The 576,716-nt window shown below is 43.6% G+C and overlaps 8 protein-coding genes, 2 long non-coding RNA genes and 1 pseudogene across 35 annotated transcripts; 5 read left to right on the forward strand and 6 right to left on the reverse strand.

Annotated features, from left to right (window-relative positions):
• Nucleotides 1–66,295: 66,295 nt before the first annotated feature.
• LOC108178313 (uncharacterized) lies at nt 66,296–83,944 on the reverse strand. The gene is made up of 3 exons (XR_007910564.2): nt 83,504–83,944; nt 73,155–73,287; nt 66,296–66,643 (listed from the first exon to the last, which is right to left on the reverse strand). It is a non-coding gene; the product is annotated as an uncharacterized lncRNA (long non-coding RNA).
• A 47-nt stretch (nt 83,945–83,991) lies between these two features.
• GNPNAT1 (glucosamine-phosphate N-acetyltransferase 1) lies at nt 83,992–102,581 on the forward strand. 7 transcript variants are annotated; one of them, XM_070053655.1, is made up of 7 exons: nt 84,007–84,250; nt 85,828–85,953; nt 90,899–91,066; nt 92,005–92,067; nt 93,433–93,560; nt 94,267–94,328; nt 96,240–97,653. In XM_070053655.1, exons 3-7 carry the CDS (start codon nt 90,913–90,915, stop codon nt 96,385–96,387), a joined length of 555 nt encoding a protein of 184 aa, XP_069909756.1. In that variant the 5' UTR covers nt 84,007–84,250; nt 85,828–85,953; nt 90,899–90,912; the 3' UTR covers nt 96,388–97,653. The 7 variants fall into 7 exon arrangements, with proteins under 7 accessions (XP_069909761.1, XP_069909756.1, XP_069909759.1 ...); XM_070053656.1 differs by lacking the exon at nt 85,828–85,953 and adding an exon at nt 85,459–85,592 and having other exon boundaries at nt 84,048–84,250; XM_070053660.1 differs by lacking the exon at nt 85,828–85,953 and having other exon boundaries at nt 83,992–84,250.
• Nucleotides 86,048–126,024, reverse strand: STYX (serine/threonine/tyrosine interacting protein). 7 transcript variants are annotated; one of them, XM_070053654.1, is made up of 12 exons: nt 125,634–126,024; nt 121,960–121,992; nt 119,116–119,169; nt 116,664–116,761; nt 113,355–113,415; nt 112,959–112,995; nt 112,182–112,221; nt 112,035–112,085; nt 110,724–110,796; nt 104,763–104,856; nt 93,628–93,716; nt 92,650–92,688 (listed from the first exon to the last, which is right to left on the reverse strand). In XM_070053654.1, the coding sequence occupies exons 1-11, from the start codon at nt 125,688–125,690 to the stop codon at nt 93,661–93,663; spliced, it is 654 nt and encodes a 217-aa protein (XP_069909755.1). In that variant the 5' UTR covers nt 125,691–126,024; the 3' UTR covers nt 92,650–92,688; nt 93,628–93,660. The 7 variants fall into 7 exon arrangements, with proteins under 7 accessions (XP_051678823.2, XP_069909755.1, XP_051678827.1 ...); XM_051822867.2 differs by having other exon boundaries at nt 92,650–92,734; XM_051822865.2 differs by having other exon boundaries at nt 92,650–92,738.
• LOC103351252 (protein-L-isoaspartate(D-aspartate) O-methyltransferase pseudogene) lies at nt 105,924–106,869 on the forward strand (annotated as a pseudogene).
• Nucleotides 126,025–126,110: 86 nt separating the features above from the next.
• Nucleotides 126,111–140,076, forward strand: LOC127483834 (uncharacterized). Its single transcript, XR_007910562.2, has 4 exons — nt 126,111–126,340; nt 133,595–133,765; nt 139,012–139,086; nt 139,843–140,076. It is a non-coding gene; the product is annotated as an uncharacterized lncRNA (long non-coding RNA).
• On the reverse strand, nt 127,664–157,636 carry PSMC6 (proteasome 26S subunit, ATPase 6). The gene is made up of 15 exons (XM_017348302.3): nt 157,412–157,636; nt 154,882–155,255; nt 153,838–153,917; nt 153,693–153,732; nt 153,461–153,513; nt 150,391–150,458; nt 149,709–149,823; nt 146,235–146,322; nt 143,214–143,275; nt 143,008–143,131; nt 142,186–142,247; nt 139,493–139,613; nt 139,286–139,366; nt 132,531–132,602; nt 127,664–128,501 (listed from the first exon to the last, which is right to left on the reverse strand). Exons 2-15 carry the CDS (start codon nt 155,006–155,008, stop codon nt 128,383–128,385), a joined length of 1,212 nt encoding a protein of 403 aa, XP_017203791.1. The 5' UTR covers nt 155,009–155,255; nt 157,412–157,636; the 3' UTR covers nt 127,664–128,382.
• Nucleotides 157,637–167,566: 9,930 nt separating this feature from the next.
• Nucleotides 167,567–217,746, forward strand: ERO1A (endoplasmic reticulum oxidoreductase 1 alpha). 9 transcript variants are annotated; one of them, XM_051822854.2, is made up of 17 exons: nt 167,567–168,081; nt 180,416–180,535; nt 181,292–181,375; nt 186,445–186,483; nt 192,847–192,923; nt 193,027–193,100; nt 198,162–198,282; nt 200,489–200,535; nt 203,396–203,407; nt 206,894–206,920; nt 207,043–207,135; nt 207,948–208,194; nt 208,981–209,050; nt 210,553–210,606; nt 214,201–214,287; nt 214,376–214,509; nt 215,233–217,746. In XM_051822854.2, exons 1-17 carry the CDS (start codon nt 167,968–167,970, stop codon nt 215,291–215,293), a joined length of 1,461 nt encoding a protein of 486 aa, XP_051678814.1. In that variant the 5' UTR covers nt 167,567–167,967; the 3' UTR covers nt 215,294–217,746. The 9 variants fall into 9 exon arrangements, with proteins under 9 accessions (XP_051678814.1, XP_051678818.1, XP_051678819.1 ...); XM_017348299.3 differs by lacking the exon at nt 167,567–168,081 and adding an exon at nt 180,176–180,310; XM_051822858.2 differs by lacking the exon at nt 210,553–210,606.
• Nucleotides 217,747–218,271: 525 nt separating this feature from the next.
• GPR137C (G protein-coupled receptor 137C) lies at nt 218,272–288,671 on the reverse strand. The gene is made up of 7 exons (XM_002718247.5): nt 287,932–288,671; nt 267,589–267,632; nt 265,980–266,208; nt 224,626–224,775; nt 222,330–222,455; nt 222,031–222,149; nt 218,272–221,050 (listed from the first exon to the last, which is right to left on the reverse strand). The coding sequence occupies exons 1-7, from the start codon at nt 288,376–288,378 to the stop codon at nt 220,873–220,875; spliced, it is 1,293 nt and encodes a 430-aa protein (XP_002718293.1). The 5' UTR covers nt 288,379–288,671; the 3' UTR covers nt 218,272–220,872.
• A 211-nt stretch (nt 288,672–288,882) lies between these two features.
• TXNDC16 (thioredoxin domain containing 16) lies at nt 288,883–398,785 on the forward strand. Of its 6 annotated transcripts, none has more exons than XM_008269654.4 (20): nt 288,885–289,227; nt 298,892–299,170; nt 300,435–300,517; nt 307,689–307,762; nt 309,236–309,310; nt 324,307–324,428; nt 334,694–334,784; nt 338,163–338,313; nt 344,448–344,614; nt 344,994–345,054; nt 351,387–351,510; nt 356,355–356,498; nt 357,077–357,136; nt 360,759–360,927; nt 361,264–361,400; nt 378,343–378,427; nt 380,193–380,331; nt 384,624–384,784; nt 386,642–386,832; nt 388,658–398,785. In XM_008269654.4, exons 2-20 carry the CDS (start codon nt 299,008–299,010, stop codon nt 388,921–388,923), a joined length of 2,463 nt encoding a protein of 820 aa, XP_008267876.3. In that variant the 5' UTR covers nt 288,885–289,227; nt 298,892–299,007; the 3' UTR covers nt 388,924–398,785. The 6 variants fall into 6 exon arrangements, with proteins under 6 accessions (XP_069909762.1, XP_069909764.1, XP_008267876.3 ...); XM_008269655.4 differs by having other exon boundaries at nt 288,885–289,099; XM_051822847.2 differs by lacking the exon at nt 288,885–289,227 and adding an exon at nt 289,247–290,244.
• Nucleotides 398,786–485,310: 86,525 nt separating this feature from the next.
• Nucleotides 485,311–500,368, reverse strand: PTGER2 (prostaglandin E receptor 2). Its single transcript, NM_001082659.1, is given in 2 exon segments — nt 485,311–487,220; nt 499,363–500,368. Coding segments are annotated over 2 exon segments (1,086 nt in total). The 5' UTR covers nt 500,206–500,368; the 3' UTR covers nt 485,311–486,977.
• A 23,679-nt stretch (nt 500,369–524,047) lies between these two features.
• On the reverse strand, nt 524,048–532,772 carry PTGDR (prostaglandin D2 receptor). The gene is made up of 2 exons (XM_002718246.5): nt 531,822–532,772; nt 524,048–525,397 (listed from the first exon to the last, which is right to left on the reverse strand). Exons 1-2 carry the CDS (start codon nt 532,665–532,667, stop codon nt 525,167–525,169), a joined length of 1,077 nt encoding a protein of 358 aa, XP_002718292.3. The 5' UTR covers nt 532,668–532,772; the 3' UTR covers nt 524,048–525,166.
• Nucleotides 532,773–576,716: the final 43,944 nt, after the last annotated feature.

Raw genomic sequence — 576,716 nt, forward strand, 5'->3', positions numbered from 1 at the left:
CCATGTGGGTGCAGGGGACCAAGGACTAGGGCCATCCTCCACTGCTTTCCCAGGCCATAGCAGACAGCTGGATCAGAAGAGGAGTAGCCGGGACAGAACCAGCACCCATATGGGATGCAGGCGCTTCAGGCCAGGGCTTTAACCCACTGCGCCGCAGCAGCAGCCCCTCTCATGGATTCTGTTGAAAGCAACCAACGAAGAGCAAAGCCTTCCCGGTGCCCTGGCCCGGAAGCGCGGTGCCTCGCAGAGCACCGAGGCCTCGCTAGGAACCTGACCTCTCTCACGTGCCCAGAATTCCTCCCCAGACGATCTGGATCTCCAGAGAGGGAGCTGCACAGATGTTTTCTCTCGTCTTCACCAGGGAAGACACATCCGCGGAATGCGGAACTTCCAGCACTGTTTTCCTTTTTTTCTTTTTTAGGCCAACAGCCGATCCTCATGCTGTCTCCGCTGGTCCCAGGAGCTGCTTGAGGTCAGGGTCAGTAGACCTCCACGTAGAAGTTTTTTCTAAACCTAGACGATCTGAAGATAAACCTGGCTCTTGCTTTGTGTTCCGAGAAACTGAGCTAAGACACCATGTACCACACAAGCCTGGGCCCCAGTCTTTTGCAATCTGTTAGGCAATGTATTTTTTTAAGAAGTGGGGGATGTACCCTAACTAACCCTTTGGGCCTTAGTTCACTGGGCTCGGTCTCTAAGGCAGAGGTCAGTTCATTTTGCTCCAAGATATCCACAAGGGAACTGTGAAGTTGGTGGAAAAAAATGGAATTAAGAGATACGTTCATGTTGGTGTAAAACAATTCTGAAATCCATGCATAGGTGGGGTCCTCAAATATTTCATCAAAAACGCATATTATGCAAACCCTCTGCCTGGGCTTCAAAAGAGTTTTTATATAAAAATCAACTTCCTTTTCTAGCTGTCTTTCCACCAGCCTTTGGCCATGCCTTTGTCTGCCATCAGCCTGTAGCGACACCACACAGGGCACACAAGGGTGCTTTGGGGAAGGGAAGAAACTTTGCGGGGCGCTGAAGCCCAGAACAGGTGGGATGTGGAGAGCAGGAGGCTGCTACCTGGGAACCCGGTCTGGGGCTGCGAGGACCCTGTGGGCACGGAAGCCAAGGAGGCTGCCCACACTGCACTGCTGCTTGGGACTGACTGCCAGGCCCGCGCTGCGCGTGCTAAGGGCTCACAGTGGGACAAAACCACTGGAGGCCACAGCCTCCCAGGAAAATGGCCTGCCCCAGGGACCACCCGCAACCTGGTATGATGGGAGAAAAGCCCCAGGGGGCAGGCATGACGCTAGAGGGTAGGGCGCAAGCCCTGGAAGTGGGGAAACCCCCACCCCGCACGAGGAAGTGGTGGATCCTCGTGGACTATGTGTGGACACATGCCAAAAAAAAAAAAAAAACTTTTTAAACAAAATGAATTCTTTAAAAAATTCAGAAAAATCCTGTGGAGTATGTGCTACATGCCTGAGTTACTCAGATGAAGCTAAATTTAGCCAACTATTTCTGAAGCGCAGATGAGAAAACCCAAACGAGTGAAAAGACCAACCATGAAGGAGCATCCCGGGAAAACGTGGAAGTAACACATGTGTCGGAAGCCCTCTGTGAGGACCTCAGGTCAGAATGCCGCTAAAAAGCCACGGGGTAGGCCGGCGCCGTGGCTCAATAGGCTAATCCTCCACCTTGCGGCGCCGGCACACCGGGTTCTAGTCCCGGTTGGGGCGCCAGATTCTGTCCCGGTTGCCCCTCTTCCAGGCCAGCTCTCTGCTGTGGCCAGGGAGTGCAGTGGAGGATGGCCCAGGTGCTTGGGCCCTGCACCCCATGGGAGACCAGGAAAAGCACCTGGATCCTGGCTCCTGCCATCGGATCAGCGCGGTGCGCCGGCTGCAGCGGCGGCCATTGGAGGGTGAACCAACGGCAAAGGAAGACCTTTCTCTCTGTCTCTCTCTCTCACTGTCCACTCTGCCTGTCAAAAAAAAAAAAAAAAAAAAAAAAAAAAAAAAAAAAAAAGCCACGGGGTAGCAGAGAGGAGACAGCAACAAAAAGGAATTTAGAGAAGTAACAGGGAGGGTAACACATGGAAGCTTCCAGAAGCAAGGTGTCAGGGAGAAGATGCAGGGGGAGGCCAGCTTCCCTTTGAAACAGTGCTCCTTCAACGTGGATGGAGAGGGAGATGGAGGAGAAACAGACGCAGCCCCGTGAGTGCATCCTCAGAGGAGGGCCGGAGGACAAGCGAATCGCAGCTCTCCACCGAGCGTGGGAACGCTCCGCGACATGGGGAGGGGAGCTTGACCCCCAGCAGATGTGCCTCATTCTGTTTTGCTTTTTATGTATCTTTTTTTTTTTAAAGAGATCTTCAAAACATTCATGGGAAATACATACAAATGAAAAAATGATATACGGATTTCCATTTATGTTTTGCAGCAAAATAAGTTTATCTTTTTTAAAAAGTTAATTTATCTGACAGAGCTCCCAATCTTTTGGTTCATTCCCCAAACGCCCTCAATGGCTGGGGTTTGGCTAGACCCAAGTCTGGAGCCATGAACTCAATCTAGGTCTCCTATGTGGGGGTCAGGGATCCAAACATCTGTGCCACTGCTGCCTCCTAGGTCTGCATCAGCAGGAAGCTGGAGTCAGGAGCCAGATCCTGTTGGAACCCAGGTCCTCTGATACAGGATGTAGGTGTGTTAAGCTCTAGGCAAAACTCCTACCCATAAATTTTTCTCGAATTCCATTTTCTCACCAGTGTTTTGAAGTTCCTTTCTATTTAAATGTGCCAGGGGATTCCAATACAATCCCATCAAGGTGGCATGTACCAATGCCATCTCACTAGTCCAAGTGATCAATTTCAGTTCACAATTGATCACACTGATAGGTCTAAGAGTCAAAAGGATCACACAAACAAGACTAGTGTCTGCTAATACTCACTGATAGAATAGCACTCTGGCCTCAGAATCAGCTCTTAAGGCATTTGGATCTGGCTGAAGAGCCCATGAGAGTATTTTAGGCATGGAAAGCCAAGACACTCTGGCAAAAAAAAAAAAAAAAAAACAAAACAAAAAAAAAAAACACCTTAAATGAAAGATCTCTGCGAGTAAGATTCCAGTGGAAAGAATGGGGCCATCAACGAAGGAGGTACCTTTCTCTGAAGGGAGGAGAGAACTTCCACTTTGACTATGAGCCTGTCGGAATAAGATCGAAGTTGGAGAACTCAAAAGGCTTCCATAGCCTTGGCAACTCATGACTAGAGCCTGGGGAGATTACTGATGCCATAAACAAGAGTGCCAAATTGTTAAGTCAACAACAGGAGTCACTGTGTACTTCTCATGTGGGATCTGTCCTTAATGTGTTGTCCAATGTGAGGTAATGCTATAACTAGTACTGAAACAGTATTTTACACTTTGTGTTTCTGTGTGGGTGCAAACTGATGAAATCTTTACTTAACATATACTAAATCGATCTTCTGTATATAAAGAGAATTGGAAATGAATCTTGATATGAATGGAATGGGAGAGGGAACGGGAGATGGGAGGGGTGCGAGTGGGAGGGAAATTAGGGAGGGGGAAGCCATTGTAATCCATAAACTGTACTTTGGAAATTTATATTTACTAAATAAAAAAATAATTAAGTTTTTAATTATTAGAGAATGAGACACATGGACAGAGACATCTCCCACCTGCTGGTTCACCACCCGAACGCCAGCAACGTCCAGGGATGAGTCTGCTAGGAGCTCCATCTGGGTCTCCCAGGTGGGGGTCAGGGATCCAAGTACTTGAGCCCTCAGCTGCTGCTTCCCAGGCCTGCGTTGCCAGGAAGCTGGGATGGAGAGGGGAGCCAAGACTTGACCCCAGGCCCTCTGGTGTGGGATGCAGCCGTAAGTGGTGTCTTAACCACTGCACTCAATGCCCACCCCATGTTTGTAACTGATATATAAAACTACACATATTCATGGGGCAATGTGTGGTTTTCAATACAAATACACATTGTATAATGTTCAGATCAGGGTAAACATCTCAAACATTTATCATTTCTTCAGGACGTAAACATTCAATCCTTCCTTCCAGCCTTTTAAAAATCCATACAGTACATTCTTGTTGTCCATAGTCACTATGCAACAGAATGGAGAACTTCTCACACAACTACAACTTGGCAGCCTTTAATCAGCCTTTCCCTCAATCTGCTTTCCAAAAACAAAGCCTACTGTGGTGCTTGGAAAACTTTCCAAGACTATTATCATAAATAAGTTCTCAAAGCTAGCTCTTTCTAGTAAACTCTATGTAGGTCCTCTAAAGAAAAAAAAAAAGGACACCATTAGCAAGCACAAAAAAAAAAAAAAAAAAGGGCAGGAGCGAGGCCAGTGGAGCCCTTTGCACCTGTAAGGTCTGCACACACGACATCTTGGGGAGGCCTTCCTGACAACCCTGAGGCGTCCCTAGCAGCCACTGCCTTTTTTTTTTTTTTTTTAAAGATTTATTTGAAAGGCAGAGAGACAGAGGAAGAGACACACAGAGAGAAACAGACAACTTCCATCTGCTAGTTCACTCCCCAAAGGGCCACAAGCTAGGATCCAGGTCTCTACCATGGGTGCAGGGGCCCAAGCACTTGGGCCATCCTGCGCTGCTTTCCCAGGCGCATTAACGGGGAGCTGGATCTGAAGCAGAGCAGCCAGGACTGGAACTGGCATTCATATGGGATGCCAGCACCGTGAGTGGTGGCTTAACCCTTGGAGCCACAACCCCGACTCCCATTTCCTGCTTCCTCACTATTTCCCTGTCCAAGAACAAGGAGGGCTGTGCTCACCCCCAATCCTCAGTGCCTAACAGGGTCTGGTATGGAGAAGGAATCTATACAAACTCCCTGAAGAAAAGGGAAGAACTCCAGTGATAAAAGAAAAAGAGGGGGTGTTAGCATTTAACAATGTGAAAGCATGCTAGGGAGTGCTGCTAGTCAAAGAAACTCAGTGGGAACTGTATTCCAGGCCTGAGGTTGAATATGGTTATAGTCAGGTGATACAAGAAGTTCAAGTTGATGGAAAAATGCAAATACAAGATACGTTTACTTTGGTGCAAAAATTTTGGTGGCTCAATAGGCTAATCCTCTGCCTTGTGGCGCTGGCACACCGGGTTCTAGTCCCAGTTGGGGTGCCAGATTCGGTCCCGGTTGCCCCTCTTCCAGGCCAGCTCTCTGCTGTGGCCAGGGAGTGCAGTGGAGGATGGCCCAAGTGCTTGGGCCCTGCACCCACATGGGAGACCAGGAGAAGCACCTGGCTCCTGCCATCGGATCAGCGCGGTGCGCCGGCCGCGGCGGCCATTGGAGGGTGAACCAACGGCAAAGGAAGACCTTTCTCTCTGTCTCTCTCACTGTCCACTCTGCCTGTCAAAAAAAGAAAAATTTGCATTCCATGCATATGAGACATCTTTAAAAAGCCCCCTGAAGGGATGGACATTTGGCACAGCATGGGACACCCAAGTCCCGTATATCAGAGCGCCTGGCTTCAGTCCCAGGTCCTCCCCCTCAGATCCAGCTTCCTGCTCATGTGCCCTCTGGGAGGCATCGGACGATGGATCAAGTTGTTGGGTCCCTGCCCCCACAGAGGCTACTAGGTGGAGTTCTAAGCTCCTGGCTGCAGCCTGGATCATCCACCTTGGCTGTTGCATGTGTTTGTGGAGTCAACTAATGGATGGAAATCCCTCTCCATGAATTCAAAAATTGTGCCAAATCAAAACTATCTTTAAAAACATTTATTTGAAGGAGCAACATAGGGAGGGAGGGAGAGAAGGGGGGAGAGAGAGAGAGAATCTTATTTGCTGGTCCAGTCCCTCAATGACCCCAATGGCCAGGGCTGAGCCCAGCTGAAGCCAGGAGCTTGATCCTGGTCTCCCACGTGGGTGGCAGAGGCCCAGGCACTTGAGCCATGGTCTGCTGCCTTCCCACATGCATGAGCGGGAGCTGGATAGGAAACAGAGCACCTGAGACACAAGTCAGCACTCTGATAGGGAATGCTGGCTTTGCATATAAGGTGACTTAATCTGTTTCACTACACAGGCACCTAAAACTACCTTTTTTTTTTTTTTTTTTGACAGGCAGAGTGGACAGTGAGAGAGAGAGACAGAGAGAAAGGTCTTCCTTTTGCCGTTGGTTCACCCTCCAATGGCCACCACAGCCGGCGCGCTGCACTGATCCGAAGGCAGGAGCCAGGTGCTTCTCCTGGCCTCTCATGTGGGTGCAGGGCCCAAGCACTTGGGCCATCCTCCACTGCACTCCCGGGCCATAGCAGAGAGCTGGCCTGGAAGAGGGGCAACCAGGACAGAATCCGGCACCCCAACCGGGACTAGAACCCTGTGTGCAAGCACCGCAAGGCAGAGGATTAGCCTATTGAGCCACGGCGCCAGCCCCTAAAACTACCTTTTAATTCCAATTTTCCAGAAGCTTGTTGAAGTACTTTTGTATACTTATTTTTTAATAGCCAGTTGTTTTTCTGCTATTTTTAGATTCAAAAATCATAGCCTTCTCTCTTTACTATGAGCTGTTTAGACGTCAGGAAACAGAGCCAATTTAAATATTGTCCCAATCGGAACAAGCCAGAAACAGGTGTTCCCAAAGGAAAACTCAGTTCCAAGCTACAAACCAAACCAACAAGAAAAACCAGCATCAGGCTGGCCAGCATCATCCTTTTCCATGTTTCAAGTGTCCATTCCCAGGGTAAGCACAAACCGCATGACCCCCATGCAAAGTTTCTCTCAAACCTTCGGCAGCCACCTTGTCCCGCCAAGTCCCTGAGGGTCACACAGGTTGAAATTCAACAGAAAAGGGTTTCTCCAAAGTCAAGAAAGAATGTGTTGCTTTTGACTTCTTGAGCAAAGAGGGCCCTAAGTAAGGGGCCAAGGGAGACCCAGACCTGGGCAGCCACGCATGCACCAGGCCACCTGCACAGGGGCTGACGAAGCCAGGCGAGAGCCCGCAGCGCCTGGCTTTGGTGTAGTAAGAGACGCCGCATGGAAGAAGGCTGGAAGGAGAGAACTGCTCACGTCCCCACGCTCCCAGCCACATGCACCATGCAGCATGGGGGACCTCTGACCTCCCGCTTGGGGAAGGGAGAGGGAATGCAGTGTAGACCTCAGACTTGAAACCCAATACCCAGCCTGGAGGGACAAACCCAGCACTGCACAGGGCCCCTCAGCCTCTGCCCCCAGGCCGGGACCTGCAGATGGAGCCCTTGGACCCTCCTCAGCCATGTGGCCAAGGGACCACCCTTCTCCAGTCTCTGGTAGACAGTGGGGCAAGACTCCAGCCATTAAGAAATAAGGCAGGAAAGGAAAGCTTAGCACTTGGCCTTGAAGTTCAGAGACCGGCCTGCTCCCGTGAGACCCAGCAAAGCCCAGACAAAGCCCCTAGTCCTGCATCCCCAGGCACAACTCAGAGCCTGGGAGACATGGAAGAAGCTCCCGAGTCAGGCCGGACCCCGGGCCCCATGGAACAGACACTTCTCAGCCCGTATCACAAGCCAGCCTTGTGTGGGCTTGATGGGCAGCCCTGAGACCGAGTAAGGCCTAGGGCCTGGGTCCCAGGTGCCACTCAGCATCAGCCTGGGTGGACAAGGGACTGCCTTCTTCTCTCTGCCCCCCACCCCCGCCTTGGGCAGATGGCCACAAGTAAGACTTCAACCACCAGGGAGTAGGACAGAAGGTGAACACAGGACTGAGTCTTGGAACTTCACGTCAGACTGGGAAAATCTGACACCAGGCCTGTGGTCAAAGCCACTGAACCCACCCAAGTTCAAAGTGGAGACCATGGGGGTCGGCCCTGTGGCATAGCAGGTAAAACCACTGCCTGTAGTACCAGCATCCCATATGGGCATCAGTTTGGGTCCCAGCTGCTCCACTTCCCATCCAGCTCCCTGCTAATGTGCCTCGGAAAGCAGCAGAGGATGGCCCAAGTGCTGGGGCCCCTGTGCCCATCGGAAGAAGCTTCTGGCTTCGGATCAGTGCAGCTCTGGCCATTGAGGCCATCTGAGGAGTGAACCAGCAGATAGAAGACCTCTCTCTCTCTCTCTCTCTCTCTCTCTGCCTCTCTATAACTCTGCCTTTCAAATAAAATCAATCTTTGTTTTTGTTTTTAAAGTGGAGACGTGGCACAAGTTGATTGGACTCACACCCAGCCCAAGTCCCCCGACGCTGGTTACAGTAGTGTCAGGTCACAAGCCCACCTTAGCAGCAGGCAGCCCTTGCCATATGCCTGGGCTGCTCTGCTCAAGGCCGACTGTGGGCTGCAGGTGTGATCTGGGCATTGCTGACCACAGGACAGCTCACTCCCGTCCTCCCCAACCCCAGGCAGCAGAACATGGAGAGAAATCGTCCCCTTGGAGAAAAGGTGGGTGTAGAGACACTATGGAAAAACCTGCAGGAGGAGGGGGGAGCGGCCCTGTGGCATAATGGGTAAAGCCACTGCCTGCGGTGCCGGCATCCCATATTGGCGCCGGTTCGAGTCCCGGCTGCTCCACTTCTGATTCAGCTCTCTGCTATGGCCTGGGAAAGTAGCAGGAGATGGCCCAAGGCCTTAGGCCCTTGCACCCACGTGGGAGACCCCAAGAAGCTCCAGGCTCCTGGCTTCAGAACAGCCCAGCTCCAGCTGCTGCAGCCACTTGGGGAATGAAACAGCAGAGGGAAGACCTTTCTCTCTCTCTGCCTCTCAAATCTTAAAAAAAAAAAAAAAAAAAAAAAAAAAAACCTGCAGCTGGGGCCATGGGGGCCTGTGCACCCCTGCAGCCACCACAGGCAACCCCAGACCTACTCTGTGGCCAAGCCTGAGATTCACAAACCACTGCTGATACTGAGAGGAATGTCCTCACCCCATGCCTCTGCCATGGAGGATAGAAGACACATGGAGACTAATCCATAGCATCCAAATGCAATCTACCTAAAACGAGCCACCAATCCAACATATGAAGTCACAACCTCAGAACAAAGGCCACTGACACAAAAACCATGCTTTAAAAATGGCAGAGGGGCTGGTGCTGTAGCATCGCAGGCTGAGCCTCCACCTGTGGTGCCAGCATCCCATACAAGCTCCAATTCTGTCTTGGCAGCTCTTCCGATCCAGCTGTCGGTTATGGCCTGGGAAGACAGTAGAGGATGGCCCAAGTGCTTGCGCCCCTGCACCCGCGTGGGAGACCTGGAAGAAGCTCCCGGCTCCCAGCTTAAGATCAAACCAGCTCCGACCATTTGGGGAGTAAACCAGAGGATGGAAGACCTTTCTCTGTCTCTCCCTCTGTCTGTAACTTTACTTCTCAAATAAATAAATAAAATCTTTAAAAAGTTGTAGAGATGAGGGCGGCATTGTGGTACAGCAGATTAAGCCCCTGCCTGTGGCACCAGCATCCCTTACAGACACTGGTTCAAGTCCCAACTGCTCCACTTCCTATACAGCTCTCCAATGGCCTGGCAAAGCAGCAAACGATGGCCCATGTGCTAGGGTCCCTGTACCCATGTGGGAGACATGGAAGAAGCTCCTGGTTTCAGTTTGGCACAGCCCTGGTCATTGTGACCATTTGGAGAGTCAACCAGCAGATTAAATATCTCTCTGTGTGTCTTCCCCTCTATAACTCTTTCAAATAAATCTTTTTCAAAGAAAGTGATAGAGATAGAGGCTGGTGCTGTGGTGCAGCAGGTTAAGCCACCACCTACAGTGCCAGCACCACACACGGGCCCTTGCTATTCCACTTCTGATCCAGCTCCCTGCTAATGTGCTGGGAAAGCAGTGGAGGATGGCCCAAGTGCTTGGGCCTCTGCCACCAATGTTAGATACCTGGATAGAATTCCAGGCTTTGACTTACTCAGCCCTGGCCATTGTGGCCATTTGGGAGAGTCAACCAGAAGATAGATCTTCCCCCCTCTCCCACTTCCCCCACAACCCCAGTAACCCAGCCTTTAAAGTAAGTCTAAATCAAAAATACCATAAAATAAAAGTGGTAGAGATAGATGATTTGCCAGACACACATTGTGAGGACAGCAGAGGTAAGGAAAAGCAAGGCTCACAGATGCATGAGCACTACGGCAAGACTCCACCAGAAAGGAGGTGGGATGTCTGACAAAGAACTCTGAAGAATGATAAAGATGCTCAACCAGATTAAATTAAACCACTGATGTTCTCTTCAATTAGACAGATAGTGCCTAACAAGAATTAGAAATTCAGCAAAGAGATGAAGATCTTGGAAAAAAAAAAAAAGAAATCTTGGAAGTGAAGAAATCACTAAGTCAAATAAAAAATAAAGCTGAAAGCCTCAACAAAAACTAGGCCAAGCAAAAGAAAAAATAATCTGAACTTAAAAACATAGCTTTTTCTTAAGATTTATTTATTTGAAAGGCAGGGAGGGAGGGGGAGAGAGAGAAAGAGAGAGAAGGAGGGAGGGAGGGAGGGAGGGAGGCAGGGAGGGAAGAGTGTCTTCCATCTGCTGGTTCACTACTCAAATAGCCACAATGTCCAGGGCTGAGCCAGGCCAAAGCCAGGAGCCTGGAATTCTATCCAGGTCTCCAATGTGGGTAGCAGGGACCCAAGCACTTGGGCCATCTTAAGCAGCTTTCCCAGGTGCATGAGCAGGGAGCTTGACTGAAGTAGAGCAGCCAAGACCTGAACTGGTGCCCATAAGGGATGCCAGCATCAAACACAATGGCTTAAATGCTGGCTCCAAGACAGATCTTTTAGAATAGTTCAGACACACACACACACACACACACACACACACACACACAAAGACATAAAAAAGAATGCAGACAGCCCTGGAGTCATGTGAGATGTCATTAAACACTCAAAATTTGGGGAATTTCTAAGGGAGAAGAGAAAAGAGGGGATATAGAGTTTGTTAAAAGTAATACAAGCTGACAGTTTCCTGGTCTGGAGAAAGATATGGACATCTGAATACGGAAGGTCGACAGAACTCCCATATAGATGTGAGTTGAAAATAACCCCAGTGCAACACATTACAGTCAGATTCTCAAAAGGATAATACAAAGAATCCAAAAATCCACAGGAGGAAAGTGCCGAGTCACAATGAGGGAGCCCCCCCTAGACTATCAGCATGTTTTTCAGCAGAAATCTCACAGGTCTGGAAGGAATGGAATGCAGTAAAGCACTGCTGACCAGAGTACTATGTCCAGCGAAGCTGCTCTTCACACGGGAAGGAGAAATAAAGACTTCAAGATAAGCAAAGACTGAAGGAATTCATCACTACCAGGCTGACCTTACAAAGATGCTTATAGGAACCTTACAGAAGCAAAACCAAGATAATCAACATGAAAACACAAAAGCAGAACACTCACTAGAACAGCACTGAGAAATCCGAAAGAAATCAAATATTATCAACACAAACCATGAAGATAAAAAAAAAAAAGGAAGAATATCCAAAATAAACAAAAGACAAAATTTAGGTGTTTCCAAGATGGACAATAGTAGGAATACAGTAATAGGAAAATAGAAAAAAAAAAAAAAAGATGTGCTGATATTGTTCAGAGGAAGACAGCAGAAGACAAGCGGAAGAAGTGCATTCGCAGGGGAAAGTTGGAGAGAAGCTGGCAGTGGAAACCCTACAGAGAAGAGGGACGCCAGGGAGCAGCGTGGGAAGTGCAGATGAGCAGCAGTCAGCAAGCACCACCCATGATTCCCCAGGCTGGGGACTGCAGGTCACGCCAGCTTCCGAGAGGGAGGTGAGAGTAGACTGGTAGCCCGTGCCAACGGCAATGTTGCCTGAGGAAGAACCTTGTGGAAGGCACTGACTGGGGGTCCAGCCTAGAACACTAGCAAGGGGCAGGGTACCCACCTAATCCAGTGAGGGAAAAGCCCATTTCTTTCTCCCCATCCCCCAACAAGGGCACCTGGCAGCCAGCAGGGCGAAGATGCCATCTTGACACCAGGAGAGGCTGTGGAGGCTCTTGTGAGTGCACCACCAGGGGATTTTGCCACAGGAAAAAAATCCACATTCTCCACGGACTCTGAGCCTGATTTAGAGGGTTGGCAGGGGCTGGGCACCCACTTAGGACTGTGAGATACTCCATTCCTCTCAACCTATTATAGGCTCCAGGGCTCAAACTGCCAAGGCAGAGCACCAACAGGCGGCTGACTCTGGGAACACCTCTGCTCACTCCATGGACGGGACAGGCTTTCAGAGCTCTGTATCCCATGACCGTGGGAATTCTGGGACTGCACAATAGGGTGTGGGGTGCAGCTGGGTCTCTGGGCAATCACCCTGGCTGGTGTCAGAGGCTCAGAGCTCGCTGACTGCCTGGGGTGGGTCATTGTAGAAGGTACTGTGTTTGGCCGACGCCGTGGCTCACTAGGCTAATCCTCCACCGAGCGGCGCCAGCACACCGGGTTCTAGTCCTGGTCGGGGCTCCAGATTCTGTCCCCAGTTGCTCCTCTTCCAGGCCAGCTCTCTGCTGTGGCCTGGGAAGGCAGTGGAGGATGGCCCAAGTACTTGGGCCCTGCACCCCATGGGAGACCAGGATAAGTATCTGGCTCCTGCCATCGGATCAGCGTGGTGCGCTGTGGCCAGCCACAGCGGCCATTGGAGGGTGAACCAACGGCAAAAGGAAGACCTTTCTCTCTGTCTCTCTCTCTCACTGTCTACTCTGCCTGTCAAAAGAAAGAAAGAAAGAAAGAAAGAAAGAAAGAAAGAAAGAAAGAAAGAAAGAAAGAAAGAAAGCCAGCCAGCCAGCCAGCCAGCCAGCCAGCCTGCTCACACTGAGGACACAGATCATTTGTGCAGTTCATGTACCAGTGTGTGTGGAGGGGTTGTACCCATTATGGGCTAACCCCAGGCATTGATTATCTTGGAAGAGAGGAAGTGAGACTATGATTACACCAACAGGAATGATCGTGCCCTCTCCCGTGCTGACAATACAGGAGATCCACCATGCCCAACTTGGATTTCACCCTAGATTCTCAACCCATCCTTGAGCACTGACCAGAGGTCCCTGGACCCACTAGCACACACCTCTGAGTATTCACTGAAGGAGCAGACACTCCACTAAACCTCAGAGGCATAGTTCAAAGATAAAACCCATCAGAGGAGAAAACCAACAAGTGTTTCCACAAATCCAAAAGCAAACAATAGGAATATGTATGGAAAAAACAGGTAAATGGGGCCAGTACCATGGCTTATTTGGTTAACCCTCCACCTGTGGCACCAGCATCCCACATGAGTGCCTGTTCTAGTCCCGGTTGTTCCTCTTCCAGTCCAGCTCTCTGCTGTGGCCCGGGAGTGCAGTGGAAGATGGCCCAAGTGCTTGGGCCCTTGCACCTGCATGGGAGACCAGGAGAAGCACCTGGCTCCTGGCTTTGGATCGGTGCAATTCCAGCTGCAGCGGCCATTTGGTGAAGGAACCCATGGAAGGAAGACCTTTCTCTCTCACACTGTCTATAACTCTGTCTACAAATAAATTAAAAAAAAAAACTGGTAGTATCAAATCATTACTTATAAACAACCTTGAAGGTAAATGGCCTAAATTCTCCAATTAAAATATACATCCTGGATGAATGGACTAAAACCAAGACCCATCACAGTGCCTGTACTACACCCCTTATAAGCAGGAAGCAGCTAAAGAAGATGTGATGATTCTGTGTCCTTCTACATCCCTTAGGATTAAGGGAATGAAGTCTCTGAGGGGTGAATGATGTAGGCAGTATACAGGATAAAATTGATTAGGTTTGTGAGCTCAAAGACCATTCCTTCACCACACTCCTGTGTGATCTCATGCCCCTACCTGACCACACCTGTGTGTCCACCAGCCAATCAGGTTAATTAACCACTCCCCTTTGAAAGTGGATTAAAAGCCTGCAACACAGTGGGATCAGCCCTTTTGCTTCCTTTTGGCCTTTTGTCAATGTGGGCCAAGTGGACCTGCACCTCCAGGCACCTCCAGGGCTCCTGGTCTTTGGGCCACCTGCCCCATGCTTCCTGGCCTACATGCTCCTCCACGTGGCTGGCTCCTGATAATCAGTATGTACCCAGATTTCCCTCTCTGTTAGTTAGGGCCTTCACTCTCCTATGCATTTCTCTCATTGAATAAAAGCTTAAAAAGAAAAGAAATACCCATATTTTTGGGTGCTTATAAGAAGCCTACCTCAAAGACACAGATTAAAAGTGAAAGGAAGGACGGCGCCGTGGCTAATTAGGCTAATCCTCCGCCTTGCGGTGCCGGCACACCGGGTTCTAGTCCCGGTCGGGGTGCCAGATTCTGTCCTGGTTGCCCCTCTTCCAGGTCAGCTCTCTGCTGTGGCCAGGGGATGCAATGGAGGATGGCCCAAGTGCTTGGGCCCTGCACCCCATGGGAGACCAGGAGAAGCACCTGGCTCCTGCCTTCCAATCAGCACGATGCGCCGGCCGCGGCGGCCATTGGAGGGTGAACCAATGGCAAAGGAAGACCTTTCTCTCGGTCTCTCTTACTGTCCACTCTGCCTGTCAAAAAAAAAAAAAAAAAAAAGTGAAAGGATGGAAAACAATATTCCATGGTAACAGAAAACAATAATGAGCAGGTATAGCCATCCCAGTATAAGACAAAATACATTTTTTACACAAAAACTGTTAAAAAGAGACAGCAAAGGACATTATGTAATGATTGAGGAATTCAACAGGAAGATGTGACTATAATAAATTTCTATGCACCCAATTTCAGGGTGCCTGGCTGTTGTCTCTAAAGAGAGACACAGACTCCAATACTATAGTAATGGAGGGGACTTCAACAGCCTGCAGTTGATCTGTCCATTGACAGATCAACTAGACAGCACATCAACAAACAAACAACAGCATTGCCGGCACCGCGGCTCACTAGGCTAATCCTCTGCCTGCAGCGCTGGCACCCCAGGTTCTAGTCCCAGTCGGGGCGCCGGATTCTGTTCCAGTTGCCCCTCTTCCAGGCCAGCTCTCTGCTGTGCCCAGGGAGTGCAGTGGAGGATGGCCCAAGTGCTTGGGCCCTGCACCCCATGGGAGACCAGGAGAAGCACCTGGCTCCTGCCTTCGGATCAGCGCAGTGCGCTGGCCACAGCGCACCGGCCACAGCAGCCATTGGAGGGTGAACCAACAGCAAAGGAAGACCTTTCTCTCTGTCTCTCTCACTGTCCACTCTGCCTGTCAAAAAAAAAAAAAAAAAAAGAAAGAAAGAAAGAAAGAAAGAAAGAAAGAAAGAAAGAAAGAAAGAAAACACAAACAACAACAGCATTAACCTACACTACGGACCAAATGGACCTAACTCTTTTCTACAGAATATTTCATCCCACAACTGCAGAATACACATTCTCTCCATCAGCCATCAGTGCATAGACCTTTCTCTTGGATAGGCCATATGGTAGGCCATAAAGCAAGTCTCAGTGAATTCCAAAAAACTGAAATACCACCATGTATCTTTTCTGACCAAAATGCAATGAAGCTGGAAATTAACAATTCAAGAATCTCTTGAAATTATGCAAACACATGGAGACTGGACAACTTGCTCCTGAGTGAACAGTGGGTCATAGAATCAAAATGAATTTAAAAAGTTCCCAGAGAGCAGAAGGGAGTTCCAAGATGGCAGTAGGGAAGAGAGATTACTGCAATAGTGCAGAAGATAGTTTAAAAAAAGTGGAGAGAGTGCAGTCCCAGGGAAGAGTTAAGGAGAAAACAGCAGAGAAAACTATGCAAATTGGAGGGACACAGTGAATCTACATGGAGAGAGCGTGGAATTCCACAGCTCAGGACTCCAGCAGCAAGAACCTATACACCAGTGCTGGAAAGTGAGGTGAGGCCAGACCACAGCAGCTCAAGCTACTGATGATAGAGCTTTAGGAAGAGCCTAGAGGGAATCCAGTTTGGAGCACCACAGGGTGTAGTATACCTGCCAAACTAGAAAAAAGAAAAAAAAGGAGAGAACATTTTTTTCTCTCCCTTATCACTTTACAATGGCATCCTGTAACAAGCAGATAAAGCAGGCACCATTTTGGATGTATGTAACAGCTGCACCAGCTCATGTCCATGCCCAGCAACCTGCCAACTAAAGATTCCCGACTCTGGTAGGGAGAACTAACAAGGGGCTGGGAGCTCATGAATGTGGGAGTCTTCTGTGCTGGGACCATGGAAAAAAACAGGCTGTGTGGGAGGACTCACGGTGTGGCTGGAACTTTGGGCAGTCACAGTGGGAGACTCCACATGCTTAGGGCTTCATGATTGCCTGGTGAGAGACATTGCTGGGGAATCTGAACTTACAGTGAGGACTACACAGATCCTTTGTGTGGTCCTTGGTGCAGAGTGGATGAATATTATACCCCCTGGGGTTAGTGCTCAGGCACTGGTCTCCTTGAGGAGAGGAGCTCAGCTGAGCAGAATAAACTTCACTTCTGATTAAGAGATTTACCACACCCAGGTTGGTGTCACCTTAGGCACACCCTTCCCCCTGGAGAACTGAACAGAGCTCCCTGGCCACACCCATTGCAAGCCTCTAGATATTAACTAAAAGCAGACACTCCACTTACCTACAGAGGCATGGTACAAAGATAAAAGCAACCACAACAACAAAAGAGAAGAAACCAACAAGTATCTCCACAAATGCCAAACAACACGTGCACCAATTCAAGAAACAAGAATAAGGAAGACAACATAACACCCTCAAAAGAACACAACAATTCAATGCTAAATAGTGAAGATGATGAGCTGAGAGAAATGCAAGAAATGGAACTCAGAAAATTGATCATAAGGTTACATAGAAGTAAGTAGAAGCAAATGCATGAACTACAGAAATACATGCAGGACATGAAAGAAAATTCCTCCCATGAAATCGAGATCTTAAAGAGAAACCAAACTGAAAAGAAGAATTCAAAAGAATAAATAAAAAATGCAGTGGAAAGCCTTAACAGAATCAGTGAAGCAGAAGGAAGACTATAAGAGAAGACAAAGCACAGGAAATTATACAGCCAAACCCAAAACAAGAGGAAATTAGAAAACTAAAAAACACTGTTGGGAATCTACAGGATACTATCAAGTAACCCACCATTTAGGTTCTAGGAGTTCCTGGCATGGAAAGACAGAAAGGATTAGAAGGCCTTTTTAGTGACATAAGAACAGAAATCTTCCCTAATTTGGAGAAAGAAAGAGACATCTAAGTACAGGAAGCACAAAGAACTCCTAATAGATATGACCAGAAAAGAGCTTCACCATGACACATTGAAATCAAACTCACCACAGTAAAGCATAAACATCCTAAAATGTTTACAAGAAAAACTCCAGATTACTTTCAGAGGATCTCCACAGTGGACTTCGCATCAGAAACCCTTCAGGCTAGGAGAGAATGGCAAGACATATTCCAAGACTTAGGAGAAAAAAACTGTCAACCCAGAATACTATACCCTGCAAAGTTATCATTTATAAATGAAGGTGAAGTAAAGACCTTCCACAACAAACAGAAATGGAAAGAATTTGTCACCACCCATCCAGCCCTACAAAAGATGCTTAAGGATGTACTGCATACAGAAACACAGAAACATGGTCATCACTAGGAGAGAAGGTAAAGGAAGACAATCTCAGTAAAAGTTCAAAGGAAATTCAAAGTAAAAAAAAAAAAAACAGGAATATTTTTTGAAAGCAGTGGAGGATGGCCCAAGTCCTTGGGCATGGGCACCTGCATGGGAGACCCGGATGAAGCTCCTGGATCTGGCTTTGGATTGGCACATCTCCAGCCACTGCAGCCATCTGGGGAGTGAACCAGTAGATGTAAGACTTCTCCCTCTCTCCCTCTCTCTGCCTCTACCTCTCTGTAACTCTGCCTTTCAAATAAATAAATCTTTTTTTAAAAAAAGACAGAAACTGGTTGAATGGATTAAATAACAAATAAACAACACACACACACACACAAGACCCAAGGATATGCTGACACTAAGACACAGAATTAAAGAGGACAGAAAAAGGTATTCCATGTGAATAGAAACCAAAATTGAGCAGGAATAAATATGCTTATGTAAGACAATATAGACTTTCAAACAATATATAAAAAGGGACAGAACACCTCTATATAATGACCAAGGGATAAATTAAGATATAGTGATTATAAATGTATATACACCCAATATCAGTGCAACCAATTTTATAAAACATTATTAGGTTGAAAGGCAGATGTATGGCCAGTGCGCAGCTCAATAGGCTAATCCTCCACCTAGTGGTGCTGGCACGCTGGGTTCTAGTCCCTGTTGGGGCGCCGGATTCTGTCCCGGTTGCCCTTCTTCCAGGCCAGCTCTCTGCTGTGGCCTGGGAGTGCAGTGGAGGATGACCCAAGTGCTTGGGCCCTGCACCCCATGGGAGACCAGGAGAAGCACCTGGCTCCTGCCTTCGGATCAGCGCAGTGCGCCGGCCGCAGCGCACCAGCCATGGCAGCCATTGGAGGGTGAACCAACGGCAAAAAGGAAGACCCTTCTCTCTGTCTCTCTCTCTCACTGTCCACTCTGCCTGTCAAAAAAAAAAAAAAGGCAGATGTAAGCTCTAATACAGTAATTGTGGGGACTTCAGCACCCCACTTTCATCAATGGATAGATCATCCAGACAGAAAAGGCTACAAAGAATCATGAGAGGTAGAGTGCATTGCAGACCAACCAGACGCAACAGACACTTCCGGAAGCTTTCATCCAGCAGCGGCAGGATATGCATTCTTCTCATCATCACATGGAACACTCTAGAACAGACCTCACACCACAAAACAAGTCAAGAAACTAATTGAGAGCATAGGGGAAACCCATCAAGACATTGGAACAGGCGAAGAATTCCTAGAGAAGACCCCCAGAGGCACGGGTAATCAAAGATAACATAAACAAATGGGATTACCTCAAATTGAAAAGTTTCTGTACTGTAAAAGAAACAGTCAGGAAAGTGAAGAGGCAACCAACAGAATGGGAGACATTATTCACAAACTACACAACAGATAAAGGATTAACAACTAGAATCTATAAAATGATCAAGAAACACCACAGAAACAAAACAAACAACCCAATAAAAAGATGGGCCAAGGACCTCAACAGACATTTTTTTTTTGACAGGCAGAGTGGATAGTGAGAGAGAGAGAGAGAGAGAGAGAGAAAGGTCTTCCTTTGCCGTTGGTTCACCCTCCAATGGCCGCCGCGGCCGGCGCACCACGCTGATCCAAAGGCAGGAGCCAGGTGCTTCTCCTGGTCTCCCATGGGGTGCAGGGCCCAAGCACTTGGGCCATCCTCCACTGCACTCCCTGGCCACAGCAGAGAGCTGGCCTGGAAGAGGGGCAACCGGGACAGAATCCGGCGCCCCGACCGGGACTAGAACCTGGCGTGCCAGCGCCGCAAGGCGGAGGATTAGCCTAGTGAGCTGTGGCGCCGGCCAACAGACATTTTTCAAAAGAGTAAATCCAAATGGACCACAGACACATGAAAAAATGCTCAGGATCACTAGCCATCAGGGAAATGCAAATCAAAACCACAATGAGGTTTCACCTCACTCCGGTTAGAATGGCTTACATACAGAAATCAACCAACAACAAATGCTGGCAAGGATGTTGGGTAAAAGGGACACTAATCCACTGTTGGTGGGAATGCAAACTGGTAAAGCCACTATGGAAGACAGTCTGGAGAGTCCTCAGAAACCTGAATATAGCCCTACCACAGGACCCAGCCATCCCACTCCTTGGAATTTACCCAAATGGAATTAAAGGGGAAAAAAGGGAGCTATTTGCACCTCAATATTTGTTGCAGCTCAATTCACAATAGCTAGGACATGGAATCAACCTAAATGTCCATCAACAGATGACTGGATAAAGAAATTATGGGATATGTACTCTATGGAACACTATACAGCAGTAAAAAGTAAAAAATGAAATCTGGGCCGGCGCCATGGCTCAATAGGCTAATCCTCCACCTTGCGGCGCCGGCACACCGGGTTCTAGTCCCGGTTAGGGCGCCGGATTCTGTCCCGGTTGCCCCTCTTCCAGGCCAGCTCTCTGCTATGGCCAGGGAGTGCAGTGGAGGATGGCCCAGGTGCTTGGGCCCTGCACCCCATGGGAGACCAGGAAAAGCACCTGGATCCTGGCTCCTGCCATCAGATCAGCACGGTGCGCCGGCTGCAGCGGTGGCCATTGGAGGGTGATCCAACGGCAAAGGAAGACCTTTCTCTCTCTGTCTCTCTCTCTCACTGTCCACTCTGCCTGTCAAAAAAAAAAAAAAAAAAAAAAATTAAAAAAAAAAAAAAATGAAATCTGGTCATTTGCAACTAAATGGAGGAATCTGGAAAATATGCTGAGTGAAATAAGCCAGTCCCAAAGAGACAAATATCATGTTCTCCCTGATCGATGACAGCTAAACGAGCATCTAAAAGGAAACCCATTGAAGTGAAATGGACACTATCAGAGACAATGACATGATCAGCCCTTGTCCTGACTGTTGAGGAACAACTTACTATTTTATTCCTTTTAGTATTTTGTTGTTGTTGTTGCTCTGTTTGTTCTACTTAATACCATTGGTTGAACTCTGTAATTAATACACAATTACTCTTAGGCATTTAAAATTAACAGAAAAGTGATCTCTGTTAAACATAGGAGTGGGAATAAGAGAGGGAGGAGATATACAGGTTGGCACATGCTTACTCAGACTTACCTCCAATGGTAGAGCTAGAAATGTGCCAGGGGATTTCAACTCAATCTTACCAAGGAGGCATGTACCAATGCCAGCGCACTTGGTAAAGTGATAAGTATAAATACACAACCGATCAAAAAGATAGGGCAAGTGTTGAAGAGATTTCACAAATAAGACCAGTGTATGCAAATAATGAAGGATAGAATTAAAAGGGAGAGAATGATCCTACGGGGGAAGCAGGACACACAGTAGACTCATAGAATGGCAAACGCCCTCAACAGCACTCTGGCCTTAGAATCAACCCTTGGGGCATTTGGATCTGGCTAAAAGGCCCATGAGAGTCTCACAGGCATGGAAAGTCAAGACACAGTGGCAAAAACAACATAAATGAGAGATCTTGGTGAACAAGATCCCAGTGGAAGGAACGGGCCATCAGGGAGGGTGGTGCTTTTCTCTGAAGGGAGGAAGGAACCTCTACTGTGATATGGCCTTGACTAAACAAGTTCAGAGCTGGTGAACTCAAGGGGCTTCCATAGCCTCGACAGCTCATGGCAAGAGCCTCGGGTGATTGCTGACTTCATAAATAAGAGTGCCAATTGTTAAATCAACAACGGGAGTCACTGGGTACATGATCCCCACGTAGGATCTCTGTCCTTAATGTGTTTTACTATGAGAGTTAAAGATAACACTACTAGTCGAACAATACCCTATACCTTGTGCAGTTGTGTGAGTGAAATCTTTGCTCAGTATATACTAAGTTGATCTTCTGTATATGAAGGTAATTGAAAATGAAACTCGATGAAGGGTGGGACTGGAGAGGGAGTGGGAGAGGGGAGGGCCGCAGAAGGGAGGGAGGTTGGAGGGGGAAGCCACAATAATACAGAAGTTGCACTTTGTAAATTCACATTTATTAAATAAAATTTTAAAAAGAAACACAATGTAATAAATATTTTATGAGCACAATGGAATAAAACTAAAAATTCACAATGAAGCAAACTTCAAAGAGTTATACATATATATGGAGGCTCAATTATCGGCTTCTGAATGATCAGCTCACTGCAAAGAGCAAAACGGAAAATGTTTAATTCCTTGAAACAAATGAAAATGGAAATACAACATAACAAAAAACTTATGGAATAAAGCCAAAGCTCTCCCAAGAGAGTTTATTTCAACAGGCTCTTACATCAAAAAAGTAGGACGGCATATGAGCACCCTAAGAATGCATGTTAAGGACGTAGAGGCAAAAACAAAATAAACCCAAAATTAGCAGAAGGAAAGAAATAACAAAGACCAGAACAGGATAAATCAAACAGAAATTATGATACAAAAGATCAATGAAATGAAGAATTCATTTTTTGAAGAGATAAACAAAGTTGATAAATCTTTAGCTAGACTAACCAAGAGGGAAAAAGAAGATTCAAATAAAATCAAAGAAAAAGGAGACATTACAAAAGATACTACAAAAATGTGAAGGATCACTAAGGACTACTATGAAATTGGAAAATAGAAATAGTTCTACACACATATAACATACTAAAATTGAACCATGAAGACACAGAAAGCTAAAGAGAACAATAATGAATAATAAGGCTGAATCAGGAATCAAAAGTATTCCAACAGACAAAAACATGGTACTGGACCATTTCACTGTTGAATTCTATCCAATATTTAAAGAATTAACACCAAGGGGCCCACATCATTGTATAGCAGATTAGGCCAATGCCTGAGATGCCAGCATCTAGTATGGGTGCTGGTTCAGGTCCTAGTTGCTCTGCTTCTGATCCAGCTCCTTGCTAATGGCCTGGAAAAGTAGAAGATGGCTCAAGTACTTGGGCCCATGCATCCGCTTAGGATACCCAGATGAAGTTCCAGACTCCTGGCTTCTACCTAGCCCAGATCCTGCAGTTGTGGACAATAGTAAGTTATACCAGCAGATGGAAGATCTCTATCTCTCTCTCTCATAAATAATAAACAATTATTTTCCAACTATTTCTTCAAAAAATTGAAAGGGAGCAAAATCTTCCAAACTCATCTACAAGGTTAGCATCAACTTGATTTCAAAGCCAGACACGATACTAAAGAAAACTACAGACTAATATCCTTAAGAACACAGATATATAATGCCCACTGAAATACCAGCAAACCAAATCCAAATACCCATCAAAAGGATCACTCACCACAATCAAGTGGGATTTATTCCAGGGATACAGGGAAGATTCAACAAAGACAAGTCAATAAATATAATACATCACATTAACAGAATAAAGGGTAAAAATGACAGTCTTGGCAGGTATTTGCTCCAGCAGTTAAGCCAGCACTTTGGATACCCATACCAGAGTGCCTGGGTTCAAGTTCTGACTCCAGTCCTGATTCCAGCATCCTGCTAATGTGACTGTTCAGTAGCTGGGTCTCTGTCAAACATGTGGGAGAACAAGACTGAGTTCTAGACTCCTGGTTTGGCCTTGCCTATTGTAGACACTTCAGAAATGAACCAGGAGATGGGAGATCTCTGTATCTCTCTCTGCTTTTCAAATAAAATACATTTTCAAAAATCCCCATCCTCTCAACAGATAAACTCCAACATATATTAATAAAAATTATGATAATTGATAAAATTCAATATGTATTCATAATACAAATTGTGATAATTGATAAAATTCAACATGTATTCATAATAAAATCCTGGATAAATTAGGCATACAAGGACCAAACTGGCCGGCACCACGGCTCAATAGGCTAATCCTCTACCTAGCGGTGCCGGCACATCGGGTCTAGTCCCGGTTGGGGCGCCGGATTCTTTCCTGGTTGCTCCTCTTCCAGGCCAGCTCTCTGCTGTGGCCCGGGAAGGCAGTGGAGGATGGCCCAAGTGCTTGGGCCCTGCACCCCATGGGAGACCAGGAGAAGCACCTGACCCCTGCCTTCGGATCAGTGTGGTGCGCTGGCTGTAGCACACAGGCTGCGGCGGCCATTGGAGGGTGAACCAACGGCAAAAGGAAGACCTTTCTGTCTCTCTCTCTCACTATCCACTCTGCCTGTCAAAAAAAAAAAAAAAGACCAAACCACAGATCATAAATGTGATATGTGGAGTATCACCAGGGGGTGGAGCCCAAGATGGCAGTATAGCAACAGGATGATCTGAGTCACACAGGGCAAAACAGATAATTAAAAAGCAGATGATACACACCAAGATAGAGCCATGGGAAATTCGCTATGGGAAGCCCAGAAGTCCAACACAGACTGGACAAGTCCATGCCGAAGGAGCAAATAATAAAGGGAAGCAGTGGAGGTACAGAATGGGGAGGCCACACCAGCCCCCAGTGGACCAGGTCAGATGGGAAATCACAGGTCCATGGAGCTGCAGAGAGCAACGGGAGGGGGAGCTTGGCAAACTGCATTTGAATTTCCATAGGGGTGAAGAGAGAAGGTATAGAAGAACAAATAGAGAGGTTGAGCACATCCCCTGCCCATCTGTGTCCCCTTTACCCCAAGTGGTCCTGCAGCCATCTGGGAGAAGCCATATTGTTTGCTTACATTTTCAAATGGAAGCAGGGGCTTACCACCTTTGACTCATGGGCACACGTCCATCAATTGTGAGGGCCACCTCACCACACCACCCACCCAGGAATGAGGACCATAACACTTCAGAAAAATCTCTTCCCCACATGTAAGCTGTACAACAAGGAGAAGATCTGAATATGGAAAAACCAAGCCTGTTCCATCCACCATTGAGAAGCTAGCCAGGCCCCAGTAGGTGAGCACCAGAGCTCATACCCACCCCACCCCCATGAATGAGAAGTGAGCTGGGCTCCCGCAGGTGTGGCTGAGTGCTTCTACTTACAATGCACAGACACACAGCAGCTCATATCCTAGGGAAACCTCACCACAAGCACAGACACAAATTAAAAAGGAAAAAGGCAACCAGACAAAATAAGAAAAAATGCACAAAATGCCAAAAAACAAAGGAAAAACCCTAAATAAGAATAAGGAAGACCCTATGAGCCCCTCAAAGGAACACTACAATTCTTCAACAGAAGGTGAAGATGAAGAGATTGCAGATATGCCAGAAACAAAATTCAGAATATTAATTGTCAGATTACTTAGAAGCAAATTCATGATCTACATGAAATCACTCCCAAGAAATGGATATATTAAAGAGACATCAGAATGAAATAATAGAAATGAGGAATTCAATATATCAAATAAAAAACACAGTGGAAAGCTTTAACAACAGTTAGGTAAGACAGAAGAAAGAATATCAGAACTAGAAGACTTATTTCTGGAAATATTAGAACAAATAAAAGAAGAAATTAGAAAACTAAAAGATGTACAAGATTCTATCAAACACCTAAACATAAGGATCCTAGGAATTCAAGGAGGCATGGAAAGAAAGAAAGGATTAGAAGGCCTTCTTAATCAATAACAGAAAACTTCTCCAAACTGGAGAAAGACAGACATCCAGGTACAGGAAGTACACAGAACTCCCAAGAGACATGACCAGAAAAGATCTTCAACATGACACACTGTAGTAAAACTCCCCACAGTAAAACATAAAGAAAAGATCTTAAAATGTGCATGAGAGAAATGCCAAATCACATTCAGAGGAAATCCAATTAGAGTCACTGCAGACTTCTCATCAGAAACTCTACAGGCAAGAAGAGAATGGCAAGATATTAGATATATTCTAAGTCCTAAGAGAAAAATAAACCCTGTCAACCCAGAATACTGAATCCTCCAAAGCTCTCATTTATGAATGAAGGAGAAATAAGGGTTTTCCACAAACAGAAATTGAAAGAATTTCTAACTACTTGCCCAGCTCTACAAAAGATGCTCAATGATGTGCTACACACAGAAACACAGAAACAGAAACATCACTATGAAAGAAGATGAATGCAGAAAACGTGCAGCAAAAGTACAAAGGAAAACCAAAATACAAAAACAGAAATATTTACAGAAACATGTCAGGGCAAAGTCAGTACTTAACAATAGTCATCCTGCTGGCACTGTGGCTCACCAAGCTAATCCTCTGCCTGCTGCCCCAGTACTCCAGGTTCTAGTCCTGGCTGGGGCACCGGTTCTGTCCTGGTTGCTCCTCTTCCAGTCCAGCTCTCTGCTGTGGCCTGGGAAGGCAGTGGAGGATGGCCCAAGTACTTGGGCCCTGCACCCGCATGGGAGACCAGGAGAAGCACCTGGCTCCTGGCTTCGGATTGGCGCAGCGCACTGGCCATAGCAGCCATTTGGGGGGTGAACCAAAGGAAAAAGGAAGACCTTTCTCTGTCTCTCTAACTCTGCCTGTCCAAAAAAAAATAAATAAATAAATAAATAAAAGTCACCCTGAATGTAAATGGTCTCAACTCCCCAGTTAAAAGACAGACTGGCTGAACGGATTAAAAATGAAAACCCATCTATTTGCTGCCTACAAGAAAGACATCTTACAACAAAGATGCAGGCAGACTGAAAGTGAAAGGATGGAAAAAAGATAATCCATGCTAACAGAAAACAAAAAAGAGCTGGTGTGGCCATTGTATTATCAGACAAAATAGACTTTACCACAAAAACTATGAAAAGAGACAAAGAAACACACTATATAATGATTAAAGGATCAATTCAACAGGAAGATGTGACTATTATAAATATATATGCATGTAATTACAGGGTACCTGCCAATCTAAAAGAAATTTTAAAGGATTTAAAGGTATACATAGACTCCAATACAAGAGTAATAGGGGATAGCAATGGTCAGATCAATCAGACAGAAAAATCAACCAGGAAACAGAATTAATCAACACTATAGACCAAATAGACCTAGCAGATATTTACAGAGCCTTCCAACTTACAGCCACAGAATACACATTTTTCTCACCAGTGCATGGAATTTTCTCTAGGATTGATTACATGCTAGGTCATAAAGCAAGTCTCAGCAAAAAAAAGGATCAAAATCATACTATACATCATCTCAGGTCATAATATATTGAAGCTGGAAATCGGCAACTCAGGAATCTCCAGAAAATACACAAACAGATGGAGACGGAATAACATGCTCCTAAATGAACAATGGGTCATAGAAGAGATCAAAAGTGAAATAAAAATTTTTCTAGAAACAAATGAAGATGACAACACAACATACCAAAACTTATGGGATACAGGAAAAGCAGTGTTAAGAGCAAACTTTATTGCAATTGGTGCCTACATCAAGAAATTGGACAGGCATCAAGTAAATGAACTATCTATGCACCTCAAGGATCTAGAAAAATAGCAAACCAAACCCAAAACTAGTAGGAGAAAAGAAACAAAATTAGGGAAGAAATGAATAAAATTAAAACCAAAAAAATACAAAAAGATCAGCAAAATGAAGAGCTGCTTTTTTGAAAAAAAAAAAAATTGACACACCATTGGCCCAACTAACCAAAAAAAGGAGAGAGAAGATCAAAATCAGTAAAATTAGGGATGAAAAAGGAAATTTAACAGACCCCACAGAAATAAAAAGAATCATCAGGGCCGGCGCCGTGGCTCCCTAGGCTAATCCTCCACCTAGCGGCACCGGCATACCGGGTTCTAGTCCCGGTCGGGGCGCTGGATTCTGTCCCGGTTGCCCCTCTTCCAGGCCAGCTCTCTGCTGTGGTCAGGGAGTACAGTGGAGGATGGCCCAAGTGCTTGGGCCCTGCACCCCATGGGAGACCAGGAGGAGCACCTGGCTCCTGCCTTCGGATCAGCACAGTGCGCCGGCTGCAGTGCGCCAGCTGTGGCGGCCATTGGAGGGTGAACCGACGGCAAAAGGAAGACCTTTCTCTCTGTCTCTCTCTCTCACTATCCACTCTGCCTGTCAAAAAAAAAAAAAAAAAAAAAAAAAGAATCATCAGAAATTACTACAAAGAGTTGTATGCCAACAAAGTGGGAAACCTAGATGAAATGGATAGATTTCTGGACACATATAACCTACTTAAATTTAGCCATGAAGACAGAAAACCTGAACAGACCCATAACCAAAACAAAAATAGAATCAGTAATAAAGACCCTCCCAACAATGAAAAGTCCAGGGCCAGATGGCTTCACTGCTGAATTCTACCAAACATTTAAAGAAGAACTAACTCCAGTTTTTCTCAAGTTATTCCAATCAATTTCATCGCCTCAATTCCTAAACCCAGGAAAGACACAGAGAAAGAGAACTACAAATTTCCCTGATGAACACAGACGTAAAAATCCTTAACAAAATTCTGGACAATTGAATCCAGTAACACATCAGAAAGATCATTCCCCTGATCAAGTGGGATTTATACCTGGCGTGCAGAGATGATTCAACATTCGCAAATCAATCAACATGGTATATATTAACAAACTGCTGAACAAAAACCATATGATTATCTCAATAGATGCAGAGAAAGCATTTGATAAAATACATTATCCTTTCATGATGAAAACTAAGAAAATTGGATATCAGAGGAACATTCCTCAACACAATCAAGGCAATTTATGACAAGCCCACATCCAGCATCCTATTGAATGGGAGGAAAAGTCGGAAGCACTCCCACTAAGACCCGGAACCAGAAAAGGATGCCCACTCTCACCACTGCTATTCAATATAGACCTGGAAGTTTTAGCCAGAGCCATTAGGCAAGAAGAAGAAATTAAAGGGATTCAAATTGTGAAGGAGGAACTCAAACTATCCCTCTTTGCAGATGACATGATTCTATACATAGGGCATCCAAAAGATTCCACTAAGAGACTATTGGAGCTCATAGAAGAGTTTGGTAAGGTAGCAGGATGTAAAATCAACACAAAAATCAAAAGACTTTGTATACCCAGACTATGACACAGCTGAGAAAATTTCTAAGATCATTCCCATTCATAATAGCTACAAAAAAATCAAATACCTTGGAGTAAATTTAACCAATCATGTTAAAGTCTCTACGATAAGAATTATAAAACATTAAAAGAAATAAATAGAAGATGACACCAAAAAGAGGAAAAAACTTCCATGTTCATAGACTGGAAGAATCAATATCATCAAAAAGTCCATTCTTCTGAAAGTAATTTACAGATTCAATGTGAATCAAAATACCAACGATATTCTCAGATCTAGAAAAAATGATACTGGAATTCATTTGGAAACAGACAAGGCCTTGAATAGCTAAAGCAATCTTATACAACAAAAAGAAACCCAGAGGCATCATAATACGAGATTAAGACATACTACAAGGCAATTATAATCAAAACAGCCTGGTATTGGTACAAAAACAGATGGATAGACCAATGGGACAGAATAGAAACAGCAGGTATCAATTCACGCGTCTACAAACCAGCTCATTCAATCAAGGAGCAAAAACGAACCCCTGCAGCAAGGAGTCTTTTCAACAAATGGTGCTGGGAAAACTGGATTTCCACATGCAGAAGTATGAAACAGGACCCCTAACTTACACATTACACAAAAATCCATTCAAAATGCATTAAAGACCCAAATCTATGACCCAATACCATCAAACTACTAGAGAGCATTGGGGAAACCCTGCAAGACATTGGCACAGGCATAGAATTCCTGGAAGAGACCCCAGAGGCACAGGCAATAAAAAACAAAATTATCAAATGAGAAGCTTCTGTACTCTAAAACAATCAGGAAAGTGAAGAGGCAACCAACAGATTGGGAGAAATTATTTGCAAACCATGCAACCGATAAAGGATTAAAATTAGAATATAGAAAGAGCTCAAAAAACAACAGCAAAACAAAGAACCAGCCAAGAAATGGGAAAAGGACTTAGACATTTTTGAAAAAGAGGAAATCCAAATGGCCAACAGACATGAAAAAATGTTCAGGATCACTAGCTCTCAGGGAAATGTAAATCAAAACCACAGTGAGGTTTCACCTCACCCCAGTTAGAATGGATTTCATACAGAAATCAATAAACATCAAATGCTGACAAAGATGTGGGGGAAAAGGTACCTTAATCCACTTTTTGTGGGAATGCAAACTGGTAAACCATTACAGACGACAGTTTGGAGATACCTCAAAAATTGGAATATAGTCCTACCATATGACCCATTCATCCCACTCCTTGGAATTTACCCAAGATAAATGAAATCAGCAAATAAAAGAGTTATCTGCGCCCCATGTTTATTGAAGCTCAATTCACAATAGCTAAGATATGGAATCAAACTAAGTGCCCGTCAATGGAAGACTGGATAACGAAATTATATACTCTATGGAGTACATGTTTTTTTAACAGTGGTTAAAAAAAAGTCTGGTCATTTGCAATAAAATGGATGAATCTGGAAAACATCATGCTTAGTGAAATAAGACAGTCCCAAAAGCACATACACCATATGTTGTCCCTGATCTATGATAACAAGAGCATCTAAAAGGAAACCTGTAGAAGTGAAATTGACATTATGAGAAGCAATGACTTTAACAGCCCTTGACTGTTGAACAGTTCTTTTTTCCTTCTTATTTCCATTGGTTGAACTCTTTACTTCACATTAAATCAAATATGTGTATAAAAGTCAATTGAAAATAGATGCTAGTAAAAAAAATAAGAGTGGGAGGAGCTGTATAGTTCTGCATACATTCCTAGGGACTTACTTCTAAGGGTAAACTTGCCATAGGACTTCAAATCCCATTAAGCTGGGTAGTAATAAGGTCAGCTTAAGTGTTAAAGTGATCATATTAAGTGTTTAATTGATCATATAGATAGGATTAAGTGTTAAAGGGATCATATAAATAAGATCAAGTGTCTAGTAGTAACAATAGATGGAATTAAAAAGGAGAATGTTCCAACATGGGAAGCAGTCCACACAGCAGACTCAGAATGACAAATGCCCTCAATAGCACTCTAACCTCAGAATCAGCCCTTAAGGCATTCTGGTCTGGCTGAAAAGCCCATCGGAGTATTTCAGGCATTGAAAGCTAAGGTACTGTGGCAAGGGCCGGTGCCATGGCTCACTTGGATAGTTCTACGCCTGTGGCACCGGAATCCCATATGGGCGCCGGTTTCTACTCCCAGTTACTCGTCTTCCAGTCCAGCTCTCTGCTATGGCCCAGGAGGGCAGTGGAGGATGGCCCAAGTGCTTGGGCACCTGCGCCTGCATGGGAGACCAGGAGGAAGCACCTGGCTCCTGGCTTCAGATCGGTGCAGTGCCAGCCATAGCAGCCATTTTGGGGGGTGAACCAACGGAAGGAAGATCTTTCTCTCTCTTTCTCTCTCTCTCTCTCTCACTGTCTAACTCTACCTGTCAAATAAGTAAAATATATATACACACACACACACACACACACACACACACTGCGGCAAAAAAAAAAAATGTCCTACATGAAAGATCTCTGAGTCAGACCCCAGGAGAGAGAAGCAGCCATCAAAGAAGGATGTATTTTTCTCTGAAGGGAGGAGAGCACTTCCACTTTGCTTATGGCCTTGTCTAAATATTGATGGAAATTGTGGATTCAAAATGCTTCCATAGCCTTGGCAGTTCATGTCAACAGCCTCGGGCAATCCCTGATGTCCTATGTAAGATTGTTAATTGTTAAATTAACAGGAGTCACAGTGCATTTACTCCCCCACCCAGTACCTCTGTCCTTATGAGTTGTACTATGAGTATTAACTGTAAAATTTGCTCTCAGTTTTTTTTTTTTTCACAGGCAGAGTGGACAGTGAGAGAGAGAGACAGAGAGAAAGGTCTTCCCTTTGCCGTCGGTTCACCCTCCAATGGCCGCCACAGCTGGCGTGCTGCAGCCGGCGCACTGCGCTGATCCGATGGCAGGAGCCAGGTGCTTCTCCTGGTCTCCCATGCGGGTGCAGGGCCCAAGCACTTGGGCCATCCTCCACTGCACTCCTGGCCACAGCAGAGAGCTGGCCTGGAAGAGGGGCAACCGGGACAGAATCCGTTGCCCCGACTGGGACTAGAACCCGGTGTGCCGGCGCTGCAAGGCAGAGGATTAGCCTAGTGAGCCGTGGCACCGGCCTGTTCTCAGTTTTTTATATCTTGTGTATGTGGGTGCAAATTGTTGAAATCTTTACTTAGTAGAGAGTTGGTCTTCTGCGTATAAAGTTAATTTAAAATAAAAAATGTGATACATGACAAACCCACAGTCAACATGATATTGAATGGGGGGAATCTGAATGCATTCTCTGTAAGATCTAGAACCAGAAAAAGATGTACACTATTTTTCAATGCAGTATTTTAAGTTTAGCTCGAGCAGTTGGGAAAGAGAAAGAAACATAACAGGCTTACAAATAGGGAAGAAGAAAGTCAAGTTATCTTATTTGAAGATGACAAGTCTCTACATAGAGAGAAACTAAATAACTCCACCAAAAGACTACCAAAACTGATAAATGCATCCAGTAAAGTTACAGGATATAAACTGACAAAATAACTAGCATTTTTACATACCAATAATGAATTAACTCAGAAAAAAGAAAAAAAAAAAGCCGGCGCTGTGGCTTAATAGGCTAATCCTCTGCCTTGCGGTGCTGGCACACTGGGTTCTAGTCCCGGTCAGGGCACCAGATTCTGTCCTGGTTGCCCCTCTTCCAGGCCAGCTCTCTGCTGTGGCCAGGGAGTGCAGTGGAGGATGGCCCAAGTGCTTGGGCCCTGCACCCGCATGGGAGACCAGGAGAAGCACCTGGCTCCTGCCTTCGGATCAATGCGGTGCTCCGGCCACAGCGGCCATTGGAGGGTGAACCAACGGCAAAAGGAAGACCTTTCTGTCTCTCTCTCACTGTCCATTCTGCCTGTAAAAAAAAAAAAAAAAAAAAGAATGAATTAACTCAAAGTATAAGAATGATCATATTAACAATAGCTATAAAATATTAAAAACCTTGGAATAAAATTAGACAAGGATATGAAACACTTCTATAAGGAAAATCATGAAACTCTAATGAAAGAAATCGAAGAAAACAAAAATGTCAAGATCTTAAATGTTCATGAAGTTTAAGAATATTATTGAAACATCCTCACTACCCAAAGTGATCCAGAGATTAAACGCAATCCTCATGAAACTATCAACTCCATTCTTCACAGAGCAAGAACAAGCAATCCTAAAATTCAGATGGAAGCACCAAAGACCCTGAATAGCTGGACCATCTTGAAAGAAAAAGAGGCATCACAAAGTGTTATTTCAAGAAACACCTCAGAGGTATTATAGGCCAAAACAGAATGGTACACACTGGCATAATAGATCAGAATAGAGATCCCGGAAGTGAACTCATGCATTTACAGCCAACTTTTTTTTTTTTTTTCAGGCAGAGTGGACAGTGAGAGAGAGAGAGACAGAAAGGTCTTCCTTTTTCTGTTGGTTCACCCTCCAATGGCCGCTGCAGCCGGTGCACCGCGCTGATCCAAAGGCAGGAGCCAGGTACTTCTCCTGGTCTCCCATGGGGTGCAGGGCCCAAGCACTTGGGCCATCCCCCACTGCACTCCCGGGCCACAGCAGAGAGCTGGCCTGGAAGAGGGGCAACCAGGACAGAATCCGGCACCCTGACCGGAACTAGAACCCGGTGTGCCGGCGCTGCAGGTGGAGGATTAGCCTATTGAGCCGCAGCGCTAGCCTACAGCTAACTAATTCTCAACAGAGGTGCCAAAAACACACACTGGAAAATGGAGAGCACCGTCAATAATTGGTGCTAGAGAAAGGGGATACCCATATTCGAAAGACCGAAACCTGACACCCTCCGCCACCTCTCAGTGTATACAAAAATCAACTCCAGGGGATTGCCGCTGGGCACAGCAGGTCAAGCTGCCATCTGTAGTGCCAGCTTCCCATATTGGTGGCTGGTTTGAGTCCTGGCTGCTCAGCTACTGACCCAGCTCCCTGCTAATGTTCCTGGGAAGGCAGAAGATGGTCCACATCCTTAGGTCCCTGCACCCATGTGGAAGACCCAGAAGAAGCTCCTGTTTGGAAAATCAACTAAGAATGGATCAAAAACCTAATGTAAGATATGAAACTACCAGAAAAAGCATAGGTGAGGGGCCGGTGCTGTGGCGCAGCAGGTTAACGCCCTGGCCTGAAGCGCAGGCATCCCATATGGGCGTTGGTTCTAGTCCTGGCTGCTCCTCTTCCAATCCAGCTCTCTGCTGTGGCCTAGGATAGCAGTGGAAGATGGCCCAAGTCCTCAGGCCCCTGTACCCACGTGGGAGACCCGGAACAAGCTCCCGGCTCCTGGCTTCGGATAGGCACAGCTCCAGCCGTCACAGCCAATTGGGGAGTGAACCAGCGGATGGAAGACACCTCTCTCTCTCTCTCTCTCTCTCTGCTTCTCCTCTCTGTATAACTTTTTCAAATAAGTCTTAAACAGCATAGGTGAAACACTTTAAGATACTGGAATAGACAATGAATTTCTTGGGTAATACCCCAAAAGCACAGACAACAACAGAACAATAACTAGACTGGAAGGATTACACTGAACTAGGAAGCTCCCACACACCAAAGGCAACAATCAACCAACAGAATGGGAGAACTTTTTGCCAGCTTGTTGATCTGAAAAGGGTTACATATATCGAGAATATACACAGAATTCGGAAACATGGGATGCTGTCACTGCAGATGGCGGCCTTACCCGCTACATCACAGTGCCGGCCCCATGAAGTTTTATGGGGTATTCTGTCAAGTACTGAAAGAACAATGACTTCACCATTTTCAAAAAAAAAAAAAAAGAAATGGACAAAAGATCAAAATAGACATTTCTCAGAGGAAGAAGTAAAATAGCCAACAAATATAAAACCAAATATTTTGTTCCACCAGCCATCAGGGAAATGCAAATCAAACCTACCATGAAGTAGCATCTCATTCCCATGAGAGTTACTATTTTCAAAAATTAAAGAAACAGGGGGCTTCTGTTGTGCTACAGCAGATTAAGCTGCCGATTAGGATTCTGGCATCCCATCCTGGAGTGTCGATTCAAGTCCTAGCTGCTCTACCTGATCCAGCTCTCCCCTAAGGTGCTGGGGAAGGCAGTGGACAATGGCCCAAGTACTGGATTCCCCAACACCCTTGTGAGACCAGGATGGAGTGTCTGGCTCCTGGTTTCAGCCTGGCCCAGACCTGGCTGTTGTGGCCATTTGAAGAGTGAACAGCTGGTGAATGATTCGGTCTCTCTTCTCTGTATGTCACTGTTCCAAGTAAATCAATCTTTAAAATACTAAGTGAATAAATAAAATCTTCAACAAGTGACAGAGCTAATAAATGACTCCAATGCTCCTGACCCGGACTGCCATCTCTTAACTCCTAGTTTTTAGTTTTTTTGCAGTGTTCAGAGGTAGAACATCCATACACAAGCAAAAATTGCCTTTTCTGAACCACAGATTATGCTCGGGCTGCACAGACCGACGGAGATGTATGAGGGAGCCACACCCATGTCATGCTCAGAACATGTTCATCTCCCCCAGGAAGTGCCCCGTGTCCTCCCCAGCCAACCTGTGGGGTGTCTCTTTTCTACCCACTGACACAAATCAAGGCCCTGTAGTATTACGTGAGTATACTTATGTTAGTACACAGTGCATACTCCCGTGCCTGGCTTCTGCCACTCAGCAGGTGTTGAGATTTATCCAAGGTTGTTGAATGCACAGTGGTTAGCATGCCTTTCATGAGCCTAACTGGTTTATCCATATTTTTACCAATATACATTTGGGATGTTTCTAGTCCAGGGATGTTATAAAGTTACCATGAACAGTCTTATACAAGCCTCTTTTGTGAATGTTTTCATTTCTCTCAAGGGTGGAATTTATAAGCCAAAGGGCAGGTGCCTTTTTTTTTGTAAAATCACTGCACTGTTTTCCAGAGTGGATATACTAAATTTTTTTTAATGATTTCACTAGCAGTGTCTAAGAATCCTAGTTCCTCAGAGCTTCACCGACATTTCAGACTTCCATCATTCCAGTGGGTATGTTGTGCTATTTCACTGCGGTCTGCATTTCCCTGAGGACTACTTGATAATGGCAGCTTTTCAATTGCTTGCTGATCCCATAGGAGGGAACTTCTTGGGACAGAGGAATTCAGCATGTGCTTTGGGGGCAGGTATTCGGCTGCATTTCCTAGCAGCGTACCAGAGCCAGGTCCCAGTTCCACCCTGGATTTCAACTCCCCGACCATGTGCAACTCGGGAGCAGCAGGTGACGTGACGGCACGAGTATCTGGGGCCGGGGAACACCGAGTTCCCAGCTCCCAGTTTTGACCTGGCCCCGCCCTGGATGTTGCTCCAGCATGTAGCAGCTCACTTGCACACGCTGTCTCTAATAAACATTTTTAATGTTATGTAAAGGAAGGTTTAAAGAAGACGAAGTTCATCTGTGTAGTTTGTTCATATTTGGAATTCTTCCTGAACTTTTTGAAGATCCCCTCTTGCACATGAACTTTTTGAATTCCTCTTATATCTTCCTTGGTGAAGTATCTGTTGAAGATCTTTGCCTTTTTCTAATTAGAGAAGCATACAGACACACATACATTTCCACATCCAACTCCCAAATGCTTGCAATGGTTGAGGCCAAAGTCATGATCTGGGAACTCAATCCAACTCTCCCACAGAGGTGGCAGGTTCCCAACCACTTGAGCCATCACTTGCTACCTCCCAGTGTGGGAAGCTGGTGGGAAGCTGGAGTCAGGAGCCAGAGCCAGGAATCGGATCCATGCAGTCTGGTAGGGGGTGCAGATGTCTTAACCACCAGGCCAAACTCCCTCCCCTTGTCCATTTTTTAAAAGTTGCCTATTACTGAATCTGAATCATACAGTTCTTTATACAAATTCTGACTGTGATACCTTTTGGTAGATGTACATTTTGCCACTATCTTCTTCCAGGCTATGAACTGCTAGGTCTTTTTTCAGATTTCACTTATGTCAAAGGCAAAGGGACAGAGAAAATTTTAGATCTCCTGGTTCATTCTCCAAATGCCCGCAACAACCATGCTTGGCCAGGCTGAAACCAGGAGTCAAGAACTCCATCTGGATCTCTCCAGTTTGGTGCAGAGACGGAAACATTTCAGCCATCACTCACTGCCTCCCAGGGAGTTGGATTAGAAGCAGAGCAGCCGGGACTGGAACCAGCACTGTAATATGGGAATGCAGGTATCTTAAGTGGCAGTTTAACCTGGGGCACCACAATGTCCACCCTTTATTTTTCTTACTGGTGTTCCTGTTAATTGGATATATTTAATTTTAAAGAAGTCTACTTTATACATTTTCCTTTATGGTTATTGCTTTGAGTCCCATGGGAAAAACAGTGGGCTGCCCCAGTTCATAAATGTTTGCTCTTAGTTTCTCTTTCCAAACCTGTACAGCTTTAGCCACCATGATTTGGTCTAGAATCCAATTTACTTTTTAAAAGTGATGTGAAGTTCTGGTGGAAATACATACATTTTAACACGTGGTCTTCTGGTTAGTCCTGCACCATGCGGTGAAAACCCTGCTGTTTCCCCATCAACTTACTTTTCCCACTGATAGCAAAGAACTGAGGGAGGGAAGGGCTGTGTCTACAGCCTGTGCTGTCCTTAAACCACACAGTGCTCTGGTCTGCCAACGCCGCGCCGTCTGCCGATCCCGGCTTCACACTGGGAATCTGCAGTCTCAACACAGTCTTCCTGATTTTTCCTTCTTTTAGATATTTTGGCAGGTCTAGGACATTTGTATTTTTTAAAGATTTCTGGCTGGCGCCTCAGCTCACTTGGCTAATCCTCCGCCTGCGGCACCAGCACCCCAGGTTCTAGTCCCAGACAGGGTGCCAGATTCTGTCCTGGTTGCTCCTCTTCCAGTCCAGCTCTCTGCTGTGGCCCAGGAAGGCAGTGGAGGATGGCCCAAGTGCTAGGGCCCTGCACCCGCATGAGAGACCAGGAGGAAGCACCCAACTCCTGGCTTCGGATCGGCGCAGTGTGCCACTGTAGCGGCCATTTGGGGGTGAACCAATGGAAGGAAGACCTTTGTCTAACTCTGTCAAAAAAAAAAAGATTTCTTTATGTACTTATTTATTTGAAAGGTAGAATGTTAAAAGAGGAGAGGGGATAGGGAAGGCGGGAGGGAGAAAGGCAGAGAGGTAAGGAGAGAGGGGGAAGTGAAATGGAGGGAGAGTGAGGGAGTGAAAAAGAGGAGGAGGGGAGGGCAGAGGGAAGGAGAAAGAGAGAGACTGATCTTCAGTCTTTGGTTCACTTCCCAAATGCAGCAACAGTTGGGGCTGCGCCAGGAACTCCATCCTGATCCCCCACACGGGTGCAGGGACTCAAGCACTTGGGCCATCGTCCACTGCCTTTCCAGGAGCATTAACAGGGATCTGGATGGGATACAGAGTAGCTGGGACCTGAACTAGTGCTCGGATAGGAGAAACTGGCATTGAAATAGCAGCTTATCCCAAGGTGCCCAAACCTCACCCCCTGAATTTCAATAGACTTTACCATCACCTTGGCAGTTTCTAATTAGAAAGACAGTAGGGATGATGACAGAGATGGTAGGAATCTGTGGCTTACATTAGGGAGAACTGACCTTTGAACAATACAAAACCTTCCAGTGTCTGGCCTTGTATTTCTTCCCATTTACTGCAATCTTTAAGACACTGTTATTAGCAATGTCTCATTTCAAGGTTAAAAATCCTTTCTATTTTATTACAACCTATTCAAGGATTATCTTAATAATTCCAAGCTGGGAAAATTTCTCCCCTGAATATAAAGGAAATACATACGAGTTAATCTAGAAAGATGTCCACCACTTTGCTAAAATATATTTTTCATTGGTTTTGTGTATCAGCTTTCCTTTTTAAACAGCATGTTAAGGGATGGCCACAGTCTGAGTGAAGGGGAAATCACCCACAATTTGAAGCCCTGAAGCACTGGACGACATAGATTTAAACAGTAAATAAGAAGTAGATGCTGGATCAAAGATAACAGAAACTGACAACCACAGCCTTCCAATAACACTCAACAGCCTCCCTTCTCAAATTTTTCAAAATACTCTTGTGGCTTGTTAAGGAGGTAAAACATTGCCTGAGTGATTTGTGAGGTCTTCTACTCTAGCTCACAAGTCAACTCTTTAAACAATATAAAGACCAAGACAACAGATAAAATTCTGTAACAGAAAAAAGGAAAACCTTTAGCAGGTGACAATGAGAATATTGTGTTGGTGTCAGAAGAACTTTAAAAAATTTTATCTAAGAGGCATCTTAACCATCTTCTAGTTTAAGAACCACCTGCTAGTTCACTCCTCAAATGACCACAATAGCCAGAGCTCAGCCAGATTGATACCAAGGGGTGGCAGGGAACCAACTACTTGAACCATCTTGTGCCACCTCCCACGATTGCACATCGGCAAGAAGCTGGAATCAGAAACAGAGCCCAGACTCAAATCCAGACAATCTGATACGGCATGCAGATTCTTAACTGCAAGGCCAAGTGTCTGTCCCCAGTGAAACGTCTTTGGAGACTAAAATCTAGCAATGGTTAAGTGCACCTGGCCAGATAAATAAAATTAAGACATTCATAAGATAAAAATTTTTTAAAAATGCTTAATTTTAAAAATTGTATCTGAAAGACAGAGAGAAAGAGACCTCATCTGCTGGTTTACTCCCCCAATACCCACAACTACCAGGACTGGACTAGGCCTAATCCAGGAGCCAGAAACTTAATCCAGGTCTCCCACATGGGGAGCAGGGATCCAAGTATTTGAACTACCACCTACTGCCAGGAACCTGTGTTTGTAGAGCTGGGACCTGACCCCAATTCCAAGTGGTTCCTTTTGTGAATAAAAGGTACTTTCTAGTAAATAGCCAAAATTTAAAATTCCTTTTCTATACTGTGTACAAGAGATGATCTCTTCTGAATACAGGAGCTTAAAGGACAAATTGTAGAAATATAAACCATCGTAGGGGGCCAGCGCTGTGGTATAGCAGGTGAAGCTGTCACCTGAGATGCCAACATCCCATTTGGGCACTGGTTCATGCTCCACTTCTGATCCAGCTCCCTGCTGATGGCCTGAGAAGACAGCGGAAGATGGCCCAAGTGCTTGAGCCCCTGCCACCTACATGGGAGACCCGGATGAAGCTCCTGATTTCAGCCTGACTCATCCTTGGCCATTGTAGCCACTTGGGGAATGAACCAGAAGATGGACAATCTCTGTGTCTGTCATACTTTAACTCTTTCAAACAAATACATCAAAAAAAAAAAAAAAAAATGGGGGGCCGGCACCATGGCACAGCAGGTTAACACCCTGGCCTGAAGCGCCTGCATCTCATATGGGTACCAGCTCTAGTCCCAGCTGCTCCTCTTCTGATCCAGCTCTCTGCTATGGCCTGGGAAAGCAGTAGAAGATGGCCCAAGTCCTTGGGCCCCTGCACCCATGTGGGAGACCCTGAAGAAGCTCCTGGCTTCGGATCAGCGCAACTCCGGCCATTGGGGCCAATTAGGGAGTGAACCATCGGATGGAAGACCTCTCTCTGCCTTTATCTCTGTGTGACTCCAATTTTCAAATAAAATAAATCTTTAAAAAAGGAAGAATCTTTGCTGGCGCTGCAGCTCACTAGGCTAATCCTCCACCTGCGGCGCTGGCACTCCGGGTTCTAGTCCCGGTTGGGGCGCCAGATTCTGTCCCGGTTGCTCCTCTTCCAGTCCAGCTCTCTGCTGTGGCCCGGGAAAGCAGTGGAGGATGGCCCAAGTGCTTGAGCCTTGCACCCGCATGGGAGACCAGGAGGAAGCACCTGGCTCCTGGCTTCAGATTGGCGCAGCGCCGGCCATGGCGGCCATTTGGGGGGGGTGAACCAATGAAAGGAAGACCTTTTTGTCTCTAACTCTGTCAAAAAAAAAAAAAAAAAGGGAGAATCTTAATCTTTGAAGTGTATGTATGGATTATTAAAATATCCAGTACTCAGGGACAGCATTGTGACACAGTGGATTAAGTCACTGCTTGCAAAGCCAGTACCCCATATTGAAGCGCTGGTTTGAGTCCTGGCTGCTCTGCTTCCAATCCAGCTTCTTGCTAATGCACCAGGAAAGGCATCAGATGATCGCTCAAGTACTTGGGCTCTTGTCATTCATGTGGGAGACCCAGAAGGAGTTCCAGGCTCCCACCTTTGGCCCAACCACGGCTATTATAGCCACTTGGGGGATGAATGAGAAGATCAAAGCGCATGTGCTCTCTCTGCCTGTCCATCTTTCTCAATTCTCTGCTTTCCAAGTAAATAAACTAGTATTTAAAAATATATACAGAACTTAACAGAGGCATACCAGCTACATTTTTATTATCTTCCATTTAAATATGTATAATCAACTCCAATCAGACTTGTTGCAAAACCATGACCAACTCCAACAACAGGAAATTGTGTGTGCACATACTAGAGGTAGAGTAAGGGTTAGAGTAAGGGTCACAGCAGAAAAACCCTCTAGTGAGAGGGTTTTCAGCATCACAGTCTTCTTGTTTTCCCCCTCCAAGATGGGCTGGGAGGCCAGCCCTGGACAAGTGCGTCCTGCTGCCAGAGTAGCACTACAATGAACAGGCCGGGCCTGGGCACACAGATCCCTGGATTACTCACACGCATGTGAAAAGCTTCTCCGTGGTGCAGCCGTGAAACAGGCAAAGCTTATCTTTCGATTTTATCTTTGGATGTTCCTACTTCCCCTTGTGGGTCGTGGTCCTCTCTTCTGGGTGCTCAGTGCCTCTTGCCATCCTGGGAAACACCACCCGGGTCTGCCTTCCTTAGATGGCTTCTCCCTTTACTCCTTGTCAACCTTCCCTGAAGGCTAGTTAAAATTCCCTTCTCAACCCATCAACTGGAAGCAAAGTAATGTTTCATATGCAAAAACTATGCAGATTTTTCAATTGAATCAATATAAACTCACCTTTTAATTTCACTTTTCCATTAACTTTTTTGAAGTACTCTCATGTCAAAAAAGTGATTAACATATGAACAACTCCTACAGTTCAACAATAACAAAATAAAAGTATCAGACAACTCAGCTCAAAACTGGGCAAGGAAGTCGAGTAGAATTTCTGCAAAGAAAATATGCAAATGGCCAATAAGCACATTAAAAAATGCTCAAGTCACATTCCTTGCTGGTGGGAATGCACAATGGTGCAGTCACTTTGGAAGACAGTATGGTAGTTCCTCAAACATGGGCCCAGTGATCTAGAAATTCTACTTCTAGGTACACACCCAAAAGAACAGAAAGCAGGAACTGGAATCAGATTTGCACACCCACAGACACAGCAACAACCAAAAATTACAACAGCCCCAAGGTAGAAACTACCCAAGTGTCCACTGGTAGATGAATGGATAGACAATGTAGTGTGTACACACAGTGAAATGTTACTCAGCCTTTAAAAGAAGAAGTTCTTGGGGCTGACGCTATGGCATAGCAGGCAGAGCTGCCATCTGGCTCTTGGCTTCAGCCTCATCCAGCCCTGGCTGTTTCGGCCAACTGGGGAGTGAACCTGCATATGGAAGATCTGTCTCTCCTCTCTGTAGCTCTTTCAAACAAATATATAAATAAATATTTAAAAAAAAAAAAAGGAAATTCTAACATACACGGCTACAACATGCTTGAATCCTGATGCCATTTTGCTTAAGTAAAATAAGCCAGGAACAGAGGGAACAATATCCTAGGTTTCTACTTAGATGAGGTATCTGAAGCAGTCAAATTCTTAGAGATAGGAAGTAGAACGATGGGCGCCAGGGACTTGGGGGAGGGGAAAAGAGGGTAGAGCTATTAATGGATACAGAGTTTCAGTTTGGGATGATGGAACGTTCTGGAAGTGGATAGTGGACATGAATGTACTTTTTCTTAAACTTACATTTTAACTCCATTTTCCACAAATGTTAATTATTTTAAAGATTTATTTCATTTGAAAGGCAGTTACACACAGAGCCAGAGTGAAAGAGCGAGAGAGAGACACAGAGAGAGAGCGCGAGAGCGAGGGAGAATATCTTCCATCCACTAGTTCATCCTCCAAATGGCCACAATAGCCAGAGCTGAGCCAGACCAAAGCCAGAAGCGTATTCCAGGTCTCCCACATGGATGCAGGGGCCCAAGCACTTGGGCCATCTTCCACTGCTTTCCCAGGTACATTAGTAGGGAGCTGGACTGGGAGTGGAGCAGTCAGGCTACAACCTGGTGCCCATATAGTTTGAAGGTGTCACAGGTGGTGGCTTTACCTGCTACACCACAGTGCTGGACCCGACATGAATGTACTTAATACCATTGGATTGTACACATACAAAAAGGTGAAAATGGTGAGTTTTATGTTATTTTACCCCCACACACACACACATAACCTGGATGAGCTTTTGAGAGGATGCCTTACAAGATCAGCTCCATAATCTCAAGTCCATTGTCATTTTTTTTTCAAATAGGGAAGACCAGTAAAATGTGATTGAATTCTTCCATTCTGATTCCAAACATGAACACTGAAGACTGCCCGCCGCCCCTGGAACCACTGTCACAGCAAGTTGTTGGCCCGGGGGTATGTGGGAGGGAGAGGAGAGATCTCATGGGTGCAAGGCCTGAAGCTCTGAGGGACCTTGGGAGCCACAGGCCTGACCGCCTATTCTGCTGGCCTTAGCGGTGCTCATGGCTGCCCTGTGCAAGAGAAACCTGGGTGTGGCAGGGCCGCCCTGTGTGGGTCACCTCCCAAGCGTAGGTTTGAAAAAGGTTTTCCCCCTTTCAGAGTAACTGTACACCACGTGCCCTGCCATCTCTGCCATGGGCAGCCAGGTGCAGGGTGTGTGACGGCGACTTTCTGCTCGACCAGAATTCAGTTGGGCTCCTTGGAGCCCTCAGCTCAACTAGTCCTTGACCTTGCTTGAGCAAGAATCTTGCTAAGTCAGCTTACAGAAAATCCCCATGCTGGGTATCTGACCACCTTCAAAACCTGAGTTCAGTTCCTCCTCGCCAATGTTTGGTGTGTAAGTCCTTCACCTGCACTCAGCAAGAATCTCCCGAGTAGGTTTCTAAGCAAGAACGCCCATTGGCTGTAAATCCTCCATTTCCTAGTCACATGCATCCCCTCCCCCACTCTGCCCATTGGCTGTAAATCCTCAGTTAGCTGTGTTGGTTTTGGAATTGGGCTCAAGCTCTCTCCCCTGTTGCAAAATTCTTATTGCAATGTCCTGGGGGGAAATTTTTTAAAAAAAATGTATTTATTTGAAAGGCAGAGTGACAGGGACAGAGACAGAGACAATAGAGAGATTCCATTTGCTAGTTCATTCCCCAAATGCCTACCACAGTCTGAACTGGGTAGACTGAAGCCAGGAGCCAGGCACTCAGTGTGGGGCTCCCCACAAATGGCAGGGGCCTTGGGCCACCTTCAGCTGCCTTCCTGGGTACATTAGCAGGAAGCTAAATTGGAAGCACAGAGCAGGTAGGACTAGAACTAGTACTCCGATATGGGATGCAGGCATCCCAAGTGTCACAATGCCACCCCTTTTTATTATTGTAACAGTGATCAGATTATGTTTTTGACACCTATCAGCAGGAATCTTGAAAGGCTTTTTTTTTTTTTTTTTTTTTTGACAGGCAGAGTGGATAGTAAGAGATAGAGAGAAAGGTCTTCCTCTTGCCATTGGTTCACCCTCCAATGGCCGCCATGGCTGGCGCGCTGCGGCTGGCGCACCGCGCTGATCCGATGGCAGGAGCCAGGAGCCAGGTGCTTCTCCTGGTCTCCCATGGGGTGCAGGGCCCAAGCACTTGGGTCATCCTTCACTGCCTTCCAGGGCCACAGCAGAGAGCTGGACTGGAAGAGGGGCAACCGGGACAGAATCCGGCGCCCCGACCGGGACTAGAACCTGGTATGCTGGCGCCGCTAGGTGGAGGATTAGCCTAGTGAGCCGCAGCTCCGGCCAATCTTGGAAGTTTTAAAAAATCTAACATTTCGGCCAGTGCCACAGCTCACTAGGCTAATCCTCCACCTGCAGCGCCAGCACCCTGGGTTCTAGTCCTGGTCGGGGTGCCGGACTCTGTCCCAACTGCTCTTCTTCCAGTCCAGCTCTCTGCTGTGGTCGGGGAAGGCAGTGGAGGATGGCCCAAGTGCTTGGACACTGCACCCGCATGGGAGACAAAGAGGAAGCACCTGGCTCCTGGCTTCAGATCGGCGCAGCACGCCAGCTGTAGCGGCCATTTGGGGGGTGAACTAAAGGAAGGAAGACCTTTCTAACTCTGCTGTCAAAAAAAATCTAACATTTCAAAAGCAGTAGTTAATGGTGGGGCAGGGTGGGGGGGGATAATAGTTACTGCCATAGTAATCCATTATCTATCCAATCATTTAAGTGTGTTCTAGTGAATAAAATCCAACAGTATTTGCCAAATGAACCCATAGGTTCATAGCCTTCTAAAAGCCACAAATGTGAATGACCACATCCAGACCCTTCTGGGAGAACAGAAGAGCAACTATTTGGGATGATTTGAAGAGCAATGCCCGAGGCAGGCGTTCAGCCTAATGGTGAAGCTGTCACTTGGGAAGCCTGCATCCCTTCTCAGAGGGTCCACATTCCAGCTCTGCTCCCGACTCCAGCTTCCCACTAATGCACACCTGGGAGGCAGCAGCGGGGGCTCAGGGAGCCGAGTTCCTGCCACCCATACCCGAGTCCTCCATTAGTTCCCTGGTCAAGGCCTCAATTTGGACCTTTGTTGGCATTTATTTTGGGGGTGTGTCAGTGGATCAGAGCTCCGTCTATCCCTGTCTGTCTGCCTCTCAAAAGATAAAGCCAGTGTGGAGGGCTGGAAATAACTATTGCAGGCAACCCAAGCCCTGCACCCACTGGCTATTTTTGCCAGCCAGCCCCATCTGAGAGCCAACACACATTCGCAGTGCCGCACAGGAACGAATGAACACACACACACACACACACACTCACACACGCCTGCTGCCCTTGTCCAACAGCCAAGACCCAAGAGGCAGCAATCGCCCCATGTCCCTCCTACTCTGGGGATCCTCAGACACACGTCCCAGCTCCTCGGGGTGGGGCACCACGCAGCCTCTGCAGTCACCGGAGGGCCCTGCTGACTCCGCAGGGGACGTGGGCGGCTGCAGCCTCTGTGTCTCTGTGACTCACTGGAGGAGCTGTCGCTGGGAGGAAGCAGGGAGTTGCCTCTCTGAATCCTATTGAGGGTAAATTAAGGGCTGGAAAACCGCTTGCAGAAAGCAGGAAGGAAAAGGCCAACACGTATCCTGGGGCCTAGGGTCAGGGCGAAGGGAACAGCGCCTGCCCTCCCCGCGAGGAGAGAGGGGACAGCGCGTCTTTGTGCCCTGTCCAGGCTTCCCAGAGAGGCAGGGGCGGCTCCCCGCATGGAGTAACTCCCGCCCTTTCCTGGCATGGCATCTAAGCCCCTGCGTGGTCAGGGAGGGCAGCTGCTTCAGAAATGTCAGCTCAGGCTGGAGGCCTTCACCCCACCAAGCGCTCTGCCCTTCAGGGTCCCAGATCTCCCGCTGGCCCAGGGCCACGTGGGCTCCCAGGGTGAGGAGGCGTAGACTGGATTAGGGAACGGACCCATTTGGTCTCATCAACTTTATTACCGACTTCCTGACTTCCTTGACAAGCCTCACAATTAGTTTGTTTCCAGAAAGGAATGGAATTTAATTTCTTTAAAAATGGCAAATCGGTGTGTTCACCAAGTTCTCTAATACAAAGCTCCCCCCTCCCAAAAGCCAGCACCCACTACCTGTAGATGTTTTAAGTGGTGAGCAGCTAATTGTTACTCACTTCAACATGCCTCTTCCCGGCCAAATTCTAATTTAGTATTTTCATTGGTTAAAGAAATGCCCTTAAATAAACTCTCGATTTTTAAAAAAAATGCCTGATAATTCACAAGTCTCCTTAATTGGCCTCTTTCTGCTCTATTACTCAGACATTTTTACTGAAGTGTGGTAAGAACCATCTCTACTAATCCATCTGCCAACACAGTGAGTCAGCCAAAATGATGTTACATGATACACTATAGGACTTCCATTTTTGGACCAAAAACAGGGAAAAAAAAGTCACTGTTCCAAGACAGTGATTTTAACCAGACTAAATGACAGGGCATGGGGAGGCATTTCAAAATGAAGACTCCTTCCTTAGTTTCCTGTCTGACATCATATGAGCCTTTGTTCCCAATTAACTATTCGTTGCTATCTGTCTTCAGGCATCTAATGGGTTTTCCCCATTAGTAATATTCTCTGATGAATAGTAATTTAATCAACTGTTCCCCTCTTGTTAAAAAAAAAAAAGAAAAAAAAAGAAAAGCCAGATCTTGATATGGGCTAACTCTGGCTTAATTGTATTAAGCTTTATTTAATTTTTTTATTACAAAGACTAACATATTGTAGAAAAACCTGTTCCCAGTGAGTTTAATGTCTTATTATTTTTAACTCAAGCTCTCAGTTTTCTCTCATGTTATGAATTAATTAGCTCAAAGACAGAGCTGGTTCTAACTCCCAAGTCCAGCTCTAATACAGAATGAAATATTGGTCATGGGATCTCAGACGAGAAGTCCGCCTTATCCACCGGCTGTGCCTAAGGCAAAGAGGACGGGCCCCGGCAGGAGAGCTGACGAGAGAACGCTGGACGTCACGAGCGGGTATCTTCATATCCAGGATTCCCCGTGACCCTGAGGGAGCCCTGGCAGGACACCGACATCCTACACTGCTCTACCTCTGAGGCTAGTGAAAGCTGCTTTTAGCTGGACAATTTCCCTGAAAGTCTTGCTTCAAAATTGACGATACCTATGTCATCACAGACAAAGGCAGGCTACAGCAATGTTCCAGATCAGAAAGGCTTGACAACTCGATCCCTTGTTGAAGAAAAACCAAGTTCTAAAGGACGATATTAGACCAACAGATACAATTGGAATACAGATTACAGAAGAGTTACATCGAGGTTAAATGCACCTTCGTTGTGGACTGTCCTGGATTAGAAAGAGTGTAACTGGGGCCGGCGCTGTGGCGTAGCAGGTTAAAGCCCTGGCCTGAAGCGCAAACATCCCATATGGGTGCAGGTTCCAGTCCCAGCTGCTCTTCCATTCCAGCTCTCTGCTATGGCCTGGGAAAGCAGTAGAAGACGGCCCAAGTCCTTGGGCCCCTGCACCCACATGGGAGACCCGGAAGAGGCTTCCTAGCTTCAGATTGGCTCAGCTCCCGTCATTGTGGCCATCTGGGGAGTAAACCAGTGGATGGAAGACCTCTCTGTCTCTACCTCTCTCTGTAACTCTTTCAAATAAATAAATCTTTAAAAAAAAAAAAAAGTGTATTTTTTTTTTGACTGGCAGAGTGGACAGTGAGAGAGAGAGAAAGGTCTTCCGTTGGTTCACCCCCCAATGGCTGCTGCGGCCAGCACACTGTGCAGATCCGAAGCCAGGAGCCAGGTGCTTCTCCTGGTCTCCCATGCAGGTGCAGGGCCCAAGGACTTGGGCCATCCTCTACAGCAGAATTGGACTGGAAGAGGAGCAACCGGGACAGAATCCGGCGCCCCAACCAGGACTAGAACCAGGGGTGCAGGCGCCGCAGGCGGAGGATTAGCCTAGTGAGCCACGGCACTGGCCCTGTAACTCTATCCTTACAAAATAAACCCTGAAGCCTTCAGGGTCCAGTTACAGTGTAGGCAGCTGACCTTCAAACGGAGAGCAGGGAGAGAAAGCAGTGCGCGCACACAACCAGGTGAACCTGGGGTGTAGGGGTTTTCTCTGTACTATTCTGATTCCTGCACCTTTTCCACAAGCTTGAAATTATTTCCCAGTTAAAAAAAAAAAAAAAAAAAACGACATCTGAGTTTAGTCTGGTTTGGGGACAAGGACACGAGGCACGGACTTGTCTCTTTGACAAGTTACCAAGTAAACGGCAGCTTACTGGGGAGTTACAATAAAAACATGCACTCCAGCGGAAACTCCTGCAATCGCATCCACCCCTCCGTGTCGAGTTTTCCCTCTTACACTAGCCACGGTTCCCCAGAGACACAGACCAACAGGACACACGGAGAGACCAACTGCCACGAAGGAACTCACTCAGGTGATGGTGGGGCCTAGTACGTCTGAGATCGGAGGGGTAGACCAGGAGGCTGGAAACGCAGGGGCACGCTGGTGCTACAGTGTGCAGAATGGATCTCCAGTACTGAAAGGCTGGCGTCTCCCACAGGGCTACTGTGCTGCCCCCCTGAGCAGGACCCCTCCTGCTTCTGGGAACCTGAGGCCCACCTGGGGGAGTAATGAGCTTCACCTGACGGCTCCTGATTGCATTGTTAAATCCCAGGAGCACCTTGGCTTGTGTCGAGCCACAAGCCAGGCACAACCGACTAGGCAAGTTGACCCAGACACTGAACCACCACAGTGTCAGAAACAGGGTGCCCCGCGCAAAATGAGGCACCCCGTCTTCAAGAAAAGCAAACTTGAGAGACAAACCCATCCCGAGTACCCATGAGAGAATTAGCAAAACGATTTAAGGAGAGCTTCGAAGCCAGCTGAGCGAGCGCTGAGATTCAGAGCAGGTGGGAAGCCGGGGAAGGGTGGGGCCCAGAGTCCAAGGAGGGGCAGGTGCAGCTCGTGGATGAGGCCTCCTGCGGGCAGTGGGGCTCGAGGGTCTCCCAGATGAACTCCACGAACCCTTTTCTTTCTATTCTTTCTGTTTTGTGAGAACATTCAAACAAAGACATGCAGCAAACCCTTGGAAGTAGCATTAGCACACAGGGTTTTAGCCTGACTCCAAGAGCACGCTCGGTTAATAAATCCAGCAAGTTCACCACGGGGCTCTCATGACACAGGGGTCACAGAACTAAAGGCCTTGTTTACGGCTTGCTAATTTTCTTAATTACTTAGAAATGTGGGAAGCTTTTGTCTGCCTTGCATACAAATGCCACATCATTCAGTAGTTTTTACCCAATAAAAGTTTTCAGATCTTTGAAATGGTATTACAGACCTATTCTTTTATGACTTTGCTGTGGTTTTCTTAATTGAAAACTCAAGCATAATTTAAAAAAAAAAGATTTTAATCACTATATCTAATTACAAAACAAAGTTAAGTACGGACATTATTTAACTTAAATGTGACTTTTACAAATAATAACTCCCAGATGGACAGGAAGTGGCCATCACGACAGCTGGGTTGCAAGCAGCTGATGTCATTAAATAGCCCTTTCTAAAGTCCCAGCTTCTCCATGATAGCTTTCCAGATTGCATCTGTAAGCCCAGTCTTTTCAATACCACAAAAACTGTGGCCTCTTCAGCCTTTGAGTACCTTTTTTCCCCCCAACACTAATAACTCTTCCATAAGAGAAATAAAAGTTTGTATTTCTGCAGGAGACACGCTTCTCCCAGCAAAATCTGGAGCAACTGAATCCTTGTCAGCGGGCCCCACTGAGCGGTTGTGTGTGACTTACTCCTGTACAAGTACACACAGCCGTTTTCTCTCTGGCTTCCCTCTGCCCACCCGTCACCAGGGCAAGGACTTACCAGGCCTGCTTCGGACTTTCACCTGTTGCACGCACTTCCTAGGCCATCGCCGTCCGTGCCCTCTCCATCACCACGCTCTAGAACTGGCGGCTGACTCCCAGGTCCCCATCTGTGCCCGCCAGGCTGGAGGCTGGAGATGGGGTGGAGGGCTGGAGTCCTCCTCACACACCCCTTGCACATCTCCAAGGCATCTCCAGCACACCAAGCCCCAGGCAGAGCTCATCACCACCCTCCCACTTGCCCACCAGCTGCTCAGCCCCCTTGCCCCCTCTGTTACACCAGGACCGGTTCTGGAAGCCTCCCGGCCCCTGCCCTTACGCCCCCTTTTCTCTCACAGCCCAGCACCACAAACTCTGCAGGCAGCCACCAGGAGCCTGTTAAGCCCACCTCCTAGGTGTTTCCTGAACGTGCCTCACCCTGTCTAGCCCAGGCCCTCGCTGCTGTGGTCTGGATCCCTGCCATCACGTGGTGCTGTTCTTCCTAATTCCAGCTGTAGCCCCTTCCACGCAGGCCTCCACGCCAGCCCAAGGACTTGTTCTGGTTCCCCGTCCCTGGCAGGATGCAGTCCTAACAGGCCAATGTATTTGGGTGTGGGGGGTAGTGTGTCCGTGTGACTCCAGGGCTGGATCTCCAGACAGCCTGCCCCTATAGCCGCCTCCCACCCCCCACTTCTCAAGGCAGGAGACTATGGAGTTTACGTGCCCTGACTCCGGAGTTTGAATGCCTGGGTTCAGATTTCAGGTTAGGAATTTATGGGTTATGTGACCTTGGACAAGTGAACATGTTCATGCCTCGGTGTCTGCATTGGTTAACTAACGCCGCATAATAAATGACGTCCTAACTCTGTGGCTACAAGCAGCTAACACTTAGCTCCAAGGGTCTGGGGGTCAGGAATCTAAGAGCAGATCATGGCTGTGGCCCAGGGTCTCTCAGGAGGCAGCAGGCAAAGCTAGGGCTGCCATCACCGGGAGCTGGACAGGGCTACGAGATCATCTTCCCCTAATGGCTCTCTGATCCTGCACGTGCCAGGAGGCTTGGTTCCTGGATGGCTCTGGGCATGGCAGGGGCTTTATTTCTTACCATGTTGGCCTCTCAGCTGAGCTGCGTGGCTGTCCTCAGGAGACAGCACCAGCTTCCTGCAGTGTAACTCATCCAAGAGAGGCAGAGCAAGGAGATCAAAGACCTCTGTGAGCTGGCCTCAGGAGTCACGTGCTGTCACCCTGCAGCCTCACATTCAGTAGAAGCAAGTCACTGAGTCTAGCTCACACTCAAGGCGACAGGAACTGGGGACTCGGCATCAGAGAACTGGCAGGCAGATTTTAATGCCCCCACCGTGTTGTCCTCTGTAGGATGGAGAGAAGAATGGTCACTCCTTCACTGAGTCCAGTGAGGATCACAGGAGCTGATGCACAGCAAGTTCTAGAATGTTCCACAACACCAAGGCTGAACTCAACTCACTGCCCATTGCTTCTGAGTATCCCCGGCTTACCCAGCACTACCCACCCCTTCCCCAATCACTTCCCCAGCTCAGTTTGTTTCCCAGTCTTCCTGAGCCACTGCTGCTTCCAGAATGAGTTATGCAAACACCTTTGTACCTGGTCCACTGCTCGGCCTTCCTGGAAGGCTCCTTAGATGAAATTTTCCTCTACCCCTTGATGGATCCTTTTCTAAGCAGCTTCCATGGCGCTCTCGGTCTGGGCCAGGTACCCTCCAGACAGCACCCAGGGCTCCTGCCAGAGAGCTGCTGACCACACACACCTGCATTTGCCCCGTCTCCATTGTGAAGGCAGGTGGAACGCTCGGGCAGGTGTTCCTGCCCTGGGTGGGTCTTACCTGGCCTTCCCAGGCAGAACATGAGCTCTGCACCTTGTGAGCTGCTGGAACCTCGAGCGTGTTTGGGGATCATGGTGCTGTAACTGCCTCTGCCTCCCACTGACACTGACTTTCTTAGTGGCTTTATAACATCAAACACAAGCATAATTGTAGGATGCACAGGGAGTCTAACACATCAATTTTTTTTTTTTACAGATTTATGTATTTATTTGAAAGGCAGAGCTACAGAGAGACAGAGGCAGAGAGAGAGAGAGAGAGAGAGAGAGAGAGAGAGAGAGAATCTTCCATCCAATGGTCCATTCACCATATGGCCACAATAGCTGGAGATGTGCTGATCCAAAACCAGGAGCCAGGAGTTTCCTCCAGGTCTCCCACGTGGGTGCAGGGGCCCAAGGACTTAGGCCATCCTCCCCATCCTCCACTGCCTTCCCAGGCCATAGCAGAGAGCTGGATCGGAAGTGGAGTAACCAGGAAAGGATCAGGCGCTCATGTGAGATGTCGGCACTGCAGGCAGCGGCTTCACACGCTACACCACAGCGCCGGCCCCAACAACACATCAATTTTTGAACGAAGGGATAAGTGTATAAAACTTCAGAGAGTACTTTTTACATATTTTTTAAAAGATTTATTGATTTATTTGAAAGTCAGGGTTACAGAAGGCATAGGTAGGAGGTCTTCCATCTGCTGGTTCACTCTGCAGATGGCCACAATGGCCAGAGCTGGGCTGATCTGAAGCCAGAAGGCTAGAGCTTTTTCAGGGTTTCCCACGCAGGTGCAGGGGCCCAAAGGCTTGGGCCATGTTCCACTGCTTGCCAGGCACATTAGCAGGGAGCCAGATTGGAAGTGGAGCAGCTAAGACTCGAACCAGTGCCCCTGTGGGATGCCAGCACGGCAGGTGGTGGCTTTACCTGCTACACCACAGTGCCGGCCCCTTTTTACTTATTCTTAAAAATGCTTAGGAATCAGATAAACCAACAAAACACATCATGTAAGTTAGAATCCTTCCTAGGCTAGCTTGAGTGAAAAGAGATTACTTTGTAGTTTCTACCTGGGCTGTTGGAAGTCTGTTTTCTCAGAATGGACTTCTGTCTTCTCACTAATTAATACTTTCAAAAGCTATGTTTAAAATGACAAATCTATATCATAATCTTATAACATCATTATGTTTTTTAAAGATTATAATTTACTTATTTATTTGAAAAGCAGCACAACAGAGAGAGGATCAGAGAGAGAGAGATTCCATCTGCTGGTTCACTTCACAGAGGCTGCAATGACTGGGGCTGGGCCTAGCTGAAGGCAGGAGCCAGGAACTCTATCCGAGGCACCCCACATTGGGGGCGGGGAGCTGAAGCACTTGGACCATGGTGATTGCCTCTCTGGTGCATTAGCAGGAAACCAGATCAGAAGCGGAGGAGCCAGGACTCGAACCAGCGGTCTGATTATTGATGCGTGCATCACAAGCCTTTCTCACATTGCTATATTTATATTCTCTAAGTAGCTCTAAGAACTTTGAGAGAAAATAACGCCTGTTCACTATTTGCTGTCTACAAGGCCAAAGCATAGACCATTTCCCCCATATTTAGCATATTTTACAATCTCTTGTTTAAAAGTTGATTTCACTATTAATGCCTTTATTTGAAGTTATTCAAAGTATCCGGAGATAAATGTTAAGAAGTTTGCCTATAAACACACGGATGGCTAAAAATGGACTATGACTCAGACCAAAGAAATCACTTTAAAAACAGTCACAAAGCAAATCTGAACCTGAAATCTGTTTTTCAACAGCCACTCAAACATGCACGGGCAAACAAACCGAGCGACGCCTTTGTGACTTTATCGCCAGAGCACAGGACACTTGAAAACGCTGGCGTGAACAGAGAGACGCATGAAATGTGAGGATGTTCAAGTCTCGTTTGCGGTGTTCAAAAGTCATACCCTTGCAACTGTCAGAGGAAATACACACTGAAGGTGTTGTCTTTTGGACAGGTAATAAATTGTGTATTTTTGTGGGGTGCAGTGTGATGTTTTGGCACTTGGGTACACTGGATATTGATCAACTCATGCTATTTAGTCATGCTGTCAAGTCTTGTTATTTCTTTGTGTAGGGAACATTCAAAATCCTCTCTTCTGGCTGGTTTGAATGATGAGACATTGCTGGCAAAAATCCCCCTTCTGTGTAATAGGACACCAGAACCCACTCCTATTGTCAGGTGTGAGTTTGTACCTGTTAACCATTCTCTTCCTCTCTTCCTTCCTTCACCCTCCCCAGCCCCTGGTAACCAGTATTCTGCCCTCTGCATTTCTGAGCTCAGGTTTTTTTAAAGATTTATTTACTTATTAGAGAGAGACAGAGAGAGAGAGAGAGAGAGAGAGGCCTTCCATCCACTGGTTCACTCCCCAAATGACTGCAACAGCAACAGCTGGGGTAGGACCAGGCCGAAGCCGGGAGCCAGGAGCTTCTTCTGAGTCTCCAATGTGGGTGCAGGGGCCCAAGCATTTGAGCCATCCTCCATTGCTTTCCCAGGTGCATTAGCAGGGAGCTGGATTGGAAGTGGAGCAGCCGGGTCTTGAACTGGCGCCCATATGGGATGTTGGTATTGCAGGTAGATGCTTAACCTGTTGTGCTACAGCACCAGCCCTTGAGTTCAGATTTTGAAGAGTCCACATATGAGTGAAATCTTGCAATATTTATCTTTATCTGCCTGGGTTATTTCACTTAACATGATCTTCAGGTCTGCCCATGTTGCTGTAAATGACAGGATTCCATCCTTTCTTATGACTGCATGGTATTCTTCTGTGTGTGTGTGTGTGTGATATTTTCTTTATCCACTCATCTGTTGGTGAACACCTAGGTTGACTCCTTTTCTCAGCCACTGTGAATAGTGCAGCAATGAACAGGAGACTATAGATATCTCTTTGATATCTTCATGAAATCGATTTCTTTTTTTCCTAAAGTTTTCTCCATTTGAAAGTCAGAGAGAGAGAGAGAGAGAGAGAGAGAGAGAGAATCTTCCAACTTCTAGTTTGCTTCTCAAATTCCTGTCACAGCCAGGGCTGGGAGAGGCTAAAGCTATGCACTCCATCAGTTTCCCACATACCTGGCAGGAACCCTGGTAACTGGATCATCTTCTGCTGCCTCCCAGGGCGTTAGCAGGAAGCTGGAAGAGAGGCAGAGGCAAGGCTGCATCCCAGGCTCTCAGATGTGGGATGCAGGCGTCCCAAGGGGCAGTTTAACCTCCCACAACGCTGGTGAAATCTACTTCTTCCTGTCTTGTGGTAGCCTCAGTAAGGTTTTCATTTGGACTTGATGTGCTCCGCTCTGTTCCTTTTCCCCTCAGTTGGATTTCTTGCCACTTTTTGGAAAGATTTCTTTATAAAGAATTTGCGGTAGCTTTCAAGAGCCGAAGTCAAGCACATTCACACTGGACTAACAGGCAGTGAGGTGGCCACTTCCAGATGAAGCACCTGTCGGATGGCTCCTTGCAGGTCGCCAGCTGTGTATTCTGTCTACTTCAAGGCAGGCCCTGAGCAGAATGAGGAGAACTCAGGAATTTAGACGCTGGAGTTTCTGCTGACATTTCCTTGTGAAAATAAAGGGGCACTAAGGCACCCTTCCAGGCATGTTTATGGCTGTGGCTAAGACGGGACATGCTTTTAGGGGCTGGTAGCAGCTTCCATGCCCCCGGCTCTACTGCTTAAGCAGTGCTTAGTCTGAGTAATGGAGTGGCATTATCTGTTCGGGCAGCGACAACAAAAGCACCATAAACTGGGATGCCTATGAGTAACACAAGTTTATTTCTCACAGTTCTGGAGGCTGGAACATCTAAGATCAAAGTGCTGGCCGACAGATCGCGGAGGAGGGCCCACTCGGCTCATAGCTGGTGCCTCATTGTGTTCTCACATGGGGGAGGGGACAAGTGTGCTCTCTGGGTTCCTTCTGTAAGAGCACTAATGTCATTCACTAGGGTTCTTGCCCTCTTCATGCTATCACTTTAGGCATCAGGATGTCAAAATGTACATTTTTGGGGGAACACAAACATTTAGACCATCGCACTAAGAAAATGGAAGCAAATAATGACCTCTGGACTGCAGGATCTAGAAGCAAGCTTGGGAAGCAAGGGCCTAGAGCTCCCTCTGTAGACTGCTATAAAGGGACACTATGCAGAAGAGCATTTCCAAATCAGGAGAGATCTTAAAGGTATGGGAGCCATGTGACCCAGCTTTTCCAATGCCAACACAATTTCAAATACTGTGCCCCTCTCCTAGACCATGCATCGCAGGCCACCTGGGCTACCATCTTAATTTTATGGGCAAAAAAACAGGATAAATAATTTGCCATATATCACACACATAAATAGTGTGAGATGGAATGCTAAATGATCATTCTTAACTGTTTTTCTAACCAATCCCCAGGACAAAAACTGAAATCTAAATCTGGACCTTTCTCACTGCATACACTGAATCTGCTCTCTGTGAGCTGCACCAGTAAGATGATCTGAGGTAGGAAGGAAGTTTCACACGAGCTAACACCTCCTACAGGAATGCTGGCTCTGAGTATGACAGCCAGCAAGACTGTATTTCACTTAAACTAAGGATCATTCCAGTAACCAATTTTAGGATGAAGTAAGAAGCCACTAACAAGACATTTGGGTGTGTGAACTGTGTATTAGTTAGAAAACTTGATGCAAATTGCATTTTAACATTGAGTCAAATAATACACAGAAGGAAGAAAGGAAAACTTTGAAGGGGAAAATTGGACAATGTATATTCTGGGAGATTCATCAAAGTACAGTAATATTTTTAATATAACTCAAATACCACATTTACAAATTTTAGCCTCTTATATTGATTATTTCCTACACCATTTACAATTATCGGCAAGAAGTTTGTAAATGCCTGTAATATGTCATATCCTTAAGCTAATTTAAGTAATGATTGTCTTATTTACAAATAATATATGTCACTGTATCTTTGTAATATAAAGCATTATTCATATTTCTGCTTATTTCCTACACACAAGTGACTAGAAGCTCAACTAGTAGGTCAGGGTTTGGACAATTTAAGGTTCTCAATAGCATCTGTCAAATTAATTTTCAGAGTTCCACATCAGAGTATCTGGATTTGAGTCCCAATCTGGCTCCTGCCCATAGCATCCTGCCAGTGCACACCCTGGGAGGCAGCAGGTAATGGCTAATGTCCTTGGGTCCCTGCCACCAACGAGGGAGACCTGGACTACATTCTCTAGCTCCTGGCTTCAGCGCTGGCTCAGCCCCTGCCGTTGCAGGCACTTGGAGAGTGAACTAGCAGATGGGAGTTCTCTCTCTGTCTCCTTTCTTGTCAAATTTAAAAAAGAGGCATTAGTACTGGCCCTACCACAAACAAGAGTTTTTATCTTAAATAAAACAAAATTTCAACAAGTCTTAACTTGTTCATCTGTAAAATAAATTGGATAATCTTGAAGAACCTTTCCAATTTAAGAACTAGGCAACTTGTAGTTACAAAAAATAACACACAGCACCATCTAGAGGTAAAACGAAATACTTCTATACATTTTTCACTTAAGGATTCTTCAGTCTTACAACCAAAATAGCAAATCAATACATTTTATTGGGGAGGGAGATTTAATATATGTATTTTTATTCTTTAAATTTTTAATATTTTTGAATTTTAATTAGTTTTTAACAGTATCAATGTGTCTTGTAGATACAATTTTTTTAAAAAAAGAGTTATGTGAAAGACAAAGTTACAGTGAGAGGTAGAGACAGAGAGAGAGGTCTTCCATCCACTGGTTCACTCCTCAGAAACAGCTCCGCAACAGCCAGAGCTGGGCTGATCTGAGGCCAGGAGCCAGAAGCTTCTTCCTGGTCTTCCCATGTGGGTGCAGGGGCCCAAGGACTTGGGCCATCCTCCACTGCTTTCCCAGGCCATAGCAGAGAGCTGGATTGGAAGAGGAGCGGCCAGGACTAGAACCGGCACCCATATGGGATGCCAGCGCTTCAGGCCAGGGCATTAACCCACTGCGCCACAGCGCCAGACCCATAGATACAATTCTAAGAACATAATGATATTCCCTTCCTCCTTCTCCCCCTCCCTCCCTCCCATTCCCTTCTCTTCCTCCCACCCTTCTTCCCTCTTTCCCTCTTTCTGTCCCTTTTTTTAGTTTTTGAGATAACATATTTCAAACTTGCATTACAGTAAAAAGGCTTAATACTTCATTGAATAAGAAGTTTAACATGTAAAAGGCAAAACGATCCTAGTTTAGGGGAATATGGACAGCAGCTATAAACAATAATTGAATGGAAAATGAACATTTCACTTATATACAATAAATTTTAAAGTACTCACAGGTCATTAAAACCATACTAGTAGGGGCCAGCGCCTGGTGTAGTGGGTAAAGCCATGGCCTCTAGTGCCTGCATCCTATGGGTACCAGGTTGAGTCCCAGATGCTCCACTTCCAATCCAGCTTATATGGGCCCATATGGCTGCTTCCTTTCTGATCCAGCTCCCTGCTACTGTGCCTGGGAAAGCAGTGGAGGATGGCCCAAGTGCTTGGACCTCTATACTCACGGGAAACCTGGGGGAAGTTCCTGGCTCCCAGCTTCAATCTGGGCCAGCTCCAACCATTGCAGCCATTTGGGGAGTGAACTAATGGATGGAAGATTCTCTCTTTCTCTCTCTCTCTCTTTCTCTCTCTCTGGGTGTGTGTGTGTGTGTGTGTGTGTGTAACTTTGCCTTTCAAATAAAATAAATCTTTTTTAAAAATGGTGGTATATCAATATATTTTATATTTGAAAAAATTGGGGCCGGCGCTGTGGAGTAGCAGGTAAAGCCATTGCCTACAGTGTCAGTATCCCATATGGGTGGCGGCTTGAGTCCTGGATGCTCCATTTCCAATCCCGCTCTCTGCTGTGGCCTGGGAAAGCAGTAGAAGATGGCCCAAGTCTTTAGGCACCTGTACCTGTGTGGGAGACCTGGAAGAAGCTCCTGGTTCAAGGCTTTGGATCAGTGCAGCTCTGTGGGGAGCAACCCGGACTAGACTGTTACTGGAATTAAGACTTACTCTATGCATCTGCTCTCCCACAATATGGCGCTGGGAGAGAAGAAAACAGCTTCTGCACAGCTGCCTCCAGTTCAGCCAATAAACTGTAGGACTTGCTCCTGATTGGAGGAGAGCAGCGTACTCGGCGTGTGGGCAGCCGAGTTGGGATTGGCGGAGGAGGACTATAAAGGAGGAGAGAGACGGCATGCACCAGGAACATCTAAGGGGAACATCTAAGGGAACACCTGTGCAGCCCCCGAGAGAGCCGGCCGGCGGTGTGCCGCTCCCCTGCGGAAGTGGGGAATGTGGCCAGGGGGAACCGCCCTTCCACGGAGGTGGAAGGGACAGTAGCCAACCCGGGAAGAACCAGCAGCAAACCCGGGGAGGGCCGAGCAGACGAAAGAACAGCGCAGGGTCCTGTGTTGTTCCTCCACGAAGACGGGGAGCGACATAATGGTGCCGTGACTCGGATAGGAAGCCTAGGCAGGGCTTAGTGTCGTTCCTCCATGAAGAGGGGGAGCGACATAATGGTGCCGTGACTCGGATAGGAAACCTAGGACGGATAGGAAACTTAGGAGGGAAGAAACGGGAAGAAGTGGAAAATATCGGAGAAAGAGACTAGCAAACAGCCTAGGGAAAAGCCGGACGAAAAAGGTGCCGGAAGAAGCTATTGAAAGCCTAGGCATAGACTCGGATACGGACTACGGGGGGAAGCTGGGAGAAATCTCTAAGGTTGAAAGCGAAAGTGAAAGCTAGAACAAACAGACTCGGATGCGGACTGTGGGGAGAGGCCAGGAGAAATGAGGGAGGAGTATTGTTGGAGGAAAGTTTGGGGAAACATACCGGGTAGAGAAAAATGTTAGGGAAATTGAAGCCGCGGGGGGCAGGCCGAGGCGGAGACGAAAGCCACTTTGGGATTCTCAAGTTAGCCCGGGAATAGGGGGCGAAAAGTTGAAACCAGAAGCGGAAACGTAAGCCGGATTGGGATCCGTCTGATTAGCCCGGGGAGCAAAGGACGGGAAGCCAAATCGTGGGGCGGAGACGTGAGCTGGGTTGAATTCGCCAGGCTAGCCCGGGGAACTTGGATTGAATGCTAGTGGCGGAGACGTGAGCTACGCTGTGTGACTCGTGGAGGCTGCCGCGCGCAGACAGAGCGTGCGGGGCTCAAGTAGATAGGGAACGCGGGGCTAGTGAGAGACCGCGGAGTGTGCGCGCGAAGCCGAGCCGCGCAGAGCCGCGAAGCCGCGCAGATGAGAGAGGCGCGGGCTGAGGCGGCTCAGAGCCGGAAAGCCGCCGAGAAGCGGCCTCGGGGCGGGCGCCGGGAAGCCGCGGGGATAAGAGAAACAGAAGTTTAGAAGTAAAATGAGAGAAATAGGAATGCTGGAAGACAGAAGTAAAATGGGAGAAATAGGAATGCCCGGAGATAGAGAAATAGAGAAATAGAAAGGCCTCCCCTCAACATGGCAATAAGAAAGCTTGGATTCGGTCTGCCTGATTAGGGAGGCGGTGAGCACCTGCGGGCGGCTAGCAGCTTATGCGCCGCAGGTCACCGAAGACAGGCACGAATTAACATCAATAAGGCCTCCCCACAACACAGCAATGAGAGAGCTTGGATTCGGTCTGCCTGATTAGTAAGGCGGTAAGCACCAGCAGGCGGCTCGACCAGAGTATGAGCTGCAGGTCACCGAAGATAGGCACGAACCAACACTAATAAGTCTCCCCCACAATATGGCAATGAGAAAGCTTGGATTCGGTCTGCCTGATTAAGGCGGTAAGCACCAGCAGGCGGCTCGACCAGAGTATGAGCCGCAGGTCACCGAAGACAGGTACGCATCAGCGCCTAAAAACCTCCTCACAACATGGCGAAGAGAGGACCCGGATTCGGTTTGCCTGATTGATAGGACTTGTAAGAACCTGTGGCAACTCTAGCAAGTAGAGCAGAGTGTGTGCCGCGGGACACCGAAGACAGGCGCGTATCAACGCCAAAAAATAAAAAGAAAGGGGGATCTGTGGGGAGCAACCCGGACTAGACTGTTACTGGAATTAAGACTTATTCTATGCATCTGCTCTCCCACAATATGGCGCTGGGAGAGAAGAAAACAGCTTCTGCACAGCTGCCTCCAGTTCAGCCAATAAACTGTAGGACTTGCTCCTGATTGGAGGAGAGCAGCGTACTCGGCGTGTGGGCAGCCGAGTTGGGATTGGCGGAGGAGGACTATAAAGGAGGAGAGAGACGGCATGCACCAGGAACATCTAAGGGGAACATCTAAGGGAACACCTGTGCAGCCCCCGAGAGAGCCGGCCGGCGGTGTGCCGCTCCCCTGCGGAAGTGGGGAATGTGGCCAGGGGGAACCGCCCTTCCACGGAGGTGGAAGGGACAGTAGCCAACCCGGGAAGAACCAGCAGCAAACCCGGGGAGGGCCGAGCAGACGAAAGAACAGCGCAGGGTCCTGTGTTGTTCCTCCACGAAGACGGGGAGCGACACAGCTCTGGCTGTTGCAGCCATCTAGGGAGTGAACCAGCAGATGGAAGACCTTCTCTCTCTCTCTCTCTGCCTCTACAACTCAGCCTTTCAAATAAATAAAAAAATAAGTCTTTAAAGGAAAGACATAGTAACTTAAAGCAACAAGAAAAAAAAACCTTGAAAAAATAAAAATTTCAAAGAATTGCCACCATATGGGAAAAACTCTTTCAATAAGTCTGTCATAGTAGCTACAAAAATTCTTGATTCTTACATGAATCAACCATGACTTTTTAGGGGATCAACCAGTTTCTCTGGCATCTTTAAGAAAATAGATATCACCACCTTAGATCCGCCAGTGAGGAACCACAGGTGTCACACTTGCAGAAGACTGTGACGTGTGGACATTCCGCATTTATCGGGCATCTTCAATGCTCTCTTTACCCCTGGGGCTTTGTGCACCTGATGGAAGCAGTCACAGAAACAGTTCCTCCACACCTGGGGACCCACGGTTGCTCCCGGTCTTCAGCTTCAGGGAAACAAAGCCCTAACTGAAACGTGGTCAGCAACGGAAGATTCCAGCCGGGGCACCTGAATCAACTTGGACTTGAAGAAACACCCGACCTACGCGGTCTTCGCAGCAGCTTTGTTCATACACCTATGCTCCTGACAGCCTCCCTCTCCTTCTAACCCCTTCTAGAACTGTACTGTTTCAATCTGTAGTTTCTAGATTGTTCTGTGCTCCTCAGCTTCATCGTGTTTCGCTTTCTGATTAGACTGTAAACTCTCCAGGTGCAACTGCCTCTTGTGGTTGCCTTGGACCTGGCTCCCCACCCCCAGGTGTGCAGTGCTGTCAACATTTATGCAGGCCATCTGCGTGGTGGTGCCTTTCTGGGAACTAGGACGATCCACTTCCTCTGGCAAAGGGAACTGTGCCAGTAAAACGGAGCTCAGGCAAACAAGCACTCGATAATTGTGTGGCAAAGCTCACCAACAGTGTTGCCTCAGACCGGAGTTTACTCCTGAGTGATGCAACTTAGATTCAAAAGAAAAACAACACAATCTCTTCTGAAAATTTCTCATATTTGTGTGATCTCCAGCTTCTAATTCATATTTGGGAACAGATTCTCTTTGGGGAATTACATAATCATAACTTGTTTCTAACAGGGAAGGAAGAAATAACTACATTTTTTTCCTTTTTATTCGGAAATTTTTTCAAAACATCTAGAAAAGTTGAAAGAACAATGAGCGCCCTTAAACCTACAATCTGGCCAGCGCCGCGGCTCAATAGGCTAATCCTCCGCCTAGTGGCGCCAGCACACCGGGTTCTAGTCCCGGTCGGGGCGCTGGATTCTGTCCCAGTTGCCCCTCTTCCAGGCCAGATCTCTGCTGTGGCCAGGGAGTGCAGTGGAGGATGGCCCAAGTGCTTGGGCCCTGCACCCCATGGGAGACCAGGATAAGTACCTGGCTCCTGGCTTTGGATCAGCGCGGTGCGCTGGCCGCGGCGGCCATTGGAGGGTGAACCAACGGCTAAAGGAAGACCTTTCTCTCTGTCTCTCTCTCTCACTGTCCACTCTGCCTGTCAAAACAAAACAAAACAAAAAACAAAAACAAAACAAACCTACAATCTACATTTAACTATTATCAACATTCTTCTTTATTGTTCTTATTTTTTGTTCTCCTTTTTTCATTTCTGTACCGTTAAAAGTAAATGGCTGGCCGGCGCCGCGGCTCACTAGGCTAATCCTCCGCCTAGCGGCGCCGGCACACCGGGTTCTAGTCCCGGTTGGGGCGCCGGATTCTGTCCCGGTTGCCCCTCTTCCAGGCCAGCCCTCTGCTGTGGCCAGGGAGTGCAGTGGAGGATGGCCCAGGTGCTTGGGCCCTGCACCCCATGGGAGACCAGGAGAAGCACCTGGCTCCTGGCTCCTGCCATCGGATCAGCGCGGTGCGCCGGCCGCAGCGTGCCGGCCGTGGCGGCCATTGGAGGGTGAACCAACGGCAAAGGAAGACCTTTCTCTCTCTCTCTCTCTCTCTCTCACTGTCCACTCTGCCTGTCAAAAAAAAAAAAAAAAAGTAAATGGCTAATAACACATATAAGAATAATAAAGAAAACAACAGAAAAAAATTTAAAAAGAGAAAAGAAAAGTAAATGGTTGATGTCAGGACGCAGTCCCTAAAGACTTCCTTGAACAGCACTCACGGACAAAGATAGTCTCCCTTATTACAACAAAGCCATTGTGACGTGTAAAAAAAAAAAAAAAAACTTTTTTAATGCCCTAATTACTAGTATGCAGCCCCAATCCAAATTCTGTAATTCTCCCAAGGATGTCCTTCATAGCTGTGATGAAAAACAGCAACAACTCGGGACCTAATCAAAATGCACACATCACATAGGGTTGTGTTGTCTCTGAAGCTCTTGTTGGTTGGGCATTTAGTATTAGTCCCAAGTTACACAGGCCATGCTTATTGTCACAAGAAAGTATTTTTGAAGATTTATTTATTTATTTGAAAGTCAGAGTTACACAGAGAGAGGAGAGGCAGAGAGAGAAAGAGAGAGAGAGAGGTCTTCCATCTGATGGTTCACTCTCCAGATGGCTGCAACGGCCGGAACTGTGCCAATCCGAAGCCAGGAGCTTCCTCCCGGTCTCCCACGTGGGTGCAGGGGCCCAAGGACTCGGGCCATCTTCTACTGCTTTCCCAGGCCATAGCAGAGAGCTGGACAGGAAGTGGAGCAGCCAGGTCTCGAACCGGTGCCCATATGGGATGCCAGCGCTTCAGGCCAGGGCGTTAACCCACTTGGCCACAGCGCTGGCCCCACAAGAATGTATTTTTAAAAGTACTCGTTTTCATTTCATTTGAGAGGCAAAGAGAAAGATAAAGAGGGATTCTTCTATCCACAGGTTTTACTCCCCAAATGCCTACAAGAGCTAGGACTGGGCCAGGCTGAAACCAGAAGCTTGGGACTCAATCCCATCTCCCACGTGGGTGGCAGGGACTGAACGACTCGCATACACAATGAATGCACGCTCCCTCCCAGGATGTGCATGAGCAGGAAGTTGAATCAGAAGTGGAGGAGCCTGGTTCCGGCTAAGCTCTCCAATATGGGATATGGCTGTTCCAAGTGGAAACTTAACCTACCTTTACCCCCTGCCATGCCAAACGCTCTCCTCCACAGGAATATCTGAGGTAAGTTTTGGTTGCTGGGTGCAGTGGTGACAAAAGACTTCCCTCTGAACACATGGTGTTCACAGTCACAGAACAGGGCACGGAGCTGTGCTCTGCCATCTAGCGGGAACACCACAGCACAAACGCGATGCTGAAGAACCAGCTCGTGGTAGTCTACACCGCGGGAGCCACTCGTGCACACTGCCCTGCTTTTCTGGGCACTGCAGTGACAGTCTGCGGGGTCCAGCAGGAATCACCCCTGCGACACCTGCTAGGGAGAGCAGTGACAAGGCGTGCCCGCTTCTCACTGTCAGAGGACCGTCTCCCGTAGGAAAGACGTCTGAGGACAAGGATTTTTACCACGACTGCTGTGATTTTTGATGTGTAAGTGAAGAGTTTCAAGTGATCCAGTTTCCAGAGCTTGAGAGAGAGAGAGAGAGAGAGAGAGAGAGAGAGAGAGAGGTCTTCCATCCGCTGGTTTACTCACCAGATGGCCACAACGGCCGGAGCTATAACCATCCAAAGCCAGAAGCCAGGAGCTACTTCTGGGTCTCCCAAGTGGGTGCAGGGGCCCAAGGACTTGAGCCATCCTCTACTGCTTTTCCAGGCCATATCAGAGAGCTGGATGGGAAGTGGAACAGCTGGTACTTGAACCGACACCCATTTGGGATGCAGCACTGCTGGTGGCGGCCCCACTCACTACACCACAGTGTCAGCCCCAACTACAGCAATCTTTTTAAAGGTTTATCTTATTTTTATTTATTTGAAAGGCAGACTGACAGAGAGAGACATCTTCCATGTGCTGGTTTACTCCCCAAATGGCTGTAACAGTCAGGGCTGGGCCAAGTTGAAATCAGGAGCCAGGACCTCTGTTCCCCCACATTGGGGACAGGGGACAGTGCTTGCGCTGTCATCAGCTGCCTCCCAGGGTGTGCATTAGCAAGGAGCTAGATTGGAAGCAGAGGCAGGACTGAATTCCAGGTGCTTTGAAATGGGATGTGAGCATTCCAAGTTGCAGCTTAACCTTCTGCATCGTAAGACCCATTCCAAGAAAAACAGGGAAGAGTTCCCATCCAGGGGCCAGCATTGTGGCTTAGTGGGTAAAAGCTGCCACCTGCAACACCGGCAATCCATATGGGTGCTGGTTTGAGACCTGGATGCTCCATTTCCCAACAAACTCTCTGCTATGGCATGAGAAAGCAGCAGAAGATGGTCCAAGTCCTTGGGCCCCTACACCCAAGTGGAAGACCCAGAAGCAGCTCCTGGCTCCTGGCTTTGGCTTGGCCCAGCCCCTGCCATTGCAGCCATTTGGGGAGTGAACCAGTGAATGGAAGATCTCCCTCTGTATCTCCCTTTCTCTCTATGTAACTCTGCCTTTCAAAAAAATAAAATAATGTTAAATAAATAAAGAGTTCTCATCCACTGGTTCATCTCCCAAGTGTCTATAATGGCCAAAGCCAGAGCCAGGAGCCAAGGACACAATTCAGGTCTCCCACAAGAGTAGCTGAAACCCACTTATTGAGCCATCATCACTGCCTCCCAGTGTCTGCATTAGCAGGAAGCTGGCCAGGAGCCAGAGGAGGAGCTGAACCCAAGGTCTATGATGTGGGGCACGCGTGTCTTAACTGCTGGGCTGAACGCCTGACAGATGCAATGATCTTCTAGAGAAAAGAACAGTGCTGCCTTCCGGTTCACAGCTGAATCTCTAAATAAGCAATTGTCCAAGTCAACTTGCAGCCCCTACAGTGAGCAAGGAGTCACTCACCTTGCTCAGACTTACAACTTGTTGCATGACCCCTTTCTAATTCTTAAAAATTACACATTTTAGTCATATTTTAGATTTTAGCAAAGTGTTTTTTAAATTATTTATTTATTTATTTGAAAGGCAGTTACAGAGGGGTGGGGAGACAGAAAGAGAAAGAGATCTTCCAATCTGCTGGTTCACTTCCCAAATGGCCACTGGGCCAGGCTGAAACCAGGAACCAGGAGCTTCTTCCGGGTCTCCCACGAGGGTGGCAGGGGCCCAAGCACTTGGGTCATCTTCCTCTGCTTTCTCAGGCACATTAGTAGGGAGCTTGATCAGAAGTGGAGCAGCTGAGATTCAAATCGGTGCCCATATGGAATGCCAGCATCACAGGCAGCAGCTTTTCTCACTACACAACGCCGGCCCCATTTCTGATTCTTTATAAGGAAAAATAACGTAAGCCTGAATTTGAAGAAATTCCTGCCAATGCCTTCCCTAAGCCAGCACACAATTATCCACAAGAGCAATTTTCAGTCACTTTGTGTTACCAATTTTCATGAAGTTGCTAGTATTGATAAGATGGAAAGTTTAAGTTATTATTTTTTTAACCCTCTCACGTCATACACTGAATTCTAGAGGTCTGGGTTTCAGCAATCCTTCCAGATGAATCTGATGCTTGTTTGAGAACTGGGCAGTATTCACCGAGTGTTTAAGATGTCTGCAGCCCACATTGGAGTGCCTGGGTCTGAGTCCTGGCTCTGCTCCTGATTCCAGCTTCTTGCTGTTGCACGCACAGGGAGGCAGCAGGTAATGGCCCCAGTAGTTGAGTTCTTGCCACTTGTGTGGGAGATTCAGATTGAGTTTCTGGGTCCTGGCTTTGCTGTGGTCCTACCCTAGCTGTAGTGGGCATTTGGGGGAGTGAACCTGCTCTCTGTCTCTCTGCCTTCTCTCTCTGCCTTTCAAATAAGTAAATCAATAAATAGCTTTTTAAATGAATCATTATAAAGTTGAAGACCTACTGAACTAGGACGTGTTAGTATATCTATTAGTGGACATGAATATGATGGAGGCAGGACATCTCTAAGGAAATTTTGCAGGAAGATGGGCAAAGAAGATAAAACAACTTCAAATCAATAGAACACCTGGGGCACACAAAAATAGGCCACCTGAGCCTCAGATGTGACATGCACAGGCTGCTTCCACAGGTACATTTCACCCTTTTCTTTGTGCTATGACCACAGCAAAGAAGCACAAAGGACAGAAGAAAAGAAAAAGGAACACCTATCTTCTTTCCTTTAAAAAATGTTTAATAATTTATATAGCAAGTGGGTATTTGATGTTCACTCTTATCTTTGCATCTCTTCTTTCTCTGAGCTATAATTATGGATTGGGTATGAAGACAGAGGAAGAATCACCCCGGGAGCTTTTTCCATCTTCTCCTCAAAGACGTGTTGCTATGGAAATGTGGGTTGACCGGAACATATGAGGAAGCTTCAAAAAGTTCAGGAGAAATGGAATTGAAAGATAAGTTGATCTTGAAATCTATATAGTTCTTTTCGTAATACTCACTTTCCAGGAAGTTTGGAAGCTGAGAAAGCTTCCTCTGATTCCGTCTACATCTGTCCTCATCTTTCCACACTTCCCACCAATTATCTTTGCCTCCTGCCAATGCAGGAGGGATGAACAAGATCACCAGCTTAACCTTCTGCCCCTTGGGACTTACTCACATGCACCAACCACGGCTGAGCACCGTGCTGGAAGGTGCAGGCTCTGCCCATGGGATGTTACATAGTCATTTCCCACACACAAGAAGCAACAATGAGAAGCACTAGACTAAGTGCAACTGAGTGCTGTACCGCGTGATAGACTCTGGGGCTTGGAATCTGGAGAAGAACAAGGTTTGGTTTTTCCATCTGTTTTCACAACACTGTCTTCTCATTTTGGGGCCAGAAGGCCCAACCTGCCGATAGGACAAATAGGCACTCACATTCCACTCATGCAAATGAACAACTGGGAGGGAAGAGGATCATCAGGTGCTTCCCAAGACATCCCTGAGATTAGAGGTGAGCCAGGGCCACAGTAAGTCTAAACTCATGAGGGACCGCTGTTGGCCTTGTGGTTAGCTCACGTTTCTCCATCCCCTTCCTGTTGCCTGATTCTCACTGTGTTCTTTATTCTTTCAACCATGAATAAGTAGGGCAGTGGACAGGGCAAATAAATTTTAATGCAAGTTGTACTCTTTAGAAATAAAAGTTTTAATAATAAGAAAATATCAAAATGTTGGCCAAGCTGTATACAAGCATATGGTGATGAATTCTCCAAATATTGTTCACTAAAAAAAATTGTTCACTAAAAGATATATTGTTCACTAAAAAAAAAAAGCATGGTAAGAATAGTGTGTTTGTATATTTCTGTTGAAAGGGGAAAGTAATATTTATATTTAGCATAAACATTTTTGGAAAGATAAACAAGAAACTGGTAATTAGTTCACCCCGAAAAAAGCAATTGGGTGCCTAGTGGGTGGGGTAAACAGAGTATTCACTGGACACTCTTTTATGGTTTGAATTTTGAACCATGCATTTGTATGGCCTATTTAAGCAAATAAAAAATTTTAATTATTGTCTAAAAGAGATTTAGGAACCTCAATCCTTTTTCCTAAGAGGCATCAAGGCATGATAGAAAAAGCACTGTCTTTGGAGTAAAAAAAAAAAAAAAAGGGTGAAACCTGACCTGCTATTTACTAGGTCTGTGACCTTGGCCAAGTTTTTTTTGAAGTGAGCTGCATCTCAGTTTTGGCATAAATAAAATTGGTAGAACAAAAGCTCCTTTGTGAGGCTTAAACATTATATAAAACTGCCTTGTGTTTACTAAATGGTAGCTCTTATTCTGTGGATTTCAGTTATCCTTGCTATCCATTACCACCAATTATGAGTTGGAGTTTGATTAAAGGGAATCTGAGTTACGAATGAGGTCTGAGAGTCCTACATTACCGACATCAACCGCCTATAAGGGAAATCTAATCATTAAGAAATGTATTTAACCTTGCGGCGCCGGCATACCGGGTTCTAGTCCCGGTCGGGGCGCCGGATTCTGTCCCGGTTGCCCCTCTTCCAGGCCAGCTCTCTGCCATGGCCAGGGAGTGCAGTGGAGGATGGCCCAAGTGCTTGGGCCCTGCACCCCATGGGAGACCAGGAAAAGCACCTGGATCCTGGCTCCTGCCATCGGATCAGCGCGGTGCGCCGGCTGCAGCGGCGGCCATTGGAGGGTGAACCAACGGCAAAGGAAGACCTTTCTCTCTCTGTCTCTCTCTCTCACTGTCCACTCTGCCTATCAAAAATAAAAAAATAAATAAAAAAAAATAAATAAAAAAAGAAATGTATTTAGGTGCTGTTTTGAGTCTTCAGGTGCAAACATTATGGTTTTTGTTTTCTGTTGCTTTTTTTTTTTTTTTTTTTTTTTTTTTTTTGAGGTTACTTAAGTACTATCCTGAGAGATGGAGCACTCATTGGCATCTGTTCAGGGCCAATTCCATAATGCAGTTTCATATTAGTTCTCTCTTTTGCTTTTCCTTACTCCTGTTTCTTGGAACTGCCCTTCTTAATGAATAATGCATTAATCTTTTGCCTCAGGCTATGCTTTCTGGGGAAACTCAAGCTAGAAAACTGGGACTCACCTGAGTCTGGGACTGTGGAGCTGTATTATCAGTGCCTTCACCAAACACCTCTGGGCCTTAACTGGCTACCAACGTTTGCATCTCTTACTCTGCCAGTGGGCTTGCTCTGCCACCCTCAACCAACATTTGTAGACTGTCCTTTCATTTTCTCGATGGGGTACAGTGGTGTCCCCTTATTCACAGTTTTAAGAGAAAAACTCTTATTATTATTATTTACTTGAGGGAGATAGAAAGATACAGATAGATGAGAAAGAGTGAGGAAGAGAGAGGAAGAGAGGAAGGGAGGAAGGAAGGAAGATCCTATCTGCTGGTCCGCCCCTCAGATGCCCACAACGGCTGCCAGCTAGAGCTGAAGCCCAGAAACCAGAACTCAATCCAAGTCTCTCAGGTGAGTGGCAAGAACCCAGCTACTTGAGCCATCACCACTGCCTTCTAGATTTGCATTAGCAAGAAACTAAAATGAAGAACTGGAACCAGGAACTGAACCCAAGTAATGTGACATGAGACTTGGGCATCCTAATCTGCGGCTTAATCTAGGCCAAATACCTGCCTTCATAGTTTTGCTTTCTGTGGTTTCAGTTACCCATGGTCAGAAAATACTAAATGGAAACTTCTGGAAATAAACAATTTGCAAGTTTTAAATTGGGCACCATCTGGCTCCATACTTCACACGAGTCAGCTGCTGGCAATTTGAGTATGCCGAAGAGAAGCAGAAGTGTGCTTCCTCTGTCTTCTCACATCATCCCAAGAAAAAGAAGAGTGAGTAAAGCACAGTAAGGTGTTTTGAGAGAGATCTCACATTCACATAGCTTTTATTACAGGATAGCTGTTATTATTATTGTTCTCTTTTCTAAAATTTTTATTTATTTGAAGGTCAGGGTTAGATAGAGAAGGGGGAGAGAGAGAAGGAGAGAGCAGGAGAGAGAATCTTCAATCCATTGGTTCACTCCCCCAAATGGCCGCAATAACCAGGTCCGGGGCCAATTTGAGGCCAGGAGCTTTTTCCTGGTCCCCCAGATGGATGCAGGGATCCAAGGACTTGGCCCATCCTCTGCTGCTTTCCCAGGTGCTGGATTGGAAATAGAGCAGCCGGAACTCAAACCACTGATCATATGGGATGCTGGTAATGCAGGCGGTGGCTTAACCTGCTATGCCACAGTGCCAGCCCTAACTTATAAATTATAAATGTGCCTAATTTATAAATTAAACTTTATCATTGATATGTAGGTATAGGATATGTGTTCATTAATTTGCTAGAGTAGCTCAAAGAACTCGGAGAAACACTTGACTTATGTTTATCAATTTTTTATAAAGGATGTTACAAAGGCAAGAGATAAACAGCCAATGAGGAGGTACCAAGGGCAAAGTCTGTAAGGCTTCCAAGTGCAAGAGTTTCTGTCCCTGAGGAATTGGGAAGGCGCATCCTCCTAGCACGTGGATGTAGTCACCAACCCATGAGCTCATCAAATCTCATTGTTCAAGAATTTTATTCTTTCTTTTATTTGAGATGCAGAGAGACAAACACACACACACACACACACACACACACACACAATGGCCCAACAGCCAGGTCTAGGCCAGGCTGAAGCCAGGAGCACTATCCAGGTCTACCACTTGGATCCTATGGGCCCAAACACTAGGGTCACCATCTGCTGCCCTCCCAGGAGCATTAGCAGGGAGCTGGATTGGAAGCAGAGTATCTAGGATTTGAACTAACACTCCTATATAGGATGCAGATTAACCCACAGTACCACACTGTGCCCTAAATGAATTTTTTTTTTTTTGAAAGGCAGAGACGGAGACCAGAAAGAGATCTTACATCTGTTGGTTCATGCCTCAAATGTCCAAAACATCAGGGCTGGGCCAGGTTGAAGCCAGGCACCCAGAACTCAACTATATGAGCAGAGAACAAATTACTTGAACCATCATCTGCTGTCTTTCAGGTAGCGCATCAGCAGGAAGTTGGATCGGAAGCAGAGGAGCCAGGACTCAAACGAGGCACTGTGATATGGGGTGTGGGTGCATTTTCATCACTCTATCAAATGCCTACCCATCATTTTTAATATGCAATGGTTTTATCATCTTAATACTTTTTGAAAATACTTTTCAAATTTTCCTTATATTCTAATTGATTCATGAATGTGTTTCTTAATCTCCAAATATGAACATTTCATAATTATCTTTTCTGTAAGTATTTATTATTTAATCCCACTGTGGTCAAACAATGCAACAGGTATGGTACTTCTTTTAAATTTGTTTAGGGGCTGGTGGTGTACCTGGAAAAGCTGCCGCCTGCAGTGCCAGAATTCCATATTGGCACCAGTTCGAGACCTGGCTGCTCCACTTCTGATCCAGCTCTCTGTTATGGCCTGGGAAAGCAGTGGAAGATGGCCCAAGTCCTTGGGCCCCTGCACCCGTGTGGGAGACCTGGAAGAAGCTCCTGGGTCCTGGCTTTGGATCAATCCAGCTCCAGCCTTTGCAGCCATTTGAGGAGCAAACCAGTGGATGGATGGATCTCTCTCTCTCTCTGCCTCTGCCTCTCCATAACTCTTTCAAAAAAATAAATTAAAAAAAATTTGTTTATATTTACTTTATGGCCCAATATTGGCTAACAAACATTTTAACAAACATAATGTTTAAAAGAATGTATACTGGCGCTGGCATCGTGGCGTGTGGGTAAAGCTGCTACCTGCGATGCCAGCATCACAGATGAGTGCCAGCTTGTATCCCAGCTGCTCCACTTCTGATCCAGCTCCCTGTTGATGGTCTGGGAAAACCAGTGGAGGATGGCCCAAATGTTCAGGCCCCAGTTACCTACATGGGAGACCTGGAAGAAGCTCCTGGCTTCTAGCCACTGCAGCCATCTGGGAAGTAAATCAGTGCATGGAAGCTCGCTCTCTCTCCTCTCTCTCTCCTTCTCCTCTGTTTCTCCCTTTCTCTCTGTAACTCTTTCAAATAAATAATAAATTCTCTGCAGTTTTTAGGTGGTGTACTCTATTGAATCAAGTATACTGTTTTGTTCAAATTTTCTATATCCTTGATTTTAATTATTTTTAAAAATATTTATTTGGCTATTTATTTGAGAGATAGACAGGCAGACAGAGAACTCCTATCCTTTAGTTTATTCCCCAAATTTCCACAGCTGGGCTGAAACTGATAGCTGGGTGGAAACTTTTTTTCTTTAAAGATTTATTTATTCATTTGAAATGAAGAGTTACAGACAGGCAGAGGCAGAGGCAGAGAGAGAGAGGTCTTCCATCTGCTGGTTCACTCACCAATTAGCCACAACGGCCAGAGCTGGGACAATCTGAAGCCAGGAGCCGGGAGCTTCTTCCAGGTCTCCCACGCGGGTTCAGGGACCCAAAGACTTGGGCCATCTTCTACTGCTTTCCCAGGCCAAGCAGAGAGCTGGATTGAGAATGGAGCAGCAGAAACTTGAATCGGCACCCATATGGGATGCCAGCACTGCAGGTGATGGCTTCACCTACTACACCACCGTGCCGGTTCCTGGGTGGAAGCTTCAACCAGGTTTCCCGGTGGGTGACAGGGTCTCAGCTGCTTCAGCCATTGCAGCTGCTTCCAGGGTGCACAGGGGCAGGAAGCTGGGATTGGGAACAGAGCCGGGACTTAAACTCAGGCACTCTGACACGGGATGCAGGCACCTTAACTGCTCAGCCTGATTTTATCTTTTTATCTGCTCTACAGATCCCTGGGAAATAGATGTTAAAATCTCTCTTTGTATCTGTGGGATTTGTTTCTAATTTCTTGTTCCTGATAATTTGATCCTTTTATCGTATCCAGTGACCCTATTTTGGTAATGCTTTTTGCCTTAAAAATCTCATTTCTTTCTGATTTTAATAGATCTTTTATTTAGTATTTATCTGCTATCACACACTTAATAATTTTTAATTTAATTAGAGAGAGAGGGAGAGAGGGCTTACTCCCCATTCTATACAGAAGTTGGGACTCAGGCCAGGAACTGAATCACTTACGCCATCACCTGCTGTCTCCCAGAGGGCACCTTAGCAGGAAGCTGGAATAGACAGCAGAGCTGGGACCTGAGCTCAGGTACTCCCATATGGGACAAAGGCATCCTAGCCAGAGTCATCTCCAGGCCAAATGCCATCCCCGTCTTTCACACTTTCATTTTCATTTTTTCTATATTCTTGTTATAATGATATCTTTGATGAAGACTAAAGAATATTTACAGAATTAAGTTCAACCTTGTTTCATTACCATGAAACAGGTGGCCTCCAGAAATAACCCCAATATTAGCTGGCGATAGAATACTCTTCTTCCTTCTAAATGGCTTTCTCATTTTTTAAAAAGATTTATTTATTTTTATTTGAAAGAGCAACACAGAGAGAGGAGAGGCAGAGAGAGAGAGGTCTTCTATCCGATGCTTCACTCCCCAAATGGCTGCCATGGCCAGAGCTGTGCCGATTCGAAGCCAGGAGCCAGGAGCTTCTTCCAGGTCTCTCACGTGGGTGCAGGGGCCCAAGGACTCGGGCCATCTTCTACTGCTTTCCCAGGCCATAGCAGAGAGCTGGATCGGAAGTGGAGCGGCCAGGTCTCGAACCGGCGCCCATATGGGATGCTGGCGCTTCAGGCCAGGGCACTTCAGGCCAGGGCGTTAACCCACTGCACCACAGCGCCAGCCCCCGCTTTCTCATTTATATTTAGTTTTGGGAAGATGAGCAGCTGGCGGAAAGATAGTGACAGTATGGTAGAAAACAATGAAGAAAACTGAAAAATTTAAAAAGCAAAAGAAATGAACAAAGTTCAAGCTGTGGGAGTGATCTTCCAGATGCAATCAGATCTTAAGTGAGAGGCCTAAGGATAACAGAAAGCAAGGAGTTATGGTTTGGGAATCTACAGGCAAGAGGAGGCTTTGCACGGTGCCAGCACCACACCCAAAGTATGGTCTGGAGGATCTGCACTGCCCAAGAATAGGACTGTAGAGGACAGGAAATAAAGGTCATCCAAAATCTGAAACGCGAAGTTTTCAGGATCAGGTTGCTAAGTCTGGTGTATCTGTGAGAAAGTACACTTGCACGTCTACATGTGACTTTGTGCTGACTGGCTTCTGTGGATGCCATTCCCTAAGCAAGCTCGAGTCATGGTCTCCTTCCCAAACCAAGCATTCCTTACAAGCACAAGTCAGAAGTCTGGAAAGCCATCTCTGAGTCATTCGTCCTCCCCTCACCACCAAATCCTATTGTTTCCTTTTCTTATTTTCCTCTTCTCTGGCAATCCCTGAATCCATTTCCTTCAGCTGCCTCCTAAGTGGATTTGCCACATTACATAATGTGTGTGCCAGCATCTCCTCCGTTTGGCACATACAGTTGTCCCTAGGAACTCCACCCTCAGATACCCAAATCCACGGATGTTCAGTTCCCTTACGTAAAACATCATAATGTTTGTACATAACCTATGCCCATTCCCCTGTACGCTCCAAATCATCTCTGGGTTGCCTTGAATGCCTAATACCATGTACATGCAATGTAAGGGGTTGCTATCCTATATTGGTTAGGGAATAATGACAAAGGGAAAAAGTCTTCAGTAGAGCTGCATTTTTTTCCCATTTTCCATGTGGATAAGGAACCTATGGATATACAGGCTGGCTGTAGTAGCTAGAAGGTTCTTTTAACTGCCTGAACATATAAATCAAAAGCAAACACACACGATTTTCATGGCTTCGCACTCCCCTAGGAATAAAGGTGGAACTCTGTCTCCGTGCAACACAGCCAGGCTGCGTTCCCATGTGTACTTCACAGTCTATTTAGTGCTGTTCCCGCTGCCTACACCAAGTTCCTTTCCTAGTCAGCTGAAGGGGTCTTGTCCAACTCCTCCTCATTTCTCTCGTTTTACCTTTGGTATCACTAAAACCCTCTGACCCAGATATCAAAGTATATCACACCCACTGATAGCTCCCACAGCCTCTGGTACATTTCTCCATGCACTCAGTGCATTTGTAAACATGTCTATAATGTTGGTCTCCCTGCCTTATTCTAAGTTCTCTGGGGGCTGGAGCTGTCTGCCCTGTTCCTCTTTGTATTGCTAATCCCTAGCATGGTGCTTGGCACATGGTACTCACCTCACTGAAACAAAGACTGAATGTGTCTGGCTTTGTCTCTCTGTGCCTTTCAAATGAAAAAAAAAAAAAAAAGTGAGTGAATGAATGATGAGTGACTGGGGAACATGGGATATACCAAGTGCAGAGCAAAACTCCAGTCCCCAGGTAGAAACCTGAGAAAATTTCTCTTGGGAGGGGGACTTGAAATTAACATGGGAACACTCTGTTTAAGGACCCCATGGCGGTTTTTAAATTGTTCTTTATTTTCCCTTTCGGAATTTTGGTATACTGTACTCAAAACATATCAGTAAGATAGAGGAGGAAGAGACTTTGTGTCCATTTTTCAGAAGGGAAAACTGTGGTTGTGGTCTGCAGGTAGGTTGGGGACTTTTGCATGGTATCAGGCATCTGTTTCCTGGGTCTGACCCTGAGGGCCGACCGTTTGTTATTCCAAAGCTGGCTCTAGGACTGGATAAAGCCTATGCGAGGACAGTCTGACACCGAAAAGCTAATCATTCCAAATCCTAAAAACGTTTCCAACTGGATATGAGCAGGATGTGGTAAATTCTCCCTTCCTAAGGTAGCAATGTTGTCTTCAGAACACAGATTTTGCCTCATACGAAGTGCATTATAATTAGGGTGAATTAATTTGTGAAAATAAAACACAGAACTTTCCTGTACCCAATATCCAAGTTACCCAAGCCATGCAAGTGCAAATCTCTCTGTATCTGTAAGTTCCTCCTCTCTGGCCATAGCCCATCAAGCATAGCTTCCTGGCAATGGCATGCATTTTCCTCCAAATATCATGTTTTAGTTGTGACCAACACTGACAAATGTGTCTGTGACAAGCATTCTTGCTCACCGCTTGGCCAGCCTGTCACCACTTCCCTTCAGTACTGGGTGGTTCTGAGTTAGTAATCTTCCAAGACACTCCCAGTGGTATCTGGGAGTGACCTCACCATCAGCCAAACAGGATTTGGAGAGCCCAGCAAACTCACTGGGGTGAAGTAGGCTGAAGTCAGTTTTTGTTTCCATTGCAATCATCTAATTGTTGGGTCTCTTGCCCAGCTGAAGCAAAGAAAACAAAAAAGATGAACTTACTCAAAATGTTTATACACTGTAGTTTATTCCTAAGGCAACAGAAAGCAAATAACCAAAAAACACAGTTTTTCAAGTGGGAGAATCACAAGTACATGACTAAGGTTTCTATTCAAATTGTGCATTTGCCCAATTACTTGAAAAAGTAGCCAAGATATTGTGAAAAAACTTTTAATGCTCAACACTTTTAAACTGCTTGTGGATACAATATTTTACAGTTTAACTTTTTTTCCCTTATACATTTTTTCAAGATTTATTTATTTATTTGAAAGGCAGAGTTAAATAGAGAGAGAGAGAGAGAGAGAAAGGAAGGAAGGAAGGAAGGAAGGAAGGAAGGAAGGAAGGAAGGAAGGAAAGAAGGAAGGAAGGAAGGAAGGAAGGAAGGAAGGAAGGAAGGAAGGAAGATAGATCTTCCACTCTCTGGTTCACTCCCCAAATGGCCACAATGGTCAGAACCAGGCCACGCTGAGGCCAGGAGTCTAAAACTCCACCCCAGTCTCCCATATGGTATAGGGACCCAAGCAAATGGACCATCTTCTGCTGCTTTCCCAGGCACATTAGCAGGGAGCTAGATCAGAAGTGGAAAAGCCAAGACTTTAACAGGCACTCATATGGGATGCCAGTGTTTTAAGCATTTCCAAATACATACAACAATAAAATGCATCTTCATGCACTTCTAAGACATACTGATATACTTTCTTGGACTATTAAGAGGTAGTCACAAAGATCACCTTCTCACATTTTTCAAAATTTTTTAAAAATATTTATTTATTTGAAAGGCAGAGTTACAGAGAGAGAGAGAGAGAGAGAGAGAGAGAAAGAGAGAGAAGAGGTCAGTCTTTTATCTGCTGGTTAATTCCCCAAAAGGCTGCAATGGCTGGAGCTGGGCCAGGCTGAAGCCAGGGGCCAGGAGCTTCTTCTAGGTCTCCCACATAGGTGCAGGGGCCCAAGCACTTGGGCCATCTTCCACTGCTTTCCCAGGCACATTAGCAGGGAGCTGGATCAGAAGTGGAGCAGGAGCAGGCACTGTGGTGTAGCAGGTTAAGCCGCCCACTATTACGGCCATTTGGGGAGTAAACCAGCACATGGAAGATGTCTCTCTCTGTCAATCTGCCTTTCAAATAAATAAAAATAAAATAAACCTTTTAAAAATATTGCTGTAGTTGGGGCTGGCACTGTGGCGTAGCGGGTGGGGCCGCTGCCTGCAGTGCCACATCCCATATGGGCACTAGTTCAAATCCTGGCTACTCCACTCTCAATCCAGCTCTCTGCTATGGCCTGGGAAAACAGTAGATGACCCAAGGACCCCTGCACCTGAGTGGGAGACCTAGAGGAAGTTCCTGGCTCCTGGCTTCAGATTGGCCCAGCTCTGGCTGTTGCAGCCATTTGGGGAGTAAACCAGCAGATGGAAGACCTACCCCCCAGCCCCCGCCTGCCTCTGTGTAACTCTAGCTTTCAAATAAATAAATAAATAAATCTTAAAAAAAAATTCACTTCAACAACAACAAAAAAAAGTAGAGCAACTAGGACATGAACCTGCGTCCATATGGGATGCCCATGTCACAGGCGGTGGCTCTACTGGCTATGCTGCAATGCCAGCCCCATTTTTCAGAATTTAACTCGACGCCAATACTGTGGCGAAGCTGGTTAAACCACCGCCTGCAGTGCCGGCATTCCATACCGGTTCTAGTTCCAGCTGCTCCACTTCTGACCCAGCTCTCTGCTATGGCCTGGGAAAGCAGTAGAAGATGGCCTATTTGCTTGGGTCCCTGCACCCACGTGGGAGACCTGGAAGAAGCTCCTGGCTCCTGGCTTTGGATCGGTGCAGCTCCGGCCGTTGCAGCCATCTGGGGAGTGAACCAGTGGATGGAAGACCTCTCTCTCTGTCTCTACCTCTCTCTGTAATTCTTTCAAATAAATAAATAAATCTTTAAAAAAAAAAAGTCCATAGGAACACCTGTTATGAAAATCCATGCATGAATTTAAAAATTTTGTATCAAAATAAACTTTTTTTGATACTATAGTTTTTAAAATATTTTTTCTTAGAGTAGGGGTTTATGGCCCACATTAGACTACTTGGGTGCTGTCCCTGGCTCCAGCTCCTGATCCAACTTCCTGCTAACACAGACCCTGGGAGGCAGCAGGCGATGGCTCTAGCAGTTGGGTTTCTGCCACCCACATGTGGGACATAGATTGAGTTCCTGGTTCCTAGGCTTTTGCTTTGACCTAGCCTTGGACTTTACAGGCATTTAGGAAATGAGCTGGTGGACAGGAGCTTTTCCTCTCTGCCTCTCAAAAAGTAAAATTGTAAAAAGGAAATGGGGTTGTCCAGTCTACTGATTAAGACGCTGGCTAAGATGCTCACATCCCATACTGGAACAGCTGGGTTCAATACCCGCCTCTGGCTCCTGCCTCCAGCTTCCACCAATGAGGATCTGGGGAGACAGCAGTAAAACCACACGTCATTGAGTTCCTGCTACTCATCTGGGAGACCTGGATTGCAGTTCCAAGTCCTGGTTGCAGCCCAGCCTAGTCCCAGTCATTTCAGGCATGTGTGGAGTGAACCAGAGAATGGGGACTCAACTCTCTGATTTTTCTCTCCACCTCTCAAATAAAAAAAATTTTTTTTTGACAGGCAGAGTGGACAGTGAGAGAGAGAGAGACAGAGAGAAAGGTCTTCCTTTGCCGTTGGTTCACCCTCCAGTGGCCGCCGCGGCCAGGCGCTGCAGCCGGCGCGCCGCGCTGATCCGATGGCAGGAGCCAGGTACTTATCCTGGTCTCCCATGGGGTGCAGGGCCCAAGCACTTGGGCCATCCTCCACTGCACTCCCTGGCCACAGCAGAGAGCTGGCCTGGAAGAGGGGCAACCAGGACAGAATCCGGCGCCCCGGCCGGGACTAGAACCTGGTGTGCCGGCGCCGCTAGGTGGAGGATTAGCCTATTGAGCCGCGGCACCGACCTCAAATAAATTTTAAAATAAATATTTTAAAAATTTATTTCTGATCTGCTCATAATCTGATAAAATACATAAAAGCAAGGATTATCCCAGTACCTCGAACAATGCCTGACACAGAGAAAGGCTGAATAGTCAATTGATATGAGTCAACTGGCATGAGGAGGTGGCCAGGAAACACGAAGTTAGAAAAACAGAATTACAGCACAGTGCAGAGAGTACCATACCATGCCAGGGGAAAGTGGACTGGGAGAGAGGGGACTGCACTCACCTAATAGTGTGCCCTCCATATTTCTGTTTACTTAGAGTTGGGCAGGGACGTGGCTACAAATTAGGACCAATAAACTGTGAAGTGAGTATGTCAGTTACGAGATGAAGCAGTAAGAAGTCCATGTGTGATTTCCTAGCCTTTTCTCATTGCTGTGGTTACTAAAGATGTCATCTATTTGAGAGTTTAACTATAACAGGGTGTACCCTCCATTATCCTGGATCCCAGGGTGAGGCCGTGAAAAAGCTGCCCGGCCCATCTGCTAGCAAGGGATAAACTTCCGTTTTATTAAGCCAGGAAAATCTGGGGAGTTGTCGGTTATCAAACATGATCTAGCTTATGCTGACTACACACATCTACACAGATGATCATTTTTAAGTATGTGCCAGAGAATATACAGCACATGTTACCTGTTTAATTAAACCCTTACACAGCCCTGCAAACCAGCACTATCACACTGAGAAGAGGAAGCGGAGGCACTGTGAGGACAAATTATTTGTCTAAGACTGCCAGCTACAGGGGAAGGCTGGGAAGCAAAGCCAGGCTACCAAGCAGCTCACCGTGCTTACTCAGGAGTGCAGGATTATGGGGACAGACCACTCTTTGTTGCGTACTTTGGAAAGGCTTCAAAGTTTTTAAACAATCATGTATCACCTTTGCCGTAAGTAATAAACAAGCAAATAGATAATTAAATTATCTTTCAGACACTTAAAAGCTATGAATTCAGAGACAGAAGATGAGTGATCACTGGAACTTGTTGCGATCAAGGATTTCACTATTTAAAAAAAATTTTATTTGTTTTAAAGGCAAATACATACACACACACACACACACACAGACAAAGACAGAATCTACTGATTCACACCCCAGATACCCCCAACAGCTGGGTTAGGCTAAAGAAGCAACCAGGAACACAATCCAGGTCTGCCATGTGGTTGGCAGGAACTAAGTACCTGAACCACCACCTGCGACCTCCCCGGGTACACATTAGCAGGAAGCTGGAATTGGAAGCGGAGGTGGGACTCGAAGTCAGGCACTCCATTGTGGGATGCAGGCAATCCCAAGGGCAGCTTAACCATTGAGCCCAATGCCTGCCCCACGAATTTTTAAAAATGATATTCTACTCTATATAGGCATACTTGATTTTCTAGATAAATCCCAGCAAGTAAGTGAACTCTACTATATTTCACAATAAAATTGGAATCATTTCCTAGGGGGAAAATATTCCTTTTTTTTTTTTTTTTTTGACAAGGAAGTAGTTACATGGTCATGTCTACAGCAGAATAAATATTGCTGTTCTGGGAATGTTTTCCTTTTTTTCTTTTTAAAGATTTATTTATTTGAAAGGCAGAGTGACAGACAAAGAGGGAGAGATACAAAAAGGAGGATATCTTCCATCTGCTGGTTCAATCCCCCAAATGCCAGCAACGGCCATGACCAGGGCAGGCCCAGGACAGGAGCCAAGAACTTCATCCTGGTGGCAGGGGCCCAAGTGCCTGTGCCATCATCCACTGCCTCTCAGGTGCATTAGAAGGAAGCTGAATCGGAAATGTGGGATCACTGATTATGAGATGCCAGAGCCCCAAGTGGTGGCTTAACCTGTTGAGTCACAACTCCTGCCCCAGGGGGATGTTTTTGGATTTTCAATACTTACTATATCTCTTTAAAAGAAAACATTAAGAAGACAATTACTTATAGGTAAAAATAGCTTAACCAGATGTGCACTGTACATGTTCTATAAATCTAATCACATTAATAAAAATATTATGGTGTAATTCAGTATTTGAGTAGTTTTCTGGCTGCATGGGATCTGACTCCTCGGTCCAGCAATTCAATATTTTACAACTCTTGACAAAAGGAAACCAACTTGCTAAAATATTAGTTCACCCAGATCCTAGGCAGCTAGGTAGCATACCTGTCACCTGACTCAAAGCACCACCTCAGCCATAAGAAAAGGAAAATTATCTGAGTTTCATTTGCCTTAGAAAACAATAATTCCTACCGATATCCCAGCAGTTGTATGAGATCAAAATGAAATAATTTATGACCGTGTTTAGAGAATTAACACTTCAACCTAAGGTATATACCATATTGCATCAAATCTTAGACTCAGCTGTTGTACAGCACACCATCTGTTTCTATGTCACTAAGTGAGAAATAGTACGGCCAACTTAAAAACCAGATTATATACTTTCTAGTCACTTGGACATTTAATACTTAGTAGAAGAGTTCTTTTCGGGGCAGCGCAATGGTGTAGTGGGTAAAGCTGCTGCTTGCAGTGCCAGCATCCTGTATGGGAACCGGTATGAGTTCTGGCTGCTCCGCTTCTGATCCAGCTCCCTGCTAATGTGCCTGGGAAAGCAGTGGAAGATGACCCAAGTCCTTGGCCCCTGAACCCATGTGGGAGACAGGAGGAAGCTCCAGGCTCCTGTCTTCGGATCGGCCCAGCTCCGGCCACTGTGGCCATTTGGGGAGTGAACCAGTGGATGGAAGACCTCTCTCTCTCTGCCTCTGTGTAACTCTGCCTTTCAAATAAATAAAAAAACAAACACACAAAAGAGCTCTTTTATACTTAAGAGAGGGACTGTTGTATCTTAACTCTGTGTAAACCTAAGAGGACAGGATGGATGAAATCAACTGGTTGAAGAATTAACTTCTCTAATGTTCCTGAATCATTTCTCAACTCAACCACTGAAATTTATGATTTTCCATTAAAAACAGCATTATCTGTGCCACGAAGAATACTGGTGTGGCAGCACTTCTTACAAGAATCCCTAAGCAGGGGCAGGCACCGCACTGCTAATGAAGCTGTCGCTTGGGTCACTGCATTCCATAAGCGAGCCTCCAGGATTCCTATGCAGCTCCCTGCTAACGTGGCTGGGAGGGCAGCAGCAGGCCCAAGCACTTGGGTTTCTGCCAGAGAGACCCGGATGGAGTTCCTGGCTCCTGGCATCGGCCTAGCACTTGCCGGCAGTTTGGGGGCACGAACCAACGGAGGTAGGTCTGTCTCTGTCTTTCAAATAAAATAAAAATTACGAATGCCAATACTTGGCGATGTCAATAAACGTAACATTACGGTACCAGGCTGCTGGCCATTTGATTTTGTAAACTACTCACCAACTCTGAACCTCTGTTTCCTATCTGTACAATGGGCACAAACGCCACCCGGGTAGCGGGGCTCGGAGGAAAGTCACATCTGAGCACCATCTCTCAACCTCAGCACTACTGACCTCGAGGCCAGGCCAGGGACGCTGTCCGGGCGCGGCGGGTGCATAGCAGCCCTCAGGCCTCCCTCTGCAGCCCCCTGGGGCGCCCCTCCACGACTGAGCTCCAAAACGCTCAGGACACTGACCAACGCCTCCCGGGACAATCAGCGCCCGAACCCCAGGTCCGTCCAAACGGGACCCGAGGAGCGGAACGCAGCGGCCCCAACTCTGAGTCCCCGACCGCAGACACCGGGACTCGGACACCCGGCGAAGAGGAGCTCCGGGCGGCCGGCAGGAGGCCAAGTCCTACGCAACGGACAGCACCGTGAGGGAAGGGGCCCGCACCGGTCACCGCTTACGCGCTGCAGGGCCAGCTCGCAGCGGCCTGGTCATCGCAGCTGTCGGGAGCGAGCAAGAGACGCCCCGCGAGCGGAGGCTTCTGGGACCCGCGGCCCCGCCCCGGGCGCGGACGCCAGGCCAGGCCCCGCCCCCGGCCGCCCAAGCCCCGCCCCGCGCGCGCCTCGCCCTGGCGGGCGGGGCCTCGGCCTCCGCCTGCGGCCGCCTGCGCGCGGCGCTGCGTGAGGAGGCAGGGGCGGGGTGGAGGCGTTGGCGCTGCCACGTTTAGGCCGCGGGTGCCGGCCGTGGCGCTGGCTGTGGAGGGCGAGGAGGTGGGGCTGGCTCTGAAGCCGGATCCGGATCCGGTACGGTGTACTCCGGCGGGTGAGACTCCGCTGCGCCTGGAGAGGATCGCAGACTCCGGGGCCTCCACGGGTGAGGAGGGGCTGGGGCCGGCGTCCAGTGAGTGGGCCTGGCGCTCCGGGTCATCAAACAGGTGCCCGCTCCCCCGAGCGAGGCCGGCTAGGCCCCCGCCGAGTTCTGTCGGCGCAGCTGGGCGCTCATCTTCGCCACCTGGGTGCACATGGGCGCGGGGAGCGCGGCTCCGAGGAAGTTAAACGGGCGCGCGCGGGGGCAGAGGTTAGGGTGATGCGGGGTCCTGGCAGGGCAGGGGCAGGGGTCTGTCTGCGCGCCCAGGCTTGAGCCGGGTTGGAGGCGGAGGCTCGGCTCCGGATGGGCGCGAACGTCTCGGGCCGCCTTGCCCCTTCTTCCCGGGGCGCGCCCTCGGTGGTCGGGAGCCCCTGGGGACCCCTCGTGCGTCAGCTCTGAGGATCACCTCTGGCACTGCGGACAGAGGGACAGCCTTTGTCTCTCCCTGGGGCTTCTGCCCCTACAAGCACCCACTCGTGATTTCTGTTACAGCAGCTGATGTTTATGTAAGCGGAATAAAGAAATTGAATGGGCCGTTATGGGAATCGGTTCGTCAGGGTAGTCGCTCATGAGCGAATCCTACAATGGATCTCAAGGAATTATTGAGATTTATTTAGGCAGGGCTCGCTTGTAGGGGAGACGGAGCTACCTATCAGGTGAAAACTGTTTGATGATGCAAACATTGGTTAGGCATCTGTCAGCACCGGTGTCGTAGAGGAAAACGGGGATTCTGGTCCTAATCCATTCATTTCCTGTTACCTTGCCTGGAGGTAACACAGGAAATGTGTTACCAACTTCCTCGTGGGGGGACTGGGAACAGTGAATGCTTGGGTTGTAGGGATTAAATAAGCCGTGAAAAAATACCTCAAAATTCGTGCAGTTGCACTATTTAGTGAATGTGGCAAGGCGTGTTAAAATCAGTGGAACAAAATGTTTAGGTTCAGAATGTGGTCAAGTTGTTACAAAATGTATATAGACCAGCCACAAGGTACCCATCCGACTGAGTCCCTTTCACCCTCCATCACCATGTGTTGCTCTAAGGTGTCCCAGGACCTACTGAGCTATAAACAATACGGCAATTTAAACTTGACTTTAGACTGTGTCTTGTGATTTTGTATATGGGCTTTAAAAACTCTCCAAGTATATTACTTGTTGCTTCCAGTAGGTATTTTTTTCTAGCAAAGATTCTCTCCATTTGTATTTCAATCTGATAGAGATTCCTGGAAACCAAATTGCTGGAACTGTATTTAAAAAAATAACTCAGTTGAGTGAAAACCTTTATCAGAGATTACTTGGGCCAGTTTGGGATTCTTATTTCTTCTGGGTTTTCTGAAATGTTGACTTCCAGGTAAGTCAAATCATTAATCAGTCATTCACTAGGCTTTTATTGGCTTAGGGTTAGGCATTTATGGGTCTTGTAAAGTGCACGCCAATTTCAGTTAAACTGAAAAGGCTCTTGAATATTTAAGAAGGGCTGAGTTTTACTTTTTGAAGTTACTCTAAAAACTTTTAAATAAGAACATAATGATAACAAGATGCTGCTCTAAACTATGCTAATTTTTTTAAGTTTCCTACTTTTGCAGGACCGGGATGCACCTAAGAGGCTAAAATATCTCTTCTGTGAGCCACCTGTTTGGTTCTTTTCTAAAATCCCTTGGAAACTGGCATCAAATCACATCCTGTTTTCCTCTGCCTGACATATTATTCAGGCACCAGCTGGATTTTACTGTTTGAGGACGCAGTGACAAAGTCAGCCTTAAGTATGGCTGTTTTGTAAAATAGCTCATAAAAACATTGCTTATATTAATTCTCCACTACCTTATCAATGGATCTTTATTTTTATCCATAATGTTTTGTTTAATGTATTTTGACTAGTCTGAAATTCCCACTTTCCAAATACAAGTTGCAAATGTGGCTTTTGGTGAAATGTGGAACCCTGGCACGACACAGCAAGGCATTCATCTACAGGAGTGCATCTCCAGTGTGTGGTAGTCAGGAACGCAGACTTTGAGGTCGCACGGCCCAGCAGGACTGGCTGTGTAATGTGGGGTAACTCCTGCAAAATCACAAGGCAGGTCTCTATGGTAAGAAATTCATGAGAATTTCAAAACAGTGGCAGCAGCGGATTAAACCAAGTGAGGGACCTGTACACAGGTCTAGCACTGATAAGCTAACCTCATTGTGTTTTGAACTTTGACTCTGTTCCTTGTTGGTACTGTAACCTGGTACAAGTTACTGCCCCTGTGTCCTTGGCTGTGAAGTCCGGATAATAATGGTACATACAACTTTGAGTGTAGTTTTAAGAGTTAACAGATGTAAAATACTCAATAAATATTAGCCAGCGTTATTTATTTTTTAGGATCATTCATGGACTAGGACCATCTGATTATGGAAAGCACAGGAAAAGTATTAGTACTCACTATAGTTAAAAAACCTTAAAGGCTTCATAGCCCTAGCTCCTGTGTGCCTCTCGCCTCTCTTATAAAAATGACTAACCCTGTTTTGTCTGTTTTCCAGGCTGTGTCTTACTGTAACCTTAAGCAACTACATAGGAAAAAAAAAAATCTACTGAACTTTAAATTTTGCTAGTATTCCTCTAAATACTATTTTAAGCTTTCTTGAAACTTCACCCCTAAAGTTATGTTATATACTTAAGTTTTTAATAGGTTTTGGCTTCTGTATTTAATGTACATTTTATCCTCTTGACAGATACTTACCTTGAGTACATGAAAAGCAACGTTGCTACCCATCTTCCACTTTGAAATTATGCACAAAAGCCTCAGGGGTCCAATTATCAGGGACACACACTGAAATCAGCCTATTAAAAACCCATTTCAAATTTGTTAAATTTGATGTGAATGATTGTTTTAATCAGAATTTATAGCCTTTCCTTACTATTTTTAGAACTAAGTATAGGCTGGCGCCGCGGCTCACTAGGCTAATCCTCCGCCTTGTGGCACCGGCACACCGGGTTCTAGTCCCGGTTGCCCCTCTTCCAGGCCAGCTCTCTGCTGTGGCCAGGGAGTGCAGTGGAGCATGGCCCAAGTGCTTGGGCCCTGCACCCCATGGGAGACCAGGATAAGTACCTGGCTCCTGCCATTGGATCAGCACAGTGCGCCGGCCGCAGCGTGCCGGCCACGGCGGCCATTGGAGGGTGAACCAACGGCAAAGGAAGACCTCTCTGTCTGTCCACTCTGCCTGTCAAAAAAAAAAAAAAAAAAAAAAAACTAAGTATATATAATGCATGTCCGGTAACTTGATCTGATTTCTTTTTGGGGAAAAATTCTCTCAGTACTCCACATAATAAACTACTTTTTTATTCTTTACTTTCTAAGAAAGCTAACTTTTGGTATAACCTAAACATAATAGATAGTCTCATTCTTTTTGTAGTCCCTGCATCTAGCACAGTGCCTGGATCATGAATTAATTTAAGGGTGAAAAAAAGTTAAGAATTTATAAACTTTTAAATATGTTCCTATGAGAATGTTTCTTGTTGAGGGCTTGCATTGCGCCAGGCACCCACTCAGTGCCTGTGGCATCTAGTGGCGCGGTTCACTCTTGCAGTAATCTCAGCTCCTCTTCACAATAAGGAAGCAGGAGTCTAGGAGCTGCGTTGCCTTAGCTCATTTCATCAAGCTGATACTTAAACAGCCAGACTCCAAAGCTCAGGCTTTTTCCTGGCCTAGGTTTAAATCCTGGCTTTGCTAATTCTGTGACCTTGGGCAAGTTACTTAAGGTTTCCAGTGCTTCAGGGAAAGTGGAGATAACAATCACACCTGCACTGTAGCTCTCTGAAGTAAATGAATTAGCGATGTGCCACCTTCTCTGAACAGTGCTGGCACACAGTATGTGCAGAACAAGCGTCCACTTCTGTTATCGCAACACACTGCCTCCCCTAAGCCTGTACTGTACTGCAGCATTCCCTGTATAGTCCCATGGGCAGAAATGGAGTCCACCGGAAAGTTGAGAATGTTTACCTTAAAGCATATTGTGGCTTATGAATTAGAGAACATTTGGGAGTTAAGTCATTAGGAAAATTATCACTAAACTATAAGTTTCTCTATGTGGGTGTAGATAGAAATGAAAGTTGGAGTCTCTTTAGTCTCCTAATTATTAGGAGCACCATTTCTTCCAGCAGCTCTGAGCGCACGGAAGTGCTGCCCTCCCATTTTATGCTTCATAAAATCTGTTTTTCATTCCTCCTGTCATATGTTCATCTCACTTTATTAGACCACTAGTGAACACACCCATTTTTGAGTATTCAGACAGAAGGGGAAAGCAGGTGTTTGGCCTAGCCATGAAGATTGCACAGTAGAGACCTGGGTTTGAGCATTGGCTTCATCTCCTTACTCCAGCTTCCTGCTACTGCAGGCCCTGCGAGGCAGAGGAGACAGCTCAAATAACTGGGTTCCTGTCACTCATGTGAGAGACCAGGATTGAGCTCATAGTTTCATTTCCAGACAGTAGGGTGAGGACTTGGGGGAGGGGTGGACATTTGGGGAGTAAACCATTGGCTGGGAGCTCACTTTATCACATCACATAACTAGATAGTTTTAAAGATGGAGAGGAATACCATAATTGAACATTTTGTAACAGCATAAAAGACACTGACTATTCTTTTTATTTGAAAAGCAGAGAGATAGGAAAGAGAAACAGATCTTCCATCTGCTTCAGTGCCCAAATACCACAACAGTCAAGGCTAGTCCAGGCTGAAGCCAGGAGTCTAGAACTCAATGCTGGTCTCCCATGTAGAAGGCAGGACCCCAGGCACTTGAGCCATTACCTCATGCCTCCCAGGGTGCACACCAGCATTAAATTGGAATGAGATATGAGACTTGGGTGTGAACCCAGGCATGTCAAAATGCAATGGGGTACCTCAAGTGGCACCGTAATTTGGACCAAATGCTTGCCCCCACACTGGCTATTATTTTTTAAAAACAAGTAGAATTATTATTTCTTAAGATTTATTTATTTGAAAGGTAGGGTTACAGAGACAGACATCTTCCATCTGCTGGTTTACTCCCCAAATGGCTGTAACAGCCATGGCTGGACCAAGCACTTGAGCCATCCTCTGCTGCTTTTCCCAAGCCATTAGCAGGGAGCTGGATTGGAAGTGGTGGAGCCAGGATACAAACTGGTGCATATATGGGATGCCAGCATTGACGGCAGCAGCTTAACCCCTATGCTATGATGGCCTGTATGCTGGTTGTTCTTAAACTGCTTATGTGCAGCTGAGAAATTTGTATTATAAAAACAATATCTAGAGACTCTTGATTTATCTATCATAGCTAATGTCAGATATTGCTGGGAATGCAGAGTAATTTGAGCGAGTTCATCAATTATTTCTCCTCATGGTTCAGGTAAAAAAAGAAACTGTATAACCACTAAGTCTTTGTCAAGACTAATAAATGATTCCTTAGTCCAATTAAAAAATCCAAGAATACAATATAAAACATTTGAACTGTTGAGGAGTCAGCTGTTTAGTACATGAGTGGCACCAACTCATAGTTTAAAGTATTTTGGCCGGCGCCGCGGCTCACTAGGCTAATCCTCCGCCTTGCGGCGCTGGCACACCGGGTTCTAGTCCCGGTCGGGGCGCCGGATTCTGTCCCGGTTGCCCCTCTTCCAGGCCAGCCCTCTGCTGTGGCCAGGGAGTGCAGTGGAGGATGGCCCAGGTGCTTGGGCCCTGCACCCCATGGGAGACCAGGAAAAGCACCTGGCTCCTGGCTCCTGCCATCGGATCAGCGCAGTGCGCCAGCCGCAGCGCGCCGGCCACGGCGGCCATTGGAGGGTGAACCAACAGCAAAGGAAGACCTTTCTCTCTGTCTCTCTCTCTCACTGTCCACTCTGCCTGTCAAAAAAAAAAAAAAAAAGTATTTTAAAAGACCTGTTAATGCGGCCAGTGTTTTGGTGCAGCAGGTTAAGCTGCTGCCTGTGGTGCTGGCATCCCATATGGGCACCAGTTCGAGTCCCAGCAGCTCCACATGGGATTCAGTTCCCTTGCTAATGGCCTGGGAAAGCAGGAGAAGATGGCCCAAGTGCTTGGGCCTCTGCACCCATGTGGGAAACCTGGATGAAGCTCCTGGCTTTGGTCTGCACCAACCCTGGCCGTTGCAGCTGTTTGGGGAGTGAACCAACGAATGGAAGACCTCTCTTTGCCTCTTACTCTCCCTCTCTGTAACTCTGACTTTCATATAAAATAAATAAACCTTAAAAACACAGGAAAAATCCTTCCAATGGCATTTATATTAAGAAATAACCTGGCCGGCGCCGCGGCTCACTAGGCTAATCCTCCACCTAGCGGCGCCAGCACACCGGGTTCTAGTCCCGGTTGGGGCTCCGGATTCTGTCCCGGTTGCCCCTCTTCCAGGCCAGCTCTCTGCTATGGCCCAGGAGTGCAGTGGAGGATGGCCCAGGTGCTTGGGCACCTGCACCCGCATGGGAGACCAGGAGAAGCACCTGGCTCCTGGCCTCGGATCAGCGCAGTGCGCCAGCTGTGGCGGCCATTGGAGGGTGAACCAACGGCAAAAAGGAAGACCTTTCTGTCTCTCTCTCTCACTGTCCACTCTGCCTGTCAAAAAAAAAAGAGAAAGAAATAACCTGACCATAGTTTCCCTTGTATGAAATGTCTTAACATTTGAAATTTTATTGTAGATCTAACTGGAAAGATGAAACCTGATGAAACACCAATGTTTGACCCTAGTCTTCTCAAAGAAGTGGACTGGAGTCAGAATACAGCTACATTTTCTCCAGCCATTTCTCCAACACATCCTGGAGAAGGTTTGGTTTTGAGGCCTCTTTGTACTGCTGACTTAAACAGAGGTATGAAGGCACCTAGTTTACAAGTCCTAATTATCAGGATTATAATTAGCCTTGTTTTCTCCATAAGCATGATGCTGCTACCTTTATAAAGTATTCTTTACTTTTGGACTGTTGTTTTTAAAATATCAGGGCCACCCAATTCCACTGTTTTGGTGTCATGGCTAAGTCCAAATATTGTGAAATAACTTAAATACAACATTGCTACTTCCTAATTAAGCCAAAAGATTTCTCAAATAGGTGAAATTATCATGCATGATGACACATAAGGAAGAACCTTCCAAAAGATGCCAGATGGGAAGTGAGGGCAGGTATCAGTTTTCCTGGATAAGTTAAAAGGGTTTTGTGTGTAGGTGTGTGTGTATATACACACATATATATATTTCTATATTATATATATTTGAAACATGTAAACTCTCCCAAATAATGTCCTTAAACTTTGGTAATTAAAAGTCAAGATTTTACTTTTTACTTTTTATAGTTTTCTCTTTAGTATGAAATCTGAAGAAGATAATTTTGCTTTGATCATTGAATATGCAAAAAATAAGACTAAAAAACTATTTATACTTTGGTTACCGATACCGTATTTGCTCATAGTAAGACTTTTGCACTTCTAAGTAAAACTGAACTGTATGTTTGGGAAAACTTGTCGGCACTGCATTGAACTTCAATTGCACTGAGAAAGCTTTGTGCTGGATCTGTGCATGCTGGATATGACGGTGCAGCACTATTTCAGAAACTTCAGGCCTGTAAGGCAGCTCATGAGATCTGTTTTTATTATATGTAGTGAGCACAGAAAGAATTATAAAATAATTAAAAGATGAATCATTATGGAAGGCTTTCAAAAAACAATTGCCTATTATCTACTTAAAACTACTTCTTTTAATATCGTATCTTGTTTTTGCTCTTCTCATGACTTAAAATCTGTTTTTCAAAACTAGGCTTTTTTAAGGTCCTGGGTCAGCTGACAGAGACTGGAGCCATCAACCCTGAACAATTTATGAGTAAGTATGGTGCACCTTTCCCCAAAGGAAAGAGAGGGAAATGATGTCTTGTGGAGAACCCTGTTTGGTGCCTACTTGTGTTTCTATTCAAGTAGCTCAAAGTTACTCAAATAACAACTTAGGTATTTTGTTATTTAAATATTTAATATGATCAAGTTGTTCTAGAAGTAGCAATCACTTTGTTTTGCAAAATACCTAATCTTCAGTAATTACTATAGCATAAGACCTAGGTGGAGCTTTAGAGATTTTTTGATTGTAGTATTTCCTGTCATGTGTTTAGGTTATTCACAGAAGTTTCATCACCAATTCAAAAATATACCAGCATATATTCTAACTTTATATGTGAAGGTTAGCAGGAATTTCAAAATTAGTCCAACCCCACCATCTCTCCAGAGAGATTACCCAGGACTTTCCCACCTTCACAGGCAGTTCTTCCTAAGGAAAGCACTCCAGTGTTACTCTGCCTGGTACTTAACTGCCTTTCTGTGTTTCTGTAATTCTTCATTTCTCTGCAGATGGTGATTTTATTTTGTTCTCTGGATGACCTTCTTGAGAAGGAAGAACTTCATTCTTTGATTTTCACTGTTTCCTTTCAATGAATTTATTTCTTCTAGAGTAAGACTGTACAATGACTTAGACTGTTAGGGCCAATTTTGACTCCCAGATTCTTTCTTGCATGCATTATCAGAGAAAAAACTATGTCATTTCAACAACATAAGTACTTAAAAAAAAAAATCAGTGTTGACTATAGTGTGTCTTTGTTATGTTAACTCTAGAAAAATTACTTAAAAATGGAAGCATATTTTTCACCTTCCTGCAAGTTACTTTCATATAAGATAAAAACAATGAAATCTTTCTAAGGGAAAGTAACATAATCACAAAACTCCAGAGATCACAAAAAGAAAGTTGAAAACTACTTTTGTGAAAATATTTTAAAACCAAGACTAAGAATTATAGCATAGAGCCATGTAAGCCCGTTGAAATTTGCAATTTTGTTCTATTTAAATATTGGTTGAGTATAAAGGTTAAAGAAATCTAAGTAAAGTTACTACATAATGAAGATACTGAAGTTTTAATTCATTAGCGACATAAAATAGCAATAAATTACAGTGTATCTTCATTATAAGTGCTGTTCAATCTAATGGACACTGATTGCTTGTATTCCAGCTACTTGGTCACTTTTAATACAGTTCTTTAGAAATAGAGAGTAAATTACTAGTAAAATAGCCTGAAATATTCAATAATTAAGTCAACTAATACTATTATTAAATAGTCAATAATTAAGTCAACCAATACTAGTACGTTTCTGAGAACTTATAAAGCTGATTACTTGCTATATAACACTTTGTTTTCCATTTTCCACAGAATCTTTTGAACATATGAAGAAATCTGGGGATTATTACGTTACAGTTGTAGAAGATGTGACTCTAGGACAGATTGTTGCTACAGCAACTCTGATAATAGAACATAAATTCATCCATTCCTGTGCTAAGGTATGTGCTCAAATTAATGTTGATGAGTAAAATAGGTCTTTTTTTTTTTTTTGCTCAGAAAACTGACCTTGAGTTTCTGCTAGACAAACATGTTTTCTCCTTATTTTCCATTGCTTCTTAGAAATCTCTTAGTAATAGGGATTTTCCCAGTGAGAGCTATACAAAAGAAAACATCAGCAGTATGAAGTGTTTATTAAAATTATTCTATAAGGTGTTAGTTTTGGTATAAATTCTTCAGAAATACTTTAGCTATTTCTATCAGTTTACAAGTGGCAAAAGGTTCAGAATACCATATTCTGTTCTATTTGTAATACTTCTAATGCCTGTAGCACTGTGAGTCACTTCTATGGATTAATTTTGGTGTGAAATTTATTTGGATCTCCAAAATAAACTGCTGTAAGGAGGGCAGTGAATGATGGATGCACTATGTTCACAAAAAGATGACTTCTTGGTAATGTATATTCAGAGATTTGGTTAGAATGACGGTGTTTGGAGGTTGGGGAACCAGGCAAAACAAGATGAGACCACAGATTGATTCATAATACTATTTGCTGTGTGATGATAATAAACTATTGTTTGCATTTTTTTTTGTGAAGTCCACGTTTACAAAACATGCTTCTTTTTATCAACACATTCTGTTTATTTGTTGGGTTAGCTAAAATAAAAATAGGTGCCCTAGGCCTTTAATTACTTTAAATATTTCCAGAGAGGAAGAGTAGAAGATGTTGTCGTTAGTGATGAATGCAGAGGAAAGCAGCTCGGCAAATTGTAAGTAAGCAGGATTAGTAAATACTTTTAGTCTCTTGCCAAGATACTTGTTAAAACTAAACCCATTCTCTATAGCTAAGATTGAATTTAGTGGAAAAGTATTGTACAACTTTTACCTCAATAATCATATACTATAGAAGTATACTCCGGGGCCGGCGCCGTGGCTCAATAGGCTAATCCTCCACCTTGCGGCGCCGGCACACCGGGTTCTAGTCCCGGTTGGGGCGCCGGATTCTGTCCCGGTTGCCCCTCTTCCAGGCCAGCTCTCTGCTATGGCCAGGGAGTGCAGTGGAGGATGGCCCGGGTGCTTGGGCCCTGCACCCCATGGGAGACCAGGAAAAGCACCTGGCTCCTGGCTCCTGCCAGGATCAGCGCGGTGCGCCGGCTGCAGCGGCGGCCATTGGAGGGTGAACCAACGGCAAAGGAAGACCTTTCTCTCTCTGTCTCTCTCTCTCTCACTGTCCACTCTGCCTGTCAAAAAAAAAAAAAAAAAAAAAAAAAAAAAGAAGTATACTCCTTTATCAACATAACATCTTTTAGTTTTTTAACTTCTAACAGCATTCTCATGCTACTAGGAAATAACTTTTGGGTCAAGTGATTTGCCTGTTAATCTTTTTTTCCTAAATATTTATTTATTTTATTTAGTCAGAATTTCATAGAGGAAAGGCCAGACAATGACAAAGAGCTGTCTGCTCCCCAAATGGCTGTTAACAGCTGGGGCTTGGCCAGCTGATGCCAGAATCTTCTAGGTCTTCTACATAGGTGCAGGGGCCCAAGTCCATTGCTTTCCCAGGCAGTGAACTGGATCAGAACTGGAGCACTCAGGACTGGAACCAGTGCCCATATGGATTGCCCGTGCAGCTGATGGCGGCAGCCTGACCCACTGCACTACAGCACCAGCCCCCCATTTATCACATTAACAGACAAAGGAAATGTTCAACTATTAGAGAATATTCTGTGACCTTGTTCTCATTAAGTGTAGAAATATATACTCAAACAGCTTGTGCTGTACAAAGGGGCTTCAAAAAGTTCGTGCAAAAATCTGATCAGCAGGCCAGGCATTTAGTAGAATGGTTAAGACACTGCTGGGGAAGCCCACAATCCTATTCTCAGGGTACCTGGTTTGAGTCCTTGCTCCACTTTCTGTTCCTGCTAATGTGCACCCTAGGAAGCAGCAGTGATGGCTCAAATTTGTGGGTCCCTGCCACCCGCATGGGAAACGGAGTCTCAGCTTCTGGCTTTGGCTGTGGCTATTGTAGGCATTTTGGGAGTGAAGCAGCAGATGGAAAGAATGTGTTTCTCTGCCTTTCAAGTAAAATGAAAATAAATAAATGGAATTAAAAGATGTGACTTTTCCATTAATTTTGCACTATTTGAAGGATTTGTAAAGATGTATGCATTTTTGCTGATTTCACATGTTAATTTAGACCTATCTTGAATTAGTGATACATACTTTCATAAATACTGACATGACTTTAAAAATGAGAACCTATTAAGTGACCATTTCATATGGGAATATTGACTATTTACTCCTAAGTGGTTTGAATACTTAGAATAAAGATCTTTTGCAGAATAATCTTGGCAGTATTTTTAAAAAGATCGATAGTATTTAGTATTAACATGAATTAACCTATTTTTGAAGAGGGTTTAGCATGAGTACTAACTATCCTGTTAATGGGCTGCAGATTACTGTATTAAGTATATCTGAAACCAAATAAAAACATTCTGGTGATTTAAATGCTTACCAACTTTCAGTATGAATATGTAAATGAATACAACAGTAAAAGATGTGATCTAAAAACTATTTGTAATAAAAATAAAAACTAAAGCTTTATAACATTATCCATGTTAATAAAATCTTTTTATTAATAAGTGCTCTTTCCCCACTCTCACCCCCCTTTTAAATTTCAGGTTATTATCAACCCTTACTTTGCTAAGCAAAAAACTAAACTGCTATAAGATTACCCTTGAATGTCTACCACAAAATGTTGGTTTCTATAAAAAGTTTGGATATACAGTATCTGAAGAAAACTACATGTGTCGGAGATTTCTGAAGTAAAAAAGTCTCTTAAGAAAAGAATACTACTACAAGGCTGTACTCTTCAGAGAGAAAATATTGTTGCTGCAACCCAGTGACCTCCATAAATACTGGACTGAAAAAAAATCCCAATAGAAGTATAATGACATTTAGAAGATTACTTTGGGCTGGTGGGGCATACTGAGTTTAGCTTACAAATGAATATTATAAAGGGGATGATTTTTAACCAAAGGAATATATTTTTAACTTGAATCTTTTCTTGCATTGTATTTTTCTAAAGTTTGGCTTTGTTTCTTGGTAGTCAATAAGGTAGTAAGGTGTTAAATGTCTGCTATCTATACTGCTCTTTTTTTAAAAAGCATACACCAGGGCTGGCCGGCCTTGTTGACTGGGTTAAGCCACTGCTCATGATGCCAGCATCCCATTTGGAGCACTAATCTGAATGTCCTGGATGCTCTACTTCCAATCCAGTTTCCCGCTGATGTGCCTAGAAAGATGTCTTAAGTACCTGGGCCCCTGCCACACATGTGGGAGAGCAGGATGGAGAGCCTGACTCCTGACTTTGGCCTGGCCCAGCTCCTGCTGTTGAGGCCATTTGGGGAGTGAGGCAGTGAATAGAAGAAATCTCTCCCTCTCTCTGCCTGTCAAATCTTTAAAAAGTTCAGACTGCAATTAAAAACAAATTTATATGTATATAAAGCATACACTGAATAAGGATGTTTCTTATTAGAGTCATAATTTTTTTTGTTTCAAAGAAACATCTTAGTTATATCATTTCCCACATATTAATTACCTGAAGTTGGATAAATTAATTATAACTATAGTATATCTAACATTTGTTGATCCTAATACAAACAACCTGGTCAGCCTTTTAAAATAGAAAAATTTAAATGTAAAGATTCTGTATAGACAAAGTACCATCTCTTCTCTGTGAAATATAATTATTAAAGATAATTCATAATATAGTGGGATATCTAAGGTACAGTGACTTAGCAAAGCTTGGAGTATTTCTAACCTGATTATCTTGTCATGAGTAATCTGAAGCCTCTCTTCCAAGTACTACTTTTATGAAAAATATTACAAAATTGAGTGGAATACTTAAATGTATAGCACTGCATTTGTCACATCCTTAAATTGCTGGTGGATCTTTTTCCATTTAATGCGATTATAATGGTACTGTTATTCTCACTATCCTGTTTTATTTATTTTAATTATTTCTTGAATTTGATACTTTATTAATGGTTCTTATCTTTTGCATTCCATGTCACATTAAATTGGTTCATACGATGGTCTTTTGTGAGAATCCCATCTGTGCTTTTTGAGTATTCTATTCAGCTATTAAAGCCTTCAAATTTTAGTTTTGTAACCTCCTTGTTAGATGAACTTGGAAAGTAAAGACCACCTTTTTCTCATCTGAGACCTCAACTGGATTTTAGCTCTCCCTCCAGTCAGTTTCCTGAAACCAAAGGAATCCTTGGCCAGTAGAGGGTGCACTAATCTACTCTTGGCCTATCCACATGACCTGACCTGTTCTGTCTGTTCCCAAGTCCTACAATATTAGCATGACAATAAGTAAATTCTGGTAATTAAACTCATGTTTAAAAAAAAGCCTTGGGATGGCATTGTGGTGCTACAGGTTAAGTTGCCCCTAGTAATCCCAGCATCCCAGGTGGCAGGGCCAGGTTTGAGTCCCACCTATTCTGCTTCTGATCTAGCTTCCTGCTGACGTATCCTAGAAGGTAGTAGAAGATGGCCCAAATGACTGGGCACTACCACCTTCATGGGAGACCTGGGTTGTGTTCTTTGATCCAGGCTTTGGCCCCTCTGCAGCCCTGGCCATTGCAATCATTTGGGGAGTGAATCAGCGAATATATGGGAGTTCACTCTCTGACTCTCAAAGCAAAATAATCTTGGTAAAAGGCAAGATTCAGTACTTTATTACATTTCTTAATATTGACCCATTTGAGATAAAAACATCAACAAGGTTGGTAATTCAGTAAACAACTTTCTGTGGTGTTAATGTCTTAAGAGTAAGCCCTCCTATAAACTTCCTAGATAAGGTAACATATATAAAATGGTGTCATCAAGGAGGAAAATGCTAATTTGATTTTAGCTTTGGTTAACAAAACCAGAGTTAGGACTTCCTTTATAAAGCCCTACTGAGTAAACTTGAATATGAAAAGAAGCTGATCAGACATTGAATATATCAACTATTTAACCATAGTTTTGGCAGTTTACTTAAGAAAAGGTTAAATGAAGTAACATTTGTGATTTTTACTGTGCCCCATGTTTTGTGTATCTGTATTCACTTACTTAAAATGTATTATAGTATCTCTGAAATCTGGCTGCATTTTATAATCAATGGCTTGTCACTGGTTAGTTTACAATATATTACCATTTAATGGTATCTAAAATAATGGTATAAGTGTGATAGGGTTTTATAAATGCAAAGAAGGTACTTGTGCAAGTCTTGAAATAGGTGGAAAACTGGATGACCTACCCTACAGCCACAAATTCACTTCCAACTGCAAACCTGTTCAATTAATCTTTAAAAATACACTTTAGCTAGAATTTGGAGCTTGTGTGGTCTACTGACCGTAATTTTTTTCCATACTGTTTCTGTAGCATACTCTCAAAATGGTTTAAATGTCTGATTTCATTTATCCTTCTTCTGTAGGAGTAAAGTTAGGTTACTTTTACCCAGCAGGTAACAATCTAAATAAAGAAATACTGAGGCATAAGCAGTATGAATGAGCTTTGCATTTTTTTTTTTTTAGGTATAATGGCACAACATTTTAATACAACCACCAATCTTCACAAAATAATTTTAATACTTTGTGCCTAGGCTAGCAGCATCCTGCACTGTGACATTACTAGACATACATAAGCATTTTTTCCAAGTACAAATATTAAAAGCAGAATAATGTAAGCAATTGCCTATACAAAGATAAATAGACATTGTAGGTTATTTTCTTCTTGAATCATTTTTGCTGCATAGTAAATTGCAATTACATGTCAGTATAATGTTACTGATCTATAGAATACACTTGGAACTGTGAGGTATGGCAACTCCCTGTGAGAGAGCTAACATGTAAACCTGAATATTTTGAGTGAATTTGTTTAGCTGCCACAGATGGGAAAGACAAAGAAAATCCAGCCTTCGAAGACCCCAGAAACTTATTTTTCTAATAATAATAATAATAATAATATCATCCTCTAAAATCCTCAGCTTTTCCCTATCTTTTCCTTCCTGGTTGGAATACCTTTTAATGGAGAAAGATAAAGTAAATATAGAAATGAAGCTATGTTTGTTATGGGATTGTGGATTAAGCCAGTTATTTAACAACAAAAAAAAAAATCCGCCAGGTAACTGCTCATTTACTTTACATCAAGTTGAGAGCCTGATATATACATCTCAACTTTATAATTCAAGATTGCAGTTAAATATGTAATTCATTTGAATTACCATGGTAATAAGACAATTAGAAACCTTATATATTTTCAAAAAGGACATGCTTAACATTTTCTGACAAGACTTGTAAACGCAGATGAAGTCAAATATCCTCTCAAAATGAATGTTCTGCTCTAAAAGTTAAGTGGTTTAGAGTTGGTAGCAAAAACTATCATGGTTTAACTTTTCCATCATGGGATACATACAAAGGTAACTGCTGTTTAAACATCTAATCAGTAAGAAGTTAACATGAACCAGTTAACTGAAATTCAAAGGTAAAACTGCCATTCTATTTTGAATATCTTCAGTATTCAAGTTTCATACTTTTGAAAAGGACAAGAAAGTAGTTTTGATATGCCCAGATTGTTTTATGTTAAAAACACATGGTCACTCACATTATTCAGATACTTGAGAAAATAATTCATGATTGGATAAACTTGGTTAATTTAACTTGCAAAATATCAGTGGAAGTATAGGAATTACATAAATGGAATCAAACACGACAAATGTTACGGGAAGAGCTTAGGTGAGTAGATCTAAGAAGCAGTTTGCAGTGTACATGAAGAAAGAACAGCCTCTTGATTTGTCCTCATTAGTATTGTACTCAAGATGACGGAAGTCCCTTTTCACTGCTTATGAGACTAACTTTAATATATAGTGCTGCACAGGCACTTTAGTGACAATATAAAAATTATAGTGGTTCTAAAAAGTGGGAAATGACCAGCTATAATTTAAAAAAAAAAAAATAACAAATTTCTGTATTATTGGCCACATTACCAGAGAGGGCATGTCTATTTGTGAAAATAAACAAAAAAACCCTGCTAGTTGCTTCATTTCCGAAACAATAATAATATGAAGCATCATCAGTTACTAGATTGAGAGATGTCTGCTGACCTATCCAACAGTTATTTATATACAGCAAAATTATGTTACCTGGTAGTTTACCAGCTGGAACTTTTGAACACCCAATGCAATCTTGACTCCACAAGACCACTACACCAAATGACCTAATCATACAACTGGATACTGGACCACAATGCGATTAACAGTATGTTTCAGGGCGGAGAGATCGAAGGGAAATCAGAAGAGGGAACTTCCTGGGTCAATAGGAATTAACTTTAATTAACAGAGCAATTTTAACTAATTCCCATTCTCCTACCATGCTGGATAAAAAAGCTCTCACTCTACTATTACACTATAGGAGGAATGTAAAGCAAGTAACTTGGTGTAATAGGTTACCTTGCATAGTACCTCTTGGTACCTAAGGGAATGTGTGACTATCATTCCCTCAGTAAAGCACCTCAAGAGAGGACCGAGAAACGTGATACATGGAGTTCTGTTTGTGCTAATGTCATCAACTATAAAAAGTTAAAAACACTCTTCTTCCTTCACTTCATACATAAAATAGCAAAATCAGTTTCTCTTAGAACAATTTTATACATATAAATAAAAACAGAACAAAAGATCCAAAGTGTCTTTGCTAATGCAAATTATGGGGGAAATTTGGATCAACTCATCGCAAAGAACTGATTACATCATCAATTTAAAATACACTGGCATCTCCCACAAATCACTTTTCCCTATAAATGCACCTTCCAAGAAAAGCTTGTCTGAGCTGGAACAATCTCACAGAATCATTTAGACAACATATAAGAGTAACTGGTTCCCTATTACAAATAATTTACCAAGGTTTCTTCAAGCCCCATACTTTCAATTTAAACTAACTAATGGTTTGAAAAGAAATAAATTACAGAAAAATGTAAAGAACTTTTCACTGTTCTACATACTAATTTAGAGGTCATGAGGATTAAAATTTTTTTTAATGATACAAGGCACTTTTCCTTTTTTTTTTTTTTGGGCTTCATTTAGAAAAAATAATGCTACATTGGTTTATTCTCCTTAAAACCATTTTGGACAAAGAAAAAAAGGGATAGGCAACTCTGAAAGGAACAAATACAACAATTGGCTTTTACAAAAAAAAAAAGGGGGGGGGGGGGACCTAACACTATATCCTTGTTTTTTGAGTATCAGATACTATAAAGCATAACATCTTCCTTTCATCATTTTTTTCTATAGGAGAAACAAATCAGGAAGGTAACAGGAAAGGAAGCACTCATTAACTGGATTATGTTAAAGTAACAATAGTTAGCTAATGTCATGATTTAAAGATTGTTAATAAGGGACAAGAAGTTTACAAAGAAGCAAATGGCAGAATCTTGCATTTTGTTAATGTTTCTGTAAGAAGCTCCACCCTACAACTGAACTGTAAAAGTTATCTTAAAAATGTAATATATAGAACACAAAATGAATTTTTAGCAAACTTTTAGGAAATTCTCTTTATAAATTACCCAGATTTTATAAACAAATCCCCCCTAACTTGCATTTTGTTTAAAGTAATAACTATATCATACAAACAAATTTCAAGTATGAAAGTGCATTATTGCAATAATACCTCTTTGCAAGTCCAAAATTCTTGGTTTATAATAAAACTGTAAAGTTTTTTTCTTTTTTTTTAAGGAGTAAAACCATCAGTGCCATCTACAGCAGAAGTCCCACATCTTCACACGCTGCTCACAGACTGCAGAGAACCATGTCTGGAAGCAACATATAACCAAAAAAATCTACTTGTGTTTTTACCAGTTTATGTTATTATTATCTCTATTTTCTTCTTTCTAAACAGAAATTCACACTCTACAGTGTTCCTCTTGCTTCAACCATTCTGTGCAGTTGCCACTTGCATGTTTCCAAAGTCATCATCTTCTTCATGTGTTCTCTTCAAACTGCCTAAAAGTTATTGCATGAACACAACAAAGGGAACTTAAATTCATATTACAGTGTTACAGCCAGTAAAACTATGTTCTTCATGATGTGATACCAAGTACAGACTATGAAGATTCCATGACTGAATTTATAGCAAATTTTAATAACATTTGACTTAAAACATAACTTTCTTCTGTGGGAATAGAACCAACAAAGGCCTTGGTACAAGAAAAATACCACTATTAGAAATCCTTTTTTTTTTTTTTTTTTTTTTTTTTTTGACAGGCAGAGTGGACAGTGAGAGAGAGAGACAGAGAGAAAGGTCTTCCTTTGCCGTTGGTTCACCCTCCAATGGCCGCCGCGGCCGGCGCGCTGCCGATGGCAGGAGCCAGGAGCCAGGTGCTTTTCCTGGTCTCCCATGGGGTGCAGGGCCCAAGCACCTGGGCCATCCTCCACTGCACTCCCTGGCCACAGCAGAGGGCTGGCCTGGAAGAGGGGCAACCGGGACAGAATCCGGCGCCCCGACCGGGACTAGAACCCGGTGTGCCGGCGCCGCTAGGTGGAGGATTAGCCTAGTGAGCCACGGCGCCGGCCTAGAAATCCTTTTATGAGCTGGCGCCACAGCTCAATAGGCTAATCCTCCGCCTTGCGGCGCCGGCACACCGGATTCTAGTCCCAGTCGGGGCGCCGGATTCTGTCCCGGTTGCCCCTCTTCCAGGCCAGCCCTCTGCTGTGGCCTGGGAGTGCAGTGGAGGATGGCCCAAGTGCTTGGGCCCTGCACCCACATGGGAGACCAGGAGAAGCACCTGGATCCTGGCTTTGGATCAGCGCAGTGCACTGGCCGCAGCGCGCCGGCCACGGCAGCCATTGGAGGATGAACCCACGGCAAAAAAAAATGAAGACTTTTCTCTCTGTCTCTCTCACTGTCCACTCTGCCTGTCAAAAAAAAAAAAAAAATCCTTTTATGAAGCTAAGTCCGGCCACAATGTATAGAACATTCCAAATACCAAGAGTCTGGATAGGAGGCAATATGGATCTTAACTAGATTGGAGTTAAGCGCATCATTAAAAAAGGGGGAAGGGATTTTGAAGATACTGTGGAAACAGACTCCACAGGAATGCAAAGTGATTAGAGGTGGCAAAGGAAAGACAAGACACAATGATCACTAGAAGTTGAACTCAGGAATGGATACATATATAGCTTTATCAGTCCGTGTACTTTTGCTGCAGTACAGTGCAGACTTCTGGACCTGTGGATCAATCACCTATGTTCAATTTTGAGGTGAATACTAATCAAGTATATAACCTGTTCTTCCTACTATAAGGCCAGTTTTGGTTCTAATCCTAATGAACTCTAAACATGCTTTCATGTGTTCACCACCCTTTATTTTGAATAAGATCACACAAATGTGTTTAGGGCCCCTTCTCCAGGCTGACTCCTCTTATTAATTATTTTATTATTTTATTCATTTATTTTAATCATTTCAATCCAATTAATTGGAAGTTAACTTAAAACAGGTAGATATCTTCCCCCCAGCATATTCTGGTTGACTAGGCACAGTGGCATAAATAAGTGTAAGCTCAAAGTTTTCTAAACAATTTAAATTATTCAATGTAAGATGTAGGGAACTGGAGCTGGCACTGTGGCATAGTGGGTCAAGCTGCCACCTGCAACACCAGCATCCCATATGGGCATCCATTCCAATCCAGGTCTCTGCTGAGGTGCCTGGGAAAGCTGCAGAAAGTGGCCAAAGCACTTAGGCACCTAACACCCATGTGGGAGACCCAAAGGAATACCCAGACCCTTGGCTTCAGCCTGGCCTAGCCCTGACCATTACAGCCATTTGGGGGAGTAAACCTGTAGACAGAAGAGTTTCTTTTTTTTCCTGTCTCTCATCAGCAGAAGATAGCCCAAGTGGTTGGGCCCCAGCACCCATATAGGAGACCAGAATGAAGCTCCTGACTCCTGGCTCTGGTCTGGCCCAGGCCTGGCTGTCGCAGCTATTTGGAGTTTACAACTTTGTAAACCAGTGGATGAAGATGTCTCTGCATCTGCCTCTCTGTAACTTTTTCAAATAAATAAATAAGTCTTAAAAAATAAATAAATAAATAAATAAACCAGTGAACAATGTATGCGTTTTTCTCATCTTTCTCCTCAAATTTCTCCCAAAGGAATTAATCCTTACCTGTAGTTCCAGAATGAACAGATAATGATCTTTCTATCTGAAGTGGTGACATCATCTGTATTGTTAATTTTGCTAGATAGATGGCTTCATATTCCTGAAAGGTATTTTAATTAACATGAATATGCATCTTGGCTACCCAAAACATGATTAATGTAGACATTATTGATATTCTTAGTTTACACTGAAAAATCAGATATCATCTTGTTGTAAGAGAAACAGAGGTTTAGAATTCCTGTCTCATAATTTCACAACTACTGGTAACTATAAATCAATTCACACAAATAGCCTGCACTAAGCTATTGCATACTACAATACCAGTCTATGTGTCTTCTGCCAGCAGCCTCTAGCTACAATTACTTGATTTCATCTGTTTAACACCATAAACCTATACCAGCAATTTCATAAAATGATTGAGAGATTAAAATGAAATGAAACTCGGTAGGGGTAGGCATTGGGTATGGCGGTACAGCCACCACTTGCAATGCTGGGATCTCATATCCAAGCGCTAGTTAAGAGTCCCGGTTACTCTGCTTCCAATCAGGCTCCCTTGTAATGTGCCTGGGAAAGCAGCAGATAATACCCAATTACTTGGGCCCTTGCTGACCATATAACAGACCAGAATGGAGTCCCTGGCTCTTGGCTTAGAACTAGCCCAGACCTGGATGTTGTAAGCATTTGGGGGGTGAACCAGCAGATCAAAGACCTCTCCCAGTTTCTCCCTCTCTCTGTTGCTCTCCCTTTTTTTAAAAAAAGATTGATTTACTTATTTGAAAAATAGAGTGGGAGAGATATTAATCTTCGATCTGGTTCACTCCTCAAGTGGCTGCAACAGCCAGAGCAGGGCCAGTCTGAAGCCAGGAGCTTCTTCTGGGTTTCCTTCATGGGTGCAGGGGCCCAAGGACTTGGGCCATCTTTTGCTGGTTTCCCAGCTGCATTAGCAGGGAGCTAGATGGGAAGTGGAGCAGCTGGGTCTTGAACTGGTACCCATATGAGATGCCAGTGGCGGGAGTTTTACCCATGCCACAGCACTGGCCCCTGTTCTGCCTTTCAAACAAAATAAATATTAAAAGAATAAAATTCAGTAAAAATAAAATACTTGTTGTAAAACACTCAAATTAGCATCACATTCTAGTATATATTTAAAGTTTGTTGAGTGGCGGCGGCAATGGCAATAAAAGTGGCTACAGCGAGGACACGAGCAGGGTAGTGACCATGAGGGAGGTGATTTCGTTCTTAGTGAAACTGTTGGGGCCCATCACTGCACTGAAGTTGGTTCTGTACCTGCTCTGAGTGTGCTTAGTGATGGCCTGGAAATCCAGTGGTGCCAGCCACTTGTAGCTAGTCCACATCTCCACAAAAATGGTATCATAAAGACAGATAAAGTGTTTGAAGTTATGCTGGCTACAAATCGCTCCCACTAGGCAAAATGTAACCCTTATATGAATTCTCCACAACCCACAGGTTTCCAAGCAACAATCATTGCTCCATAAACATATGTATATGCAATAGAACTTCTATTTGATCTATTACATGAAGGAGCTAAAGCTCTTGATGTAAGATTGGAAGTGGAACCCTTACTACATGTTTTGCACGTATCGTGGGATGTAGTGGAAAAGTCATAGGAATAGGAATTGATCACATTAAAGAGCTAACAGATGACTCAATAAACAGTGTCAGAAAGGATGATGCAACACTTTTGTCTTCAGGGAGAGTGCAACTGGTTGTGGGGGATGGGCAAATGGGCCATGCTGAAGAAGCCTGGGATAATGCTTTTCATGTAGGAGCTGCAGCCCTTGGTACTAACAGACCAGTTAAAGCCTGGTAGAAGACTGATACTGCCAGTTGGTTCTGCTGGTGGAAACCAAATGTTGAAGCAGTATAAGCTACAAGATGGCAGTGTCAGACCTTTCATGGGGTCACCTGTGCCTTTCACAGATAAAGAAAAGCAGTGGTCTAGGTGGAAGTGATTTTTACCTTCTTCCCCACATGTGACAGACGAACTCTGGGAGCGTCAGCTTGACCAGCCTATGGTATTTCAGTGGACTGCTCATCTCAGTGCTCGAAGCTTTTTGTAAACAGCATCACAGTTTTGGACTTTGTCACACTATTATTTTCAGCATGAAAATGTGTGGTTTGTAGGGTTTTCTAATTCTTCGGAGGCACAGAGCCCAGCTGGCAGAAGGCTGCAGAACAGGACTGCCTGTGTTACTGCTTTCACATGCCCACAGTACACTTTAAATAGGAAAAGAAGGGGGTCTGCAAAAAGGAAAATCTTAGCTTATGACTGATTGAGGAGTTGTTTTCCTTTTCTTAGACACTTAATTTTGTTCTGATGTTAATTTATCAGATTTCTTCTGTGTTATAACACCACCATTCACAAGTTAAGATTCTCGGTATTTGGCTGTCCTTTAGATACTACTAAGAAAATAGAGATGAGCTTTCTTTTTAAAGCTTTTGATGTGGTGTCATAGAATAGCATGTTGTAGATACATTCAGCTGCTTTGTTATCTAGGCATCTGTAAACACTGAAGCTTAAGACGGCAGGTAAGCACTCTGCTGTACACATTGGACATAACTGTCATAGTTCGTTCTTTCTCTCTAAAAGTGATAGGAGACTTGTAGCTTAGTGTTTTTTTGTGTGTTTCTAATTTGCTACTGATAATGTATATAATCTAACATGCTGTGTAAACTGTGTTCTTATTGTAGTTTATGCAGTGCTGCTTTGCCAAAGTTCAAAGCAAAAAAAAAAAGTTTGTTTTTTATTTACTTGAAAAGAAGAGCAACACAGAATGAGAGAGAAAGCTAGAGATCTTCCATTTTCTGATTCACTCCTAAAAGGCCTGCAACAGCTAGGGCTGGGGCAGGCTGAAGCTAGGTGAACATGGAAATCTGTCCTGGCCTCCTAAGTGGGTGGCTGGAATCCAAGTACGTAAGCTATCGTTAGCTATCTCCCCTGGTGGCCTATAGTAGGAATCCGGATCAGAAGAGCAGGTTGGAGCGGCACTCCAATACAGGAGTCAGGTGTCCCAAGCAATGGCCTAAACCTACTACCCCACAATGCCCACCCCTAGTCATGTATAATAGGATTTCTAAAGCCTTAATAATTTAAGTGTTCCGCTTCAGGTAAAGATGTGGTTATAAAGGTTGTTGCTATGGTACTGAGGGTTAAGTTGCAGTGTGTGGCATTGCCATCCCATATGGGTTCCGGTTCAAGTACTGGCTGTTCCACTTCTGATCCAACGCCCTGCCTGCAAAGCAGCAGAAGATGGTCCAAGTGCTTGGGCCTCTGTACCTACATGCAGGACCCAGATGAAGCTCCTGGCTCCTAGCTTTGGCTTTATCCAGCCCTGGCTGTTGCAGCCATCTGGAGAGTTAATCAGTAGACAAAGGATATTTCTCTCTCCATTTGTCTGTCTCTCTCTCTCTCTGTTACTCTGATTTTCAAGTATGAAATAAATAAATCTTTAAAAAAAATGTGGTAATAAAGGTATTTCTGTTCTTTTTTTTTTTTTTTTTTTTTTGACAGGCAGAGTTAGATGGTGAGAGAGAGAGACAGAGAGAAAGGTCTTCCTTCTGTTGGTTCACTCCCCAAATGGCCACCACAGCCTGCGCTGTGCCGATCTGAACCCAGGAGCCGGGTGCTTCCTCCTGGTCTCCCATGTGGGTGCAGGGCCCAAGCACTTGGGCCATCCTCCACTGCCTTCCTGGGCCCCAGCAGAGAGCTGGACTGGAAGAGGAGTAACCAGGACTAGAACCTGGTACCCATATGGATGCCGGCGCCACAGGCGGAGGATTAACCAAGTGAGCCACGGCACCGGCCCCTCTGTTCTATTCATTCAAAGAACTAGAAAAATATTTGGAGCTGGCACTGTGACACAGTGAGTTAAGCCACTGCCATCCCAGTTCCAGTTCTGGCTACTTAGTTTGTGATCCAGCTTCCTGGGAAAGCAGATGATGGTCCAAGTGCTTGGACCCCTGCCACCCACGTGGGAGACCTGGATGAAGCTCCAAGCTCCTGGCTTTGGCCTGGCCCAGCCCCAGCCATTGCAGCCCTTTGGGGAGTAAAGAAGCAGATGTAAGACCTCTCTCTATATAACTCTGCCTAAAAAGTAAACATTTCTTTAAAAACATTAATAATTAAATCAAGGATAAGTGAAGTATCATGACTACAGTCATAACATCACTATTTTGATACAAGGAAGAATTTGATACATTCTCCAATGAAGAAGAAACTAGAACTAAAAATTTAAAATGTCAAGTCTTTCTTAACTATGCCTTCCAATACATTTCATACCAAAAATAAGAATCCCTCAGAAAAATTTAGAGAGAATATGAATGAAGGGGGGTTGGTGCTATGGCACTGTACATTAATCCTCCACCTGCAGCTCTGTATCCCATATGGGCACCGGTTCTAATCCCGGCTGCTCCTTTTCCAATTCAGCTCTCTGCTATGGCCTGGGAAAGCAGTAGAAGATGGACAGATGGACCAAGTGCTTGGGACTCTGCACTAGTGTGGGAGACCCAGAGGAAGCTCCTGGTTTCAGACTGGCACAGCTCCAGCTGTTGCGGCCATTTGTGGAGTGAACCAGTGGAGAGAAGACCTCTGTCTCCTCTCCCTCTCACTTGTCTGTAACGCTACCTACCAAATAAATAAATAAAATCTTTAAAGAAATAAAAAAGAATATGAATGAGGGGACTCTGAGAAATTTCATAAATTGTATAAAATTATAGTACTTAAATGTTCATAGATGTAGCAATAAAGAGATCAACTGAATAGAATACAAGGTCCAGAACCAGATTCAGATATAGATCAGAATTTGATATAGAATAAAAATTGTGGGGCTGGCATTGTGGTGTAGCATGTTAAGGAGTCAGCTGCAACATGGCATCCCATACGGGCACCAGTTCCAGTTCCAGCTGCTCCATTTCTGATCCAGCTCCGTGCTAATGTGCCAGGGAAAGCAGTGAAGGTTGTCCCAGCACTTGGGTCCTTGCCACTCATGGGAGACACCTGGATGAAGCTCTTGGCACCTGGCTTCAGCCTGGCCCGGCCCTAGCCATTGCAGCCGTTTGGGGAGTGAACTATGAGATGGAAGATCTCACTTTCTGTCTCTCCCTTTCTCTGTCACTCTGCCTTTCAAATAAGTAAATACATCTGCCATAATCTGCAGATTAAGCCGCCACCTGCAATGCCAGCATCCCATATGGATCCAGCTCTCTGCTAATGTGCCTGGTAAAGCAGTGGAAGATGGCCCAAGTGCTTGGGCCCCCGCATCCTTGTGGGAGACCTAGATGAAGTATCCCTGGCTCCTGGCTTTAGTATGGCCCAGCCCCGGCTGTTGCAACCATTTGAGTGAACCAGCAGATGGAAGATATCTCTCTCTGTATCTCATTCTCAAATGCTGCTTTTCAAAATATATATATATATATATATATACATATATATATATATATACTTCCTTAACATACAAAAGTTCTTAGAAACCAATGAAAAAAAAAGCTTAATAACCTGATAGAAAAAAGGGCAAAGAATATCAATATCAGTTAACAGAAAAATAACACAAACATAGCACAAGAGGTTCAAACTCATTCAAAGGGCAGCAAATTAAAACTATAAGGAATTGATACTTTTACTACCATGATGGCAATCATCAAGATTTGCTGAATAACTGGCTACTGGAGTAACTACAGTACCAGAAAACAAGCACTCCCTGTCTTCTGATAAGTTTATATTATTCTGTCCTTTTTAGAGGCACTTAGGCAACACTTACCAAACTTCGAATGTACTAACCCACCAATTCTACTTAGATTAATTTTTTAAAAAAGCATATTCACACATGTAAACAAAGACGTACCTACCTATCAGGATGTCTTAACTGGCGTCTTAACCTTAACATCCACCCTGTACAAAATATTTTAATTGTCCTGATTTCTTACTACCTGAAAGAGGAGAAAAATTACCTGAAGTTGATGTACAAATCCAACATTAGGATTAATACAAAATCTTCTTTCTTGAACATAAGCAAATGCATCTCTGCCAATAGAAAATTAATGTGATTATTTTATGAATTAGTGAAGTTTCCCAGAATTACCTAAACAGGAATCTTTCCTACAAATCTACCAAAGAAACAACACCCTAATCATACAGCATAACACTACAGAAGGTAGTCAGGGAAAAGTCCAGTTAGACTAAATATCACAATCCACTGTTCACTAGCTGTATCACTTGGGAGAAACTTACTCAACTTCTGTAGGGATCATCTTTCTCATGGATAGTGTAAAGTCCAGTAAGGGACATTAACTCTCTTTTCAATGAAATAAATAAAAATTTAAATTCAGGCACTACGTTAATCCTCCACTTGCAGTGCCAGTATCCTATATGGACACCAATTCTAGTCCTGGCTGCTCCTCTTCCAATCCAGCTCCCCGAAATGGCCTGGGAAAGCAGCAGAAGATGGCTCAAGTGCTTGGGCACCTGCACCCACGTGGAGACTGGGAAGAAGCTCCTAGCTCCTGGCTTCGGCTCGGCCCAGCTCCAGCCATTGCAACCATTTGGAGAATGAATCAGCGGATGGAAGACCTTTCTCTCTGTCCCTCTGTCTCTATTTCTCAAATAAATACATAAAATCTTTTTAAAAATTTTTGAATTCAAATTATATACCTTTAAGAACTTGTAGTTTAAGGAGTGTAACAGAAAGGGTTGCCAATGATTAAGATATCAAACTTGTACAGTGAAAGAAACAGAAATGTTTAACTCTACTGCCTAGGCTTCTGCTTTATTTTGGAGAAAGAAGCTCATGACCAACCCTAACCCCCTTTAAATCTGTAAACTATTCTGGGAAAAGATGAGTTTCAATAAGACTACCCTTATCTAAAGAGGCTACAAACAACTAAGTAATTTTTCACCTGTTTATAAAGGGAAACATAATTAGCCACACTCCATTTGTATCTCAGAGTTTTTAACCACAGGCTACCAATTGCCTAGAAGTAAGTAGTTTTCCATGGATTATTCCATCCATGTTACCTTGTCTTCTTAAAATACCAGTTAAGATAGCACTAGTGTCACAAAGCCATAAAAAGATTAGCTTCAGCAGGTCTATGCAAGGTAGGAAGTTAGGTTAAAAGATTAACCATGGGATAGAAGGGCATGCCGTTAAACATGAATCCACTATTTAAAAAAAAAGGAAAACATTACAGCTCTCAAACCATCTCCATTCAACTTTATTTTAATGGGAATTTAAATTGTGGCTAAGTTTTACAGTACTTTCTTACCTGTATTTCATTCCAAACGTTTCCATAAGGTATGCAATAACAAAGGCAGCACTGAAGAGAAGGGAAAAATATTATAAGAAACAGAAAAACAGAAAATACAACTCACTAATTAAAAACATTAAAGAAAGATTATCTCTAACTTCTTACCTTCTGGAGATCCCTGCATTTCCATGGACAAGAACTTTCCCTGAAAAATAGTTACTCTGATTTTTAAAAACCACTGAGTCAGAAGCAGCTGAAATGTCTTAAAGCTATGTAGCATACCATATCAAAGTAAGTATTTCATAAACATTTTAAATCACAAACATATTACCTTGGCTATTTACTTTCAGGTATTCACAATTTATTTATTTTAACTGTACAGAAAATAAAACACTTTTAGATAAATTAAATTTAAAGCTTACAGAGAATTTGAAAATAATTTTGTAAGGTTATTTTAGTCTTTGTTACTTGAGGCCAGAGAAAGAGTGAGAGACTGATTTTCCATCTGCTGGTTTACTCCTCAAGTATCTACCACAGGTGGGGTTAGACCAAGCCAAACCCAGGAGCCTGGACCTCCATCTGGGTTTCCCCTGTGGTTGGTAGGAACCCAAGTACCTGACCTATCACCAAACCGAACATTAGCAAGCAGCTGGCAACAGAAGCAGAGCTGGCATTGGAACCCAGGCATTGCAATACGAGATGCAGGTGACCCAAGTGATGTCTAAATCACTACAGTAAATGCCTGCCCTGTAGAATTATTTCAAAACAGCTATCCAAATTAAAGTACTGGGAAAATAAAACTTTAGCAGTATTCTATCACATACAGTTGCAACTTTCATAAACCACATTCAAGATAAATACCAATAAAGGTAAAAAATTAACTGTAATAAATCATCTCATAAAAGCAAGCATTAGCTAATAAGTAAAAGAAACAGTATTTACCTCCAGTTTGTAAGCTCCCATCAATAAATTCTTTAGTCTGAAGGTAAAAGTCAGTATGTTACAATAAAGCAGGTATATTAGCATAAGCATACATATAGTGAAACAGAATGAAATTTACTGAAAACAATTTTGTGCTATTTATAATTCAAGAACTTCCAAAATGCCACCAATACAGCTAGTACAAGTTAAAAAAATTAAAAAGCTAAAATTTAATTTGAATTTAACAGAGTATAAATTTCTCAGATTTCTTGAGATAATAAAAATTGTTACATAAATAATTAATTTCTTTCAAAAGCCAGCCTCAAAATTTTGTGGTCGTAACAGGGTAAAAGTAGTAAGTTTTAGAATCACAAATAAGACAAATCATAAATCTCAAATGATAATAATGATACTTACCATAGGGAAAAAACGTATTATATTTTCAACTGGATTATCTGCAATATCCAAGACTAAATACCTAAAAATAGAATATTTTGCGATAAAGCACTTTCAGAAAAAACTCATTATATAAAAAATAACTGCATATTTCTTGATAACCATGGAAAAGAATGTAAAACACTTTTTAGAGTATCAAATTGCTAAGAATTGGGAAACAGATTTTATATTGCTTGAGGGTACAGCATTCAAAGCCTTAAATAACATGCTAACATTTCTCATATTTTAGAAAGACAAAAATTGATCTAGTTAGAAATAAGCAGGAAGAAACTTTCCTCTAAATCAGACCAGATCTTGAAAACGAAGATGAAAGTGCCTGCACCCCTGACTGTTGATTCTTCCATTCCTAATGTAAGATGATTGTTCTCGAAGTGGCCCTGTGAACTCCTTGTAATCTTACAAGAAATTTCATTTCACAGGAAGCTCAAAGTATGAAAGAGGAGCCAAAAGACATCTGATGGAACCATGAGGCAAACATTCAGTTTGAACTCATCTTCAGCAAAGCAAAAAAAAAAAAAAAAGGCAAAAAAAAAAGCTAAGATCTGTCATGAAATTTTATACTTTAAAAAAATTTTAAAATAAGCCATTAATATGCTGTTGTATTCAACTTCAACTAATTTTCATTTTTATTTGGAAGTCAGAGACAGAGATCTTCCATCTACTGATTCAATCCTCAAATGCCCACAACAGCCAGGGCTGGATCGGCACAAAGCCAGGAGACAGGAACTCCACCCAGGTTTCCCCTGTGGGTGGAAGGGAACTGTACTTGAGCAGTCATCTGATGACTCCAACGATGTGTATTAGCAGGACTGGGGAGCAGATGTGACCTGAACCAGGCACACTCACCTGCGGTGTCTGCATTCCAAGTGGCAACTTAACCACAGCACCAAATGCCCATCTCTGAAAAGCTTATTTATAACCTATCCAAATCACCTTTTTATTAATACAACATGGGTAATTAACTAAAGTATGAAGTCAGTTCCTAAAATCAATTTGCTTTAAAAATTGTAGCTTTTCAATGATCTTCAAGGTATAGCAACTTTATTAACTGCAGAGCTTAATACAGAAAAGCTAAAGCTCAGGATCTAAGGAAAATCCTACGTATAAACTACAAATATTCCAACACTTGTATCTGAAAGTGACTAGACCTCACTGTTGAACCAGGACCCAAAATACTATTACTAAAAACAAAAATTCTATGCAAGCTAGAAACATTGACATATTAAAACACAAAATTCTGATTTTCTTTAATACATATATCTACATGTGTGCATACACAGTACATCTACACAAAAAAGAAAAACTGGGGTGAGACTTGTGGAGCAGCTGGTTGAGCCCTCACTTGGGACGCCCACATCCCATATCAGAGTGCAGGTTCAAGTACTGGCTACTTCTTTTCTGATCTAGCTGCCTAACGCTCCTGGGAAACAGAGGATGATGGTTCAAGTACTTGAATTCCTGCATCCACATGGGAGATCCTCATTCCTGGCTTCAGCCTGACACAGCCTAGTCTATACAGCCATTTAGGGTGTGACCTAGTGAGTGGGAAATGTCATTCAAATAAATAAATAAACCTTAAAAAAAAAAAAAGGATTTGAAAAAATGCAAGATTTTATAAGAATATATTTTTAAAAAATATTTGTGTATTTATTTGAAGGACAGAGCTAGAGAAAGAGAGAGATAAAGATATCTTCCATCTGCTGGTTCACCCCCAAAATGGCCACAACAGTACATGGGACAGTACAAAACCAGGAGCTTCTTCTGGGTCCACGTGAGCGCAGAGGCCCAAGCACTTGGGCCACCTTCCACTGATTTCCTAGGCACATTAGCAGGGAACTGGATTGGAAGTGGAACAACCAGGAATTAAAGCATTGCCCATACTGGATGTCGGCACCACAGGTGGCAGCTTTACCTGCTGCAACACAGCACCAGCTCTCAGACACTTCTTTTTAAAAACCTTTTATTAATTAAAAACTGCACACATGGCAAAAATTTTAATATAGTATGAAAACACAGAAAATGAAAAATCCTTCTACCAATGTAGAGTCTGAACTTTCCTTCTAAAAAGGCAACTACCACCAAGCAGTTTTGGTCCAGAAATTTTCTATGCATATAAAATGTGTATTTGTGAACGCACTGGCAGTATACACATTTCTATAGTCTTCTTTTTTCACTTAATGAATCTGGGAGATTGTTCCAAACCAACACGAACAAATACATTGCTTCTTGTGGTGACATATTCTATTTTACGTTCATACAATGTATTTCAGTGTCATTTATTTATGGATATTTGTAGGCTGCTTTCAGTTTTACAAATAATTGAACATTAAAATATTGTTATCACAGATGCTTTATAAAGGTATAGAGTATCTCCAGAGAGATATTCAAGGCAGAGTTACTAGAAACTTTCAGAAGAGATGCTAGTTGGTTGGGATAAGAGAGACTGGCTTTCACTAGTTTTTTATGTACCTTTTCACCTTTGTCAACACTAAAAGCCACCAGATACTCATCCACACTTATCCCAAGACACATGAGAAAGTTGAACATTTTCACTTCAAGACTGTGAAAAACAAAAAATGTTTATAATTTTGTCCTAGAGAAGTCCCAATGAAAGAGTCACACTCATGCACTTGACCATGGGAATGTAAAGTGACACAACTAGATGACAGTCTGCAGTATCTATCAAAACCTAAGATGTTCATATTCTGAGATGCAGCAACTCTACTTCTATAAATTTATCCTACCAATATACTCACAAATGAACTACATGGTATGTCCAGACACAGTCATTATATTCTGTACCTATATTAGTAAAAGTGTTGAAACAATCTAAATGCTCAAAAATAGCAAGTTGATTGAATAAGTCTTTATAGTATATAAAATAGCTTTGCAAGTACTAATATAAAGTAATCTTCAAAAACTACAAAGTAAAAAAAGGCCAGCATACAATTCCTAAACAGGAATATGCTTACATAGTTACATGTAACTCTGGGAGGATACTCATTAGAGGAGTTAAAGGTAGACACTTCTAGGGAAGAGAGCTGAGTACGTAGGGGACAGGAACAGGAAGCCTAGTTTCTTTCGAACCTTTCAAATTCTACGTTATAAGCATAATATTTAAATTAAATTTAAATTACATACTTCATGAACCATCTTTACAAAACAGATACATACAGAAGAAAGTCTTACTGTATAAAATAAACTTAAAATAAAACCACTATTATGTCTACTATCCTTAATGATTTTCTAAATGTTAACAATAATTCTTACCTAAATAATTGTTGAAAGTTTGGTTTAATAAAGTTTGCTTCAATATTTTGTCGTATGCAAATTATATGGGTTATTCCATGTTTCTGTAGTATAGGTAGCTGTAAAAAGAGGGGATGGTCAAGGAAGAGAAATAGTTTAAAACATAAACTATCCTCTTACTGCAATACAGAAGTGCTGAGAATACACATGACCCACATCTGAGCCTTAAAGAACACAAAATTAAAGCTAATTTTACTTGGGAAATGGCTCTCTCACTATATACTGCATTTTAAAAGCATTGAGCTTGGAATCCTGACAGCCCAAGCTAGAAATCCTAGATCAGCTAACCTTATCCCTGCAGCTCCATCTCCTCATGTGACAGTGGGGAAAACATGTCTGTCTCTGAATGCTTTTGAAAAATTCTGAGATAGCATAAATATATGTATGGTGCCTGACAGAGCCTGGAACATATGGCAAATGTTTAGTAAATAGTAGCTATACACATTGACTGCAACCCTAATTCTTTACTGGGGTCTATTAAGATATAAATAGTTAAATAACAGTATTTATTTTATCAATATCACTGACCTGATTAATGGCAATATCAGAGCCCAAATATCTAACTCCCTGTCTCACCCAGTATACCTTTTCTATCAAGTCAGAATTAATTTTATAACTCACACAATCTAATTAACATTTTAGCACTCAAGAATTCTCCTAAATGTAAAAAACGGCAACTCATAATAATATCTTATATTCTGTAGTGCTTTTGGTTTTATATATAAAGCAATTTAACATGTCAATTCTAGAAATTATCAAAAAATTTTTAATTTCAAGTGATTGCAGGTTTCAATGAATTTATAGATGACATGTTAACAGCTAGAAAGTTATTTTTGTTCACTGATCGATATAATGTGCAAAATTGTGTAACACAGGTAAGTTGTTCAGTAAATCAATAATTGAATAAATCATGCAAATAACAAGGAATCAAAATTAATAGTCTTGAATTTTCCTTCCACCTTCAGCTTATAATTCTACATATTTAATTCCCACTTTCAGAATAGTCCAGAACACTAATAACTTATAAAAAGTAAAAAATAATTTTTATATGCTACATAAAAAATCTTTATGTATCTTCTCAAAATTCATACATTGAAGCCTATACTGCCAAAATGTTGTAATAGTGGGAGGTTAGGCACTTGGTAGGTAACTAGGTTCAGGTTGTCAGGGTGGAGGTTGCATCATATCACAGTTAAGAGAGACAAGCTCCTTTTTTACCTGAGGCTACAGCCAGAAGGTAAGAGTCTGCAAGCCAAGACCATTTAGGTACTTTGATCATGGACTTCACAGCCTCCAGAGCTGGGAAATAAATGTTTATTGTTTAAGCCATTCCATCTACAATATTCTTTAAGAGTAATTCAAGCTGTCTATGACAATATGGCTTCAAAAATGTTAATGGTTAATTTTTGCAGCAAATTTTCTTAATGAGCAGATAGAACTAAATTGTCTTTTTATTTTCTGAATACATCCTAAGTTAGGGAAAGAGAAGTAAGCATTTAGTAGGATTAATAACTAATCAGTGTTCTACATTAATATTGATGCCAACTGCTAAAATGAATTCAGCATTCATTCCTTCATTTACATTTTATTATCTAGGATGGATTTTTCACATCAACTTTATTAATGTGAATAACATACATAATTATGCTTAAATCTGTTTACAAATTAAGTCACAGCTATATCTCTATTACCTGATATATCCTTTCCCTAGTACTTATTTTTACCAACTCCCCGTATTTCCAACTGCAGGCCAACAAAATGACTAAGGGTTACTCCTAATCCTGCCTCTACAGCAAAAAAAAAAAAAAAAAAAAAAAAAAAAAAATTCAATGTTGGGATGACTGACTCTTTTAAAATCTCCAAACCAAATCAAATTGTGTCATGGAGAGATCATACACCACTCAAATATATTGTCTTCTAAATAAGCAAGGTATTGGGCAAGACATCTGTGATATGTTTTACATTATAATTCAAAGAGTGGTAGTAGCACTGTCATAATTCATAGAGCTGAATTCTCCAGAAAGCAGCAAGAATACTGCTATAAACATTAAAATAACATCTATCCATTTTAATTGTGTAACTGAGGAAGTACATTACAACTTGACTATTTGGGACATTCATGTAAGTGCAAGGCTTCCCACCCTCAAGCATGCAGATCATAAACAGAAATACGGTCACTTTCAATTAAAAAACAGACTCTCCCCAGAAAAAAGATTAAATGAAATATTAAATTGCCTTATTTGGGGCCTTAACTGTATCTTCTATTATTCTGAAGCCATGATTAAGCCATTAGAGATGCCTAACATTTTAGAAAGTAAGTTAAATTGATTGGTAAATCTCACAAACACATGAATGTCATGAAAAAAATATTATAAAAGTTTATAAGTCTTAGCGAGCCCAACAGAGTTCATACCTTGCTTTTCATAGCAGAAGAATATGGGCCTAAGAACAATCCAGGTAAAATTTCCTACAGAGAGGGGGGAAAAAAAAGAATTTACCATGAACAACTTAAATCTATACAAAACACGTAACATAACTGAATTTGTGAGACATTTTAGTAGATGTTATGATAACTGGCTTCAAAGTTTATTTGGGGAATATTTCCTAGCCACTTTGAGCAAATAATTGAAGAGAAATGCAGATGCGCTTTATATCAAATGAGACATCTCAAGTGCAAAAATACTTAAGTCAGCGTTTCAGTGTAGCAGGTAAGGCTGCAGCCTATGACATGGGGCATCCCATATGGGCACCAGTGTGAGTCCCTGGTTGCTCCATTTCCAATCCAGCTACCTGCTGATGTGTCCAGGAAAGCAACACATGATGGCCATTTAGGGGATGAACCAGTGGATAGAAAGTCTCTGTCTCTCCCTTTCTCTTTAACTGTATCTTTAAAATATTTAAATCTTTAAAAAAGAAAAAAGTTCTTTAGAGTCAGAATTGAATTTTGACAGTGCTTGCTTTATATAAACAGTGTGGGCAGAATTAGTACAATGTATTGCTTTTAGATTAATAAAACTCTCTAATTTTATTTCTGTTATAGTTAAGATATCAGAGACATAAAAAAATCCTCCTTTTGAAACACAGGACCTTATTCAGTCACATTAAAAGCAGCACAAGATACAACAGGATGAGGACTATTGTCTAGGGGCGGGCCTTGGGACACAATGGGTTAAGTTCCCATTTGGTATACTGTTATTAAACTTCAGATGTATCATTTGATATAAAGCCTATCTGTGGGAGCGCCTCTGATGGAGCTGCCTCAATGTCTGACTCAGCTTCTTGCTAATATACCTGGGAGGCAGATGATCGCATGAATTGGGTTCCTCCCACCCATGTGAGAAAAAGATGGAATTCCTGGTTTCGACCTGGTACAGCCACACTTGTGGACATTTGGGGAGGGAATCAATGGACAGAAGACTTCTCTGACACTCTGCTTTTCATATAAATAAACTGGAAAAAAATTATCTATAATTAACAGAATCAAATTATTTCTGCAAATGTTTACCTGTTGACAGTCCCAACAATTTCACCTTTGTAATCCTTATAACTTTAAGTAATATATCTAATATGTATTTCTATTTTCAAAAGTGAATTTGCACTGAGAGAAAGGTAATATATTTATTTATTTATTTATTTGAGAGTTACAGAGAGAGGTAGTGAGAGAGAGAGAGAGGGCTTCCATTTGTAGGTTCACTCTCCAGATGGCCACAACAGCCAGAGCTGCACCAATCCAAAGCCAGGACTTGGTCCATCTTCCACCGCTTTCCCAGGCCATAGCAGAGAGCTGGATCAGAAAAGCAGCCGGGACTAGAATGGGCGCCCGAATGGGATGGCACCCATATGGGATGCCGGTGCCTCAGGCCAGGGCTTTACCCGCTGCACCACAGCACCGGCCCCAAGAAAGGTAATAGTTTTTAGGAGTCCAGGGATTACCAACAATGAAAAGACACTGTTTGATCCTGAGGTTAGCAGTAAATAGTATGAAATGCAAAAGAAAAGAAATTGCTATGAAGGTGAGCTATCACTTTAATTCACTTCAACCTGGAAGCATTCAACTTAGACTTCTAGACAACTCAACTAAGTATATTAACTGGAAATCAGGCACAAAAGTTAACAACTTTTAAAAGCCTAATTGGCTTTACAGTCACAACTCTCCTTAACTAAACTAGACAAACAGAACAAACTATTTTCAAAAGGAATACAATTATAAAATGCAACATTAAGGCCGACGCTGTGGCCAGTGGGTTAACGCCCTGGCCTGAATTGAAGCACCAGCATCCCATATGGGTGCCGGTTCAAGACCCAGCTGCTCCACTTCCTATCCAGCTCTCTGCTACGGCCTGGGGAAAGCAGCAGATGGCCCATGTCCTTGGGCCCCTGCTCCCGTGTGGGAGACCTGGAGGAAGCTCCTGGCTCCTGGCTTCGGATCGGCGCAGCTCCGGCCACTGCGGCCAATTGGGGAGTAAACCATCGGATGAAGACCTCTCTCTCTCTCTGCCTCTCTCTCTGTGTAACTGACTTTTAAATAAGTAAATAAATCCTTAAAAAATGCAACATCAACAAGTAATGGGGAAATAAAATTAAAAGTTTATTGATATAAAAATAGGTCATATTTAATGCTTTCCATTAACTTCTTAAAAATCCATTACACTATCCAACTTTTTCAGATGAAATAAAAGACAGTAGTTCATTAAGCTTATATTACTGCTTCCTGGTTCTAAGTTAAAAGAAAAAGGTTGCTCATTTCCTATTCTTTTGGAGATCCTAAATTAAATTTAAATATTCACAATATTCGTAATACCTAGTTAATATTCCAAATACTTCAGGAAGAACCCACAGGTCGTGAACCAGCAGGTCTTAAAATCGCTGTGAATTTAGGTTATTTAATAATAATAATAATAATAATAAGCAGGCTTGAACAAAAGGCTGCTGGGGCAGTGTTGTGATATAGCGGATAAGGCCGCTGCCTGCAATACAGGCGTCCCCCCATGGGGGTTGGTTCATGTCCTGGCTGATCCACCACCAATCCAGCTCAGTAACAGCCTGGAACGGAAGCCGAGGAAGAGGACGGCCCAAGTGCCTGCCACCCACATGGAAGACCTGGAAGAATTCCGTGGTTCCCTGGCTTAGTCCTGGCCCAGCCACAGCTGTCGTGGCACTCTGGGGAGTGAACCAGTAGACAGAAGATCGATCTTTCTCGCCCTCTCCCTGTAACACTTTCAAAAAAATAAATCTTAAAAAAAAAAGGTTGTCTTACCTGCATCTCCCGCCTCATTGGGTAGGTCCATTCCTTAAAAAGAAAGGAAAACACAATCAAAGTACATAACATTATACAAAATGTCAGCTAATTAAAGGCTAAAAATACGACACAGAAGCATGTGGATTTTTAAGTTACATTAGACTTTAAGAACCTTCTATAAAAACAGCAGATTCCATTAGTTTCACAAATAACCAAAAATTTAAATGACAAGAAACAAGGATTAAGGTGTTCTTTAAACAACAAAACTTTCAGAATTATAATTAGGTTATTTTATATAACAGATAAAATAGCTCATTAAACTTTTTACTTTGATTTTTTAATTTTTTAATTTGTCTCTTGAGAGACATTCTTAATTTCAGCTGGTCCACACTGGTCCTAGAATCCAACACTTTAGGGATTAAAATATTAATGGGGTACACTTCTCGTAACTGCCAATGATCTATCATAAATTACTATTGTAGTTAATTAGTAGAATCAATTTCCCAAACTTTGGTGATTGGCCAAGCAGCCCAACCATATTTATCAAACCAAAGCAAGCCAGATAATACAAAACACACTTAATTAGGAAACATCATGCTTGACAGAAACTAATTCACAATTCAAAATCCTCCAATCATCAGTATGAGTAGTTACATGATTTACAAACTGCATTTGGAGGATTAAAAAAATGATAAAAATGCTCAAAGACCATCAAAATAAAGGACACAGGTTGTAACTATAAGATACACAAAAATCCACGCCCGTTGGCATTGTGACACAGCAGGTTAATCCTCCACCTGAAATGCTGGCATCCCATATCAGAGCCAGTTTGAGACCCAGCTCCCTGCTAAGGCACCTGGGAAAGCAGCAGCAGAAGGTTCAGGTGCTTGGGCCCCTGCCACCCTTGTGGGAAACCCGGGTGGAATTCCAAGCTGCTGGCTTCTGCCTGGCCCAGTCCTGGCTGTTACAGCCATTCGGGGAGTAAACCAGCAGATCGAAGATTCTCTCTCCCTCTCTTCTTCTCTCTACATAACTCTGCCTTTGCGGGGTGGGGAGGAGGGGGGAGTTGTCACCAGTACTTCAAGAAATTTGAAAGTAATATTCTTGTACAGGTGACTGAATCATCCAGCTACCATAATTTGAGTGCATTAATTACTAAAACCAATTACTAATAGTTTTCAACACAGAGTTTCCTATCTGGAAGAAAACAGTACTGGTCACCCTTTTTGCGTATCTTGTTGGAAATAGGAAAACAAACACTGTTTTATTAGTTTATAATGAGTAACTGTACCCCATTTAATGATTTATTTTTATGCCCCCCTCTGGTAGTTTTTTCCTGCCCCACAAGCACTCTCCATCTGTGGAAGTGTTCCTATAGTTCTAGTGGGAGGGCAACCAAGATAAACTTCATTCCCTTAACCAAGCAATTAGGGATATGATCTGGACTGGGTAACTCATTGTAACCCCTTCTTGGATAATAGTGACCAATCCCAACATTAGGAACAGAATCTAAACTGGGCCAAACACTGAAGCTGAAGGAGAGATGGGCTGACGGCTGAGCTCCAAGCCTTGACTGAGAAGCCCAAGAGACACAGAACTCCTGAGCAGAGGCGGTTCTGATGCATTCAACACCTAGTCTAGTCAAATCTCTGAGACCAGTCGTATCACTACCTTTTGGGATCTGTTTCCTCTCTTACTTAAAACTAGTCTCAGTTGGTTTCTGTTACCAGCGACCAACAGATCAAACATCCAGTGCCATGATATGAGGTATGAACTGACTCTCAGTGACAATAACTACTTCGTCATCCACCAGGGTTTAAACATTACCTCTGTTCCTGAGGTACAGTTGATCTTTGTCTCCAATTCCTATTACAGTCCCTTAAAACCCTAGGATTTTCTAGAGTGATGTCTCTCTTTATTCCAAATGAGCCACAGCTGACTGTATCCAAGATTATGCTAATGAAGGGATTCAAGGTGGAGCCCCTAGATAGCCTTAGTGTGGAGCTGGTCACCAGAAAGATCAAGTAAAAGATGAGAACCTTAGCCTCACCCAGCGCCCTCTGGGAAGGGTGGGTGCTAAGAGAAGGCTGGTTATTAGGAAGTTCCTCAAACTCTTGAAGGAAACAGGATCAGCTTCTGGGTTGCTGAAGATAGGGACACACGCCCCTCCCCCATGTCGCCCCAGGCGTCTCTTCTGCCCGATTTTCTGCATCCTTTGTAATAACCTTTATAATAAAACTGTGAATGTGTTTCCCTGGGTTCTGTGAGCCCTCCTAGTAAATTAAGTGAACTTATGGAAGAACCCTGATTACAGGCGGTCAGGAGCACAACTGACAACCTACTGCTTGCAGCTGGCATCTGGGGAGAGGGGGGAAGACTTGTGGGACTGAGCCGTGTAAACGCGGGATCTAACTCTAATTCTGCTAAGTGTCAGCACCGAATTGAAATTACTGGATACCAATAGGTGTCCAAAGAATCCTGTGGTGAGGGCGAAGGTAGAGAAACTGTTTTCATCAGTGGCACACATGAAGAAAGCGATATGCCCACTAAGAATTTTTAATTTTTTCGGGAATAAGACATACTATAAACACATTAAACACTAAAAGCAAAGTCTGGGAAAACCTTATACCGGAGCTGGTAAGATTAGGGCAGGGAAGAATGCATGCTAAAGAAAGTGTCAATTCATTTTCCTAAGTAGCCTAAAACAACTGCCTTTTTTCTTATCTAAATGTCTACTTATAAAACACGCAGTTCTCAAGCCATCATAACAGGCAAGGGAGTCACCCAAATTTAAGAAAACAAGTCAATCACAAATGAAGATATTAAATAGAGTACTTAGAATAAATCAAATGACCTCCTAAAAATACACCTTTAATTTTCCAATTATTTTTAAGCTCTTTCAAACTCTAGAAACTTCTTGATTGCGCTAAAGTATAACTGAGTGTGCTTGTCTTGTTATTAACTTAGCCCCCCAAAACTCTATGGTGTGGCACACCATAAAGTATTTCAGACTAGCAACAGATGAAAAAAAAAAAAATGGATTCCAAAGTTAGGCAGGGAGGAAGGGGGAGTAGAAAGAGCCACCAACTAGGCGATCAGGAGCCCAGGTACGAAGAATCCTCCTCCCAGTACTAACTGCCCCCCAAAGGGCGAGGCTTCTCATTAAGTTTTCTGCTTGAAGCGCGCTGGCATGCCGACATTTTCTTCTGCTGGTCGCGGCTTTCTGCACACAACACACTGCGGGAAACTTTGCGAAGTCGGGGTTCCGGGTCTGTGCCCCCACGTGGGGCCCTGTGTGCCCCCCGGGGAACCGCCGACACCACCACGGCTGTCGCTCACGCCGATCCCAGACCCAGCGGCTTCGTCCCCCTGCCCCGGCAAGCCCGAGGGGGAGCGCCCGGCCAGCGCGCCCCGCGCTCCTCCGCGCCCACGGGCGAGGGCGGCGTCCCCCCCTCAGCTCGGCTCTGCAAACCCCGGACCCGAGACCCTGCCCTCCGCCGCTCCCAGCAGAGGGCGACCCCCAGCCTGGGCCACACACAGCCCACGGCCGCTGCCCCGCAGGTCCCGGGGCGCCTCAGGTGGCAACGCGGCTCCCACGGAGTTGGCGGCTGCGACGGTTGGGGCCTGGGGTCGCCCCTCGGCCGGAGCCGGCGGGGGGAGGCCTGTGCGTGGCAGCCGCCGGACAGACTCACCTCGGCTTCTTCTTTACACTGGGGGAGCGAGGGGAACTCCAGCTTCACGTCCTCCATGGTCCCGGGCCGCGGGGCTGGTGGTGGGTGGGGTGGGACGGTGAGTTCCCGGGCGGGCACGACCCTCGGGCTTGGCAGTGGCGGCGAGAGCAAGGATGGCCGCTGAAGCGAGTGCGGACTGGCCGAAGGCGAGCTTACAACGAACACGCGCAGACCAGAGGATCCCAGCGACTGCGGCGACGGCGGCGGCGACAGCGGGGAAGAGGGGGCGGCTCGCACCCCGCCGCCATGCTGCTGCTGTCTCCCCTCCCCTCCGTCTCCGCGCCCCTCGGCGGCCCAGGATCCGGCACGGGCGCGAGCCCTACAACCGTCTCCCCGCACTCCTCCCGCCCCCCCGCCCTCGCCGCGCCAGCCAATCGCAGCCCACGCTCGCCCTCGGCCCGCCCCCCGCCGCCGCCAGGTGTCAGCGCGCCGTCTCGCCCCGCCCCCCGGGAGAGCGCAGGCGCAGGGGGCGGGGCGCCGGCAGGACTCCCCACGCGGGGAGGAGGCTGGGCTGCGGCAGGAGGGCGGGGATCGGGAAGGTCCTGGGAAAGGCGGTGGGGCGGTCCGGGACGGGTGCACACACCCTGCCGGCCAGGACTGGCATCCGGAGTTCCTCCCTTCTCGGAGTCCTGTGCAGTCGGCGGCGAGTGAGAACCCGAATACAAGAGGTCAGTTTAAAGTCATGTTATGCTACACAGAAAATGAAATAGCCGTCACCTTGAGGCACGTTACTGAAATGGTGACTTTCTAAGAATACTTGCGAAACGGAGCTGATACTTCCTCAGTTCCGACTTTAATCCCCAGTCTGCCCATGTTCCAACACGTTAATAAACCACCTGGCTGTCGGTAGTTGTGGAAACAGAGTTCGCGTCAGCGTTAATAAAAGCGAGGTATATGCTCTCTCTTGGCCTCGGGAGACACTATCCTAGTTTGTTTTCAAACAGATGAGGAAACCCAAGCTGCTAAGTGAAGAACCCACATTTAAAGATTTGTACGCTAGAATGATTCTTTAAAACCTACTGCCAACACAGGAGTACAAAGACAAAATGATCAAAAAGCAAGTGACAATAAAGGACAATATGGATATTTGATTAAAACCCCCGCCCATACACTTTTTATTTTTTTCTCGTATGTACACAATAGACTGCCAACACACATAGAAACAGAATTGTTCCGGAGTTTATTCGAGGGCTCCATGTTCTCTATCACTATAAATATCTTCCACCTTCAAAAATTATAAAAGGTTCTGTACTAGCTGTTAATTTGAAGAACGACTGTATAGTTAACCAGGTCCTATATTGTTCGTTCTGGTGTTTATGAAACTGGAGTGTCTTTTTTTTTTTTTAATAGCGCCTTCAATTATACAATCTCAAGGGATTCCCAGTGACTCCTTTATGTGATTTGTGTTGCCACATAGGGGAAACAATTGTGAATAAGTAACAGAACTTTTGTCTTAAGCATTTTTGACCGGGCTGGCCTTGTGGCCTAGCAGGTTTAGCCACCACCTGTAATGTTGGCATCCCATATGGGCGCTGGTTGGTATCCTGGCTGTTCCACTCTAATTCAGTTCCCTAGTAATGGCCTGGAAAAATCAGTAGAAGATGGCCCAGGTGCTTGGGCTCCTGCCATCCATGTGGGAGACCCGTATGCAGCGCCTGGCTTGGGCCTGGTCCTGCCCAGCTGTTGTGAGCATCTGGTAATGAACCAGCAGATGGAAGATTCTCTCTCTTTCTGCCTTTAAAATAAATAAATCTTAAAAAAAAAAAAAAACTTTCTGACACCAACCTCCCCATCATTTGACACACTCTGTTATCCATAGATACCTACTGAGGTCATTGGTGAGCTTGGGAAATTATTAATCCTGTGAAATTACAGTATATGCAAATTATAATCATGTATGTAGATGAGAATTTTTCCAAGCAGGAAGGGAGTCCAGACCTTAACATTCTCAAAAGTAATTATTTCACATAAACCAAGAATGCCAAGTCATATTTATTAGCAAATATTACCTTTAATCATAATTTTTAGAAAGTTATGTATATGCAGGTACTTTTTCAGGTAACTATCAAATAGCCTAATCAAAGTCCGTGAAGAATAGGCAGACACTTTCTGGGAGGAGGAATATATAGAGACACGCTCACACATCTATGTTATATATAACAGATGATCTTATGAACACCAAGTGTGGGGAATATTTTACAGTAAAATTCAAAAACCTACCTAAATACAACTTCATCTGAGTTATCAAATAAATACTTTATTTACTAATGAACTTAAAGGACCATAGCAAATGTCCTCCTTAGAAAAAGATAAGAATATATTTAGGGGAACTGAATCAAACATATTTTATTCAACTTTTAGGATGAGGAAAACAAATGATATAAAATAAGTCATAAGAAATGCTCTCTTGTACTACTCCCAGACCATTTTCAACGTTTTACAAAATGTTCACACAGCAAATATGAAAAGCTTCAACACATTCTTCTTTTGTAATTTCTGCTGCAATAAATGCAGCATTAACAACATACAAATTTCTTCTGTACCAATCTTAAAAGTTGAATCACTGAATTATATACTAATTTATGTTACTCATACATATTTTATTCATACTTTTAATGAGATCGTTGCCAATACACACATTATTTTCCTTAACTTTATTTTTACATTAAGCCAATGTCTGTCATGCAGCCATCAAAAACCTTACAGTAAATTACACAGGTTTGTAGTCCAGTTTAGACTCTAGCTTCTTAGAATCAGCCACTTTTCTGACTGCTTTCATGAAGTCTTCCTGTACTACAAAATCATGATCAGCACGAATTGCAAACATACCTGTGGAGAATAAGACAGCATGATTGCTATACATCACACGTGAAATAAGTTCAGTGTAAGAAAACTAAACAATGTAATTCTAGGGAGTAAATGTGAAGTAGCCTAGATTTATTATTTTTGATCCAGTATTTCTAAATGCTTAAAAACTACTCTCTTGGGAGCCAAGTTGTGACCCAGTGGGTTAGGCCACTGCCTCCAAAACCAGCATTAGCTCTCTGCTAATGTGCCTGGGAAAGCAGAAGGTGGCCAAGTGGTTGGGCCCCTGCACCCACGTGGGAGACCTGGATAAAGCTCCTGGCTCCTGGCTTTGGCTTGGCCCAGCCATAGCTCTTGATCCTACTTGGAGAGTGAACCAGCAGAATGAAAGGTCTCTGTCTCTTGCTCTCTCTGTAACTGCCTTTCAAATAAATAAAATAAATCTTAAAAACACAAAAAACTCTATCTTAGTTCAGTTAATTTCCACAGATTTGGCAAACAGCACTTTCAAAATCAAAAGCAGCTAATTATCTGAACATTTAAAATCTTGCTCACGTCTTGTATTCAACGGTATCTCACATCTCACAATCTTGTATTATATGGTAACTCTTAAAAACAAACAAAAAAACCTTCCCAAATTTTCAACAACAAACACACACATTTTAAGCAGTTAAGAAACACTAGGGGCCGGCGCTGTGGTGCAGCAGGTTAACACCCTGGCCTGAAGCGCTGGCATCCCATATGGATGCCGGTTCTAGTCCTGGCTGCTCCTCTTCTGATCTAGCACTCTGCTGTGGCCTGAGATAGTAGTAGAAGATGGCCCAAGTCCTTGGGCCTCCGAACCCATGTGTGAGACCAGGGAGAAGCTCCTGGCTCCTGGCTTCAGATTGGCGCAGCTCCGGCTGTTGCAGCCATCTGTGGAGTGAACCAGCGGGTGGAAGACCTCTCTCTCTGTCTCTACCTCTCTCTGTAACTCTGTCTTTCAAATAAATAAAATAAATCTGTAGAAAAAAAAAAAAAAAAAGAAAAAAAAGGCAGTGATTCTCTGGAAGGAGGAAACACAAAAGAAAACATTTCCAGTAGTTGGGCAGCCCTTTTCCTACTAATAACTAAAAGTTTAGAGAATAGGAAATTACAGAAAACCAACAGTGGCTTTAACAAAAATCAGAGCCATTATTCATGTATTAAAATTTATCTTATTTATATATAAACTGATACTCTTCTATGACTCATATTCAAGAATTACAACTGTTTTTGCAATTTTTGACAAATTACTTGTCAAATAGTACTTGACAAATAAGTAAAATCTTTTAACACTAGTTTTCTGATGGATATGGGCCCTAGAATTTGAGAAAAAAAAATCTTTTCAAAAATGTATTTATTTGTTTGAGAGGCAGAGAGAGATCTTCCATCTGCTGGTTTACTTCCCAAATGCCCACACAGCCAGGGGTGGACTGGACCAAGCCAAAGTCAAGAGCCAGGAACTCTACTGGGATTTCCCACATAGGCAGGAGAGCCAAAGTTTGTAGGCCTTCATACGCTGCCTTCCAAGGCACATGAACAGAAAGCTGAGTGGGAAGTGCAGCTGCCAGGTACAGACTAGCACTCTGGTATGGGATGCCAGTGTCCCAAGCAGTGGCCCAACCCCTGGGCCACAAAGCCAGCCCCTTTGAGATTTGGATTTCATGATATTAAGTAAAGCTGTTAAAGTATCACTATCCATTAATCAAATGAATCCTACTAATATTTCCATTGAGGATCTTGTATTGAATTTTCACTTATATAAAATGTGGGAGTTAGAGTAATTTCAAAGGTTGCTTCCTTTTTTTTTTTTTTTTTAACAGATTTATTTTATTTATTTGAAAGACAGAGTTACAGAGAGAGAGAGAGAGGTAGAGACACAGAGAGGTCTTCCATCTGCTAGTTCACTCCCCAGATGGCTGCAATGGCCAGATCTGCGCCGATCCATAGCCAGGAGCCAGGAGCCTCCTCTAGGTCTCCCACATAGGTTCAGTGGCCCAGGGACTTGGGTCATGTTCTACTGCTTTCCTAGGCCACAGCAGAGAGCTGGATCAGAAGAGGAGCTGCTGGGATTAGAACCAGCGCCCCTATGGGATGCTGGTGCTTCAGGCCACTGAGCCACAGCACCAGTCCAATTCCCCCCCCCCCCCTTTATAAGCTTTTATTTTCATTTATTTGAAAGGCAAAAACAAAGATATCTTCTATCCACTGGTTCACTACCCAGATGGCCACAAGGTCCAGGGCCAGAATAGACAGAAGGCAGGAGCCTGGAATTCCATTCAGGTCTCCCAAGTGGGTGGCAGGGGCCTAAGCACCTGGGTCATCATCTGTTGCACGACCAGGCACATTAGCAGGGACCTGGATCAGAAGTGGAGCACCCAGACTTGAACCAGCAAGTAATGGGATGCTGGTATCACAGGTGTTAGATTAACTTGCTGCATCACAACACTGGTACCCCATCTTTCCTTTCTAAATTTCTACATAAGGAGTCTTAGAAATAATCAATATATGTCATCCTGGAAATCTGGTGAATAAAACAGCTGATTTTTAAAAAAAATAGTCTTAAAACCTGTTTAGAAGCCTACAACTAAATTAGGTAAGTTATATATATAAACTCTATGCACTGTTTATTGAGTATACATTTAAAAGAGATATACTCTAATCCAAAAATGATTATAATGTCAGGACTGGAATGAAAAAGTCAATTATAATCAAATTCAAGTATATTTTAACTTAACAAAAAGGTATGTTATCAAAAAAGACTTCAAGTCCAATAAAAAGAAAACAGAACTGAAACTTTGTCTCCAGGTATAAATATCCCATTCATCAAAAAGCTAAAATTGTAGTTCACACAGAAGTCACAGCTCTTTACTGGGAATAACTTAAGATAAACTTTAAAAAAGCATGTCATAATTTGATGACATCAATCTGTAAGATCACACCACTGCTTTTGTTTGGACTGTAGTTTCACCAAAGCAACCTTCTGAGAATAATTTGGTCTGATTCGGATTCTGGGAAGAAACTGTCATAAACTACTGCAAGTATTTCAAGTTTACCCTTTACGCTTTTTGTTTACTGATAAGTCTCTGCAAACATGATTTACTCTAATCTGTATACAGTTTCTAGACCTGCAGATCTTTGATCCAGATAGTGAGTCACAGAATACCTCTAAAGGTAACGCCTACTGAAAAGCCATGCCCAGACAATTTCTTTAATCACTGTGGAATTTACATGTAGCATTAAAATAAGGTTAAACATCATGGGAAAATAAAAGGCCATTACAGATACAAATACTTCAGAAAATAGTTAAGACACAACCTATGATGTCATTAACTAAAAGGTACTATAGAAATTCACTTTTTTAAAATTTGGAGATTTTATCCAGAAGACAAATGATAAAGGACTGTAGGTGACGTGTTAAAGCCATCTGGAACCACAAATAAAAATTATATCACACAAGCCACAGAAATGTACAACTGTGTTTTACACAAATTGCACAGTCACAGAATTCATAAATCAATCTTTGAAAGCTTATTGTTCACAGACCAGGAATGGAGAATCCGCATAGCAGCTACCCATGGCACTGGTTCATTCTAATTGCAGCCAGGGATGCCACTGACTACTCTTCCCACATTCAGGGGGCACTGTCCTATCACTTACTCAGCTTTACACATTTGCCCCTAAGGCAATCAGAAATGCAACACCTGGAAGGGGGAAGTGGTGGTAAGTAATGTTCCAGTCTCCCCTCTTTCAGCTGGGTAATCCTGGAAGGCATTCTGCGTGTTTCTCTGAGATCTCACAATCAAGCCGTCTTACCTACAGCGACTGACTCAATGCTGTACCCTTCCTCCCACCTCATCTGCCCTGTTCTCTCTTCCTGAAACCACCTCACCCATCCTCTCCCTTCAAAACAAAAACAGAAATCATGTATCCATATCCTTGCAAGGCCCAAGTTCTGCTTCTGGATACACTCAGTTTCAGCCAATTTTTAAAAATCACAACCAGTAGTAAAAGTAGCCTGTAAACCCTTACCTGCTTCAGTGCAAACATTTCTCAGGTCTGCTCCATTAAAGCCATCCGAAAGCTTCACGATTGCTTCATAATCTGTTTAATAAAAAACATCAGAATTTAGCTTCCCTGACCCAAACAAAAAAGTCAGACCTTTTCTTCATGTATGCCCACATGGAGAATTTAAAGAGCTTACTTTGAAATTGATCAAGCTAAAAGTCTGTCAAATAAATCTTCTTTAATCATAATACCATATATCTCTGAAACCTTAACATCAAGACATACAAACATCATCAAAATCCAAACGCACCTCAACCTGTTTTTACAGTGCAAACAGCGATGCACTTGTGAATGTGCATCCAGCTATGACTCAATAAAACTATCACCAAATCTTCTTTAAAGAAACCTATAACATTCAAAACTAAATGTAACAATGGAATTTGCTTCAGTTACACTAGGAAATATGAAAGGTCCTAGTTATCAGACATAACTTCATCCCATGGAACCCAACAGCAGGTGGCTGGTTTTTATGTAAGCTTCAAGGTGGTAAAGTAAAAGATTCATGAAAATCGAAGTTAAGTGACCTCTCCACTCATCCACATGATCAACATGAAATGAAGAGCTATCAGTTTGGGGTAGCAGTTGTGCATTTGAAATGGAATACGAGGAGAAATAAGAAAGCCTAGGCGACTACAATGTGGATTTACTCTAATGGTCAATGCAGGGTATGTCGATCTCTATTTGACTTAACACAGATAGTCATGAATCAGGTTCAATTTCACTGTAAACTTCCTATGAGCAGGGATTTCTAAGGCTGACACAGTCTCTGGCACCTAATAACAGCCCAGTAATTTATGGAAGAAACCTATAAAGTGACCTCCTTTGTTCAGTCTTTCCAATTGAAAACTCTCACAGAAGCAATGAGATAATGAGAGGTGCAGATCAACTATTTGTAATTATTTTGGGCCATTAACTTCTAAAGCATTTTTGTTTTTAACTGCCTTGAAATTATACTAAATTCCTCTACTTCATCGGACACCAAACTTTTTATGTAAAGGCTAAGACAGTAAATATTTTATGTGTTTCAGGCCATATGGTCTCTGCTATTGTACTGGAAAACTGCCAGAGAGAAAACATGAATGAATGGGCATGACTATGTTACAACAGAACATTATTTACAAAAACAGATGGCAAACAGCATGTGGCTCATAAGCCTGGCTTGGCTGGCCTCTGCCCTCGTCCATTCTCAAGTTTAACAGGTAACCATTTTCTACATTTTCCTGTCTTCAAATCTCAATTATACTTCCCCATCTTCATTCTGAGCTTGGATTCTATTTCATTGAATAAGCAATGCATTCAGGGCCGGCGTCGTGGCTCACTAGGCTAATCCTCCGCCTTGCGGTGCCGGCACACTGGGTTCTAGTCCCAGTCAGGGCGCCGGATTCTGTCCCGGTTGCCCCTCTTCCAGGACAGCTCTCTGCTGTGGCCAGGGAGTGCAGTGGAGGATGGCCCAAGTGCTTGGGCCCTGCACCCCATGGGAGACCAGGAGAAGCACCTGGCTTCTGGCTTTGGATCAACGCAATGCGCAGGCCACAGCGGCCGTTGGAGGGTGAACCAACAGCAAAAGGAAGACCTTTCTCTCTGTCTCTCTCTCTCTCACTGTCCACTCTGCCTGTCAAAAAAAAAAAAAAAAAAAAGAGACCTGGAGGAAGCTCCTGGCTTCTGATCCGCGCAGCTCCAGCCAATTGCAACCAATTGGGGAGTAAATCAGCTGATGGAAAACCTCTCCTTCTCTGTGTAACTGACTTTCAAATAAAATTAACAAATCTTAAAAAAAAAAAAAAAGAGGGAATCTGAGCAGGGAAAAATGCATAGGTTCCATTACAAGACACCACAGAAGAAAATGTCTACCATCACGACCAACTGTAGTCATGAGCCTGTATATTTTCTGCCTTTCCTCCAATATTTTCAATGAAAATAATGCTCACAAAGCCAACCTCCCTTCAAGGCAAGTGCATCATCAATTTCTTTCTCCCAGATCAGCATTTAAAAAAGACTGCAGGGGCTGGCGCTGTGGCACAGCAGGTGAAAGCCCTGGCCTGAAGCGCCAGCATCCCATATGGGCGCCAGTTCTAGTCCTGGCTGCTCCACTTCCAATCCCGCTCTCTGCTATGGCCTGGGAAGGCAGTAGAGGATGGCCCAAGTCCTGGAGCCCCTGCACCTGCGTGGGAGACCCAGAAGAATCTCCTGGCTCCTGGTTTCACATTGGCACAGCTCCGCCCATTGCAGGCAATTGGGGAGTGAACCATCGGATGGAAGACCTCTCTCTGTCTCTGCCTCTCCTCTCTCTGCGTAACTCCGACTTTCAAATAAAAAAAAATCTTTAAAAAAAAAAAAAAGCCTGCAAATTCTCTTGTGTCCATTCCCTTCCAGGAATAGCCCCATTTCGTTTCTGTTCCCTCTGAGGAAGAACTCCTTAAAAGGGCCGGCGCCGCGGCTCACTAGGCTAATCCTCCGCCTAGCGGCGCCGGCACACCGGGTTCTAGTCCCGGTCAGGGTGCCGGATTCTGTCCCGGTTGTCCCTCTTCCAAGCCAGCCCTCTGCTGTGGCCAGGGAGTGCAGTGGAGGATGGCCCAGGTGCTTGGGCCCTGCACCCCATGGGAGACCAGGAAAAGCACCTGGCTCCTGGCTCCTGCCATTGGATCAGCGCGGTGCGCCGGCCGCAGCGCGCCGGCCGCGGCGGCCATTGGAGGGTGAACCAACGGCAAAGGAAGACCTTTCTCTCTGTCTCTCTCTCTCACTGTCCACTCTGCCTGTCAAAAAAAAAAAAAAAAAGAAACATCTAGGGGCAAGCACTGTGGTGTAGTGGGCTTAAGTCTCCACTTGCAGTGCCGGCATCCCATATAGTGCTGTTTTGATTCCCGGCTGCTCCCCTTCCAATCCAGCTCTCTGCTATGGTCTGGGAAAGCAGTAGAAAATGGCCAAGTCCTTGAGCTCCCGCATTCATGTGGGAGACTCTGAAGAAGCTCCTGGCTTTGGATTGGCTCAGAAACGGCTGTTGTGGCCGTTTGGGGAGTGAACCAGTGAATGAAAGACCGCTCGCTCTCTCCCTTTGTCTGTAACTCTACCTCAGAAATAAAAGAAAAGAGAGAGAGAAAGAAAAGAGAGAGAAAGAGAGAGGGAAAGAGAGAGAGAAAGAGAGAGAATGAAAGAAAGACAGAATGAGAGAGAGAGAGAAAGAAAGAAAGAAAGAAAGAGAAAAATGTCTAAATCCAATGTCTCTTCTTTCAACTTCTCTGAAATCCATTCAAGTAGGCTTTCAACCTCACCACTCCAAACAATTACATCTGACAAGGTTACCAACGATCACCATGGGGTAAAACCCAACGGTCTATCCTCGGAATTCTATCTGTCCTATTGTCAGCATTGCACAGGGGAACAGTCCTTTCCTAAGACACCCATTCGGGGCTGGCATCATGGTGCAATGAGTTAAGCCGCCACTTGGGACACTGCCATTCCCTATCGGAGTGCTGGTCCCGGTTCCAGATGCTCCGCTTCTCACCCAGCTCCCTGCTGATGCACCTGGCAAGCAAAGCATGAGGACTATGGCACTTCAGTTCCCCCAGGCACCTGGGAGACCTGGAGAGAGCACTTGGCTTTTGGCTTTGCCTGGTGGAGCCCTGGCTGTTGTGACCATTTTGGGAGTGAACTAGAAGATTTCTCTGTCTGTCCTTTTTTGTCACTCTTTCAAATAAACTATTTAGAAAAATAAACACTTCCTTCATTTTCCTTCTCAGGTACCATCAGTTACTGGTTTATTCCTACCTCTGCCATTGTGTCTTCAGACTCATACTATTTCTTCATCTCAACTTCTTTTTTTCTTTTCTGTTTTCCTTTTTTTTTTTTTTTAAGATTTATTTATTTATTTGAAAGTCAGAGAGTCAGAGTTACACAGAGAGGGGAGAGAGAGAGAGAGAGAGAGAGAGAGAGAGAGAGAGAGAGAGAGGTCTTCCATCTGATGGTTCACTCCAATTGGCTGCAATGGCCGGAGCTGTGCTGATCCAAAGCCAGGAGCCAGGAGCTTCTTTCGGGTCTCCCATGTGGATGCAGGGACCCAAGGACTCGGGCCGTCTTCTACTGCTTTCCCAGGCCACAGCAGAGAGCGGGATCGGAAAAGGAGCAGCCGGGTCTCAAACTGGCGCCCATATGGGATTCCAGTGCTTCAAGCCAGGGCGTTAACCCGCTGCACCACAGCACCAGCCCCCATCTCAACTTCTTAATGTTAGAATTATTTAAGTTCAGCCTCTGACTTCTTCTCTGTCTATTCACCCCCTTGGAAATCTCATCTCATCAGAAGACTTTACAAACCATGTTTATGCCATTATTTTCCACATTTATTCCCCCAGCACAGACTGTCCCAATGAACTACAGACACATACAGAATTAATACACATAGTTTATCAAACAATACACAGAACTAAATCCCTATTCCCTCCTTAGAATCTAATCTTTCCAGTCTTCTCAGTCTTAATTGATGGCAGCTACATCTTTCCAGCTGGACAAAAACCTGAATCTTCCCTGTACCTGTCTTTAGCTCACGCCCTACATCCAATTCATTAGCAAGTCCTGTCAACTTTACTTTCAAAATATACCAGAATCTCATCATTTTAAAAAATGTCAATTATACTACCAAAAAGCTGGTGGGTGGGGGTGAGGGGCTTTGCTACCACTTTTGATAAAGCCACATCATCTCATAGAGAACTGGAATCACCTAAGTTTTGTTAATGCTTTTAAAAGGGCAGAAACTTCATCTGACTGTGGTGTTCGGAGATGGGGGGCCTTCAGGAAGGGATCAGATCTATGGCTATCAGAGGTTGGTCAGCCAGCAGAGAATCCTGGTGGCATTATAAGGAGGACAGGATTGGGGCCAGCACTGTGGCATAGCAGGAAAAGCTGCTGCCTGCAGTGCCAACCATCTGGGGAGTAAACCAGCGGATAGAGGAACTTTATTATCTCAGGGCCAGCTCTGTGGCACAGTAGGTTAATCCTCCGCCTGCGGCACCGGCATCCCATATGGGTGCCGGTTCAGATCCCGGCTGCTCCTCTTCCAATCCAGCTCTCTGCTATGGCCTGGGAAAGCAGTAGGGGATGACCCCAGTGTTTGGGCCCCTGCCCCCACATGGGAGATCGTGAGGAGGCACCTGGCTCCTGGCTTCGGATCTGCAGCTCCGGTTGTTGAGACCATCTGGGGAATGATCCAATGGAAGGAAGACCTTTCTCTTTGTCTCTCCCTCTCACTGTCTGTAACTCTACCACTCAAATAAATAAATAAATAAAAATCTTAAAAAAAAGAAAAAAAAGACGACCTTTATCTCTGCCTCTCTGTAACTCTGCCTTCAAATAAATAAATAAACCTTAAAAAAAAAAAAAAAAAAAAAAAGACAGGATCGATCACAGAGACACACACACTCCCACCATGTGCTGCAGTGCAGGGCTTTCCTTGCCAGAGTCTGGGCCACGCTATTTGAACCTTGTACCTCCAGAACCATGAGCCAACACAAATCTCTCCTTATAAAGTCACACACTGTAGGCATTTCGTTATAGGAACAAAAAGTTACCAATATACTAATAATTACACAAAAACCTACAGAAGTAACTTTTTGGACATAACTGTATAATTTTAAATAAGTAAAAAATTTAGCGAAGGTAAGGGGATGAGTCAATGGGTATTAGTAATTCATTATATACTTACCTCTTTTTTTATGTTTCTAATTTTCTAGACTAAGAAATTAAAAATAGGGGTCGGTGTTGTGGCACAGTGGGCTAACCTGTCGCCTACAATGATGGCACCCCACATGGGTACCGGTTCCTGTCAGGACTGTTCTACTTCTGATCCAGCTTCCTCGTAAGGTGCCTGGGAAAGCAGCAGAGGACGGCCCAAGAAAGCTTGGGCCCTTGTACTCATGTAGGAGACCGGGACAAAGCTCTTGGCTTAGACCTGGCGCAGTCCTAGCCATTGCAGCCATTTGGAGTGAACCAGAAGATGGAAGATCTCTCTCTCTGTGTGTCTCTCCCTCTCTGTAACACTGACTTTCAAAAAAATTTTAAAAATGTTAACAGAAAGTAAGATCCTATCATTCCTCAGGTCAGAACCCTCCAAGGGCATTCACATCACTGAAGTCCCTGCAGCTGACCTCTACACAGGACTCCACACAATCTGGTCACCATTACCTTACACCCTCGCCTGCTGACTGCTGTCTGTCCACTCTCCCACGGCACCAGGGCCTCTTTGCTGCTTCCTGAATATGCCAGGCACACACCTGTTTCAGACTCTTGCTGCTCCACCTTGAATGAAATAATTCTCCCCAGTATCCATGTCTAATTCCTTCACTTTTTCCATGTCATTGCTTAAAAATCTCCTTCTTGGGAAGGCCTTTCCCATGCCCTCTCCCACTGCTTTTAAAAATGTACATAAAATCCCCCCTTTCTTTATTTTTCTCCACAGCACTTATTCCATTTTAGATACCACATCACCCATATTTCATCTGTGTTTCCTGAGAAGAATTTAAGTTCTCTAAAGGCAGGTATTTGTTTCCTCCATTACTATGTCCCTAACACCTACAACACTTCCTTTGTATAGTAGGTAGCAAACATGTACTGGGTTTAAAATCATCCTGTCTGCTGAATTTATAACCTGATTTGCTAGGCCATCAGCAATATCTAAAAGTATGCTGCTTAATTTACCAGATGTAAATATATTAAAAAAATGATTTCCTTACCTATTTCACCATGTTTTGTAATGGGACCTGCGTGGATTTTCAATATATCTAACCTTGCTTGTTCATTTGGTAAATCAATATCTGAAAATGAGAAATCATAAGAAATTATTTTACAATGTGTTTTGAACAAAGTGGGGGTGAGGAGATGAATATACAGAGAAACAGACACAAAAGGAAATGGAGAGCAGGTAAAGAACCTTGACTCACGTATTTTTCTGTCTAATCTTCCTGGACGTAGCAAAGCAGGATCCAGTGTATCTGGTCTGTTTGTAGCCATGATCATTTTAACTCTATGCAGAGTATCAAACCCATCCATTTGATTCAGCAACTAAGAACATTACAAATGATGGAGATCTTACAAAACATTCTACCCACTACATAATAGCACACATCCTCTACCAGGGTACTTCAAAGAATCTTAGAAAAATGCATTTTAAAAATGAGTTTATTTTGGTTTTGAAATCTATACTTAGTTTTTTTTTCATAATATGTAGTTTCCATTAACTTCTTGAGGTACTCTCATTTATGAATAATACCCTAACATATATTTCCTACAGATAAACATGTGATCTTCAGAATCCCCACTTCATGGACCTCTACGTTTTTCTTCCTCTTTTATAAAGGTATGTATGTTCCACACTCAAAGTTCCAAGGTAGATCAATTGCTTTATTATAACCACAAACCTCTTCATAGCTATCAGGTAGCTTTAGTAAACCCTGTGCCTTCCATCTAGTGAAATATTATAAAATGGAACTATGGTCATATTTCCAACATCTATGATTATTTTCACAAAATTATTTTATAAAATAAAAATAAAGAGTATTGTTGCTAACAAAAATGTATTAGTGCTTATGTGAACTGTATTATTCACATTGAGTTCACTACACACAAAGCTTTTCCTACAGATTTGATAATAAACTCATAAAGTATCTTTTCAAATAATTCTGGTTCACATAAAAATACCAAGACACCTGGGGCTGGCACTGTGGTGCAGCAGGTTAAAGCCCTGGTCTGAAGTGCCGGCATCCCATATGGGCAATGGTTCTAGTCCCGGCTGCTCCTTTTCCGATCCAGCTCTTTGCTATGGCCTGGGAAAGCAGAAGATGGTCCAAGTCCTTGGGCCCCTGCCCCTATGTGGGAGACCCGGAAGAGGCTCCTGGCTCCTGGCTTCAGATCGGCACAGCTCTAGCTGTTGAGACCATCTGGGGAGTGAATCATTTTCCATCCATTTTGTGGATGGAAGACCTCTCTCTGACTCTGTCTCTACCTCTCTCTGTAACTCTGTCTTTCAAATAAATAAAATAAATCAAAAAAAGCACCTGGCTCTTGGCTTCGGATTGGCGCAGCATGCCAGCCGTAGCAACCATTTAGGGAGTGAACCAATGGAAGGTAGACTTTTCTCTCTCTCTCACTGTCTAACTCTGCCTGTCAAATATAATAATAATAAAAAAAAAATACCAAGACACCTAACATTATTTCCTTTGATCCCTAAAATTTTCTTGAGTAAGTTTTGAAAAATCTTACTGCAATTAATAAATTCTTTAAAATCTAACTAACCGGCTGGCACCGTGGCTCAACCAGGCTAGTCCTCCACCTTGCGGTGCCGGCACACCAGGTTCTAGTCCCGGTCGGGGCGCTGGATTCTGTCCCGGTTGCCCCTCTTCCAGGCCAGCTCTCTGCTGTGGCCAGGGAGTGCAGTGGAGGAGGCCCAGGTCCTTGGGCCCAGCACCCGCATGGGAAACCAGGAGGAAGCACCTGGCTCCTGCCATTGGATCAGCGCAGTGCGTCGGCCACGGCGGCCATTGGAGGGTGAACCAACAGCAAAGGAAGACCTTTCTCTCTGTCTCTCTCTCTCACTGTCCACTCTGCCTGTCCAAAAAAAAAAAAAAAAAAAAAAAATCTAACTAACCAGAGTGGGCACTGAGATACAGGGAGTTAAGCAGCAGCTTGGGATACCAACATCCCTTACTGGAGGACCTGGGATTGAGTCCTGCCTCTGTTTCTAATCCGGATTCCTGCTAAGGCACCCAAGAGGCAGCAGATGGTGCCCAACCACATGGTTTTCTGTTATCCCCATGAGTGACCCAGATGGAGTTCTAGCTCCTTGATTCAGTCTGGTCCAGCCTTAGCTGTTGCAGGCATTTGGGGAATGAACCAGCAGATGGACGCTTTGTCTGTCTCTGCTACTCTGACCTTCAAATACAAATAAATAAAACGTAAGAAAAAGCAAAACTCTAGCTTGCACAACAATATGTTTATTAGTTGACATTCTCAGTTACATGAAATAAAACCAGTATTTGTGTTGTTCTGAAATATTTCAATTGGAAACTTCTTGCAGACTTTATAATTAACTGAAAAATACTGTACATCTCCTGGGCAGAGCAATATAATTTATGAAAAGTGATTTTCAAATACATTCAATGAAAAAGAACTGCACTACCTACATTACTTTGTATTTGCAGAAGTGGGAATATGTTTTGGATCTTGCCATCACTTTCCCAGATGTGGAGCAGAGAAAAGTGGGGAAAGGCTCATATACACTCCTCCACAGCTCAGTCATCACAACTACGTCAGCTGCCTTTCAGTCTCAGCAATGAAGGAAGGGAGGAAAGAACGACTTTTGGGCCACAGTCAAAAATAAATATAACTCATTTATTGCCAGTCTTATAGTGCCTGTTACTCATAAGACGTCTTAATAAAGCCAGCGCAAGATCACATTCATAATACACAATTTAAACAACTAAATAGCTGACCTGCTGATAAAACATAAAATCGTTCAAATGTACGCCAAGTAGAATTATGCAGATACTGTTGTATGTATTTTCCCATTGCAATATGCAATGCTCAGTTCTTCATGTAATAGGTATTTCTCTATTAAACCCCCTTTACCAAATATTACCTCCATTAAAGTTCTCTGAATCTCTCTGTCAGCTGACGTACCCTCAGAAAACCGACGACCACCTAAAATAGATTTGGATGTGTAAATGCATTACTTTTTTCCACAATAAACATCATCTAAGAAAACAGAATGTACCAGTGTCAGCTGAAAATATTAAGATGGAGCTTGGCATTGTGGCGTAGCAGCTTAGGCTACCTCCTGCAAAGCCAGCATCCCATATGGGCACCAGGTTGAGTCCTGGCGGCTCCATTTCCAATCCAGCTCCCTGATAATGTGCCTGCTAAGCAGGCCCAAGTACCTGGACCCCTGCACCCATGTGGGAGACCTGGATGAAGCTCTAGGCTCCTGGCTTCAGCCTAGCTCAGCCCTGGCTGTTGCTGCCATTTTGAGTGAACCAAAGGATGGACTATCTGTCTCTCTCTCTATATATAACTCCATCTTTCAAATGAAAAGCAGAGTTACAGAGAGGCAGAGGCAGAGAGAGAAAGAGAGGTGTCTTCCATATGCTGGTTCACTGGTTCACTCCTCAACTGGCTTCAATAGCTGCAGCTGTGCCAATCTGAAGCCAGGAGCTTCTTCCAGGTCTCTCATGTGGGTGCAGGGGTCCAAAGACTTGGGCCATTTTCTACTGCTTTCCCAGGCCAGAAGCAGAGAGCTGGATCAGAAGTGGAGCAGCTGGGTCTTGAACCGGCACCCATATGGGATGCCGGCACTGCAGATGGCGGCTTTACCCGCTACACCACAGCACTAGCCCCATAAATAAATCTTAAAAAAAAAAAAACTTTCCAAAAAAAGTTTAAATTTTGAAACACATATTCTTACCAATAGCATCTATTTCATCCATAAAAATAATGCATGGCTGATGGTCTCTGGCATAATTAAACATTTCTCTGATCAAACGAGCACTTTCACCAATGTATTTGTCTACAATAGAACTAGATACAACCTGTTTAAAGGAAAAACATTAAGGTAAATATAGGACAATTCAAGAAAAATTCAATTTCAACTCCAAAGAATCTCTCCTTTACCTTCAAGAAGTTACAATCCAGCTGACTAGCAACAGCTCTCGCCAAAAGTGTTTTTCCTGTCCCTGGGAATGAGAAAAGAAGTCCTAGTTAATTGGAGAGTAAACAAAATTTTCAAAAGCCTTTTAAAAATGTCATCCTTTGGCTAGTCAATTTTCCCAAATTAAAGCTAAATGACAAACAGAATTTCCCCATAAAATTCCAAAGTATTTCTACTCGATATTAAAACTTTAAATTGCATTCAAGATATCCCTTGTAATTTTTATTTTTAATTGACAAGGAGCTAGACCAAAAGTGGAGTAGTTGGGACTCAAACCAGCATTCCAAGTGGGATGTGGGTATCCCATGATGAGAATTAATCCACTGCTCAACAAATGCCTGCCCTGACAACTGATTTTAATTCCTCTGGACATATACCCAGATACTGGGTCATACAGTAGCTCTTTTTCTAATATTATGAGAACCTCCAATAAAAACCTCCTGTTTTCCATAAGGGCCACCCATGCCCACCAACAGTAAACAAGGGTTTCCTTTTCTCCACATCCTTGCAAACACTTGTTATCTTTCATCTTTTTTAAAATAACCACTCCAACAGGTATTAGGCCTTAACAATGTTACTTCAATCTCACTGGATAAAAACATTTAAAACTGTATCAAACTCTATTCACAACATGAATAATGACAGAAACTTTTATTACATTAAAACACAATGGTCGGCCGGCGCCGCGGCTCAATAGGCTAATCCTCCGCCTAGCGGCGCCGGCACACCGGGTTCTAGTCCCGGTCGGGGCGCCGGATTCTGTCCCGGTTGCCCCTCTTCCAGGCCAGCCCTCTGCTGTGGCCAGGGAGTGCAGTGGAGGATGGCCCAGGTGCTTGGGCCCTGCACCCCATGGGAGACCAGGAGAAGCACCTGGCTCCTGGCTCCTGCCATCGGATCAGCGCGGTGCGCCGGCCGCAGCGCGCTGGCCGCGGCGGCCATTGGAGGGTGAACCAACGGCAAAGGAAGACCTTTCTCTCTGTCTCTCTCTCTCACTGTCCACTCTGCCTGTCAAAAAAAAAAAAAAAAAAAAAAAAAAAAACACAATGGTCAGGGCCAGCATTGTGGTGTGGCAGGTACAAGCTGAGGCCTGTGACACCAGCATCCCACATGGGTGCCAATTCATGTCCTAGCTGCTCCACTTCCCATCTAGTTTCCTGCTAACATCCTGAGAAAAGCAGTGGAAGATGGCTCAAGGGCTTGGGCCCCTACCACCCACATATGAGATGAAGCTCCTGGTTCCTGGCTTCAGCACAGCCCAGTGCTAGCTATTGCACCCATTTGGGGAATGAACCAGTGGATGGAAGATCTCTCTCTCCCTCTCTCTGTAACTCTTTCAAAATAAATAAGTATTTTAAAAAATAGAATTGCTAATATCACCACCTAGCTCACCAGAAAAAGTCTTTAAGTATTAACTATTAGAAAGCTGTCAAGCTCACAGTTCCACATACAACTTTTCAAAAATTTGAATTTTTGCTGAAAGTTCACATTTTACCTCTAGTGAGAAAGACAATATCAGTTGTGTGTTTTGTTTTGTTTTGTTTTGTTTTGTTGACAGGCAGAGTGGACAGTGAGAGAGAGAGACAGAGAGAAAGGTCTTCCTTTGCCGTTAGTTCACCCTCCAGTGGCTGCCACGGCCGGCGCACCACGTTGATCCGATGGCAGGAGCCAGGAGCCAGGTGCTTTTCCTGGTCTCCCATGGGATGCAGGGCCCAAGCACCTGGGCCATCCTCCACTGCACTCCCTGGCCACAGCAGAGGGCTGGCCTGGAAGAGGGGCAACCGGGACAGAACCCGGCGCCCCGACCGGGACTAGAACCCGGTGTGCCGGCGCCGCTAGGCGGAGGATTAGCCTAGTGAGCCGCGGCGCCGGCCAATATCAGTTGTTTTAACAGGACAAGCTCACTTTGCTCATCTGGGGAAAATGTGTGCCAGATAACAAATGACCAATCTGAATAACCAATAATTAATAACCAATTAAGTCTAAAGAACCACAGATTGCAAATTGCAGATAAAAATGGCATTCTATAAAAAGCAGCCTAATTCAACTGGCAACTCCAATAACTTCACAAATGCTTCTACTAAAAAGACAACTATCCTTTCCAACATACAGAAGTGCTTAGTATATATTTCCCATTGCATCACATGCAGCATACAACAGTAATCAAAGATTTAACAAAAGTAACCATTTTTACTGCTCAATTAACCATATTTTAAAGTGAAACTCATTTTTTTTATCTAGAAAAAAACTCATTTTTACTATTTATTTGAAAGGCAGAAAGAGAGATCACCTATCCATTGGTTTGTTCCCCGAATGCCAGCAACGGCCAGGGCTGGACCAGCCTGATGAGGAGCCAGGAACTTAGTATGGGCTCCTGCATAAGCTGCAGGGACACAACCACCCGAGCCATCACCACTACCTCCGCAGAGTGTGCGTCAGTAGGAACCTGGAATAGGAAGTGGAGCCAGTTCCCAAACCCAGACACTTCAGTATGACATATGGGCAATCCAAGTAGGGGTCTTTTAATTGCCCTGTCAAATATCCACCCCTGGCTTATGATTTTTCTTAAATACTACCAGTACATTCATCAAGGACATAATGACCACACGTGCTCTTTCACGCCACTGACAACTTGTTCATGCTATGCTGCTGCACCATCAGCACAGGTGTCAACACAGTGACATCTGAGTATTCTGAAAGTAGCTTTGACCCTGTAGGTTCCATGAGAGCATCTCGGAGACGCCCAGAGTCTGAGATGCACACCTGAGGACTACTGCACCAGAATCACGTGGCCTGTAAACATACATATGCCACGAGGTCCACTGGACAGCACAAACCTGAGGGAGCAGTGGACGCAGCTCACCTCCCAGCCTGCTCTTACTCTGAACAGAGTGCAGGCTGGAACTGACTATACTAAATTCCCATCTCACTTTTTTATTCCTCAATTCATTCACTTACTGGAGGAGCAAAAACAATTCAATACCAACCTGGAGGTCCATATAACAAACAGCCTTTTGGAGGTATTATTCCTACACGCTGGAATAATTCTGGGTTTGTAAGAGGTAATTCTATTACCTAAAAAAGAAGGTTTTTTTTCTTTAGGTTAGTAAAGATTTTAATGAAGTTTCAAATACTTTAATATCAACATGGTCAAGGGTACACATCATAATCTATAAGAAAATAACCTTAAAATGGTTATTTTAACAAACCACAGGCCGGCGCCGCGGCTCACTAGGCTAATCCTCCACCTTGCGGCGCCGGCACACCGGGTTCTAGTCCCGGTTGGGGCGCCGGATTCTGTCCTGGTTGCCCCTCTTCCAGGCCAGCTCTCTGCTGTGGCCAGGGAGTGCAGTGGAGGATGGCCCAAGTGCTTGGGCCCTGCACCCCATGGGAGACCAGGAGAAGCACCTGGCTCCTGCCATCGGATCAGCGCAGCGCACCGGCCGCAGCGGCCATTGGAGGGTGAACCAACGGCAAAGGAAGACCTTTCTCTCTGTCTCTCTCTCTCATTGTCCACTCTGCCTGTCCGGAAAAAAAAAAAAAAAAAAAAACACACACACACATTTGGGGTGATACACATATGTATAAGTTCTTAAAACATATTTGAAATATATGCTGAAGATGTATTTGTTGATGTAAATTAAACCTCAATGAAAAATTATACTACATAAAAGTAGTTAAGATCTCAAAGATGTATACTAGTTTGCATTTTATATACTAATATACAAAATAATTATAAAATCGGGAATTGATTAAGTTACAAGAACCACTAAGAGGAAACATGTATGCAATTTTCTTCTGCTGTCACTTCGCCAAAGCAGCCATAGAAGAGCAACAGGAAGGGTTCTGCTCAATGTCAGACCAAGACTGATTCAAGGAACAAAATGAAGAGAACAGACAAACTGAGGGTCTGACTGTCTAACTTAAATTATTTACAGCACCAGTAACCAGGGAGATGAGCTTCTGTTGAATAGCTGTGTCCATGAGGTGTGACAAGGACAAGCCAAAAGTGTGAGAAATTCATATTCTATGGGGCTGGCGCTGTGGTGTAGTAGGCTAAGCTTCCACCTGCGGTGCCGGCTTCCCATATTAGCACCAGTTCGTATGTCGGCTGCTCCTCTTCCAATCCAGCTCTCCGCTAATGACCTGGGAAAGCGGTGGAAGATGGCCCAAGTGCTTAGGTCCCTGCAACCATGTGGGAGACCCAAAAGAAGCTCCTGGTTCCTGGCTTCTGATAGGCCCAGCTCCAGCAGTCACGGCCATTTGGGGAGTGAACCAGTGGATGGAAGAAGAGCTCTCTCTCTGCCTCTCCCTCTCTAACTCTGCTTCTGAAACAAATAGATAAATCTTAAAAAAAAAAAAAAAAAGGAATTCATATTCTAAAGTGAAGATCAAAGAGGACTCTGTGTGTGTGCTCGCATGTGCATGTGCACGTGTGCTCGCATGTGCACGCACACATCCATGAGGTTCTGCTCCTGTGCAGGTGATCATCACAGAAAGACAACATTTGTCCCTGCTGCCCATTTACTAAATATGGGAGAAAATAGGCTATTATTTATACTATGCCAGTACTTCTTCAGGTTTGGTCAAATAAAAATTTGGTTACATAATCACCTGGAATGCTTACGCCCCATTCCTGTGCCCCAACACAAGAGACTTTACCAAAACCACCGGAAGAGCCTAGTAATCTGTTGTTGTTTTGTTTTTTTTTTTCTTTTTTTTTTTTTTGACAGGCAGAGTGGACAGTGAGAGAGACAGAGAGAAAGGTCTTCCTTTTACCATTGGTTCACCCTCCAATGGCTGGTGCAACACGCTGATCCGAAGGCAGGAGCCAGGTGCTTCTCCTGGTCTCCCATGGGGTGCAGGACCCAAGGACTTGGGCCATCCTCTACTGCACTCCCGGGCCATAGCAGAGAGCTGGCCTGGAAGAGGGGCAACCGGGACAGAATCCGGCGCCCCAACCAGGACTAGAACCCGGTGTGCTGGCACCGCAAGGCGGAGGATAGCCCATTGAGCCACGACGCCAGCCATAATCTGTATTTTTAATATGTGTTCCAGAAAACATAATTGCTGAAGTTTAAGAACTACGGACTTAGGACTTAAATTAGATGAGATAGAATGTTCCAACTATTCTAATTTATCCTCAAATATTTCCAGCTTACCTTAGGATAAAATCAACGGGACATTATAACTTGTTTTACAGATAACTATTAAGAAGCCATATGCTGGGGCCGGCGCTGTGGTCCAGCGGGTTAACGCCCTGGCCTGAAGCGCTGGCATCCCATATGGGCACTGGTTCTAGTCCAGGCTGCTCCACTTCCAATCCAGCTCTCTGCTATGGCCTGGGAAAGCAGTGGAGGATGGCCCAAGTCCTTAGGCCCCTGCACCCACGTGGGAGACCCGGAGGAAGCTCCTGGCTCCTGGCTTTGGATCGGCGCAGTTCCAGCCGTTGCGGCCAGCTGGAGAGTGAACCATTGGATGGAGGACCTTTCTCTCTCTCTCTCTCTCTCTCTGTGTAACTCTGCCTCTCAAGTAAAAAAAATAAATAAGTCTTTTTCTTTTTAAAAAAAGAATATGTTGTCAAGCTTAAAAAAAAAAAAGCCATATGTTTATGTGTTATGATATAGGCAATCCTACTTTGATTCTTCATCTAACAACTTAAAATATTTAAGCCACTCCTACAACCAGAACTGTTCTTAAGTGGCAGCTAACCATTTTAATAAAATAAAATATAAGGCATAGATAACTCACTCTACCCTCAGAGTGATTAGTCAGGGGCCAGCAGGGTGGCATGGAGGGAAAGCCACTGCCTGTGACACCAACATCTTATATGTGCTCCAGTTTGAGTCCCAGCTGCTGTTCCACTGCTGAAGTTCCCTGCTAATGAGAAAGCAGCAGCAGACGGCCCAAGTGTTTGAGACTTCGTGACCCCTGTGGGAAACCCACGTGAAGCTCCTTGCCCCTTGCCTCTGCCCAGTCCAGCCCTGGCCATTGAGGCCATCTAAGGAATGAACCAGTGGATGGCAGATCTCTCTCTGTGTGTCTCTCCCTCTCTCTCTTTAACTCTTTCATCAAATAAATATATAAATATTAAAAAAAAAGAAAAAAATAGTAGTTAAAATTAATGGGGTTATTATGCTTCACCCAAATGTGCTCCAACCTAACTAACCTTTTATGATCATTAAAACCATAGATGGCAAAGGCGTAAGATTATACCAAATATTCTTAGCTTTTTATGTCCCTTCACTGACACTGAAAGAACTAAAAGATGTTTCTAACATCAAATTAACTCCAATAATTTTCATAGTTAGATATTCAAAACTATTCTCTCAGCAACAATAGTACATGTATTAATATTCAGTAACAGCTATTTGGATAAAAACGAATCGTTTCTCCCTTGAGGCATCCTAAAACCTGTACTATTCATCATTAACTTTAGAGAAGAAAGCACGGGTACCAACCTCTCTTAATTCCCGGATCTGTTCTGACAGCCCTCCGATCTCAGAGTAAGAAACATTCCCCGGGTCCTCATGAGACATGTTGTAAACCAGTGGATCCACTTCTCTTGGCAAATATCTGGAATGAAAAGGTATGCATTTTTCTTTCAAAAGATGTATTTTCTCTTAGCCTACAGAGTATATAATCAATTCATCCACGCAAACATGATTAAATTAACCGAAAGGAGCAAAGTGTCAAAATAGTGATTTCAAGAAATATGTATTTTGAATAAAATTTCTCTGTGAAAATAACAAGTAATTAAATAGAATCAGAGGGGTTGGTGTTGTGGTGCAATGGGTGAAGTAACTGCATAAGGCATCAGCCTTCCATACAGAGTGCTGGTTTGAGTCCTGGCTGCTTGACTTTCGATTCAACTTCCTGCTAATGTGCCTGGGAAGGCAGTGGAAGACAAACAAGTACTTGTGCCTCTAATCACAATAGAGACCAGGATGGAGTTTAGGCTCCCAGTTTCAGCCTCGCCCATTCCTGGCTTTTGCTGCCATCTGGGGAGTGAACCAGTGGATAGAAGATCTCTCTCTCTCTCACTCTGCCTCTCAAATTTAAAACAAACAAACAAACAAAAAAACCAAAAACCAAAAAACCCACAAGCACACATCTTAAAGAAAAAAAAAATAGGAAACCCACCTCATGATAGTTAGTGTAGTCATATCCAAAGCAACTCTTGTTCCTGGCTTCAGCTTACTTTTGTCAAGCTAGTTTTGTAAAAAAAAAAAAAAAAAAAAAAAAAAAAAAAAAAAAAAAGGCATTATTATCCAAACACTAAAAAGAATAATCCTCAAACAAGAGTTTAAAATTGAGAAACCAAATACTCATGTTTATCCTTCAGAGAGAACATGAAAACCAGACTGTCAACTGTCAATTCCATCCAACATAAACCTCTTGTAAAAGCAATATCTGAAAAGCATTTCTATCTATCCCCTTAAAAGAATACCTTCTTAGGCAATTTCTATGTGAAATGATTGATAAAATGTCCAAGGTGCCAATGACCTTGCTTATGAAGAGGAAATGGACTTTGCAATTTTACTTTCAAAAAAGTTCACCCTTTAATATAATTGTGTTCATTGCTTTGAGGTAGGCTCTATAGCACGGTGGGTGACTCTGGAAACTGGTACCAAGGCATTATAGAAAATCCTTTAGCAAACATTTTAGGGGAACAATAGTGAGGCATTTTAAAGGTATATTCATTAGGCTTACTTTGCAGGGAACAGTTTTTGGGAAGAATGTATGATCAAAGGGAATTGGGAGGAAATACTATTTTGCCTCACAAAATCCCAAAACCAGCAACGATGCTTTAGGCCTTTGTTACCCGTCAGACACCATGCTAAGTATATTATATATTAGATCAGAGCATATTAAAGCAGAGTAACTTATTTGGGGAGCACTGGATAGACGCTATTCAATAGATTCACTCTATAAAATGAAGGATGTTACTTTTCAAACATAGTTTCTTTTCTACTGTTTAAAAAACCACTAACCAAGACAGTTTCAGAATCATGAATTACTGACCACCAGACTTTATTAACAGGTACTAATGGAGGACTTACTATCAATTAAAATGAAGTAAAGACAAATACAACAGGTCTACTGCAATCAATTGTTTTTAAAATTGCCAGTAAGTGAGGTAGCCAAAAAAGGAATAAAAGGAGAGCAATATGGGGCAATTTCAACATTTTCACCTAGAGGGAATATTCTGGCATTTCTATTATTTTCTAGTTTTCAAATATCCTCTTGGGGCTGGAATTGTGGTACAGCAGCTTAAGCTTCCCACTTCCCATGTTGGAGTGCCAATTCTGGTCCTGGCTCCTCAACTTCTGATTTAGTTCCCTGGTAATGCACCAGGGAAGGCAATGGATGATGGTACTTGGGTCCCTGCCATCCACCTTGAAGACCCAGTTGAAGTCCCCAGCTCCTGAGTTTGGGGCTGTTGAAGGCACAGGGGGTAGTGAACCAACTGTGTCACTCTGCCTTTCAAACAAACAAATAAATTTTTAAAAAACCTTAAAAAAATATTCTCTCAGGCCGGCGCTGCGGCTCACTAGGCTAACCCTCCGCCTTGCGGCGCCGGCACACCGGGTTCTAGTCCCGGTCGGGGTGCCGATTCTGTCCCGGTTGCCCCTCTTCCAGGCCAGGTCTCTGCTATGGCCCGAGAGTGCAGTGGAGGATGGCCCAAGTCCTTGGGCCCTGTACCCCATGGGAGACCAGGAGAAGCACCTGGCTCCTGCCATCGGATCAGCACGGTCCGCCGGCCGCAGTGCACCGGCCGCAGCGGCCATTGGAGGGTGAACCTGCAGCAAAGGAAGACCTTTCTCTCTCTCTCTCTCTCTCTGTCCATGAAATTTTAACTTTTGGCATAAGAGAACCCTGAATGAGACATAAAAACCCCTTGTCTGATAAGGCAGCTAACATTTTGACTTAGAAAACAAGTTACTTATGTGCTAAGAAAGACCCTAAAATCAGATCTAGTCCTGGGGTTAAATTTCAGTCCATGGCCATGCTGTATCAATATTTTAAAACCTGCATGTAGGGGCCTGCATCGTGGTCCAGTGGGTTAGAGCTCCACCTACAATGCTGGAATCCCATGTGAGTGCCAGTTTGATTCCCAGCTACTCCACTTGCAACCCAGTTCCTTGCCAATTTGTCCAGGAAAGCCACAGATGATGGTCCAAGTGCTTGGGCCCCTGTCACCCACATGGGAGACAAGGATGCTGTTCCAGGCTCCTGGCTTTAGCCTGGCTCAGCCCTGGCCATTGCAGTCATTTAGGGAGTAAACCAGCAGATGGAAGATTGCTCTTTAAAAAAAAAATCTGGACCTACAAAACATTTAGAAAAAGCGCTCCCAACAAATTTACAAGAATATTTTACCTAGGAATACTTCCTAGAGAACCAAGAACTATATAAATTGGTTTCAGATGATACTGAATGACTCTAAACCATTTGTTGGTTTTTTGATGACTGTAAAAAGAAATTTAGAGTTATTTCAATTTGATATGCTCATCGAAAAGACTTCATACAAAATTAACTTGGGCTATAGTACAGTAACATTTCTGAATGTTTAAATACGAAACAAATCCTTTTCAAAAAGAAACTAAAATAGGGGCTAGCGCTGTGGCGTAGCTGGTAAAGCCGCCGTCTGTAGTGCCGGCATCCCATATGGGCACAGGTTCAAGGCCCGGCCACTCCACTGCCGATCCAGCTCTCTTCTATGGCCTGGGAAAGCAGCAGAGGATGGCCCAAGATCTCCACATAGGAGACCTGGAAGAAGCTCCTGGCTCCTGGCTTTAGACCAGACACAGCTCTGGCCATTGTGGCTAACGAGAGAGTGAACCAGCAGATGGAAGACCTTTCTCTCTCTGCCTCTCCTCTCTCTGTGTAACTCTGACTTACAATAAATAATTAAATATTTAAATTTAAAAAAAGATGCTAAAATAAAATGATTTTTCACTTCCAACACTCTTTGATCTTGAAGTATATAGATCCTATCAAGGTGACACGACACAGCAAAAGGCACGGAACAGCGTAAGTCACAGCTCACGGTTTGAATCGTGGCTTTCATAATAATTAGCTCCATCTAAACAAATCAGCCTTGGCAGTTACAGGTAATGCCTGGCCTGCCTACCCCAGGAATCAAATATAGGAACTTACAGGAAATGAACTTTTGTCAATTATAAAGCACTATTCAAATGTAAAGCATTACCTGTCTACGACAGCCCACAACGTATCTTGGTCCATTTGTAGCTTTAACAATGACTGGAAGAAGAAAATAAAAAGACAGATTCAAAAACTGAGACTAAAATCCCGTCCTCCAAGAAGACAACAATAGAAAGAAAATTTAGTCTCTCCTTGCACTTGTGTCATTAAAATAATAAGCATTTTAAAATTTGGGGAATAGGTGATTGTTCTTTCACTAATTAAATTAATTCACTTACATTTTTCTTCAGTTAATTGCTTAAGAACTTCACCCACAATCTAAAAAAAAGAAAAGAAAAAAAAAAGTATTACTTTTTGCCAGCAGCCAAAAGCCAAACAAAGCAAATCCCCATCACCCCCTGCACCCGAAACTCCGGGACCTACCTGCCCAACGCTTTGTAGGGCCTTCAGATCATTTTCAGACTTTTCATACTGCTTGGTAAGTTCTTTTAATTGTTCCCTTACTGAAATTACATAATTTGGACATTTTAAATTAAACAACAAACTTAGTTCAAGTCACCAAGTCCCGCTCTACTGAAGTTTACTTAACTCCGTTTTGCATATCCACTGTCAAACCATTAACGAAATAACGAGTAGGTGACAAGTTTAAAAACGAAACGTTACAGAGAAAAAGCATCGCATTTTTTCTCCTAGATCGACAACCCGTATTTGTTGAAGTCCTTTTTAGGTTGCATTTGCAGCCTGACATTTTCAGAATTGCAACTACAAATCCGAACGACAGTCGGCGGGTCGGGGACCCTCACTGCCCCTTCACCCGGCCACTCTCCGACTTTTCACCCTAAAGGAAGTCCCGCACAAACACCATATGGCCAGGGCCTCCTCCGTTTAATTAAATCCCCCAGGCTCCTCAGGGAGGGCCCACAGGAGAAACTCTAGTGCTCCCAACTAAGGGAAACTTGGGTGCCCGGCACTTGCACAACGCGCCGCACTACACGAGCCCAGACAAGAAGCGTTCTTAGCACCGCCGGGCCCCTTCTCTCCGGACCTGCGGATCCGGCGTTCGACCCCTCGATCAAGCCAACTCCCTGAGCCTCCTATCTTGCTCGGGCGTCTTCACTCACAGCGTCGCCCCCGCTCGGGGTCCCGGGACCCCAACACCGCCCTGCTGCAGCCCAACCCGGGCGACAGCCTCGGCCCACGTCTTCCCCGCTCCTCCTCCAGTCCTTTTCCACCTCCTCCTCGGGACCGCGGATGTTCTCTCTGCCTCCTGATCCGGACCGGGCCGCCCGCACGCCCGGACGGGTGCTGCTCCCCGGGCTCAGGGCCGGATGACAAAGCGCCTTGTCCCCGCACCGAGGCCTTCCCACCCCTGGGGCTCGGCTGCCCAGCGCGGTGGGAGGCATCCGCTTGGTCAGAAACAGAAGCGAGTCCAGGCACGAGATTACGTGGAAAGAAAGGTGCACTCACGCTCCTTAAGACGGCCGTCGATCTCCTTGTGCTCCAGCAGCTTCTTGCGGTAGTCCTGAAGCGCCTTATCTCTAGGGTCCGCCATGATGAGAAGCCGTCGCTCATAGGGGATGCCGGGAATGGCCATGGCCGCCCGGGCGGGGGTAGGGGCGGGGCGAGGGAGGACTGCCTGCCAGGAGGGGCGGGTTCATGGACAACCCCGCCTCTTCCGGTGGGCCCCGCCTCTCCGCTCCCCTTCTCCCACCTCTGTCTCGCTTCACGCTGGGCGCCGGCGTGCACCGAAGGAGGCCTCCCGCCACAGCGCCCCCTGCAGGCCACGCTGGGTAAAGCAGGGTGAGGATCTGAAGAGGTCCGGGTATTAAGTCACTGACGTCCTGAAACCACAAAATGCCCAGTAAGAAGCTGAGATGGGAAGTGGGCGGTGTGGAGTATCTCAGAAGAGCTCTGATGGCTTCTAGGTGTGACACAGATGACCTTTTGGTACGACATCTCCAAGTACAGGAGTAGGCATGTCATTCTTCGGTCAGTGAGTGCTGGACTGAGGATAGATCTGCTAATGACGTGGTGGGGAGATTTAGAAAATCAGAGTGTAATAAATACAGGAAAAAGAAATAAGACACGCTGAGATTACAGAATCATGGGAGAACTCGTTTAAAACAGCTATCTGTGATGAGAAGGAGCCGGCCATGCAAGACACTGGGAAAGAACCGTCTGGACAGAAGCAGCAGCCTGTGCAGGGGTCCTGGGGTGAGATGAGGAGCTGGGCTCGCTTCTGGGGACAGAGGGGAGGCCAGCGAAAGGGGGAGAGATGAGGGCATGGATAACCAAAGACGCTGAGGTAGGCTGAGGCAGGCCCTTTGAAGTCTAAATCAATCAAATTCTCCAAATGGATTCCATTCTCTGAGTTTAAATATCTATATCCTATCGATATGAATAAAGTGCAAATTTATGTGACTCGATGACCAAAAATCACATAAAAGGTGCTTGCAGATTCATTTTTTAAATCTTGTGAGTACTGTGTTCCGTGTTTCTGACTATGGGTCTTGAGGTAGACAATAAACAAAGAAGATGGACGGGGCAGGGATAGTCCCTTCTCCCACTCATTGCAACTTCTCTGGTCAGACTGGTCCATCCAGACCAAAATATGTCACCTCTGACATCAAGAACTAAAGAGGAAAGGATTAGGCAGGGGAGGGAAAGACAGTTCAGCTTGGATCAATACAACAAATATTTAAGAGCACTTACTGGTATAATTTTCATTGATTTTGTTTATTTGAAAGAAGAAAGACGCAGAAACAGAGAGAGCTCCCATCAGTGGTTCACTCCCCAGTTGCCCTCAACAGCTTTGGCTGGGCCAGGCTGAAGCCAGGAACTGGGGCAGTGTGTTGCCTAGCGGTTAGTATCCCACATCAGAGTGCCTGGTTTTGCTTCCTGGCTGCAACTCAAGTCCAGCTTCTGCGAATGTGCCCCTTCCGAGGTAGTGGTGAGGGCTCAAGTGGCTGGATTCTTGCCAACCCACATTTGGGCCTGAACCAGCCCCAGCCATTAAGGAATTTGAACAGTGGCCAGCAGATGGGAGCATTTGCTCCATCTGTGTTTCTATCAAATTAAAAACCAAATCTTGTTTCTTCTATATTTACCTCCATAATTCTAAATAACATGCTTGCACTGCAATCTCTCTCTCTCTCTCTCTCTCTCTCTCTCTCTCTCTCTCTCTTATTTATTTAAGAGATAGAGACAGACCAGAAAAAGAGCTCTGATCTACTGGTTCACTCCCAAGATGCCCACAACAGGTGGAGCTTTGCTCTGGGGACCTGAAGCCAGGAACTGGGAACTTGATCTGGGCCTCCGAGCACGGATAGCAGGGATGTGATCATTTGAGCCATCCCTCCTGCCTCCCAGGATGTGCATTAACAGGAAACTGCAGTCAGGCAAGCCAAAACCTAGACTGTAACCCCGGCTCTCTGACGTGGGACATGGGTATTTTAACAGTGTCTTAATGCTATGCCACACACACACACACACACACACACACACACATGCACACACACACATTTTGGGATTTATCTTTGGACTTTCTAGTTAGGAACATAAAGATTAAGTACCCTTATGTCATTCCAACAGGCACTTCCCCTGCCTCCTGTCTCCACTCATCTAATATGAGGGTTCTTCAAAAGGCTTATGGAAAAAAACATCATGGGTTTCAAGAATTTTTTGCAGCAAAATAATTTAATTATATATCTCTGTGAACTTTGTGAGATACCTCTGTATGTACAAATTTTGGTTAAATTACTCTTCAACATGAGTTTAATTGTGGGGCTATAAATGTCCAGCAAACTATGGTTACATTTGCTATAAAACTTTCTTGAAAACTCTGGAAGTAAAAGTTGCCTCATTTTAAAAAATGTGTTTCATTTATTTTGTTTTTAATCACTGATTCTTCCCCCAATTTTTAATACAATTGTAAGCTTCCTGTGAATAGAGGTTTTCAGAAAGTCACAAGAGGGATTCCTCCAGTTCTACTTTTTACCTAGACACACTCTGCTGTTGGCTTCATCTCCCGGCTCTTCTCTGGGCTCTGTCCATTGCACCGCTCTCTTCTTACAATGTCTGTGACTCCTCTTCTGTGCGCTGTCTTTTCTTTTCCTTTCCTGTTTCACTTCTTTGACCAGATCACACCCTCTCAGCAATTTCCTGAGAAAAGACTTAAAGATGTATGTTATTGGAGACCTTGCATATCTAAAAATGTCTCACTTCCACTCTTACTTGACTGCATGGCTGTAGAATTCTCTCAGAATTTTGAAGGCCTTGTTCCATTGTCCTGTAGCTTCCAGTGCCTGTAGAATGCCCTTCTGATTCTCAGTTCTTTGTAGGGGGTCAGGCCTTTTGTCTTCTTTTCTGAAAGTTTTATATCTCTTAGGGGCATTTGCCACTCAATGCTCCATCACTCTTTTAAAAAAGATTTATTTTTATTTATTTGAAAAGCCGAATTACAGAGAGAGGGAAAGACAGAGAGGTCTTCCATCCACTGGTTCACTCCTCAAATGGCCACAACAGCCAGGGTTGGCCCAAGCTGAAGCCAGGTGCCAGGAGCTTCTTCCAGGCCTCCTACATGGGTGCAGGGACCCAAACTCTTGGGTCATCTTTTACTGCTTTCCCAGGCCATTTCCAGGGAGATGGATGGGAAGTGGAGCAGCCAGGACTCAAACCTCAGATCAGTGCCCATATGATAATCCAGCACTTCAGGCAGCAGCTTAACCCACTAAACCACAGAGTCGGCCCCTCAGTGGGCCTTTTAATCTAGGAAGTCAGCTGTCAACTTTGGCTCTTTTCTTGAATTGCTTCTTTGAATATTTCCTCTATATTCATGTTTTCTCATAGTGGCGCTTTTATTGTAAGTCAGACTGTGGTCCTCCTGAAGTAATCCTCTAAGTTTTCCTTTCTTTCTCGTTTACTGCTATAGGAGACTTCCTCAGTGTCTCTACTGAAACTTTTTACTTTGGTTAATATGCATAGTTTCTAAGAACTCTTTCTTATTCTATAGTTCCTTTCTATAAAATCCTGTTCATAGGCCTTTGAGGATATTCATTATAGCTTTCTGTTTGCTTTCTTTGCTCAAAGTTTCTTTTTTTTTTTTTTTCCAATTTATTCTGATCTATTTCCAGTTGGAGACTTTCTCCAACAATCTGGTGAGCTTTGGTTTTCTGATCATTGAGTGAGTGTGACATAAAAAGGCAATGGAGGGGCCAGTGCTGTGGCATAGTAGGCTAGGCCTCTGCCTGTGGAACCAGCATCCCACATGGCTGCTGGTTCAAGTCCCGGCTGCTCCTCTTCTGATCCAGCTCCCTGCTGCTGACCTGGGAAAGCAATAGAAGATGGCCCACGCACTTGGGCCCCTGCACCAACTTGGGAGACCCAGAAGAAGCTCTTAGCTTCAGATCAGCTCAACTCCATCTGTTGCTGCCATTTGGGGAGTGAACCAGCAGATGGAAGACCTTTCTGTCTCTCACTCTCTCTGTATGCTACTCTACCTCCCAAATAAATAAATAAAATCTTAAAAAGAAAAAGAAGAAAGGCAGTGGAATTATTGTGAGGGAAGATCCAACTTTTTAAAAAATGTTTTAAACTTTATTTGAAAGGCAGACAGAGACACAGACACAGAGATCTCACATATACTGGTTCACTCCCCACAACAACCAGGGCTCTGGGTAAGTTTGAAGTCAGAAGCTGGGAACTGAACAGAGTCTCAAGTGAGTGGTAGGGACACAACTCCTTGGGCCGTCACCTTCTGCTTCCCAGGAAGCTAGAATCTGGGAGTGGAGCTTATACCCAGAGAGTCTGATATGGGGTGCAGGCATCCCAAGGGGCATTTCAACTACTGTGCTAAATGCCCACCCTTGTTTTGCTGGATTTTATTTCAGTGGTTGTTCCCAGAAGAATCTTCAGTCCCCTTTTAGAATGGAGGAGGAAGGGGCTGGGTGGGATAGGATGAGTGAAAACCAGGTATGGCCATGGTCTGCAGCTTTGGGGCTGAGCAGGACAGGTAGTCTGGAGACCGGGGAGGAACTTTAACTTTCAACCTGGAGGACTTCGTATAATTCGCCTCTCCAGTCTAGATCAGTCTCTCCCCCTTTTCCCTGGAATTGTGTTCCATCTGGAGTCCCTAAGGTTGTAGTCATCCCTGCCTCTTAACTAGGCAATCGTGACCTTGAAATGCTTTTTAACTGAATGTCAGATAACTTTTTACCCCTTGTAAATCAGTTGGTAGTTTAACCCCTACGTTGCCACATCCATATTTTTGTGAATATTCTCTTGTGAATTCTAATTGAATTCTGACCTCTTCCCCGACCAAAATGGCTTCTGCCCAACGTGATCACTTGGCCTGTACAGCATTATTTGACTCTTCATCACACTTTACCCTGTGACATCTCAGACTGTCATTATCTCTTCAGGTTTGTTAATTAGTTAATTTACTGTGCATTCATTAAATCATTCAAATTGTCTTCTGAAACATATACAGAGTTATGAGTGCCAAGGCACCTGAGCATACGAGACAAGTTTTCTAGCCATCTGCTGAATGAGGAAAGCATGTACATCAACAGATTGCGTATGAACGTACAGTTGGGGCTGGTATTGTGGCACAGTGGGTTAAGCTACCACCTGAGACACAGCATTCCGTATGGGCTCTGGTTTGAATCTCAGCTACTCCACTTCCAATCCAGCTCCCTGCTAATGTGCCTGGGAAAGCAGTGGAGGATGGCCCAAGTGCGTGGGCCCCTGAACCCCCATGGAAGATCTGGGTGAAGCTCTAGGCTCCTGGCTTCAGCATGGCCCAGCCCTGTGGCCATCTGGGGAGTGAACCAGTGAATGGAAGACCTCTCTCTGTCTCTCCTTCTCCCTCTGTAACGTTGCCTTTCAAATAAATAAATAAATCTTTTTAAAAAGAGAAAGTACAATTATGAGACCTTTGGGAACTACAAAGGAAGGGTTAGGAAATATTTTACGTGAGTAGCAGGGCCTCAGCTGAATCTTAAAGCAATAAGCAAGGTGAAGTGAGGGTGGTATGGGCTGGGACAGGGGAGAAAGCATTTCAGTAGAAACTCTTTCCAGACGAGCAGAGACACAGAAGCCAGGATCAACCAGACATTCGGAGCAAGGGTCCGTCATTCAGGGACTGCAAGGTAGAGAGGTGCTGGAGACAAAGCTGGAGAGTATGTGGGGTTGGATCATGCTGAGACTCTGGGACTTAATTCCTCAGACAGTCTGGAGGATTGAAGACTTTTAAAAGAGGTGTCACATGGTCAGATTTATAATGTTGAAAAACCAGGGTAGTATAGGGGATGTTTTCTGAAGTTGGGTGATCACTTAGGGGATGTGGCTAAGCAATCAGGTGAGAGACAATAGAGATTGGAGTTAAGTCCTTAGGTAAAATGATAAATAAAAGGGAATCAGTTAAGATTATGTGTAGAGGGCAGACTGGCAGGACTCGAGGTATCCGTAGATCATGAGGAGCCCAGCATTTGACCCAATGGTGACCCTGCTTGGTTGCCATGCCTGCATCCATGTGGGAGTGCCTGGGTTCTATGTCCAACTCCAGGTCCAGATTCCATTTTCCTGCTAGTGCACACCCTGAAGGGCAAGCAGTGATGGCTTAAATGATTGGGTCCCTTCCTGTCACCTGGGAGACCTGGATTGAGTTCCTGGTTCTTGGCTTTGGTGTGGCAAAACTCTGGACATTTTAGGTATAAGGGGTTGAGCCAGAGGACCAGAGTTGTCCCTGTCTCTGTGTTTCTTTCTCTCTAGGTTAGGTTCATTCTATCTTTCAGATGAATAAATTTTAAGGAAATAGACTGAAGGTAAAGCAACTTGAGGATGACTTCCCGTTTTCTAGGTGCCAAGGGATAGATGTGGGGAGCAACCGGACTAGACTAAGTTACTGGAATTAAGACTTATTCTATGCATCTGCTCTCCCACAATATGGCACTGGGAGAGAAGAAAACAGCTTCTACACAGCTGCCTCCAGTTCAGCCAATAAACTGTAGGACTTGCTCCTGATTGGAGGAGAGCAGCGTACTCGGCGTGTGGGCAGCCGAGTTGGGATTGGCAGAGGAGGACTATAAAGGAGGAGAGAGACGGCATGCACCAGGAACATCTAAGGGGAACATCTAAGGGGAACACCTGTGCAGCCCCCGAGAGAGCCGGCCGGCGGTGTGCCGCTCCCCTGCGGAAGTGGGGAATGTGGCCAGGGGGAACTGCCCTTCCACGGAGGTGGAAGGGACAGTAGCCAACCCGGGAAGAACCAGCAGCAAACCCGGGGAGGGCCGAGCAGACGAAAGAACAGCGCAGGGTCCTGTGTCGTTCCTCCACGAAGACGGGGAGCGACAATAGATATGTGGCCATATGTATCTGACAAAACCAGACAGGTGTATCTAAACGACAGTTGGAATTTGACTCTTAAGGGAGAGATCAGAATTGGAAACATAGGGCAGTTCAAAAGTTTGTGGGAAAAATGTAATTGAAAGATAAGTTTCTTTTGTTGCAAAAATGTTTTGAACTCCATTGGTTTTTCTTCCCAATACCCTTTTCCACAGACTTTTTGAAGATCCTTCATAGGTATGATTTCAAAATTTTCGTATCAAAATAAACTTCGCTTTAATTACACTTGCCACAGACTTTTTGAGGTATCCTGGTGGATTCGGGAGTCACGAATCTAGAGGAGGTGTTTAAAGTCCTGAGATGCGGCAAGCTTCCCCAGGGTAGGGTATGGGTGGACGCTGATCATGGGACTGAATCCTGGGGAACACTTACATCACAGAGGGAGTCTGGGGACAAGACCATGAAGGAGGCAATTCAGTAAGTCAGAGGAGTAGAAGGAGAATTTGGAGCCTTGGCAGCATAGGAAAGTGAAGCAGAAAAGAACTGGCATTGTCAAAATGCAGCAGAGATGTGGTGACAAATGGTTACTCAGTCTGGCAGTAAGAATGTCACCTGGAGAGGAGTTTCAGGAGGGCGGAGCTGAAAACCACACTGCACAGTGGATTAAGGGGTGAATGGGAAGTTGAGAAGTCAAGACAGGGACTGTGTAGTGTGATTGTTCAGGAACCCTGGGTCGGGAAGGCGAATATAGACCAGAAGTGGCATAACTTCTCCCCTCAGGTGATTCTGGCCCCTTGAGAGAATGGTCCAACCAGTACCACGTGCACATCGAAAGCCTGTAAACACTAATTAGATAGATGGGTCTAATCACATATCTGTACTTTTCTTTAGGCTTTTGCTTAGCCTTTCTTCCTTGACCATAGTTTTTCCTTTGAATTATTTTCTTCCCATCTATCCAATGCCAAAAATTGTTTAGATACGGAGCAACTTCTAACCAAAATCTCCATGCCTCATTTTGAGAAATTGGGCTCAGGTCATTTCCTGCTTTGGTCATTAAGAAAATAATCATAGCTGTTATTTGCCCAGTAATCAGAATCCTGTCAAGAAATGCTGTGTGCACTAAGTCTCCGTCATGCTATGGCTGTAATCACTAGTATTAGAATCACAAGCTGGTGACCGGGTTCATCTCTAAAAAATTTCCTGGTGTTTAGAGAGCTTCTAATAGGTGGGAGGCTGGGCTTTCAGAATCAGAGGTTGAACACTGTGCCCTGTGGGTGCCCTTGAAGTAGTTATTGAATGACTAATCACTTATTTCATGGGCCCTAAGATAGACAAGATGGCTTCCCGGGCAGGTGCATTTGAAGTCAACTTACACGAAAGGCTGACACTCAGGGAAGCTTCAGCGATAGTCACACACACGTATAATGCCATCTGTACCATATTCTTGACCCACTTACAAATCTGAAGGAAAAAATGAATTGGCAGGAAAATAAAGTAAATAAATTTGTTGTACATGGATGCTGTTTCTGATTCTATTTACTAGAAGGCTGTTCTGGGCAAGTTGTGTTTTTTTTTTTTTTTTTTTTTTTTTTTTTTTTTTTTTTAAAGATTTATTTATGGGGCTGGTACAGTGGTGTAGTAGGTAAAGCTGCCACCTGCAGGCCAGCATCCCATATGGGCACCGGTTTGAGTCCTGGCTGCTCCACTTCTGATCCAGCTTTCAGCTACGGCCTGGAAAAGCAGTGGAAGATGGCCCAAGTCCTTGGGCCCCTGCACCCACGTGGGAGACCCAGAAGCTCCTGGCTTTGGATCAGCGCAGCTCTGGCCGTTGCGGCTAATTGGATGGAAGACCTCTGTCTCTCTCTCTCCTTCCCTCTCTCTCTCTCTGTGTAACTCTGACTTTCACATAAATAAATAAATATCTTTAAAAAAGATTTATTTATTTGAGAGGCAAGTTACAGACAGAAAAGAGACAGAGAAAAAGGTCTTCCATTTTCTGGTTCACTCCCCGAATGGCTGCAACAGCCAGAGCCAGGTTGATCCAAAGCCAAAGCCAGGAGCTTCTTCCAGTCTCCCATACAGGTGCAGAGGCCCAAGCACTTGGGCCATCTTCCACTGCTTTCTCAGGCCACAAGTAGAGAGCTGGATCAAAGTGGAGTAGCCGGGACTCGAACCAGCACCCATATAGGATGCCAGTGCCACAGACGGAGGCTTAGCCCACTATACCACAGTGCCAGCCCCAAGATTTTGTGTTTTATGGATAAAACTTCCATGATTGAATTATTGAAGCTTGTAAGCCATCCAGCTCCCCACGTTACAGGCCATTGCATCAGGGGAAAGGAAATCTTAAGCTGATTCATGCTGACATTGCTCTTCTCTCTCTCTCTCTCTCTCTCTTTTTTTTTTTTTTTTTTTTACGATTTCATTTACTTATTTGAAAGTCAGAGTTACACAGAGAGAGAAGGAGAGGCAGAGAGAAAGGGAGAGGTCTTCCATCTGCTGGTTCACTCCCCAGCTGGCCAAAATGGCCGGAACTGAGCTGATCTGAAGCCAGGAGCCAGGAGCTTCTTCTCGGGTCTCCCACATAGGTGAATGGGCCCAAGGATTTGGGTCATCTTCTACTACTGTCCCAGGCTATAGCAGAGAGCTGGATCAGAAGTGGAGTGCTGGGACTCGAACTGGCGCCCATACGGGATGGCAGCACTGCAGGCGGCAACTTTACTCCCTATGCCACAGTGCCGGCTCCCTGCTTTTCTTCTGAAACATGAGGCTTTATTCCCTTGGTGCCCCCTGTTTCTTATTGTGACTGTCAGTTTTGATGGCTTAATTTTCAGTTATTAGTACTGTGACCATGCAAACGATGTTTATTTACTCTGCAAACGAGTTCCAAGATGAGCGTCTTATTAAGATCTGTGGGAGCTTCAGGGATGTTTGAGACATAATCCCTGCTTCAGGAATTTAGAGAGTGGACCATTTTGTATTGGAAATACGAAGGAGAAAATGTCATAAAAGGTTACATACTAATGCTAACAGGAGCTTGAGAGCGCACATTATCTGTGATCTGCCAGTTTCAATTTATTTGGATACGCACACCCAGAAGGGTGATTGCTGGTCCTCATGGGATTTCTATTGCTAGTTTTTTAGGAACCTGCATACTATTTTCCAAAACAGCTTGGCTGATTTACATTCCCCCAACAGTGTACAAGAGTTCCCTTGTCTGCACATCCTCCCCAGCATTTGTTATCATTCATCTTTTTGAAAATAGCCCAGCAAACAGGTGTGAGGTGATCTAATTGTGGTTCTGATTTGCATTTCCCTGCTGCTGAGTGCTGTTGGCCATTCTGTTCTCCTTCTTTGTCATTTATTTATTTATTTAAAGGCACAGTGACTCACAGAAGGAGAGGGAGACAGAGACTGAGAAAGAGGGATTGTCCATCTGCTGGTTCATTCCTCAAATGGCCCCAACAGCCAGGGCTGGGCCATGCTGATTTCTGTAGCCAGGCATTCCATTCTGGTGCCTCATATGGGTGTCAAGGGCCCAGGCACTTAGGCTGTCCTCTACTGTCTTCACAGGCACATTCACAGGAAGCTGGATTGGAGGTAGAACAGCCGGGTTAGAACCAGCGCACCAATGTAGCATGCTGGGATTGCAAGCTGTGGCTTAACCTGCTGGCTCACAATGCTGCCCCTTTTTTGTACATTTTAAAAATCAAATTGTTGCTTTGCTATTGATTTTCTTTCCTTATAGTCTCATGTTAGTTTGTTTTGCTGTTGATTTCAGTTTCTTACATTCTCACTTGATCTTAGGCAAAAGGCCGAGAAGTGATCCTTATATTCTCATGTTAATTTCAGCATTACTCATCATAGCCAAGCTAGGGGTCCAATAGTGGATGAACAGATGAAGAATATGGGGTGTACATATATACATATATATACAAAAATATTGTACAGCCTTAAGAAAAAGGGCATTATGTCATTTACAACAATATAGATCATAACTGGAGGGTTTTTTGCTACATGAAGAGGGCACAGACAAATATTATATGATCCTACTTACATGTAGAATTTAGAAAAAACTGATCACATAGAAACAGGATAGAAAGGTGCTTAGCAGGGGAATGAGGGCAGCAGGTAGAGTAGGGTTGGGGTTGGGATTGGGGAAATGGGAGAGAACACGTTAGTGATCTTTTGAACTGCGAGGTAACTAAAGTTAACAATAATGTCTGCTCATATTTTGAAATTGCTGAAAGAATCGATTTATAATGATCCTACCACAAAGATGATAAGTAGTGAGGTGGTGAATATGTTCATTAGCTCAATTTAATCTCTCTGCAATGTGTATGTAGATCAAAGCACATTGTACTGAATAAAAATACACAATTATTATTTGTCAGTTAGAAGTAATTTTTAGAGAAGTTTTCTCACTGGGTTCCATGAGTGTCCTCTGTGCACAGGGACTGGACCTTGAAACATCTTTACCTCTCCAATGTCAAGTTCAATCTGGCAGGGCCTTCAGTTCATTGACTTGAACTTCACTCAGTCTAGGAGCTGGGTGAAGAGGAAACAGGACGACCACTTACAAGATGGAGAGTGTGATGGGGAAGGCTCGGTGGGCCCTGTGGACAGGAGTAATGAAGCTTCCAGGTGGAGGTGGGATTGTGGGATTGTGTAGCACAGTGCAGATATTAGAATCAGGGTTCACTGGGCCCACCGGGATCTCAGATGGGTTGGTGACTTTTAACCATGTGCCAGTCCACCGGGCAGTAGTGGAGAGCCATAGGCCTTACAGTAAGATATATCTCAGTGCTTTTTAAAAAAAACATTTATTTATTAATTTGAAAGGCAGAAATGGAGAGAGAGAGAGAGAGAGAGTTTCCATCGACAGGTTCACTCCCCGAATGGCTGCAACAGGAAGGTCTGGGCCAGGTAGAAGCCAGGGGCCCACAGGATTGGGGCATCTTCCACTGCCTTCCCAGGTGCATTAGCTAGATCAGGAGCCAAGCAGCCTGGCTCAGTTTCTTCTTCCTCTTCTTCCTCTTCCTCAGGAGCCAAGCAGCCTGGCTCAATTTCTTCTTCTTCTTCCTCCTCCCTCTCCCCCTCCCCCTCCTCCTCCATCTGAAGCTAGGAGCCAGGTGCTTCCTCCTGGTCTCCCTTGCGGGTGCAGGGCCCAAGGACCCGGGCTATCCTCCACTGCCTTCCGGGCCACAATAGAGAGCTGGACTGAAAGAGGAGCAACTGGGGCAGAACCGGCGCCCCAACCGGGACTAGAACCCCTAGGCGGAGGATTAGCCAAGTGAGCCGTGGCGCCGGCCTCAATTTCTTCTTAAAAGTGCTGACAATTCCCTGGCTGAGTGCTACATGCTCAGGACCAGGCATCCGAGGCCCTGGCTCTGTCACCTGCTCACATCACCTCCTCTCTGGGAAATGAGAGGCTGTTCTCCACTACAGAGGGCCCTTGCCACATCTGGCTATGAAATGTGTTTAGTGCCTGTAACACACACACTGGATTTCAAATTTAAAAAAAAAAAAAAAAAGAAATCATTCTATGAATAAATGCAGTATCGATGACATTTTGAACTAATATTTTGCACGCATTAGGTTAAATATATTTTAAAAATAAATGCCACCTGTTTCTTGTTGCTCTTTGGATGTGGCTCCTAGAAAAATCGACATTACATTTACAGCCCGGATCAGAGATTCCCTACAGATTCCTTTCCGCTTTAAGGCCGCCAGAGTCACGGCGGACACGTAATTGGTTCCGTTTGATTTCCTTGCATTGCGCGGGGTGGGGCGGAGCCCATCACCAAAACACCGGCCCCCGGGGCTCGGGCTCGCGCTCCCGCAGCGGGAAAGACCCCGACTCCCGCGCGGGGTGTGGGCGCGCGCGTGCGCCGCCCGGCGTCCGCGGGGCCGGAGCGATCCGGGTTCCGGGGGGCGGGCCGGGGAGCGGGCCGGTGCGTCAGCCTCACGCGCCGGGAAGGAAGCCGGCCCCAGGCCCCGGCGGCCGGCGCGGGCGCCGCGGCACGTCCGCAGGCTCCGCCGGGAGGTGGCGGCCGCTGAGAGGCGGGAGAGCCGAGGGCGGGCCGGGGAGGCGGCCCGGAGGTGGGGCGCCGCCGGGGGCCGGCCCGTGCGGGCTTCATCTGAGGGCGCGCGGCCTGCGCCCGGGTGCTGGGGACGCTGAGGCGCGGGCGACGAGCTGGCGGAGCGGCTATGGGCCGCGGCCGGGGCTTCCTGATCGGCCTGCTGGGCGCCGTGTGGCTGCTGGGCGCGGGCCGCGGCGGGCAGCAGCCGCCGGAGACGGCGGCGCAGAGGTGCTTCTGCCAGGTGAGGGCGTGCGCCTGGGTGCCGGTGGCCGCGCCGCGCCGGTGAGGGGCTGGGGTGCGTCTTCGCGTGTCCTCCGGAGGGAACGAGAGCGCCGGGCCGGGGCTGAGGGCTGTGCGGCTCGCCTGGGTGGGCGAGGACCGGCCCTCCGCCGCCGCAGCCCGGGAAGCGGCGCGCCTTTGCGCGCGCGCTGCGGGCCGGGCGAGGGGCGTGGGTGCCCCCTCTTGGGTCTTCCTCCGTTGCCTTCTGCACCTGTGTGGGCCTGCCCCGCCGGGAGAGGGCGAGCGCTGTGTGCACGCTCACGCAGCGTGGGCTGCTTTCACAGAACCGGGGTCTTACTGACTTGACCTGGAACGTGTGGACCCCGTGTCCGTGCTGGGTGCCCGCAGCAGGTTTCCTGGCCACCACGGCCTTCTGTAGGGGCGCTGGTTTCTGATGTGGTCGTCGGGGGTGGGTAGCGTGGCGATGTGCGGCTCTACTGTATCCCCGGGCAGCCTCCTCGGGTCTCCGGGGCTGTGGTCGCCCCGTGCCTCTGTGTAGTAGGATCCTGTAAGGGTGACACCCATGTGTCTGGTCCTTGGTCTTCCAATGCACACATTCGGTCCCTGCCTTATTACGATCATTTCCTTCGCTGAGTAAGAGTCGTGGGTTTCTTGAGCAAAAACAATTCAAAGAAACTTAGAGGTTTCCTGTGTCAGGATCTCGCACTGCAGCATCGATACTGTTCTTTAAAACCTTTTTTTTTTTTTGGTTGACTTCTGTTGGGAGACAAACCTATATTGTACACAAAACCGAGGGGTAGGCGTCGACATGGTTTTCAGTGGATTTTGTCGTCCGTTTTTTGATGATCAGAAGTAAAACGTTTATGGGTGGAGAGGTTGGAGAAATGAAGCGCTCTAAGGAACACGAGGGGGGAGAGGATCGCGTCTCTCACGGCTTGAGTTCTGAAATGATGTTTTGCTGAGTGATTTGGGGGTGGAAGTGGGTGTCGACCGGGAACCTGCAGGGTGTACAGCTAACACGGAACAGCGCTTACACCTTCCGTGATGGCCAAGGGCGCCCGGGCAGGGGTTTCTATGGCGAAAGGGTCGTTTTTCTTCTCATTACAGCTACAGCACGAAGTTTCAACATTAAGGAACTCGAAGGGGGGGTGTTTGGCACTGAGAGGTGTTCAGTGTTAACACTTTCAGCTGCGTTCTGGGGGTTTGGGTAGTGGAATAAAAGTATAGGCTGCACTCTGCCGTTTTCACTTCTCCCTCAGTCTCCTCTTCAGAGCTCTGCTCGCAATTGGGCAACTTTCAGTTTTTAGCGTTTTCCTTTTTCTTCTCACTAGTGCCCGAGCACCCCCTCGCTCCCCTTTGCAGTGTCCACAGAGTTAAATACTCTCCCAACACAAAAATCTGTTAGGCTCCTTACTTTTCCTTCTAGAACAAGAGGAGGTCTTTTTTTTTTTTTTTAATTTTAATTTTAAAATTTTTGACAGGCAGAGTGGACAGTGAGAGAGAGACAGAGAAAGGTCTTCCTTTACTGTTGGTTCACCCTCCAATGGCCGGCGCATGGCGCTGATCCGAAGCCAGGAACCAGGTGCTTCTCCTGGTCTCCCATGGGGTGCAGGGCCCAAGCACTTGGGCCATCCTCCACTGCACTCCTGGGCCATAGCAGAGAGCTGGCCTGGAAGAGGGGCAACCAGGACAGAATCCGGCGCCCCGCCCCGACCGGGTCTAGAACCCGGTGTGCCGGCGCCGCAGGCGGAGGATTAGCCTATTGAGCCGCGGCGCCGGCTGTTTTTTTTTTTTATATATATATATGTATTTTTATGGTCGGTGTTTAAAACAAAAAGTTGGAGATCATTAACTAAAAATAATTTTAAGAGAAATTAACAATGCTGTTCTCAGGGCAGGTGTTTGGTGCAGTTCTTTTAAAACAGACTTGTACTGCCCACATCCCAGATGGGAGGGCCTAGATTTGAGTCCAGATTCCAGCTTCCTACTAGTGTTCACCTCGGGAGGAATTAGGTAATGGCTTTTGTATTTGGGTCCTGTCATTCACATGGAAGACCTGGATTGGGTTCCTGTTTCCTGGCTTCAGCCTGGCCCAGTTCCTGCTGTTGTGAGCATTTGGAGAGTGAACCAGCAGATGGGAAATACCTGTCTGTCAAAATAAGTAAATAAATAAATTAAAAAAGGTAAAAAGGTCTACAAACTTAATAACAAAAATGATCAACTTCAGTTCAATACATGAAGCGAATAAAAGTATGTTAGTTTTTTTTTTTTTTTTTTTAAGATTTGTTTTATTTATTTGAAAGGCAGGGTTACAGAGAAAAGCAGAGACAGAGATCTTCCATTCGCTGGTTCACTCCCCAAATGGCCACAACTACTGGGCCAAAGCCAGGAGCCTCTTCTGGGTCTCCCAGTGAGTACAGGGGCCCAAGCACTGGGGCCATCGTCCACTGCTTTCCCAGGCCATTAGCAGGGAGCTGGATTGGAAGTGGAGCAGCTGGTAGTCAAACTAGTGCCCCCCTGGGATGACGGCACTGCAGGCCCAGGCTTTAACCCGCTGCACATAGAACTGCCCCTGTTAGTTCTATAATGGCCAGTATTAGAAGAGATGAAGGTGAGGGGAGAAGCGAGTGGGTGGACAGTGATGAATGGCCATGCAGAATATAGAGACAAGCATACAGAGAGAAACGCACAGAAGGGCGGAGAGACGAGAACTGCGGAAAGAAGAGACAAACGGCGCAAAGCTTTCGTTCAGCATTTGTAACCACTGTGTACACTGATCTGAGTGTTTGGGATACCAGTCACTGGACTGACCTCTGCCCTGAAGCACCTCCAGTGTGGTGAATAGTGTTCAGTGGAAATCGGTGAGAGGCCCAGATCCTAAGCACTTAAGAAAGCAAGTAATTGCTAGAAATTAAAAACTAAACATTCTACTGATGTTTGGACATAGGAGACCGCATGTTCTCTGGTACTATTTATAACGTCCAGTGAGCTGCAAAGCTCTGTGGATTCTGTTTGTTAGTAGTCTTATCTTTGCTCTCTTCCTGTTTCCTGTCCCTCTTAGCACTTCTTCCTTGGGTTACTGCCATTGCTTCATCGTCACACTCTGTTACACGGGTGCTGGTATCTGCCCTGACTTGAGCCAGAGCAGCATGTAGCTATTCAACTTTGAAAGTCATTGCAGTAAACTGTGTAGTATTCTACAAGTAATCAGATGAAGTTCAACAAGCATTTGTTGATGCCAACTGTTCACAAGTTGTGAGAAATCAACAGAATCAATTACAGAGTGGTCTTGAAATTCCAGATCACTGAGCTTGTTAATAATTGGAGAGATTACAAGCAAGATGTGAGCACTATGCCAGTGGGATTATTGAAAATATTTTTCTGCTTTGCAGACCATATACATGTTTTTCTGGTATTGATCTTTCAAGTGGGTTGCTGACTCTAGATGAATCTTTCAACTTATTTACTGTATGTATCTAGGGGTTGATATCAGATCCCATTGAAACCAATTTTTTTTAAGATCTATTTATTTATTTGAAAGAGTCAACATAGAGAAAGAAGGAGAGAGAGAGAGAGAGAGGTCTTCCATCCACTGGTTCACTCCCCAACTGGCTGCAACGGCTGGAGCTGTCCCAATCTGAAGCCAGGAGCTTCCTCCGGGTCTCCCACGTGGGTGCAGGGGCCCAAGGACTTGGGCCATCTTCTACTGCTTTCCCAGGCCATAGCAGAGAGCTGGGTTGGAAGTGGAGCAGCTGGGAGTGGAACCGGTGCTCATATGGGATACCGGCACTGCAGGTGGCAGCTTAACCCACTATGCCACAGCACAGGCCCCATATATTTTTATTTATGTTAGTTGGAAAAATAAAATATTTTATTGGGGCCGATGTTGTGGCGTAGCAGGTAAAGCCACTGCCTGTGATGCTGGCATCCCATATGGGTGTTGATTTGTGTCCCAGCTGTTCCACTTCCAATCCATCTTCCTGCTAATTTCCTGGGAAAGCAATGGAAGATGGCCCAACTGTTTGGGCCCCTGCACCTATATGGGAGACCTGGAAGAAGCTCCTGGCTTTGGACTGGCCTAGCCTGGCTGTCGTGGTCATCTGGGAGTGAACCAGTAGATGGACGATCTCTCTCCCTTTTTCTCGCTCCCTCTCTGTAGCTCTTCCAAAATAAATAAATCTTGAAAAAAAAAATTTTTTTAAATCACTGTTAGTATGGGTAGTACTAGCAATACCCAGAGCCACTTACTTGAGTGCATTAAACCTGTCAGGTTAATGAAAGGTAAGTAACTCAGATAATCCAAAAATGGATTGTTTTTAATTTGGAGTGCACAGTGGATAGGCTCAGCAAACATGTATTTTAGCAGATTTAACTTGTCAAGTGTCTTGTTAGCTCAGTGTTTTTAGCATGATGTTAATTGCTAGCCCAAGTGACTGGGCCATGGGAGGGACATTGGGTACTGTTGGGTGGGGGATAGAAGTAAGTCTAGGATTAAAACTTAGACCTAGGGATCTTTGAAACAGGTTCTGCTGGGGAGGTGTCCATTGATGGAGTGCCAGCTCCATTCCAGACTTTTCTGAATAAAGCTCGTAGAAGAAGCACTCATTTTCGTGGTGGTTACCATTCTTTGAATCAATTGGCGACAATTTAAAGTTTAGTAAGACTGAGACTTTAAGGCAGAAATAACTCTTAGCATTCCGTGTCCTTAGTATGTGCCTGTACTACCTGGTATAGCATCTTTGGTATTTCCCTTGTTAGTGTTGTCCTAGTGTGCTGTGAGTCCTGGGTTTCATCCTGAATATCTGCTAGCTTTTTTTTTTTTTTACCTCAGTCTCCCCTTTCTCCTCTCACAGTAACTATTGTTTCATTCTTTGTATTTGAGCTTTTTAAAAAAAGATCTATATATCCCATTCTAGTTATCAGTGAGATCTTATAATGTTTGACTTTCTGTGTCTGGTTTATTTCATTTAGCATAATCCCATTTGTGCTGAGGCAAATGGCAAGATTTTTTTTTTTTTTTTTTTTTTGGACAGGCAGAGTTAGACAGTGAGTGAGAGAGACAGAGAGAAAGGTCTTCCTTTCTGTTGGTTCACCCCCCAAGTGGCCGCTACAGCTGGTGTGCTGCGGCTGGCGCACTGCGCCGATCCGAAGCCAGGAGCCAGGTGCCTCCTCCTGGTCTCCCATGTGGGTGCAGGGCCCAAGGACCTGGGCCATCCTCCACTGCACTCCCGGGCCACAACAGAGAGCTGGACTGGAAGAGGGGCAGCCGGGACAGAATCCGGCGCCCCAACCAGGACTAGAACCTGGGGTGCTGGCGCTGCAGGTGGAGGATTAGCCAAGTGAGCCATGGTGCTGCCCCCCCCCCTTTTTAAGATTTATTTATTTATTTGAAAGGCAGAACTAGAGAGACTGAGCGACACAGAGATTTTTAATCTGCTGGCTCACTCCCCAAATGGCTACAATGGCTGGGGCTGGGCCATGCTGAAGCCAGAAGCCTGGGACTCCATTCGGATCTCCACACACACATACATGGGGGTGGCAAGGCCAACTTTGGGCCATCTGCTGCTTTCCCAGGTGCATTATCAGGGAGCTGGATTGGAAGCGGAGCAGCTGGGACTTGAATTGGTGCCCTTATTGGATGCCAGTGTTGCAGGTGGTGACTTAACCCTGCTGGAATGATAGCCCAAGAACTCAATTTTTTTTTTTTTTGGACAGGCAGAGTGGACAGTGAGAGAGAGACATAGGGAGAAAGGTCTTCCTTTGCTGTTGGTTCACCCTCCAATGGCCGCCGTGGCTGGCACGCAGCGGCCGGCGCACTGCGCTGATCTGAAGCCAGGAGCCAGGTGCTGCTTCTGGTCTCCCATGGGGTGCAGGGCCCAAGCACTTGGGCCATCCTCCACTGCACTCCTGGGCCATAGCAGAGAGCTGGTCTGGAAGGGGCAACCAGGACAGAATCCGGCGCCCCGCCCCGACCGGGTCTAGAACCCGGTGTGCTGGCGCCGCAGGCGGAGGATTAGCCTATTGAGCCGCGGCGCCAGCCAAGAACTCCATTTTTAAGGCTGAATAATATTCTTTTGTGTGTGTTTGTGTGTGTATACACAATCTCTTTTTAAAAAAGCTTTTATTTATTTGAAAGAGAGATATAGAAACAGGATTGAGCCCATCCAGTTTTTTACTCCTCAAATGCCCGCGAGTTTCAGGGCTGTGCCAGACTGAAGTTGGGAGCCAGGTGCATAATGTAAGTCTCCCAGGGGTGACAGGGACCCAGGTACTGCAGCTGTCACCTGCTGCCTTCCACAGTGTGCACGAGCAGGAAGCCAGAGCCAGGACTTCAACCCAGGCACTCTCATAAGTGGCATCTTAACCACTAAGCCAGAATCCACCTCATACCACACTTTCTTTTCTTTAAAAATTACTTTATTTGAAAGGCAGTGAAAGAGAGAGAAAGAAATCTCCCATGCACTGTGCATTTTCCAAATGCCCTTAATAGCTGAGACCAGGCCAGGCTTAAGTTAGGAGACAGAAGCATGGAACTCCGTTTATGTCTCCAGGTCTTCTGTGTGGGTGGCAAGGACCCACTGCTCAAGCCGTCACCCTGCCTCCCAGGGTAGAATTGGGATCCCATGTGGGACTTGAACACAGGCACTCTGACATGTGATATGCGTGTCCCAAGCAATCTTTTTTTAAGAAAAAGATTTATTTATTTGAAAGCAGAGTGACAGAGAGAGAGAGGAAGAGATAGAGAAAGAGATCTTTTCACTGGTTAGCCTATCTTTTATTCACTGACTAGCCTATTTTATTCACTGGTTCACTCCCCAAATGTCTGCAGTGGCTAGCTGGGATTGGCCAGGCCAAAGCCAGGAGCCTGGAATTCTAGCCTGGTCTCACATGTAGGTGTCCCGAGCACTTGGGCCATCCACCTCTGCTTTCCCAGGCATGTTAGTAGGGAGCTGGATGCAAAGCAGAGTACCCGGGACTTGAATGGGGTTCCAGCTGGTATGGGATACAGGATTTGTTTGTTTGTTTTAGATGTATTTATTTGTTTGAAAGTCAGAGTTGCAATGAGAGAGGGAGAGACGGAGGGAGATCTTCCATCTTCTGGTTCACTCCTCAGATGGCTGCAACAGCTGAGGCTGGGCCAGGATGAAGCCAGGAGCTTTTTCTAGCTCTCCCATGTGGGTGGCAGGAGCCCAAGCGCTTGGGCCATCTTCCGCTGCTTTTCCCAGGCCGGTAGCAGGGAGCTGCATTGGAAGTGGAGCAGCCGGGACACCAAGCAGCACCCATGTGGGATGCCAGCGTCCCAGGCGGCTTTCCCTGCTATGCCATGATGCCAGTCCCTGCTCAGTATATCATATAACATCATGTTGCATACCTTAAATATACACAATAAAATTGAATAATTTAAAAACCTAATAATTTCGTGTTTTTTGTGTGTGTGTGTGTGTGTGTGTGTGTGGTAGCAGAACAGAAGAAAATTAAATACACTGAAAAGTTCTTTGCCAGATAGAGTTCTTTGCACATATTGATTGATTGATTGATTGACTCAGTTGTGTCCTTCCCACCCTGCCACCATTGGCGTGGCCTCCTGCCCAAGCCTAGTGTTACCTGAGGCCTGGAGCAGTGGGCTTCAGCTTTTAGCATCCAGTAATCCTTTTGGGAGTCAGGGGGGATGATGCACTTTTACAGAATGCAGATCCCTATGGCAGGGCTGGCCTTCTGTTTCGTTTGGGGAGATAGTGTGGTGGCCATTTAGTGGCTTTGCGCTCTGAGGCACAGCATGAAGTCACCTTTGTGACACATTGGCAGCTGTCCTTTGGTTTTAGTTTCCAGTATAGGATTTAGCTTTGTTTCCAAAATTCTACCCCAGGTCTGTTCACTGGATTTCTACCCTGTTCCTTACACTCTTTATTTTAGAATTGTGCCTTGTTCTCCACTTTCTAGAACTGGGCCTAGCTTCCCATCTGCCACACTGTCTTCCAGGGATCAGGTTCTGCTGCCTGTTCGCAGGCTTCTCTGAACTGTTAGGTGTCCCATCCTTTGACTCCCTTGGTTGCCCTGCCACCTCTGGTTGTAGTTGAGAACACCAGAATACCTCCTATCCCAACTCAGGGAAGGGGCAAAAGACTTTAAAATCCACCAGTTCCCTGTCGTCCTCCCTTTTGTGGTCTCCCGAGGACATTGGACCTCTCTGTGTTCCTTTTCCACCTGGAACTTCTTGCAGCTTTCATTCTTTTTAATTTTTTAAAATATTTTTTAAGATTTATTTATTTGAAAGAGAGGTAGAGATAGGTCTTCCATCCTCTGGTTCACTCCCCAGATGGCCACCAACAGCCAGAGGAGCTTCTTCCGGGTCTCCCACGTGGATGCAGGGGCCCAGGGACTTGGGCCATCTTCTCCTGCTCTCCCAGGCCAGCAGAGAGCTGGATCGGAAGTGGAGCAACAGGGACTTGAACCTGTGCTGATATGGGATGCCGGTGCTTTAGGCCAGGGCGTTAACCCACTGGCCCACAGCACCGGCCCTCTTTCTTGCAGCTCTCTTAGCAATTAGTCTAGAGGTAGGTAGGATGCAGAGTACAGAGGGTTGTTCCCTTTTGCTGCCTGCTTCACTTGCTTGTTTTCCTGTTGTGCACTGAATCCCCACAGGGGTCCCGGTAGTCCAGAGATATAGTTCCTCTGGTGCTGCTGTCCAGGGATGAGTGACAGTGGGTAGCATTCATTCCTTCATTCACTCAGCCGCTCGTTCCATAAGTAATTATTGAACACCCACCGTGTGCTTCCTGGAAGTACAGTGTGAAGTAAAGCACTGTCACACATGGGTGAACTGACATGATCTTGCTTTCAAGGATGTTACATTCTGGGGCGGGAGCAAAGCAGCTCAGTTCCACAGGGCTCCATAAATTCCTGAACAGCGGGTGTCCTGAGAGCACACAGGAGAAGCAGCTAATTCAGCAGGTGGTGAGGACTGAGCTGTCTTGAAGGTCTGTGTTTTTCCTTTAATGAGTTCCTTGGGGGGAGAAATGGATTGCCTCACGCTCTTCCTGTCTGGTTTTTTGCTTGTTTGTTTCCTTGTGTAATTTAAGGTCTCTACTTTGCTCCTGTTGCTTTCCCCTTTGCTGTCTTTGTTATTCTTTGTGTAATAATTTTACATTACTGCCCTGAGAAGTTTCTTTTAAGGTTCAAAGGAAGGTATGAAAAATCCAATCTTATAAGCAGTTTTGTGTTGTTGCTATCTAAAATTAGGACGTGAAGATTATTGTGTACTCAGAATTTTTAGTAGGAAAATGGGACAAATTTGCATATGAAGTGAAAATGGTTATTACATGACAAAATATGTAGATCAGATTTCTAGAAACAGAATTAGTCCACAACAATCAAGAGTAGGAAAGCCAGTAAAAAGTCTTATCTCTTAATTACTGCTGTGAATGTCCAAAGTACATTCTCTTAGGTGAAACATGTTCATTACTGTTTTATGATCTTCTCAAATTAAAAGGTAGTCTAGGATTGTATATATTTCAAAGGGAAACTATCTTAATTCAGTTACTCAATAAAGTATTCTTTATATGTTTCCTTACAAGTAGATTGTAAAATTATTTTTATAGGCAACGGGTCTCCCTAAATATGATTGAAATTACTGTACAATGCAAGTATTCAGATCAGAGTACCATAAGGATTTCTTCAACTTTTTTTTAAATGAAAGCTTTTATTTAATAAATATATGTTTTATAAGTACAACCTTTGGATTATAGCTGTTCTTCTCCCTATATCCGCCCTCCCACCCCCAAACATCCTACCTCCTACTCCCTCTCCCATCCCATTCTTCATTAAGATTCATTTTTAATTATCTTTATACAAAGATGATCAACTCTATATTAAGTAAAGATTTAACAGTTTGCACCCACACAGACATACAAAGTATAAAGTACTGTTTGAAGACTAGTTTTACCATTAATTCTCATAGTACAACACATTAAGGACAGAGGTCCTACGTGGGGAGCAAATGCACAGTGACTCCTGTTGTTGATTTAACAATTGACACTCTTATTTATGATGTCAGTGATCACCTGAGACTCTTGTCATGAGCTGCCAAGGCTATGGAAGCCTCTTGAGTTCACAAACTCCAACCTTATTTACACAAGGCCATAGTCAAAGTGGAAGTTCTCTCCTCCCTTCAGAGAAAGGTACCTCCTTCTTGGATGGCCCCTTCTTTCCACTGGGATCTCACTCGCAGAGATCTTTCATTTAGGTCATTTTTTTTGCCAGTCTTGGCTTTCCATGCCTGAAATGCTCTCATGGGCTCTTCAGCCAGATCCGAATGCCTTAAGGGCTGATTCTGAGGCCAGAGTTCAGCTTTTTTAAAAAAAATTTATAGCGTTGTTTTCATTATGTGCCTATTATTTAAAGCACTACTTAAGTAATTCTGCTAGGCATTGACTGACCCCAAATAGACATCTAGGATTTCTAGTTTCATAGCTAATAACATTGTCTGATTATAATTTCATATTGTGTCGTACTGTAGGGACATTTAACAGTTGGGCTAGCAAACACAGTTAAGACTTTAATTTTGAGTATTTGAAGACTAGGATTGACTTTGTGGTCTGCTATCTCTATTTTGCTGCTGCTGAGTTATTTCTAAGTACTATTCCAAACCTATAAAAATTGTTATGGCCCCCGGTTGCCCCTCTTCCAGGCCAGCTCTCTGCTGTGGCTAGGGAGTGCAGTGGAGGATGGCCCAAGTGCTTGGGCCCTGCACCCCATGGGAAACCAGGAGAAGTACCTGGCTCCTGCCATCGGATCAGCGCTGTGTGCCGGCCGCAGCGCGCCGGGCGCGGCGGCCATTGGAGGGTGAACCAACGGCAAAGGAAGACCTTTCTCTCTGTCTCTCTGTCTCTCTCTCTCACTGTCCACTCTGCCTGTCAAAAAAAAAAAAAATTGTTATGGCTCAACATTTGGGGGAATGTTTGATCCTTATAATGCAAATTCAGTATCATTTCTTTTATTTTTTAATTAATTAATTAATTAATTAATTTATTTTTGACAGGCAGAGTGGACAGTGAGAGAGAGACAGAGAAAAGGTCTTCCTTTGCCGTTGGTTCACCCTCCAATGGCTGCTGCAGCCAGTGCGCTGTGGCCGGTGCAGCGCGCTGATCTGATGGCAGGAGCCAGGTACTTACCCTGGTCTCCCATGGGGTGCAGGGCCCAAGCACTTCCCTGGCCTGGAAGAGGGGCAACTGGGACAGAATCCAGCGCCCTGACCGGGACTAGAACCTAGTATGCTGGTGCCGCAGGCGGGGGATTAGCCTGTTGAGCCGCGGCGCCGGCCAGTATCATTTCTTTTTATACACTTACTAAGCTTGTCTCTGACCTGTACATCCTGTGGAAATTAAAGGAAAGGAAAGGGGCCAGTGTTGCCGTCCTGTGGGTCAAGCTACCACCTGCTATACCAGCATCCCTTATGGGCACTGGTTTGAGTACCAACTGCTCCACTTCCAATCCAGCTCCTTGCTAATGTGCCTGGGAAAGCAGCAAAATGTGGACCAAATGCTTGGGCCTCTACCACCCGAAGGAGACCTGGATGGAGTTCCTGGTTCCTGGCTTTGGTCTGGCCCAGCCCAGGCTGTTGCAGCCAACTGGGGGAATGAACCAGCAGTTGGAATATCTCCCTCTCTCTTTGCCTTTCTCTCTCACCCTGTAACTCTGCCTTTCAAATAAATATATGCAATATTAAGAGCAAGGACATGGACAAGTGAGTTACTAGAACTCAGAGTCTCTGGAGAGCTAAGAATAGACTTCAGGAAAGCTGGGTCTCAGTGGGAGCCTCAAGCCCCGGGAAATGCAGGTGGCACATGCTGTCTCTCACCATCCCCGCCGGTCACTGCTGCTTTGTGCATCTTTAAAAATCTGTGCTTTTCTACCAGCTGGCCCATGTGCTCTCTGGTTCACCTGGTGGTACTTGTTGGTCTAGTCACAGGGGACCTCTTAGTCGCCATTCCATCCTCCTGGAGAGGGGACCATGGCTTGGTTTAGGCCGCGTGCCCCACCCCCTTGGCCAGCTCAATCTTGGCCTGGAGGGCAGAGTTACAGAATGGCACCCGCTGTGAATGAGGGTCATTATGAGCTCAGAACACCCCATAAAAGTCTCCACTGTATTGCATTCCTGGGGATGTAAGAGGACTACCAGTGGGAGTGTTCCCAGATTATTGCCATCCCCATCTCAGAGAATTGCCCAGAGAGTGAGGGCTGGTTGGGTAGGGGGCTCTTTCATAATAACCCTGGGAAGGAAAAGAACACCATTGCATCTAACATTTCACTTAATGTTTCATTTTTCTTTGTAACAGGTTAGTGGTTACTTGGATGATTGTACCTGCGATGTTGAAACCATTGATAAATTTAATAACTACAGGCTTTTCCCAAGACTACAAAAACTCCTTGAAAGTGACTACTTTAGATATTACAAGGTATTTTAATTTAATTTTTTGGAATAAGAATATTTAAAATGGATAATTACATTTTATTAAGAATTATTGAGCTTTAAAATTGTGGTTATTATTTAACATTGATAGAGGCTTTTTAAGGAAAACTTGGTTTAGAAGAGTGAGCCATGTGATCCTGACAGTACCCACTGGATCCTTTTAATTGTAGTATCTTGAATTTTTCTTGCTAGAGCTAGAAACAAGTTGGTTACATTGAAGTTAGAACAGAAACTGTTATATTGTTACCAAAAATAGTGAGCTATTATTTTCATAAAGCATCAGCTTGGCTATAGTTAATTGAAATACTTACATGTTTTTGTGAAACAGCATGCTTTTAGTCTGAACTGTATTGTTCAGACTTGTATTTTATCTTTGGTAACTGCTGAAGGGGTCTAGAACTGATTGTTGCAGTACTTAGTTGGCGTATGAGTTCCTAGTTGCCTAACTGTTCCCTGCATGTTCACGGCTTCTTGCTTTAAAAGCCTCTGAGTTGAGCAGTGGAGATAGAAGCTCTTTTGGCTCTTCTGGCCTTCTGTGCAAGGGTCTGGTTGGTAGCAGCAGGCCTATGTTGGTCTAACCAGCTGTACCAGTTTCCATATAGCAGCCACACTTTTAAACACTCACTGGAACTTGACAACAGATAAGTGGAAGAGAGAGATTAAGTGTAGCTGACAATATGATGATATTGTCATAGTTCAACATCTTATTTATACATGCTTTTTTTTCCCTATTATTTTGTAGGTGAACCTGAAGAGGCCTTGTCCTTTCTGGAATGACATCAGCCAGTGTGGAAGGAGGGACTGTGCTGTTAAACCCTGTCAATCTGTAAGAACCGTGTCTATATTCAAGACGGTCACATCTTTTTTTATTGGTTACTAGTTTTTAAAGAGGGCCATTATCGGTAAAATAGTATTTCAGTCCTTACCTTCAGTGTAACATCCAGCAGTTACATATTAAACGCCAAAACTTGCAAAGATAAAGCCTACTTTGAATTATACTGCCTTCATAATAATAAAATTGCATGGGTAGTATAATCCTTTGAACTTATTAGGGAGGTGAATCATTCTTTTGGCTTTATTTTTTTCTTCTTGCATCTGATGTGTAGAAAGTTATGTATATAGTGTAATAAAAGGCAATTAATGTAGTTTAAACAAAAATCCTTCCCTTTATTTGATGTGTATTTTCCCCTCGGATTTTCTGGGAGAGAAGTTGGGAATAGACAAAACACCTGGTTTTACTTAGGAATTCTTGGTGCATTAAAATTTGAGGTATTCTGTTGTGACAGCAGACACTGTTACATGCTTCCATAAGAAGCCACTTTTTTTCCTGCTAAAAACATACATTTTTATTCCACTTTTAAAAATTGTGGCAGAGAATACAGAACCAGAAGTTTATCAAGTGTAACTGTTTTCAAGCGTGCAGTTCAGTGGCTTTAAGGGCATGCACAGTGTTGTGTACCCATTACTACCATGCAGCTGCAGAACCTTTTCATCCTCCCAAACTGAAACGCTGTGCTGGTTAAGCACTGACTCCCGGCCCTGGCACCCACCCTTCAGCTGCCTTCTCTGTGAGCTGGCTAGTCTTCACCATTTAGCCGCCTTCTCTGTGAGCTGGCTAGTCTTAGGTTCCACGTGGAAGGAGAAGCCCAGGTTTTATCCTTCTGCATCTGCTTTGTCTCATTTAGCTCAGTGTTCTCCAGCTGATGCCTGCTGTGGCATGGATCAGAATGTTACTCCTTTGGGAGGTTGAATAATGGTTTTGTACTGTCTGTGCTATGTTTCTTTTATACATTCATGTTAAACGTGTATAAATGATTAAGGATCATTTCAAGTTGATGGACCTTAGGTTGTTTCCCCCTTTGGGGCTGTTTTGAGTAATGCTACCATGACCGAGGGAGTGCAGGTACCTGTTTGAGTCTTACCTTTCAGTTCTTTGGGGTGTATACCTAGAAATGGAATGGCTGAGTCATGTGCTAATTCTATGTTCAATTTTTTGGGGAACTGCCAATTGTCTTCCATAGTGGCTACACCATTTTATATTTCTCTCAGCAGTGCACAAGAATTCCAATTTCTCCACATCTTGACAATACTGTTATCTTCTGTTTTTTTGCCTTTTTTTTTTTTTTTTTTTTTTTGGCCATAGCTATCCTTATAGATGTGAAGTGGTATTGTGATTTTGAGGAGTTATTCATTTTATTTAAAAGATTTTTTATTTATTTATTTGAGAGGTAGAGTTACAGACAGAGAGAGGGAGAGACAGAAAAGTCTTCCTTCTGCTGCTTCACTTCCCAAATGGCCACAGTGGCTAGAGCTAGGCCAATCTGAAGCCAGGAGCCAGGAGCTTATTCTAGGTTTCCCATATGGGTGCAGGGGCCCAAGGACTTGGGCCATCTTCTGCTGCTTTCCCAGGCCATAGCAGTGAGCTGGATTGGAAGGGAAGCAGCCAGGACTAAAACTGGTGCTCATCTGGGATGCCGGCACCAAAGGTGGAGGCTAAGCCGCTATACCAAAGTGCGGGCCTGAGGAGTTATTATTAAACATGCAACTATTGCTACATAGACCTATAAGCATGTGGAATTAAGGGAAATGTAACACTGACTTATAGATATTTTATGAGAATGAGAAGCTTGTTTTTAGTTGTATTGTTTCTCAAAGACACGAGTTTTTGAAAATTCACAGATTAACTTATGAAATTCCTTATGTTACTATTATTAAAGCATGAGAAATACATTAAAATGATATTACCAAGTTACAAGTTTCATTGTATTTTTTAGGTGCTTGACTTTATATTTTAGTAATAGGAAAAAGTAGTTGGGCAGATTTAAACTTACCAATATCTTATTTATGTAACTTATTTAAAATGCTAAAATATGATACTTAGTAAAGTTATGTAGTTAGATTTAGGCGTTAGTATTAGTCAGAAAGCACAAATAGCTGTACAGTCATTGCCAAGCTGAATCTCATCTTGAAACGACAGTTATTTCTGGATTTTATTAATGATGGATGGAACTCAGAGGACCAGAAAACCTGAGAGATGCTCAGCGTGAGGTAATAGCTCACTGATTCACAGCCTGACACACTGACGCGTGCGGTGCACTTCATTGTAAATCCTAGTGGACACCAGTTTTGGCATTGAAGAAGTGCTCAGCAATAGCTCTGATCAGAATGTGGAGCACGCTGAGGATGCGGTGCGGGGCGGGGCGGGAGTGGGCCGCTCTGCCCTGTAGAATTTGGCAGTGCCTCGCATGAACAAAGGTCGTGACGGAGAGAAGGGTGGATAACTGGATAATCTGAAATGTCTATGCACCTAAGGAGTCTTCCTAGTTTATAATTATATATGTTAGCTTAGGGGCTAAGTGGCACAGTTAGACCCGAGTTTCAGAAAGGTAACTGGCAGTATAGTGGGGGAGAGGAAGGTGAAGACATGAAGAAAAGACTAGAAAAGTCCTGTCAGTTAGCAGTTCAATGTAATTTGGTTCAATGGTGAATATTTCTTAGGGGCCTACTTCCGTGCCCGAACCTAGGCATGCTGGATAACCCCTGACCTTGAGGAGCTTGTGATTTAATAGGGGAGAGAACTATATCTGATCATTTCAGAACAGAGGTGATAGTCCTAATAGAGAGACACTGCAGACAGCTCACTGTGAGAGCACAGAAGGGTGAGCAAGAGAGGATAGCTGGAAGAAGCTCCACTCCCGGTGACAGTGAGGGCATGAACCATTTGTGTTCCTCTTGGGACAAGCCTGGACTCAGTTCAGCTGGTGTATTGGAACCACAGAGTGATTAAGGATCATTTCAAGTATTTTGGGATAATTTCTTCAGCCTAAATCATTAGCTTTCATAGATAGCATTTATGTTTGCATTATTGACATCTCACTGTTATATATACTGTATGCATCTATGAGAAAGGACCATCGTGGCTAAACAACAGTCCTGTATTAATCTAATGTAGGCACAACAAACATGGTGAACTCACTACTTTATATGGTCTGCCACTGTGTATTTTTTTTAAGAGGGATTTATTTGGAAAGTGGAGCAACAGAGAATGAGGGAGATACAGAGAGATCTTCCTGTCTCTGCTGGTTCCCACTTCAAATGCCCGTAACAGCCAGGGCTGTACTAGTCCTAAGCCAGGAGCCCAGAACTACATCTGGGTCTCCCATGTGGGTGGCAGGGACCCAGCCACTTGGGCTATCTTCTGTTACTTTCCCAGACTCATTAGTAGGGAACTGGCTAGGAAGCAGAGCAACTGGGACTTGAAATGGCTCTTGGATATGGGATGCAGGCATAACGTCCCTGTAACGTTCACCCTGTCACTGTTTTGTCAATGCCTTTTTGGACTAAACAGGAAGAAAAATCAGTTTTCTTCTTCAGTTCATTCCCAGACCTGGTTCAGGTTGTACTCTGTGGCCTAGGAGGAGACAGAGAAGATTTAAGGTCTTCCTATCCTTGGTACTTTAGAAATAACATCCTTAATTTGTCTAGAGAAGATGTAAATGAAAAGATGATCTGCCCATAGAGGCTTGAATCTCTCTACAAACTGAAAGGCCCATCATTCATTCCCTTTACAATGAATCAAAACAAGGTTCTTTCAGTCCCGTTATTCATTGGCCAATGTGGAAAAGAATAACAATACCCAGTGTTAGTTTAGGAAGAAGAAATAAGCACCCTGGTGGTTAAGTCTTTTTGGAGATAAATTTGGCAGATGTATCCAAAAAAATTGTAGAGGTACATACCCTTTGTGCTAGCAAAGCTATCAATTCTGCTGAAATTAATCTATACTAAATATGGCATTTTAAAAAATTTATTTGACAGAGTTAGTGAGAGAGAAAGACAGAGAGAAAGGTCTTCCTTCCATTGGTTCACCCCCTAAATGGCCGCTACTGCCGGAACTATGCCGATTCAAAGCCAGGAGCCAGGTGCCTCCTCCTGGTCTCCCATGTGGGTGCAGGGCCCAAGCACTTGGGCCATCCTCCACTGCCTTCCCGGGCCACAACAGAGAGCTAGACTGGAAGAGGAGCTGCCGGGACAGAATCCGGCGCCCCAACTGGGACTAGAACCCGGTTCCCATATGGGATGCTGGCACCATAGGTGGGAGGACTAACCAAGTGAGCCACGGTGCCGGCCCTGATATGATGTTTTTTTATTGTTTGAAAAAAGTTGAATCCATTTAAATGTCTGGCCATACAAAAACAATATACACTGATCTAGTTTGAAGTCTGGAAGAAGACACAATAAAGTGATTTTCTGGCTTCCTGCTAATGCAGACCCTGGAGGGGGCAGAGATGGCTGTGGTAGTTGGGTTCCTACCCCTCACTGGGAGACCTGGACTGAGCTCCTAGCTCTTGACTCCTGACATAGGCCCTTGGCCAGGGACTATTATTGGCATTTGAGCAGTGAACCAATAGATGAGAGTGTGTGCTCTCTATCTTTCTCTCTCACTCCTCCTTTCAAATAAATAAATGAAAATTTTAGAGATGATTGAAAGATAGGAACAGGCAATTCCCCGAGTATCTTCTCATAACTGAAAACCACAAATGCTCCCATGGACTCCTGGAGTCAGATGAAGAGGACAGAGGTGCTCACAGAAACACGTGCTTAGTCCATCTCCTAGTGATCAAATATGGGACAATTTGAATATCAGAAGGAATAACATGAAGTGCCTCTTTACATTTCCATTCTGTAATAATTGATCAGAAAGCCGTAGAATAATTCATTGAATTTTTATTTACTCTTAAGAAATTATATAAAAACTGCCTGACTATTCTCAGTTTAAAAAAATGTGTTAACTTCAAAGGTTTGTTTTATGAATTTCTCATAAATCATAGAAATTCAAAGTCCTGAATTGGGAGATAGAATAAATGTTGTCTAAAAGCATTCTGTTTTCTTGTTCAGGATGAAGTTCCTGATGGAATTAAATCTGCGAGCTACAAGGTATGCATGTGCACCCTACACTTGGTTTCCCCTGTAATTAACACCCGACATGAGCATAGTGCATTTAGTACAGTTAATGCATGCGTGTTGATGCATTATTGCTAATGAAAGTCCATCCTTTATTCACATTGCTTTAACTAATACCTAACGTCCCCTTTCCCTGTCCCAGTGTCCCATCCTGGGTACCTCAGTAGGTTTAGTTGTCACATCTCCCTAGGCTCCTGTTGGCTGTGACAGTTTTCAAGGCTTGGTTTTTAGTAAGGTGTTTTTCAGGAGTACTAATCAGATGTTCTTTAGAATCTGTCTGATGTTCTGATGTTCTCCCCAGTACTGGCCCAGGATGATGTGTGCTGGGGAGGAGGGCCCAAAAAGTCAGTGATGGCATTTGCATCCCTTGTGGCAAGAGCAGCTGCCATAAACAGGGCTGTCTATTACGCCGCTCACCTGACCCAGGTGGTCTTTGTCAGATGTCTTCACTGCCAGCCCTTCTCATGTGGTGTTCTTTGGAAAGAAGTCTGTGCACAGTCCACACCTAGGGAGTGCGGAATCATTCCCCTCCTGGAGAACAGAGTGCATAAATTATCTGGAATTTTCCGGCATTGGGGGTTTGCATCTCCTCCTCTATACTTAGTCATTTATTTATATCACTATGGACTCATGGAAATTTATTTATGCCATAATGCAAAAATAACCAGTAAGAACTTGTTCTTCATTTTCTGACTTTTCTGGATACTAAGAAACAGCTTCTCTCTCAAGGATGCTATACTAGGTGCCTGTTCACCAACTAATTGCACTCGGACAAATGGCTGAGGACAGCTGTCTACTTACAGTCTTGGGAAGTGGCCGGAGAAGTGTTAGGTTCCGCTACCATTGTTGGTCTCTTAGACTTAGCAGTGGTTGGCACAATGGGCTGTGTCAGTATGTGTGAAGCCACAGGCCACCTTTTGATTGGTCAGTGGGAAACCTGTGAAATTGTAGTTACGCTTATGAGAAATGTGAGAAATAGAGGCCTGCATATAGAGAATGGTCTTGCTTAGTGATTTTACCTTTTATTGTGTAGTAAATTCACTCCGTTGGAAACTGACAACTGTGTAATTATTTTTATTATGTGGTAATGCTTTTAAATTTTGCAGTGAATCCTTTTGGCTGAAGTAATTATAAAAAAAGGAAAAAGAAAATACTTGTTTCATGAAAAGTAAAGTGTTGAATTTTGCATTTCTCATGGCAGATGTATTTTTTTTTGGACAGGCAGAGTTAGAGAGAGAGACAGAGAGAAAAGTCTTCCTTCCGTTGGTTCACCCCCCACAAATGGCTGCTACAGCCGGTGCACCATGCTGGTCTGAAGCCAGGAGCCAGGTGCTTCTCCTGGTCTCCCATGGAGTGCAGCCCAAGCACTTGGGCCATCCTCCACTGCACTCCCGGGCCACAGCAGAGAGCTGGCCTGGAAGAGGGACAACCGGGACAGAATCCGACGCCCCGACCGGAACTAGAACCCGGTGTGCCGGTGCCACAGGCGGAGGATTAGCCTAGTGAGCCGTGGCGCCGGCCTCTCATGGCAGGTTTTCTTATTTTATTTTATTTTTTTTTTTATTTTTGACAGGCAGAGTGGACAGTGAGAGAGAGAGACAGAGAGAAAGGTCTTCCTTTGTCATGGCAGGTTTTATGATGTGTAACTTGTACAGAAGATCATCATTTCCTGTGCTTCAGGGACATAGAAATCTCACTGACCACAGGGAAAACATAACATCCCCGTCTGCTGGCAAAGCCCGAGTGTCTGCGTTGTAGGCTACCTGTTATCCTTAGACTGTGTCCAAAGACAGGAATTTAGTATATGCAGCTGCAGAATACATTTACTTAGTGGTCTGGGACATGTGATTATTCATTTGGACTAATTGCTCAAAAATTTTCCCAGTATTTTATTATGAAAAAATTTAAACATATACAAGAGGTGGAGGAATTTTCCTGTGGATACCGTGATGCTTGTCACTTAGATTCTACCATTAACGTTATTAAATAATAATTATTTTTTTTAAGATTTATTTATTTACTTGAATGAATTACACAGAGGGAGAGAGAAAGAGAGAGAGGTAGGTCTTCCATCCGCTGGTTCACTCGCCAGTTGGCCCCAATGGCTGGAGCTGTGCCAATCCAGAGCTAGGAGCCAGGAGCTTCTTCCGGGTCTCCCACGTGGGTGCAGGGGCCCAAGGACTTGGGCCATCTTCCACTGCTATCCCAGGCCATAGCAGAGAGCTGGATTGAAAGTGGAGCAGCTGGGACTCGAACTGGCGCCCAAATGGGATTCTGGCACTGAAGACGGGAACTTTACCTGCTACGCTACAATGCCGGCCCCCACCATTAACATTTTGATAAACTTTTTACCATATATTTGGCTATCTGTTCATCCTTCTAGCCATCCATCAGAATATCTTATTTTTGGATGCATTTCAAAGTATATTCAGACATCAATACACATCTTCCTAAATACATGTCATTAACTGGGTGAATATACATAAGTATGTCATTAACTGGAGTCCAATATTTGTGTACATCTAGTTTTTATAAAATCACACAGTGAAAAGCATAACTATTAACTGTGCATTTTCTGAATGCTGACAGATGCATATCTGTACCTGCTCATTTTGATTCCACGTTTTCTTCCATACACAGAGCGTGAAGTCATTGCTAGAACTTTTTGGTTCCAGAGGCAGAACAACTTTGTACATAGTTCAACGATGTCATCACAAACTGTGTCAAAGATAAATAATTTCAACAGAAGATTTTAAAAAAATTGTCCTGACGGACCGAGTAAAGCATTGGGAAGGGCCTTATGTTGAAGGAAAGCACTTATAATTATCGTGAATGCCAGTATAAATTCAGTCTAAGTTCAAATTTGAAGACAAAATACTTGCTTTGTGGTGACAATACGCTTATACAATGTCCTTGGTAGAAACAGTATCTGTACTAAATCAAGAAATTTGTAGACCAGAGATATATTTGTAATTAAGGTACATAAATTATTCATTGTTGTGTCCAAACAAACTATGACATTTTACCAATTAACATAGAAGCCATATTGTCAAAATCTAGGTATTATTTACGTAATGAACATGAAAAAATTTTTTAAAATTTATTTATTTAAAATGCAGAATTACTGAGAGAGAAGGAGAGACACATAGAGAGAGCTTCCATCCCTTCCCAAATGCCTGCACCAGCCAGGGCTGGGCCAGCCAAAGCCAGGAGCTTTATCTGGTCTCCCACATGGGTGGCAGGGCCCAAGTATTTGGACCAGTTTCTGCTGCTTTTCCAGGTGCGTTATCTGGGAACTGGATTGGTGGAAAATGCTTAGTATGAAAAAACTATGCATGGATTTAAAATTTTTTGTATCAAAATAAACATATTTGAATTACATTTTTTCTATAAACTATTTAGCAGCTTTTTAAATTTTTTTTTTTTTTTTTTTGAGAGGCAGATACACAGGGGGAAGTCCCATCTACTGGTTTCTTCCCCCAGGACTCATAATGGCCCTGGTTGGGGCCAAAGCCAGTGGTGGAACTCAGTCCAGACTTCCTACGTGGCTGTCAGGAGTCCAGTCCCCTGAGCTGTCACTTCTGCCTCCCAGTGCACATGAGCAGGAAGCTGCAGTCAGGAACAGAAGTTGCTGTCAAATCAGAGCACTCTGATGTGCGACCTGGGCACCTTAACAGTGTCTTAATTTCGAGGCCAAATGCCTGCCCCTTCTGTGGACTTTTTAAAGTGCTCTTTTTTTTTTTTTTTAAGGTTTATTTATTTGAGAGGCAGAGAGGTCTTCCATCCACTGGTTCACTCCCCAAATGGGTGCGGTGGCTGGAACTGGGCCATTCTGAAGCCAGGAGCCAGGAGCTTCTTCCAGGTTTCATATGTAGGTACAGGGGCCCAAGGACTCTGGCCATCTTCCACTGCTTTCTCAGGCTGTTGGAGGAACAGCTAGGACAGGAACTGGCGCCCTTATAGGATACTGGCGCCTCAGGCGTCGACTTAAGCTACTACGCCCCAGTGCTGGCCCCCTAAAGTACTCTTGGATTGCATAAAACAACACAGGGGTCTCCCAGAGGTTTTGGCCAGTTTTAAATGAATTAACCCTCTACATTTTCATTACAATTTTTTCAAAATGAGTGGAACATTTTTATTCAAATTATCAATGAATAGAATACATAAAGAAAAAACCTAAATTTCAACTTTTAAAGGTTTAGAAAATTACAGTTATTATAATAAAACTTGTAAACAAAGACCTTGATATTTGTTCCTACAAAAACTAGGGAGGAATTGAGCACGTTAAATGAGGAAAGCTCTAATCAGTTGGACAAGAGCTAAGGAAGGCAAGGATGCATGTAAATGCAATAGGTTTATGATCTGATTATAATGTAGTTTTGTTTGTACCTCTGTGGTTACCTGTATTCTATAACATCCAGTTTATTTGAAAATAATACTGACAGATGGTTAGTTCAAGTTGATTAACCATAAAACGAAGAGGACTGTGTACAATTTTATGAAAAATTAAAAATAAGAACATATTGAGATGAGCATATCTCATTTTGAAGTGCTTGGTGTGAGTTTTGGTTACTCAGCTTCCTTTTTTTTTTTTTTTTTTTTTTAAAGGCATAGAGGGAGAGACAGAGAGAAAGAGATTGTTTATTCACTGGTGCAGGTTCACTCCCCACATGGCCCCAATAGCCGGAGCTGTGCCGGGCTGAAGCCAGGAACCAGGAGCTTCTTCCAGATCTCCCAATGAGAGTGCAGGGGCCCAAGCAATTGGGCTGCTTCCCACTGTTCTCCCAGGCCATCAACAGGGAGCTGAATTGGAAGTGGAGCAGCCAGATCTCAAACTGGTGCCCACGTGGGATGCAGGCAGTGCCTTAACCCACTATGCCACAGCATTGGCCACTTTGTTCTTTTCACATAGGTATTTTTACGTGGTGTTTTTTTTTTTTTTTTTAAAGATTTATTTATCTATTTGAAAGGAAGAACTACAGAGAGGTGGGGGGGGGGGCGGAAAGGAGGGAGGAAGAGAGAGAGACCGACCTTCCATCTGCTGGTTCACTCCCGAAATGACCGTGATGGCTAGAACTGAGCCCATCTGGAGCCAGGAGCCTGGAACCAGGAGCTTCTTCCAGGTCTCTTATGTGGGTGCAGGGGCCCAAGGACTTAGGCCATCTGCTGCTGCTTTTTCAGGCCACAGTAGAAAGCTGGATCGGAAGTGGAGCAGCCGGTACTCGAACAGGCACCCATATGGGATTCCAGCATTGCAGGTGGCGACTTGGCCAACTCTGCCACAGCACCGGTCCTTTTTATTTTGAAATAATTTCCAACTTAGAAAATTTGCTGGATTAGTATAAAGCATTTCTGTATATTCATTCTGCAGATTGACTAGTTTTTCATATTTTGCCACATTTTTAAATTGTACTTTTTGTATATACAAATTATTTCCTGAACCATTTGATTGTAGGTTGAACACATCATATCCTTCTATCCTTTGAACCTAATTATGTATGAAAACCTTATTTTAAACAATAATTTTTGAATTGAACTAATAATTATAATAAAACAAGGTTATCATTCAGTAAAGAGAATTTCAAAAAATTATCTCAGTAATTTTAGAGGTCAGTAATTTTAGTGTCCAGTCTGGACAGTAATTTGCATGGTCATCTCACCAACGAGGCCATGAAAGGGACTCCGTGAGCATCTGTTGAGTGAGTATGTGTCCTCCTGATCACATTGTCGACTTGGCAGCTGTGCTGTGGTGAGGAGTGATGCGTGAAGAAGTCCCAGGAGCTGGTCAGGCCAAGTAGAAAAGATGTGGGTACCTCAGGGTGTTTGTGGGACGATAGAGCTCAAAGATAAATTTTTGTGCAAAAATTTTTGAAGCCAGGCACAGAAAGAGCCTCCAGTAATTTCTTTTTTTTTAATTTTTTTTAATTTATTTATTTGAAAGTTAGAGTTACACAAAAGAGGAGAGGCAGAGAGAGAGAGAGAGGAGAGAAAGAATGGGAGGGAGGGAGGTCTTCCATCTGCTGATTCACTCCCCAATTGGCCTCAACGGCTGGAGCTGCGCCAATCTGAAGCCAGGAGCTTCCCCCAGGTCTCTCCCGCGGGTGCAGGGGCCCAAGGACTTGGGCCATCGTCCACTGCTTTCCCAGGCCACAGCAGAGAGCTGGATTGGAAGTGGAGCAGCGGGGCCCTGAACTGGCACCCATATAGGATACTGGTGCTTCAGGCCAGGGCATTAACCTGCTGCGCCACAGCCCTGGCCCCCTCCAGTAATTTCTAAAGTAATTTTTAAAAGTTTAGAATACAGTAGCCACATTCTGTGTGTCCCCTTCATTGCAGTATTCTGAAGAAGCGAATAATCTCATTGAGGAGTGTGAGCAGGCTGAGCGGCTCGGAGCAGTGGATGAATCCCTGAGGTTTGGTCTTTTTCTTTTTGCAGCAGTGTTTTATACCTCTTTTCATGCCGTGCATAAACTTTAACAACGAGTAACATTATTTTGTTTGTTTGTTTGTTTGAAGTGAAGAGACGCAGAAGGCTGTTCTTCAGTGGACCAAGCATGATGACTCTTCAGACAACTTCTGTGAAGCTGATGGTACAACATTTTTATTGTGTGCATTGCTTCAAATTCCACCTAAGAAAAATACTTCGAAAATTTATTTACATTTTTGTTTATTTGAAAAGGCAGAGAGAGAGAGAGAGAGGAAGATGTCCTCTATCAGCTGGTTCTCTCTCCAGATGCCTGCAACAGCTAGGTTTGGGCCAGGCGAAGCCAAGAGCCCCGAAATCAACCCTGGTGTCCCCAGTGCAAGTCAGGGACCCGAGTACTTGAGCCATCACCTGCTCCTCCCAGGGTTGACACTAGTAGAAAATTGGAGTTGGAGTTGGCACTGGGATTCCTACCCAGGCACTGTGATGTGCAGTACAGGTGATCCAAGCAATATCTTAACTGCTGCACTAAATGTCCTCCACTAAAACCATCCTTTTAAAAACAGTGTATAACAGATTAGTGGTGCCTCAAAAAGCTAAACACAGAATTATTCTTTGATATAATAGTTCCCTACTCAGAAGAATTGAAACAGGGACTCAGACAGATAATGGTATACCAGTGTTCATTGCAGCATAATTCACAATAGTCAAAATGTAGAAATAACTCATGCGTCCATTACAAGATGAATAGAGAAACAAGATGTGGTCTATACACATAAGGGGACTTCGAGAAGTTTGCAAAAAATTTGAATTATTTAAAAAAATTTTAAAATTACTTATTTAAAAAGCAGCAGAGCATAGAGACTGATATAGAGAGCTCTTCCATCATTTTTTTAAAAACAGATTTATTTATTTATTTGAAAGGCAGATTTACAGAGAAAGAAAAGGGAGAGACATCTTCCATCTGCTGGTTCACACCCCAAATGGCCTCAATGACTGGAGCTGGGCTGATCTGAAGCCAGGAGCCAGGAGTTTCTTCCAGGTCTCCTATGTGGGTGCAGGGGCCCAAGTACTTAGGCCATCTTCCATTGTTTTCCCAGGCACATTAGCAGGGAGCAGCATTGGAAGTAGAATAGCCAGGACTCCAACCAGCACCCATATGGGATGCCGGCGCTGCAGATGGTGGCTTAACCTGCTGTGCCATAGCGCCGGCCCCTCCCAAATTCACTCCCCAAATGTCTGCAACAGCCTGGATTGGGTCAGGCCAAAGGCAGGAGCAAGGAACTCAGTCTGGGTCTCCCACCTGAGTGGCAGGGATCCAACTAATTGGGCCATCATGTGTCACCTACCAGGGTGTGCATTAGTAGGAAGCAGGGATTGAGAGTGGAGCTGAGACTTAAACTCAGCAACTCAGCACTGTTATAGAGGATTGGATATCCCAATAACTGCTATGCCAACTGCCTGCCCCACACATTATATTTTAATTCTGTTTTTTCCATAAGGCTTTGAAGGCCCTTTGTGCAATGGAATGCTTTTCAGTCACTTAAAGGGAATGAAGTTCAAACACATACTAAATGGAAAAGGCAGTCAGAGAAGGACAAGTATTGTATGAGTTCATTTACAGGAAATGCCTACAATAGACAAATTGGTAGAGACAGAAAAGTCGATTAGGGGTTACAGAGGTGAGAATGGGGATAGGAAATTCATTGCTAAATGGGAACATAGTTCTTCTGGGATGATAGTGATGGTTTCATAATATTGCAAATTAATGACACTTAAGTGTGGTGAAACTGGTAAATTTTATTATATTTTACCACAGCATAAGAATATTTAAAAAGAGAACTCAGTTTCAGAAAAATTTACCTGTGACTTACAGTTCTGAATATCTGGTAGTTTATGTGTAATTCATTTTGTCTCCCTATCTATGCATTTTGCATATTTAAAAGCACATATAAATGCATTTAAAATGTAGAAATTACAAACAAATCTGCCTGTGTTGCAGTGCTGTTGGGCTGTGTTTTTCCTCGGTAGCGGGCTCTGGCGCTGTTGTTGGAGGAGAGCACATTGAACTTGAGTCAGTCCGTGACATCTGAAGCTCAGCCAAAGTGCTGGTGCTGTTCAGATCCAGGAGCTCTGACACCCATTAGAACTCTTTGATCACGGCTTATGGATTCGCTCACTCTGCTTTCTCTGATATCTCCTATTTTCTAAGTTGCATTCTTATCCTCTTAATTGGCTAAAAACATCAAATCAAATTGAATTTTGCAGGTTCCTTTGCAGTGGATTAATGGCCTTTAAAAACTACTAAAAAGAATGATAATTTAAATATAAGTGAAAAATGAAGCCTTCAATTCCCATAAAAGAGAAAGAAAAAAGAAAAGTATATTTAATTTGTGGCTTTTTTTTTTTTTTGAAAAAGAGCTTCCTTTAATAGAAAATATTAACTTTTTTTTTTTTGGCACCTAAGTATCTGTAATCCCCATTTCTAATTCCAAACTCCCAGAGCTCTGTAAGATGAACATTTTCACCCCATGGGAATGGGAAATGTTGATGTGTGGGTTAGAGGTCGCTGCCGCCCCTCCCGCAGCAGCGCTCAGGGTATGGCCTGTGCTCTGTTGCCTTGGTAACACCTGTAAAGGTCTCAATTCCAAAGCCCATTCGGTCCCAGGGTGCTGGGTCAGGGGTTGTAGACACCGCCAAGATTTACAGCTACAATGGGAAGGAGATACAGTGTTCCTCCAGCCCTCTTACTTGGCCAGTTTTGCCATAGATTTTTTTTTTTTTTTGGCTCTAAACATTGTTGTGTAAGACATAAGACAGAACTGAATTTATAGAATACAGCAAATATCTCTAGGCCTGCAGTTGTTACGAGAAGGATGGTAATATTTTAGTTGCCTGGGCAGGTGTCTGGCCTAGCAGTAGTGTTCCGTGTCCAAGTACTTGGGTTTGATCCCGGCTCTGGTTCCTGACTCCAGCTTCCTGCTAGTGTACACGCTGGGAGGCAGCTGGGATGGCTAAGGAGTTGGTCCCTGCCACCTACATAGGGGACCTGGACTAAGCTTGTAGCTCTCAGTTGCAGCCTGGCCCAACTCCAGCCATTTTGGACATTTGGGAAGTAAACCAGTCAGTGAGAACTGTCTGTCTCTCTGCCTTTCAAATGAGCGCATACAATTAAAAAAATCAAGGGCCGGCGCTGTGGCTCACTTGGTTAGTCCTACACCTGCGGTACCAGCATCCCATGTGGGCGCCGGGTTCTAGTCCTGATTGCTCCTCTTCCAGGCCAGCTCTCTGCTGTGGCCCGGGAGGGCAGTGGAGGATGGCCCAAGTGCTTGGGCCCTGCACCCGCATGGGAGAGCAGGAGAAGCACCTGGCTCCTGGCTTTGGATTGGCGCCGCTCGCCGGCTGAAGCAGCCATTTGGGGGGTGAACCAACGGAAGGAAGACCTTTCTATCTGTCTCTCTCTCTCTCTCCCTGTCTAACTCTGCCTGTCAAATAAAAAAAAAAAATCAAAACAAAACCTTTAATTTTCATTCCTTTTGAGACTATAATGTGTAGCACTGAGTGAGAATCAGGATTCCCCTCTTACATGATAGTTAAGTGAGCATCACGTTCCCATCTGTGTGTTTCTGCTACCTAACGGGTGTGGATGTTTTCATAAGGACTGCTTTATAGGGAAATACGTATGCATGTAACAGAGGTAAAGTGCAGAGGGTATTTTATAAAACCTAACTAGAAATTGTGCTTTTGTCTGGTGGCAAAATAGGGTTACAGTAACATTTTTGTTTTTATTAAGTTGAAGGGAGATGAAGAGTGTTTGCCCTAAGTGAAATTATGAGGCAATGAATGTTTATCTCTAATTAGGTAAAAATCTGGTCATTTCTTGATGGGTTTGTGTTTTAAGGTCTTGGATACTGAGCATTATTTATATATTTTAAAATTCAGAGGTTTTTTTTTTTTTTTTTAAAGGAATGTGTTATAATTTGCTATACTGTGGCAGTTGCCTTTGGTATTAACTGTAAGGAACAGAATTATCCCTTCCTGAATTAGGTGATTCCCTGCTGATTTGCTTTCTAAGTTCTTGTATTGACTTTCTCAAGTTTATTTCATTGCCACTTCCGCATTTAACGTCCGTCATGTGTAGCTGTCCTCAGTGTGCTGCTTCCGAAAGCAGCCCTCTTCCTAGCTTATGCTTCTGAGAGGTGAGCTGAGATACAAGTAACCCAGCTTCTTTTTTTTTTTTTTTTTTTTTTTTTTTTTGCTCCTTATTCCCCTTGAAAGCTTGATAGAGTTTATTAGATGCACCTTGGTCACCCCCTTTGTGAATTTTTGTCACCCACTTTGCTTGTTGCAGCTCATTTTTGCCACTTGCTCATTCTTTGTTGGTTTCTATCATTAAGCTTTGTGGGTAGCATGGTACTGATGTACTAAGTAATATCCCAGAGTCCCTGGAGGACTGGGTACCATTGTTTTGTTTTGAAATAATTTTTTTAATTAGAGATTTATTTATTTATTTGAAAGGCAGAGTTACAGAGAGGCAGAGGCAAAGACAGAGAGATCTTCCATCCACTTGTTCACTCCCCAAATGGTTACAGTGGCCAGAGCTGGGGTGATCAGGAGCTTCTTCTGGGTCTCCCACACTGGAGCAGGGGCCCAAGCATCCTCCACTGCTTTCGCAGGCCAAAGCAGAGAGTTGGATTGGAAGTGGAGCAGCTGGGACTCGAACCGTCACCCATATGGGATGTTGCACTGCAGGTGGCGGCTTTACCTGCTACAACACAGCGCTAGCCCTGAAATTCTATTACAGTAGAAATAAGTAGTGGGACCTGGGTTCTTTTTTATTAAGTTTTATTTATCATTTTTCTGAGATAATATTTTAATTTACATTATAATCAAAGGCTTCTTGGCCCCACTAAATAAAGAGTTCAACAAATAAAAAGTGACAGCACTGTAGCCTAGCAGGAAATAGGGGACTGGCTCCTCGCCCACGGTGGCTCCGGAGCCCTGGTTCCTAACTGCCAAGACATTTCTGCACCCAGAGCGTCCGGCAATGTGGCTGTGTTTATTTCTCCTTCTTTTCCTCATTTTCTTTCTCCTGAAAAGTGATTCTAAAATTCCTGCTGCGTTGTTGCAGTCACAGTGCCTGAGAATCAGTGGGATACAGTCTGTGTACCGGCCCTGTCAGGTAACTGAAGAGAAGAAGGACTTAACGAAGCACTTTGTCTTACAGACATACAATCCCCGGATGCTGAGTACGTAGATTTGCTGCTTAATCCTGAGCGCTACACGGGCTATAAGGGACCAGATACTTGGAAGATATGGAATGTCATCTACGAAGAAAACTGCTTCAAGTATGTGTCACCTTCATCTTGGAGTTTCTGTGGCAATGAGTTTTTTAAATAACAAAATTGTAATAATTTAAAATTACAAATCAAGTTTACTTTGTTAGTATTTGGACACAGAAACATAGCTATTCATTAATCCAGTTCTCTGGGGAATCATTTAGGTACAAATTTCAACAAATCTTTCTTTTTTAAAAGACTTGGATTAGCATTAGGTCATTGTGGGAGTACAGTGAGCACTTGACAGATGTCGCTGGGTAGACTGTGGAATCTCATCTAACAGATGGGGAACTGTAGCCTCCGGGGGTTCCCTTCACTTCCCGAGGACAGACGGTCAGCGGCCACACAGGGCAGATTGGAAACTGCTCGCTTTCCCCTTTTTGGTGCTCTGTACTCCTCCTTCCGTGGCTGTAGTTCTATTTGTTGCTTTACACTTGAAGTGGATCTCAGAGAATAACTGGAGCACACACTGGCGTTGTGCTCAGCCCGTCGTGTGCACGTTCTCGGCAGGCCCCGCACTGGCCCTGTGCTGTGGGGCCTCCTGTTTTACAGCTGGAGACTCTGGGACTCAGAGAGGTCAGCTCTCTGTCCTTTCCTCCCTCTCTCCCAGTCACTCTTTCTGCCTCTCTCTACTGTTCTGCCTTTCAAATAAATAGATAAATCTTAAAAAAAAATGATGACCTGGGGCCAGCACTGTGGCACAGCAGGTTACAGCCCTGGCCTGAAGCACCAGCATCCCATATGGGCGCTGGTTCTAATCCTGGCTGCTCCACTTCTGATCCGGCTCTCTGCTGTGGCCTGGGAAACAGTAGAAAATGGCCTAAGTGCTTGGGCCCCTGCACCCATGTGGGAGACCGAAAGAAGCTCCTGGCTTTGGATCGGTGCAGCTCTGATTGTTGTGGCCATCTGGGGAGTGAACCAGCGGATGGAAGACCTCTCTCTCTCTATCTCTGTCTTTCAAATAAATAAATCTTTTAGATTTTCTCCCTCCCTCCCTCCCTCCCTCCCTCCCTCCCTCCCTCCCTCCCTTCCTTCCTTCCTTTCTTTCTTTCTTTCTTTTTTTTAATTTCTTGACAGGCAGAGTGGACAGTGAGAGAGAGAGACAGAGAGAAAGGTCTTCCTTTGCCGTTGGTTCACCCTCCAATGGCCGCCGCGGCTGGCACGCCGCAGCCGGTGCACCGTGCTGATCCGAAGGCAGGAGCCAGGTACTTCTCCTGGTCTCCCATGGGGTGCAGGGCCCAAGCACTTGGGCCATCCTCCACCGCACTCTCGGGCCACAGCAGAGAGCTGGCCTGGAAGAGGGGAACTGGGACAGAATCCGGCGCCCCGACTGGGACTTGAACCCGGTGTGCCGGCGCCGCAAGGCGGAGGATTAGCGTAGTGAGCTGCGGCGCCGGCTGCAAATAAATAAATCTTAAAAAAAAAAAAATGACCTAAGTGGGGTTTTCCATTTTTTAATTTTAGTGCGTCTATTGCGTATTTTCACACTGTTCCATATACGCGCACATGCATATATGTATGTCTAATGTATATAAAAACATCTCAGTGACCTAGAAGAAGAGCTTGACTGATCCTTTCTCTCTCTCTCTCTTTTTTTTTTTTTTTAAAACAAGCCCTTTCTTTTTTTTTTTTAAACTTATTTATTTATTCGACAGGTAGATTACAGACAGTGAGAGAAACAGAAAGGTCTTCTTTCTGTTGGTTTACTCCACAAATGGCTGACACTGCCAGAGCTACGCCGATCCGAAGCTGGGAGCCAGGTGCTTCTTCCTGGTCTTCCATGTGGGTGCAGGGGCCCAAGCACGTGGGCCATCCTCCTCCACTGCCTTCCCGGGCCACAGCAGAGAGCTGAACTGGAAGAGGAGCAACCGGGACTAGAACTCGGTGCCCATATGGGATGCCGGCGCCGCAGGTGGAGGATTAACCTAGTGCGCCACCATGCCAGCCCCCCTTTTTCTCCTTTGCAGAAGTGATTAGAAAATGCCTTGCTAGTCACCACAGTGGGAAAAGATCAGGAGTTATTATCACTAAAACAACAGCCCATGACTTTTCTACAGCAATTCACGAAAACCAGTGTTTTATAATCTCAGTGAAACAATTTTATTTCAGACATAGTCATTAAGCAACTTCCTGAGATAATATCACTTAAGTCATCATATCACGACTGGTAATGTAGTTATGTCTAATATAGTATTTTGAATTCTTTTTCTTCCAGGCCACAGACAATTAAAAGGCCTTTGAATCCTTTGGCTTCTGGTCAAGGTAGGTTGTTTATCTGCATCGTTGTATTGATCAGCCAGTGAACTTTGGCTGGAAAGAGGGGAAGGCAAGATAAATGCCAGGCGTGCTTGCAGTCACATAAGCCATGGTCTTGTTTCCAGGGAAGTTGTGCCTCACAGTGCAAAGATAGTTTTAAAATAGTTATACTTTAGTAGAGAGGATTTTTTTCATGATGAAGTACATGATATTAGAATGTTCTTGCTGAAGATTCACTTATATATTTATTCTTATATTCATTTTTGTAGACACACTACTCTCTGTGTAGTTTTTCAGTTTCTAGTCATCCTCCAGATAAATAGATATCCAAAAGGCTTCTCAGTTTTTTTCCTAAAACTTGAAGTTGCTGCATATATTGGGAGTCTGATTTCAAATTCACATGTCTTTATATAACAGTAACATCTTTCATTTTCTGCTTATGCTCGAGGTCCGGCCCGAATGCTGCCTTTTCCACTAAGCTTTCCTTCATTCTCCTAACCGGAAGTAATCTCTGCCATCTCGCCTCACGCAGTGGTCATGGGCCGTGTTTTGTTTCCCGCCTATGCCTTTTTCCACATGTAGCATTGTTTAATTACTATCTTTGTATCTGTTATCCTACCCTAGTACTTGGTCTCTATGGGCAGCCTTTATCTCTTTTTTTTAAAAAGATTTATTTATTTATTTGAAAGAGTTACACACAGAGATAAGGAGAGGCAGAGAGATAGAGAGATCTTCTATCCGCTGGTTCACCCCCCAGTTAGCCGCAATGGCTGGAGCTGTGCCGATCCAAAGCCAAGAGCCGGGAGCTTCTTCCAGGTCTCCCATGCAGATGCAGGGGCCCAAGAACCTGGGCCATCTTCTACTGCTTTCCCAGGCCAAATCAGAGAGCTGGATTGGAAGTAGAGCAGTCAAGACTCAAACAGGCACCCATATGGGATATCGGCACTGCAGGTGGTGGCTTTACCCACTATGCCACAGCGCTGGCCCCAGCCTTTCTCTCTTAATAACCAGTCTGATATGTAATACATGAAGTGGTGTGTTAGACAAACAGTCAGAGTAAATTGCTCTCCTCCCTGGCTGGGCCTGTCTCCAATAGTGATAACTTGTTAATTCCAGAAACGACAAGTCACCATTTACTGTTGAGGTAGACACTGTGTAGGTACCAGATGGGTGCCGGTTCTAGTCCTGGCTGCTTCTCTTCCGATCCAGCTCTCTGCTATGGCCTGGGAAAGCAGTGGAGGATGGCCCAAGTCCTTGGGTCCCTGCACCCACATGGGAGACCCAGAAGAAGCTCCTGGCTCCTGGCTTCGGATCGGTGCAGCTCCGGCCATTGTGGCCATCTGGGGAGTGAACTAGCAGAAGGAAGAACTCTCTCTTTGTCTCTACCTGTCTCTAACTCTTTCAAATAAATAAAATAAATCTTAAAAAAAAATTTAGAACTCACAAACCCTGCCCGGTCCTCAGTAGGCAGAAGGATTTGTGAATAAATTGTTTCAGTGTATGATTTCAGACTCTGTCCTTTGAAAATATACATCCCTGTTTGTGAATATGTGCTTACTGATAAAATCTTTGATGGGCTTTCAGAACACCTGCAAGGTTTATATTCTTTAAAGTTCATTTAAAAGGGGATGATGTCATGTAGTCAATTAATATAAATTTCCTCTGGGAAAATGATGAGATTACACTATTCCCTAATTGCTGGCACATTTGTCTTTCTTAGATTAGGAAATACCTTTAAACCAAGCTTTTGGGTTTGTTCATAGTCAGATGTGGTGACTCAGTGGAAGCTGTTTGATTTGATATCAGAGCAAATGCAAATTTTTAGGCAAGAGGTGAACTCACATTATGACTTAGTAAATGAATTAACCACCCTCAGTTACCTTATAGATAAATGGGAACAGTTTAAATGTTTATCATTAGGGAATGGGCCAAGTGACTTATGGTATAGTCAGTCACACAGTAGAATATAGCCATAGGAAATTGTGCTGCAAATCTGTATTCATTTAAAGCAAAAGTACATCCAGGAAAGGAAACAGGTATTAAAGCAACATGTATATTTTTTAAAAAACACAATTAATATAATTTCTATATCTATAGAAATTTTATGTATCTATATATATATCTGTATCTAATATAATTTCTATATCTATAGAAATTTCTATATCTATACACAAAGAAAAAGGACTTTTACCAAAGCATAAATGTTGTTTATCTTTGGGCAGGAGAGGTAATGAATAGTTTTTAATTCTGTATGTGTCTTTTTTATTTTTAAACATATTTGCTGTAAGGATATATTAATTTGATAAAAAAGGCATTCAAGAAAAGGGGGCAAAATGAAGAGAATTTTTCAATAGTCATTAGGCAGCTGCACACAAACTGGAGCCTTCTGTGTAATTTAAAACTCACAAATAGTCTTTGAAAATATCGCTGACTCAGGGTAAAACTTAAATGTCAGTCTGGAGATTTCAAAGCAATAATGCAAATTTTTAACAAATTATATCACAGCTTTAGGATGAATAAATGTGGGAAAAGGCTCTGCCAGCTAAATAAGTCCTGAAATAGGAATCCTCTCGGTGACAGACTGGATTTTTCTCTCTCCTTGTCCACATTCACTGTCACGTGGGCTGAACTCCTCTGTGTGCCTCCTTGTGGAGACAGTGCCGCTAACTTGAGTGGTGCTAATTGGTTAGCATCCCCAGACAGAGCTGCGGTCCCAGGCGTCTGACTCTGGCGTTTCATTTGTATGGATAAATAGATGGACCAAAACTAACCATTACGAAAAACCTATTTTTATGAAAGTGTAGCATTATAAAATGGGCAGCTGGAAGGAGTTTATACTAATAAACTTTCTCGTTTTGCTTTTCAGGAAAAAGTAAAGGTAAGTGGAACTTCTGCATCATTATGTTACGTATATGAATGTGCTTACACTTTCACGCATTCATTATGGCCGCGTTTATTTTCTCTTCCCACCTTTGAGACTCAGAAGAACTTCATTTTTATCTCTTGACCTGGAATTCTGGAAGTGAAGGCGTGGGCTGAGGAGGATGGCTGGGGCTGAGGGTGGGCGTTACAGAGAGCTGCTTCGGCCTCTGGCATCCAGCCTCATGCCTTCCCCACTCAGTGTGGCCACTGGGCTCATCCTGCCACCCCAGGCAAGGGAAATAGCTTCCCGGCTCCGTTCCTGGTTGGGGCATGATCAGAGTGCTGAGTCCAGAGTTGCTAACTCCTGGGTGTCGCTACCATTGGCAAGTCTAAGTTAATAGTGGTGCGAAAAATGTCAGCATTTTCTAGGTTTACCTAGCCTTTTTCGAGAGTCTTCTTGCTTCAAGGGTAAGATTAAAATGACTTTAGTTTTTCTTGAGACCATGTGGGTAACAATGGGAGTAGCCTTAGTTTATCCATTAAAAAACTGTTGTCCTCTGCGGTCTGCACTTTGCTTTTCCTCACAATCCTCCATCTTCTGAAAATGGTAATAAGTATTAACAGATTTACATATTTATTTGAAAGGCAGAGTGACAGAGAGACTGAGACAGACAGAGAGATCTTCACTCAATAGGTTCACTCTGCACATGGCTGCAACAGGCAGGTCTGGGCCAATCCAAAGTGAGGAGGCAGTAGCTGCATCCAAGTCTCCCATGTGGGTGGCAGGGGCCCAAGCACTGGGGCCATCTTGAGCTGCTTTCCAGGCACTTTAGCAAGGAGCTGCATAGGAAACTGAATATCTGGGACTTGAACTGGCACTCAGATATGGGATGTCAGTGTCACACGTGGCAGCTTATCCTGTGCATAGTGTGGGACCCCTCTGTTATTTTTATGAATTGCTTTTATATGATGTCTGAATAACAGGATATTGGAGTCTGTTAAGATTGCTATCTTATTGGTGTACTTTATATTACAGTAATTGTAGTAGGTAAATGCTGATTCAGAGCTGTATTGTTTGGGGCTGGCACCGTGGTGCAGTAGGTTAATCCTTTGCTTGTGGTGCCGGCATCCCATATGGGCTCCAGTTCGAGTCCAATCCAGCTCCTCATCCAATCCAGCTCTCTGCTATGGCCTGAGAAAGCCGTAGAAGATGCCCCAAGTGCTTGGGCCCCTGCACCTACATGGGAGAGCAGGAAGAAGCACCTGGCTCCTGGCTTTGGATTGGCACAGCTCCAGCCATTGCAGCCATTTGGAGAGTGAACCAACGGAAGGAAGACCTTTCTCTCTGTCTCTCCCTCTCAATTCTACCCTTAATTCTCCCTCTTAAATAAATAAATATTAAAAAAAGAACTGTATTGTTTGAAGACACATTGTTTAGCAGTAAGATTATTTTTTTTTTTAAATTGATTTTATTTATTTGAAAGGCAAAATGACCGAGAAGGACAGACCTTTCATCTACTGGTTTACTTACTCCCCAGATGACCATAACAACCAGGGGTGGGCCTGGCCAAAGCCAGAAGTCTGGAACTCCATCCAGGTCTCCCATGTGGGTGCAGGGGCCCAAGCACTTGAGCCATCCTCCACTGCTTTCCCAGGCCATTAACATGGAGCTGGATCAGAAGTGGGGCAGCCAGAACTTGAATCTGTCTATACTGATATGGGATGCCAGCATTGTAGGCAATAGCTTAATTCATTAAGCCACAACCCTGCCCCAGTAACGTTATTTTTCCAAAGATGCCTCATATTTGTTACTGGTAGAGGCAGTCTCTTAACTTCTAGTTGTGAGTAACCTTATTCCATCTGGGGCATTGACCTAATTCTCTGCTGTAGCTGGATGAGAGGAGGCTGTCTTGTTTCATTGTCTTCTGAGGACGGCAGCCGGGCTCTTGTCAGCGGAGGAGAGGTCGGTAGCCTCTGTGGGTATCCTTAGAGGATCAGTCTGCTTTGTATGTGTTGATTTTGGCCAGATAGCAAAGGGCTATTCCTGACAGCTGTCATATTGGGTGAGTATTTGATGAGACCACAATCAGATCAAGTGGAGAATAGCTACTTGAAGATTATAAAACTGAACCGAAGACTTCATTGTCAGGCTGTTCCGAGCAGTGTGATCTCCCAGTGCCCCAATTCATGGTCAATAAATTGAAAAATCTTAAATTTTTTTTTAAATAAGGAAAGAAGTCACTTGGAATTCTACCACCCCCAAATAATTAATGTTGATAACTGTGTGTGCTAGCCGCTCTAAGCAGTTAATATGATTTTATTCAGTCCTTCCAGTAATCTGAGGAGGTAAGCATTGTTTTTATCCTCACGCTAAGATGAGGAAAATGAGTCCCAGAGAGAGGCAGCACTTCACCAGAAACTTATGACTGAGATGCACAGCGCACAGGAGTTTATGTTCACAGCAGGCAGTTTTGTTCCAGGGACTGTGTTTGTTTGTTTGTTTGTTTAGATTATTTATTTGAGAGGTAGAATTACAGACAGAGGGACAGAGAGAGAGGTCTTCTATCGCTGGTTCTCCCTCCAGATGCCACAACGGCTGAGCTGGGCCTGATCCAAGTCAGGAGCCAGGAGCTTCTTCCAGGTTTCTCATCTGGGTGCAGGGGCCCAAGCACTTGGGCCATCTTCCACTGCTTTCCCAGGCCATAGCAGAGAGCTGGATTGGAAGTGGAGCAGCCAGGACTTGAACTGGCCCTATGCCACAACACCAGTCCCCGTGGCCTGTGCTGTTGGTTACCATCTCACACTGCTTGTGTGCAAATGTTTTGATGCCTGTTTCTGTCTACCTGTCTGTCTAATTTTGTCTAGCACTTTTCAGCATTATTATCCTATTTTCATCTTTACTAATTCGATAGGGAAAGGGCTATCTCTTCTGTCCTGATTTGCATTTTATAAGTAAGACTGAACAGTTTTTGTCTGTTATTACTATATTTTTTCCTTGTGAATTTTTCTCTATTCATGCTAATTGCTTTATTTTAATGGGTACTTTAAAATTTTAATTTGGTTTATAAGCTTTTTATATTTTTAGGGTTTTATCCCTTTGTCATGTCTGACTCTTGCCCAGCCCTGGCTCTTGTGGTATTTGGGGAATGAACCAGCAGATGAGAGAGCCCTCTCTCTTTCTCGCTCTGTGCTCTTTGTGTCTCACGGCCTCACAAATACATAAATAAAATTTAAAGCAGAAAACCAAAACGAGTTTATTTAGAAAATTGTGAGGCTGGGGCTGCCTAAGGCCATGCTGAGGCCTGAGCAACAGAGCGGGTCACAACTGTCCATACCAGCTGCTTCGCTGCTTTCTTTGGAAAAGCTGCACGTAAGACCTGGGCCTCTAGGTTAGGCAGTCTGGAAACCATCGTTTGTCACAGATTCGCTGTAATGTGTTAAAACTTTTGAAAAACTTTTTGCATTGTTAAAACCTTGTGACTTAATTTTCTTTCAATTTCAGAGAATACTTTTTACAGTTGGCTAGAAGGTAATTGGAAATTTTTAAACACATTTATATGTTACTTTTTTTCAATTTAAAGATACTTGAAATTAATTTTATATTGAAAGATTCACACGGAATTTTATTTCCCAATCACTGCCTTTTTTTAGGCCTGTGTGTAGAAAAAAGAGCATTCTACAGACTGATATCTGGGCTACATGCAAGCATTAATGTGCATTTGAGTGCAAGGTATCTTCTACAAGGTATGTACCATTCACTTTCATTCATTTTATTCTATGCATTTTCATGTATTAACATGTTCTTGGAACTGACGTGCACTGGGAAAGAGCGCCCTGAGTGAGTGGTAGGCATTGAAAGTGCAGTGATGAGAGTGAGCACCCGAGGTACAACGCATGAAGGGTTCAGCACATTCTCAGCTGCCTCCACCTTCTTACAAAGCACTGCTCAAAGCCGTACACATCACTTTGGGAATTTTCTGCTCTTTCGTTGTGGGCATTAACAGAACTCGTAGGAGCGCAGAATGCTACCTATCAGCGGTGTTCTCGCAGAACCCGTGTGTAGTCTGCCTGCCGGCCGCAGGCCTGGAGCTCTGCTGGGGGAGGCGTTTCCTGCTCTCTGGGCTCCGGGGGCACTGTGGCACAGTCAGACCAGGGCTGATCCTCATCAGTAACGTGTCTTCTGGAATTACTGTCTCCTTGTCTTAGACACAGAACACAGGAACTCTGATCTCCGCCAGCATTTCAAACTCAGTGATTTCAGATACTCAGTTTTAAATTGTGTGTTTAGGTTTTATGAATGTTGATGTTCAGGAATTTGATTTTTAGGAAAACCTGCTTTCTCAGTAAAACACTGAATTTGTTTTACTTTAGTGCTGTGTTCTAGAAAGTAAAGCAATTAGAATAGAACTATTTAAGGCTACGTGATGAAAATCATTTTTACAGTTTTAAAATAACACATGAATGTAACCTCTACAGACATAAGTAACCCAATATAATTAAAATGACAATTAATTCTAAAGTTGAGTTTTTAAAATTTAATTCTTTTTTCCTCCCAGATACCTGGTTGGAAAAGAAATGGGGACACAACATTACAGAATTTCAGCAGCGATTTGATGGGGTTTTGACCGAGGGAGAAGGCCCGAGAAGGCTGAAGAACCTGTATTTTCTCTACTTGATAGAATTAAGGGCTCTGTCTAAAGTGCTGCCTTTCTTCGAGCGCCCGGATTTTCAACTTTTCACCGGAAATAAAATTCAGGATGCAGAAAACAAAAAATTACTTCTGGAAATCCTTCATGAAATCAAGTAAATTATCAGATGTAACAACTTACTAGATTCTGAAATAGTTATTTAGAGAAAAGAGAGCTAGTTAGAAAATAATTAAAAGCCCATTTTTGCTCCGAGGTCTTTTAGAATGGAAATTTGTGTTTTGACCCAAGGTACTAAAAGGCACACAGCTTTTTTTTTTTTTTTTGACAGGCAGAGTGGACAGTGAGAGAGAGAGACAGAGAGAAAGGTCTTCCTTTGCCGTTGGTTCAGCGTGCTGCGCTGATCCAAAGCCAGGAGCCATGTGCTTCCCCCTGGTCTCCCATGCGGGTGTAGGGCCCAAGGACTTGGCCATCCTCCACTGCACTCCCTGGCCACAGCAGAGAGCTGGACTGGAAGAGGGGCAACCGGGACAGAATCTGGCGCCCCAACCGGGACTAGAACCCAGGGTGCTGGCGCTGCAGGTGGAGGATTAGCCTTCTGAGCCACGGTGCTGGCCACAGCTTTGGTTTTAAGAGCCAATACTTTATTATTTGATACGTGCATGGTTCTCATGGAACACAGGATACCTCAGAAAGCTTGTGCAAAGTGCACATTCCAGTTCATTTTCCGTTCGTTTTTGAAGTACCCTCTTACTGTGTTGTACAGTCAGCATTTATAATTAAGGACAAGGATTGTTTTGGGGCATTGGAGTGTTGATTTTATTATATTTCAGGAACCACTCTATTACCTATTCTAAATATATTTAATACATGAAAGTACTGAATTAGCAGCACTTTTAATATTTGTGATACAAGAAAATGAGTATTCTGTTTTCAAATGCAGGTCGTTTCCTTTGCATTTTGATGAGAATTCCTTTTTTGCTGGGGATAAAAAAGAAGCTCACAAACTAAAGGTAAGTGTTTCACACCTGAGCCTCCCCGCGAGGCACAGAGTTGTGACCACCGCCACAGGTGTGACTGTGAAGCTGTGTGTAGAGTGCTGGTCACCAGGGCTGGGCTCGGGGCCTGTTGCTCATACGGTGCCGAGCTTCAGCTGAGAGCGTGAATGAACCTTAGTGATGTGCTGCCCAGAGCGGTGACTGTAAGAAGTCATCACATGGGCTGGCACTGTGGCGCAGTGGGTTAAACCACTGCCTGTGACCCCAGCATCCCATATGGGTGCTGGTTCGAGTCCCGGCTGCTCTACTTTCTATGCAGCTCTCTGCTAATGCGCCTGGGAAAGCAGTGGAAGATGATCCCTGCACCCACATGGGAGACCCTGAGGAAGCTCCTCCCTGGCTCCTGGCTTCGGCCTGGCCTAGCCGCAGCCATTGCAGCCATCTGGGGAGTGAATCACAGGATGGAAGATCTCTCTCAATATCTCCTTCTTTCTCTAACACTGCCTTTCAAATAAGTGAAATGTTTAAAAAAAAAAAAAAAAAAGAAATCCTCATGCATCGGATATTTCAAAATTGCTGAATGAGTAGGTTTTAAATGTTTTCACCACAAACCAGTAAGTACATAAGGTAATGGGTTTCTCAGTGAGCCTGAATGGACCTTATACCTTTTATTTTGTTTCTTTTTTAAAAAGATTTATTTATTTATTTGAAAGTCAGAGTTACTTAGAGAAGGAGAGGCAGAGAGAGAGAGAGAGAGAGGTCTTCCATCTGCTGCCTCATTCCCCAAATGGCCACAGTGGCTGGAGCTGCACTCATCCGAAGCCAGGAGCTTCCTCCAGGTCTCCCACGCAGGTTCAGGGGCCCAAGGACTTGGGCCATCTTCTACTGCTTTCCCAGGCCATAGCAGAGAGCTGGATCGGAAGTGGAACAGCCGGGTCCCGAACCAGCGCCTATATGGGATGCCGGCACCTCAGGCCAGGACTTTACCCTCTATGCCACAGCATCGGCCCCTGAACCTTCTGCCTTTTAAACATATATCAAAACATCACATTGCACACCATCAGCAAATGTAATTGTTATTTTTCAATTAAAATGAATAAAACTGTATGCATAGCAGTCACTCTTGATATGGATCCTAAAATTAAAAGCAAAATGAAAATCATTCTTTTCCTCAAAAAAAACCACAGTCGAAAGGCAGGCCTGTTACGATGCTGTTTGCACTGTGTGTAACAGTGCTGGTGGGCACACTTCAGATGGCTCTCACAGGTAATTAACAGAGGTGCTAAACTAAGGGGGCGGGCTCTAGGGCATGAGTGACCGTAGAGTCTGTCTCTTGCTAAAGAGGATTCTGGAAGTGACATGGGTCTTTAGGGGCCCAAGGTACAGTGTGGTGCTTTGTCATTCCTGTGATTACCTGGGAATTAAAGGCAAGGAGGAATGCCAGCCTATGGTCCTGGAGAGAACAGACCTGGAACCCCGTAAGGTGGGGTCTGCTCATCACCTTGTCTCTTCTTAAGGGGCATGCTGTAGACGAGTCCACCTCGGAGCGTGTACGTTGGTCTCCACACCATGTAAGTGTGAGGTGTTACCAGGAAGATTTAGAAAACACTTCTCCTCCCTTGAGGGATCTCCAGTGTCTGGGGGAGTCAAGGAAGATGGCGTCACTCTTCTCTGCACCATAGCCATTGGACAGCGAAGGCAGGTGGCCTCAGGATCAGCAGGCTGTAACAGTCCTCCTGCGTTTGCTATGCTTGCTTTCCACAATGAGAGAATCTGATTTTTTGCAACTTGTAAACAAATTTTTTTAAAAAAAATTATTTATTTTCATTTTGTTTAAAAAAGAGACAAAGAGCTTCCATCCACTGGTTCCTGCTTCAAAGGCTGAAGCAGCTTGGGCGAGGCAGGCTAAAGCCAGGAGCAGGGAGCTCACTCTGGGACTCCCTTGGGGGTGGTAGGGCCAGGTACTTGAGCCATCACCTGCTGCTCCCCGGGTGTGCATTAACAGGAAGCTGGAGTTGGAAGCAGAGCTGGGACTTGAACCCAGATGCCCCCAGCTGCTGTTTCTTGCGTTTGGTTTTTGCTGTTAGAGAATAGTTATTTTTGACCTCCCATCTACCTCCTACTTAAAGCATTCTTGCTACAAAAACATACCGCAGTGCTTATATAAGCTCTGAACAACTTCCAGGAACTTGGAAATGAGGGGGAGGATGTTTCAATCAGACTTCTTTTTCCTACTATTTTCAGTATGTTTCTTATTTTTAGTTCCCCCGCCAGTTTATTGGAGAATGTTTTGGCATAGGCTCTTTTTAGATTGTGCAAATTAGAAATATTTCTTACAGTGTTTTAATTTGATCAAAACTCTGCAATACTCAGCTTTGAGATCTTTATTTAGAGACTTCTTATTTAACAGCATTTTTTTCTGAGTCTTTTATAGGAAAGAAGTGAAAAACAAAAAAGCATGTTAATAATAGAGTTTTTTAAAATAATTTCTGGTAAACATCATGGATTTGAAAAGTCATAAATTCATTTAAAAAAGCTTACATTGTGTTCTTTGGACTCTATCATTGTATAGTTAGAAATAGAAGACCTACAATTCAGGGGTGGGGGACCTTTTTCTGCCAAGGGCCATTTGGATATTGATGACATCATTTGTGGACCATACAAAATTATCAACTGAAAAATTAGCCTGATGTAGATGTATTGAATTTTGAGTGCCCCCTGCAGTTGCCATGGCAGGGCCAGAGCAAATGATTTCACGGGCCTTACATGACCTGGGGGCCAGATGTTCCCCGCCTCTGATACATGAAAAATAATTACTTAGGGTTCAATTCAAAATATGAAGGCTTATAAAACATTTGAGAATTTGGGCAAGACTTAATCGGTTTCACTGACTATAAATCACAGCATATCCGCACAGCACGTCTGAGCATTCTGCCGCCTGACTGTAGCTTAAAGTGAAGACACAAAGCTGTCTGCCTAAACAAGGAGAATTTGTACAAGATTTAGGTTCTGGTTATTTTCAGGATCAAATTTTTCTGGTCTGAGACAATTTTGGGATATACTCAGGTTACTGGGCATGGTTATTTATGGAAGTCACAGGGGTTATTTTCCTGTTCTATTTTCTAGCCTGTTAATTTGGTGCTAGCATATTAAGTTCACTTATGCAGAAAATCCATGCTATTTTCTATGCTTGGTTTTAATTTTATGATGTTTATATGGCCATTGTAAACAACACCCTTGCTCACTGTGCATGCCATATGAATACTTAGTCAAGAGCTGCCACATTCAAGCGTTTGAATAAACATGGATTCAAATACAGAATTTGGACCATATCTATACAAGCAAATATAATCTTGTACAGAAGTGCTACAATTTTTTTTTTTTTTTTTTATTTCAAAGGCAGAGTAACAGAGAGAGGAGGAGAAAGAAATAGAGCGTGCTTCTATATACTGGTTCACTCCCCAAATGGCTACAATGGTCGGGACTGGGCCAGGCCGAAGCCGGGAGCCCAGGGCTTCCTCCAGGTCTCCCAGCTGGGTGAAGAGCCCAAGCACTTGGGCCGTCTTCCACTGCTTTCCCAGACCATTAGGGAGCTAGATTGGAAGTGGAGTAGCTATGGAAGTGGAGTAGCTAGGACTTGAACCTGCACCCATATAGGATTCTGGCATTGCAGGCTGTGGCTTAAGTCACCAAGCCACAGTCTTAGCCCCTGTATACTACTTTTTGATGAGCTGGTTGCATGTTACTTTATTATATTTAAACAATATAATACACTAATGTTTATGAATATATACATAGATATTTAAAAATATAGAAACGAAAAGGGAAAAATAAACATCAAATTCAGCATAGTGATAGAGGGTGGGATTTAACACTTTGAGAAGATAAATAGGGGACTTTAATTGTACTTGTAATTGATGTTCCCTATTTTTGTGTGTGTATATATATATGTATATATATAGGTATTTTTTCAAAGATCTATTTCAGTATTTGAAAGGCAGAGTGACAGAGAGGGAGAGACACAGAAAAGGAGATCTTTGATCTGTTGATTCACTCCCCAAATGACAACAGCCAGGGGTGGACCAAATTGAAGCCAGGAGCCAGGATCTGCATCCCCGCCTGCTACATGGGTGTCAGGGATCCAGGCACTTACACTTGAGCCGTCTTCTGCTGCCTTGCCACACACCTTAACAGGAAGCTGGCTTAGAAGCAGAGGAACCAGGACGTGTGCTGGCACTCTGATACGAGATGTTGGCCTCCCAGACAGAGGCTTAACTCTCTGTGCCTCAACACCTGTCTCATATTTTGTATATTTTATATGTAAATAATAATGTTAATACCAGGAAGTGAGTTTGCAGCTGAACTGTCATGAAACTGGTGTTTCTTCCCTCTCCGTCCCTTTCCTGCCTTTTTGTGGTAAACGATGCCCTCGAGTCCTGGCCTCCCCTCACCCGTCCCCGACACATGGTTAATCATCACATGCAGCAGGACTCCACAATTAAGTTACCTGTGTGTATTTCTAAAAAATGTCTTTATTTGAAAGGCAGAGAGAGAAAATGTGAGAAAATGCCCATTGGTTGATTCACTCCCCAGATGCCTGCAGTGGTGGGGAGAGGAGTGGTGCTAGACTGGAGCCAGGAACAAAAATCCATGTTTCCCATCTGGGTAGAAAGAAACCAGCAACTTGGCCATCGCCACGGCTGCCTAGAGTTCACATTAGCAGTGCGCTGGAGTCAGGAGCTTTTGCTGGGAAGTGAACTCAGGTCCTCTGATGCGGGATCTTAATCCCTAGGTGAAATAAATACCCACACTCCCTACCTTTGCACATAGTTCAGGCGGTTTAGCTTTGTAGTGCGGCAGGCCTATGTTCTGTTTGCTGTTGACTAGATGTTGAAACTTAGGCAAGTTACCTAACCTTTTTGAATCCTGTATTTTTAATTTGTTCGATGTTTATTATAATCATGCATATTTCTGGATTTGCAGAGTAGATTGAGATTGTCTGTGTAAAGGTCCCATATGCGGGAGGCGCTGGTGACAGCTCGCTCGCTCTCTGGTTTTGCACCCCGTAGTACCTTGCACAGCATGAGGCATGTGGAGAGGACTGGAGAGAGAACACTGGTTGACTAAATACTTCATCTTAATAAAATCTGTTAAATTGTTTTTAGGAGGACTTTCGACTACACTTTAGAAATATCTCAAGAATCATGGATTGCGTTGGTTGTTTTAAATGTCGACTCTGGGGAAAGCTTCAGGTAAGCAAATCTAGCCCAGTCTCATGTCCTATTTTATCCTTTGTCTGAAGAATTTTCTTATTTTTCCTTTTTTTTATTTCTCTTATAGACTCAGGGTTTGGGTACTGCTCTGAAGATCTTGTTTTCCGAAAAATTGATAGCAAATATGCCAGAAAGTGGACCCAGTTATGAATTCCAGCTAACCAGACAAGAAATAGTATCATTATTTAATGCATTTGGAAGGTAAGTTTGCACTAAAATTGATTTTGCTAGTCAGGTGAGTCTAATGTAACACATATGCTCTCCGGGGAAACTGGGTAAGGAGTATCTTCACTGAAATTATTTCATTCCAGAGTCTTGTGACCTGATAAAATGCTTCAGGTGTGTAGACGTACACTGTCATTTGCTGATATTCTTTATTTTCATTTATTGACTTTTATAATTATTGGTTTAATTATTATATTTCAGTAGTCATCTTACTGAGTTTGTACATTTATGCAGATTTAAAATGTGTATTTCAATATTTAGATACTTTATACTTATGTACTTTAATATTGCACTTATGAACATATTTATTGATCAAGTTTAGCCTAAATATTCTAACACAAATATATATATACTATTTTCTACTAGATATTTATGTACTTTAATGTCTCATAGCAAGTAAGTGAATATACTTATGAATACTTAAGAGTACAGGAGTATTTTAATAGTTAGGTTCTTCATACTTACATATTTTAATTCTTTAATACCAGAAGAACTAACTTGTGAACAGTGTTATCATAGCTTTATCATGTCGAACAATAAAACCACATCAAGGCAGATTAAATGGTTTAGGTACCTTTAAATTTGCTGAAATTTAAAAAACTTAAAAAAGTTTCTATGGTCTAAAAATGCAAAATAAGTAACTTTTAGAGAAAATTCCTCTAAGATGGCTTCTGAGTGAAATCTTTTGTTTGGTTACAGAATTTCTACGAGTGTGAAAGAATTAGAAAACTTCAGGAACTTGTTACAAAATATTCATTAAAGAAAATAAGATGAAATGTGCCTGTTTCTGGACAGTGGAGGCCAAAGAGTGGGATTTCATTCAGAGGCGTAACAGAAGCGACAGTCTCAAGCCAAACATTTTATATAAAGCTGCTTTTGTAAAAGGAGAATTCTATTAAGTAAACAGTTTGTTTTTTAAAATTGTGCTAAGTCTATGTATTATATTGTGAGTAAAAGTTAACTTTGATAATGTGGTACAAATTTTCAAGTTTAATAGCGGATAAAAGCAGGATTATCAAGTGCACATAAGATAAAACCAAGTAAATTATGTTTTAAGTCTTTCAAACTGAAGTTTTGTGTAAGAAAACATAATATAAAAGTGTGGCAGATGTGACCAGCCTTCAATAGGAAAGGAAATACACAGACGGCTCGAGCTGGGAGGGACTCCCCATTAACCACCCAGGGCGTTTCAGTACACTCAGTTGCCAGGTTGTGCAAATAAAAATACAGAATATCCAGTTAGATTTGAATTTCAGAAAAACTAGCTTTTTTAAAAAAGCGTGTTGCATGCAATATTTCAAGCTTATTTATACTAAAATTTATTCATTGTTTGAAATTCAGATTTAACTGAAAGTCCTATGTTTCATCTGGCAACCTGAAAATGTATTGGTATAAAAAATGTCACTTTTAGGATTCTACTGCTACTTATTTTGGGTTGTTTTGGTGGTAGAAAGGTACAGTGATCACAGAAGATTTCTAAAGTTGTGAAAAATTAACAGATTATATATTCTCAAGATGCTGACCCTAATCCTGAATACAATTTTGAGGAGACTTTATTTTTATATAATTTCAAATTTACAGAAATATTTCAACAACAGGACAAATAACTTTTGCCGACAGTCAGCAAGTTTGCTTTATCCATTCTGCTCTTTGGATTTATATACACACATACCATTTTTCCCTCAGTCATTTAGAAGTCTGTTCCAGGATCATGCCCCTTTAACCATAAAACCTTCAGTGTATAAAAGTGAGTAATTTTCTAGAAATGATTTTCTCAGAAAAAAAAAAACTTACAATAAGCCTTAGAATAAAGAATCGTGTCAAGCTCCAACCTAAAGTTCTTGCGTTTTGTCGCTGTCTTTATGCTTGATCTGACACAGTGATGATTTTAGTTTTTTATACACAAAGCTCATTTTCCTTGCCTCCCTAAAGCTGCACTGTAACTCTGGGAGGTTTTCATCAATGAAAACTCTTTATTGATAAAAATATTTGAAGAGGTTTAGGAATTAATATCACAAGTGATTGTAAGGAAAAAGAAACTGTATACCTCAAACTCAGTGTGCCCTCTGTGTGTGTGTCTTAGCAGGTGTGACACACTGAAATGTCCCCTCGTTAGTAAAGCAGGGCTTGTGGATGTAATGTGTGCAAGTGTCAGTGTACACTTCTGTATACTTCTCTGTGTCCCTCGTGGCCAGGATCCAGTACATCTTTGTTGGCCGTGAGTGATGGACATGCATTCAGTGTACTTGAAGGGAATCATCAAAGGGCCTGTTTAACAGTGGGTGTCCTCTTTTCCTTTCCCCCTCATTTGCTCTTGAGTAGGGCAGGAAAAAAAAATAAAAGACATGAACTCACTAATTTAAACCAGTCGTCCTGGAGACTCAGAGGACTTGACGTGATGGCCTTCTCTGAAAGTTTAAGGATGCTTTCTGGATTCTGAAATACGGAAGATGGATGTAGATGGCAACATTATGCAGATACCTCGCTCACTCTCATTTTATGCCATCCTCTCTCTCTCTTTTTTTAAATAGCCAATCATTTTGAAAGAATATGCCTTTCACTTTGTCACCTCCCGCTTGCTCCATAACTAAAATCTGGTATTTAAAGGTTTTCCCATCACCTTTCTGTTACATCGTTGTCTTACCATCTCCATTGCTGTTCCGGGAAGTGCTACACAGACCTGTCTACTTAGAACCAGCCTATCTCCCTGCTGCCATTGCACGGTATTACCAGAAGCCCTCTGAAAACATGACTCCCTCCTTAACACCGCTCTGTGACCTCCTGAACTTTCAGGAGAAAGCCAGACTCCTTTGCTTCCTGTACAAATTCTTCTCAAATGTCTTCCCCATCCAGTGTTCTGAGAAAACAGGCTTAAGAGTTCTCCAGTGCCCCCAGATGGTCAGGCCTCACACCTCGGTGAATGCGGATTCTTTGCATCAAGTGCCGTAACCATGTTGCTGCCAGGAAAATTCCAGACATGCTTGCAAGCCCAGCGGAAACATCTCCACCGTGAAATCGTACCTTCCTCTTCTCCGTCACCACTGTAATTACAGCCTACCTCTACTGTATCACTTACTGTACTGTATTTGTGTTTCAAAGTCTCCTTTACTAGAATGTGAGCTCCTTAAGGGCAGGAAAAGGAACTGTTCACCTGGGCATCTCCATGGCACAGCTGTTGGTATATGGACATTTAATAAATGTTTGTTAAATAAACTGTGTGTAAAGTGACAATTTTATTACATTAAAGCTGCTACCTTCACTCTGTCCACTTCACAGCAAGGAGCAGTAGGCTCCCAAGGAGTTGAACTGCATTCAGGATGTGGCGTGGTCATGAAAGACCGAAAACTTCCAAGGGAAGAGGCAGCATTGTTGAGGAATTTCTTGAATAGACAAAGCACAGCTGGGATTAGGGCTGAATAAATGGATTCCTATTTAAGATTCTAAGGGGAAGAGAAGAGGTTATAAATGATTTCATATGAGGATTTTTCTTAGCTTAATGTCTATATAAGGATTGACTATATAATCACATTGGTATTTTAAAGTAAAATGTATAGTACTTTTTATCAACTTGGTATATAGTACTAAGTGATAAGACATTCTGATGCAATTATAATACTAAAGGCAAATTCATTTGCATCTCCTGCTTTTTTTTTCCTTTGGTAGCACTAGGGTTTTTATCCTTATGTGACAGAAACTTAGGGTGGTCCATTAAGAGAATAAGAAAACCAGACCTCCAAATAAAAGCACAAACACTTTTATTTTTAACAGTATTGGTGTGTTTTTTTTTTTTTTTTGTTACAACTTAGTGAAACAACAAATAAATACATTCATTGGCCACAGCTATACTTTTACAGCCAGTCGGAAACTGGTTAGATAGCTGAGAAACACTGTTAAACAATAAAAAAAGCAGCTATGCATAAAAAAGCCATTTTTGCTATAAATTACATCTTCCATAAAATTACAGCCAACTACAGTGAGTGGTAAAAGTTTCAAAATTAATGACCACTCAAATGAAACGATAAAAACAAATACTGCTAACCACTGTAGAATTACACACTAGGCAATGGAAATCACTCTTCTCATCAGTGAACAACAAAAAGGGAGGTTTGAAATTGTCGTCATGTGCTTCAGTGCAAGGTGAACAGGGAATTGGTAGCCCTTTGATTTTATCAACAACTACTTCTTTCGAGACCAAACTTAAAGTGCTCCCAGTGCGTTGGAATTTTTAAGCAAAACGTGGGCCAGAGTTAACCTTTCTTTTACACGGTGTGAAATGGGTGAAAGTAGACAAATCCAAGAATTTAGGTACCCTAGTTAGTGATAAGAATTAACTTGCAAATCTCAAATTTGGTACAATCAACTAATGCTGCTGAAGGAACCAAATTTTCTTTGAAAAAAAAATTTAAAGTACTCTTCGTTTAATCTCGTCAAACAAGATCATCATCTCTGGAAACCTTACTCGAAAAATTTTATTTTATCACACTGAACCCCAAGGATTAACAAACACAGCACAGATCTTTGCTAGCTCTTGGTAATTACATACTTCACATGAATAGCAAAACAAACTGGGCATTCTGCAAAGAAACCTAGGAACTGAAGTCACAGTGGAAACACAATGTTACGTTGTCCATAGTAATGCTATAAATTTTAAAATAATTTGGTTATAATGAGAGAATTTATAAACAAATGCAAAGTAACACTTGTAAGTATGCTTCTGATTGAATTTACAGTCATTAGCATTAAAAGAAGAAATTTATTTGGCTGTGGCCCAGCCTCCTGAAAGATAGAAAGCTTTAAACAATTTCATTTTTTCCTTAGGGTTTCACTGTTAACACTTTTGTGGCATTACCGCATCAGGTATGAAAAAGTTCAAAGATATCTTAAGTAAAACAACTTTTTAATGAAAGTAGAAGACAGAACAGTTGTACTAATTCCAGTTCTGAAGAAATAGATGAGCACACAATTGTGCATAATTAGTTGTCCTTAAGCAAGTTGTGACAACTTCCCAATGTTGCCTGTTCCCTTGGCATCTTGAGGTATTCAGCATCTACTTTTCAGATAGACACTAGTAGAAAGTGCATTTAAAAATTCTGTGTTATCTATATTTACCAAATATAAATTCTTCAGAATTGGGGTAGGATATTCACGTCAGTTTTAATTTTTAAAGTACTCCAATATTGTTAGCCTCTATACCTACCTAGTTCATACATTTACCAAAGTTTGCTGCTTATTCAGTCTAGTGCTGGGATTAATTTGAATTCAATTTAATTTGGTTTTGCCCATTTACAAAGTATAAAAATGTGAAAATTAAAGGAGGAATTGTGTGTCTTACAAAGTATTGCACTTGAGTTCACGGCAATAGCGTATCATGGTTTAATTTACCTGAGGACAATCCTGATTTCAGTGAGATCAGTTAGATCTTGCTTCAAATAAATTGAATGCTTTTGAAAATGTATTCACGTTTTAACTTGACTTCACATTTTATAAATCTCAAATGCATCTGTAAACTTGTTTAGTCCCAAGAAGTTTCTAGTAAAACCTTCCTATGCAAAGATCTCTATTGCTTTCTTGAAGAATCATGCTTCAATTACCACATACATCTCAATCATACAAAATAATCACTTGAGTGCTTCTAATCAAAGGAGCCACACAATTTTCACAGGTATGTTTTGCTCTTGAAGAAACTGCCATGGCTTTCCCAAGAATTCTGCTGGTCATCACTGTGAAGAATGACTACTGTAATTTGTTTAAAGTGATTGTTTGAATAATTTAAATTGGTATATTAAAATCATGCTTAAGAGAACTGTCTTCAATGATTACATTATTTTAGATTTTTAAAAATAATAACATTTTTATGTCTTCATTCTGTGCACTGTTCACACTATAAAACTGTAATGGGGTAAGAATTCCACACAAAGAACAACCAATGAATACACAGGCTTTGATTTACGTAGGAAAGCTGCCTTCCAGATTGGTGTACGGTAAAGTTCCAGGGCGGACACTGGAGTACGACTTTGGGGACTGCAGTGTATACTCTTCCAGATCAAAGGTCAAAGTGCAAATATGCAAGTATGCGTGTGATGTTCCAAAGTCAAGGGTTTGGAGGCCATCAAGTGCCTTGAGATCTCATCTCTCTTCTACTCCAGTCTTTCCATTTTATTTCACGTTACTGTGCAGAGATCAAAAGTAGTAGTTGTGGTCTCCACCAGACTCAGCCACATTTCCAGATTTTGTCTTCAGTTGCAACAAATAATGGAATGTTTACATAGATGGAATTTAAACATGTCGAATATACACATTTATGAAAAACAATTCAAGAATCACAACTTGATAATGCTGTCAGTTCTGTGGTGTTACATATAAGCTATGGTGATTGTTCATATCTAGATTACTACAAGTAAAGAGCAAAGGAGCAGTATCTGTCATAGGTCCATTCAGGTGGGGGGTGACTGTGTAACTGCTGCTGCCACACCCAGTCATGGTGCCGTACCAGCCCAAACTTTGCGAATTTGATAAGCTGCAACAACAACAAAAAAGGGCAAAGAAGCCATAGGACTGCAGTCAGAATACAAGAAGCCACACTGACATTTCTGAAAATCTTTCAGCGAATTTAAAACTACAGTTAATGTCAAATATATTGAAATACGTTCTTTACCAAATAACGAATTTCTACACAACTAAATGGTTTTTCCAATATCCTTGAGCCTGCACCACATATTACATAAAGATGAGTAAATGCCAATTGGTAGAATTTACCATGTAGTAAGAAGATAGTGATTACTGCATGCTAGGCTGTATTCTAAGATACGTGTCTATGTATATACACATACCAATTAATCTTCACAACAATCCAGTGAAAAAGGTTCTGTTATTCCTATTTTGTTTTTCAGACCAGCTTTTCTTTTTATCATCCCCATTTTAGAGATGAACAACTAGCTCCAAAAAAGGTTAAGTGACTTGTCCAGGGAAAGTTAGGGTTACAGAAAATGTAGTGTCAAGATGAAAGAATCACACAGGTGTGCATTAAGGTTTTCTCTTTGTCCTGACAAGTAGCTGACAATACACCAGGTAATTAGCTGCGGTGGTTTTGGAACAAGGAGGGCCTGGCATTTCCTACGGCATCTAAGGTTCCTAAGAGTTTGCTCAAGGTTTTCTCTGTGGATGCGGAATAGCTCTAAGGGTAAGGGCACATATACATAATCACGTGACAGTATTCTTTCCCTGCCGTTCCCCCTCCCCTCTGAACCAACATAGGATCCTCTAACGACGTGATACCATTTTACCTTCAAAAGGCATTTCTTGTAGCAAAATACTCTACCGACTTTGAGTCAGATGGCAGGTCCCACTGTGGGTTTAACATCTACAATGTGAAGCTCCTATATCATATGATCTTATTTAAAGACATATCACCAAATCACTCTCTTCATATTTTGGTGAAAGCTTACCTTTGTTCACAATCTATTTCAGTGCTAATTCAGTCACTTCTGTTATATTTACCTTCCTTCTCTTGAACTTCCCAGTCTTGGCAAGTCATCGTCACTGTCATATCGTCTTGGATTGTCAAAAAAGTAAGCTCTGGAACTGTAACTGTGACTGTTTATCATGCCAGCAGGTGCCTGTGAACACAGCATTACATAGCATATCAGGGTCTATGTTTCATACAAGAGAGCTGGCTAAACTCTGTAATGATAAAAATCATTAGTCTTAAACTTGGTCAAAAATAGGAAATTAATGTAAATGTCCCACTATTGTTTTCAAAAACAAGGAGAAGCAGCATGGGGAATATGATATCATACCAAATTCTGGTTCAGTCTCTGTGCACGGAAAAAGAGTACCACCGCCCATGCTGGCACATGTTCCCACAGGAAGAGGACCATGCCGAACGCTATGTACTCTTCTCCACTTATGTCGTCTACATGAGCCTGTAAATATAATATGGCAGAGACATTTATATGTCTGTATTACGTACAAGAAATTACCATCCACAATTAACTTGTTTAACTGAGTACATTAGAGTATCAACTACAGGTATATAAACTCTAAAATTTTCTGTTTTGTCATTTCTCTTATAATGATACTTATCCATTAAGGGACATAAAGACACTTTGATGTTAAGAAGAATAGAAAGCTGCTAACTTCTTCAATGCATCAGTTTATGGAGATAATTTTAATATTTGGGTAACACAGAATGATCTCACGTGTGGGCCCATAGTCTGTAGAGAGTTACTTATATACTAACTACTATTGTTCCAGTGCTTCATAGGCGAAACAGTACTTACCCAGAGTTATACCTGTAAAGAAATGTGACCTGTTAAATCACTCAGCTCAACTGCCACTTAAAGTATGCTTTTGGGCCTAGCTTACATGATGAATTTGTTTCTATTCTATCAGATCTTGGGAGCAGGAAATGGGAGAAGCAGTGAAGAAAATCAGCCACATGGAACCATGCATGAAAATTCCTTCTTAGAACAGTAAATGAGAAATGGCATTCCAGGATGCCTTGCATTCAGTGCAAAGTTAAATTAATATAAAGACATGACACAGAGTACTGAAGATTACTGTAGCAAATATCTGGGCAGCCAAGTAACCATGAAGACTGATAACAGTGAAGCTGGCATTGGCCTGTGATGGTAGCATCTCACATGAGTGCCAGTTGGGGCACTGGCTGCTTCACTTCCAGTCCAGCTCCCTACAAATGTACCTGACAAAGGATTGGAACATGGCCCAAGTGCTTGTGCCCCTGTCACCCATATGGGAGACCTAGATGGAGCTCCAGGCTCCTGGCTGCAGTCTGGCTCAACCCTGGCAGTGCAGCTATTTGAGGAATGAACCAGTCTGTGGAAGATCCCTCTCTGTACATCTGCCTTTCAATAAATGCTAAAAATAAAAGACTGGTAATGTCAGTGAAACAAGGAACATCATTATTCAAATATCTAGAGCTAAAAAAATACTAAAACTAAACACAGTTCTTGGTTAGGGGAAATTAATTTCTTCCTAACAATTTAAAGACAGACCCCAATTCACTGGCTAATGATAGGAAGCTAATTCACCTGTAGACATTTAAACACTATCCTTGAAAAATTAGTAAAACAGTTATACGATCAATAGGTTTATGACATTATTTACCAAAACAAGGAATGCCTTTGGGAGAAGTTCTCTCTGAAGAGTGATTTCAAGTGACACATGCAAATGAAGATTTTTACATAAATTTTTGTTGTTTAGATTTCTTTCTGTAAAGCAGTTTTTTTTTTTTTTTTTAATTTGAGGGGCAAAGAGACAGATAGAGAGGAACACACAGAGAGAGGAGAGAGAAGAGAGTGAGCGCATTCCATTCCTCTAGTTCACTTCCCTGTGCCTGCCATGGGCCGGGCTGGGCCAGGCTGGAGCGGCAGCTGGGAATTCAACCCAAGTCTCTCATGTAGGTGAAGCCAACCACTTGAGCCATCACCGCTGCCTCGCAGGGTCTGCATCAGCAGGAGGACAGAGCCAAGAGCTGGAACCAAGTACAGCAGTCTGATGTGGGGTGGAAGCGTCTTAACTATCAGGCCAAAGACTGCTGTGAAAATGATGATTTTTTTTAATGTTTTCTTTCTTTTTCAGAATTATTTATGTAGTTATGACAGCAGCTGCTTTACCCACTATGCCACAATGCTGGTCCCAAAAATGATGATTTTTAAAAAGATATATTTATTTGAAAAGAGAGAGCTTGATCCTCCCTTTGCTGGTTCACTCTGCAAATGGCCACAAAACCCTATGCTAGTTCAGGCTGAAACCAGAAGCCTAGAACTCCATCCAGGCCTCCCACGTGGGCCATCTCCTGCTGCTTTTCCAAGTGCATTAGCAAGGAGCTGGATCAGAAGTGGAGCAGCTGGACTCGAACCACTGCTCCTATATGGATGCCAGTGTTGCAAGCAGTGGTTTGATGCACTGTGCTGCAATGGCAGCCTGCAGATGATGATTTCTAAACACAGAGCTTTGCATCTGATTCCTAGTAGTAGACAGAGATCCCATGAAAGTGTTTGTAGGGCAAATGCTAAAAAATCCTCCTTCTGAAGGCTAACAATTACCACATTGTATGTGGTAGGTACTTACCTTATCTGACAGATTATCCCAACCATAATTAAATGGACTTTCTAGTGTATCCTGAGAGATGGTGATCACCACCAAATTATAACAAGCTCTGGAAGAGTAGAGAAGAATGACTACAGAGCCTACAACGACAGTCTGGCACAGAGACATACCCTAAAAGAAATGAAAATCATCGTCACAGTCTGCACATTTGTCATGAAGTTATTCATCCACACACAATATGGTCACCGCTTGCAAAGTACTCCTGGAAAGCAGAGAAAGCAGGTACTCAAATACACCCTTGATTATCTGGCCTTAAAACTCCCTTCCCAGAAGAGCTTGTGGTTAATAGTTACAAGTTAGTATGTTGCAAACTTGCCAGGCAGTTGGAAGAAGACTGTGTTCTGCAAGGTTACCTTATTTTCTTAAGTAACATGAATAAATAAGTTGGTGAAAGATCTGAGTTTTAATTGATGTTAATTAGAAAGGAGGTTTAGTCACAGAGACAAAAGACTAGAAAATAGAAGCAGTAGCCTACAAAATTTTGGATACCAAATCAGAAAAGAAATACAGTTCCTATGCTATTGACTCCATTATATTCTATTAGCCCCCATTTGATGCCATTATGTTGCTGATAAAATAATCTAGGTGCCCCAAAGTACTTTCAAATCCATATTTTAAGTCTTTGGCTTTCACTACTTCCCCAAATACAGAAATCTTTTATAAATTAATGTGTTCGACTGTAGTGTGTGTACTGGAGAGGGAAGTGTTATCACCTCTGGCAGGATTCTTAACTCGGGGTCTGTGTTTCAGTAATACTTGATTTCCTTTGTGTTTCTATGTATTTTGTATTATGTATTAAAAACATTCTGAGAGGGAAACAATCCTGAGATTCACTTCAAAAGGATGCTAAGTCCGTGTTTTGAAGACTGTGCTGTTTGACACAGTGATCACGGGGGACATTCTGCCATTCAGGGCAGCCCTGATCTGCAGTTCACAGGGGAGTCCCCCACGCTGGACAGCTGTCCTCTGACCTCCACAGCATTCACGTGTCCTCCTGGGTACTCATGAAGATGAAAAACCCGGTTATGATGATCTCAGCCAGAACCCAACTCAGTTTTACATCAGGAGGTTTATGTTTGTGGAGCTTAAATACATTCCAAAATTTCTAGAATCACATTAAGCTGTGTAAATTAAGGCAAATTTGTACTTTATTTTGTTCAGAATTTTATCAAGCAGTTTTCAAATATTGCATAAAATCCAGACAGCGCCAGAGATACCGCTTGTGGTAGGTAAGCGACCAGTGCATCACACCTGGGACTCTGCACTTGTAGCTGCCTCGTTCATGGTTCTATGTCTGGATACAAACACCTGACTAATATACCAAGCCCCCAGTTTTACACAGTTAAAAATTTAGTAATTATTGTTCCTTAATATCCTCTTTAAATTACAATTAGGGCAATTACCTTGAATTTTGTATGAGTACATAGGTTAAAATCTATGAATTTCAAGAAACAAGTAGGTTATTAAAATGTTTATTAGGTATGCTGGGTCTGTCAGCATGCAGAGCCATGATTATGACTGATATGCTTATAAGAACATATATGACTTATATGCTTATAAGAACAATACACTTTCCAGGTACACAAAGAGAAAGAAAAGATCACAGATACTTTAAAAGTGCTGTGACAATAACAGTATCTTCCCTGAACTAAACTACTACTATAACATAAGGTACATGTGAAAATAAATAAAACAATGGCAAGATTAAATTTTAAAAATTATACCTGAAAATTTTTACAATATGTATTTTATATTTGTGAGTCCAAAAAAGTTGATTAAAAATTAATTTGAAAACCAATAGAAATCTAACTTTAAAAGTACTGTATTATTAAAGTAAGGTAACAAGAACTAGAAAGCACTGTTGTATTACAATCCTCTAAAATAACTATGAAAGTTTAAATTCACTATTTTGAGAAATCAAATGACTGTGAGAAAGAAATATGCTATTATACAGACTGTGATTAAATCTGTAAACACTTTTTAAAAAAACTTGTGAGGAAAGAACAAAGGATCAATAATACCAAAGCAATTAAAAAAAACAACCTGTAGGCAAATTACACACATAAAACAATGAAAAAAGCCCACTGATTCAGAAAATGAAATGTTTCATCCTGGAAAATACAAATTATGGAATGAAAATTAAGAATTCAGCAATATGGAAAATGTTATTAAAAAGTTGCATAAAACATCTCCAGAATGAATAAAGCCAGAACACAATTCATTCAGATGCAATCCTTGAGGAATAATTTTCTTTCCCCCATGTCTGACATCTATATATCTCATTTAAAGAAAATCCATTGAAACCTAAAGCAGGTTGCACCTTACTCCTAAGAAGCTCAGTGTCCATATCATGAACAATATGTTTATAGATCCCTTTAGCATGCTGATACGCACAAACCTTAATTTACCATTCACTGAGTTTTGACAAATGTATACACCTGTTAAATCCAAATCTCCACTAAAATAGAACATTATCATCACTCCAGAAAAGCTCTCTTAAACTCTTTTTCCCATAAGCCAAACCCTCATCTGCAAATACCCTCCTGCCTCTGTTTTCACAACTTGGCTATGTCTGTTCTAGAAGCTCATGGAAGTGGAATCAGAACTTGAATGCTTTTGTAGGTTTCATCCATTCAGCATAATGTTTTTAAGATTCATCCACGTTTTTGGACGTATTAGTCCTTTTTATTAATGGGACAATTAGAGTGGTCAAGTCTTTCTGGTTTTCAGTACTTCTAGCCCCACATCTTAGAAAATTCCCCCAGCAAAATGGGACTAATTCCACTGTATATGAGGTTGTTTATTCATATTTCTGATGATGGACAAGTTCTATGAGCATTTGTGAACACATTCTTTTTTCAGGTATATGCTTTCACTTTTTTTTTTTTTTTTTTTTTGGACAGGCAGAGTGGACAGTGAGAGAGACAGAGAGAAAGGTCTTCCTTTGCCGTTGGTTCACCCTCCAATGGCCGCCACGGCTGGCGCGCTGCGGCCGGTGCACCGTGCTGATCCGATGGCAGGAGCCAGGAGCCAGGTGCTTTCCCTGGTCTCCCATGGGGTGCAGGGCCCAAGCACCTGGGCCATCCTCCACTGTACTCCCTGGCCACAGCAGAGAGCTGGCCTGGAAGAGGGTCAACCGGGACAGAATCCGGCGCCCCGACCGGGACTAGAACCTGGTGTGCCGGCGCCACTAGGCGGAGGATTAGCCTAGTGAGCCGCGGCGCCGGCCTGCTTTCACTCTTCTGGATAACTACCTAACAGTGGAATTGCTGGGTCATATTATGGTACATAGAAGTTCAGCTATATTAAGAAGTTGCCATAAATTAAAAATAAAAGAAATTGCCAGATCCAATTCCATACGATTGTACAATTTTACACTTGCAACACAGTATGAGTTCCACAGTTGCTCTACACAAGTGTCCAATCCTAGGTCTCATTTGGGGTTGTCAATCTTTTTAATTTTAGTGATGCTGGTAGATGTGCAGCAATATATTGGTTTGAATTTGCCTTTTGTTGATGATTAATGATACTTTGCTAATTTGTAATTCTTTGTGAAGAATCTATTCAAATATTTTTAAAATTGAATTGTAGAAGATCTTTACATTTGGAGATCAATACTTTCTCAGATATAGGGATTACAAGTATTTTTGGCTAAAGATATGAACAGGCCTTTGTATTTCAAAGGATGAAATAGAAATGGCCAAAAGTCACATGAAAAGATCCTCAGGATTGGGGCTGGCGCATGGAGCAGCAGGCAAAGCCGGCGCCTGCAATGATGGCATCCTATATGGGTGCCAGTGATCCGGCCTGTGAACCAGCTCCCTGCTAATGGCTTGGGAAAAGCAGCTGAAGATGGCCCAAGTGCTTGGGCCCCTGCGACCCACGTGGGAGACGTGAAAGAAGCTCCTAGCTCCCGGCTTTGGCCTGGCCCAGCACTGGCCATTGCGCTCATCTGGGGAACGAAACAGCAAATGGAAGTTCTCTTTCTCTCTGTCTCTCCCTCTCTCTGTAACTATTTCAAATAAACAAACAAATTTTAAAAAAAGAAAAAGATGCTCAGGATCACTAGCATCAGGGAAATGCAAATTCAACACAGTCAGAACGGCTATCATCCAAAATCCTAATATAGTGTTGGTGAGAACGTAAACAAGTACAGCCATTATGGAAGAGAGTATGTAGATTCCTCAGCAATCTGACAACAGATCTACCACATGACTCAGCCATTCTCTTCCTGGGAGTTTACTCAAAGGCAATGAACTCAGCCTATGAGAGAGTTATCTGTACCCCCATGTTATAATAGCTCAATTCACAACAGCCAAGATATGGAAACAACCCAGAAGTCCATCAGCTGAGGACTGGATTAAAGAAATTGTGATATATATACACGATGGAACACTACTCAGCCATAAAAAAGAATGAAACCCTGTTTTTCACAACAAAATGGATACAACTGGAGACCGTTATGCTTAGTAAGCCAGTCCCAAAAAGACAAATTTCATGTTTTTTTTTGTGCTAATACGTAGAGTACAAAAAAAAAGTATAAGTGAAATTGACATCTTAAAGACCAATTACTGTTTACAGCCCTTGTCTATACTTCTCAGGAGCAATGGTTTTTCTACTACTACTTGTTGAATTATTTATTTACTGGAGGACTAAGCCTGTGATTAAAGTAAATTGAAAGTATGTCATTGCAAAAATTAAAAGGAAAATATGGAAGAAAAGAGGAGGGAGGGTGGGAGGAAGAGAGGGAAGGTGAAAACTATCATTATGTTCCTAAAAATACATATGGGGCACACAAAATTTGTTCCAGCTATATAAATAACAAATTTAAAAAAAACTTTACCTTCCTGAAGTTAAAAATAGTCATTTATTTTGTTCAAAAGGAATATTTAAGATTTAGAGGTGATTATTTAAGAAATATTACCCACAACTAAGCATATCATCATATAAATATTCATTTAAAACTGTAAGAAAATAGTTAAAAGAGGTTTTGTCAAATTTTCCCTTGAGAATATAATTCCTTTCTGGAGACAAAATTAAAAGGTCATGTAAATATGGATTGATTTTTAAGTTCTCATTCTGTTCTACTCATCTATTTGTCTACTCTTATGCCAGTAGCACACTATATCAATAATTATAGTTTAATATTAAGATTCAAAGTAATGTGGTAAACTTTTTTTCAGGGTTACTTTCTGCAAAAAATGTTTCCTACAGTTGTAGCTACTAGCCCCATGTGAATTTTACATTTAAATTAAATTCAAAGTTCAGTTCCTATTGCCTAGCCACCTTACCAGTGCTCAGTAGCCACACTTCCTACTGAACAGTACAGGTGTAAAATATTTCATCACTACAGAAAAGTTCTGTGGGGAAGCACTATAAATATTTTAGGTTCTTTTCATTTATGTATACATTTTGGGAATTGTCCATTTTTAAAGTACTTTATTGAGGTTTATACAACTGATGTGCAAAAAACATGCACATATTTAACATAAACAACTTGATGAGTCTGTCAACTTGTCAATTTCTCTTTTTAATACATACAAGAGTATGAGTGGGGTTGTACTGAATCTATATATCAAATTAGAGATAATTGCCATCTTAACACTCCTGCATCTTTCAGTCCATGAACATGGTATCACTTCATTGATTTCTTCATTTCCAGCAATATTTTGTGGTCTTCAGTACACAACTATTGCCTGGGTTCTGGAAAATTTACTCCTAAGTATCTCCTTTTTTGACACTACTTGTAATTGTTATTGTCTTTCAGATTTCATTTTCTAATTGATTCATCCTGGTATATATAAAATAAAACGCATTTTTTACTTTGACCATAACCTGAGAACTTGCCAAATACAATTAGTTCAAAGTGGTGTGTAAATTCCTTAAGATGTTCTCCACAATCATGTTATCTGCAATTAGAAACTCTCCATTTATACCCTTTGTTTTTCTTGCCTTATTGGAATACTGAAGAGTTAACTTCCTTGCTTTGTTACCAATTTTAGGTGCACATCACTCAACATTTAAGTAGGATGTTGATTGTGGGGTTTAAAAAAAATTTTTTTTAAATGATTTGTTTGCTTATCTGAAAGTCAGAGTTAGAGAGATGGAGGGAGGGACAGAGATCTTCCAACTGTTGGTTCACTCCCAAATGGCCCCATTAGCTGAGGCAAGGACAGGCTGAAGCTAGGATCCAGGAGCTGCTTCCAGGTCTCCCACATGGGTGCAGGGGGCCAAGGATTTTGGCCATCTTCCACTGCTTTCCTCGGCCATAAGCAGAGAGTTGGGTTAGAAGTGGAGCAGATGGGACGTGAACTAGGGCCATATGGAATGCTGGCATTGCAGGCGGCACTGCACCACAACACGACCCCTTGATTGTAGGTTTTTTTTTTTTTTTTTTTTACAGTTCTCTTTTGTCAAGAGGATTTTCCTTCCATTCCCTTTTAGCTGAGGGACTGGTTGATTTTTTCGGTTTTTTAATCATGAAGGGTGCTAAATTTTGTCAAATGCTTTTTCTATATATATAGAAATGATTGTGTGATTTTTATTCTTTGTTCCCTTAATGTGATTTATATTGATTTATATAATATAAAGTGATTTATATTGATTTGGAAGTTTATTTTTTTATTTTTTATTTTTTTTTTATTTTTTGACAGGCAGAGTGGACAGTGAGAGAGAGAGACAGAGAGAAAGGTCTTCTTTTGCCGTTGGTTCACCCTCCAATGGCCGCCACGGCCAGCGCGCTGCGGCCGGCGCACCGCACTGATCCGATGGCAGGAGCCAGGAGCCAGGTGCTTTTCCTGGTCTCCCATGGGGTGCAGGGCCCAAGCACCTGGGCCATCCTCCACTGCACTCCCTGGCCACAGCAGAGGGCTGGCCTGGAAGAGGGGCAACTGGGACAGAATCCGGCGCCCCAACCGGGACTAGAACCTGGTGTGCCGGCGCCGCAAGTTGGAGGATTAGCCTAGTGAGCCGCGGCGCCGGCCAATATTGATTTGGAAGTTTAAACCAATGTGTGGGGTAGGCACTTTGTTCAGTAGTTATGCCCAGTGCCTGTAACGCCAATATCCTTTCCCAGAGTGCCTGGGTTTGAGTACCAGCTCCATTTCCAATTCCAGTTTGCTGTTGGTGTGCGCCCTGGGAGACAGTAGGTATGGCTACCTGTGTGGGAGACCTGGGTTGAGTTCCTGGCTCCTGGTTCTGGCCTGGCCCAGCTCCAGATGTTGTAGGCATTAGGGGGAATAAACCAGCTGATGGAGGATCATTTTCTGTCTTGTGCATTTCAAATAAAATGAAATAAATACTAAACAAACCAAGCTGGCATTTCTGTGATAAATTTTTCTTTGTTATTTTGTATTTTTTTAGTATGTTGATCAGATATTTTGTCTCAGTATAAAGGTCACTGTTTTATAAGTTTTATTTATTGTATTCAGTTTTTTTTGACAGAGTTACAGACAGAGAGAAAGATCTTCCTATTGTATTCAGTTTAAAAAAAATTTATTAATTTGATAAATACATTATCCCTCTTAGTAGTTTTTTTATCTGTTCTACTTAATATGACTGGTTTAGTTCTGTAATTGATGCACAGTTATTCCTAAGTGTTGAAAATTAACTGAAATGTGATCCCTGTTGAACATGGGAGTGGGAATGGGAGAGGGAAGAGATGTATAATTTGGGACATGCCCAGGCTGACTTGCCCCAAGTGGTGGAGTTGGAAGCATACCAGGGGATTCCAATTCAATCCCATCGAGGTGGCATGTACCAATGCCATCTCACTGTTCCAGGTGATCAATTTCAGTTCACAGTTGGTCATGGTGGAGGGACTGGGAGTCAAAGGGAGCACATAGACAAGTCTAGTACCTGCTAACACTAACCGATGGAGTAAATAAAGGGGAGAGTGATCCAACATGGGAAGTGAGATACTCAGCAGACTCATAGAATGGCAGATGTCCTAAATAGCACTCTGGCCTCAGAATCAGCCCTAAAGGCATTCGGATCTGGCTGAAAAGCCCATGAGAGTATTTCAGGCATGGAAAGCCAAGACACTCTGGCAAAAGATCTCTGCGAGTGAGATCCCAGTGGAAAGAACAGGTCTTCAAAGAAGGAGGTACCTTTCTCTGAAGGGAGGAGAGAACCTCCACTTTGACTATGACCTTGTCTAAACAAGATAAGAGTCGGAGAACTCAGAGGGCTTCCATAGCCTTGGAAACTCATGACTGGAGCATAGGGAGATTACTGATGCCATAGACAGGAGTGTCAATTGGTAAAGTCAACAACAGGAGTCACTGTGCACTTACTCCTCATGTAGGATCTCTATCCTTAATGTGCTATACATTGAGATTTAATGCTATAACGAGTACTCAAACAATATATTTCACTTTGTGTTTCTATGGGGGTGCAAACTGTTGAAATCCTTACTTAATGCATACTAAACTGATCCTCTGTAAAAAAAAAAAAAAGAAAAATTATCAATTCCCAACTTGACTCTCACTGGGATTAAACATGACAATAGGTCTGATCTGATTTCATCATCATTTAAAAAAAATCATCTATTATTTTTCACTTTATGTTTCTGTGTGGGAGCAAACTGTTGAAATCCTTACTTAATGTATACTAAGCTGATCTTCTGTATATTAAGATAATCGAAAATGAATCTTGATGTGAATGGAAGGGGAGAGGGAGTGGGAAAGGGGAGGGTTGTGGGTGGGAAGGACGGTATGGGGGGGAAGCCATTGTAATCCATAAGTCGTACTTTGGAAATTTATATTCATTAAATAAAAGTTAAAAAAAATAAAAAAAAGAAATGCAAAAAAAAAATTTATTAATTTGAAAGGCAGAGTTAGAGAGTCAGAGAGAGTGAGAGAGGTCTTCCATCTGCTGGTTCATTCCCCCAAATAGCCAAAAGAGCCAGAGCTTCCTCCGGGTCTCCCACCTGGGTGCAGGTGCCCAAGGACTGGGGCCACCTTCTATTGCTTTACCAGGCCATTAGCAGAGAGCTGGATTGGAAGTGGAGCAGTCAGGACTCCAACTGCTGCCCATATTGGATGCCAGCACTACAGGCGGCAGCTTTACCAGCCATGCCACACTGCTGACCCCTATTCTATTAACTTTAGTTATTAGAGTAATGCTGGCCTCATAAACCTACTGAGAAGTGTTCCTGGATAGGGGTTTGCAGCAGTAGGTATGCTACTGCTTGGCATGCCCATATCCCACATCAGAGCCTCGGTGCAAGCTGGGTCTGCTCCCAATTCCAGCTACCTGCTAACGTGCACCTGGGAGCAGCAGTTGACTGCTCAGTTACTTGGGTCCCTGCCACCTGTGGGAAACCCAGATTGACTTCTGTGCTCCTGGTTTTGACCTGGCCCAGCTTCAGTGGTTGTAGGCATTTGGGGAATAAACCAATAAGATTTGTCTTTCCCTCTGTCTCTGCCTTTCAAATAAATAAACAATAAATTTTTAAAAAATTATTTTAAAAAATTTGCTCCAAAATAAACTTAGCTTTTAATTCCATTTCCCCATGAACTTTTTGAAGTACACTTACATAAAGTTTCATTAAAACTTTTTTACATTTTTTTAAGATTATTTATTTGAAAGTCAGAATTACAGAGAGAGAGGTGAAGCAGAGAGAGAGAGGTCTTCCATCTGCTGGTTCACTCCCCAGATGGCCGCAAGGTCTGGAACTGCGCCGATCCAAAGCCAGGAGCCAGGAGCTTCTTCCAGGTCTCCCACATGGGTACAGGGGCCCAAGGACTTCAGCCATCTACTGCTTTCCCACACCATAGCACAGAGCTGGATCAGAAGTGGAGCACCGGGACTCGAACCAGTGCCCATATGGGATGCCGGTGCTTCAGGCCAGGGTGTTAACCTGCTGCATCACAGTGCCGGCCCCACATTTTTTTTTTTAAATATTTATTTATTTGAAAGTCAGAGCTACAGAGATAGGTAGAGACAGAGAGAGAGATCTTCCATCTGCTGGTTCACTCCCCAGATGGCCGCAACAGCTGGAGCCGCACCAATCCGAAGCCAGGAGCTTCTTCCAGGTCTCCCACATGGGTGCAGGGGCCCAAGGACTTCGGCCATCTTCAAGTGCTTTCCCAGGCCACAGCAGAGAGCTGGATCGGAAGAGGAGCAGCCGGGACTAGAACCAGCACCCATAAGGGATGCCGGCGCTTCAGGCCAGGGCTTTAACCCGCTATGCCACGTGCTGGCCCCTATATTCTTTCTTGAATACTAAGTCTTTGAAACCTAGAGTGTCTTTTATACTTCCAGAATGTCATTTTGTTTTAAGGCTTATTTGGGGCCAATGTTGTGACACAGTGAGCTAAGTTGCTGTCTCCAACATCGGCATCCCACTTCAGAGCCCTGGTTGAAGTTCCAGCTACTCCACTTCCAATCCAGCTCCCTACTAAAGCACACCTCAGGGAGGCAGCAGATTATGGCTCAAATACTTGGGTCTTTGCCCTCTATCCAAGAGACCCGGACAGAATTCAAGGCTCCTGGCTTTGGTTCTCCTCTATTTTCTAAGAGTTTAATATTGGTGTTTTTTCTTCTTCAACTTTATTTACTTGAATGGCTGAGTGACACAGAGAGAAAGCAATCTTCAATCCACTGGTTCATTCTCAAAGGGGCCACAACAGGTGGGGCTGGAGCAGGCTGAAGCCAAGAGCCAGGAACTCCATCTGGTCTCCCACATACATGGCAAGGAACTGAGTATTTCAGCCATCATTTTTTTTTGCTTCCCAGGCACATTAGAGGAGAGCTGGTTAAGGACCTCAGTTGCTGGAACTGTCATGATGTTCTGATACAGCTTGCACGTGTCCCAAGTGGCAGTTTAAACTGCTGTGCAACAGCACCAGACTCAAGTTGTATGTTGAAAATAATTTGTCCATGGGGCCAGCGCTGTGGCATAGTGGGTAGAGCTACCACCTGCAGCACTGACATCCCATATGGGTGCCAGTTCAAGTCCCGGCTGCTCCACTTGTGATCCAGCTCTCTGCTACGGCTTGGGAAAGCAGTGGAAGATGGCCCAAGTCCTTGGGCCCCTGCACCCTTGTGGGAGACCCAGAAGAAGCTCCTGGCTTCAGAAAGGTGCAGCTCCGGCTGTTGTGGCCATCTAGGGAGTGAACCAGCAGATGGAAGACTTCTCTCTCTGCCTTTGAAATAATAAATATTTTAAACAATATATTAAAAACCATTTGTCCATTTGTTAAATTTATCAGCAAGGAGGTCATAATACTCCCTTAGATATCTTTTAAGGTCTACAGTAATATAATGACACACCATGCTTTCGTTCATGGCATTTATACTTTTTTTCCTGTAGATCAAATTTGCTTATGTATTCAAAGAGTCAACTTTTGACTTTAATTTATTACTTACTTTCTGTTTCATTGACTTCCATTCTTTGCCACTTCAGTCCTTCTACTGAATTTTGGGAGCCCCCCCCCCCACCCTTTTTTTCTGTTTCTCTACTTTATTTCAACCCTGTGATTCAAAACAGGAAACCTAAATCACTGATTTTATATTCTTTTCCAATACAGGATTTAAAACTATACTTTTCTCTTTTTCCTATTTTGGCTGCATTCCATAAATTTTATTGTATTTCATTAACTTTCAGTTTGAAATACTTTGTAATTTCCCTTGTGAGTTCTCGTTTTACCTATGAGTTATTTTATATTGTATAATTTCCATATACATGTAACCATAGTATCAATATTTAATTGCCTTGTGGCCAGAGAACATTCCCTGATTCCAATCTTTTTCAATGTATTGATATTTGTCTTATGGTCCCTTGTATGGCTTATTTTGATAATCATTTCCATGTTAAGTTGAAAGATATGTAGATACTCAGGTTATTGGGCATCAAAAAGCTCACAGGCAATGAAAACTGTTCAGGTTTTCTGTTTACTGATTTTTTAAATCAATTGTTGAGGATTAGGTATTAAAAGCTCTATAGGCTTATTTTTGTCTGTTTCTTATTATTTGGGCTCCATGCACTTATTTATCATTATTATGTCTTCCTGATCAAATGCACCTTTTTATATTGGGTAACACTCTTTGTCTTGAAGTCTATTTAATCATAGCCTGGTATGCTTATTGAAACTAGTATCTAACATACTAATTTCCATCTATTTGTTTTCAATCTATATCTGTCTTTTCTTTCTGTTTTTTGATAGGCAGAGAGAGAAAGATGAAAGAGTGAGTGAGCTCCTAACTGCTGGTTCACTCCGCAAATGCCCACAAAGGCTGTGACTAGACAGTGCTGAAGCTGGGAGCTGGAACTCAATCCAGATTCCCCACTTGGGTAACAGGAGCTCAAACTTGAGTCATCACCCTATCTGCCAGGGTATGCGTTAGCAAGAAGCTGAAATCAGGAGCCAGGGTTGGGTATTGAACCCAGAAATCCGATATGGGGACATGGGCTAGAATAAACACTCCTCCATCCCCAAATATGTCTTTTTTTTTTTTTTGACAGGCAGAGTGGACAGTGAGAGAAAGAAACAGAGAGAAAGGTCTTCCTTTTGCCGTTGGTTCACCCCCCAATGGCCGCCACGGCCGGCGCACCGTGCTGATCTGAAGGCAGGAGCCAGGAGCCAGGTACTTTTCCTGGTCTCCCATGGGGTGCAGGGCCCAAGCACTTGGGCCATCCTCCACTGCCTTCCCGGGCCACAGCAGAGGGCTGGCCTGGAAGAGGGGTAACCAGGAAAGAATCTGGCGCCCCGACTGGGACTAGAACCTGGTGTGCCGGCGCCGCTAGGTGGAGGATTAGCCTATTGAGCTGCGGCGCCGGCCCCCAAATATGTCTTTATGGTAACATACATTCTGAAACTATGACACAGGTCAGTCTTAAAAAACCATTTTGACAGTATTCACTTTTCAACAGAGTGTTTAGTCCATTAACATTTAATATAATTAGTGATACATATGGATTTAGACTTTATATTTTACTGTTTTATGTTTGTTCTTTTTGTGGTTTGTTATTGGTCTTGCTTGAGGGCAGTTTTTTTTTTTTTTTTAAAGATTTTATTTGAAAGAGTTACAAAGACAGAGGGAGAGACAGAGAGAGAAAGAGAGAGACACACAGAGAGAGATCTTCCATTTGCTGGTTTATTGCCCAAATATCTGCATCGGTCAGGGATAGACCAGGCCAAATCCAGGAGCCTGGAACTCCATCTGGGTCTGCCATATGGGTAGAAGGAGCCCAGTACTTGAGCCATCTTCTACTGTTTTCCCAGGCAACATTAGCAGGGAGCTGAACTGGAAATGGAGCAGCACAGACTCGAACTGGTTCTCACATGGGATGCTGGTGTTGTAGGCAGCAGCTCAGCCTGCTGCTTCACAACACTGGCCACTGGGCAGCAGTTCTTCAAGTGTGGTCCACGGATACTAAACACCAACATCAAAACTATTTAAAAAAATACTAGAACTTAGTTTGCCTGTTATGCAAAATTCTTTCTCCAGTATAGAGCTCTCCAGAGGCTACATAATAGGTGATGATACCACCACTCTGTTAATATGTATTCTTTTGTTTTCTAGAATATTTGATATGATAGTTTATAAATATATATATATTTTCAGAGATTAACTGTTTTCTGTATTTTTACAGTTTGTGCTAGTTTCTTTCAGTTATAACTACTGTACACATGGAAACCTCATTATCATTTAATAATTTTTTTGAAATCCTAAAATTTTCTTTGCATCTACATGGAAACACAAGAATACAAGTATATATATTAGGCAGAAGTGTTTTATAATATTTAAGAATTTTCTTCCTTTCTGGGGTGTTTCTGTAGACCTAGTGGTCAAGACACTGGTTAGGATGCCTGTGTCCCATTTCAGAATGCCTGGGTTTGACATCTGCCCCTGGCTTTACTCTAGCTGATGCAGACCCTGCGAGGCAAGTGTGATGGCTAAAATAAATGGGTTTCTGTCACCTACATGGGAAACCTGGATTGCATTCCTAGTTCACAGCCCTAGCCCAGCCTGGTCATTGTATGTATCTGGGGAGTGTAACAGCAGATGAAGCTCTATTGAATAGATTAATACATTAAAAAAATAATATTGGGGCTGGAGCTGTGGCGTAGCCAGTTAAGCCACGGTCTGCAGAGCTGGCACCCCGTATGGGTACCAGTTCAAGGTCCAGCTTTTCCACTTCTGAACCAGTTCCCTCCTAATGTGCCTGGAAAAGCAGTGGAGGATGGCCCAACTGCTCGGGCCTTTGCACCCACATGGGAGACCCGGATGAAACTCTTGACTCCTGGCTTTGGCTTAGCCCATCCTCGGTCATTGCAGCCATTTGGGAAGTGAACCAGTAGACGGAAGATCTCCCTCCTCTCTCTGTCTCTCCCTCTCTTGCTATACTTGTGACTTTCAAATAAATAAACACACAAACAAACAAATCTTTTACTTGAGAGGCACAGCTACAGACAGAGAGGAAGAGACAGAGAGAGAGGTCTTTCAACTGCTGGTTCATTCCCCAAATAGCTGCAACAGCTGGAGCTGAGCCTATCCGAAGCCAGGAGCCAGGAGCAGGGGCCCATGCATTCGGGCCATCTTCTACTGCTTTCATAGGCCATCAGCAGGGAGCTGGATTAGAAGTGAAACAGTTAGGACTCGAACAGGTACCCACATGGGATGCTGGTGCCACAGGCGCATGTTTAATCCACTATGCCACAGCATTGGCCCCCAAAAATAAATCTTTTAAAAAATATTAAAAAAGAATTTCTTTACAAAAATTAAAACTCATTTTAGAATTATTTTACTCTCAAATTCACAAATTACAATTTTTTTAATATGTAGGAACAGCTTATTGAGAAGGTTAAGCCGCTGTTTGGGAATATCAGAATGTCTGTGATCAAGCCCTGCCTCTGCTTCCGACCCTGATCCTGGGAGGTGGCAGCTGATGCCCCAAGTACTTGGGTTCTGCCACACCTGCGGGAGACCCAAATGGAGTTCCTGGTTCCTGGCTTCAGCCTGGTCTAGTCCCAGAGGTTGCAGAAATTTGGGGAGTGAACCAATAGATGGAAGCTTGCTCTCTCTCTGTAACTGGAAACACAAGGATACAAGCATGTATACCATGCATGTTTTGCAATATCTGTTACTCTTTCAAATAAATCTTTAAAAGAATGAACCACTGGTTTAGGAATGGGGAGTATTGTTTAATGGGTACAGAGATTGATTATGGGATGAGAAAAATGTTCTAGAAATGGATGGTGGTGATGGTTGCAGAATAATGTGAATGCACTTAATACTACTGAACTAATTAAAATGGTTAAAATGGTAAATTTTATATGTACTTTGGCACAGTAAAAAAAAACCTTCTTTTTTACCTCTAAGATCCTGAGAAGATAAAAGTGTCAGAGTTCTCCCACTCAATGAAGGGAGGAATCTACCTCAAAGGAACTGGGTAAAACTGTAAATAAGGAATCAGAATCTAATGAAAATCATTTTCAACAGGTTTTATAAATGTTAACAGTTTACCTTGTTGTGTCTTCTGCAACAGAACATTTTTGAATAGTTTTTGGCCCATGTTAAGCTGCAGTATCCTTTTGAGACCAACCAATCATTCAGAGCTTAAAGTAAAGGAATCAACAATTTAAATGCAGGTGTGGTGAATGCGTAAACACCAAATAGTGTTATTCTAACTTTCCAGAATGAAATGGAAAAAAAAAAAAGCCACTGAAGCATTTTACAGGCTGAGACATTACACTGCACTGGCCATTAAAGTACACAACACCCGAGAGACTGGTAAAGCCTCACACAACTGAATGCCGTTATATGGAAAAGTTCATAAAAGACACGGGGGCCCTGCCACTTTTCAGCAACACAGAAATTAACTGACAGATTTTACTGAATACATGAAGACTGACTTAATAGCTTGTCTATAATTTTGTGCTTTTGCCTTAAAAAAGGATGAATCCACAGTTGTAGAAGGTATTTATATTTGTATTTATATGGTGTCAGCGTGACTCAATCATGCAGGAAGACAGTCTTCTACGTCAGTACCTGACAGGAAACACAGTGGTACTGAAATACTCAGTACTGAGTAAATTTTCTGTTTATCCTGGATTAACCGTGTTGCTATTTTCACTAAAGGTACAAAAACAATGGTGTGTAGAATTGCTGAGTCTTAGCACAAACCCAGGCATTGGCACTGAACTGTACTGAAGGTAACTATGTATTCTTCACCTCCGTGTACTCTCAGCTAAAAAGGTAAGTCAGTTTCATTTAGGGATATCATTGATGGATCAGTGCAAATATTTATGAAATACTGACTCGAGTACATCTCTATTTAATATTCTATGTGATGAGATGAGATGTGCACGTAAAGCAATTCTGCTTCTCACTGAGTCAGTGGTTATGTACAGGGACAGAATTTATGTGATGACATGTAGTGGAAGTAGTCAGTTTTTTCACAGATCATCACTTTTTAAATTAACAGGCAATTATGGTAGAAAAAAATACTCAGACAACTACTAGACATGCATTTTTTCAAAAATAAAATGAACCTATCCTTTCAAAGAAAATATCTGTTTACTGTCAACGATGAAATTTGAACTTCTGAGTGAAAATTAGGATTCCTGGGAAACTAGTATGTACTTATATCCATGACCAACAGCTTCCCAAAACTGAAAAATTATTCTGATGAGGTGCTGTGATATTAACACACGTGATTTTGCATGTTATCTCATAAAATGCATCAATGTTTACAAGATCTGTGACCACTCTTTGATAAATGATCAGTACATGTCTCAAAATCATTGACGAATGGAGAGTTCAGAAAGTTCTCTAGTATGATTTTAGATTCTACATGGCAACTAACCTTCAAGAAACTTCCAGCTCCTGAGTTTTGGTACAGCATTAAAGAAGATATCCACAATCACCTGAAAAGTCTATTAAAATCCTCCATTCTCCAACTACATAGACTCATGTGTGAGGATGGACTTTCTTCATATACTTCAACCTAAACAATATAGCATAACAGACTGAATGCAGAAGCAGACGGAAAATCTAGCTCTCTTCTATTAAGTCAGATATTAAGGAGATTTGCAAAAGTTCACTATTTTTTTGTTTTGGAAAACAAGTATTTTCATAAAAGCATGTAATTTATGTTAACAAGTAATGGGTTTATTATTTAAATGAATTTTAAAAGTACATATTTTATAATTTCCAAATTTTTGTTTCTAATACAGTATATAATGAAGGATATAATATAAACAAAAGCTCATTGGGGTTCTTAATAAATTTTGAGTATAATGGGACTTGTGAAAAAAAGTTTCAGAATTATAGCTCTAGGAATTTATATGTATTTATATATACATATTTTAAACTTCTCATAATTAAGTAATAGTTAATATCATACCACTTTATATAAAATGTGAGAACTTTGCAACCATACTGACCTATTTACCTCCTGTTCTTTTTTCTATAATTGCTATATATATTGAATTATGTATCAATCTAAATCTGCAAACCTTTTAGTATTTTAAGTTTTGCTTTAAATGACCATATATAATTTAAATAAATTAATGTCATATTTACCCATGTATTTACTATTTCTTGTGTTCTTCATTCCTTATTAAAGGGCTGAAATTCAAGCTAATTTTATTTCTCTTCAGTAGAATTTTCTTGGCATTTCTTGTAGTACAGGTATACTGGTAACTACCTTAGTTTTCCTTTTTCTGAACCTATTATTTTTTTTTTTTTTTTTTTTTTGACAGGCAGAGTGGACAGTGAGAGAGAGAGACAGAGAGAAAGGTCTTCCTTTGCCGTTGGTTCACCCTCCAATGGCCGCCGCGGCCGGCGCACTGCGCTGATCCGATGGCAGGAGCCAGGAGCCAGGTGCTTTTCCTGGTCTCCCATGGGGTGCAGGGCCCAAGCACCTGGGCCATCCTCCACTGCACTCCCTGGCCACAGCAGAGAGCTGGCCTGGAAGAGGAGCAACCGGGACAGAATCCGGCGCCCCAACCGGGACTAGAACCCGGTGTGCCAGCGCCGCTAGGCGGAGGATTAGCCTAGTGAGCCGTGGCGCCGGCCCTGAACCTATTATTTTTAAAAAACATTTTCACAGGTTACAGAATGCAGAGTTGACATACTTTTTTTTTTTTTCAGCATTTTAAAGATGTTTCCATAACTGCTGGCCTCCATTAATTCTGTTGAGAAGTAATGTATCATTTGAATTGTTGTTCTTCTTTGTAATTCTGTAATTCATTTTCTTCTATCTCAAGATTTTCTCTTTATTTTTAATTGGAAGTACTTTGACTGTGATGAGCGTAGGTGCAATTTTCTTTATATTTATCAAATTGGGACTGGTGAGCTTCTTGAATCCACAGATTGACATCTTCTACCCAAATTAAAAAGTTTAGGTCATTATTTCTTAAAATATTTTTCCAACTTTATGTTTTTTTCTTTTACTTCTGGAACATTAATTACAAATGATTAGACCATAAACCTCTGTTCTTTTTGTTATACTCTTTTTCCATCATCCTCTGTTCTTCAGAGTGGGTAATTTATACTGATCAATCTTCTGGTTGACTATTCATCACCAATCTGATGTTAAGCCTAACAGCGGCTTATTTAATTTTTTAAGACTTACTTATTTATTTGAAAGGCTGTGACAAAGAAGCAAGGACACAGAGAGAATGAGGTCTTGCATCTACTGATTCACTTCCCAAATGCTTACAACAGCTAGGGTTGGGGCCCAAGACAATAGCTTGCAATTCCATATGGGTCTCCCACATGTGTGGCAGGGACCCAAGTATGTGGGCCATTTCCATTGCCTTTCTGGGTGCACCAACAGGAAGCTAGATGGGAAGCAGAGGAGCTGGAACCTGAACTAGCACTCTGATAAGGATGCAGGCATCCCAAGTGATGGCTTAATCCACTCTGCCACAACTGCTGCCCTGTGGGGAGCAAACCGGACTAGACTGAGTTACTGGAATTAAGACTTATTCTATGCATCTGCTCTCCCACAATATGGCGCTGGGAGAGAAGTAAACAGCTTCCGCACAGCTGCCTCCAGTTCAACCAATAAACTGTAGGACTTGCTACTGATTGGAGGAGAGCAGCGTACTCGGCGTGTGGGCAGCCGAGTTAGGATTGGCGGAGGAGGACTATAAAGGAGGAGAGAGACGGCATGCACCGGGAACATCTAAGGGGAACATCTAGCTGAAGGAACACCTGTGCAGCCCCCGAGAAAGCCGGCCGGCGGTGTGCCGCTCCCCTGCGGAAGTGGGGAATGTGGCCAGGGGGAACTGCCCTTCCACGGAGGTGGAAGGGATAGTAGCCAACCCGGGAAGAACCAGCAGCAAACCCAGGGAGGGCCGAGCAGACGAAAGAACAGCGCAGGGTCCTGTGTCGTTCCTCCACGAAGAGGGGGAGCGACACTGCCCCTTATTTTAAATACTGTATTTTTAAATTTTAGAATTCTCCTTTATCTTTTCAAAAAAAATTTCTATTTCACTTGAGGATTTCCTAGTTATTTATTTACCTACGTGCATTTTCCTTTATATTGTTGAGGATATGATAAAATCTTTGTTAATCTTGTCATCTTGGGCTGAGGGTTTCTCCACTGTATATATATATATTTTTTTGGGGTTGTGTTTTACTCTTTGCTCATGTAAGTTATCTTTTTCCTGTTTCTTCACATAGCTTACAACTTTGGGTTATGTCCTGGACATTGTGAGTGACATATTTTAGAGTCTATTTTTTGTGCTATTTTCTACCGATAAGTACTGCTTTCTGTTTGTTTTAGCCAATAACCAACTTGGCTGCACTTAAATATCAAACTCTGTTTTCCATGCATAGATAGAAGCTGAAACCTCAGTCAACTTCCTTGTCCTTAATTTCTGCTTAGGGTCAGTCATGTGCATGTATACTGCAAGCATGAGATAGAAATCTGGGAGTGTTTATAATCAAGATGTGTGGTTTCTTCTATCCGGCCATCTTCTTCTTGAGATTTCCCACTCAGTTTCCATTGTGGTAGTTGCCAGAATTTTATATCCTGATTTTTCAAGCCACCAAAACACATTTCTGTTCAAGTTTTGGCTGTCCCATGGATGGGATCTTCCTGCAGGCTAGAAGCTGTAAAAAACAGGAAACTCACTCAGTGCTATTTCTTCCTTCTAAGTGGTTGTTCTCCAGTGCCTTCAGTAATTTTTATATTTTGTCCAGAATTTATCACTGCAATATTTTGAAGGTTGGTCCAGTTTCAGCCATCATCAGAAGCAGAATCCTGTATACAGTTTTTCAAATCATCTCATAAATGCTATTTCTATTTCAAAATTCAAATGTCAAACTAAGCATTAAAATTAAAATCAGAAAATAAAATATTCTCAATAAATAAAAAAACAGGCTTTGATAATTATATGGCCCAAACCCTTTAAAAACCACATTCATGGTGCTCAGATAGAGCAAAATAGGTCTCTGGTTCCTACAATTCTGAGCTTAAGGAGTTGGTGGTTTTTTATTGGGTGAAACTTCAGGTCATGGAAAATTTTTAAAATTCTGAAACTGCAGACTAGTATAGCAAAAGAGTGTAGAAGTATAAGGAAATAATGACTTGAGCTTCAGAGTAGATAAAAAATATATATCCAAGTCTAAGTTGGGAAATTTCATATGAGACGTGTGTGTATGGGTCAGCTTAGCAACAGAATAGGAAACAGATTGTGGTAAAACAATTAAGGTGCCAACTAAAGAAGCTCCACAGCTTAAGATGGATAAAATAAATCTCAGCAAACAACAACAACAACAACAAAACAGAGAAATTATAACAGGAAATTGCAAAGGATGCAGGGGGCGATGCAGATGCAGCATATGCTTCCCCCCCCCCCATCATTTTCCACAAATTCTGGTTATGTCCAATATTTTAAGGTGGCAAAGAGACATAAATAATATTTTTTCATTTAATTATGACCCAAGTTACTATAAACCCCTGTTTTAGTCTTATAGGATTAGTAAGAATGAGCAGAAATGTAGCTTGATGGGATGTTCTTGTGTCTTTCCAAGATGCTATTGTTACTTCCCATGCCAATACTCTAATAAAACAGTAAAGATCAAGGACTGAGAGAACACCGAACAGAAAGGTTCACACAGTACAGTCACCCTTCAGCATCCATAGGGGATCAGTTACAAAGCCCCTTGTGGATACCAAAATTTGCAGATGCTCTAGTTTTTTATATCAAATGGCAGAATATTTAAATACGACTATGCACATCTTCCAGCAGGCCTTACATCATCTCTTGATTACTTATAATACTTAATATAATGAAAATGCTATGAAAATAGCTGTTACATTGTTTGAGGAATAACGATGTGGAAAAATGTCTCTGCACTGTTCAGTATGGATAACTTTTTTCTGAATATTTCTGATCTGCAGTTGGTTTAATTGGCTAATGCAAAACCTGTGAACACTAAGGGCTGCCTTTAACGAAAACTTTTGGGAAAGAGAAAATGCATTATTTGCAAATGGCTGACTGAGTTGGGAGATAAGATCTTGGGTAGTGAACAATGATACATTTTACACTCATATCCAGATATGAACATGTACATGTCTCTGACCAGACATACAAGCCCAAAGACTCAATTTTCATTTCCACTCAGCTTTTGAGTAGTCTTTAAGAACTGCAATTTACCATCACATGAACTAAGCATGTCTTATTTATTTTGAACTTTGTATACACAGGCAATGCCATGGCTGAGGAAGAACTTCTAAGATCAATCCCATTCACAATAGCTACAAAAACAATCAAATACCTTGGAATAAACTTAACCAAGGACGTTAAAGATCTCTACGATGAAAATTACAAAACCTTAAAGAAAGAAATAGAAGAGGATTCCAAAAATTGGAAAAATCTTCCATGCTCATGGATTGGAAGAATCAACATCATCAAAATGTCCATTCTCCCAAAAGCAATTTATAGATTCAATGCAATCCCAATCAAGATACCAAAGACATTCTTCGCAGATCTAGAAAAAATGATGCTGAAATTCATATGGAGGCACAAGAGACCTCGAATAGCTAAAGCAATCTTGTACAACAAAAACAAAGCCGGAAGCATCACAATACCAGACTTCAGGACATACTACAGGGCAGTTGTAATCAAAACAGCATGGTACTGGTACAGAAACAGATGGATAGACCAATGGAACAGAATTGAAACACCAGAAATCAATCCAAACATCTACAGCCAACTTATATTTGATCAAGGATCTAAAACTAATTCCAGGAGCAAGGACAGTCTATTCAATAAATGGTGCTGGGAAAACTGGATTTCCACGTGCAGAAGCATGAAGCAAGACCCCTACCTTACACCTTACACAAAAATCCACTCAATGTGGATTAAAGACCTAAATCTACGTCCTGACACCATTAAGTTATTAGAGAACATTGGAGAAACCCTTCAAGATATTGGCACAGGCAAAGAATTTCTGGAAAAGACCCGGGAGGCACAGACAGTCAAAGCCAAAATCAACTATTGGGATTGCATCAAATTGAGAAGTTTCTGTACTGCAAAAGAAACAGTCAGGAGAGTGAAGAGACAACCGACAGAATGGGAGAAAATATTTGCAAACTATGCAACAGATAAAGGGTTAATAACCAGAATCTACAAAGAGATCAAGAAACTCCACAAAAACAAAACCAACAACCCACTTAAGAGATGGGCCAAGGACCTCAATAGACATTTTTCAAAAGAGGAAATCCAAATGGCCAACAGGCACATGAAAAAATGTTCAAGGTCACTAGCAATCAGGGAAATGCAAATCAAAAGCACAATGAGGTTTCACCTCACCCCGGTTAGAATGGCTCACATACAGAAATCTACCAACAACAGATGCTGGCGAGGATGTGGGGAAAAAGGGACACTAACCCACTGTTGGTGGGAATGCAAACTGGTCAAGCCACTATGGAAATCAGTCTGGAGATTCCTCAGAAACCTGAATATAACCCTACCGTTCGACCCAGCCATCCCACTCCTTGGAATTTACCCAAAGGAGTTTAAATTGATAAACAAGAAAGCGGTCTGCACCCTAATGTTTATTGCAGCACAATTCACAATAGCCAAGACCTGGAACCAACCTAAATGCCCATCAATGGTAGACTGGATAAAGAAATTATGGGATATGTATTCTTTAGAATACTATACCGCAGTAAGAAACAACGAAATCCAGTCATTTGCAACAAAATGGAGGAATCTGGAACACATCATGCTGAATGAAGTAAGCCAGTCCCAAAGGGACAAATACCATATGTTCTCCCTGATCGGTGACAACTGACTGAACACCAAAAAGGAAACCTCCTGAAGTGAAATGGACACTATGAGAAATGGTGACTTGATCAGCATAGCCCTGACTGCTAATGGACAACTTAATACATTATCCCTCATAGTATTTTTTTTTGTCTGTTCTACTTAATATGACTGGTTTAATTCTGTAATTATCACACAGTTATTCTTAAGTGTTGAAAATTAACTGAAATGTAATCCCTGTTAAACATAAGAGTGGGAATAAGAGAGGGAAGAGATGTATAATTTGGGGCATGCTCGGGCTGACTTGCCCCAAGTGGTGGAGTTGGAAACATACCAGGGGATTCCAATTCAATCCCATCAAGGTGGCATGTGCCAATGCCATCTCACTATTCCAAGTGATCAATTTCAGTTCACAATTGATCATAATGAAAGGACTAAGAGTCAAAGGGAGCACATAAACAAGTCTAGTATCTGCTAACACTAACCGATAGAATAAATAAAGGGGAGAGTGATCCAACATGGGAAGTGAGATACTCAGCAGACTCATAGAATGGCGGATGTCCTAAATAGCACTCTGGCCTCAGAATCAGCCCTAAAGGCACTCGGATCTGGCTGAAAAGCCCATGAGAGTATTTCAGGCATGGAAAGCCAAGACACTCTGGCAAAAAGATCTCTGTGAGTGAGATCCCAGTGGAAAGAACAGGTCTTCAAAGAGGGAGGTGCCTTTCTCTGAAGGGAGGAGAGAACCTCCACTTTGACTATGACTGTGTCTAAACAAGATAAGAGTCGGAGAACTCAAGGGGCTTCCATAGCCTTGGAAACTCATGACTGGAGCATAGGGAGATTACTGATGCCATAAACAGGAGTGTCAATTGGTAAAGTCAACAACAGGAGTCACTGTGCACTTATTCCTCATGTAGGATCTCTGTCCTTAATGTGCTGTACACTGAGGCTTAATGCTATAACGAGTACTCAAACAGTATATTTCACTTTGTGTTTCTATGGGGGTGCAAACGATTGAAATCTTTACTTAATGTACACTAAACTGATCTTCTGTAAAAAAAAAAAAAAAAAAAGAAATTATCAATTCCCAACTTGACTCTCACTGGGATTAAACATGACAATAGGTCTGATCTGATTTCATCATCATTTAAAAAAAATCATCTATTATCTTTCACTTTATGTTTCTGTGTGGGAGCAAACTGTTGAAATCCTTACTTAAGGTATACTAAGCTGATCTTCTGTATATTAAGATAATCGAAAATGAATCTTGATGTGAATGGAAGGGGAGAGGGAGTGGGAAAGGGGAGGGTTGTGGGTGGGAGGGACGGTATGGGGGGGGAAGCCATTGTAACCCATGAGTCATACTTTGGAAATTTATATTCATTAAATAAAAGATAAAAAAAAAATAAAAAAAAAATACTCTGAGCAATCATTTACAGAAGTAAAAGGAGAAATAAAAAAGTTCCACAATGATCATTTAAAATGTGACCACTACTCTTCAGTCAGTTAATAGAACAACTAGACAAATTGTAAGTACATAGATGATCAAAGATTATCAGCCATTTTTCCTTGTTTGGCAATTAATTTTCTTTGATTGGCAGGATATTAATATGCAGTATTCAAATACCTATAATGTGTTCAAAAACTGACCAGGTGCAGGGCCACAAAATAAGTCTAAATAAATTTTTAAAATCTTAAAATAGCAAAGAATTTTTTCTGACCATAAAACAATAAGATTAATTTAAAACAGATAATTAAGAAATCCATATATATTTGAAAATGAAAGTGCATACTTCTAATTGGTCCATAAAGCAAATACGAAATCAGAAGATAAATTAGAAAACATTTGTAGCATGTGATTTAAAGAAGTGTTTACAAAGCAATTCATAGCTTTAAACACCTACATTAAAAAGAACACTCTAAGCGTTGTTATTTTTATTACAGGGGGCTTCCATAGCCTTGGCAGCTCATGACAAGAGCCTAGGGTGATTACTGATGCCATGTCAATTTGTTAAGTCAACAACAGGAGTCACTGTGCACTTACTCCTCATGTAGGATCTCTGTCCTTAGTGCGCTGTACATTGAGATTTAATGCTATAACTAGTACTCAAACAGTATTTTTCACTTTATGTTTCTGTGTGGGAGCAAAGTGTTGAAATCTTTACTTAATGTATGCTAAACTGATCTTCTGTATATAAAGAGACTCGAAAATGAATCTTGATGTGAATGGAAGGGGAGAGGGAGTGGGAAAGGGGAGGGTTGCATGTGGGAGGGACGTTATTGGGGGGAAGCCATTGTAATCCATAAGCTGTACTTTGGAAATTTATATTCATTAAATAAAAGTTAAAAAAAAAACTTAATGAAAGAAAAAGATCAGTAATAACAATCATGTCAATAAATGTATCTGTTGAGTTACCTTATAAAAAGGGGACAAAAAACAAATTTCATAATATTTTATACCTAGGCTAATGAGTCAAGCTTTAAATGTTACCAACAGACAGAAAGTTAAAAGATGGTATATTAAGTCTATCATGCCAATGTAAAGAAAGAAAAATAAGATTGCTATGAGGACATTTTAGAATAAAAATACCCTCAATTTAAAAAGTCATTTGTAATATCAGCAATATTTGTTTCAGAAATTTCTAAGAAAAACTAGTTAAATCCTAGATGAAATTTAACTTATTAAAAACTTACACCCTTATCAAAATCAGGGCAAACTGGAACATAAATATTAAAGTTAAACAGTAATTAGATAGTTATTTTAAATATGCAAAATGAAATTATGTTTTTAGTGATTCTTATTTTTTGGGGGGGCTGTGTTAGTTCATTGTTCCTTTGAAGAATCTGATTAAATATGCAGGACCCCTCTTCAGAAATATTCTGCCATTACTTTCAGGTTTTAATAACTCTTTGAAGCCAGGTTACCATCACCAACACCTGTACACATTAAAATTGTAAGAGCTGACATTATAAGCACTCCCTGAATGGTAGGCATTATACTGAGCTTTCTATATGCATTTTCATTTAATCCTTACACAAGTCTTATAAGGTAGCTAGGTACAACTCATTTTTGCAGAAATCTACGAGATCAACAGTAACACTGTCTCCAGTTCACAGATCAGGAAAGTGAATCTGAGAGATGCTAATGAGCAGCAGGAGCTGGGGTTTATATCTTTCTCTCTCTGATCCCAGACATCCATATTTTAGTTATGATAAACTGTCTCTCACTCAGGGCTTTCTGTGCTAATTTAACAAACCAATATGCCTGAGAAAAGAAAAATAAACATATTCAAAAGTATATTTGATCTAATTTTTATTTATGCCAGTCTCATTGCAATAGAGAATATGAAGCAGCTACAGAGATACACACAAAATAAAAAATATAGGAATGTGTATGTATATACAGGGGGGAGGTTTAAGAAAATGAGGTTACGCTAGATGTAGAATCAGAACTAAGTATTATCATAAGGTTATCTACAATTGCAGAGGGCAGCCACTGTTTGTGAACAGCAAGGTAGCCAGAGGAAAGGAGGATTTAATCAGCACTGCTTCTCCTGGTATTATATCTGAGAAAAGGCCTTTTCTGGGGATATTCTGATGTCAATCTTCCCAACAACATTATTGTCACACAACAGTGACCCATTTACTCGAAATTTCCAGAACTGGGAAAGCCTCAGAGACAAGAAGCAGATTAGTGGTTGCCAGTAATGAGGAGTAGAGGCAGGTTAAAGAAATGAGAAGTGACACCTTAATGGGCTGGAGGCTTCCTCTGCGGGAGGAGATGAGGATATTTTGGAACCGAACAGAGAGAGCTGTACAACATTATGAATACACTAAAGGTCACTGAGGTGTACATGTTAAAATGGCTCACTCTATGTTCTGTGAATTGTCTCTGTTGAAAAATAAAAACAACAGGCTGGCACTGTGGTCCAGCAATGTAAGCAGCCACCTGTGATGCTGGCATGTTGAACAGGAGTGTCGGTTCAAGCCCCAGCTGTTCCACTTCCAGTGCAGCGTCTTGCTAACACACCTGGGAAGGCATCTAGAGGATGGCCCAAGTATTTGAACCGCTGCTGCTCATGTGGGAGACCAGGATAACGTTCCTGGCTCCCAACTTTGGCCTGGCCATTGTGGTCATTTGGGGATCTAGCAGATACTAATTTGTCTGCGGTTGACCTGGGTAAATTCTACCTATGGAAACTTTCCCCACAAGCCCCCACAGATGGGGCTCCATGCCCTAACGTATCTGTCTATTCCTTTAACTGGTCTTCTCATGTGTCTTGCTCCATAAGCAAGGGTGTTTGATGGGTTACCTGAAGGCCAACACAAGTACCCTCAGCATCATCACAGACACAAGAAAGTGTTCTTGAAAAACCACTTTTATAGCACATGTTGCTTCAAAAATCTGGTAAAATGTTCATTTTGTGTTCATAACCACGTGTGATGTGAAGAGAATTCATTTTTAATAAGACATTTCTTAAAAAAAAATCTTGATGGAGGCCAAAGCATGATGTCAACCTGTAGATGGAAAAAGACAACTCTATCCAGGATACAGTGTAGTCTTTAAAAACTGTAGTGATCTGGACCAGGCTAAGCGTAAAATGAAGAATAGATGGGCAAATGGACACACTAAAGATCCTTCAGATAATCTTTCTGGCAAATAAGCTTGTGAATTTAACAGCTGAGAGTTTATTTTCTCTCAGAAGAACCTAGATTATAGAAATTCTACATTATTTAGTAGGCTAGACTCAAGTACATGGACAGTCATGCAGAGTGACACAGGAACTTCATAGGGAAAGTCAGAGGGCCTCAACAGGACAGACGTCTGAATTTTCAACTTTCTTCACTCTGATGTATAAATATATATATATGTATGTATGCATGTATATATGTATAAATATACAACGCTCAGACATGGCTGAAATCCAAACAGAAATTTTCTTTACTTTTGTAAAACAAGGGATATTGCTGTAACATTACAAGATATGGAAAACTGACAAAGTAGCACTTGAGAAAATAGATTGCTCTAAATACTTATATTAGTTTACAAAAGAATAACCTAGGTAACTATCCAAGGACACAGACAAGGTCAAGGTTAACAACTTTAAAAATGTAAGAAAGAAAAAACAATGAAATAGCACAATAAACTACTAAAATTGACAATAACTAATATTTAAAGATCAAGTAAGAGTGCCACTTTGAAAAAGGGAAAAATTCATAGCATTGTTTGTTGCTTAAAGAATAAAAAATAGGCCGGCGCCGCGGCTCAATAGGCTAATCCTCCACCTTGTGGCGCCGGCACACCGGGTTCTAGTCCCGGTCGGGGCGCCGGATTCTGTCCCGGTTGCCCCTCTTCCAGGCCAGCTCTCTGCTATGGCCAGGGAGTGCAGTGGAGGATGGCCCAGGTGCTTGGGCCCTGCACCCCATGGGAGACCAGGAAAAGCACCTGAATCCTGGCTCCTGCCATCAGATCAGCGCAGTGCGCCGGCTGCAGCGGCAGCCATTGGAGGGTGAACCAGCGGCAAAGGAAGACCTTTCTCTCTCTGTCTCTCTCTCACTGTCCACTCTGCCTGTCAAAAAAAAAAAAAAAAAAATTTGAAAAATGAAAAAGATACTTCAGTCACCTGTAAACTAAGACTGAGAGAGATAGACCTAGACATAATTACTAAAACCCTTAACTCATTCATGTTTTTTAAAAGCAAAACAAAACAGGCTGATGTTGTGGTGCAGCAGGTTAAGTGCCTGTGATGCCAGTATCCCATATGAGCATCAGCTCAAGTCCTATCTGCTCCACTCCTGATCCAGCACCATGCTAACGCACATAGGAAAGCAGCAGCAGATGGTCCACGTGCTTGGGCCTCTTCTACACATGTGGGAGACCAGGAGGAATTCTAGACTCCTGCCTTTGACCTGTGGCTACAGTGGCAAGTTGGAGAGTGAACCAGTCCCTGGGAGCTCTCTCTCTCTCCACCTCTCACTGTAACTCTGCCTTTCAAATAAATTTTTAAAAATCTTTAAAAAAAATGAGTAAAAGCAAACAAAACTGATTTTTAAGAAAATAATATGGAGGCTGACATTCTGCTTTTAAAACCACTTAAAGGCGTATCAGTAAGACAAGAGTTAAAATTGTAGCATATGATGATATGCTATGCAGCCATAAGTCTTTTTTTTTTTTTTTAAAGATTTATTCATTTATTTGAAAGGCAGAGCTACAGAGAGGCAGAGGCAGAGAGCGAGAAAGGTGTCTTCCATTCACTGGTTCACTCCCCAGATGGCTGCAATGGCCGCAGCTGGGCCAGTCTGAAGCCAGGAACCAGGAGCCTCTTCCGGGTCTTCCACATGGGTGCAGGAGCCCAAGTACTTAGGCCATCTTCTGCCTCTTTCCCAGGCCATGGCAGAGAACTTGATCAGAAGTCGAACAGCTGGGACACAAACCGGAACCCATGTGGGATGATAGCACTGCAGGTGGCAGCTTTACTCGTTACACCACAGCGCCAGCCTCAAGAGTTTTAAATACCATGAGAAAAATTTTTGAGTGCAAGGGCAAAAGCATGATATAAAGTTATATTTATACTGAATTCCAATAGAATTAAATGTCATTGGTAACATTATTGTGTTTTTTTTCCTTCAAATTAAAAAATCACAGTTTTAAACATTGCCAAGTATTATCCCTCAGACAAAATATATTGTCTAAGGGCCAGCGCTGTGGTGTATTAGGTAAAGCTGCTGCCTGCAATGCTGGCATCCCATATGGGCGCCAATTCGAGTTCCGGCTGCTCTACTTCCGATCCAGCTCTCTGCTATGGCCTGGGAAAGCAGTAGAAGATGGCCCAAGTCCTTGGGCCCCTGCTCCCACATGAAAGACCTGGAAGAAGCTCCTGGCTCCTGGCTTCAGATTGGCACAGCACTGGCTGTTGCAGCCAATTGGGGAGTGAACCAGCAGATGGAAGACACCTCTCTCTTTCTCTGCCTTTCCTTCTCTCCGTAAATCTGAATTTCAAATAAAATAAATAAATCTTTTAAAAAATATAGTCTTGCAATATGGTTAATATGGCTAACTGCCTAAAAACTATAAAACAGCAAGTATGGTGGAAAGAAAACTAGTTACAAATAGGCAAATTAACAGGGAGAAACAAAAAACCAAAACCAAACCAAACCAAATCTACCAAAGAACAGTCTTCTGCCACATAGTAATGGCAGGATTTGTGCAAATTTTCCAAGAATAAGCCTTTTCTATACATTCTGTCAAAAAATGAGGATGAAGATCATAGCAGCTAATATCACATTTCTAGTGCCAGGCAATATACTCTGACTTTCCACCAATCATCATTTCATCCTTGCAACACTACTGTGGAGGCAGTTACCACACTTATCTCCAGTCCACAGGTGGACAGAAAGGTTAAAGTCACAGTTAATAAATGCAGAGCTGGTTTTAATGTAGGCAATTTGATTCTAGAGCTTGAGTTATTACTACTTTGTATTCTATGTATTGTGTATTTCTCATCTCAATTTATAATATGATGTTTATATTCTAAAATCCAACAAAGACATCAAATTTAAAAAAAATTAAATTTTACTTCAGCTCAGATTCCAAGATGGTAGAATAAGGAACAACGTACTGCTCTAAGCTAGGGATAAAGAGTTAAAATAAAAGTGTAGGAAGTGTATTTTGGGAGAGAATTAGAGAGAAAATCACAGTGGGAACTCTACAGAAGGAAGAAGAATGCTGAGGACAAGTGCAGAAGGTGCGGACGTGTAGTGTGAACACAGACACAGCCCACGACTCCAGCAGCCGTGAGCTGGAGAGGGTGCCAGCCCCGAGTTGGAGGTGAGATCAGACTGCAGCAACTTGTGGTGCTAGAGCTGGTGGGGGGAGCATGGTGTGAGTCTGGCCTGAAGCCAGAGGGGCTAGGGGGTACCCACAGACCCAGTGGAAGTAAAATGGGCACTTTTCCCTCACCCCATGCCCCCTACAATGGCACCGGGAGAGAGGGCAGGCTCCATTTTGGGCATAAGTGGCAGCTACGAAAGCCCTTATGTGCACGCACAGCAACTGGCTGAGACAGGGAGCCACCTGCTCAGCAGCAGCGGGGAGAGGGCAACAAGTGGCCAGTGGCTCTTGTGCATGTGTATGATCCAGAGATTCCAGCAGAGGGAAAAGTCTGTGTTCACTGACTTTGAACCTGGCTGGGAGGACTGACAGGAGCCTGGGCAACCACATAGACTATGAAGTGTCCCCAACCTCCCAACATATCACAGGTGGCTGGCTCAGGGAAAATATGTCTCCCTGTGGACTGGATAGGCTGGTGGGGTGGAGCGGACCCTCTGCACCCAGTGACTGTGGGGGCCTTATGTGCTGAGACCGCGGGGACTATGTGGCTGCACGAGAAGATACGGGGTGTAGCTGGGTCTCAGCAATGACTATGTGTGGCTCCATATGTGCAGAGCTCTCTGGCTGCCTGGAGCAGGACATTGCAGCAGGATCCATGCTGGAGTGAGGACGCTGCAGACTACAGTTCACATGGCAGCGCAGATGAGTGCTGTACCCACTGGGGCTAACACTCGGGCATTGATCACCTTGGAGGAGAGAGGTGAGGGTGTGATCACACCAACAAAGGTGACCATTCCCCTTCTTCTGTTAATAAGAGATCTACCATGCCCAACTTGAGTGTTACCCTGGATACTCGCCCCGCCCTGGAGCACTGAGCAGAGCTCCCAGGCCACACCCAGCACACACTTTTTGGTATTCACTAAAAGTGCAAAACATTCCACCAAGTAAAAGAGGAGGCATAGTTCAAAGTTAAAGTCATCAGAGGAAAAAACCAACAACTATCTTCAAAAATGCCTAAAAATTAATGCAGAAATCCATGAAACAAGAATAAGGAAGACAACATGACCCCCTCAAAGCAACATAACAACATTTTAATATTAGAATGTGAAGATGAAGAGATTGATGAAATGACTGAAATGGAATTCAAAAGATCAATCACAGGGTTACTCAAAAGCAATCAGAAGCAAATCCATGAATTAAAGAAATCCATACATGACATGAATGAAATTTTTCCCATGACATTGAGATTTTAAAGAGAAATCAAAATGAAGTATTAGCAATGAATAATTCAAAATATCAAATAAAAATGTAGTAGAAAGCTTTAACAGACTTTGTGAGGCAGAATGAAGAATATCTGAGCTAGAAGAAGAACCTTTGGAAAATTTTCAGTCAGACCCAAAAAAGAAAAAGAAATTAGAAAAACTAAAAACAGTGATGGATATTGATGGGATACTATCATATGACCCAAAATATGGGTCTTGGGAGTTCCTAAAGGTGTGGAAAGAGAGAATGGATTAGATGGCCTTTTTTAGTGAAATGATTACAGAAAACTCCCCCAAAATAGAGAAAGAAAGGGATGTCCAAGTACAGGAAGCACATAGAACTCCTAAGAGACATGACTAGAAAAGATCTTCACCATGACATACTACAGTCAACTTTAAACAATAAAACATAAAGACAAAATTCTGAAATGTGCATAAGAGAAACACCAGATTATTTTCAGAGTATCTTCAATGAGACTCAGAGTGAACTTCTCATCAGAAACCCTACAGGCTAGGAGAGAATGGAGAGAGCTACTCAAATTCTTTAGAGGAAAAAACTGCCAACCCAGAATACTGTACCCTGAAAAGCTCTCTTTTATGAATGAAGGTGAAATAAAGACCTCCCATAATAGATATTGAAAGAATTTGTCACCACTTGTTCAGCCTTACAAAAGACACTTAAAGATGTGCTTTACACAGAAACACAGAAAGATAGTCATAATTATGAAATAATGTAGCCGGCGCCGTGGCTCAATAGGCTAATCCTCCACCTTGCGGCGCCGGCACACCGGGTTCTAGTCCCGGTTGGGGCGCCGGATTCTGTCCCGGTTGCCCCTCTTCCAGGCCAGCTCTCTGCTATGGCCAGGGAGTGCAGTGGAGGATGGCCCAGGTGCTTGGGCCCTGCACCCCATGGGAGACCAGGAAAAGCACCTGGCTCCTGGCTCCTGCCAGGATCAGCGCGGTGCGCCGGCTGCAGCGGCGGCCATTGGAGGGTGAACCAGCGGCAAAGGAAGACCTTTCTCTCTCTGTCTCTCTCTCTCACTGTCCACTCTGCCTGTCAAAAAAAAAAAAAAAAAAAAAAAAAAAAAAAAAAGAAATAATGTGAAGGCAGAAAATCTCCTAGTAAAATACAAAGGAAATCCAAAGTAAACAATAGGAATATTTATGGAAAAATGGCAGGGCCAAGTCGTTACTTACCAATATCACCTTGAATGTAAATGTATCTCCAGTTAAAAGATACAGAGTGGTTAAATAATTTAAAAACAAAACCCATCTATTTGCTGCCTACAAGAAACACATCTCACCATCAAAGATACCCGCAGTTGAAAGTAAAAAAATGGTAAAAATATTCCATGCTAATGAAAAGCAAAAAGGGGCAGGTGTAGCCATCTTAATATCAGACAAAATAGACTTTAACACAAAAGCTGCTAAAACAGATGAAGAAGGGCACCATGCAATGATTAAGGGATCAATTCAACAGGAAGATGTGAATGTAATAAAGGTGTATGCATCCAATTACAGGGTGCCTGGCTATTCAAAAGAAATGTTAAAAGATCTAAAGAGAGAAATAGGCTCCAACACAATAGTAACGGGGGACTTCAACACCTGACTTTCATCTATGGACCGATCAACTAGATAGAAAATCAACAAAGAAACAACAGAGATAATCTATACTATAGACCAAATGAACCTAACTGGTATCTATAGAACATTTTTTCCCACAGTTGAAGAATACACACTCTTTTCAATGGTGTATGGAACTTTCTCTAGGATAGACCATATGCTAGGCCATAAAGCAAATTTCAGCAAATTAAAAAAAAAAAAAACAAAAACGAAATCATACCACACATCTTCTCTGACCATATGAAGAGCTGCTTTTTGAAAAGCTAAACAAAACTGACATACCACTGACCCAACTAACCAAAAAAAAAAAAAGACCAAAATCAACAAAATTAGAGATGAAAAAGAAAATGTAACAACAGACACCACAGAAATAAAAAGAATCATCAGGAAATACTACAAAGAGCTGTATACCAACAAATTGGGAAACCTAGAAGAAATGGATAGATTCCTGGACACATATAATCGACTAAAGTTCAGTCATGAAGACACAGAAAACCTAAACAGACCCATAACCAAGATGGAGATTCAATCAGAAATAAAGACTCTTCTAATAAAGAAAAGCCCAGGACCAGATGGTTCACTGCTGAATTCTGCCAGACATTTAAATAAGAAGTAATTCCAAATCTTCTCAAGGTATTCAAAACAACAGAAAGGGAGGGAATTCTACCAAACTCCTTCTATGAAACCAGCCTCACCTTAATTCCTAAACCAGAAAAAGGCACAACAGAGAAAGAGAACTACAGACCAATGTCCCTGATAACAAAGATGCAAAAATCCTAACAAAATACTAGCTAATGGATTCCAACAACACATCAGAAAGATCATTCACTTGGACTAAGTGCGATTTATCCTTGGTATACAGGGATGGTTCAACATTCACAAATCCATCAATGTGATACCTCACATTAACAAACCACTGAACAAAAACCATATGATTATCTTAAGAGATAGAGAAATCATTTGATAAAATATAATATCCTTTCATGATAAAAAACCTTAAGCAAACTGGGTATAGCAAGAACATTCCTCAACACAATCAAGGCAATTTATGAAAAACCCACAGCCAGCATCTTATTGATTGGGAAAAAGTTGGAAGTATTCCCACTAAGATCCAGAACCAGACAAGGATGCCCACTCTTACCACTGCTATTCAATATAGTCCTGGGTGTTTTAGCCAGAGCCATTATGCAAGAAAAAGAAATCAAAGGGATATAAATTGGAAAGGAAGAAGTCAAACTATCCCTATTTGCATTGACATGATTTTATACATAGGGGATCCAAAAGATTTCACTGAGAGACTATTGGAACTCATAAAAGAGTTTGGTAAAGTGGCAGGATATAAAAGCAAGTGCAGTGGAAGATGGCCCAAGTCCTTGGGCCCTGCACCTGCATGGGAGACCAGGGGAAGCACCTGGCTCCTGGCTTTGGATCAGCATGGTGTGCCAGCTGCAGCACACCAGCCGCAGCGCACTGGCCACAGTGGCCATTGTGGGGTGAACCAACGGAAAAGGAATACCTTTTTCTCTGTCTGTCTCTCTCACTGTCCACTCTGCCTGTCAAAAATAAAAAATAAAAAAAAAATAGCCTTTGTGTACACAGAATGCCATGGCTGAGAAAAAACTTCTAAGATAATCCCATTCACAATAGCTACAAAAAAGTCAAATACCTTGGAATAAATTTAACCAAGGATGTCAAAGATCTCTACAAAGGGAATTACAAAACATTAAAGAAATATACAGTGGTGCAGCCATTGTGGACAATAGTATGGAGATACCTCAGAAATCTGAGTACAGACCTACCATATGACCCAGCCATCCCACTCCTCGCAATTGACCCAAACCAAATGAAATCAGCATATGAAACAAATAGTTATCTGTACCTCTACATTCACAGCAGCTCAAGTTACAAAAGCTAAGCTACGGAATCAACCCAGATGTCCATTAACTACTGCCTGGATAAAGAAATTATGGTATATATACACAGTGGTATATTACTCAGCTGTAAAAAAAAAAAAAAAAAGAAAAATGAAATTCTGTCTTTTGCAACAAAATGGATGCAACTGGAAGCCATTACACTTAGTGAAATAAACCAGTCCCAAAAAGACAGATAACATGTTTTTCCTGATCTGTGGTAACTAAGAGAGTACCTAAAATGTAACTTACTAAGGTGAAATGGACATTTTGAGATTTGATAATTGTTTAAAGTTCTTGTCTCTTTTGTTGAGGAACAGTGTTTTTTCTTCTTCATACTATTTGTTGAGAATTCTTTACTTAGTGTAGGGTTAACTTTATGCGTTTAACTAAACTGAAAATAAATCTAAGTGGGAATAGGAGAGGCAGGAAGAAGAAGGGTTGGAGTGTAGGAAAAAGGGATGGTAGGATAGGAAGTATCACTGTGTTCCTAAATCTGTATATAAATAAATGAAACCTGTGTAACTTAAATAAAATTAAAAAAATTTTACTTCAAGTCTGGGTTTAATAAAATTTTCAATATCATTACAACTGAATTAAAAAATTTAAAGGAAAAGATAAAATTCACTTTATCCTGAAAATTCCAGGAACATAAGGAAATCTAGTCAAATAACTTATTGTACTTGTAGTATACATAGAAAAACAAAATTACACCACTATGAATAGTTTATTGTACTTGTAGTATACATAGAAAAACAAAATTACACAAATATGAATAGTTTCTGAGAAGGATTGAATAAGACTAAACATCTATTCTTAATTAAACATACATAAGAATTCTTAACAAAATTATATATTATTAGCATTTTAACAGAAATGGAAACATATCTGCCAAACATATGAAGAATATGTACCTATTCCTTCCTCTCTGCAAGTCTTTTGGAAATAGTTTACACATCCAGAAATGTGGATGGTAAATTTCTACATGGATATGTATTTGCATATCAAATAAATCTAAATTAGAGCATTTAATATGTATCCAGTGAAAATGTCCAAAGTAAATAAAAAGTGAACCCAAATACTGATGGAACAGAGGAAATGATTTATACTTGTATCAGATAATTTTTTTAGGGAGAATAACAAGCCAACATCTAGTAAGAATTCATGTGGAATGGCATTAATTACTATTTCTAGCTCTACACCTAAAAGATGATGAGTAGACACAGGGTTATGTAAATGGTTACTAGCAGAGATCTGTGGGCCCATTTGAGACCGAATCTGCTTCAACTATGTGACCTTGGGAATGTTGATTGGTTGGTTCAATCAGCTCTTAAAACAATCTAGTTGAGAAAGCTCATTTAGTTAGTAATCAAACCATGCTCCCAAGTGTGACCCTTTGACATGCTGACTTGCTGACAGTTTTAGAAGTAAGGTCTGTCTGTCTCCCACCCTGCTTCATCCATCATCCTTCCCTCCTAAAGTGCAGGGAAAGGCTTTTTCCCTTCCCAGAAGGATTGCAGGTACTACAACATCTCATTCACCAGGAAGGTTAACCACCTGAGAAGACTGGATATCAAACACCAGAACCCAGAAGAGCTTTGTTTACTCTTTGGGTCCATTTTGTTTCCCCTAAAAATATTTTACCACTACTCTAAAAGTGCCTACACCCTTTACTTCCTTCTTCTCTCTGAAGAACTTACTTAAGCCTCAAATATTTTTATATTTTATATGGCCCTATGACATATACATGTTGATAAATTTGTATGCTTTTTCTCCTTTTGATCTATTGCCAGTTTACTGAGTGGATTTAAAGACTCAAACCTCCCATGGGGTGGGGAGAAATTCCTTCAGTCCTGCAGTTCTGGCATGGTCAGCAGGTATTCCAAAACCTCTGCTCCTCTAGAGGCTGTAGTTGGGAGAGCCGAGAACCTGACAAGCTGAGCCAGCAAACAGGTAAGGAATTCCTTACAGGTCTTTGCCCTGGGTCTCTCTGCCTTTGGAGTCTGGTCAAACAAGAGGTAAGTCTGTCTTTTTCCTTTCATTGTCTTTCAGCTGACTAGATGACTGAACCCTCAGAGAAAAAGTCTGAACTTCCCTACAGCTGCTAAGGAAAAGCTGCTCTGGAGAAAACTGTGCAAACTTGGAACGTATTTATTCAAGAAAGAGTTACTGAACAGCCACTGGGTGCCAGCCATTATTTCAAACCAGGGGTGGGGAACATCTGGTCTGCAGGCCATATAAGGCCCACAAAGCTATTCGGTCTGGCCCTGCCAATGGCAAACACAGGTGGGACTCAAAATCCAGTCAGTCTACAACAGACTAACTTTTAAGTTGATAATTTTGTATGGCCTGTTAATGATGTTATAAATATTCAAAGGGCCCCTGATATAAAATGTTTCCTCACCCCTGTTTTAAATAAAAGGGATAGAAAAATGAACAAAGTAAACAAGGTAACTATTTTCCATTTATGTTTTAGAAAGGAGAATAAAATAAGTGTGCAAAGGAACAAATAATGTTGGCTCCTGATAAATGATATGAAGAAATAAAAGAGGGGACAGACAACAATAATCTGAAAGGAAGATAATCTTAGCTGAGTGATTAAGAATGCCAGTTTTGAACAAAAGTGACTTCTGCCTGAATGCAGAGACGCCATCACAGACACGTATCTGTAGGAAGTACAATATAGGCAGAGGGAGCAACATATACAAAGTCTGTATGGCTGAAACAAACTTAGTAAGTGTTTTTGGTGAGGAACTGGACAGCAAAAACCCAAGTGGCTGGAATAGGAAGAGGAGACTGTTGGAGGTAGGAAGTCAGAAAGATAGGTACAGGCCAGGTCATGTAAGGCCTTAGGAGTCACACTGCCTCTGCCTCTTAAGCTCCACACCCCACCTCTGTTTTCTTTATAAGATAGGAATAAGACCACCTCAAGGAGAAAAAGTCTTTTCCTACTCTCTGTTCTCATATACCACTCACCACCTAATTCACTACTTCATTGCTGGTCACCAAAATGTGTTAGGATTTCTCCAGCACACACCACTGGAATGTCCTGTAATTTAACTCTACTTGGATATGCTGTTAGATGGCCCTCAACACTTCTGCCCACTTTAGATGCCAACTGCAGATCCTAGGTTGTCACTTATACTTCTGAGTGGCTAACATCTGGAGTTCCAACTACCCCTCCCTAAATTAATCTGTTTGGACATCTCACAGAACCCAGGGCGAACCTCTAGTTTACTACAAAGGATGCTAATGAACACCAGATGGGTGAGATATACATAGGGCCAGGTACAGGAGAGGAGGCCGAGGAGCTTCCACACCCTCTCTGCCACCCCCACATGTTCAGCAATCTGGAAACACCCTCAAATCCATCCTTTAGGGTCTTCATGGAGGCTTTGTTACCGAGGCATGATTGCCATCGGTGGGCAACTCGACCTTCAGCTCCCTCTCCTCCCCAGAATCTGGAGATGGGATGGGGCTGAATGTCCCACTCTCTGTAATCATGCCTGGGTCTTTCTGGTGACCAGCCCTCATCCAGAAGCTATCCAGGAGCCCCTAGCTACCTATTATTTTATGAACATCCAAAAGACATCACTATGGAGTTTCCAAGAGTTTTAGGAACTAGGTCCTAGGAACCAAGGCAAAGAACAAACATACATGTGTTATTATTATCATAGTATCACAGACCACTGTAGAGAATTTCTGTGAGACAACGTGAAAGGTAACCAACAATTCCTGGTGCACAGTGGGTACTGATAGGCTCCTTAGGTTCCCTTTCCTGATAAATTGCTCAAATGGAGGATAATGGATAGAAGAAAATTCTTAAATGAAAAAAATCAACAGAAGTTAGTTTCAGATAACAAGGAATGCAGAAACATGAGAGTACTCCAAATTTAAATCTCACTCAATGAGGGAATGTTAACAATGGCAAATTTGAAAGAAACGCAGAAGTAGGGGTTGCAAGTGAGAAGAGAACTGATACTGTTTAAGATACTGTCTTCCTTATCGCCAGTGTATAGGCAATGACACCAAATTAAGACAAGCTCTCCTAGACAAGTGACTGTAAAAATGTATGTACACACTTTCAATATCCACATATCTACATCCCCACTCCTAATGCCACATATACACTTTTATGACCGAGTCACCGCTCAACCACATTGTCAATCAACAATAAAAACGTTCCTGGTTTAATGGGGGATAAACGTCCCTTTGTTAATGGGTTAGCACTTGGCTTTTATTGATCAAAAGGGTAAGAAAAGGGAGAGGCAAGATATTTATAAACTTAGCTATGTGACTAGCTATTTCAAACATCATATGGACTTCATATTATAAATAGGTGAAATAACATTTTCTAAACCTTTACACAAATAAACATAACTCTACCTATATGACATCTTAACACTGACAGCCCATGTGTATATATCACCTGGTAAATTTGTTGATGGCAATACCACAACCCTTACTGAATAAAATCTTAGTATTGCTTTATAGACCATATTAACCCATTTATACAAATTATGGCTTATTTCATCTAATCAGCCTCTAGCACAGTATCAGAAAATAGAATATTCTCAGCACACACTTCTTTTTCTCTTTACATTCCTTTTTTTAAGTAAAAGTTCAAAGACCTATATGATCTAAAGAGAAGAGAGGAGAGAAAGCATTTACAGTCTCCCATCCACTGCAATGGCTAGAGCTAGGTTAGGTTGAAACCAGGAGCTGGGAAGTCAATGTGCATTGCCCAAATGGGTGGCAGGGACCCAGCTACTTGGGCCATCATCCACTACCTTCCAGGGTCTGCATTAACAGGAAGCTGGAATCAGGGGTAGAGCGGGGACTTGAAATCAAGCATTCTGAGAGGACTGTAGGTGAAGGCCAAATGACTACCCCTTTTTCTTAAAGCATTGTTTAGTAAGGGCCAAATTTTGAATGCTTTTTAATTTTTAGTGACTATTCATCCATGCTTAAGAATGTATCTGGGGGCTGGTGTTGAGGCATAGCAGGTAAAGCCACTGCCTGCAGTGCTGGCATCCCATATGGGCGCTGGCTTGAGGCCTGGCTGCTCCACTTCCGATCCAGCTCTCTGCTATAGCCTGGAAAAGCAGTAGAAGATGGCCCAAGTCCTTGAGCCCCTGCACATGCGTGGGAGACCTGGAAGAGGCTCCTGGCTTTGGATTGGCACAGCTCCAGCCATTGTGGCCACCTGAGGAATGAACTAGCAGATGGAAGACCCTGCTCGCTTGCTCATTCTCTCTCTTTCTGCCTCAGCCTCTCTGTAACTCTGCCTTTCAAATAAAATAAATATTTTTAAATATGTATCTGTTATTTAGATTATTTCTAAAAATTCAACATAAAAGCAATATAAACTTGCCATTAAAACATTGTTCACAGGATAAGGATATGAAATCAAATTTTCAAATGCAAATTTAAGAAATATTCTTACCTTTGATTCGAGGTAGACATTTGCAGATGACATTTTTGTAATTTTGCATATGTAACTAACTAAAGAGATGGCACAAATAATAAACAGGCTATCATTAATTAATGCTCGAACAAACACAGTCCATTTCAACTGATTTTCTGGAACATCTCCATGGACTAGCATGGCACAAGTCAAGTTCACTACTAAAAAGAGAAGGCTTGCCAGTATAAAGCCCAGATGCAGTAGAATTCTGAAAGAAAAAAAAAGTATTAGATACTTATAAAACAAATAAAATTAAAACTAATGAGAAATTTAGCTCTGAATTAGTATGCTGTTTCAGGTAAAAAATTCCTTCACTTTAAAATGTTTTTAATTTCACTAAACACAAATATAACACTCTCAGAATTATCTGTACTGTTTTAAAATCACATAGATTTTTAAGCATCAACTCAGAAATAACCTCATGAGAACTTGAACTCAGTTGCCTCTACCAGGAAGAGTAATACAGGACTATTTCTAACACCATTTCAAATAATCCCTTAATGTTTCATTTATATAACCATCAAGCATATTTTCATTGACCCTTTAATCTGAGAATTATCAGGCTTTTATAATTTTCTTAGAAAATTCATATATTGTACTAAAATTATCAATATTAAGATGCAAGAGAAACATTTTTAAACATTGTTCAATCTTATGAACTCTGATTATCCATAGCAAATGCTGATTTCAAAGTTAACTGAACAACAGCAGGATAATATAGGATGTTTTAAGCACTCCTTAATACCCCAGCCTCTATGAAGCTACACATTCACCACACATCCAGAGCAACTCTGACATAAAATGCCTATCTCCATAAGAAAAAATAGATCTCATAAAAACTCTTCAGTAAAAAGGAAGAAGACCACAATTTCAGAGGAATCTGAAAATTTTTAGTACAAAAGACATTTTGTGAAAAGTTTATACTTCAATATTTGCTACTTTTTAAAAGATTTGAAAGTTAGAGTTAGAGAGAGAGAGAGAGAGAGAGAGAGAGAGAGAAGTCTTCCATCCACTGGTTCACTCCCCAGATGGCCATAAAGGCCAGGGCTGAAGCCAGGAGCCAGTACCTTCTTCTGGGTTCTACACATGGGTAGCACGGGCCCAAATACCTGGGCCATCTTCCACTGCTTTCCCAGCACATTACCAGGGAGCTGGATCAAAGTGGAACAGCTGGAACATGAACCAGCATTCATATGGGATGCTAGCATTGCAGGTGGTGGCCTAACCCACTATGCCACAATGCTGGCCCCCTGCTACTGTCTTTTTAAAAAACAGACATTGCCACTGCAAGTTTTTTAAACAACATTGCTACTGCAAGTTTTAAAAAATGGTGACAGAGCTTCATATATTAAAAAAAGGTATTGTTCAGTACAGTTGAATGGAGAGAACTATCAGCTGCTTAACTACTTCATTTGAGGCACTCTAACACTTGATTTCCTGTATTACTGCTAAGGCCCCTTCAACAACCACTTCCTTCTATTTTAAGAAGTCTACTCTTTAAAAAACTAGATGGTTTTTAGATACTCAGCTCTAATGTTAATGAACTAATAAATACTTTTATAAAAAATTAGACACTCATGGAACTTACTTGTGTCTGTCAAGTTCAGTGGCACATCTGACTTTACATATGACCTATAGAGGGCATAAAAAGAAAGCTTTAAACACATGTAACACAGTGTCTTCAATATGCTTTGACTTTGTGCTTTAAAGTGATACAATTATAAATAATGATAGCAAATTAAGTTCAAGTGTTAACTGCTGAGCTATCCTGTCACAAAACTGTACAGCTTTCCAAAGACTTAAAACAGTAAATTAGTAACTTTAGCCTTTTGTTTTAAAGATTTGAAAAGTTGTCATCAACACACACATACACACACCAGAGGAGAGAGAGAAAGAGAATGAATTTTGATCTTCTATCTACTGGTTCATTCCTCAAATGGCCACAATGGCCAGGGCTGGGCCAGGCTGAAGCCGACAGCCAGGAACATCATCTGGGACTCTCACATGGATGGCAGGGGCCCATGTATTTGGGTCATCTTCTGTTGCTTTGTCAGGCACATTAGCGGGGAGCTGGATATGAGATGCAACAGTCAGGACTTGGATGGGCGCTCTTAGGGAATATGCTGGTGTCACAGGTGGCAGCTTAACTTGGTATGCCACAACAGCCCGTTTTACTCTTAAACTTAACTTTATACCTTTAAAAATTTAAGCAGAATTAATTCAATTGAAAGATTCATCCAGCTTTTACTATGAGCCAGACATTGTGCTGGATGGCTAGCCACCTATCCTAAACCTCACTGTTATTCAGGTTTTGATCTAAAACAGAACTTCTCATTTAAGCATGAAAATGGCTGAGTACCTCCAAGGATTATTTTCCCCTATGATGAAATGTAGTAAAAGGACCCAAGGGCCTAAAAGTGAACACAAATAAGCATGTATCAAATTTAGCAAACTTCCTTCAAAAACGTCCTTGCAAATGGCAGGTGCTCAAATATTTGTTGAATAAAGTTAGGCAGGTAGGTAAGTTCAATACGAAATAAGCACGGTACATTCTGAAAACATAGTGAGAAAGATCTCAAGTCCTTACTAGTGAACTTGGACTTTATTCCATAGAAAGGAAGATATTGAACATTTTCACAAAGCTCTCCAAAAAAAGCAGTTTCACTCATCTGACATTAATAGGTTACAGCAGAGAAATTACAGGATAAAAAGACTAGTTAAAACACTGAAACAGAGTATCAACTTTGGAGACCTGGAAAGAGGAAAGTATAAAAGAAATATTTGAAAAAAACAGTGTAGTTACTTGATAACTTACTGATTTCATTCATTTACTGATCATCTATTAATGCCACACTCTGTAAAAGCTGTCATCGATTCATAAACAACACTATCCACCCTCAAGGAGTTCAGTGTAGGGAAGAAAGAGACAAACCATCTATTTGACACAATGTGATATAAATGCAAAAGATACTATCACCAAATCCAGGAAGGCAGAAACACTAAGGGTCACAAAGGGGTCAGATATGAAGGGTAAGTGGGGGGAAAAACCATGCAGAGTTAGTGAGGACTTCTCAAAGGATGTCACATTTGAGCCAGCTTATGAGGCAGGTGAATGCTCAGGCATTTGGCTGTAATGTTCTGGGGTTAACACTACCACCACCTGCCAGAGGCCTGATGTAATGGAAGAGTTAAAATATTATTCTTTTTTACTTACTTTATTTATTTGAAAGGCAAAGTTAGAGAGAGGGAGAGATAAAGAGGGAGAGAAGGAGAGAAAAAGAGGGAGAAAGAGAGGAAGAGAGGGAGAGAGAGAGGGAGGGAGAGAGAGGGAGAGAAGGAGAGAGGGAGAAAGGGGGAGAAAGGGAGAGTGAGAAGGAGGGAGGGAGACAGGGAGAAAGGGAGAGTGGGGGAGAGGGAGGGAGAGAATGAGAAAGAAGGGGAAAGAGGGAAGGGGAGGGAGAGTGAAAGTGAGGGAGAGAGTGAGGGAGAAGGAGAGAGGGAGAGAGAGGGAGAAGAGGGAGAGGGAAGGAGGAAGGGAGAAGGGGAGGGAGGAAGGGAGAAGGAAAGAAAAGGAGGGAGGAGAGAGAGGGGGGAGAGAAAGGGAAGGAAGAGAGGGAGAGGGGGAGGGAGAGGGGAGGGGGAGGGGAAAGGGGGAGGGGAGAGAGACTTCTACCCATTGTACTGATCACATGGCTGCAATTGCTGAAGCTGGGCCGATCTGAAGCCAGGAACCAGGAATTTCTTGCAGATCTCCCACATGGGCCCAAGCACTTGGGCCATCTTCAGCTGCCTTCCCAGGTGCATTAGCAAGGAGCTGGATTGGAAGTGGAGCAGCTGGGATCCAAACTGGTACCCATATGGGATGCTGGCGCTGAAGATGGCAGCTTAACCTGCCATGCCACAGCACTAGCCCCAAAATATTATCCTGTCAACCTCTAAATTATACCACTTTTATCAGTCTCAGCTCCATTCATGACCACAGTGGATATTACAACAGCCTTTTAATTGGTTTCTCTGCTTCTATTCTGAATTCCATCTAAATTTTTAGATGTTCATTTTATATTTTTCCTTTATTTCCATATCTATGTGACTTACTTAAGAATTGTGGTACAACATACATAATGTAAAATTTACCATGTTAAGTGTATGATTCTTTGGCACTGAGCACATTCCCATTGCTGTGCAACCATCACTCTCCAGAACATTTTCATCCTTCCCAACTGACTCTATACCATTAAAAGATGACTTTCCACGCCCCTCTCTTAGCCTCTGGCAATTACCATTCTATTTTCAGTCTCCTTGAATTTGACTACTGTACTCTAGATATCTCAAATAGGTAGATTCACACGTTTGTCCTTTTGTGACTGACCTCCCTTAGCAGAAAGTCATCAAGGTTCATTCATATTGTAACGTGTCGGAATGTTCTTCCTTTTTAAGGGTGAATGAGATTCCATTGCATGCATATACTATGTTTCATTTATCCATGCACCTGCTATTGGACACTTGGGCAGGTTCTACTTTGGGGCCATTGTAAATAATGCTGCTATAAACGTTAGTGTTTTACACCTGAATTTAAGAAATCATGGTGCTCCTCCACCCTTAAGTACTTCAATACACATACCCTTAAAAAAAGGAAATTCTCGTATGTACAAAAAACAAAAATGACACAACTGAATACTGACACTATTATGTAAATTTCAGACCTTATTCATATTTTACCAGTTGTACCAACAATGTTCTTTATGGAAAAAAATTCAAGATCACACATTACATATAGATTTGTGTATTTCACCTCCTTTAAACTTTCTCTTTCCTTTGCCTTTCATGATATTCACAATTTTCAGAAGCACAGACCAGAGATCTTATAGAATGCTTCTCAGTCTGAGTTTATCTGATATTTTCTATGATCAGACTCACATCATGCCTTTTGGTAGGAGTACCACAGAAGTGATGCTGCTGGTTTCTTCTTCGTGCATTAATTATATTGTAATATATTAAAAAGCTCAACATGTTCAGTCATTTGTCGCATTACTGTGATAACTTAATCAGCTGGCAAGGTGGTATCTAATAGCATAGGAGTTTCTCAGTTTTTTTTTTTTTTAAGTTTATTTATTTGAAAGACAGAGTAACTGAGAGAGAATGGGAATGTCTTCCATCTGCTGGTTTACTTCCTAAATGCCCAAAACAGCCAGATTTGGCCAGGTTGAACTCAAAATCCAGGAATTCCATCAGGGTCTCTGATGTGGCACAGATTGAAATATATGAACCATCACTTGTGGCTATCCAGCATGCCCATTAGCAGAAGGCTGGATCAGAAGCAAAGAAGCTGGAACTCAGTCCAGGCACTCCCACATGCGATGTGAGCATCCCAAGTTGTGGTTTAACCTGCTGCACAATACCCACTTCTCCATTGTTAACTGTTTTCTCCACAGCAATGAATATTTACAGCTGATGTAAACATCTTTTATTGTTCAAGTTATTACTTATTAGTTTTAACATCAATGATTCTTATGGGAATAAATTATTTTTATGATGGAGCCCCTTCTTTTTGGAAAACAAACCTATATCTACTATTCTAGGAAAACATTTTATTATTTAGCCCCAACCTCTCATACTTGTATTCTTTTATTCTCACTTTCAATCTCTTGGTCTGGTCATTCTGAAATATTTATAACTCTCTAAATAAAGGGTTCAATGTCATTTTCAATCCTTTGTATGTATTTGTACTTTAAATAGAATATGCTTTTTTAAAAAAAAGATTTATTTATTTATTTGAAAGTCAGAGTTACACAGAGAGAGGAGAGGTGGAGAGAGAGAGAGAGAATCTTCTATCCGCTGCTTCACTCCTCAATTGGCTGCAATGGCTGGAGCTACGCCAATCTGAAGCCAGGAGCCAGGAGCTTCCTCTGGGTCTCCCATGCAGGTACAGGGCCCAAGGACTTGGGCCATCTTCTACTGCTTTCCCAGGCTATAGCAGAGAGCTGGATCAGAAGTGGAGCAGCTGGGTGTTGAACTGATGCCCATATGGGATGCCAGCACTGCAGGTGGCAGCTTAACCCACTATGCCACAGCGCCAGCCCCTAGAATGTGCTTTCACGGTCATGTAACAAACTCAAATTCATCCTTCAAGACTTTACTGGAGTGTCATAGTTTATACTGTCAGATTAAGCGCCTTAGGCACTTAGGGAAATAAAAATGTCTCTGCATCTTTGCGTTACTAATCATACTCAGTGGCATTTGTTTATAAACTTCTTTCTCTCTGGAGAGAGACTATAACTTAGAGTTAGCCACAGTGCCTAGCATGAAGCCTGGTTCATAGTAGGCTTTCAGAAAGTGTTAGTGAATTCATGTCAAGATAAGCACTTTGATGAGGTGCTGCAGTGTGTGGGAGTGTGTGAAATACAGCAGAAGGTGAAGCTGGAGGTCTCTAGAAGAGATAAGTTAGCTCCGAAAAAGACGACACATATTTTTCAGTCAACAAGAAAGAAAAGACAGTTAGGAAAAACTTGTGGGACTCTTCACAGAAAGTATACCTCACAATCTTCTTGCTAAAAAAAAAAAAAAAAAAGAAAAAAAAGAAAAAAAAAGAAATTCGGACATGGTGCATGATACAGAGAAAGCTGAGAAAATTCAGTAGAAGGAGTCTTTTTGTTGTTGTTGTTTTTCTTAGAACAGCAAAAGGCAAGGTCATCTCCTGGGAAGGAATGTTAGGTGTAACCACTTGGAATATGAGAAACATCTGAACACATAAATAGAAGGTTTATAAAAGAAATTGATATGCAGGGAGATCCAATCAGAGTTGGGCAGTTGATAGTAGACATGTACCACTGGCAAAATTTCTTGATTTTAAAATTGAAACAATCTAACAGAAAAATGGATGGAACTATAAAAAGTTCAAATAACTGGGTTGAGTTTTTCATGTAATACTTCAGAGCTATAAAATGTGAGAACTATTGTAGAGAAAGAACTTACTCTGCAGGGTGAACTAGTTCAGCACAGCACAAAGTCAAGGGCTGGCACTCTGACTTCTAGAATAGGAGAATGCAGTGGGGAAAGCGGGAGAGGAACAGTGATGAAAGTTTAGGGGAAAGGTGGAAAACAGAAAAAGGAGGGATTCCAGATATTTAAGGGAAATGCAAGGTAGTAGTCACGAAGAATAAATAGGTCTCAAGGGGTGTTCCGTGATGTGTGCATGCTACTGCGTGGCTCAAACAGAAATGAGGGTTTCAGAAGTCTGAGAAACAACTGAACTGAGACATTGGATGGGTTATCAATACGGGCTTTGAAAAAGATCATACATCACAGGAGACAAGGCAAGAAGGGTTCAAGTGCTGATTCATCCAGGAAGGTGGAGGTATCACAGCCAATGATGACCTAATCAGATGGCACACATTTCAGAGAGATGATGATGGTACAAACATCACTAAGTAGTAGTGAGAAGCAAAAAAACAGGCTGATTGCTCTTTCCACAAAAAGCACCAAGTATCATCTGGATAAACCCAGATTTCAGTGAAAGCATTTAAAAGGATCAGATAAAGAAGAGAAAGGAGATACAGTGTAGGGGTAATCTCTGAAATTACAAGTCACGTGATAATGAGTGTCTGAGAGGGAGCTGGGCTGGATAAGGAGAGAACGAAAGGTCAATTTCATCTCTGCTTCCCAGAATATGTTAGAACGTATTATACCCAGATGCTTCAATCAATAAATGATAGTAAAATTAGTAACAATGATCTGGTACTAATGGACTCCAAGTATTTTACAGAATATAACTAATAGGACAAGATCCTGAATAACAAAAATAGTAAACAAAATTATTTGTTATGATAGTGAAGATAATGAAAAATAAGCACATGCTTTATGCATAATTTTCAATGCTCAGAAAGCAAATAACATACATATAAATGACTTGCTGACGTTAATTTATATCAGAGGGGCCACATCTTTCTAGATCTTTCTTAATACTAGACAAACTGAATAAAGGGGCCACTGAAAGAGGGATATTATGCTTAGTGAAGCCAGTCCCCAAAACACAAATATCATGCTTTCCCTGATTTGTGACAATTAACAGAGTACAAAATTGTATGTACATGAGTGAAATTGACATTGTGAGATTTGATTATTGTTTATAGCCCTCATCTATACTCTTGAGAAACAATGGTTTTTCTGTTTACTACTTGTTGAATTATTTGGTGGAGGGTTAAGTTTGTGATTATAAAAAAAAAAAAACTGAAAGCATGTCATTGTAAAAACTAAAAGAAAAATAAGAGTAGTAGTAGTAGGGAGGCTAGGAGTGAGGGAGATTGCATATTGTGGGAAGTATCATTATGCTTTTAAAATTGTATATATGGGCCAGCACTGTGGCACCGTGGGTTAAAGCTCTAACCCGAAGTGCTAGCATCCCATATGGGTGCCGGTTGGAGTCCTGGTTGCTCCACTTCCCATCCAGTTCTCTGCTATGGCCTGGGAAAGCAGTAGAGGATGGCCCAAGTCCTTGGGCCCCTGCATCGGTGTGGGAGACCCAGAAGAAGCTCCTGGTTTTGGATCGGCTCAGCTCCGGCCAATGCAGCCATTTGGAAGTGAATCAGCGGGTGGAAGACCTCTCTCTCTCTGTCTCTACCTCTCTACCTCTGCCTTTCAAATAAATACATCTTTTTTTAAAAAAAAAAACTGTATATATGAAATGAAAAAAAGTTACTGAAAAAAATTAAATGCAAAAAAAGAGAGGAATGAGGGAGAACTGGAAGTATGGTTATCTTAGAATTGTATCTATAAAATACAGGATACCTGTTATCTTTATGTTAATGAAATTTTTTAAAAAAGTCTTAAGAACTGTCAGGGTTGATGGATAGCAAATATTTCTCATCATATAACCCACTTATCTCATATACAAACTCGCAGTCCCTAATTTAGAAAATATTGATTTTTGAATCAATGAATATTATTACTAGCATATTCAATTTTGTTTTGTAATATTTGACCCACAAATAACTTCTCTTACGTGATCTTTCCATTTTAAAATAAAATGCAGACTTTTATATTTTGTCTTGTTTAGTTCTTCAAAGGGAAGATGAGAGTGCTGCAAATATATTTTGTGAACATTATTTCATGTAAATTTAATACAAGTATCCCAGGATTTGAGGATAGTGTCCCTGTATGAGTATTTTTTGTCCTTCACAAATTTGTATGTTGAAATACTGGTGTGATCCTGTTAAGAGATGGGGCCTTTGGGAGGTGCTTAGCTTCTAAGATGGAACCTTCATGAATTGGTTAGTACCCTTATAAGAGAGACTCCACGGAGATGCCTCACTACCGCCATGTGAGGACATGGGGAAAAGGCACTGTCTGTGAACCAGAAAGTAGGCCCTGGCACCAAATGAGCTACACCTTCATCTTGGACTTTGCAGCCTCCAGGATGGTGAGAAACAGTTTTTGTAGCTGAAGAGCTCTCTAGTTTATGGTACTTTGTAAGGTTCCCTGAAAGGACGGAGACATAAGGTTTATTCCGGAGCAGTGTATCATTTATCTTCCCTATAGCATGTATACCATGTTGCATGGAAGATGGTAGGTACTGAAATACCTAAAGAACAGAGGATTTTATATAGAATTTATTATTGTCCAGTTAATTTTTCTACTTTTTAAATTTAAAATAGCAAATTTACTGGCAAAAATATTGTGGTCATCTGGGGAGTGAACCAGAGGATGAAAGAGCTCTCCCTCTCTTTGAAACTTCCGCCTTTCAAAGAAATAAAATTAATCTTTAAAAGAAATTAGCTAAAGAAAGAGCACAGAACTTTAAGAAAACATTGATTAAGCACTTTCACTGAGAGACTGAAGGCTGGAAAAACAGAGTATGATTAATAAGCAATGAAAGACGGCAGCTGTAATTGAATTATTATAAAAAGTGGGTTCACAGGGATTTGAAATATTCAATTGCATCTTATTTTAGAAAGCAGATGATCTTCATGCTCTAAACACACTGAACTTTGATTAGTTTTAACATGTATATCTTTAATAACTCCCATATCTCAAAGATAAAATTCAGCGCATTAGATTTCAGAACTATGTAAAACAAAGTTTTTTTTTTTTTAATTACCAAATTCCAGATGGCTTTATTAGTGTCAAACCGTTATAAAGAATTAAAGGGGTCTTGGATATCATGGAGGCCATTTTGCAAATTGAACCACTGTCTTCAAAAAGTAGTGACACAGCAATTTCAATTAATCCTATAGAGCAGAACTTGGACTAGAATTTAGGTCCCCGGGCTTTTAGTGCAGGGTTATTGCTGGATTCTATCACCTTAAACATATTCCTTAATATACTTAATAAGACTGCAAGGATACTTAATTTTTAAGTTTGACTTATGCTGTGGCATAGCGGGTACAGCTGCTGTCTGTGGTGCCAGCATCCCATATGGGCACCGGTTCGAGTCCTGGCTGCTCTACTTCTGAGGAAGATGGCCAAAGTGCTTGCACCCACATGGGAGACCCAGAAGGAGCTCCTGGCTCCTGACTTTGGATCGGCCCAGCTCTGGGCCATTTGGGGAGTAAAACACTCGAGGAAGCTCACTTTTGTGAGTGCACTCGCTTATTCTCATAACTCTGCCTTTCAATTAAATAATAAACAAACCTTTAAAAAGTTTGTCTTTATTTTAAACAAATTAGATGAAAAGTTCCATGTTAAGTTAAAGATTGTGACTTTGGGAAGAAAAAAGAAATATTTCTTTTACATCTCCTTACTTTACCACTAATTAGCTTAATCATTTAAGTCATTAAGCATTGATCACATACACAACAATGTTAGGTGCTGAAGTGCATGCAAAATTTCCTTCAAAAGAAATGTAAAACAGTGACTGACCTACAGTAGTATATAGTAAAACAAAGGAAGGCAGACATTGGTGATATATCCTATGATGCATGGTACTTTTTTCACATTTGGTCAGACCTACAGCACCTTAATTTTTCCATAAGGATACATCACTCAGAGGTTATCTTAACTACTGTTGACAGGCATTAAATGTAATTGTTTTGTCTTATGGAAATTATGAAGACAAGATTTTATTTGCATGTTTTATTACTTAAAGGAAAGTAATGCTTAAGAAGACAGCAGTATAAATCAGATCATGGGTTGCATTTATACACAACAATGTTTTGCATCACTTCTCCAGTTTTATTTTTAATAATACTTGCACTTGTCATTGTTTAAAAAGATTTCTCATTTTGTACTGAAAATTCTCATGATTTGGCAAAGTCATCTTACAGCTGAATTGAATTAATGTAGCTGTCCTCTTTAGATATGTACTGCTTCACTACAGTCACCACTTCTCCCTATTACCTCTCAGGTAACAATGTTAGGCCCCTGTAGGCATTTGAGTTCAGGACATTTGTTTAAAGCAAGCAGGTTTTTCTTGAGAGGAACAGGCAGATAAATAGGAAAAGAAAGTAGGGTAGATAATGTTCTGTTATAAAATTAATTATTCAGGGTCTCTTTCCTCCCTTGATATTTGGGATATAGTCAAAAAACTTCATTCATTCAGTAAATATTTATTGAATATCTAATACATTGGATACCAGTGATACAGCCAGAAGACACTTGGTTCCTACTCCTACAGTGTTTACAGTCTAGTAAGCTCTCATAAAGAAATCCTACAAATATAAAATGGTAATTTCACAAGGACATGAAGGCAAGAAGCATAATGCTCTGCTAGTCTATAATTTGGGAATCTGATCTACTTGGATAGTGGGATGGAGGGTAGCCGAAGATGTGTCACTCTGGAATTAAGAGTTAATTAATCAAAGCAGGAGGAAGGAACATTCCAAGCAGTAGGAACAGAATATGGAAAGGCTTTGTGACAGGCAGGAAATGGCAAGAGCCAAGAGCTGAAAGAACATTTAGTTCTGCAGGGCAAGAAACAAAGAGCACAGCACAAGATGAGGATGGAACTCCCGATACATAGAAGACTTTATCCTAGAGAGTAACTAGACCCAACAGAGGAATCTGGAGGTGGCACCGTTATAATTAGATTTTTGTTTAAAAAGGAAAACTCTGGCAACAGTGTGAAGAAGGGACCTGTGGGTTCAGAGGGTACACACATAAGGCTAATGGACTGGACAAGGGATGACAATAGCCTGAACAAGGTGCTGTGATGGGCAATGGACTTAAGAGATGCTACAAGGTCACAGGATTTGATGGTGGAGTGAATGCGAGATATGAGGAAGCAGGAGCATCAAGAATGATTCACAGACTCCTAAATAACATAAATGGATGGCAGTATTGGGCACTTAAGTTGGCAACAAAAGCAGGGAACCAGGTTTTGTAGGAAACAGGTATGGGATGGGGAGGGAGAAGGAAAGATGATGAGCTCAGTTGGGGAAACACAGAATCTGAGTGCTTCAGATATTATGGGGATGCCAGTCTAGTGTAGAATCTAGAAAACCAAAGCTCTATGGAGCCGTGAGGGTTAGGATCAGGGATACATGTGTGACTCATCTGCTTTTAGGTGGCATGATTCCATCAATATGGATGTCATCACTTGGAAAGAAGAGACCATCTAGGCTTACATCTTTAGAAACATTAACCTGTTAAGGCAAGGTAGAGGCAGATCAGCTGGGATAGAATCTAGAAAGGCAGTAAAAAACTAACATGGGGTGCTATTCAATGTGGTAGCCAACAGAAAAGTGTTAAGGAGAATATGGGGAGTCACCGCTGAGAGATCAGCATAGGTGGGGGCTAAAAAATGCCTACGACTTGTTGATTCCAATGAATGGCATAGGGTAGCTTTTGGCTTTGTCAAGATTCTACTGTATGTTTTCTATTTTATTATGTTTTACATTCATCTCCTTTCATTTGTTTCCTTTGGATTCATCTCATTGCTTTTATAACATAAATTGGACACTTAGCTTGTTGTTTCAGGTTTTAAAAAACTGTTTGCACTTAAGGTTCTAAACTTCTGCATGTCAATGTAGCTGCATCACTCAAGTCATGATATGCAATATTTTAATTAGCACACTCTATTTTCTAAATTCAATCTCACTTCCATCCTTTACACATTTCTTCATTACAGTTTTAAAATTTCTAAGTGAACTTTAACAAATTATTTCTGTTACTAAATTTTAACTTAAAGCTTCATGGGTGAGAAAATGTAGCCTACAAAATAACAATTCCTTGAGACTTAATAGCTAACAATCAACACCACAAGCCATGTACCACTTCAAACATTGAAATGAATTATGTAACTTAACCTTCACAGCAATTTTATAAAGCAGGTACTATCATCATCATTTGAAAAATGGGAAAATAGGCTACCAAAGAAACTTTACATTACACAAAGCTGCACATTTTACATTTCACCCCTACTTTAGTTTTCACTGAGTGAATTGCAAATAGAGCCCTGTACTTTTCCTAAAATCAGTTTCATTGAGGTATAACTCATACAACATACTGCATGTACTGAAAGCATACAATTCTAAGTTACAAGACTTACAACCTATGAAATCATCACAAAATTCAAAGAATTTTTTCCCACTCACTAAATTTCATACTGTCAATTTGTTGTGCATCTCTCCTGTCCCAGACCCTAGGCAACTAGTGATCCACTTTTTGACTATGGTTGCATTGTCTAAAATGCAATATAAATGGAATTACATTAGTGGGAGCTTATTTTTGTGTAGCTTCTTTCATTCAGCACAGAGATTTACGTTGTTCAGGTTTTTTTTTTTTTTTTTTTTGCCAGAGTAATATTCTTGCTAATTTTTTTGCTTATCCACTTTTTAAAAAACATTTTATTTCCAAAGTCAGAGTTACAGAAAGAAGGAGGGAGAGACAGAGAGGTCTTCCATCTGCTGGTTCACTCTCCAGATGTCCACAGCAGCTAGCACTGGACCAGGATGAAGACAGGAGCATCATCTGGGTCTCCTACATAAGTGGCAGGGGCCATCTTCCACTGCTTTTCCCAATACATTAACAAGGCATTGGGTCAGAAGTGGAGCAGCTAGGACATGGTGCTGGCATTGCAGGAGGTGGCTTTACTTTCTACATCACAGTGACAGCCTCTCTATTTTTTTTTTTTGACAGGCAGAGTTAGACAGTGAGAAAGACAGAGAGAAGGGTCTTCTTTCCATTGGTTCACCCCACAAATGGCCGCCACACTGCGCCGATCCGAAGCCAGGAGCCAGGTGCTTTCTTCTGGTCTCCCATGCGGGTGCAGGGCCCAAGTACTTGGACCATCCTCCACTGCCTTCCCGGGCCACAGCAGAGAGCTGGACTGGAAGAGGAGCAACCGGGACAGAACCAGCACCCAAACCAGGACTAGAACCTGGAGTGCCAGCGCCGCAGGTGGAGGATTAGCCTAGTGAGCCGCGGCGCCAGCCTTCTATTCACTTTTGACAGACATTTGAGTTTAATTTAAAGCTACTATGAACATTCACATTCAAGATGCTGTGTGGACATCTAAAACTACGATGGCATAGGTTTTATGACCGGTTTATTCTTTGTTTTCTAAAAAACTGCCAAACTGTTTTCTGAAGGGTTGTAAAAATCTTACAATCCAATCATCAAAGTATGAGTTCCATCTCTTAGTATGCTCAGCCTTTTTAATTATATTCTTGATAGTTGATAGTAATAATTTATTGTGGGTATAAACTTCACTTTCCTAATAACTAATGTTGTTGAGCATTATTTCTTGTAGTTCTTGACCATATATGTATCTTCTCTGAAGCGTCTGTTCAAATCTTTTGCCCACTTTTAGATTTTATATAATTGAAAAAGTTAATATATTCTGGATATGTACATTCTGCCATATATATATTTCATTTATTTCTTCCCAGTCTGTGGCTTCCCTTTTCATTATATCTTGCCAAAGTGTTTTGATAAAGTCTCATTTGTCAGTTATGGTTCATATATTTTTCCCCTACAAAATCTGTCTTCTCTGGGAGTTGCGAAGTGGCCTATTTCCTCATTTCCTTCTACAAGTGTTAGCTTTTACATTTACATCTATGATCTGTATCGAGCAGATTTTAAACTATGGTGTGAGATAAGAATCAGCTTCATTCTTCTTCCCCATAAATGCACCCACGACCATTACATTACCTTTGTTGACAAAATTTTTAACTGCTAAATCACCTTGGTAGCTTTGTAAAATGTTAGTTGACTGTATATATGTGGTTCTAATTCTGGATTCTCCATTCTGCTGTATTGATTTATATGTCTAACTTTCCACTGGTATTACATGTCTTGATTACTGTAGCTTTACGCTCTCTTGAAATCAGAGTGTGGGGCCAGCACTGTGGTACAGCAGGTAAGGCCACTGGCAGCAACCTTGGCATCCCATATGGAGAGTGGTTTGAGCCCTGGCTGCCCCATTTCTGATGCAGTGTGCCTTGCTAGCGTGCCTGGGAAAAGCAGCAGAACATGGCCTGAATGCTCAGACCGCTCCTACCTACATGGGAGACCCAGAAGCTCTTGGCTTCAGATGGGCCCAGCTCCATCTGTTGCAGCCATTTGGGGAATGAAGCAGTGGGCAAAGATCTGCCTCTTCCTAACTCTTTAAATAAATAAGTAAATTTTTTTAAAAAAGGGAGTGTGGTCCTCCAGCTTTAATTTACAAATTATTTTGGATATTCTAAGTTCTTTGTAGCCCCACACTTATATAATAGTCTTGATAACTGCTACCATAAAGTCCTACAGAGATTTTAAGAGGCACTGCATTGACTATATAGGTCAAAGTGGAGAAGAAATGACATCTTAAAAATGTCTTCCAGGGTGTATTTTTCTACTTAGGACTCCTTTAATGTCTCATTTTCTTTTGTAGTTTTCATTGCGAGATATAGTACATTTTTTATTACATTTGCAAAGTGTTTTATTTGGGGACACCACTGTGAATAGAATTTTTATATTTTACTTTCCAATTGTTTTCTGCTAGTATATAAAGTTATATTCCACAAACCTGTTAAACTCACTTATTGTTTCTGGTAGTTTTTTGCTGTGTCTTGACTGTCATGTATCACAAAGGTCAGGTATGGAATTTTCCACTTGTGCAATCTTATCTCACCCTCAAGGTTTCAAATTTTGGATCATTTCAGATTTTTGAATTAGGGATGTTCAACTTGTATACATCACATATTTCTAACATCTGCAATATTTGTAGGTGAGATTCTCTAGTGTGGCTTTTGAATTCATGTTCCATGGATTCCTGTCAAGATTCTGAGTTTGAAGTATATTTCTCTACAGCTGACTCACACTTGGTACTTAGAAGTATTTGAGGTTACTATTGCACAAGAATAATTTTTCATTTTCAAGATGGGTCTCCTCACTTAACCCTAAACTTTTAAGTTTTTTATAAGACAACTTGTTATGAATTCTCAAGGAAGACTTTTCTTCCCCCATTTTGCACTTTTTCCATCCAGAGTCAAGAGAGACACGCACAAATTCCAGTATCAACTTCTGATGACCTGCTTTTTTCCTTGGTTCATCCATTAAAGATGTTACTCTTTGATTTTGGCCTTGTTCTGGCAGGATGAAGTCTCTAATTAGCCCTAAGTATCCTACACTTCCAGCATATAAAATTAAAACCTGGGATGTGGGCTAGCAGGAAGTTGCTGATAACTACCCTCACCCTCAAGACCAACACTGATGTGGAATTTCATCACTCTGCATTCGTGTGTGTGTGTGTGGTTTTGCGCCTTGAGGAACTTCCTTACTTATTAGTCTGTCATACATAGAAAAGATTAACTACTCTCTGCAGCAAGGTTAAGGATTTTTCTGAATTTTTGGTAAGATGGTTCTGGTTCATGCATCTTTAACCTAGAAGTGAGGGTCATCTGCTGAGGATGAGGGGGGAAAAGCAGCAAAGATTTGAAACTGTGTGAAATAGCAAAGCAAGTCAGACAAGCACTGAATAATTAGTGATAATCCAAGGAAGTTTGTGTTGTAGAAAGACATCACTTGGGGGCTGGTGCTGTGGCACAGTGGGTTAAAGCCCTGGCCGGCAGCGCCGGCATCCCATATGGGCACCAGTTCAAATCCTGGCTGCTACACTTCCAATCCAGCTCTCTGCTATGGCCTGGGAAAGCAGTAGAAGATGGCCCAAGTCCTTGGGACCCTGACCCACGTGGCAGACCCGGAAGAAGCTCCTGGCTTCGGATTGGCGCAGCTCTGGCCCTTGTGGCCAATTGGTGAGTGAACCAGCACATGGAAAACCTCTCTCTCTCTCTCTCTCTCTCTCTCTCTGGCTCTTCCTCTCTCCGTAACTCTGTCTTTAAAATCAATAAAATCTTTTTAAAAAGACGTTACTTGATGAGACCTTATGGCAACTGGGCTATACTAGTCTTGTACATGAGATGTAGTAGCTATATATGGCACTTAATAACTTTTTTTTACCAATTTCATTGAGGTTGTGAAGATCCACACTACAAAGTGCTTTGAAAATATTATCCATAAAATTTAAGGCAGTACAATCATTTCCTCTGCCACAGATATGTGTCAAACTCTGGCCTCACAGATGCACACAAAACAGCTTATAATCACAGTTAAAAGTCAAACATGGAACTATACCACTATTTCTAGTAAATAGTAACTGACTCATGTTTTGCAGACTTTTCTATTTAGTACAATTTGTTGAAAACAAATTAGTAGAACACTGATGGTGATGGGCCATTTGGTATGGTATGAAAATGTTTGTCAGGTTGGGCATTTGGTTTAGTAGTTAGACACTGGTTATCATGCTTGTCTCCCACAGTGGGGCACCAGGGTTTAAAAGCCAGCTCTGCTCCTGACTCAGCTTCCTCCTAACAGACACTGGAAAGCAGTGGTGATGGTCCAAGTAATTGGGTTCCTGTCACCCAAATGGCTGAATCGGACTCCGTTCCTCAGCTCCTACTCCAGTAAGGTGCCACTTTAGGCATTTAGGAAGTGGGCCAGTGGATGGGAGCTTTGTCTCTCAACTGAATAAAATACTTGTTAAGCCAAAGACCAGCTGTAACCAAAATTAACTTTGTGACTAGACTAATAAAATCTAAGACAATGTTAGCATTTATAATGTGAAATCCTTTAGACAGAAAATAAAGATTCCAGACAGTATGCAAGTAATTTACCTCAAGTGTTCATCAAAACAGTTAACCTCGTATTACATGACTAAATATTTTCAAGATTTGGGCCTTTTCAGATTTTGATTCAGTAACATACTGAACATTACTCCAGCTGCTATGAGATAAAACTATGATCAACTAAGTTTTTAATCCAAAGCTTTCTATTGGAAATACCTTTGTGGGAAATCAGAATGTAACAAAACCAATGTACCTGTATACTCAGTTGTACATTATTTGTAACACCATCACTATTTGGAAGAATATATCCATCAGCAAATATAATAATAGCATCCATGAATTTAAGAGCTCAGATTTTAAATTTAATTTCCTGGTTTTAGCATTGTGATCAACTTACTATACTTTATTGTGATTAAGCAACTGAGATTGATACTACAAAAATACAAGAAAGATACAAATATGGACCTCAAAGATGAACTTTGATTTTGGCATATATCATAATACTCCTAAGATAAGTACAGTGTCAACTATCAACTGTGAATCCTTTTGTATGCTCTAATGGTAGATAGCATCATTTTTATCATTAAATCTGTTTTAAAGATGAGTCTTCTGTTTAAGTATAGAAATGTGAACCTCTCTCAGGTACAGTTCATGCTTCTGCTGGTCCTGATCCAGTATAAGCTCAGCGGGGGTTTTATATTAGTGTATGTTTTTCTCCCCAGTTATCTGCTTCCAGGAGATTAAATATGACAGGTTGAAAAGCCCAACTGTGGGGCCAGCATTGTGGAACAGCACGTTAAAGTCACTGCCTGGGATGCCAGCATCCTCTATGGGCCTTGGTTCGTGTCCCGGCTGTTCCACTTCCCATCCAGCTTCCTGCTAATGGCCTGGGAAAAGCAGAAGATGGCCCAAGTACTTTGGTCCCTGCCACCCATATGGGTCTAGACCCAGAAGAAGCTCCTGGTTTCAGCCTGACCCAGCCCTGGGTGTTGCAACTATCTGGGGAGTGAATGAACCAGGGGTTAGAAGATTTCTCTTCTGTCTCCCCTTCTTTCTGTGTAACTTTGACATTTAAATAAATAAATCTTTTAAAAAAAAAAGCCAATCTGTTTCAGAAAGGGCTACTTCCTCTTAATTCTATGCAACTGTAGCCATCAAAAAGAAAAAGTGCTTTAGGAAATTCTTAACTTTGCAAGAAGTTTTAGAAGACTGACCAAAATGTGTGCAAAGTATTAATACTTATTTTACCAGCTTTATATATTGATTCATTGTTCTTTATAATGAATCCTTAACATCAGAATGTTTTTAATTAGTGAGAAATAAATAGATGCAACAAATATTTTATAAAAGCCAAAAGTAAAACTGAATTGGTATTTGCGACAATAGTGAAGGGAGAATGATTTGGTAATCAAGAAGCCCAAATATAAAAACAAATACAAGGGCTTTTGGCTAAAAAAATAATTTTGTTAGTCAGACTTTCCCTTCTTTTCTGCTATAATGTGAAAAACTCACTTAGAAAAACAGTAATCGTTGAGAAGTATACTTCCAGTTATCCAGAACTGATAAAATTTGAAGTCAAGTACTCTTAAATGGATTCTTGTGGATGTTCTCTAATGAACAGGGAAGTGATTTCTGGTTAATACACCTGTTTTGTAAACAAATTTCCCAAACAGTTCAAAAATTTTCATTTAATGACAATTATGTTCTAAAATTGGAAGATTATAAAGAACAACCCACATCATTGTTAGCAGACAATAAAAGATAAAAGTTTCAGCCCATCTTCTTTCCAAATTGTATTTTCTAGAACAGTTTCATTACTTTTTTAAAAAGCACATCACACACTCAACAGAGTCATTCAATAGTAGGAATTATAGGTTAAAAAATTTCCTTACTAATCTGGAATATTAGCAATCAAAGTCTGGAAACCTAATCTAGACACTGTATGCTTTATGCTGTAGAAGCCTATTTTTTAGAATTTTGAGTTTAAATATAGCTTTTCCCCCCTACTGTGATAGTATTTAAGCACTCTGCATTCACCTTCAGTTATGAGGTACTGACTTGGAGAGGATTCAGAAGAACCTCCTGGAACACTAGAAATGCTTTGTATCGTAATCTGGGTGGTGGTAACATGGGTGTGTATGTATGTAAAATTTCATCTACCTAGTCCTTTGATGGTATGTTACACCATAAGTAAAGAGTGTTTACCTACTTTATGGGCTGTCCATCAAATATTTAACACTTAATGATTAAGATAATTTGTTTTAAAGTCATTAACGAATAGGGGAAAACCAAGCCACGTGACGTTCATGGAATAAGCGATGCTAGTAGTCACTTTTAAGTAAATTAACTATATCTAAAGCTACAGCAAAGCTTCAAGATGAAAAGTCACTAACACGAGGAATGGTGGTAGGAATAATACTTTTTTTTTTTTATAGTTTCAGTACAAAGAAGTATTATAAGCCCTTACACAACTAAAAGACAACTACCTCAGTAAATGACGTAACTATGGCATGATTATTTGATTTCAGAGTACCCATGCTTTTTATTTACTCTCAAGGTTTTTTGTCACTATATTGCTTGAGTTTCTAAAGGATGGAGAAGGAAAAGGATTAAACTTATATTAGTTTTCTTGAGGATGTAGCTGTTTGAATAGAAAATCCCTCATTCTATTTCCTGTTTATGAAGGGAGCAAATAAGTGGTTTGCATAAGAAACAGAAACACTATACCTCAAGTATTTTTCTACTTTTGCTTGGAACTGTGTTAATTCTCATCACCTCCAAAAGCCTTTGAGAGGATTAGCTGCATGGACCAATATTGTTCTATATTAGTCAGTATTAAGCATATGATGTCACCTTGTTTCCTCCGCTTCTCAAGCTTTTCTTTTCAGGGAAAGAGGGACTTTTTGGAGGGCATTTCTCCAAATACCACTAGCCTGATACACATGATTGACAACCTTGCAATCCCAAACCTGTTTGAAATGGGTCAAATACCTAAGCGCTGCAGAACAATGCAATCCAACCAGCGATTACCCATCGAAGAGAAAGGGGGTGTGATTAGATGCCAGCTATTAAGCAAGTTACGGCACAGTTTGGACGTTTGTTTCTGCAATAGGCACAGGATAAGCAAGTACTTTCTCTCTTAATTAGCTCCAAGAAAGAAAGAAAGAAAGAGAAGCCTAGGCTCCGGGAGCTGGGACCCGTCACCACAGCACGAAGCAACCGGGGCCAACATGAGGGGCTTTCCCGAGGTCCCTGCACCGAGCCCCGGCTGTGGATCCTGATGATGAACCCCGCCCGGCAACTATCGAACGGCCTCGGTGCGAGGCTTCGGGAGCCACAGGAAAGGAGCCGCAGGAGGGAATAGAAGCTTCTAATAAAAGAAACGCAGCAACAATAGCAGAGGCACAGCTCTGCCTGGTGACGTAATGGCTGGCGGCCGGCCAGCTCCGGCAGAGCCGCGGCTGCCTCAGCATCCAGCCTCCCTCAGCCCGCTCCGGCGTCCGCCGAGCTCCCGGGGCTGCCACTTCTTGCGATGCCACTTTCCCGGGGCCATCAACGCCTCCCCTTCGGGGGGCCGGGCCCCCAAACGAAGGGCTGAGGCTTGCTTTTTGTGAGTTGACACAGACACACACGCACACACACACACACACGCACACGCCCGCCGTCCCCCAGCCCCCTGCGAAACCGAGTCTACCACGGTCAAGTTCGGGGGGCTAAAAAAACAAACAAACAAACAAAAAACACCGGCGCTCCCTCTCGGCGGGCCTCAGTTTCCCCAGGCCGGCTGCGAGTCCGCTTCGCCCCGCCTCGCCCCCCCACCCCCCCACCCCGCAGCCGACGGGGGTCCTCGGCGGGACTCGGGGGGCCCCCGGCGCGCCGTCCTCCCGCCTTACCTCCGCCAGGTAGAGGTTGAGCAGACAGAGCGTGGAGAACTGGAGACAGGAGGGGAAGCAGTAGAGCAGCCAGTGGGGGAAGAAGTGCAGGTGAGCGGGCGGCCGGAGCAGGGGCAGGGAGCCGCTGAGCGAGAAGGCGGCGGAGAACAGGGTGGTCCTGAGCGCTGCCCAGAGCAGGCAGAGGAAGAGGCAGAGGCTCTGGTAACTCAGCCGCCGCTCGCGGTACAGGAGCAGGCGCCACAGCTGCAGGTAGGCAAAGGCGAAGAGCGCGGCGTAGAGCAGGGCGTGCAGAACGCTCAGCGCCAACTGCACCGAGCCCGGCACCGCGGCGCCTGAGGCGGCCTCGACGGCGCCGCCGCCGCCGCCGCCGCCCGCGCCGGGCGTCGAGGGCTCGCGGGCGCTCGCGGGGGCGGCGGGGGCCGCCGGGCCCGGCACGGACACCCTCATGAGGGGGCCGCGAGGCGGGCGAGGGAGCGCGGGAAGGAAGGGGCCGGACTCGGAGCCGCCGTCGTCGAGGGAGCCAAGGATTGCCCCGTTACCCCCCACCCACCCCAGCCTGCGACCCCAGGAAGCGCCGTGACAGGACCCGGAGCCCCGCGCAGAGCAGCCGCGGCTGCCCCCTGACACCGCCTCCTCGCCTCCGCACCCCCCACCCCCTCCCCGGGGGTCTCGGCTCCTCCTGCTGCGGCTCGGCTCCGTAGCTGCAAAAAACAACTCTCGGCTGGAGACAATCAGCTGAGAAACCCGAGCATTTGAGGCGCTCGCTCCGCACCGTGGGCTCACGCCGATTGGCCCAGGCGGGCACGCCCCCTGGGCGCCGCGCTCGGAAGGCCACGGGCTGCGGGAACCGTCGCTCGAGGGTCGGGAGATCTGATTGGGCGTTCTCGCTCCCCGTTTTCTCCCTCCCCTTCACTGCCCAGCCGCGCTATTGATTGGCTCAGCAAGCGCAAGGCCCACTGGCGCGGGCGGGAGGACTCGGTGGTCGGCTGTCACCTGGGGAGGCGCGCTCCCCGCCCCTCGCGCTTCCTATTGGCTGGGGAACCCTTCTCGTAGGGAGCACGAGGAGAAGGAGGAGCTTCTGTCCCCGCCGCCCCGCCCCCTGGAGGCCGACGAGTCCGAGCGGGTGGTGGCCACGGGCGGGGAAGGCGGCGGCGCTGCGCGGTCCCAGGTAGGAGACTCGGTTGCCGGTGGCCTGGACGGCCGGCCTCGCCCCGCCTCCTGCTTCTCCGTGGCGTGCTGGTGGGAACTGTGGCCCGCGCGTCCCCGCCCGCGTGCCTTGCACGCAGGTCTCGGCAGGTGCGTGACAGCGTGGGTCCTCCAGGCTTAGGGCTGTGGTGTCAGCCCTCAGGGATGCGGCTTTCCTCGGGCCAGCGCCGCGCCGCCGAGCTGTGGGTGCCGACGGACCGGGCCTCGCCTGGGCCCTTCTTTAGGGGGGCATGGCCTTTTCGCTGCAAGAACGCGAGGCAACGCTAAGACCTTTCTGGGGGGAAGTGGCAAGAAGCCACCGAGGGGGCAGGGGGAAGGGACCCACACTCTAAGCAAAGGACCCTTCCCACGAAAAGGGCCCCTTAAGAGAAAGAGTGGTGTCAGGATCACTTGGATTTGAAGGCACACGAGCAGGCGAAAGGTGGTTCTTGGAGAGTTTGGGAAGATGCTCTGGGAGTAAATCCTGGGAAAATCTCGGATGCTGGCAGGGCGAGCTGATGGTCTGAGCTCCCACTCCGCAGGTATCGAAGTCTGGTCCCGTTCATGGTACGTGGTGGCGCGGTTCCTGGGGCTGGGAGTGACACAAAGTAGATGCTACAGTAAGGCACCGCTGTAAATGAGCGAGGACTACGTGGGTCTTCCAACGTGGATTGACCCAGCAAAGAGCATCGTTGGCCTTTTCTGCATTTGGAAATAAAATGAGCGCCGTAGTGCAAGATTAAGAGGAAGTGTTCTCCTTAGGATGAAAGACACTGCTGTCCACTTGCGCAACGAAGACACAGTCCTGAGCAGTTCTTTGCCCCAGAAAAGTATTTCCCTCTCCCCTGAGCAGCTGAGTCTCTCTTTACGTGTGCACCTAGGCACACAGGTATGCCATCTGAGGTCTGGCTTTCAAACTTGGAGATCCCTCAACTGACATGTTTGGCTGCGCAAGCTGAGCAGTGCATTGCACATTAGGATACTACAGACCCCGTGCCACAGTCTTCCTCTGGAGAAAGAGCTGTTGATTGGAATCCTTATCCACCTTACGGATTCTTAAAGAGTGCTGTTGGAGCAGTACACAGTTCTCTTCCAGCAGGGGGACAGCGCACTCATGACTGCAGTGAGGTAATTGCAGTTATGTGCTTAAACATTTAATTATAAAATCAGAATTAAGTGATTTTAGACACTTGTCAAAGTCAGGGCCACCACCTGTTGTCGGGCACAGCCTGTTTGTATGAGTTCCGCAATCAGTGAGGTGCAAGTGTCAGGTTGGGAGGGTGGTTTTCTCCTGAAGGGTTTTTCGTTTTCTCGCACCTTCCCTGCTCATGGTGAGGGTAAGCAGCGGCCGGGTAGGGTTCATACTGATTTCAGGACTTTGGTTGTTCAGCTTTGCCCTTTGCAAAGCTCGATGGCCTCCTTGCTTCCATTTTGGAGCTGAGTATGGGGGTGCAGAGAGTATTTTCTTCTCAGCCACTTGGAGGGGGGCTCTGAAGTAGAGAGGTGTTTGGCTCCTTTGATTGCATCCTTTGGGGCTCATCTGATAAGCCATGGGGATCCCCTCAACGTTTTATCTGAGGCTGGCTCGGTGAGCCGTCTGTCAGCAGTAGCAACATGAAACTGTACGTAAGCTAATTTTTGGCAGAATGTTCTTGCAGGAACGTTGTAAACATTCTATGCCCCATTTGTTGGAAAATGTGAAATGCGTTTTTCCCCCCAGAGAACTGTGCTCACAGATGTTGATAAAATTTATTTAATAGTTGAAGTTGTCAATTTCTTTTTTCCAGAGAGGACAAGCCATTAATTTTATGTTTAATCACAGGGGAAATTTAGGCCTATAAAGGAGAAAGCGATCTAAAAACACTTGCTGGCAAGTCCTCTAAGATTTAAATGTGTCCCAGGGCACAAGAGTTGATCTTGTTGGTCAGAGGGGGCAGACATTTGAAAGTAGAACTGCGTATTTCTGTGTTCAGACCCAGTCCCCAGGTGGGATTAGTTTAGCTAGAGAGGACCACCAGCTGTTTCCCCTACCCTAGGAGCACATAAAGACAAAGCACCTGTCTTCTAAATCGCAGGAAGACCCGTTAGCATTTTTCTCTGGAAATACTGCCTCCTTGATGCTGTCTGGGGGCTTTCCTTCTGTTTTTGCTTTAATAAATTTAAAAAATAAATGAATGAATCCTTATCTGAAAGAGTTACAAAGAGGAGAGACTCAGAGATCTTCTACCCACTGGTTCCCTCCCCAGATGGCCAGGAGCCTGCAGCTTCTTCTGGGTCTCCCACTTGGGTTCTTCCGCTGCTTTCCCAGGTGTGTTAGCAAGGAGCTGGGTTGGAAGTGGAGCAGCTGGGTTTTGAACCCGGGCGCCCATATGGGGTGCTGGCATTGCAGGCGGAGGCTTAACCTGCTATGCCACAACACCGGCCCCTGGAGGCTTTAATATTCTAGTGCTGAACAAAAACCACTTTTGTTGCCTTTAGCATTTTATTTGCAAGCCTTAGCCCTTTCTGTACTGTAGCCTCACTGACTTGATCTTACTGTGCTTGTACCTTATGCTGGCGTTTGTCCTTAGTTACATGTGTTGGCTCCATCATTTAAATGGCCTGTGTGCGTGTACTTGTTTAGTGATGAGACAAAGTTACAGCTTACATGCTAACTATGTTTGGTGTTGTCAGTACATCATAGTGAGGACTTGAGGACTCTTCCAGGAGGAAGCAGTAAGTCTGTACCTAGTTGGGAGGCATGTGTGTGTTGTATCGGCAAACATGCTATGCAAACACTTGCAGGCCGGTGTCGTGGCTCACTTGGCTCACCCCGGGTTCTAGTCCCGGTTGGGGCGCTGGTTCTGTCCCGGTTGCTCCTCTTCCAGTCCAGCTCTCTGCTGTGGCCCGAGAGGGCAGTGGAGGATGGCCCAAGTGCTTGGGCCCTGCACCCGCATGGGAGACCAGGAGGAAGCACCTGGCTCCTGGCTTCCAATTGGCGCAAAGCGCCGGCCGTAGCAGCCATTTGGGGGGTGAACCAACAGAAGAAAGACCTTTCTCTCCGTCTCTCTCTCACTGTCAAAAAAAAAAAAAAAAAAAAAAAAAAAAAAAAAAAAAAGCCAAACAAAAACACTTGCCTATGGCTTCTGCCTCCTTTCGGTATTGATGTATACTGTGATATACAGTCAGTTGCATCTTAAAGAGTCATCTTCCATTTTACGGTCTTCCTACAATGAAAGGAATTGGGTCAATTTTCTGTGAATTCTTGGAAATATCCTGCTTTAACATCTGGGATATGTATTGTATGTTCATGTCATTCTCCTCCTACCTGTTACTAAGAGCAGACGTATCTGTACGGCTAGGCTGAGTTACACTGGGATTACCTCCAACTTTATGAACTTAGAACAAAAGTTTATTTTATGTTCACACTGAGTCATCTGGAAGTTTTGCGCCCTGTTACTCTCTTTCTGGGACTTAGATGATCAGAGAAGTCCTCATTTTGAATGTTATCGGTCATCATAGCAGAGGAACTTGTGTCATGATTTAGAGTGCATGTATGGTGACTCACAAACGCATCCAGAAGTTACTTGTCACTTTGCACATTTTATTGGCCAAAGTGAGTGTTGGCCATTCCTAACTCAAGGAAGATGGGAAATCCAGTCTTACCATAAGCAGTCTACCCTTCCTGTCCACAATGCTGCCCTTCCATGACTACCCAGTGGAGATGATCTAACATCCCAGCTACTCACTGTGGTGAGTTCAATGTCCAGGATCTTTACAGATACCAGACTTCACGCTATAGCAGTCTGCACATGAAATCTGCCTGGGAAAGGTTGGAGATGGGGCCATGGGGGTGATTGGGTTGGATTAGGTTTCCAGGGCAGAGCTCCATGATCCATTGAATCATGATGACTTCTTAAGGAGCGATCACTTAGAGGGTGGATGAGGAGGTGTTCTCCATTTCTACTTTCTGGCTTGTCATGTGATCGTCCTTTCATCCCTCCACCATCCAGGTGCACAGGTTACCTTGGATTTTCTCAGGCCAATTTCTAAAAAAAAAAATCTAATTTGAACATTTGGTAATATTACTTTAAAATACCCAAGAGGTGCTGCTTAGGTTTTCAGGTTCTCAGATGCTCCTTAGGTTCTTAGGAAGGAGGGAGGCTCAGGAATGGGTTCCCCATTGTCTCAGGCATCTGGTGAAGCTAGAGGTAGTGGGGGGATGACCCCAAGCAAGCCAGGAAGCAGAGAGTGACAGGGAACACACTCTTCATTCGCCTTCCATTATGAGGCCATCATGATTTGATCACGGGGCCCTACCCTAGCAGCCTAACCCCATCCAATCCCTTCCCCGAGACCCCACCTTCAGGCGCTATAATTGGATCCAGGCTTTACCCTAAACCTTCAAGCTAACAATCCATTAACTGTTAACATAAAACCTTAGGGTTTAAACATCTGTGAGTTTGGGGAGCCAAATCTTACGGAACCATAACACAAAATAAAAAGAAATCATACAAAAAGTGAAATAAAAAATATTGAATTACAAGTCCAATTTTAAAATAGATTTAACGGACAAAGAATTACAGCATGAGATTGCTGTAAACACTTCTAAGCATTTCTACTCAATTTCTGTATTTAGCTCATTGTTGCAGATCAGAAACAACTCGTTCTCATCTGCACTTGCCCAGGGGCATCATTCTCTGTGGTCCTTGACTAGTGACGGCTCCTTCCTTTTTATTATCCCAGACCACATCTGACATTGGCTTTGGGGAAGATGACTTCTTTCAGAGGCTGGGAAGTTAGAAGTTAAGTCAGCTTCATGACCAAAGAAGGTTGGGGCAGGGTTTAGGATTGTTTGACCTTTTGTACAGTTGGTCTCTTGGAAGACGACTCTTCTCTGAGTTCTGTAGTTCTCTTTCTTTTCTTTTCTTTTCTTTTCTTTTCTTTTCTTTTCTTTTCTTTTCTTTTCTTTCTTTCTTTCTTTCTTTTTTTTAAGATGTGCTTATTTAGTTGAGAGAGCATGAGAGAGAAGGGGAGGGGGAGGAGGAGGGAGAGGGAGAAAGAGGTCTTCCATTTGCTGGTTCATTCCCCAAATAGCCATAACGGCCAAGGCTGGGATGCCAGCGTTGCAAGCAGTGGCTTAACCTGCTGCGCCACAATGCTAGCCCCTTGACCCCTTGAGTATCTTTCACTTAATACCTTGTTAAGCACAACCAACAGCAACCAGTGCTAATCTTCTGTCCTCTAGCTTTTTCTCTTAAGAAGCCTACAAGTAAGTTCATCAGCCACATGCACTCAGTACAGGTTCATTATAAATTCATCAGTTACCTGTCATCCCCAAGTTATTAAAGTGACAGTTTTATCAAACGTTTTGTCGCTCCTTCCTGTGGATCACTGGCTGAGCTCCAGTCTCTGATAAATGTCGGCTTGAGTAAGCCGAGAACACTGTCCTTGCCACTTGGCCTCTGAGCCAGGATTTGGAGTTTTTAGGAAGGCAGCAGTCTCCCCTCTAGTTTGTGTGCCAGTGCCCCTCAAATCTCAGTGGCTGGAAACACGACTTCTTTCTTACATCACATGCTTATTGCACATCAGCTGGGGGTTCTCTCTGTTGTGCCCACGTTGGCACACTAGCCACCGGTTAGGCATTTCTGGTGACTGTAACAAGAAAATAAAGTCTGGTGTTATCACATAGTAGCTGTTAAAGCCTTTGACTGAACAAGAATAAGCTGCTTTGCCCACATTTTATTGGTCACAGTAAGCTGCTTGATGGCCACGGAGAGGAGGTGGAGGGTATAATAACTTCCCGAATCGAAGGGAAAATATACCCTATTTAGGCAAATGGTTCTGAAGATTTCAAAAGTCTCTTCCCTCCAACCCCACAGTGGCTTTTTCCGTAACAGGAAAATTTACTTCCACTTGTTAATTGTTTTGGCATTGACCTTCTTATTTCCAAAAAAATCTTGGGATTTGGTCTGTGAAAGTTGAGTATTTAGTTATCTTTCATCCCTTTTCCCACCTCAACTGCAAGCTCCCTAACCCTTTCTCCTCATCCTCTCAATGTTTAAGTTATTGTGATGCTGTAAACTCTGTTTCTAGATGACCTATATTGTATTCTTTAAGTATTTTTTTAAATGATCAAATACTATCAGAGATGGAACAAAGCTGCAGAGATTAATAGAGTTCTTGTCCCTAAAAATAAGTAGCAGTAATTCCCAATGTCTCCAATGGCCCAGGTGCACAGTACTTTCACATAGGTATCCAAAAACTGGATGTATGGTTAGACCTTTAGGTGCTTCAAAATATGTTCTGGGGGAAAAGAAGAATGAGCTAAACTTAATGTCTGACTTAGGGTTAAAAAAAATAGCATTGTAACCTCAAGGCCAGGAAAAATGATATTTTATACTTGAATCTTCCATTTTTGCTTTTGCTTAATGTTTTATGGTTTAATTGGGTTATAGCTATTTCGTGTACTAATGTATGTTGTATAATTATTCTTTTATCCTATAGAATGCATGCATTTCCCTCCAGAATGTCAGGAAAACAGTGGATGACCTATTTTAAAACATCCTCATTAATAAAAAGCGGCTTTGAAGTAGGCTGGTTTAAAAATGGCTATAATGTATAATCAATTTTCATGGCATGGATGCCCATTAATTATATCATTAAATTACATTTATATATCTCTCTCCTAGTTCTCCCTCTTCATTTTACCTGTGGTTTTGAATTCTTGACTCACTGTTGAAAATTGATGGTGAATTTGTTCACGATATAAATGAGCTCTAATGAACAGAATTATTAGTAAGTAATCAACAAACAGCTCCTTTTAAAGAAATAGTTGGGGCCAGCGCTGTGGCGTTGTGGGTAAAGCCTCTTCCTGCAGTGCCGGCATCCTATATGGGTGCGGGTTCGAGTCCCGGCTGCTTCACTTCTGATCCAGCTCTATGCTATGGCCTGAGAAAGCAGCAGCAGAAGGCCCAAGTGCTTGAACCCCGACACCCATGTGGGAGAACTGAAGCAACTCCTGGCTCCTGGCTTTGGATTGGCTCAGCTCCGGCTGTTGCGGCCATTGGGGGAACGAACCAGTGGATGGAAGTTCTCTCTGCCTCTGCCTTTCTGTAACTCTGTCTTTCAAATAAAAAATAAATAAATCTTTAAAAAAACAGTTGCTCATTTAGGAGAGAGAGTATGTGCTTATGTATGATTGTGGATGCAGTGGTTTTTCAATAAAGCTTTTTTTATTTCATACTTTACTGAAGAATTCTGTCTTATGATTATTTACAAATACCTTTTTGTTATTTTTTTTTCTGCCACCTATTTTGAAGTGGTGATCTTGCATTTGAAATTAAATTAAAAAAATTCCTGTCTGTACATGGGTATATCTTTGCCTGCTAGAAGTATATGACATTTTAATATAAGTATTATACTAATATTTCTAAAGCATTCTTTTTTTAAGATTTATTTATTTATTTGAAAGGCAGAGATAGAGCAGAGGCAGAGAGAGTGAAAGGGAGGGAGGGAAGGAAGGAGAGAGAAAAAGAGGAGAGAGAGGTCTCTGTTGGTTTACTCTCTAGATGGCCGCAACAGCCGGAGCTGTGTTGATCTGAATCCGGAAGTCAAGAGCCTCCTCCGGGTCTCCCATGCAGGTGCAGGGGGCCCAAGGACTTGGACCATCTTCTACTGCTTTCCCAGGCTACAGCAAGAGCTGGATAGGAAGTGGAGCAGCGGGGACCTGAACTGGCACCCATGTGGGTTGCCGGCACTTCAGCCCAGGGCATTAACCCACTGCGCCACAGTGCCCCCCCCCAACCAGTCTTTTTTATTTTTTATTTTTTGACAGGCAGAGTGGACAGTGAGAGAGAGAGACAGAGAGAAAGGTCTTCCTTTTGCCGTTGGTTCACCCTCCAATGGCCGCTGCGGCTGGTGTGCTGCGGCCAGCGCACCGCGCTGATCAATGGCAGGAGCCAGGTGCTTCTCCTGGTCTCCCATGGGGTGCAGGGCCCAAGGACTTGGGCCATCCTCCACTGCACTCCCTGGCCACAGCAGAGAGCTGGCCTGGAAGAGGGGCAACCGGGACAGAATCCAGCGCCCCGACTGGGACTAGAACCCGGTGTGCCGGCGCCGCAAGGTGGAGGATTAGCCTAGTGAGCCACGGCGCTGGCCACCATTCTCTTTTAAACTTAGGTAATACAGCTCATCAGTGGATAAACTTTCTAAAGTTGTTCAAGGAAAACTTGGAAATAGAACAATAGAAGACAATGAGGATTGACAGCAGATGCAGAGGATAGCATGGAAGTAAGTACACCAGGGGAGAAGATGAGGATATTTAGAACAGCAGAAGATACGGGGCAGGTGTTTGGTAAGAGGCCCATGGACCCATATCACCATGCCTGGGTTTGAGTCCACTCTGTTGCTCCTGATTGCAGCGTCCTGCTAATACTGACCTTAGAATACAGCGACGATTTATCAAGGGGTGGGTCCCTGCTACCTATGTGGAAGATCTAAATTGAGTTCCTGCCTCTTAACTTTAGTTTGGCCCAGTCCTGGCCATTTTGGGCATTTGGGGAGTGGACTAGGAGATGGGACAGCTCTCTGTTTATGGCTGTTTTCTGCCTCTCAAATGAAAGATACTTGAATTTCTTTTTTTTTTTTTAAGATTTATTTATTTATTTGAAAGTCAGAGATACACAGAGAGGAGACACAGAAAGAGAGGTCTTCCATCTGATGGTTCACTCCCCAGTTGGCCACCACGGCCAGAGCTGTGCCGATTCGAAGCCAGGAGCCAGGAGCTTCTTCCAGGTCTCTCACGTGGGTGCAGGGGCCCAAGGACTTGGACCATCTTCTAATGCTCTCCCAGGCCATAGCAGAGTGCTGGATTGGCAGTGGAGCAGCCGGGTCTTGAACTGGCACCCATATGGGATGCTGGTGCTTCAGGCCATGGCATTAACTCACTGCGCCACAGCACCAGCCCCGTTACTTGAATTTCTAAGCAACTTACAGAAATCTAAGTCTTTGGTATTAAAAATGTGTATTTTGAAGGGTTATTCTCATAGTTTTAAAAAAGATTTATTTTATTTAGTTATTTGAAAGACAAAGTTAGAGGTAGAGACAGAGAGAGAAAGGTCTTCCATTCACTGGTTCACTCCCCAAATGGCCACAATGCCCGGAGCTAAGCTGATCCTAAGCCAGGACCCAGGAGTCTACTCTGGGTCTCCCATGTGGGTACAGGGGCCCAAAGACTTAAACCATTTCTGCTGCTTTTGCAGGTGCATCAGCAGGGAGCTTAATTGGAAGTGGAGCAACCAGGACTCGAACTGGCGCCCATATAGGATGCCAGCGCCGAAAGCCGAGGCTTTAACCTGCTGCACCACTACGCTGGCCCCATTCTTACATAGTTTTAATAAATTCCAGTGGGCTTAAATCTAAGAGGTAGTAAGCGTAGTAGTCCTGTATTTTGTATGTCTCAGTCCCGTGTTAATGATATTAGGTAAGTATTTGAGTATTTATTGTATGTCAACTGTGCATACGGATGTAATATTCAATTTTAAAGGTGGATTGGATAATATTTGAGACTGAACTTTGGAATCTCTGAAAGTAACAGTTTAACATGCTCCAGTAAGTATTTGAGAGTGAAGTTACTTAAGTATTTTCCAGATAACTTTGATACCTTTTGCAAGCATCAAAAATCAATAGTATTAGCAAATCAATGTCATTATATATTATTAGTAAAATACTAGCAACATTAGATAATGAGTAATGACTTCACTTTTTCTCTTTGGATTTTACTTCATTCATTCAGCTAGCAAATTCATTCAACAAGAGTGTGAGGAATACCTTCTTGCCAGGTGTTGTCCCAGGCAACAGAAGACAGCAGTGACCGACAGGGACAAAACCTGCTCAAGTACAACACAGCCGATGATGTGTTCCAGCTTCCGTGTGTTTAGAGTTGGGATCTCTTTTGTCACGATGTGCATTTTTTACAAGTCAGCAGCAAATTCTCTACCAGAACTGAGTCCTCATGAGTATTTCAGTACGTTGCAGCCAGGAAAAGCCTCTTTAGCTTATTTTTGTCAAGCTGGTGAGTATTTTTAAAATTCGCATACAATTCTCATGATGTTTTTTATTACCTCTAATCAGCTGTGCCCAGTGGGAACTTGCCGTCAGGTTTAATGATATGTGCTTTCAAGCTATTGCCGTAATAGGACTCCCTTGGTGTGAATCTGGACTCTGCCATTTGGCCTGTGGCATGGCCTTGGTCAGTCCACTTAGTTTCCCTGTTTTTTGTCATCTCTTATGAAGAAATACTACTTGCTTTTTATAAGTTTGTTGTGAGGACTAATTGCATTTATTCATGCACTTAGTTCGTAGTAATTGCTAGACGAGAATTTACTGTTTTTATAATATCTGGATTTCATCTGGTCAATTCTGGAAGTATATTTTCTCATTCTGTAGCAGATAAATATTTTTAGTTTTTTATGACTTGAAATGTAGTGTTAACAGTGCATTAGTTTAATGCTCGGTTTTAGCTGTGTCATTAATTACACTGAATTGACAAATAAAAACTAGTGACCTTAACTAGTCATTGGAATAATCTTGATTAAATCTTTATGCCTTAAAAGTACTATTCTTGGGTTTAGTAAGAGAATCCACATTACTTTTGACTCCTTTAGTATAAATGTGATTTTTAAAATGGTATTTAAAATCTTTAAAGTTTTGTGTCATGTGAACACGTGTGTTCTAAAGTTGGAAGAATAATGCCAGGTGTCAGGTTTATTTATTTTTTTAAAGATTTATTTATTTGAAAAGCAGAGTTACAGAGAAACAGAGTCAGAGATCTTCCACCCGCTTGTTCACTCCCCAAATGGCCACAACAGCCAGAGCTGGGCTGATCGGAAGCCAGGAGCTTCCTCCAGCTCTCTCATGCAGTGCAGGGGACCAAGCCCTTGGACCATCTGCTGGATCAGAAGTGGACTCGAACCGGCGTCCATATGGGATGCCAGTGCTGCAGGCGGTGGCTTTACCGGCTAAGCCACAGCACCAGCCCCCAATGTCAAGTTTAAATAAAACATTTATTTATTATATTCTTGTTTAGGTAGTTTTAAAGCCTATTTACAAAGCTAAAATATGCCATTATTATTCCTAACTAAAAACCTAGGAATAATAAAAAGACAGTAGGAGAACAAGGTGGGAAAATATGTAACTAGATATGTTTAGTTACTTGTTATTGCATGCTGGTTGGACAAATGAATATATTCTGTGTTGGCATATTTTGATTTTAATTTTTAAAAATTGATCTTTTAAGGAGAAAGTAATAAATATTCATAAAATGGTTTTTGTTTTAGATTCTCCAAGTACATCTGTATTTCTTGAAGGGCTACATGAAGCTGTTAGACCACTCCAGGACTATGGAATTTCAGTTGCAAAGGTAGAAAGATTGAATAGTAGTAAAATAATACTGACAAACATTTTCAACTGTATGGCTTAAGACAGAGTATCTAAAAATACTTCTGTTTCATATCCTTTTCTAAACTGGAAATATATATTTTCTCCCTTTTTCTCAAACCCAGAAAGATAGTTTTGGATTATGTATATCACAATACAGTAGTTGGGAAAAAGCTATTTAAAATTCCTTAACTTAGAATTTAACTTTATTTCACAAACCATTCTATTTGAATATGGTATCATTTTCAAATCTATTGCTAGGCTTTTTATTTTTTTTAATTTTTTTTTCTGACAAATAAGATAGGCACAATTCAACTATTTATTACATTTCTATTAGTACGAGCTAAAGTAACAAAATTGAGCCAGGTACTTCTCCTGGTCTCCCATGCGGGTGCAGGACCCAAGCACCTGGGCCATCCTCCAGTGCACTCCCTGGCCACAGCAGAGAGCTGGCCTGGAAGAGGGGCAACCGGGACAGAATCTGGCGCCCCGACCGGGACTAGAACCTGGTGTGCCGGCGCCGCAAGGCGGAGTATTAGCCTAGTGAGCCGCGGCGCCGGCTAAAATTGAGGTAATTGAAGAACTTTTTTTTTTCCCTACTCTTTTTTCTAAGTCTTTGTTATTTCTGTTGCATTTTCTCACATTTTATTTATTTTTTAAAAAATTTATTTATTGAGGCCGGCACCGCGGCTCACTAGGCTAATCCTCCGCCTAGCGGTGCCGGCACACCGGGTTCTAGTCCCGGTCGGGGCGCCGGATTCTGTCCCGGTTGCTCCTCTTCCAGGCCAGCTCTCTGCTGTGGCCAGGGAGTGCAGTGGAGGATGGCCCAGGTGCTTGGGCCCTGCACCCCATGGGAGACCAGGAAAAGCACCTGGCTCCTGGCTCCTGGCTCCTGCCATCGGATCAGCGCGGTGCGCCAGCCGCGGCGGCCATTGGAGGGTGAACCAACGGCAAAGAAAGACCTTTCTCTCTGTCTCTCTCTCTCACTGTCCACTCTGCCTGTCAAAAAATAAAAATAAAATAAAATAAAATAAATTTATTTATTGAAAGGCTGAGTTACAGAAAAGGAGACACAGGAAGTTTGTCCATCTGTTGGCTTGCTCCCCAGATGGTCTCAAATGGCCAAGGCTGGGCCAGGCTGAAGCCAGGACCCAGGGGTTTCATCCAGGTCTCCCACATGGGTAGCAGGTATTCAAACACGGGTACCATCTTCTGCTCTCTCAGGTGTGCTTTAGTGTGGAGCCGGATCAGAAATGGAACAGCTAGAGCTCGAACTGGTGCTCATATGGGATGCTGGGGTCACAGGCAATGGCTTAGCCTCTGTGCCACAGTGCTGTCCCCTCACATTTTATTTTTACTTTTTAAAATTTATGTGAGAGTCAGACTTAAAGACAGAGAAATGGATGGAGACAGAGACAGGCAGAGAGAAACTCCTGTTGTTGGTTCACTTCCCAAATGCCTGCAAGGGCCTGGGGTGGGCTGAGGCTGAAGTCAAGGGCTGGAAACTAAATCTAGGTTTTCCACATGCATGGCAGGAACCAAAATGCTTGGGCCATCACCACTACCTCCCAGGGTCCACAGTAACAGGAAGCTGGAGTCAAAAGCCAGGGCCACATACTCTAGTTTAGGACACTGGTGTCCTAACTGCTAGGCTAAACGCCCATCCCGCTCACATTTATTTTTAGAACAAATTTACAGCAACTCAGCTTCAAGTATATATTTGAATACTTTTTGAGGAAAAAAATTAAACTTGCCGCAGGGTATTATGGAGAACATCAGTATGTATCTCGATTAGACAGTGAGGTTAGGGTTTGTTGGCTAGAAAAGGGAATGAGGGGGCTGGCGTTGTGGCGTAGCTTGTAAAGCTGCCGCCTGCAGTGCCAGCATCCCATATGGGCGCCGGTTCGAGCCCCAGCTGCTACACTTCTGATCCAGCTCTCTGCTATGGCCTGGGAAAGCAATAGAAGATGGCCCAAGTCCTTGGGACCCTGCACCTGCATGGGAGACCCAGAAGAAGCACCTGGCTTCGGAGATCAATGCAGCTCCAGCCATTGAGGCCAATTAGGGAGTGAACCGTTGGGTGAAAGACCTCTCTCTTTCTCTAGCGCGCTCTCTCTCTCTCTCTCTGCCTCTCTCTATCTTTCTCTCTCCCTCTGCCTCTCCTCCTCTCTCTCTGTAACTCTGACCTTTCCTGGCATGTAGCCAACGTTTAGTACGTGTATGTGATGTTGAAATCAGCCCATCGTATTTAGTTTTATTTTGAGTAGAAAGACAATTAAGATTCCCTTTCCTTAGAGGGTTTATGTCCTCAGTAGCAGGGAATAAAACACATCTACAAATCCTTTGGAAAACCAGCAGGACGTTGTAATAAGAGAGGTACAAAGAAAGTGCCCAAGAGGATTAAAGGAAAGAAAGTCTGTATCTAATTATTGAGGTGAAAAGTCAGATGACCCTGGGGATGGCGCCACAGCAAATGATGCTTGAGATTATCTTCAGAAGTTAGGATTGCAGTAGATAGAGGTGGATGAAGAAAATGCTAAAATATAACAAAAGTTCCAGTTAATACAATGATTGTTAAGCTAAATACAGTAACCTAACCCTACTGTATGATATTTAGATGGGTGTCTAAGAGACTTCAGAAATTTTCAGAGTATATATAGGGCAAAGATATACTATGCAAGTAGCTATATGATTATATACAAGTAGATTTTTTAAATTTTTTTTTTTATTTTTTGACAGGCAGAGTGGACAGTGAGAGAGACAGAGAGAAAGGTCTTCCTTTGCCATTGGTTCACCCTCCAGTGGCTGCCGCACCGTGCTGATACGAAGGCAGGAGTCAGGTGCTTTTCCTGGTCTCCCATGGGGTGCAGGGCCCAAGCACCTGGGCCATCCTCCACTGCACTCCCTGGCCACAGCAGAGAGCTGGCCTGGAAGAGGGGCAACCGGGACAGAATCCGGTGCCTTGACCAGGACTAGAACCCGGTGTGCCGGCGCCGCAAGGCGGAGGATTAGCCTAGTGAGCCATGGCGCTGGCCTGTTTTTTTTTTTTTTTTTTTTTTTTTTTTTAAGATTTATTTATTTGAAAGAGTTAGAGATGGAGGGAGGGAGGGAGGGAGGGAGGGAGGGAGGGAGAGAGAGAGAGAGACAGATTTTCTACCTGTTGGTTCACTCCTCAGATGGCCCCAATGACCAGGCCCAAAGCCAGCAGCCTCATCCATATCTTCACGTGGGTGACAGGGGCCCAAGCATTTGGGTCATCTTCTGCTGCTTTCCCAGGCTATTAACAGGGAGCTGGATCAGAAGTGGAGCAACAGGGACGCAAACTGGCACCCATATGGTTAACCCATAACAGGCTTAACCTGTTATGCAACCATGTTGGCCCCTGTACCCTCCTTGACGTCACTTCTCACTTGGGAAACCACAAGAACATAAAAATTGCCTTTCTTCTTGTATTCTTGTTCCACTACAAATTCTTCTTCGTGTGTAGTCACCTGTGTCAGAGCACTGCACAGTCCTGCTCAGAAGGTCTTTTTATGGTTATGGTAAAATTAAAACTCCTGAGTAAGATGGACACTATCTTCAGCTTTGATCTCATTCTTTGTCTCTCCATCTTGCTCACTTTGTCCCTCATTATCTTTCTGTGACTTGACCCTGCTGTTGCCACAGGGCTGTCATGGGCGATTTTCCCTGCACAGAACTCCTCTCTCCCACATTTGTGTGTCATCTCATCTTCTCAGTTCTTTGCGTAAATAGCACCTCAGAGGAGCCTTCCCTGATGACCTATCTAGAACACATGCTAACCTGCCGTCCCTTCACTGTTTTTTATTTATAGCACTTAAGTTGCACATTAGTTGGTTTTTCAGTTGTCTCCACTTTTAGAATGTAAGGTTAAAGGTTAAGTTTTTTATTTGGAACTTAACTCTACTCAAGTGACTTGAGCAGTGACTGTCACATAGTGGATGTTCAAATGTCTGTTCATGGATGAACAGAAAGATCTTTTCTCATGATGTCAACTATCCACATGCTCCAATTTAAAACAAAATGTGGAATGAGACGATTTTTGGTATGGCTGTACTCTGACTTTTAATTCTCTATTTCTGATATCCTTTCTTAGTGTTAGTTCTCCTTTTGTAGCTTTTTGAATAAAGGCCACTTCCCCAATTGTCTTTCTGCTTCCTCAAAATCTATTAAAATTAATTTGCAAAATGGAAACAAATCCCCATCTTTTAGTGTATGTGCTGCCGAAGCGAGCACAACAAATCCCCATCTTAAAACCAACAAAATCTTTACCAAATCCTCAGAAAAATAACTTTTATAAATTTTTCTAGCTTTTGTTTTGGTCATTTGTGTTGGTGGCCACCCATTTGCCTCATGTAGGACCCTCTTCATTCTGTCACTCTTTGCTCCCACACTCAGGAGGCATATATATTCTTTCTTTCTTTTTTTTTTTTTTTTAAGATTTCATTTATTTATTTGAGACGTAGAGTTACAGACAGTGAGAGGAAGAGACAGAGAGAAAGGTCTTATTTCCGTTGGTTCACTCCCCAAATGGCTGCAATGGCTGAAACTGTGCTGATCTGAAGCCAGGAGCCAGGTGCTTCTTCCTGGTCTCCCGCGCGGGTGCAGGGGCCCAAGCACTTAGGCCATCTTCTGTTGCTTTCCCAGGCCACAGAAGAGAGCTGGATTGGAAGAGGAGCAGCCAGGACTAGAACCCGCACCCGTATGGGATGCCGGCACCACAGGCAGAGGATTAACCTACTGTGCTACGGCGCTGGCCCCTAAGGGGGCATATAGATTCTAAGTCTTCTAACATTTGTGAAAAGTCTCTTGAATCTCTTCTGTTCTTTTTGGCTCTTCTTCTGGTCCCAGTTATCTTTTTTTTTTTTTTAAGATTTCTTTCTTTCTTTTTTTTTTTTTTTTCATGAAAAATTACACAAAGAAGGAGAGGCAGAGAGAGAGAGAGAGAGAGAGAGAGAGAGAGATGTCTTCCATCTGCTGGTTCACTCCCCAGCTGACCGCAACAGCTGGAGCTGCGCCAATCCGGAGCCAGGAGCCAGGAGCTTCCTCTGGGTCTCCCATGTGGGTGCAGGGGCTCAAGGACTTGGGCCGTCTTCTACTGCTTTCCCAGGCTATAGCAGAAAGCTGGATCAGAAGCGGAGCAGCCGGGTCTTGAACTGGTGCCCATATGGGATGCCGGTGCTTCAGGACAGGACATTAACCTGCTGTGCCACAAATAAATAAGTGTTTATTTATTCATTTTTATTTATCTGAAAGAGGTGAAACAGAGAGAGATCTATCTGCTGGTTCACTGCCCAAATACTTGTAACAATCAGGGCTGTCAAGCTGAAAGCAGGAGCCGGGAACTTCATCTGTCTCCCACGTGGGTGGCAAGGACTCAGTACTTGAACTGTCATTGGCTGTTTCCCAGGCACATGAGCAGGAAGCTTGATTGGAAGCAGAGGCTGAGGCAGGACTGGATCCTAGGCACTCTGATAAGGAAGTGAGCGTGTCCCAAGTTGCGACTTAACCTGCCGCACCACAACGCCCACTCTGCCCATCATCGTTGACCTGTGCTCCTGTACCTGGCTCTTAGTGTTCTTCTGTATTGTGTCTTCATGTTACTGCCAGGATTGCCTTTAATATTAATATATATATATATATATTTTTTTTTTTTTGACAGGCAGAGAGGACAGTGAGAGAGAGAGACAGAGAGAAAGGTCTTCCTTTTCCATTGGTTCACCCCGCAATGGGCGCTCTGGCGGTACGCTGGCCCAGCGCGCTGTGGCCGTCGTACTGCGCTGATCCGAAGCCAGGAGCCAGGTGCTTCTCCTGGTCTCCCATGTAGGTGCAGGGCCCAAGCACTTGGGCCATCCTCCACTGCACTCCCGGGCCACAGCAGAGGGCTGGACTGGAAGAGGAGCAACTGGGACAGAATCCGGTGCCCTGTCCGGGACTAGAACCTGGTGTGCTGGCGCCGCAGGTGGAAGATTAGCCTATTGAGCCATGGTGCCGGCCTAATATATATATTTTAATATATATTTATATATATATATATTCATGTGGAATTCAGACTCCCGGCTACCTAGGGCTGGTTTGGCTGCCCTTATGTCACTGGGGACACAGTTCGTTCCTTCTGTTGCGTCTTCCTTAGCAAGCAGTGCCTTCTGTAAAGATGTCTCATGGACACGAGTTCTACTGGTGCTCTCACTGTCTTGTCTGCTTTTTGTGTCAAGAAATGTGAAAAGCAAGAGGATCAGTCAGCCTCCCCCTTTTAAGAGCCTTCTAGGAATTCCGGTGTGGTGACTTCTCACACTGTTTACCATCTCAGATTGTTGGGATTATTGGACAGCCTTGTAATGGGGCACTGTTTTTTTTTTTTCTTAAAGCAAAGTTCCTTTAGTAAACATAAGGGAGCCGGCGCCGTGGCTCACTAGGCTAATCCTCCACCTTGCAGCGCCGGCACACCGGGTTCTAGTCCTGGTCAGGGCGCCGGATTCTGTCCCGGTTGCCCCTCTTCCAGGCCAGCTCTCTGCTGTGGCCCGGGAGTACAGTGGAGGATGGCCCAAGTGCTTGGGCCCTGCACCCCATGGGAGACCAGGATAAGTACCTGGCTCCTGCTATCGGATCAGTGCGGTGCACCGGCTGCAGCGCGCTGGCCGCAGCGGCCATTGTAGGGTGAACCAACGGCAAAGGAAGACCTTTCTCTCTGTCTCTCTCTCTCTTACTGTCCACTCTGCCTGTCAAAAAAAAAAAAAAAAAAAAAAAAGGAAACATTTTGGGTAGGAAACCGGTGGTCTAGCTGCTAAGATGCACCTCTTGCCTTTTTTGCATCCTTTTTGGTCTTTCCTTAACTGTCTGTCTCTCTCTCTCTCTGTCCTTTTTTTTTTTTTTTTTCTTTTTTGGCCTGGTTACCTCCTCCATGTTCCATAAGACTGAAGTCAATGTAAACTCTTAAGGGTGGAAACCGCTTCTTTTTGTAGGTTACATCATTCACTTGAACAAGTGGGCCATTGTAGTGTAGAAATAAAAAAAACAGAAAAATAAAGAATTTAACCTGTGAACAACTGTAGTGTTTAATTCTTGTGTGTGTTTTTCTAACCAGGGAAGTTGGCCTTGTGATATGTACTCTAAACCTTAAATATAATCTTTTAAAGGTTAATTGTATCAAAGAAGAAACTTCAAGATACTGTGGAAAAGACAAAGATTTGATGAAAGCATATTTATTCAGGTAAATTTTAAAAAAGTTTTAGACAAATATGAAGTTCTGCCTTTATAATATAATATTCAAGGATATAAAATGTCACTAAGTCAGACTAGGGTTGTAGTAAAGTCATATGAAGTTTAGGAAAAAGTACAATAGATGTAGTCCTTAATATCTCTACATTTTAGCCTCCTTGTTTACAAAATGAGAAGAGTAATACCTATGTCATGGGGTTGTTTTGGATGTTATGTGACACTTTTATGTCATTTTCTACCACACATGTGTGGTAAGTAGGCACTTAACAAATTTAGGGTTCTGAGTAGATATGTTGGGTCCACATTTAGGTATAAAACGTCCTCTATTTTTTCTTCTTCTTCTTTTTTTTTTTTTTTTTTTGACAGGCAGAGTGAACAGTGAGAGAGACAGAGAGAAAGATCTTCCTTTTCCGTTGGTTCACCCCACAATGGCCGCTGTGGCTGGCAGCCGGCATGTGGCGCTGATCTGAAGCCAGGAGCCAGGTACTTCTCCTGGTCTCCCATGTGGGTACAGGGCCCAAGGACTTGGGCCATCCTCCACTGCACTCCCAGGCCACAGCAGAGAGCTAGACTGGAAGAGGAGCAACCGGGACTAGAACCCGGTATGCTGGTGCCACAGGTGGAGGATTAGCCTATTGAACTGCGGCGCCGGCCAGTGTCCTCTATTTTTGAGGGATGTTTCAATGTCTAGGTTATGGATTCCTCTGCCTTTGGGTCTGCTACTCTTCCTGAGATTTCTCAGATCCTTGACTCAATTGGGAATTTGGCTTAGGAAGTGGAAGAGACCTTTTTTTCTTTTCTTTCCTACTGGTCTCCTTCCTTGTCCATTTTGGGGAATCTGTATAATGGTAAGGTCAATAGAAAGCCTTTCTTGGACTAGAGTTTTTGACCAGATCTGTGGCCTAGCTTTTCAAAGTCAGCATAATTGCTGAGTATACAATAAAAATTTGAAAGTATATTATTTACCTAGCACTCTGGTAAGGTGCATAAGCATATAGATAAGACAGAGGCTTTAACATCAAAAAACTAAGAAACGAATGTAGACAAATCAAATTTTTTTTTCAAGATTGATTTATTTATGTGAAAGGCAGAATTACAGAGGAGAGAGTGGGAGATCCTCCATGTGCTAATTCCCTCCCTGATGACTGCAATGGCCAGGACTGGGCCATGCCAAAGCCAGGATCATGGAACTCCATCTGGGTCTCCCACATGAGTAGCAGAACTCAGGCACTTTGATCATCGTCTGCTGCTTTCCCAGCAACATAAGCAGGGAGCTAGATTGGAAGTAGAGCAGCCAGGACTTGAACCATGCTCGATTGGAAGTAGAGCAGCCAGGACTTGAACCATGCTCACTTTGGATGCTGGCATTACAGGCAGCGACTTAGCCCACGGCCCCACAACGTAGCCCTGACACATTGAATTCTAAGGCAATATAACTATATTGTGTTTTAAACTTCTTTCCTAGGGGAAATATACTGCTCAGAGAATTCCCTACGGACACCTTGTTTGATGAGAATGCCATCGTTGCCCATGTTCTCTTGTAAGTACAGGGGGCACTTGTTCACTTATTTATTGTTACTTACCTACTGTTTTCATTAAATAACCATATCCATTAAAGTATGTTAGGAGTTTGACGTTATAATGACAGCCATCAGTTTCACACAATTTCCTTTTCTGCCTCTCTGCATTGAAGATCTAAAATCTCTCTCTCTCTCTGATTTATTTATTTATTTTAAAAGTCAGAGTTAGAGAGGAAGAGAGATCCATTTTCCATCTTTTAGTTCACTCCCCAGGTGGCTGCAACAGCCAGAGTTAGGCCAGGCTGAAGCCGGGAGCTTCATCCAGGTCTCCCAAGTGGGTGGCAAGGGCCCAATCACCTGGGGCATCTTCTGCTCTCCCAGGAACATTTTCAGGAAGTTATATTGGAGATGGAGCAGCCAGGACACGAACTGGTGCCCTGTGTGATGGTGGCATAGCAGATGGCAGCTTTACCCTCTACACCACAATGCTGGCCCCTAAAATTTCTTTAATGGCAAAGGATAAAGCAACAAATAAACACACTGTGAAAGCAGGAAGTGATCACATGGTCACATGGTCATAGGATTTTTGATTCTACCAGTAAAGTGAAGATGTTTCCAGGTATCTTGGTCTGCTTGGTTTAGACTGGTACTATAAACAACAGAAACTCTGTTTCCATGGTTCTGGAGGCCAGGAAGTATAGATCAAGATGCCGACAGGTTTGGTGTCTGGGGAGGGCCTCTGGTTTGTAGATGGCCATCTTTCCTCTGTTCTCGCATGGTGGGGGAGGTTGAAGGAACTCCCTGAAATAACTTTTATAATGTCATCCGTGAGGCCTCTGCCTTCATGACCTAACTACCCAAGACCCCGCCACCTCCTAATACTGAGGCTTTGCCAATCACCAGAGCAGGAGGAGACCAGGCCAGAATCCTGTGTGAGCTTTCAGGCCTGGCCAGAGGCAACTCCAAACTTTGCCTGGTATCCTCCTAGGGCAAAAGTGCTCTCATCACACCAGACTTGGTGAACAGCCAGTGCCGTATGAAAACTGGGGCCAAAGACTTGGGCCTCCCCCATTATGATCCTTTAGGCCAACCATGCTCCCCTGCACACCTGTGCTCCCAGCCCAGATGCCTCTTTATCAGAGATGGGGATGAACCTTGGTAGTTCACTAAGCCTTCCTTAACGAAGGTCGCTGGCACAAGTGTTTTTCTCAGCTTTTAGTCAGTTCCTTTCCACTCCTAGCTTTTGCATCTTTTCTTCTGCCAAGTGACCCATAAAGAGGAAGGGAACCTTTTGGGGAGTTCCTTGGAATGAGGTGACTCTTTCTGTCTGCGCTGTATCCATCTTCCATCTGACCCTTGCCAGTTGGCCATCCTGTTAGATGAAAAATAGAACCTTGTGGAGCCAGTGCCTCTTTTATGTCTTGCCTGCACTGTCACAGTAGCTAACAAAAGTATTTTTTTTTCTTTTTAAAGATTTTTATTTATTTGAGAGGCAGAGTTACAGAGAGAGAGAGAAAGAGAAAGGTTCACTCCCCAAGTGCCCTCATTAGTGGAGCTGGGCCGATCCGAAACCAGGAGCCAGGAGTTTCATCCAGGTCTCCCATGTGGGTACAGGGACCCAAGAACTTGGCCATCTTCCACTGTTTCCTAGGCCATTTGAGGGAGCTGGATTGGAGGTGGAGCAGCTGGGACTTGAACCAGCACCAGTTAGCAGTGCGAATGCCGGAAGCAGAGGCATAACCTAGTACCCCACAGTGCTGACCCTGTAAATAAAGTCTTTTTATTTATTTAAAGATTTATTTATTTATTTGAAAGGCAGATTTACAGAGAGGAGAGGCAGAGAGACAGAGACAGAGACAGAGAGAGAGAGAGAGAGAGAGTCTTCCATCCACTGATTCACTTCCCAAATGGCTGCAACAGCCAGAGCTGTGTCAATCCAAAGCCAGGAGCCAGGAGCTTCTTCTGGGTCTCCCACATAAGAGTGCAGGGGTCCAAGGACATGGGCCATCTTCTACTGCTTTCCTAGGCCACAGCAGAGAGCGGGATCTGAAGTGGAGAGTCGGGACTTGAGCCCATATGGGATGCTGTAGGCGGCAGCCTTACCTGCTATGCCACAGTGCCGGCCCCATAAATAAAGTCTTGATTGTTACGTTTAATTTGCTATTCAGTTCTAGTTGACCATTTCAACACTTGATTAGCAAACAGTGTAGGCAGGCAAGTGATCAGATGAGTCTCTGAGAGAGCTTTCTGATGGATGTGAGACAGACTTGTAAGTTCCAATACATGGGTATTACTCTTCTCATAGAAACCATTGTGTGGCTGTTGTATTCTACGGAGGTAGAGACAGCAGAGGGGACTTGATTTTTAATGCTTAGGAGGTAAAATTACTTGGATTTTGTAGTAGTTAATTTGTTAACAGTCAACAAAACTACGAGCTTGAGTTAATCCTTGATTTATTTCCTTTCCCACCCACACTACCCGAAGACCACTGTGGTCTCCTTCTGAAGTAGGCAAAGGAGAGCAAGTTTATAGAACATGCGTCTACTTTAGAAAGGTGAATGTCATGTCCATTTTCAGATATAGTTAGGCATTAGAACCCTGTGAAATACACATCTAGGTGTTGTCAACATATAAATGTTATCTGGAGAGTGTTCTAGGACAACACCAACACTTAAGGGAAGAAGAACTGAGAAAAATGGGAAGTATCAAGGAAGTAGAATCACTTTTATTATTTATTTACTTGAGAGGCAGAGTTACAGACAGAGAAGGGGAGAGACAGAAAAGTCTTGCAGCTACTGGTTCACTCCCCAAATGGCCACAATAGCTGGGACTGAACAGATCTGAAGCTAGGAGCCAGGATCTTCTTCCAGGTCTCCCACGTGGGTGCAGGGGCCCAAGTACTTGGGCCGTCCTCTGCTGCTGTCCCAGGCACATTAGCAGGGAGCAGGATTGGAAGTGGAGCAGCAGGGACTAGAACTGGCATCCATATGGGATGCTGACACCACGAGCAGCGGCTTAGCCTACTATGCCATAGCACTGGCCCCAGAAATAGAATTCTGAAGAGGCAGTGTCCTCATTTTTGTTTAAAATGTAAGAAAATGACTTGTGGAACACAGTAATTCACGAAATTTTCCAGTAATGAGATTTAGATTGTTAAAAACTATGCCAAATGGTATTCCCTATCACAGCAGAACCTTGAGGACTGCCATGAGGAATAAAAATGTCTTTCACTCTATCAGCCTAATTTCGTGTGCTAAGGCATCCTTTTGAGATGCACCTTGCTGACAAGCAATTTCTTTCTCTATGTGTCCTCTGTTGGAGTTGCACAGTGCTTGTAGACAGGGAATTGAACTGTTGCTTCATTTCTTTGCTCACTTTTCTATTGTGTTTTAATTCTCATTAATTTTTGGTTGCTCTCCTTACACAAAGGAAAAACTGTAGAATTTTTTCCCCAAGTTGATTATTTATCTTTTGAATTACATTGTTGTTCTTTTAAGAGTCATGTAGTCAAATTTATCTTTTTCTCTTTAGACTTTTGAATTTTAAATTGTGCTGTGCTCTTCCTTATGTCGTTTTATAAAAGAATTCATTGAATTTTTTTTGGTTTTCAATTGATAAACTTTGTTTTTTAGAGAAGTTGCAGATTTACAGCAAATTGTAACATTTATGGAAAATTGAGCATAATGCAATTACCAAGTATCTCCTTTCTCCTCTGTATATAGTTTTCCTTGTTTTTAACATTTTACATTATTGTGGTGCAGTTCTTACTAAAGTGTATAGTTTGCACTAGAGTTCATTCTTTCTGTTTTATGTAACGACATATTTTCACCATTACAGTATCATACAGAGTATTTTCACTGCCCTAAAAATCCCCCCTACTTCACCTGTTCATCACTTTCCTTCCTCCCAAACTATTGATCTTCACTGTCTAAATAGTGTTGCCTTTCCCGGCGGGTCATACATTCGAAATCATAGGGTTTGTAGCTCTTTCAGATTGATTTCTTTCAGCTAATATATTTAAGATTCTTCTATGTTTTTTTGTGGAGTGATAGTTTATTTTTAATCATTAAATAATATTTTGTTGTATGAATGTACAGCTGGTTGATTTTCTGTTCACCATGAAGGACATCCTGGTTGTTTCCAAGTTTTGGCAATTGTGAGCAAGGTGCTGTAAACATTCATGTGCAGGCTTTTTGTGTGGGTTTAAGTTTTTAACTAATTTGTGTAGGTGCCTGGGGTGAGATAATAGGATCGTTAGGTAAGACTGTTTTTAGCTTTGTAAGAGACAGCCAAGCTGTCTTTTTTTTTTTTTTTTTTTTTTTGGACAGGCAGAGTGGACAGTGAGAGAGAGAGAGAAAGGTCTTCCTTTTCTGTTGGTTCACCATCCAATGGCCGGCGCACCGCGCTGATCCGAAGCCAGGAGCCAGGTGCTTCTCCTGGTCTCCCATGTAGGTGCAGGGCCCAAGCACTTGGGCCATCCTCCACTGCCTTCCGGGCCACAGCAGAGAGCTGGACTGGAAGAAGGGCAACTGGGACAGAATCCGCTGCCCCGACTGGGACTAGAACCCGGGGTGCTGGCGCCACAGGCTGAGGATTAGCCTATTGAGCCGCGGCGCCGGCCCCAAGCTGTCTTTCAGTGTGGCTGTACCATCATGCTTGGCCATCAGCAATGAATGTGAGTTCATGTTGTGCCGTGTCCTTGCCAGCATTTGGCAGTATGAATTTGTGACAAAATTTTAGCTGTTCTAATAGGTTTGTAGTGGTATCTCATAGTATAAAACATCATTTCAGGGGCCGGCACTGTGGTGCCAGCATCCCATATGGGTGTTGGCTTGAGTCCTGGCTGCTCCTCTTCTGATCCAGCTCTCTGCTAATGTGCCTAGGAAAGCAGTGCAGGATGGCACAAGTGTTTAAAAAAAAATATATATATATATATATAAAGAAGGAAAGCATTATTTCATTTGCTTATTTGCTGTCTGTATATCTTCTTTGATGGGTTGTCTGTTCAGAACTTTTTGCCTATTTTTAAAATTGGGTTGTTTTCTTGCTGAGTTTTAAGTTTGTACATTTTGGCCAGTGCTATGGCTCACTTGGCTAATCCTCTGCCTGTGGCACCAGCACCCCGGGTTCTGGTCCCTGTTGCTCCTCTTCCAGTCCAGCTCTCTGCTGTGGCCTTGGAGGGCAGTGGAGGATGGTCCAAATGCTTGGGTCCCTGCACCCGCATGGGAGACAAGGAGGAAGCACCCAGCTCCTGGCTTTGGATCGGTGCAGCGCCGGCCGTAGCGGCCATTAGGGGAGTGAACCAACGGAAGGAAGACCTTACTCTCTGTCTTTCTCTCACTGTCTATAACTCTACTTGTCAAATAAAAAAAAAGTTTGTATATTTTGTCTTTTATCAGCTATAGGCTTGCCAATATTGTCTCAGAATCTTTTTTGTTTTTCATTCTCGTAATAGTTTGTGGCTTTTTTTTTTTCATTCTGTTTATTTTACATAGCATAAGTTTATAAGGATAATGAAGTCTAAGAACAGTTTCTTTTCCTATAGATTGTAAACATTTTAAAAAATATTTCTTTAAAGACATTTATTGGAGAGGTAGAGTTACAGACAGAGAGAGGGAGAGACAGAGAGAAAGGTCTTCCATCTGCTGGCTCACTCCCCAAATGGCCACAATGGGCCGGAGCTGGGCTGATCCGAAGCCAGGAGCCAGGAGCTTTTTCCAGGTCTCCCACATGGGTGCAGGGGCCCAAGGACTCAGGCCATCTTCCGCTGCTTTCCCAGGCCATAGCAGAGAGCTGAAATTGGCAGAGGAGCAGCTGGTTCAGGAACTGGCATCCATGTGGGATGCCAGCACCACAGGTGGGGGCTTAACCTGCTATGCCACCGTGCCAGCCCCTATAGATTGCACTTTTGATGTTGTATCTTAAAATTCGTTCTGGGACTAAAGCTGTGGTGCAGCGAGTTAAGCCACCATCTATAATGTTGGTATCCCATATGGGCACCAGTTCCAGTGCTGGGTGCTCTACTTCTGATCCAGCTCTGTGCTGATGCACCTGGGAAAACAGCAGAAGATGGCCCAAGTCCTTGGGCCCCTGCAACCACATGGGAGACCCAGAAGAAGCTCTTGGCTCCTGGCTTTGATCTGGCCTGGCCCTGGCCATTGAGGCCATTTGGAGAGTGAACCAGCAGATAGACGATGTCTCTCTATCTCTCTCTATAGCTCTGCCTTTCAAATAAATAAATAAATCTTTAAAAAAAGAATAAGAAAATTCACTTAAAAATCAGCTCATTCCCAATATAAGGCTACCAAGATTTTCTCCTATCTTATAGGATTTTTAAATATTTTATTTATATATTGAAGAGAGAGAGTTAACAGACAGAAGGAGAGACAAAGAGAAAGTTCTTCAATCTGCTGGTTCACTCCCCAGATGGCTGCAACAGTTAGAGCTGAGCTGATCCAAAGCCAGGAGCCAGGAGATGCTTCTGGATCTCCCAAGTGGGTGCAGGGTCCCAAGCACTTGGGCCATCTTCGCTGCTTTCCCAGGCCATAACAGAGAGCTGGATTGGAAGAAGAGCAGCCAGGACTATAACTGGTGCCCTTATGGGATGCTGGCACTGCAGGCAGAGCCTTAACCTACCATGCCACAACGCTGGCCCCTCTTCTAGGATTTTTAAAATTTGGTAGTCTGTATTTAGGTCTGTGATCCGTTTTGACTTAATTTTTTTATAAGGTTTAAAGTCATTGTGCTGGTTTATTGTGTATGTGGATGATCAGTTTTCACACCCTTTGTTGAAGAAGTATCCTGTTTTTCACTGAATTGCCTTTCCTCCTTTGGCAAAGATCTCTATATGTGTGGGTATTCTTACTGTCATACTGTTTTTATTTGACGTGTAAAATTTCATCTCCTTATAATTTAATCAGTGAATGGTATGAGGAAGGGACTTAGCAGTGTATTTATCATCCAGATGGTGCCTGAGGTTAGTGCAGGTGGTCACTGTTTGAGGTGCCACTGTGTACACTTAGGGCTCATATGCATTTGGATCTGTTTGTGGACTTTCAGTCTCATGGTTTTATAAAGTAATATCTCAATTTCTATATCCTTTCCTATTTCTCTTCAGAATTGCTTGTTTGTTTTTCTATTTGCATATGACATTTCAAAGGAGCTCGCCCAGTTTCTTTTCCTCTCTGCTTAAATCCTAGCATGAAATTTATGAATTATCTTAAGGACAGTTGACATCTTAAAAATGAATCTTCTCATCCCAGAACATGATGTCTTTCTATATGTCCGACTCTTCTAGCAGTGTTACTCAAGACAGTTTTAAAGAGAAATATGAAGTTCACAACAAAATTAATAGGAAGTTACAGAAACTTCCCGTTTATCCCAAGCCCTTACATATACATAAACTTTCCCACTGTTAGTGCCCCAACACTAGGGTGGTGCATTGGTTACAATTGATGACTCTGCATTGACATGCTTTCATCACCCAGTACATAAGGGTTCATTCCTGTGTTCTCTGGGTTTGAATACATGTATAATTACAGTGTCCTGCAGAGTATTTTCACATGCCTAGAAATCCTCCGTGCTCCACCTCTTCTACCTTTCCCCCAATTCCCCAGCCCCTAGCAACCACTCATCTTTTCACTTTCTCTGTCGCTGTGCCTTTTCCCAGAATGTTTATATTTGGAATCATACAGTGTGTAGGCTTTTCAAGGCTTCTTTCACTTAGTAATACATATTTAAGGTTCCTCTGTGTTTTTATGGCTTGATAGCTCATTTTATTAAATTGCTGAGTAAAACTCACTTGTATGGATGTACCACAGCTTATTTGTCCATTTAACCTATTGAAGAATATATTGCTGCTTCCAAGTTTTGGCAGTTTTGAGTAAAACTGCTTTAAATACCTGTGTACAGCTCTTAAAATCGATAAGTGTTTGTAGATCATGTTTAGATTGCTCTGAAAACACTGTTCCTGAACTGAAGGCTTGGAATAGAGAATATTTGTGTTAGTTTATTGAGCTTGCTTTTTAAAAATGTATACACCATGCTGTTATTCTTTTCTCCTAAAAAGTGTTTGAATTTGTTCTTTATATAGTGTTTTGACTGAGACCAGTGATCCACAATTAGACTTGAACTTTGCTGCTTTGTCAACAGATAAGACCAAGGTTTTAGATAATTTCCTACTTTCAGGATACAGAAAAATGCAATGAGAACAACTGTGTGTGTGTGTGTGTGTGTGTGTGTGTGTGTGAGAGAGAGAGAGAGAGAGAGAGAGAGAGAGAGAGAGTTAGTTTTCTTAGAGTCAGACCTCACAGCAGCCTGAGTAACATGGTAGTGGGTATTCCTCACCCCCAGTTCTCCAGTGTGACAGGCTGAGAGTCAAATGCTTATACCTATACGTACATCAAGTTTAGAAGAAAAGCTTGAAAATTACAAATCTCTGAGCTTCACTGGGAGCTGGAATATTTATTCTGTCCCTCTGAAGAGAACGTGTTTACGCTTTTCTCTGAAATGTAAGAGCAGAAGAGGAAGGGCTGTATCCCTAAATGTCAGCATTTGGCTCTGAGGAACTTAACAAAGGGTTTATCACCCTTTGAATGGGAGCAGATGGCTCCTGGAGAAAAGGAGACAAGCTTAGAATGTAAAGAGGAGACATTGTGCACCTTGTGTCGAACTGTGGGAACTGTCCAGGGAGGATTGCCTGCTAACAGAGGCAAACATGTAGATGTCGTAAATATTTCCAGATTTCACAGAAGTGGAAAGATTGGTTACCAGGAAGGGTGTGCGGAATCTGAGAGGAGGAAGGAGTTGTTGATAGACTCTCTACTTTTCAGCCTTGTGGGTACCTTTTATATGTCCCTTTTTAGAGTTTATTTTATTTATTTGAAAGGCAGAGTCTCACACACACAGAGAGGGAGAGAGAGAGGAGGAGGGGGAGGGAGAGGCAGAGGGAGGGAGGGAGAGATAGCAGGGAGCTGGGTTGGAAGCAGAGTGGCCAGAGCTTGAAGTGGTACTGCAATATGGATGCCCGTGTTGCAAATGGCAGCTTAGCCCGCTGTGCCACAACACCAGCTCCAACCTCTTGTGTTTTGAACTATATAGAAGTATTAACAGTTTCCAAACTAAACAAAATTTAAATTAAACTATGAGAATTTGGATTCACAGGCTGAAGATTATTGGTTTTCTAAACATACACAGTCAAAACTGGTAGAGTTGAACCAATAAGGAAAATTTTAGTTTCCAGTTGCCAGGTAGGAATATGAAGTGTGATATTTAGAAAAGACAAGTGACAGAGCCGGCGCTGTGGCATAGCGGGTAAAGCCACTGCCTGCAGTGTCAGCACCACATACGGACGCTGATTTGAGTCCCAGCTGCTCCGCTTCGATCCAGCTGTCTGCTATGGCCTGGGAAAGCAGCAGAAGATGGCCCAATTGCTTGGACCCCTGCACCCATGTGGGAGACCCGGAGGAAGCTCCTGGCTTCGGATCAGTGCAGCTCTGGCCGATGTGGCCAACTGGGGAGTGAACCAGCAGATGGAGGACCTCTCTCTCTCTCTCTCTGCCTCTTGGCCTATCTCTGTGAAACTCTGACTTTCAAATAAATAGATAAATAAATCTTAAATAAAAATTAGAAAAACAAAGGCAAGTGACAGTGAATCTCTGTGTGTTGATGGAGAATCCCAGCTAGCCAATCAGCCTGAAGCAAGTCAGAGCTTGAAGCACTGTGGTCTCAACATGTAGATGAGAAGGTTGTACGATATATAAAGAAGTCAGGATTTACTGAGTCCCCATTCCTGGTCTTTGATTATGTGATCTGATCAGTTAGTCTTTTCTGATAGCTAATTTTCCTCATCTTCATATGTTATAATTGCAGCCTCCTAAGATTATTGGGAGCATCAAATAAGGTAATGCCTGTAAAAATATATTGTGGATTTAACTTAGTACTCTAGTGATGTATCCATTTGTATAATGTATCTATTTGTATAAACAATTTATGCAGGAAATTTCATTTTGCAATTAAGAAAAACAGAGTTCATGGTGTACGTCTGGTGGGGATATTTGCTGAAAGGCAGCAGGTGGAAAGAAGGGCTTTTCTTCTGTTTCTACCCATTATTGACTCCCCAAGTCACCAAATGTACCAAAAAGATTATCCAGTGAGAAATGATACAGTCTTATTAACTTTTCCGTGAGACATGGTCCTTGATGTTTTTGACTATATTTTGTCAGAAAATAGAAAATTGCCTTCCAAGTTAACAGGCTACTCATCATAACATGGACTTCGACATGTTTTGGGAATAACTTTCAACCATCATAGTTTCTGTGAGTATTTTTTTCTTTGAACACATTATTGCAGAGCCTGGGGATCAAGTGGTTAGGTGACGGGACTGTAGAGCCTCTGCGACAGCTATTTTTAGAGGTGTTTTACCCTGAAACTCTTCAACTATGCCCATGCTGGTCTCTTTTTTAATAGGTGTTGAAATACTGCTGTTTTTTTTTTTTTTAATCTGAATCAGATTTATTCCTACATGGTGTTGTCAGGTGGGTTTTTGTTTGATAGTGATGTTCATTTTCCTGAGAACTTGTAGTAAAAAATTACTTGTCTTGGATTTGAATTCCTCACAGCTCTGTTAACTGAACTGTGACTTCTTTATATAGAATACTTCTACCAGTGCATGGCATGGTGCATAGCATCTGTTAGGTGCTTGGTAAATAGTAGATTGATGGTCAGTGGATTTGGAAGCTTCACATGTTGGTAGTTAAAAATGGGAAGAGCAGAAATTGTCTGAAGTTATAAGCCATGATTATTCCTGGGAGAATATAGAATATATGACAGATAGTCTAAGACTGGTGTTTGTGGAACATTGAATTTGCATTTCAGAGGTAGCTTCAACTTGGGTGTTTCCCTTAACCATATTTAGAAAATGCTTAATAAGACACTTTGGGGTGTTTCATTTTATATGTAAACTTCCCAGTCACAATATAATTGATTTAGATGAAAGTAATTCTCTCTCACTCTCTCTTCATCCTGGGGGCTGTGGTTTGGTTAATTAGAAAATAACATTTCCTTTTTATTGGATTTTTAAGAATTTGAATGATGACAGAAAATTTTAAATGGCTTCTTTGTGAAAGAAAACTAAACAGCCCACCGCTGGCAGAGTGGAGTCGAGCAGCCCTGTTCCATCTCTTGCTGACGTCCGTTGGCTTCTGGGCCATCCGTCTTGTCTCCCAGATGGTTATGCTAGGAGAGGCCCAGGAAATGCCTACCAAAGAAAAGGAAGGCCTTCCAGGGCAGGAGAGCGCCTTTTCAGAGTGGCCCCAGGCTCTCTGACCCTCCCCGCTCACGAGAGCAAGAAATCCCCGAGAGACTTGGCCCGTAACCCGTTTCTGTCAGGATTTCTCCTCCTCGGATTGGAGTGCAGGAGCGCAGACTGGTGGAACTGCTAGCCATGCCCAGATAGCCCCATGTTCTGGAGACTGCATGTGAAGGGGTCTGTTAAAGTGACAAAGCCACTGGGGAAAAGCTCAGCACCCTTAGATCATGAATGCGGTAGTTTGGTGTGTCAGGATGGCTTACCAAGCTCTGGCACATGAGGCAGAGTGACCTCTGTAACCTCTATGACCTTATCTGCATTTTTTTTTTTTTGACAGGCAGAGTGGACAGTGAGAGAGAGAGAGACAGAGAGAAAGGTCTTCCTTTGCCGTTGGTTCACCCTCCAATGGCTGCTGCGGCTGGCGCACCGCGCTGATCCGATGGCAGGAGCCAGGTACTTATCCTGGTCTCCCATGGGGTGCAGGGCCCAAGCACTTGGGCCATCCTCCACTGCACTCCCTGGCCATAGCAGAGAGCTGGCCTGGAAGAGGGGCAACCGGGACAGAATCCGGCGCCCCGACTGGGACTAGAACCCGGTGTGCCGGTGCCGCAAGGCGGAGGATTAGCCTAGTGAGCAGCGGCACCAGCCCTGTATTTGTTTTAAGATTTATTTTTGGTGGGGTGGGTGCTGTGGTGAGGTTGGGGGCCAGAACTGGAGATCGATCTTCTATCTACTGGAAGTTGAAGCCAGGAGGCAGGGACTCCATCCAGATCTGCCACGTGGGTGACAGGGGCCGAAGGACGTGGGCCATCTTCTGCTGCTTCTCCCAGGCCACTAGCAGTGAGCTGGATCGGAAGCGGAGCAGCTGGGACTCCAGCTCAAAGCAGCACTCACATGGGATGCTGGCATTGCAGGCGGTGGCTTACCCCACTGTGCCACAATACAGCCCCATGACTTTATCTTTAAAATGATGTTCATGATCATACTGATCTCAGGTGATTGCCATGAAAATGCAGCAAGGCAGAGTGCATTGCTGAGGTTTCTTCCCTAGAAGCCCCAGAACATAGGTCTGAGTGGCCTGTGCAGCAAAGGATTTGAAATGGCTCAATGAAGTTCCAGCCTCCCAGGAAGGGCTGAAGAACTGGGCACAGAGGTTGTGCGGCTCTGAATGAAGCTCAAAACCATGCTGGAGAGCTTGTCCAGGGAGGGCTGCTGTGTCATTGCTGAACATAGGACACCACAGCTGGCATCGCCTGCACAGGGGCTGTCACTAGCACTGTTGGCACTGGTACATGGATGTTGACTGTTACTGTCTGCTTCTTGAAGTAGTTCCCTGCTGCCTGTGTGCTTTGTATCACTTGTTCCTGGTTCAGAATCTCAGGCAAGTGATTCTGGGTCATTGAGCCATGTCTTGCACAGGGACTTGTGATAGTAAGTTTATGGTATTAGCAGCTTTTATGACAGGATTCAGGCTCTGCCCACCATGGAGACAGAAATCTGTGAATTCCCAGAGCAAAAGAGAGGACTTCAGAGGTGGGCAACCCAAAAGGTGGTAAATTACCCCTACTTATAAATTGTTTCCTGTTATGCCTGACATATGACAGGTGCCTAATAAATCTTGGCTTTGATAACTTATATTTGACAGTCCTATTTTTAAAAATATTTGTTTTCAGCATTTTAGGCTTTTAAAAATGAATTTTTGAGGCCGCCATTGAGGCATTCCATTTCCGATCCAACGCCTTGTTAAAGTGCCTGGGAAAACAGTGAAAAGGATGATCTAAGTTCTTAGGCCCTTGCTACACATGTGGGTGACCTGGATGAAGCTCTTGGCTCCTGGTTTTGGCCTGGCCCAGCCCTGACTGTTGTACCCATTTGGGGTATGAATCAGTGGATGGAAGATTCTCTTTCTTTCTCTCTCTAATTCTGCCTTTCGAAGAAATAAATGTTAAAAAAATAAATTTTCATTTTTTTATTTGAAAGAGAAAGAAAAGAGAGAAAGATCTTCCCTCTGCTGGTTCACTCGCCAAATGCCTGCAGTTGCTGGGGCAGGATCAGGTTGAAGTCAGCAGCCTAGAACTCAATCCATATCTCCCACATGGGAGGCAGGAATCCAAACACTTGGGCCATCTTCCACTGCCTTTCAGGCAGATTAGTAGAGAGCTGGGTTGGAAGCAGAATAACTGGGACTCGAATTGGCACTCTAATTTGTGTGCGTGTGTGTGTGTAATTTTTATTTTCTAATTTGGCAATTACCGATGGATCAAAACAATGAAATACTTCAAAGAGTTCATGAAAAATGGAATTAAGAGGTAAGTTTGCTTTGGTGCACATTGTTTTGAATTATAAGCATAGTTTTTAAGCAGTGTGGATTTTCCATGAACTTTTTGAAGATTACTTTATGCATGAATTTCAACATCTTTTGGCACTGAAATAAACTTATCTTTTAGTTACACTTTCCCCAAACTTTTTGAAGTTCACTTCTGCCTGAACAAAAGCTCTTTGAGGACCTCAGTAATTTTTTAAAAAAGATTTATTTATTTATTTGAAAGGCAGAGTTACAGATAGGGCAAGAGGGAGAGGGTGAGAGGGAGAGAGGGAGAGGGCGAGAGGGAGAGAGATCCTCCATCTGCTGGTTAATCCCCCAAATGGCCTCAATAACTGGGGCTGGACCAGGCTGAAGCCAGGAGCAAGGAGCTTCTTCCAGGTCTCCAAGGTGGGTGCAGGGGCCCAAGCACTTGGACCATCCGCTGCTGCTTTCCCAGGCCCATTAGCAGGGATTTGGATCAGAAGTGGAGACTCAAACCGAGGCAGTGGCTTAACCTGCTGTGCCACAGCGCTGGCCTTGTTAATTTTTTAGGCTGCAAAGGAATCTTGAGATCAAAAAGTTCAATGTCTGACATCTGCTATGTCAGGGAAAAAGCACTATGTTTTCTTTAAAAGAAAACTATTTGATTAATTTATTGGAATTCTTTGAATAAACTTCTGCTTATTTAACTATGTGGACCCATAACAACTTTTAAAAATCCTTCAAGTTTAGCATAACCAAAATAACTGAGTTGTTAGTGATGCAGAAGCTACCTGCAAGTATGCAACTAAGAAACGGGATAATTGTAGATAAAAGATTATAGTCTGTTAGTCTGATTCATATGTTACAAGATGACTTAGAAGACGTGGTCAGTGGAAAGATCAATGGAGCAGGACTGAGAACTCTTGTTTTGTGTTCTGGCCCTGATTCCTTGATGCAGTAAATGTGTCTTTGAGGGTCACTGTGTTGAACTTGCATTTTTTCAAATGAAGAGTGGAAATAAATAATTCCTGCCCTATTTTCCTTATGCTGACTCAATAATTACCTATGGTTTATTAGGCTCTATTCTAAATCATCACAAATACAGTGATAAAATCACAAGGTCTTGACCTCAAGGGGATAACAGTTTAATGAGCAAGGCAGGGATAAACAAATAAATATATAAATAATTGTAATTACCACTATGAAGGAATCAAATGGGAAATGTTCTCAGGTAATGATTAGTAATCTAGAGAGTGATTTCAATTTGGTGTTATTAAAATGCCTCAGTTCTTACTGATTACTTGTTCAAAGGCAGTTAGTTTCTTTTTTGGTTAGCTTTTTTATTTGAACAAAAATATATAGTATTGCATAACTAAGTATGTATGAGATTATTCTACTAATCATATCTGTATTTATTCCAGTGCTCTTCTTTTTAATGAAGTTAAATATATTACCACCCCGGAAGACCTTCAGAGTGCAGAAAATGCTCTAAAAGGGAAAGCAAACATTGTCTTCTCATATGTCAGAGCCATTGGAACACCGGGTATTGATTAACTTTTGCTTTCATCTTTGTGGGTCCCTGTACTTGTAGGAGAATATTAAAATACTGAACATAGTAAGTTTTCTAACCACAATATGAACATTTAAATTTTTTAAAAGATTTTATTTATTTGACAGGTAGAGCTACAGACAATGAGAGGGAAAGACAGAGAGAAAGGTCTTCCATCCACTGGTTTACTCCCTAGGTGGCTGCAATGGCCAGAGCAGTGCTGATTCAAAGCTTGGAGCCAGTAGCTTCTTCCAGGTCTCCCTCGTGGGTGCAGGGGCCCAAGTACTTGGGCCATCTTCTGTTGCTTTTCCAGGCCATAACAGAGAGCTGGATCAGAAGAGGAGAAGCCAGGGCTAGAACCGGCACCCATTTGGGATGCTGGCAGCACAGGTGGAGGATTAACCCACTTCACTACAGTGCTGGCCCCAATATTTAAATTTAAAGCATCTTTACAAATATATTGTCTTTCTTTAAATGGGCAGGGCAGGTTGCTAATAGGAGAGGTAGAAGAGAATGTGCACACTATTTTTGGTAAGTGGGTAGATACAGTGCTGGGAGCAGCAGAGGGTTTTTTTTTTAAAGATTGATTTATTTATTTGAAAGTCAGAGTTACACAGAGAGAGGCGAGGCAGAGAGAGAGAGAGAGAGAGAGAGAGAGAGAGAGAGATCGTCCCTCCATTGGTTCACTCTCCAATTGGCCACAACGGCCAGCTGGAGCTGTGCTGAACCAAAACCAGGAGCCAAGAGCTTCTTCCAGGTCTCCCATACGCACATGCATGGGCCCAAGAAATTGGGCCATCTCCTACTGCTTTTCCAGGCTATAGCAGAGAGCTGGATTGGAAATGGAGCAGCTGGGTCTCGAACCAGTGCCTATATGGGGTGCTGGCGCTTCAGGCCATGGCATTAACCCACTGCGCCACAGTGCCAGCCCTGCATTTTTGGTTTTTAAAATTAGTTCTTAATATCAGAGGGAGGGGAATAAGTTGGTGGTGTAGGGAGGGAGCTTGCTGCTGCAGTCTAAGAAGATAATTTAGAAAAAGTGGAGAGTGCTGTCTCAGGGAAGAGTTAGGGAGAAAATAGCAGAGGAAGCTCTAGGCAAGTTGTAGGGACACAGTGGTCTACATGGAGGGCATAGATGCACACAACTCTGGACTCCAGTAGCTGAGAACCTCTGTGATAGCATTGGAGAGTGAGGTGAGACAAGACTGCAGCAGCCCAAGCCACTGGCGAAGAAGCTGCAGGAAAAGCCTAGAGGGAATCCAGCTTGGAGCCCCAAGGGAGATAGTATATCTGCCAAACTAGAGGAGAAAAAACGGGGGCGGGGGGCGGTATGTTTACTCTCTTCCCGATCACCCTGTAACTGCATCATGTAACAAGCTGATAGAGAGCAGACTTCATTTTGGACATATGTGAGACCTGTGCCAGCTCATGTCTGTGCCCAGCATCCAGCCAAGTGAAGACTGCTGAGTCTGGTGGGGAGAATAGATAGGGGACTGGGTGCTCATGACTGTGAGAGGCTTGTGGGCCAGGACTGTGAACATGCTGAGGCTGTGTGGGAGGACTCAGTCACTGTGGGAGGCTCCACATGATCAGGGCTTCCTGGTTACCTGGTGAAGAACATTGCTGTGGAATCTGAGCTTACACTGAGGACTGCACAGATCCTTTGTGCGGTCCTTGTGACAGAACAGACAAATAATATACCCACTAGGCTAATGCCCAAGCACTGGTCTCCTGTAAGGAGAGGAGCTCAGCTGAGTCTACAACAAAAGACAAGAACAAACCTGCATTCTGATTAAAGAAAAAAAAAAGATTTACCACACCAAACCTGGGTGTGTCACTTCAGACACACCCTTCACCCTGGAGCACTGGGCATAGCTCCTTGGCCACATGCAGCACATGCCTCTAGGTAGTCACTGAAAGCAGACATTCCGCTAATCCAAACAGACTTAGTCAAAAGATGAAAGCTGCCACAGCGAAAAAACCAAGAAACTAATGAATATCTCCACAAATGCCAAACAGCAAACACCAATTCAAGAAACAAGAATAAGGAAGACAAAATGATGCCCCCAAAAGAATACAACACTTCAGTACTAGATTGTGAAGATGGTGAGATTGAAAAAATGCCAGAAATGGATTAAAAAAATTGGTCATAGGATTGCTTAGATGTAATCTGAAGTAAATGCATGGACTAATGAAATCCATACATGACATGAAAGAAAATTTCTTTCAGGAAATTGAGATCTTAAAGAGAAATCAAAATGAAATCTCAGAAATGAAGAATTCAATAGAACAAATAAAAAATACAGGGGAAAGCCTTAACAACATCGATGAAACAAAAGAATATCAGACTTAGAAGACAAAGTACAGGAAATTATATAGTCAGACAAAACACAAGAAGAAGAAATCGGAAAACTAAAAAACACTGTTGAGAATTTACAGGATATTATCAAATGACCCAACATACGGGCTCTAGGAGTTTCTGAAGGTGTAGAAACAGGGAAAAGATTAGAAGGAATTAGACGGCCGGCGCCGCGGCTCACTAGGCTAATCCTCCGCCTAGCGGCGCCGGCACACCGGGTTCTAGTCCCGGTCGGGGCGCCGGATTCTGTCCCGGTTGCCCCTCTTCCAGGCCAGCCCTCTGCTGTGGCCAGGGAGTGCAGTGGAGGATGGCCCAGGTGCTTGGGCCCTGCACCCCATGGGAGACCAGGAAAAGCACCTGGCTCCTGGCTCCTGCCATCGGATCAGCGCGGTGCGCCGGCCGCAGCGCGCTGGCCGCGGCGGCCATTGGAGGGTGAACCAACGGCAAAGGAAGACCTTTCTCTCTGTCTCTCTCTCTCACTGTCCACTCTGCCTGTCAAAAAAATAAAAAAAAAAAAAAAAGAAGGAATTAGAAATAACAACAGAAAATTTCCCTAATTTGGAGAAAGGGACATCCAAGTACAGGAAGCACATAGAACTCCTAATAGATGTGACCAGAAAAGATCTTCACCACAACACATTGTAGTCAAATTCTCCACAGAAAAACAAAAGATTCCAAAATGTGCATGAGAGAAATGGCAGATTATTTTCAGAGGATCTCCAATTAACTCACAGTGGACTTCTCATCAGAAACCCTACAGGCTAGAAGAGAATGATGAGATATATTCCAAGCCTTAAGAGAAAAGAACTTTCAACCCAGAATACTGTACCCTACAAAGCTCTTGTGAATGAATGAAGGTGAAATAAATACCTTCCATGACAAACAGAAGCTGAAATTTGTCACTACACATCCAGCCATGCAGAAGATGCTTAAGGATGTGTTGCACACAGAAACAGAAACATGGTCATCAATATGAAAGAAGGTATAGGAAGGAAATCTTAGTAAAAGTACAACAGAAATCCAAAGTAATAAATGGGAATATTTATGGAAAAAGGCAGGGCAAAATCATTATTTATCAGTATCAGTAGTCACCTTGAATGTAAATGGCCTCAACTCTCCAGTTAAAAGATACAGACTGGCTGAATGAATTGAAAAACAAAACCCATCTATTTGCTGCCTACAACAAATACATCTCCCAACAATGATGCAATCAGACTGAAAGTGAAAGGATGAAAAAAGATGTTCCATGCCAACAGAAACCAAATAACTGCTGTAGGTATCCTAATATCAGACAAAATAGACTTTAACACAAACTGTTAATAGACAAAGAAGGACACTATGTAATGATTAGAGGATCAATTCATCAGGAAGATGTGACTATTATAAACATATATGCATCTAATTACAGGGCACCAGGCTATTTAAAAGAAATGTTAAGGGATCTAAAGGGAGATACAGACTTATATACAATAGTATTGGGAGTATTCAGTGCCCCACTTTCAACAAAGGACAGATCAACCAGACAGAAAATCAGCAAGGAAACAGCAGAGTTAATTGACACTATAGACCAAATGGACATAACAGATATCTACAGCACTTTTCATCCTACAGTTGCAAAATATATATCTTCTCAACAGTGCATGGAACTTTGTCTTGGATTGACCACATGCTAAGCCATAAAGCAAGTCTCAGCAAATTCAAAAACGTCAAAATCATACCATGCATCTTCTTGGATCATGATGGAATGAAGCTGGAAATCAACTTGGGAATCTCTAGAATATATGCAAACACATGGAGACTGAACAACATGCTCTGGAATGAACAGTGGGTCATAGAAGAAATAAAGAGAAATCGAAAATTTCTGGAAACAAAGACAACAATACAGCCTATCAAAGCTTATGGGATACAGCAAAAGCAGTGTTACAAGGAGAGTTTATAGCAATTGGTGCTTAGATCAAGAAATTGGAAAGACACCAAATAAAGGAGCTATCAATGCATCTCAAGAATCTAGAAAAACAACAGCAAACCAAATCCAAAACTAGGAGAAAAGAAATAATTAAAATTGGAGAACAAATCAAAATTGAATGAAAAAACAATACAAAGATCTGTAAAATCAAGAGCTGGTTTTTTGAAAAAACAAACAAAATCGACATACCATTGGCCCAAGCAACCAAAAAAAAAAGACACAATAAAATAAAATGAAAGATGAAAAAGAAATGTAACAACAGACACCACAGAAATATAAATAATCAGAAATTACTACAAAGAGCTGGATGCCAAAAAACAAAAACCTAGAAGAAATGGATAGATTCCTGGACACAAACAACCTACCTAAACTGAACCATGAAGACACAGAAAACCTAAGCAGACTCATTACCAAGACGGAAAAGGAAACAGGAATAGAGACCTTCCTAACAAGGAAAAGCCCAGGACTGGATGGCTTCACTGCTGAATTCTACCGAACATTTAAAGTAGAACTAACTACAGTTCTTCGCAAGTTAGTCAAAACAATTGAAAGGGAGGGAATCCTCCCAATTTTTTTCTATGAAGCCAGCATCAACTTAATTTCTTTTTTTTTTTTTTTTGACAGGCAGAGTGGACAGTGAGAGAGAGAGACAGAGAGAAAGGTCTTCCTTTGCCGTTGGTTCACCCTCCAATGGCCACTGTGGCCAGCGCGCTGCGGCCGGCGCACCGCGCTGATCCGATGGCAGGAGCCAGGAGCCAGGAGCTTTTCCTGGTCTCCCATGGGGTGCAGGGCCCAAGAACTTGGGCCATCCTCCACTGCACTCCCTGGCCACAGCAGAGAGCTGGCCTGGAAGAGGGGCAACCGGGACAGAATCCGGCGCCCCAACCGGGACTAGAACCTGGTGTGCCGGCACCGCTAGGCGGAGGATTAGCCTAGTGAGCCGTGGCGCTGGCCCAATTTCTAAACCCAAAAAAGACACACAGAGAAAGAGAACTAAAGAGTAATTTCCCTGATGAACATAGATGCAAAAATCCCCCCCAAAATTCTAACCATCAGATCCAGTAACACATCAGAAAGATGATTCACGTGGACCAACTGGGATTTATCCCTGGTATGCAGGGATGGTTACATTCACAAATCAATCTGATACATCACATTAACAACCTACTAAACAAAAGCCATATGGTTATTTTCATGATGAAAATTCTAGCAAATTGGGTATAAAAGGAATATCCCTCAACACAATCATGGCAATTTATGACAAACCCACGGCAGCATCCTATTGAATGGAGAAAAGTTGGAAGCATTCCCACTGAGATCCAGAACCAGCAAGGATGCCTATTCACACCATTGCTATTCAATATAGTACTGGAAGTTTTAGCCAGAGCCTATTAGGCAAGAAAAAGAAATCAAAGAGATACAAATTGGGAAAGAGGAAGTCAAACTATCCCTATTTGCAGATTATATGATTCTATATACAGGGGATCCAAAAGACTGTTCCAAGAGACTTATTGGAACCCACAGAAGAGTTTGGTAAAGTATCAAGATTTAAAACCAACACAGAAAAATAAACAGCCTTTGTATACACAGTGCCACGACTGAGAACTTTTTAAGATTTTATTTTTTTATTTGACAGGTAGAGTTAGAGAGAGAGAGAGAAAGAAAGGTCTTCCTTCCATTGGTTCACTCCCCAAGTGGCTGCAATGGCCGGAGCTGTGCCGATCTGAAGCCAGGAGCTAGGTGCTTCCTCCTGGTCTCCCGTGCAGGTGCAGGGGCCCAAGCACCTGGGCTGTCCTCCACTGCCCTCCCGGGCAGAGAGCTGGACTGGAAGAGGAGCAACTGGGACTAGAACGAGCACCCATATGGGGTGCTGGTCCACAGGCAGAGGATTAACCTAGTGCACCATGGCACCGGCCCCATGGCTGAGAACTTTTAAGATCATTCCAATTCATAATAGCTGCAAAAAAATCAACTACCTTAGAATAAATTTAAGCAATGATGTCAAAGATCTCTACAATAGGAATTATAAAATATTAAAGAAATAGGAAAAGATACAAAAAATGGAAAATCTTCCATTTTCATGGATTGGAAGAATCAATATTATCAAGATATCCATTCCCCTAAAATCATTTTACAGATTCAATGCAATACCAATCAAAATACCAAAAATACCAAAGACATTTTTCCCAGATCTAGAAAAAAATGATGCTGAAATTCATATGGAGGCACAGGAGACCTCGAATAGCTAAAGCAATCTTATACAACAAAAACAAGGCTGGAGGCATCACAATAGCAGATTTCAAGACATACTACAAGGCAATTATAATAAAAAAAAGCCTGGTATTCATACAAAAAGAGATGGATAGACTAAGGCAACAGAATAGAAATGCCATAAATCAATCCAAGCATCTACAAGCAACTTATATTTGACCAAGGAGCTAAAACCAATCCCTGGAGCAAGGGCAGTCTCTTCAACAAGTGGTGCTGGGAAAACTGGATTTCCACATGCAGAAGTATGATGCAGGACTCCTGCCTTATACCTTACACACAAATCCATTCGAAATGGATTAAAGATCTAATTCCATGACCTGATACCATCACATTATTAGGGAACATTGGGGAAATCCTGCAAGATATTGGCACAGGGCCAGTGCCGCGGCTCACTAGGCTAATCCTCTGCCTTGCGGCGCTGGCACACCGGGTTCTAGTCCCAGTCGGGGCGCCGGATTCTGTCCTGGTTGCCCTTCTTCCAGGCCAGCTCTCTGCTGTGGCCAGGGAGTGCAGTGGAGGATGGCCCAAGTCCTTGGGCCCTACACCACATGGGAGACCGGGATAAGTACCTGGCTCCTGCCATCGGATCAGCACGGTGCGCCGGCTGCAGCGTGCTGGCCATGGTGGCCATTGGAGGGTGAACCAACGGCAAAGGAAGACCTTTCTCTCTGTCTCTCTCACTGTCCACTCTGCCTGTCAAAAAAAAAAAAAAAAGATATTGGCACAGGCAACTATTTCTTAGAAAAGACCCAGAGGCACAGGCAATCAAAGCCAAAATTAACAACTGGGATTGCATCAAATTGAGAAGCTTCTATGCTGCAAAAGGAACAGTAAAGTGAAGAGGTAACTGATAGAATGGGAGAAATTACCTACAGAATATGCAACTGATAAAGGATTAATAACCAGAATATATAAAGAGATCAAACTCCACAGCAACTAAACATACCAACCAGTTAAGAAATGGACAAAGGACGTAAACAGATGCTTTTCAAAAGAGGAAATCCAAATGGCCCACAGAACATGAAAAAATGTTCAGGATCACTAGGCATCAGAGAAATGTAAATCAAAACCACCATGAGGTTTCACCTCACCCCAGTCAGAATGGCTTTCATCCAGAAATCAATAAACAAATGCTGGTGAGGATGTGGGGGAAAAGGTACCCTAATCTGTTGGTGAGGATGTAAATTGGTAAAACCACTATGGAAGACAGTTTGGAGATACCTCAGAAATCTGAATAAAGACCTGCCATATGACCCAGCCATCTAACTCCTTACCCAAGAGCAGTAAAATCAGTAAAATCAGCAAATTAACGTTATCCCCCATGTTTATTGCAGCTCAGTTCACAATAGCTAAGACATGGAATCAACCTAAATGCCCGTCAACTAAAGACTGGGTAAAGAAATTATGGAATAGACCTTTCTGTCTGTCTCTCATGGTCTATCTCTATCTGTCAAAAAAAAAAAATGAATCTTAATGTAGAATGGGACTGGGAATGGGAGAGGGAGGAGGAGGTGGGGTGGGAGTGAAAGTGTGAGGGCGGGTGTGTTGGGAAGAAGCGCTATATTCCTAAACTTGTACTTAGGAAATTTGTACTCATTAAATAAATGGTTTCTTTGGGGAAAAAATTTAGTTCTCATTGAAGGATGAAGTCACCAGCTAGTTTGAGAAGAAAAAATGAGATAGGAGATAGTTGTTTGGTAGATGTGGAAATAAAGAATGGTTGCTAAGCAGAATAGTTCATAACAGTGAACATTTCCAAAGGTGATGCTTTTTCTTTTTCTTTTTCTTTTTTTCACTCTAGCCACATTTACTTTGGTGGGTGTGGGTACAAAATGGCAGAGTAGTTGACTTGAGTTATGTTTTAGCCCAGTGAACAGGGCAAAAATTATAAAACTCGAGCTTGGAATTGAAGCTTGATTAGGAGGGAAGAGAGGACCAGAGTGGGAGAAAGCACAGTGAAAAGTGGAAGGATCTCTGGGTTTTTGGTCCTGGTGCTTTAGAGGTATGTACTAGACACAGTGATGTGGAGATGAGTGTGAGTGAGTGGATGCCACATACGACAATGATGGAGAGGTTTCCAGGAATTGGTAGTTAGAAGGCCTGGGATGAGACCATGTTCATGAGACTTAGGTGGTTTGAAGAGAGATCCCCGGAGCAGAGAAGGCCAAGGATTAAGAGGCTAGGGTTTTGAAGGAATCATCTGTGTAAATAATGAAATCACCAAGGATTATGTTAGGAGGTACTGTTGGCGAGAGTGACAGCATGATTGGAGGTGAGTTCTTTGTGGAATGAGCTGGAGTGCTCCTGGTTGGGGCATATATGAGTGGATCTGATATGTGATTTCCATCCTGGGAGATGCAGGAGGGGAAGGGAAGATAAGTTCTGGAAGTGTGATGAGGGGGGAAAGGGAAAATCAGCTACAAAAAGGAGGGACTCATTGAAGAAATACTTCAAGAAGATTTCGTGAAACTAAAGTTTGTAAACTCCCCCAGCAGAAAAGGCCCGTTGAGCCCCAGTGTAGTGGGTGACGACAGTGTAGTGGATTCTATAACAAGGCATTTCTGTTTTGAAATTACAGAGTATCTGAAAAAAAAATACTATTTTAAAATCTTCCACACAGAAAAAAAAGTTTGCAATGGAAGGATCCATAATCAGAACAGCAGGCAGGTATTGGCCTAGAGGGTGACTCTGATTAGGATGCCCGTGTCTCACATCAGAGCAACTGGATTCTATCTCCGACATTATTTCCTGATTCCAGCTAAGGTGATGGCTCAAGTAATTGGGTTCCTGCCAACCATATGGAATACCGTGGTAGAGTTTCTGGCTCCTGGCTCTGAAGGTGCCCAGCTCTAGATGTTGTAGGCATTTGGGGAATGAACACGTGGATAGGAGCTTTTTCCCTCTCTCTGTGTCTGTCTCAATCTTTCAAAAAAAAAAAAAAAAGAATTCTTAAAAAAATGGGGCTGGCACTGTGCGTAACTTGTCAAGCTACCACCTGCAATGCCAGCATCCCATATGAGCGCCAGTTCAAGTCTCAGCTGCTCCACTTCTAATCTAGCTTCTTGCTAATGCACCTGGGGAAACAATGGAAGATGGCCCAACTACTTGGGCCTCTGTGCCCATGTAGGGGACCCAGATGAATTTCTGGATCCTGGATTCAGCCTGGCCCAACCCCAGGAAACAAGAATGTCTTTGTGTACTTGGAGGTATCCGAAAGAAAGAGTGAAACAGTTGAAAGTAGTTTTCCCTTGGGAATTGGAAATGGAACAGGGGTTAGGGGAATGGCTGTTTTCTTAATGTACTTAATAGAACTATTTGTTTAGTAAGTTTGATCAAAAATAATCCAGAAACAGTATACACAGACATGTACATATGTCAGTGTATGGCAGAGTCATAGTCTCTTTCCTACTACTAGGAAGAAACTGCCACAGATTTGTTGTATGCTACATTCTCATGTGTAACTTATTTTCTCAATTCCTTTACCTTGAATAGACTTTTTAAAATACAACTTCTTTAGCTGCTTGCACTTTCCCAGCTGGGATCCCTGCAAAGGATTTTTGTTTAAATATAGCAGAACATAAACAATGTCTATTCAGAAGAGAAGTTTACGTAGTCATACAAACTAACTCCTCCTCTCTCCCCACTCCCTCATCTCTTCTCCAGAGCACAGAGCAGTGATGGAAGCTGCTTTTGTGTATGGGACCACATGCCAGTTTGTCTTAACCACAGAAATTGCCCTTTTGGAAAGTATTGGGTATGTATAAGAAGCATTTGCCACCAGTTTTAAGCTTTTTGTTCACTTATTTTGTATTCCTTCGTCTACATTTCCATTATATTCTGACAGCATAGGCTTATCTGAAGGAGTTACGGGTGGATGTGAACCTGTGAAAGAAACCTGGCAGGCCCTTCGTTATCATCCTCTGCCCTACCATAGTCTGAAAACATAGAGAAGCGATGCTAGACTAAGATGAAAGGAGACAGTGCGGCTGACTGCAGGACGTGTTCCACAATGCCAAGTGAGATGTTCTGGGGACAGGTATCCCACGTGATCAGATGTGGGTGAAATCACAGCTCCCCAGATTCTCTGAGAGTTACCAAGTTACTTGGCCATAGTAATCCAAAAGGTACTGAGGTATGAGTATTGAACACAATATTTCAGTTTTTATTTTTGTCTGGTTTCTAAATTACCATTCTAAGTAGAGGCCTACTTTTCACTGATTGGGCAATTTAGGATTCAAATTTTCCTTTCTTTAGTACTTAACAACACAAGGAATAATCGGTGCATTTTAAAAGACTAGAGTTTGACTTTAAATGGTCTTCTGGAAAATTAATCCAAGGCAAAATGGTGATTTTATGACTTTTAAATGCCAGACAAGAGCTTTCAGTGAGCCGTCCTGCTGACTTCTCAGAAAAGTGTAACTATTACAGATACTATGTGATGGTTTAAAGGTCTGACGTGTTAAAGCTCTGCAAATTTAGCGACTAGTACTTAGAAAACTAATGAGGTGAAGTGAGTTTTGAAGGGAGGGGACTAGGCAGAGAAGAAAGTTCGTACGCAGGAAGGTACGTTTTTATTGCTCTGCATGACATTAACCAGCTGTTCTTTTTCCATTAGTCTCTCCTTCCTGAATTTTCATTCTGCTGGTTGTCTGATTAATGAGTTAAATAAAACTAATGCATGCTTACTATTTGTAAGAGAATTATGCTGGTCGTATGGTAAAGCTCACCCTGAATAGTCATTGCGTCAGAAGATAAAAGAAGCAGTTGTTTAGCTGGCTCCTTTGCTACTCCCATTGTAGACTACCAATTTCCCATCCTGGACATGGGGAAACCTCATTGTTCCCATCCAGTGGTGACTCCGTGCTAGCTCCACAGCTTCTCTGAAAATCAGTTGTTTGTGTTTTGTGTTACCAGCTTCTGTATTTTTCAGGTGATGAGTAATTGTAAATAATGGTGACATGCTTAAAATGCAAGGAAGTGATTAAATACTGGCAAGGTATAGTTTCTATTACTTGCCTTACAAATCCTATTCAGTAAGATATAATGTATATACCTATATATACACATATTCTGGTATTTATATATTCTAACATATGTAAATATATATGTTCTGATACAGACTAAACTACAGTATTATTTTGGAAATTTTTTTTTGCTTTTCCCTTAAAATGTAAATTAAAAATATGCACTTACCACATTTTTAAACTTGCTTTTGAGTATTTATTGGAGTTTTTTTAAGATTTATTTATTTATTTGAAAGGCAGAGTTATGGAGAGACAGAATCAGAGGTAGAGAGAGAGTGAGAGAGGTCTTCTATCTGCTGGTTCACTCCCCCAAATGGCTAGAGGGCTTGATCTGGGCTGATCTAAAGCCAGGAGCCTAGAGCTTCTTCCAGGGCTCCCACATGGGTACAGGGGCTCAAGGACTTGGGTTACCTTCTTCTGCTTTCTCAGGCCATAGCAGAGAGCTGGATCAGAAGTGGAGCAGCCAGGACTTGAACCTGTGCCCATAAGGGATGCCAGCACCGCAAAACAGTGGCTTTACCTGTACACCACAGCAGTAGCCCCTGGAGATTTTATTAATTATTGTTGATTCCTGGATAATAAGATGGGCAGGAATCATACTGGAGCAGATATGATAGGGAGGGGCTGTGACTCTGAAGGTAGCATTCCATGGAGACACCAGTGCTTTCTCCTGCCTCCCTGTCTTCCCTTCTTAAACCATGTGTTTATGCCCGTGCCTCACACATATCACAGTCAGTTAAGTCAGAGGGAGTACTGGACGGTGACTTACCTGAGCAAAGAGATCACCCTGTCTCTTAGGAACTTGGAATTGGATGTGGAGAATGGGATGATACTGTTGATCCAGTTATTTGAATGGCCCTTGTATACCCTTCTAAACTTCTGATAAGTTTCTCCCATCTTTTTTTGGGTTTCTGCTCCCTGCAAGGGTATGGCCCCTGAATAAATTACTTTCCAACATTGTTTTCTTAGTGTAAAGGTTTTGATGTGAAGTCCAGCTGTAACCAGGACTTCCTGTGCTCCACACTGTCCTTGCAGTGCTTCGTGAGTGTTCAGGGTCCCCTCAAAGAGTTGGACGTGCCCTTTGTGCTTAGCTGTATTGTTCCTTTAGTTTGACTTCTGTCCTGGCTTCCTGTTCACCCTGTTGGTGTAAGCTCTGTGACAGCCTCCTTTTGCTTTCCCTTCCCAATCCTTCTCACTTGGGGCAGAGTGAAATATTTTTTGTTTCCCATAGGGTTTTGTGTATTATAACATATGCAAACTACATTTAATAAATAAGTCCTTTAAGAATTTGAATTATCTCGTTCATCTTCATCTGTTATTTTGCGTGCAGGGCCTAAAGTGTAGTAGGAATTAAATAATTTTTTCAATCATCAAATCTATTATAATTACTTTAATTAAATTTGAAATCAGTGAATCCTGAACACACAGTTTAATCATGTCTCAAGAATTAAAATAACATTTTAAAAATAAGTTTTTATGCTATTTGGCCAAACCGTACTAATGCCATCTGGACATTTTCAAATTGCTATTTTAATTTTGGCAAACCTTACCCCCACTATAAGTTTATCTTTGAAATCTCATGTTGAAGAGAATCCAAAACTTGAAATAGATACTTGCTGAGTTTTGTAATATTTCAGATACAAACTCCCAAACTCCCACAAACTGTCACATGGTTTCTATCTTAAGTCATATTTTTTGCTAAAGTTTATTCAAAACAGCTTTGCATTTAAATTAAATCTAAAAGATTTGTGTTACAAAGCTTCATTTAACATAGCTCTAGAAAAGCAACTAGAAGATAATCTCACTGTCCACAAGGTGACAGCCTTTTATTGAAACAAAGTTGTGTAGGCCTGCCTATAGCCCAATTTAGAAGCTGCCATATGAAAGAATTCAGGACAAAAATGCCTTATACAACTCACATGATTTGTTGAAATATTTTCTTTAATGCCCTTGGTCATTTTTTTTGCCCAAGTCTATTTTTATTATCTTATTTTTACATTATATTATTTTAGGCTTTCACTAAAACATTAACTCAACCTTTTTGAATGGTAAAAGGGTTGCACATTGAGCTTCATTAAATGAATATGTCCCTAATTTTTAATTTGCAGCTCTGAGGAAATAGAATATGCACATCTCTATTTTTTTCATTGTAAGCCAGTCTTGGATTTGACTCAGGAATGTAGAAGAATACTAATGGAACAGCCGTTGACTACACTGAACATTGACCTGTTTATTAAGACCATGAATGCACCTTTGTTGGTATGTGTTTTAATTTAATATATAGAAAATTTTTGCATAAAATGTGTTGTTTTAATTCACAGATATGCATTTTATTTAGATGAGTATATCTCTTCCCTTTTCCCTGGGTGTATTTCTTTCATTTTGTATGATTTAGGAGTATGTCCTTGTTGAAAGTAGAACAGAAGATAAACTATTTGTGAAACAGCATTCTAATGCCTTTTTTTATTATTGCACTGAAACCCGTTTATACATAGCATTGTAGATAAATGAACTCTGGTTCTTGGTGATTGCTCACACATCACAAAGACTATTTCATAGTTATTTCATTGTTTTGATTGTCATTTCAAGAGTTGGTAAAGTATTGGAACCATGGGATTTTTGGTGCCTCACTTTCCTTAGCATTAACCTATAAGAATTTTATAGAGACCTACTAGGTGATGGTGATAGCTGACTTTTCTCTTTGGGAGGTTGAAGGATCTTAAGCATATGTAAACCTTCAGTAGATGTTCTCAGTCAGTGTATCTTTTTCTTTTTTTATTTATTTATTTTTTATTTTTTGACAGGCAGAGTGGACAGTGAGAGAGAGAGAGACAGAGAGAAAGGTCTTCCTTTGCCATTGGTTCACCCTCCAATGGCCGCCGTGGCCAGCGCTCTGCGGCCGGCGTACCGCGCTGATCCGATGGCAGGAGCCAGGTACTTATCCTGGTCTCCCGTGGGGTGCATCTAAAAATAAAAATGGTACTTGTTTGTCACCAGTAGCACAAATACTGCAGTAAACTCTATAATTTTTTTTTAAAGTCACCTAATCTCATCATTCAGAAATTAACTGTTAAATGGTCAACATACCAGTCATTCCACATCCATAATAATTACATAGAGACAGAGGGCTGAATGGATTCATGGACATACCATATTGTATATGTTACAAACTTTAGAATATGAAGTATTCTATTTAATCTATTTGAATTTAATAGGAAAAACTGAGATTGATATGAAGCCAGTGGGATTATGGAACTTTTTTTTTTTTTTTTTTTTACAAATTTGAAGGGCAGACACAGAGACAGAGATCTCCCATCACTGGTTCACTCCCCAAATGCCCACAACAGGTAGGGCTTGGTCAGGCTGAAGCCAGGAGCTAAAAATGCAAAGCAGGTCTTCTACATAGGAGGCAGCTACCCAACTACTTGAACCATTACTGGTTGCCTCCAGGGTGCACACTGGCGTCTGGAACTTGAACCCAGGCTCTCTGAAATGGGATGCAGATGTTCCGAGAGGCATCTTACTCGCTGTGCTGAACTCTTGTCCTTGTCCTGGGTTCTTGGATGGAGGTTTTTGATGACTGGTTTAATCTCCTTGCTAGTTACAGATCTGTTTAGATTTTCTGTTTCTTCATGATTCAATCTAGGTGGGTTGTATGTATGTTCTGTTTCTTCTAGGATTTCCAATTGCATATATTTGTTCATAATAGTCCCTTGTAATCTTTTTTATTTTTAGGGAAATATTATCTTCCTAGAATTTTACTTATGAAATACATGAAATCTGTTCTCTTTATGTTAATAAAAATTTAAAAAGAAAGTTAATTTTTAAAGTAATTTCAGTAATTTGATAGTAATGCATGATTTTAGAAACTATCAGTAATCCCACCCCCAGTGTAAAAATGTTCCTGTCACTTTTGTATATTTTGTTATTCAAATTTCAGTTTACTTTATGTATTTTATTTTGTTGTAATTTTTTATGATACTGTGCTATCACTTTCTGTATTTACCAAAGACATTTGTAATTTTGGTTTTTATCTAATGGGATGAATTATAAATTTTTAATGAAAAAAAATCTACAAGGTCCTAAAAGAATTATACCAGCTTATCTATAAAAGTACAAGAATAGCACAATAGGAAGACTTCAGACCCCTAGATTTCTGTGTTCAGGAAAAGGCTGAAAAATTTGATGAACTACAAATGCTGTCTCTTTTTCTCTTAATAAAAAAGGAAGGGTGAGTTGAAGGGCAGACCAGAGCTCCCAGGGTTTATAGCCAAGACCCTTCAGAGAATAACCCTGAGGAAGTCGGTTTCAGTGCTCACCATGGAGCTAGCAGCGTGTGCCTGGATAGGCCTCAGAACTGCTGTGCACCAGACCGGTGTGTGTCTTCATTCCCACTCCGCTACTCCACACAGCAGAGCGTGGGGTGGTTGTCCTCTGCCCCGTCCTGCATTATCTGTGACTGGGGCCTAGCAATTCGTCTCTTTAGTTCTCAGGTCCTCAGATTGGGAGCAATAGTGCTCAAGGAGCTATACCCACGGGACCACACTGCATGTGCGACTGCACATAGATGACCTCTTAGACTTTGCACTGATCTTAAGGTCTGATGGGATAGGCTTGGGGAGTCTGGGAGAGAGGAGTGTATTTTACATGTGAGTTTGTATAAATGGCTTCACTTGACGCAATGGAAGCCCTATTTTTGTAGCACTATACACATAGTTTTTAGTGATCTGGCTCCTTGTTAGAGCTCCAGTCTTATTGCTTTGCTCCTCCTCTGTCCTTAATACTACTAAATGACTTAGAGCTCTCCACATACACAAAGGGGAGACTGGACTTTCCCACTGCTTCATCTGTGTTTTGGTTGTGGCGGAATTCAGAAGCGTAGGTTGCAGGACTCAGGTCCCCTTTTTCTTGCCAGCTATTGGTGAGGGTTTGTGCTCAGTTCCCATAGGCTGTTCTCAAGGCCCTTGACTGCATGGCCCTTTTATAATATAGCAGTGTCCTCCTTTAAGGCCAGCAGGACAGTCTTACCTCAATGTGCTATGACAGCTGTCGCTCCCCCTCTTCGTGGAGGAACGACACAGGACCCTGCGCTGTTCTTTCGTCTGCTCGGCCCTCCCCGGGTTTGCTGCTGGTTCTTCCCGGGTTGGCTACTATCCCTTCCACCTCCGTGGAAGGGCAGTTCCCCCCGGCCACATTCCCCACTTCCGCAGGGGAGCGGCACACTGCCGGCCGGCTCTCTCGGGGGCTGCACAGGTGTTCCCCTTAGATGTTCCCCCTAGATGTTCCTGGTGCATGCCGTCTCTCTCCTCCTTTATAGTCCTCCTCCGCCAATCCCAACTCGGCTGCCCACACGCCGAGTACGCTGCTCTCCTCCAATCAGGAGCAAGTCCTACAGTTTATTGGCTGAACTGGAGGCAGCTGTGTAGAAGCTGTTTTCTTCTCTCCCAGCGCCATATTGTGGGAGAGCAGATGCATAGAATAAGTCTTAATTCCAGTAACAGTCTAGTCCGGGTTGCTCCCCACAGACAGCCTCTTTTTTTAAAAAAAAATTATTGATGTTTTCATTTTTATTTCATTTGAAACGAAGACACAGACAAAGAGGCAAATAGAAGGTGATCTTCCATCTGCTGATTCACCGCCCAAATGCCTGCAACTGTCAGGGCTTTGCCAGGCCAAAGCCAGGAGCCAGGAACTCCCTCTGGGTCTCCCATGTGCATGGCAGGGCCCAAAGGTCTCGAGCCACCACCTGCTGCCTCTCAGGGTGCACTTTAGCAGGAGCACTCAGGACTTGTAGCAGGCACTCTGATACAGCATGTGGGCATCAAAGAGGTGACTTAACTTCCATGCCACATGCCTGCTACTGCAGCAGACTCATAAGTAGCATTATCTAAGTAAGGGAATGGCCATCCATTCGGTTCAATGCACACACAGAGGTAGGCGATTGTTCTAGACTTGTTCTCTAGGGTGCAGGAATCTTAGGAGCCCTCTTAGAATTCTGCCTACCATAGGTAAGTATAGGATTCTCTCTGGAAACTGTTGGGATTTTTTTTTTAAATCTGTAATAGGGAACTTTTCAAGAATGCTTTTTCCTGTGTGTAGGCTTTTATCCACTGGGCTGGTTTGCTCAGTGTGTTCTTTTAGTCTGGCAACTCATGCACATCAGTCGTGGGAAAATTTGTGCTTACTTTTTTTTATTTTTGAAGATTTATTTACTTATTTGAAAGTCAGAGTTAGAGAAGGAGTGGAGGCAGAGAGAGAGAGAGAGAGAAAGAGAGAGGGAGGGAGGGAGGGAGAGAGGGAGAGGGAGGTCTTCCATCCACTGGTTCACTCCCAATTAGGTGCAACGGCCGGAGCTGCTCAATCTGAAGCCAGGAACCAGGAGCCAGGAGCTTCTTTCAGGTCTCCCACATGGGTGCAAGGGCCCAAGGACTTGGGCCATCTTCCACTGCTTTCTCAGATCATTAGCAGAGAACTGGATCGGAAGTGGAGCAGTCAGGACTCGAATCAGTGCCCATATGGGATGCTGGCACTGCAGGCGGTGGCTTTACCAGCTATGCCACAGTGCTGTACCCCCACCCCCTTTTAAAGTTTACTTCAATGATGGTTTCTCCCTCTCTTCTATTTATTCCCTTGCTGCTTTCTGTGATTCCTGTTGCTTGAATCTCTTGGATTTCTTGAACTAAACTTCAGTGTTACTACGTTTTCTCTCCTGCCTTCTGTCTGTCTGTGTTCTGCTTTCTGGGAGATTTGTTCAGCTTTGCTTTTCCATTGTTTGTGAATGCAGTGATTTCCTGTCTCCTTGAGGCTGTCAGCGGGGGTTCCTGAAACTTTGTTCTTGCAATATCTGTTTCTTCCAAGTTACCTGTTTTTCCACTTGTTTGTATCTTTGTATTTTGTGTTCAAGGGCTTTCTGGGACGTTTGTTAGTCCTTGCTTTCCTGTTCATGATTTAGAATTTTGATTTTTTAAAATTTGAAAGGCAGAGTTAGAGAGAGAGAGGGAGAGGGAGAGGGAGATACACACACACACACACACACACACACGCACGCACACGCACGCACGCAAATGGCCGCATTGATCTGAAGCCAGGAGCCAGGAGCTTCTTCCAGGTCTCCCATGCAGGTGCAGGGGCCCAAGCACTCAGACCATCTTCTGCTGCTTTCTCAGGCCTTTAGTAGAGAGCTGGATAGGAAGAACAGCCAGCATGAACTGTAACCCATATGAGATGCTGGTGGCACAGGTGGATATTTAGTCTACTACGCCACAGCGCCGGCCCTGTGGTTTGGAATTTGAAATCAAAAAGTTCATTGGAGATTCTGAGATTGTTGGTGGGACTTGTTGACTCAGCTCCATAGGTCTGGGTTGCTTTCTGGTGTACCCCATTGTCAATATCTTTCGGCTTTGGGGGACATTCAGGATCCTCAAAAAGCATCTTCCAGCTTCCTGCATGAGGACAGAGGCTTGGCTGCTCCCTGGCACTGAGGAGGAAGGGCCCGGAGAGTGTGTGTCAACGTTCAGTTACCGCTCTCTTCCCCTGCTGTTGGTGTGGCGTCCCCATTCTCAGCTGTTCCCGAGGTCTTCCACACTCCTGCTGGTGTTGGGGGCGCAGTTGCCTGAACTCGTGGAATTCAGGAGGGAATGTCTAGGGGTCCACAAAGTTCTTAAGAGCTTTGACTTAATCTTTCTTATTTTAGATCTTCCTGTCATTTTCCAGTTCCAGATATATCAGATGTTGACTGTTAGTAAGCAATTTTAGAATTCAGAAGTTAAGATTAGTGTGTTTCTTAGCTTTCCCTTGGTTTTGCTTTGTAGAATCTTTTAAATCAGATATTACTCTTTTTTTTTCCAGCTTCTAAAAATGGACTGCCTTTCCTCTTTTATTTTCTTCATATATGTGTGTTTATGTCTTTTTTTTAAATCCCAATCCTGTAGTTTTCCTCAGATTTCTGAATGGAGTGAAATAAATTAGATTTTTTTAAAGTTTAATCTGCTGTTTTAACTCAGATAATCCTTGTTGTTTTGTAATGTGCCACTTACCTATATGTTAAATTCTCAAATGAAAGGATTTAGTCTTTAGTTATCTATTCTCTTTGTAATATTTTATTTCTATTTGTACCACACTGCTTTATTGATTTGCCCTTATAATATGTGTATTTCTTATGATTGTAGTTTTATGTTTTACTGTTTTGTGTTTCCAGTGTTTAAACTACTCATTCACAGGTGTATTGGAAGCACTAAATTTAGGAAATTATGAGATGATTTTTGTTAAAGCTGGACTTATTTCACAGACTTGCTTTTTATTTGTAACTTTGTAAGAATTAAGGGGGTTAAATCCAAATGTTGCAGCATTATTGTCACACATTGAAAACTTTATGTTCTTTCTATTTAATGAAGACAGAAGTGGCTGAAGATCCTCAACATGTTTCAACAGTTCATTTCCAACTAGGCCTGCCACTGGTTTTCATTGTTAGCCAACAAGCTACATATGAAGCTGATAAAAGAACTGCAGAATGGGTGGCTTGGCGTCTTCTGGGAAAAGCAGGAGTTCTACTCTTGTTAAGGTATCTTAAATATTCACTATCTCTAGCAAAACACTACTAGTCTTCTCATTTTTAAATTTGATAATCTAATCCCTTATAAACAAAATCTCTAATAGATTCCAACAGAGTTGGAACCGACTGCTGAGCTGAAGTCTGCATATTGATGTGAAGTTGATGAAAATCAAAATTTAAACCTTCTTTGCTATATGAAGATATAGATTAAGAGGGAGACTAGAAAATCTAGTTTGTATTTATATGTAAAATTCCTCAAACTCACTAAATGTTGCTCTTTTCCATAAGCACCTTTTAGTATGAAAGCTTACTACTTTACATGGACATCCTGCATAATTATTATTCTTCATATTAGCAACATAAACTGTTTATTTCTGTTTTGAAAAAGAGACTCTCTGGAAGCGAACATTCCTCAACATGCTAATGTGGTCTTCAAAAGAGCAGAAAAGGTTAGTTGTTTTTGTGTTGATCTACAAAGTCTGCCTGTTTAAACAAAATTAATGCACATGGTTCTGAAGTAATATATGTTTATTATAGAAAAAAATCTATAAATTGGTGGTATTCAGAGATCATTGCTGGGGCCAGTGTTTGGTGCAGTAGGTAAAGCTAACACTTGGGACACCAGCATCCCGTATCAGAGTGCTTACTCAAGTGCCTGCTATTCACTGTTGGTCCAGCTTCCTACTAAAACACCTGGGAAGGCAGTGGAAGATGGCCTAAGCATTGGGCCCCTGCCACCCATGTTGGGGACCAGGTTGGACCAAGTTGGCTTCAGCCTGGCCCAGGCCTGGTTATTGTATACCTCGGGGAATGAGCAAGTGGATAGAAGATTGATACCTGTTTCTGTCTCCCTCCCCTCTCCTTTTCCTCCTGCCTTTTGCCTCTCCATTGCTCTCTGTCACTCTTTCAAGTAAATATTTTTTAAAAATATAGTTGCTGTTGGGGCAGTGCTGTGGCGCACTAGGTTAATCCTCCACCTGCAGCGCTGGCATCCCATATGGGCACCAGTTCTAGTCCCGGTTGCTCCTCTTTCCAGCCCGGGAAAGCAGTGGAGGATGGCCCAAGTGCTTGGGCCCCTGCACCCGCATGGTAGACCAGGAGGAGGCTCCTGGCTCCTCGCTTCGGATCGGCATAACTCTGGCCGTGGCGGCCATTTGGGGAGTGAACCAATGGAAAGAAGACCTTTCTCTCTGTCTCTCCCTCTCACTGTCTGTAACTCTACCTGTCAAATAAATAAAAAAAAATCTTTAAAAAAATATAGTTGCTGTTAGCATTTAACTTTTTTTCATGCTAGTGGAAATGTTTTACAACTCTTTGTATACATTAAAAGCTTTGTAATACAGTAATAGAAGTATTTAGCGCTGTGTGTGCAACTAGTATTACTTCTTGTTTTAAGATTTTTTAAAATTTATTTGAAAGAGTGACACACACACACACACACACAGAGAGAGAGAGAGAGAGAGAGAAGCTCTTCCATTCACTGGTTCACACCCCAAATGGCTTCAATGGACAGAACTGGGCCAGGCTGAAAGCAAAAGGCAGGAACTCTATCTTTCTCCCGTGTGGATTGCAGGGGTCCACGTACCTGGGCCATCTGCTGCTGCTTTCCCAGATGTATTAGCAGGCAGCTGGATTGAAAGCAGAGCAGTCAGAACCTGAACTTGTACTCATAAGGCTTTTTGGCATCGTATATGGTGGCTTAACCTGCTATGCAGCAGTGCCAGCCCTCTGATATTACTATTTAGGGACTCTCAAATACTTGTCCTTGAGAGGTACAAAAAAAAAAAAAAAAAAAAAAAAAAAAAAAAGAGAGAGAGGGAAAAGAAGACTAAATAATCCTTGTCTTTTCCCCTGTTCCTATAAGAGATTTCAAAGATCTTTAAAAAGTTCATAGAAATTTGGGTTACCTTTGAATTCAGTTTTCCAGAAACCCTTTGAAGCTCTTTTCATGTATGTACAGAAGTATATATACTGGTGCACCCCCCCCACACACACATTTTTAAAGAAAATTAAGATCCGATCATATATCCTAGTTTTTCCCAGAAATCGTATTTAATCATTTGCTTTTGTTATATAATGCTTACTTTTGTAAATTATTTTGAACATCACTGATTTTTCCCTTTGTCAAAATTTCTGGAAGTGAACTTTGTCAAAGGAAGAGGAAACTTTTATGGTATTTAAAATAGATTGTCAAATTGCCCTCCAAAAAGGTTTATTTTTACCATCAGTATTTGGAATTTCCTTGTTTCTTATATTTCTTTGCCAATACTGAGCATTGCTGTCATTTAAAAAGATTTATTTATTTATATGAAGGGCAGAGTTGGGCAAGGGGAGAGAGAGAGAGAGAGAATGAGAATGAAAATGAGAATCTTCTATCTGCTGGTTCACTCCACAAATGACTGAGACTGGGCCATACTGAAGCCAGGAGCCAGGAGCTTCTTCTGGGTTTCCCACGTGGGTGCAGGGGCCCAAATTCTTGGACCATCTTCTGCTGCTTTCCCTGGCATGTTAGCAGGGAGCTGGATCAGAAGTGGATGGGATGGCGTCACTGCAGTTGACAGCTTTATCCACTGTGGCACAGCGGCCCCACACGACTGTCTTATAAATATTTTTTTCTATGGACAAAAAAGCTCCTGCTTCAATTTGCATGTCTGATTGCTAGTAAAGTTGAACTTTTTAAAAATGTTTGTTGGCTGTTTTTATTTCCTTTGTATATTTGTTAATGTCCTTTTCTTCTCAAAACTTTTTTTTTCTTTTTTAAAGTCTTATAAATACTATATAAATGTACTAAAAAGTTGGTTGATATGTTTAGTAACTGTCAGACTAAACACTCTTGCCTAAGTCTAAATCTACAATAGGAATATTGGGTTAATGGTTAGAAAACTTGGATTCTGTTTGTTTCTCGTTCTTAGAGCAGATGAATGAAATACCTTCTCCAAGGCTCAATTTTCTCATTTGTGAAATAGTTATAAAACCTCCCCTTTTGATTTAGAAGAAATTTTATGAGACCAAATGATCAGATACTTTGTAAGCCATATTGTGATTGAAATAATTGATAGTATGGGGCAAGCATGGTCACATATTAGGAAGAGTCAGTGTAGATTCTTACAAAGCCATTTTTTGATAGCAGATAAAGAATCTTAAGTAAGAAATAACAGTACTTGTTAGTGTGAAATAGGTTTAATTGAAGAAATAAAGTTCATGCTGGTTGTCCATTTTGATGTCTTAAACTGTTAAAATATATTGAAAACAATTTTGAGGGCCATGTTATGATGCCGGTATCCAGTGTCAGAGTGCTGGGTCAAGTCTTGGCTACTCGGCTTCCAATCCAGTTTCCTGCTAGTGTGCCTGGATGGCAGCAGATGATGACCCAACTGCTTGAGCCCTTGCCATCTATGTTGAGACCCAGATGGAGCTGCTGCCTCCTGGCTTCTGCCTGGCCCAGCCCTGTCTGTTGTGTCCATTTGCGAAGTGAACCAGCAGATGGAAATCTCTATCACTCTGCCTTTCAAATAAATAAGTAAATTTTGCATAATATGCGGTAAGATAGCTTACCTGTTAGGTTGTTACCCCTGTGAAGAGGTGTTCTGTGTAGAATGAACTCTTCTATAAATTCCTTTAATACAGTGTACTTTTTTTTTTAACCTGCTCATGGGGCAGTAATGTCAATCCCGAGGTTATGTGGTTGTCCCTTCCATGTTCGTTTCTGCTTCCTCTCCTGACGATGGGGTGGAGGGTCCTTACATAGCGGTACTTTTTACACAGATAGGATTTTATGAAGGTACTTCACAGTGATCCTGGGAAATGGAATTGAAGGATTACTTTGCTACAGAGACTTTTAAAATCCATTCATAGTTTTTTCATAATTTTCCATGAACTTTGTACAGACCTCTCATACACACCTGTTACTACTTTACAAGCTTTATAATGTGTTGAAAGAGGTGTAAAACATTTCTCAGCATTTTATGGGTACCTCAGATATTTTTTTCCTTCGTGTCCATGATCAGCAATATAGTGTGAAAACTTTATGCATTAGAATCATACTGTCTGGTTCTAATCTAATTTTATAACTAAATACATTACTTCTGTCTCCATTTTTTTCCATTATGAAGTTGAGATAATAACTACTTAAAAGTGTTGAATGAGCAAATTAAATGAATTAATGTTAAATGCCTATCTGGCAAACGGGCCAAGTAGCATTAAGTATTAATAAATGTGAGCCAAGTTCATTCAGTAAATACTCATTATGTTCCTACTTTGTTTCAAGTACAGTGCTAGACTCTGAGAAGACAGCCATGGACCAAACAAGTGGTTGCCTTCAGGGAACTGATATTTCAGTGTCAAGAGAGAGAAAAAGTGTAGTTAGACTGTCATACAGTGACATGTCATACAGGGCCATGGAGAAAACTGAATTGAAGTCACTGAAAAGTGTCAGTAAGCCTGGTGTAGGGGGTTCTAGAAGGAGAGAATGTAGTTCAGAGGCCTGTCAAGGGGAGTGGGTTTTTTTTTTTTAAGTCCTTTTTATTCCTTTCTTAAACCTTTCATTATGAAAAGAAAAATACCAAAAAGTAGAATGAAAAATGGAATGAATAGATATGTAGCCATTAATTAACATTTTGTAATATTTGCTTCATTTACTATATTTTTCAAAAAAGATTTATTTATTTGAGAAGCAGAGTTACAGATAGAGGGACAGAGAGAGGTCTTCCATCTGCTGGTTCACTCCGTATATGGCCCCAATGGCCTGAGCTGGGCTGATCTGAAGCCAGAGCCAGGAGCTTCTTCTAGGTCTCCCACGTGGGTACAGGGGCCCAAGCACTTAGGCCACCCTCTGCTACTTTCCCAGGTGCGTTAGCAGGGAGCTGGATCAGAAGTGAAGCAGCCGGGACTCGAACTGGTGCCCATGTGGGAAGCAGGCGCCATAGGTGGAGGCTTAACCTCCTATGGCACAGTGCGGACCCTACAATTTTTTTTTTAATGTTTCAAGGAATGTTACAGATGTCATGACAAGACATTCTCACCATCAGTATTTAATGTGAATGTCTGAAAACTTTGTTACTTTTCCTGAATATAATCATAACCTCATTCCCATACTTAAACATAAATTTAAAAAAAAGTTTAACATAAAAATAGCACATATTTGTGAGATACCTTATGATGTTTTAATATATATGTAATATCCAATCTAGATAAACATATCTATATCATAAAATACTTAACAAATATTTTTTAATGTCATAGCCTAATCTCCAAGCCAGTCTATATTCAGATTTTCTCATCCTAAAATTATTTTCTTTGGATGGTGTTTGGGATTATGAATTGCATGTGATAGGTGTCTTAAATCCATTCACAGAATAATTGTTAATTTCCTTGTTTTGTTTAACTTTAAAATTGAAGTCCCAAAGTTTAGCTTTATTTTTGTGTCAACTAAAATATCTTTATATTAAAATGTTTTGCTCAGCCGGCGCCGCGGCTCACTTGGCTAATCCTCTGCCTGTGGCGCCGGCACCCCAGGTTCTAGTCCCAGTTGGGGCACAGGATTCTGTCCCGATTGCCCCTCTTCCAGTCCAGCTCTCTGCTGTGGCCTGGGAAGGCAGTGGAGGGTGGCCCAAGTGCTTGGGCCCTGCACCCACATGGGAGACCAGGAGAAGTACCTGGCTCCTGGCTTTGGATCGGCACAGCATGCCGGCCGCAGTGGCCATTTGGGGGGGTGAACCAACAGAAAAGGGAAGACCTTTCTCTCTGTCTCTCTCTCTCACTGTCTAACTCTGCCTGTCAAAAAAAAAAAAAATGCTTTGCTCTATTTTAGTCATTAAAAATTAACATTTGTCTAGGAAATACCAGTGGAATTTAAGATCTAGTATCTTAAAGCCCCCCTTTCTGTCCTCTGACAATGACTTTTTGTATAAATTAGGTTGGTTTTCCATATTCTGCCTTCGTCTCCTTTTGTTTTGGTCTATCTTGTTTCTGTCCCCTTGTATTTTCTATAAACAAGAAGCTAGATATGGCATCATTAGTTCCATTAAATGTTTTAGGTAAGAATAGTTGATAGAGCTGGATTTTAAACATGATATATTGTCTGAAAGTGTGCATGGTGTCTTTTTTTTTTTTTAAGATTTATTTGAAAGGCAGAGTTAGAGAGAGAGGGAGAATTAGGGAAAGAGACAGAATCTTCCATCCACTGGTTCACTCCCCAAATGTCCCCCAACAGCTGGACCTGGGCTAGGCTGAAGCCAGGACACAGGAGCTTCATCCAAGTCTCCCATATGGGTGCAGGAACCCAAGCACTTGGGCCATTAGCAGGGAGCTGGATTTGCAGTGGAGCAACTTGGAGAACTGGTGACTATATTTGATGTTGGTGTCACAGGTGGTGGCTTAACTCATTATGCCACCACACCAGCCCCATGATGTCTGTTTTCTTTACTTAATGATACCACATTTGATTGTTGACTTAGGGCACAGAAAACTAATTTTCTCCATTATAAAATGCCATTATTTTGAGATAAGTCTTGCTGTAAAACGTTTCATAGATCATAGTATATTGCAATTGTGACAAGAACCACATGAGACTTTTTTAAGCCATCTTTTTCAGTAGTTTGAACTATCGTTATATAAAGGATGCTTTGGATGCTTTTGTTTAAATAGCAATTGTGAATAAATTTCCTTTTCAGTTTAATTTTGAAATTGAAGTTCATAGGTTTGTTTTCATTTTAGTGTCAATTCAAATATTTTTCTATTAAAATGCTCTATTTTAGTCATTAAAAATGTAACATATTTCTAGGGAGTACCCGTGGAATTTTTAGTGTTACATGATGTTGACTCAATAATATCACACGTGGAAAACAATGTGCACATAGAGGAAAAACAAGAAGATGGAGAGGATGATGTGGAAGGCCCAGATATAGGTAATATGTTGCAGTGCTTGCCAACCCTTTTCCTATCCAGTGCCCATGAGATGAGTCAGATTTCCAGTCATTAACTCTCATAGCATGTATTCACATTCATGACCCTGAAGAACCCTGCAGAACTTTTTCTTTTTAATACAAAGAAGGAAAATTTCATGTGTTTCATAGTACAGCTATACAAACATAACAGTACTCCCTTGCCCCATCCCTCCCTCCTTCTTCCTTCCTTTCTGTTTGTTTTTTTTTTTTTTCTAATTTTTGTGATAATGTACTTAGAATTTACTTTAAAATCACAGGCTTACAACTTGGGAGCGAACCAGCAGATGGAAGACCTCTCTCTCTCTCTCTGTAACTCTGACTTTCAAATAAATAAATCTTTAAAAAAACATAGGCTTGCTGGCACTGTGGCTCAATAGGCTAATCCTCCGCCTGCGGCGCCAGCACATCAGGTTCTAGTCCCAGTTGGGGCACAGGATTCTGTCCCGGTTGCCCCTCTTCCAGTCCAGCTCTCTGCTGTGGCCCGGGAGTGCAGTGGAGGATGGCCCAAGTCCTTGGGCCCTGCACCCACATGGGAGACCAGGAGAAGCACCTGGCTCCTGGCTTTGGATCAGCGTGGTGTGCTGCCTGCAGTGGGCATTGGAGGGTGAACCAACGGCAAAGGAAGACCTTTCTCTCTGTCTCTCTCTCTCACTGTCTACTCTGCCTGTCAAAAAAAAAAAAAAAAAAAAAAAAAAACAAAAAACAAAAAACAAACCACATAGGCTTAATGGATATAATATATTAGTGATATTATATTATAATGTTCAACAAGTAAAAAATAGACCAGTGTTGCACAAGAATGTAGACAAGGGCTATAAATAATAATCAAATCATAGGATGCCAATTTCAACCTTATACATTCAGGTTTTTTTGTACTCTATACTACTCAGCCATATTAGAAAAAAAAAGAAAATTCTGTCTTTTGCAACAAAATGGTTGCAACTGGAGACCCTTATGCTTAGTGAAATAATCCAGACCCAAAAAGACAAATACCGTATATTTTCTGTGATTTATGGTAGCTGATATATAGAAACATTTATTTTGAATCACACTTTGTCAGATTGATTAGGTAAAAAGATGTAAGGATGCTATCTTTTAGTTTGATTTTTTTTTTAAAGACAATTTATTTGAGAGAACACACACTTCCATCCATTGGTTCACTCCCCAAATACCCACAACAGCTATGGAGTGGACCAGGCCGCACCACAAGTTGGGAGCTCAGTCTGGATCTCCCATGAGGGTCCCAGCTGCTTCAGCCATCATCACCTGCTTCCTCCCAGCGTGAACATTAACAGAAAGCTGGAGACAGGGGCTTTAGTTGGGACTTTAACCCGGGCACTCCTCTATGGGATGTGGGAGTCCCAGTTGGTATCTTTACAGCTCCACCAAACGTCTGCTCTTATGTGATGTGACCCTCGGCTTCTAGCCTTCTACACCTGTGCCTTCATCCTCCAAATCAGCTTGTTCAGCCCTCATGGCCTGTGCCATGCTTACAGACCCTATGCAGAGGCCACAACACTATAATTCATAATTTAATATAGTTACCTTTGTCACTATAAATAAGTCTGATTATTAATGGTATAGGGAATAAGTACTTCTCACCAGTTATTGCTGTTTATTTTGTTGCTCTTACTGCTTACATTTATGGAGTATTCTGTGGTTTTCAAGGCTTTCTCCCCCAACATTATTTTTTTGAAGATTTATTTATTTATTTAAAAGGCAGAGTTATAGAGGTAGGGGTGGAGAGAGAGGTCTTCCATCTGCTGATTCACTCCTTAAATGGTTGCAGCGGTTGGAGCTGGGCTGATCCAAATCCAGGAGCCTGGAGCTTCTTCCAGGTCTCCCACATGTGCAGGGACCCAAGTAGTTGGGCCATCTTCTCCTGCTTTCCCATAACAGAGAGCTGGATCAGAAGTGGAGCAGCCGGGACTCGAACAATCATGGATATGGGATGCTGGCACTGCAGGCGGTGGCTTTTCCTGCTCTGCCACAGCACCAGCCCCACCCCCAAACATTATTTACATCAGTTGTTACCCTGTTTGTTAGGTGATGCTACCTTTATTTCATAGATGAAAAGTCTGCGTTTGCAGGGAGTTAAGAGGTCCACTCAAGGTCACACCAATGGCATGCGGTAGAGCCTTGACCGGAACTTAAACATTGTAGTGTGAAATCTCATTTATTATCCTTCCCAATAGTTCTTTGATAACTTTAATCCTTCCTGTCATTGCTCGTTTACTTTTCTGTCTTTTCCAGTAATATTGGGGATTATGTCTTGTTCATTTTTATAGGCCATTCAGTAAATACTTGAATATTTTCTGTAGAATCATTGTCATGAGCTCCAAGAAGGAAGTAATTTATATATGCTTTCAGATGGCTATGCATTACTGTGGTTGAAATCTGTTTTATAAGCTTAATAAGGGCTTTAACTGTTACTAGTGACCAGTTTCTTGGTTTGAACTAAACGGAGTTCTTTTCTGCTATGCAGAGGCTGGAACTGCTTCTGTTCCTCTCCAGAGCTCCTGTCTGTAGCACTGTCATACGTGGGTAGGCCTGTGTTCTGCCTTCCTGCTCCCTGCTTCATTCTTATTATGGCATGTATGCCCCAGCCTTCGGAGTCAGGGGACTCGTCCCAGTCTCTGTTTACTAAGATTCCTCTCTTCAGTGAGAATTGCCTGTTTCAAGGTTTCCTGTGGCCACACCCCTTACATGGCTTCCTGACTCTGTGGCCCTAGTTGGCCTTTTGGTGCTGCTGTCTCTGTTGTGGTTGTTCTTCCTTTTCTTTTTAAAGATTTATTTATTTATTTGAAAGGCAGGGTTAGGGCAGGGAGGGAAGGATGCAGGGAGGGAGGGAGGGAGGGGAAGAGAAAGAGAGAGAGAGAGATCATTCATTGGTTCACTCCCCAAATGGCTGCAATGACCAGGGCAGGACTGGGCCAGGCTGGAGCCAGGAGCCAGGAGCTTCTCCCCGGTCTCCCACGTCTCGAGTCTCAAGCACTAATGTGCTTTTCCAGGCACATTAATGGGGACCTGGATTGGAAGTGGGGCAACCAGGACACAAACTGGCACCCATATGGGATGCCAGCATCGCAGGTGACAACTTTACCCGCTACGCCACAATCCCAGCCCTTTTGCTGTCTTCTAACCGTCTCCTTGCTCTCTTCCTCCAGCCTGTTTCTAGTGTTTGTTTTGCAGATTTCCCCTTGATTTCTTTTATCTTAACTTGGTTTTGTCTGTAATCACACTGGTCTCTAATACTGTTTGATGTTTATCCATGTAACTCCCGTAGCCCCACGTGTCATTGTCACTTATATAGGAAAACTGGAAGAGGGTGAGGAAAGGGTTTATTTTTGTTATTCTGATAGTAAAACTCAGAGACTAGTGTTCCCAAAGGAAACAGGCAAAGCATGAATCACAATGAACAGGAACATGCGTGACTAAAAGTCGTGTGTATGTAATTGATGAATAGGAGGGAGGTGGAGCTGAGAAATGAGCAGATACACAGTTGAAGAGAATTGGTTAAGAGGTAGGGAGGTGGGAAAGGACATGTTGGAACAAAATAAGAGAAAAAAGATGAGTTAGAGGTAAAGCTAAAATATATAAGAAAAACCGATAAAATAAAAAAACCCAGACTTTTACTAGTTTTGGTACTGAAGGTATAACTTTTTAGTGTCGGGGAGTATAGAAGTTTAAATTCCCTGAAAGGGTTGGGTGTTTGGTGCAATGTTTAAGAGGCAGCTTGAGACACCCACATCTGACTTGAGAAGCCGAGTTCAATCCCTGTCTCTGCTCCTGATTCCAGCTTCCTGCTGATGTGAACCCTGGGAGGCAGTGGGTGATGGCCGTGTAGTTGGATCCCTACCACCCATGCAGGAGACCTGGATTAAGTTCCTGGCTGCCACCTCTCAGCCCTGGCCCAGCAGTCACTGTTGGGGGCCTTCTGGGAAGTGAACCATTAGATGGGAGTGCTCTCTTGCTCTTTCTCTCTCACTTTTTTCTGCCTCTTGTGTAAATAAAAATCAAGAAAAAAAAAAAAACCACCCACCCAGGTTTTCATGTAGTCAGAATCTATCCATACTTCATGCACTTGGAGTAAAACCCCAAATCCTTGGCTTATTTGGCCTCTCAGGGTCCACCTGCTCTGGAGTTCTCATTCGTTGCTTCAGCCCCACCTCGTTTCAGTCAAGTTTTCCTTCTCTCACTGCGTCGTATACACTAAATTCTTCTGTCTCAGAGCCTTTGCATGTCAATTATTTTTGTCAAAAGTATTCTTTTCTTGATTTTCTACCTGGCAGACTTTGGATCTTCCAGTCTAAATCTTCCTGTTAAAATCTTTTACCATATCCTTTACCCTTCTTCATAAAGCAATGAGGATCTGCAATTATGTTTGGTCAGTTAATTGTCTGATTTTTCCACATACAGAAGTTCCATGCACTTAGGGACTGTGTCTGTCTCCTTTATCACTTTCCCTGGTGTCTCCCACAGTAGAGGTTAAACAAGCACTGTCAGGCACATATGCTAAGATCTTTTAGGATTATACATTAGTATGTTGGTTAGAAACCAAATGGCAATATTTGTATTATTTGCAGAAGAAATTTAAATAATTTGTTCCCGAGTTGAGCAAACTGTAATTTCTGGGTCAGAAAGCATCTCAGAGTCATTTCAGATTGGAAGCCTGGCAACTGGGAAGGTTTTCAAATATGCATAGTTTTCATATGGTAGCTACTTTAATACATTTGCTTATGAAATGAGCTTAAGTATATTTAATTATAAATCTACTTTTGAATTAATTTTTTTAAACATTCTAGATATTCAGGATGATGAAGTAGCAGAAACTGTGTACAGAGATAGGAAAAGACAGTTACCCTTGGAGCTGACAGTAGAACTAACAGAAGAGACGTTTAATGCAACAGTAATGGCTTCTGACAGCCTAGTGCTCTTCTATGCTGGCTGTGAGTATGAGTCTTTGGAGATGACACTATTACATATTAGTATGTTTCAGGTAGACCGATTTTATTATTGCATTCTCTATTTTGCACATTGTGAAATGGCAGTAAGTTTTAGATATCCAGTGGACCACATATCTTGAGGCATTTACTTCTAAGTGATTCTATGGTTGTAAAACTGGTGTGTGTGTGCGCTTGTATCTTATCTGATTTAAAAATTGAAGGTTAGTGATTAAAGTATATCTCCAGGTCATTAATTTTGAAGAGCTATTGTGATTGAAGCTAAAGATTTTAACATATTACCAGTACTTACAGATTGATAGAAATACAGATTGATAGATGTTGCTTTCATGAGACTTTAATTAGCCATGTATTTATATCCCCTGCAGTAAGAATGTAGAAAATTAGTTGCATTTGGAACCGTCATAAATAGTTGGATAACATTGAATACTTATACTATGATATTTCTTATTCAGAAATAATACCTTTGAGAAACCCATAGGTCTCTATGTTTGCTATATATAGTGTTGGTGCTTTGGAGGCACACAGCTGTGGTATTTGTTGTGTTTTTTATTTTAATGCAGGGCAGGCAGTATCCATGGCATTCCTGCAGTCCTATATTGATGTGGCAGCTAAATTGAAAGGTACTGTACTCTGGCATGCATGCTCATTTTCCTGATTCTGAAATGTAGCTATTTGTAAAACTGTTGTGTGCTAAAGATGCAGAAAGCCACATAAAATTTCAGGTTATTATGCACATAAATGTGGTTGTTAGGTCTCTGAGGTTAAGTGAGTAAGTCAAGAATATAAAAATGCTTAGAAGTGTTCACTTTTGTTATAGTCAGGGGACTATCTTTAGAGAACCTATGTATTAAGTACTTGTGGTTACACAGTTAAGCCAATAACCTCCTTGGCTGAATTAAATCATTCAACAAGCATTTACTGAGTGCCTACTCTGAGCCAATTACCAGTAAATACTGGCGATAAAAATTTGACATGTAATACCTAGTTTCACAGTCTAATGGAAGATCACACCTTCTTGTGTTCCTTTTTTAAAATTAATTTTTTTTTGACAGGCAGAGTGGACAGTGAGAGAGACAGAGAGAAAGGTCTTCCTTTGCCGTTGGTTCACCCTCCAATGGCCGCCGCGGCCGGCGCGCTGCGGCCGGTGCACCGCGCTGATCCGATGGCAGGAGCCAGGAGCCAGGTGCTTTTTTTCCTGGTCTCCCATGGGGTGCAGGGCCCAAGCACCTGGGCCATCCTCTACTGCACTCCCGGGCCATAGCAGAGAGCTGGCCTGGAAGAGGGGCAACCGGGACAGAATCCGGCGCCCCAACCGGGACTAGAACCCGGTGTGCCGGCGCCGCTAGGCGGAGGATTAGCCTAGTGAGCCGTGGCACCGGCCTAAAATTAATTTATTTGAGAGACAGAGCTACAGAGGGCAAGACACACACACCCACATCCTCCCCACTCCCCCTGCCACTCCCCCCCAACACTCACCCCCTTATATCTGCTGGTTCACTCCCCAAATGGCCGCAATTGCCAGAGCTGGCAGATCCGAAGGGAGTAGCTGGGAGCTTCCTTCCGGTCTACCACATGGATGCAGGGGCCCAAGCACTTGGGCCATCCTCACTGCCTTCCCAGGCCATCAGCAGAGAACTAGATCGGAAGTGGAGCAGCCAGGACACGAACTGGTGCCCAAATAGGATGCTGGCACTGCAGGTGGAGGCCCAACCTACTATGCCAAGGCACCAGCCCCTTTCCTGTGTTCTTGAAGTTACATAATTAGATTAGATCCTTATGGATCAGGATATTTCTTTTTTCTTTTCATGATTTTTTTTTTTTTTTGAAAAGCAAAGTGACATAGACACAAAATGATTTTTCATCTGCTGGTTCACTCCCCGAACAGCTGCAATGGCCAAGTCTGGGCCAGACTGAAGCCAGGAGCCTCAGCTCCATCTGGGTCTCCCGTATGGGCAGGGGCTCAAGCATGTGGACCATCTGCTGCTGCTTTCCCAGGAGCATTAGCAGGGAGCTGGATTGGAAGCAGCGCAGCAGGATCTCATTGAACTGGTGCTCTGATACGGGACACTGGCATTGGAGGCAACAGCTTATCCACTACACTACAGTGTTGGCCCCACAGGATATTTAATAGCCAAGAACTTTTTAACTATTTTTTTTTAACAAAGCAAGATTCATTTTATTTATTTGAAAGCCAGAGTGAGGAAGAGGGAGAGGCAGAGAAAAAGATCTTTCAACTACTGGTTTACTCTGGGCCAAAGCCAGAAGCCAGGAATTTGATCCAGAAGTCCCTCCTGGGTGGCAGAAACCTAAGCACGTGTGCCAGTATCTGCTGTCTCCCTGGCAGGGTAGTAGGAAGCTGGCTCAGAGTGGAGAAAGGGCCTGATTACAGGCACACCAATATGGGATGCAGGCGTCTCAAGGGGCAGCTTACCCTGTGGTGTACAGTATTCCTTACTTTAACTGTTCTGTGAAACCTGGTTTTAAGAGTGGGCAAATGAGAACTCAAGCATTGGCCTTTAATTCAAAATATCCCAGCAAGGACACAGTGAGAATTAGGGGGATCTGCTAGTAAGAAAGGTACTGATGGAATGTGTGTGCATAATGTTTATTTGAATAACATACAGTGTATCATGCATTGAATCTGTAGTATGATTTTCTCCTGCTCTGTTGATTTGTAAATAGAATTTTATGGTTAAATAGGCTTGTTCTCAGCTACCCAGGACTGTATGCATCACTCAGTTTTTGAGTTGTATGAGTATATATTTATTGAATAAAAAGCAGATAAGCACCCCAAGACTTGATTTCATTTGATGTGTTCATTATTAACAAAAATCCTTTTAGTAATTAGATAAATAGGATATTTTGCAGGTTCAGGGGCTTAATGTAGAAATGCATAATATGGGTAACTATTGAATTTTGTGAGCATTTTGAAGCTGAAACTGTACTTTTATAGATTAGGAAAACATTGTAATACTTTGGGAATTTAGTCCTATGATCTGTCTTTCATATTGACTTCTTAGGGAAAAAGTCATATTTCCATCTAGTTCAAAACAATGAAGAACATTTTTTAACTCAGTCACAAGGTGGCAGCAAATGACAAATTTTTATACTCCTGTAGTATCTGTATCAAAGAGAATCTATTTTTTTCCTATCTGAAATTGTTACATAGATAGAATATCTGGGACCTAATATTGTGGGAATCCTAGAATTTGAGATAATTCAGATTGAAGCAGAACTACATACTGAAACCATTTTGTAGAAAAAAGAATAAAAATTTAAAATTGATGACTTCAGTATAAGTAGCTTTATGTATTTTAATGACATGTATCAGTATTCTTTTTACAGTGTTAAAAATAATATCACAGTTTGCATCATTGCAAGGACAAGAGAATAAGGTTTTAAACAATGGTAGGTGAGGGTGCCTACTCACAGGAGGGAACTGCATGTGTCATAGCACTGTATTGCATACCTGGATGGCAGTTTTTAATGTAGTACTCCAAATAAATATGCATCTGTTAATATTTATTGATAAATTGATGAAAAGATAATTCTCAGATGGGAAGGAATGAGTTACCTTTGCTTATAATATTCAGATACTAATATACTGTAGAGTGAAAAAATATTAGTATACATTCTACACATTTTTAATTGGGAACATACTTAAAAACTTTTAGTGATATTAAAATACTGCTTTTTACATTTTGTTTTCAATTTTTTAAAAGTTTTACTTTTTCTAAGATGCTGGCCGTGGGCTTGTCATAAATTGCCTTGACTGTGTTGAGGAATGTTCTATACCCAGTTTGCTTAAAGTTTTTATCATGAAAAGATATTATATTTTGTCAAATGCTTTTCTCTGTATCTATTGAGATAACCATGTGGTTTTTGTTCTTCAGTTTGTTAATGCATCATGTTTATTGATTTGTGAATGTTCAGCCATGCCTGCACACCAGAGATAAATCCCTCTTAGTCTGGGTGAATGATCATTGTGATGTGTTGTTGGATTTGATTCACCAATAGTTTGTTGAGGATTTTTGCAGCTTCAGGCTGATCCATTCCTGGCTTTTGTGGGCATTTTAGGAGAGAACCAGTAGATGGAAACCTCTCACTCTCTAGCTCTGCCTTTTAAGTAGATGAAAATAATTAAACACTAAAAAAAGAATGGGATAGAAAAATCGTGAACAGTCTACACAGATGAGTTTTTGACATTGATATTTCTAAAGTGTGCCTTTTCCTTTTACTTAGGCACATCCACTATGCTTCTTACCAGAATAAACTGTGCAGACTGGACTGATGTATGTACTAAGCAAAATGTTACTGAATTTCCTGTTGTAAAGATGTACAAGGAGGGTGAGAATCCAGTATCTTATGCTGGTATGTTAGGAACTGAAGATCTCCTAAAATTTATCCAGCTGTAAGTACCCAGCTTCACTACAAAATTTCTAAATTTGGGGGTTTGTAGAAGTCCTAGTAGCCATACATTGTTGATATACTTTGAATAGGTTGAGGAGGATAATGGAATTGAGATCAAAGATACGGTATTAATGAGGGCCTATGCATACTCTGTTACTTTGGAGTAAATAATTTTATTTGAAGCTGATGTTTCAAAATAAAAATATTTAATTATGTTAATTTGTTAGTTATTTATCCTGTGTAATATATTGCTTACTAAGTTCAGTATGTTTTAATTTTTTTGAATTGGAAAATATCTTTAAAAATTAATTTTGAATATGGTTTTGTGTTTATCCAGCAACAGAATTTCATATCCAGTGAACATAACATCAATACAAGAAGCAGAACAATACTTACATGGGGAACTATATAAAGACCTGCTCTCCTATTCTAGTGTGTCAGTGCTGGGACTATTTAGTCCAACCATGATAACAGGTTAGTGGTGTTGAGGTTTCAAATTATACAATGTATGGTTAAATGCTTTTGTTTATTAGTTTTTTTTGAAATGAATATATTTTTAAATTATAGAGAATTTTGAAAATATAGACACTTTTGAAGAAAAAATGGTAAGAATTATTCAGAGATAAATGCTGTTAAATTATGATTCCTTCCATATTTTTTTCTGTGCACCTGTGTATTGCATATTTGTAAATGTTATAATGTAATTGTGCTAAAACTGTGTATCTTACTTGGTCTCTTTTTTATTTTATGTAGCATCACATTGGTGTATTTTTCTCTTGTGATTCTTTGTAAAAATGTCTGCCTGATGTTTGAAAACAATATATATGTATATATATACTATAATATGTTCACAACCATTTTTAACTTTTATTTAGTAAATATAAATTTCCAAAGTACAGTTTATGGATTACAATGGCTTTTACCCCCCCATAACTTCCCTCCTACCTGCAACCCTCCCTTTTCCTGCTCCCTCTCCCCTTCCATTTGCATCAAGGTTCATTTTCAATTATCTTTATATACAGAAGATCAATTTAGTATATATTAAGTAAAGATTTCATCAGTTTGCACCCACACAGAACATAAAGTGTAAAATACTGTTTGAGTATTAGTTATAGCATTACTTCACATTGAACAACACATTAAGGACAGAGATCCCACATGAGGAGTAAATGCACAGTGACTTCTGTTGTTGACTTAACAAATTGATACTCTTGTTCATGGCGTTGGTAATCTCCCTAGGCTCTTGTCATGAGTTGCCAAGGCTATGGAAGCCTTTTGAGTTCACCAACTCCGATCTTATTTAGACAAGGCCATGTTCAAAGTGGAAGTTCTCTCCTCCCTTCAGAGAAAGGTACCTCCTTCTTTGATGGCCCATTCTTTCTTCTGGGATCTCACTTACAGAGATCTTTCATTTAGTTTTTTTTTTTTTTTCCCCAGAGTGTCTTGGCTTTCCATGCCTAAAATACTCTCATGGGCTCTTCAGCCAGATCCGAATGCCTTAAGGGCTGATTCTGAGGCCAGAGTGCTGTTTAGGACATCTGCCATTCTATGAGTCTGCTGTGCATCTTGCTTCCCATGTTGGATCGTCCTCTCCCTTTTTGATTCTATCAGTTAGTATTAACAGACACTAGTCTTGTTTATGTGATCCCTTTGACTCTTAGTCCTATCATTATGATCAATTATGAACTTAAACTGATTACTTTGACTAGTGAGATGGCATTGGTACATGCCACCTTCATGAGATTGAATTGGAATTCCCTGGCAGGTTTCTAGCTCTACCATTAGGGGTAAGTCTGAGCGAACATGTGCTGAACTGTACATCTCCTCCCTTCTTATTCCCACTCTTATATTTAACAGAGATCAGTTTTCAGTTAACTTTAAATGACTAAGAATAATTGTGTGTTAATTAAAGAGTTCAACCAATGGTATTAAGTAGAACAAAAAAATACTAAAAGGGATAAAGTATTAAATTGTACATCAACAGTCAGGATAAGGGCTGATCAAGACATTGTTTCTCATAGTGTCCATTTCACTTCAACAGGTTCCTTTTTTGTGGTTGGTTAGTTGTCACCGATCAGGGAGAACATATGATATTTGTCCCTTTGGGACTGGCTTATTTCATGCAGCATGATGTTTTCCAGATCCCTCCATTTTGTTGCAAATGACCGGATTTCATTGTTTTTGACTGCTGTATAGTATTCTGTGGAGTACATATCCCATAGTTTCTTTATCCAGTCTGTTGCTGATGAGCATTTAGGTTGGTTCCAGGTCTTAGCTATTGTGAATTGAGCTGCAGTAAACATTAAGGTGCAGACCACTTTTTTGTTTGCCAATTTAAATTCCTTTGGGTAAATTCCAAAGAGTGGGATGGCTAGGTTGTATGGTAGGGCTATATTCAGGTTTCTGAGGAATCTGCAAACTGACTTCCATAGTGGCTTAACTAGTTTGCATTCCCACCAACAGTGGATCAGTGTCCCTTTTTCCCCACATCTCACCAGCATCTGTTGTTGGTAGATTTTTGAATGTGAGCCATTCTAACCGGGGTGAGGTGAAACCTCATTGTGGTTTTGATTTGCATTTCCCTGATGGCTAGTGATCCTGAACATTTTTTCATGTGTCTGTTGGCCATTTGGATTTCCTCTTTCAGAAAATGTTTATTGAGGTCCTTGGCCCATCTCTTAAGTGGGTTGTTGTTTTGATATTGTGGAGTTTCTTGATCTCTTTGTAGATTCTGGTTATTAACCCTTTATCTGTTGTGTAGTTTGCAAATATTTTTCCCATTCGGTCAGTTGCCTCTTCACTTTCCTGTTTCTTTTGCAGTACAGAAACTTCTCAATTTGATGTAATCCCAATTGTTAATTTTGGCTTTGACTGCCTGTGCTTCTGGGGTCTTTTCCAAGAAGGCTTTGCCTGTGCCTAGATCTTTAGGGTTTCTCTGATGTTCTCTAATAATTTGATGGTGTCGGGTCATAGATTTAGGTCTTTAATCTATGTTGAGTGGATTTTTGTATAAGGTGAAAGGTAGGGGTCTTGCTTCGTGATTCTGCATGTGGAAATCCAGTTTTCCCAGCACCATTTATTGAATAGACTGTCCTTGCTTCAGAGATTGGTTTTGGATCCTTGATCAAATATAAGTTGGCTGTAGATGTTTGGATTGATTTCTGGTGTTTCTATTCTGTTCCATTGGTCTATCCATCTGTTTCTGTACCAGTACTATGCTGTTTTGTTTACAACTGCCCTGTAGTATGTCCTGAAATCTGGTATTGTGATGCCTCTGGTTTTTTTTTTTTTTTTTTTTTTTTTGTACAACCAATTTTTATTTCAATTTTATTTCACTGTATGTAAAGAGCATTTTTATTTAAGAATCTTTGTGTCACTTTTAGACAATTTTTAGTGGGTGTAGATTTCCAGTAGAGTAACTTTATGTCTTCTGTAAATTGTATGTTATGTTCATTTCCAAAGATTTTTATTTATTTAATTTTATTTGAAAGACAGAGCTACCATTGCTGATTATCTCCCAAAAGCTTACAAAGCTGCGAGGCAGTAACTCAATCTAGGTCTCCCAAGTGGGCAATGGGAGCCCAGTTATTCAAGCCGTCACTGCTGTGTCTCAGTGTCTGCATTAGCAAGAAGCTGATATCAGGTGCTGAGCTGGGACTTGAACCCAGGCACTCTGATGTGGGATGCCTGTCCCCACAGGTGTTTTAAGCATTAAGCCAAGTGTCTGCGCTGTTGTTTGCTCTTTAACTTTTAATAATAATGTTACATGTAGTGAGTTTAAATTTCTTTTCAGGTCTACTGATTTGAAATGTTTTTCCATTACTTTTAGCTGTAAAAAAAAATCCCTGTCATCTTTCCCAGTTAATATTCACCCGTGTTTTTTCTTGCTCTGAGTTACAGTATTTTGCTTTGACTATTTTAAAAAAATTGTGGCAAGATATACATAACACAAAATTTATCATCTTAACAATTGTTTAGTGCATGTCATTAGTTGCATAGCTGACCTCCACAACCTTTTCATCTTGCAAAACTGAAAGTCTGGACCCCTGGAACAACTCCATTTCCTGCCCGCAGGCCCTGGTAACCACCGTTCTACTTTGTGTTTGTGTGACTCTGACTACAAGTAGAACCATACAGTATTTGTGCTTTTCTGACTAGCTAATTTCATCTAGCATAATGTTCTGAAGGATTATCCGTTTGTGGGATCTGTCAGAATTTCTTTCCATTTTGAGGGTGAATAATATTCCACTGCGTGAATTTACCACATTTCTGTTGATCTGTTCATCCACTTGTGGACAGTTGTGACTGCCTCTTGGCTGTTATGCATAATGCTGCTATGAACATGGTTATGCAAATATTTCTTTGGAATTCGGCTTTGAAATATTTTGGATGCATACCCAGAAAGGAATTACTGGATCATGTGGCAACTCTGGTTTTAGTTTTTTGAGGAATTGCAGTAATATTTTTATTGTTTATTATTTTTATTTTTTTAAAGATTTATTTATTTATTTATTTGAAGGCAGAGTTAGAGAGAGGCAGAGGGAAAAATCTCCATCTGCTGCTTCACTCCCCAAATGGCCGCAATGGCTGGAGCTGCCCTCATCTGAAGCCAGGAGCCAGGAGCTTCCTCCAGATCTCCCACTCGGGTGCAGGGACCCAAGGACTTGGACGATACTCCACTGCTTTCCCAGGCCACAGCAGAGAGCTGGATGCGAAGAGGAGCAGCCGGGGCTCGAACTCGCACCCATATGGGATGCCAGCACTAGAGGTGGCGGCTTTACCTGCTATGCCACTGCACCTGCCCCAATGCAGTAATATTTTAATATCACAACTTCTCTGACCTTATATATCAGCTGCACCACTTGGTTTTTCTATCAGTAGTGTTCAGAGGTTCCAATTTCTCTGATTTTTTTGCCCACACTGTCGCTCCCCCACTCGCGGAGGAACGACACCGGACGCTGTTTTCTTTCCCTGGTCCTTCCCGGATTTGCTGCCGCTCCCCAGCCTCCGCGGAGGAGTGGCACCCCCGCCTCTCCCCTGCTTTCGCGGAGGAGCGGCACCAATGAGCTCCCCGACCGACCGACTCTCTCAGGGGGGCCCCGCATGTTGTCTCTCTCCCCCTTTTATAGTCCTCTCCCACCAATCCGTGCTCTGCTGCCTGTGTGCTGAGCACGCCACTTTCTTCCAATCAGGAATCAGCTAATTGACGAAGCAGCTGTGTCAGATTTGTTTACTCTCTCTCAGTGCCATTTGGTGGGAGATCAGACGCATAGAGTTTTCAGTCCACAGTCTCAGTACTTATTTGTCTCCTGGGCGCCCCGCCATGTTGCGGGAGACGGACCCTGCTCCCCCCACACACTTATTTATGGTTTTTATTTGCATTTCCTTAATGATCAGTGATGTTTATTTTTCTTTGTGTTTATTTAGCACGTCTATGTCTCCTTTGGAGAAATGTCTAAGTCCTTTGCTGTTTTTAAATTGAGTGATTGTATTTTTTGTTGTTAATTTTAGGAGTTCTTTATATATCTTGGGTAGTAACCCTTAATCAGATACTTGATTTTCAAGCATTTTATCCCATTCTGTAGGTTTCCATTTCATTCTGTCAATGCAGACATCCCGAGCAGCATTTCAACAGTTAAGCCAGAGAGGTTTCAAGATGGCAGAGTAGAGAGGGAGCTTACTGCTCTAGCCCAGGAGAAGATAGTATAAAAAGTGGAGGTAGTGTAGTCTCAGGGAAGATGAGGGAAAAAACGGCAGAGGAAACTACCAAAATTAGAGGGCACAGTGGACCTACGTGGAGGGTGTGTGCACCCACAGCTCAGGACTCCAATATCTGAGAGCCTACCCACCAGTGCTGGAAAGTGAGGTGAGACCAAACCGCAGCAGCCCAAGCCACTGGCAAAAAGTGGCAGGAAGAGCCTAGAGGGAACCAGGCTTGGAGCCCTATGGGGGAAAGTGTATCAGCCAAACTAGAGGAAAAAAAAATGGACGGACACATTTCTCTCTCCTCAATCACTTTACAACAGCGTATGGTAACAAACCAATAGAACCGGCACCATTTTGGACATAGGTAACAGCTTTGCTAGCTCGTGTCTGCACCCGGCAACCAGCCAAGCGGAGACTCCTGACTCTGATGGGGAGAACTAACAGGGGGCTAGGAGCTTGTGACTTTGTGAAGCTTCTGAACTGGGACTGTGAAAAAAACTGAGGGTACGTGGGAGGAATCACAGTGTGGCTGGGACTTTGAGCAGTCTCACTGGTAGACTCACAAGCTCGGGGGTTCCTCGTTACCTGGTGAGAGACATTGCTGAGGAACCTGAACTTAAACTGAGGACTGCGCAGATCCTTTGTGTGGTCCTTAAGACAGAGCAGATGAATATTATACCCAGTGGGGCTAGCTCTTAAGCACTGGTCTCCATTGAGGAGAGGAGCTCAGCATATACCTCTCTTCTGATTTTTTTTTTTTTTTTTTTTTAAGATTTACGACATCAAACTTGGGTGTATCACCTTAGGCACACCCTTAACCCTGGAGAATTGAACAGAGCTCTCTGGCCACACCCACTACAAGCCTCTAGAGATTCACTGAAAGCAGACATTCCACTTATCTACAAGTCATAGTACAATGATAAAAGCTGCCACAGAAAGAAAAAAAAAGAAGAAGCCGCCAATGGGTATCTCCACAGATGCCAAACAACAAACGCACCAATCCAAGAAACAAGAATAAGGAAGACAACATGATGCCCCTCCCCCCGCCGCATAAAACACGATACTTCAATACTAGATTATGAAGATGATAAGATAGAAGAAATGGAAAGACTGGAACTCAAAAAAAAATTTTTTTTGACAGGCAGAGTTAGACAGTGAGAGAGAGAAACAGAGAGAAAGGTCTTCCTTTTCTGTTGGTTCACTCCCCAAGTGGCCGCTATGGCCGGCGTGTTGCAGCCGGCGTGTTGCGGCCGGCATGCTGCACTGAAGCCAGGAGCCAGGTGCTGCTTCTTGGTCTCCCATGCGGGTGCAGGGCCCAAGGACCTGGGCCATTCTCCACTGCACTCCCGGGCCACAGCAGAGAGCTGGACTGGAAGAGGAGCAACCAGGACAGAATCCAGAGCCCCAACTGGGACTAGAACCCAGAGTGCCAGCGCCGCAGGTGGAGGATTAGCCTAATAATCCACAGTGCTGGCCAACTCATAGAATTACAAACACCCTAGACAGCACTCTGGCCTCAGAGTTAGCCCTTAAGGCATTCAGATCTGGCTAAAAAGCCTATGAAAGCATTTCAGGCATGAAATGTGGCAAAAAATGGCCTACATGAAAGATCTGTGAGTGAGAAAGAAGGGGCCGTCAAAGAAGGAGGTACCTTTTTCTGAAGGGAGAACTTCCACATTGCTTATGACCCAGTCTAAATGTCGGAATTTGTGGACTCAAAAGGTTTCCATAGCCTTGGCAGTTCATGATAAGAGCCTCGGGTGATCACTGACATAAATAAGAGTGTCAATTGTTAAATCAACAATGAGAGTCATTGTACACCTGCTCCCCATGTAGGACCTCTGTCCTTAATGTGTTGTACTATGAGAATTAACGGTAAAACTAGTCTTCAAACAGTTCTTTATTCTTTGTGTGTCTGTGTGGGTGCAAACTGTTGAAATCTTTACTTAGTATAGAGTTTATCTGTATATAAAGATAATTAAAAATGAATTTTTAAAAAAAGATTTATGTATTTGAAAGAATTACAGAGAGAGGTAGAGGCAGAGACAGGTCTTCCATCCACTGGTTAACTTCCCAAATGGCCACAATGCCTGGAGCTGAGCCGATCCATAGTCAGGAGCAAGGAGCTTCTTACAGGTCTCCCATGTCGGTGCAGGGGCCCAAGGACCTGGGTCATCTTCCCTTGCTTTCCCAGGCCATAGCAGAGAGCTGGATTGGAAGAGGAGAAGCCGGAAGTAGAACTGGCTACCATATGGATGCTGGCGCCTCAGGCCAGAGCTTTAACCCGCTGTGCCATAGCGCTGGCCACTAAAAATGAATCCTAATGAAAAATGGGATGGGAGAGGTGGGACAGGAATGGGGGTGGGAGGGCAAGTATAGAGGGAAGAACCACTATATTCCAGAAGCTATACCTATGAAATTTGTATTTATTGCATAAAAGCTTAAAGAAAAAAACCCCAGCTAAGCCAAATAGTCATGCCAAGTTAATGTTTTTCATTCATCTTTGATACTGTGCTTGTATCAATTATTTTGATGGTTTTATGTTGGCATCATAAACTACTCTGTTTGTTTTCTGCTGCTCCTCCGCACGCGGAGGAGCCACACCGGACCGGACGCTTGTTGTTCCCCCCCCTTTTTTTTTACAAGTCTTTTCTATAGTAAAGTAAGAATAAGCAAACAGCGAACTCCCAAAGCAAGAATGAGTAGAGAGAAATGAGAAAGAACGAAGCAACAAACTTCCCCGCGAATTCTCCAACGCACTCTCCAACCAACCCACACACCACCGTGCTGTCTCTCTCCTCCTTTATAATCCTCTCCACCAATCTGTGCTCTGCTACCCACACGCCGAGCACGCTGCTCTCCTCCAATCAGGAGCAGGATCAGCTCCTGCAGTTTATCAGTCAAGTTGGTGAGAGGCAGCTGCGTAGAAGTTTACTCCTCCCCAGCGCCATATTGTGGGAGAGCAGATGCATAGAATAAGTCTTAATTCCAGTAACTTAGCCTAGTCTCAGTTGCTCCCCACAGTTTTCAATTTTTTTTTGTTTTTAAATGTGTATTTATTTGAGAGACAGGCAGATAGAGCTAGCTCCCAAATCATTGATTCTTTACCAAAATACTCCCAACAGATGGGGCTGGGCCTGGCTGAATGTAGGAGCTGTGAATTCAATTCATATTTTTCATGTAGTGTCAGGGCCCCAACTGCTTGAGCTGTTACCACTTCCTTGCAGGGTGTGCATTAGCAAGAAGGATGATAATGGAAGCAGAGCATGGGTGTCCCACGTGATGTGTCATCTGCTAGACCAAATACCTTCCCCTACTGTGTTCTTTTAATACCACAGCTTCTCTATCTTTCATCTCATGCTTCATGAAAATGTGTCTTCTGGTAAGTTTTAAAGGGGTGTTTGACCAATGGTATTTCTAAGAATGTTATTTGTTACTTTCATCTATGGGTGGCCTATTGGGTAGATAACAAAGCCTCAAGCTTTCTCTGCTATGCTAAATCTTACCATGTATCTAGCAAACTTCACTCTTACGATTTTTCTTTCCTTTGAGATGAATTTCACATTTTAAATGAATCCTTCTGAAAATGTTTCTGTAGGAAAAAAACCCACATGATTATCTCAATAGATGCAGAGAAAATATCTGATAAATACAACACCCTTTCATGATGAAAACTCTAAGCAAACTGGGTATAGAAGGAACATTCCTCAATACATTCAAAGCAATTTATGAAAAACCCATGGCCAGCATCCTATTAAATGGGGAAAAGTTGGAAGCATTTCCACTGAGATCTGGTACCAGACAGGGATGCCCACTCCCACCACTTCTATTCAATATAGTACTGGAAGATTAACCAGAGCCATTAGGCGAGAAAAAGAAATCAAAGGGATACAAATTGGGAAGGAAGAAGTCAAACTATCCCTCTTTGCAGATGATATTATTCTTTCTTTAGGGGATCCAAAGAACTCTACTAAGAGACTCTAGGGGCTGGCGCCGCAGCTCATTAGGCCAATCCTCCGCCTGTGGCGCTGGCACCCCGGGTTCTAGTCCCAGTCGGGGCGCCGGATTCTGTCCTGGTTGCTCCTCTTCCAGGCCAGCTCTCTGCTGTGGCCGGGAGTGCAGTGGAGGATGGCCCAAGTCCTTGGGCCCTGCATCTGCATGGGAGACCAGGAGAAGCACCTGGCTCCTGGCTTCGGATCAGTGCAGTGCGCCGGCTGCAGCGGCCATTGGACGGTGAACCAACGGCAAAGGAAGACTTTTCTCTCTCTCTCTCTCTCTCTCTCTCACTGTCCACTCTGCCTGTCAAAAAAAAAAAAAAGAGAGAGAGAGAGACTATTGGAACTCATAGAAGAATTTGGCAAAGTAGCAGGCTATAAAATCAATGTACAAAAATCAACAGCCTTTGTATACACAAGCAATGACAACGGCTGCGAAAGAACTGCTAAAATCAGTCCCATTCACAATAGCTACAAAAACATTCAAATACCTTGGAATCAACTTAACCAAGGATGTCAAAGATCTCTACGATGAGAATTACAAAACCTTAAAGAAAGAAATAAAGAGGATACCAAAAAAATGGAAAAATCTTCCATGCTCATGGATTGGAAGAATCAATATCATCACAATGTCCATTATCCCAAAAGCAATTTATAGATTCAGTGCAATACCAATCAAAATACCAAAGGCATTCTTCTCAGATCTGGAAAAAATGATGCTGAAATTCATATGGAGACACAGGAGACCTCGAATAGCTAAAGCAATCTTGTACAACAAAAAAAGCCGGAGGGATCACAATACCAGATTTCAGGTCATACTACAGGGCAGTTGTAAACAAAACAGAATGGTACAGGTACAGAAACAGATGGATAGACCAATGGAACAGAATAGAAACACCAGAAATCAATCCAAACATCTACAGCCAACTTATATTTGATCAAGGATCCAAAACCAATTCCTGGAGCAAGGACAGTCTATTCAATAAATGGTGCTGGGAAAACTGGATTTCCACATGCAGAACCACGAAGCAAGACCCCTACCTTACACCTTATACAAAAATCCACTCAACATAGATTAAAGACCTAAATCTATGACCCAACACGATCAAATTATTAGAGAACATCAGAGAAACCCTAAAGATCTAGGCACAGGCAAAGCCTTCTTGGAAAAGACCCCAGAAGCACAGGCAGTCAAAGCCAAAATTAACAATTGGGATTACATCAAATTGAGAAGCTTCTGTACTGCAAAAGAAACAGGAAAGTGAAGAGGCAACAGACAGAATGGGAAAAAATATTTGCAAACTACACAACAGATAAAGGGTTAATAACCAGAATCTACAAAGAGATCAAGAAACTCCACAATATCAAAACAACAACCCACTTAAGAGATGGGCCAAGGACCTAAATAGACATTTTTCAAAAGAGGAAATCCAAATAGCCAACAGACACATGAAAAAATGTTCAGGATCACTAGCAATCAGGGAAATGCAAATCAAAATCACAATGAGGTTTCACCCCACCCCAGTTAGAATGGCTCACATTCAGAATTCAACTAACAACAGATGCTGGCGAGGATGTGGGGAAAAAGGGACACTGATCCACTGTTGGTGGGAAAGCAAACTGGTAGAGCCACTATGGAAGTCAGTTTGCAGATTCCTCAGAAACCTGATTATAGCCCTACCATATAACCCAGCTATCCCACTCCTTGGAATTTACCCTAAGGATATTAAAATGGCAAATAAAAGAATTGTCTGCACTTCAATGTTTATTGCAGCTCAATTCACAATAGCTAAGACCTGGAACCAACCTAAATGCCCATCAACAATAGACTGGATAAAGAAACTATGGGATATGTACTCTATAGAATACTATACAGCAGTCAAAAACAGTGAAATCCAGTCATTTGCAACAAAATGGAGGGATCTGGAAAACATGCTGCATGAAATAAGCCAGTCCCAAAGGGACAAATATCATATGTTCTCCCTGATGGGTGACAACTAACCAACCATAAAAAATGAAACCTGTTGAAGTGAAATGGACACTATGAGAAACAATGTTTGATCAGCCCTTGTCCTGACTGTGGAGGAACCACTTACTACTTTATCCCTTTTAGTATTTTTTTTTTGTTCTACTTAATGCCATTGGTTGAACTCTTTAATTAACACACAATTATTCTTAGTCATTTGAAGTTAACTGAAAACTGATCTCTGTTAAATATAAGAGTGGGAATAAGGAGGGAGGAGATGTACAGTTCAGTACATGTTCACTCAGACTTACCCCTAATGTTAGAGCTAGAAACCTGCCAGGGAATTCCAATTCAATCTCATGAAGGTGGCATGTACCAATGCCATCTTACTTGTTAAAGTGATAAGTTTAAGTTCCTAATTGATCAAAAAGATATGATTAATTGTCAAAGGGATTACATAAATAAGACCAGTGTCTGCAAATAATAATTGATATAATTAAATAGGAGATAATGATCCTACATGGGAAGTAGGATACATAGTGGACTCATAGAATGGCAAATGCCCTAAACAGCACTCTGGCCTCAGAATCAGCCCTTAAAGCATTCAGATCTGGCTAAAAAGCCTATGAGAGTTTCGCAGGCATGGAAAGCCAAGACACTGTGGAAAAAAAATGACCTAAGTGAAAGATCTGTGAGTGAGATCCCAGTGGAAAGAATGGGCCATCAAAAAAGGCAGTACCTTTCTCTGAAGAGAGAACTTCCACTTTCAAGGTGGCCTTGTCTGAATAAGACTGGAGTTGAACTCAAGAGGCTTCCATAGCCTTGGAAGCTCATGACAAGAGCCTCGGGTGATTACTGACATCATAAATAAGAGTGTCAATTGTTAACAATGGGAGTTACTGTGCACTTACTCCCCATGTAGAATCTCTGTCCTTAATGTGTTGTACTATGTGAATTAAAACTAGTACTCAAACAGTACTGTATACTTCGTGTGTTTGTGTGGGTGCAGTCTGTTGAAATCTTTACTTAGTATTTACTAAGTTGATCATCTGTATATAAAGATAATTGAAAATGAATCCTGATGAAGAATGGGATGGGAGTGGGAGATGGGATTGTTGTGAGTGGAAGGGAGGTTATGGGGGGAAAAGCCTCTATAATTCAAAAGTTGTACTTTGGAAATTTATATTTATTAAATTTAAAAAAATGTTTCTATGGAAAGATGACTCATTATCTAGCATTATATTTATACCTAGTAGGTGCTTTTAATATTTGCTAAATTTTGCTTTCCACAAATTTATGCCTAGTAGTTTTTTCCTCTATTTTCAAAATCATTAAAAATAAAAATCAAAAAGAACTTACTAAAAAGAAAAGATGGGGGGCTGGCACTGTGGCACAGTAGGTTAATCCTCCACCTATGGCACTGGCATGCCATATGGGTGCCGGTTCTAGTCCCGGCTGCTCCTCTTCCCACCTGGCTCTCTGGTATGGTCTGGGAAATCAGTCTCCTGCGTGGGAGACCCGAAGAATCTCCTGGCTCCTGGCTTCAGATCAGCGCAGCTCCGGCCATTGCGGCCATTTAGGGGGTGAACCAGTGGATGGAAGACCTTTCTCTCTGTCTCTCCCTCTCACTGTCTGTAATTCTACCTCTCAAATATAAGTTAAATAAATAAATATAGAAATAAACTTAAAAAAAAAAAGATGGTGTGTTAATGCTTTTTCCTGGGGCTTACCATAGTAGAAGACAAAATGTGTATTCTCCTTATGAAAAATTGACATGACTGGGTATGTTTTACTCCTCCACCCTCCCCTGCTGATATTTTTGTTCCTATTGTTACTTTTATCTCATGTACTTTAGATACTTAGTGCTCTGAGGTTCTCATTTATTAATTATAGTAGGCCTTCTTCCAAGAAGAAGTCTTCAGATAATAAAAAGCACAAATACAATAAAGTCATTACATCTAAGATGAAGTTAAGCAATAAAAGAGAATAATTATGTATAAAGTCTAGAAAACACTGTAGTTGATTATAAAGCTTAGCCCTAAAGCAATTTGGTAGCAATGAAAAATAGATGTTGAAATATTTGCTATGTTATCATTCTATGATGAGTTGCGACATACAAGTTAGGATGCTGATTCATCCACAGAGAAAACTTTCTCCTGATTGTAAATACTGACAAGAATTTTTTGTATTTTTTTATATAGAGGATAGACGTAAGAAACAGTGTACTTGTTCATATTTCCATATAACTGGTGATAAAATTTACATGTAGTTACATCTCTCACTAAAAGTCAAAAGCGTAAAGTTAAATTATATAAGGAGTTCTGGTGTGCCAAAGTGATGAGTCTGGATATGATACCTTTTTGTTTTACTGGATTGATTGCTGTCAACTTGTTCAGTTAGATTTTAATTCCTCTTTTTTTCTTTTAGATTTGTTTTTATTTTTTGTAGCTGGACTTCGAACATGTGTTGAATTAAAGATTTTATAGTAATAAAATGCTATTATGAATCCATTAACGTTTTAATGTAAATTTGTATTTTGACAATAAAAGCTAACTACTAAAATTCACTGATCATTTACTTTACATCGGGTGTTGATTCATTGTTCACAAATATTACAGCGGGCTGAACACATACAATGTGAGTCCCGAGAGGGCAGAAATGTCTCTTGTCCTCTGGTGTATCTACCAGGCCCTTCTGTGGGAAAATTAGTAATTTTTCATTTGTAAATAATAAGTATCTTACGAGACAATAATTAAAAACTCTGTAAATATCCTGTTTCTCATCGTACTTTGGTGTCATAGTTTTATAGTCCTCTGCCTGTAAGAGCCATTACCGCTGTAGTTGTCAAAATAGAAATTTTCTAACTTCAGCGTTTCTTCTACATTTATTACTTGGCATACTACTATGTAAGACAGAGCTTTCTCCTCACACTTGTTTTGTCTATCAGTAAGGACTCCTGAATTCTTTTACTCCAGGGTTTATAGTCTGTAACTATTATTAGTTGGCTCAGATGGTTCCAGATGTGGTCGGTGGGAGCCCCTTCAGTCTGACTCCATGTCCTTTTACACGTCTCCGTCGTTCTTTGCTTATGTGCTTTGGCACAAGTTGTTCCCAGCCTCATTCCTGGAATCGGTCGTTTCTTCAAGGAATGCAGGTTCCTTTTAGTGGGAAACTAAATTTAGAAACCAAGACCTGGAGGCTAGGAGTGCTGTGGTTACTAGAGTGTTCTTGATTCTCAACTGTCTCAGTAGAGCAGATGTATGTATATATGTGTGGGTACAAATACAACTCACCAAGAGGTGATAGTGCAAAAATACAATATTGCTCAAGGAACGTATCTGTTTTATGCAGTTAAAATATATCTATACAGTTGAAACACTAAATATTTAAGTCATCATTTTTGTCTACATTCCAAGTACATTTGTAGTAGCCCCCAAAATTTTGTGTTTCTTTTTATTGAGAGAATTGGTTATTTGAGGCTGCCATATATTCTGACTTATAAGGGGTCTTCAGCAAGTTTGTGGAAAATGCTTATTATGAAAAAACTATCTCAAAATTATTTTTGCATCAAAGTAAATTTATTTTTCAATCCCACTTTTCCACATTCTTCTTGGAGTGCCCTTTTCTATGCAGTTTTCAACAAGAAGATTATGCCTGATTTTGGTCATTGACAGGAAAACGGACACTCGGGTTTAGTGGAAATGAGTGCTCATCTGAGGTGTACTGTACTCTCCCATCCCCCAAGTCGTTTAGGTTTTGTTATCAAGTGTATCATGAAGACTTTGAAGAAACATAGTCAAAACATAGTCAAAGCAAAGCAGCTTCTGTACGAGGAAATTAAGTGGGAATATCAGTGTATTTTCCTTCCATTGTTCCAGTCGAAAAAGAAAAGCAGCAGCTGAAACAGATTCTGTTATGTAATTGCTTTGGATGAAACTTGTCTGTTGATCAGAACGTAGCTGTTTCCTTTTAGCAATGAAAGACTGTGCAGGCATTCAGCCCTGTCTAGCAGCTGCTGCTCCATAGAGAGGTTTCTGCCGTGGTATAGCATAGGCTAAAGAGAATAGTTTTATGAGTTACTAGTTTCTCATTAAACTCATGATTATGAATGAGTTCTCAATGCTGCATACTGGCTGAGCTGCCCTGGTTTGCTCTCCTTACAGTGTTTCTCAGTCTTGTGGAAACTATGTGCCCTTTTTATAGAAAACACAATCCTGTGGTTTGTGTTGCCGGCAGTATTGATGTTTCCATCGTGAGTATAGTGCTGACTGTGAAGGTATAGATCATAGGGCCCAGCTTGCCTATCTTGCGAGGTGCTTCGTGACTCAGTTCTTCCATTGCTGTCTTTCTGTTTGAACTTCTGTGAATCTTTCATCTGGAGCTGAGCTGTCACTGGGCCTCAGCTGGCAAGAATACATAATTTGCCTGAGTCCACCTCTTGTCTTTCTTGTTTACAAAAATTTAGTTCAAACTTGCATCTTGGTTAGCAGATAATTATTAACATGATCTAGAATATGCTATTATTTATGAAAATGTATTTAGAAATATTCAGAAATAAAAACAGTTATTTTGAGTATGTATATCCTAGCACATGAGAAACAACTAATAGAGTTCACAAGTAACAAAAAGACATTCTTGAAAAACTCAGGAATTAAAAAATTAATGGGCTGGCATTTTGGTGCAGGTGGTTAAGCCTCCACCTGTGACACCGGCATCCCATCTGAGTGCTGATCGGAGTCCTAGCTGCTCCACTTCCGATGCAGCTCCCTCTAATGATATGCCTAGGCAGCAGAAACGGCTCCTGCCATCCAGTGGGAGATCTGGTTTTGGAGCATGAACCAGCAGACAGAAGATATTTAATTCTGTATCCCCACCCCCACTTTGTAACTCTGCCTTTCAAGTAAAAATAAATAGACATTAATAAATAAATACCTTATAACTGCACACCCAAATGCAGTCATTGTTAGAAGAGTAGAATTTCTGGTTTTCTATTTGTTTTTAATTAATTAATTAATTAATTTGACAAATAGAGTTAGAGAGAGAGAAAGGTCTTCCCTCCATTGGTTCACTCCCCAAATGGCCGCTATGGCTAGAGCTACGCCGATCCGAAGCCAGGAGCCAGGTGCTTCCTCCCTGGTCTCCCATGCGGGTGCAGGGGCCCAAGCACTTGGGCCATCCTCCACTGCCTTCCTGGGCCACAGCAGAGAACTGGAATGGAAGAGGAGCAAATGGGACTAGAACCGGCACCCATATAGGACGCCAGCGCCGCAGGTGGAGGATTAACCAAGTGACCCATGGCGCCAGCCCCTGGTCTTCTATTTCTTTATGCATAGAGTCAGTTTTGTCTTATGATTATAATAAGAATGTCATTTCACATACCTGCTTCTGTTTCCAATGTAGACAGACAGATAGGACAGCTGTCTCCATTTACCCTGCCTTAGGAGTAAATTAAAAGGTAACAGATAGTTATTCAGTTATACTGTGTGATAGGAGTACCACAAAGCTTATAAATCACATTTAGAATACAGTTGTTTTGGAAACTATGGATCCATTGCATTAATTTATTTGGTAATGTCACACAAAACACAATTTGTTTCAGAACCACTACGTTTTATAAGGTGTCTGTGCTGAAATATTTATCTTTGTAATTAATTTATAATGAAGTACCACCATCTGTAAATCTGATCGAAAATTGCATAGCTCTCACAATTTTAAAGTTTCCCGATTTTTGCCTTGTCTCTATCTATAGCAAAAGAAGACTTCATTGAGGCAGGACGTGCCCTAAAAGGATATGTTATCACTGGAGTTTATTCTGGAGAAGATGTTTTGATTCTGTAAGTTTATTGCTCTTCCAATCAGATATTACTTGTCTTTACATAGCTGATGAAGGAGAAGATAGGGCAGCGACCTAAAATTTTAATTATCTTCTTGGGAAATGTGGCTGCTAGTTTATTTAGATACTGTTGCACTTTAAGCCAAAGCCTCCATGGAGGCAGTCATAGAAGAATGGGTAAAGCTGCAGCCTGCAGTGTTGGCATCCCATATGGATGCTGGTTTGAGTCCATGCTGCTCCACTTCTGATCCAGCTCCCTACTGATGTGCCTGTGAATGCAACAGAAGATGGCCCAAGTGCTTGGGCCCCTGCACCCATGCAGGAGAGAAGCCTTTGGCTCCTTCCTTTGGCCCAGCCCATCTCTGGCTGTTGTGGCCATTTGGGGAGTGAACCAGTAGATGGAAAATCTCTGTCTGTATCTCTTCTGTCTTTCAAATAAACAAATCTTTAAATTTTTTTTTTTGTGTTGAATATTTTCATTTTTGTTTCTTTGGCCTTGTCATGGTTTTTAGAGAGTTTGCTTCTTGATTGTTTATGTTTGCCACCAGACTCTATATTTTTAAAAAATTTTTAGCCACTTATGTTGCTTTAGCTGTAGAAAATGGGACCATAGGAAATCAGCAAAATATTTTAATTGCTAAAGAATGAAGGTCTGAGCTGCAGATTTGGAGATGATTACTAGTGCACATCATAATCTGCATAAAGGGCTTCTTTTCAGGTACAGGTCGCTGGAGGAGCCCCGGGAGTTTGTCTTTCCTGCCTTTTGACTATAATACTCCTAATTGTGATGTCTAAGCTAAAATCTTTCATCTTGAATATTGACGATGTATGCTATCAGTGAATAAGCTTTTGCTTTATTTGGGAAATCAGTGATTTTGGAAAATACTGAATTAGGAAATATGAGGCCTGTGCACTGGATAGTGGATATCTACCCCTTGTCATCTGCCCTGTTATCATTGTGTATTTAACTGTGCTGAAGAGTTTTCGGAGTGTGTGTGGTTTATAACTGACTGAGAAACTCCTTCAGGTGATCAAAGGCTGGGCTCTCCTAGAGCCTTTGATATTACAATGTCCATGCTTGGTTCTAGTGTGAATTCCCTACAAATGATGCAAATGCAACTACATCATTGCTCATCCACCCAGAGCATTTTGCATTATTGATGCAGATGATTTTCTTTTAGGTGTCATTAGCAAAGTGGTGGTCTGGAAGTGAATCCGGGCTCTTGTTTCAGTGGGGAGAGCACAGATTGTGTGTCCAGAGCCCCTCATTTTGAACACTGTCGTTGTCCAACACCTCTCTCCTCATCCATGAAATGTGGTGATAAAGCCTGCTTGTGGGGCTATTCTGAAGACTAAATGGAAACAGAACTAAGACACCTAATATCTTGCCTGGTCCATAGCAGGTTTCCCGTGAGTGCCCTTCTCCTTCCTTGGCAATGTGCTGGGCAGTCCACACAGGTGCTGGACAATTTGGTGTGCTCCAAGTCCTGTGCAGATGTTTTCTTGAAGAATAAATTGTGCAAGAAAAAAATCTGGCCAGATGATTTTCTGTTACTGTCCTTTAATCTAGGTTGTCGGTTGTCAAGGCTCCTGGACTTCCTCACACAGAAGATAAATTTGGAAATTGAGTTGTTTTTTGGTCCGTAGCCTTAGAGCTGCCTGTTTGCTGCCTCCTGCTGTGATTTTCCTGGCCTACTTTTGTGTGTATGTGTTTTTGATGACTTGATATATTTTGGTTTAAGTTTTAATACTGCATTTCTCCATAGGTCAAATAAATATGCTGTGACCCTTCCAGCCCTCCTGCTTGCCAGACACAAAGAAGGCAGAATAGAGAGCATCCCATTAGCTAACACCCATGCACACGATATAGTTCAACTAATAACAGATGCATCGCTGGAAACATTTGTGAGTATACTTTATAATAAGGCTGTTATTTGAAATAGAATCTAGGTCAGTTAAAGATCAAGTATTTTAATACCCGAGTTTTCAGCTTTTGGTGGCACAGGGCATCATGTTTTATGTGCTGAAGGTTCTTTGGGTTGCTCTATTAAATTGTTCGTTTATTATGCATATAGGTTGTCTGGTGAACTGCTGAAAGTTTACAGTTCTTGCTGAGATTAGAGGGGCTAAAGTCCAACCAAAGTAAAGCTTGTTATAAGGTAAAACTTGTCCTAAAGCAAATGGATTTTGAAAAGTCAAGCTGCCTGGCTTCAAATCCTTGCTTGAGTCCTTGCTGATTGTGTGTTAACTCACTTATCCCTCTGTTTCCACACATGTAAAATGAAGGTCACAGTAGCACTGCCACCTTGAATAATAGTGGATTTGAGAGCACAACAGATGAAACCTGGAATACTTGATTTCAGTTTGCTTTTATGTTAAACAGCTGAACTTTATACATTCACACCTATTACTTTTCTGAAGTACTACTATTAGCTATGAATGCTGAATGGACAACCTCTTGTTACTATGTTTCTTGTCATGATGATCTGAATGACGTTACTCTTTAGGCTCAAATAAATGATGGTGATCTTTATTCATTCTCCTGATCTTGATTCTGTTCCTTTGCCCCATTCCCACTAAAATTACAGCTTATAATGAATCAAATCATTGAGTTAACATATTCAGGGTATAGTTTCCAAATTAATTTTTTTAAAGATTTATTTATTTGAAAGGCAAAGTGATGAACAGGGAGAGCGAGCGTGTGTGAGTGCCAGATGACTGTAGTGGCTGGGCCTGGGCTTCATTCAGACAGAAGCCAGGAACCTGGAACTGCACCTGGCTCTCCCATGTGGGCGGTGTGGGCTTAAGTACTTAACACATCTTCTGCTGTTTCCCCAAGAGCATTAGAAGGGAACTAGAGTGGAACTGGAGAAGCTAGAGTTTCTAACTGGTGCTCAGATGGGATGCTGGTGTCATAGGTGGTGGCTTAACCCACTGCACCTCAACACTGGCCCCTCTAAATTAATTACTGAAGTAATCTTCCACCCTAATGACCCAGTCAAACCCAGTCATCTCCCAAAACCTCACCTGTAAACTCTATATTTGGATTAAGTTTCTACCCTCTTATTACCATTAACATGAGATTTGGGGGACAAACTTTTAACACTTAGGCCTAAGTATATCCAAATCACAGCAGGTGACCAGTTGGTAAGGATTTTGTATAGGTTTTATATGGCATGAAATTTTTATTTTAATAAATCTGATGACAAATTAGGTGAAATAAATAATGCCTATATCTGAAATACGCAATAATTAGTTACATAAGCTGTAATATATCTCAGGCTGTCATAAAACCACTTGTTAGTGGGCCCATATTGTGGCACAGTGGGTTAAGTTGACACTTGCAAAGCCTTGGAAGTCTGTGGATGATGGCTTGAGTACTTGGACCCCTGCCATCTGTGTGGAAGACCAGGATGGAGTTCCTGGCTCCAACCCGACTGATGCTCGCATTTGGGGAGTGAACCAGTAGGTGGAGTATTCATCTCTCCATCTCTCTCTGTTGCTCTGTTAAGTAACAAAATCTTTTAACAGAGACAACTATTTGTTGGGAAATAGAGTTAGGACTTTGCTTGTGTGAACTGTCTCTCTCTTATGTTTTCACTATAGACAAGAATATGGGATTGATAGACAAGTTAAGAATATCGGATTGACAGTTATGGCTTCTTCTGTGAGGATACTTCAAAAAGTCATGAAAAATGAAAGTAAAAGATGAGTTGATTTTGGTGCAAAAAAATTTTAAATCTATGTATAGTTTTTCCATAATACACATTTTCCATGAATTTTTCATGATTGTTGTATGCATGGATTTCTATTATTTTTTGCACCAAAATAAGCTGTTAATTCCATTTTCCACAATTTTTTAAAAGATTTATTTATTTATTTGAAAGGCAGAGTTACATAGAGAAGGAAAGTCAGAGGGAGAGAGAGAGAAAGGGAATGAGGGTGGAAGGGAGGGAGGCAGGGAGAGGCGTCTTCCATCTGCTGGTTCACTCCCCAACAGGTTGCAACGGCTGGAACTGCAATGATCTGAAGCCAGGAGCTTCTTCCAGGTCTCCCACACGGGTGCAGGGGCCCAAGCACTTGGGCCATCTGCTTTCCCCGGCCATAGCAGAGAGCTGGATTGGAAGTGGAGCAACCAAGACTCCAACTGCTGCCCATTTGGGATGCTGGCCCTGCACGCCAGGGCTTTAACCTGCTGTGCCACAGGGCCGGCCCCCCCGACAAATTTTTTTTTTTTCCAAAATTTATTTGACAGGTAGAGTTAGACAGTGAGAGAGAGAGACAGAGAAAGTCTTCCTTCCGTTGGTTCACACCCCAAATGGCCGCTACAGCCAGCGCGCTGCGCCGATCCGAAGCCAGGAGCCAGATGCCTCTTCCTGGTCTTCCATGCGGGTACAGGGGCCCAAGCACTTGGGCCATCCTCCACTGCCCTCCCGGGCCACAGTAGAGAGCTGGACTGGAAGAGGAGCAACCGGGACTAGTACCCAACGCCCCAACCAGGACTAGAACCAGGGGTGTTGGCACTGCAGGTGGAGGATTAGCCAAGTGAGCCACGGCACTAGCCAATTCCAGGTGTTTTACACTAGGGATTCACATTATCCTCACAAACATCTCCCTTATCAGGACTAGAACCCGGTGCCCATGTGGGATGCCAGTGCCACAGGCGGAGGATTAACCAAGTGAGCCACGGCGCTGCCCCCCCTCCGCAAATGTTTTAAAGCCAGGAGTCATCCTCCAAGTACCACATCTGGATGTGCCTTCTTTCCCTCTGTTCCTAGCCTCTCAGTGGCAGTCAAAGCTGTTGTCTTTAAAATTTTCTCTTTGGCTTTTGCAGTACAAGCCTCTCCAGATACTCCTTTAGCTCCCTGCCTGCTCTTTGCTTCATTTATTTGCTAGAATCACATCTTCAATTCATTTTTTCTTCTTTTGCTATAACTCATATAGAAGATTAAAAGATGGATGGTACTACAAGAAGATGACATTAGGGGACTCTTGAGGGAAAGGGATCTAAGATTTAAATCATGAAAGAAAGAGGAAGAAGCAAGAAGATTTTGAGTGTGAAAGAGAAAGAATTGGGGGGAAAAAAAAGAATTTACAGAGGGATGCCACTTTGAAAACTAAATAGGGAAAGGGACATGCCAGAGTTTGGTGTTTTGAGTATGAACTAGAGAACTGTAATCCGAGGTGGTCAGCTGCATGGGTTATAGGGCAGGGATTTATGTCAAGCTCTGGTGTGATCTAATGAAATGGGAAGCTGGAGGATGCTTTATGTGGCTCCAGGGTACATTTGCAGAAGAAATAACAGATGTGGACTGAAAATGGAAAATGTTAGACTTCTTCATTACTATTACTTATTACTCATTACTGTTTTTAATCCTGAATATATTAGCATTGTTGCTATTTCCAATTCTTGTTACTAACAGCCTAAACAGCTTCTCTTCTACAAATTTATCTTTAAAAAGTTATCTTTTAGTACATAATAGAAGAATAAATGGACTAGAATTCCAATTTCATTTTAAATTCCTTCTTTCAGTTATTTTAAATTCAAACGATATTGTTTTTGGATTTGTTGTAGTGCATCTTTGATCATTTTGGTTATCCTAAAAATACTATACTATTAGAACCAATAAAATTTTATTAATTTCTATTTTAAGTAATGATATGTGTTAAAAGACAATATGATTAAAACTTAGTTTATATCTTTTCTACAAAATCTGGCAAAAGTTTGCTTGTCATGTATAAGGAAACTTAAAAAGGATCATGGAAAGTATACATTATGACAAACCTTTTCATAGGTTTTAAAAATTTTTTTTGCACCAAAAGTTAGTTTTTAATTCTATTTTTCCATGAACTTTTTCAAAGATTGTCATCCATATTGGCTAGATTGTTCCATATTTTAGCATAAGAAATCATTAGAAATGTTACATCCTTGTAAAACTGAGAACCTCTTTAATTTATTCCCTTATTTGACTAGCAATGGTTTTTTGAAAATAACTCATTATTAAGATGGGATTGAATAAGAAACTCCTGAGGTTCATAGTTGTTAGTTGGTATCATAACATCTCCACTTAAATGAAAATGTGTTTGAATTATATCTTACAAACTACAGTTGCATGAGTGATTTGAATTTTATTTTCTATTTTGTGTATCATTATCCACCATGGTTTTTGTTTTTTTTCGACCCTTCTCTTTAACAGCCAGAAATCACTGTGGAAAATCTTCCCTCTTATTTAAGACTTCAGAAACCATTACTCATGCTGTTCAGCGATGGCAGCATAAATCCACAGCATGAAAAAGCAGTGTTGACAATGGTAGAGCAGAAGCACTTGGATTCACTTACTCCTTGCTGGTTAAATCTGTAAGTATATTTTTGGTTTTTTAGTTTGTAAGGGAGTAAATAAAGGATAATTATCAGAACATTTTCATTAGGAAAATTAAATTCTGTAACTCTCTCTTTGGAGTTAATATTATGAGACCAAACATGTCATCGTGATGTTTTATAAGTTATTCCCTCAGAAAAGGTCATACATGACCTTGTTTAAATTAAATTTTATCCTATAATACATTTTCTTTCTTTCTGTCTTTCTGTCTTTCTATAGGCAGAGTTAGACAGTGAGAGAGAGAGAGACAGAGAGAAAGGTCTTCCTTCTGTTGGTTCACCCCCCAAATGGCTGCTAAGGCTGGCGCGCTGCGCTGCTCCGAAGCCAGGAGCCAGGTGCCTCCTCCTGGTCTCCCATGCGGGTGCAGGGCCCAAACACTTGGGCCATCCTCCACTGCACTCCCGGGCCACAGCAGAGAGCTGCCCTGGAAGAGGAGCAGCTGGGACAGAACCAGCACCCCAACCGGGACTAGAACCCGGGGTACCGGCACCATAGGCGGAGGATTAGCCTAGTGAGCCACGGCCCCAACCCCTATAATACATTTTCAAAAGTAACATTTTTTTCTGACTATAAAATGAATTGAAACCCATTGAGAAAATCTGACAGCTACAAAAAAGTAATCATTGGGATATTTAGCTTTTTCCTTTATTTCTTTTTTTCTCTATTCTGTGTTTTTAAAACCCAGCCTAAGATATAACAGGAAGCAGTATTAATCAGCAGTGTTTCCTGGTATGTGTTCAGATGGACACTTAGTGTTGTGTTTTACATCTGTGAACACGGTTTGCATGCTGCCCCTTGTCCAGATTTATCAGACAAGTGAATGACATGTTATTTTTCAAGTCATTTGAGAAATTTTCAAGAAATAGGGTAATATACATTTTTGCTGTGAAGAGTATTCATTAATAGCACATCCTGGGACCAGTGCTGTGGCATAGCAAGTAAAGCCACCGCCTGCAATGCAGGCATCCCATATGGGCGCCAGTTCAAGTCCTGGCTGCTCCACCTCCAATCCAGTTCTCTGGTATGCCCTGGGAAAGCAGTTGAAGATGGCCCAAACCTTGGGCCCCTTACCCACTTGGGAGACCTAGAGGAAGCTCCTGGTTCCTGGCTTAAGACTGCCACAGTTCCTGCCATTGTGGCCATTTGGGGAGTGAACCAGTGGATAGAAGACCTTTCTCCCTCTCTCTGCCTCTCCTCCTTTCTCTGTGTAACTCTGACTTTCAAATTAATAAGTAAATCTTAAAAAAAAAAAAGCACATCCTACTGCTTGAGGCAAAATTTTTCTAAGTAATTATTATTGACTATCTCAGAGTAAAATAATATTTCACACAAATGTGGAATGGGTTATATTAGGAAAACTAGATGTTGCTAGTATATGGTCTTCTTATAGGAACATAATTATTGCTCCTCTCTTTAGTTTTCCCTTCTCTTTTTCCCTAAGAAAGAGTTTTTATTTGGAAAAGAAGTATTTATAAAAACATGTACCTTGTTGTTTTATAGTTCTGTAACCATTTAATTTTTGAACTGTCATGTGGTCAGATACTTTGCTGAATTTGGGCAGGAAGTTTTTGACAGTATGAAGTCTTTGGTTGAAGTCTGCTTTTCAGTAAAATGTCACTGGCCGCCTTTTTTTCCTCTTAAGAAAAGAGAGTATCCTGTGTTAAAAAAGATTTAAAAACCTGATTACTAGTAACATAGTCATAGATCTCTTGGATTTTACGACATCTTTTCACAAAATAAACTTAAAGGCATGAAACCAGTGTTTTACAAACTGTTGTTTTCATTATTTTGTTACAAAAGGAATTGTTAGCATGTTTGCTTGTTCCCTCTTGTAGAAAAAATACTCCTGTTGGGAGAGGAATCTTGAAGGCTTATTTTGACACTCTGCCTCCTCTTCCTCTTCTTGTTGTGGTGAATCTGCATTCGGGTGGTCGAGTGTTTGCTTTTCCTTCAGACCAGGCAATCACTGAACAAAACCTCTTATCGTGGCTTAAGAAATTAGAAGCAGGATTAGAAAATCCTATCAGTAAGTGTTCTGCTTGCTTTAATGCACACAGTTCTGTGTTTTGTCCCATAGACTTCAAAATTTAATTATAATATTGTATAATTATTATATATGATATATTTAATTACAATATAATACTTTATAATATATAATTATATATTATAATATGTCTTAAAATATATACCAAAATATGTATCATAAAAATCTATAAAAACGTTTAACATCATATGTAATATTATAATTAATGAATTGTATAGTTAATATCAATTATATAGAATATAACATATTCTATATATAATTTTTATAAGTAATTAATATATAGGATTTATATATTATATACTTAGTATTATATAATACAATATTATTATAACTCATTCTTTTTTTTTTTTTTTCTTGACAGGCAGAGTGGACAGTGAGAGAGAGACAAAGAGAAAGGTCTTCCTTTGCCGTTGGTTCACCCTCCAATGGCCACTGTGGCTGGCGCGCTGCGGCCGGCGCACCGTGCTGATCCGAAGCCAGGAGCCAGGTGCTTCTCCTGGTCTCCCATGCGGGTGCAGGGCCCAAGCACTTGGGTCATCCTCCACTGCACTCCCTGGCCACAGCAGAGAGCTGGACTGGAAGACGAGCAATCGGGACAGAAGCAGCGCCCCGACCGGGACTAGAACCCGGTGTGCCGGCACCGCAGGCGGAGGGTTAGCCTAGTGTGCCTCGGCGCGGCCTATAACTCATTCTAACAAATGATAGAATGAGTTGAATTGTAATGTTTATAAATATTTTAAATATTAATATGCTGATGGTGTTGACTGTGGGACAGTTTTCGATTGGGAGAAGCATAAGGTCTTATTCTGAGATACTTGACTCACTTATGAAGGCATTCGTCTTCTCTTAAATTTTGATTAGTTGGGCTGGCACCCTGGCTCAATAGGCTAATCCTCTGCCTGCAGCGCCGGCACTCCGGGTTCTAGTCCCGGTCCGGGTGCTGGTTCTGTCCCGGTTGCTCCTCTTCCAGTCCAGCTCTCTGCTGTGGCCCGGGAGTGCAGTGGAGGATGGCCCAAGTGCTTGTGTCCTGTACCCGCATGGGAGACCCCGATCCCCGGGGCTGCTGGCTTTGGATTGGCACAGCGCCCACGGTGGCGGCCATTTGGGGGATGAACCAACGGAAAGAAGACATTTCTCTCTCTCTGTCTCTCTAATTCTGCCTGTCAAAAGACAATTAATTAATTGAGTCTGTGTTTCTTGTATAGATTACCAGTATCTTTGAAATAATTTTAAGATTACTTTTTCTGTTTCTGTGAAAAATGTCATTGAAATTAAAGGCATCGCAATGAATTCGTAGATTGCCTTGGGTAGTAGACATTTGAACAATTTTTTTTTAGTGTATGAACCTGGATAGGTTTTCATTTATTTGTTTCCAATTTCCTTCATCAGTGATTTATGTCTTTCAATGTACAGATCACTTACCTCCTTAATTTATTCCTCAGAATTTTTTATGCTATTTAAATGGGAGTGTTGAAATGTAACCACATACCATAAAAAATTCATCCTCTTAGAACATTTATTTCATTGTTTTTTTTTTTTTTACTATATTCACAAGACTCTGCAGCTGTTATTTTCCCTATTAATACTTTAATTTAGAAAATAATTGTAGCAAGAAATGGGAGTGGCTACAAATGACAAACAGGTCAAGTTTTTTATTGATAATGACTAAAAGAAACCAGCTTAGCTTAAGTAGGCAAAAGTAATAATGCTTTCATTCCTACAAATACAGTTTTCACAATAAAGCTTTTTGTGGTGTACGTATGATTTTAGAGTTGATTTTCACTGTTGATTGTCTTTTTCCTGATAGCCGTCTTGCCAGCTCAGGATTGGAAACCCCCTCTCCCAGCTTACGATTTCCTAAGTATGATGGATGCTGCGACATTGCAACATCCCACTAGGAAAGCTCCTGAGTGTCTGAAAGACCCAGACGTGCCGGAGAGTGTTAAGGAACACCACGAAGATAAATCGGCCGTCGAGAGAGAACCGACCGAAACGTTGAGAATAAAGCGCTGGAACAGAAGCAGCTGGTTTAAATACGCGGAGGAATCGCTGAGGCGTGACAAAGAGTTATGATGCGCACAAGTAAGCTCGTCTCGCAGGGCCCTGCTTCCCCCAGCCTTTGTCACAGTTGATAGACCGAAGCACTTACTCCGTTAAATACTACTACTAAATCATTGCGAGTTCCTCAACCAGTGCCGTGTTAAAACAAGTGTTTCCCAGCCAGAGAGCAGTTGTACTCAGCAGGGACGTTGGACAATATCGGGACATTTTCACTGTCATGACTGGGGTGCTGCTGAGTGCTCCCAGTGGGCACCCCCCTCCCCCTCACACAACAAAGAATCACCAGTAATGCCAAGGTTGAGCAGCCAACCCTGTGGCAGTGGGGCTTCCAGACTTTTCGGTTCTGCTCACTTACCACGTTTGGAAAAAAAAAAATCTTGCTGGAGATACACATTAGTTGGTCTTACACTGATTATTATCCAGGTACAAGTTTCGCTTCTTTTTATTTGTACATATTTTTAAAAATTATTTTAATTTTAATTAGTTTTTAACAAAGTCCGTGTGATTTGTAGATACAATTCTAAGAACATAATGGCAGTCCCTTCCTTCTGCCTCCCTCCCTTTTCTTACAAATTCGTCCTTATGATATTTTTCAAAAGGCGAAGACGTGATCCCCATAGAGGACACAGCAATGTGTGTATTTTAAGGGAATCCTGGAACCTGCTCTTCTTTGTGTAAGTTAAGTTACTGAATTTCAGACTGGACAGGAATTAAACTTTCTGCCATCTCCTCTTGTCAAGAAGGCGCCCTCACCTGAGCCGTGCCTGAAATCCACCCTCCTAAGCTTTGAATAAATCAGTTGGTCTCTGGGCAGTATGGCCTTATTTACGTAATGAGAGTACAAGATTAGTCAGAAACCTAAGTTTTCCTTCCAAATCACCTTCTGCCTTGACTGACCTGTTTGCGGCCGTTGTCTCATGTCGCTCTGTGCGTTTGTGGAAGCGTCATTGAGAACGTCCTGGCTGGTGCTGAGCCCGCTCTTTCTCCGTGTGATATCTCTTGGGGGAATCTTGTGCTGCAAACGTTTTCCTTGCATGGTTTACCTAGTACAGTTGACTTTTGTAACTGGAATGTAAAAGTCATGAACAGCTTTATTTCAATAACTGCATGTAACATAGACAACCCCTCCTCAGTTTTTCCTTATAGCAGGTACTGAATTTAGTTTATGCTTGCATATTTTTATTTCTAACATGGGTGATAGGAAAATGAACTCTAAATATGAGGGATTTCAGGATGTCTGTGGGAAGTATGCATTATGAAAACCTGTGTGGATTCCAATTTTTTTTCTGCCAAAATAAACTTTTTAAGATTCCATTTTCCATGAACTTTTTGAAGTGCCCTCATATAGTTTGTAGTCATAAAACATCACCAGCCTAATCATTAGAAAATGCTAATTAAGGGGACTGGCATTGTGGCAAAATGGGTAAAGCCGCCACCTGTGGCGCCAACATTCTATATGGGAGCCGATTCAAGTTCCAGCTGCTCCGCTTCCTCTCCAGCTCCCTGCTGGTGCTCCTGGGAAAGCAGCAGAAAATGGCCCAGGTGCTTGGGCCCCTGTACGCACGTGGGAGACCGAGAAGAAGCTCCTGGCTTCTGCCTAGCCCAGCCCTGGCAGTCTCGTCTCTCTGGGGAGAGAACCAGCAGATGGAAGATATTCAGTCTCTCCCTCCCCCTCCCCTCCCCCTTCCCCTCCCCCTTCCCCTCCCTCTCCCTCTCCCTCTCCCTCTCCCTCTTCCTCCCTCTCTCCCTCTCTCTCCCTGTCCCTCTCTCCCCCACCCCACTGTAACTCTGCCTTTTAAATAAATAAATCTTAAAAATTGCTAATTAACAGCAAGCACATAGAAACAGTGAGTCTTTAGTCATTGTACCATAGCCAACAGTTCTGACAGCCATTGATATATGTCCTTTTATTTAAGATACATGATTTTAAGTATAGTACAGTATCTAAGACTGCCTTTAACAGCTTTCTATGACCTCTAATATACCCACCATTGGACTGCTTCCCCTGAATCAGTTACTGAGTTTTCTTTGGTTGCAAGCAACGGAAATTCAACTTTGGCTAACCTCAGCAAAATGGAAATGTCGGGTAATTCACAGAGTTAGAAGAAACTATCCAAGGTTTGAAAAGGGAGGAACCAAGGCTGTTCTGTGATCTTTATAGCTGTAAGTAACAGCTCAGTGATAAATCAGTTCCACCTGAGTTTTTTGTTTTGTTTTATTTTACTTTTTGTGATGCTAGGGGTCCTGGAAAAGTTGGTTGAGGGAAGACTAGATACTTTAATTGGCAGCCCAATAAGACATTCACAATGCAGAAGAGAGACATCTGACAAAAGAAATCTAAATTGTTTACCAAAAAGAGGAATAATGTAGAGCAGGAAAAACACTGCCACTGAAATGGAAAACCCAGGAATCCTCAGAGCCACCAGCTGGGCTTCTCTTTTGGGTCCTTTTCGGGTCTTTCTGCCACATCTTCTCATCTGGTTTTGAAAGCTCCTAAAATTCTCCCTCTATCTAAGTGATTGTAGTTTTCCTAGTCCTCTGCTGGAGCTGGGGCAGGTGTGTGTGTACATTTTGCATGATGTCTCGTCTCTTTGAGTGATGATTCTTTTTCCTGTCCTGCTTTACTTGTTCTAGAAGGGAAACATCCTTCACCTGTTGCTTCCAGCCCTTGTAATAAAATTTTTCCATGTGCTGTTTTTAAAAACTTTCTAGAGTTTATGCTTATGCTTCTTTTGAAAAAAATGAAAAACCTTTGTCAACTGAACAATACAAGTTTCGGATCAGTAAGTGTCTGTCTTTGGTAACTAACAGTAATCAAATATGTATGCCTTGGCAGCTGTGCCTCTGCCTAAGATGGAGAAAGCTGCAAGAGAATGTTACCTCCATCCCAACAACAAGAAAACAAGTCAAAACTCAGAAAGTAGTCAAAGGAGCTGAATTCCAAAGAGTGACAAGCGCTTTCAAAGAGTAACAGGACACCTGCACTATTTCACTTGTGACAGATAATAGGAGGCTGACACTAATGCAAATAAGAAATTTTCAAGTACTTAGAGGAGCTGACATTTTATCCTTCCAGGTTAGTAAGTTGGCTTGCCACAGATGCGCTGAATCAGAGACAAAGGGCTTAGTACACCACTAGTGTTCATTAGTCAGCTCTTGTGCAGTTCTCTGATCCCCAGTCCCATCGTGTATGAGAAGAGGCCTAGGGGACACCTGCGGACATTGCCTCGCAAGGCAGGAACTGTGCACCTGGAGAACTCAGAACTTGTCATGGGTATCTTGCATGTATACTCGCGGCTCCGGAGGGAGATAGCTCTATTGCAGTGGATGGTAATAAAACCTGTCTTTCTTCTCGAGGGAGACGCTGTCTCTGTCTTCTCAGGCAGTTGTGTAGATATCCTCAGAAAGGTCGTCGGAACCCAGATGAGCAGAGCTGCTCACAAATCCTGCAAACATGTGAGACTCATGAAGAGCTGTCTCCTGGCAGAAACTGGTGAAATGTTGAGGAATTGTTTGAAGACCTAATGTGCAATGGATGTTAGTTTAGCATAGATGAGAGTGCCTGCCGTGATAGTAGTTCACACTCCATGGGGAGCTCCTTTCACAAGCCTCCGTGGGGTTGCTAATGAGAAAGCTGAGAGTAGGAGCCAGGTGAGAAGAGACCCCTTCCTGACTCAGGCAAGCAGTGACTGATGGAGTGATGCTGGGTCACAGGCACGACACACTGTCCCCTTCTTGTGTGATGCAAAAGCCATCAACCCCTGGATGGGAGCTGGCAAACCTTTCTGCCCCAATGGCCCAGGCAAGGAGCCACTGCTTTGGAGGAGGGAGAGGGCATAAAACAAAACACCTTTTGGCCCTAGAAAATGTAAGAAAATCTCATGAGCTTAAGATCGGCCCCAGTACTAAACAGAGGTCCACCATCAGTGAGAGAAGTGCAGGAAGATCTCTCCTGTTCCAGAACTCAGTTCATCTCTACAAACTGTAATAGTACAATGATGGATAAGCAGGGGATGGGGACACCCACTTAATGAAGTAGTGAGCCCTCTCTGATGAGGTGATATTTAAACTAAGACCTGAAGGATGAGGTAGTCATCCACCCTGTATCAGGAGAATGAGCATTCTAGAAAGAGGGAATAACATCTGGAAAACTCAGGAAAGATTTTGGCTTATCTGAAGAATGAAATGGAGCCAGCATGGAGCAAGGGAACAGTAAAGAGATAAGGCTGAAGAGCTAGGAAGAGGCAGAATTATGCGGAACTTTGTAGCCATGGATGGATGCTAAGATATTTAAAGGTTATTTTATGTGCACCTGAATGTAAGGGAGAAATAAACAAGGATGTAAAATTTAAGAATATTCTGAGAGCAGGCTTTTGGCCAGTGGCTAAGATGCTGGTTAACCTGCCTTTATCCTGCATCAGAGTGCTTGAGTTTGATGCCCAACTGTGGTTCCTGACTCGAGCTTCCAGCTAGGGTGGACCCTCACACAGTAGTGATGACCCAGGAAGTTTGAGTTGCTCCTACCTGTGTGAAGACTGGAATTGAATTCTAAGCTCTTGGCTTTGACCCCCAGCCACTGCAAGCTTTTCAGGGAATGACCCAATGGATGGGGGTTACCTTCTTTCTCACTGCTTCTCAAATAATATTTTGGTTGACATGAGGATGGGTTTCAGATGTATTTTGGAGGTTTAACCTGACACCTTGCTGGTAAATTGGAACTAGGTGTTTTGTTTTTATTGTCACTTTTATGTATTTAAAAGAGGAAGAGGGAGAGGGAGATTTTCCATCTGCTGCTTCACTCCCCAAATGCCTGCAACAGCCAGGGCTGAGCCAGTGGAAGCCAAAACCCAGGAGCTCAATCTGGGTCTCCCATGTGTGGCAGGCACCAAATACTTGAGACATCTGCTACCTCCCAGGGTTTGCATTAGCAGGAGCTAGAGTCAGAAGTGGAGCCAGTACTGAAATCCAGACACTTTAATAGTAGATATGGGCTTTCCAAGAGATGTTTTTGCTGCTGCAGCAAATGCCCAACTCTTGTTTTGTTTTTTATTTGAGAAGTGCAGAGAAAGAGAGATTGATTGATTGGGAGCCTGTGTCTGCTGGTTCACTCTCCAGATCACCACTACAGCTGGGGCTGGCTAGAGGCAGAGCCAGGAGCACAATTTCAGTCTCCCATTTGGGTGGCATGATCCCAATTATATGAGCCATCATTACTGCCTCCTAGAGTGTGCATTAACAGGAAATAGGAGCCAGAGATAGTGAATCAAATCCAGACAACTATCATGTGAGGCATGGATGTGTTTACTGCTGGACTTAACATGCACCCCTCTCCCCCATACATTAGGTTTTGATGAGAATGGAGAAATCAGGAGTCATGACGACTCCTAAATTTCTGACATGAGTAACTGAAAGGATGTGCTGCTATCCACTGAAATGGGGAATAAGGAAGATGAGGCAGTGCTGAGGGTGGACAGAAAATTTAAAGTTCCATTTGGTCCAAATTAAGGTTGAAAAAACTACTTGAGGGCCAGCGCTGCAGCTCAATAGGCTAATCCTCCACCTGTGGTGCTGGCACCCTGGGTTCTAGTCCCGGTCGGGGCACTGGATTCTGTCTCAGTTGCTCCTCTTCCAGTCCAGCTCTCTACTGTGGCCTGGGAGTGCAGTGGAGGATGGCCCAAGTGCTTGGGCCCTGCACCCGCATGGGAGACCAGGAGAAGTACCTGGCTTCTGGCTTTGGATCAGTGCAGTGAGAATTTCTCAGGCATGGAAAGCCAAGACACTGTGAAAAAAAAAAAAAAAAAAAAGACCTAAATGAAAGATCTCTGAGTGAGATCCCAGCAGAAAGAATGGGCCATCAAAGAAGGAGATTCCTTTCTCTGAAGGGAGGAAAGAACTTCCACTTTGACTATGGCCTTGTCTAAATAAGATCAGAGTTGGTGAACTCAAGAGGCTTCCATAGCTTTGGCAGCTCATGACAAGAGCCTCAGGTGATTACTGACATCATTAATAAGAGTGTCAATTGTTAAAACGGGAGTCACTTTAGTAAGATGGTATTGGTACATGCCACTTTAATGGGATTTGGAATCCCATGGTTGTGCCACTTCTAATCCAGCTCTCTGCTATGGCCTGGAAAAGCAATAGAAGATGGCCCAACTCCTTGGGCCCCTGCACCCACATGGGAGACCCAGAGTGTGGGGAGCAACCCGGACTGGACTGAATTACTGGAATTAAGACTTATTCTATGCATCTGCTCTCCCACAATATGGCGCTGGGAGAGGAGGAAACAGCTTCTACGCAGCTGCCTCTTGCCAACTTGAGTGATGACCTCCAGGAGCTGATCCTGCTCCTGATTGGAGGAGAGCAGCGTACTCGGCGTGTGGGCAGCCGAGTTGGGATTGGTGGAAGAGGACTATAAAGGAGGAGAGAGACAACATGCACCAGGAACATCTATCTGAAGGAACACCTGTGCAGCCCCCGAGAGAGCCGGCCGGCGGTGTGCCACTCCCCTGCGGAAGTGGGGAAAGTGGCAGGGGGAACCGCCCTTCCACGGAGGTGGAAGGGACAGTAGCCAACCCGGGAAGAACCAGCAGCAAACCCGGGGACGGCCGAGCAGACGAAAGAACAGCGCAGGGTCCTGTGTCGCTCCTCCACGAAGACGGGGAGCGACACAGAGGAAGCTCCTGGCTCCTGGCTTTGGATGGGCGCAGCTCTGGTTGTTGTGGCTCTCTGGGGAGTGAACCAGCAGATGGAAGACACCTCTTTCTCTCTCTCTCTCTCTCTTCTCCTAACTCTGCCTTTCAAATAAATACATAAATCATAAAAAAAAAAGTTCTATATCCCTCTGGGAGCCAGAGAACTGCTTATGCAGCCTGGGAAGCACCTGCTGTGAGAATTCTATTTATGTCTACTCCGTGGCCAGAACCCATCCAGCCTAGCCCAGAAGGTGCGAGGAGGATGTGTTCTTGTGTTCCCAGTGCACATCCCTGGCCCCAGACTTCAGCGTTGCCATGGAGCCCAAAGTCAAAGTGCATATCTACCCAAGATGGAAAGTTGGGACTCCATAGGAAAACGTGAACTTAAAAGACAAGAAGAAAAGGAAGAATATCTTCACCATCTCTACGACTCAGCTACTACAAGGGAAGATATTTTGTTGCTGAGTAAGCAGAAGGAAAAAAAGTGAAATCACTTCTGAGAACTTGGAACTATATCCAGCCCTTGAGATTTGCAACCAAGTTGACATAACCTATGAGGCCTGGAAAAAAAAAAACAGCCTTCCACTTATGAAACTTATGAATCTAGTTTAAAATGATCCCAAAGACGTCTTAGAATAAGAAACTTGGTGGGAGCAAAGACATCTCCTCTCTGGGGAAAGCCATCTTTGTCTTAGGCCTCAAAGTATTCCCTAAGGTAACTTTTTCAAGGACCATGATCCACGTGCAGTCCAAGCTAAGCAAGCACACAGGAAAGATCAAGCATACTGTGAATGGGAGCTAGCAAAAATCAGATTCAGTGAAGACAACAGATATTAAAATTACTAGACATTATAAAAGTTAATGTAGTTCGAGAAATAAAAGGCAAGCCTGAACATATCTTTAGAAAACAGGCAATTTAGAGGCCACAGAGCTGAGTTGAAAAATAAACAAAAAGCTAAAATGAAAAATTAGGCACTGCCAAAAAGTGATAACTGGAAGACAGATTGTAAAAATTTTTCATACTGTCTCACAGAGATACCAAAAAGTGAAATATTTTAAAAAGCTGATTACAAGGCCTAGGAAATGGACTGATAAAGATGAACAGATGTCTAATGGAAGTTCTGGAAGGATAAAGAAGAGAGAATGGGAGTGAAGAAGCCGAATAAAAGGATAGTCACTGAGAATTTTCCAGAATGATGAAACACACCGACTCATAAAATCAGGAAACTTTTATTACTAATCCAATTAAGTATAAACAGATCTACACTAGAAACAGAGTGAAACCACAAAATAATGAAAGCAACTTCTTAAAAGGTGTTAGAGACCAAAGAGAGAAATATTCAGATTAGTAGCAATCAGACAATAGCTGAAGCACAAGACAGTGGAATGTTGCCTTTAATAGGCTGAAAGACAAAAACAATTTGTAGCTTAGAATTTTATCTTCAGTGAAAAATTTTTCAAGGGAAAGAGTAAAGACATCATTTCAGAATAGCAAAAAGAGATGCCATCCACAGAATAAGGAAATTCAGGATATATACTTTGTGTGGAAGGAAAGGGCTCCCAGATGGGGAGGGAGAAAAGCAAAACGGAAGGAGGGACAAAGTGGTAAATATGTGAGTAAGTCAGAATGTGCATGAGGAGCACCGTACAGAATGTGGAGTTTCAAAAAGCAAATGGGGAAGTTAACATGCACCATAACAGTCTCTAAGTAAGAAAAGGAGTGAATACAGTTAATATATTTAAGTCCCTGGAAAAGGGATAGAGTTATCAATCAAATTCCAGTTTTAGTCAGTATACATTTTGTTGTTGCTAGGGTATCCACTAAAATACTTGAAAACTTTATGAAAGAGAAAAATTGTAGCTACAAAATGAATCAACCAAAGGAAGGGAACAAAGGGAAGTAAGTGAAACATAGAACAGGTAAATACTAGGCTAAAATAAGACAGCACTGTAATAGGAAATGTCAGTACAAGGATGTTTCCAGAGGTTCATGGAGAAATGGAATGAGAAGACAAATTTATTTGGTACAAAAAATTGAAATGCAAGCATAGCTTTTTCATAGTATGCGTTTCCATGAACTTTTTGATGACCCCTCCTATGCATGGACTTAAAATGAGAACGGTGACTTGATCAGCATAGCCCTGACTGTTAATGAACAACTTAATACATTATCCCTCTTAGTAGTTTTTTTTTTGTCTGTTCTACTTAATATGACTGGTTTAATTCTGTAATTAATACACAGTTACCCTAAAGTGTTGAAAATTAACTGAAATGTGATCCCTGTTAAACATAAGAGTAGGAATAAGAGAGGGAAGAGATGTACAATTTGGGACATGCTCAAGCTGACTTGCCCCAAATGGTAGAGTTAGAAACATACCAGGGGACTCCAATTTAATCCCATCAAGGTGGCATGTACCAATGCCATCTCACTAGTCCCAGTGATCAATTTCTGTTCACAATTGATCATAATGAAAGGACTAAGAGTCAAAGGAAGCACATAAACAAGTCTAGTACCTGCTAATACTAACCGATAGAATAAATAAAGGGGAGAGTGATCCAACATGGGAAGCGAGATACTCAGCAGACTCATAGAATGGCAGATGTCCTAAACAGCACTCTGGCCTCAGAATCAGCCCTAAAGGCATTCCAATCTGGCTGAAAAGCCCACGAGAGTATTTCAGGCATGGAAAGCCAAGACACTCTGGCAAAAAAAAAAAAAAAAAAAAAAAAAAAAAAAAAAAAAACCACACACCAAAACCTAAATGAAAGATCTCTGTGAGTGAGATCCCAGTGGAAAGAACAGGTCTTCAAAGAAGGAGGTACCTTTCTCTGAAGGGAGGAAAGAACCTCCACTTTGACTATGACCTTGTCTAAACAAGATAAGAGTTGGAGAACTCAAGGGGCTTCCATAGCCTTGGAAACTCATGACTGGTGCATAGGGAGATTACTGATGCCATAAACAGGAGTGTCAATTTGTAAAGCCAACAACAGGAGTCACTGTGCACTTACTCCTCATGTAGGATCTCTGTCCTTAATGTGCTGTACATTGAGACTTAATGCTATAACGAGTACTCAAACAATATATTTCACTTTGTGTTTCTATGGGGGTGCAAACTGTTGAAATCTTTACTTAATGTATACTAAACTGATCTTCTGTAAAAAAAAAAAAAAGAAGAAGAAGAAATTATCAATTCCCAACTTGACTCTCACTGGGATTAAACATGACAATAGGTCTGATCTGATTTCATCATCATTTAAAAAATCATCCATTATTTTTCACTTTATGTTTGTATGGGAGCAAACTGTTGAAATCTTTACTTAATGTATGCTAAACTGATCTTTTGTATGTAAAGAGAATCGAAAATGAATCCTCATGTGAATAGAAGGGGAGAGGGAGTGGGAAAGGGGAGGGATGCGGGTGGGAGGGACGTTATGGGGGGAAGCCATTGTAATCCATAAGCCGTACTTTGGAAATTTATATTCATTAAATAAAAGTTAAAAAAAAAGAAATTAAAAACAAAAGAAAAAAAAATTTTTCCCCAAAGTACATTTATCTTCTCATTCTGTTTCCCCGTGAACATTTGAGGTACATGCAAATGGACCAAATCTTCCAATTAAAACATTGTCAGTATCCAAGCAATAAATTGTATGAAGTTCACAAGAGATTTATCTTAAACTTACGTGAAGATTAAAAGCATAGAAAAAAGTTCTAAGAGAAAACTAGCCGGTAAGATAGCTTTAATCTCATACAAGATAGACATTAAGTCAAAAAACATTGTTAATGATAATGTTCAATGCACCTATATGCTATAGCAGTTGTCAGTCATCTCATGTGATGCAAGAATTAATAGAATTAGACTAACTCATGATCATATTAAATATTTACATACCTAAATTAATAGAACTAGAGAAATAAGGAAAGCTTTTAGAGATTTAAGCAATATTGTTAATAAACTTGGCCTAATGTCAACCAGTGACCACACAATATACATTCATTTCAAGTACACACAGACATTTACAAAAATTGATATTTACTGGGCTATAATGCAAGTCCCAGTAATTGTAAAGAATTAAATAATAAGGCCGGCGCCGCGGCTCACTAGGCTAATCCTCCGCCTAGCGGCGCCGGCACACCGGGTTCTAGTCCCGGTCGGGGCGCCGGATTCTGTCCCGGTTGCCCCTCTTCCAGGCCAGCCCTCTGCTGTGGCCAGGGAGTGCAGTGGAGGATGGCCCAGGTGCTTGGGCCCTGCACCCCATGGGAGACCAGGAAAAGCACCTGGCTCCTGGCTCCTGCCATCGGATCAGCGCGGTGCGCCGGCCGCAGCGCGCCGGCCGCGGCGGCCATTGGAGGGTGAACCAACGGCAAAGGAAGACCTTTCTCTCTGTCTCTCTCACTGTCCACTCTGCCTGTCAAAAAAAATAAATAAATAAAAATAAAAATAAAAATAAAAAAAAGAATTAAATAATATGCAGTGTGTTTTCTGACCACAATGCAGTTATTAACAAAACAATTCCAGGAGATGTAGAGTTAAAGAATAAGTATATGCAAGCTGAGCCCAAGGTAAAAATCTGGATATTCTATAGCTTTTTAATGGTAAACTTGGAATTAAACCTGAGTCTCTTCCTTATCACCTTAGTAGAATGATACCACATAAAGTCTTTCCTGTCTAACATTTCTGGAGTGAAAATAAATAAATAGTACTAAAATATCCTATTAATGGGTTATTGAATAATCAGTTTATACATCTCTTCCACTTAGAGTGAAATAATGTTCTAACATTTTTTTTCTTGTAGGCTGTAGTTTCACATTCTCTTAAAATAGTTTTTCCCCTTTTACTAAAACATGTTAATGGAAGACTATCCAAGATTTAGTTTGGATAACCCAGGGTCAAGTCCTTATAGAAACCTCAAGAGCTATTAAAAAAAAATAAAAACATGCAGATCTGGAATCTTGTGAAATAATCCAGACAGCCCTTCTGACTTAGAGTACGCAAAATCTCACGTCAGCTTTCTTAATTAGATAAAGCACTCATTTCCTAAGGCATTAAATGCAGTCAGTTTGCTTTTCACATGTGGATATCTGACATAGTTATGAAGGCTACATTTGAAGAATTAATTTTCCTCACATTTAAACTTTTACTTCCTTGTTAGAGACACAACACACCAGCTACCCAGTTCTGTGTGCCATGGAACTCCTCCTGAATGTCTGGTTTATTTTATTGAAAGAGACTCATGGATTTAAACCAGTGCCTCAGAGTTACCAGGAGAAGATGGCAAGGTCACATCATCCTTAGAAGGTCTTGACAAGTGCGAACGTCAAGTTAATCCCTATTTGGACATTCTGAGAAGGTAGAATCTTTCTTGTTCCTAAAGATATCTATATTCTGGAGGAATAATGGTTATTGAAAGCTAGTTTCCTTAAAAAATAGTCAAACAAAAGTGTCATTCAAAGAAATTCTGTGTGGTAACCAGAAATGGGAAAATTGCATTTCCAGAAACACTGGAGAGTTGTAACCAGTATCGCACACTGGTTAGAGGATAGGCTTTGAATTTGGACTCAAGAATTTGCATCATGACCCTTCGAATCATTAGCTGTGTGATTACGTATTATGACTTGGAACCATACATCTGAATTCCTTTGTTGGGGAAAATAGTGCTCACCATATAATGTTGAGTGTTAGGAACGTGCCGGGTAAGCAGCTGCTAGGTGTCGTCTTAAAGTTCGAGTTTTTTGCTTGACTTTCATAATGGTTTGTTTCCTCTTAACTGCCAAATGCTTGCTGAAATTCAAGCATCCAGTATGTGTTCAGGCAAGAAGAAGGAGGGGGGATGACACCACATATGTCTGTCTGTATTTTATTAGGAGAACAAATCCGAAAGCTCTCGGAGACTTTGCTTGTGTGTCAGGCTTGGATCAGAGTTAGGCCAGTTCTGCCTGCAAAAGAGCTGGAAAGCAAATCTTATGGTTGTTTGCTGACCTCTACGCTGGGAAACAACAGTGGAGAATGGTGTGACCAATCCCCAGCTGGTGGCACAGGAGAGCAAGCGGCTGTGATTAGTCTGCTTTGCTCTTGGTGGTCGTAGGAAGACTCAGCAACATGGATGATCTTCAACACTCCGTTGAGAAGCTTCACCCCAAGAGGAGGCCTGAACCCCCAGTGTCACAGCTCTTACTGATCAGCGATGCTGGTTCTCATATAGCCACTTTCCTCGTGTGCAGGTGTGCCCTGAAGCTGGGTTGCAGCAGGTACAGCATCTGCTGTCTCATGACATACAACTGCTGTTGCGCCTCTCCATCAGCTCAGTGCTGGGTCCATCCAAGAATTACGGTACCCTTCTATCCTGAGTGTTTATCCTGGGGACCCTGCCTGGCAGGACTGTCTAAGGACGTTCTGGCTTACAGGGAGATCTCTTAAAGCCCAGTGACCCTTTTGTAAGTCAATTCTTAGAATTTTGGATACCAAGAGAATTGCTCTTCATCAAAATAGAAACATATCCTTTTCCATACACAGTGGATCTTGATTTACATTTGCTTAACATATAAAAATGATTCGAATGACTCTTCAAAGAATGACTCTCAAAAAAAAAAAAAAAAAAAGCAGGCCACACAGGATATTAGAAAACATGCAGTTATCGGAGTACTTAGAAGTTGCATAACTGGGTCTCTGAGACTTCATGCAACACATCGTTAGATCATTCATTCATTTATATTAATTGCTTCAGCCGATAAACATCTCTGGTGTCTACTGAGTGCCAGTGCCTGAGCTTAGGGCCAGGGACATAGCCGTATAAGGTGTAGTTTATTACCTGGAGGACCTTGGCATTTAGTGTGGTGAGAGATGTGAAAGTCACTTTTGCATATTGTGCTGGGAATGATAGGGCGCAGGGCTGCCTAGGAAGGCAGGGAACCTCAGAAGCCAGGCAGTAAGTCACTGGGGGCCATGAGAGTTTCCAGGGGAGAGGCTAAAAAAATATGACGGTGGACATGGACAACAGAATAGGGAAAATTTATTTTAGCAAATTGTGAGCTGTTATTAAAGACCACATGCTTGGATTTAAAAGAAGTATCCCCCAAATGAGGATTACAGTCACTTGAAGAGTGATAGCCCCTTTCTGTCAGCCCCTCTGCTTACATTAGTTTAAGTAGATTAACCTCTCTGGGGACCAGAAAGTCATGGGTGAATGTTTGCTCCTGTAAATTATAATGAATCAGATAATCTGTAGGGCTGAAGTCATTTCCTGCAGTAATTTTTCCAGGCTATTAGCATACCGTTTATTTCCCTGCAATATAAATTGCACAAAATGGGAGCGGAGTTAATAAAGCTCCGTTAGCATCTCAATTATAGTTCCAGGAAGCAAGTGAGGTTCGAGAAGGGCATATTTGCACATTTAGTTTCTCTCTTTAGTTTGGCTTGAGTGTTCCAATGTTACTCTACTTTCCTAGAGGTCTAGGACTTTCAGAAGCAAATTCCTAGTGTAAAGTCTTAATGTAATTCATGAAATCAGAAAAGGTGAAAGTTATTCTTAGATGTGTTTTGTTTTCCATTGGCTGTTGCTTTTAAAATCTGATGCACTCTGAGATTATGTACCATGAGCATTTCAGAAGATCGTCAGTGTTGATATTTGTTTGTAATCGCCTGTGTGGCAGTTGCTACAAACTATTGACAGCTTGCTTTACTCTAAACTTCATAAAAATATTGATTCATGCTACTATGTATTACATTCAATTTTCCCATTTATAAAGCCCTTTCCTGTCCATTGCCTTAATTTTCACCATATTCCTATAAAATAGATTTGGCATTTTATAAACAAGACAGTAACCAAGTGGTTATGCTATGGGTCCCAAACTTCATTTGCATCTTCTAGGAGAGGTTTTCTTTGAATAGATTTGTCTGTTTTACTCTCCACCCAACCTCCGACATTCTGCTTTTTTTAAAATACTTTTTTTAAAAAATTTAACAATTTTTAAATGTTTTGCCACATTCACTTCAAATGTAAGCATTTATATACATGCACATCTGTAGTATTTTTTCTTGAAAGTAGGCACACTGGGTAAAGCTGCCACCTGTGATACTGGCCTCCCACCTGGGTGCTGGTTCAAGTCCCAGTTGCTCCACTTCTGATCCAGCTCACTGCTAATGTGGCTGGGAAAGCAGCGGAGGTGACCCAGGTGCTTAGGCCCTTGCAACTCACATGGGAGACATGGATGAAGTTCCTGGCTTCTGGCTTTGGCCTGGTCCAGCCATGGTCATTGCAACCATTTGGGGAATGAATCAGCAGATGAAAGATTGTCTCTCTCCCTCCCTCCCTCTCTCTCCTCTCTATCTCTGTGTGTCTCACTCTTTCTGTTACTATGACTCTTAGATACATAAATGAATCTTTAAAAAAACATATCACAAAGTGAGAGCTTCATGACAATGATCATATTGTGGGGGAAAGAAGGTATATTGTTATGTACATGGTATGATCAGTGAAGCAATCTTTATAACTATAAACCAAATGATATGACATCCATGCAGTTTTTATGCTCTCTGTAATTAGTAACTTCCACAAATAAGAGAAAACATGGTATCTGTCTTTCTAGGCCTAGCTTATTTCACTTAGCATAATGATCTCTAGTTCTATCCGTTTTGATGCAAATGGATTTCGTATACCATGAGATTCTGCTTTAACAGGTAAAAAGCTGCCCAGATGATGTTGATAGTGAATCCAGGTGGGAACCCCTGGTTAAGAGAATTTTCTGAGCTTTTAAGAAATACAACCAGAACTGAAACCAAAGAAGCTGACTGCAAGTCAAGTGGATTTCCCATAGATCACGGTTAGGGAGGAGGAGTGAATGAGGTGTGGGGTTGGGGGAAGGGGAATGGATGTGGATGGATATGAATTGATGACAAAAAGATAAATCTTAGAGCAATTTTCCTTAGAAATAATTTGTAAAAGTGAAGATGGAGAGAGAATCAATGATCACACATTTTCAGATTGACAGCATGTTATGGGGTAAGGAGGAAGAGTCATGATGTTTGTGTGGACATTTGGGAAGTTGAGTGCAATTTTTTTATTTCTATGCATGTAAATTAGGAACTGGAGAATGGAGGAGATGGCAGGTTTTAATTTTTTATCTCTTAAGGAGCCAAGGCGGAAAAAATTCAGGAGACACCATAAAGTAGATGACAAATCATTGAAAGAACAATCTCCTTCAACCTGTAGTGAAATCCCAGATAAACAAGGAGGAGACACTGCATGTTTTAGAAGGCGAGTTATATGCAAGATCTTCCAGGAAGGAGTTTCTGTGTGGTAGGCAATTGCATTTTTGTGTACAAATGATGAAACTATAGGTTAAAGAAGTGAAAGGACTTGATTTGCCTAAGTTGTTCTGCGAAATACTTGGGAGAAACCATGACTATGGTAAATGACAGACTAAAGAGAGGACAATAACAGGAGTCTGTGCAAGTATCCTAGGTAGAACAACTTAAAATCTCTTTTGTGATATTGGTGGACAATAGCAATGGTTTACTCTGTTTTCTTCACCAAACCACTGAGTTGAGGTTATGAGATTTCCTCTAGGACATTAGAAACTGAGACTTCCCAAATACTTATTTTTCAGGAGCCCGTGAAAAATTTCAGCCTTAGGCACAGTGTTTTGTTTTTTTTTTTTTTTTTTTTTTTTCATAGATTTAGAGTAGGACACATTTTAGATAATTTCGTTGTGCTGCCGCTTAGACCTGTAGTGGAGACTTTGTGGTTAGGTGATGGCTATTATCAGTATACTGCTGCCAAATCTTTTATTGTTTTGTCAAGTCTTCATAGCTTTCAGAATTTGTATTAAATGTCACAGTATTCTTTATGAAACATATTTTAATACTACAAAGGACTTTTAAAGTTGATTTTGATATATTACATCATTAGCTATCCAATAGCTTTTGTTTTTGCAATAATATTCCTTTTTTGCTACATTGTAACAAATATGTCCCAGTCTAGGCCATAGATGTCCAGGTTTTCTCAAAACATACATCTCTTTCCGTTTCTTTTCTATTGGACTTTCCAAGGTCGAGGATTCAAGACAGGCTTCTTGCACCTCTCATATCCTCCGTAAATCTGACTTTAGTTTCAGCAAGACATGAAGGCACAGGGAGTACCTGGAACTTCTTCAGTCTCAGTGCTGATACATCCCTGTTCACTTCCCCTAGTCCCTGGAAAGAATTTTTTCTTTTTTGTAGTTTTCTTTTTTACTTTGTTTAAATTGACACATGGTAATTGTATGTATTATGGGGTACAGTGTGATGTTTTAATACATGCATTCAATATGTAATGATAACATCAGGTAACTGGTGTATCTATCACCTCAGATACCATTTTTTGTGTGTGTGTTGGTGATGTTGAAAATCCTCTCCACTAGCCATTTTGAGATACTCAGTTAATTGTCCTCAATCATTGTTATCCTGCAGTGCTATAGTATATTAGTTTTTTTCTGCTATCCACTTTAACCCTTTTACCCATTAACTGTCCCTCCACTTTCACACAAGCCCCAGGCTCTGGTAACCAATATTTTATTCTCTACTTCTTTTAAAATCAGCTTTTTAGCTTCCACATTGTAAGTGAGAACATGCAGCATTTTTCTTTTCCTGACGTATTTCCCTTAACATAATGTCCTCCAGTGCCATTCACCTTGCTGCAAACGACCAACATTCATTGTTTTCTATGGCTGAACAATATTCCATTGTGATTGTACACCATGTCTTCTTCATCCATTCATCCATCAGTGGACACCTAGGTCGATTTAATATCTTGGCTATTATTAGTAGTGCTAAAATAAACATGTGAGTGCAGCTCTCTCTTAGATATAGTGATTTCATGGCCTTTGGATATACAGTCATTATCAGAACGGATGGATCAGATGCTAGTTCAATGTTTTTGAGAAATCTCCATGCTGTTTTCCATAATGGCTGTACTAATTTTCATTCCCACCATCAGTAAATGAAGAGTTGCCCTTCTGTGCACCTTCATCAGCATTTGTTATTTTTCATCTTTTTGGTAATAGTCATTTTTCTAACTGGAATGAGATACCTCATTGTGGCCTAGATTTGTATTTCCCTGGTGACTGGTGATATTGAACATATTCTCCTTATTGAATGTTTGTGGTTTTTAAAATTTTTTAAAAAAATATTAATTTGAAAGAGACAGTGATAGAAGAGTAGGGATGGGGAAAGGGAGAGGGAGGGAGGAAGAGAGAGAGAGAGAAAGAGAGAGAGAGAATTTTTATCTGCTGGTTTACTCTTCAAATGGCCACAAAAGCCAGGGCTAGAGCGACAGGCTGAACTGAGGAGCCAGGACCTCCATATGGGTCTCCCACCTTGATGGCAGGGGCCCAAGAACTTGGGCCATCTTCTGCTGTTTTCCCAGGCAGGTTAGAAGGGATCTGGATTAGAAGTGGAACAGCCAGGGCCATTGCTGTGGTGTGGCAGGTAAAGCCGCCATCTGCAGTGCCAGCATCCCCTCTGGGCACTGGTTCAAGTCCTGGCTACTCCACTTCCAATCCAGCTCTCTGCTATGGTCTGGGAAAGCAGTAGAAAATAGCCCAAGTCCTTGGGCCCCTGCACCCACATGGGAGACCCAGAAGAAACTCCTGGCTGCTGGCTTTGGATTGGCACAGCTCTGGCTATTGTGGCTATCTGGGGAATGAACCAATGGAAGGAAGACTCACTCTCTCTCTCTCTCTCTCTCTTTCCCTCTTTCCCTCTTTCCCTCTCCCTCCCTCCCTTCTTCCCTCTCTCTGTCTCTTTGGGCTTTGTATATCTTCTTTTAAGAAATATCAATTCAGGTCATTCATCCATTTTTAAATCAGATTATTTATTTATTTATGTACTTGATTTGTTTGGGGCCCCTCTATATATCCAGGAAATTAATCTGTTCTCAAACAGTTTGCAAACATTTTCTCTCATTCTTGCAGGTTATGTCTTCACTCTGTTGATTGGTTTCTTTGCTGTATAGAAGTTTTCAATTTGATAGAATCCCCTTGGTCTATTTTTGCTTTTGTTGGCTGTAATTTTGGGGTTATATCAAAAAAAGTCTTTGTCCAAACCAGTATCTTGAAGTATTTCCCCTGTTTTCTTCCAGTGATCTTGTAGTTTCAGATCTTACAGCTACGTGTTTGATTTTGCATTGATTTTTGTACGTGGTGAAAGACATGGGCCTAGTTTCTTTGCTCTGTGTACCCAGTGCCATTTATTAGAGAGACTTTCCTGGCTTGCCAGGGCTGAGGGTGCGTGACAGGTCCACCTCTCTGCTTCCTGGGCAGCAGGAAGATGGGGCCATTAGTCTATTGTCTAGGGCCTCTAAAGGCCAAGCGGCTCTGGGTGGACTGCCCAAGTGCTTGTTGTCCTGTAAGCGGGTAGGCCAGGCCACTTGGGTAGGTTGGGGCCTCAAGATGGCTTTGTGCCTGGGGAAGGGGCACTGTGGGCTGGGCTCTCTCTCCAGGGCAATGCAGCAGTCAGGCAACCCTGCACATTCTCAAAATGGGCGAAGACCCAACAGGACTGAAGCGTTTCCTGATGTAGATGCCCCAGGTGTCTGTGACGTGCATGGGCATGGCTGGGGGCCTCCTGCTGACCTTTTTCCTCTCCAAGCAAAGTTTCTGTTGGTCCGGGGTTGATCTCCGGAGGCTGAACAGGAGGTGCCGTGTGCTTTGGTTCCCTTCTTTATAAAGCGCTCTCTGTCTGCATGCTCTGCCTCGAAGCCACAGTGAAGCAGCAGGGGCTTTGCCTTGCTCGGCCCTTGGCTGTGGAGAAGCTCCTCCTGCAGATGGGCTCCTGACTGAGCTCTGCACCTCTGATACAGAACCTGTCTGATCTTGTATTTTATGCATGAGCCGAGGAGTTCACGATGGCCTTTTTCTTACGGTAACCCACGAGATGATGGGCCAGTCTCAAAGTCAGTGCAGAAATTGAAAACTATGTGTCTAACATTGAGAACGGAATGTCTAACATTGAGAATATAAAATTTAAAAAACACATATTCATAATGGGATTCATGAACAAAACAATTCCAATATACAGCAATTTTTTTGTTTTTCTAGTTTCACCCTTTTTTCTCATAAGTGACAGAGAAGCATTGGGGGAACTGAAATTTACTATTGATGGGAAAGAATTTCAGAGTTATTTCTAGTAATTCCCTTGCTCCCTTAGTGGAGGTTAGGAGAACTTTCAACAAACGTATAGCAGACTTTATTTTGCTAACACTTGCTCTAATTTTAACTTCACGAGATGAAATTTTTCTGTTCCCCACCCTGATTCTATTAGAAATGTGAGAATTTGGGCTATATCCATTGCTGTTGGTCTGGTTGCCTTGAAAATGGTCTTTGATTTTTCGTCTACCAGAGAAAGTAATCATTTTTATGGCTCCTGGGTGTCCTTTAAAAACAGATGTTTCTCTTCCTTTGAGGATACATTTCAATTCACACTTTGTAGTTTTTAAAATTTTTTTTTTTGTTTAAGGAATACAACTTTGTGCATTCAATATATACAGATCCAGGAACATGATGCTTCTTTCCTCCCTCCTTCCCTCCCACCCACACTCCTGCCCTTCTTCCTTCTCCCTCTTCCTTTCCCATTCTTATTTTTTACAGAGATCATTTTTTCAGTTGATTTTATACCCATAAAATTAACCCTACACTAAGTAGAGAGTTCACTGATTAGGATGAAGAAAAAAGAAACGAAACCAGACACATTAGAAGAAGAAAAAAATATATATATATATACATATATATATATACATATTGTTCCTCAACAGTCAAGGCAAAGGCTGTTCAAACTCAACCTGTCTCATAGTATCAGTTTTGCTCCTATAGATTACATTTTAGGTACTCTATTAGTTACTACAGATCAGAGAGACCATATGGTATTTATCTTTTTGTGGCTGGCTTATTTCACCAAGTATAATTGTTTTCAGTTGCATCCATTTTCTTGCAAATGAATAGATTTCATTTTTTACCACTGTATTGCATTCCATAGTGTGTGTATGTGTATATATATATATATATATATATATATAAAACATAATTTCTTTATCCAGTCCTCAGTTGACATCTGGATTGATTCCATATCTTAGCCATTATAAATTGAGCTGAGATGAATTCAGGGGTACAGATCACTCTTTCATATGCTGATTTTATCTCCTTTTGATGAATTTCCAGGAATGGGATGGCTGGATCATACAGTAGGTCTATATTCAGCTTTCTGAGATATCTCCATATTGTCTTCCTCAGTGGTTGTACCAGTTTACACTCCCACCAACAGTGAGTTAAGGTGTCCTTCTCCCCACATCCTAGCCAGCATTTGTTGTTTGTTGATTTCTATATGAGGGCCATTCTAACAGGGGAGAGGTGAAACCTCATTGTGGTTTTGATTTGCATTTCCCTGACAGCTAGTGATCCTGAGCATTTCTTTCATATGTCTGTAGGCCATTTGAATTTCCTCTCTAAAAAAAATGTCCTTTACCCATTTCTTAACTAGGTTGTTTGTTGTTGTTTAGTTTCTTGAGCTCTTTTGTAGATTCTGGAAGTTAAACCTTTGTCAATTTCATAGTTTGCAAATATTTTCTCCAATTCTGTTGGTTGCCTTTTCACTCTGATGATTATTTCTTTTGCAGTGCAGAAGCTTCTCAGTTTGATGTGATCTCACTTGTTAATTTTGGCTTTGATTGCCTGTGCTTCTAGGGTCTTTTCTAAGAAGTCTTTACTTATGCCAATGTCTTCTAGGGTTTCCCCAATGTTCTCTATTAATTTGATGGTATCACATTATAGATTTAGGTCTTCAATCCATTTTCAGTGGATTTTTGTGTAAGGAGTAAGGCAAGGGTCTTGTTTCATGCATCTGCTTGTGGAGATCTGGTTTTCCCAGCACCATTTGTTGAAGAGACTGTCTTGGCTCCAGGGATTGATTTTTGCTCCTTTGTCAAAGATAAGTTGGTTGTAGTTGTGTGGATTAATTTTTGGGGTTTCTACTCTGTTCCATTGATCCACATATCTGTTTTTGTGCCAGCAGTAGGCTGTTTTGATTTTCACTGCTGTGTAGTATGTCTTGAGGTGTGGTATTGTGATGCCTCTAGCTTTGTTTTTATTGTTTAAGATTGCTTTAGCTATTCTGGGTCTCTTGTTTTTCCATATGCATTTTAGCATCATTTTTTCTGTACCTGAGGAGAATGTTGTTGGTATTTTAATTGGGATTGTATTGAATCTATAAGTTGCTTTTGGTAGTATGGACATTTTGAAAATGTTGATTCTTCTAATCTATGAACATGGAAGATTTTTCCACTTTTTATGTCTTCTATTTCTTTCTTTAGTGTTTTGTAATTTTCATTGTAGAGATCTTTGACATCCTTGGTTAAATTTATTCCAAGGCATTTACATTTTTTATAGCTATTTTGAATGGGATTGATCTTAGAAGCTCTTTCTCAGCTATGGCATTGTCTGTGTATACAAAGGCTGTTGATTTTTGTGTGTGGATTTTATATCCTGCTAGTTTACCAAACTCTTCTTTTTTTTTTTTTAAAAAAAAAGATATTTATTTATTTGAGAGGCAGAGTTACAGAGAGAGGAAGACAGAGGGAGGGGTCTTCTATCTGCTGGTTCATTCCCTAATGGTTGCAATGGCTGGAACCGGGCTGATCTGAAACCAGGACCTTCTTCTGGGTCTCCTACATGGGTTCAGGAGCCCATGTATTTGGGCCAACTTCTGCTGCTTTCCCAGGCCAAAAGCAGAGAGCTGGATTGAAAGAGGGGCAACTGGGACATAAACCAGCACCTGTATGAGATGCCAACACTACAAGTGGAGGCTTAGCTCATTACACCATAGCACCAGTACCCCAAACATTTTTACGAGTTCTAATAGTCTCTTTGTGGAGTCTTTTGGATTCCCTATATGTAGAAGCATGTCATCAGCAAATAGGAATATTTTTACTTTTTCCTTCCCTATATGTATCCCTTTGAATTATTTTTCTTACATGATGGCTCTGGCTAAAACTTCCACTATATTAAATAGCAATTGTGAGAGTGGACAGCTTGTCTGTTTCCATATCTCAATGGAAATGCCTCCAGTTTTTCCCTACTCGGTAGTATGCTGGCTGTGGGTTTGTTATAAATTGTTTTGATTATGTTGGGGAATGTTCCTTCTGTACCAAGTTTGCTTAAGGTTTTCATCATAAAAGGTGTTGAATTTTGTCAAAAGCTTTCCCTTTCAAGCTCAGATATTCTTCCTTCTGCTTCATCAACTCTGTTGTTAAAACTTTCCACTGCATTTTTTATTTGATCTATTGAATTCTACATTTCTAGTATTTAATTTTGCATCCTTTTTAAGATCTCAATTTCATGGGAAAAATTTTCATTCATATCATGTATAGTTTTCTTTAGTTCATGAATTTGCTTCTGATTGCTTTTGAGTAATCCAATGATTAATTTTTTTGAATTTCATTTCCTCAGTCTCTTCATCTTGACATTCTAATATTGAAATGTTGTGGTGTTCCTTTGGTGGGGCTCATAGCATCTTCCTATTCTTGTTTCTTGAAATTTTGCCTTATTTTTAGGTATTTGTAGAAATTTTTTGTCTGATGGCTTTTATCTTTGTTCTCTACCTCTGTGGTTTAGTGAGACATCTACACTTTCAGTGAATACCAAGAGGTGTGTGCTGAATGTGGCCAGGGAGCTCTGTTCAGTGCTCCAGCATGGGGCTAGTATCCAGGGTAAGACCCCAATTATGTGTGGTAGCTCTCCTCTGTTTAACTGGATGGAGAGGAATGGTCCCCTCTCTTGGTGCGACCAGCCCTTTTCCTCCCAGCTGAGGAATGCCTAGGTGTTGGTCCCCAGTGTGCTCAGCTCTCATCTGCACCCACTCAATGAACTGCACATATGATCTGTGGAGTCATGCCTGTGAACACAGTTCCCTCTGCTATGAGCTGCTCTAGGCAACCAAGGAGCTCTGAGAGTGTGGAGAAGCACTCTGGTTGCCTGGGACCTAGCCACACCCTGCCTCCTCTTATGTAGTCACAGTGTTTTATGTCTCAGGCCCCGGGGCTCTCAGGGTTGTGGAGTAGAGTGCCAGTGGGGCCACTCCGCCCCATAGTCAGTCCTGTCTGTGAAGAAACTAAGGTGTTCCCAGAGCTTCTGTCTGTCTACTGGATTGAGTCTGGTCCTCCTGACCAGATTCAGTGTCAGTGGGGAATGTCAAGTTTTTGTCTATGGTTAGAGCTGTAGTTCGCAGGTGTGTAAAGTACTCACCTGCTGCAGCCCAGCTTCCTTCACAATTGTGCTGGGCACGTAGGAGAGTTCTGCAGGTTGTACTTCCCTTCCGTAGGGGTGGCTCTCCCTCCCTCCTACTGCTGGGTGGGTGCAACCTGCGTGGTGGAGGCCTTCTCCCTTGGTTTCCTCTGAATTGCTGTGGTTTCCTCACTGACTGGGTGGAGGGTGACCCCAGTGATTGCTGTCTGTGCACACAGGAGCTAGGGTGGCTGCTTACCTGTCTGTGTCCAAAAATGGCACCAGCCCTCCCGCTGCTGGCTGCAGTCTCTGTTGTAGCAGGGAGGAGGGAGGGAGAGAGATGCACTGTCCCCCCTCCCCCCAGCCTCTGGGGGACCCACATGGAACTCTAAAAGGTGCCATTCTGTAAAGTCTGCCTCCACTATCTCAGCAGCACCATGGGCCATGGAGTCTGCCCCCATCTAGTTTGCTGGGGCAGGCGCCTTCCCCCTGGATCCAAGTTTGGGGGTCTTTTGTTGCGGCTCTATGCTTTCAGCACTGTCCAGGACCCTTTCTGCTGCTTTTGCTGGATCTCCCACTGCAGTTTCTCCCACTGCAGTTCCTCTGCAGCTGTGCCCTGAGAGTGTACTTTCTCCCCTCCCACCTTTTTTTTTTTTTTTTTTTTTTTGACAGGCAGAGGTAGAGAGATAGAGACAGAGAGAAAGGTCTTCCTTCTGTTGGTTCACTCCCCAAATGGCCGCTATGGCCGGCGCACTGTGTCGATCTAAAGCCAGGAGACAGGTGCTTCCTCCTGGTCTCCCATGTGGGTGCAGGGCCCAAGCACTTGGGCCATCCTCCACTGCCTTTCCGGGCCACAGCAGAGAGCTGGACTGGAAGAGGAGCAACCAGAACTAGAACCCAGGGTGCCGGTGCTGCAGGCAGAGGATTAGCCAAGTGAGCCGCGGCGCTGGCTCTCCCCCTTTTTTAGTGTTAGTTTCGCCTAACTGAATTCAGGCCATCTTGTTGCTATTCTGCCATCTTGGGGCCAGACACACTTTGTTTTTCTGAATGAATAATAACGTGAGTAATCCTGGACCCTCACAAACATTTGTGTGGACAGGGGGTTGAATAGCTGAAACTTCTTGAGGAAGAAATAATGTTGTACCTTTTTTAAAAAAATGGGAAGTGATTTCTAAGTGAAAACTGAGCCACAGATTCTTGTTTTATATTTTAAAATATTTGCATCTTTTTTGATAATAGATATTTCCATGAACTTTTTAATGAAAATACAATGCATAGATTTCAAAAATTTTTGTACCAAAATACATCCATCTTTTAATTTCATTTTATCACAATCTTTTTGGAGTACCATCATACATGCATATTTATCTTTCTAGGAGTTAGATCGATAATTTTCTGTAGGCTGTTAAAGGGTTTCAAAATTGGGGGAGAAAAAGCTAATGAAGTTTATGGGGGCTTGTGTCCAAAAAGCTGAATATTTAATTTTCATATATTACCACTTAATAGCCTAAAACATAAATTTATCATGACTTTCTTCCCTTCCATTTAATGTCCAAATGCCAGTCAACAGATTAAAGAAATTTTATTTATAAGATGGTGTGGGCATATGACTGAAACAGAGAATGATGTGTTTCTGAAGACTTGGAAAACTTAAAAACTTGGATATTTCATAGTATCTAATTGCTCCCAGACTAACAAGGATATTTACTGGCAAAAGTGGCTGAGACATATGCCAATAGCAAAAATGCAGTTGGTAAGTCAGCTTAAATTCATAGTTCTTCAAGATTAAAAAAGAATTATGATATTTTAAATTTTGTGCTGAAAATTAAGCTCTGTTGATATTTTAAGTTCAGTCTTTTCAAGTTAACACAATTCAAATTAGCAAACATTTGCACTAGGTTGTTATAATATGTGTAATAACTTGAAAATTCATTCTTTCCAATTCTTAGAATGCGCAAATTTCTAATTCAGTTTTATCTTTTTTAAGATACCATTTCCACATAATTTTTGGAATTAGCTTTTGGTCCAGAACTGCTGTTGGCACAGTAATGTTAATGTTTTCACTTATCTGTAATGGGAAATTTCTTTGCTGTTCAGTAGTTGTCTGTTTTGTTGCTTTTATATCCTGCAGCAGTCTGATAGCCAGGGACACCCGACTGAGAGAAGAGGTTGAGCCAAATGATACAGTGGTTATAGAAAAAATATAGGTCTAGTTCTGGTTTTTATTTTGTGTGTGTGCATGTGCGCAAGTGTGTGCGTGCAATTTTCATTTTGATGCAGTGGTCTATGGAAAACTTTAACATCTGAAGATGGTTTGGGGCACAGCAAATTGGGCCATTCATTTTGGCTCTTGACTCATGATTTCCAGTCCTTAACTGAAAGGGATGAAGCTCTAAATTCCCTTGGTTTCTCTGCTACACATCAGTCACATGCAAAAGTAAATCTCACAAAGTTATATTAGGAATAAAATGAAAGAAGTATTTTTTTTGGTATTTGAGGAATTTGAATTTTAAGGAGAGCATAATTTATCCTAAACCAAAACTTGGCTTTTACATTATTTTTGCCTCAACTAAAGTTTCTTGTAACAAGAAGTTAACCAAAAGTAGCATGTTTGGTTTTCCGATTATAAGTAACGTGGATTCTCTTGATTATCTCAATTAATGGGGTCTTAGCTCTAAACTACTTGGAAAAAGATAGGAAAGGTACCCCATGCCTTGTGGGAACCAAGTGACAGCAACAGAACCAGAAGTCATATTACGACAGCTAACACACTGTAGTTTGAAAACTGGAATCTTTTTCTAAAGTTCTAGTTCTAGCGTTAGGGAGCCGTGATGTCCCTGTATTACACCGCATCAGTTGAGTTCATGGAGCTCGGTCGCAGTTGTTGTTCTTTTCATCATTATCATCCAGCAGTGGATACTGTCTCCTCCAGGCAGCCATCTTGGGTCACCCTAGCTAAGTGGAGGACCTCTATGTGTTCCCATAGTCTCTGGTACATTTTACTCCTCTGTTGTTACTCCCATTGTTACTCTAATTTCCTTACTCTCATCAGGCTCCTTGACTAGGCTATGAGCCACGTTCTGTGACTTAGTCATCTCCGTTTCTATCCCTGGCTTGTCTGGGTGGTTTTTGTCTTTCCTCCCACTGCTGGCTGCTTTTAATTGACTATCTTTTTAGGACTCAAAACTTTCTCAAAGGGAGAAGTAGATGTGTTCAAATTCACCTTCTCTGTGGTGTAGTGTTTTTGTGTCAGATCACTGCATAGGCTGTTGATCTGTAGAACAGCTGACTCAATCCAACAGCAGAGGCCAAAATAAGGGTGGTAACAGCATAGTAATTTAGGATGTCCAGCTTGGCAGTAGGCTTACACAGGGCCCTTTCTGAGGCTTGGGCTGTCCCATGCAAGAGAACACAGCTTACCCTCCAAAAACTTGTTGAATGATTAAATGCACAAGTGTTCTGTATTGGTTATCATTTAACTGCTCCTTCCTGAAATACTTTCTTCTAGGTTGAAGAGCCAGTAGTCCCCTGGGAAGGGAGCATGAGCCAAGCTTTCAACGGGCAAACATTTCATTCCATCTTTAACATCCCTGGTAACAGAAACCAGCTGCCAGGAAATTGAACACACTTACGCATGAAACTCCAGTCTGCTGGCGTGTCAGCCTCAAATGTTGATAGATCTGTAGTGAAGAGCTTTTAGCTTTTGGCAGACTTTCATGATTAATTTCTACTCTAGAATTAGTTTTTGATAAGCCAGTTCAGCAAAATTACGCCTTCTTTACTCTGCCTGTGGTCCTTGCTTGGCTTCTAATTTAGGACATTATTCATTTCAAAGAAGCATCTTTTGATCACATTGGCTCTTCAAGATACTTACTTTTTCCTTCTTGTCCTCAGCTCTTCAGAACCATTTTTTCACCACAGAACGCAGGAAACTCAGCCCAATCTATGTCCAGCAACTCTGATGGTTCATTTTCTGTGTCAACTTGCCCATTGTCAGATTAAATGTTGCGTGATGGTGTTTTTATAAGATATGATTAAAATTTAAGTCAGTAGACCTGGGCCAGCATTGTGGCATAGTGAGTTAAGCTGCCACGTGCAGTGCCAGCATCCCATACTGGGCTCCTCTCTGCTTTCAGATCCAGCTCCCTGCTAATGCACCTGGGAAAGCAGCAGAAGATGGCCCAAGTACTCGGGCCCCCACCACCCTCTGTGGGAGATCTGGATGAAACTCCTGGCTTCAGCCTGGCCCAGCCCTGGCCATTGAGGCCATGTGGGAAGTAAACCAATGGAAAGAAGATCTCTCTCTCTCTCTCTCTCTCTCTCTCACTCACTCACTATGACTGTCAAATAAATAAATCTAAAACAAACAAACCAAAAAAATTAGTAGGCCATGAACATGGTAGATTACATTTTTTTTTTTGACAGACAGAGTTAGTGAGAGAGACAGAGAGAAAGGTCTTCCTTCCATTGGTTCACCCCCCAAATGGCTGCTATGGCAGGCACGCTGCCAAGAGCCAGGTGCTTCCTCCTGGTCTCCCATGCGAGTGCAGGGCCCAAGCACTTGGACCATCCTCCACTGCCTTCCCGGGCCACAGCAGAGAGCTGGACTGGAAGAGGAGCAACTGGGACAGAACCATGCCCCAACTGGGACTAGAACGCGGTGTGCCGGCGCCGCAGGCGGAGGATTAGCCTAGTGAGCCGCGGCGCCAGCCCCTATTATGCATTTTCCATACATTTTCTGAAGACCCCTTATATGCATGGGTTTCAACATATTTTTGCATCAAGATAAACATCTCTTAATTCCATTTTATGAGAACTTTTAAGTACCATCATAAATACAGTAAGGATTTTATATGCAAAATATATAATTGATATATAAATACATATAAAATATATATAAAGAAACTTAAAGACTGTCTTTAGCAAACATTTCCATGTATCCTATTGGTTCTGCTTCCCTGGGAAATCTAACTGGTAGAACCGCTGTCAGCCTTTTTAGCTGAATGGGATTATTAATGCCTGCTAAGACTCTATTAGGGGGCTGGTGCTGTGGCCTAGCGGGTAGAGCCGCTGCTTGCAGTGCCAGCATCCAATATTGGTGTTGTTTCAAGTCCCAGCTGCTCCACTTCCTGTCCAGCTCTCTGCTATGGCCTGGGAAAGCAATGGAAAATGGTCCAAGACTTTAGGCCCCTGCACCCGCATGGAGACCCAGAAGAAGCTCCTGGTTCCTGGCTTCAGTTCGGCGCAGTTCCGGCCTTTGTAGCCAATTGGGGAGTGAACCAGAGGATTGAAAACCTCTCTCTCTCTCTGCCTCTCCTTCTCTCTCTGTGTAACTCTGACTTTCAAATAAATAAATAAATCTTTAAAAAAAATCAATTAGAATGATGTTCTAAAACAACGGGCCTTTGGAGATGTGGATCAGACACTGCCAGAAGGGACCAGTGAGGTGCTGACAGGTGAGGGGTGGTTTCCTGTCCTGAGCTTCCAGCAGAGTGATTCGAGTTTTATTTATTTTACATATTGGAAGCTAATATAAATGGTACTTAGAACATATTCCACTGCTAAAATTAAACTTAAAAACTGTAAATTTGGATTAAAATAGACAAACTTCTTAAATATGTATGTTATCCTCATGAGATTTTTTTTTTTTTTTTACAAAATGTTCATTGATGAGATAATGTCCCCAAATGGAGCAAATATATTTTCATAGTCTATAGATTTAGGGGCGGACATTGTGGCACAGTAGTTTAAATTACTGCCTATGACACTGGCATCTCATTTGGGCACTGGTTCATATCCCTGCTGCTCTGTTTCCAATCTAGCTCCCTGTTGGTGGCCTGGGAAAAGCAGTGGAAGATGGTCCAAGTGTTTGGGTCCCTGCATCCACATGGGAGACCTGGATGAAACTCCTGACTCCTGGCTTTGGTCTGGCCCAGCCCTGGCCATGGAGGCCATTTTTTGGGGACTAAACCAATGGATGGATAATCTTTCTGTCTCTCCTTCTTTCTATAATTCAACCTTTCAAATAAATAAATCTTTTTTAAATTTTTTAAATTTATTTAATTTTTTTTTTTTGACAGACAGAGTGGACAGTGAGAGAGAGAGACAGAGAGAAAGGTCCTCCTTTGCCGTTGGTTCACCCTCCAATGGCTGCCGCGGCCGGCACGCTGCAGCCTGCGCACCGCACTGATCGGAAGGCAGGAGCCAGGCACTTATCCTGGTCTCCCATGGGGTGCAGGGCCCAAGCACTTGGGCCATCCTCCACTGCACTCCCTGGCCACAGCAGAGAGCTGGCCTGGAAGAGGGGCAACCAGGACAGAATCCGGCGCCCCGACTGGGACTAGAACCTGGTGTGCCGGTGCTGCAAGGTGGAGGATTAGCCTAGTGAGCCACGGCGCCGGCCTCAAATAAATAAATAAATCTTAAAAAAGAAAAGATTTAGTGATATAGTGGACTTTTACTTGGTATACCCCTGCCTAGAAGTTTGATGTTACTTACTTCTATGAGTTAATAAATATACAGGAAAATATTTATTTTACTTCTCAAAAGCAACTCTGTCTCCTCAAGTGGCCTTTCATTAGAGCAATAATCTCTAAAATCATGAAAGATAGAAATGTGTATTGGGTGTCCTGTTCCTTATTTGTTTTTAAAGGATTAATAAAAATACTAAGATGTGGACACAGGATCAAGAATTAGGCGAATTCACTTTTTTTTTTTTTTTTGACAGGCAGAGTTAGACAGTGAGAGAAACAGAGACAAAGGTCTTCCTTCCATTGGTTCACCCCCCAAATGGCCACTAAGGCCAGCTTGCTGCGCCAATCTGAAGCCAAGAGCCAGGTGCTTCTCCTGGTCTCCCATGCGGGTGCAGGGCCCAAGTACTTGGTCCATCCTCCACTGCACTCCCAGGCCACAGCAGAGAGCTGGACTGGAAGAGGAGCAACCAGGACAGAACCAGCGCCCCAGCAGGCAGAGGATTAGCCTAGTGAGCTGCGGCGCCAGCCTCAATGTGATATTAATACAAGATAACAGATTCAATGTAGTTCATAGATATAATTCTTAGATTCCCTCCCTCCCTCTCCCTTAACTTCTATGAACCAGTCCCCACCATTGCCCAATAGTCTTTTCTATCATTTCATTGCCCATTTGGGTTGTGTAGCTCTCCTCCAATATTTTGAAACTGTTCCTAACACATTTCTGCACTGCACATTGTACTAGGGTGTCTGTTTTTTCTATGATCTGGTGAATTCCTTGACATCAAGAACTGTATCTTATTTTTTGTTTGCACAGTGCTTTCACACTGGAGGTGCTTGACAATTAGGGGAAGATTTTAGAAGGGATTGGGAGAGACAGAGTGAGTGAACTTATTCCCCTGACTGCTAGAGCATCTAACTGTAGCTCTGTGTTAGAGGAAAGCTCTGGGTGGCCATCTGGCAGGTAAAGGAATCTTTAATTGCATCTATTAAGGATCTTGTAATCCATCTTCCGAATTCTAGTGTGTAAATTAAATAAAATTAAATAAGCAGCACAGTGGGGTTATATAGCAGTCAACTTCCTGTTTCATTGACTGTGATCGGTCCCGTAGCGTGTAGGCGTATAATGCAGGGGTGCGTGTATATACTGTGGCAGAGTCTGGCAGGTGTCACCATCAGCTTCTCCTTAGTTGAATAAGGTACACCATTGTTAAAAATTGGGACAGTTTTAGTAATTTGTAATTGGAAGATACAGTTATTAATGCCCTTTTTCATACAATTCACAATGGCCATTAATGGCACAATGAGGTCTTCAAGGGAGATACTTTGATTCATAAACTATTTTAGATAGACTCATGCTAAAATAAGTTGGCTTTTCCATTCTTTCTGTCCTCATAATTAATTATTTTCCACGCACCACTCCTTTTAGGATAAAATAGTTTAGCCAGGAAAGAGCTCAAGACCACCCTCCCAACTCCCTCATTTTACTGACACGAAGTATAAATGGTCTGCCCAGTGACAGAGCCTGAAGTAGAACAACTAGCAAAAGAACCTCATTTGCTCAGGTCCTAAAGGGGGAGAGTGAGGGTTGCAGTGTGAATTCCAGGTGATACATTACCAAATGAGGTACAGTTTATTACCAATGATTTAGTCACAGGTAACATTTACTGAGAGTTTGCTGTGGTGCAAAACCTGCAGAGTTTCTGCTTCAGAGTAGGGTGGGCCCGAGGGTCTGGGTGTCCAGATTCCCAGGTGATGCTGCTCGCACTGGATCGCTGCACCCACTCGTTGAGCAGGTCTGTTACTCCTGATTTAACGAGGCTTGAAGGCCGAGTAACTAAACCCACACTGGTGAAACCAGAAATTAAAGCACATTCTGTTCCCAAGCTCACACTCCTAACCGCTGCACTAATGGAGTAAAACCAGACAGAAATTCCAGTCTGGTCGCAATAGTGACTGAAGCAAAAACAATGGCTACAAAAGGTCAGAGTGAGCCAAGCAGACACTCGTGGGCACCTCCTGCCTTACCTCACATTTGTAAAGATGAGAACATTGTCCAGGGCTGGTGTCTATATGACTGAACTTCTTGTCTTAATAATTTGTAAGTAAATTATGTAAACTTAAGTTGGGAAGAAACCACACTGTTCATCTAACTCAGCCTTACCAAATGAACAAACCCTCTCCTCTTCAAAATCCCTGATGCAATCTTTGCTTGAAGACGAACAGGGCTTTGTCCTGGAGACAGGGGAGCAGGGCTTTGTCCTGGAGACAGGGGAGCAGTGGGGCTGGTTCTTTCTCACCTTGAGTCAGAGCCCACACTACCTGCTCCCTTTCCCTCCCAGTCCCAGCAGGGTCTGAAGACCACGTCTCCCCCAGTCTTTTCCTCTCCAGGGCAGACATCCCCAGAACCTCTCTCAGCTTCCAAGTTTGCCAGTCTCCCACCATCTAGTCAGTTCTTGCAGGCATGGTTTAGTTTTTTTCTACAGTCCTCTCCAGATATAACACCAGATATTATCTCATCATTGCTGAATGATGTGGGATTTATTACTTCCTGAATTCTGAGTATTCTATTCCTATTCATACTGAGGCTGAGAAAGCTGAAAAGCAACCTGACTTTTTCCCAAGTAATTTTGTCCTAGTCCTTAACAATATAGTCAGATCCGTTAAACTTGAATTACTTTGATGCCCAGAATTTCCTATTGTGAGGTGAGATAACAATTGTATTTGTTTAACTTATGAGTTTTTGAATTCCTGTACAATATTCTACCTTGTCATTTGAATCTCTGTTGTTAATTGTATGAATGTAATTTATGGGTACAATTTTTTCTGCAGGGCCAAGTACAGAGGTGGTGGTATGCCCCTCTGTGACTTTTTCTCAGATTCAGAAATTAGTATCTTTTGAGGGTATTGGTCAACACTGGGTGCAGATGAGCCTAAAGTGCGGGTGGCTCTGGTGTTGGAGGCACAGCAGCGTGGTGCCAGGGTGGAGCTGTGTCTGGAGTTCAGCACTCCAAGAGCTGGGAATGGGCTGGTCATGGCAGCAGAGCAGGTGTCAGAGGCACAGGGCACTCATGTCAGGTGCAGCAGCTGTGACTCTGAGGTACGTGCCGGATTGGGAGCATGGTAGAACCAGCTCTGGAGCCATCCATCAGTGGCTCCTTCTTGGAGGGGGAGGGGTCCCTACAGCTACTTCTCCAGGGGGTCTTCAGCAGGATGGCTGTTGGTCACTCCAGTGGGAAAGCTACTGGTGTCCTCTGCACAGCAAGCCACTGAGGGCCATGGTGACTCAGACAAGTGGCTAATACTGACCTACCCCACCCTTCTTCTTTGATGCCAACCGTCTCCAGAAGTCTGGGTCATGTTGGTCTCCCAGTGGTCCTTTCTGGGTGACTCCTTTCCATTTTTTCACCCCACTGTATTGCTACTTATTCTTCATTGGACCTCGAGGGCTCCCGGGGTAGTTTCATTCATGCATAGCTTCCTATTTGTTGGTTTTTGGATGGGGAAATAAAGCTGGTATCTCCCACTCCACCATCTTGCTGCTGTTACTCTCCTGTACCATTGTAAAGGTAGTAAGTTTGTATGTTAGCATTTATTCAATGTAAATATGTGAGGCATGGTGAGTTCTAGGCTTTGGGAACACACTGGTCATGAAGACGGATTCAATCTGTGCCCTTATGAAACTAGCATTCTAGAAAGGAAAGAGCAAAATAAATAACCAAAGTGACAAATAACTGAGTTGCAGTAAGTGCCAAGAAGGAAAGAACAAGGCTGGAATAAAGACTAAGGTTAAGGAGGCAACAGAGTGAAAATATCGTAGGCAGTGCTGTGAGGTGCTGGCCTTTCTGAGGACAAGGAGAAAGGACACAAAAAGGAAGCCACAGATACAAAGACTTTGTGGTGGGATGTCGCTCCCCCTCTTCGTGGAGGAGCAACACTGAACCCTGCGCTGTTCTTTCGTCTGCTCGGCCCTCCCCGGGTTTGCTGCTGGTTCTTCCTGGGTTGGCTACCGTCCCTTCCACCTCCGTGGAAGGGCAGTTCCCCCTGGCCACATTCCCCACTTCCGCAGGGGAGCAGCACACCGCCGGCCGGCTCTCTCGGGGGCTGCTCAGGTGTTCGCCTTAGATGTTCCCCTTAGATGTTTCCCCTAGATGTTCCTCTTAGATGTTCCCGGTGCATGCCGTCTCTCTCCTCCTTTATAGTCCTCCTCCGCCAATCCCAACTCGGCTGCCCACACGCCGAGTACGCTGCTCTCCAATCAGGAGCAAGTCCTACAGTTTATTGGCTGAACTGGAGGCAGCTGTGTAGAAGCTGTTTTCTTCTCTCCCAGCGCCATATTGTGGGAGAGCAGATGCATAGAATAAGTCTTAATTCCAGTAACAGTATAGTCCGAGTTGCTCCCCACAGTGGGAAAGACTTCCGGGGACTGAAGCAGTGAGACAAAGCCAGTGAGCAGAAATAGGTGAATAAATGATAGGTGGGGGTTGCAGGTGAGGCTGGAGCTGATTGTGCCTGGATTATGAGTCACTGAGAAGGAACTTGGCCCTTACTCTAAGAACAATGCAGAGCCATCAAGGTGTGAGCTAGGGAAATAGCAAGTCCTGATTTAGTGTGTAGGAGGAACATACTCATCAAGGTGGGTAAAATAGTTCCCTGGAGGAACAAGAACAGAGGTAGAGAGGCCATTGGCAAGCTACTAGGATTTTCCAGGTGAAAAGTGATGATGGCTTGAACCACGCTGGTAGTAGGGAAAGCAAACAGAACTGGGATGAATTGGGATAAATGCTGGTGGGTTGAACGTGGAAATGGAGGGAAACAGGAATGAAGCTTGATTTCTTGACTTAAGGGTGATTGAATGTGGGAGTGAAGAACTGGTTTTGTGGGAGTTAGGTTTGAAGTAAGATATCCAGATAAGAATGTCAAGTTTGCAGCTGCCAGGCTCACTGGGGTGGAGCTCAGAGGAGAATGTCTCAATTAGAATTATCATCTGGAGAGCTAGCAGCATACTACAGTTCTCTAAACAGCATTTAAAACAGGGAATGGATGAGATCACATGGGAAAATAATTCAAAGAGAAAGACAGTAGTATCTCTGGGAGAAATCCCTGAGAAACACTTAACATTTAGGGGTAGGGACTGGAGACATTTAGTAGCAAGAGAGGCAGAAGATAAAAACCAGGAAGCTCCCAAGAAAGAAGTGTCAGCTGATCAGAATTTGGACAAGTGAATTAATCTTTCTTTTTTTTAGAGATTTATTTATTCTTCTTTTTTTAAAGATTTATTTATACCTTTGAAAGGCAGAGTTACTAAAAGAGAGGGAGCAATAGAGAGTCTTCCATCCCCTGGCTTATTCCCCAAATGGCCACAACAGTCAGGGCTGGCCAGGATGAAGCCAGGAGTCTGGAGCTTCGTTGGGTCTCTCACAGGGATCCAAGGGCCCAAACACTTGGGCCATATTCCACTGATTTCCCAGGCACATAAGCAGGGAGGTACATGGTATGCGGAGCAGCCAGAACTTGAACCAGCACCCATATGGGATGCTTGAGTTGCAGGTGGTGGCTTAACCCACTACAGCATGACTCCAGCCCTGTGGTTTAATCTTTCTATGCCTCCATTTCCTCGTCTCTATAAGTAGAATACTGTAATCACTTCCCACTGCTGCCATCACAGATCGCTACAAACTCAGTGACTTAGATAGGTCATCTCACCTTTCTGGGTGTCAGAAGTCAGAAACAGTTCTTTTTGCCTGGTTAAAACTGATGTGTCAGCAGATTATCTCCAAAGCTAGCAATGATAGGTTGAGATATGATTACTCCATATTTACATCTGGCTTCTGATGTTCACATTTCTGACTCTGTCTCCTCTTCTCTCTCCCTGCCACTTTTAAAGGCCTTTGTGACTGCATTGAGCTCACTGGGAAGATCTAGGATATGGTCCTGTAATCAACTGGTTAGCAAACTTAATTCCTTCTGCTGCTTAATTCTCCATTGCTTTATACTAATCCATAGTCGTGGGTCTTGGGAGTTAGCACATGTGCATCTTTGGGAAGCTTTTATTCAGTCTAACACTGATAATAATAATCTGTACCTCTTAAGATTGTGATGATGATAAAATGGGTCAATACACAAAGTACCTGACATACAGTAGTTGGTGAACATTGACATATATTTTATTATCCTATTTCATTTGTACCTTAACTACTACACAGTGAGTTTCTCAGATAAGTGTTCTCTTTTATTAATCCCTGCAGCACAGAGGGTAGATATTCATGGAATATTTCTTGAATGAATACATGGCTTAGAGAATGCTTTATAATATTTACTGTACAAATGAACCTGAACAAGTATACCCAAACAGAGCCACAAGAATATTGGCTTCATCTCATTTGTTTTTTTTTTAACTTTTATTTAATGAATATAAATTTCCAAAGTACAGCTTATGGATTACAATGGCTTCCCCCCCATAACGTCCCTCCCACCCCCAACCCTCCCCTTTCCCACTCCCTCTCCCCTTCCATTCACATCTAGATTCATTTTCGATTCTCTTTATATACAGAAGATCAGTTTAGCATACATTAAGTAAAGATTTTAAGATTTATTTTATTTGTTTGAAAGACAGAGTTACAGAGAGGTAGAGCCAGAGAGAGAGAGGTCTTCCATCTGCTGGTTCACTCCCCAAATGACCACAATGGCTGGAGCTGAGCCTATCCAAAGCCAAGAACCAGGAGCTTCTTCCATGTCTCCTATGTGAGTGCAGGGGCCCAAGGACTTGAGCCATCCTCTTCTGTTTTCCCAGGCCATAGTAGAGAGCTGGATCTGAAGTGGAGTAGCCGGGACCTAAACTGGCTCCTTTATGGGATGCTAGTGCTGCAGGCCGGGGCATTAACCCACTGTGCCACAGCACCAGACCCTCATTTGGTTTTATCCTTGGAGAACCTTATGAGGTAGACTGGCAGACACCCAAACCAGTGTTCTTCTTGACTTCTGTAAGTTCATAGCACCACTGTTTACTCACTTGTAAAACCTCAGAGTTCAGGCTGGCGCTGTGTTGGAGCTGGTAAAGCCACTGCCTACAGTGCCAGAATCCTATATGGGCACCAGTTCAAGTCCTGGCTGCTCCACTTCTGATCCATCTCTCTGCTATGGGCTGGGAAAACATAGAAGATGGCCCAAGTCCCTGGGTCCCTGCACCTGTGTGGGAGACCCTGGAAGAAGCTCCTGGCTCCTGACTTCGGATCAGCCGTGCGAGATCTCTGTCTCTCCCTCTGCCTCTCTCTAACTCTGTTTTCAAATAAAATAAATAAATCTTAATAAAAATGGTGTTCTTTTGTGGTTATTATTATTTGATCTTCAGTCGACTTCTTCAAGTACACCCCCTTTTTTGACATTTTTTTCTCCTTCATTCAATTGGCAAACATGACTTTGAGTCTACTATGTGACATATGCAAGTGTAGCCCCCACATGCCACATTGCCTTTGACTTAGTCTGTACGAGAGGCCGTGTTCTCAGCATCTTTCCGCAGAGTCTCCTGGGCTCCCTGCCTACATCCATCCTCTCCCCCATCTGCTGGTTCTGACCCTCGTTACCTCTCCCGGCATCTAGATTCTGTTTCTGCCACTCTACCATGCTCCTTTACTGAAGCAGACTGCGCTCCTCTCCACGGATCCCAGATACAGTCAGTCCTTGTCTCACAATGATGCTACTTCAGATTTTTCGACTTGACCATCCATGGTGCTGTTTTTCACTTTCAATACAGCTTTGAATAAGTTCTACGAGCTAGTTGATACTTGGTTCTAATGTAGGCTTTGTGTTCGGTGTTTTCAATCCGTCTGTAGACTGATGTAAGTCTTCTGAGCATGCTAAAGATAGACTGGGCAGCAATGTCTCCTCTCTGCCTCCATCCCTCCCCCTAGCATTATTGTCCTTTTGATTTGCTTGCATTGTAAACATGTTTGTACGAGCCCTGTTCTCCCCACTAGGCTCTAAACTTGCTTGGGGCAGGGACAGTGTTTTCCTGCGTCGGTCCAGACTCTCGCTTCTGTGCCTGATGGTGGCTCTGCCACTTTTCAAGCTCTGTGGCTCTAGGCAGGCTGCTTCAAGTCACTACATCTGAGTATCTTTACCTGCCAAATAATGTTCATAATATTCCCTAGTCAGTAGGTTTAGGATGAAGATTTAGTGAATAATGCACAAGAACTGGGACATAGATGGGATATGGGCTCTTGCCCCACACAGAGATAAGAATTCTAAGTGGAGGCCTATGTAAGGTACAAGGTAAGAACTACATTTATTTAAAAGTGAGAAAGTGAACAGAGATTCTTGCGTGAGTGTGAGCAACCAGAGGATTGCTTAGAGAGAGAGGAGAGAGAGAGAGAGAACCTAACCATGGTCAGGAACAAAAAGAGGGCTCTCCCTCATCCTCAGCCACTTTTATGAAATAGGGGTGGTACCTTAATTGAATAAACAAATGGAGTGGGGTCTTAGCATGCATTGAGCCATCTGGGATTTTTATGGCGTCTCCATGGGAAGTTTAATATCCATGTGGTCACCATGGCATCTCCTTCTTCCTGGTCCCGAATGAGAGACAGGTGCCTTCTGGGAAGGTGGGCATTTTAGACTGACAGGTAAAGAGATAACCTTACATTGCAGGGCTGCCTAGACCTTACTAACTCCCTAGCTATCACATCATATCAGATGCTTCCAATTTGTTGAAATTGTGCATGTCTCAATGATTGACAATTTGTTATTACCATTGATTTTGGGGAGTTAAATCTAAGAACCCTTGAGAAGCCGCATCACTTCAACTCTACCTCCGAAGCTCGTCTCATTTTTGAGTTCAGAAGGAGCATATTTATTTTGTTTGAGTGTTTTATCTTTATGTTAAGTGAAAGTCCAGAGTCAGGTTACCTAATTTTGCTTACTTTGGTTTTGACAGGTGGGAGATTACTTGAGCAGCATTCATGCCCTGTGTACATTTTCACATCTGCATTGCATCTGGCCAAGCTTCATCTCTCAGTTGTAGAATCCCTGACCCTGAGCCCACGGGCTACTTGAGAGCAGGCTTGCAACTTCTCTCAAAATTCCCATAGTACCTGGAGGCCCTCAGTTATTGCAGGATGACCCATAACTTTATTCCCAGTTGCTTCGTTCTCTTGTTTTGATTTGGGAACTGGAGTATAAATCTCAAGGGTGTCCGATGATGCAAATATCTGTTGTAAGATCTCAGGGAACAACAGAGTTACCCCAGGACTAGTCAGCTAAAAGTCATCAGAACACACATGCGGACTTCAAGGTCTCGTTCAACTGTCAGCCTTTTGGGGCAGAAACGGAAACATCAGTGGTTTGAGAGTTGTCCTTTGCTTCAGGAAAACCACAAATTGCAGATGCAAATCCTGTGGTGGTATTGCCTGTGGAAGTAGAGCAGAAGAGTTCTCATGGTTCAAGAAGAGGTGAGAGTCTTGCAAACCCCATCTGAATTCTGGTCCATTTCAAAACAGAAAACTGATCCTATCATCCCTGGTTCAGAAGATTCCAGTGGCTCTGCCTTGCCAGCAGAGTTCATGCAGACTTTTCAACCTGGCCTATGGGTTCTGCCACAAACCTTAAGTGCTTCGACTTTTCTGGCTCTCTGTCTCAGCCCTGCAAGCAGCAACAGACCCTTTTTTTCAGCATTCTCTATACAAATATACATATACTATAGTCTTGCTGGCACAATACTAAGATGTAATTGCAAAGGAGGCAGTAATAATATTCTACTTCTCATTTCATGAGGTAGATGATGATAGTAATAGCAGTTATTATAAACCAAGTGATGTACAAACTATACACATCAACAGATTTTAACTTTCATAACCTAATCATAAGGTTGTGTTGATTTTGCCCAGGAAGAAACTCAGGTGTTGAGAAAATTACCCTGGGGAGGATGTTTGGTGCAGCAGTTAAGACACAACTGGGACACTTGAGTCTCATGTCAGAGCGCCTGGCTCAGGCCCAACTCTGCTTCCAATTCCAGCTTTCTTTTAATGGACACTGTAGGAGGCAGCTGCTGATGTCAAGTAGTTGGCTCCCTGGCACCCAAGTAGGAGACAGATTGTGTTGTGGGCTCCTGGATTTGGCCTGGGCCACCCTGGCTATCACAGGCATTTGAGAAGTAAACCAAAGAGTGGAGAAGAAATTTCTCTCTCTCTCTCTCTCTCTCTCTCTCTCTCTCTCCATCTGCCTCTCCATCTCTCTCTCTCTACCTTTAAATAAATAAAAATAAGTAATTTCAAGAAAGAAAGAGGGAGAATTGCCCATGGTCATACAGTTAGGAAATGGTGCAGCCTGAATTCCAACCCAGACAGTCTGGCTCTTTAACCCCTGCATCATGCTGTGAAGATGGGAGTTCTGCAAAGGGATGGCTCTGCTGACATTTGAACATCCAGGAACTTTTACTGCCTCTGCTGGCTTCTCCCAGCTTAATAAGACTTTGAGGTTAAAACTGAGCCCTGCAAAAAAGAACAGTCTCTGTATAGCCACTGTGCCCCCTACAGCCACGTAATTTGTTAACTTTCTCTATTTTTCTAAAAGGGAGCAAAGAAAGCTAGGGGTGTCTCTGGGTCATCTCCCTTGCTGAGAACCCTTGTTGACTTACGAGTGACTAAGGGAAGTGTTTGTGTAGTTGTACAGTTTAACTCAGTTTTTCAGGGGAATGCACTGAGTTAATGAATAACACCTAGGGGTAGTATTACAAACAACTTGGTGGTACCTGGAGTGCCTGCTGGTCTGCAGAGCCGGCTTGCAGAGGTTCTCCTTCCGGGCTGCCCTTTAGTCACCATCTCAACTGGAGTTTTCAGCAATATCCAGCAACCAGGTTCCTCCCTGGACCCATGAAATGGTACAAAGGTACTTCAAAAAGTTCATGGAACAATGGAATCAAAAGGTATTGGAGGTCAAAAATTTTGAAATCTGTGCTTCATTTTTCCATGGTATGCATTTTCCATGAACTTTCTTATAGACTTTGATTTTTCTTTTGTTCCAAAATAAACTTGCCTTTTAATTAGATTTTCCATGAACTTTTTGAAATATCTTGGTATTTTGGTGTGTGTATTAGTAGGGGTTGGGTGGTCAGTCCTTGACAGTTTTTGAAAACACCCTGGTGACACCAATGAGCACCTAGGGTTGGAGCCACTGGGGCTAGAGAAAATACATGTTTATACAATTGTTTTTTATTTATTTATTTATTTTTATTTTTTGACAGAGTGGACAGAGAGAGAGAGAGAGAGAGAGAGAAAGGTCTTCCTTTCCGTTGGTTCACCCCCCAAATGGCTGCTATGGCTGGCGTGCTGCGCTGATCCGAAGCCAGGAGCCAGGTGCTTCTCCTGGTCTCCCATGGGGTGCAGGGCCCAAGCACTTGGGCCATCCTCCACTGCACTCCCGGGCCACAGCAGAGAGCTGTACTGGAAGAGGAGCAACTGGGACAGAACCAGTGCCCCACCGGGACTAGAACCCTGGGTGCCGGTGCCACAGGTGGAGGATTAGCCTATTGAGCCGTGGTGCTGGCCTGTTTATACAATTCTTTACAGTGATCTGCAATCTTTAATTGTCACCACAACCTAATTAACTTAAAACTTGCACGGCATGGGCCACTTTTAACTGTCTAAAACACAATCTTAAAATGTGAACGATGGTAGTAGGTCAGGGGTCGGTCCCAGAATGACCCCAATACCAAAATCCCAAGATGCTCCAGTCCCTTCTGTGAAGTGGCAGAGTTTTTGCATATGGCCTGCACAATCCTCCCATAGACTTTCAATCATTTCTCACTTCCTCCTAACACCTCGTCAATGTAAAGGTCATGCCAATAGCAATTATTTTTAGAATAAAAGAAAAAGCCAGTGCAATATTTCTTTTTAAAAAACATTTCCATCCTGAGGTCCATAGGATCCTTCCATACAGATGTGGAAGGCTGGCTGAACACTGAACACGTACTGGAGCTAACCCAAGACATTTTAGATGTGAGCTGCCCCTAGATCATGATCCGTGGAAGTGCCACGTCAACCTCACCTGGAAGCTAGCTGGCTAGAAAGCAGAAGGTCAGGCCCTTCCCCGTGTTGTGCTGAGACAGAATTTGTATTTTATTAAGGTTCTGTGCATTCAAGTGAGAGAAGCCTTGCCCTGGAGGTTATACCACTCAGTTCCCTCTTCCAGCATGGGGACAGGACACAGGGAACCAGCAAGCGGGGGAACTCTCACCTAGAGACTTGCTGAGGCGGGCCTGTGGCCTTTCCACTACATTGTGCTGATATGCCCTAAAAATAAATCAGTGTGAGTGTCTGTCCCTGAGTAAATTAACTTAGGGATTTTTTTCAGGGTTCCTAGAAGATAGGACTTCCAGTGACCAGCTCGTGTTCGATAAAGAGGAAGAGGCATGGCTGTACTAACATGCATACATTAAAAGTAGACCTGAGCTATGAAATTTAGCTTTACCTTGGGCTCAAAGAGAAAGCTTTTGTGGTACCACTGTAAAGAAGTTATTTAAACAATAATCGGTTAATTTGTATCAGAGAACATTTATCCTCTTATTTTTTTTTTTATTTTATTTGAAAGAGAAGCAGAGATTTTTCCTACCTGCTGGTTCACTCCCCAGATACTGGCAACAGTCTGGGCTAGGCCAGGCCAAAGTCAAGAGCCCAGAACTCAGTCTGGGTCACCCCTGTGAGTGGCAGAGGCCCAAGTACTTGAGCCATCACCTACTGCCTCCCAGGGTGCACGTTAGCCAGAAGTTGGATCTGAAGCAGGAGGAACTGAGACTCCAACCCAAGTACTTGGAGATGGCATGTGGGCATCCCAGGTGGAGACTTAACTACTGCCAAACTCCTTCCCCCAAATTTCTTAAAGACAGGAAAAGGAATTTTAAATAAGAAGCTGTGAGGGGGCCGGCACTGTGGCATAGTGAGTAAAGCTGCCACCTGCAGTGCCAACATCCCATATGGGCCAGTTCTAGTCCTGGCTGCTCCACTTCCAATCCAGCTCTCTGCTGTGGCCTGGGAAAGCAGTAGAGGATAGCCCAAGTCCTTGGGCCCCTGCACCCGCATGGGAGACATGGAAGAAGCTCCTGGCTTCTGATCGTTACAGCTCTGGCTGTTGCAGCCAACTGGGGAGTGAACCAGCAGAAGGAAGACCAATCTCTCTCTCTCTCTCTCTCTTTCTCTCTTTCTCTCTGCCTCTCCTTCTCTCTCTGAGTAACTCTGACTTTCAAATAAATAATCTTAAAAAAAAAAGAAGTCATGAGATGGTGGTATTTTCTTTGAACTGTAGTAGACAAAAGCAAATCTTATCTAACAATGGTTGAGTGTCATTCACTGGCCAAAACCAGGAGCCAGAAACTACATCCTTGTCTCCCACGGGGGTGGCAAGGGCCAAGCATGTGGACCATTAGGAGCTGATTGGAAGCAGAGAAGCCAGCACTCAAACTAGCACTCTGACACGGGGTGCCAACATCCCATGCAGAAGCCTCACTCACAGCACCAGCCCCGGGCTACTCGTTTTTGACGTGAGGAGATGTAATTGTTTCCATCGCTCCATGAGGGAAATCATCCCACTCTCCAGCACTCAATTCTGCCAGTGATGTTGGAAAACTTAATATTTAGTGAATTAAGAGCACTTGACCACACAATCTATTTGGATTCAGGGGTGGGGAGCAGTTTTTTTTCTGTCAAGGATCATTGGGATATTTATAACCTCAGTCATGGACCATCCAAAATTATCAACTTAAAAATTAGCCTGCTGTAGATTTATTGAATTTAAAGTCTCACCTGCAGCTGGTTGCCTTGGCAGTGCCAGACTGAGTGACTTCATGGGCCTGATACAGCCTGCAGGCTGGACATTCCCTTGTGGTAGAGCAAGATCCAGGTTCGTCTCCTGGTTTGCAGGGGAGACTGCTTCTGCAGTGGCTGGCATTGGGCAAGGGTCCAGGCACCACAAGTGGGCCCCTGCACTCACTGGGTGGCATCAGCTCTCTGTGTCCTGATGCGCTAACTTGGAGCTGTTGTAGCTGTCTGCAGCTTCACCTGCTGCCCTCAGGGCCCTGTCACCTGTCACCTGCCTGTGCTTCCTCTCAGCTCTCCCTTCTCCAGCATCTCCCAAGGTTCTGTCAGGGCTCCACCTGTCCCTTCTCCCCTTCCACCCCTTCAGGGCAGGGCTCAGGGGCTCAGGGGTGGGAGGTACAAAGCCACTGCAGGTGCACTCCGGTCTCACTGTCTAGGAATCTCTCTTGCCTTCCGGTTTGTGGAAGGCCTCTCTCTGTGGTAGGAATTGCTCTTACACAACCACACATTCCCCTGTTGCACCTTTGTTGGTGTCATCTCCTGGGGCCAAGGGTAGAGGGCAGGGATGAGATACATGGCGGGGACACTTTCTGAGATGCACATTTCTATTTTTCTTCCTTTCTTCTATTCTTTCAGTAAAGTAAGGAGTCAGGCTTTGGCCTTGCCTCAGGGGGCAAAAGTGCTAGCGAGACACTTCCTTCCTGTAACTTTTAAAAAGCCAAAAGCCATGTAGGAAGTTGCTATGGGTGTCCCCAAGGGAGAGGCGGGAGGGAAGGTGGGGTGGAGCGACGGGCTGGGTTCCCTTAGCCTTGGCGGTGGGTGGGTGGGTGAGATTGGGGGTCACGGGGGAGCTCCTGCTCCCTGCAAGTACCTGGGGAAGTGGCGGTGCCGTGACGAAAGGATTACCTGGCTTTGCCTTCGCTGAGATGTGGGCACGGCCCACAGTCGGAGTGGCTGCTGAACCCTCAGGCCGTGCGGGAGGAGGAACTCCTGGGGTCTCGGCCTGCAGGGAGAGCTACAGGTGATCAGAATGAAAAGATCCTCCAGCACGGTGTGGTAGGGATTCAAAACAAAAACAAGATGCTTAGAGGAAAATGAGGAAATTCAGTGTTTCCTGCCCAGCTGTCCAAACCATAAACACAAAGTGAAACGAGGTGATTGCCGCAAAAGGCAGCTAAGTCTGTTGGTCGTTCACAGCCCTCTGTGCGTCTGGTGTGCCGTGCCGACAAGCAGCGGGATCACACCGCGGTGCAGCAAGGGCGAGAGCCGGGCAGGCTGAGGTGCTGAGGGGCAGGAGAGACTGACCTCTTGGTCAGTTGGTGCCTGGGAAGTAGGGACAGGAAGAAGGAAGGTGGGAGAAGAGCCGCCCACAGGAACGCCATCTCAGGGTTGCCTTATGTCCTGGGGGCTGAGCTGACCACCCGCACCTAGGAGCCCCTGAGCAGGGAAGATGCTCCCCCGCTCCCCTGAAGGAAGGGGCGTGCACTTTCCACTTTTCATTTCCCTCGGGGGAATGGAGATGCTGAGCTCAGGGCGCACAGTGCTGAGCTGGGAAAGCTGCTGGACAGCACGGGCTGAGCCGTGCCCCAGGCTGCTGGGGGGGGGGGGGTGTCAGGAGAGAGGCTGCAGGTGAGGTGCGGCTTTTGGCTCGTCTAGGCAGCGTGTGTGAGTTGATGCTCTAGGATTCAGTGAGCTTGGTAAGAAAAGGGACGTCAATGTGGGGGGCATGAAAGCGGTGAAGGGAAACTTGGATTCGATTATAGGTTAATGAAACTCAAAATGCAATCCCTCCACCAAATCATTCATTTTTTAAAGACTTATTTATTTGAAAAGCAGAGAGAGAGAGAATCTTTCATTTGTTGGTTCATTCACCAAATGGTCACAATAGCCAGGACTAGGCCAGGCTATTGCCAGGAGCCAGGATCTCCATCCTGGTCTACCACATGGGTAGCCAGGGCTAAGTACTTGGGCCATCTTCTGCTGCCTTCCCAGGTGCATTTAACAGGGAGCTGGATTGGAGGTAGAACAGCTGGGATGCTGGGATGGCAAACAGCACCTTAACCTGCCGTGCCATAATGCTGGCCCCTACTTCTTTTTTTAAAATTCAAGAGTTGACTTAATTTCCCTCACCTCACAACATCATTCAGTATGCCTGACTGTAGTACTGATCTCACAGCACTAGAGAAATACATTGTTCCTCTTTGCTTAGTTTCTGTTTGTTCTGGATTCCAACCGAGATTCCAGGCACTCATTTTCTCACAAGCCCAGAAATAAGAGTGTGGCCTCCTTGCCTCTTGCTGTCAACCTCTTACTTACTTGGCCTGCCTTTTGTGTGTGTCCTGGAGACAGTGGTAGAGGTCATGGAGCCAGGGGGCCTCTTGACATGAGCTGGACAAACAGGGAAGGGGGCAGGGACTCAAGGAAGCATCTGTGTTGTTGCTGGGAAAGAAGAGATGGTGAGAGCCTTGAGGAAAGGCCCCCGCCTGCTCAGGTCAGCACCGGAGGACCTCTGGAGGGTCTCATGGAAGTCTCACATGACTGTGGTTCCTACAGGAAGGCTTGAGGGAAGAGCAGACAAGGGGAGGAAAGGAAAAAGAAGAGATGGGGCGAGGTACCAAACCAGCTGGCTGATATCTCTGGCATGGAACAGAGCCCCACTGGCTCTCAGTACCCTGAGGGGATGGAGTAACCCTGGGGTATGTTAGAGATCTGGACAGTAGGCGTGGGTAGTTATCTTACCAGTTAAGCCCTTGGTGAAGGTGCCCATATCCCACATAACAAAGTGTGGGTTTGATTTCCAGCTCCAGCTGTTGACTCCAGATTCTGCTAATGCAGACTTAGGGAGGCAGTGGTGATGTCTCTAGTTGTTGGGTCCCTGCCACCCATATTGGAGACCCAACTGAGTTCCAGTATCCTGCCTTTACCTGACCTAGTCTTGACTGTTGTTGGCACTTTGAGGGAGTGAACCAATGGATGGGAGATTTCCCTCTTTGTCTCTTTTTCTGTCTCTCTGCCTCCCAAATAAATAACTAATAAAAGATCTGGTACTATTGATCAGTAGATGGCCTTGCTTCTTTATATAAATGGTTTTGAAGACCATTGCTTGTGTTTTCTAAGCATTAGGAGCTCAGCTATCAGCCCTGGGGCAGAGGCACTACCATAGTTGTAAACCCTGTAAATTACCAGAATTACCAGGGAGGTGCTCTTTATAAAATGCCCAGCTGATTCAAGGAGAAAAACTATCCAAGACTGGACTAGGCCTGGAGCAAAACTAAAGAATAGCTCTGTAGTTTTCAAAATACATTTGAAAAAATAAACTATAGGAAGGTAGCATTTCTAGGTTCCTCTTTATTCTCTTTTCAGGCAGACCTCAGACTAAATATATGATAAATATTTATAAGTTTACTTATGAGTGAAGGATGGTAACATCCTCTGAATAGAGAATACAAAAAAATCTTCTGTGATCTTTGATGGAAAAAGCCACTCAAATTTGTTGACTTGATCATGAATCCATTAGCTGAGCTACTGGTTTGTAAGCATTGGGATTAGGTAGGAAATACAAAGGAATTTTTTTAATGGTTTATTTACTTGTAGTTTAAAATCTAAATGGGAGACAGAATTGAAGTACAAGAAAGTTGACTAACTTGACAAGATTATAATGAGATAATTTAAGAAAAGAAAGCTTCGTTAAGAAAAGAAAGTTCCATGAAGGATATTTCCAAGATTTTGGTAGATTGGGTAGTCACTGGTGAGTGCATTCTGGGTGCTGTGTGCCATGAATTCTAGAATCATACTTACCTGAGACTCCTTGTTCTGCCTTGTAAGCAATAGTGTCTGTCTGCAATAACCTATATTGCAAGCTCAAATAGTAAGACAGAAGGTAGACCATATTGTTGCCCAATTACAATTGAAAATTGTTTGATTTACTTGGCGTTGTGCAGATGGTGAACATTTGGGAATGTATCTGTTTGAAAAATACTATTACTACAAGCAGCAAAATGAACATAGACTTTGACATTCTAGATAGCTCATTCTTCTATACACATGGTTGTTTCTGGTCCCTATCGAGAGATTTGACGAGCAGTTTTAGGAACTTTGCATGAGAGTAACGTTGATTCCAGAAGAGACTTGGAGAATGTTAATCTGTATTCAGAGTTCAGCCAAAATAAAGAAGTAGTTCCATGTCAGCATGAGTTGCCAATAATAATGCTATAAAAAATGTTTCCCGGAAGCCAACAGTTGTTTTGTTTTTTTCTCTCCATTAAATAACTCAAACCATACCTAGGAAACAGAAGTTCTGGAAGCACTCTCCAACAATGGATCTCCATAGCGTGCCACAAACAAACAGAAAGTTAAAGATTGAGAACTCACTCAAGCGAAGGTCATTTCAGAGCTTTCCCATAATAATGGAATTTGAGTAAACAAGTATTAAAGAACGTCTATTACGTGGTCAGCATGATGAGGGGATGGTGGCACATGGGAAGTGGAACTAATGAAGCACCCTGTGTAAGGCATGACCCTGAATTGGAGGTACCCTCAGTGGTTCAGAAGAATGAACAGAAAATTCTTCGTAACAATCTAACATAGCATGAGGTTCCGTCCCCCTGTGAGTGGGGAAATACCTCTAAGTGGGGTGGGTGGACATGGAGAGAGACTGTAATGCAGGCTGGAGGGCTACACAGGATGTGGAGGGGGGGTGGATTGAAAGGGCACTGGGAACAGGAGTGCCAGGAAGCAAGCAGGACACAGGGAGGGGCGCACGTCAGGGAGGCAGGAGGGGACCGGGGTCACATTGCCGCAGATGGACGTCGCCTTTGTTTCCCTGCCTCCTACCTACTTCACTGCACTCTCTCTTCCCCCTTGCACTCAGCCCCATTTCTCAATGTTCCTGATCAATATTCCCCCTCTGATTACCCTGTTTCTCTCTGCCCACTCCAGACACCTTTTTTTTTTTTTTTCCTAAAGCACTGCGTCAGGAGTTAGACAGCGTGGGCTGAATCTTGGCTTCTCTACTCAGCAGCTGGGCAAGTTGTTTAACCGCTGTGTGCCTTAGTTTTCTTGTCTTGCAAGAAGAGTTAGTAATGATTAGTCAGTTGCTGCCCTATGAAGTGGTCAGCATGCAGTGAGCCATCAGTGAACGGTAACTGGCGTGTTGGCTGCTCCTTGCTCCGTGCTGAAGATCTATTGCCAGAAATAAATGGGCATACAGTGATACATTTTTGGCAGCAGTAACAGTCAAGCATCTGGTGGACAAGAGAGGCTGAGGAGGAGACCCTGGACATGGGGGCACCTTAGCTGAGATGCACTCTAACCAACATGTGCTGGTCCCAGCAGCACCCCTAGACCCTTTGTGTATGGGCAAAGAAAAAATACCAAATGGAGATGTGATCAGAGGAAAATATCTGATGAACCTCTTTCAACACTGAGTCTATAAACAGATAGAAAGGGAGAGACTCGGCGTGAGGGAGCCGTGTCCATGAACATCAAATTTAAAGAATGCAAGAATGAGGAATCAAAGAACAAGTGATCAAAGAGAGAAGAAATGAACCAAAGGTGTCCATATGGAAGCCACCAGAAGAAAAGCTTCAGGCAGAGGGACTCTTATTTATAATTCAACTGGATATTCAATTCCCACGTCAGAACCCAGGCTTCCCTACCTATCTATAGTTTACTGAACAGAGCTTAAAACCCTAAGAGGTGTGACTGTGCTAACCCTTTCAGGACGTTCTTATGGTCTTACTCATTATTGATAAACTCTCCTGCAAACTCAATCACCCTTCAAAATTAGAGAGCTGTCCGTTAGCCTCAGAGAACCCAAGTCCCTAACACTACCCATTCTTTTTTTTTTATGAACATTTTTTACGTTATGTATAACAGAACATTATTAATGCAACAGAAACAAAGTTTTATCAGTTTAATAAAAAATTTTCAACATAAAATGGAGAGGTGATAATTTGATAGCTATGTTATAGTATTTATCCTAAAAAATATTCTCAACTTGAGAGTGAAACAATTAATTTTACATTCCACACTCTAGAATCATGATTTTCATGTGAGTTCAGTATAGAATTACAGCAAGAAAACAAAAATATTTTAATTAATTTTCTTTATTTCTCATTAAATCACTAAAATCTTTGACTGCTACAGGTTCCTTTAATAATATATTTTCAACTCCTCTCTCAGAACCATATTGCTAATGCTATATTATATACACTCAAAACTCAAATACTATATAAAAATCTAAAAGTAAACATTATAGAATTATAACATTGATATTTAACTGAAGGTTTTAATGGATTTTTACCTTTTCAATTTTTGTGAAAAGACACCAAAAAAATAAAATTTTTTCTCTTTTGTCACTAGTCTGTTTTCTTCTGCTTCTCTGAAACAGAAAAGCCAATTTTGACTATGAGTACAGTCACGAAGATTGTGAAATTGCAGCCAAGTATTTTAGGCTTTTTGAGCTTTAACATGATAAAAATCCTTGCATTTGTAGAATTTCAATTTCTTTCCTTTCTCAGCTCTGCGTTTCCAGTTGCACTGCATGTGTGGTGGACTGATGTGTGGCTGCTGATTCACGATGGTCCCTTGAGCAAGTCGCTTGACCCTCTGTCCCAAGCTTTTCATGCAGGAAATTGCCAATTAATTTTTAATAAAATATCTCAGAATAATCCTATGAAACAAATCTATCCCAGGGACTTCTAAATCTATTTAAGACTACCCTCCTTCCTCTCTGGTGCCGGCCTCTTTGCTTTCTTGAACTTTGCTTCTTGTGCCTCCCCAAAGCAGCCACATCCCAGAGCTTATGCTGCGGCTGTCTGCTGCTCTGTCTCGCTGTGAACCGCCTGTCTTCCTCCTCCATTCACATAGTTCAGTCCTAATGCCCATTGTGATGGTGGATGGGGGCATGGCCAGCGGGAGGAATTTAGGTTTAGATGAGGCCCTGAGGGTGACGCCTCCATCATGGGAGCAGTGCTCTTAGAAGAGAAAGAACCATACGCTCTCTTTCCTCCAGCACAAAGAAGTGGTCCTATGAGCACACAGTGAAATGACAGCACTCTCTCTGCAAGCCGAGACTTCCCAACCTCCAGAACAGTGAAAAACAGATTCTATTTTTCTTTAAATGTTTATTTTAATCTACTTGGGGTGGAGGGAAGGAGAGAAAGAGAAAGAGAAAGAGAAAGAGAAAGAGAAAGAGAAAGAGAAAGAGAAAGAGAAAGAGAAAGAGAAAGAGAAAGAGAGAGGAGCAGGGGATACTTCCATCTGCTGGTTCACTCCTCAAATGCCACCACAGCTGGGGCCGGGCCAAGCCAGTGCCAGGATCCAGGAACTCCATCTGGATCTCCCATTTGGGCCTCAGGAACTCAGTACCTGGGCCATCATCTGCTGCCTCGCTGGAACTACCATGGCACTCCAATGTGGGTTGCAGGCATCCCAAGCAGTGGCTTAGCCTGCTGAGCCACAACACCCATCCTAGAGATGTCTGCAGTTTAAGTCACCCAATCAAGGGTATTTTGTTACAGCAGCCTGGGCTAAGTCATCTCTTAGAGTACTTATCTACCCTAAGGTCTTTATTTCCTCTGTGCTGATTTCTCCCAAATCTGTACCTCTACTCTTGTCACCTGAACTTTGATCTAGATGTTTTGCCGTTGATTTCCGGGTTTTGTGATGTTAGCCGAAGCTGATCGAGTCATGGTACATGGTAGCATTCGCCAGTCACTCTTGTTTGACTTTTCCCTTTTCCTAACCCTCAAATATATTCAATTGGCAGACTCTGAAAGTTTTATCTGCTTCTAATGGGAAGTACATTCTGCTTCTCGAATGGTTCCTATTAGACTCTAATTCCCTTTCGGTTGTAAGCTTTGGAGGATAATAATAACATCTTACCTTTAAATATTTTTAATTCTATATGTTTGAAAATAGCAGACATGCAATTAATATTTGAAATTACTAGTTGCAAAGAGAGTTTAATTCTTAAATACATTTATAAAACTGTGAGTTAAACTTTATTGAAATTCCTTATATTTATTAGCCCATTAGTAATGATTATTGTTAGTTCCTAGAAGAGACATTTCAGAATGCAATTCCCTCCAAACTTCCTGGATCTTAAGACCTATTTTTCATAACACCAATATACATCTCCCTGAACAAAAGTCCTTAAAACAAAGTTTATGAAGTATTATATTTGAATAGTTGATTATTTACATAGAAAAATGCAAAATGGAAAAGCAAAATTTGAATGGATTGAAATCTTACACATAAAATACAGATACATGGGCCAGGCACGTGGTGGAGTGGTGGAGGTGTCATGTGGGCATGTCAGAATACCTAGTTTGAGTCTTGACGTCTTTACTTCTGAACCAGTGTCTTGCTAACGCGTAGGCTAGGAGGCAGCAGGTCATAGCCCAAGCACTTGGATCCCTGCCACCCAGATGGCGACCTGGATTGAATTCTGGGCTCCTGGCTTTGGCCCGAACTAGCTCTGGCTATTGTGGAAATTTAGGAAGTGAACCAGCAGATGAACAATCTCTCTCTCTGTCTCTCTGTCTCTGTCTCTCTTTACTCCCTTCCAAATAAAGTGAAAATAAATAAATTGAAAAATTAAATATAAATACATACTTAACTATGTAGTTGTATATGACTGCTCTATTTAAAATATAGAATATTTAAAAATATCTTTAAAATAAAATATTTTAAAATATAGATTATTATATAGCCGGCGCCGTGGCTCAATAGGCTAATCCTCCACCTTGCGGCGCCGGCACACCGGGTTCTAGTCCCGGTTGGGGCGCCGGATTCTGTCCCGGTTGCCCCTCTTCCAGGCCAGCTCTCTGCTATGGCCAGGGAGTGCAGTGGAGGATGGCCCAGGTGCTTGGGCCCTGCACCCCATGGGAGACCAGGAAAAGCACCTGGCTCCTGGCTCCTGCCAGGATCAGCGCGGTGTGCCGGCTGCAGCGGCGGCCATTGGAGGGTGAACCAACGGCAAAGGAAGACCTTTCTCTCTGTCTCTCTCTCTCACTGTCCACTCTGCCTGTCAAAAAAAAAAAAAAAAATATAGATTATTATCTCTAAATTTTGTGGTGGGGAAGACTTTTCTAATAACATACTTGACAGGAGCCATAAAAATTTGGCATATTTCACTGTGTATACTTTTAAAAAATTTTTAATGTTTCTGTACCAAATCAAACACCAAAAAGTAGGAAATTGTGGATAAAACATTCTTAATGTATGTGGCAGGTAAAGAATTGATATCCTTATTATATAAAGATTTCTTGAAATAAAGAAAAAATGAATATCCCAAAATAAGAGTAAAGACGTAACAAGTAGTTTTCCAAAGAGAAAATAACAGTGGTGAATAACATTTGGAAAAATATTCAACCCAGCTACGTACATAGTGAAGCAGAAATTAATATAAAAAACTTGAGATTGTGAGGAAAGTGGCAGTCTCTTCCATTGCTTGTGTATACTCACTGGAGAGAAATTTTTAAAAAATTTTATTTATTTGAAAAGCAGAGTTCTAGACAGAGTGAAGGGGAGAGAGAGAGAGGGGTCTTCCATCGCTGGTTCACTCCCCAAATGGCCACAATGGCCAGGGCGGCCAGGCAGAGGCCAGGAGCCAGGAACTCCGTCTGGGTCTCCTGCATGGGTGGCAGAGGTCCAAGCACTTGGGCCATCTGCTGCTGCTTTCCCAGGGAACTGGATCAAAAGTGGAGCAGCCAGGACTGGGGCCAAACTCAAGCTTTTATAATGCCCTCTCACAAGAGCGGCCTTCAGAGGACACGTCTGCATGCCAGGGATCTTACACGTCCTCAAGGATCCACTACCTCTCATTTGTACCAGCCTGGGGACCAAGCCTTTCATACCTGGATCTCTGGGGGACACCCATACTAACATCCAAACCATCACATGTTCCAAGTTCAACGTGCATGAATTTTTTAGCTAGACAAATGGCTTTCAGCTCTTTCTAACAGGAGGCAGTTTGCATACAATGTAATGTGCAAGTTTCTGAATGAGAGAATGGAGTTTACTAACAGAAATGGGTTTATGCTCATTTGGTACAAGCATTTCCAAACAAACGTGCCAAAATCTTGTTCAACTGGTAGCACAGCATATCTGTTCAGCTTAAAGATCTGTCCCTATGAATCGAGAAAGGATAACAGATGTGTTTTAAATTCCCCACAAGGTAGCTTTTTCTGAAATCAGGTTTATGAAGATTTTATAATTTTTGGGCTTTGGTCATAACCACGCTCTCTCTCTTTTACTCTCTGGCCTCAGACTTCTATTTTGACTCCAGTCACTATTCTGATTTCTGATTCTAAAATACCTCCCACGGCTCTAACCCCAGCTATTTCCTCCACACTTTCTGCCCAGGGATCTCTTTCACTCTGACAATTTCCAGGCTCACCTGCCAGCCAGTGCACCCTAAGGTCTTCCCTAGTGCACATGGCTTTCCTGCTTCCAAATCCACGTGCTCAATCCACTGCTGAAAATGTACTCCAGGCTGTCCCCTGCTGCCCTAACTTGGGTCAGCCATATCAGAAAGTAACTCACCACGTCGTCCCCAAACCCCCAGACCTTCCTGTTTCTGCAGCAAAATTGTCTTTCTCTTGTTCACTAGACAAAGAACCTCAAGCATTTGGACTACTTTCTCTGTCTTGTCTGAAACTCCTCACTACCTCGCCCCCTGCAGCCCAGCCCAGCATTTCTTCACACTCTTTCTTCCTTCGATCATTCGTTCTCCAGCTCCGCCATCTTCTCCCTAGCCCAGTTCTTTCATTCAGGCCTGGAGGGGGGAAGGTCAGATGACTTCCTCTGTTATCCCACTTTCCCACCAGGGCAATCTTCTTCCAGAACCCCTGGGAGCCTCTCCTTCCTCTGCTCAGTCATCCCACACAGGTGCATTAAATCCAGCCCTTCAAGCTCCACCTTCAAAGCTTGCCTCGTGTGGCCCCAACCTGCCTCTCTGCACTTACGTCCCAGTACTAAGTCACGTTGACTACAGGTCAGCTCATGTGTCAGCCATTCTGCAATCCCATCTTGAAGTTCCTCTTCTCTCACTCATATCTTTCTTTTTCTGTATGTAATGACCACCTCCTCCTCAAGTTGTCACAGCTGGGTTCTTAGTGAGAACCTTGTTCAAATGGCATTTAAGCCATTCACATTATACTACTGTTTGTGTTGGTGTGTGCTGTCTCCCACATATTAGATTTGTTTTGTAGAACCTGCATGTACCCCACATCTCCTAGCACATAGTAAGCATCTAAGACATCCTTGTCCAGTGAGAAAATAGGTGAGCATGTTGGTCAAGCAGCCGATTTATTATTCAGTCTTCCTGACTCTGAGCAGGAATCACTTAAAAGTGGCCAACTGGCTGTAATTTCTTATGACACTTATTCCTGCTTTGTTTTGTACCTGTTTATACCTATGATTTAGCTTATTAAATAATAAATTCCTTGAACTCAGGAACTAGAGTTAATGGAAAATACATGCTATGAGAAAACTATGCATGGATTTCAAATTTTTTTGCACTAAAATAAAATTATCTTTAAGTCTCATTTATTGGGGTGGATGTTTGCCTTTGCAGTTAAGAGACTGGTTAAGATGGCCACACTTCATATTGAAGTGCCTAGGTTCGAGTCCCAGCTGAGTCCTGATTCCAGCTTCCTGCTAATGCATACCCTGGAAGGCAGCAGGTAATGGTTCAGGTAGTTGTATGCGGGGCCAGTGTTGTGTAGCAAATTAAGCTTCCAGCCTTGACACCAACATTTCTTATGGGCACCAGTTCAAGAACTGGCTGCTTCACTGCCAATTCAGTTCCCTGCTAATGCACCTGGGAAAGCAGCAGAATATGGCCCAAGTCCTTGGACCCCTGCACCCACATGGGAGACCCAGAAGCAGCTCTGGACTCCTGGCTTTTGCCTGGCCCAGCCCCAGCTATTGACAACATTTGGGGAGTGAACTAGCAGTTGGAAGATCTCTCTCTCTTTTCTCTCCTCTCCTCTCCTCTCCTCTCCTCTCCTCTCCTCTCCTCTCCTCTCCTCTCCTCTCCTCTCCTCTCCTCTCCTCTTTCTTTCTTCTCTCTTTCTGTCTCTCTGTCTCTCTCTCTTCCTCCTCCTCCTCCACTCTCTGTAACTACCTTTCAAATAAATAAGAAAATTAATCTTTTTTTAAAAAAAAAAAAACATTTGAGGGGCCAGTGCTCTGGCTCACTAGGTTAAGCATCTGCCTACGGTGCTGGCATCTCATATGGATGCTTGTTCGAGTCCTGGCCATTCCACTTCCAATCCAGCTCCCTATTGACAGCCTGAGAAAGCAGTAGAAGATGGCCCTAGTGCTTGGGACCCTGCATCCATGTGGGAGACCCGGAGGAAGCTCCTGGCTCCTGGCTTCACATTCGCTCAGCCATTCTGGCCATCTGGGGAGTGAACCAACAGATGGAAGATGTTTCTCTCTGTCTTTCCCTCTCTCTGTTTCTAACTTTACCCTCTCAAGTAAATTAATAAATCTTTTTTTTTAAAAAAGACTGTTTGGATCCTTCCAACCCATATGAGAGATATGAATTGAGATCCTGACTCCCAGCTTTGGCCTGACGCAGCCCTTGGCATTGCAGGCATTTAGGGGAGTTAATCAGAGGTAAGAGTTCCATCTATCTATGGCTCTTTCTCTGATATTTTTTTTTTTAAATTTTTGACAGGCAGAGTGGACAGTGAGAGAGAGACAGAGAGGGAAAGGTCTTCCTTTGCCGTTGGTTCACCCTCCAATGGCCGCCGCTGCAGCCGGCGCACCGCGCTGATCCGATGGCAGGAGCCAGGATCCAGGTGCTTTTTCCTGGTCTCCCATGGGGTGCAGGGCCCAAGCACCTGGGCCATCCTCCACTGCACTCCCTGGCCATAGCAGAGAGCTGGCCTGGAAGAGGGGCAACTGGGACAGAATCCGGCGCCCCAACCGGGACTAGAACCCGGTGTGCCGGCGCCGCAAGGTGGAGGATTAGCCTATTGAGCCACGGCGCCGGCCCTTTCTCTGATATTTTAAAAAAATTCTGTTTTCCATGACCTTTTAAAGTAGCCTTGGTATGTCTTATTCATGTTTTAAACCTCAAGGGGTCCAAAATGGTACTTTTCAATATAGATATTCAGCACATATCTATTGAACATTGAGTACACTGTGAGAGTGTTTTAAGGGAAATGGAGGGGGATGGGTCTTGGATCTAGATTCCAGCTAGCATGAGCAAGTAGTAAACATGTCTAAGCCTCAGTTTTCCAAGCAATTGGAAAAATAATGCTTATTTTATATAGTTGTTGTGAGAATTAAATGTGATAGTTCCAGTAGAATGCCTAATGTTTAATAATTTTCAAGAAGTATTATTGTAAAATGAGTCAGCAGGTCACTCTGTCCCTTTCCTTGGTCACGTGAGAGTCTAAAATTTAAAGGACCTACAGACAAAGTATCAGCAGACACTTCACTATAACCCATCTACCCACAAGGACAAGAGAGAATTATAATTTCTCTCTCCAGTTTCTATCTTGTCTTCAAATCACAGGAATGGAGAAGAAGGAGGTGTTGTGGCACACCTAGTTAAGCTTCTGCTTGTGACACTGGCATCCCATATCAGAGTCTTTGCTTGAATCCTGGCTGCTCCACTTCTGATCTAGCTCCTTGCTAATACACCTGAGAAGGCAGCAGAAGATTGCCCAAGTGCTTGGGCCCCCATCACCCACATGACAGGAATGGAATTCCTGGTTCCTGCCTTTGGCCTGGCCCAGCTCTAGCTGTTGCAGCCATTGAGGGAATGAACCAGCAGATGAAAGATTCTCTCTCTGTGTCTCTTCCTCTCTTTCCATCACTCTTTCAAATAAGTCCCTTTAAAAAAAAAAAAAAAGCAAGGATGGATTTCATAGATCTTGAGTTACAGGGGGCTTGAGGGCAGTGTGGGCCAGAAGACCATTTGACTTAGACATTAGGAGGTTGGTGAACTCTGACTGACAAGTTTCAGTGGCATTGTGAAGACAGAGATGTGACTCCCTCCATGTCAGCTGGTCAGTGAGTAGCCCCAGTGCTAGGCCCAGAGGCATAGTAGGGAACAAAGTAGACTTGCTACAAGACACTTCACAAAAACATATAGGGAATGGTAGGTATAGCCTGTGTCCTGGAGGAACCTACTATTTCTCGGAGGAATTAAGGAAAACTCAAATGGAACTTTGAATGCAAATGATACAATTCTACTTAATATGTCATTTCCAATTTTGTAGTAGGTTATAGTATATTCATAGTTTTAAAGCTTGAAAGAAATTTAATGATTGTCTTCTTCAGTGCTCTTTTATTTATTGTACAATTTTTGAATGTATTTTATTTAGGCAGAGAGCCAGAGCCAGAGAATCAGAGAGAGAGAGAGATCTCCCATCTACTGGTTCATTCCCCAAATGCCTACGACAGCTGGTCTGGGCCATGCTGAAACCAGGAGCCAGAATAAAATCTGAGTCTCCTATATAAGTGGCAGGAATTCATCTACCTGAGTCATCAGCTGCTGTCTCCCAGGGTATGGGAGAAGCAGGAAACAGAGAGGGGCTGGGCCCTGTACCCAGGCACTCTGATACAGGATGTGGGCATCTCAAGCAGCATCTTAACCAAGCTGCAAATGCCTGCCACAGTCTCTTTCTATGTTGGAAACTAAAGCCATAGAAACAAAGAAACCTGGCCAAGCTCTCATAGGTATTCCTTTTTCCATTGAACAGTTTTTACTTAGGTCAGTAACAGTGTTAGGCCATGACTGATGTAATCTAATGAGAATTAGATTTCTTATGAGAATTACAACTAAAACAAAAAATGCCATCAACTATCATGAGTCCCTTAACAACTATAAGGTATTCCTAATGCCCACCTGCCCTAGCACCTGGAAAAGGAGAGGGGGACATCATGTAACAGCTGCCCTGGCCTAGGAAGGGTTGTGCTCCAGTAAGATGACTATCTGAATCAGTTTGTGCTCTTCCAAAGCTCTGAGATCTTTGGCTGATGGAACAGTGTGTGACTGTGAGATAGTCACTGGCTGGTTTGCTGTCCTTTGCTAGACTGGGAAGTTGATGCTGTGTTTGGCCACAGAGGAATTTAACTTCTGTTAGTGCTCTGACTTGGCTGAACAGCAATTCACTTGTGGCTTGCCTTGTAATTTTCAGGTTTCTCAGACCCTCACAAGCACTACGTAGGCTACTGTGGGAACAAAGTTAATTCAATTTAGCTCTTTGGAGAAGAAACCTTGAGGACCGCATGTGTCTGTTCTATTATTACCCAGTTGCTTCTGTCCATAATAAATGTTTGTGACCCATTGCTTATGGGGGAACCACTTCTGTGGAAAGTTGCCAGAGATCTTCCAAAACTCCAAACAAAATGTCTTGCTCCCTGGTTGTGAGATCAGCTGGATGGTTTGTTTTGAAGTTGCTCAGGGCCACACACCATGCCGTTTGATAGAAAAGTCCAAAGGGACTTGGGAAGCTAAGCCTAGGCCTGGGAGGATGGGATGGGAACCTCAGAAGGTTGGTCCTGCATAGGTTTCAGAGAGAAGCCCTTCTTGAGACCAGGCTGGGGCAGTAGTGATACAGGGGTTTTAACAGCTCTGGGGTAAGTTGTCAAGACATGCAGAGAAGAGAACATCTGTGTCTTTCCACATCTGTCCTAAGGGGTCAACCAATTCTAAAACTCTGGCCCCAGATGATATTCCTGGGAACTGTAAGAGGTACAAGTTTGGAAAATCCTAGTTTAAGTAAGTTTGTTTGTTTATTTTGTGGCATGGTGAGGTTTATTTATAAAGTGAGAAGAATACGCAGGCACCTAAGGGCTTCATTTAGGGAGAGTGGGCCTAAGGTAAAAAGGGGAATTTCATACCCTACTCTGCTTGTCCTGGGCCCATGAGGTGAGGAGAGAGAAAAAGAGGGAGAGCCCTCCCCTTCCTCAGGCCTCTTACAGTACTGCCCCCAGGTCCCAGGAAAGGGGAGGTGCGTCTTAGGAAGGGGTCATCTGATTGATGATAGGTTTACATGGGTGGGGTAGGTGTGGCCTCATGAACTTAACCTATCTCCCTGACGTTTCCCACTTCATTTGCCCTCTCAGAGATTTCTGATCCTTAATCTTAGGAGGATGCTTAAGGATGTAGACTCCTCATATCTTCTGTATCTACTTCCTGCTAGTTTAAGTAAATTTGAACATGGCTCTGCTCTAGGACTTCTATGAGCCTTTAATATATATTCATATTCATTGTGAATGATTGGTAGAATGTTGCTTTTTTCAAATGTATTTGACCAAGAAATCTCTCCCATCTTTCAGTGGTTCAACTATTAGCATTTGCAGAATTATTAATAGAGCTGTATAAAAGTATAGCCCGTAAAACAAAACCAAACCACACAGGGAGTCCTGTCCAGCTCCAGACTAGCTTTGGTTTGAAGAGTCTCCACAGGCCAGGCTTTGCACTGGCCTCCTCAGAGTGTGTAACAATCCTGCTCTTGGTTTTCTGTGTCTTTCCTTCTGGATTTTGAGTCTGGCAGTGGGGCACCAAATCTGAAGATGGCGACAGAGGAGACCCAGTTTCTCTGAGGGCTTTAGCCTAGAGCCTGTGTGTAGCCAGGCCTGGTCCTGTTGGAGCTGAGTGAAATATACTCCCTGGTCTAGGGTGGGAGACCACAGCCCCCGAGCTGTGTAACTTGTGCCGGTTGCTTAATCTGGCTTTGTCTAAATGTCCTCATCTTTTTAAAATGGGGATAATATTGGCATCTACCTCATGTGGCTGTGGAGAATGAGATAATACCAGTGAACACACATAGAGCAGTGCCTGGTCACAGGAAGTGCTAAGTGGGTCAGCTCTTACGTCTCTGAGGCTGTCCCATCAGTGCAGATGGTGGAGGGGGCCTCGGAATTTTCCCATCAGTGACTCTCAACCTCTGGGATTCAGTGAAAGTGCAAATCAGCAATAAACCTTCCTCCCACCTGCAGTTTTGCCTGTCAAAACCCTACACTTAAGCATCACCTACAGGGAATGCCCAGAAAGCATACACTGCCTTCTCAGAAAAAGTAAGTTTTTGTTTTCATCTGGTGAGATTAACGATGAGAACCCTTGGTTTATAGGACTGTTTATGGAGCGGTCCTTTTGTGGTTTTGAAATGTTCAAAATGTGCATGTCATTTGCACAGGAACTGCAACTCGCTATAAGGCTGGAGAGGTTTCCCTTGTCACATTCCACTGTGACCCCCAGCACTTGCTTACTGAATTGAATGTTAGTCGTATGATTTCCAAACTGTAGGTTACTTCTTTGGATGCAGCTTAAGCAGTGCCACTCAGAATGGGAGAGAATTCAGGGTTTCTGTCCCAGACCAGAGGGATACTGGGTCATCATTAGTTTTAGGCTACCTATGAGGCCAGAGATGGAAAACAGGTTCTACTTAGTCCTGCTGTGTTTGGCTGAAGTTTAGCTCATATTTTTGCCAGATGATATTATCTAATGGTCTCAGTAAAGATAGCTTGATTTGTTTTAACTGAATTAGGTCATTCAATAAATCTGACACTTTAATGAATTGACTAAAGCTGCATCCCAGCTTTCACATCTCCCACCCCCCCCAAAAAAAAATGGAGTGAAGGAGTCATTACATTACCTCCTTTGTGGATTGGAAGTATACATATAAAATGAGAAAAAAATATATCCATGGATACTCATTGGAGAACTTCGTCAATGCTTAATGAGCACTCTACTTTGAAATACTTTGTTCCTAACATTTGATTTTTTTCTCTCATGTCTTTCTAAGTGATATACAATTTGTACATATAAATAGCTGAAATGAAATATATGAATATGTTAGCTGATTTATGTATATTCAAAAACTTAGATTTTTTAAAAAGATTTATTTATTTTATTTGAGAGGCAGAGTTATAGATAGAAGGAGAGACAGGGATAAGTCTTCCATCTGCTGGATCACTCCCCAAGGTGGCCACAAAGTCTGGAGCTGAGCCAATCCAAAGCCTGGAGCCAGGAACTTTTTCTGGGTCTCCCACGTGGGTTCAGGGGCCCAAGCACTTGGGCAATCTTTTACTGCTTTCCCAAGGCATTAGCAGAGAGCTGGAGCAGTTGGGACACAAATTGGCACCCAAATGGGATGCTGGCACCACAGGTGGAGGCTTAACCTACCATGCCACAGTGCCAGCCCCCAAAATTTAGATTTTACAGGTGTTCTCAGCAATGGTGTCATTTAGGTAGGCGTCTTTGAATGAATCATAGACTAGCTAGAATATTAAGATTTTTTGATTATGCAGCTGAAATTGGGTGGACATTGTAGGAATACAGGTTATCTTCTGAAGACCCAAAACTTGGATTGAACACTTTTCACCGTGGGATGAGAGAAAAGAGTAACATCAGCTCAGTTTCACTGGATAAGAGTCTTGGGTTGTGAAAGATAGGAGGAGGATAGGATTCAGATTTCTCCAGGGGAGCTAAGATTTGTTGTGCTGAATATTCTAGGGTAAAGGGAGTTTATAGCAACAAATTAGACAGTTCTAATCAAAGTTATTTATTCTAAGCAAATTATAATATGTAAACCTGTATACACAGTCATTAACTGACAGAATCATAATAAATACATCATGTATGTGTACCATTATTAAGTAAATATTTATTAATTACCCCCCAAAGTGGTGTCATTCATCAGCCCTGTTGAATCTCTGTTGCCTCCAGAGTCAGAGAAGTTTAAAGACTTATTCTGCACCTCAGGATGCTCATTGTGTTTAGGCACAAAGACGGGAACATAGATTTACACTTCTTGGTATAAATCTTAGAGATGCTCTTGCACATACCCACCTAAGGATGTTCACTGCAGGGCACCTGTTATCTAAGGATGCTCACCAGTGGGAGAAATGGATAGATGATCTTACAGTGGAATATAGTAACAATGAGGTTCAGCAAATTAGACCTATGTTTCTGAATCTTGAAAGAAGTGTTAAATGACAAAAACAATTTGTGAATTGGTACTTTATAGTAGTATAATAAAATTTGGGTAACTTATTGTATACGTTGTTTAAGGAGGAACAAAACCATCCAAGTATGTATGAAAATGTAGAAACACGGATGAGGAGACGAGACCATCAATTCAGGGAGGCAGCTGGCTCTGCAGGGGAAGGCAAGCAGTTTGGGAAGGGTATCAAAGGACTTCCGCATTATGTATAATGTTCTCTTCTTAAATAACAAAGAAGTCAATCATATACTGACGTTTTTCAATTCTGGTTGGTAGGTAAGGTATATATGCATATAATTCCGCATTTCCCAATGTACTTACAATATTTCATTTTTAAAAAGGGATTAAGCAAAAGATGCAGTCTCTTTTAGACTCCCCACATTCTTCCATCTGTGAAGGATAAGGAAAGGGAAAGCCATGTTCCACCGTGGCTGTTCCAAGCAGGATACCTGGCTGAACCCAGAGACAATCCAGGATTTTGGATTTCTGGAGAGGCAGAGACAAAATGCATTGTTATTGTTCTGAAGAAGTTTGCAATCTGGAGGGACTTCCCGTCAATAGTTAATACTCTTCCAGAAGTATTACTCTGGGGAATGCAAGTAATGCACTATTGTTTGTAAATAAACTGGAGTCTGACCTTTCGTCCAAGTTTATGAGGGCTTGGGTGAGCCCTGCCTAATCTCCCCAGCCTTGCCTGTCCCCCCTTTCCCCAGCTGGCCTTCAGCCTTTCCATCTGCAAATGGAGTGCAGCCGATTCCAGGCAGGAAGTCCCTAACCAGCCTGCACCCCACCCCCACCCCGCCGCCTCCTCTCTCTGACCGGCAGGGGTGGGGAGCCAGTTTCGCTGCAAGATTAACATGTGGTTAAGTCCTCCATGTGGGACCTTGGAGATTCTGTTCTCTGGGAGACTGTCCTCACTTGACTGGTCCCTGAGCCCATCTGCAAGCTGGCTCCCAGCCCCTAACCCTGAAGTCCTCTCTTGCTGAAATTCTAGGGTTCTCTTGCTTTGGGGAACAACGTGAATATATCACCCTGGCCAGGTCGCGTCTCCTGGTGGCGGACGCTGTCCTCGCTGTCTGAATGTTTCCTTGCAGGTCTCATCACAGCTGCAACTGAACAATTCATTTCCTATCTGGTTTAATGTTTGCTGCTTCTGCTCTGATGTAGGCCCCACGAGGGCTGGACTGTGTCTGTTCCTGTCATCAGAAGAAGCACCACTCATCACATCTAAGGATCAGTGGATGAGTGAGTGTTAAAGTATTGCTGTACACAAAAAGGCATATACAAAATGTGTTAAGAATAGAAACAGAAAATATTAAAATTTTAGGTTTTACAAGTTGTCCTTTTTAAATTTGAAAGCTTTCTAACACACATTATATTGAACTTTCTATCAGAGTACCAAGGACCTAATTTACCATATTACACTCTTTTTTTTCCTTTATGGAAGCATTTAAAGCAAGTCCTAGATATTATTACATTTCTCACCTAAATACTTCAGTATACAACTCCAAGTGGGCAGGGGAAGTTCATTTTCCTAATTGCATCTAACAAAATTGACGGTAACCGCACCCCCATCCCTACAATCTAATATCCAATCCACTTTCCACTTTCCCTGATTATCTTTTTACTGTTGAGGCACACAACACCTAATTTTCCTACAACCAATGGTTTCAAGATTGACCAGTGCAGCCAGGAGTGACAGATTGGTCTGTCTGAAGTAAAGTTCTTTTCCTCTTATATCCAAGTCATCAGTGCTTGTCACCCTGAAAATGTCTAGTTCCCAAGGACCCTTTGTTCCAGGGTTTTAGCATCTGTTCATGGCCATAGTCCCCATCAATTATTTCATCAGGGATTGTAAAATAGATGTTTTTGAATTTTATCATTTCTTCTCTATACTTGTCTGCTGAAATAATTCTGTAATGAGGCACTTTGCAACATCCATTAGGCTATCATGATGCTTTAAAATATAATTTGTGTAGAAAAGGCACAATAAATGACTAATTTCCCCCTTCGGTTGCCATCAATGAAATAGAGCTTATGCACAAGTTATTTCCAGTGGACACAGAAATTTTTTTTGAGAGCTTTCCCTTCTTTCTGGATTTGGTTTGATTTCGATCAATCTTAGTGAAGATTGGTTCTGGGAATGAGAGAGAGAAGAGGGGGAGGTGTGGGAGAGTGGGTGAGAGGGTGGGAGTGGTGGGAAGCATCACTGTGTTCCTAAAGTCGTACTTATGAAATGGATGAAGACTATATTCCTAAAGTTGTACTTATGAAGTAAATGAATTCTGTATTCCTAAAATAAGAGGTTTCTTTGGGGGGAATAAATTAAAAAATTTTAAAATATGATTTCTATCAATCATAGTCTTGATTCTTTCTGGTTCTCTAACTGATTATAGGGAACTTGTTCAAGCTGCCCCCCATTCCTTTATCTATAGCCCTATTATCCTTTAAAACATTTCTGACAAAAAACCTGAGGACCATTTTCTTTCCTTCTTTCTTTCCCTTCCATAACCTCACCTAACCTAAAATTATCATCCCTCCAGGGAATCCCCCATAGTGTTTTTTCCCCTGGAGTGGGGGTGATATTTAGAGACCAGACTGCATTGTATTCATTGTTATCAGACTTTTCAGTGGTCCCAGGTAGGAAAATATATTTTTTAATTATAAATTCCTATTGATATTTTCCATTAAAATATGATTATAGAAGTTTTCTTCACTTGCTTGATGTTATTTTTGTACCTATTTTTATCTGGAAAATGTTGGTTCCCTATAATATTCACATAATTGCTTGTTTATTCTGCAACATATAAAATAGCTCTGAAATAGCAATACTAACATCACTACTACTAAAACCACTAAATGATGTTGAAATTTATTCTCAGTTACTGACTTTATCCCACTAAAAATGTATCAGAGTACTGTGTTTTAAAGTGACTTGAAATTTTTCTCTCTGAGAATAAATTACCAATATGATGTATAGCTTCAGTTATTTTAGTTTGATCTCAGTTTATAGAGATTGCTCTTTTAATTTTGTTTTAATTTTATTTTTGGATTTTTTAAAAGTATATGTTACATGGATTCTGATCAAAATATAACAAGCCTCTTTAGGGAATTATTGCCTCCATCTCTGATGCTTTCATTCTTCTTCTACTGCTCCTATGTGTAACCATTTTTATTAGCTTTTAATCTAACCTTTAAATGTTTATGTTTTGAAAATATAAACACATTTTACATTATACTATATTATACAATATAGTATATATCTTCTATTTACCTTTGTTACCAAAAAGACAATATTATTCAGCACTTTAAAAAAAAAAATAGTGGTCTGGCTCTGTGGCAGAGCAAGTTAAGCCTTCACCTGCCACCTTGGCATCCCATATGGGTGCCCGTTTGAGTTCCACCTGCTCCACTTCCCATCTATCTCCCTCCTAATGTACCTGGGAAAGTAGTGGAAGATGGCCCAAGTGCTTAGACCCCTGAACTCATGTGGGAGACCCGGAAGAAGCTCCTGTATCCTGGCTTTGGATCTGCCCAGCTCTGGCTGTTGCAGTTTTGGGGGGTTGAAACAACAGATGGAAGTTCTCTCTCTCTTTCTCTGTAACTCTGCCTTTCAAGTAAATAAAATTTTTTAAAAAATCAATATATGCTAAAGATCATTCTGTATCTATCTATCTATCTATCTATCTAGATAAATAGATATAACTGCCCAGTATTTTTTTAGCATTGTATAGAGGCCCTACTGTATGAATAAGTTATCTTTTTAAAATTTTTAACCAGGCTTCTGTCAATGGATATTTATTTGAGTTTCTTCCAATCTTTTGCAATTATAAATTATGTTACCATAATTTTGTATATACAAGGGGCCTTTAGAATACTCATGGTAATTTTGCATTAAAAAGACTTTTTTTAATTAGAAAGAAAGAGCTCTACTGGTTCACTCCCCAAATGCCCACAATATCTAGAGAGCTGAATATGAGAATCTGAAACTTAATCCATGTCTCCTGTGTGGGTGGCAATAACTCAACTACTTTTTTATTTTTAAAGATTTTATTTATTTGAAAGGCAGAGTTATAGAGAGAAACAGATTCAGGGAGAGAGAGTGATCTTCTTCTTCTTCTTCTTTTTTTTTAAAGATTTTATTTATTTGAGAGATAGAGTTTCAGACAGTGAGAGGGAGAGACAGAGAGAAAGGTCCTCCTTCCACTGGTTTACTCCCCAGATGGCTGCAACAGCTGGAGCTGTGCCGACCCAAAGCCAGTAATCAGGAGCCAGGAGCCTCTTCCCAGTCTCCCGTGCAGGTGCAGGGGCCCAGCGACTTGGGCCATCCTCCACTGCTATCCTAGGCCAAAGCAGAGAGCTGGATCAGAAGAGGAGCAGCCGGGACTAGAACCAGCACCCATAAGGGATGCCGGTGCTGCAGGTGGAGGATTAACCCACTGCGCCATGGTGCTGGCCCCAAGAGAGAGTGATCTTTTTCTATCTACTGGTTCCCCCAAATGGCTACAGAAGGCAGGAACCAAGAGCTTCATCCAGGTTTCCCACATGGGTGCAAGAGACCCAGGTATTTAGGCAATCTTCCACTGCCCTCCTAGGTGCCTTAACAGAGAACTGGATCAGAAGTGGAGCATCCAGGATTTGAACTGGCTTCCATATGGGATGCTGACATTGCAGCTGGTGGCTTAACCCCATTATTCCACTGTGCCGGTCCCATCTCCAAAGAGCTTTCACCATTATGCATCCCCACCAACAATGAGGAAGAATGCCTGTTTCTCGAGTACCTGGTGAACAGAGAAAATTGTGGATTTCAGATCTTTGTCAATCTCTTGGTAGAGAAATAATATTTTACTATATCTTAATTTTCTTTTTTCTAAGTATGACTTTTTTATGTTCAAGGCCATTTGCTTTGTTTTCGTATAAACTATTTAAATCTCTTGCAATTTTTATGTCAGATTGTCAGTCTTTTTTCTACTTAATCGTTAAAAACTCTTCATATACCACAGAGATTAGCTCCATGATAAACATGGCAAATATTTTCTCAATTTGTCTTTCTTTTTTAAAGATTTATTTATTTATCTGAGAGGCAGAGTTACAGAGAAGAGGTAGAGAGAGAGAGGTCTTCCATCCGCTGTTTGACTACCCAGATGGCCACAACACCCTGAGCTGGGTTGATCTGAAGCCAGGAGCCAGGAACTTCTTTGGGGTCTCCCAGGTGGGTTCAGGGGCCCAAGCACCTGGGTCATCCTCCACTGCTTTCCCAGGCCATCAACAGAGAAGAGAGCTGGATCAGAAGAGGAGCAGCTGGGACTTGAACTGGTGCCCATATGGGATGCCGGCACCGCAGGCAGAGGCTTCATCTATTCCTCACAAGGACAGCCCCCTCAGTTTGTCTTTGCCTTGCAAAAGCTGTCTGTTTTGTTATGTCTGGATGTTGAGTCTGAAGGTAAGAAGGTTTCCTTCGCCTTCAGAATTTAAATGAATTCACTCATGTTGTCTTGATGAGAGCTCATTTTATAAACCTAGATCTCTGATTCACTTGAATACATGCTGGTACATGGGATGAAATATGGATCCAGTATTATCTTGGTTTCAGCAACTGTTTGTATTTACATTTCTAAGTTAAACATTTTGTTAATTAACAATGTGTTAAAATCCAGGCTTTCCCCAATGACTTAGAGCGTGGGCTATATCATTTCTTACATTTTACATCAGTTTAGGTCTGTTTTTATACATTATCTTCTTCCAATGATTTATCTCATTAATGCTTCCTGTCTTTATGTTCAACCAAATGGTTGAGTTACAGAGACCTTTCTAATGTATGTTACCGTCTGATAGACGCCAGTCTCTCCTCTTCACCCCCACCGTCCACCTCTAACAATTGCTCATTCTTTCCAGGGTTCTTCTGCCTGTCTTGTTTACTTATTTACTGACTAGGCTGAAATTTGAAATTAATTGGTCTAGTTCCAGAAAAGAAATATCATGTTAGTCTTCACTAGGATTGCATTGCATTTATGGAGCAGCTTAAGACTGACATCTTTATCACCTGAGTCTTCCTCTCTGTATCTCTCCATTGGGCTGGCATACCTTATGTCTGTTTTTGAAAACCAAAAGAAACCATGCTGTGCAATTTACTGTTTGCTTTTTTTAATGTATATTGGAGATTTTTTGTCAATGCACATAGACTCATCTCATTTTGAAAGGCGAGGAAGTGGGGCAGCTGTTATGGCTCAATGGGTTGAGCTGTCGTTTGGGATGATGACATCTGAGTGGCATGCCTGGTTCAAGTCTCGGCTGCTCTTCTTCTGATCCAGCTTCCTGCTAATGTGCCTGGGAAGACAGCAAAGGATGGTCCAAGTGCTTGAGTACCTGCTACACATGTGAGAGACCAGAATGGAGTTCTTGTTTCCTGGCTCCTGGCTTCAGCCTGGCCCAGCTCTGGCTTTTATGACCATTTGAAAAGTGAACCAGCAGATAGAAAATCTCTCTCTCCCTCTCACTCTCTAAGCCTCTCCCTCTCTCTCTATTGCTCGGCCTTTCAAATAAACAAATCTTTTTTTATATAAAAAAAGGCTATGAAGTATTTTCCATTATATGAGTGTATCACAATTTATTATCTTATTTAGATGAGTTGTTTTTGCTATTTTAAGTATATTATGAAAATTCTCAGACACGCATGTTCAACTATTCCTGCAGAATAAATTCCTAAAAGAGGAATTTCTAGGTCAAAGAGTACATAGTATTCTTCTCTTATCCTCAGGGGATATGTTCCAAGATCCCAGTGGGTGCCTAAAATTTTATATAAAAACTATAGGACATTTTATCTGATAACTGAATTGGCTACTACTAAGTGACCAATGGGTGAAAGTAGTGTGTACAGCCTGGATATTCTATGCTAGACAAAGCTATGATTCACATCCTGGGCAGGAGGGAACAGGACAATGAGAGGTTTCATCATGCTACTCAAGATGGTGTGCAGTACACAGCTTATGTATTGTTTGTTTCTAGAACTTTACCATTTAATGTTTTGGGGCCCTAGTTGACTATGAGCACCTCAAACTGTGGAATATAAAATGTCAGATATGGGGGACTACTGTATACACTTTGAAAGTTTGACAGGGGCTGGCGCCGTGGCTCACTAGGCTAATCCTCCGCTTGCGGTGCCAGCACACCAGGTTCTAGTCCTGGTCAAGGCACCAGATTCTGTCCCGGTCGCTCCTCTTCCAGTCCAGCTCTCTGCTGTGGCCCAGGAAGGCAGTGGAGGATGGCCCAGGTCCTTGGGCCCTGCACCTTCAAGGGAGACCAGGGAAAGCACCTGGCTCCTGACTTCGAATTGGCGCAGTGTGCTGGCCGTAGCGGCCATTTGGGGGGTGAACCAACAGAAGGAAGACTTTTCTCTCTCTCTCTCTCTCACTGTCTAACTCTGCCTGTCAAAAAAAAAAAAAAAAATCAACTCATTCCAAAGGAAAGCCTAGAGGAAACATTAAAAAAAAAAAAAAAAAAGAAAGTTTTGAAAAGTATTGCTAAATTTTTTCCAAAGAATTGTCACACTTCCCACTTCAATAAAGGTTGAAGGAAAGTGCCTGTTTTGTCACACACTTGCCAATTCTGAATAGAATCAATGTTTATAATGTAATTTTTTAAGAAGATTTATTTGAAAAGCAGAGTTACGGGGTGGGGGGTGGGGAGAGCGAGGTCTTCCATCCTCTGGTTCATTGCTCAAATGGCCGAGTCTCTGCTTAGGGAGCTCCCACTGAGTCATCGCCTCCTGTAAAGACAGAATCTGTAACCTGAGGCAGAAAGGGATGGATAATTCATTATTCCAGTTACCATGGCCCTATGAATCATTTGCATTCCTCAGGTGAGGAGCTTAATAGGCTTAAGTGGAGAGTCTGAGGATAAGGGAACTTTAAAGAAAGGAAACAAAAGGGACAGATCAGATTTGGCATCTAAGAATCATGTGGTGTCTCAGACAGGTTCTCATGGGTAGAGGTTCCAAGACTTCGTAGCCAACTTGAGAAATGTAGGCAACCGGAGGAGACAGGAGCTGGGCAAGGTGACTGCAAAGGTCTACTGGTCCTTTAGGACTGAGGGAGATTATTTTAGGATGAGAAAAATGTGCTTTGGAATTGTGCCTATTTTTTAGAGTTGGGATTATTCATAGTTGTTTCCTATGTTCTTCCTTATTTCATTAAGTTTTTGTGAATGATAAACCACAGCAATGAAATCAAAAGCCACACAAATATATTTATTTCCAAATATAAAAAAAATACTAAATCAATTTCAACTAGGTCAAGGGGAACTAGGACTGGGGCAGGAGGAAGAGCATCCATGCTTGAGGCACAGCTGCCATACGAATTATCACAAGGAAAGCTAAGGGAACTTCCAAACTGGAACAGTTTCCTGGGGACTTTTATTTTCTGTAAAATCTTGGAAGATTTATCTTTCACTCATAAGGGAAGCTGTTTCCTGTTATGATGTGATTTGTCTTACTTATTTACAATGGGCCTTCATAAAGTTCATGGAAAATGCCTATTATGAAAAAAAACTGCATGGATTTCAAAAATTTTTATACCAAAATAAATATATCTTCTAATTCAATTTCCATGAACCTCTAAAGGGTCTTTTGCATAATCCTTAAAGCCACATTTATAAAGTTCCCAGTAGAACTTAAAAAGTTGGATTCTTAAAGAAACTTCAGTTCATATTATCAGTGAAGTATTTCATGGATTATTGTGTAAATCTAAGATTTGGTTTATTAAGTTTGCTAAGCATGTGGAAGATAGTTACTCTTAAGTTTTTATCATATGAGGATCATAATGGTAGATTTCAACATGCTTCCATTTTACTTTTTTTTTTTATTTTTTATTTGACAGACAGAGAGAAAGGTCTTCCTTCCGTTGGTTCACCCCCAAATGGCCGCCATGGCCGGCGCTGTGCCGTGGCTTGTTTGGCTTATTGAAAGAATTTCTGGTTTGTGTAATTTGTCAAGCCATGAAATGAGCCAACCATGGCATCTCATACCCTTTAATTTGAGGTTTTGTGGGCAGAGATTTTGCTAATAATATTAACATATTAAAACATTGCCCCAGAATGTTTGAGTTTTTAAAGTGTTTAAACTCTGTAGTGTGCAACTTTTATTTTAAATTTGAACTGTGACAGGAAAAATAGCTTCTAATGTTCTATAGCATGGTAGGGTAACTATGATTGACAACAATTAATTACCTATTTCAAAATAACTAGTAGAGGGGATTTTTGCATGTTCCAAACACAAAGAAATGCTAAGTGTTTCCATCACTGATTACTCTGATCTGATCATTACACACTGTAGTCATGGATTGAAATATTATACAATACCCCCAAAATATGTGCCAGTTTTGCGTCTGTTAAAATAAAAAAAAATGTAATCCAAAAAATCTGAACTACATGTTACAACATTGCCAAACAGCCTACTTTTGTCATTCTCTTCGAGGATACCTCTTTCTTCATTTCATTCTACCTCCCAACCCTGGGAATCCCAAGTAGTAGCCTTATTTTATTATATGTTATTTTTAAATTTTTAAAATTTCTTTTCATTTTATTTGGAAGTCAGAGAGATAGAGACAGAGAAATAGAAACAGAAAGATCTTCCATCCACTGCTTCACATCCTAAATACCTGCAACAGCCGGGGCTGGGCCAGGCCAAAGTCAGGAGCCTGGAGCTTCATCCAGTTCTCCTACATGCATGATGGGGGCCCAAGGGCACATTAGCAGTAGGCTGGATCAGAAGCAGAGGCAGGACTTGAACTCAGGCACTCCATTATGGAATGTAGGCTTCCCAAGTGGCGTCTTCACCAGTGTGCCAAACGCTCACCCCAGGCTTATCATATTAATTATGATGATGATAGTGTGAACTACTCTTTTTCTAGAGGTTTCTGGAGTAATGCTTTTTTTTTTTTTTTTTTTTTTTTTTTTTTTTGTAGAAGCTTCTTATAAGAGTCCAAGAATAAATCATAAGGAAAAAAGTTTCTGCAAGTATAGCAGGGGTTGAAGGGGAAAGAGACAAGGGCCACTGGAGGCTGAGGGTGGCTCCTTGGGTGCAGATCCCCGGCCTTGCCTGAGACCCGGCTCCTGAAGAGCAAGACTGCTCTCTGCACATTTACTTTCCTCTCCCAAGCCTTCGTGCTGCCTCCAGGAACACAGTTTTCAAAAGCAAAGTTCTGTCAGTACACACACAGCTCTCCTCTACACAGATGAGCCGTTGAGTAATTTAGAAAGTTTTATAGGCTGCTTGTAAAAGAAACGCAGCTAGAGCATGGCCAAGTATATGGAGTCAATTGAGTTACCCACCAAGAAATATTATCCGATTTTGGTCACTGATAAGGATGCAAGTTTTGCTGGAATGTTAGGCTGTTTGTGACCTTTAAGTCACGTTAGACTTTTAAAATAAGCTTAAAAGAACCAGCCTTAACTTTGGGTCTGTGCAGTTTTGCTTTTCTTATAGTTGACTGGTTTCGGGTGCGTGTCACAGGAAAAGGAAGAATAGAGAGGCTTTTTGGTCAGAATCAGGCCGTTGTGGTTTTCTCCCCGGGTTCTGTCTTTGGGGACATCCAGCAGCAGGCTTAAGTAGGGAAAAGTCTTCACAGTACCGAAGTGGCCCCTGGAGCAGTCCCTAAGTTGCTTCACTGGGTGGAAAACTAAGAAAGCTGTTAACTGATCAGCAGTCCCAGCGCTGACGGCCCATTCCGCCCCCCGACATTTATACATAGTCTAGAAAGCTGAAGAGAATCAATCAGACTTTAAAGCAGTGAAAAGAGTGACATGGTAAACACAGAAATGCCTTTCTTAAAAATTGATCCTTATTGGAGCGGCAAACAGCAGATTCCCGTGAGATGAAATGTTCCGGGCACTAACCAGGGCTCCGTGGGGTGCTGGTGGCCACAGAGAGATGTCATGGGAGGGGTGACTCTGAGTATCTCAGGGGCCCTCCAGAGCCCAAGGGTGATAGCTCCCAGAGCCAGACTGCACTGCGGCAAAGCCTGCCCCTGGGGAAGACGAATGTTTTATACGAAGTGTGAGCAATTGGCTGAAGGCAACCATTTCTTTTATCTTTGCTACTGAGCCTCTGGATTCTGCCAAGTGTATTTATGCTTCTTGGCAAAGACCAAGTTTTAATTTCTTGGCAAAACACGCAGGCAGACATCCCTTTTACAGTATCTAGTGCAAGATCCCGTTTCGTAAACACTCATTCTACAGGGTTTAAAAGCTACGGTGGTGGATTAAGTCACATACGCCTCCTTAAATCTTCAGAAAGGAAGGAATTCTTCGTAAAAAGAGACCTTCAGGGCAGTCAACAGAAAGAGGTCCCTCCCATAAAGGTGTTCGGTCTGGCTCCTCCCCCTCCATGTGTTCTCCCGGATCCGCAGAGACCCACGGAGTTCTTGATGCCACTTAAAAAAGATGTCGAGAAGCACTCCAGCCTTCTCTGCGACTCCTCGTAAATTCTGGGACAGCACGGGCTCATCGTATCTGTGTTTCTGTCTGGCGTGAATGAGATGGTGTAGTGTCAGCACGGCAAAGTCACTAAGGAGCCCCCGGTGAGCTGTTGGTGAAGTGATTAAATGTCGCTCGGGGCAGAATTCCCGGTGCGCGAGGCCCAGAACCCAGGCGTAAGGGAGCTGCTGGCACACGGCACTGAACAAAACCGACAGAAATCCAAGTTCAAGTTCCTGAAAGTGATGGCTCTGCTCGTGGGAAAGTGCCCTGACCTGGAACAGTGTTTTCTGCTGTGACACTGAGAGCCTCCTGGCTGTGGCCATGCTCCTTAGACGTGATATCCGTTATCCTCAGACGTGACATCCACTGTCCGTTCTGTGTGTTGCCCCTTTATGCAGATTTGCATTCAGGGGACCTGAGCTGCAGGTGTTTTGTTTGAAGGGAGAGGTAGGGGGTAGAAAAGTCACAAGTGGATTTGCTTTTCTTCTAAGTGCTGAGTGTCTGGGAGCTGCTGAAACATCATCCACTCACTGAGATGACACCAAGATGACACGTGATGGGCAGTACCCTAAGGGATATGGACAGCCCTGAATTAAGATTCTGGTACAGGCCAGCACCGTGGCTCAATAGGCTAATCCTCTGCCTTGCGGCGCCGGCACACCGGGTTCTAGTCCTGGTTGGGGCGCCGGATTCTGTCCCGGTTGCCCCTCTTCCAGGCCAGCTCTCTGCTGTGGCCAGGGAGTGCAGTGGAGGATGGCCCAAGTACTTGGGCCCTGCACCCCATGGGAGACCAGGAGGAAGCACCTGGCTCCTGCCTTTGGATAGGCGCAGTGCGCCGGCCACAGCACACTGACGGCGGCGGCCATTGGAGGGTGAACCAACGGCAAAGGAAGACCTCTCTCTCTGTCTCTCTCTCTCACTGTCCACTCTGACTGTCAAAAAAAAAAAAAAAAAAGATTCTGGTACAGTTAGCGAGGACTTAAATGTTCATAGTTGAAGCCCCATTTCGATAAGAAAAAAGTTCTTTAAATCCAGCCAAACTGATTCTACAACTTCGAGTCTAGAGCAAGGGTGGTTTGAGGACTGAAGCCATATAGGTCTTCTGTTTAGTGTCCTTGGTAGGCATTGTTAATCATCCTGGCATTCTAATAAACCTTCAGAATTCTTCTCTACTGGGCATGCCGTGCAGCTGTTGCTCAGCAGGGAGCTAAGAGTGTGTCCTGGAACCCAGGGCGGGAATGCCATGACTAGGGCAAGGCACAAAAGGCTGCTGGAACTTCTTTCTTCATTTGTTGTCTCTGCTCTTCCTTGGACATCTGTGGTCAGCAGGATAACTTCCCCCTCCCCTCCCCACCCCAATCCCTGGCACCTGTGAAAATGATGATTTTACGCGGCACAGGGTGTGGGGAGCAGCCCGGACTGGACTGAGTTACTGGAATTAAGACTTATTCTATGCATCTGCTCTCCCACAATATGGCGCTGGGAGAGAAGTAAACAGCTTCCGCACAGCTGCCTCCAGTTCAACCAATAAACTGTAGGACTTGCTCCTGATTGGAGAGCAGCGTACTCGGCGTGTGGGCAGCCGAGTTAGGATTGGCGGAGGAGGACTATAAAGGAGGAGAGAGACGGCATTCACCAGGAACATCTAAGGGGAACATCTGAGGGAACACCTGTGCAGCCCCCGAGAAAGCCGGCCGGTGGTGTGCCGCTCCCCTGCGGAAGTGGGGAATGTGGCAGGGGGAACCGCCCTTCCACGGAGGTGGAAGGGATAGTAGCCAACCCAGGAAGAACCAGCAGCAAACCCGGGGAGGGCCGAGCAGACGAAAGAACAGCACAGGGTCCTGTGTCGTTCCTCCACAAAGAGGGGGAGCGACACAGGGGACTTGGTAGCTGTGATTAAAGACCTGGAGATCAAGAGACAGTCCCAGACCATCCAGGCGGGCCCAGTGTAATTGCAAGAGGGAGGCAGTAGGGCGAGGGTCAGAGACAATGTGAGCATGGAAGTTAGAGGTTGGAGTGATGTGGCTGTAAGCCAAGGAATTCAAGCAGCCTCCGGCAGATGGAAAAACCAAGGCAATGGCCTTTCCCGGAGAGCATCCGGAAGCAAAGCCACTTCACCAGTCCACTTAGACTCCTGACCTCGCCCAGTGCAAGTGATCAATCTGCACGTCTCAAGTTGCTGGTAACTTCTTTCAGCAGCAACGGAAATTAGTGCAGCATTCACCCTGCTGGCCTTTTTCTACCGCCTGGCTTTTTCTATTTTCAGTTCACGGGCAAAACCCACAGCCTCCCGAGCATGCACAAGGTTGCGTGTTGCAGATGCTTACACGCGAAGACTCTGACTCAACCCTTGTGGTTCCATTTCTAAGTTCCAGAAAGAGAATGCGACCTGCTCAGCTGAGGTCAGGGCTTCCCCTTTGGCCGGCCCAAACCAGGGTGCAGGGCCACCCAACAGTGGGCTTCCTGCTGCGTGCATGTGTGTTTTCACATCAGTATTAATGTCTTGGTCCTTGTCCTTCAGTACAAAGAATCAGGCTTTAGAGATTAATGGATAATTTCCTCTGTGTTATGTATCATTATAGATGTCAGTGTGAGATTATAACTTTTTAAAAAATTATCATCACCGTACCTGGGATTTCTTCATATGTGAAAGGGACAGTTTTGGGGATGGAAACTGATTAGAATCCTGACATTTTTACTTCCATTGTGGATCAGGGCAGAAGACAGGATGTGCATCTTGTTTCTTGGTTTGATGACGTAGTCCCCTATGTGGTATCTGAACTCTTCACGAGAAGTGCCAGTGAGGTTCCACATACTTCTTTGAATAAGGAAGGCAAAGCCTTATTCTATTTTTTATTTTATTTTATTTTTTTGGAAAATGAGTTGGCAGTCTCTTTCTTTTTTTTTTTTTTTTTTGTAAGGATTCATTAAATTATTTGAAGTGGGGGAGAGAGAGCAGGAGAGAGAGAAAGAGAGAGAGAAATTATGCACCAGTGAGAGCTCTTTTACCTTCTGTATCATTTCCCAAAAGGCCTCAGTAGCTAGGGCTGGGCCAAAACAGAGCCAGGAGCCAGGAACTCTACCCTTGTCTCCCTCATGGATGGCAGGGGCGCAAGGACTTGGGCCATCTTCCACTGCCTTTCTCCACATATTACCAGGGAGCTGGATTGGAAGCAGAGCAGCCAGGACTTCAACCAGTGCCCCAAGAAGTTTATATTCTAACAAGGGAGCCTGAGTTGTACAAAATTCTGAATCCTGAGATTTGGAAAAAGATGGTAAGTATTGTGTATTCTGATTCAGGAGGGATTGCTCTCTTGTTTCAGAAGGCATGCTGTGAAAATAGGTCACCAATCATACCCAACAGAAATTCTATCTTAATGATGTGTTTACTGACACTGAGCATTCAGAAATTTGCAGTGATTCTTAGAATTATTTGCTTTATCCCTCATGGGAAGGTTCCAACAAACCCAAGAACACGAAATCAGGGTTTCTGCCAGCTATCCCTGCATTAGGAAGGAGTGTTTATCAGGGAGAAAAAGTAGCTTGGAAAGTAAGCATTCCTGTGCGCTGAGCGGGCAGGCGGTCTGGATCCATCGTCCTTACAAAGGGCTCTGAACTGTGGGGCCGCCGCAGCTCTTGACCAACTTTGTCAATAAGCGTTTGTTTCTGTGTGCCTATGTGGATGCTAACTCAAAAAGCAGCTCAGAAAATCAAGAGCAAATCGCTTGTTAAATGGGTGAGTAGTGATAACATTTTCCATTTGCTCTCCTCCAGAAAACTTGAGCCCATGGCAGGCAATAGGCTCAGAGGCGATGGGTTTTAGATCACTTCTCTTTCCTGCGGCTCTGGTTAGAATAGCCAAGCCATCTAGACAGTGTCTGAGCCCACCTGTAATAGTATGGCCTAGATCAGATTTAAATCGATAAGCAAAAAATTGAACGTGGGGTTTTGGAAAAATACTGGATGAGCCGGGAGTGGGTAACAGTTCTTGTTCTGGATTTTGTTGTTTGACTCCCCCAGAGGATCAACAGGAAGAGCCCATAGTGGATTGCAGCACACATTGTCCTGGGCAAATGTACAAGTCCTCCGGCGCTGCCGTGTCTGGGGGTCTCTGATGAGGAGGTGTCACCAAAGTTGTCATTAGGATGTCTGTTCTTAAAAAAAAAAAAAAAAAAAAAAAGGCCAGCTTGGCTGCTTCCATCGCATGGAACATTCTTTGTCTCTCACTCAGCCAGTTTTCTCACCAGAGAAAAATAGGCACATTTATGTGCTCTGTCTTTCCAGAGTTGCTTCTAATTTTACTTCTCCACATTCATGGATTATTGGCTCTTTAATTCTGAGTATTTTCAGAATCAGAGAGCATAGAAAGACAGGTATTCACTATTCAGAATGAGCCAATATCAACAATGTATTCATTGACTTCAGGTTTATTTTTATGTGAAAATTTAGGAACAAGGAACTTTTGTGCCACTCCCATCCCAACCCCTTCTCTCTCTGCAGAGACAACTGCCTCAGGACCAGCTGAGTGTCCTCTGTTCCTAAGCTTTTGGACTTTTACTACAGATGACAAATGCAAAAACATCTTGTAGAAGCATTTGGTTCAATTTGTCAGTTTATTCTATGAGTCAGTCTGAAACTTGTCTTTTTTTAGTTTCACTTTACATTGTTTTTGACATTTATCCACAGCAAAGCATTTCGATTTCGCTTATCCACTCATTTTAACTGGTATATGATTGCAGGTCTGATAGTGTGCAAAATATGTTTTAATTTATATTTGCTGATTACTGATGAGATAAAGCATGTTTTCATGCTTTTTTTTTTTTTTCTTGGCAGTGTAGGTTTTGTGCTCTATAAATTACCTGATTGTGTCCTGGATTCATTTTCTTCTATTAGGTTGTTTGTATTTCTTTTTTGTCAAAAACATTTACTTTCTTTATTTGAAAGGCAGAAGGAAAGGAGGGGGAGGAAAAAGGAGGTTAGAGGTGAGGGAGGGAGTGATGGAGGGAGGGAGGGAGAGAGAATTCCCCTCTACTGGTTTGTGCTCCAAATGCCTGGAAAAGCTGAAGCCAGGCGAGGTAGAAGCCAGAACCCAAATCCAATACGTGTCTCCTATGAGGGTAGCAGGGACCCAAGCCATCATTCCCTGCCCCTAGGCTGTGCATCAGCAGGAAGCTGGAATCAGGAATGGGGCCAGAATCTGAACCCTGGGCACTTCAGCATCGGACTCAATTGTTCCTAGCAGCGTCCTGACTGCTAAGCCAAATGCCCACCCATGTTTCCTGAAAGAGCTATAGATATTCTTTTTATAATTGTGAGCCTCTACTTGTGTTGGCTCCACGAACATCAAAGATCTTTCAGAGCTTGTGGTCTGCCTGTTTGTTTGCTGCATGGTGTTGTTCACTGTGGAGGACTGTCACATTTTTAGGTATGCAATTTAGCATTTGTGCCTTGGGGGCCTATTTAAGAAATCTTTCTGGGATCATAAAAGTGTTTTTCTGTATTTTCCTTTTCTGTAGGTACACGATTTAGCTGGACTTCATGTTAATGTCTGGTGAGGTATTCCTCATTGGCTCAGCAGTGTTTATTAACTTTCCCTCCCGATTTGTGTAAGAGCTTCTGCTGTGTGTCAGCATCCCCTATGTGAGAACCCTGTTCTGAGTTCTACTTGTTTATGCCTCTTTCAGTGCCACCAGTCTTAACTACTACAGATTTATTAATCTAAGTCTCAGCATCTAGTATGGCCAGGCCTCTCCCCTGGTTCTTCAACATTTCTTTGATGTGGCAGACAGAATGATGTGCCCTCCCATGGAAGTCCACATCCAAACCCACGAGCATCTTTAACTTCCTCTGGTAAAAGGAGCTTTGCAGGCATGGTTCAGTTAAGGATCTTGAGATGGTGGGATATCCCTGGGCTATCCAGGTGAACTCAGTGCGTGTGGGAGGCTCCCTGACAGGGGCAGGAGGGTCTGAGTCAGAGCAGAGGTGTTGATGGGAGCAGAGGTCAGGCTGGTGTGGCCAGGAGCTAAGGGAGGCAGCAGTCCACAGGCTGGATTCTCCCTGGGAGCCACTAGAGCACCAGAGCCTGGCCCTGCCTGGATCCCAGACCTGTCAGACGCACTGTGAGCTTCTGAACTTTAGCACATTGAGAAAAGAAATCAGTATGACGTCACCAAGTGTGTGCCCATTTGTTTCAGCAACAATAGGAAACATATGAGGGCATTTCACTAAGTTTGTGGGCAAGTGAAATTAAAGATAAGAATATATCTGTGCATTTAGCCAGACTTCTATATCTTCAGATGAAGAATTATAATTTTCTCCATGAAGATCTTTCATATCATTTAAAGAGTTGTTTGGAAGTACTTTGTAGGTTTTGTTGTTCATGGGCTATAATTTATAAAAATTATATTTTTCATTTGTCATTACATATAGGGACACAATAGGCTTCTTGATGTTGATCTTCCCAGAAAGCTACCTGAACCTTAAATTATTCTGAAAATTTGTCTAAAGTGACCATTAGTATTCCATGTGGACAATCCTTATTTACAAGTAATGTGACTTCTTTTCTATCCTTATAATAATTTCTGTTTCTTGTCCAATTGCATTTTAAAGATTTATTTATTTATAAGTCAGAATTACAGAAGGAAAGGAGAGAGGGAGAATATATCTCCCATTCTCTGGTTCACTCCCCAAATGCGGCTGGGTCAGGCCAAAGCCAGGAGCCAGGAGCTTCTTCCAGGTCTTCCACATGGGTGCAGGGGCCCAAGTGCCTGGGCCATCTTCTGCTGCTTTCCCATGCCATTAGCAGGAAGCTGGATGGGAAGTGGAGCAGCCAGGACTCAAACCAGTGCCCATATGGGATGCTGGTATGCATATGACAGCTTAACCCATTGTGCCACAGCTCAGGCCCCTGTCCAACTACAATAGTCAGACTTCCAGGTTAAGATCATCAACTGGTGGTACTATTTCCTTCTGGTCTTGTAGTTCTATGAGTGTAGTTTTAAAGCTTATTTTTTTCTATTTTGAATAAAGAAGCAACCTACACTCTTTCGGGGACAGCCCATCCAAACCATGAGGTTGACTCCTTCTTCCCCTGTCAGTGCTAGAAAGATCTTTCTCAAGTGAGCCCCCATCTTCGTACCGTTTGTTTTCCTTGGCCTACAACAGCCTTCATGGGAAAGTTGGTAGAGTCTCCTTTGCAAACCATGTTTATGGCTTGAAACTAAAAATACCCCCAAAGGGAGCAGAGAGCCAAATAAATGTCAATCACGGGGTTACCCTCCTCAAGGACCCCTGGTGTCAGCCAGCCTGCAGTACCTGTGATAGACGGCGATGATTTTGGTCCCTGGGCTTGCGTCCCCTCCTCTGCTAGGTGAATGACCGGCAGGGGACTGGCGCCATGACCTGGAGCAGCCCATGACATGGAGCACGAGTCAGCCAAGCCAAAGGAGGACGTCTGGTTCCTGTGGGAGGCCTGGGGGCCTGGGCTGCTGTTCCTAGGAGACCTGGATGGAGCTGGGAAGCAGAGACCCAGCCGGCTGTCTTCCTGTGCCAACAAGGTGAGCCAGCAAGCGCGACAGTGTCATGCTGCAGCAGTTCCCGGCCTAACCCGGCTGCCTGAGCTTGAGCATGGCTGCTGCTCTACTTCTGCTTTCAGATCCACCAAGAATCTGTCCTGTGGTCGGTCTGAACACAGAAACACGCAGAGAAGGGCACGCAGGGAACAGAGTTGGAGCTCAGCTACGCTGACACCATAGAAACTAGTGCATTTGTTGTCTCGGAGATGATGGTATCTTATGTATATCACATCATCTTGACTGAATACGAAAACTGTCATTGGCCCAATCAAATTTTTTTTTTTACTCACAGTCTGTTAACCCTTCCTTTGGATACCATTTCTTTTGTTTCAACACCGGATGCTGTATTTTCTAGAGTTCCTCATGGTTTACAGTTGAGCTTTTATTTCCGCATTTGCATTAGGTAACACGTGTCTGCCACATCATCAACACAGAAGACTGGCATTGTGTGTTAAGGAAAGAGCAGCTTCTTTTCGTGTGTGTCTGTGTGTGTGTATGTGTGTGAGTGCGCGCGCGCGCATGATGGTTGTGTCTGCTAGGTGATTTACCATTGTTAATTTTCTTCACATCCTTTTTTAGAAGTTCATGGAATAAAAAAATGAAACCAAAAGATTTCTACGAGCATACCAGGTTTTCCTAGGACTTTCCCGAGAAAGGTGTGGAGAGTCCTTTAGTCATATCCGAGGTTCCGAGGAAGGGTGCCCTCGGTGAACACTGGCATTTCCTGATGTTTGCGTGCCAAGTCTGTGGTCTTGATGGTCTCTTGTCCATCACAGTACCCAGTCCCCTTCTAGGTGTGTTATTTGCTGAGTTTCTTTTTGTGTTTCAATTTTCACACAAAGCTAGATGCCCATGTTGGTCCGGATTCTTGCTTAAGACTTCATCACTTAAAAGAATTATCAAACAGAATTTTAGAGATTTTAGGTGAAAGCCCACTAAAAAGATTTTATATGTGGTATCTGGCCTGGTTCATTATTTACGTCAGTATTTTGAGTTCTTATCTTGAACTCTTAAGAAATCAAACTGCAGCTTCTAGTTTTAAACCCCTAGGGTATTGTTCTTTGGCATAAGAACTGCAAATGCTTATCAGATGTCAGTTTTATTTTGCCTTGAGAAAATTTCATGTAAAATGATGTCTTTAAGTATAACACCATTACTTCTGAGATATAATTTATACTCTGAAAATCTTCCTGGAATATATAATTTTGTGACCAACGAAATTGAGCTTCCTTATTTAAAGTTCTTGCTGATTTTAAAGATGATAGAATGAGTTCACAGAGATACCTCTGAGTCAGTGTTTTGTTTTTGCTTTTTCTTGAAAGTTGAGTACTGTTTGTAAGAATATCAGCTGGAGGAAAACAACTAGTCTTAGGTTTGTTTTTCTGTGTTTAATTGTTTTTTTTTTTTTAATTTATTTGAATGGCAGAGAGAGAGAAAGAGAGAAATCTTCACCCACAGATCCACTCCCCAAATGCCTGCAACAGCCAGGGCTGTGCCATACTGAAGCCAGGAGCCAGAAACTTAATTCAGGTTTCCCACACGGGTGGCAGGGACCCAAGTACTTGAGCCATCACCTGCTGCCTCCCAGGGTGCACATTAGCAGGAAGCTGGAATCCGAAGCAGAGCTGGGAGTTGAACCCAGCCATAATTTCTTTTATCCTTTTGGGTCTCCGTGCTGTTACACAGGTATTGGAGAAATGTGTATTGTGGTATTATAATCAGCACCTCAGAATCTACAGTTGGTGTGGAAGGGGATGAACTCTTTTCAGGAAATTAAAATAAAACATTTTAAAGATATGCCTTCAAAAAAAAAAAAAAAGAAAGAAAAGCAGATATGCCTTCAGAGGAACATATGTTAGAGCAAAAGCACTCAGCTAGTTTTAGTTTCTCTAGCCAGTTTTAGCAAAGGGTCACAGATATATCATTGATCGTAGTGTTGGGTTACTTTGGTGTCCGTTACAGTTATAGTAGGAAGGCGAGGTCAGGAATGACTGAGGGAGGGCAGTGAAACGGGAACAATCTCAGTTCAGGCTCAGACGAAGCGTGAACAGACCCAGCTCACCCTTGCTGTCTACCAAGGAGCTGGGATCTTACCCAGGGGATGGTAGGGATCAAGTGAGATAGCAAATTGATGACTTGGGAATGCATGGCGTTGTGGACAACAGTCACAGGGTAACCTCCTGGGTCCTGTTGTCATAATGTGTCAGAAGAAACCTATTTCCTCAGAGACAAAACCTACCCAAGCATGAACATAAAAAGAAAGAAATAATACAGAAATAAATGCTTTGGCAGGCATTTGGGGCAGTGGTTAAGACACCCCTTGGGGTGCTCATATACCTGTAGAGGTGCCTGGGTTTGAGTCCTGGCCTCCTTCTGATGGCAGCTTCCTGCTAATGTGCACCATGAGAGACACTAGGTGATGGCTCACATACTTGGGTCCCTCACCTGCATGGAGGACCTGGATTGAATTCTTGGCTCCTGGCTGTTGCCTGGTCCTGCTGCAGCTCTAGTGGGCACTTTGGGGATGAACCAGTGGGTAGAAGATGGATATCTCTCTTTCTCTCTACCATTCAAATAAAATCAATAAAAATACATACATACATACATACTTTCACAAACGTGTATTAAGAGCTTTATAATGAAAGCTATTATGGAGATTTTTCTAAGGTTTTTTTTTTTTTTTTTTTTTTTTTTTTTTTTTTTGGTGCCAGCTGTACTGAAGTTGTCTTCTTTTCCTCATAAATCTTCCTGTGGCAAATGTGGGAATATTGCATTTTCCCAAAGACCTCTGCTCTCAATTAAAAATTGGTGTTATTTGTGTCTACACTGCTGGCTGACAACAGGATTCAGTGAGTCATTCATTTGTTTGTTCAATCTCTAAATATTTACTGAACACCTGATGTACGAGATATCATAGAGCAAAGGTGAACCAGGACAAAAGGACGTCATGGGGGCTGTTCTCTTCTCAGAGCGGGAGACAACGGGCATACCCATACGGATGGACACACACAGACACACACTGGGGGCAGTTCCTAATAGGATGATGAGGTTTATAAATAAGCAGCCTGAGGCAGAGGGGAAGGAGAGGAATGTCAGCGTGTTGTAGAGCTGTCGTTATTTAATATAAGGCAGAGAAGGCTTCTTTGTGGAGGTGACAATGAGCGGAGTCGAACAGAAAGAGAGCGGGAACAGTGAGACCCCCTGGGGAGTGAGACACACCTGCCAGTGATGTGGAGGCGAGTGGGGCGGTTGCGCTGACCACTACTCTGGGGAGTCCTTGCTGTCAGCACAGGTGCAGAAGACTGCATCACCTCTGATTTCACCAGGCTCCCTAGGGCCCTGGTCAACTTTTTTTTTTTTAGATTTTATTTATTTATTTGAGAGGTAGAACTGAAGATGGAGAGAGGGAAAGAGAGATAAAGGTTTTCAATCTGCTGGTTCACTCCCTAGATGACCAAAATGGCCAGAGCCATGCTGATCCAAAGCCAGCAGCCAGGAGCTTCTTCCGGTCTCCCACGTTGGGGCAGGGGCCCAAGCACTTGGGCCATCTTCTACTGCTTTCCCAGGCCAGAGCAGAGAGCTAGATTGGAAGTGGAGCTGCCAGGACTAGAATGGGCGCCCATATGGGATGCTGGTGCCACAGAAGGAGGTTTAGCCCACTATGCCACAGCACCAGCCCCTCTAGTCAACTTTGAATGTTACTAACATCTGTCAGTCATTACATGGACACAAGCATATACTGATGTTGTCAGTATTATTGTTGGTGGTGAGGCATTGGAAGTCAATATTCTGTAAGTTGAGGATTCTAAAAATGTGACCGAATGTCATTTTAAAATATCAATAATGTTGGGGCCGGCACCGTGGCTCACTTGGTTAATCCTCTGCCTGCGGCAACGGCATCCCATATGGGCGCCGGGTTCTAGTCCCGGTTGCTCCTCTTCCAGTCCAGCTCTCTGCTGTGGCCCAGGAAGGCAGTGGAGGATGGCTCAGGTGCTTGGGCCCTGCACCCACATGGGAGACCAGGAGGAAGAACCTGGCTCCTGGCTTCAGATCGGCATAGTTCCACCCGTGGTGGCCACTTGGGGAGTGACCCAACGGAAGGAAGACCTTTCTCTCTGTCTCTCTCTCTCACTGTCTAACTCTATCTATCAAATAAATAAATAATATCAATGATGTTGATAGCAACAGATATACTTACAAGCAGTTGCTATGTACCAGGCATTGCTTTAGCCATTTTAGATGACGTGTATCATTTGACTTTGAGGTAGGCAACTGGTACCCTCATGATAAAGTGGACAAAGAGGCTTAGAAAAGCTAAATCACTTGCTCCAGGTTACACAGGAAGCAGCAATGGTAAATCTGTCCAATTTCAGATCCTCAGCTTTATACCAGCCATGGTGCTCTTCCACCTGCAGGAGTGGTGCCCGTGACAGCAGGGCAGGCGGGACTTGGGAGGATGCCCGTGCTGCACAGGAAGGGGCAGCACTGCTGACTGATTGACTGACTCCCGGACACCCTGCTCCCTCCCCTGGGTCCCACTGCAGAGTCTCCAGCACAGCACCGTCCTCCCAGACTGCTTTCCACAGGGAGTTGTGATTGACAAGAGAAGTGAGCCAGCTGACTTCCTTCCTGGTTGTATAGAAATTCATGGAGAGGTCAATGGAAATTTCACTGTGGAAAAGGTCTTGTGGGAATCCATCTTTTTTTTTTAAAGGTTTTTTATTTATTTGAAAGTCAGAGTTACACACAGAGAGAAGGAGAGGCAGAGGGAGAGAAAGTCTTCCATCCGCTGGTTCACTCTCCAATTGGCCGCCACGGCTGGAGCTGTGCCGATCCGAAGCCAGGAGCCAGGAGCTTCTTCCTGGTCTCCCACGTGAGTGCAGGGGCCCAAGCACTTGGACCATCTTCTACTGCTCTCCCAGGCCATAGCAGAGAGCTGGATTGGAGGGGAGCAACCATGACTAGAACTGGTGCCCCTATGGGAGCCGGCACTGCAGGTGGTGGCTTTACCCACTGTGCCACAGCGCCGACCCCAGTGGGAATCCATCTTTAAGAGTAATCAGTCTCCATTTGTGAGGTTCAACACTTTGCTGTATCTGTGCCAGTCAAACCGAACAAGAAGTTTGAAGTAAAGCATTCCATAGTTAAGAACGAGCTCCTGATTCCGAGGAAGCTGCAGAAGCCTGCAAGCTCAATCAGAAAAAGGGCTGAGCCTCTCATGTAGACCACAATTTTCTTCTGGACAGAATCATTTGCTTCTATAACCCCTAAAATTTTCATTAAGTCCATGTTGATTAGGATTATTCTTCCAAAATGTATTATGTATGTTTAAATAGCAGTGCATCTTGGTAAATGTCTTTGGTTCCTTCCTCTCTAATGGGGAATAGGATGAGAAGTATGTAAATTCTTTGACCCAGACCTTTAGCATCACAATAATGCTTTGCTCACGTGTTGGAGAAAAGAAGTGATCAATGTGTTCTCATTGCATGCCATCTTCTAGCTCATGGTTCCCATTGATTCCACCATTGATGACGTTTAATCCCATGATTGAGTTAGGGCCTGGCAGGATGCCTTACTATGAAGTTACTCTTTCCCTTTGTGATTAAGAGTGATCCTTGGCTGGCACTGTGGCTCACTAGGCTAATCCTCCACCTAGTGGCACCGGTACACCGGGTTCTAGTCCCGGTCGGGGTGCCAGATTCTTTCCCGGTTGCTCCTCTTCCAGGGCAGCTCTCTGCTGTGGCCTGGGAAGGCAGTGGAGGATGGCCCAAGTGCTTGGGCCCTGCACCCCATGGGAGACCAGGAGAAGCACCTGGCTCCTGGCTTCGGATCAGTGCGGTGTGCAGCCGTGACAGCCAATGGAGGGTGAACCAACGGCAAAAGGAAGACCTTTCTCTCTGTCTCTCTCTCTCTCACTATCCACTCTGCCTGTCAAAAAAAAATGGTCCTGTGGACAAGTACTTCAAAACCATATGCATTTCCTGTTCCTAATTAAACTTTAACTTTTAAATTTATTTTTATGCAGAACCATGGTTTATTGTTTTTAGTCATAATCTGTCATCATCATATGTGTTCAAATTGTCCCCAGTTTGGTCTGTGGGAATTCCCTTTCAAAGTGGCTTCTACATTCTGTCAAAATGGTCCCTTCATTCCATGAGCACCTCATTTTTTTCTAGCACAGTGAAATGTTCCAGACTCACTTTATACTTCCCCTGCTGTGGGCCTGGAGTCAACCATTTCATGAAGGATGCTTTAGGGGAGAATGGTACATAGAAGTCAAGATCTGTGTGTTAGGAGTGCTCACTGCAGTTGGGCAGGGAAGGGATTTGCTAATCCCAGTTGCTCTCTGCAGACAGCTAGAGAACACACACTCACACACATATGTCTTTGTTTCTGCATTTATCTCTCTATATTGAAACATCTGAGCTAATATATCTATATATATATATCTAATATACCTATATCTCCAATTCCAAAATAGCACCTCCTATTTGTTCTAATTTTCTCTCTTTTCATTGCTATCTTAACAATGGTAAATCCATTATTGACTATCCTTAACATATTTGTTTGTTTGATAAATCCCTCTGTATGTAATGAGTCCCTCATCCCTGCTATGGCTCCTTTTCTACACGCCCCTATTCCTACTCAAGTTCTTGCTCCTGAATCTGAGCCCCTCACTGCCCTACCTGGGTGCTGTCCTCACTCAGCTTGGGTCCTGACCTGGGTGCTGTCCTCACTCAGCTTGGGTCCTGATAGTCTGTTCCAGGCTGTCCCACAAGTACCTGCTCTTCTCATCCTACTCGGGCTCCAAAACCTTGTCAGCAGGCTGTCTCGGCAAAAATGTCTTACCTTCCCACTCAGACTCTAACTCCCTATACCAGGGTGTGGACAGCCTCCCCTTCCCCTTGGGCTCCGATAACTCATGCAAGGCCATCCCTCCAAATAGAAACCCATTCTGTTTAGGTTCCTACATCCTGATGTCAGGTCACCCTCTCCACCCCATTTGCTCACTTGCCCTTTGTGGATAATAACCTCTTCACATCCTGTGGGCTCTGATGCCCTCTCCAGGCTGCCTTTCTGCATGAATACCCTCCTCAACCCCTAGGGTTCCCCAGCCCTCACTGTACCACCTGCCTGTTGATCCATTCTCAATCTGCGGGGGCTCCAGCACACCACACAGGCTCCGCCTTGTCCCGTGCACCTCACATCCCAACTGCAGAAGTCCTTTCAGTCTGCCCTACTCATTTGTACAGAGAGGAAGAAAGAGGAAGAGGAGGAGGAAGGTGAACTCTTCTAAGTCTTTCTGCTGGAGATGACAATGTTCACATTACTTGTTCATTCAACAGATACATAGGAGTGCCTACTTCATATTCTATCCTACGTACTGTGAATATGGTGGTTCTGAAGATAGGCATGGTCTCCACCCATGGAATTTTCATTCCAGTTAGAAGTAGGGAGCTGTTACAGATCCCTGCTGAGTGAAGTTGGGGAGCCCGGATCCATGAGCATGAAATCAGAAAATAATTTACATTTTTTTTACTGTCCCCTACGCTGTACAATCTTGAGCTAGTTGCTGAACTTTAAATATCTGTTGGCCATCTGCAAAATAGGGGTAGTACCTACCTTGCAGTGTTGTTTTGAGGATTCAATGAGATACAGGCAACACTCAGAACATGATATGGGGTCATTTTCAAAATATTCTTAGAAGAATATATTGGTGAATATGGAATAGGAAGTGGCTCCAGAGTGTGTGAGATACAGTTCAAGGTGTATGGGACCTCTGGTACCTGTAAAACAATACTGTCTGCCTCTTGGCCTCCCATTCTGGTTGGGGGGACAGAGCAGGAGGTAGGGTTCAGGATAGAGGAGGGTGAGGGGAACGGAGAGCACAAGGCATTCCCATGTTAGAAAGGGTGAGCAGGGGAGGCAGTACTGGTACAAAATGCTGAGGGAAGTAAGGAAGAGGGAGAGAGTGAGCCCTGCCAGTGGGGAGGGAGAGACAACAGCCAGGCTATGAGCTGAGATGGGAGCTTGTTGACCACGGCTGGAGCAGAGGAGCTGTGGGGAAGAAGGTGTGAGAGGCAGCCCAGGTAATGGAGACAAAGTCCACTGATTAGATGTCTGCATCCCAATCCCAGTTTTGCCATTCCTACCCAAACTTTGAGTGTGTTAGTTTATTTTTATTTCTTAAAAATATATTTATTTATTTGAAAGGCAGAAAGAAAGATGAGACAGAGAAAAATCTGCCATCTACTGGTTTACTCCCCATAACAGCCAGGGCTGGGTTAGGCCGAAGCCAGGAGCCCGGAATTCTGTTCGAGTCCCCCATGTGGGTTGCAGTGACCCAGATACTTGAGCCATCACCCACCGCCTCCCAGGATGTCCATTAGCAGGAAGCTGGCATCGAACCCAGGTACTGCAACATGGGCTGGCTGTGTCCCAAGAGACTATTTAACCACAGCTCCAAATGCCCACCCAGAGTGTATCAGTTTAAATATAAACTTACCAGGTTTTATTTTTCTCCCCCAAGCAATTTGTCTCTTAATCCCAAATTCCTGTTACAAAAGATTCCGGTTACTAGTGTTTTAATGTGCTCAAGTAGGAGAGACCAAAGGCAAGGCCGTGTTATCTGAAGGAGGCTTTGTCTGGTCACAAAGGACACTGTGGTTTCCCACTTAGAATTTCTTTGCAACCACCACAGTTCACTGTAACTTCACCCAGGACACAGGAGAAATGCGTAGGAGGAAGGCAGGAATCTGCCTCTCCACCTTCCTTAGTTTTCCAAAGTAGCATGTCATGGAAAGATGTCAACACCGGCTAGTGCTTCCTCTCAGAGTGGGCGTCCGGCTCTCCCAGCACCATAATAGGTAGCGAAAGGAACGAAGGTCTTGCGTTTATAGTTAGACTTGCTCTTCTTTTATCGGAACGCCTGCTCACACCACAAAGATTTATTTTTGCAGGTCAGAGAGTATTACACCACAGCATGCAGTCCTCAGTGTCCGGTTATCATGCCTTTCATTCTACAAGGAACACGTGGACATTTATTTTTAAAAACATTAAAAGTGAATGTTGGGCTTGTGAAGATCTGGGGGTTTTGGCTTGTACTCCTGAACTCTTCACAATGTGAACAGAGAAGCTGTCTCCGAGATAAAAGATAGTTTCAACCATGACTTCAAAGGTTTGATGGTGCAGCTGTCCCAATTCTAAACGTTTTATTTATCATAACATACCAGGTACACTCTTAGGACAGAGATGAGTATTAAAGTTGGCTCTAGTAAAAATACCGTCTGATCACCAAGAGCAGTGAGTGCAGTTTTCAAGGGAACTTCCATTCTCTGGTTCGTGGCACTGACATCTATTTCTGTATCACCCCAAGGGCTTCACAAAAGACCAGGTTCAACTGGCAAGTCCAAAGCTCCTCTTCCCTCATGTACAAAGCCAATCCAGGAACTTACAGGCAAGAGAGAAACCAAATGATGTGTGGTGCCATGCTGGCAAGCTCCGCACCATCATAACATAAGGGCATATATTGAGATGTTCTTAGTGATCAACTCACTTTACTCATACATACCTAGTTGTCCTCTATAGCACTATGTTGTTGCTTTTTACATTTGTTGATTGTCTAAAGGTATGGCCTGGTTTCCAAGAAAATTGTGTAAGCCCAGCTCGCATTAATAGAAATATAATATCAGATCAGTTCAGGAACCAGCATATCAGCACTCAGTACTGGTAAGACTGGGTTAGAACTATCTGTGGCCCTGGTCCAGCACATTAAATGGGCACTGATAACTTGGATAAGATGTGGAATAGGGTACCAGAATGGAGGGGTGTCAGGTGTTCTGCTGTCTTTTTGTGTCTTTTGGTCCTCTCTCTTGTTTGCTGACATGTTCCCCTGTGTTCTCTCCTGGCTACCGGTCCGCATTGCATTCCTGAAATAGACTTGTCCCCTATGCATAGCATCATCATTCTCCACAGTTACTGAGAGTTAAGAAAGAGGCAGCCTCACCCCAAGAACTAGCACCTCTACCTCCACCACCACCACCTCCGAGAATCGGAAACCTGAGCCAGGTGCGTGGAGAGGTCAGAGGGGGCCACAGAACTGGGGCCCAGCACTGTGGCACAGCAGGGTAAGCCACCACTTGTGACACCAGCATTCCATATTGGCGCATCGGTTCAAGTCCCAGTTGCTCCAGTTCCAATCCAGCTTCCTGCTGCTGCACCTGGGAAAGCGGCAGATAATGGTCCAAGTACTTGGGTCCCTGCCACCTGTGTGGGAGACCTGGATGGAGTTCCAGGCTCCAGCCTTTACTGCCAGGGCCATTTGGGGAGTGAAATCAGTGATGGAAGATCTCTGTCTCTCCCACACTCTCTCTGTCAGTCTGCCTTTCAAATAAATAAATAAATAAATAAATCTTTTTAAAAATGATACTAATCCTTAGTTTTATTCGCATTTGCCATGTTCAGATACTGTGCAAAATCCTGACTGCATTTACTCCTTTAATCACCCAAACAATTGAGAAACTGTGAAAACGCTATTATCTTCATTTTAGAGATGAGGTCTCAGAGATGTGAAATAACTCGACTCAGAAAAGCCCAGTGGTTCGACAAATCTTAAACATCCCTCAGAGAACCTGGAGTTTTGTGTGAGTTTGTGCATCAAAGGAGACTGGGCCCTGTAGCTGGGTGGAGAGGAGACAGTAGGTGCTAGAAAAAGTATGTTCTAGAAGAGGCCATAGGGAAGTGAGTAAAGACAGGTACCAGCAAGAGCAGCATTGGCAGATGGCCTTGGGAGCTGCACTCTGTCCAGGCTTTTTCTGTTTGGTTAAAATTTACAGAATTACAGAATTGCTATGTGTATTCTTCTTTTACAGTAGTTTGTATAAACCTGTCCCAACTTACAGTAAACTGTCAGTGTTGTTGACATTTTTCTAGGTTTTTCTCATTCTAGTCATCCTTAAAAATAAGGCTTCAGTTCACGTCTAGACCACTATACGCGATGCACTGTCTCTCTTTGCTCTGCTTAAGAACAGCTGTTAGGCTGAACTACTGTGGGCAGGACCAACTGCTTCCTGCAGTCTGACCTTCTTTCTCGCCCCCAGCCATACAGTCTGCCCCCGGGGCAGATGCATGTAAATGCTCAGCCTGAGGGAGCAGGGTCTGAGACAGGTATTTTGGTAAAGGGATCTCTAGCATTTGACCCCTTTCCATACAGAGAGGGGTGCTTCCTATTCCCTAAGCTTGCTAGGGGAATCTATTTGGAGCAGAAGGCAAGAAGAATGGCTACCCACTTTGCTGTTTCAGTTTTTGTGTTACAGTTAATGTGTGTGTGTGAATAATGTATATATGTAATTATGTGTGTATGCATATTATATAAATAATAATATATTAATTCTGCTGATACTGGATATTCTCCATTTCCCCCCATCAATCAGCTGTCTGTTCTGCCTCACAGCTGCATCCCCCAGGTTTGCTTTATGCTGTGTATTATGGTGGGCTTTGGCTAATGGGAGGCACAGCAGGAGGGTGAGGCAGGAGGGGAGATCTCCAGGAGTCTCTCCCATGGTTCCCTCCTTGTGCTTCTGTGTTTTCCTACTGCAGCTCCTGTTGGGTGGCATCTCTGAGGCTCTCACAGGCTACCAGTAACTGCTTCCTCCCTCGTCCCTCCAGGCCTGGAGTGGAAACAGCTTCCAGGACGTCCTGCATCCTCACTGGTGCCCTTTACTCCACCAGTCCTCTGTCAATGTTCCTTCCGTTGACCATTCCTCAGCTACCCTTGGAGTGCGCCATCTCTTTGTACTGGAATCCTCATGGGTATATTTGACCTTGCAGATTTTGAAAAGATTTATTTATTTATTTGAAAGTCAAAGTTGCACAGAGAAGGAGAGGCAGAGAGAGAGAGAGAGAGGGAGGGAGAGAGAGAGAGAGAGAGAGAGAGAGAGAGAGAGAGACTTCCATCCACTGGTTCACTCCCCAGTTGGCTGCAATGGCCAGAGCGGCGCCAATCTGAAGCCAGGAGCCAGGAGCTTCTTCCGGGTCTCCCATGCGGGTGCAGGGGCCCAAGGATTTGGACCATATTCCACTGCTTTCCCAGGCCACAGCAGAGAGCTGGATCAGAAGAGGAGCAGCCGAGACTCCAACTGGCGCCAACATGGGATGCCGGCACTGTAGGCAGCAACTTTAGCCGCTATGCCGCAGTGCAGGCACCTTGACCCTGCAGAATTTAAAATGAAATTCCTAGATCCCAAATGAAAAACACTAAAATTGACTTATAATACTCCATATGTTTTATGGGAAATAGGAAAACTATAATTCAAGAAAAATTACTTATGGTAAATAAGATTCCAACACTACCAGAAAAAAGAAGAGTAACATTCTGGAATAAAAAATAATGCCAAATACAGGGTCTCGGCTCAGGTACAGACTGCAGCTTTTGTGAATTGCTAAAACAATGCTTCTTTCCATAGTGTGCATTTTAGGCAATCAAAATATTTTTGTAAATTAAACAATTACTTATAGGGCTGACAGATGACCAGAGGAGAAATTGAACAGAGTTAAATGTTGATAAAGGCAGAAGACAGGCATTTTATTAGTCTATATGTTTGCTGCCATAACAAAATCCCAGGGGTCAGGTACTTATGAAGAAAATAGGTTTATTTAGCTTGCACCCTTGGAGACTGGAAGTCCAAGATTGGGGGTCCTCGCTGGTTCAGCCTCCAGTGAGGGTCTATCAGTGGGAGCACATGAAGAGAGGCAGGTCATACCGCAAGTCAGGAATCCCAGGTTGGGCTTGTTCTGGGGAGAAAGTAACTCTGGGTCTCATGAGAACTACTTTAATCCCTTCTCAGATCATGACCCCAGTGACCCAAGGACCTCCCCAACTAGGCCCCACCCCAAAGGTCCCATCTTAACATTGCCATTCTGAGAACCCAGGCTTCAACCCATGAACCGCAGAGGGACAAACTCAAATTGTATGCAAAGCATCACAGTCCTCAAACAGTCATGTTGTGCCTCTGCCTGGACGAGCAGGCACTGCAAGTGCTCATGTATAAAATACTCTCTGTGAAGAGGGCTGCGTCGTTATCTGAATGGCTCAAGGAGGGGATCTCCCCAAGTTCAAAAAACGCTACCACTTAGTGAATGAAATAAGCAAACCTCTGCCTCAGTGAGAGCCAATTTTCTACTTCTGCCTCTCAAAGTTACAAAATCCTGAGCCTGAATATGTTGTTTTTCTTTGCTAAAATCAGAGCTGACTTGGCATTAGCATTAGACAATCCTCCTTTCGAAGTGCACTGACACTAGCAGCATGGGATGCCCAAAGCATAACTGAGTTAGGAGAACGTTGCGATGTGGATTGACTTGTGTTCCTTGCCCTGGGCTTGCAGGCTGGACTACACTGTGGGTTTGGGATAGCAATGTTTCTGGAACTTGCACCCATATGGGATGCCGGTGCTGCAGGTGGCAGCTTTACCCGCTGCACCACAGAGCCAGCTCCTATTTGTTCTTTTTGGAGTAAGGGCTAATTTGGCATAAATTGTATCAAAATAAAATGATGCCTGGGTTGGTTTGGAATCACTCTAAGTGATTGTCTAGCTTAGTAGCTACTTACAGGAAATGGTTTTGGGTAAATACCTCCATGAGACTTTGGAAAAAACTAACACCCCCCTTCTCTCTGTTTTTTTTTTTTTTTTTTTTTTTTTTTTTTTTTTTGAGAGGTAGAGTTACAGAGAGTGAGAGGGAGAGTCAGAGAGAAAGGTCTTCCTTCCGTTGGTTCACTCTCAAATGGCCGCCATGGCTGGAACTGTGGCGATCTGAAGCCAGGAGCCAGGTGCTTCTTCCTGGTCTCCCACACGGGTGCAGAGGCCCAAGGACTTGGGCCATCTTCTACTGCTCTCCCAGGCCATAGCAGAGAGCTGGATTGGAAGTGGAGCAACTGGGACTAGAACTGGCGCCCATATGGGATGCCAGCGCCGCAGGTGGAGGATTAACCTACTGTGCCATGGTGCTGTCCACCCCCCCTTTTTTTAAATGATAGCTCTCCTATAATACTACTCTGCAAAAATAAGTTGGTTTTGCTATTTTAAAGATCATTCTAGAAGGGTAAGATGAATGAACAAAATCTTATAGTACCAAGTACTGTATTGGATATTTAAAACTAATTTAACACTTTTTAAAATATTTATTTTATTTGAAAGTTAGAGAGAGAGAGAGAGAGAGATCTTCCATCCAGTGGTTCACTCCCCAATAGCCAGGACAGTGAGGACCAGGCTGAAGGCAGGAGCCAGGAGTTTCCTCCAGGTCTCCCACATGGCTGCAGGAGCCCAAGAACTTGGGCCATCCTCTGCTGCTTTCTCAGGCATATTAGCAGGGAGCTGGATTAGAAGTGGAGCGGCCAGGACTCGAACCAGTGCCCGTATGAGATGCTGGTGCTGCAGGCAGTAGCCTAACCCACTGCACCACCGCACTGGCCCCTGCAACCATGCTTTAAAAATCTAGCAGCCAAACTTTTAAAACTTGTCAAATTAAATATACAGTTTTTCCAAAAAATAATTTTCCCCTATATTTTGCCATTCAAAAGATACTACATGTGCATGAACTATAAAACATCATTTGAAGTTTTTCAAATACTGTTCCTTTTTCAAATGTTGTTTTGCAGTTTATTTCTGTAACATTTCAGATGAGCTTACACAGTAACTATGACTAACCACTGCAAATTTACTTGAAATATTTTGATGCTGAGTTTACACCATGCGAAACATTTAGAAATATATTAAGATATGACTCATGGTCACATGACTTCCTATATAATATGAGTCAAACCATGTTCTCTAAATAAAAACAGAGACATTAATTAATTAAAGACGGCAGTCATCTTATCAAGTATATATTAGTCATGGCCCCAATTTCAACATTACACCAGTTCCAGTTTATCTAAAGAATGGATCAAACTTTTCGGTTTTTAAACCTAATATTTGGCTTCAGACATAGGCATATACATATATATATATGAAGAATTGAACCAGAATTAACTGATAGAGAATGAAGAGTGTTAATCAGAATTAACTCTCTGAACAACCTTCTTGTTATTTCCTTTCTCAAGGAAGCTTTCTGAAGTCTTCTTGATTAATATGAGTACTATGGAGATTATGAAATAAATAACCCGACAAGTTGGCGCATAGCTCCTGGAAGACGAGTGAACAAAACTGATGTTAAGCACCTGCACCCACTCTGGCATGAGTAGTCCCATAGTGACGAGGGAGGACTCCCACACACACGGACAAGCAGCACAGCCAAGGCGCCAATGATTTTTCAAATTCACTGTCCAAACAAAGAGTCCATTAAACTCCTCCAAGACATCAGCCTGCCCAGCCCTGGCTGCTTCCCTGCTTCCACATAGCGACTTCCTAGAGAACACATACGAAGCTTCGTTGGGTCTGACTGTACGCTGTATGTTTGCTCATATCAGTAGCGGCATAGGAGATTAAAATAGAAAAGGCAGAAACTATTTAAAGAACTAAACAAATTACAAAACCACACGCTTGGTCGTTCAACAGGAAAGCTGAAATCAAAAGGCCACTGGATCTTAAAGGCAGCCGCTTGTTCCTCCAGAGGCCGCATCACGGGCTCCTTGAGGATAAATTTTATAAATTCTTCTGCCACGTTCCCTGAAGAGCCTTGTGAGCACCTTTGCAGCCCAATCCACTGCTTAAATCTTGTTTACCCCGTTTTATCAGGGCAGCTTCATTTTGTTGACACACTAACTTGCTGCATTTCTCCAAGGAGTCGTTTCAAAATGATCTTCCAGATGCTGCAGAACTAAGCACGCCGTAACTATTGTCCGCAAAGGTCAGCCTGTTTACTGGCGTTTGACTGCGTGGAACAGGAAGTTTGCGTTGCATCTTGTGTTCTTAATGACACCCGACAGCAGAGGACCGAGCGCATGAGTCTCAGAACAGAAGGCCTGAGGATGGCAAAGACCCAAGGGTCGATTATTGAATTAATTGATAAGAACCTAAGAGCTTGGAGGTCCCACTTTTCTTTTCGGGAGGAAGTTTCATTCATATATGCAAAAATCTGTAAGAAGGCAAGGGGAGAGTGGTATTAGTTTTACATGGCAGCAGTGGGCAGGTTTAGATCCTATGCAACCTCTTAAGATTTTTTGTTTACGATTTATTTATTTATTTGAAAGGCAGAGTTACAGAGAGGCAGAGGCAGAGGCAGAGAGAGATAGAGATAGAGAGGTCTTCCATCTGCTGGTTCACCCCCAAATGGCTGCAACAGCTGGAGCTGGGCTGATCCAAAGCCAGGAGCTTCTTCCGGGTCTCCCATGCAGGTGCAGAGGCCTGAGAACTTGGGCCATCTTCCAGTGCTTTCCTAGACCATAGCAGAGAGCTGGATAGGAAGTGGAGCAGGTGGAACTCGAACTGGTGCTCATATGGGATGCAGGCACTGCAGGCAGTGGCTTTACTCGCTACACCACAGCGCCGCCCCCTCTCTTAAGATTTATTTATTTATTTATTTTTAAGATTTATTTACTTATTTGAAAGTCGGAGTTACACAGAGAGAGGAGAGGCAGAGAGAAAGAGAGAGAGAGAGGTCTTCCATCCGCAGGCTCACTCCCCAATTGACCGCAATAGCTGGAGCTGCGCCAATCCGAAGCCAGGAGCCAGGAGCTTCTTCCATGTCTCCCACACAGGTGCAGGGGCCCAATGCCTTGGGCCATCTTCTACTGCTTTCCCAGGTCATAGCAGAGAGCTGGATAGGAAGTGGAGCAGCCGGGACTCGAACCGGTGCCCACATGGGATGCTGGCACTGCTGGCAGTGGCTTTACTGACTATGCTACAGAGCTGACTCCCCTTTCTTAAGATTTAAAAGCAACCTGTGGTTTGTGTGTGGCAGTGGTGGTGAAGGTGGGGCAGCAAAATCTCACCTTTCTCCCATATGTAGATCCTCACATAATAAAGATTTCTTTTCCCTTAAACTCAATGAAAGCCTGCTTTCTGTGGATGATAATTAGCATTAACATTGTACACATGTCCCAGTCTTGTTACTGGGGAGGGAGGGAAATGAATAAACTCTTCTTGGCAACTAGAATAGAACATCAATAATTCCAGTGATGCTAAGACTAGACACTTCCATTTATCAATCAACCTAATGCAGGTATCACCAACTGTGCTGGGCACTAAACTCTCTTTATTCTTAGTCTTTACAAATACTCTAGAGCATAAGTATCATGTCCTTTCAACAGATGAGGAAGTGAACTTCAGGCCAGCTCAGCATAACACGTTACATTTATTTCCAAATCCTTGATGGGATTTCATTAGCTCAGTTCAGTGAAAGAGGCTATGCCACCCAGAAAGCTCTGTCCATGGGAATGTGGTTCTGACCAGTGCACAGCCTGCTGGGAATCTTAGCTCCGTACACAGCTTTGGGACCACAGGCAGAAAACTACCCTTTAGGTCTCGCTGGATCTTTCAGATAAGCCATAACCACAGCAATGCCTGCTTCCCAGGGCTTCTGGGAGGATGACAGCAACAGTGCTTGTAAGCAGCTTGGAACAATGCTCAGAGAGTAAGTGCTCCACAGTGTCAGTTCTCACCATCTCCACTTCTCCACATCTCACCATCTCCAGTGGGGACAGCAAGGTGTAGAAAAGTTAGGCAATGGGTGCTGGCACTGTGGCGTAGTAGGCTAAGCCTCTGCTTGCTGCACCAACATCATATAGGGGTGCAGATTTGAGTCTGTTGCTGCTCCACTTCCAATCCAGCTCCCTGCTAGTGGCCTGGGAAAGTAGTGGAAGTTGACCCAAGTGCTTGGGTCCCTGTACCCCCATGGGAGAACCGGCAGAAGTTTCTGGCTTCTGGCTTTGGATTGGCCTAGCTCTGGCTGTTGAGACCATTTGAGGAGTGAACCAGCTGATGGAAGACCTCTCTGTCTCTCCCTCTATTTGTCTGTAACTCTGCTCTCAGATAAAAGAAAAGTTAGGTGACTTGCCCAGGTACCCAAGGCTGGTTAGCAGCCTACTCAGGACACAAATTCCAACTCTCTGGATGCTAGTGCAGCACTCACTGTGTGCAAAATCCAGGCCTGTTGCACAGCGAAGGACTTCAGAACAGCGTGCTGCACACTGCAAAGCTTTCCTGGTGGGGCAGGGTTTTCCAACAGAATCCCACCACTTTTCTGTTGGTTCACCCCCCAAATGGCCGCTATGGCCAGTGTGCTGCGCTGATCCAAAGCCAGGAGCCAGGTGCACAGCTCATCCTTTCAAGCCAGCTCTTGTTCATGTCTGGGACTTTCTTCTCGGTGGTGGGCTGAGACTTAGGGAGCTGTTGCTGTCCTGGCCTCTGGTACTCACTCTGTGGGCACACTGCTATTGGACATACACAGCAATTGTAGGGAGAGAGGGAAGTGCAGTCATCGTTGGGTTGTTTATGTTCAGACAGTTACAGGAAGGTTTGGCAGCCTTAGGTGTTAATGCCAGAGAATCTTGGCATAGAGAATAAAGAAAAGATTTGGCAGATGAGAAAGGAAAAAAGGAGAATTAGAGAGGAAGGGAAAGTCAGGTAGGGATGTGCAATGAGGCAAGTTATCTTGTCAGCAAGACCACCGTGGATGCAAAGTATACAGTACGGTGTGTTAAAGGAGAGATTTTAGAGGTTAGAAATTCAGGAAACTGGGGTACATGAGTCCGACAGATTAAACTGCATCAGTGACTATCTGTATATATACACACAGGTGCATGGGAAAATGCAATTAAAAGATATGCTTATTTTGGTGCAAAACCAGTTTGAATTCATGTGTAGTTTTTTCATGATACCTATTTTCAATGAACTCTTGGAATCACTCTCATATGTATATGCAGATGCACAACTCAGAGCACTGAGTTGTAGAAAGTCTGTCGTTGAGTTTGTGATCTAGTTTGGCCAGAGAACATAACACTGAATTGGCCAGCCACGATGGGCAGCGTACACAGGGCTCACCACTGTGCTGTCACACATGAAGATGAGTCAGGTTTCCAGTGGAGAATAGCCCACACTGTCCTTCCTGATCACTTTAGACCCTTGACAGAGTAATAAGAAGTGAAAATGGGTTAGAGAACAGAGCAATTCTGAGCTGTTTTCTTTCATCTACCCTGTTGGGCAATTTTTAGAATTCCTTAAAATTTGCATTTCAGGCAGTGGCTGATACAACTCTTTCTTTATGTTGGATAAGACAAACTTCAGGGGCAGGCATTTAACCCAGGGGTTAAGAAGCCCAGGGTGCCTGGGTCCCATACTCAGCTACAGTTCTCAGCTGCAGCCTCCTGCTGATGCAGACCCTGGGGGGCAGGCGTGATGACTCAAGTGATTGAGTTTCTGCTGCCCATGTGGGAGACTTGGACTGAGTTCCAGGCTCCCAGAGCTTGTCCAGCATTTGGAGAATGAACCATGGAAGGGAGCTCTCTCTCTCTCTCAAATAAATAAATAAATGAATATTTTAAAAGAGACATACTTTGGTGAGCCTTGAAGTTCTTGGTATAAGCTTTGTCTTCTACCTTACCATTTTCCTCCTTTGGTTCTTGTCTTTTGCCTAGATTTTGCGTGTTTTTTTTCTTTTTTTAATCTTGTAGGTCCTGGGTTTGTTCTTGGTTTATGACAACTAAGTCATTGTAGCCATTTCCAGGGTGTGGACCTTTCTGGCTGGGGACAGACTACCCTTCCTGGGGCCAGCTCTTTCTTAGAGGCAGCAACAGGGCGCCACAGGGAGCAGGTCTTTGATACACAGACAGCACTAACCTCTGTGGTTCCAGGAGGTAGTGATCCCAGGACAGGTATCAGGCATCTAGTGACCAATCCTATAGCTTAGAGCCTGCCAAAATTATTGGAACTAACCAATCCTAGATGGCTTACCTTGCCATACCCTCCCCAGGGAATTTCCAGCAGAAGTCGTGACCTACACTGTCCCCTTCTTCCTACCACTTCTGTCTCCTGACTGATGCTGGAATATTTACTTCCATGTGACCCTGCATGTGCACCATGTGCCCTGCCTTTGTATTCCTGGACTCTCCTGTGTCTCTTCTTGTGCATGAATTTGATTGATAATAACATAAAAAAACCAACAACAGGAACCATTACCAACCTCTGTCTGCAGAACTTTTCAGACCAAAGTGAAACTGTATCCATAAAACAGTTCCTTAACACCCCCCCTCCCTTCAGCCTGTTTTTGTGTTTTAAATTGTTTGCTTATTTACTTTCATTTTATTTTAAGGGGAGAGGGAGGGAGGGAAGGGGATGAGGAGAGGGAGAGGGAGAGGGAGAGGGAGAGGGAGAGGGAGAGAGAGAGAAATATCTTCTGTCCATCAGTTCACTCCCCAGATGCCTACAACAGTCAGAACTGAGCCAGGAAAAACCTGGGAGCCAAGAACCCATTCTGGATCTCCCATGTAGGTGGCAGGGACCCAAGTACTTGGACCATCATTACCACCTCTGAGGATGTGCATTTGCAGGAAGCAGGATCAGAAGTGGAGCCAGGATTCAAACCCAGGAATTCTGATATGGGATGTGGGTATCCTAAGCAGCATCTTAATCACACTAGTCAATGCCCAGACTTGCACAGGAATGTAAGGTAATTAATTCATGATTTGTCAGTGATATTTTAGAATTCAATTTCAGAGGCTGGTAGAATTTATACAGTTTTCCTCTATACCATTAATACATTTGCTGTGAGAAAAATACTAAGTGGTGATCTAAGTCAAGTCAAGCAAACTTTACTTCCTTGGGGGTGTGTTTTCTGTACACAGTTTAGCGAAGAATATAGAGCTTATTGTGACACTTACAAGTGGCCCAGAAAGAATGAGTGCTATTTTAGCATTGTCTTGTATAGAACCAGCTTCCCATGGAAAACTTCATCTTGGAGCTGCCTGGGTCCTGTTTGTTTGAACCACTTTCTGATCTTCAATGCAACTACTCAGTGGGTTCAGAATGTTAGAGCAAATGAGGACTTTATTTGGCTAATCATTGAACTCATCTAGGGAGCTTTAAAAACATTCTGATGGCTTGTTCCCTCCCTCAGACGCTCTACCCTCATTAGTCTAGACTAAGACGTGGCTGCCAGGGGCTTTAACCCCCAGCCAATTCTAACCCGCAGCCAAGAGTGAGACCTCACTGCCTTAGAGCCTTATACCTAAAACCAGAAATGGTTTAAAGTTATTCATTCATTTCCATTTAGACCTGGTCCATCAAACGTATGACTTTATACTTCCAGAATAGAGTTTCATTCATTGATATCCAATCAGAGTTTCTTTTAGAAAGTGAATATTCTGGACATAACAGCTAGCATCTATTAAATCCTTGTTGTGTGCTGGGTATGGTGCTGAGACATTTATAGGAATCTTCAAAAAGTCCATGGAAAACTTATGGGTATTAGGAGAAAACTGCATGCAAGTTTTAACTGTTTTGCGCCAAAAGAAACTTTTCTTTTAATTCAATTTTTATGAACTTTACGAGGAACCCTTGTATAATTTTTTTTCTACTTAATCCTTGTACAAGTCTGTGAAGTATTATGTTTCCCACTTCATGTAGGAGGAAACCAAAACTTAGAAGCAGTGGGAACCACATTTCCTTTTTAGCCATCAGTATACAAAATTCTGTCATGTAAAGCTTGACATGAAATTCACAACTGACTGACCAAATGATGTAGTTGGAGGAGACTTCTCTTCAAATGTGCCACAAAGGCTTAGGGACACCACCGTTTCTATTTACAGACTGAAAAACCACAGCAATTTCTAAGTACCCTATTAGGGTACTCCGAAAAGCCCACAGAAGATGGAATTAAGAGAAAAGTTTGGGTGCCAAAAATTGTGAAGTCCATGCATACAAGGGGCTCTCCAGCAAGTCCATGTAAATGTGTGTCGTGAAAAAACTATGCATAGATCTCAAAACTTCTTGCATCAAAATAAACTTGTCTTTTGAGCCCATTTTTTTGTGAGATTTCTGAAGTACTCTTGTGCTTGGCTTTCTCTGGGGCTTCTTTGATTTTCCATGAGTTTCCACAATTAAATTGCAGGCCTAGATCGTTACATGCTTATTTGCCTCCTGAAAGACATCAGGGTGTCCTGGCTGTAGGCTCTGCGTAATTCATTCTTTAATAAACAGACTTCTAGGGGCAGACTATTCACCATGATGGTTTCCACAAACACCTGTCCCCGGATCACAGGGGCCGTAGGTGGAGAGAAACACAGCCCATTTCCCTGAAAACCTGGGGCATGGATAGAAAATCCTGTGCTTCCTGCTCCTCAGAACTGGAGACACAAAAAGCCAATGCTGGGACTAGCACTGTGGCATAGTGGGTAAAGCTGCCATCTGCAGTGCTGGCATTCCATTTGGGCGCCGGTTCTAGTCCTGGCTGCTCCACTTCCAATCCAGCTCTCTGCTATGACCTGGAAAAGCAGTAGAAGATGGCCCAAGCCCTTGGGCCCCTGCATCCATGTGGGAGACCCGGAAGAAGCTCCTGGCTTTCGGTTTGGCGCAGCTCCGGCCACTGCGGCCAATTGGGGAGTGAACCAGTGGATGAAAGACCTTTCTCTCCCTCTCTCTCTCTCTCTCTCTCTCTCTCTCTCTCGTGTGTGTGTGTGTGCATAACTCTGACTTTCAAATAAATAAATAAATAAATCTTTTTAAAAAATAAAAATAAAAAGCAAGCATTAAAAAAAAAAGCTGAAAGAAGCGAATGCTGAGGTTGGAGCTCAGGCCTCTGCATTCCAGGATGCTGGCACAAACCCTTTAAAAACTAAGCGATGGACTCTGAGGTCCATCTGCACAGTATGCATGTAAGCACAGTGCCCTGCAAATGACTTCACAAAGACCCACGTGCATAGGTTCAGAACCTGGTCGAGAGGAAGCTTCTGCCTTCCCTAAACGCACTTTCCCATCACACACATGAGTCATCTCCCAAATGTCTGTAGGCAGTGCACCCAGTGAAAAAAATAGGCATAGATTTCAAAATGTTTTGCCCCCAAATATACTTAACCTTGCATGTCGCGTTTCCACGAACTTCTCAAACTACCCTCATATGTCTCAACTACATAGTTCTTAAGGCCGGGCTTTTGCTAAGAGTCATTACAGGTAGCAAAATAGTCTCAAAAAAAAAAAAAAAATAGAGCCTGGTGCATGTTGACCCTATAAACAGAGGCACAATGCACCCAAGCTGAAGGTAGGGATGGGGAGTGGCACTCACAGGCTGCAAAACAGGGCGGGAGGAGCCAGCCGAGCAGAGCAGGTTGCAGATTAACTGGAAGCGGCTGGAAGCAGATGTGTGGATGGCCTTTCTCAAACACCTTGTCTCACCTTTTCTGTTCTTTGTTTTAACTTAACACTCTGACAGGCTCCCAACCTGCCAGAGGAGACAAACGCCATCTCCCAAAGCTGTTCTTTAAGCCGAGGGCCTGGCCAAAAGTACCTGAAACAGTCGTGTAAACCCATTTGAGCCAAAGGTACTGACACCCCACACAGATTCTCTTCTGGGAAAAAGACAGTCCTTGCTGTCTACGGTTTAAAAACCAGTGCGGCTGTGACTTCATTCACAGTCACCATTTGCTACTATCTAATGGCAAAGGAAAAGGTTCCACGTGAAAACACTCCTAGAGAGGAACTTTCTCTTAAAAGGTAATGTGTGTGGGAACTGTCGCAGCAATCCCCGCACACATCACTAACGATGCTCGGATGATAAAGGCCAGTTTTAACTGTTCACAGACAACTACTGAAAACATCACCAGGCAAAATCCATTGTGGTTAGGAATAAAATTTCTGGATTTCTCTTTTATTCCTGCCAAGTTACTATAGTATTTTGCATGCATGTAATTGGCAGAGGTTCAGGTTTTTACCCCTGTTCATATTCCATTTTATGTAAGGAGTACCAAGAATGAACAGGTAACTCCAGCATTGTTGACTTAGTTTGTCCTGCATCACACAGATCAGATTTCCACTAAGCAGATTTACCTAATCAGAAATTCCTAAAGAATTTCTAAAGATGAAGACATTTTGAGAATGAGTCAGTGGCTCACTCTTGAAATTTTAGAACTGAATAAAGTGCCTAAGCACTTTATCCTAATGGCATGTGGAAAACAGTTTAAAATGACCAGGAAGCTGGGCACCATTAGTAAAGTGGACAGAAAGAGCCTTGAAATGGGTTGGAAATGAAGACACAAGCAGTATTTGAAGCAAGAATGGAAGTCTTCTATAGTTCCTGTGTTCTGTTCCATTTCGGGAAGAAAGTTTCTATTTATCTCTGTGAGATGATGACAACAGCTGATTAGCATAAGGAGGAATTTACTAATTTATACAATATCTCTTTGGTGACTAAACAGTTTGGAAAACATTGTTGGTCCCATGCTGGATTTCATGTTGGACAGCCAAAATAATGTCATTTCCTGAACACCACATGCTGCTTTTTTTTTTTTTATCACTTAAGAAATGCTTTATGTGCACAAAGGGAACGTTTTGTGTGAGGAGTATTGTGCTTATTTCTGAATGTAGACTAGCATTTACCTTAGCCATCTCCTCAAACCTCAGTCACAGCCTTTTGTTTCATTGGCCTGGAGTAGACTTGGCCCTAGCTCAGCCGCCTTGAACTGACATGGAGAAAAACACCTTTGCCATTTTCTTTGTAAAACTAGCGAGTTGGAATCAAGAGGCAGAGTGGCCCAAGTATGTACAGCATCTCCACAATTCTCTTATGAAACCTTGGATTAGTCTTCTCGTACGTCACCCTGGAAGTGAGTAATTTCTTTTTAATACTATTGTGGCTGGGTGCACAGGCTCGATGCATAAGCTGCCTGCCCATGAATCGTACTCTACAGCTCACTACCTGTGGGAGCCAGGGTATGTTATTTGCCTTATCTGTTCACTAGGCATCATAGTACTGGCTTTTTTATAGGTCGTTATGAGACTAATAGTATACGTAAAAAATTAGCACTCAAACATGTAAGTCATTTTGGTGTTGATGATAATATGTGAGGTTGAACTTGACCTCATTTTAGGGTGTGGGCATTGTTTTATATTTTGATAGTTTTACTTGTCAATCTTTTGCAAGCCTTGGACTGGCCTCCCTGGAGGAAGCAGGGATTCCAGACTGCCAGTGCGTGGTACAACGTCTGATGTTAATTGTTCCAGGTGTGCTAAATCCCCTGTTTCTCCTCTCCCCAACTACTGGAGTGCTGTGGGATAGGCTGGCCTCCTGCTGGGTGTGGTTGTGAGTCCCTTCCCTGAAGACAAGTGGTTTGGCCCATGTTTGAGCAACATAGGAAGTAGCTCTGTTGACCTATGGAAGGGATGGGTAGAGACAGGGGTAGGTTGCTGCTATTTTCTAAGATGTAAGAAAACTAATTGGGAGTATCTTACTCAGGACTTTACAAAGGCTTACATTTTGAATGGATTACATTTTGGATCTAGTGGGTTAAATGGCCTATGTAATAAAAATATTCTTTCTATTTTTTATATGACTTTTGACAATTTGAAATCCTGTATGTGGAACACACTGTATTTCTACTGAACCACGTGCATACTGCCAGAGACACAGGAGCATTTCTGAGGGCAGCCATAAACCTTTGCTTTGTCTAGTGGTACTCCTGGGCAGGATGAGTGGATATGATTCCTCCCTGGGGTGGGAGCTTAGTGTAGGTCACTTTGGAGGGCTATTTTAGCATTCTCCACATAGAACAGAAGGCTGGGTGGGTCAGGGGATGCATTTCCTCCAGGCACATGCCTCAAATTCTGAACTAGTAGAATGTAGGAACCAAACAGTAGCCACAAGTTTACCCCTCAGGGAGTAAATCAGGACTGTGCCACACTTCATAACAGGCTACGGAAACAAGAGGTGCGAACAATGAGTAGCAATCATCTATTGGCAAAATCAAACCCATCAATGGGTAGATTTCCTTATTAAGAGATGCCTTGGGTTATCTGTGGCTCACCTGAATAGGACAGCATGATAGTGTCAAGACAGCTTTCAGGTTACGCGCAAGTCAGGGTTTTCTCCTGCTCTTTGGGAATCTTTGCCATGAATATACACAGACATGAACTGAGAAAATACTTGCTGATGTGGTCATTGCCAAGGAGTGACTTGGGAGAGACAAGGCCCTCTCATAATCCGCCACCCCCCTCCCCCAGCCTCCCTCCCTCCAGCCACAAACAGGCAATCTAAGCAAAACACACTTCAGAGCAGATCTCCCCCATCACATCCCTTCTAAGCCCACTCCTGCCTTGAAGCCCCTTCCGGTGGCAGCCCTGGAGCTGCCCCTGGCTGGAAGATTAAATGAGTGAGGGGGAAACCTGCATGTATGTATGCAGAATTAAAAATCAGTGTAGGGCAATGATAGAGTTATGATGAAGGGAAAAATTTACATGAAAACAGAGGCCTGTTGAAAAATCACTGCCTCTTATTAAAAACCAAACCAAAGATTCCACTGTGGGTCAGGCATGATCAAAGGGAGACCTTTTCCCCCCGCTGACTTCCTCTAAATGGCTTAGAAAAGGAGAATAGGTCTTTTTCACAAGTGTGGGGTCACCCTTCAGACGGATCCTAAGTAGTGGAGGTGTCACAAATGACAATCAAACCACAAGAACTACCAGCCTAATTCCCACCAGCATAAGACATGCACTCCCCTAGCCAGGAATGGTTTATGTTCCCCAAGTTGTGTTCTGCTGCTTAGCGGCATCCAAGATAGATTCCTTCATGGATCCCTGTTCTGCATCCTAGTCCTGATCTCCCAGAACTGATTTCGACTCTCACAGCACTAAAATCGGGGAAAGAGAAGTGTTGAAGCGGGGTTGGTTTCTACATCACAGCATTGTGGTTGCAAGCTCCCCTGCTCGGGGCGAGGGGTGCACTGCAGCCTCCCACACACCTGCTTCCTTGTTTCCAGGGGCAACTTAGCTGTGTGACCTCCCATTTCCCCATAATGAAACTCACTGATGTCGGCCAGCTTGTGTCCCAATGGAGGATGGGGCAGACGTGTGAGGACAGTGGGGCGCAGGGAGAAGCGAGCGGAGTTGAGAAAGACATTTCGAGGGAGTGAGGGGCCTGTCTTAGGCTTTCAGGACCCTTGTCTTTTCCATCCCAGAAAAGGAACAGACCAGGATTATCAGAAGCAGAGGCTGAGGTAGGGTACAGTTGCTTCTCCAGCCTCTGCAAGGCGGACTCCTTCATACGCCAGGCTCTGTCCATCCCATTCCTTTCCCCAAGACTGCGCTAGGCAGGGGTTAAGACCTGCTTCCTCCCTGCAGGGCCAGTCTGCTTCTGAAAATTAGAGAGGCGCTGCCCAGGCGCCCAGTCCCCAGCCTCTGCAAGGGGCCAACACATGCTCGACACATCCCGGGCTCTGCTACCACGGGCACGTTCGGAGGCCCAGACTCAGAGCAGCACGGAACTGACTGCTGAGCTTGTCCCAGACCACCCCCTGCCCCGACCTTGGGCTCCTGGTGGTTGGTTTCCTGGGCAGCTCTCTTCCTTCCCTGAGCTGGAGCAGCCGTTCCTGAATGTGGCTTTATCAAATGGACAGCTGTAAGCTGCTGTGTACCCAGCAGTGACAGCGAGAGGATTTTTTTTTTTTTTTAAGATTTCGAAAGCCTGTTTTGGAGGGATCACCAAAGTTTAGCAAGGAGTTCCTGAAAGCAAGTGTCTATTCCTCTAGTTGCCAGTATGGAGGCCTTAGGAATATTCATGGCTACGAAGAAGTGAACTCCAGTGGGTAAAGATGTTTGGTGAACTTCTAGGACAAACAAGGGACACTGGGAGCTTCTGCCACAGGGACCCTCCTCATCCACGGCCAAGTTCAGGGGCAGCCAGAGTACCCTGGAATACTACCTGGTGTCCTGCCAGAAACACAAGGCAAAGCATGGAGAGCTAGCACCGGAGGGTGGGGGGCACCAGACCGCCAACTGCAACTCAAGGTCATCTCCGTGTAAGCATGGAAGGTCCCAGGCCAGGCTGACCATCAGTGGGAAAGGGGCGCTGACTCCAGAATGGGAACTGGGCTGGTTTAGAGGACGGCCAAGGGCTCCTTGCAAGGGGTCCCTATTAGCCTGTGGCAAGAAATAGTTTAGCGGCTCCCCTGCGCCTGGATTGCAGGAGGAAGGAGGGAGGGTGAAGCTGGGGCGGGAAGCGCTCGGATCTTTCCCAGGTGGGAACGTGGCAGAAGTTTGCCGGGCGGCGTAAAGAGCGCGGGAAGTGAGCGACGTACCGTGAAAGGCAAGGAGCACACGGCGAAGGTGATGGTCATGATGGCCAGGAGAATGAGGTGGTCCGTCTCCTCCGCCACCGACACCCTCTCGCCCCTCCTGCGGGTCCCGGGGCCGCCCCGGCCGCTGCCCGACGAGGGTCCGCAGCGGCTCCTGCGGGCGCGGCGGTACATGTGGACGAGGTTGCAGATGACACTGAGGTTGCAGGCGAGCACGGCCACGATGAGCAGCAGCAGCAGGGTGGCGTAGAGCTGCAGGTAGGCGGTGCGCCCGTGCCGGATGAAGCACCACGTCCCCGGGCAGTACTGCACGTACTCTCCGTAGTCCAGCAGCGGCAGCGAGCAGAAGAGCAGCGAGGCGGTGTAGATGGCGGGCAGCACGGCCAGGCCCCCGCGACGCGTGATGCGGCGCTGGTAGAAGTAGGGGTGCCCGATGGACAGGTAGCGCTCCAGGGCCATGGCGAAGAGCATGAGCATCGTGGCCAGGCTGAAGAAGGTCATGGCGAAGGCGAAGTAGGTGCACGCGCGGCCGTCGGGCTCCAGCGCCACCAGGGTCTGGTTCCGCGCATACGAAGCCAGCACCACCGGGCTGATGAAGCAGGTCCCGAGCAGGTCGGTGAACACCAGCTCGGTCACCAGCACGTGAAAGAGCGAGAGCGAGGTCCCGCGGCCCGCGCTGCGCCCCGCGTCCGCCCGCCAGCGGCGCGCCAGCAGCGCCAGCGCGATGAGGTTCCCCAGCACCCCGGCCGAGAACATCACCGCGCTGATGGCGGGGCTCTCGCCCGAGGGGAGCCACTGGCGCGTCTCGCAGTCCTCGGGCCGGGAGTCATTGGAGGCATTGCCCATGGCGGGGTGCGCGGCGGAGAGGTGCTTCCTCCTCTCCCGGCCGACACCTGGGCGCGGGAGGGTCTGAGAGGCCGGGCGCTCTGAGACCCAAAGGGAAGAGAGAAGGGATCAAGATCCAGAGCCCCCTTCCGGCCCCAGCGCGCGCCCAGGGCCGCCTCGTCCCGGGGCTCCCGCAGCGTGTCCAGGGGCTGCTCGTCTCCAGCATCCGAACGCAGTCCTGGCTGCGGCAGCGACCCGCGCCGAGAGGAACCTCCGCTTTCACCCCCGCGCCGTCCGGGGCGGGCCTGGGAGTGGTGTCCCGGGCGTGCAGAAGGCCAGCTCCCGCGAGCTGCCGGCCAGGCGGGACGCGTCACCCTCGCCCCAGCGCTGCGAGTCCCCTGGGCGCGCGGGCGGGGATGGGGAAGGGTGGGCTCCGAGCACCCGCGGGGCACAGCGCTGGGCAGGCGCGTGCGAACTGCGGGGCGCCGGGAGCTGAGGGCTGCTGGCGGGAGCCGCGCTCCTCGGCCCGGCCGGGGTCGGGTGCTGGCAGCCGCGCGGAGGACTGACCTGGGCTAGGTCGGGTCCAGCCTCAGCCGAGCGACACTTGCGGGGTCTGCGCAGGGTGCACAGAGGGCGGGGGCAGCAGGAGCGCAACGCGTCTCTCCCAACGACGGAGAGGCTAGGAGGAGCCAGTCCCATGAGCTCTAGCACGGAGATGGCTCAAAGTAAAACCGCTACGATTATTCACACTTTTTTTTTTTTTTTGCATACTCAGGAAGATACGCGAAGAGGGCGGGACAGGAGTTGGGAGGAAGTGAGAGCTGGCCCCCCGCGAGCACAGAAGCGGCCCGCGCGCCACCGAGCCACCGCTTGTTGGACTCGCGGCCGCTGGCGCCCGGTGGCTGGCATTTCGCCTTTTCCTATGTCAACACCCTAACGGATAACCACTTGTTTAAGCAACCATGGGGGGGGGGGGGAGCCAAAACAAAACACAAAGAGGAATGTTCCTTGTAATTATGTAGAATTGTTTGAGGCCACCGCTTGAAAACCACTGTACATCATTGTTCTGGATTCAGTGTTGGACGAAAGGGTTGATAGGCCTTCTGGCCACTGATCTGTTGCACGTTGGGCTAACCATGCAAGGCCCATCCCAAAGACCCGTTCCTGGAGAAGGGTTTGGGAGGTGGCTCCATTCAGACAAGAGCCGGTAGAAATGGATGCCCACTGCTTTACTGTCCAAATGGTAGAATCTTGGGAATGGGCTGACTGTAAGAGATGTGATTTGGTAGACAGCGCGGGGAGGTCTGGGAAGTGGAAGGATCTGCATGGGGAGCCTGGAGAAGACACCTGCTGAAGAGCTCACCTTGCTGCCGCCTGCTGCCTCTGCCTGGTTTTAGCTCTCCTTGGTTCTGGCCTTAGGGCAAGCTAAGTTCATTATCACTTGAGAAGCCCACAGGCCTATCTCCACTTACCTGTGCCATTCTTTCAAGCCCTAAACTTTGCATGGCATAGATTCCGGAAGGGAGAGTGTCTTTTTTTCTTTTCTTTTCAAAATGTATTTTAGTTATTTGAAAGGCAGAGTGACACAGAGGGAGGGAAAGACAGAGAGAGAGAGAGAGAAAGGTCTTCCATTTTCTGTTTCACTCCCCAAATGGCCTCAGAAGCCGGGAGACTAGAACTCCATCTGAGTCCCCCACGTGGGTGGCAGGGGCCCAAGTACTTGGGCCATCATCTGCTGCTTTCCCAGGTGCATTAGCTGGGAGCTGGAGCAGCCAGGACTGAACCAGCACTCCAATAGGGGATGCAGGCATCTCAGGCTGCAGGTTAACCTGCTGTGCCCAGCACGGTCCCTGCTCCCCTCAGGGAGGTGTCTGAACCCCTACAGTTTTCCTGGAACCTGCAAAAGAGCCTCATCTTAACAGCAGCCCTTCATTGCTGGTTATTCCTCCACCCCACCTGTTCCCATCTCACCCTAAGCAACGGGGAAATCATGTGAACCCAAAGTGTTGTTCAATAGGAGCGTGCCATGGAACCGGCTTATGTAGCATAACCCCTCGCTGCAGTTTTACTACTGAATGAGGGATTTTTGAGTCACAGAATTTGCTGAATGCTTCTTTTCCAAAGGTTTTTCTGTCTTTTCTGTTTTCATAAAGGTTCTCACAACAAGAAAAACTCCCCCTGACCCTTTCCTGTATGTTGGTCTCTGGCTTGCCTTTGGGTGGGTGCCTGGTAGCAGGCCTGCCCCTGGTTTTTGGTGGTGGTGGGAACCAGAGCGAGAATGCAATGAGAAACCCTCACCCTTGAGGCTTCCCCTTTCTCTTCCCAGCCTCCATCCAACTCAGGCCTGCACGAGGGAGACTTGCCCAGACGTAAGTGCACATACCAGCCTCTCATGACCTCCCTCTTCCCAAAAAGCCTCCCCTTGGGCCCGGGATAGGCATCCCAATCACACAGTTGACCCTGAGTTGGTGAGGCTGGGGAGGGAACCTGCATGGAGCCCTGGGCCTGAGCTCCGGGCCAACATTCGAGCGGGGAGTTTCCCATGATCTCAGGTCCCTGGAAGCAGGTCTTGAATGGAAGAGAGGGGCACGAGCACCTGCGGCCTGGGGTCCGGGTGCGAAGTGCCTGCTGGCTCTGAGGCTGCCTCACCCATGGGGATGCAATGTGAAGAGAAAGAACAGAGTGGGGGGTGGCGCTGTAGCTCAGCGGGTTAACGCCCTGGCCTGAAGCACCGGCATCCCATATGGGCGCTGGTTCTAGTCCTGGCTGCTCCTCTTCCAATCCAGCTCTCTGCTGTGGCCTGGAAGATGGCCCAAGTCCTTGGGCCCCTGCACCTGCGTGGGAGACCCGGAAGAAGCTCTTGGCTCCTGACTTTGGATCAGCGAAGCTCCGGCCATTGTGGCAAATTGGGGAGTGAAGCAGCAGATGGAAGACCTCTCTCTCTCTCTCTCTCTCTCTCTCTCTCTTTCTCTCTCTCTCTCTCTCTGTAACTCTGACTTTCAAATAAATAAATAAATCTTAAAAAAAAAAAAAAAGAACAGTGGGATCCTGTGGATGCTGGGGACCAGGGCCCTGACAGTTACTCTACTGTGATGCTTAGCTTCGTTTGCTGCCAGAGATTCCAATCACTTCTTTGATGTGTTTCCAGCATTTGGACAGAGCAACACATACACACACACTCACACACACACACACAGCAGGATCTTCAAAAGTTCATGGGCAGTGTGTAGTATGAAAAGTAACTATGTGTGGATTAAAAAGTACACAAAATAAACCTTGGAAATAAAATGTTTCATGAACTTTTTGAAGGGCGCTTGTGAATGTTGGGTTTAGCAGTTCTGCAGGGTTCCATGCTGCCAGATGCCCGACCCGAAGGCTTGATTCATTTGCCATCCCTGGTCCTGGCACAGATTCCCTCCCGGGAGGCCAAGTCCTGCTGTATCTGGTTTGTCAGTTGCCCTCGCTTTGTAGTTTAAAAGTCACTGCCTTCTCTTTCTATTTTTAGTCTCAGCATCTTAACACAATTTCGGTTCTCACAGACGCTAGAGTTAGAAAATGGATAAACACCCTCCATTCTCGAATGGAGGAAGAGGGCTTTGTTCATGAATTTTTCAGCTCCTGCTTGTGGGACTGTTGTATTTGGGAACACCATGCGTGGCAGCTCGCCTGGGCCATAGGATGCCCAGAGAGCTGACCGCAGGTTATCCCTGGGTATGTCCGCCAGGGTGTTTCTGGAAGAGTTGGGTGTTTGAGTTGGTGGATGGAGCAGCAGATGGCTGTCCTCAAGGTGGGGGCCTTGGGCCGTCTCTTGGGGGCTTGACTAGCACTTAGGAGATGGAGGGAGGTGGGGTTTGCTCTCAGTCTCGCTGCTTGAATTGGGACACAGATCTCCAGCCCTCCATGCTCCCGGCTCCTGGCCCTTCAGATCTGGACTGGAATCTGCACCAGGACTCTGTTTCTCGGATCTTCCACTGCATCAGCAGCTTTGCTGAGCCTCCCACTTGCACTTGGTGAGTGGCAGCACTTCTCGGCCTCCAGAATCATGGGAGCCAGTACTTTATAATAAGCATGGTATTTGTATGTAGTAGTATATATAATTATATATTGTATGATGTATATATGTTATACATGTCTATGCATAATTGTATAGTATATATCAGGAAAGAATTGGAATGATATTCCAATGACATTATATATCTTTATATGTACTTATATGGATTATAATAAACCTGCATATAGTTACAGGGCATATATCTGGAGGTAACTATAATTATCATATTTATAATATATTTAATATAATATATATTTGGTTATATTACATGTCTTTATAATAAATATGAATGATAATTATTTATACACACACATTTATATACATGGACCCCTTACTGACATTTCAGTCAATGGCACACCACAGATATGATAGTGGTCTCATGAGATTAATTTTGTAGCCATCCTTGTTGTTGTAAATGTACTCTGTGATGTCTGCACAACCTCGAAATGACCTAGCCATGCACTTCTCCGAGCATCTCCCTTCTGTTAAACGATACGTGACCATGTCATATTGTTATGTAAGATACAGTCGATGTAACACAGACACATATCAGTTCTGTTACTCTGGAGAACTCTGAAACACACTTCTTTGTGTCCAGATTTCATAGTTTTCATTTTTTCTATCCATAACCTCAGAGGACAGTGGATGGCAAGTTGCTCAGTGTAGGTCATTCTTCAAAAGAAAGCAAAGATAAACAGGAAGGAGGAGAACAGGACAGGGAGGAAGCCAACTTTCATTCTTGTTGATAATTCTATTTATGTTATTGCCTTTTCAAAGACTAATTGAAACCTTTGTTTTCTGTTTCCTGCATGTATAAATACATTTTTTTTTCAAGTGGAGATTTAGGAGCACAATCGGTGTTCTGTAGGATCCTAAACAAGGATTTCATCACTCCACTGAAAGGAACAGAAGCCACTAAAAAAGAGTGAGAGGATTTGTTGGAGGACAAACCCCTGGGGTTCTGGTTTTCTTCATGTACGAGGCTCAGGGGTTGCAGGCTGCTGGAGTCCCCAGGACACACGCTCTGTCTGACCGCCAGCCCTGTCCCTCCCAGCTTGCTGGTTTGTGTCTTCTAGAGGAGAGAAGGGGCTGGAGACGGCTGCAGAGTTCCTCAGCCAACACTGTGTGCTGGAGATCTATCTGCAGAGTCCGTCCCCTGCCACTCCCCTCCGGAATGCCTGTTCCAAGTCCTTCACTGATGTGAAGAAACTGAGCATTGAAAGGTTGAGTGGGTCACCGGGGACATTCAGGGTTAGTGCAGTGCATCCGGCAGTATGGGAGCAGGATCATGCCATCTGCATCCCAGGCCCCTGTGTGTGGCACACCCTGTCCCTTAAATCCAGAAAGGAGCATGTGGCAAGACTCCCCACCTTCAGCAAATCGCCCCACAAAGCTTGAATGTGGCTTTCTGCATGACAGACTGCTACGTGTTGAACAGACTGCCATCCCCAGTGTGACTGACGAGCCGGAGAAATGGGCTTGCTGCTGGCGGTGGTCCCAACAGGTACAACCTTCCTGGTAGGAAGTTGTTAGTAACTGTTAAAAAATGTTGAAGATGCTTCAGCCTAGAAATAATAATAATAATAATAATAATAGAGATGTATTACCCTCGGGAGACGTAATTGAACAAGTACACAAAGATGTATTTGTGTTGGTATGTATTCAGCTGCACACACACACATACACACACACAGAAGGTTACTGCACAAATCTAGACCTAAGAGTCCTTGCGTAAGGGACTAGTTTAATAAATGAATGCACACAATGGACTAAACACTTATTAAAGATTACATGTATCTACAGTTACTGAAAATGATGTTTAGCACGCAGTAAGTTAAAAGCTTATGATGATACTTCAGAAGGTTCTTGGGTAAAAGGAATGAAAAGACGAGTTTACTATGGTGCAAAGAAACTTTGGAGCACATGCTTGATCGTTTTGTAGTGCATGTTTTCTATGAACTTTCCACAGATATTATGCCATTTATATAAAATAATATGCAAAAGCCTTTGCAAAGAGCAACATTTAGAAAGATGTTCCACAAGATATTAACGGCAATTTTTCTGGGCAAGATTTTATTTTTTATGCTTGACTGCTTTGATTGGGTTTAATACAAGTGTGTTTTGCCTTTAGAGTAGAAAGTGCAAGGAAGCTGCTGGTTTTTGTTCAGAAAAATAATTTGGAGGACACAGCTTTTTCTGCTGTGGGAGTTAGATGCTGATGGCTTAAATTCTCTTCAGCTCTGCTCTTTACTGAGAGGGAAGCACTTGCCAGTGGTTTGAGGCCGACTGAGAAGAATGGAGGTGCTATCCTGACATTGTTCACCAGTGTTTTGCAACTGTCCCTCTTACTTGAAGGTTAGCAGTCATCACGCAGAGGGTGCCCTACCTCGCATCAAGTAACAGCTTTGAGACTAGATTCTTGTCATCCCTTAGTGTCATGGCTGAACCTAGTCCTGACACTGCTATCACTGGGCTCACTCTCCCTTAAAGGTGGTGACAAAATGTCAGTGAAAGTGTCAAAGCAATAGTCAATAGAGGCCGGCGCGGCAGCTCACTAAGCTAATCCTCTGCCTAGCGGCGCCGGCACACCAGGTTCTAGTCCCGGTCGGGGCACCGGATTCTGTCCCGGTTGCCCCTCTTCCAGGCCAGCTCTCTGCTGTGGCCAGGGAGTGCAGTGGAGGATGGCCCAAGTGCTTGGGCCCTGCACCCCATGGGAGACCAGGATAAGTACCTGGCTCCTGCCATCAGATCAGCGCGCCAGGGCCATGGCAGCCATTGGAGGGTGAACCAACGGCAAAGGAAGACCTTTCTGTTTCTCTCTCTCACTGTCCACTCTGCCTGTCAAAAAAAATAATAAAATAAATAAATAAAAAAGTCAATAGAACTGCCTTCCAGGCAGCGCAGACTGTACACTTGGGAGTTGAGGGAATCTCAGTAGAGAAACAGAAACTATATATTTTTTAAAGATGCCAAATAGAAATTCTAGAACTAGAATGTACAGCAGGTTGGAGGTGGTGACCGAGCAAACTTGAAGACTAGCTCTCTCTGGTCACCTTGCTCTCCACCTCCTCCTTACTTGTGGGTTCGTGGGAAACAGCATCATATTTTCCATGTCATGCAAACCTGCCGCTTGCCCTGTTTGTACACTGTCAGTGAGGCATGAGTTTTCTGTCCTCTCAGACCTCCAAAATCTCTCGGGGATTTGGGAGTATAAGGACATTTCCCAAGAAACCCGTGTTCACATCTGAGCTGCCCTTGTTCTCTCGAGCCTCCTCCTTAGGGAAGTCTTGAAACTTTGTTGTTCCTCATCTTCTCCCATCTGAGCCTCCTGCAAGCCCAGGCTTTGGAAAGACCTAAGAATGCCACCTGTCCTTAAGTTCTGTTGTAGTGTCCTTTGTCGGGCAGGAAGCGTAGGATGCCTTGCCTCCATAGAACATGCTGCTGCTGAAGCTGCTGAAAGATCCAGAATATCAGGAAGAACTGGGCAAAAAAAAAACATATATATATATATATTTATACACCCAGGCTAAAATGTCACCTTATTATCCGGCTGCATTTGTGTGCATGTGGGTGTGTGTGTATTTATGGCTTAGCGAGTCTTTGTACTTCGCAGAATTGTTTGAGAAACAGTTTGATAAAGTCTTTGCAGAGCCAAGTCTGTCGAAAGTGCTTCGCACACAGATGGAGGAGTACAACAGCTCTCTTGTCTTTGGACAGGAATTGCTGAAAAGGCCAATCTACAGCACTGATTCTGAGCACCTGGCATTAGGTCAAAGGAGTCAACCCTCTAACCACCCCGGATTCTAATTTCCTTTAGAGGATTATTAGGGGCCAAGAATACAACTTAATCAACAGTTCTCTTCTCTTAAAAAGATTTGCCTTCAAGGGTAGAACCAGTTTGCAAGGTAGGAAAACACAAATCAAAACCAAAGCTATGGGTACTTAACTTATTGATGATAGTTCATTATTCAAATGTCAACTCATTACAGAAATTTTGGAAAAACAAGAGAAAGAACAAAAGGCATCCATGGATGGGGTGAGGGGCGTGGTTTGAGAGGCCTCCCTCGGCCTGCTTGGCTCATCATCCAGCAGGTTAGCCTAAGCTGGCTCCCGTGGTGGTGGCACGAGGTCCCAACAGGGCAAAAGTGGAAGCTATAAAGCCCAGATGTGCACGTTTCACATCGTCACTTCCACTTACATTCAAGTAAGTCCCAAGGCCAGCTTGGACAGAAGGAGTAGGGAAATGGATGCTACCTGTTGACAGAAGCAGTGTGTACACAGGGATGGAGGAATTGGTGCAGTCACATTGGTAAACCACACTTCTCATCATTATTATATTTACACAATGGCTTCACTTTCTTTAGAATTAAAACAAAAAATATTACCCATAGAAAAATGCCAGTCCTGGACCATTGATCATACTTTGGGTTCCTGACTTATTCCTCAATGTCAGAAGAGCGCTTTCACTGGACATAATTGGAAAAAGGGTGAAAAGGAAGTCAGCATATTCCCTGGAGGGCTGACCTCATCCATTTCTGTTGCCTGTCCCTGGGACCCAATGCACAGCATCATAAGAGAGGAGATAGCAAGTTCCCAGTGTCACCTCTACTGAGTGTCCGTGAGTCCTTCTGTCTTGTTCCCAGTCTCCTCCTCACATCATACCCAGGAAAAGTGGGAAGGAGATGAGTGCTGTCTAAAGAAAGAGATCAAATAAAAATGGGATTCATTTTTGCCAGGTGGGCATCTATAGACATATCCTATAATTCTATTTGATATTAAACATTGTCAAATTGGATGTGTTTTGCTACAGCGAGAATTATGTGTTAAAATAGAAATTCCTCAAGGTCGTAATTGGGTTCTGTGTCTTGTCCTTTCCATAGCCTTTGTCACTTTTCTAAGATGCCCCGTAATTGCTAACTGCTTTCACCTGTGAGAAATATAGATGGCCATTGGGCAGGGGTCTTGTCATTCATGGATGCATTTGAGGATGAGAACAGTGCCGGGCAGACAGTAGGTGCTCAGCAAGGATGTGTTGGCCAGATGGAGGAGGGAGAGGTACCGCTGGAAGACTGAGTAAGAAGGGTGCAGGGCCGGCTCCGCGGCTCACTAGGCTAATCCTCCACCTTGCGGCGCCGGCACCCTGGGTTCTAGTCCCAGTCGGGGCACCGGATTCTGTCCCGGTTGCCCCTCTTCCAGGCCAGCTCTCTGCTGTGGCCCGGGAGTGCAGTGGAGGATGGCCCAAGTGCTTGGGCCCTGCACCCACTTGGGAGACCAGAAGAAGCACCTGGCTCCTGGCTTTGGATCAGCGCAGTGCGCCAGCCGCGGTGGCCATTGGAGAGTGAGCCAACAGAAAAGGAAGACCTTTCTCTCTGTCTCTCTCACTGTCTACTCTGCCTGTCAAAAAATAAAAATAAAAAAAAGAAGGGTGCAGATACCAGCTCTGACTTTTGCAGGGGAAACCTTCCTGGGCGACCTTGCTGACAGCTCCCTTGTTGGAGCTATAAGGACAAGAGGCTGATGACAGAAGAGCTAAGGGGGAGACTGGGGACAGAACCAAATGGGAGAAGGTAAAGATGGAATGAAAACAGCGATATGGATGAGTCTGAAGCAGCAAACTGGCAGGGCTATGGGGTCAAGGGAAGTTTTCTCCCTAAAATGGGAAATAGCATGGAGATGGGACTCTTGCCATAGAGAGGGAGGGGAAAAAGATACAGAAGAGGGAGGTCAGTGCACGGCAGCACAAACATCTTGAGAATCTGGGGAAAGGATCCAGGGCACGAGCAGAGCCATAAGGAGAAGCAGGGGCCTTTCTTCCATTGAATCTGGGTGGAAGTCAGTGTGGTGGGCACAGAGGCAGGCACAGACAGGGTGGGAGAACAGGTGGCAGAGGGTGAGGATGTTGCGGTGGAAGAAAGCAGAGCGAATGCTGGCTCTTTCACAGAGAAAAGGGTGTCCCCGTCTCCTGCAGTGGAGAAGAGTATCCCCCGAGACAGGGTGGCTGCTCCTCTGTTAGAACAAGGGGTGGGGGGAACGTGGCATTGATCGAGGCAGCACGGCATGGGTTCTCAGCCACTGTTCTGGAGCGCCGTGAGTGGCATCATTGCCTGTGCAGTTGCCCATGGCAGAAACCTGCAGTTGTCTTGAATTCTTCCCTCTACATCTAAGTAATGATCAAATCCTGCTGGTGATCGTTTACGATTGTCCACTTCTTTCTGTTCCTTCTGCCATGTTTTTAGATCTGAATTACCACAGGTTAGGTTTCCAGCTGGGTTTCTGGCATCTACTCCTGTTCACTTCTGTTAAATTCTCTGTGGTAGGGCCCAAGTGATCATTCCAAAAAGCTGATGTGATCACGATTCTCTTCCTGCTTGTTCTTGGTCAACGGCCCCTGGTTGACATCAGGTGAAAGCCTAAATTCTTCTTTTTCTTCTCCAAAGAAACCTTTTCTTTAATGAGTACAAATTTCATAAGTAAAATTTTAGGAATATAGTGATTCTTCCCACCATACCTGCCCTCCCACCCCCACTCCCACCTCACCTCCTCCTCCCTCTCCCATTCTCCATTAAGAAAAAAAAAATCTGTTCCTCAATAGTCAAGACAAAAGCTGATCAAGTTATTGCTTCTCAAAGTGTCAATTTCACTTCTACAGGTTTCATTTTAGGTGCTCTATTAGTTATCACAAATCAGGGAGAACATATGGTATTTGCCCCTTTGGGACTGTAAAGCCTAAATTCTTGGACATAGCATACGAGACACTTCATGCCCTGGTTCCTAACCACCAATCCGTAAAGACAAGGACAGCCATGTTGCCCAGCTCAGTGATGGAGAATACTTGCCAAAAATATTAACCATAAATTGGAGGCTGCAACACCAGAGAAAGAAATACTCTTCATAAAATTTAAAACACATGTTCAAATAGGGAGCCCAGGCACTGCCCAAATCTGCAACAAGTTGAGCATTAAAAAAATGATTTAGTGGATTGAATTACATTGAATGATGAAAATCCTTGTATTCATAAAAATGCTAAAAAAAAAAAGAGCCAGAAAAAGAACTGTTAAATCATCATTTGAGATTACTTGCAAATGAATGTCTTCCTTTGACAATGGGTAACCACAGAGAGAGAATTAGGCATTTAATTAATCCTTCTTAGAGCAACCTAGTAGCCCCAGGTAAAGAAGGGAAGTTCTACTTTACAGAGGAATGTTCACCAGGAATGCAGAATACATGAAGAATTAGAAAGCCTGCTTGCTATAATCCCCATTAAAGTTACTGATTTAGGCAATGATGTCCCGTTGCTACGAAAGCACTTATATAAAGCACGAATGGGAGCTAAACAATTAAATCAGACCAAAAATAGCACCACAGAGATCATTGTCTTTTTTGCAAAGGATTAAGAGATATTCATTATTCAGTAAAACACTCAGACTGCCACTACCTTAACTCAGGAGTAAATCCTAACAGCCAGTTAATCTTTATCTTCTCTGAAATGACAAAAATGCAACATGAAGTACAATGCCATCTAGCAAAAAAAAACTTCTGCACTTACATTTCAGGAGTTGAGGAGCAAATCAAATTGCATAGTAACATGGCAAGTGACGAATTCAAGTGGGACAACCAGCCAGGTCACGGGGACTGTCTTACAAAGAAGGTGTGGTTCTGGGCTAGGTTGTGGTGTGAACAAATGAACTGGACATTTCGAGAACAGGTTGTGCAAATTTGAATATGGGCTAGGTATTAGACAAGAATGAAGCACATTGTTATGGAAAGTTAGAGGATCGGATGTAAAATCCGCCAATAACGAAAGCAGCATAGTAAGTCCCGTGTTGCTAGAGTACGGACACATACATGGCGGGGAGGGAGAGGATGTGCAGCAAGGTGTGAATGGGGGTGATTTCTTGGTGGTAGGGATATGGTGTGGGAACTCATTTTTTCTTTTCTGGCTTTTAAAACTGTACTTCTGTACTTTGCACACCTTATTTTAAATAGTAAGTAGCCGTAGTAGAGGGAGGCTGAATGTTCACAGCGGATGGACGATGAGGCTCCTGCAGGCAGGAAGTGAAGCAAAGCACCCATATTTTGGGCAAGGTTTCCTCACCTAGGATGATCATCCAGGACCTTGGACTTTTTTATTTCACCCATCAGACTGCGTCCGAAGGAGGAAGTAAGATTCCTGAGCAAACCAGCCCCACATGGAGGAGTTTCGTGGGTCTTTTCCATCTCTCGATTGCATGAGAAGTGGGTCTACCTGCTTCTCGGTTTGTGGGTCCCCAGAGCGACTAGGAAATGTGCATCACCCGAGACTTTCACTGCTCAGGCCACCTCCCAGAAAAGAGTTTTCAGGTCCTATCATCCCCATCGTCTGTTGCCTCCTGGTTGTCTGGGTCTACAAAAATGGAGGGAGGAATAAGCACAAGGTACTCCAGAAAGTTCGTGGAAAGATGGAATTCAATGAACAGATTCTGTTGGTAAATTTTGAAACCCATGCAATCAATCTTCATGATTCCGCAAACTTTTTGGAGAGCCCTCGTGCGTCCAAAGAAACTGGTTCTTCATGTGGATCTTAATTCCAGCTGGCTTTGGGGAAAACTGGGCTTTAAGAAAGACGTGATGTACCTTAAGTAGGGTTTGTGAAATGTAAACCCAGCAGACAGAAAAGGATATTACCCGTGGACTAAGAGCTTGGAAGCAGCTGAGCCCAATGTAACCTCGCTGGCCCAGGCTTAGCGCTACCTCCCTTTGTAATCGGCAAAGCAGGAGAGAGGTTTCGGCCCCCAAAGCAGATCCTTGATCAGCTGGAGCTGCCTAGATCCACCCCTGGCCAAACATCCAGCACATCAGCACTACCCAATTCTTTCCTTTCCCGTTCTCCAGGGCTCTGAGGAACCCTGCCTTAAAATGATGCCAAAAACAAATGAGCAAAAGGCATTAAGTGTGGACCGATGGGCTCTTTTCTTTGGTATTTCAGGGAAAGTTATTAGGTAGAAATTCCTTGTCATTGACATTAGGGCTTTGAGGGTCACTTGCATCCTCAATTTTATTTTCCTTTTTACTATCTTCCTCTCCAACTGGGAACTTAAGCTCACAAAGATTACGAATGAATGTGTGTGTGCACACACACACATTGTAAGAAAGCCTGTGTTACTTAAAAGCAGTACTGATAATAAAAATTATTATAGCCAGGGACTGTCTTCTGCATATTTCTAAGAGTAAAGAAAACTGGACTATCTCCTTGGCAGCTCTAAAATGTCTTGATTATTGTGAAACATCAAGGTATAGCCACTAAGTATTTTAAGCACTTGGGCTCCCTCTAGAGGAACAATAATTTAAAAACTCGCGGCTTTCTGCAGTTTTCTACTTAAATTTTGGTGCCACTTAGAAACAGCCCATTTGGAAATAATCATGACAAGCTAGTTTTAATCAAGCATAATTTTTAAATTATAAAAGCAGAAATTCTCCATGATCTTTGCACTTTAAATTGTAATCATCATATCCACCACGTCAATTGGAATAATTCCTCCAATTGGTGAACAGCTAGCTGCCTTGTTTGCAGTTATTCAGGACTGGTTGCACGTGACACTTTTAAGCATGTAGCATTTCTGTGTGTGGGAATTCTGTTCCTAGGACCAAATCTCATCTGTGAAATTACTGAATCAAAGAGGATGATCTTTTCTGAAACAACGGTACATATTTCCATGTCACTTCCTAAGAGAACCGATGTGGATATGAAGATAACGGTGTTGATAAAACCTGTTTTCACACATCCTCCTAGCACTGGGTACTCTGTGTTAAAATGTTTCCATAATTCAATAGGCAAAAAAGATGCATTCTCATGCCTTGATTTGAGTGTTTTTTGGCTTCTGGTTTCTCAAAAGCCTGGATAGCGTTTACCTCCGTGGGGTAGGGAAGGCGGTGTATGATTGGGGAAGGAACAGAGGGGCTTCTGGCACTGGCAGTGCTGTTACGTTAAAAAAGTTTACTTACCTATTTTATTGAGAGAGAAAGAGAGAGAGCACTTCCATTTGATGGTTCACTCCCTAAATGCCCACACAGTGGGGTCCAGCCCAGGCAAAAGCCAAGACCTGGGAATTCAATCCAAGTCTGCAACCTGGGTGGTGACAAAGACCTGAGCATCTGAGCTGTCACCTGCTGCCTCCCAGGGTGTGCACCAGCAGGAAACTGGAATAGGAAGTGGAGCTGGGACTCAGACTCAGGCACTCAGAAATGGGACATGGGCATCCCACATGGTGTCTCAACCACTCTGCCTAACACCTGCTGCAAACCTCACCCCAGCAATGTTCTGTCTCTTGAACAGCATAATGTCTACTTGGAAATTCACATGATAATTATTATTTAGATAGTATTGCATGTTGTATGCACTATTTAGCTTGTATTAGATATATAATGAAGAAAAATGTCCATATAGTTAGAGAGATTTTTGGTTTCAACTTAAATAAAAATGTATTTCCTCTATTTCCTAATCATAGAAATTGAACTGTTGGATTTCTGCTGTTTTGCTTTTGTTAGGATTTCCCTTGGAGCTTGGTATACAATCAAGGCTTGTAAATATCTCATGTATTATTTGTCAAAACCTGCTGGGATTTGTATATATTTTAATATCAATTATTTTAATAGTAATTAAATCATCTATGTCTGCTAAAAAAATATTGCCCCCAAATTTAAGTTTAAAGCCCCAATTCTTTCTTTTTTTAAAAAAAAGATTTATTTTATTTATTCGAAAGACAGAATTACAGACAGAGGTAGAGCCAGAAAGAGAGAGAGGTCTTCCATTCGCTGGTTCACTCCCCAGTTGGCTGCAACGGCCAGAGCTGTGCCAATCCAAAGCTGGGAGCTAGGAGATTCCTCCGGATCTCCCACATGGGTGCAGGGGCCCAAGAACCTGGGCCATCTTCCACTGCTTTCCCAGGCCATAGCAGAGAGCTGGATCAGAAGTGGAGCAGCTAGGACTCAAACAGGTGCCCATATGGGATGCCGGTGCTGCAGGCTGGGGCTTTAACCAGCTGTGCCACAGCAATGGCCCCCTAAAGCCACATTTCTTACATTTTCTGTGGGTCAGAAGTCCATGCGGAGCTTAGCTGGGTCTTCTGGCTAAGGGTTTCTCACAGACTGTGAGATGTTGTCCAGGCATAAAAAAGAATGAAATCCTGTGATTTGTGGCAACATGGATGTACCGGGAGGATGCTCTGTTAAGTGCAATAAGCCAGGTAGGCACAGAGAGACAAAGAGCACATGAGAAAGAAGTTCAGGGGAAATGTTGATGCCATGGAAGTAGAGAGCAGAACAGGGGCTCTCAGGGGCTGGGAAGGGTAGCGGGTGATGGGACGAAGCAGGGGTGGTCAGTGCATAGAAGGCTAGTTAGGAGCAGTAGGTTTTAGTACTTTGTAGCAGAACAGGCGGACTGTGGTTAATGATTTATGTATAATTCAAGATAACTAGAAGAGAGATGTGGAACAAAGAAATGGTAAATGTCTGGGGTAAATGACGCTAATCACCCTGATTTGATGTCTGTACATTGTATCCGTCCAAGTGTGGCAAGACCACACTGTGCTCCATAAATACATATCATTATTATGTGTCAAGTAAGAAGAAAAACAACAGTTGGCTGGGGCCGCTGACAGCTCAGAGCTGGACTTGGACACATTCCCTTCTGAGAATGCTCCCTTGGTTGTTGGGTCTGGATGGCGGGCTCCAGCTCCTTGCTGGCTGTTGGCCAGAGGCGTCCATTTCTTGCCCTGTGAGCTTCTTCTTGGGCCAGCTCACAGCGTGGCCGCCGGCATCCATCACAGCGAGGGACCGCCTCTGGGGAGCGGCGTCCCAGGTGCTGGCTGCTGTGTCCGCTGATTGGAAGCAGATCTGTAGGTGCAGCTCGCGTAGGAGGGGGAGAGGGTTACTCAGTAGTGTGACAGCTGTGGTTTCAATGTGGCCCCCAGAGTGCTCACGTTGGAAACTGAATCCATAAATCCATATGCTGACAGTATGTGGAGCCAGGGCCTTTGAGAGGTAATTAGGGTTACATGAGGTCATGACCGACCGGCCCCCACCTCGGCGGTAGTGGTTTTCTAAGACAAGAGACACAAGCTAGCCTGCTTGCTCTCTCTCTCTCCATGTGATGCCTTTTTTTCCTTTTTTTTTTTAACTTTTATTTAATAAATATAAATTTCCAAAGTACAGCTTTTGGATTACAGTGGCTTCCCCCCCATAATTTCCCTCCCACCCGCAACCCTCCCATCTCCCTCTCCCTCTCCCATCACATTCACATCAAGATTCATTTTCAATTATCTTTATATACAGAAGATCAATTTAGTATATACTAAGTAAAGATTTTAACAGTTTGCACCCACACAGAAACACAAAGAGTAAAGTACTGTTTGAGTACTAGTTATAGCATTAATTCACATTGTACAACACATTAAGGATAGAGATCCTACATTTTTTTTAAAGATTTATTTATTTGAGAGGCAGAGTTACAGGGAGAGAGAAGGAGAGACAGAGAGAGAGAGGTCTTTCATCCCCTGGTTCATTCTTCACACGGCCACAGTGGCCAAAACTGCCAATCCGAGCCAGAAGCCAGGAGCTTCTTCTGGGTCTCCCATGTGAGTGCAGAGGCGCAAGCACTTGGGCCATCTTCTACTGCTTTCCCAGGCCATAGCAAAGAGCTGGATCAGAAGTGGAGCAGCCAGGACTTGAACCAGCACCCACATGGGATGCCAGGTGGAGGCTTAAATTAAGAAGCCACAGCGCTGGCCCCTGTGTGATGCCTCTTGCCATATGGCCTGTAGCAGGAAGGCCCACACCAGACACCGGCACCTTGATTGTGGCCTTCCCAGCCTCCAGAACCGTAAGAAAGAGATCTCTGTTTCTGGAAGTTACCCAGGCACAGGCTTTCTGTGCTAGCACCAGGAGATGGACCAAGGCAGCAGAAAACCGAGATGGGTCGGCAGCGGCCCTGTTCAATGCAGGGCAGATCTCACCAGCTGGCTTCTCCCATGTTGCTTTGGAACAGTGCTAAGCATTACTCAATAAATACACGTGTTCTGCGGCCAGTTGTCCTGGCTGGCAGTATTCAGGGGTTTGTGTGTGTAAGACAGCAGAGATTCTGGGGCTCTTTGTGAGATCCTGTTCCTTTTCGCTGCTCTCAAAGGCATTTTGCACGGGGCAGGTGTTTTCTAAAGTCATACAGCCTCTTGCTGAACATGGGTTGGAGCTGCTCCAGTGGACAGTTGATGCCTTCGTTCAGGTGCCTTTAGGGTCCCCAAAGAGAATTGTAAGGGAACTGGACTCCGGCCTGTGCTTATATCTTAAATATATCCTGCCTGCCTCATACAAATCCATCTGACTTTTGAATGATGTGGCAATAAAAACATAAAAATATTATATGGAAATGAAAAGACATCTGTTTGTTTGATCTACCTCGACTGAGGGTGGTGCATGAAAGCCTGCCATGACGATAATGGTATTTTCATTTTACAGGTTTATAAATCTGTTTCTTTTGTACTTTCATTGCCCTGCAATTTGGTCAAAATAACTCCGTGTAGTAAAATATTCTCTCCCGATTGTATCTTACAGTCACATTTTTAATTTCTCACCATTTAAAACTTGCTGCCCTATTCTATAGCATGGTGCTCCACTTCTGATCCAGCTTCCTGCTAATATGCAGTGATGTGGTGTAGCCAAGTGGGTAGTTAAAGTTCAGGAATTCTTTGACCCCTACAAAATAATGCCGTCTCTTTAACTGTTGGCTTGATATGCCCACCTTCCCAGGATGCACCTGTTGCATCCAGGACCAAAGCCCATGCTAAGAACCCTTTCCATTGGTATATCCAATTGTGGTACCGCCCCCTAACTCGTTAAAATAGGTGGAAAGCAGGAGAGAGCTCTTTTTCCACTGCTGACTGCTCTTGGATGTACCACTCCTGTTTTCACTTAGAGGTACCACATTCGTTTTCTCTCTCTCGTTCAGTGGCAACCCTTTGGTCCACTCATGATGGGTATTTCTCTGTGTGAGCTGGCCCACACTTGCCTGTCAATGTATTATATGTGAGTGTTTATTCCTCCACTGTTTATAATTTCTAGTCCTATTTGCACATGATACTAGTCCACTTGGTATTTTAATCTTTTCAGGAGACAAGAACCTGGGTTGAAAATTAATATACCCATTACACACACCAGCAGCAGATGAAGGCTTGAACATCTGGGTCCATGCCACCCTCATGAGAGACCTGGATTGAGCTCCTGGCCCCTGGTTTCAGCCTGGCCTGGACCTGGCTATTGTGGGTATTTGGAGAGTGAACCAGTAGATGGGAGATTTCTCACTGTCTCCGTCTCTCTGTCTTTCAAATACAATGAAAAAGAAGTTTAGAAATTAAAAATAATAAGACTTACTGCCTGAAATTCTACTTGGCCTACCATTATTTTCAGCTTATATCTGAAAGAGAGATTTTTTTTGGTTCCACTTTTATTTTTAGCTTTTTGGGGGGATCATTTTATTTTTGATATGCCAGTCATAACCAATAAATTGCTGGATTTTGTCTTTCCAACCTAATCGAGAATGCTGGATGGTTTTTAAACTGGGGGAAATGAAGGTCATTTTTCCAGTTCATTATGAATTATCCTATTTCTTCCTGATGAGAAGTTGAAGCTCCCAAGCTCCCAACTTCATTCATTGTTTGTCCAGGTGCTATGCCATACTGCGAGATTAATCTTAAACATCAGTCATCTTGATTTGTGGCTCTGTTGTTTTCATATGCATGGCCCCATATTGCAATGTGCAGTAAAATTTGCACTTTATTGTATAACTTTTAACTTCTAGTTTATGCTGTGTTTCTGAATTAGATTCCAAAGCCTTTCTAGGAGTTCAAGATCAATACACAACGCTGTGAGCTTGCTTTAAAATATCCTTTCTTACAAGATTGGATTTGACTGTGTTCTAACATCCCCCTTGGCTTTAGTAATTAAATAGAAAAATTTTTTTTTTTCTTTTTTCTTCCTGTGTTTGATTTCCTAACACTCCCTAATCAGAACATGAAAAGTTCTAAACATCTTCAGTGCAAATATTTGTAAGTCTGGACTGGCTCCTGAGTTCTTGTGGTTGGATTGTCTGGGAGAATGTAATGTTCATCCTGGTGATAGTTGGTAAGACCTGCAACCCTGCCAAGGCAGAGCAAGGAAGCCCTAATACAGTTTCACTCCTTCCTGTGAGCTCAGCTTTGCTCCACCTCGTGGCCGTCCTGGGAACAGCTACACCAGCAGCCCTGGCCTTACTCATTAGAGGAATTACAAGAGAAGGCTACTCCACACTGTTCCATAACACAGAGCTGTTTTTACCATGTGCAGATGGCCTACTAAACCGTTTCTATTCTTAACTTCGTGAATTATGAGTTTCTTCTTCCTGAATAAAACTGAAATACCTCTGAATATTCACAAAATGTCTATGATGGGAGGACACATTATGGAGCCAAAATATTTTCTCCTACATTTGTTTTCACCTTTGGATGGCCTAAGAGAAAAGTGCTTTTATTCTGGAGCGAGAGGACTGATCATCAGATAGAGGGGAATTTCTGGTCAAGTCATAGCAGCCATTGTAGAAGATACTCTCTGTATGTTGTCTTTGGGATGTCAAGGACAGAGCACCTTTTATTCAGCCATTCTGCGGCATGTGTGTTATTACTAGGGGAGACGACAACAAGTACAAGTGACTGGGGCCACTGCAGTAGGTTAAGCTGATGTCTGCAGTGCCCACATCCCATATGGGTGCTGGTTGGAGTCCCAGCTGCTCCACTTCCAATCCAGCTCCCTGCTATTGCTCCTGGGAAAGCAGCAGAAGATGGCCTAAGTGCTTGGGCCCTTGCACCCACATGGGGAACTCAGAAGCTCCTGGCACCTGATTTTGGCCCAGCCCTGGCCATTGCAGCCATTTGGGGAGTGAATCAGCAGACAGAAGATATCTTTCTCTCTCTATAATTCTGATTTTCAAATAAGTAAGTATGTAAATCTTTAAAAAATAGGCAAGTGACTGTCTACATTTCTAATGCCTGGAATGCAAGATGAATAATGTATTGCTGAAGATTTACAGACAGGTCAAACGGCGGGAGTTTAAAAGGAGCTCCCTGTATTTCAGTGGAGATTGCCATCTCATGGAAAGGTTTAAAAAAAAATCCTATTTCTTGGCTACACTGATTATTCAAGCCCTGACGAAAGCCAGCCTGAGATGGGGTCCCTGAGAAAGTCCCCGTGAGCCAATGTCTTCAGTTTCTCTCCTTCCACGGCGTTAACACCCGTCAGGCTCGAGCCCAGCAAGCTCCCCCGGGAGCCCAGAGTACACCTGCACCTCCACGGCCACGCAGGCCAGGCAGGTGTCATCTCTGCCATCAGCCTTTGAATGTGGGAAAGAATCTGTGGCAGCTGCTGGCCCTTTAAGAGGATGAAACCCCATAACTGTCCCCAGAACATGGCAGACAGTGGGCTCCGGCAGTTCTGGTGAGAGTGGTCACCTGCAGCTGGAGAGATCCAACAATCAGAGGTCAGAGAAATGTGAATGGAATCGATAGCACACTTTCTTGTGTTTCTTTGTGTATATTTCTCAGGGCGTGGAGCGGTGGTTCTCAAAGTATAACACGCACGAGAATCACAGAGCGTGGCCCCGTGCCCAGAGGCGGGCTGCGTCCCAGGTGGTGCTGCCCAGGGCCAGGCTGTGAGCTCAGTTCAATGAGCTCAGTTCAATGAGCAGGTGCATACACCTGCGTGACTGGTGTTTGTGTGCAGTCGCCTGAGTGCTGGGTGCTTGTGGGCGTTCTTATGTCTCCTGAAGCTTCAGGCCTCCCTGGCCACATGTGCTGTGGAGCGTCCCTGTCCCTTCCCTACCTGGCTGAGGAGTGTACATTTAACAACACAGAGTGCCCAGATGCGCGGCTTGAGTCAGCAGCTGCGATTTCTGTCCAGGTGCCCTGGACAAGCAGATCGTAGTTTCAGAATTACCTTCCTCTCCTGACTGGTTCCTGAGTTTCTGGAAACTGAGAGGTAGAAATGGTCAGGAATACATCGTCACTCGGCTGGCGCTGTGGTGCAGCGGGTTAAACCACCACTTGCAGCACTGGCATCCTGTATCGGAGCAACAGTTCGAGTCCTGGCTGCTCAGCATGGCCCAAGTACTGACGGCCCTGCAGTCCGGATGGAGTTCTGGACTCTTGACTTCGCTGTGGCCATTTGAGGAGTGAACCAGTGAATGGAAGATCTCTCTCCCTCTCTCTGTCACTTTGCCTTTCAATTTAATAAATGAGTCTTAAAAATAAGCCATAGAGGGGCTGATGCTGTGATGCAGTGGGTAAAAGCTGCCGCCTGCAGTGCTGGCATCCCCTATGGGCGCCAGCTGGGGTCCAGGCTGCTCTACATCCGATCCAGCTCTTTGCTACGGCCTGGGAAAGCAGTGGAGGATGGCCCAACTTGGGCCCCTGCACCGGCATGGGAAACCTGGAAGAAGCTCCTGGCTCCTGGCTTTGGATCAGCGTAGCTCCGGCTGTTGCAGCCAGTTGGGGAGTGAACCAGCGGATGGAAGACCTCTCTCTCTCTCTCTCTCTCTCTTTTTCTCTCTCTGCCTCTGCCTCTCTGTAATTCAGCTTTCAAGTAAATAAATAAATAAATAAATAAACAAATCTTTAAAACAAAGAAGCCGTAGATACAAGAACAAAGGGTACAGCCGAGTCGTGACTTGGAATCCCGACAGCTCTCCCTACTAAAGGGTGGTGCTGTTCTCTGAATGCAGTGCCCCTGGCCTCGCCCCTGTGCGGATGCAGCCCAGCCTCACTCCTGCACCCCACACCTGGGTGAGGTGAAGCCTGCTGGCCTCTCAGCCTCTTCCTGCCACTCTTGCTTCCAAGTGCCAAGCTTCTGGCAGATGGAGCCCTAAGTAAGCCTGGGCATGCCGCCTCCCAGTATTCCTCTGCACCTGTGCACATCTGATGCCTTTGGAGTAGAACACTCTTCCTTCCTGCCTGTCCCCCTTGCTTGTTTGGTCCATTCGTATTCATTCTTGGTAAAAAAAAATCCATATGTAGGGGTTATTTTAAAACTTGAAAATACAAAGAATTATGGACAAATGTCCATTGAAAACAGGTGACTGAGGAATCCGGCTTTTGGCCTGGTGCCACACTCACCTCCCAAGTTGTGGTGCCTGGGCTCAAGTGCCTGTTCAGCTCCCTATTCCAGCTTCCTGCTAATGTGCACCCTGCGAGGTCACAGGTGACAGCTCAAGTCTCTGGGTCCCCACCACGCATGGGGGAGACCCAGTATACTGAGTCCTAGCTCCTGGCTTCAGCCTGGCCCAGCCTCAGCTGCTGTGGGCATCTGGGGAATGACCAGCAGATGAGATCTCTGTTTCTTTCTGTGTGTCCCTCTGCCTTTCAAACAATAAAACAAATAAATTGAAAAAAAAAATTAAAAATGTAAGTGTAGTTCACACTTGGATTCCTTGATTTATTTTCCCCAGGGGATTTTTAATGCATGTGTATTTATGGGAATGTCCCTTAAAATCATTTGTGGCATGTTTTCCACTTGGTATTACATTGTAAGCTTTCTTCTTAATGGTTATAAGTTATTTGAAAAAAAATTTAATGGTTATATAATTTTCACATGTTTGTGTGTTTATCCTTATCTATCTATCTGTATGAAGGATTTTCCCATTTAACCCTTGTTTTGGTTGTTTTCATTTTTTGCTATTAAAAATAATGTTGCATGGAAGATGGCCCAGGTCCTTGGGCCCTGCACCCCATGGGAGACCAGGATAAGTACCTGGCTCCTGCCATCGGATCAGCGCGGTACGCCGGCCGCAGCGCGATGGCCGTGGCAGCCATTGGAGGGTGAACCAACGGCAAAGGAAGACCTTTCTCTCTGTCTCTCTCTCTCACTGTCCACTCTGCCTGTCAAAAAATAAAAATAAATAAATTAAAAAAAAATGCTGCAGAGAAAATTTTGACCACCCCTCTGATTTTTTCCGAGAAGATTCTAGAATGGAAGTTCTAGAACAAGAAGATAGCACTTTAGGTCCCTGGATAAACCAATAACGATTTGTTTACAGTACTATAAATGCACAGAGCACTGTATACAAATTCATGCCACTAAACTGCGACTGGATGAGATATTGCTGGCAACTGTTGGCTCTAAAAAGAAAACCAAGAGAGGGCTGCTGCCGTCCTGTGCTGGGGCGCTGCTGCAAGTCCTGGCGCTCTGCTTCGTAGCCAACTCCCTGCAAATGCACCCGGGAAAGCAGCAGAAGACCCAAGTGCTTGGGTTCCCGCCACCCTTGTGGAACACTGAGATGGAGTTTCAGGCTCGTTGGCTTTGGCCTGGCCCACACCTGGCTGTTGCAGGCATTTGGGGAGGGGACCCCTGGATGGAAGATCTCTCTCTCCTTCTCTGTGTCACTCTGCTTTTCAAATAAATAAATCTTAAAATGAAAAGAAAACCAAAGGAGCAGGTATTTAGCCAGGTGCTTAGAATGCCCGCGCCCTCCAGTGGAGAGCCTGGGCTCAGCTCCCGTTCTGGGCTCCGGCTTCTGTCCCTGCAGACCACAGCTGGTTCCTGAATCCCTTGTGGGAGACCTGGGTCGCATTACTAGCCCCTGGCTCTGGCCCTAGCCAGGCCCAGCCATTGTGCCATTTGCGGAACGAACCGACAGAGGGGAGCGTTCTGTCTCTGTTTTCTTTCTGCCTCTCAAAAAAACAAAACAAAACAAGCCAATGGAAAAAGAAAAGAGAAATGTAAACAACAGATCTCTTTCACTTGAAGAAAAGAAATTTCCTCTACAATTTTGAAATTGTGTTTATTGATTCATTTGAGGTCTTTTCAGATAATCTGGACATGTATCTTAACACACCTTCCGGACAGAGGGCACAAAAATGGACTTCTCTGACAGTAAGACACACATGCACTTACACAGTAAACATACCACCGAACGTCAAACTTTGAGAACATATGCATTTTTCATTATGTCATATTCTTGCAGTATACGTCCGGTATTCCTAATTTGACTTTTTCACAGTTGCGCTACACAAGAAATTATATATAAATACATGTATACATATATATATATATGTCCTGATAAACACCATCTCTGAGATATTGGCAAAACCAGAGGTGGAAAAAAAACGAGGTTGCTGCTCTCAGCACAGGTAAATAGTCAGTCTTCGGAAGAGATTGCAGGCTGCAGGCCCCTGGGCGGTGCACGTGGCAGGCTCTCCACTTCAGAGTTGCAGCGTGTCGGGCACTGGGAACCCCAAGACCCTTTTTTTTTTCTTCTCTGAGTTTGTGGGCCATCGTCACATCTTGCCTGACATCTGCTTATAGAATCCCCGCCCCCTCCCCATGACTCTGAATGCTTGACCTGGCCGTGTTTCCTGCCTCACTCTCCTGAGAAGCATCTAGGATCCAGGAGTGACGTAGAACAATCATCAAAGAAAAGAACTAAGCAGGAACCAGGATGATGTGAAATAACCAAACCATGAAAATGAATCGGGTAAGAAACCATTTCTTCTTAAGAACCTCGATCAGACAAGTGTAACCAATTGTGTTTCCACTGTGTCTAAACAGAGACCTAGGTCTTAAGACTTCAAGTTCAAATATTGGGAGGATTACTACCATTGCTTTAAGACGTTTAACATTGTTGCAACATGCTAAATTCTAGTCACTGCTGATAACAGGAAAGGAAAAAAATGCATCGAATTGGTCCATGAATAGAGAATGATGGCATATTGTTAAGACACAGTCAATACTTTTGGGAATACAGTTTTAGATGCTTCTGTTATGGGAGGCAACTTTTACAGATTTAAATTTTAAGATTCAAACACAGAAACAAAAACCACTATGGTTCTTTGATGGAATATGTGGTCTCCGCTTCAGCTTACCAGGGAGTGCCCGACCCAGTCACAGGCTGGATTCCGTGTGAGATCGGCATGAACTGCTGGGCCAATTTCCGTACTGAAGAGGTCTTATGAAGATCTTGTGCAAAAACATGCGAAATACTGGAGTTCTGAAAATGATGAAAATCCAAGGGTCCACGATGGAGATCACAGAGAGGAAGCGCAGGGCCTGGAGGTCGTCGGCCTCTTGAGAGCGCCTGTCCACCGCCTTGAAAGCGCCGGAGTACGCACGATACTGTGGCGAGGAGAGACAGTGTTACTCTACCTGGTGGGTTCACTGCTCCCCTCACCCTGCGTCCCCTCCCCTCGCAACGCTCGCTTTCGGTGAATTGGTGAGCAGCTAAGGCCGCTGCAAGGGGAGAACCCTGGAAGCTGGTGGGAGGTGGGGCTCACGTGCAGACCTGAGCCCGTCCCACCGGCTGGGCTCAAGGTTCCAGGTCCCTGCCCTGCCAGGAAGCTCTGTGAGCCGAGTCGCCAGGTCCCCAGAAGCACGCAGGCTCCCTGTCCCGCTAGAACCCTTAGCTCTATTTGCGTTTCTTCCTCCTGCCTACTTCCTGTCTTCTCTGAGTGGCTAACGCAGACCTCAGCTGCACTTCTGAGATGTCACACATACGGAGACAGCAGCAGGGCAGAAGCTTTTAACCAGCGTGAAGAGACAGGCAACACGACAACGAAATGACCGAGCGTCACTTGGCCAAGGAACTGTCCAGCTCCTGAAAATGCGCGCCTTGTGCATGGCACAGACGGCTCCCTTTCTGAGCTGGCACCTTCTTTTCAGGCTACAGGGGGAAACGTGCACAAAAATATGAGCTCGCGCACCTGTGTCCAACCAACTCCTGGCATCTGCAGCTTCCCTGGGGCCCTGCTAACTGCCGCAGGCCACGGCTTTTCCTGCATTCCGGCAACTCTGCAGTCCAGCCAGCGCTCCCTCTGCTTCCTGCCGCCCTGAGGCTGGCCAGCTTTCCTTTGTGCCGTTACATTCCCTACTGAGATTTCAGTGCACAGTGGGACACACGGACCCTAGTGGAACAGGAAATACGCACACCCACCGGGCGGGGACATGGGCAAGTGCAGCGGCCTGACCCACCGCGGGCGCTCAGACAACATCTCCCGGAGAAGACGCGTTGTCCCCTCATCCTTTCCTCGCCTCTTCACGTACAGCACTTCAGTGGCCTGGCTGAAGACGTGACTTAGGAAGACGTCCTACACTGGGCTGGCTTCTGTCTGGTCCCTCCTTGTCCTTACTGCCTCGTAACATGAATAGGAGTTACAACGGCTGACGTGCAGACAGAGCTATTTCCAGGGGCTTGTTCTAAGTACTTTTTTAAAAAAATTTCAGTTTATCCTTACAAAAGTCCTATGAAGTCAGTATGAATAATATCCCTGCTTTACAGACGTGGAAACTGACTGCATGCCCAGATCTTCCCTCCCTTCAGGGTCCACCTCAAAGATTACCCCTCTTAGGAGGGGTCTTTGAGGCAGTGGCTAAGTAGTCAGCATTGGGGCCTGTCTGCCTGAGCTGGAGTCTCCTCATTGGATGATCCCCTTTCTTTTTCATGTTTAGTTATTCATTTATATTTGAAAGAGCAACAAGGCAGGTGGGAGAGAGCTTTTTTATTCACCTGCCAAATGCCCGTAACAGCTGGGGCTGGGCCAGGATGAAGCCAAGAGCCCAGAACTCCATCCAGGCCTCCCATGTAGGTGGCAAGGACTCAAGTACTTGAGGCATCTTCTGCTGCCTCCCAGGATACACGTTAGTGGGAAACCGGACAAGAAGTGGAGGAGCCAGGACTCCAGCTGGCACTCCGATATGGGATGTGGGCGCCCAATGGAATGGCTCAACCCACTGCACCACACTGCCTGCCTCAGTCCCTTCCTTGGATGTGCAACTTTGGGGAAATCCATGTCCTCATCTTTACAGTGGGAGTCACTGGACCTGCCCTCCAGGCTGGGTATGAAGTTTGAATTAGAGGGATGCGTAGAACAGATTCTAGCACGTGACACAGAGTTAGTGATTGGTATTCTTTTTATCAGTTACAAGTGACTCCCTTCTTCCTCACAACTTCCCCATTTGCCTAATCACTCGCCTTCCCCTGGTATTATAGCTCGTGTGGGCGCCTGTGGCCCTTTTCTGATTTCCTCTCTCCACAATGGATAGGAGAGCATCTTGGATGCGGTAGGACCAGCTGTCTGCTGAATGGATCCATGGGTGACAACAGGCTGTATGCTCAAGTTGATTTTAAGAGTAAACACTTTACATGCCTTTCTCCTTGAAGTGGAGAGGGGCAAAATCCAATTTCACCTCTTTGAGAAAGCTTGATCAGCTGGGACTGAGTCCAGGCAGCAGTGTTGGCTGAATGACAAGAAAGCTGTGGTTTGAGCTTTGGGACTGATGCTTGCATTAACAAATCTGTTTATTTCCATACAGTACTTATCCATGTCAGTTCCACTGGGTTCTTTGTACTTTCAAGTCACTTGGTTGATTTTGGAAATGTGTTGTTTGACACTTGTTTTTGTTGTTTTGTTTTTTAAAAAACTTATATTTCAATTCCATTCTTCCATGAACTTAAAAATTTTTTTATTGGAGAGGGAAAGAGGGAGAGAGAGAGCCTAAATGCTTGCAGAGTTGGGCCAAAGCCAGAAACTCAATCCAGGTCTCTCACATGAGTGGCAGGAACCCAAACCTGGTGACTCCCAAATGGGACATAGGCATCTCATGCATTAGGCTAAACACCTCCCAAATTTGGCGTTTATTAATAAAGTGGCTTAATTTAGAGGATCTGTGTGAGAAGAGCGCCCTCTGGTGGACTTGGGAGTCACTGAGAACACATCGCCTTTTCCAAGCAGGAGACTTGACTGAACATCCCTGCTTGAGAGATCTCTTTAGATTCTGATGAATCAAATTGAATTTTTTCAAAAAGATTTATTTATTTGAAGGACAGAGAAACAGAGAGGGAGGGATAGATATAGATAGAGAGAAAGATCTTCCATTTTCTCGTTCACTCCCCAAATGCCTGCTCTAGGCAGGGGTGGGCCAGGCTGAAGCCAAGAACTCCACCCGGGGTTTCCCATGTGGGTGGCAGGGACTCTGGCACTTGGGCCACCTTCCACTGCTTTCTCAGGCACGGTGGCAGGGAGCTGGATCAGAAGCAGAATGGCCGGGACTCGAACCTGTGCTCTAATATGGGATGTGGACATCCCAAGCGGCAGCTTAACCTGCTGTGCCACCACACCCTCCACTCAAACTGACCCTTTCTCCAGTGCCTCCTTCACCCCAGAGCTCGCTCTCTTCTCGGGCCCTTGAAGTCCACTTCGCACCCTCTCCCTTGGGCTCATCTCTTGCCCTTCCAATGCTTCTAACATCCTCTTTGGGAAGAAACATCCTTTCTGCCCACCGTGATGACATGCGCACAAGAGCTGTCTCAGTGGGTGCAGGTGCGGGGTACCCTCTGCTACTCTCTGCCTCCGTGGGTTCTTATCTATGCAATGACCCAAGTCCCTATGTATCTTTCCCTAGCCTTTAATTTTCTTGAGTGGCGCGTGATCCCCCCTGCTCCCCCACCAACTTCCAGTACACGGAGGCTTTCTAAGGTAAGACTCGTTTTGATGGAAAGATGTTACATGCATTAAGAATGCACAGCAAACAGCCTCTCAAGCCCACCCCGAGATCTCTACTGTTTCTTCCTGTTGCATCAGATCAGAAATTTGAACACTTGTTCTGGTCGAGTTGCTTATTCTAACCCAGCAGTATTGTGATGCTAAGCAATCAACCACACCCCAGCAAATTTGTCACTGGCCTAATACAGTCTTCATGCTATGAGTAAATTATTACTTTTTAATATAAAACACCCCCCATATACAGCTGTATTTTTCCAGTTGCTATGTCCATTTCTCATAGAAGAGTGGTTTTCAGAATGTAGGGTCTCCAATACCCATTCAATGTGTCCAAGACAGGAAAACTATTTTTCATTAAGAAGTTGTTATCTGGGCTTTCACTCTCCTTCTCTCATGGACACATGAGTTTGACCAAGGCTGTATGGCATCACTTCCACAGCTGTTCCTGTGTTTTCTTGGCTTTTCTACGGTAGTAGGGTGAACGTGTGTCTGTGTGAATTTTCAAAGATTTCTAGGATATCTGTGCTTCTGACATGTGTTTTCCTGATTCACTCACTGTAATCTCCATAAACTTACTATATTTCATTAAACCATTTCAAAATTCCATGGTTTCCCCTGCACCTATGCAAACCACAAAAGCAAATTTTGCTATATACTTTTTGCAGTAATACTTAAAAAACTTCTTCAGCTTAACTTTTAATATGATACATTTAACTTTCAATACTGATACATATAATCCATGTAAATAAAAGCTCTTTTGGGTCCTAAAGACTTTTTAAAGAGTATAGAGGAAGTCCTTAGACCCCTCTCCCAAAGATATGAAAACCACTGCATTAGAACATAACTGTATCCTGAATAGACTGCATTTTTTGATTAATTTTATAAGACCATCAGGCAATAATAATACATGGAAGTTATATAATAAGTAATATTGATGGTAATGATAGAGGTCAGACACACACACACACACACACACACACACACACACACTTTCCTATTCCTAAGACAAGAGTGGCCTAGAAAGTGTGGTGATCTCCACTAGCCATTCAGTGTGCCCAGCAAGGTCAACACTGTTTTCTTAAGAAAGCTGCTGTGTGCACACTCACTCTCATTCTCACACAAATGTCCAGTGAGCTTTATCAGGACCAAATGACATGTGATGACATCACTCCCTTCTCGGCTATCTTACAGGACAAGGATGGCTACCGTTGTTTTACGGATGAGGTAACTGAGCTCAGAACCAGCTCATTAGGCCTCGATTGTAGGCAGGAAGCCACGGAACCAGACTGAACCCCATATCCGATGCTAAAGCCCTTATCCCTTCCAGAAACTAGCCATGAAAAATGCAGTCTGCACTACACGTATTTTTGACTGTACATTTCTTTAAGAAATAACTTTCATCCATTATTTCCTTCAGTCATCACAATACCCTGTGAGCTAGTTGAATCTCCCTAGCCACAGATCCCACTGCAATGCTCTTTCCACTGGATTATGCTGCTTTCTGCATTGTTCCTACTAAAACATTCAGCCTCAGGACAAAACTGTCTTGTATGGGGCCACTTTCCGTTTTTATCATAGCACAGGTAAGCAAGGTTCCAACTTTAGAATAAGGGTCTGCAAACATTTTCCGTAAAGGACCAGAGAATAAATATTTTAGGATGTACAGCCAAGAGACAAAATTATGACTATTTGGTAGGTACTTTATAACATGAGAGAATATGCATTTGTACAATTTTTATTGATGAGACTAAAAAATGGAGAACCTTTTGGGAGGAGAAATACACATTTACTAAGGAGAAGAATGTATTTTTTTTCTCTTGGCTTAATTGAGGCTCAAAGTTCTCAGCCTTATCATTAAATGGTTGCTAATATTCATTGGTAATAACTACTATGCACTCCAGAGCTGCACAAAAAACAGCAGGCAGGACAGAAGTGGCTCCGGGCTGAGGTTGGCTGGTCCTGTTTAAAGTGTCCAATCAGTAGCTTCTACGTCACCTGGGAACGCATTAAGGCTGCCAACTGGTCCAGAGAGCCTGAGTCGGAAACCGCTGGGGATGAAGCCCAGGCATTCATTCTTTTGAAAAGCCTGGCGGACAAGTCCCTGCACGCTGGAGTTTGAAAACCACTGCTCCGCAGCTTTATGCGGATAGCGGTTTCTTCCTTTCTTTGTTTTTGGGGCTTTTGACCCCAATCCTGCATGAGGAGTCTGCAGACTAGCTTCTCCACCCCAGGGGCAGTGTGCCATTCGCTTAATGCTGTTCCCATTGGGCAGGTACACCGGGGAAGGGGGGAGGGGATACCAACAGCGGCCAGGTGTCTGGGAGCCCAGCGGTGCCTCCCTCTAAAACCACTAGGTGCTCTCCGCCCCCTGGAGTCACCCGAAACCCGGAATCATGGCTTTCGTGTCGCCCCACTTGTCCAGACGGAACCTAAATCTGTCAAGACAGGTCGCCACCGCCGCCGAAACCTGCGTGCGGCTGCCTCCCGGTTTCTGGCAAGCACCGGAGACCGCGGCACCGCGCCTGCAAGCGGACCCGCGAGTCTTTCCTGCACTCAACCCACGCCTTCAGTCCCCGGCCTCCGCAGCCCCCTCGGGCAGGAGCAAACCGTGCCTTACTTGCTCTGCCCGCCAACACCCCGGGGGGCTCCCTCGAGACTCTAGGGGCCCCTTCCTGGCTCCACTAATATTACAGGGAGCGCTAGGGATTAAAACCCTGCCCGGCCGTCTGCAAGGAGGAGAGACGCGGTGCTGCCCAGCAGGAATCCGGGTCTGCGCCTCAGCCGTCCGGGGCGCAAAGGTGACTCAGGGGGAAGCGAACTCTGCCGCTTGGAGAGGGCATTGCCCGGCTGAGGGGGCCCCGTGCGCCTTGCTCGTGGTCTTCCCTCCTCTGACTGTCCCTCTTATCGCCCCCCCACAAACCGGCTGGTCTCTGAGGGCTGTGGCGGGCATCCGGTATAGGGAGCGCAGTCAGCAAGCCTCCCCGCCCAGGGCGCAGAGCCCCGTCGCGCCGCGTCCCCCACAGCCGCGACGCCCAGCGACTCACAATCAACGGCAGCGAGCACATGGAGAAGAGCACCGTCATGAGGGCCAGCAGCAGGAGGTGATCCAGCTCCTCCAAGGGGTGCGGAGACGCCCCGCGCTCGCCGGCGCCCGGCCCGGCGCGCTCCCTGGGGCCGGAGCGCGCGTGCCGGCGCAGGCGCTGGTGCATGGTGTAGAGGTTGCGCATGGCGCCCAGGTTGCACAGCACGATGGCCAGCACGAGCAACGCCATGAGGCTGGAGTAGAGCACGGAGTAGCCCAGCACGGCCAAGGAGCTGTCGTCGTGGACCATTTGGATGAAGCACCAGGTGCCGGGGCAGTACTGCACGAAGCGCCCGAAGCCCGCCAAGGGCAGCGCGCAGAAAGCCAGGCAGAAGACGCCCACGACGGGTGCCACCAGCGCGCCCCGGCGCACGGTGATGTGGCGTCGGTAGAAGAAGGGGTGCCCCAGGGACAGCCAGCACTCGAGCGCCATGGCCAGGAGCTGCAGCGTCGAGGCGAGCCCGAAGAAGGACATGCAGAAGGCGAAGGCCTGGCACAGCGAGTCTCCGGGCACGGGCATCAGCCCCCACAGGCTCCGGTTCTGCGCGTAAGCGGTCAGCACCACCGGGCTCACGAGGCATTTGCCCAGCAAGTCGGTCACGGTCAGGCCGCACACCAGCACGTAGAAGACCGAGGGCGGCGGGCGCGACGGCCGCGGCGGGCACGAGCCCAGCCCCGAGCGCGCCAGCAGCCCCAGCGCCAGCAGGTTGCCCAGGAGGCCCGCGCTGAAGAGCACGCTGCCCATCGTCGCCGAGTTGCCCTTCTCCACCGACGTGGTGTTGTGGCAGCGGTAAGAGGGCGCCCTCATGGCCGGCGGGCGGGCTGCGGGGCCCAAGCTTCGGGAGCACGGGGCTCCCGGCGCGCGGCTGCGGAGGAGCCCCCGGGGCGCGGGCGCACGCGGCTCTGCCCGAGAGGCTAAGCCGCAGAGGAGGCTCGGCTAGGCGCAGCGGGCGGTGCCCCGGGGGCCGGCGCCTCCCAGCCCGACTCTGGGTCACACCCTCTCCACGGGGCGGATCGCGGGCCTCGGGGCTCGGGGAAGGAAGGAAGGGAGGCAGGAGGGAGGGAGAGAGGGAGAGAGGGAGGCGACCAAGTCCGAGAACCCAGGCGAGGTGGGAGAACTTTTGGGATGGAGGTGGGGAAAAACCAGCCAGCGCCAGGGAGGAGGACCACGAGGGGTTGGGGGCGGACGACTCTGGAAATGAGCAGAGGGGTTGAGAAAGGGCACGCCCTTTTGTCTTCGATTAGTGACACTCGAGCCAGCCCGGTCCACAGGGTCTTAACCACGATCTCAACCGAGACAGCAGGTGACAGAGCTGGGCCTCGAAAGCAAGCCGGGTGTCTGTTTATAGAGCTGCACACTCAGCTTGGCTCCCTTGGCTGCTCCTCCCAAGAGGCTGGTCAGATTTCAAGGGGGTGGGCCCAGGGAAAAGCCAGAGGCAGTGTTGGCCCTGGTGGGCATCCTGAGACCTTGTGGGTGCAGGGCTGTGGTTAGCAGCACGTGTGCTTCATCACATAGGCCTGTGTTCAAGTCCTGGTTCAGGTTCTTCGTTGCCGGCAAACCCCCCCTCCCAGCAGGGACAAGGAGATAACCCATGCAGAGTGCAGAGGCTTAGGAATTGCTTGCTACAGGCAGTAGGCTGTCACTCAAGTGATGGAAGGGTGTTTTGATAACAGATTCAACTGCAGTTTTGAGCATGAATTTTGAAACCAGAAAAAAAAAATGGACTTGATTTAGGGCTCTCTGCCTCTTCTGGTTTGCTACTACTAGAAAACATTTCTTTTGCTTCATAAAGGCTAGGAGATTATTCATGGTTTGTTTCTTTAATTAACACCCCGTATCCTAGACGAGAAACTGGCTTTGAGTGTGGACTTGGAGCCGCATAGCTGGGGCCGTATTATGTAAGCAAGTAGATTATTCCTTGGCCTGAAGAAGCCCATTCCTGGGCCCTGTGCCCACTCCGATGGATGGTGTCACAGAGAGGGCAGCGTCCTGGGGCTTCAGATGCAGCAGCCTGATGGACAGGCAGGGAGGTGGCCTCCAAGCTGAACCTGGCCAGTGCTGCAGGCCACGGTGTGCAGAGGAAGCAGCCCGGCGTTGGACGTCGTTCTGCACGCCACCGCTAGCTGTGTGACCTTGGCTCAGTGACTCTGAGTTTTCATTCCCTTAGAAATAGGATCTGGGGCATAATGCCCACCTCAAAGCCCCCTGTGGGGCTGAGAACAGGTGAGCTCCTAGTGGCCGTGGTAATGAGAGCTGGCATGGAGGGCCATCTCCTTGCTGTGCATGCCAAACCTTCCCATGCATCCACCCGCTGGATGGCCTTGCCTAGGGTTGGTTTCCTTGTTGTCTGCCTCTCTCTCTCCCTCTCTCTCCCTCTCTCATCCCCACCTCCAGCCTCTAGCACCAAATAGATTTGTAAAAGCTCTACTTGAGTTAATGAAGTGGCAGGAGGAACAGCTCCTTGCACCCAAAGACACAAGACCCGGATGGAAGCTGGGGTCTCCTCCCCCGACACACACACAGTTTATACCCATTTCTGGACGGGCACAGTTTCCTGCAGTCCCATGATGGTATCCAGAGCACACCGGGCAGATTCCACCTTCTGAACCCTTCCTTGAAGCACGTAGCACGGGGGTGTGCATCCGAAGCACATCTGCTCCCTTTCTTGCAGCCTTAAATATTATTTTTTTCTGCTAAGGCTGCCACCAACTCCCTCTCCCTTCCAGGAACAAGTGCACAGGGAGCCAGGGCCCAAGAATGTAAACAGCTTGTTCAAACCAGCGCCGCAGTGCGAGTGACGGGCCAGCTGTGGGGCCCTGACACGGTTCGCATATGTCATCCTCCACAGGTTGAAGGCTTTGAACCAGTACAATTCAGGAAACCATGTGTTTCCTCCTGCCCAGTGTCGCTGGCCTGTACCAGGGGGGTTCCGGTTGCCTTTCCTGCCTGCTCTGCTGCTGTCCACCCTGCCTTGCCCGCAGCCTGAACTCTAGAGCCTTTCTGTCCCAGCTAAGAAAAGCATTGCCTGTTCCTGCATCCAGTGTTTTCTGAGTTGTTCCTTTGTGCCAGGCAAGGGAGCAGGCCCTGCGGAGCGCACAGCAAGGGAGGCAAAGCAAATGTTACTGTGACTTCCACAGGCTTGTAAGTTTCTCCATCAGCTTTCAGAGCAACCGGGTGAAGCTGCTTTTGAATTGTTTTGTTTTCCATAAGAGAGAAACTGTTAATGACAATATCTTGGGCCTAGTTAGTGGTCACTTTACCTCTTTTATCTACAAAGCTGAACCAGGCTGCTTACTTGTGCTATAAGATAAATCGTCCAGAAAAATATATATATAGGGCATCATATGTGAGCAGACTATTTTCAATATATGATTACATTGTGATACTGTAAACATGAAATCAGATATGTGCATGGATATGTTCTAGAAGATGACATAAGCAAATGAAAACATTGACTTAAACTTGAGAAGGGATGCTAGGAAAAAAATTCTCCTTGAGTCTCTGGGTTCAAGTCCCAACTCTACTCCTAATTCTAGCATCCTGTTAATGTGATCTCTGGGAGGCAGCAGGTGATGGCACAAGTACCTGGGTCCCTACTACCCACATGGGAGGCCTGGATGGAATTTCAGGCTCCTGGCTTCAAGCCTGCCAGATGTTGCTGGCATTTGAGGAGTGAATTAGTAGGTGGAAGACATCTTTCTCTCTTTGAAATAAATAAAAATTTAAAAAGAAAAAAATTCTCCTTGGATTTCTACTGTTTTCAATGCAGTATGTGTAATAATTATTTTAAAAGGTTTCAAGCATAGAACAAATGTAATGCTTCTGACCAGGTTTTAAGAAGTGGGGAAGAAGGAAAAAAAAAAAAGAATAGCTTTGTTCTGGGTTCCTCTGACCACGCTTCTGAATCGTGTCTGCCCCTCATTTCTCCTGAACGCCAAGGAACTGGCCTGGGCTTGTCAATGGGGAGGAGGGAAGCTGAGAGCAACTAGGGACATCCCTTCCCCAGCTTGGAGGTTTCTCCCTGCTGGAGACCACGCCGGCTGCCTTCTCGCATTCAGTTGGTTGTGGGGATGTGTAGGGTCTTGGGGGTGATTTTGTGAGCATTCACATCTCAGCCTCGCTCCTTGCCAGCTCCGGGCGCTTGAGCAATCTTCTAACCTTCCCAAACCCCAGTTGCCTTGTCTGTACAATTGAGAGTGAGGATCATGGTACAGCACTCACAGCGGACTTGTGTGGCACGAAGCAGATCATCTGTGCGGAACTGGAGTTCATAGCCTTGGCTGTGCTTCAGAGTCTCCTGGAGAGCTTTGGATGTTTCTGAGGCTTCAGCACCCCAAACCCCTTATACTGGGCTCCCCAGCTGTGCCCCCAGCCCTCAGTATTCTGTGCAGTGTCCCAGTAAACTTCTCAGGTGAGAACCACTGGACTAGACTGTTTAGCATAGTGCCATGATGTGCCTCTGTGTGGATCCATTGATAACTCATGTCTTCATCCCTTCCAGCTGTACTGCAGAAGTTTCTCTCTATCTCTCCCTCTCTCTCTCTCCTCTCTCTCTCTCTCTCTCTCAACATGAAAATGAGACTCAGAGAGCTCAACAACTTTCTGAGTTCACACAACTGCTGTGTGATGAGTCTAGAACGGTGTTCAGTCTTTTGGATTTTCTCAACATTTGCTTTGGACAAAGAGAAGGCCAGGGGCAGGAGAGAAGGGAGGGAGCCTGTGGTTTCCAGGGTCTGCTCGGAGGAGGCCGGGCAACCCCCAGGGTCAGAAGTGCACCCGTTCCTTGTATTTCCGTGGTTGCATCACAGCTTGTGGCGGAGTCTGCATAGATGCCATTGCCACATCTGTTTGCTAACATTTGCAGCTGGTGTGGTGAAGTCTGCATTTCATCTGGACCTGATTTGTAGGTTCCCTCACCTTTTGTCGAGCAGTAATTTCCATCGTGCCGTCTTTGGCTTCCCAACAAGAGACTCAGCCCTGCAGAGGTTCTGGGGGTGAGCGCGTCTGAGCAGACCTCAGCTGGGCCTCTGTGGCCTTGTGTAGATCAGGCTCTCATCTCTGTACTGGGTTTGGAGAAAATGTACTTTTAGCTTTTGCTTGGCTGTGGTGTAAACCCTGAGGGTCAGCATGAATTTTTGAAGGTGTGTTTGGGTGGTGCCCAAGAGCAAATCACTGTGGAGTAAGCACTCCCTAACCCCATGATTGGCGGTGAAGGGTGCTGACCACTGGGCCTTCCCGCTAATCTGGCTGTGGGTCGAAGGGAGGATTGTGGCAGGTGGGCCTGGTGTGGTTCCCTGGGTAGCAGAGTCCTGATGCAGATGAAGAGAGTTTGGGAGGCTGTTTAGGAGGGAGTACTTGGGGATGACCAGCTGTGAGTGGGAAGGCCTGGTTACAGCAACCGGGCTCCCGTAGCTCCAATTAGAGGCGCAAAGCTCAGACATTGAAAGGGCCTGTCCAGGTTGTCCCGAGTTCGAGGTGAGGTGAGTAGGCTTTTATGTCTTTGGTGGGCCGGGCACTGGGGGCACGGCACAGGGCTTGGGAGCCAGCACTCCCCAAGGCAGGGCAGGTCTGGAAGGGGCCGACCGCTGAGGGCTGTCTCATGACAGCTGGAGGACAGGCTGATCGGGAGGAATTGAAATGAAAAACCAGAAAGGACTCACAGCTCTGGGAAGGACTGACTTGTGAAAGGCTGGAACTGACACTTTGACGAGAAGCTGACTAATGCCCTGTCTCGGGATATTGAAAAACAGAGGAAGTTAGAAGTTATGATGCCCATTTAATTCATTTTCCAGGAAAAATTCCCACAAAAAGGAATTCCCATGAGCGCAATTCCAAGCATATAAAAGAATTGCATCTGGTAACATGTCCCATGGATGCAAAAGTTAAAATAAATAGCATCCTACTAAAGAAAGCCAATTACCTGCAGGAGCCCGAGTGAGCTCCTGGGTACAGGTGCTGCGATTCCCAGTGCACGGAGACCGGGTGGGGAGACCTTTAAGTCTCTCAAATTTGGACCCCTCTGCCATATACCCAAAGGGGAACAAACTCCATAAGAAGCTTTAATTTTATGCTTTTACTTAAACCTTTTTAATAATTTATTTTATTTATATAAAGGGAATGAATTTCCTGTATTTCGTATACAGTTTTGAGACCAAAATATTTCCCACCCTCCTCTCCCCCCTCTCATTCTCTCTCTTCTTTCCTTTCTTATTTTTCTTTTAATTTTTGCAATCACATAGTGGCAATTAATGCTCCGCTAAATAAAGAATTCAACAACTAGTAAGTAGAAAAGAAATTGAAATAATTTTGAAAATTTACATGAATCTCTTCTAGCTTAGCAGTCAGTGTGGCCTAGTGTTGTTCTCATAAGTTTCTGTTCCCAATCCCATCGGTTCCAAGACCTTATGATGTCATGCCATAGTGCAGGAAGACATGTTTTACCCTCGATGCAAACAAGGCAAACTGGAAAATGACTACATGCATGACACAAATTGATGCCCAGAGAATCCAGAAGAACCTTTAAGACAATAGCTAATTGTAAATCCATGGTTTATTTTTTAAGGCTTATGTACTTATTTTGAAAGAGTTGCAGATAGGAGAGAGAGAAACATTCATCCACTGGTTCACTCCCCAGATGGCTGCAATGGCCACACTGGGCCAGCCAGAAGCCAAGAGTCAGGAGTTTCATCTGGATCTCCTACATGGGTGGCATCTTCCACTGCTTTCCCAGGTCATAAGCAAGGAGTTGGATTGGAAGTGAAGCAGCCAGGACACGAACCTGTGCCCATATGGGATGCTGGCATTGCATATGGTGGCTTCACCCACTGTGCTACAATGCCATCCCCATGTCCATGTTTTGAGTAGTTTTATTTTTTTGCAGATCTTATATGTGTGCAAAGCAACTTCACAAAGCCCATCAGCAGTAAGTACAGTATTAAAAACCCAATGAAGAGTTCTTTGTCAAATTGTATTTTGGGGTATGCATTTCAAGAGTCAGCCAACCAAACAATAGTTCTGTGGTTTAAAATAAATTCATTGTATGCAGATAAAAATAACAGCCACTACGATGATGATGGTTCTTCACAGTGACATGATGTGACGCGTATGTTTTCTCTTCCCTGGGTTCCTGACACACAGTTCCTAAAACTTTTGTAATTTCCTGAGTGATAGCAGTATTAGGAACATCTTTTGTTCTACTACTTTCACCTAGGTTCTTGACATCAGAGCCTCTAAGGCCTTTGAATCTACTGAGTGATGAGTAGCTTTAGTATCCTAATGGGAGAAAGAGGGAGGCATGATTAGAGGGCTGGAACTTTCAGCCCAACCCCAAACTTCCAGGGAGGGAAAAACAACTGGAGATTGAGCCAATCACCAATAGTCATTGATCCAATCAGCCATGCCAACGTACAGGAACTTCCCCCAATGCCTGAACTAGAGTGGGGAGAGCTTCTGGGTTGGTGGCCACATACAGCTATCAGGAGAGCAGGGCCCTCAACTCCCTGAGGACAGAAGCTCCTGCACCTGGAACCCTTCCGGACCTTGCCAGATGTACCTCTCCCTCTGTATCCCTTTGCAACGAGCTCTTTGGTAAACAGGTGCTTATAAGTCAGTGTTTCTGTGAGTCTGGTGAGCTGTTGAGGCAAACCATGGACCCGAGGAGGAAGTGTGGAAACCTCTGAATGACTGCCTGTTGGTGAGAAGTCTAGGTGACAACCTGGGACCTGTCCCTGGGATCTGAAGTGGGCGGCAGTCTTGTGGGCCTGAGCCCTTAACCTGAGAGGTGTGTGCTGCCTCCAGCTATCAGAATTGAGATGTAGGACACCCAACCTCTGTCTGCTACTTGGAGAATTGGTTGGTGTAGGGAAAATACTCACCCATGTGGGTCACAACTGTTGTAAGTATAGAAACTCAGGTTTTCCTTTTAATCACCTTAAAACCGAGATGTAGAGAGCTGGAGTTTGGCTGGGCTGCCTTCTCTGTGGTTCAAATGAAAGCTAGAGCCAGCAGGAGGAGAACCCTGAGCAAGGAGTCACAGGTGTTCTTGCCTGGGGTCTTTTGGCTCCCTGGGCTTCTGGAGCCTAGAGTGAAGATGAGTATCAGCTGTTGGGAAGCTGCCCAGACTCTTAGGGTCCTTAGGAAATGCAGAAAGGTGAGACGTTGCTAACCCTGAGAGAGCAAGAGAAACTTAAGGGGGCAGAGATGTTTCCTCCTGGAAGCCAGCAAACAGCAGTGGACTGCTTAGGGCATGCAGGTAAACTGAGTCCCTGTGGGCAGCCCCGAGAGAAGTAACAACAAACCCAAAGACCCAAGCATCAGTGGAGAGGAGGAACAACTAAAGCAGGCTCTGGCATGCCAGAAGTGTAGAAGGGGACTGGCGGTCATTTGAACCAGTAACAACGATAATGGTAATGCTGTAACCATGGTAACTGTAAAGATTTTCTTGAATTAAAAACAAAAGTTTCCAACCAACTCAGTTTGGTTGATGAATCGAGGTCTGATTACTCTTGAGACAGGTGTGCGTTCTTTGCCCCTTTTTGATTGTCTATTGAAGGATCAGGTCCCAGCATGCTTTGTGATTGGAATTGTTCATCACATCTTCCTAGACCCCACCATGGTCCGAGGAATCTGGGTTTGGATCTTTATTTAACGATTCTCCTGTGCACCAGGGTGCCTTCTGAAAACCTGGCTCCCTGGTCCAAAGACTTAAAAACCTTGGCACTTGCCTGTGATCTTCCTTCCAGCAGACATCAGTGCCACTCTGTGTGGTGTCCGGAACCCAGGTACAGGCCCCAGGAAGACTTTGCTTCCTTTACTTTCCGCCGGCTGCTTTCCGGAGGCCTCTCCCTGTGCCCTGTCATATATGAGGCTGATTCCAGAAGTTCATGAGAAGATGGAATTGAAAGATCAATTTGTTTTGATGCAAAAGATTTTGAAATCTGTGCATGGTTTTTTCATAATATGTACTTTCCATGAATTTTTGGAATTCCCTTGTAGTTCAAAATTTTTTGCACAAAAATAGGTCCTTCTTTTGGTTCCCTTCTCCATGAACTTTCTAAGAATTTATTTATTGGAATCAACATTGTGGCTCCTAATTCATTTATTTGAGAGGAAAAGAGACAGACTGAGAGAGAATATCCATCCTCTGTTTCACTCCCCGAATGACTGCAACAGCCAGGGCTAGGCTAGGTTGAAGCCAAGAGCCAGGAACTCGATCCTGGTCTCATATATGAGTGACTCAAGCTCAAGGGCTTGGGCCATTTTCCATTGCCTTCCAAGGCACATTAGCAGGAAGCTGGATTGGAAACAGAGCAGCAAGGATGTGAACCAGAGATCCAATATGGGAGTCCAGTGTTGCAAGTGGTGGCTTAACCCTTTGGCCCACACTGCCAGCCCATTCACGGCTACTTTAAAGGCCATGGCACATCATGCTGTAAATAATCCATAAGTATTCATCTCTTGCCTGTTTTTTCACTGGTCTTGTTTGACAAGTTTTTGTTGAATGCTAGATGTTAGGTAAACATATTGTAGAGACTTTGATGAAGTAATTCTCTGAAAAGGGTTCATTTGTCTTATAGTAGATACCTAGAGGGAGGGCAGATGATTCTTATGGGCTGAGCTGACTTAACACTGGTTTGCAATCTTGCTGAAGCTACTTTTTTGACTGAAGGAGTGAGTAGGGGATGAAAGCAGGCCGATAATTCTACTCTCTAAGCTATGAACCCTGTTGAGTGGCCTCTTCCTAGAGATAATGACTTTTTTTCTTCATTTCACAGAAACATTTGCATTTGGGCTAACTGTTGTCCTGTTTTCATCTCTTCCCATCACTGTTGTTTTCAAAATTGGAAAACAGAAACAGAAATGGGTAGGTCGCCAGCACCGCGGCTCAACAGGCTAATCCTCCACCTAGCAGCACCAGCACACTGGGTTCTAGTCCCGGTCAGGGCGCCGGATTCTGTCCCGGTTGCCCCTCTTCCAGGCCAGCTCTCTGCTATGGCCAGGGAGTGCAGTGGAGGATGGCCCAAGTGTTTGGGCCCTGCACCCCATGGGAGACCAGGAGAAGCACCTGGCTCCTGCCATTGGATCAGCGTGGTGCGCCGGCTGCAGCGGCGGCCATTGGAGGGTAAACCAACGGCAAAGGAAGACCTTTCTCTCTGTCTCTCTCTCTCACTGTCCACTCTGCCTGTCAAAAAAAAAAAAAATTAAAAAAAATAAAGAAATGGGTAGGTCTCTTAAGGCAACCTCAGTTATGGCCATGACTTTTCAAAATTCAGTTTTGAAATTCTAGGATGCTTGTAAAGCAAAATAATTAGAGTAGCATCAGTCCATTAAAAACACCTGAATGTGGGATCATGCTGCATTAAGGCTGCATTTTTATTTTTATTAAAGATTTATTTATTTATTTGAAAGAAGGAAAGTGAGAGAGAGAGATCGATATTCCTTCCATCTGCTGATGCACTCCCCAAATGCTGCAATGGCCAGGGCTGGTCCAGACCAAAGCCAAGAGCCTGAAGCTCCATCCATATCGCCACATGAGTGGAAGGGGCCCAAGTGCTTGGGCCATCTTTGAATGCTTTCCCAGGCACATTAGCAGGAAGATGGATTGGAAGTGGAACAGCTGGGCCTTGAACTGGTGCTCTGATATGGGATGCCAGCATTGTAGGCAGCAGCGTAGGTCACCGTGCTACAATGCCAGCCCCAAGTGTACATTCTTAAAAAGACTATCTGAAAGGCAGAGAAATGGGGTCAGGGGACAGGAGAAAAGATATTTCATCTGTTGGTTCACTCCCCAAATGACCTAAACAGCTAGGTCTGGGCCAGGTTGAAGCCAGGAGCCAGAAACTCCATCCACATATCCCATGTGGGTGGCAGGGACTCAAAAAACGCTTAAGCCATTATCCACTGCTTCCCATGTACATTAGCAGGGAGCTGGATCAGAAACAGAGTAGCCAAAACTCAAACCAGCAGTCTGATATGGGATGCAGGAATCTCAAGTGGCTACTTAGCCTGCTCTACAACAATGCCCACCTCTAAGTCGAAATTTAATAATTTTGCAAAAAAATTATTTTTTGCTAAGATGTTTAAATATCACTCAGGTGAGGAGAGAACTGAGGCAAGGCCAAGGAGCCAGGACAGGCAGTAGATGCTGCCTGAAGCGTGATCTAGGCACGTCTTCTCTGAAATTCCATGCAAAATTCAGTGACTCTTTGTCAGCCTTCTAGATTTCAAGATGATAGAAACAGAGAGTAAAAGACCTAGCAAATAGTCAGAACCTTGGCTAAAGCTAAGAATCCAGCTAGCTCATTTAATGTGGTCATTTAAGCCTGACCTACAGTAGATACAAATCTGCTTAAAATACTTCTTTAAATCATTTACTGATAGACACTGAAGCCCAAATTAACAGCCATAAAAAAATTAAACATGTCAATGGACAAACTGACAACACAGCAAAGGTCTTAAATTTTATTTTTGATTTTCGATTCAGGTAACACTTCATACCATAGAATACAATGTGGATTCCAGTGAGTCAAGCAGAGGACGTTGGTTTTATAACAACAACAACAAAAAAGGCAGGTCGGTCATTTCAAAGTTACTTTCCTTGTCACACGGAACAGGGAGACAAAACAATAGGAAAACAACTGCTTGGTTAACAACAGATCACTTCATTTACCTGTGTCGTATAAGGATTAAGGCAGAAGGAATTTTGTTATCATGTTCATTGAAAGGCTGGCTGGGAAATTCGTCTGTTAGCTCTCTAATCCTGATTTCTTGGCAGCTCAGATAAGCAGCTTGCTTTCAGCCCAGTGGTGTAGACTTTAGCACGAGTGACTCCACTGGGCCTCAGCACAGGAGCTGAGCCCAAAGTAATAACCTTTATAATTTTCACTTGAAAAAAGCAACTCTGGCAGTAAGGTTTAGCTGAAAGAAGTACGACTTCTTTGACCCCAAACAACTTTGCAATTAGATAGTATTTTCCATGAATTAGTACCTTTGGTTAAATGAAATGAAACATGGAGAAAGGTGCCGGGGCCAACATTACGTTTCTCCATTGTTTATTTTTAGGAGGTGCTATTGGGCAGCTTCAGCACGGGTATTCCATGTCTATTGAGGTTCACAGCCTTTCAGAGTAATTTGTGATTGCCTAATTAGACATACGTAAATACGAAAGAAAGAAATCTGTGAGAACAGTTTCATATCATTTGTTCTTCCTTAAGGTACGTGGCTAGATCCTGTCCGGAGGTCTTGTTCCCTGGCCAGCTGAAGTCCCCCTGGTGGCTAAAGTCCTAACACAGGAAAGTACCTGCTGCTCTTATTAGACCTTTTCTACTCCTATCCATCCCCAGATGGAGTCTTGTGTCTCTGGCTTTTGAATTAGGAAAGTTCTAGCTGGGAGGCCAGGCAATGCGGATTCTCCAATTGTTCTGTCTGCATTAGGGTTCAGGGTACACGCTGAACTCTTTATCTGTTAGAGCTCTAGATTGTGGCAATGCAAAAGCCCCCTTTCTCAGGGCTGCAGGCTCTACCAGAGACCTCAGTGAGAAACTCCACAGCCATTCCTTCCTTCCTTGTTTTCTGCCTCCTGTTCAGGGCCTTTCCCCCCACACAGGTGGGAAGCTCTGCTGTGGTTCGCCAGACGTGAGAAGAATACTGTTTCACAGTCAGGGTTTTCATAATTGTCAAACATCTTTTTATGACACCTAACACCTTTCATGCTGTCGCCAAGCCCACATATCTTTCATTAGTTTTCTTGGTTACTCCTGTCTTTGCCTAACCTCTTCAGCCCTCTCCCTGGGGTACCTGCCCAGTCACCATTTATCCTGCTGTCCAGCCATCCAGAACAGTTTTTCATTTCCTGAACGTACTGTGTATACCCAGGCCTCCATTCTTGGCACATGCTACCTCTCTAGAATGTTCTTACACTCTTACTTCCTCTGCTGCTGGAAGCTAATGTATTCTTTAAGGTATAGCTCAAATACGACCTGCTTAGAGAAGCCTTCCGGCTTCTATTCCAACCTGGATTCTTTCCCTATACTTTGCCAGCATTGCAGTCCCTACTATTAAATAAAGCACGCATTATATAATTTTTTTTTTTTTTTTTTTTTTTTACAGGCAGAGTGGACAGTGAGAGAGAGAGAGACAGAGAGAAAGGTCTTCCTTTGCCGTTGGTTCACCCTCCAATGGCCGCCGCTGCAGCCGGCGCACCGCGCTGATCCGATGGCAGGAGCCAGGATCCAGGTGCTTTTCCTGGTCTCCCATGGGGTGCAGGGCCCAAGCACCTGGGCCATCCTCCACTGCACTCCCTGGCCATAGCAGAGAGCTGGCCTGGAAGAGGGGCAACCGGGACAGAATCCGGCGCCCCGCCCGGGACTAGAACCCGGTGTGCCGGCGCCGCAAGGTGGAGGATTAGCCTATTGAGCCACGGTGCCGGCTCCCATTATATAATTTTATGATCAGCTATGTGTCTCTGCACACTGGAAGTGAACCATAGGGAGATGGAACATTGCTCTTGACATCTGTAAATCCCTGCTGTCTAGCAGAGTTCCCAGCATGTAGGAAGCATTCTATAAACAGTGAAAGGTGGAGAAGTCTATGTGAGGAAGCAATTTGGATAAGGGGACCACGATAATGAATTCAGCTTTAGGTACGTTGAGTTTGAGGACACCAGTGGCACCTTCTGAGAAGCACTTTCCATCATCTCCATCTTGACACTCATTCCCGGTTCCCAGTTCTGCTACTTGTGTCCAGTAGTGATGCTAATTGGACCTGGTTAAGGTGGAGACTGTATTCCATTAGTTTGAGTTTGTGGATTGTTGATAAAGACGTGAAAGTAAAATAACAGGATATTGAAATATTCCCAAGAACTTGCAATACCTTTCTTAGTCCTACGAGGGCAAGCAGTGGTCATTGGAGTTTGCGGAGATGGAGCTGGGTCTGTGGTTGAAGCTGTAGCTGTAGGAGAAGCTTCCAGAGAGAAGCTCTTGCCTTTGAAGGAAGCATGCAGACGCTTCCAGCCTGCAGCACACACGAGGGAGCTGGGGGAGATGGCATCCTGCCCTCTTTTTCCTACCTACCCCTGAATTCCTGCCAGTCCTTCCCATTGGCCCAACGCAACTGGAAGTCATTGCGCATGGAAACAGGTTTGATGCTGTGCATAGAGGTCAGCTTCCTAGGGCACAAACAGGTGAGAAAAGGCAGAGAGTGGATCTGGAGAGCAAGCTGGAACTGCCTGGCACAGAGGATGTCTAACACGTGCTTGGCTGCTCGGTGTCCCCTCTGCTCGTCAGCCTGTAATGGAGCTCGCCTCCCCAGCGTGTGCTCTGGAAGCTTCTGGGGCTCAGGCTGGACTGAGAGGTGGCACCAGACAGCTCCCAGACAGGAATTCCAGAGTGCTCCATGCCCCAAGCCTTCTTCCTCCTCTCTCTTCTGTTCCTTCTCTTAATTTTCACAAAGATCTATTTTCAGTTTACTTACTGATCCTGTAGTTAACCCTACGCTAGGTAAAAGAGTACAACAAATAGTATGAAAAAAAAAATTGTTCCTCAATGGAAGAGATAGGGTTGTTTTTTAAAAAAAAGATGTATTTATTTACTTGGAAGACAGAGTTACAGAGTGAGAGAGAGACATCATCCATCCATTGATCTACTCCCCAAATGGCCACATGACTGAGACTGGGTCAGGCCAATGCCTCGAGTTGGCAGCTCAATATATATTTCCCATATGGTGGCAGGAACCCACTGACTTGACCCATCACTGCTGCCTCCCAAGGTCTGCTTTAACAAGTAGCTGGAGTCAGGAGCCAGAGCTGCATGTCAAACTCGGGTCCTCTGTCTTAACTACAAGGCCAAGCACCCACCCTGGATTCTTGGAAGGATTTTTTTTTTTCAGTAGTTTTTAAAATTTATTTATTTTTTAACTTTTATTTATTTAATGAATAATTTAATGAATATAAATTTCCAAAGTACAGCTTATGGATTACAATGGCTTTTTCCCCCTCATAACTTCCCTCCCACCCGCAACCCTCCCCTCTCCCGCTCCCTCTCCCATTCTATCCACATCAAGATTCATTTTCAATTATCTTTATATACAGAATTTAGCATGTATTAAGTAAAGCTTTCAACAGTTTGCACCCACACAGAAACACAAAGTGTAAAATACTGTTTAAGTACTAGTTATAGCATTAAATCACAATGTACAGCACATTTAGGACAGAGATCCTACATGAGGAGTAAGTGCACAGTGACTCCTGTTGTTGACTTAACAAATTGACACTCTTGTTTATGGCGTCAGTAATCTCCCTAGGCTCTTGGCATGAGTTGCGAAGACTATGGAGGGTTCTCTCCTCCCTTCAGAGAAAGGTACCTCCTTCTTTGATGGCCCGTTCTTTCTACTGGGATCTCACTCACAGAGATCTTTCATTTAGGTGTTTTGTTTGTTTGTTTGTTTGTTTTTTTCCAGAGTGTCTTGGCTTTCGATGCCTAAAATACTCTCATGGGCTCTTCAGCCAGATCTGAATGCCTTAAGGGCTGATTCTGGGGCCAGAGTGCTGTTTAGGACATCTGCCATTCTATGAGTCTGCTGTGTATCCCACTTCTTGGAAGGATTTATAACTATCAAAAGACTCGCGGCCGGCGCCGCGGCTCACTAGGCTAATCCTCCACCTTGCGGCGCCGGCACACCGGGTTCTAGTCCCAGTCGGGGCGCCGGATTCTGTCCCGGTTGCCCCTCTTCCAGGCCAGCTCTCTGCTGTGGCCAGGGAGTGCAGTGGAGGATGGCCCAAGTGCTTGGGCCCTGCACCCCATGGGAGACCAGGATAAGTACCTGGCTCCTGCCATCGGATCAGCGCGGTGCGCCGGCCGCAGCGCGCTGGCCGTGGCGGCCATTGGAGGGTGAACCAACGGCAAAGGAAGACCTTTTTCTCTGTCTTTCTCTCTCACTGTTCACTCTGCCTGTCAAAATAAATAAATAAATAAATAAATAAATAAATAAATAAATAAATAAATAAGACTCGCTTCATGAAACTCATTGTTTGTTTCACATCCATGACCAAGTTCCTTCCTGGATCCCTTCTCTTTGATGTAGTCTCTCCGCCTTCCCTGGCAATACAGCACAGCTTATGGCTCGGACGTAAGGCTTGCTGGGTCCAAATTCCAGCTCAGCCACTTCTTCCTGTGCAGTGTTGGGCCAATCCTTTGATCCTGCTGGGTGTGGGTTTCCTTATGTATTATTTGGGAAATAGAATGGTATGTGTGCTTTAGTTTTTGTGAAGATTCAATGACATGATGGCCATTAGGTGCTCTGCAGGCTGCCTGGCTTGTAACACGTATTCAGAGTTAGCTGTCAGTATTCTCATCTCTGTCTTCCCATCCCTGGTGGATTTTCTTCCACTAAGCAAACCTATGCATCATTTCCTGAATTTTATCTGTGCTTTCCTGCCACGATTCTCATGGTCATGTTCATAACCCCCCAGATCGAAAACCTATCTTTGTTTATTGAAATCCTTCTACCTTTTGGGGCTCCACTTAAATACCACCTTTTCCATGAAGCCTTCCCAGCTCAATCAAGCCAAGGGTGATTTTTTTCCTCCAGACTTTTACTCATTCTTCTGGTATTTTCTGCCTTGTATATTATAATTATTTAATTCTATGATTTATCTTTCTTGTAAGGTTTTAAGTTCCTTGATGGAATAAAGAACATTTAGTAGGTGTTGAAAAGTTGGTAGTCATGAATGGATGAATATAGTAAAAGAACTGGGACCATATATCATAATTTAGTGAAGAAAACATTCAATTGAGTAGAAAGGTCTTTACAAAGGATGTAGGTGATTTGAGAGGGTGTTGAATAGAGCTGACTTTGAGAAGTCTGAAATGGGATTATATAGGATAAGCAAATGAGCAAGCACGTAGATTCTTTCTAGGTATCTAATGACTACAAAGCACTGGGGGAAATCTAGGAGAAATGGAAGACCATAATCTCAGAAAAACTATTTTATGTAAACAGGAATAGAATGATGAATGCAAGTGGTCTAAGAATTAACTAAAAAAAGAAGCTTATTTAGTGAGACCATGCAGAGTCTTGGAAGCTCCGGAAACAATCAAGAGAGAATTGAATTTGGCTAACTAGGAGAAGAGAAGGGAAGAGAGATGGGAACAGATCCTGCACAGTTTACTTTCACTAAATAGGAATGAATAAGTGAGTCCAGGAAACAATGTATCAGGGAAATTCTTGGTGCCTTAATATCACCAAGATCAATAAGAATAACAGATAAACTGTGGGCCGGCACTGTGATGTAGCAGGTAAATTCGCTGCCTGTGGTGCTGGCATCCCATATGGGTGCCAGTTTGAGATGTGGCTGGCTGCTCCACTTCTGATCCAGGTCTCTGCTATGGCCTGGGAAAGCAGTGGAAGATGGCTCAAGTCCTTGGGCCCCTATACCCACAATGGAGACCTAGAAGAGGCTCCTGGCTCCTGTCTTTGGATCAGCTCAGCTCTGGCCACTGCGGCCAATTGGGGAGTGAACCAGTAAATGGAAGATCTCTCTCTGCCTCTCCTTCTATCTCTGTGTAACTCTGACTTTCAAATAAATGAATAAATCTTTTTTTTTAAAAAAAGCATAAACTGGATTAATTTCCTGTGTGGTTTTACAGCACTTTCAATTCTGCTATTATTTGTTACTGTTACACATTTTCTCCCCGGGCTTCTTTCTTTTCCTGGGTTCACTCAAAATCCTGACATATGGGAGCAGCTATTTAGCTTAGTGGTTAAGATGCTTGTGTCCCACATCAGAGTACCTGGGTTTGATTCCTGGTGCTGGCTCCTAACTCCAGCTTCCTGCCAATGCACACCCCTGGAGGCAGTAGATGATGTCTCGACTAACTGGGTCCCTGCCACCCACACGAGAGACCTGGGTTAAGTTCTCAGCTCCCGGCTTTGGTCTGGTCCAATCCTGACCATTGCAGTCATTTGGGCAGTAAACCGATGAGTGGAATCTAACTTTCTCTCTCTTCTTCCCTTAGCTTTCTTCCTCCTCTCTGGCCACACATTCTCAGTTTCTTAGCATTGCATTCTTGGAGCTCATCTTTGCACAATTCACTTTTGATGCCTTTCCTACCTGAGCCATCCTTGCCTACGATCTCATCTTCCCTCCACATGTAGATCACTGTCAAAAATGCATTCCTAAGTTCGAGACACATACATGGGTACTTCAAAAAGTTTATGGAAAAAAATTAAAGATAAACTTATTTTGGTGCAAAACAATTTTGAAACCCATGCACAGTTTTTTCATAATATGCATTTTCCATGAACATTTTGAAAACTCGTCTAGTCTCACTTGACACTCACTGAGCTGACCTCATTGACTTCTGCCACCAGTGGGAGACTGAAACATGTAGGCCTCCCAGGGAGGTATTGATTTGCCTCCACCCTGCTCTATCAAAATTTATTTAGAGAGGAAGCTTCTTCTCCTCTATGTTCCTGACCATATCAGGTCCCAAACGTGGATACACCATTTGGAGAAACAAAACCATGTGGCTAGGCCAGTGCCGCGGCTCACTTGGCTAATCCTCCGTCTGCAGCACCGGCATTCTGGGTTCTAGTCCCATTTGGGGCACTGGTCTCTGTCCCAGCAGCTCCTCTTCCAGTCCAGCTCTCTCTGTGGCCCGGGAAGGCGGTGGAGGATGGCCCAAGTGCTTGGGCCCTGCATCCGCATGGGAGACCAGGAGGAAGCACCTGGCTCCTGGCTTTGGATCGACGCAGCGCACCGGCCATAGCAGCCATTTGGGGAGTGAACCAATGAAGGAAGACCTTTCTCTCTGTCTCTCTCTTTCACTGTCTAACTTCGCCTGTCAAAAACAAAAAACAAAAACCAAAAAACATGTGGCTGGCTAGTGCCTCTCTCCCTAGGGATTAGTCTGGTAAACTGTGACTTGTTCTAGCATGTTCCTTTGATGGAAATAGGGTCTGACCCCTGTCTCAAGAGTCTCACAAGATTATTCCTTGTAATATGGTAATCTCTGTAATGGAAATTCTGACAAGAATGTTTTTCTCCATTTCCTTATATCTCCAGGAGTGTTTAGGGCCCGTTAGAGAAGCTATGCACCGGTTCTGGCTCTACCCTAGCCCTGGGCCCACTTTCCTCCAGAATTAGCAATCTGACTAAATGGCACCACATTCCACGTCTTACCTAGCCAGAGAACGAGATGTCAGTCTTAGTTCCTTCTTTTCTTATTCAGTCACCAGATCAGGTTTGTTTCATCTTTTTTAAAATTGGTGAATTTCTTCATTCAAGTAACTTATCCATAGATTCTCTTGAATTCACGGGAAGAGAATGATAGCATTTATGAGTAAGACCAGTTTTCTTTCTTTTCTGCCAGGAAGCATGTCCTTTTTTTCCCTTGGATTCCCAGTGAAATGTCCAGTGCCTAAATGCTTAGCATCTTTTTCTTTTTTTTTCTCAAGGAAATGCTCCGAATGATTCATCGTGGATTTTGGTAGATGATCTTTATCAAGTGAAGGAAGTTGTGCATTTCTAGCTTGGGAAAAGATTATTTAGAAAACTGTGTCACCTTTTATTGAATGTGTTTCCTAAATGGCTGGAGAGTGTATTTTTTTTAACCACGTACATTGGCAAGAACCAGGCTCCTATATTCATAAGAGAACTGTCCTATATTCATCTTTTCTCATACTGCCCTAGTCTGGGGTTAGCACTCAGCATTTATTCTCTTCATAATGGAAGACTGAAGAGTTGTGCTCTTTGGTTCTCCATTGGAGCAGCTTGTAAAATGTTGAGTTTATATGTTTCTCAGAGGTTTGCTAGAATTTGCTACGAAATGGACGGTATCTAATGTTTGTTTTGCTTTTTGGAGAGTACATTTTAATGCCTTTGTAGCCGTAGGCCTATTCCAGGTTTATTTTTGAGTCTACATGGACTAGTTTTGCTTTTCTAGGAATTATTCATGAATCCAAGTTTTCAAATTTATGGACATAAAATCATTCTTAATTTTTTTTTCTTTCTCTCTATGTGATATAATTTCCTTCATCAGCTGCTCAGTGTTATTCGCAAGTGTCAAGGTCATGAAAGGGAAGGAAAGATTTAGGAGCTTTCACAGACATGGAGACTAAGAAAAGGGAACGACCAAAGGCAATGTGGGGCTAGGATCCAAACCTGGAGCAGAACCCTGGGATACAGCAGGTGAGACTGCTTCAGCTCTGCAGGTGAGCTGATAGTATTGTACCAGGGTTCATGTCCTAGCTGTGGTGATTCTGTTACGATCACACAAGAGGTTAACATTAGGAGAAGCTGGGTGAAGAATATGTGTGAACTCTTCATTGCCACTTTTCTGTAAGTCTTAAATTGGCTTAAAATGCAAAGTGAAAAATGAGATCACTGCAGTTGCTGTGTAGAAAAATATCGCAGGTGCGCGGCAGACTGGACCCCGGGGGAACAAGTACAAGTTCAGGAAGGCAGTGACGGCAGTGAGGATGACGGCATTTATCTACTCTGCAGACTACCGTAGTTCCATCTCTGCCTCATTTTCTTCCCAAAATTCTCACTTGAACCATCTTCCTTTTCTTAAAAATTTATTTATTTGAAAGTCAGAGCTACACAGAGAGAGAAGGAGAGGCAGAGAGAGAGAGAGAGGTCCTCCATCCACCGGTTCACTCCCCAATTGGCCACAATGGCCAGATCTACACTGATCTGATGCCAGGAGCCAGGAGCCTCCTGGGGTCTCCCACGTGAGAGCAGGGGCCCAAGGACTTGGGCCATCTTCTACTGCTTTCCCATGCCACAGCAGAGAGCTGGATTGGAAGTAGAGCCCCCGAGACTCAAACCAGTGCCCATATGGGATGCCGGCACTGCAGGCAGTGGCTTTACCCTCTACACCACAGCACCGGCCCACATCTTCTTTTTAAGATGGACAAATCTTACCAAAATGTTATTGATTGTGTTATTCATTTCAAGGAAGTAACTTTTCTGGGAAAAAAAGAATCCTTTACATTTTTTTCTTTGTGTTCTATTACATTCATCTTTGCTGTTCTTTATCAGTCAGTTTTCTGCTACTGCAGCAAAATCCCTGAGGCTGGTTGACTTTATCAAGGGCTTGTCCCTGGCACCAGCTCAGGCCTGGGGAGGGCTCCTGGCGGATGGCATTACAACAGCAGCAATGCATGCAGTGAAGCGTGCTCTCAGCAGAGACGTCACACCAGAAGACAGGAAGCCAGGGAGTGACTCGGGGGTCAGGCTCTCTTTTATGGAACTTGCTTTCATGAGAACCAACTCAGGGTCCCATGAGAACTACCTTAGTTCCTGCCAACAGCAGCACCCCAATGACCTAAGGATCTCCCATGAGACCCCATCTCAGGAAGGTCCCAGTACTTTCCAACACTGCCACAGTGAGGACTGAGCTCCCGCTATGAGAACCCATGTTCTGTGTTCTTGGACTCATTCTGTTCTGTTGATAGGTGTATGTATATCTCTACTAGTGCCAAGCTTACTACATTAATTTCATGCAAGTTGTTAGGTTTTGATATCTTGTAGATTAAACCCTGAGACGCTCTGTATCCAAATCCCCTGCTTCCTCCTTTTCTTAGCTGTTATCTTAAAAAAAAAAAAAAAGATTTATTTTATTTACTTGAAAGAGTTACAGAGAGAGGCGGGGGGGGGGGGTCTTCCATCTGCTGGTTCACTCCCCAACTGGCTGCAACAGCTAGAGCTGCACTGATCTGAAGCCAGGAGCCAGGAGCTTCTTCTGGGACTCCCACGTGGGTGCAGGGCCCAAGGACTTGGGCCATCTTGTATTGCTTTCCCAGGCCATAGCAGAGAGCTGGATCAGAAGTGGAGCAGCCAGGACTAGAACCGACGCCCATATGGGATGCCGGTGCTTCAGGCCAGGGCTTTAACCCGCTGTGCCACAGCGCCGGCCCCTTTAGATGTTATCTTAATCTGAAGGCTCTCTTTGCCAGCTCGTGCTTCCTGGTATATTAGGTTTTCAGTACTCCAACAAAGTACCTTGGCTCATGATTTAGGAGGTTCAAGTCCAAGACTGGGCAGCTCCATTGGTTTGGCTTCTGTGAAGGTGGCAGATGACAATGACAGAGCACTTGGGGAGGAAGCACTACTTGGAGAGTCAGGGAGTGGGGAGAGTGGCTGGGCCCAAGTCAGGCGTTTATAATCACCCTTTCATGAGAGCTGGCTTCCAAGGACATGCCCCACAGTGACCCAGGACCTCCCACTACACTCACCTCCTGAACCCCATGATTTGGTTAAGTGTTCACCTTTTTGGTGGTACTGACTTATGACTTTGGGATTTAGATATGTGCTTGAGTTTCAGGACCAAATCCTATCACAACCATAGCACTGAGCATACATACCTCTTACACATCTCTTATTTTGGCTTCTGCTTCTTGGGAGGCTATAACTAATTCTTGGTATTTAAAGTCATTATTCTGGGAGAATTCATCTAAGTTGAAAGTAAGGATGGAAATGAAGAGAAACAGAGCTCTCCAGCATAGTGAAAGAGAAAAGAAAGAATTTACAGTGGATACCAAGAAGAGATGACCAGTGAATTAGGAGGGAAACCAAGAGGATGTGGTATTTTTTTAAGCCAAGTAAAGACATGTACCCAAGAAAAAGAATGATTAATTATTCTGGAGATGCTAAAAGATCTCAGGTGAGCTGATTATCATGGGTTTCACAAGGTTATTGGGACTTGGTAAGAGACAAAATGGAGATGCTAAGTAGAGGCAACTTTTTTTTTTTTTTTTTTTGAGACATTTTAGTTGCAAAGAGAAACTGTGAAATGGAATGTTAGCTGGCAGGGGTATTGAGGCCCAAGAAAGGATTCTTCAGATACGAGAAGAAATAACATATTCATATGCTATAAGGAATGTTCCAGAAAACACAATGATGCTGTGAGTGTCAGAGGAAGCTTTGCTTGAGTGATATCCTCCATCAGGAGAGAAGGGGTACGGTTACTGAGGGAAAAGCTCTTCACAGGCTCTTAGCTTCAACTGCCTGCTTCTCCCAGGCCCACGTTCCATCAGAGATCAATTACATTCAAGGCTCTGAACTGGGACAAAATTCCACCCCTTCCCCGCCCCCTTCAGAGTGTTGCATCAGCCGAGGTATTTACCACTGCTGTGTTCAGTTCCCTCTGAGTTTCGTACCTAGGAACTTTGCTTTTCTTTGTAATTTCAACTGTGGTCTTTGAAACTAAATTTTTTTAACTTTTACTCTTTCATGTTTTCAGACTTAGAATTTTTCTGAAATGCAAATCAGATTAGGGAACTTCCTGATTTAAATTATTTTGATTATGATTATTATAAGAATAAAATCCATGTTTCTTAAGATATACATATAAAAATACAAACTTATACATATATAATTTTGAAATCTATGCATATAAGGGAACTCCATGAAGTTCAGGGAAATGCATATTATGAAAAAATGCATGGATTTCTTTTGTTTTTCTGCTTTAGTCAAACTTACCTTTTAATTGCATTTTCCATGAATGGTTTGGAGTGCCCTCTTACAGCCTCTTTCCTCTCTGGGTTCCTAGCTGTCCATCTCTCCAGCCTCAGCAAGCACCTGTCATTCCCTATTCTCCCCAGAGCTGCTCATCCTTGCTTATGGTATTGTCAGGGCAGAATCGTTAACACTCCTGGTTCCCAATGCCCAAAGTCCTGGTACCCTTTCTAGAAATATTTTAAATATAGCTGGCACAAAATGAAGGGTCTAGTGTATTTTCATAAAGAGCACAGATCCTGGGGGTCAGAGGGCTCGCTGCACCAGCTCTGCTTCTCTCCCCCGTCATGAGGATTCATGGGAACCGTCTATGTGTGATGCTGGAACTGAGGTGGGCACCGCCTAGTGTCATTGTGTTGGTGATCATTACACCTAAACAACAGTGTTAGTGTCAGCACATCTGTCCTTGGACTCATTCTGTTCTGTTGATAGGTGTAAGTGTATCTGTACTGGGGCCAGGAGCTTACTGCTTTAATTTCACGCAGTTTGAAACAAGGTTTTCACATCTAGTAGATAAAACCCTTCATTTTAACATATACCATTTTTTAAAAAATATTTTATTTATTTATTTGGAAGGCAGAATTACAGAAAGGTAAAGGCAGAGACAGAGAGAGATCCTCCATCTGCTGGTTCACTCCTTGAGTGACCATAACGGCTGGAGCAGGACTGATCTGAAGTCAGGAACCAGGAGCTTCCGTTGGGTCTCCCACACGAGTGGAAGGGCCCAAAGGCTTAGGCCATCCTCAACTGCTTTCTCAGGCCACAGCAGAGAGCTGGATCAGAAGTGGAACAGCTGGGACTTGAACCGGCGGCCATATGGGATGCCGGCACTGCAGACAGTGGTTTTACCCGCAACACGACAGCACTGCCCTATAACAATTTACAAATAATTGTAAGGTCCTTCTTACTGCATGTAAAGTCATTGTTTTCATCGAAATCCTTTCCCAATTTACCAGTTACTATAAAAGATGTATAGGTATTTTAAGATTTAGTGTTTATATTTTAGTTTTCAGATTGTAATCTTTATTCAGAAATTGTAAAATGCCTGCAAGAAGATAGATTCAGAAAGGAAAGGTTGAAAGATGTGGGGTAATTTCAAGAAGAAATTCACATTATTTTGTGAGAACCAAATGTGGAAATAAGTTTAAATTGCCCCATGAACTTCAGCTGGACAAAAGCAAAGTATTTTTGTTTCATTTTCTATTAAATGTAAGCCTTAAGAGGGAGTGAACAATGCTTACCAAAGGGTAAAAAAAATTGCTAAATACTCATCTGGAGTTTTCTTGTGTAATACCTAGTCTCTCTCGTCCTTCTGACCTGTGGTTGACTCTTGTCCTCCATAGTAGAAGGGGACAAGGCCTGTTTGTGTGAGGGACTTGCTGACTTCATGACTGCGTGTGTGGACTGTTAGCCTTTAACTCAGGCCAACCTCCATTTTCAGAACTTTCCCTGTGCGTTAGGAGCCCAAGTCCTGCCGTCCTTCTCGGAGGACCTGGCTTAAGCACGTGGTTTTGGACAGCAGAACCCATCTCTTAAAGCACTTCTTTGTCTTTCACTTCTGGAATCCTACTGAGTCATCGTGCCTTCCCATCTTTCCTTCAAGTGTGGCTTTCCCCCTTGTTTTTTTCTGGACATCCATCATGGGGCAGGGAGCAGCAGGAAACGATCCTTCTCTGGGCACTATCATTTAGTGCTCTGTGGTTTCTCCTGCTGCAAGGGTTTTTTTTTTTTTAATTCATATTCACACTAATTTTATTACTGTTCTGCCCACTGTAGAGCACATTACTGATGCTGCTGTACATTTGAGGAAATTGCCAAATATCACTGAGTGAAATAAGCAATAATGGAAGCTCATAGCATTGCAATTTCTAAAGATATTTTTCATTGCTTTGGATTAATGTCAGTCAGTTCAATGTCTACTAGAGTTAGTATGAGAGTGGACGTTGTATGAGATACAAGAAAGAAGTATTTACTTATTCATTCATCATGCCTCAACTGTGAGCCACGGACGCTGGGGACATCTGAGGGGACTTCAAAAAAGTAGTGGAAAGTAGGGTAAAAATAAGTTTCACACAAAGAATATTGAAATCCTTGCATAGAAGTATCTTCAAAAAGTTCATGGAAAATGTTTCATGAAAAAACTGTGCATAGATTCCAAAAATGTTTTTGCACCAAAATTAATTTATCTTTTAGAATTTTTCCATGAACTTTTTGAAGTACCTTTGAACTGGACAAAAAGTGAGATGTGAAGCTTTCTATCAGGCAGGGGAGGCAGACGTAATTCTAATGAGTGCTGTGAAAGAAAACAAGACGCCACATTTATCTATTGAACACACAGCTCTTGTCCAACTCCTGCTTTGTACTAAGCACTGAAGAAAGAGAGAGAGGGAGATGGGGAGGGGGAGGTGGAGAACAGGAGGGGGAGAGGGGAGAGAGGTGGGGAGAGGTGGAGGGGGAAATGGAGAGAGTCGGAAGGGGAGAAGAGGTAGGGGGAGGGAAAGAGAGGGGGAGGGATGGGGAGAAGCAGAGAGGGAGGGGAGGGGAGGAAGAGAGGGAAGGGAGGGAGAGAGGGAGAGAGGGAGAGAGGGAGGGAGGGAGAGATCCTTGCTACTCTTTTTATGTGCTCTGAATGGGATCCTTTGATATCACTTCCCACTTTGGGCTCAGCTCTGAGTCCCATCGAGAGTCCTCCTGTCCCTCCCCTCAACCACCAATCATTTTACCCACTCCCAAACTCAACTTTCTTCCCCTGACCTGCCCGCACATGCAAGGGTACCTCAGAAAGGTCATGGAAAAATGGAATAAAAAAAAGTTTATCTTGGTGCAAGACTTTTGAAATGTCTGCATCCATTTGTAGAGCTCTCCACCTCCTCTGAGTGGTTTTCAAGCATGAAGGCATGTTGGAACTATCTACGGAGTCTGAGTGAATGCTGCTGGATTCCCTCCCCAGAGATTTCATTTCAATGCTCTTGAGTCTGGCCTAAGCATCGTGATGTTCCATAGCTGCCCAGGTAATTCCAATGCACTTAGAGGGTTGGGAACCATTAATCTAAGCAGTAGCTATGACCAATGTGCTGTCTTTTTCCCCAGAGGAAAGAAAAGACTGTGAATCCTGTTCATTTATTTGCTTTTTTTTTAAGACAAAAATTGCAAGTTTAACCTAGAATCACAGGGTTAGTACTGTCATCAAAAAGAGCTCCCAGGCAGGATTTACTGAACCACAACAGCCAGTTCTAGGAGGGGCTCATTACCTTCTCCAGATGCCTGAAGGGTTGTGTTCCGTAATGGGGACTGGATTTCTTAGATGGAGCCACTCCCTGTGAGGAGAGGGAATCGTGGAGGAATGTTCCATGGAAGCATATCTCCAGTCAACATAAGGAAGAAAGGAGTTCTGCTTTCTTTCCCCTCTACACATTGCCCAACAGTGTGGTGGGCGGCCTCAGGAGGTAGTGAGGGCCATGCTCAGGAGTGTAAAATCAGAGATACGCATCAGATATGTGTATATTTGAGAGGGATGCTAAGAGGGAAGAGTTCGTGATAGTCTCAAGTCAAAATGATGTGAGTACATATATTTTTAATTAAATTTTTAAAAAATTATTGGCAAAATAGAGATAGGGAGGGAGAGAAATAGTTATCTCCCATCATCTGACTCACACCCCAAATGTTTGCAAGAGCTAGGGCTGTGCCGGACTGAAGAGGGGAGCTAAAGTTGCAGTCTGGTGGGACTGGCGCTGTGGCGCAGTATGCTAATCCTCTGCCTTTGGCACTGGTATCCCACGTGGGTGCCAGTTCAAATCCCAGTTGCTCCACTTCTGATCCAGCTCTCTGCTATGGCCTGGGAAAGCAGTGGAAGATGACCCAAGTCCTTGGGCCCCTGCACCTGCGTGGGAGACCCAGAAGAAGCTCCTGGCTTTGGATCAGTCCAGCTCCGGCCATTGCAGCCATTTGGGGAGTGAACCAGCAGATGGAAAAACCTTTCTCTCTGTCTCTCCTTGCTATCTCTACTTGTCAAATAAATAAACAAAATTTTAACAAACAAACAAAAAATCTGGGTCTCCCATGTGGGTAGCAGGGATCAGGCCACTTGAACCATCATCTGCACATTAGCAGGAAATGGGTTTGGGAGTGGAACTGGCTCTGAAACCCGAGCACTCTGATATGAAACACGGCATCCCAAGGGTAGCTTAACCCAAATAAATGCATACTCATGTTTAACACTATTTTTAAACAGAATAGAACATATATGAACGTGCTTCAAAAAGTTCATGGGAAATGAAAAGATGTTTATTTGGGTAGAAAAAGTTTGTGAAATCCATGCATCTTAGGGGGTCTTCAAAAAGTTCGTTTAACTTATGAAAAAAGTATGTGTGAATTTCAATTTTTTGCACCAACACAAATGTATATTCTTGTTACATTGTCCTACAAACTTTTTAAAGCTTCCTCATACTTCATTAAAAATGCTCTCTTTTTTAAAAATATTTATTTATTTACTTGAAAGTCAGAATTACACAGAGAAAGAAGGAGAGACAGAGAGAGAGAAACAGAGAGAGGTCTTCCATCCACTGGTTCACTCCCCAGATGGCCTCAATGGCTGGAGCTGCGCTGATCCGAAGCCAGGAGCCAGGGGTTTCTTCCAGGTCTCCCACATGGATACAGGGGCCCAAGGACCCAGGCCATCTTCTACTGCTTTCCCAGGCCATAGCAGAGAGCTGGATCGGAAGTGGAGCAGCTGGGACTCCAACTGATGCCCATAAGGGATGCCGGTACTGCAGGCGGTGGCTTTACCCTGTATACCACAGCGCCAGCCCCTAAAAATATTCTTGTAATTTGAAAGAGAATTGTAGCCAAGGTTGATGCTTGTATCCCTTGATTATGGGCAGCTTTCCCTCATAGCCGCAATGCACATACCCACTGTTTAGTGCCATTTAGGAGAAGGCATGGGGTTGGAAGTGGCAACCCAAGGTGCGTCCAAGCTGATGCCTGGGTCAGCCTTCAAAGAGGAAGGCAAAATGCAGTGTGGACCCTGGATGCTCTCCAGCCTTCTGGAGCTTTCTCCCATATTCCCATCTCTCTGCACATGGTCGTGCTGCCTCCGTGCCTGCCGACCCTGCCCCCTGGCACTCAGGGTCTCCACGAAGAGTGACACCTGCCTCGGCTCACTAAGTTGCCCTCCCCCCTCTCTCTAACCCCCTCTCCTCCAGATTCCCTCCCAGGCTTTTCAGTCTGCAGAGACCCTGAGGGTGGCCATCTGAGCTGTGTACGTGAGTGTTGTCAGGGATGTTGGCTTCCCTGTCCTTGGGAAACATGTGTGCACGTGGAGGGGACCTGGGATGAGTGATGGGTGAGAGGAAGAGGTCATGGACACACCTGGGGAGAGCCTTTGCCTCAGTCCTAGGGTCGGGCAATTTGGAAACCCATTTGTAAAAAGTTGCAACGTTTGATTTTTGAGTGTAGTGGTGAAAAGTGCTATGCCTCTTAGAGAAGGTTTTTTTCCATCATATTTCCTGGTTTTCTGTTTCTGCCTTTTACATGTTCTATCTGAATTTCAGAAATTAGGCCGCTCTCTCTCTTCCCCAAGAGCAAACAAAACAAAACAAAACAAAAACAAAAAAAAGTGTTTTCTGTGTGAATTGTTTTAGTTGTGTTTTTCCCCTGTCCTTAGAGTATAGAAAGCACTTGACAAAGTATAAGCTGCAATATATTTTATTTCCCTCTACCCTAGTCAAATACAATTTAAAATCTTCTCCCCCCAAAACAGTCAGCCTCCCCTCTGGAAATTCACCTGCGAGACTTTGCCTGGTTCAGCAGTGGGATAACAAGCACACACATGGCTTAGCTCTGCCTCCCTTGCACCCAGCTGTTTTTTGCCCACTAAGGCATTCCAGACAGGTTTTAGAAGGGACTTGTAGTGAGTCGGGTAGCAATGTCTGTGTGTGCTTTGAGAAGAGAGGCAACAAGTGGAGATACACCTATAGCTGGTGTTTCCTTTGTGATGTTCCTGGGTTGGCCAAGCCACAGAGACTGGGTTGGAAGATGGCCAGCGGGCACATGGGTAGGCAAGTTCACTCCTGATTATGTGCACTAGAGAAAGCCTCACCAGTGTCAACGATCATGTGAACTACTTGGGCATCTTGGTAAAATACAGATTTTAATGCAGTAGATTTCTGGAGTAGGGTTCAAGGGCCCTAACAAGTTCCCAGGTGATGTAGATGCTGCTCCTTGATGGCACAGAGCAGGGTCCTCTCCCTGACTTCTTCCTGTCTCCTCCCCTGCATAGAGTTTTGGTCTTGAAAATCTTGTCAAGGCACTCCTAAAACACTGCAGAGTGACCACCTTCGAGCCACCAGGGGCTCTTTAAAACTCAATCTCCAGAGTTTCTGATTGACTGAGTTTTAGGGGGTCTCAAGCATGTTTGTTCTGTCAAAGCTCCCCAGGTCCATTGCAGGAACGAAAAACACTTGGAAGCATGAGCAATCTTCTCATTTTATAAATAAGGAAACAGGTTTTGAATGGTAGCATGACCTGCCCAACAAGACCTAGTTAGTGCTGTCATCAAGACTGGGAAACATTTTTCCATTTCCACAACTCTGCTATTCCCTCTTTGGCTTCCCCGGGGGAATTTGCCTCTGCTAAGAAAGGCAAGCAATTTCCTATCCCTGAATATGTGCTTCTTAAGTATGCAGTGAAAGTCAAGTGTGGTCTTGGTTAATGGGGGTAGGGGGGCGGGATTCTAAGACAGCTACCCTGCATTTGTTTCTATCTTGCTCTGAAGGGCAATTGGATGGAGAAGCAAGCTATGGACATGGAAATGCTTCATATTGTATTCCCTTGGAGATAATCTCATAGTTCAAAAGGTCTTTGTTTTTGGTTATTTTTCTTACAATCAATGAAAATGCAAAAGGTCTTCAAAAAGCTCATGGAAAATGTGTATGATGAAAGAAATGTCCTTGGATTTCCGATTTTTTTTTTTACCCAAATAAACTTATCTTTAATTCCATTTTCCTCAAGCTTTTTGAATTCACCTTGTATTGCTGCTTTCAGATGGTTTCCATACAGTCTGCCATTCTACAACTGATATAGTGTATACCCTTCTTCTTGGTACTTGAAGGTTTCATGGCTTAAAGAAAAATATTTTATTTATGTATTTACTTTACTTGGCAGGCAAAGAGAAACAGAGTCACACAGAGACTTTTTCCATCTGCTGGTTCACTCCCCAAATGCCTACAAGAGCCAGGGCATGGCCAGGCCAAAGCCAAGAGCAAGGAGCTTCCTTCACATCTCCCAGTGGGTGGCAGGGGCACACACACTTTCAGCCTGGGCTACCCTCTAGAAAGCTGGAATCAGAAGTGGAGCTGGGATTGCAATCCAGGAACTCTGATATGGGATCAAGACATCCATGCAGTAACATATCTGCTGCGCCAAGCGTCTGCCCCTCGAAGGTCTCGTGTTTATTTCCGTCTTGTTTAATTCCAGCTCATATCCTGGGCCGCCCCTGCTCAGATCTCTTTGACTTTGGCTGAAACATTGGAGCTTTGCCCAACATCTGCACCTTCCTCCTTCTTCCTGTTCTGTGCTAAGCCACAATGTAGAACGTGAATTTGGCTTTGTCACATGGTCCGGGTCGTTCCTGTTCATTGCATTTGCTTCTTCCTCCTTGGAAAGCAGATCACCGTGAGTGTTTCGGAGAAGCATGTGCTGGACTAGCTCCACCCAGATGAGCCTGCTGTGAGCTCGCGGAGCTTCCACGGCTTGGGGGCTGGGGAGTCTTCCCTGCAGACTCTGAGGACAGTGAGGGTCCTCACCCGGGGGCCCTCTTCTCCACCCCGAAGCCACACTGGGCTGCCCTGGCAGCGAGAGATTCGAGGCTGCGACTCCACCCCCTCGGATGGTAGATAGGAACTCAAGACCCAGCTCTATGGGTTGCACTCATCCTGTGAATGCTACAAGACAAACCGCGTGATTTCAGAGAGGTGCATTTTCTTTCTGGAACAGTCTGTTAAGCAAGTGGCCTGAGACTATTTCTCACATTAGGACAGCAGAGGTGTTCTGGGACCAAAAGCATGATTCTTCTAAGGGAATTATCCATGTACCTAAGAATGGAGTAGAACCACAGAACTGTCCTAGTCCAAAGAAGCATATATCAAGGGAGCTTGACAAGAGCCCTGGACATCAGCCAGGGGCCCTCACTCCGCAGCAGGCTTTCATTTGAGCCCCAGATTGAGCAAGAGGGTTGAATGCAGGGCTGCCTCCCTGCTCTAAGGATGGATGATTTCGGAAGCTTCAGGATTCCATCTTGCTGATGGGGAGGAGGCAAATCTCTTTCAAATAAGAGTGTTGGAAAAGCATCTGATAAACTGTAGACTTGGAAACAAATAGAATCTCTGATAGGTACAGTAGGGACGCTGTTGGCTGAGTCCAGCTGCCTTCATCTGAAACCCATCGCAGCTTCAACACCAGGCCATGCTTTCCGGGGACTGCGTCCAGCCGGTGGTCCTTCCCAGGAGCCAGAACTCACCGAGTCTGCTGGTTCCCCTTCCTCCTCTTCTGCCCTCTCCAATGGTATCGTCCCCACAAACCTCTTGCCTGTTTCAGTCTTTTTATAGATCTGATTCTTAGAGACTCGGCTAATGCAGCCCTGAGTTCGACTTCACGCCAGCATCTAGAATTGTTGGTCATGTTTCCTGTCTTGAGCCCTGGAAGCTCCCTTAGCATACACTTCTTTGGACTAGGTCAGTTCTGTGGTTCTACTCCATTCTTAGGTACGTGGGTAATTCCCTTAGAAGAATCATGCTTTTGGACCCAGAACCCTCTGGCCAATGACTGCCTATGAGGTCTCTGGCAGGGACAGATCCCAAATGCCCACTCCAGGACCCCTGGACCCACTCTTTAACCCACGCCCAGCCTCTCCCTCAGGCCCACCATTGCTTTCCTTAGTTCCTTAAATTTCCTTGCATGGAGTAAATTGTGATGAAGTAAAAAAAACAACAAAACTCAGTGACTTAAAATAAAAAAGGCTTCTTTCATACACACCTGCCATGTCTCGCATCTGTTGGCGTGGTCACTTGAGGACACAGACTGAGGGAGGCGGCTCTCAGGTGCTGCCTGGATGATTGAGGAAGAGCAGAGCAGGTGGGAGTTGAAGCACCTGCAATTAAACGCTTCCTCCCGGAAGTGATACATTCATTCTGCTCACCTTCTGTGGGTGACACAAGTCACTCAACCGTGCCTCTCTGCCACGCAGCAGGGAAGCAAAGGGAACACTTAATGCTGCTCAGTAAAGATGGCCTTGAGGGGCCCTGGTGTTTAGCACATAAACGTTCTGGTCCATCCCTAGAAGCCTGCAAACGTTAAATTTGCTGAAGGAGTAAGGAACATGATTTATATTTTCCTAAGGACCAAGCAAAAGATTTCTGATGAAGCAGAAGGAGGCAAGTTGAGTGTCTTCATATGGCTGTGATAGGAACTCTATGAAGGGCCATGTTAGATACCAGGACACAACTGCAAGGGACTGGGGTTGATGTGACCAACATGTCCCAGCATTGACCTCCGCCTGGCAACAAGCCCGTCATAGTTCCCTGCCCTAACTGGGCCTCTGCACCAAGTCCCAGGGGTCCTATAGGAGGATGGGAGGGCCATGGTGCCTGCAGCTGTCGCTGAGTTTTTTTCCTTGCAGAAGTGGGCCCTGGCTAAGCAAGCCTCTGTAGCTGCCACTGTGGGATGACAATACTCAGAATGAAGAAGTCCGGTTGTGAAAATGGCATTACAAGAACAGAAATGTCATCATGTTCAATCTCGATGCGCTGTGTCCTAGAGCCAAAAGGGGAAGAATTCCCTCCTCTGGCCTGAGCTAAACGGCTCTCATCAGACAGCTTAGCTTTTTGGCTCCTGCTCTTTCTAGGGTGTACAGAGGTTTGTAAGTGGTTCAGATTTAAAATGCCAAATACAGTATTGATTGAATTTGGATGAGCTGAGCAGATGGGTTGGCCACATGGTACTTCAAGGGGCCAAGTCTATAGGGAAAATTCAGTCAAAAGATTTTTTTCCTGTTGAATGAGTCAATGAACTCATGACAATAGGTAAAATATGCAAAGAAAGATAAATCTCTAATCAAAAGATAAAAGATAAATCAAAAGATAAAATCTTTGTCTTTTATGACTAAGGCAAGGTAATATACATTAAGGGGTTGAAAATACTAAGGATGTTAAACACCAGCAAGAGAAATTTTACACAAATTAGTTTTTAGTAAAATATTTTAGTTTATTTGAAATGCAGAATTACAAAGAAAGAAGGAGAGAGAGAGCTCTTTCATCCACTGGTTCACTCCCCAAATGGTCACAACAGATGAGGCTGGGCTGATCTGAAGCCAGGAGCCAGGAGTTTCTTCCAGGTCTCCCACATAGGTACAGGGGCCCAAGTACTTGGACCATCCTCTGCAGCTTTCCCAGGCCATTAGCAGGGAGCTGGATTGGATTTGGAGCAGCCGGGACTCGAACCAGCACCCATATTGGATGCTGGTGCTTCAGGTGGTAGGGCTTTACCCACTACACCACAATACTGGCCCCCACAAATTAGTTTTAAATATGATAGTAAACTTCTATTGGCCTCAAAATATGGCTTCAGTTCTCAGAATTTATCTTCTCTGGGACTCCACCACAGTATAGCATCCTGGTTTCTCTGTTTTAAAAAATTCATTCAACAAATACGCACCAAGCACTATTGTAGGAGTGAGTATGCACCCGGGAGAGCTACTCAGCATTTCAGTGTAACTGACTGGATGTGCTCTGTGAAATGTGCTGTTACATCTTTTCTTGGTCACTGCTCATGAAACAATGACCCAGTGTTATAAGCTGCTCCGTAGAACCAGAGCCCACTTAGACTTCTGTGTGTGTCCCGGAACAACATTTTCTCTGGGTGATGTTTTACAGGCTCCTTGCCAAGTTTTATTATAGGATGATGACTTCTTTTTAACAGTACCTGGTTAGCCTAGAATTATAAGGAAAAGACTCGTGTTTGCCTAAGGAGGGTCAGACAGGATTGATTGCAGCCACTCAATGGTCTGTTGGTTTGAAAGACTGGGAAGGCTTCTCTCAAGAGGTATTTTCAGAAGGTTATTAGATTATCAGCTTTTTATTGAATGAGAGCCCCCTTAATCCCCTCTTAGTTTTTTATTAGTATAAAAGTTGCTGACCCAGATGTGTTTGGGGATCAGAATTAGAGGGCGATACCTGGTTTCAAAAGTACATAAAAAGGCCATCTTTAAGTTAAGATTAAGAAAAATGTCTTTCTTTATAAGATAGGTCCCTAACTGGAATATATTGGAGTTTTCCCAGAGTTTTCACCAAGATTACCTTCTTTAATATTGAGGGAAATTATCAATCTTCCAAGGGAGGAGCAGAGTTTGTAGAAGGCGTCATCTCTGCCCAATTTGTCTCCAAGTGGGACCTTGGAGACATTATGAATTATGACATCTAATTTGTCAAAATGGTAGTCATCAGTCACAAAGAATATATGACATCTATGATTTATTGAACACCTACTATATATAGCTCTAGTCTAGGTACTTTACAAGTCTTGTTTAATTTACCAATCAATAGACTGTGTAATTGAGACCAGACATATAAACCATCTGGGTACACTTTGGCGGGAAGGATATGATCTAGATAAAAAGATAGCTTTTTATTACCTGTGTCTGGAAGCTCAAACATGATCCTATGAGATTAAAATCACCAATATACCCATCGTTGTTTATGTTGAGCTTTTTCCTTTGTGGCTGAGCATTGCATTTGTTTTCTGAAAGCCGGGATTCGTGGAAGCAAGGAGAAGAGTCCAGGTGATATGGAATTGAGAGCTTTGCTTTCAGGATGATGTGTTAGCTGGAATGCCTGCAGATACAAGTAGCAGGATATCCTACTAACAGTTACTTAAGCAGACACTATTTGATCCATTTAATAAGAAATCTGAAGGTGATTCAAGAATGTTGTTAAGGAAACACCTTGACCTTCTGCAAGATCATGAAGTAGTTGAAATGGTTTTGAGTATTATGTCTTTGCATAGCAGCCCAAAGATAAGGAGGGAGGTAGCTATGAAAGCAAGGCTTTCTTCTTATGCACCTGTTCTATCAGGAGGAAAATCCTGCTCAGAAATTCAAGGCTTCTTCCTGCAGCTCACTGGATAGAAGAGTTCACACGCCCATCTCACAGACCCATTCCTGTGAAATGAAACGATCAGGTACGCCATAACTGGCTAAGATCAGTCAGGGTTGATCCTTCAGTACTGGGTTTATTGCTCCTGTGGGCCTGGAGTTGAAGTTTGAGAGACAGCACCAGTGAGTCTAGTTTGCCCTGAATGTAACATGACTGAATTGTTCTTGGGATCTCAGATTTGTAGGTCAAGTTGCTTGCAAAGAGGAGGGAGTCTTTAGACAAAAAAAAAAAAAAAAAAAAAAAAAAAAAAAAAAAAAAAAACACAACAACAACAACTACAAGTTATAAACCCCCATTAGACACAGCCTAGAAAATGTGCTTTGAGAATCCTAGAGATTTAGACAAGGTGAGACAAGAGTTTTAGATAATCAATGAAGATATTTTATTTCACCAGAACCCAAGTAGGTAAGAGAATCCACTCAGTGATATAAACCTTTTAAATAAGAAGATGCCTGGTCCACCAACCTCAGGATGTGGCTCTTGTCTTCCTTGGTCAAGATGGTTGCGATTGTTCAGCATCTCCTCTGATTATGGGAAAGCAGAATGAAGGAAGGGAGGAAGAAGGGCGAGCTTTCTTTGGTTTTAAAGAGACATCTTGGATGTTCTACACATCACTCTTGTTTACTTTGCAATGGCTAAACATAGCTGCAAAGGGGGCTGGGATGGCCATTGTTTAGCTGGATGGAAAGACACTCAATTAAAATTACAGTTCATAAGGGAAAATGGGAGACTGTGTATTGAGATGGAAACGAGAGCTTCTTTCTTATGCTTCTGGGGTTTCTGTTTTCCTGGCAGCATAAACAGATAAGCAAGAAATATGTTTTCTATTTCCATGGAAAACCTGATGAAAGATACTTGTGACTTCCAAAGAAATATATCAGGACCTCCAATTAAATGAATGTGGAGCACAGATTTGTATCTTCTCTCACTCCAAACTCTGCCAGGGTGACCTAGAATACCTTTAAAAAGCAAATGGGGATCTTACAGAAATGAGGGGGTTCAGTGAAAGACTGTATGCTGAATTGGATCCCTTCCTCGGCATTGCTTCCTCTTGGCTCTGGAAAGATTAGCCCCAGATTTATCACATCCAGCCCCTGATTCCCCACTTCCCCACTCCTCCTGGTCAGGAAACTGGAGGTATTTGGGAAAAAATGACCTATGAAAATACAGTAACTGAAACATAAGTTAGGCCTGGTTCAAATGAAAGAGAATGAACAAGTGACAAGGTGTAAATGTATGTCATAAGAAACACAGAAGAAGAAGAAGTGGTTGAAATAAGTGTTTAAGGTTCAAGGTTGAGTTACGTTCCTGTTAATGAGAGATGGATAATTAAGATATTCTTACAATTTTATATATGAATACAATGGATAAAAATTCTGAGCCAAAGGGCAAAGTTCTCTTTAAGTTTATTTTTTAGTTTACACATGCTCTGACTCTTGAAAATATAATTATACTTCCTCTTAAATATTTGCTTGTGAAGGGCAGAGAGTTTCCATGATATATGACTTCTAAATACAACAGTTGTTGCAATTTGTAGTCTTGAGGCTGTGTATACTATAGAAAATTCTATTTGCTGGACAGAATTGTTAGTTCACTTAAGTTATAAACTTTATTTGTCATGGGAAATTGAATTTTCTGTCGTGTTTTGTTATAATTAAACCACTGATTATCACCATTCTTGCTATAGTTAAAGTTTTGTTATTTACTGTGTAAATCCCTACATATTTCCTCCTTGTAGTTGTGTCAATGAAATATGAAACTACTTCAAAAAGTCTGTGGGAAAAATGAAATTAAAAATCTAGCTTATTTTTGTGGAAAAAATGTTGAAACCCATGCATACTTCTTTCATAATACATATTTTCATAATGTTTTTGCCCCAAAGTAAACTTATCTTTCGATTCCACTTCCCAATAACTCTTTGCAATGCCCTCATATAATAAGGAGTTGTTAGAATATTCATTTCTAAAATACAACACAAAATCTCCTCCTTGGACAGACTCAAGAGAGATCTATCAACATGGACCCATGGTGACACACAGAAACAAAAGCAATGCCCCCCCCCCCCACCCAGGGCACTCCTCAGGACAGCAGCTCCTCCCCAGTGAATAATGGCTAACCATGCTCACAGAAATTCCAATCTCTCTTCGTGGAAGGTGACTCACTTTTTTTTTTTTTTTTTTTTTTTTTTTTTTTTTTTTTGACAGAGTGGACAGTGGGAGAGAGAGACAGAGAGAAAGGTCTTCCTTTGCCGTTGGTTCACCCTTCAATGGCCGCCGCAGCCGGCGCGCTGTGGCCAAGCGCACTGTGGCCGGCGCGCTGTGGCCGGTGCACCGCACTGATCTGAAGGCAGGAGCCAGGTACTTATCCTGGTCTCCCATGGGGTGCAGGGCCCAAGCATTTGGGCCATCCTCCACTGCCTTCCCTGGCCACAGCAGAGAGCTGGCCTGGAAGAGGAGCAACCGGGACAGAATCCGGCACCCCGACCGGGACTAGAACCTGGTGTGCTGGTGCCGCAAGGCAGAGGATTAGCCTAGTGAGCCGCGGCGCCGGCCTAGGTGACTCACTCTTAAATAAACTAGACATCCCATATGGGCACCTGCTTGAGTCCCAGCTGCTCCACTTCTGATCCAGCTCTCTGCTATGGCCTGAGAAAGCAGTGGAAGATGGCCCAAGTGCTTGGGCCCCTGCACCTACGTGGGAGACCTGGAGGAAGCTCCTGGCTCCTGGCTCCTGATCAGCACTGCTCTGGCCATTGCAGCCATCTGGGGAATGAACCCGCAGGTGGAAAACCTTTTTCTCTCTCTCCCTCTCCCTCTCTCTCTCATTCTGTTTCTCTGTAATTCTGCCTTTTAAATAAATAAATAAATCTTAAAAAATAGAGAGGGAAAGAGAGAAAGGAAAAGGGGGGACTGAAGAGTTCTGTTGGAGGGCTTCCTGATAAACTTATTGATAGATGTAGAAACGGTAAGAACTTAAAACACATTGTGAATTAACTCCAGGAAAAGTACAGTGTTGTATAAGAAAGAAAATGGAGCCATAATCCTACTGTGTGAGGCGGAACAACAAATACGATTTACCTTGTCATAAAGTGTCCCTAAAGGAGATAACCCAAACGTAAGCCAATTCACATTTGTTGTATGGGGGGACATTTATAGAGACTTTTACCTTCATGTGATACTACTGGAAATAAAAAAAGTTTCTACTTGATATGAAAAACCGTGGAGCCTAGTTACCTATTCTTGCAGGATGCAGACTACAGCTGAGGATGCTTACCTAACAAAGGAGTTTAAGGAATAGGACAGAGGGCAGCACAGGAAGTGCTTCCAGGGCCATGGGAAGTGAGGAGCCATCAGACAACCTTCTCCACCTTTCTCCTCTCAACACACACACCGCTTGCTTGAGGATTTCAGTTTCTGTTCAGACACTTGCTTGATTGGGATTCTGATTTTCCCGATGCTGATGGAGAGGAGAATCAAGAAAACCAAGAGCGGTTCTTGATAATCTCTTAGTAGCAAGTGAAGAGAAGCACTGAGTTAAGTTCCAGAATGATTTAGAGAATCCATAAATTATATGCTAAAAATCACAGGACCTGGGGCCAGCGCTGTGGCACAGAAGGTTAAATCCCTGCCTACAGTCCCAGAATCTCATATGGGTGCTGGTTCAAGTCCCTGCTATTGCACCTGGGAGGGCAGCAGAGGATAGCCCAAGTGCTTGGGCCCCTGCACCCACGTGGGAGATCTGGGAGAAGTTCCTGGCTCCTGGCTTCAGCCTGGCCCAGCCTTGGCCATTGTAACCATTTAGGGAGTGAACCAGTGGATGGAAGACCTCTCTCTCTTTCCCTCTCTTTCTGCCTTCCAAAATAAATAAGTCTTTAAAAAAGAAAATCACGAGCTAGCTTGTGTGTTAAAACTTTAGGTGATCAGCAGAACCTAGTAATTGTTCAATTTCCATTCTCTCTACCTCTCTTTTGATAACCAACTCCCAGATTTTACAGAATCACAGGTCTGCCCAGCCAGGGACACACCTGGGCCTCTCCTGGAGCTCTGTTGGCTGTGGCCATGTGATTGAGTTTTGGTCAATGGAAGGTCAGCAGAAATGCGGCACCCCACCTCTGAGTAATCTCTTGCACTCCGTTGCCTCTTTGTTTTGTCCCTTCCCAAACACCAAGGGCGCTATCGAAGCTTCAGCCATGAAGATCATGGTCTGGGACAGGAGTCGACAAACTGCAGCCCGTGGGTCATAGCTGGCCTGCCACCAATTTTTGTAAAAACATCTATTTTATTTATTTGAAAGGCAGAGAGAGAGAGAGAGAGAGAGAGATCTCCCATCTGTTGGTTCACTTCCCAAATGGCCACAGTAGTCTGGGTTGCACCATGCTGAAGCCAGAAACCCAGAACTCTATCTGGGTATCTCACATGGATGGCAGAGGTCCAGGTGATTGGACCATCTTCCACTGTTTACCAGACATGTTAACAAGGAGCTCTGCCACCTATTTTTATAAATAAAGTTTTATTGGAATAAAGTCATACTCATTCATTAATATCTTATGTATGACTGCTTTTTTCCACAGGGTGAAGACTTGAAAAGTTTGGACAGGGAATGTCTGGCCCAGAGAGCCTAAAGTATTTATTGTATAGCCCTTTATAGAAAAAAAAAAAATTCTGACTACCATTGTAGGTGATTATGGAGCAGCCAGCGAGAAGGAACATGGTGTCCTGGATGACCTTGTGGAGTGAGAGCTTTCGCCTCGACTGCCTGCCTCTGCACTAACCTAAGAGAGAGATGAGCTTCCCTCCTGAGTTGCTGTGTATTTGAGTCAGTTTCTTCCAGCTGCTTACTTCAATCCCGTATGCTCCAGAAACAATATTCTAATGAATAGCACTTCCTCTAACAAAACATAATGAGTAAACTCGATGTGCCTATAACAAATAGTTGAGGATCATGTAGAGTCATGTTAGACAACACTCATGACTTCAAGTCAGGGTTTAAAAGGAATTCTTGCAATCAACTAGATGAAGAGAAAGACAAGAAAACAACTTATAGAATATGTGTGAAGGAACTTCGAAATGTTCACAGGAAATGGAACTTGAAGATACTTTGTGTTAAAAATTGTGGAATCTAAACTTATGAAGGGCATTGAAAAATTTCATGAAAAAGGCATGTAGTGACAAGACCATACACAGATTTCAAACAATGTGGTGCACAAAAATAAATATCTTTTAGTTCCATGTCCATGAACCTTTTGAAGTCCCCTTATATATATCTAACAAGATAGGATCATCACCTTCATGTGACTTAATGTGTATATTCATAATATCTTCAAAGTAAAAGTCTTCTAATTATTTCCTATTTTTATTCTTATTGAATACGACAGCCTTCCTTCTTCAAAGCAGCTGTTCATAGTACCTTTCATGAAATTCTTCAATGAACCGCTGAGACTTCCATTCTCTGCCTTTAGCTATAATTTCTGTGCCAGGGTGAATTTTAAAATGAGTGTTGTAACAATTTTCTGCTTCTAAAAGAGATAGGGGGGCGGTGCTGTGGCATAGTGGGTAAAGCCGCCACCTGCAGTGCCAGCATCCCATATGGGCACTGGTTCATGTCCCGGCTGCTCCACTTCCAATCCAGCTCTCTGCTATGGCCTGGGAAGGCAGTGGGAGATGGCCCAAGTCCTTAGGTCCCTAAACCTGGAGGAAGCTCCTGATTCCTGGCTTCGGATCAGCGCAGCTCGGGCCATTGCTGTCATCTGGGGAGTGACTGGCAGATGGAAAACTTCTCTCTCTATCTCTGCATCTCTGTAGCTCTTTCAAATAATAAATAAATCTTTTAAAAAGAGAGATAGAGATAGGTAGTTAGCCCTAAAGAAAATCGGAGGTGAACCATGTGAAGCTTAATGGCCTGCCCCAGTTCAAAGTCAAAGTTGACATTGATCAATTTTCTATCACCACGAACTAGCCCTACAGCTATGTTCTTTTTGTTGGAGCTTGCTCAATTTCGCTTGAAAAGCAGATGGACAGAAATTTAAGGATAACACAATAAGGATTTACTCAAGAACAATGAAACCATGTTCACAGGAAAAGCTGTAAGTGAATATTTACAATAGCTATATTAATAATCACCAGACACCATAAATGAGCCAGTCTTTCCACTGGGGAGTGGGTAAACGGCTGAGTCATAGTAAGAGCAGGAGAATTCCTATGCCGTCATGAGGAGGCATGGAGGACTGATTTGTGCAACAGCATGCATGAGTATCAGATGCGTTCCCTTATGCAGGAAGCCAGGTTCCGAAGGATGTCTGTAGCATTACTCCATTTACATGACATCCTGGAACAGGCAGGATTGTCAGAACAGAAAGAAAGATAAATGGGGCCGGCGCTGTGGCATAGTGGGTAAAGCCTCTGCTTGTGGTATTGGCATCCCAGGTGGGCATCAGTTTGAGTCCCATCTCTTCAACTTCCAATCCAGCTCCCTGCTAATGGCCTGGGAAAGCAATAAAGGATGGCTCATATGGGAGACCTGGAGGAAGCTCTTGGCTCCTGGCTTTGGCCCGGCCAAGCAGCAAGCTGAGGTAGCTATTTGGGGAATGAACCAGCAGATAGAAGACCTCTCTCTCTCTCTCTCTCTCTCTCTCTCTCTCTCTCTCTCTCTTTGTAACTGCCTTTCAAATAAATCTAAAAAAAAGAGGCTGCTTGAGACACCAGCATTCAATATCAGAGGGCCTGGGTTCAAGTTCTGAAAGGTCACCACAAAACACACCAAACAGCTGAATAAGGGAGATTTATTGTCGGGTGGGGGAAACCCAACAGGCTGCCTCCCTGTGCAGGTGAGAACAGCAGCCTGTCCTGGGAGAACAGGTCTTGCGTAGCTTTGCAGAGGTAAGGGAGTGGCAGTAGCAAATCCCGTTAGGGTGGGGTGGAGCTGACACTTGTGGTTGGGCCATTTGGTCACCTGACTTCTAGTAAGCCAGGCTGGGCTTAGAATGACGCTTACTGTACAAAATAGCAATGGGGCCAGAGCCTAAGATGGTGCCACAGATAAGACCATGCCATTTTACTAACGAGTTCCAGTTCCACTCCTGAGTCCAGCTTCCTGCTAATGCACACCCTGGTAGGCAGCAGGCGATGGGTCAAGTCCTTGGGTCCTTAGCACCCACATGGAAGTCTTAGAGTGAGTTCCAGGCTCCAGGCTTTAGCCTGGCCCAGCCCCAACTTTTGGGGCATTTGGGGAGTAAACTGGCAAATGAGAGATTTCTGTCTCTCTGTGCCTCTCAAACAAATAAAATAATGAAAGTTCCAAAAATATATGAGAATTTGGGGCCAGCACTGTGGCATCATGGGTTAAAGTCCTATCTGTAGTGCTGGCATCCCATATGGGTTCCGGTACGAGTCCCGTCTGCTCCTCTTCCAATCCAGCTCTCTGCTATGGCCTGAGAAAGCAGTAGAAGATGGCCCAAGTCCTTGGGCCCTGCACCCAGGTGGGAGACCTGGAAGAAGCTCCTGGCTTTGAATCAACTCAGCTCTGGCCGTTGGTCATTTGGGGAGTGAACTAGCAAATGGAAGACCTTTCTCACTCTCTGGCTCTACCTCTCTCTGTAACTCTATCTTTCAAATAAAAAAAAAAAAACTCTTTAAAAAATAAAATAAAGACAATGGTATTGACTGAGCTTTAAATAAAGTAATCAAACTACCTCTTTGTCCCCTCCCCAAATTAGAATACCACATATAAGGTGTATGCTATACATGGGCATTTTTCCTTTCTTATCGCTCATTTTATTTGTATTGTAAAATAGAACAAAGGCAGGATTTAATGAGGTTGGATGAGTATCCTTGTTGCCAGCTATGGATAAAGACAGAACATTCTGGTCACCCAGGGGCCTCACTGTCCCTCCAATAACAGCATTCTCCTTACCAACATCACTCACCACTGTGCTCCTTTTTACATAAGGGCTTCCTTGTGTAGCATCACCTAAGTATGCATCCCTGGCCCCTACAACTTCGATTTGCTAGCTTTTGGAGTTTATTTCTTGTGTCTTGGAATCCACAGGTTGCTCTCTCAGTTTTCCTGATGAGAACCCAGTCGTGTTCTCTGTATCTCCCTTAAACTGTCACCTCCAGGTTTGATCCCCCCAGGTTCAAACACGTCACAAGACCACAGGTGCTACTTTGTCCTTTCATTAGAAACCCCTCTCATGGGAGATGGCCAATGAACTAATCAATGAACTAGGTATCAAATACATTTAAAGACTTAGTCTTTGAAATGATGTTTTATAGATGTGTAACATTTATGCTTCTGGCATCTTAAGTTTAATATTGCCCTGAAAACTTTGGGCCATGCGACAAAGATAAAATACTTCATGTGTTCATGTTGATCCTTGGGCTAGGTTTGGGAAGCTAGGTTTCTAATGTTCTTATGTGCTCACAGCTGTGTGACGGTCAGTTGTAGAGCCAGTTTGCCTGCATTAAGAGCTACCAGAAGCCTGGTATTTTGTGGGGGGCGGGGTATCTCCAAATGAGATTAGCGGTTGAGCCTGGATGAGCTGGGTGGGAGACCAGCCTCCATGTGGGCGGCGGTTCTGGAGAGATCAAGTGCAGAGGGTGAATTCCAGTCTCTTCCCCTGAGAGCTGGGCTGCACTTAATTCCCATCTCGGACATCAGTTGCTGGGCTTTGGATGCCTGGACTTGCGTCCCCCGGCGGCCCCCTCGTGGGCCCTCAGGCTTTGGCCTTTACCTGAGAGTCACATCTTGGCTTTTCTCAGGTTCTGAGGCCCTCGGACTTGGACTGAGCCAAGCTACGGGCATCTACCCTGAAGCCAATCTGCTGTGGGACTTCTCAGCTGCCGTGATCAAGTGAGCCATTTCCCTAACGAATCCTCCGTCCTGTAGCTAAATGCGTATCTCACCAATTCTGTCTCTCTAGGGTGCCCTGGTGGATGCCAACCGTGTCTCCTTTTGTCTACACTCAAATTTCTCTTTCTCCAGCACACAAGTGATGATGGAATTACAAGCCCATGTTTGGTTATTCTTAACTATTACATTATGAACATATAATGACAGCATAAATATACTCAATCTGGTATAATTCACTCTTTGATTTAGAGACACAACTATTAATAGTGTGTTGATAAACTTTTTTTT

The sequence above is a fragment of the Oryctolagus cuniculus genome, chromosome 12 (assembly GCF_964237555.1).
Source record: "Oryctolagus cuniculus chromosome 12, mOryCun1.1, whole genome shotgun sequence".
NCBI lineage: Eukaryota > Metazoa > Chordata > Mammalia > Lagomorpha > Leporidae > Oryctolagus > Oryctolagus cuniculus.

Coding starts and splice junctions, on each gene's coding strand:
- GNPNAT1 (XM_070053660.1), top strand. CDS start 90,913: ATGAAACCTGATGAAACACCAATGTTTGACCCTAGTCTTCTCAAAGAA. Junction 91,067..92,004: donor TACTGCTGACTTAAACAGAG/GTATGAAGGCAC, acceptor TTTCAAAACTAG/GCTTTTTTAAGGTCCTGGGT. Junction 92,068..93,432: donor CAACCCTGAACAATTTATGA/GTAAGTATGGTG, acceptor CATTTTCCACAG/AATCTTTTGAACATATGAAG.
- STYX (XM_051822863.2), bottom strand. CDS start 125,690: ATGGAGGACGTGAAGCTGGAGTTCCCCTCGCTCCCCCAGTGTAAAGAA. Junction 121,993..125,633: donor AGTGTAAAGAAGAAGCCGAG/GTGAGTCTGTCC, acceptor TTTCTTTTTAAG/GAATGGACCTACCCAATGAG. Junction 119,170..121,959: donor CAATGAGGCGGGAGATGCAG/GTAAGACAACCT, acceptor CCCTCTCTGTAG/GAAATTTTACCTGGATTGTT.
- PSMC6 (XM_017348302.3), bottom strand. CDS start 155,008: ATGGCCATTCCCGGCATCCCCTATGAGCGACGGCTTCTCATCATGGCG. Junction 142,248..143,007: donor GGATGAAATAGATGCTATTG/GTAAGAATATGT, acceptor AATCTATTTTAG/GTGGTCGTCGGTTTTCTGAG. Junction 128,502..132,530: donor AAATGTTTGCACTGAAGCAG/GTAAGGGTTTAC, acceptor TATTCTCCACAG/GTATGTTTGCAATTCGTGCT.
- ERO1A (XM_017348299.3), top strand. CDS start 180,179: ATGAGGGTCATTATGAGCTCAGAACACCCCATAAAAGTCTCCACTGTA. Junction 193,101..198,161: donor CAACTTCTGTGAAGCTGATG/GTACAACATTTT, acceptor TTTGTCTTACAG/ACATACAATCCCCGGATGCT. Junction 207,136..207,947: donor TGCAAGGTATCTTCTACAAG/GTATGTACCATT, acceptor TTTTCCTCCCAG/ATACCTGGTTGGAAAAGAAA.
- GPR137C (XM_002718247.5), bottom strand. CDS start 288,378: ATGAGGGTGTCCGTGCCGGGCCCGGCGGCCCCCGCCGCCCCCGCGAGC. Junction 266,209..267,588: donor ACTGAACTTGACAGACACAA/GTAAGTTCCATG, acceptor TTTTTCTTTCAG/AATTCTACTGCATCTGGGCT. Junction 224,776..265,979: donor ATGTCTACCTCGAATCAAAG/GTAAGAATATTT, acceptor CATTTCTTTTAG/GGTATGTCTCTGTGCCAGAC.
- TXNDC16 (XM_008269654.4), top strand. CDS start 299,008: ATGATGTGTTCCAGCTTCCGTGTGTTTAGAGTTGGGATCTCTTTTGTC. Junction 360,928..361,263: donor CTCCTAAAATTTATCCAGCT/GTAAGTACCCAG, acceptor GTGTTTATCCAG/CAACAGAATTTCATATCCAG. Junction 384,785..386,641: donor ACTCCTTGCTGGTTAAATCT/GTAAGTATATTT, acceptor TCCCTCTTGTAG/AAAAAATACTCCTGTTGGGA.
- PTGDR (XM_002718246.5), bottom strand. CDS start 532,667: ATGAGGGCGCCCTCTTACCGCTGCCACAACACCACGTCGGTGGAGAAG. Junction 525,398..531,821: donor TGTGCTCGCTGCCGTTGATT/GTGAGTCGCTGG, acceptor TCCTCGCCACAG/TATCGTGCGTACTCCGGCGC.